The 481,560-nt window shown below is 46.6% G+C and overlaps 154 non-coding genes across 154 annotated transcripts; all 154 read left to right on the top strand.

Moving 5' to 3' along the window:
• The first annotated feature begins 323 nt into the window (after positions 1–323).
• TRNAA-CGC (transfer RNA alanine (anticodon CGC)) lies at positions 324–395 on the top strand. Its single transcript has one exon. It is a non-coding gene; the product is annotated as a tRNA-Ala (tRNA).
• Positions 396–2,794: 2,399 nt separating this feature from the next.
• Positions 2,795–2,866, top strand: TRNAA-CGC (transfer RNA alanine (anticodon CGC)). The gene has a single exon. It is a non-coding gene; the product is annotated as a tRNA-Ala (tRNA).
• A 2,399-nt stretch (positions 2,867–5,265) lies between these two features.
• On the top strand, positions 5,266–5,337 carry TRNAA-CGC (transfer RNA alanine (anticodon CGC)). Its single transcript has one exon. It is a non-coding gene; the product is annotated as a tRNA-Ala (tRNA).
• A 2,401-nt stretch (positions 5,338–7,738) lies between these two features.
• Positions 7,739–7,810, top strand: TRNAA-CGC (transfer RNA alanine (anticodon CGC)). Its single transcript has one exon. It is a non-coding gene; the product is annotated as a tRNA-Ala (tRNA).
• A 2,401-nt stretch (positions 7,811–10,211) lies between these two features.
• TRNAA-CGC (transfer RNA alanine (anticodon CGC)) lies at positions 10,212–10,283 on the top strand. The gene has a single exon. It is a non-coding gene; the product is annotated as a tRNA-Ala (tRNA).
• Positions 10,284–12,678: 2,395 nt separating this feature from the next.
• Positions 12,679–12,750, top strand: TRNAA-CGC (transfer RNA alanine (anticodon CGC)). The gene has a single exon. It is a non-coding gene; the product is annotated as a tRNA-Ala (tRNA).
• A 2,399-nt stretch (positions 12,751–15,149) lies between these two features.
• On the top strand, positions 15,150–15,221 carry TRNAA-CGC (transfer RNA alanine (anticodon CGC)). The gene has a single exon. It is a non-coding gene; the product is annotated as a tRNA-Ala (tRNA).
• A 2,397-nt stretch (positions 15,222–17,618) lies between these two features.
• On the top strand, positions 17,619–17,690 carry TRNAA-CGC (transfer RNA alanine (anticodon CGC)). Its single transcript has one exon. It is a non-coding gene; the product is annotated as a tRNA-Ala (tRNA).
• A 2,393-nt stretch (positions 17,691–20,083) lies between these two features.
• On the top strand, positions 20,084–20,155 carry TRNAA-CGC (transfer RNA alanine (anticodon CGC)). Its single transcript has one exon. It is a non-coding gene; the product is annotated as a tRNA-Ala (tRNA).
• A 2,399-nt stretch (positions 20,156–22,554) lies between these two features.
• Positions 22,555–22,626, top strand: TRNAA-CGC (transfer RNA alanine (anticodon CGC)). The gene has a single exon. It is a non-coding gene; the product is annotated as a tRNA-Ala (tRNA).
• Positions 22,627–25,023: 2,397 nt separating this feature from the next.
• TRNAA-CGC (transfer RNA alanine (anticodon CGC)) lies at positions 25,024–25,095 on the top strand. Its single transcript has one exon. It is a non-coding gene; the product is annotated as a tRNA-Ala (tRNA).
• A 2,399-nt stretch (positions 25,096–27,494) lies between these two features.
• Positions 27,495–27,566, top strand: TRNAA-CGC (transfer RNA alanine (anticodon CGC)). Its single transcript has one exon. It is a non-coding gene; the product is annotated as a tRNA-Ala (tRNA).
• A 2,393-nt stretch (positions 27,567–29,959) lies between these two features.
• TRNAA-CGC (transfer RNA alanine (anticodon CGC)) lies at positions 29,960–30,031 on the top strand. Its single transcript has one exon. It is a non-coding gene; the product is annotated as a tRNA-Ala (tRNA).
• A 2,399-nt stretch (positions 30,032–32,430) lies between these two features.
• TRNAA-CGC (transfer RNA alanine (anticodon CGC)) lies at positions 32,431–32,502 on the top strand. Its single transcript has one exon. It is a non-coding gene; the product is annotated as a tRNA-Ala (tRNA).
• Positions 32,503–34,901: 2,399 nt separating this feature from the next.
• TRNAA-CGC (transfer RNA alanine (anticodon CGC)) lies at positions 34,902–34,973 on the top strand. Its single transcript has one exon. It is a non-coding gene; the product is annotated as a tRNA-Ala (tRNA).
• Positions 34,974–37,372: 2,399 nt separating this feature from the next.
• On the top strand, positions 37,373–37,444 carry TRNAA-CGC (transfer RNA alanine (anticodon CGC)). Its single transcript has one exon. It is a non-coding gene; the product is annotated as a tRNA-Ala (tRNA).
• Positions 37,445–39,837: 2,393 nt separating this feature from the next.
• TRNAA-CGC (transfer RNA alanine (anticodon CGC)) lies at positions 39,838–39,909 on the top strand. Its single transcript has one exon. It is a non-coding gene; the product is annotated as a tRNA-Ala (tRNA).
• Positions 39,910–42,308: 2,399 nt separating this feature from the next.
• TRNAA-CGC (transfer RNA alanine (anticodon CGC)) lies at positions 42,309–42,380 on the top strand. The gene has a single exon. It is a non-coding gene; the product is annotated as a tRNA-Ala (tRNA).
• Positions 42,381–44,777: 2,397 nt separating this feature from the next.
• On the top strand, positions 44,778–44,849 carry TRNAA-CGC (transfer RNA alanine (anticodon CGC)). Its single transcript has one exon. It is a non-coding gene; the product is annotated as a tRNA-Ala (tRNA).
• A 2,393-nt stretch (positions 44,850–47,242) lies between these two features.
• Positions 47,243–47,314, top strand: TRNAA-CGC (transfer RNA alanine (anticodon CGC)). Its single transcript has one exon. It is a non-coding gene; the product is annotated as a tRNA-Ala (tRNA).
• A 2,393-nt stretch (positions 47,315–49,707) lies between these two features.
• On the top strand, positions 49,708–49,779 carry TRNAA-CGC (transfer RNA alanine (anticodon CGC)). Its single transcript has one exon. It is a non-coding gene; the product is annotated as a tRNA-Ala (tRNA).
• Positions 49,780–52,172: 2,393 nt separating this feature from the next.
• Positions 52,173–52,244, top strand: TRNAA-CGC (transfer RNA alanine (anticodon CGC)). The gene has a single exon. It is a non-coding gene; the product is annotated as a tRNA-Ala (tRNA).
• Positions 52,245–54,637: 2,393 nt separating this feature from the next.
• On the top strand, positions 54,638–54,709 carry TRNAA-CGC (transfer RNA alanine (anticodon CGC)). Its single transcript has one exon. It is a non-coding gene; the product is annotated as a tRNA-Ala (tRNA).
• A 2,393-nt stretch (positions 54,710–57,102) lies between these two features.
• Positions 57,103–57,174, top strand: TRNAA-CGC (transfer RNA alanine (anticodon CGC)). Its single transcript has one exon. It is a non-coding gene; the product is annotated as a tRNA-Ala (tRNA).
• Positions 57,175–59,581: 2,407 nt separating this feature from the next.
• On the top strand, positions 59,582–59,653 carry TRNAA-CGC (transfer RNA alanine (anticodon CGC)). Its single transcript has one exon. It is a non-coding gene; the product is annotated as a tRNA-Ala (tRNA).
• A 2,401-nt stretch (positions 59,654–62,054) lies between these two features.
• On the top strand, positions 62,055–62,126 carry TRNAA-CGC (transfer RNA alanine (anticodon CGC)). The gene has a single exon. It is a non-coding gene; the product is annotated as a tRNA-Ala (tRNA).
• Positions 62,127–64,525: 2,399 nt separating this feature from the next.
• Positions 64,526–64,597, top strand: TRNAA-CGC (transfer RNA alanine (anticodon CGC)). Its single transcript has one exon. It is a non-coding gene; the product is annotated as a tRNA-Ala (tRNA).
• Positions 64,598–66,990: 2,393 nt separating this feature from the next.
• Positions 66,991–67,062, top strand: TRNAA-CGC (transfer RNA alanine (anticodon CGC)). Its single transcript has one exon. It is a non-coding gene; the product is annotated as a tRNA-Ala (tRNA).
• A 2,393-nt stretch (positions 67,063–69,455) lies between these two features.
• Positions 69,456–69,527, top strand: TRNAA-CGC (transfer RNA alanine (anticodon CGC)). Its single transcript has one exon. It is a non-coding gene; the product is annotated as a tRNA-Ala (tRNA).
• Positions 69,528–71,920: 2,393 nt separating this feature from the next.
• On the top strand, positions 71,921–71,992 carry TRNAA-CGC (transfer RNA alanine (anticodon CGC)). Its single transcript has one exon. It is a non-coding gene; the product is annotated as a tRNA-Ala (tRNA).
• Positions 71,993–74,389: 2,397 nt separating this feature from the next.
• Positions 74,390–74,461, top strand: TRNAA-CGC (transfer RNA alanine (anticodon CGC)). Its single transcript has one exon. It is a non-coding gene; the product is annotated as a tRNA-Ala (tRNA).
• A 2,393-nt stretch (positions 74,462–76,854) lies between these two features.
• TRNAA-CGC (transfer RNA alanine (anticodon CGC)) lies at positions 76,855–76,926 on the top strand. The gene has a single exon. It is a non-coding gene; the product is annotated as a tRNA-Ala (tRNA).
• Positions 76,927–79,319: 2,393 nt separating this feature from the next.
• Positions 79,320–79,391, top strand: TRNAA-CGC (transfer RNA alanine (anticodon CGC)). The gene has a single exon. It is a non-coding gene; the product is annotated as a tRNA-Ala (tRNA).
• Positions 79,392–81,786: 2,395 nt separating this feature from the next.
• TRNAA-CGC (transfer RNA alanine (anticodon CGC)) lies at positions 81,787–81,858 on the top strand. The gene has a single exon. It is a non-coding gene; the product is annotated as a tRNA-Ala (tRNA).
• Positions 81,859–84,247: 2,389 nt separating this feature from the next.
• On the top strand, positions 84,248–84,319 carry TRNAA-CGC (transfer RNA alanine (anticodon CGC)). Its single transcript has one exon. It is a non-coding gene; the product is annotated as a tRNA-Ala (tRNA).
• A 2,389-nt stretch (positions 84,320–86,708) lies between these two features.
• On the top strand, positions 86,709–86,780 carry TRNAA-CGC (transfer RNA alanine (anticodon CGC)). The gene has a single exon. It is a non-coding gene; the product is annotated as a tRNA-Ala (tRNA).
• A 2,393-nt stretch (positions 86,781–89,173) lies between these two features.
• TRNAA-CGC (transfer RNA alanine (anticodon CGC)) lies at positions 89,174–89,245 on the top strand. Its single transcript has one exon. It is a non-coding gene; the product is annotated as a tRNA-Ala (tRNA).
• Positions 89,246–91,635: 2,390 nt separating this feature from the next.
• Positions 91,636–91,707, top strand: TRNAA-CGC (transfer RNA alanine (anticodon CGC)). The gene has a single exon. It is a non-coding gene; the product is annotated as a tRNA-Ala (tRNA).
• Positions 91,708–94,097: 2,390 nt separating this feature from the next.
• On the top strand, positions 94,098–94,169 carry TRNAA-CGC (transfer RNA alanine (anticodon CGC)). Its single transcript has one exon. It is a non-coding gene; the product is annotated as a tRNA-Ala (tRNA).
• Positions 94,170–96,562: 2,393 nt separating this feature from the next.
• TRNAA-CGC (transfer RNA alanine (anticodon CGC)) lies at positions 96,563–96,634 on the top strand. The gene has a single exon. It is a non-coding gene; the product is annotated as a tRNA-Ala (tRNA).
• Positions 96,635–99,027: 2,393 nt separating this feature from the next.
• TRNAA-CGC (transfer RNA alanine (anticodon CGC)) lies at positions 99,028–99,099 on the top strand. Its single transcript has one exon. It is a non-coding gene; the product is annotated as a tRNA-Ala (tRNA).
• Positions 99,100–101,493: 2,394 nt separating this feature from the next.
• TRNAA-CGC (transfer RNA alanine (anticodon CGC)) lies at positions 101,494–101,565 on the top strand. The gene has a single exon. It is a non-coding gene; the product is annotated as a tRNA-Ala (tRNA).
• A 2,393-nt stretch (positions 101,566–103,958) lies between these two features.
• Positions 103,959–104,030, top strand: TRNAA-CGC (transfer RNA alanine (anticodon CGC)). Its single transcript has one exon. It is a non-coding gene; the product is annotated as a tRNA-Ala (tRNA).
• A 2,393-nt stretch (positions 104,031–106,423) lies between these two features.
• TRNAA-CGC (transfer RNA alanine (anticodon CGC)) lies at positions 106,424–106,495 on the top strand. Its single transcript has one exon. It is a non-coding gene; the product is annotated as a tRNA-Ala (tRNA).
• A 2,390-nt stretch (positions 106,496–108,885) lies between these two features.
• TRNAA-CGC (transfer RNA alanine (anticodon CGC)) lies at positions 108,886–108,957 on the top strand. The gene has a single exon. It is a non-coding gene; the product is annotated as a tRNA-Ala (tRNA).
• Positions 108,958–111,350: 2,393 nt separating this feature from the next.
• Positions 111,351–111,422, top strand: TRNAA-CGC (transfer RNA alanine (anticodon CGC)). The gene has a single exon. It is a non-coding gene; the product is annotated as a tRNA-Ala (tRNA).
• Positions 111,423–113,815: 2,393 nt separating this feature from the next.
• TRNAA-CGC (transfer RNA alanine (anticodon CGC)) lies at positions 113,816–113,887 on the top strand. The gene has a single exon. It is a non-coding gene; the product is annotated as a tRNA-Ala (tRNA).
• A 2,393-nt stretch (positions 113,888–116,280) lies between these two features.
• TRNAA-CGC (transfer RNA alanine (anticodon CGC)) lies at positions 116,281–116,352 on the top strand. The gene has a single exon. It is a non-coding gene; the product is annotated as a tRNA-Ala (tRNA).
• Positions 116,353–118,742: 2,390 nt separating this feature from the next.
• On the top strand, positions 118,743–118,814 carry TRNAA-CGC (transfer RNA alanine (anticodon CGC)). The gene has a single exon. It is a non-coding gene; the product is annotated as a tRNA-Ala (tRNA).
• Positions 118,815–121,204: 2,390 nt separating this feature from the next.
• TRNAA-CGC (transfer RNA alanine (anticodon CGC)) lies at positions 121,205–121,276 on the top strand. Its single transcript has one exon. It is a non-coding gene; the product is annotated as a tRNA-Ala (tRNA).
• A 4,837-nt stretch (positions 121,277–126,113) lies between these two features.
• Positions 126,114–126,185, top strand: TRNAA-CGC (transfer RNA alanine (anticodon CGC)). The gene has a single exon. It is a non-coding gene; the product is annotated as a tRNA-Ala (tRNA).
• A 2,390-nt stretch (positions 126,186–128,575) lies between these two features.
• Positions 128,576–128,647, top strand: TRNAA-CGC (transfer RNA alanine (anticodon CGC)). The gene has a single exon. It is a non-coding gene; the product is annotated as a tRNA-Ala (tRNA).
• A 9,736-nt stretch (positions 128,648–138,383) lies between these two features.
• TRNAA-CGC (transfer RNA alanine (anticodon CGC)) lies at positions 138,384–138,455 on the top strand. Its single transcript has one exon. It is a non-coding gene; the product is annotated as a tRNA-Ala (tRNA).
• Positions 138,456–143,294: 4,839 nt separating this feature from the next.
• TRNAA-CGC (transfer RNA alanine (anticodon CGC)) lies at positions 143,295–143,366 on the top strand. The gene has a single exon. It is a non-coding gene; the product is annotated as a tRNA-Ala (tRNA).
• Positions 143,367–145,756: 2,390 nt separating this feature from the next.
• Positions 145,757–145,828, top strand: TRNAA-CGC (transfer RNA alanine (anticodon CGC)). The gene has a single exon. It is a non-coding gene; the product is annotated as a tRNA-Ala (tRNA).
• A 2,385-nt stretch (positions 145,829–148,213) lies between these two features.
• On the top strand, positions 148,214–148,285 carry TRNAA-CGC (transfer RNA alanine (anticodon CGC)). Its single transcript has one exon. It is a non-coding gene; the product is annotated as a tRNA-Ala (tRNA).
• A 2,391-nt stretch (positions 148,286–150,676) lies between these two features.
• TRNAA-CGC (transfer RNA alanine (anticodon CGC)) lies at positions 150,677–150,748 on the top strand. The gene has a single exon. It is a non-coding gene; the product is annotated as a tRNA-Ala (tRNA).
• A 2,389-nt stretch (positions 150,749–153,137) lies between these two features.
• TRNAA-CGC (transfer RNA alanine (anticodon CGC)) lies at positions 153,138–153,209 on the top strand. The gene has a single exon. It is a non-coding gene; the product is annotated as a tRNA-Ala (tRNA).
• Positions 153,210–155,594: 2,385 nt separating this feature from the next.
• TRNAA-CGC (transfer RNA alanine (anticodon CGC)) lies at positions 155,595–155,666 on the top strand. The gene has a single exon. It is a non-coding gene; the product is annotated as a tRNA-Ala (tRNA).
• Positions 155,667–158,057: 2,391 nt separating this feature from the next.
• Positions 158,058–158,129, top strand: TRNAA-CGC (transfer RNA alanine (anticodon CGC)). Its single transcript has one exon. It is a non-coding gene; the product is annotated as a tRNA-Ala (tRNA).
• Positions 158,130–160,520: 2,391 nt separating this feature from the next.
• On the top strand, positions 160,521–160,592 carry TRNAA-CGC (transfer RNA alanine (anticodon CGC)). The gene has a single exon. It is a non-coding gene; the product is annotated as a tRNA-Ala (tRNA).
• Positions 160,593–162,983: 2,391 nt separating this feature from the next.
• On the top strand, positions 162,984–163,055 carry TRNAA-CGC (transfer RNA alanine (anticodon CGC)). The gene has a single exon. It is a non-coding gene; the product is annotated as a tRNA-Ala (tRNA).
• A 2,391-nt stretch (positions 163,056–165,446) lies between these two features.
• TRNAA-CGC (transfer RNA alanine (anticodon CGC)) lies at positions 165,447–165,518 on the top strand. Its single transcript has one exon. It is a non-coding gene; the product is annotated as a tRNA-Ala (tRNA).
• A 2,385-nt stretch (positions 165,519–167,903) lies between these two features.
• Positions 167,904–167,975, top strand: TRNAA-CGC (transfer RNA alanine (anticodon CGC)). The gene has a single exon. It is a non-coding gene; the product is annotated as a tRNA-Ala (tRNA).
• Positions 167,976–170,366: 2,391 nt separating this feature from the next.
• TRNAA-CGC (transfer RNA alanine (anticodon CGC)) lies at positions 170,367–170,438 on the top strand. The gene has a single exon. It is a non-coding gene; the product is annotated as a tRNA-Ala (tRNA).
• A 2,391-nt stretch (positions 170,439–172,829) lies between these two features.
• On the top strand, positions 172,830–172,901 carry TRNAA-CGC (transfer RNA alanine (anticodon CGC)). Its single transcript has one exon. It is a non-coding gene; the product is annotated as a tRNA-Ala (tRNA).
• A 2,385-nt stretch (positions 172,902–175,286) lies between these two features.
• TRNAA-CGC (transfer RNA alanine (anticodon CGC)) lies at positions 175,287–175,358 on the top strand. The gene has a single exon. It is a non-coding gene; the product is annotated as a tRNA-Ala (tRNA).
• Positions 175,359–177,749: 2,391 nt separating this feature from the next.
• TRNAA-CGC (transfer RNA alanine (anticodon CGC)) lies at positions 177,750–177,821 on the top strand. The gene has a single exon. It is a non-coding gene; the product is annotated as a tRNA-Ala (tRNA).
• A 2,391-nt stretch (positions 177,822–180,212) lies between these two features.
• On the top strand, positions 180,213–180,284 carry TRNAA-CGC (transfer RNA alanine (anticodon CGC)). Its single transcript has one exon. It is a non-coding gene; the product is annotated as a tRNA-Ala (tRNA).
• Positions 180,285–182,675: 2,391 nt separating this feature from the next.
• TRNAA-CGC (transfer RNA alanine (anticodon CGC)) lies at positions 182,676–182,747 on the top strand. The gene has a single exon. It is a non-coding gene; the product is annotated as a tRNA-Ala (tRNA).
• A 2,391-nt stretch (positions 182,748–185,138) lies between these two features.
• Positions 185,139–185,210, top strand: TRNAA-CGC (transfer RNA alanine (anticodon CGC)). Its single transcript has one exon. It is a non-coding gene; the product is annotated as a tRNA-Ala (tRNA).
• Positions 185,211–187,601: 2,391 nt separating this feature from the next.
• Positions 187,602–187,673, top strand: TRNAA-CGC (transfer RNA alanine (anticodon CGC)). Its single transcript has one exon. It is a non-coding gene; the product is annotated as a tRNA-Ala (tRNA).
• Positions 187,674–190,058: 2,385 nt separating this feature from the next.
• Positions 190,059–190,130, top strand: TRNAA-CGC (transfer RNA alanine (anticodon CGC)). Its single transcript has one exon. It is a non-coding gene; the product is annotated as a tRNA-Ala (tRNA).
• A 2,391-nt stretch (positions 190,131–192,521) lies between these two features.
• Positions 192,522–192,593, top strand: TRNAA-CGC (transfer RNA alanine (anticodon CGC)). Its single transcript has one exon. It is a non-coding gene; the product is annotated as a tRNA-Ala (tRNA).
• Positions 192,594–194,984: 2,391 nt separating this feature from the next.
• On the top strand, positions 194,985–195,056 carry TRNAA-CGC (transfer RNA alanine (anticodon CGC)). Its single transcript has one exon. It is a non-coding gene; the product is annotated as a tRNA-Ala (tRNA).
• A 2,391-nt stretch (positions 195,057–197,447) lies between these two features.
• On the top strand, positions 197,448–197,519 carry TRNAA-CGC (transfer RNA alanine (anticodon CGC)). The gene has a single exon. It is a non-coding gene; the product is annotated as a tRNA-Ala (tRNA).
• A 2,397-nt stretch (positions 197,520–199,916) lies between these two features.
• Positions 199,917–199,988, top strand: TRNAA-CGC (transfer RNA alanine (anticodon CGC)). The gene has a single exon. It is a non-coding gene; the product is annotated as a tRNA-Ala (tRNA).
• Positions 199,989–202,379: 2,391 nt separating this feature from the next.
• TRNAA-CGC (transfer RNA alanine (anticodon CGC)) lies at positions 202,380–202,451 on the top strand. The gene has a single exon. It is a non-coding gene; the product is annotated as a tRNA-Ala (tRNA).
• Positions 202,452–204,840: 2,389 nt separating this feature from the next.
• TRNAA-CGC (transfer RNA alanine (anticodon CGC)) lies at positions 204,841–204,912 on the top strand. The gene has a single exon. It is a non-coding gene; the product is annotated as a tRNA-Ala (tRNA).
• A 2,391-nt stretch (positions 204,913–207,303) lies between these two features.
• On the top strand, positions 207,304–207,375 carry TRNAA-CGC (transfer RNA alanine (anticodon CGC)). Its single transcript has one exon. It is a non-coding gene; the product is annotated as a tRNA-Ala (tRNA).
• Positions 207,376–209,764: 2,389 nt separating this feature from the next.
• Positions 209,765–209,836, top strand: TRNAA-CGC (transfer RNA alanine (anticodon CGC)). Its single transcript has one exon. It is a non-coding gene; the product is annotated as a tRNA-Ala (tRNA).
• A 3,296-nt stretch (positions 209,837–213,132) lies between these two features.
• TRNAA-CGC (transfer RNA alanine (anticodon CGC)) lies at positions 213,133–213,204 on the top strand. The gene has a single exon. It is a non-coding gene; the product is annotated as a tRNA-Ala (tRNA).
• Positions 213,205–216,500: 3,296 nt separating this feature from the next.
• Positions 216,501–216,572, top strand: TRNAA-CGC (transfer RNA alanine (anticodon CGC)). The gene has a single exon. It is a non-coding gene; the product is annotated as a tRNA-Ala (tRNA).
• Positions 216,573–218,969: 2,397 nt separating this feature from the next.
• TRNAA-CGC (transfer RNA alanine (anticodon CGC)) lies at positions 218,970–219,041 on the top strand. The gene has a single exon. It is a non-coding gene; the product is annotated as a tRNA-Ala (tRNA).
• Positions 219,042–221,432: 2,391 nt separating this feature from the next.
• Positions 221,433–221,504, top strand: TRNAA-CGC (transfer RNA alanine (anticodon CGC)). The gene has a single exon. It is a non-coding gene; the product is annotated as a tRNA-Ala (tRNA).
• Positions 221,505–223,895: 2,391 nt separating this feature from the next.
• On the top strand, positions 223,896–223,967 carry TRNAA-CGC (transfer RNA alanine (anticodon CGC)). The gene has a single exon. It is a non-coding gene; the product is annotated as a tRNA-Ala (tRNA).
• A 2,393-nt stretch (positions 223,968–226,360) lies between these two features.
• On the top strand, positions 226,361–226,432 carry TRNAA-CGC (transfer RNA alanine (anticodon CGC)). The gene has a single exon. It is a non-coding gene; the product is annotated as a tRNA-Ala (tRNA).
• A 2,393-nt stretch (positions 226,433–228,825) lies between these two features.
• TRNAA-CGC (transfer RNA alanine (anticodon CGC)) lies at positions 228,826–228,897 on the top strand. The gene has a single exon. It is a non-coding gene; the product is annotated as a tRNA-Ala (tRNA).
• Positions 228,898–231,290: 2,393 nt separating this feature from the next.
• TRNAA-CGC (transfer RNA alanine (anticodon CGC)) lies at positions 231,291–231,362 on the top strand. Its single transcript has one exon. It is a non-coding gene; the product is annotated as a tRNA-Ala (tRNA).
• A 3,299-nt stretch (positions 231,363–234,661) lies between these two features.
• Positions 234,662–234,733, top strand: TRNAA-CGC (transfer RNA alanine (anticodon CGC)). The gene has a single exon. It is a non-coding gene; the product is annotated as a tRNA-Ala (tRNA).
• Positions 234,734–237,126: 2,393 nt separating this feature from the next.
• Positions 237,127–237,198, top strand: TRNAA-CGC (transfer RNA alanine (anticodon CGC)). Its single transcript has one exon. It is a non-coding gene; the product is annotated as a tRNA-Ala (tRNA).
• Positions 237,199–239,591: 2,393 nt separating this feature from the next.
• TRNAA-CGC (transfer RNA alanine (anticodon CGC)) lies at positions 239,592–239,663 on the top strand. Its single transcript has one exon. It is a non-coding gene; the product is annotated as a tRNA-Ala (tRNA).
• Positions 239,664–242,056: 2,393 nt separating this feature from the next.
• On the top strand, positions 242,057–242,128 carry TRNAA-CGC (transfer RNA alanine (anticodon CGC)). The gene has a single exon. It is a non-coding gene; the product is annotated as a tRNA-Ala (tRNA).
• Positions 242,129–245,429: 3,301 nt separating this feature from the next.
• TRNAA-CGC (transfer RNA alanine (anticodon CGC)) lies at positions 245,430–245,501 on the top strand. Its single transcript has one exon. It is a non-coding gene; the product is annotated as a tRNA-Ala (tRNA).
• A 2,393-nt stretch (positions 245,502–247,894) lies between these two features.
• Positions 247,895–247,966, top strand: TRNAA-CGC (transfer RNA alanine (anticodon CGC)). Its single transcript has one exon. It is a non-coding gene; the product is annotated as a tRNA-Ala (tRNA).
• A 2,393-nt stretch (positions 247,967–250,359) lies between these two features.
• Positions 250,360–250,431, top strand: TRNAA-CGC (transfer RNA alanine (anticodon CGC)). Its single transcript has one exon. It is a non-coding gene; the product is annotated as a tRNA-Ala (tRNA).
• A 3,299-nt stretch (positions 250,432–253,730) lies between these two features.
• Positions 253,731–253,802, top strand: TRNAA-CGC (transfer RNA alanine (anticodon CGC)). The gene has a single exon. It is a non-coding gene; the product is annotated as a tRNA-Ala (tRNA).
• Positions 253,803–256,195: 2,393 nt separating this feature from the next.
• TRNAA-CGC (transfer RNA alanine (anticodon CGC)) lies at positions 256,196–256,267 on the top strand. Its single transcript has one exon. It is a non-coding gene; the product is annotated as a tRNA-Ala (tRNA).
• Positions 256,268–258,656: 2,389 nt separating this feature from the next.
• TRNAA-CGC (transfer RNA alanine (anticodon CGC)) lies at positions 258,657–258,728 on the top strand. Its single transcript has one exon. It is a non-coding gene; the product is annotated as a tRNA-Ala (tRNA).
• Positions 258,729–261,117: 2,389 nt separating this feature from the next.
• TRNAA-CGC (transfer RNA alanine (anticodon CGC)) lies at positions 261,118–261,189 on the top strand. The gene has a single exon. It is a non-coding gene; the product is annotated as a tRNA-Ala (tRNA).
• A 2,389-nt stretch (positions 261,190–263,578) lies between these two features.
• TRNAA-CGC (transfer RNA alanine (anticodon CGC)) lies at positions 263,579–263,650 on the top strand. The gene has a single exon. It is a non-coding gene; the product is annotated as a tRNA-Ala (tRNA).
• A 2,389-nt stretch (positions 263,651–266,039) lies between these two features.
• TRNAA-CGC (transfer RNA alanine (anticodon CGC)) lies at positions 266,040–266,111 on the top strand. Its single transcript has one exon. It is a non-coding gene; the product is annotated as a tRNA-Ala (tRNA).
• Positions 266,112–269,406: 3,295 nt separating this feature from the next.
• Positions 269,407–269,478, top strand: TRNAA-CGC (transfer RNA alanine (anticodon CGC)). Its single transcript has one exon. It is a non-coding gene; the product is annotated as a tRNA-Ala (tRNA).
• Positions 269,479–271,867: 2,389 nt separating this feature from the next.
• On the top strand, positions 271,868–271,939 carry TRNAA-CGC (transfer RNA alanine (anticodon CGC)). The gene has a single exon. It is a non-coding gene; the product is annotated as a tRNA-Ala (tRNA).
• Positions 271,940–274,328: 2,389 nt separating this feature from the next.
• TRNAA-CGC (transfer RNA alanine (anticodon CGC)) lies at positions 274,329–274,400 on the top strand. Its single transcript has one exon. It is a non-coding gene; the product is annotated as a tRNA-Ala (tRNA).
• Positions 274,401–277,695: 3,295 nt separating this feature from the next.
• On the top strand, positions 277,696–277,767 carry TRNAA-CGC (transfer RNA alanine (anticodon CGC)). The gene has a single exon. It is a non-coding gene; the product is annotated as a tRNA-Ala (tRNA).
• A 2,393-nt stretch (positions 277,768–280,160) lies between these two features.
• On the top strand, positions 280,161–280,232 carry TRNAA-CGC (transfer RNA alanine (anticodon CGC)). The gene has a single exon. It is a non-coding gene; the product is annotated as a tRNA-Ala (tRNA).
• Positions 280,233–282,625: 2,393 nt separating this feature from the next.
• On the top strand, positions 282,626–282,697 carry TRNAA-CGC (transfer RNA alanine (anticodon CGC)). Its single transcript has one exon. It is a non-coding gene; the product is annotated as a tRNA-Ala (tRNA).
• Positions 282,698–285,086: 2,389 nt separating this feature from the next.
• On the top strand, positions 285,087–285,158 carry TRNAA-CGC (transfer RNA alanine (anticodon CGC)). The gene has a single exon. It is a non-coding gene; the product is annotated as a tRNA-Ala (tRNA).
• A 3,294-nt stretch (positions 285,159–288,452) lies between these two features.
• TRNAA-CGC (transfer RNA alanine (anticodon CGC)) lies at positions 288,453–288,524 on the top strand. The gene has a single exon. It is a non-coding gene; the product is annotated as a tRNA-Ala (tRNA).
• A 3,294-nt stretch (positions 288,525–291,818) lies between these two features.
• TRNAA-CGC (transfer RNA alanine (anticodon CGC)) lies at positions 291,819–291,890 on the top strand. The gene has a single exon. It is a non-coding gene; the product is annotated as a tRNA-Ala (tRNA).
• Positions 291,891–294,279: 2,389 nt separating this feature from the next.
• On the top strand, positions 294,280–294,351 carry TRNAA-CGC (transfer RNA alanine (anticodon CGC)). Its single transcript has one exon. It is a non-coding gene; the product is annotated as a tRNA-Ala (tRNA).
• A 3,296-nt stretch (positions 294,352–297,647) lies between these two features.
• Positions 297,648–297,719, top strand: TRNAA-CGC (transfer RNA alanine (anticodon CGC)). The gene has a single exon. It is a non-coding gene; the product is annotated as a tRNA-Ala (tRNA).
• Positions 297,720–300,108: 2,389 nt separating this feature from the next.
• On the top strand, positions 300,109–300,180 carry TRNAA-CGC (transfer RNA alanine (anticodon CGC)). The gene has a single exon. It is a non-coding gene; the product is annotated as a tRNA-Ala (tRNA).
• A 3,296-nt stretch (positions 300,181–303,476) lies between these two features.
• Positions 303,477–303,548, top strand: TRNAA-CGC (transfer RNA alanine (anticodon CGC)). Its single transcript has one exon. It is a non-coding gene; the product is annotated as a tRNA-Ala (tRNA).
• A 2,389-nt stretch (positions 303,549–305,937) lies between these two features.
• TRNAA-CGC (transfer RNA alanine (anticodon CGC)) lies at positions 305,938–306,009 on the top strand. The gene has a single exon. It is a non-coding gene; the product is annotated as a tRNA-Ala (tRNA).
• A 3,296-nt stretch (positions 306,010–309,305) lies between these two features.
• Positions 309,306–309,377, top strand: TRNAA-CGC (transfer RNA alanine (anticodon CGC)). Its single transcript has one exon. It is a non-coding gene; the product is annotated as a tRNA-Ala (tRNA).
• Positions 309,378–311,770: 2,393 nt separating this feature from the next.
• Positions 311,771–311,842, top strand: TRNAA-CGC (transfer RNA alanine (anticodon CGC)). The gene has a single exon. It is a non-coding gene; the product is annotated as a tRNA-Ala (tRNA).
• A 2,393-nt stretch (positions 311,843–314,235) lies between these two features.
• Positions 314,236–314,307, top strand: TRNAA-CGC (transfer RNA alanine (anticodon CGC)). The gene has a single exon. It is a non-coding gene; the product is annotated as a tRNA-Ala (tRNA).
• Positions 314,308–316,700: 2,393 nt separating this feature from the next.
• On the top strand, positions 316,701–316,772 carry TRNAA-CGC (transfer RNA alanine (anticodon CGC)). The gene has a single exon. It is a non-coding gene; the product is annotated as a tRNA-Ala (tRNA).
• A 2,393-nt stretch (positions 316,773–319,165) lies between these two features.
• TRNAA-CGC (transfer RNA alanine (anticodon CGC)) lies at positions 319,166–319,237 on the top strand. Its single transcript has one exon. It is a non-coding gene; the product is annotated as a tRNA-Ala (tRNA).
• A 3,296-nt stretch (positions 319,238–322,533) lies between these two features.
• Positions 322,534–322,605, top strand: TRNAA-CGC (transfer RNA alanine (anticodon CGC)). The gene has a single exon. It is a non-coding gene; the product is annotated as a tRNA-Ala (tRNA).
• A 2,393-nt stretch (positions 322,606–324,998) lies between these two features.
• TRNAA-CGC (transfer RNA alanine (anticodon CGC)) lies at positions 324,999–325,070 on the top strand. The gene has a single exon. It is a non-coding gene; the product is annotated as a tRNA-Ala (tRNA).
• A 2,393-nt stretch (positions 325,071–327,463) lies between these two features.
• Positions 327,464–327,535, top strand: TRNAA-CGC (transfer RNA alanine (anticodon CGC)). The gene has a single exon. It is a non-coding gene; the product is annotated as a tRNA-Ala (tRNA).
• Positions 327,536–329,924: 2,389 nt separating this feature from the next.
• Positions 329,925–329,996, top strand: TRNAA-CGC (transfer RNA alanine (anticodon CGC)). The gene has a single exon. It is a non-coding gene; the product is annotated as a tRNA-Ala (tRNA).
• Positions 329,997–334,839: 4,843 nt separating this feature from the next.
• On the top strand, positions 334,840–334,911 carry TRNAA-CGC (transfer RNA alanine (anticodon CGC)). The gene has a single exon. It is a non-coding gene; the product is annotated as a tRNA-Ala (tRNA).
• A 4,841-nt stretch (positions 334,912–339,752) lies between these two features.
• TRNAA-CGC (transfer RNA alanine (anticodon CGC)) lies at positions 339,753–339,824 on the top strand. Its single transcript has one exon. It is a non-coding gene; the product is annotated as a tRNA-Ala (tRNA).
• Positions 339,825–347,121: 7,297 nt separating this feature from the next.
• On the top strand, positions 347,122–347,193 carry TRNAA-CGC (transfer RNA alanine (anticodon CGC)). The gene has a single exon. It is a non-coding gene; the product is annotated as a tRNA-Ala (tRNA).
• A 7,295-nt stretch (positions 347,194–354,488) lies between these two features.
• TRNAA-CGC (transfer RNA alanine (anticodon CGC)) lies at positions 354,489–354,560 on the top strand. The gene has a single exon. It is a non-coding gene; the product is annotated as a tRNA-Ala (tRNA).
• A 4,845-nt stretch (positions 354,561–359,405) lies between these two features.
• Positions 359,406–359,477, top strand: TRNAA-CGC (transfer RNA alanine (anticodon CGC)). Its single transcript has one exon. It is a non-coding gene; the product is annotated as a tRNA-Ala (tRNA).
• Positions 359,478–361,870: 2,393 nt separating this feature from the next.
• Positions 361,871–361,942, top strand: TRNAA-CGC (transfer RNA alanine (anticodon CGC)). The gene has a single exon. It is a non-coding gene; the product is annotated as a tRNA-Ala (tRNA).
• A 4,841-nt stretch (positions 361,943–366,783) lies between these two features.
• TRNAA-CGC (transfer RNA alanine (anticodon CGC)) lies at positions 366,784–366,855 on the top strand. Its single transcript has one exon. It is a non-coding gene; the product is annotated as a tRNA-Ala (tRNA).
• A 4,839-nt stretch (positions 366,856–371,694) lies between these two features.
• Positions 371,695–371,766, top strand: TRNAA-CGC (transfer RNA alanine (anticodon CGC)). The gene has a single exon. It is a non-coding gene; the product is annotated as a tRNA-Ala (tRNA).
• Positions 371,767–376,611: 4,845 nt separating this feature from the next.
• TRNAA-CGC (transfer RNA alanine (anticodon CGC)) lies at positions 376,612–376,683 on the top strand. Its single transcript has one exon. It is a non-coding gene; the product is annotated as a tRNA-Ala (tRNA).
• Positions 376,684–381,522: 4,839 nt separating this feature from the next.
• On the top strand, positions 381,523–381,594 carry TRNAA-CGC (transfer RNA alanine (anticodon CGC)). The gene has a single exon. It is a non-coding gene; the product is annotated as a tRNA-Ala (tRNA).
• A 4,847-nt stretch (positions 381,595–386,441) lies between these two features.
• On the top strand, positions 386,442–386,513 carry TRNAA-CGC (transfer RNA alanine (anticodon CGC)). Its single transcript has one exon. It is a non-coding gene; the product is annotated as a tRNA-Ala (tRNA).
• Positions 386,514–391,354: 4,841 nt separating this feature from the next.
• On the top strand, positions 391,355–391,426 carry TRNAA-CGC (transfer RNA alanine (anticodon CGC)). The gene has a single exon. It is a non-coding gene; the product is annotated as a tRNA-Ala (tRNA).
• Positions 391,427–393,819: 2,393 nt separating this feature from the next.
• On the top strand, positions 393,820–393,891 carry TRNAA-CGC (transfer RNA alanine (anticodon CGC)). Its single transcript has one exon. It is a non-coding gene; the product is annotated as a tRNA-Ala (tRNA).
• Positions 393,892–398,734: 4,843 nt separating this feature from the next.
• Positions 398,735–398,806, top strand: TRNAA-CGC (transfer RNA alanine (anticodon CGC)). Its single transcript has one exon. It is a non-coding gene; the product is annotated as a tRNA-Ala (tRNA).
• Positions 398,807–406,095: 7,289 nt separating this feature from the next.
• On the top strand, positions 406,096–406,167 carry TRNAA-CGC (transfer RNA alanine (anticodon CGC)). The gene has a single exon. It is a non-coding gene; the product is annotated as a tRNA-Ala (tRNA).
• A 4,843-nt stretch (positions 406,168–411,010) lies between these two features.
• On the top strand, positions 411,011–411,082 carry TRNAA-CGC (transfer RNA alanine (anticodon CGC)). Its single transcript has one exon. It is a non-coding gene; the product is annotated as a tRNA-Ala (tRNA).
• A 7,293-nt stretch (positions 411,083–418,375) lies between these two features.
• On the top strand, positions 418,376–418,447 carry TRNAA-CGC (transfer RNA alanine (anticodon CGC)). Its single transcript has one exon. It is a non-coding gene; the product is annotated as a tRNA-Ala (tRNA).
• Positions 418,448–423,290: 4,843 nt separating this feature from the next.
• Positions 423,291–423,362, top strand: TRNAA-CGC (transfer RNA alanine (anticodon CGC)). Its single transcript has one exon. It is a non-coding gene; the product is annotated as a tRNA-Ala (tRNA).
• Positions 423,363–428,203: 4,841 nt separating this feature from the next.
• TRNAA-CGC (transfer RNA alanine (anticodon CGC)) lies at positions 428,204–428,275 on the top strand. The gene has a single exon. It is a non-coding gene; the product is annotated as a tRNA-Ala (tRNA).
• A 4,841-nt stretch (positions 428,276–433,116) lies between these two features.
• On the top strand, positions 433,117–433,188 carry TRNAA-CGC (transfer RNA alanine (anticodon CGC)). Its single transcript has one exon. It is a non-coding gene; the product is annotated as a tRNA-Ala (tRNA).
• A 4,857-nt stretch (positions 433,189–438,045) lies between these two features.
• Positions 438,046–438,117, top strand: TRNAA-CGC (transfer RNA alanine (anticodon CGC)). The gene has a single exon. It is a non-coding gene; the product is annotated as a tRNA-Ala (tRNA).
• A 4,843-nt stretch (positions 438,118–442,960) lies between these two features.
• TRNAA-CGC (transfer RNA alanine (anticodon CGC)) lies at positions 442,961–443,032 on the top strand. The gene has a single exon. It is a non-coding gene; the product is annotated as a tRNA-Ala (tRNA).
• A 4,843-nt stretch (positions 443,033–447,875) lies between these two features.
• TRNAA-CGC (transfer RNA alanine (anticodon CGC)) lies at positions 447,876–447,947 on the top strand. Its single transcript has one exon. It is a non-coding gene; the product is annotated as a tRNA-Ala (tRNA).
• A 4,841-nt stretch (positions 447,948–452,788) lies between these two features.
• Positions 452,789–452,860, top strand: TRNAA-CGC (transfer RNA alanine (anticodon CGC)). Its single transcript has one exon. It is a non-coding gene; the product is annotated as a tRNA-Ala (tRNA).
• Positions 452,861–457,721: 4,861 nt separating this feature from the next.
• Positions 457,722–457,793, top strand: TRNAA-CGC (transfer RNA alanine (anticodon CGC)). Its single transcript has one exon. It is a non-coding gene; the product is annotated as a tRNA-Ala (tRNA).
• A 4,843-nt stretch (positions 457,794–462,636) lies between these two features.
• Positions 462,637–462,708, top strand: TRNAA-CGC (transfer RNA alanine (anticodon CGC)). Its single transcript has one exon. It is a non-coding gene; the product is annotated as a tRNA-Ala (tRNA).
• Positions 462,709–467,553: 4,845 nt separating this feature from the next.
• On the top strand, positions 467,554–467,625 carry TRNAA-CGC (transfer RNA alanine (anticodon CGC)). The gene has a single exon. It is a non-coding gene; the product is annotated as a tRNA-Ala (tRNA).
• A 4,845-nt stretch (positions 467,626–472,470) lies between these two features.
• Positions 472,471–472,542, top strand: TRNAA-CGC (transfer RNA alanine (anticodon CGC)). The gene has a single exon. It is a non-coding gene; the product is annotated as a tRNA-Ala (tRNA).
• A 4,845-nt stretch (positions 472,543–477,387) lies between these two features.
• TRNAA-CGC (transfer RNA alanine (anticodon CGC)) lies at positions 477,388–477,459 on the top strand. Its single transcript has one exon. It is a non-coding gene; the product is annotated as a tRNA-Ala (tRNA).
• Positions 477,460–481,560: the final 4,101 nt, after the last annotated feature.

Genomic DNA, 481,560 nt, shown 5'->3' with positions numbered 1-481,560 from the left:
CAGTGGTAGAGCACTTGCTTTGCATGGATGAGGCCCTGGGTCCAATCCCTGGCATCTCCAATTGTTTCCCTTTTTTTGACTGTCATATGGTCTCTGTCCACGAGATGGCTCTTTGAGCACGGTAATCCTCTGGTGGAATACTTCCCCTGGAAGTCATCTCTTATGGAGAAGCATAATGCACACTGCTTCAGCTGACCATGTGCTTTTCCAGTCTTGCTCCCGTTTTCCCTGGTCTTTTGCTAGTGCTTCAGTTGGCAGCATATTTTGACCGGAAGAATTCTCCCAGGAAAAGATGTCTGCAGGACAGGCCCACTGCACACCGAGGGGATGTAGCTCAGTGGTAGAGCGCATGCTTCGCATGTATGAGGTCCCGGGTTCAATCCCCGGCATCTCCATTTGCATAAACATCAGTGTGATTTTGTCCCGGTTATTTTGTATTTCACACTGCAACTCGGGCCATGATTATAGGATCATCGACATTCATATCTATTTGTCTGAGAAAACGCTGGTGCCCGTATGGCAAACCTGCCTATAATATATCACTGAGGTTTACGTCCCTGCCAGTGTCAACATCCTGTATGCCTTCACAATCACTACAAATAGAAATGCACAGAGAGAAACATCACACCACAGTTTTAACGGTGCAGAATCGTGAAAGTATTGGCATTGCCTTGCGTTTCTTTTCAGTCGATTGTTTTGGTTCCGAATGTATAGCTCCACCATTGTACCTTTGTAGCATATGATGCCTAGCTTTAAAAATAATTTGTTTTCACTGGATGTGGCCACAGATGTGCCTCTGTTGTCAACCTAAGTCGATCAGGTTCTGTAACTTGTTAGTTTTGAGCTGGAATATCCTACCAGCTCTGCTGCTGGGGCCTATCTCTGGCTTCTAAAAGCAAAAGTCTTGAACATATTGATATTTTTCATTAGTTGGTCAGGGGAATTGCATGGGGGGGCAGCCTTTCTGCATGTTTCTATGGACAACCAGACACAGGTGGCTCTAAAATGAAGTCTGCCATTTGGAAACTCCAATTCGACAGTTACCGTCAGTTCTGGGCGCTGTTAGTCCCAAGCAGCCAGCCAGCATCTGGTAGATTTCACAGTTCCTTGCTGGCAGTGGGGATGTAACTCAGTGGTAGAGCACATACTTGGGAAGTATGAGGCCACAGGTTCGATCCCAGGCATCTCCATGTGATATTTTTCCTCAATTGTGGGCTTTTTATCCTGTACATAGGAATTAGGATGATGTGTTCTTTTGCCATACTAAATCCTGTTCCTGAACGTCTTCTCTTTGGAGCCGATGATTGTGGACATGCACGGTGCACCATGCTTCAGTGTGATGTCTGCTTTTTTCATTGGAAGCCTGTTAGCCTGATCTCTTACCGGGATGACACAAGGCAGACTCGTTCAGACAGAGGGGCATTGGCTGAAAATAGTGTCTCCACCGGTCCCCCTGCTAGGCAGTGGTGTCATTCTGAGGTGCTGTGCACGCTCACCAACTATCACCCCCTCTGACCTTTCCCACCGCAGAACACCCTGAATGCATTCAGCGGGTTATGCTTCATTCTAGGGCTGCAATGGATCGCCTAGTGGCAAAACCAATGGAAGCACCATTGACCTTCCGCAGAATTCCACTGCTTGTCTGCCTAGAGAAGCGACATCTGCCGAGTGTGCTAGGGACACTCATGACGGCAGAGCTATAGAGTGGTGGGTCCACGTTGCTTTCCACTAGCCAGCAAATACAGAAGGACATCCGAAAGAGGTGTCAGTCTATCTAGCAACATATGTGGGCTTTCGGCTGGAGGAATTCCTGCGCGAAATGGTGCTATCTCATTTTTGGTGTTTGAAGACATACATATATATATATATATATATATATATATATATTTATTTTTTCTCCATAACTACACTTCTCAAATCTGGGGCATCTATCCGAGATGGCTGTGTCACATTATGTGATGTCTCAGGCACCAACGTGATGAGATCGACCTGGCGCTTTAACTTTGTCATTGTAAGTAGTAAGATGTAATTTGGCAGTTGTCATGTTTTTTCATATGCACTACTGCAAACCCCTTTCCTTACTTAGCCCACTCCCTCCTGAAGCTTTTAGGTGTGATGAGGAAGCGTCCTCTCAGCGGGGATGTAGCTCAGTGGTAGAGCGCATGCTTTGCATGTATGAGGACCTGGGGCATTTCCACTTGTTTCTCTTTTTGACTGTCATATGATCTCTATCCACTAGATGGCCCTTTGAGCACAGTAATCCTCTGGTGGAAATCTTCCCCTGGAAGTCATCTCTTATGGAGAAGCAAAATGCACACTGCTTCAGTGTGACCATGAGGTTTTCCATTCTTGCTCCAGTTTTCCCTGCTCTTTTGCTAGTGCTTCACTCGGCAGAATGTTTTGACCAGAAGAGTTCTCCCTGAAAATTATGTCTGCGGGACAGACACACTGCATACCGAGGGGATGTAGCTCAGTGGTAGAGCACTTGCTTTGCATGGATGAGGCCCTGGGTCCAATCCCTGGCATCTCCAATTGTTTCCCTTTTTTTGACTGTCATATGGTCTCTGTCCACGAGATGGCTCTTTGAGCACGGTAATCCTCTGGTGGAATACTTCCCCTGGAAGTCATCTCTTATGGAGAAGCATAATGCACACTGCTTCAGCTGACCATGTGCTTTTCCAGTCTTGCTCCCGTTTTCCCTGGTCTTTTGCTAGTGCTTCAGTTGGCAGCATATTTTGACCGGAAGAATTCTCCCAGGAAAAGATGTCTGCAGGACAGGCCCACTGCACACCGAGGGGATGTAGCTCAGTGGTAGAGCGCATGCTTCGCATGTATGAGGTCCCGGGTTCAATCCCCGGCATCTCCATTTGCATAAACATCAGTGTGATTTTGTCCCGGTTATTTTGTATTTCACACTGCAACTCGGGCCATGATTATAGGATCATCGACATTCATATCTATTTGTCTGAGAAAACGCTGGTGCCCGTATGGCAAACCTGCCTATAATATATCACTGAGGTTTACGTCCCTGCCAGTGTCAACATCCTGTATGCCTTCACAATCACTACAAATAGAAATGCACAGAGAGAAACATCACACCACAGTTTTAACGGTGCAGAATCGTGAAAGTATTGGCATTGCCTTGCGTTTCTTTTCAGTCGATTGTTTTGGTTCCGAATGTATAGCTCCACCATTGTACCTTTGTAGCATATGATGCCTAGCTTTAAAAATAATTTGTTTTCACTGGATGTGGCCACAGATGTGCCTCTGTTGTCAACCTAAGTCGATCAGGTTCTGTAACTTGTTAGTTTTGAGCTGGAATATCCTACCAGCTCTGCTGCTGGGGCCTATCTCTGGCTTCTAAAAGCAAAAGTCTTGAACATATTGATATTTTTCATTAGTTGGTCAGGGGAATTGCATGGGGGGGCAGCCTTTCTGCATGTTTCTATGGACAACCAGACACAGGTGGCTCTAAAATGAAGTCTGCCATTTGGAAACTCCAATTCGACAGTTACCGTCAGTTCTGGGCGCTGTTAGTCCCAAGCAGCCAGCCAGCATCTGGTAGATTTCACAGTTCCTTGCTGGCAGTGGGGATGTAACTCAGTGGTAGAGCACATACTTGGGAAGTATGAGGCCACAGGTTCGATCCCAGGCATCTCCATGTGATATTTTTCCTCAATTGTGGGCTTTTTATCCTGTACATAGGAATTAGGATGATGTGTTCTTTTGCCATACTAAATCCTGTTCCTGAACGTCTTCTCTTTGGAGCCGATGATTGTGGACATGCACGGTGCACCATGCTTCAGTGTGATGTCTGCTTTTTTCATTGGAAGCCTGTTAGCCTGATCTCTTACCGGGATGACACAAGGCAGACTCGTTCAGACAGAGGGGCATTGGCTGAAAATAGTGTCTCCACCGGTCCCCCTGCTAGGCAGTGGTGTCATTCTGAGGTGCTGTGCACGCTCACCAACTATCACCCCCTCTGACCTTTCCCACCGCAGAACACCCTGAATGCATTCAGCGGGTTATGCTTCATTCTAGGGCTGCAATGGATCGCCTAGTGGCAAAACCAATGGAAGCACCATTGACCTTCCGCAGAATTCCACTGCTTGTCTGCCTAGAGAAGCGACATCTGCCGAGTGTGCTAGGGACACTCATGACGGCAGAGCTATAGAGTGGTGGGTCCACGTTGCTTTCCACTAGCCAGCAAATACAGAAGGACATCCGAAAGAGGTGTCAGTCTATCTAGCAACATATGTGGGCTTTCGGCTGGAGGAATTCCTGCGCGAAATGGTGCTATCTCATTTTTGGTGTTTGAAGACATACATATATATATATATATATATATATATATATATTTATTTTTTCTCCATAACTACACTTCTCAAATCTGGGGCATCTATCCGAGATGGCTGTGTCACATTATGTGATGTCTCAGGCACCAACGTGATGAGATCGACCTGGCGCTTTAACTTTGTCATTGTAAGTAGTAAGATGTAATTTGGCAGTTGTCATGTTTTTTCATATGCACTACTGCAAACCCCTTTCCTTACTTAGCCCACTCCCTCCTGAAGCTTTTAGGTGTGATGAGGAAGCGTCCTCTCAGCGGGGATGTAGCTCAGTGGTAGAGCGCATGCTTTGCATGTATGAGGACCTGGGGCATTTCCACTTGTTTCTCTTTTTGACTGTCATATGATCTCTATCCACTAGATGGCCCTTTGAGCACAGTAATCCTCTGGTGGAAATCTTCCCCTGGAAGTCATCTCTTATGGAGAAGCAAAATGCACACTGCTTCAGTGTGACCATGAGGTTTTCCATTCTTGCTCCAGTTTTCCCTGCTCTTTTGCTAGTGCTTCACTCGGCAGAATGTTTTGACCAGAAGAGTTCTCCCTGAAAATTATGTCTGCGGGACAGACACACTGCATACCGAGGGGATGTAGCTCAGTGGTAGAGCACTTGCTTTGCATGGATGAGGCCCTGGGTCCAATCCCTGGCATCTCCAATTGTTTCCCTTTTTTTGACTGTCATATGGTCTCTGTCCACGAGATGGCTCTTTGAGCACGGTAATCCTCTGGTGGAATACTTCCCCTGGAAGTCATCTCTTATGGAGAAGCATAATGCACACTGCTTCAGCTGACCATGTGCTTTTCCAGTCTTGCTCCCGTTTTCCCTGGTCTTTTGCTAGTGCTTCAGTTGGCAGCATATTTTGACCGGAAGAATTCTCCCAGGAAAAGATGTCTGCAGGACAGGCCCACTGCACACCGAGGGGATGTAGCTCAGTGGTAGAGCGCATGCTTCGCATGTATGAGGTCCCGGGTTCAATCCCCGGCATCTCCATTTGCATAAACATCAGTGTGATTTTGTCCCGGTTATTTTGTATTTCACACTGCAACTCGGGCCATGATTATAGGATCATCGACATTCATATCTATTTGTCTGAGAAAACGCTGGTGCCCGTATGGCAAACCTGCCTATAATATATCACTGAGGTTTACGTCCCTGCCAGTGTCAACATCCTGTATGCCTTCACAATCACTACAAATAGAAATGCACAGAGAGAAACATCACACCACAGTTTTAACGGTGCAGAATCGTGAAAGTATTGGCATTGCCTTGCGTTTCTTTTCAGTCGATTGTTTTGGTTCCGAATGTATAGCTCCACCATTGTACCTTTGTAGCATATGATGCCTAGCTTTAAAAATAATTTGTTTTCACTGGATGTGGCCACAGATGTGCCTCTGTTGTCAACCTAAGTCGATCAGGTTCTGTAACTTGTTAGTTTTGAGCTGGAATATCCTACCAGCTCTGCTGCTGGGGCCTATCTCTGGCTTCTAAAAGCAAAAGTCTTGAACATATTGATATTTTTCATTAGTTGGTCAGGGGAATTGCATGGGGGGGCAGCCTTTCTGCATGTTTCTATGGACAACCAGACACAGGTGGCTCTAAAATGAAGTCTGCCATTTGGAAACTCCAATTCGACAGTTACCGTCAGTTCTGGGCGCTGTTAGTCCCAAGCAGCCAGCCAGCATCTGGTAGATTTCACAGTTCCTTGCTGGCAGTGGGGATGTAACTCAGTGGTAGAGCACATACTTGGGAAGTATGAGGCCACAGGTTCGATCCCAGGCATCTCCATGTGATATTTTTCCTCAATTGTGGGCTTTTTATCCTGTACATAGGAATTAGGATGATGTGTTCTTTTGCCATACTAAATCCTGTTCCTGAACGTCTTCTCTTTGGAGCCGATGATTGTGGACATGCACGGTGCACCATGCTTCAGTGTGATGTCTGCTTTTTTCATTGGAAGCCTGTTAGCCTGATCTCTTACCGGGATGACACAAGGCAGACTCGTTCAGACAGAGGGGCATTGGCTGAAAATAGTGTCTCCACCGGTCCCCCTGCTAGGCAGTGGTGTCATTCTGAGGTGCTGTGCACGCTCACCAACTATCACCCCCTCTGACCTTTCCCACCGCAGAACACCCTGAATGCATTCAGCGGGTTATGCTTCATTCTAGGGCTGCAATGGATCGCCTAGTGGCAAAACCAATGGAAGCACCATTGACCTTCCGCAGAATTCCACTGCTTGTCTGCCTAGAGAAGCGACATCTGCCGAGTGTGCTAGGGACACTCATGACGGCAGAGCTATAGAGTGGTGGGTCCACGTTGCTTTCCACTAGCCAGCAAATACAGAAGGACATCCGAAAGAGGTGTCAGTCTATCTAGCAACATATGTGGGCTTTCGGCTGGAGGAATTCCTGCGCGAAATGGTGCTATCTCATTTTTGGTGTTTGAAGACATACATATATATATATATATATATATATATATATATATTTATTTTTTCTCCATAACTACACTTCTCAAATCTGGGGCATCTATCCGAGATGGCTGTGTCACATTATGTGATGTCTCAGGCACCAACGTGATGAGATCGACCTGGCGCTTTAACTTTGTCATTGTAAGTAGTAAGATGTAATTTGGCAGTTGTCATGTTTTTTCATATGCACTACTGCAAACCCCTTTCCTTACTTAGCCCACTCCCTCCTGAAGCTTTTAGGTGTGATGAGGAAGCGTCCTCTCAGCGGGGATGTAGCTCAGTGGTAGAGCGCATGCTTTGCATGTATGAGGACCTGGGGCATTTCCACTTGTTTCTCTTTTTGACTGTCATATGATCTCTATCCACTAGATGGCCCTTTGAGCACAGTAATCCTCTGGTGGAAATCTTCCCCTGGAAGTCATCTCTTATGGAGAAGCAAAATGCACACTGCTTCAGTGTGACCATGAGGTTTTCCATTCTTGCTCCAGTTTTCCCTGCTCTTTTGCTAGTGCTTCACTCGGCAGAATGTTTTGACCAGAAGAGTTCTCCCTGAAAATTATGTCTGCGGGACAGACACACTGCATACCGAGGGGATGTAGCTCAGTGGTAGAGCACTTGCTTTGCATGGATGAGGCCCTGGGTCCAATCCCTGGCATCTCCAATTGTTTCCCTTTTTTTGACTGTCATATGGTCTCTGTCCACGAGATGGCTCTTTGAGCACGGTAATCCTCTGGTGGAATACTTCCCCTGGAAGTCATCTCTTATGGAGAAGCATAATGCACACTGCTTCAGCTGACCATGTGCTTTTCCAGTCTTGCTCCCGTTTTCCCTGGTCTTTTGCTAGTGCTTCAGTTGGCAGCATATTTTGACCGGAAGAATTCTCCCAGGAAAAGATGTCTGCAGGACAGGCCCACTGCACACCGAGGGGATGTAGCTCAGTGGTAGAGCGCATGCTTCGCATGTATGAGGTCCCGGGTTCAATCCCCGGCATCTCCATTTGCATAAACATCAGTGTGATTTTGTCCCGGTTATTTTGTATTTCACACTGCAACTCGGGCCATGATTATAGGATCATCGACATTCATATCTATTTGTCTGAGAAAACGCTGGTGCCCGTATGGCAAACCTGCCTATAATATATCACTGAGGTTTACGTCCCTGCCAGTGTCAACATCCTGTATGCCTTCACAATCACTACAAATAGAAATGCACAGAGAGAAACATCACACCACAGTTTTAACGGTGCAGAATCGTGAAAGTATTGGCATTGCCTTGCGTTTCTTTTCAGTCGATTGTTTTGGTTCCGAATGTATAGCTCCACCATTGTACCTTTGTAGCATATGATGCCTAGCTTTAAAAATAATTTGTTTTCACTGGATGTGGCCACAGATGTGCCTCTGTTGTCAACCTAAGTCGATCAGGTTCTGTAACTTGTTAGTTTTGAGCTGGAATATCCTACCAGCTCTGCTGCTGGGGCCTATCTCTGGCTTCTAAAAGCAAAAGTCTTGAACATATTGATATTTTTCATTAGTTGGTCAGGGGAATTGCATGGGGGGGCAGCCTTTCTGCATGTTTCTATGGACAACCAGACACAGGTGGCTCTAAAATGAAGTCTGCCATTTGGAAACTCCAATTCGACAGTTACCGTCAGTTCTGGGCGCTGTTAGTCCCAAGCAGCCAGCCAGCATCTGGTAGATTTCACAGTTCCTTGCTGGCAGTGGGGATGTAACTCAGTGGTAGAGCACATACTTGGGAAGTATGAGGCCACAGGTTCGATCCCAGGCATCTCCATGTGATATTTTTCCTCAATTGTGGGCTTTTTATCCTGTACATAGGAATTAGGATGATGTGTTCTTTTGCCATACTAAATCCTGTTCCTGAACGTCTTCTCTTTGGAGCCGATGATTGTGGACATGCACGGTGCACCATGCTTCAGTGTGATGTCTGCTTTTTTCATTGGAAGCCTGTTAGCCTGATCTCTTACCGGGATGACACAAGGCAGACTCGTTCAGACAGAGGGGCATTGGCTGAAAATAGTGTCTCCACCGGTCCCCCTGCTAGGCAGTGGTGTCATTCTGAGGTGCTGTGCACGCTCACCAACTATCACCCCCTCTGACCTTTCCCACCGCAGAACACCCTGAATGCATTCAGCGGGTTATGCTTCATTCTAGGGCTGCAATGGATCGCCTAGTGGCAAAACCAATGGAAGCACCATTGACCTTCCGCAGAATTCCACTGCTTGTCTGCCTAGAGAAGCGACATCTGCCGAGTGTGCTAGGGACACTCATGACGGCAGAGCTATAGAGTGGTGGGTCCACGTTGCTTTCCACTAGCCAGCAAATACAGAAGGACATCCGAAAGAGGTGTCAGTCTATCTAGCAACATATGTGGGCTTTCGGCTGGAGGAATTCCTGCGCGAAATGGTGCTATCTCATTTTTGGTGTTTGAAGACATACATATATATATATATATATATATATATATATATATTTATTTTTTCTCCATAACTACACTTCTCAAATCTGGGGCATCTATCCGAGATGGCTGTGTCACATTATGTGATGTCTCAGGCACCAACGTGATGAGATCGACCTGGCGCTTTAACTTTGTCATTGTAAGTAGTAAGATGTAATTTGGCAGTTGTCATGTTTTTTCATATGCACTACTGCAAACCCCTTTCCTTACTTAGCCCACTCCCTCCTGAAGCTTTTAGGTGTGATGAGGAAGCGTCCTCTCAGCGGGGATGTAGCTCAGTGGTAGAGCGCATGCTTTGCATGTATGAGGACCTGGGGCATTTCCACTTGTTTCTCTTTTTGACTGTCATATGATCTCTATCCACTAGATGGCCCTTTGAGCACAGTAATCCTCTGGTGGAAATCTTCCCCTGGAAGTCATCTCTTATGGAGAAGCAAAATGCACACTGCTTCAGTGTGACCATGAGGTTTTCCATTCTTGCTCCAGTTTTCCCTGCTCTTTTGCTAGTGCTTCACTCGGCAGAATGTTTTGACCAGAAGAGTTCTCCCTGAAAATTATGTCTGCGGGACAGACACACTGCATACCGAGGGGATGTAGCTCAGTGGTAGAGCACTTGCTTTGCATGGATGAGGCCCTGGGTCCAATCCCTGGCATCTCCAATTGTTTCCCTTTTTTTGACTGTCATATGGTCTCTGTCCACGAGATGGCTCTTTGAGCACGGTAATCCTCTGGTGGAATACTTCCCCTGGAAGTCATCTCTTATGGAGAAGCATAATGCACACTGCTTCAGCTGACCATGTGCTTTTCCAGTCTTGCTCCCGTTTTCCCTGGTCTTTTGCTAGTGCTTCAGTTGGCAGCATATTTTGACCGGAAGAATTCTCCCAGGAAAAGATGTCTGCAGGACAGGCCCACTGCACACCGAGGGGATGTAGCTCAGTGGTAGAGCGCATGCTTCGCATGTATGAGGTCCCGGGTTCAATCCCCGGCATCTCCATTTGCATAAACATCAGTGTGATTTTGTCCCGGTTATTTTGTATTTCACACTGCAACTCGGGCCATGATTATAGGATCATCGACATTCATATCTATTTGTCTGAGAAAACGCTGGTGCCCGTATGGCAAACCTGCCTATAATATATCACTGAGGTTTACGTCCCTGCCAGTGTCAACATCCTGTATGCCTTCACAATCACTACAAATAGAAATGCACAGAGAGAAACATCACACCACAGTTTTAACGGTGCAGAATCGTGAAAGTATTGGCATTGCCTTGCGTTTCTTTTCAGTCGATTGTTTTGGTTCCGAATGTATAGCTCCACCATTGTACCTTTGTAGCATATGATGCCTAGCTTTAAAAATAATTTGTTTTCACTGGATGTGGCCACAGATGTGCCTCTGTTGTCAACCTAAGTCGATCAGGTTCTGTAACTTGTTAGTTTTGAGCTGGAATATCCTACCAGCTCTGCTGCTGGGGCCTATCTCTGGCTTCTAAAAGCAAAAGTCTTGAACATATTGATATTTTTCATTAGTTGGTCAGGGGAATTGCATGGGGGGGCAGCCTTTCTGCATGTTTCTATGGACAACCAGACACAGGTGGCTCTAAAATGAAGTCTGCCATTTGGAAACTCCAATTCGACAGTTACCGTCAGTTCTGGGCGCTGTTAGTCCCAAGCAGCCAGCCAGCATCTGGTAGATTTCACAGTTCCTTGCTGGCAGTGGGGATGTAACTCAGTGGTAGAGCACATACTTGGGAAGTATGAGGCCACAGGTTCGATCCCAGGCATCTCCATGTGATATTTTTCCTCAATTGTGGGCTTTTTATCCTGTACATAGGAATTAGGATGATGTGTTCTTTTGCCATACTAAATCCTGTTCCTGAACGTCTTCTCTTTGGAGCCGATGATTGTGGACATGCACGGTGCACCATGCTTCAGTGTGATGTCTGCTTTTTTCATTGGAAGCCTGTTAGCCTGATCTCTTACCGGGATGACACAAGGCAGACTCGTTCAGACAGAGGGGCATTGGCTGAAAATAGTGTCTCCACCGGTCCCCCTGCTAGGCAGTGGTGTCATTCTGAGGTGCTGTGCACGCTCACCAACTATCACCCCCTCTGACCTTTCCCACCGCAGAACACCCTGAATGCATTCAGCGGGTTATGCTTCATTCTAGGGCTGCAATGGATCGCCTAGTGGCAAAACCAATGGAAGCACCATTGACCTTCCGCAGAATTCCACTGCTTGTCTGCCTAGAGAAGCGACATCTGCCGAGTGTGCTAGGGACACTCATGACGGCAGAGCTATAGAGTGGTGGGTCCACGTTGCTTTCCACTAGCCAGCAAATACAGAAGGACATCCGAAAGAGGTGTCAGTCTATCTAGCAACATATGTGGGCTTTCGGCTGGAGGAATTCCTGCGCGAAATGGTGCTATCTCATTTTTGGTGTTTGAAGACATACATATATATATATATATATATATATATATTTATTTTTTCTCCATAACTACACTTCTCAAATCTGGGGCATCTATCCGAGATGGCTGTGTCACATTATGTGATGTCTCAGGCACCAACGTGATGAGATCGACCTGGCGCTTTAACTTTGTCATTGTAAGTAGTAAGATGTAATTTGGCAGTTGTCATGTTTTTTCATATGCACTACTGCAAACCCCTTTCCTTACTTAGCCCACTCCCTCCTGAAGCTTTTAGGTGTGATGAGGAAGCGTCCTCTCAGCGGGGATGTAGCTCAGTGGTAGAGCGCATGCTTTGCATGTATGAGGACCTGGGGCATTTCCACTTGTTTCTCTTTTTGACTGTCATATGATCTCTATCCACTAGATGGCCCTTTGAGCACAGTAATCCTCTGGTGGAAATCTTCCCCTGGAAGTCATCTCTTATGGAGAAGCAAAATGCACACTGCTTCAGTGTGACCATGAGGTTTTCCATTCTTGCTCCAGTTTTCCCTGCTCTTTTGCTAGTGCTTCACTCGGCAGAATGTTTTGACCAGAAGAGTTCTCCCTGAAAATTATGTCTGCGGGACAGACACACTGCATACCGAGGGGATGTAGCTCAGTGGTAGAGCACTTGCTTTGCATGGATGAGGCCCTGGGTCCAATCCCTGGCATCTCCAATTGTTTCCCTTTTTTTGACTGTCATATGGTCTCTGTCCACGAGATGGCTCTTTGAGCACGGTAATCCTCTGGTGGAATACTTCCCCTGGAAGTCATCTCTTATGGAGAAGCATAATGCACACTGCTTCAGCTGACCATGTGCTTTTCCAGTCTTGCTCCCGTTTTCCCTGGTCTTTTGCTAGTGCTTCAGTTGGCAGCATATTTTGACCGGAAGAATTCTCCCAGGAAAAGATGTCTGCAGGACAGGCCCACTGCACACCGAGGGGATGTAGCTCAGTGGTAGAGTGCATGCTTCGCATGTATGAGGTCCCGGGTTCAATCCCCGGCATCTCCATTTGCATAAACATCAGTGTGATTTTGTCCCGGTTATTTTGTATTTCACACTGCAACTCGGGCCATGATTATAGGATCATCGACATTCATATCTATTTGTCTGAGAAAACGCTGGTGCCCGTATGGCAAACCTGCCTATAATATATCACTGAGGTTTACGTCCCTGCCAGTGTCAACATCCTGTATGCCTTCACAATCACTACAAATAGAAATGCACAGAGAGAAACATCACACCACAGTTTTAACGGTGCAGAATCGTGAAAGTATTGGCATTGCCTTGCGTTTCTTTTCAGTCGATTGTTTTGGTTCCGAATGTATAGCTCCACCATTGTACCTTTGTAGCATATGATGCCTAGCTTTAAAAATAATTTGTTTTCACTGGATGTGGCCACAGATGTGCCTCTGTTGTCAACCTAAGTCGATCAGGTTCTGTAACTTGTTAGTTTTGAGCTGGAATATCCTACCAGCTCTGCTGCTGGGGCCTATCTCTGGCTTCTAAAAGCAAAAGTCTTGAACATATTGATATTTTTCATTAGTTGGTCAGGGGAATTGCATGGGGGGGCAGCCTTTCTGCATGTTTCTATGGACAACCAGACACAGGTGGCTCTAAAATGAAGTCTGCCATTTGGAAACTCCAATTCGACAGTTACCGTCAGTTCTGGGCGCTGTTAGTCCCAAGCAGCCAGCCAGCATCTGGTAGATTTCACAGTTCCTTGCTGGCAGTGGGGATGTAACTCAGTGGTAGAGCACATACTTGGGAAGTATGAGGCCACAGGTTCGATCCCAGGCATCTCCATGTGATATTTTTCCTCAATTGTGGGCTTTTTATCCTGTACATAGGAATTAGGATGATGTGTTCTTTTGCCATACTAAATCCTGTTCCTGAACGTCTTCTCTTTGGAGCCGATGATTGTGGACATGCACGGTGCACCATGCTTCAGTGTGATGTCTGCTTTTTTCATTGGAAGCCTGTTAGCCTGATCTCTTACCGGGATGACACAAGGCAGACTCGTTCAGACAGAGGGGCATTGGCTGAAAATAGTGTCTCCACCGGTCCCCCTGCTAGGCAGTGGTGTCATTCTGAGGTGCTGTGCACGCTCACCAACTATCACCCCCTCTGACCTTTCCCACCGCAGAACACCCTGAATGCATTCAGCGGGTTATGCTTCATTCTAGGGCTGCAATGGATCGCCTAGTGGCAAAACCAATGGAAGCACCATTGACCTTCCGCAGAATTCCACTGCTTGTCTGCCTAGAGAAGCGACATCTGCCGAGTGTGCTAGGGACACTCATGACGGCAGAGCTATAGAGTGGTGGGTCCACGTTGCTTTCCACTAGCCAGCAAATACAGAAGGACATCCGAAAGAGGTGTCAGTCTATCTAGCAACATATGTGGGCTTTCGGCTGGAGGAATTCCTGCGCGAAATGGTGCTATCTCATTTTTGGTGTTTGAAGACATACATATATATATATATATATATATATATATATATTTATTTTTTCTCCATAACTACACTTCTCAAATCTGGGGCATCTATCCGAGATGGCTGTGTCACATTATGTGATGTCTCAGGCACCAACGTGATGAGATCGACCTGGCGCTTTAACTTTGTCATTGTAAGTAGTAAGATGTAATTTGGCAGTTGTCATGTTTTTTCATATGCACTACTGCAAACCCCTTTCCTTACTTAGCCCACTCCCTCCTGAAGCTTTTAGGTGTGATGAGGAAGCGTCCTCTCAGCGGGGATGTAGCTCAGTGGTAGAGCGCATGCTTTGCATGTATGAGGACCTGGGGCATTTCCACTTGTTTCTCTTTTTGACTGTCATATGATCTCTATCCACTAGATGGCCCTTTGAGCACAGTAATCCTCTGGTGGAAATCTTCCCCTGGAAGTCATCTCTTATGGAGAAGCAAAATGCACACTGCTTCAGTGTGACCATGAGGTTTTCCATTCTTGCTCCAGTTTTCCCTGCTCTTTTGCTAGTGCTTCACTCGGCAGAATGTTTTGACCAGAAGAGTTCTCCCTGAAAATTATGTCTGCGGGACAGACACACTGCATACCGAGGGGATGTAGCTCAGTGGTAGAGCACTTGCTTTGCATGGATGAGGCCCTGGGTCCAATCCCTGGCATCTCCAATTGTTTCCCTTTTTTTGACTGTCATATGGTCTCTGTCCACGAGATGGCTCTTTGAGCACGGTAATCCTCTGGTGGAATACTTCCCCTGGAAGTCATCTCTTATGGAGAAGCATAATGCACACTGCTTCAGCTGACCATGTGCTTTTCCAGTCTTGCTCCCGTTTTCCCTGGTCTTTTGCTAGTGCTTCAGTTGGCAGCATATTTTGACCGGAAGAATTCTCCCAGGAAAAGATGTCTGCAGGACAGGCCCACTGCACACCGAGGGGATGTAGCTCAGTGGTAGAGCGCATGCTTCGCATGTATGAGGTCCCGGGTTCAATCCCCGGCATCTCCATTTGCATAAACATCAGTGTGATTTTGTCCCGGTTATTTTGTATTTCACACTGCAACTCGGGCCATGATTATAGGATCATCGACATTCATATCTATTTGTCTGAGAAAACGCTGGTGCCCGTATGGCAAACCTGCCTATAATATATCACTGAGGTTTACGTCCCTGCCAGTGTCAACATCCTGTATGCCTTCACAATCACTACAAATAGAAATGCACAGAGAGAAACATCACACCACAGTTTTAACGGTGCAGAATCGTGAAAGTATTGGCATTGCCTTGCGTTTCTTTTCAGTCGATTGTTTTGGTTCCGAATGTATAGCTCCACCATTGTACCTTTGTAGCATATGATGCCTAGCTTTAAAAATAATTTGTTTTCACTGGATGTGGCCACAGATGTGCCTCTGTTGTCAACCTAAGTCGATCAGGTTCTGTAACTTGTTAGTTTTGAGCTGGAATATCCTACCAGCTCTGCTGCTGGGGCCTATCTCTGGCTTCTAAAAGCAAAAGTCTTGAACATATTGATATTTTTCATTAGTTGGTCAGGGGAATTGCATGGGGGGGCAGCCTTTCTGCATGTTTCTATGGACAACCAGACACAGGTGGCTCTAAAATGAAGTCTGCCATTTGGAAACTCCAATTCGACAGTTACCGTCAGTTCTGGGCGCTGTTAGTCCCAAGCAGCCAGCCAGCATCTGGTAGATTTCACAGTTCCTTGCTGGCAGTGGGGATGTAACTCAGTGGTAGAGCACATACTTGGGAAGTATGAGGCCACAGGTTCGATCCCAGGCATCTCCATGTGATATTTTTCCTCAATTGTGGGCTTTTTATCCTGTACATAGGAATTAGGATGATGTGTTCTTTTGCCATACTAAATCCTGTTCCTGAACGTCTTCTCTTTGGAGCCGATGATTGTGGACATGCACGGTGCACCATGCTTCAGTGTGATGTCTGCTTTTTTCATTGGAAGCCTGTTAGCCTGATCTCTTACCGGGATGACACAAGGCAGACTCGTTCAGACAGAGGGGCATTGGCTGAAAATAGTGTCTCCACCGGTCCCCCTGCTAGGCAGTGGTGTCATTCTGAGGTGCTGTGCACGCTCACCAACTATCACCCCCTCTGACCTTTCCCACCGCAGAACACCCTGAATGCATTCAGCGGGTTATGCTTCATTCTAGGGCTGCAATGGATCGCCTAGTGGCAAAACCAATGGAAGCACCATTGACCTTCCGCAGAATTCCACTGCTTGTCTGCCTAGAGAAGCGACATCTGCCGAGTGTGCTAGGGACACTCATGACGGCAGAGCTATAGAGTGGTGGGTCCACGTTGCTTTCCACTAGCCAGCAAATACAGAAGGACATCCGAAAGAGGTGTCAGTCTATCTAGCAACATATGTGGGCTTTCGGCTGGAGGAATTCCTGCGCGAAATGGTGCTATCTCATTTTTGGTGTTTGAAGACATACATATATATATATATATATATATATATATATTTATTTTTTCTCCATAACTACACTTCTCAAATCTGGGGCATCTATCCGAGATGGCTGTGTCACATTATGTGATGTCTCAGGCACCAACGTGATGAGATCGACCTGGCGCTTTAACTTTGTCATTGTAAGTAGTAAGATGTAATTTGGCAGTTGTCATGTTTTTTCATATGCACTACTGCAAACCCCTTTCCTTACTTAGCCCACTCCCTCCTGAAGCTTTTAGGTGTGATGAGGAAGCGTCCTCTCAGCGGGGATGTAGCTCAGTGGTAGAGCGCATGCTTTGCATGTATGAGGACCTGGGGCATTTCCACTTGTTTCTCTTTTTGACTGTCATATGATCTCTATCCACTAGATGGCCCTTTGAGCACAGTAATCCTCTGGTGGAAATCTTCCCCTGGAAGTCATCTCTTATGGAGAAGCAAAATGCACACTGCTTCAGTGTGACCATGAGGTTTTCCATTCTTGCTCCAGTTTTCCCTGCTCTTTTGCTAGTGCTTCACTCGGCAGAATGTTTTGACCAGAAGAGTTCTCCCTGAAAATTATGTCTGCGGGACAGACACACTGCATACCGAGGGGATGTAGCTCAGTGGTAGAGCACTTGCTTTGCATGGATGAGGCCCTGGGTCCAATCCCTGGCATCTCCAATTGTTTCCCTTTTTTTGACTGTCATATGGTCTCTGTCCACGAGATGGCTCTTTGAGCACGGTAATCCTCTGGTGGAATACTTCCCCTGGAAGTCATCTCTTATGGAGAAGCATAATGCACACTGCTTCAGCTGACCATGTGCTTTTCCAGTCTTGCTCCCGTTTTCCCTGGTCTTTTGCTAGTGCTTCAGTTGGCAGCATATTTTGACCGGAAGAATTCTCCCAGGAAAAGATGTCTGCAGGACAGGCCCACTGCACACCGAGGGGATGTAGCTCAGTGGTAGAGCGCATGCTTCGCATGTATGAGGTCCCGGGTTCAATCCCCGGCATCTCCATTTGCATAAACATCAGTGTGATTTTGTCCCGGTTATTTTGTATTTCACACTGCAACTCGGGCCATGATTATAGGATCATCGACATTCATATCTATTTGTCTGAGAAAACGCTGGTGCCCGTATGGCAAACCTGCCTATAATATATCACTGAGGTTTACGTCCCTGCCAGTGTCAACATCCTGTATGCCTTCACAATCACTACAAATAGAAATGCACAGAGAGAAACATCACACCACAGTTTTAACGGTGCAGAATCGTGAAAGTATTGGCATTGCCTTGCGTTTCTTTTCAGTCGATTGTTTTGGTTCCGAATGTATAGCTCCACCATTGTACCTTTGTAGCATATGATGCCTAGCTTTAAAAATAATTTGTTTTCACTGGATGTGGCCACAGATGTGCCTCTGTTGTCAACCTAAGTCGATCAGGTTCTGTAACTTGTTAGTTTTGAGCTGGAATATCCTACCAGCTCTGCTGCTGGGGCCTATCTCTGGCTTCTAAAAGCAAAAGTCTTGAACATATTGATATTTTTCATTAGTTGGTCAGGGGAATTGCATGGGGGGGCAGCCTTTCTGCATGTTTCTATGGACAACCAGACACAGGTGGCTCTAAAATGAAGTCTGCCATTTGGAAACTCCAATTCGACAGTTACCGTCAGTTCTGGGCGCTGTTAGTCCCAAGCAGCCAGCCAGCATCTGGTAGATTTCACAGTTCCTTGCTGGCAGTGGGGATGTAACTCAGTGGTAGAGCACATACTTGGGAAGTATGAGGCCACAGGTTCGATCCCAGGCATCTCCATGTGATATTTTTCCTCAATTGTGGGCTTTTTATCCTGTACATAGGAATTAGGATGATGTGTTCTTTTGCCATACTAAATCCTGTTCCTGAACGTCTTCTCTTTGGAGCCGATGATTGTGGACATGCACGGTGCACCATGCTTCAGTGTGATGTCTGCTTTTTTCATTGGAAGCCTGTTAGCCTGATCTCTTACCGGGATGACACAAGGCAGACTCGTTCAGACAGAGGGGCATTGGCTGAAAATAGTGTCTCCACCGGTCCCCCTGCTAGGCAGTGGTGTCATTCTGAGGTGCTGTGCACGCTCACCAACTATCACCCCCTCTGACCTTTCCCACCGCAGAACACCCTGAATGCATTCAGCGGGTTATGCTTCATTCTAGGGCTGCAATGGATCGCCTAGTGGCAAAACCAATGGAAGCACCATTGACCTTCCGCAGAATTCCACTGCTTGTCTGCCTAGAGAAGCGACATCTGCCGAGTGTGCTAGGGACACTCATGACGGCAGAGCTATAGAGTGGTGGGTCCACGTTGCTTTCCACTAGCCAGCAAATACAGAAGGACATCCGAAAGAGGTGTCAGTCTATCTAGCAACATATGTGGGCTTTCGGCTGGAGGAATTCCTGCGCGAAATGGTGCTATCTCATTTTTGGTGTTTGAAGACATACATATATATATATATATATATATGTATTTATTTTTTCTCCATAACTACACTTCTCAAATCTGGGGCATCTATCCGAGATGGCTGTGTCACATTATGTGATGTCTCAGGCACCAACGTGATGAGATCGACCTGGCGCTTTAACTTTGTCATTGTAAGTAGTAAGATGTAATTTGGCAGTTGTCATGTTTTTTCATATGCACTACTGCAAACCCCTTTCCTTACTTAGCCCACTCCCTCCTGAAGCTTTTAGGTGTGATGAGGAAGCGTCCTCTCAGTGGGGATGTAGCTCAGTGGTAGAGCGCATGCTTTGCATGTATGAGGACCTGGGGCATTTCCACTTGTTTCTCTTTTTGACTGTCATATGATCTCTATCCACTAGATGGCCCTTTGAGCACAGTAATCCTCTGGTGGAAATCTTCCCCTGGAAGTCATCTCTTATGGAGAAGCAAAATGCACACTGCTTCAGTGTGACCATGAGGTTTTCCATTCTTGCTCCAGTTTTCCCTGCTCTTTTGCTAGTGCTTCACTCGGCAGAATGTTTTGACCAGAAGAGTTCTCCCTGAAAATTATGTCTGCGGGACAGACACACTGCATACCGAGGGGATGTAGCTCAGTGGTAGAGCACTTGCTTTGCATGGATGAGGCCCTGGGTCCAATCCCTGGCATCTCCAATTGTTTCCCTTTTTTTGACTGTCATATGGTCTCTGTCCACGAGATGGCTCTTTGAGCACGGTAATCCTCTGGTGGAATACTTCCCCTGGAAGTCATCTCTTATGGAGAAGCATAATGCACACTGCTTCAGCTGACCATGTGCTTTTCCAGTCTTGCTCCCGTTTTCCCTGGTCTTTTGCTAGTGCTTCAGTTGGCAGCATATTTTGACCGGAAGAATTCTCCCAGGAAAAGATGTCTGCAGGACAGGCCCACTGCACACCGAGGGGATGTAGCTCAGTGGTAGAGCGCATGCTTCGCATGTATGAGGTCCCGGGTTCAATCCCCGGCATCTCCATTTGCATAAACATCAGTGTGATTTTGTCCCGGTTATTTTGTATTTCACACTGCAACTCGGGCCATGATTATAGGATCATCGACATTCATATCTATTTGTCTGAGAAAACGCTGGTGCCCGTATGGCAAACCTGCCTATAATATATCACTGAGGTTTACGTCCCTGCCAGTGTCAACATCCTGTATGCCTTCACAATCACTACAAATAGAAATGCACAGAGAGAAACATCACACCACAGTTTTAACGGTGCAGAATCGTGAAAGTATTGGCATTGCCTTGCGTTTCTTTTCAGTCGATTGTTTTGGTTCCGAATGTATAGCTCCACCATTGTACCTTTGTAGCATATGATGCCTAGCTTTAAAAATAATTTGTTTTCACTGGATGTGGCCACAGATGTGCCTCTGTTGTCAACCTAAGTCGATCAGGTTCTGTAACTTGTTAGTTTTGAGCTGGAATATCCTACCAGCTCTGCTGCTGGGGCCTATCTCTGGCTTCTAAAAGCAAAAGTCTTGAACATATTGATATTTTTCATTAGTTGGTCAGGGGAATTGCATGGGGGGGCAGCCTTTCTGCATGTTTCTATGGACAACCAGACACAGGTGGCTCTAAAATGAAGTCTGCCATTTGGAAACTCCAATTCGACAGTTACCGTCAGTTCTGGGCGCTGTTAGTCCCAAGCAGCCAGCCAGCATCTGGTAGATTTCACAGTTCCTTGCTGGCAGTGGGGATGTAACTCAGTGGTAGAGCACATACTTGGGAAGTATGAGGCCACAGGTTCGATCCCAGGCATCTCCATGTGATATTTTTCCTCAATTGTGGGCTTTTTATCCTGTACATAGGAATTAGGATGATGTGTTCTTTTGCCATACTAAATCCTGTTCCTGAACGTCTTCTCTTTGGAGCCGATGATTGTGGACATGCACGGTGCACCATGCTTCAGTGTGATGTCTGCTTTTTTCATTGGAAGCCTGTTAGCCTGATCTCTTACCGGGATGACACAAGGCAGACTCGTTCAGACAGAGGGGCATTGGCTGAAAATAGTGTCTCCACCGGTCCCCCTGCTAGGCAGTGGTGTCATTCTGAGGTGCTGTGCACGCTCACCAACTATCACCCCCTCTGACCTTTCCCACCGCAGAACACCCTGAATGCATTCAGCGGGTTATGCTTCATTCTAGGGCTGCAATGGATCGCCTAGTGGCAAAACCAATGGAAGCACCATTGACCTTCCGCAGAATTCCACTGCTTGTCTGCCTAGAGAAGCGACATCTGCCGAGTGTGCTAGGGACACTCATGACGGCAGAGCTATAGAGTGGTGGGTCCACGTTGCTTTCCACTAGCCAGCAAATACAGAAGGACATCCGAAAGAGGTGTCAGTCTATCTAGCAACATATGTGGGCTTTCGGCTGGAGGAATTCCTGCGCGAAATGGTGCTATCTCATTTTTGGTGTTTGAAGACATACATATATATATATATATATATATATATATATATTTATTTTTTCTCCATAACTACACTTCTCAAATCTGGGGCATCTATCCGAGATGGCTGTGTCACATTATGTGATGTCTCAGGCACCAACGTGATGAGATCGACCTGGCGCTTTAACTTTGTCATTGTAAGTAGTAAGATGTAATTTGGCAGTTGTCATGTTTTTTCATATGCACTACTGCAAACCCCTTTCCTTACTTAGCCCACTCCCTCCTGAAGCTTTTAGGTGTGATGAGGAAGCGTCCTCTCAGCGGGGATGTAGCTCAGTGGTAGAGCGCATGCTTTGCATGTATGAGGACCTGGGGCATTTCCACTTGTTTCTCTTTTTGACTGTCATATGATCTCTATCCACTAGATGGCCCTTTGAGCACAGTAATCCTCTGGTGGAAATCTTCCCCTGGAAGTCATCTCTTATGGAGAAGCAAAATGCACACTGCTTCAGTGTGACCATGAGGTTTTCCATTCTTGCTCCAGTTTTCCCTGCTCTTTTGCTAGTGCTTCACTCGGCAGAATGTTTTGACCAGAAGAGTTCTCCCTGAAAATTATGTCTGCGGGACAGACACACTGCATACCGAGGGGATGTAGCTCAGTGGTAGAGCACTTGCTTTGCATGGATGAGGCCCTGGGTCCAATCCCTGGCATCTCCAATTGTTTCCCTTTTTTTGACTGTCATATGGTCTCTGTCCACGAGATGGCTCTTTGAGCACGGTAATCCTCTGGTGGAATACTTCCCCTGGAAGTCATCTCTTATGGAGAAGCATAATGCACACTGCTTCAGCTGACCATGTGCTTTTCCAGTCTTGCTCCCGTTTTCCCTGGTCTTTTGCTAGTGCTTCAGTTGGCAGCATATTTTGACCGGAAGAATTCTCCCAGGAAAAGATGTCTGCAGGACAGGCCCACTGCACACCGAGTGGATGTAGCTCAGTGGTAGAGCGCATGCTTCGCATGTATGAGGTCCCGGGTTCAATCCCCGGCATCTCCATTTGCATAAACATCAGTGTGATTTTGTCCCGGTTATTTTGTATTTCACACTGCAACTCGGGCCATGATTATAGGATCATCGACATTCATATCTATTTGTCTGAGAAAACGCTGGTGCCCGTATGGCAAACCTGCCTATAATATATCACTGAGGTTTACGTCCCTGCCAGTGTCAACATCCTGTATGCCTTCACAATCACTACAAATAGAAATGCACAGAGAGAAACATCACACCACAGTTTTAACGGTGCAGAATCGTGAAAGTATTGGCATTGCCTTGCGTTTCTTTTCAGTCGATTGTTTTGGTTCCGAATGTATAGCTCCACCATTGTACCTTTGTAGCATATGATGTCTAGCTTTAAAAATAATTTGTTTTCACTGGATGTGGCCACAGATGTGCCTCTGTTGTCAACCTAAGTCGATCAGGTTCTGTAACTTGTTAGTTTTGAGCTGGAATATCCTACCAGCTCTGCTGCTGGGGCCTATCTCTGGCTTCTAAAAGCAAAAGTCTTGAACATATTGATATTTTTCATTAGTTGGTCAGGGGAATTGCATGGGGGGGCAGCCTTTCTGCATGTTTCTATGGACAACCAGACACAGGTGGCTCTAAAATGAAGTCTGCCATTTGGAAACTCCAATTCGACAGTTACCGTCAGTTCTGGGCGCTGTTAGTCCCAAGCAGCCAGCCAGCATCTGGTAGATTTCACAGTTCCTTGCTGGCAGTGGGGATGTAACTCAGTGGTAGAGCACATACTTGGGAAGTATGAGGCCACAGGTTCGATCCCAGGCATCTCCATGTGATATTTTTCCTCAATTGTGGGCTTTTTATCCTGTACATAGGAATTAGGATGATGTGTTCTTTTGCCATACTAAATCCTGTTCCTGAACGTCTTCTCTTTGGAGCCGATGATTGTGGACATGCACGGTGCACCATGCTTCAGTGTGATGTCTGCTTTTTTCATTGGAAGCCTGTTAGCCTGATCTCTTACCGGGATGACACAAGACAGACTCGTTCAGACAGAGGGGCATTGGCTGAAAATAGTGTCTCCACCGGTCCCCCTGCTAGGCAGTGGTGTCATTCTGAGGTGCTGTGCACGCTCACCAACTATCACCCCCTCTGACCTTTCCCACCGCAGAACACCCTGAATGCATTCAGCGGGTTATGCTTCATTCTAGGGCTGCAATGGATCGCCTAGTGGCAAAACCAATGGAAGCACCATTGACCTTCCGCAGAATTCCACTGCTTGTCTGCCTAGAGAAGCGACATCTGCCGAGTGTGCTAGGGACACTCATGACGGCAGAGCTATAGAGTGGTGGGTCCACGTTGCTTTCCACTAGCCAGCAAATACAGAAGGACATCCGAAAGAGGTGTCAGTCTATCTAGCAACATATGTGGGCTTTCGGCTGGAGGAATTCCTGCGCGAAATGGTGCTATCTCATTTTTGGTGTTTGAAGACATACATATATATATATATATATATATATATATATTTATTTTTTCTCCATAACTACACTTCTCAAATCTGGGGCATCTATCCGAGATGGCTGTGTCACATTATGTGATGTCTCAGGCACCAACGTGATGAGATCGACCTGGCGCTTTAACTTTGTCATTGTAAGTAGTAAGATGTAATTTGGCAGTTGTCATGTTTTTTCATATGCACTACTGCAAACCCCTTTCCTTACTTAGCCCACTCCCTCCTGAAGCTTTTAGGTGTGATGAGGAAGCGTCCTCTCAGCGGGGATGTAGCTCAGTGGTAGAGCGCATGCTTTGCATGTATGAGGACCTGGGGCATTTCCACTTGTTTCTCTTTTTGACTGTCATATGATCTCTATCCACTAGATGGCCCTTTGAGCACAGTAATCCTCTGGTGGAAATCTTCCCCTGGAAGTCATCTCTTATGGAGAAGCAAAATGCACACTGCTTCAGTGTGACCATGAGGTTTTCCATTCTTGCTCCAGTTTTCCCTGCTCTTTTGCTAGTGCTTCACTCGGCAGAATGTTTTGACCAGAAGAGTTCTCCCTGAAAATTATGTCTGCGGGACAGACACACTGCATACCGAGGGGATGTAGCTCAGTGGTAGAGCACTTGCTTTGCATGGATGAGGCCCTGGGTCCAATCCCTGGCATCTCCAATTGTTTCCCTTTTTTTGACTGTCATATGGTCTCTGTCCACGAGATGGCTCTTTGAGCACGGTAATCCTCTGGTGGAATACTTCCCCTGGAAGTCATCTCTTATGGAGAAGCATAATGCACACTGCTTCAGCTGACCATGTGCTTTTCCAGTCTTGCTCCCGTTTTCCCTGGTCTTTTGCTAGTGCTTCAGTTGGCAGCATATTTTGACCGGAAGAATTCTCCCAGGAAAAGATGTCTGCAGGACAGGCCCACTGCACACCGAGGGGATGTAGCTCAGTGGTAGAGCGCATGCTTCGCATGTATGAGGTCCCGGGTTCAATCCCCGGCATCTCCATTTGCATAAACATCAGTGTGATTTTGTCCCGGTTATTTTGTATTTCACACTGCAACTCGGGCCATGATTATAGGATCATCGACATTCATATCTATTTGTCTGAGAAAACGCTGGTGCCCGTATGGCAAACCTGCCTATAATATATCACTGAGGTTTACGTCCCTGCCAGTGTCAACATCCTGTATGCCTTCACAATCACTACAAATAGAAATGCACAGAGAGAAACATCACACCACAGTTTTAACGGTGCAGAATCGTGAAAGTATTGGCATTGCCTTGCGTTTCTTTTCAGTCGATTGTTTTGGTTCCGAATGTATAGCTCCACCATTGTACCTTTGTAGCATATGATGCCTAGCTTTAAAAATAATTTGTTTTCACTGGATGTGGCCACAGATGTGCCTCTGTTGTCAACCTAAGTCGATCAGGTTCTGTAACTTGTTAGTTTTGAGCTGGAATATCCTACCAGCTCTGCTGCTGGGGCCTATCTCTGGCTTCTAAAAGCAAAAGTCTTGAACATATTGATATTTTTCATTAGTTGGTCAGGGGAATTGCATGGGGGGGCAGCCTTTCTGCATGTTTCTATGGACAACCAGACACAGGTGGCTCTAAAATGAAGTCTGCCATTTGGAAACTCCAATTCGACAGTTACCGTCAGTTCTGGGCGCTGTTAGTCCCAAGCAGCCAGCCAGCATCTGGTAGATTTCACAGTTCCTTGCTGGCAGTGGGGATGTAACTCAGTGGTAGAGCACATACTTGGGAAGTATGAGGCCACAGGTTCGATCCCAGGCATCTCCATGTGATATTTTTCCTCAATTGTGGGCTTTTTATCCTGTACATAGGAATTAGGATGATGTGTTCTTTTGCCATACTAAATCCTGTTCCTGAACGTCTTCTCTTTGGAGCCGATGATTGTGGACATGCACGGTGCACCATGCTTCAGTGTGATGTCTGCTTTTTTCATTGGAAGCCTGTTAGCCTGATCTCTTACCGGGATGACACAAGGCAGACTCGTTCAGACAGAGGGGCATTGGCTGAAAATAGTGTCTCCACCGGTCCCCCTGCTAGGCAGTGGTGTCATTCTGAGGTGCTGTGCACGCTCACCAACTATCACCCCCTCTGACCTTTCCCACCGCAGAACACCCTGAATGCATTCAGCGGGTTATGCTTCATTCTAGGGCTGCAATGGATCGCCTAGTGGCAAAACCAATGGAAGCACCATTGACCTTCCGCAGAATTCCACTGCTTGTCTGCCTAGAGAAGCGACATCTGCCGAGTGTGCTAGGGACACTCATGACGGCAGAGCTATAGAGTGGTGGGTCCACGTTGCTTTCCACTAGCCAGCAAATACAGAAGGACATCCGAAAGAGGTGTCAGTCTATCTAGCAACATATGTGGGCTTTCGGCTGGAGGAATTCCTGCGCGAAATGGTGCTATCTCATTTTTGGTGTTTGAAGACATACATATATATATATATATATATATATATATATATTTATTTTTTCTCCATAACTACACTTCTCAAATCTGGGGCATCTATCCGAGATGGCTGTGTCACATTATGTGATGTCTCAGGCACCAACGTGATGAGATCGACCTGGCGCTTTAACTTTGTCATTGTAAGTAGTAAGATGTAATTTGGCAGTTGTCATGTTTTTTCATATGCACTACTGCAAACCCCTTTCCTTACTTAGCCCACTCCCTCCTGAAGCTTTTAGGTGTGATGAGGAAGCGTCCTCTCAGCGGGGATGTAGCTCAGTGGTAGAGCGCATGCTTTGCATGTATGAGGACCTGGGGCATTTCCACTTGTTTCTCTTTTTGACTGTCATATGATCTCTATCCACTAGATGGCCCTTTGAGCACAGTAATCCTCTGGTGGAAATCTTCCCCTGGAAGTCATCTCTTATGGAGAAGCAAAATGCACACTGCTTCAGTGTGACCATGAGGTTTTCCATTCTTGCTCCAGTTTTCCCTGCTCTTTTGCTAGTGCTTCACTCGGCAGAATGTTTTGACCAGAAGAGTTCTCCCTGAAAATTATGTCTGCGGGACAGACACACTGCATACCGAGGGGATGTAGCTCAGTGGTAGAGCACTTGCTTTGCATGGATGAGGCCCTGGGTCCAATCCCTGGCATCTCCAATTGTTTCCCTTTTTTTGACTGTCATATGGTCTCTGTCCACGAGATGGCTCTTTGAGCACGGTAATCCTCTGGTGGAATACTTCCCCTGGAAGTCATCTCTTATGGAGAAGCATAATGCACACTGCTTCAGCTGACCATGTGCTTTTCCAGTCTTGCTCCCGTTTTCCCTGGTCTTTTGCTAGTGCTTCAGTTGGCAGCATATTTTGACCGGAAGAATTCTCCCAGGAAAAGATGTCTGCAGGACAGGCCCACTGCACACCGAGGGGATGTAGCTCAGTGGTAGAGCGCATGCTTCGCATGTATGAGGTCCCGGGTTCAATCCCCGGCATCTCCATTTGCATAAACATCAGTGTGATTTTGTCCCGGTTATTTTGTATTTCACACTGCAACTCGGGCCATGATTATAGGATCATCGACATTCATATCTATTTGTCTGAGAAAACGCTGGTGCCCGTATGGCAAACCTGCCTATAATATATCACTGAGGTTTACGTCCCTGCCAGTGTCAACATCCTGTATGCCTTCACAATCACTACAAATAGAAATGCACAGAGAGAAACATCACACCACAGTTTTAACGGTGCAGAATCGTGAAAGTATTGGCATTGCCTTGCGTTTCTTTTCAGTCGATTGTTTTGGTTCCGAATGTATAGCTCCACCATTGTACCTTTGTAGCATATGATGCCTAGCTTTAAAAATAATTTGTTTTCACTGGATGTGGCCACAGATGTGCCTCTGTTGTCAACCTAAGTCGATCAGGTTCTGTAACTTGTTAGTTTTGAGCTGGAATATCCTACCAGCTCTGCTGCTGGGGCCTATCTCTGGCTTCTAAAAGCAAAAGTCTTGAACATATTGATATTTTTCATTAGTTGGTCAGGGGAATTGCATGGGGGGGCAGCCTTTCTGCATGTTTCTATGGACAACCAGACACAGGTGGCTCTAAAATGAAGTCTGCCATTTGGAAACTCCAATTCGACAGTTACCGTCAGTTCTGGGCGCTGTTAGTCCCAAGCAGCCAGCCAGCATCTGGTAGATTTCACAGTTCCTTGCTGGCAGTGGGGATGTAACTCAGTGGTAGAGCACATACTTGGGAAGTATGAGGCCACAGGTTCGATCCCAGGCATCTCCATGTGATATTTTTCCTCAATTGTGGGCTTTTTATCCTGTACATAGGAATTAGGATGATGTGTTCTTTTGCCATACTAAATCCTGTTCCTGAACGTCTTCTCTTTGGAGCCGATGATTGTGGACATGCACGGTGCACCATGCTTCAGTGTGATGTCTGCTTTTTTCATTGGAAGCCTGTTAGCCTGATCTCTTACCGGGATGACACAAGGCAGACTCGTTCAGACAGAGGGGCATTGGCTGAAAATAGTGTCTCCACCGGTCCCCCTGCTAGGCAGTGGTGTCATTCTGAGGTGCTGTGCACGCTCACCAACTATCACCCCCTCTGACCTTTCCCACCGCAGAACACCCTGAATGCATTCAGCGGGTTATGCTTCATTCTAGGGCTGCAATGGATCGCCTAGTGGCAAAACCAATGGAAGCACCATTGACCTTCCGCAGAATTCCACTGCTTGTCTGCCTAGAGAAGCGACATCTGCCGAGTGTGCTAGGGACACTCATGACGGCAGAGCTATAGAGTGGTGGGTCCACGTTGCTTTCCACTAGCCAGCAAATACAGAAGGACATCCGAAAGAGGTGTCAGTCGATCTAGCAACATATGTGGGCTTTCGGCTGGAGGAATTCCTGCGCGAAATGGTGCTATCTCATTTTTGGTGTTTGAAGACATACATATATATATATATATATATATATATTTATTTTTTCTCCATAACTACACTTCTCAAATCTGGGGCATCTATCCGAGATGGCTGTGTCACATTATGTGATGTCTCAGGCACCAACGTGATGAGATCGACCTGGCGCTTTAACTTTGTCATTGTAAGTAGTAAGATGTAATTTGGCAGTTGTCATGTTTTTTCATATGCACTACTGCAAACCCCTTTCCTTACTTAGCCCACTCCCTCCTGAAGCTTTTAGGTGTGATGAGGAAGCGTCCTCTCAGCGGGGATGTAGCTCAGTGGTAGAGCGCATGCTTTGCATGTATGAGGACCTGGGGCATTTCCACTTGTTTCTCTTTTTGACTGTCATATGATCTCTATCCACTAGATGGCCCTTTGAGCACAGTAATCCTCTGGTGGAAATCTTCCCCTGGAAGTCATCTCTTATGGAGAAGCAAAATGCACACTGCTTCAGTGTGACCATGAGGTTTTCCATTCTTGCTCCAGTTTTCCCTGCTCTTTTGCTAGTGCTTCACTCGGCAGAATGTTTTGACCAGAAGAGTTCTCCCTGAAAATTATGTCTGCGGGACAGACACACTGCATACCGAGGGGATGTAGCTCAGTGGTAGAGCACTTGCTTTGCATGGATGAGGCCCTGGGTCCAATCCCTGGCATCTCCAATTGTTTCCCTTTTTTTGACTGTCATATGGTCTCTGTCCACGAGATGGCTCTTTGAGCACGGTAATCCTCTGGTGGAATACTTCCCCTGGAAGTCATCTCTTATGGAGAAGCATAATGCACACTGCTTCAGCTGACCATGTGCTTTTCCAGTCTTGCTCCCGTTTTCCCTGGTCTTTTGCTAGTGCTTCAGTTGGCAGCATATTTTGACCGGAAGAATTCTCCCAGGAAAAGATGTCTGCAGGACAGGCCCACTGCACACCGAGGGGATGTAGCTCAGTGGTAGAGCGCATGCTTCGCATGTATGAGGTCCCGGGTTCAATCCCCGGCATCTCCATTTGCATAAACATCAGTGTGATTTTGTCCCGGTTATTTTGTATTTCACACTGCAACTCGGGCCATGATTATAGGATCATCGACATTCATATCTATTTGTCTGAGAAAACGCTGGTGCCCGTATGGCAAACCTGCCTATAATATATCACTGAGGTTTACGTCCCTGCCAGTGTCAACATCCTGTATGCCTTCACAATCACTACAAATAGAAATGCACAGAGAGAAACATCACACCACAGTTTTAACGGTGCAGAATCGTGAAAGTATTGGCATTGCCTTGCGTTTCTTTTCAGTCGATTGTTTTGGTTCCGAATGTATAGCTCCACCATTGTACCTTTGTAGCATATGATGCCTAGCTTTAAAAATAATTTGTTTTCACTGGATGTGGCCACAGATGTGCCTCTGTTGTCAACCTAAGTCGATCAGGTTCTGTAACTTGTTAGTTTTGAGCTGGAATATCCTACCAGCTCTGCTGCTGGGGCCTATCTCTGGCTTCTAAAAGCAAAAGTCTTGAACATATTGATATTTTTCATTAGTTGGTCAGGGGAATTGCATGGGGGGGCAGCCTTTCTGCATGTTTCTATGGACAACCAGACACAGGTGGCTCTAAAATGAAGTCTGCCATTTGGAAACTCCAATTCGACAGTTACCGTCAGTTCTGGGCGCTGTTAGTCCCAAGCAGCCAGCCAGCATCTGGTAGATTTCACAGTTCCTTGCTGGCAGTGGGGATGTAACTCAGTGGTAGAGCACATACTTGGGAAGTATGAGGCCACAGGTTCGATCCCAGGCATCTCCATGTGATATTTTTCCTCAATTGTGGGCTTTTTATCCTGTACATAGGAATTAGGATGATGTGTTCTTTTGCCATACTAAATCCTGTTCCTGAACGTCTTCTCTTTGGAGCCGATGATTGTGGACATGCACGGTGCACCATGCTTCAGTGTGATGTCTGCTTTTTTCATTGGAAGCCTGTTAGCCTGATCTCTTACCGGGATGACACAAGGCAGACTCGTTCAGACAGAGGGGCATTGGCTGAAAATAGTGTCTCCACCGGTCCCCCTGCTAGGCAGTGGTGTCATTCTGAGGTGCTGTGCACGCTCACCAACTATCACCCCCTCTGACCTTTCCCACCGCAGAACACCCTGAATGCATTCAGCGGGTTATGCTTCATTCTAGGGCTGCAATGGATCGCCTAGTGGCAAAACCAATGGAAGCACCATTGACCTTCCGCAGAATTCCACTGCTTGTCTGCCTAGAGAAGCGACATCTGCCGAGTGTGCTAGGGACACTCATGACGGCAGAGCTATAGAGTGGTGGGTCCACGTTGCTTTCCACTAGCCAGCAAATACAGAAGGACATCCGAAAGAGGTGTCAGTCTATCTAGCAACATATGTGGGCTTTCGGCTGGAGGAATTCCTGCGCGAAATGGTGCTATCTCATTTTTGGTGTTTGAAGACATACATATATATATATATATATATATATATATATATTTATTTTTTCTCCATAACTACACTTCTCAAATCTGGGGCATCTATCCGAGATGGCTGTGTCACATTATGTGATGTCTCAGGCACCAACGTGATGAGATCGACCTGGCGCTTTAACTTTGTCATTGTAAGTAGTAAGATGTAATTTGGCAGTTGTCATGTTTTTTCATATGCACTACTGCAAACCCCTTTCCTTACTTAGCCCACTCCCTCCTGAAGCTTTTAGGTGTGATGAGGAAGCGTCCTCTCAGCGGGGATGTAGCTCAGTGGTAGAGCGCATGCTTTGCATGTATGAGGACCTGGGGCATTTCCACTTGTTTCTCTTTTTGACTGTCATATGATCTCTATCCACTAGATGGCCCTTTGAGCACAGTAATCCTCTGGTGGAAATCTTCCCCTGGAAGTCATCTCTTATGGAGAAGCAAAATGCACACTGCTTCAGTGTGACCATGAGGTTTTCCATTCTTGCTCCAGTTTTCCCTGCTCTTTTGCTAGTGCTTCACTCGGCAGAATGTTTTGACCAGAAGAGTTCTCCCTGAAAATTATGTCTGCGGGACAGACACACTGCATACCGAGGGGATGTAGCTCAGTGGTAGAGCACTTGCTTTGCATGGATGAGGCCCTGGGTCCAATCCCTGGCATCTCCAATTGTTTCCCTTTTTTTGACTGTCATATGGTCTCTGTCCACGAGATGGCTCTTTGAGCACGGTAATCCTCTGGTGGAATACTTCCCCTGGAAGTCATCTCTTATGGAGAAGCATAATGCACACTGCTTCAGCTGACCATGTGCTTTTCCAGTCTTGCTCCCGTTTTCCCTGGTCTTTTGCTAGTGCTTCAGTTGGCAGCATATTTTGACCGGAAGAATTCTCCCAGGAAAAGATGTCTGCAGGACAGGCCCACTGCACACCGAGGGGATGTAGCTCAGTGGTAGAGCGCATGCTTCGCATGTATGAGGTCCCGGGTTCAATCCCCGGCATCTCCATTTGCATAAACATCAGTGTGATTTTGTCCCGGTTATTTTGTATTTCACACTGCAACTCGGGCCATGATTATAGGATCATCGACATTCATATCTATTTGTCTGAGAAAACGCTGGTGCCCGTATGGCAAACCTGCCTATAATATATCACTGAGGTTTACGTCCCTGCCAGTGTCAACATCCTGTATGCCTTCACAATCACTACAAATAGAAATGCACAGAGAGAAACATCACACCACAGTTTTAACGGTGCAGAATCGTGAAAGTATTGGCATTGCCTTGCGTTTCTTTTCAGTCGATTGTTTTGGTTCCGAATGTATAGCTCCACCATTGTACCTTTGTAGCATATGATGCCTAGCTTTAAAAATAATTTGTTTTCACTGGATGTGGCCACAGATGTGCCTCTGTTGTCAACCTAAGTCGATCAGGTTCTGTAACTTGTTAGTTTTGAGCTGGAATATCCTACCAGCTCTGCTGCTGGGGCCTATCTCTGGCTTCTAAAAGCAAAAGTCTTGAACATATTGATATTTTTCATTAGTTGGTCAGGGGAATTGCATGGGGGGGCAGCCTTTCTGCATGTTTCTATGGACAACCAGACACAGGTGGCTCTAAAATGAAGTCTGCCATTTGGAAACTCCAATTCGACAGTTACCGTCAGTTCTGGGCGCTGTTAGTCCCAAGCAGCCAGCCAGCATCTGGTAGATTTCACAGTTCCTTGCTGGCAGTGGGGATGTAACTCAGTGGTAGAGCACATACTTGGGAAGTATGAGGCCACAGGTTCGATCCCAGGCATCTCCATGTGATATTTTTCCTCAATTGTGGGCTTTTTATCCTGTACATAGGAATTAGGATGATGTGTTCTTTTGCCATACTAAATCCTGTTCCTGAACGTCTTCTCTTTGGAGCCGATGATTGTGGACATGCACGGTGCACCATGCTTCAGTGTGATGTCTGCTTTTTTCATTGGAAGCCTGTTAGCCTGATCTCTTACCGGGATGACACAAGGCAGACTCGTTCAGACAGAGGGGCATTGGCTGAAAATAGTGTCTCCACCGGTCCCCCTGCTAGGCAGTGGTGTCATTCTGAGGTGCTGTGCACGCTCACCAACTATCACCCCCTCTGACCTTTCCCACCGCAGAACACCCTGAATGCATTCAGCGGGTTATGCTTCATTCTAGGGCTGCAATGGATCGCCTAGTGGCAAAACCAATGGAAGCACCATTGACCTTCCGCAGAATTCCACTGCTTGTCTGCCTAGAGAAGCGACATCTGCCGAGTGTGCTAGGGACACTCATGACGGCAGAGCTATAGAGTGGTGGGTCCACGTTGCTTTCCACTAGCCAGCAAATACAGAAGGACATCCGAAAGAGGTGTCAGTCTATCTAGCAACATATGTGGGCTTTCGGCTGGAGGAATTCCTGCGCGAAATGGTGCTATCTCATTTTTGGTGTTTGAAGACATACATATATATATATATATATATATATATATATATTTATTTTTTCTCCATAACTACACTTCTCAAATCTGGGGCATCTATCCGAGATGGCTGTGTCACATTATGTGATGTCTCAGGCACCAACGTGATGAGATCGACCTGGCGCTTTAACTTTGTCATTGTAAGTAGTAAGATGTAATTTGGCAGTTGTCATGTTTTTTCATATGCACTACTGCAAACCCCTTTCCTTACTTAGCCCACTCCCTCCTGAAGCTTTTAGGTGTGATGAGGAAGCGTCCTCTCAGCGGGGATGTAGCTCAGTGGTAGAGCGCATGCTTTGCATGTATGAGGACCTGGGGCATTTCCACTTGTTTCTCTTTTTGACTGTCATATGATCTCTATCCACTAGATGGCCCTTTGAGCACAGTAATCCTCTGGTGGAAATCTTCCCCTGGAAGTCATCTCTTATGGAGAAGCAAAATGCACACTGCTTCAGTGTGACCATGAGGTTTTCCATTCTTGCTCCAGTTTTCCCTGCTCTTTTGCTAGTGCTTCACTCGGCAGAATGTTTTGACCAGAAGAGTTCTCCCTGAAAATTATGTCTGCGGGACAGACACACTGCATACCGAGGGGATGTAGCTCAGTGGTAGAGCACTTGCTTTGCATGGATGAGGCCCTGGGTCCAATCCCTGGCATCTCCAATTGTTTCCCTTTTTTTGACTGTCATATGGTCTCTGTCCACGAGATGGCTCTTTGAGCACGGTAATCCTCTGGTGGAATACTTCCCCTGGAAGTCATCTCTTATGGAGAAGCATAATGCACACTGCTTCAGCTGACCATGTGCTTTTCCAGTCTTGCTCCCGTTTTCCCTGGTCTTTTGCTAGTGCTTCAGTTGGCAGCATATTTTGACCGGAAGAATTCTCCCAGGAAAAGATGTCTGCAGGACAGGCCCACTGCACACCGAGGGGATGTAGCTCAGTGGTAGAGCGCATGCTTCGCATGTATGAGGTCCCGGGTTCAATCCCCGGCATCTCCATTTGCATAAACATCAGTGTGATTTTGTCCCGGTTATTTTGTATTTCACACTGCAACTCGGGCCATGATTATAGGATCATCGACATTCATATCTATTTGTCTGAGAAAACGCTGGTGCCCGTATGGCAAACCTGCCTATAATATATCACTGAGGTTTACGTCCCTGCCAGTGTCAACATCCTGTATGCCTTCACAATCACTACAAATAGAAATGCACAGAGAGAAACATCACACCACAGTTTTAACGGTGCAGAATCGTGAAAGTATTGGCATTGCCTTGCGTTTCTTTTCAGTCGATTGTTTTGGTTCCGAATGTATAGCTCCACCATTGTACCTTTGTAGCATATGATGCCTAGCTTTAAAAATAATTTGTTTTCACTGGATGTGGCCACAGATGTGCCTCTGTTGTCAACCTAAGTCGATCAGGTTCTGTAACTTGTTAGTTTTGAGCTGGAATATCCTACCAGCTCTGCTGCTGGGGCCTATCTCTGGCTTCTAAAAGCAAAAGTCTTGAACATATTGATATTTTTCATTAGTTGGTCAGGGGAATTGCATGGGGGGGCAGCCTTTCTGCATGTTTCTATGGACAACCAGACACAGGTGGCTCTAAAATGAAGTCTGCCATTTGGAAACTCCAATTCGACAGTTACCGTCAGTTCTGGGCGCTGTTAGTCCCAAGCAGCCAGCCAGCATCTGGTAGATTTCACAGTTCCTTGCTGGCAGTGGGGATGTAACTCAGTGGTAGAGCACATACTTGGGAAGTATGAGGCCACAGGTTCGATCCCAGGCATCTCCATGTGATATTTTTCCTCAATTGTGGGCTTTTTATCCTGTACATAGGAATTAGGATGATGTGTTCTTTTGCCATACTAAATCCTGTTCCTGAACGTCTTCTCTTTGGAGCCGATGATTGTGGACATGCACGGTGCACCATGCTTCAGTGTGATGTCTGCTTTTTTCATTGGAAGCCTGTTAGCCTGATCTCTTACCGGGATGACACAAGGCAGACTCGTTCAGACAGAGGGGCATTGGCTGAAAATAGTGTCTCCACCGGTCCCCCTGCTAGGCAGTGGTGTCATTCTGAGGTGCTGTGCACGCTCACCAACTATCACCCCCTCTGACCTTTCCCACCGCAGAACACCCTGAATGCATTCAGCGGGTTATGCTTCATTCTAGGGCTGCAATGGATCGCCTAGTGGCAAAACCAATGGAAGCACCATTGACCTTCCGCAGAATTCCACTGCTTGTCTGCCTAGAGAAGCGACATCTGCCGAGTGTGCTAGGGACACTCATGACGGCAGAGCTATAGAGTGGTGGGTCCACGTTGCTTTCCACTAGCCAGCAAATACAGAAGGACATCCGAAAGAGGTGTCAGTCTATCTAGCAACATATGTGGGCTTTCGGCTGGAGGAATTCCTGCGCGAAATGGTGCTATCTCATTTTTGGTGTTTGAAGACATACATATATATATATATATATATATATATATATATTTATTTTTTCTCCATAACTACACTTCTCAAATCTGGGGCATCTATCCGAGATGGCTGTGTCACATTATGTGATGTCTCAGGCACCAACGTGATGAGATCGACCTGGCGCTTTAACTTTGTCATTGTAAGTAGTAAGATGTAATTTGGCAGTTGTCATGTTTTTTCATATGCACTACTGCAAACCCCTTTCCTTACTTAGCCCACTCCCTCCTGAAGCTTTTAGGTGTGATGAGGAAGCGTCCTCTCAGCGGGGATGTAGCTCAGTGGTAGAGCGCATGCTTTGCATGTATGAGGACCTGGGGCATTTCCACTTGTTTCTCTTTTTGACTGTCATATGATCTCTATCCACTAGATGGCCCTTTGAGCACAGTAATCCTCTGGTGGAAATCTTCCCCTGGAAGTCATCTCTTATGGAGAAGCAAAATGCACACTGCTTCAGTGTGACCATGAGGTTTTCCATTCTTGCTCCAGTTTTCCCTGCTCTTTTGCTAGTGCTTCACTCGGCAGAATGTTTTGACCAGAAGAGTTCTCCCTGAAAATTATGTCTGCGGGACAGACACACTGCATACCGAGGGGATGTAGCTCAGTGGTAGAGCACTTGCTTTGCATGGATGAGGCCCTGGGTCCAATCCCTGGCATCTCCAATTGTTTCCCTTTTTTTGACTGTCATATGGTCTCTGTCCACGAGATGGCTCTTTGAGCACGGTAATCCTCTGGTGGAATACTTCCCCTGGAAGTCATCTCTTATGGAGAAGCATAATGCACACTGCTTCAGCTGACCATGTGCTTTTCCAGTCTTGCTCCCGTTTTCCCTGGTCTTTTGCTAGTGCTTCAGTTGGCAGCATATTTTGACCGGAAGAATTCTCCCAGGAAAAGATGTCTGCAGGACAGGCCCACTGCACACCGAGGGGATGTAGCTCAGTGGTAGAGCGCATGCTTCGCATGTATGAGGTCCCGGGTTCAATCCCCGGCATCTCCATTTGCATAAACATCAGTGTGATTTTGTCCCGGTTATTTTGTATTTCACACTGCAACTCGGGCCATGATTATAGGATCATCGACATTCATATCTATTTGTCTGAGAAAACGCTGGTGCCCGTATGGCAAACCTGCCTATAATATATCACTGAGGTTTACGTCCCTGCCAGTGTCAACATCCTGTATGCCTTCACAATCACTACAAATAGAAATGCACAGAGAGAAACATCACACCACAGTTTTAACGGTGCAGAATCGTGAAAGTATTGGCATTGCCTTGCGTTTCTTTTCAGTCGATTGTTTTGGTTCCGAATGTATAGCTCCACCATTGTACCTTTGTAGCATATGATGCCTAGCTTTAAAAATAATTTGTTTTCACTGGATGTGGCCACAGATGTGCCTCTGTTGTCAACCTAAGTCGATCAGGTTCTGTAACTTGTTAGTTTTGAGCTGGAATATCCTACCAGCTCTGCTGCTGGGGCCTATCTCTGGCTTCTAAAAGCAAAAGTCTTGAACATATTGATATTTTTCATTAGTTGGTCAGGGGAATTGCATGGGGGGGCAGCCTTTCTGCATGTTTCTATGGACAACCAGACACAGGTGGCTCTAAAATGAAGTCTGCCATTTGGAAACTCCAATTCGACAGTTACCGTCAGTTCTGGGCGCTGTTAGTCCCAAGCAGCCAGCCAGCATCTGGTAGATTTCACAGTTCCTTGCTGGCAGTGGGGATGTAACTCAGTGGTAGAGCACATACTTGGGAAGTATGAGGCCACAGGTTCGATCCCAGGCATCTCCATGTGATATTTTTCCTCAATTGTGGGCTTTTTATCCTGTACATAGGAATTAGGATGATGTGTTCTTTTGCCATACTAAATCCTGTTCCTGAACGTCTTCTCTTTGGAGCCGATGATTGTGGACATGCACGGTGCACCATGCTTCAGTGTGATGTCTGCTTTTTTCATTGGAAGCCTGTTAGCCTGATCTCTTACCGGGATGACACAAGGCAGACTCGTTCAGACAGAGGGGCATTGGCTGAAAATAGTGTCTCCACCGGTCCCCCTGCTAGGCAGTGGTGTCATTCTGAGGTGCTGTGCACGCTCACCAACTATCACCCCCTCTGACCTTTCCCACCGCAGAACACCCTGAATGCATTCAGCGGGTTATGCTTCATTCTAGGGCTGCAATGGATCGCCTAGTGGCAAAACCAATGGAAGCACCATTGACCTTCCGCAGAATTCCACTGCTTGTCTGCCTAGAGAAGCGACATCTGCCGAGTGTGCTAGGGACACTCATGACGGCAGAGCTATAGAGTGGTGGGTCCACGTTGCTTTCCACTAGCCAGCAAATACAGAAGGACATCCGAAAGAGGTGTCAGTCGATCTAGCAACATATGTGGGCTTTCGGCTGGAGGAATTCCTGCGCGAAATGGTGCTATCTCATTTTTGGTGTTTGAAGACATACATATATATATATATATATATATATATTTATTTTTTCTCCATAACTACACTTCTCAAATCTGGGGCATCTATCCGAGATGGCTGTGTCACATTATGTGATGTCTCAGGCACCAACGTGATGAGATCGACCTGGCGCTTTAACTTTGTCATTGTAAGTAGTAAGATGTAATTTGGCAGTTGTCATGTTTTTTCATATGCACTACTGCAAACCCCTTTCCTTACTTAGCCCACTCCCTCCTGAAGCTTTTAGGTGTGATGAGGAAGCGTCCTCTCAGCGGGGATGTAGCTCAGTGGTAGAGCGCATGCTTTGCATGTATGAGGACCTGGGGCATTTCCACTTGTTTCTCTTTTTGACTGTCATATGATCTCTATCCACTAGATGGCCCTTTGAGCACAGTAATCCTCTGGTGGAAATCTTCCCCTGGAAGTCATCTCTTATGGAGAAGCAAAATGCACACTGCTTCAGTGTGACCATGAGGTTTTCCATTCTTGCTCCAGTTTTCCCTGCTCTTTTGCTAGTGCTTCACTCGGCAGAATGTTTTGACCAGAAGAGTTCTCCCTGAAAATTATGTCTGCGGGACAGACACACTGCATACCGAGGGGATGTAGCTCAGTGGTAGAGCACTTGCTTTGCATGGATGAGGCCCTGGGTCCAATCCCTGGCATCTCCAATTGTTTCCCTTTTTTTGACTGTCATATGGTCTCTGTCCACGAGATGGCTCTTTGAGCACGGTAATCCTCTGGTGGAATACTTCCCCTGGAAGTCATCTCTTATGGAGAAGCATAATGCACACTGCTTCAGCTGACCATGTGCTTTTCCAGTCTTGCTCCCGTTTTCCCTGGTCTTTTGCTAGTGCTTCAGTTGGCAGCATATTTTGACCGGAAGAATTCTCCCAGGAAAAGATGTCTGCAGGACAGGCCCACTGCACACCGAGGGGATGTAGCTCAGTGGTAGAGCGCATGCTTCGCATGTATGAGGTCCCGGGTTCAATCCCCGGCATCTCCATTTGCATAAACATCAGTGTGATTTTGTCCCGGTTATTTTGTATTTCACACTGCAACTCGGGCCATGATTATAGGATCATCGACATTCATATCTATTTGTCTGAGAAAACGCTGGTGCCCGTATGGCAAACCTGCCTATAATATATCACTGAGGTTTACGTCCCTGCCAGTGTCAACATCCTGTATGCCTTCACAATCACTACAAATAGAAATGCACAGAGAGAAACATCACACCACAGTTTTAACGGTGCAGAATCGTGAAAGTATTGGCATTGCCTTGCGTTTCTTTTCAGTCGATTGTTTTGGTTCCGAATGTATAGCTCCACCATTGTACCTTTGTAGCATATGATGCCTAGCTTTAAAAATAATTTGTTTTCACTGGATGTGGCCACAGATGTGCCTCTGTTGTCAACCTAAGTCGATCAGGTTCTGTAACTTGTTAGTTTTGAGCTGGAATATCCTACCAGCTCTGCTGCTGGGGCCTATCTCTGGCTTCTAAAAGCAAAAGTCTTGAACATATTGATATTTTTCATTAGTTGGTCAGGGGAATTGCATGGGGGGGCAGCCTTTCTGCATGTTTCTATGGACAACCAGACACAGGTGGCTCTAAAATGAAGTCTGCCATTTGGAAACTCCAATTCGACAGTTACCGTCAGTTCTGGGCGCTGTTAGTCCCAAGCAGCCAGCCAGCATCTGGTAGATTTCACAGTTCCTTGCTGGCAGTGGGGATGTAACTCAGTGGTAGAGCACATACTTGGGAAGTATGAGGCCACAGGTTCGATCCCAGGCATCTCCATGTGATATTTTTCCTCAATTGTGGGCTTTTTATCCTGTACATAGGAATTAGGATGATGTGTTCTTTTGCCATACTAAATCCTGTTCCTGAACGTCTTCTCTTTGGAGCCGATGATTGTGGACATGCACGGTGCACCATGCTTCAGTGTGATGTCTGCTTTTTTCATTGGAAGCCTGTTAGCCTGATCTCTTACCGGGATGACACAAGGCAGACTCGTTCAGACAGAGGGGCATTGGCTGAAAATAGTGTCTCCACCGGTCCCCCTGCTAGGCAGTGGTGTCATTCTGAGGTGCTGTGCACGCTCACCAACTATCACCCCCTCTGACCTTTCCCACCGCAGAACACCCTGAATGCATTCAGCGGGTTATGCTTCATTCTAGGGCTGCAATGGATCGCCTAGTGGCAAAACCAATGGAAGCACCATTGACCTTCCGCAGAATTCCACTGCTTGTCTGCCTAGAGAAGCGACATCTGCCGAGTGTGCTAGGGACACTCATGACGGCAGAGCTATAGAGTGGTGGGTCCACGTTGCTTTCCACTAGCCAGCAAATACAGAAGGACATCCGAAAGAGGTGTCAGTCTATCTAGCAACATATGTGGGCTTTCGGCTGGAGGAATTCCTGCGCGAAATGGTGCTATCTCATTTTTGGTGTTTGAAGACATACATATATATATATATATATATATATATATATATTTATTTTTTCTCCATAACTACACTTCTCAAATCTGGGGCATCTATCCGAGATGGCTGTGTCACATTATGTGATGTCTCAGGCACCAACGTGATGAGATCGACCTGGCGCTTTAACTTTGTCATTGTAAGTAGTAAGATGTAATTTGGCAGTTGTCATGTTTTTTCATATGCACTACTGCAAACCCCTTTCCTTACTTAGCCCACTCCCTCCTGAAGCTTTTAGGTGTGATGAGGAAGCGTCCTCTCAGCGGGGATGTAGCTCAGTGGTAGAGCGCATGCTTTGCATGTATGAGGACCTGGGGCATTTCCACTTGTTTCTCTTTTTGACTGTCATATGATCTCTATCCACTAGATGGCCCTTTGAGCACAGTAATCCTCTGGTGGAAATCTTCCCCTGGAAGTCATCTCTTATGGAGAAGCAAAATGCACACTGCTTCAGTGTGACCATGAGGTTTTCCATTCTTGCTCCAGTTTTCCCTGCTCTTTTGCTAGTGCTTCACTCGGCAGAATGTTTTGACCAGAAGAGTTCTCCCTGAAAATTATGTCTGCGGGACAGACACACTGCATACCGAGGGGATGTAGCTCAGTGGTAGAGCACTTGCTTTGCATGGATGAGGCCCTGGGTCCAATCCCTGGCATCTCCAATTGTTTCCCTTTTTTTGACTGTCATATGGTCTCTGTCCACGAGATGGCTCTTTGAGCACGGTAATCCTCTGGTGGAATACTTCCCCTGGAAGTCATCTCTTATGGAGAAGCATAATGCACACTGCTTCAGCTGACCATGTGCTTTTCCAGTCTTGCTCCCGTTTTCCCTGGTCTTTTGCTAGTGCTTCAGTTGGCAGCATATTTTGACCGGAAGAATTCTCCCAGGAAAAGATGTCTGCAGGACAGGCCCACTGCACACCGAGTGGATGTAGCTCAGTGGTAGAGCGCATGCTTCGCATGTATGAGGTCCCGGGTTCAATCCCCGGCATCTCCATTTGCATAAACATCAGTGTGATTTTGTCCCGGTTATTTTGTATTTCACACTGCAACTCGGGCCATGATTATAGGATCATCGACATTCATATCTATTTGTCTGAGAAAACGCTGGTGCCCGTATGGCAAACCTGCCTATAATATATCACTGAGGTTTACGTCCCTGCCAGTGTCAACATCCTGTATGCCTTCACAATCACTACAAATAGAAATGCACAGAGAGAAACATCACACCACAGTTTTAACGGTGCAGAATCGTGAAAGTATTGGCATTGCCTTGCGTTTCTTTTCAGTCGATTGTTTTGGTTCCGAATGTATAGCTCCACCATTGTACCTTTGTAGCATATGATGCCTAGCTTTAAAAATAATTTGTTTTCACTGGATGTGGCCACAGATGTGCCTCTGTTGTCAACCTAAGTCGATCAGGTTCTGTAACTTGTTAGTTTTGAGCTGGAATATCCTACCAGCTCTGCTGCTGGGGCCTATCTCTGGCTTCTAAAAGCAAAAGTCTTGAACATATTGATATTTTTCATTAGTTGGTCAGGGGAATTGCATGGGGGGGCAGCCTTTCTGCATGTTTCTATGGACAACCAGACACAGGTGGCTCTAAAATGAAGTCTGCCATTTGGAAACTCCAATTCGACAGTTACCGTCAGTTCTGGGCGCTGTTAGTCCCAAGCAGCCAGCCAGCATCTGGTAGATTTCACAGTTCCTTGCTGGCAGTGGGGATGTAACTCAGTGGTAGAGCACATACTTGGGAAGTATGAGGCCACAGGTTCGATCCCAGGCATCTCCATGTGATATTTTTCCTCAATTGTGGGCTTTTTATCCTGTACATAGGAATTAGGATGATGTGTTCTTTTGCCATACTAAATCCTGTTCCTGAACGTCTTCTCTTTGGAGCCGATGATTGTGGACATGCACGGTGCACCATGCTTCAGTGTGATGTCTGCTTTTTTCATTGGAAGCCTGTTAGCCTGATCTCTTACCGGGATGACACAAGGCAGACTCGTTCAGACAGAGGGGCATTGGCTGAAAATAGTGTCTCCACCGGTCCCCCTGCTAGGCAGTGGTGTCATTCTGAGGTGCTGTGCACGCTCACCAACTATCACCCCCTCTGACCTTTCCCACCGCAGAACACCCTGAATGCATTCAGCGGGTTATGCTTCATTCTAGGGCTGCAATGGATCGCCTAGTGGCAAAACCAATGGAAGCACCATTGACCTTCCGCAGAATTCCACTGCTTGTCTGCCTAGAGAAGCGACATCTGCCGAGTGTGCTAGGGACACTCATGACGGCAGAGCTATAGAGTGGTGGGTCCACGTTGCTTTCCACTAGCCAGCAAATACAGAAGGACATCCGAAAGAGGTGTCAGTCTATCTAGCAACATATGTGGGCTTTCGGCTGGAGGAATTCCTGCGCGAAATGGTGCTATCTCATTTTTGGTGTTTGAAGACATACATATATATATATATATATATATATATATATTTATTTTTTCTCCATAACTACACTTCTCAAATCTGGGGCATCTATCCGAGATGGCTGTGTCACATTATGTGATGTCTCAGGCACCAACGTGATGAGATCGACCTGGCGCTTTAACTTTGTCATTGTAAGTAGTAAGATGTAATTTGGCAGTTGTCATGTTTTTTCATATGCACTACTGCAAACCCCTTTCCTTACTTAGCCCACTCCCTCCTGAAGCTTTTAGGTGTGATGAGGAAGCGTCCTCTCAGCGGGGATGTAGCTCAGTGGTAGAGCGCATGCTTTGCATGTATGAGGACCTGGGGCATTTCCACTTGTTTCTCTTTTTGACTGTCATATGATCTCTATCCACTAGATGGCCCTTTGAGCACAGTAATCCTCTGGTGGAAATCTTCCCCTGGAAGTCATCTCTTATGGAGAAGCAAAATGCACACTGCTTCAGTGTGACCATGAGGTTTTCCATTCTTGCTCCAGTTTTCCCTGCTCTTTTGCTAGTGCTTCACTCGGCAGAATGTTTTGACCAGAAGAGTTCTCCCTGAAAATTATGTCTGCGGGACAGACACACTGCATACCGAGGGGATGTAGCTCAGTGGTAGAGCACTTGCTTTGCATGGATGAGGCCCTGGGTCCAATCCCTGGCATCTCCAATTGTTTCCCTTTTTTTGACTGTCATATGGTCTCTGTCCACGAGATGGCTCTTTGAGCACGGTAATCCTCTGGTGGAATACTTCCCCTGGAAGTCATCTCTTATGGAGAAGCATAATGCACACTGCTTCAGCTGACCATGTGCTTTTCCAGTCTTGCTCCCGTTTTCCCTGGTCTTTTGCTAGTGCTTCAGTTGGCAGCATATTTTGACCGGAAGAATTCTCCCAGGAAAAGATGTCTGCAGGACAGGCCCACTGCACACCGAGGGGATGTAGCTCAGTGGTAGAGCGCATGCTTCGCATGTATGAGGTCCCGGGTTCAATCCCCGGCATCTCCATTTGCATAAACATCAGTGTGATTTTGTCCCGGTTATTTTGTATTTCACACTGCAACTCGGGCCATGATTATAGGATCATCGACATTCATATCTATTTGTCTGAGAAAACGCTGGTGCCCGTATGGCAAACCTGCCTATAATATATCACTGAGGTTTACGTCCCTGCCAGTGTCAACATCCTGTATGCCTTCACAATCACTACAAATAGAAATGCACAGAGAGAAACATCACACCACAGTTTTAACGGTGCAGAATCGTGAAAGTATTGGCATTGCCTTGCGTTTCTTTTCAGTCGATTGTTTTGGTTCCGAATGTATAGCTCCACCATTGTACCTTTGTAGCATATGATGCCTAGCTTTAAAAATAATTTGTTTTCACTGGATGTGGCCACAGATGTGCCTCTGTTGTCAACCTAAGTCGATCAGGTTCTGTAACTTGTTAGTTTTGAGCTGGAATATCCTACCAGCTCTGCTGCTGGGGCCTATCTCTGGCTTCTAAAAGCAAAAGTCTTGAACATATTGATATTTTTCATTAGTTGGTCAGGGGAATTGCATGGGGGGGCAGCCTTTCTGCATGTTTCTATGGACAACCAGACACAGGTGGCTCTAAAATGAAGTCTGCCATTTGGAAACTCCAATTCGACAGTTACCGTCAGTTCTGGGCGCTGTTAGTCCCAAGCAGCCAGCCAGCATCTGGTAGATTTCACAGTTCCTTGCTGGCAGTGGGGATGTAACTCAGTGGTAGAGCACATACTTGGGAAGTATGAGGCCACAGGTTCGATCCCAGGCATCTCCATGTGATATTTTTCCTCAATTGTGGGCTTTTTATCCTGTACATAGGAATTAGGATGATGTGTTCTTTTGCCATACTAAATCCTGTTCCTGAACGTCTTCTCTTTGGAGCCGATGATTGTGGACATGCACGGTGCACCATGCTTCAGTGTGATGTCTGCTTTTTTCATTGGAAGCCTGTTAGCCTGATCTCTTACCGGGATGACACAAGGCAGACTCGTTCAGACAGAGGGGCATTGGCTGAAAATAGTGTCTCCACCGGTCCCCCTGCTAGGCAGTGGTGTCATTCTGAGGTGCTGTGCACGCTCACCAACTATCACCCCCTCTGACCTTTCCCACCGCAGAACACCCTGAATGCATTCAGCGGGTTATGCTTCATTCTAGGGCTGCAATGGATCGCCTAGTGGCAAAACCAATGGAAGCACCATTGACCTTCCGCAGAATTCCACTGCTTGTCTGCCTAGAGAAGCGACATCTGCCGAGTGTGCTAGGGACACTCATGACGGCAGAGCTATAGAGTGGTGGGTCCACGTTGCTTTCCACTAGCCAGCAAATACAGAAGGACATCCGAAAGAGGTGTCAGTCGATCTAGCAACATATGTGGGCTTTCGGCTGGAGGAATTCCTGCGCGAAATGGTGCTATCTCATTTTTGGTGTTTGAAGACATACATATATATATATATATATATATATATTTATTTTTTCTCCATAACTACACTTCTCAAATCTGGGGCATCTATCCGAGATGGCTGTGTCACATTATGTGATGTCTCAGGCACCAACGTGATGAGATCGACCTGGCGCTTTAACTTTGTCATTGTAAGTAGTAAGATGTAATTTGGCAGTTGTCATGTTTTTTCATATGCACTACTGCAAACCCCTTTCCTTACTTAGCCCACTCCCTCCTGAAGCTTTTAGGTGTGATGAGGAAGCGTCCTCTCAGCGGGGATGTAGCTCAGTGGTAGAGCGCATGCTTTGCATGTATGAGGACCTGGGGCATTTCCACTTGTTTCTCTTTTTGACTGTCATATGATCTCTATCCACTAGATGGCCCTTTGAGCACAGTAATCCTCTGGTGGAAATCTTCCCCTGGAAGTCATCTCTTATGGAGAAGCAAAATGCACACTGCTTCAGTGTGACCATGAGGTTTTCCATTCTTGCTCCAGTTTTCCCTGCTCTTTTGCTAGTGCTTCACTCGGCAGAATGTTTTGACCAGAAGAGTTCTCCCTGAAAATTATGTCTGCGGGACAGACACACTGCATACCGAGGGGATGTAGCTCAGTGGTAGAGCACTTGCTTTGCATGGATGAGGCCCTGGGTCCAATCCCTGGCATCTCCAATTGTTTCCCTTTTTTTGACTGTCATATGGTCTCTGTCCACGAGATGGCTCTTTGAGCACGGTAATCCTCTGGTGGAATACTTCCCCTGGAAGTCATCTCTTATGGAGAAGCATAATGCACACTGCTTCAGCTGACCATGTGCTTTTCCAGTCTTGCTCCCGTTTTCCCTGGTCTTTTGCTAGTGCTTCAGTTGGCAGCATATTTTGACCGGAAGAATTCTCCCAGGAAAAGATGTCTGCAGGACAGGCCCACTGCACACCGAGGGGATGTAGCTCAGTGGTAGAGCGCATGCTTCGCATGTATGAGGTCCCGGGTTCAATCCCCGGCATCTCCATTTGCATAAACATCAGTGTGATTTTGTCCCGGTTATTTTGTATTTCACACTGCAACTCGGGCCATGATTATAGGATCATCGACATTCATATCTATTTGTCTGAGAAAACGCTGGTGCCCGTATGGCAAACCTGCCTATAATATATCACTGAGGTTTACGTCCCTGCCAGTGTCAACATCCTGTATGCCTTCACAATCACTACAAATAGAAATGCACAGAGAGAAACATCACACCACAGTTTTAACGGTGCAGAATCGTGAAAGTATTGGCATTGCCTTGCGTTTCTTTTCAGTCGATTGTTTTGGTTCCGAATGTATAGCTCCACCATTGTACCTTTGTAGCATATGATGCCTAGCTTTAAAAATAATTTGTTTTCACTGGATGTGGCCACAGATGTGCCTCTGTTGTCAACCTAAGTCGATCAGGTTCTGTAACTTGTTAGTTTTGAGCTGGAATATCCTACCAGCTCTGCTGCTGGGGCCTATCTCTGGCTTCTAAAAGCAAAAGTCTTGAACATATTGATATTTTTCATTAGTTGGTCAGGGGAATTGCATGGGGGGGCAGCCTTTCTGCATGTTTCTATGGACAACCAGACACAGGTGGCTCTAAAATGAAGTCTGCCATTTGGAAACTCCAATTCGACAGTTACCGTCAGTTCTGGGCGCTGTTAGTCCCAAGCAGCCAGCCAGCATCTGGTAGATTTCACAGTTCCTTGCTGGCAGTGGGGATGTAACTCAGTGGTAGAGCACATACTTGGGAAGTATGAGGCCACAGGTTCGATCCCAGGCATCTCCATGTGATATTTTTCCTCAATTGTGGGCTTTTTATCCTGTACATAGGAATTAGGATGATGTGTTCTTTTGCCATACTAAATCCTGTTCCTGAACGTCTTCTCTTTGGAGCCGATGATTGTGGACATGCACGGTGCACCATGCTTCAGTGTGATGTCTGCTTTTTTCATTGGAAGCCTGTTAGCCTGATCTCTTACCGGGATGACACAAGGCAGACTCGTTCAGACAGAGGGGCATTGGCTGAAAATAGTGTCTCCACCGGTCCCCCTGCTAGGCAGTGGTGTCATTCTGAGGTGCTGTGCACGCTCACCAACTATCACCCCCTCTGACCTTTCCCACCGCAGAACACCCTGAATGCATTCAGCGGGTTATGCTTCATTCTAGGGCTGCAATGGATCGCCTAGTGGCAAAACCAATGGAAGCACCATTGACCTTCCGCAGAATTCCACTGCTTGTCTGCCTAGAGAAGCGACATCTGCCGAGTGTGCTAGGGACACTCATGACGGCAGAGCTATAGAGTGGTGGGTCCACGTTGCTTTCCACTAGCCAGCAAATACAGAAGGACATCCGAAAGAGGTGTCAGTCTATCTAGCAACATATGTGGGCTTTCGGCTGGAGGAATTCCTGCGCGAAATGGTGCTATCTCATTTTTGGTGTTTGAAGACATACATATATATATATATATATATATGTATTTATTTTTTCTCCATAACTACACTTCTCAAATCTGGGGCATCTATCCGAGATGGCTGTGTCACATTATGTGATGTCTCAGGCACCAACGTGATGAGATCGACCTGGCGCTTTAACTTTGTCATTGTAAGTAGTAAGATGTAATTTGGCAGTTGTCATGTTTTTTCATATGCACTACTGCAAACCCCTTTCCTTACTTAGCCCACTCCCTCCTGAAGCTTTTAGGTGTGATGAGGAAGCGTCCTCTCAGTGGGGATGTAGCTCAGTGGTAGAGCGCATGCTTTGCATGTATGAGGACCTGGGGCATTTCCACTTGTTTCTCTTTTTGACTGTCATATGATCTCTATCCACTAGATGGCCCTTTGAGCACAGTAATCCTCTGGTGGAAATCTTCCCCTGGAAGTCATCTCTTATGGAGAAGCAAAATGCACACTGCTTCAGTGTGACCATGAGGTTTTCCATTCTTGCTCCAGTTTTCCCTGCTCTTTTGCTAGTGCTTCACTCGGCAGAATGTTTTGACCAGAAGAGTTCTCCCTGAAAATTATGTCTGCGGGACAGACACACTGCATACCGAGGGGATGTAGCTCAGTGGTAGAGCACTTGCTTTGCATGGATGAGGCCCTGGGTCCAATCCCTGGCATCTCCAATTGTTTCCCTTTTTTTGACTGTCATATGGTCTCTGTCCACGAGATGGCTCTTTGAGCACGGTAATCCTCTGGTGGAATACTTCCCCTGGAAGTCATCTCTTATGGAGAAGCATAATGCACACTGCTTCAGCTGACCATGTGCTTTTCCAGTCTTGCTCCCGTTTTCCCTGGTCTTTTGCTAGTGCTTCAGTTGGCAGCATATTTTGACCGGAAGAATTCTCCCAGGAAAAGATGTCTGCAGGACAGGCCCACTGCACACCGAGGGGATGTAGCTCAGTGGTAGAGCGCATGCTTCGCATGTATGAGGTCCCGGGTTCAATCCCCGGCATCTCCATTTGCATAAACATCAGTGTGATTTTGTCCCGGTTATTTTGTATTTCACACTGCAACTCGGGCCATGATTATAGGATCATCGACATTCATATCTATTTGTCTGAGAAAACGCTGGTGCCCGTATGGCAAACCTGCCTATAATATATCACTGAGGTTTACGTCCCTGCCAGTGTCAACATCCTGTATGCCTTCACAATCACTACAAATAGAAATGCACAGAGAGAAACATCACACCACAGTTTTAACGGTGCAGAATCGTGAAAGTATTGGCATTGCCTTGCGTTTCTTTTCAGTCGATTGTTTTGGTTCCGAATGTATAGCTCCACCATTGTACCTTTGTAGCATATGATGCCTAGCTTTAAAAATAATTTGTTTTCACTGGATGTGGCCACAGATGTGCCTCTGTTGTCAACCTAAGTCGATCAGGTTCTGTAACTTGTTAGTTTTGAGCTGGAATATCCTACCAGCTCTGCTGCTGGGGCCTATCTCTGGCTTCTAAAAGCAAAAGTCTTGAACATATTGATATTTTTCATTAGTTGGTCAGGGGAATTGCATGGGGGGGCAGCCTTTCTGCATGTTTCTATGGACAACCAGACACAGGTGGCTCTAAAATGAAGTCTGCCATTTGGAAACTCCAATTCGACAGTTACCGTCAGTTCTGGGCGCTGTTAGTCCCAAGCAGCCAGCCAGCATCTGGTAGATTTCACAGTTCCTTGCTGGCAGTGGGGATGTAACTCAGTGGTAGAGCACATACTTGGGAAGTATGAGGCCACAGGTTCGATCCCAGGCATCTCCATGTGATATTTTTCCTCAATTGTGGGCTTTTTATCCTGTACATAGGAATTAGGATGATGTGTTCTTTTGCCATACTAAATCCTGTTCCTGAACGTCTTCTCTTTGGAGCCGATGATTGTGGACATGCACGGTGCACCATGCTTCAGTGTGATGTCTGCTTTTTTCATTGGAAGCCTGTTAGCCTGATCTCTTACCGGGATGACACAAGGCAGACTCGTTCAGACAGAGGGGCATTGGCTGAAAATAGTGTCTCCACCGGTCCCCCTGCTAGGCAGTGGTGTCATTCTGAGGTGCTGTGCACGCTCACCAACTATCACCCCCTCTGACCTTTCCCACCGCAGAACACCCTGAATGCATTCAGCGGGTTATGCTTCATTCTAGGGCTGCAATGGATCGCCTAGTGGCAAAACCAATGGAAGCACCATTGACCTTCCGCAGAATTCCACTGCTTGTCTGCCTAGAGAAGCGACATCTGCCGAGTGTGCTAGGGACACTCATGACGGCAGAGCTATAGAGTGGTGGGTCCACGTTGCTTTCCACTAGCCAGCAAATACAGAAGGACATCCGAAAGAGGTGTCAGTCTATCTAGCAACATATGTGGGCTTTCGGCTGGAGGAATTCCTGCGCGAAATGGTGCTATCTCATTTTTGGTGTTTGAAGACATACATATATATATATATATATATATGTATTTATTTTTTCTCCATAACTACACTTCTCAAATCTGGGGCATCTATCCGAGATGGCTGTGTCACATTATGTGATGTCTCAGGCACCAACGTGATGAGATCGACCTGGCGCTTTAACTTTGTCATTGTAAGTAGTAAGATGTAATTTGGCAGTTGTCATGTTTTTTCATATGCACTACTGCAAACCCCTTTCCTTACTTAGCCCACTCCCTCCTGAAGCTTTTAGGTGTGATGAGGAAGCGTCCTCTCAGCGGGGATGTAGCTCAGTGGTAGAGCGCATGCTTTGCATGTATGAGGACCTGGGGCATTTCCACTTGTTTCTCTTTTTGACTGTCATATGATCTCTATCCACTAGATGGCCCTTTGAGCACAGTAATCCTCTGGTGGAAATCTTCCCCTGGAAGTCATCTCTTATGGAGAAGCAAAATGCACACTGCTTCAGTGTGACCATGAGGTTTTCCATTCTTGCTCCAGTTTTCCCTGCTCTTTTGCTAGTGCTTCACTCGGCAGAATGTTTTGACCAGAAGAGTTCTCCCTGAAAATTATGTCTGCGGGACAGACACACTGCATACCGAGGGGATGTAGCTCAGTGGTAGAGCACTTGCTTTGCATGGATGAGGCCCTGGGTCCAATCCCTGGCATCTCCAATTGTTTCCCTTTTTTTGACTGTCATATGGTCTCTGTCCACGAGATGGCTCTTTGAGCACGGTAATCCTCTGGTGGAATACTTCCCCTGGAAGTCATCTCTTATGGAGAAGCATAATGCACACTGCTTCAGCTGACCATGTGCTTTTCCAGTCTTGCTCCCGTTTTCCCTGGTCTTTTGCTAGTGCTTCAGTTGGCAGCATATTTTGACCGGAAGAATTCTCCCAGGAAAAGATGTCTGCAGGACAGGCCCACTGCACACCGAGGGGATGTAGCTCAGTGGTAGAGCGCATGCTTCGCATGTATGAGGTCCCGGGTTCAATCCCCGGCATCTCCATTTGCATAAACATCAGTGTGATTTTGTCCCGGTTATTTTGTATTTCACACTGCAACTCGGGCCATGATTATAGGATCATCGACATTCATATCTATTTGTCTGAGAAAACGCTGGTGCCCGTATGGCAAACCTGCCTATAATATATCACTGAGGTTTACGTCCCTGCCAGTGTCAACATCCTGTATGCCTTCACAATCACTACAAATAGAAATGCACAGAGAGAAACATCACACCACAGTTTTAACGGTGCAGAATCGTGAAAGTATTGGCATTGCCTTGCGTTTCTTTTCAGTCGATTGTTTTGGTTCCGAATGTATAGCTCCACCATTGTACCTTTGTAGCATATGATGCCTAGCTTTAAAAATAATTTGTTTTCACTGGATGTGGCCACAGATGTGCCTCTGTTGTCAACCTAAGTCGATCAGGTTCTGTAACTTGTTAGTTTTGAGCTGGAATATCCTACCAGCTCTGCTGCTGGGGCCTATCTCTGGCTTCTAAAAGCAAAAGTCTTGAACATATTGATATTTTTCATTAGTTGGTCAGGGGAATTGCATGGGGGGGCAGCCTTTCTGCATGTTTCTATGGACAACCAGACACAGGTGGCTCTAAAATGAAGTCTGCCATTTGGAAACTCCAATTCGACAGTTACCGTCAGTTCTGGGCGCTGTTAGTCCCAAGCAGCCAGCCAGCATCTGGTAGATTTCACAGTTCCTTGCTGGCAGTGGGGATGTAACTCAGTGGTAGAGCACATACTTGGGAAGTATGAGGCCACAGGTTCGATCCCAGGCATCTCCATGTGATATTTTTCCTCAATTGTGGGCTTTTTATCCTGTACATAGGAATTAGGATGATGTGTTCTTTTGCCATACTAAATCCTGTTCCTGAACGTCTTCTCTTTGGAGCCGATGATTGTGGACATGCACGGTGCACCATGCTTCAGTGTGATGTCTGCTTTTTTCATTGGAAGCCTGTTAGCCTGATCTCTTACCGGGATGACACAAGGCAGACTCGTTCAGACAGAGGGGCATTGGCTGAAAATAGTGTCTCCACCGGTCCCCCTGCTAGGCAGTGGTGTCATTCTGAGGTGCTGTGCACGCTCACCAACTATCACCCCCTCTGACCTTTCCCACCGCAGAACACCCTGAATGCATTCAGCGGGTTATGCTTCATTCTAGGGCTGCAATGGATCGCCTAGTGGCAAAACCAATGGAAGCACCATTGACCTTCCGCAGAATTCCACTGCTTGTCTGCCTAGAGAAGCGACATCTGCCGAGTGTGCTAGGGACACTCATGACGGCAGAGCTATAGAGTGGTGGGTCCACGTTGCTTTCCACTAGCCAGCAAATACAGAAGGACATCCGAAAGAGGTGTCAGTCTATCTAGCAACATATGTGGGCTTTCGGCTGGAGGAATTCCTGCGCGAAATGGTGCTATCTCATTTTTGGTGTTTGAAGACATACATATATATATATATATATATATATATTTATTTTTTCTCCATAACTACACTTCTCAAATCTGGGGCATCTATCCGAGATGGCTGTGTCACATTATGTGATGTCTCAGGCACCAACGTGATGAGATCGACCTGGCGCTTTAACTTTGTCATTGTAAGTAGTAAGATGTAATTTGGCAGTTGTCATGTTTTTTCATATGCACTACTGCAAACCCCTTTCCTTACTTAGCCCACTCCCTCCTGAAGCTTTTAGGTGTGATGAGGAAGCGTCCTCTCAGCGGGGATGTAGCTCAGTGGTAGAGCGCATGCTTTGCATGTATGAGGACCTGGGGCATTTCCACTTGTTTCTCTTTTTGACTGTCATATGATCTCTATCCACTAGATGGCCCTTTGAGCACAGTAATCCTCTGGTGGAAATCTTCCCCTGGAAGTCATCTCTTATGGAGAAGCAAAATGCACACTGCTTCAGTGTGACCATGAGGTTTTCCATTCTTGCTCCAGTTTTCCCTGCTCTTTTGCTAGTGCTTCACTCGGCAGAATGTTTTGACCAGAAGAGTTCTCCCTGAAAATTATGTCTGCGGGACAGACACACTGCATACCGAGGGGATGTAGCTCAGTGGTAGAGCACTTGCTTTGCATGGATGAGGCCCTGGGTCCAATCCCTGGCATCTCCAATTGTTTCCCTTTTTTTGACTGTCATATGGTCTCTGTCCACGAGATGGCTCTTTGAGCACGGTAATCCTCTGGTGGAATACTTCCCCTGGAAGTCATCTCTTATGGAGAAGCATAATGCACACTGCTTCAGCTGACCATGTGCTTTTCCAGTCTTGCTCCCGTTTTCCCTGGTCTTTTGCTAGTGCTTCAGTTGGCAGCATATTTTGACCGGAAGAATTCTCCCAGGAAAAGATGTCTGCAGGACAGGCCCACTGCACACCGAGGGGATGTAGCTCAGTGGTAGAGCGCATGCTTCGCATGTATGAGGTCCCGGGTTCAATCCCCGGCATCTCCATTTGCATAAACATCAGTGTGATTTTGTCCCGGTTATTTTGTATTTCACACTGCAACTCGGGCCATGATTATAGGATCATCGACATTCATATCTATTTGTCTGAGAAAACGCTGGTGCCCGTATGGCAAACCTGCCTATAATATATCACTGAGGTTTACGTCCCTGCCAGTGTCAACATCCTGTATGCCTTCACAATCACTACAAATAGAAATGCACAGAGAGAAACATCACACCACAGTTTTAACGGTGCAGAATCGTGAAAGTATTGGCATTGCCTTGCGTTTCTTTTCAGTCGATTGTTTTGGTTCCGAATGTATAGCTCCACCATTGTACCTTTGTAGCATATGATGCCTAGCTTTAAAAATAATTTGTTTTCACTGGATGTGGCCACAGATGTGCCTCTGTTGTCAACCTAAGTCGATCAGGTTCTGTAACTTGTTAGTTTTGAGCTGGAATATCCTACCAGCTCTGCTGCTGGGGCCTATCTCTGGCTTCTAAAAGCAAAAGTCTTGAACATATTGATATTTTTCATTAGTTGGTCAGGGGAATTGCATGGGGGGGCAGCCTTTCTGCATGTTTCTATGGACAACCAGACACAGGTGGCTCTAAAATGAAGTCTGCCATTTGGAAACTCCAATTCGACAGTTACCGTCAGTTCTGGGCGCTGTTAGTCCCAAGCAGCCAGCCAGCATCTGGTAGATTTCACAGTTCCTTGCTGGCAGTGGGGATGTAACTCAGTGGTAGAGCACATACTTGGGAAGTATGAGGCCACAGGTTCGATCCCAGGCATCTCCATGTGATATTTTTCCTCAATTGTGGGCTTTTTATCCTGTACATAGGAATTAGGATGATGTGTTCTTTTGCCATACTAAATCCTGTTCCTGAACGTCTTCTCTTTGGAGCCGATGATTGTGGACATGCACGGTGCACCATGCTTCAGTGTGATGTCTGCTTTTTTCATTGGAAGCCTGTTAGCCTGATCTCTTACCGGGATGACACAAGGCAGACTCGTTCAGACAGAGGGGCATTGGCTGAAAATAGTGTCTCCACCGGTCCCCCTGCTAGGCAGTGGTGTCATTCTGAGGTGCTGTGCACGCTCACCAACTATCACCCCCTCTGACCTTTCCCACCGCAGAACACCCTGAATGCATTCAGCGGGTTATGCTTCATTCTAGGGCTGCAATGGATCGCCTAGTGGCAAAACCAATGGAAGCACCATTGACCTTCCGCAGAATTCCACTGCTTGTCTGCCTAGAGAAGCGACATCTGCCGAGTGTGCTAGGGACACTCATGACGGCAGAGCTATAGAGTGGTGGGTCCACGTTGCTTTCCACTAGCCAGCAAATACAGAAGGACATCCGAAAGAGGTGTCAGTCTATCTAGCAACATATGTGGGCTTTCGGCTGGAGGAATTCCTGCGCGAAATGGTGCTATCTCATTTTTGGTGTTTGAAGACATACATATATATATATATATATATATGTATTTATTTTTTCTCCATAACTACACTTCTCAAATCTGGGGCATCTATCCGAGATGGCTGTGTCACATTATGTGATGTCTCAGGCACCAACGTGATGAGATCGACCTGGCGCTTTAACTTTGTCATTGTAAGTAGTAAGATGTAATTTGGCAGTTGTCATGTTTTTTCATATGCACTACTGCAAACCCCTTTCCTTACTTAGCCCACTCCCTCCTGAAGCTTTTAGGTGTGATGAGGAAGCGTCCTCTCAGCGGGGATGTAGCTCAGTGGTAGAGCGCATGCTTTGCATGTATGAGGACCTGGGGCATTTCCACTTGTTTCTCTTTTTGACTGTCATATGATCTCTATCCACTAGATGGCCCTTTGAGCACAGTAATCCTCTGGTGGAAATCTTCCCCTGGAAGTCATCTCTTATGGAGAAGCAAAATGCACACTGCTTCAGTGTGACCATGAGGTTTTCCATTCTTGCTCCAGTTTTCCCTGCTCTTTTGCTAGTGCTTCACTCGGCAGAATGTTTTGACCAGAAGAGTTCTCCCTGAAAATTATGTCTGCGGGACAGACACACTGCATACCGAGGGGATGTAGCTCAGTGGTAGAGCACTTGCTTTGCATGGATGAGGCCCTGGGTCCAATCCCTGGCATCTCCAATTGTTTCCCTTTTTTTGACTGTCATATGGTCTCTGTCCACGAGATGGCTCTTTGAGCACGGTAATCCTCTGGTGGAATACTTCCCCTGGAAGTCATCTCTTATGGAGAAGCATAATGCACACTGCTTCAGCCGACCATGTGCTTTTCCAGTCTTGCTCCCGTTTTCCCTGGTCTTTTGCTAGTGCTTCAGTTGGCAGCATATTTTGACCGGAAGAATTCTCCCAGGAAAAGATGTCTGCAGGACAGGCCCACTGCACACCGAGGGGATGTAGCTCAGTGGTAGAGCGCATGCTTCGCATGTATGAGGTCCCGGGTTCAATCCCCGGCATCTCCATTTGCATAAACATCAGTGTGATTTTGTCCCGGTTATTTTGTATTTCACACTGCAACTCGGGCCATGATTATAGGATCATCGACATTCATATCTATTTGTCTGAGAAAACGCTGGTGCCCGTATGGCAAACCTGCCTATAATATATCACTGAGGTTTACGTCCCTGCCAGTGTCAACATCCTGTATGCCTTCACAATCACTACAAATAGAAATGCACAGAGAGAAACATCACACCACAGTTTTAACGGTGCAGAATCGTGAAAGTATTGGCATTGCCTTGCGTTTCTTTTCAGTCGATTGTTTTGGTTCCGAATGTATAGCTCCACCATTGTACCTTTGTAGCATATGATGCCTAGCTTTAAAAATAATTTGTTTTCACTGGATGTGGCCACAGATGTGCCTCTGTTGTCAACCTAAGTCGATCAGGTTCTGTAACTTGTTAGTTTTGAGCTGGAATATCCTACCAGCTCTGCTGCTGGGGCCTATCTCTGGCTTCTAAAAGCAAAAGTCTTGAACATATTGATATTTTTCATTAGTTGGTCAGGGGAATTGCATGGGGGGGCAGCCTTTCTGCATGTTTCTATGGACAACCAGACACAGGTGGCTCTAAAATGAAGTCTGCCATTTGGAAACTCCAATTCGACAGTTACCGTCAGTTCTGGGCGCTGTTAGTCCCAAGCAGCCAGCCAGCATCTGGTAGATTTCACAGTTCCTTGCTGGCAGTGGGGATGTAACTCAGTGGTAGAGCACATACTTGGGAAGTATGAGGCCACAGGTTCGATCCCAGGCATCTCCATGTGATATTTTTCCTCAATTGTGGGCTTTTTATCCTGTACATAGGAATTAGGATGATGTGTTCTTTTGCCATACTAAATCCTGTTCCTGAACGTCTTCTCTTTGGAGCCGATGATTGTGGACATGCACGGTGCACCATGCTTCAGTGTGATGTCTGCTTTTTTCATTGGAAGCCTGTTAGCCTGATCTCTTACCGGGATGACACAAGGCAGACTCGTTCAGACAGAGGGGCATTGGCTGAAAATAGTGTCTCCACCGGTCCCCCTGCTAGGCAGTGGTGTCATTCTGAGGTGCTGTGCACGCTCACCAACTATCACCCCCTCTGACCTTTCCCACCGCAGAACACCCTGAATGCATTCAGCGGGTTATGCTTCATTCTAGGGCTGCAATGGATCGCCTAGTGGCAAAACCAATGGAAGCACCATTGACCTTCCGCAGAATTCCACTGCTTGTCTGCCTAGAGAAGCGACATCTGCCGAGTGTGCTAGGGACACTCATGACGGCAGAGCTATAGAGTGGTGGGTCCACGTTGCTTTCCACTAGCCAGCAAATACAGAAGGACATCCGAAAGAGGTGTCAGTCTATCTAGCAACATATGTGGGCTTTCGGCTGGAGGAATTCCTGCGCGAAATGGTGCTATCTCATTTTTGGTGTTTGAAGACATACATATATATATATATATATATATATATATATATATATATATTTATTTTTTCTCCATAACTACACTTCTCAAATCTGGGGCATCTATCCGAGATGGCTGTGTCACATTATGTGATGTCTCAGGCACCAACGTGATGAGATCGACCTGGCGCTTTAACTTTGTCATTGTAAGTAGTAAGATGTAATTTGGCAGTTGTCATGTTTTTTCATATGCACTACTGCAAACCCCTTTCCTTACTTAGCCCACTCCCTCCTGAAGCTTTTAGGTGTGATGAGGAAGCGTCCTCTCAGCGGGGATGTAGCTCAGTGGTAGAGCGCATGCTTTGCATGTATGAGGACCTGGGGCATTTCCACTTGTTTCTCTTTTTGACTGTCATATGATCTCTATCCACTAGATGGCCCTTTGAGCACAGTAATCCTCTGGTGGAAATCTTCCCCTGGAAGTCATCTCTTATGGAGAAGCAAAATGCACACTGCTTCAGTGTGACCATGAGGTTTTCCATTCTTGCTCCAGTTTTCCCTGCTCTTTTGCTAGTGCTTCACTCGGCAGAATGTTTTGACCAGAAGAGTTCTCCCTGAAAATTATGTCTGCGGGACAGACACACTGCATACCGAGGGGATGTAGCTCAGTGGTAGAGCACTTGCTTTGCATGGATGAGGCCCTGGGTCCAATCCCTGGCATCTCCAATTGTTTCCCTTTTTTTGACTGTCATATGGTCTCTGTCCACGAGATGGCTCTTTGAGCACGGTAATCCTCTGGTGGAATACTTCCCCTGGAAGTCATCTCTTATGGAGAAGCATAATGCACACTGCTTCAGCTGACCATGTGCTTTTCCAGTCTTGCTCCCGTTTTCCCTGGTCTTTTGCTAGTGCTTCAGTTGGCAGCATATTTTGACCGGAAGAATTCTCCCAGGAAAAGATGTCTGCAGGACAGGCCCACTGCACACCGAGGGGATGTAGCTCAGTGGTAGAGCGCATGCTTCGCATGTATGAGGTCCCGGGTTCAATCCCCGGCATCTCCATTTGCATAAACATCAGTGTGATTTTGTCCCGGTTATTTTGTATTTCACACTGCAACTCGGGCCATGATTATAGGATCATCGACATTCATATCTATTTGTCTGAGAAAACGCTGGTGCCCGTATGGCAAACCTGCCTATAATATATCACTGAGGTTTACGTCCCTGCCAGTGTCAACATCCTGTATGCCTTCACAATCACTACAAATAGAAATGCACAGAGAGAAACATCACACCACAGTTTTAACTGTGCAGAATCGTGAAAGTATTGGCATTGCCTTGCGTTTCTTTTCAGTCGATTGTTTTGGTTCCGAATGTATAGCTCCACCATTGTACCTTTGTAGCATATGATGCCTAGCTTTAAAAATAATTTGTTTTCACTGGATGTGGCCACAGATGTGCCTCTGTTGTCAACCTAAGTCGATCAGGTTCTGTAACTTGTTAGTTTTGAGCTGGAATATCCTACCAGCTCTGCTGCTGGGGCCTATCTCTGGCTTCTAAAAGCAAAAGTCTTGAACATATTGATATTTTTCATTAGTTGGTCAGGGGAATTGCATGGGGGGGCAGCCTTTCTGCATGTTTCTATGGACAACCAGACACAGGTGGCTCTAAAATGAAGTCTGCCATTTGGAAACTCCAATTCGACAGTTACCGTCAGTTCTGGGCGCTGTTAGTCCCAAGCAGCCAGCCAGCATCTGGTAGATTTCACAGTTCCTTGCTGGCAGTGGGGATGTAACTCAGTGGTAGAGCACATACTTGGGAAGTATGAGGCCACAGGTTCGATCCCAGGCATCTCCATGTGATATTTTTCCTCAATTGTGGGCTTTTTATCCTGTACATAGGAATTAGGATGATGTGTTCTTTTGCCATACTAAATCCTGTTCCTGAACGTCTTCTCTTTGGAGCCGATGATTGTGGACATGCACGGTGCACCATGCTTCAGTGTGATGTCTGCTTTTTTCATTGGAAGCCTGTTAGCCTGATCTCTTACCGGGATGACACAAGGCAGACTCGTTCAGACAGAGGGGCATTGGCTGAAAATAGTGTCTCCACCGGTCCCCCTGCTAGGCAGTGGTGTCATTCTGAGGTGCTGTGCACGCTCACCAACTATCACCCCCTCTGACCTTTCCCACCGCAGAACACCCTGAATGCATTCAGCGGGTTATGCTTCATTCTAGGGCTGCAATGGATCGCCTAGTGGCAAAACCAATGGAAGCACCATTGACCTTCCGCAGAATTCCACTGCTTGTCTGCCTAGAGAAGCGACATCTGCCGAGTGTGCTAGGGACACTCATGACGGCAGAGCTATAGAGTGGTGGGTCCACGTTGCTTTCCACTAGCCAGCAAATACAGAAGGACATCCGAAAGAGGTGTCAGTCTATCTAGCAACATATGTGGGCTTTCGGCTGGAGGAATTCCTGCGCGAAATGGTGCTATCTCATTTTTGGTGTTTGAAGACATACATATATATATATATATATATATATATATATATATTTATTTTTTCTCCATAACTACACTTCTCAAATCTGGGGCATCTATCCGAGATGGCTGTGTCACATTATGTGATGTCTCAGGCACCAACGTGATGAGATCGACCTGGCGCTTTAACTTTGTCATTGTAAGTAGTAAGATGTAATTTGGCAGTTGTCATGTTTTTTCATATGCACTACTGCAAACCCCTTTCCTTACTTAGCCCACTCCCTCCTGAAGCTTTTAGGTGTGATGAGGAAGCGTCCTCTCAGCGGGGATGTAGCTCAGTGGTAGAGCGCATGCTTTGCATGTATGAGGACCTGGGGCATTTCCACTTGTTTCTCTTTTTGACTGTCATATGATCTCTATCCACTAGATGGCCCTTTGAGCACAGTAATCCTCTGGTGGAAATCTTCCCCTGGAAGTCATCTCTTATGGAGAAGCAAAATGCACACTGCTTCAGTGTGACCATGAGGTTTTCCATTCTTGCTCCAGTTTTCCCTGCTCTTTTGCTAGTGCTTCACTCGGCAGAATGTTTTGACCAGAAGAGTTCTCCCTGAAAATTATGTCTGCGGGACAGACACACTGCATACCGAGGGGATGTAGCTCAGTGGTAGAGCACTTGCTTTGCATGGATGAGGCCCTGGGTCCAATCCCTGGCATCTCCAATTGTTTCCCTTTTTTTGACTGTCATATGGTCTCTGTCCACGAGATGGCTCTTTGAGCACGGTAATCCTCTGGTGGAATACTTCCCCTGGAAGTCATCTCTTATGGAGAAGCATAATGCACACTGCTTCAGCTGACCATGTGCTTTTCCAGTCTTGCTCCCGTTTTCCCTGGTCTTTTGCTAGTGCTTCAGTTGGCAGCATATTTTGACCGGAAGAATTCTCCCAGGAAAAGATGTCTGCAGGACAGGCCCACTGCACACCGAGGGGATGTAGCTCAGTGGTAGAGTGCATGCTTCGCATGTATGAGGTCCCGGGTTCAATCCCCGGCATCTCCATTTGCATAAACATCAGTGTGATTTTGTCCCGGTTATTTTGTATTTCACACTGCAACTCGGGCCATGATTATAGGATCATCGACATTCATATCTATTTGTCTGAGAAAACGCTGGTGCCCGTATGGCAAACCTGCCTATAATATATCACTGAGGTTTACGTCCCTGCCAGTGTCAACATCCTGTATGCCTTCACAATCACTACAAATAGAAATGCACAGAGAGAAACATCACACCACAGTTTTAACGGTGCAGAATCGTGAAAGTATTGGCATTGCCTTGCGTTTCTTTTCAGTCGATTGTTTTGGTTCCGAATGTATAGCTCCACCATTGTACCTTTGTAGCATATGATGCCTAGCTTTAAAAATAATTTGTTTTCACTGGATGTGGCCACAGATGTGCCTCTGTTGTCAACCTAAGTCGATCAGGTTCTGTAACTTGTTAGTTTTGAGCTGGAATATCCTACCAGCTCTGCTGCTGGGGCCTATCTCTGGCTTCTAAAAGCAAAAGTCTTGAACATATTGATATTTTTCATTAGTTGGTCAGGGGAATTGCATGGGGGGGCAGCCTTTCTGCATGTTTCTATGGACAACCAGACACAGGTGGCTCTAAAATGAAGTCTGCCATTTGGAAACTCCAATTCGACAGTTACCGTCAGTTCTGGGCGCTGTTAGTCCCAAGCAGCCAGCCAGCATCTGGTAGATTTCACAGTTCCTTGCTGGCAGTGGGGATGTAACTCAGTGGTAGAGCACATACTTGGGAAGTATGAGGCCACAGGTTCGATCCCAGGCATCTCCATGTGATATTTTTCCTCAATTGTGGGCTTTTTATCCTGTACATAGGAATTAGGATGATGTGTTCTTTTGCCATACTAAATCCTGTTCCTGAACGTCTTCTCTTTGGAGCCGATGATTGTGGACATGCACGGTGCACCATGCTTCAGTGTGATGTCTGCTTTTTTCATTGGAAGCCTGTTAGCCTGATCTCTTACCGGGATGACACAAGGCAGACTCGTTCAGACAGAGGGGCATTGGCTGAAAATAGTGTCTCCACCGGTCCCCCTGCTAGGCAGTGGTGTCATTCTGAGGTGCTGTGCACGCTCACCAACTATCACCCCCTCTGACCTTTCCCACCGCAGAACACCCTGAATGCATTCAGCGGGTTATGCTTCATTCTAGGGCTGCAATGGATCGCCTAGTGGCAAAACCAATGGAAGCACCATTGACCTTCCGCAGAATTCCACTGCTTGTCTGCCTAGAGAAGCGACATCTGCCGAGTGTGCTAGGGACACTCATGACGGCAGAGCTATAGAGTGGTGGGTCCACGTTGCTTTCCACTAGCCAGCAAATACAGAAGGACATCCGAAAGAGGTGTCAGTCTATCTAGCAACATATGTGGGCTTTCGGCTGGAGGAATTCCTGCGCGAAATGGTGCTATCTCATTTTTGGTGTTTGAAGACATACATATATATATATATATATATATATATATATATTTATTTTTTCTCCATAACTACACTTCTCAAATCTGGGGCATCTATCCGAGATGGCTGTGTCACATTATGTGATGTCTCAGGCACCAACGTGATGAGATCGACCTGGCGCTTTAACTTTGTCATTGTAAGTAGTAAGATGTAATTTGGCAGTTGTCATGTTTTTTCATATGCACTACTGCAAACCCCTTTCCTTACTTAGCCCACTCCCTCCTGAAGCTTTTAGGTGTGATGAGGAAGCGTCCTCTCAGCGGGGATGTAGCTCAGTGGTAGAGCGCATGCTTTGCATGTATGAGGACCTGGGGCATTTCCACTTGTTTCTCTTTTTGACTGTCATATGATCTCTATCCACTAGATGGCCCTTTGAGCACAGTAATCCTCTGGTGGAAATCTTCCCCTGGAAGTCATCTCTTATGGAGAAGCAAAATGCACACTGCTTCAGTGTGACCATGAGGTTTTCCATTCTTGCTCCAGTTTTCCCTGCTCTTTTGCTAGTGCTTCACTCGGCAGAATGTTTTGACCAGAAGAGTTCTCCCTGAAAATTATGTCTGCGGGACAGACACACTGCATACCGAGGGGATGTAGCTCAGTGGTAGAGCACTTGCTTTGCATGGATGAGGCCCTGGGTCCAATCCCTGGCATCTCCAATTGTTTCCCTTTTTTTGACTGTCATATGGTCTCTGTCCACGAGATGGCTCTTTGAGCACGGTAATCCTCTGGTGGAATACTTCCCCTGGAAGTCATCTCTTATGGAGAAGCATAATGCACACTGCTTCAGCCGACCATGTGCTTTTCCAGTCTTGCTCCCGTTTTCCCTGGTCTTTTGCTAGTGCTTCAGTTGGCAGCATATTTTGACCGGAAGAATTCTCCCAGGAAAAGATGTCTGCAGGACAGGCCCACTGCACACCGAGGGGATGTAGCTCAGTGGTAGAGCGCATGCTTCGCATGTATGAGGTCCCGGGTTCAATCCCCGGCATCTCCATTTGCATAAACATCAGTGTGATTTTGTCCCGGTTATTTTGTATTTCACACTGCAACTCGGGCCATGATTATAGGATCATCGACATTCATATCTATTTGTCTGAGAAAACGCTGGTGCCCGTATGGCAAACCTGCCTATAATATATCACTGAGGTTTACGTCCCTGCCAGTGTCAACATCCTGTATGCCTTCACAATCACTACAAATAGAAATGCACAGAGAGAAACATCACACCACAGTTTTAACGGTGCAGAATCGTGAAAGTATTGGCATTGCCTTGCGTTTCTTTTCAGTCGATTGTTTTGGTTCCGAATGTATAGCTCCACCATTGTACCTTTGTAGCATATGATGCCTAGCTTTAAAAATAATTTGTTTTCACTGGATGTGGCCACAGATGTGCCTCTGTTGTCAACCTAAGTCGATCAGGTTCTGTAACTTGTTAGTTTTGAGCTGGAATATCCTACCAGCTCTGCTGCTGGGGCCTATCTCTGGCTTCTAAAAGCAAAAGTCTTGAACATATTGATATTTTTCATTAGTTGGTCAGGGGAATTGCATGGGGGGGCAGCCTTTCTGCATGTTTCTATGGACAACCAGACACAGGTGGCTCTAAAATGAAGTCTGCCATTTGGAAACTCCAATTCGACAGTTACCGTCAGTTCTGGGCGCTGTTAGTCCCAAGCAGCCAGCCAGCATCTGGTAGATTTCACAGTTCCTTGCTGGCAGTGGGGATGTAACTCAGTGGTAGAGCACATACTTGGGAAGTATGAGGCCACAGGTTCGATCCCAGGCATCTCCATGTGATATTTTTCCTCAATTGTGGGCTTTTTATCCTGTACATAGGAATTAGGATGATGTGTTCTTTTGCCATACTAAATCCTGTTCCTGAACGTCTTCTCTTTGGAGCCGATGATTGTGGACATGCACGGTGCACCATGCTTCAGTGTGATGTCTGCTTTTTTCATTGGAAGCCTGTTAGCCTGATCTCTTACCGGGATGACACAAGGCAGACTCGTTCAGACAGAGGGGCATTGGCTGAAAATAGTGTCTCCACCGGTCCCCCTGCTAGGCAGTGGTGTCATTCTGAGGTGCTGTGCACGCTCACCAACTATCACCCCCTCTGACCTTTCCCACCGCAGAACACCCTGAATGCATTCAGCGGGTTATGCTTCATTCTAGGGCTGCAATGGATCGCCTAGTGGCAAAACCAATGGAAGCACCATTGACCTTCCGCAGAATTCCACTGCTTGTCTGCCTAGAGAAGCGACATCTGCCGAGTGTGCTAGGGACACTCATGACGGCAGAGCTATAGAGTGGTGGGTCCACGTTGCTTTCCACTAGCCAGCAAATACAGAAGGACATCCGAAAGAGGTGTCAGTCTATCTAGCAACATATGTGGGCTTTCGGCTGGAGGAATTCCTGCGCGAAATGGTGCTATCTCATTTTTGGTGTTTGAAGACATACATATATATATATATATATATATATATTTATTTTTTCTCCATAACTACACTTCTCAAATCTGGGGCATCTATCCGAGATGGCTGTGTCACATTATGTGATGTCTCAGGCACCAACGTGATGAGATCGACCTGGCGCTTTAACTTTGTCATTGTAAGTAGTAAGATGTAATTTGGCAGTTGTCATGTTTTTTCATATGCACTACTGCAAACCCCTTTCCTTACTTAGCCCACTCCCTCCTGAAGCTTTTAGGTGTGATGAGGAAGCGTCCTCTCAGCGGGGATGTAGCTCAGTGGTAGAGCGCATGCTTTGCATGTATGAGGACCTGGGGCATTTCCACTTGTTTCTCTTTTTGACTGTCATATGATCTCTATCCACTAGATGGCCCTTTGAGCACAGTAATCCTCTGGTGGAAATCTTCCCCTGGAAGTCATCTCTTATGGAGAAGCAAAATGCACACTGCTTCAGTGTGACCATGAGGTTTTCCATTCTTGCTCCAGTTTTCCCTGCTCTTTTGCTAGTGCTTCACTCGGCAGAATGTTTTGACCAGAAGAGTTCTCCCTGAAAATTATGTCTGCGGGACAGACACACTGCATACCGAGGGGATGTAGCTCAGTGGTAGAGCACTTGCTTTGCATGGATGAGGCCCTGGGTCCAATCCCTGGCATCTCCAATTGTTTCCCTTTTTTTGACTGTCATATGGTCTCTGTCCACGAGATGGCTCTTTGAGCACGGTAATCCTCTGGTGGAATACTTCCCCTGGAAGTCATCTCTTATGGAGAAGCATAATGCACACTGCTTCAGCTGACCATGTGCTTTTCCAGTCTTGCTCCCGTTTTCCCTGGTCTTTTGCTAGTGCTTCAGTTGGCAGCATATTTTGACCGGAAGAATTCTCCCAGGAAAAGATGTCTGCAGGACAGGCCCACTGCACACCGAGGGGATGTAGCTCAGTGGTAGAGCGCATGCTTCGCATGTATGAGGTCCCGGGTTCAATCCCCGGCATCTCCATTTGCATAAACATCAGTGTGATTTTGTCCCGGTTATTTTGTATTTCACACTGCAACTCGGGCCATGATTATAGGATCATCGACATTCATATCTATTTGTCTGAGAAAACGCTGGTGCCCGTATGGCAAACCTGCCTATAATATATCACTGAGGTTTACGTCCCTGCCAGTGTCAACATCCTGTATGCCTTCACAATCACTACAAATAGAAATGCACAGAGAGAAACATCACACCACAGTTTTAACGGTGCAGAATCGTGAAAGTATTGGCATTGCCTTGCGTTTCTTTTCAGTCGATTGTTTTGGTTCCGAATGTATAGCTCCACCATTGTACCTTTGTAGCATATGATGCCTAGCTTTAAAAATAATTTGTTTTCACTGGATGTGGCCACAGATGTGCCTCTGTTGTCAACCTAAGTCGATCAGGTTCTGTAACTTGTTAGTTTTGAGCTGGAATATCCTACCAGCTCTGCTGCTGGGGCCTATCTCTGGCTTCTAAAAGCAAAAGTCTTGAACATATTGATATTTTTCATTAGTTGGTCAGGGGAATTGCATGGGGGGGCAGCCTTTCTGCATGTTTCTATGGACAACCAGACACAGGTGGCTCTAAAATGAAGTCTGCCATTTGGAAACTCCAATTCGACAGTTACCGTCAGTTCTGGGCGCTGTTAGTCCCAAGCAGCCAGCCAGCATCTGGTAGATTTCACAGTTCCTTGCTGGCAGTGGGGATGTAACTCAGTGGTAGAGCACATACTTGGGAAGTATGAGGCCACAGGTTCGATCCCAGGCATCTCCATGTGATATTTTTCCTCAATTGTGGGCTTTTTATCCTGTACATAGGAATTAGGATGATGTGTTCTTTTGCCATACTAAATCCTGTTCCTGAACGTCTTCTCTTTGGAGCCGATGATTGTGGACATGCACGGTGCACCATGCTTCAGTGTGATGTCTGCTTTTTTCATTGGAAGCCTGTTAGCCTGATCTCTTACCGGGATGACACAAGGCAGACTCGTTCAGACAGAGGGGCATTGGCTGAAAATAGTGTCTCCACCGGTCCCCCTGCTAGGCAGTGGTGTCATTCTGAGGTGCTGTGCACGCTCACCAACTATCACCCCCTCTGACCTTTCCCACCGCAGAACACCCTGAATGCATTCAGCGGGTTATGCTTCATTCTAGGGCTGCAATGGATCGCCTAGTGGCAAAACCAATGGAAGCACCATTGACCTTCCGCAGAATTCCACTGCTTGTCTGCCTAGAGAAGCGACATCTGCCGAGTGTGCTAGGGACACTCATGACGGCAGAGCTATAGAGTGGTGGGTCCACGTTGCTTTCCACTAGCCAGCAAATACAGAAGGACATCCGAAAGAGGTGTCAGTCTATCTAGCAACATATGTGGGCTTTCGGCTGGAGGAATTCCTGCGCGAAATGGTGCTATCTCATTTTTGGTGTTTGAAGACATACATATATATATATATATATATATATATTTATTTTTTCTCCATAACTACACTTCTCAAATCTGGGGCATCTATCCGAGATGGCTGTGTCACATTATGTGATGTCTCAGGCACCAACGTGATGAGATCGACCTGGCGCTTTAACTTTGTCATTGTAAGTAGTAAGATGTAATTTGGCAGTTGTCATGTTTTTTCATATGCACTACTGCAAACCCCTTTCCTTACTTAGCCCACTCCCTCCTGAAGCTTTTAGGTGTGATGAGGAAGCGTCCTCTCAGCGGGGATGTAGCTCAGTGGTAGAGCGCATGCTTTGCATGTATGAGGACCTGGGGCATTTCCACTTGTTTCTCTTTTTGACTGTCATATGATCTCTATCCACTAGATGGCCCTTTGAGCACAGTAATCCTCTGGTGGAAATCTTCCCCTGGAAGTCATCTCTTATGGAGAAGCAAAATGCACACTGCTTCAGTGTGACCATGAGGTTTTCCATTCTTGCTCCAGTTTTCCCTGCTCTTTTGCTAGTGCTTCACTCGGCAGAATGTTTTGACCAGAAGAGTTCTCCCTGAAAATTATGTCTGCGGGACAGACACACTGCATACCGAGGGGATGTAGCTCAGTGGTAGAGCACTTGCTTTGCATGGATGAGGCCCTGGGTCCAATCCCTGGCATCTCCAATTGTTTCCCTTTTTTTGACTGTCATATGGTCTCTGTCCACGAGATGGCTCTTTGAGCACGGTAATCCTCTGGTGGAATACTTCCCCTGGAAGTCATCTCTTATGGAGAAGCATAATGCACACTGCTTCAGCTGACCATGTGCTTTTCCAGTCTTGCTCCCGTTTTCCCTGGTCTTTTGCTAGTGCTTCAGTTGGCAGCATATTTTGACCGGAAGAATTCTCCCAGGAAAAGATGTCTGCAGGACAGGCCCACTGCACACCGAGGGGATGTAGCTCAGTGGTAGAGCGCATGCTTCGCATGTATGAGGTCCCGGGTTCAATCCCCGGCATCTCCATTTGCATAAACATCAGTGTGATTTTGTCCCGGTTATTTTGTATTTCACACTGCAACTCGGGCCATGATTATAGGATCATCGACATTCATATCTATTTGTCTGAGAAAACGCTGGTGCCCGTATGGCAAACCTGCCTATAATATATCACTGAGGTTTACGTCCCTGCCAGTGTCAACATCCTGTATGCCTTCACAATCACTACAAATAGAAATGCACAGAGAGAAACATCACACCACAGTTTTAACGGTGCAGAATCGTGAAAGTATTGGCATTGCCTTGCGTTTCTTTTCAGTCGATTGTTTTGGTTCCGAATGTATAGCTCCACCATTGTACCTTTGTAGCATATGATGCCTAGCTTTAAAAATAATTTGTTTTCACTGGATGTGGCCACAGATGTGCCTCTGTTGTCAACCTAAGTCGATCAGGTTCTGTAACTTGTTAGTTTTGAGCTGGAATATCCTACCAGCTCTGCTGCTGGGGCCTATCTCTGGCTTCTAAAAGCAAAAGTCTTGAACATATTGATATTTTTCATTAGTTGGTCAGGGGAATTGCATGGGGGGGCAGCCTTTCTGCATGTTTCTATGGACAACCAGACACAGGTGGCTCTAAAATGAAGTCTGCCATTTGGAAACTCCAATTCGACAGTTACCGTCAGTTCTGGGCGCTGTTAGTCCCAAGCAGCCAGCCAGCATCTGGTAGATTTCACAGTTCCTTGCTGGCAGTGGGGATGTAACTCAGTGGTAGAGCACATACTTGGGAAGTATGAGGCCACAGGTTCGATCCCAGGCATCTCCATGTGATATTTTTCCTCAATTGTGGGCTTTTTATCCTGTACATAGGAATTAGGATGATGTGTTCTTTTGCCATACTAAATCCTGTTCCTGAACGTCTTCTCTTTGGAGCCGATGATTGTGGACATGCACGGTGCACCATGCTTCAGTGTGATGTCTGCTTTTTTCATTGGAAGCCTGTTAGCCTGATCTCTTACCGGGATGACACAAGGCAGACTCGTTCAGACAGAGGGGCATTGGCTGAAAATAGTGTCTCCACCGGTCCCCCTGCTAGGCAGTGGTGTCATTCTGAGGTGCTGTGCACGCTCACCAACTATCACCCCCTCTGACCTTTCCCACCGCAGAACACCCTGAATGCATTCAGCGGGTTATGCTTCATTCTAGGGCTGCAATGGATCGCCTAGTGGCAAAACCAATGGAAGCACCATTGACCTTCCGCAGAATTCCACTGCTTGTCTGCCTAGAGAAGCGACATCTGCCGAGTGTGCTAGGGACACTCATGACGGCAGAGCTATAGAGTGGTGGGTCCACGTTGCTTTCCACTAGCCAGCAAATACAGAAGGACATCCGAAAGAGGTGTCAGTCTATCTAGCAACATATGTGGGCTTTCGGCTGGAGGAATTCCTGCGCGAAATGGTGCTATCTCATTTTTGGTGTTTGAAGACATACATATATATATATATATATATATGTATTTATTTTTTCTCCATAACTACACTTCTCAAATCTGGGGCATCTATCCGAGATGGCTGTGTCACATTATGTGATGTCTCAGGCACCAACGTGATGAGATCGACCTGGCGCTTTAACTTTGTCATTGTAAGTAGTAAGATGTAATTTGGCAGTTGTCATGTTTTTTCATATGCACTACTGCAAACCCCTTTCCTTACTTAGCCCACTCCCTCCTGAAGCTTTTAGGTGTGATGAGGAAGCGTCCTCTCAGCGGGGATGTAGCTCAGTGGTAGAGCGCATGCTTTGCATGTATGAGGACCTGGGGCATTTCCACTTGTTTCTCTTTTTGACTGTCATATGATCTCTATCCACTAGATGGCCCTTTGAGCACAGTAATCCTCTGGTGGAAATCTTCCCCTGGAAGTCATCTCTTATGGAGAAGCAAAATGCACACTGCTTCAGTGTGACCATGAGGTTTTCCATTCTTGCTCCAGTTTTCCCTGCTCTTTTGCTAGTGCTTCACTCGGCAGAATGTTTTGACCAGAAGAGTTCTCCCTGAAAATTATGTCTGCGGGACAGACACACTGCATACCGAGGGGATGTAGCTCAGTGGTAGAGCACTTGCTTTGCATGGATGAGGCCCTGGGTCCAATCCCTGGCATCTCCAATTGTTTCCCTTTTTTTGACTGTCATATGGTCTCTGTCCACGAGATGGCTCTTTGAGCACGGTAATCCTCTGGTGGAATACTTCCCCTGGAAGTCATCTCTTATGGAGAAGCATAATGCACACTGCTTCAGCTGACCATGTGCTTTTCCAGTCTTGCTCCCGTTTTCCCTGGTCTTTTGCTAGTGCTTCAGTTGGCAGCATATTTTGACCGGAAGAATTCTCCCAGGAAAAGATGTCTGCAGGACAGGCCCACTGCACACCGAGGGGATGTAGCTCAGTGGTAGAGCGCATGCTTCGCATGTATGAGGTCCCGGGTTCAATCCCCGGCATCTCCATTTGCATAAACATCAGTGTGATTTTGTCCCGGTTATTTTGTATTTCACACTGCAACTCGGGCCATGATTATAGGATCATCGACATTCATATCTATTTGTCTGAGAAAACGCTGGTGCCCGTATGGCAAACCTGCCTATAATATATCACTGAGGTTTACGTCCCTGCCAGTGTCAACATCCTGTATGCCTTCACAATCACTACAAATAGAAATGCACAGAGAGAAACATCACACCACAGTTTTAACGGTGCAGAATCGTGAAAGTATTGGCATTGCCTTGCGTTTCTTTTCAGTCGATTGTTTTGGTTCCGAATGTATAGCTCCACCATTGTACCTTTGTAGCATATGATGCCTAGCTTTAAAAATAATTTGTTTTCACTGGATGTGGCCACAGATGTGCCTCTGTTGTCAACCTAAGTCGATCAGGTTCTGTAACTTGTTAGTTTTGAGCTGGAATATCCTACCAGCTCTGCTGCTGGGGCCTATCTCTGGCTTCTAAAAGCAAAAGTCTTGAACATATTGATATTTTTCATTAGTTGGTCAGGGGAATTGCATGGGGGGGCAGCCTTTCTGCATGTTTCTATGGACAACCAGACACAGGTGGCTCTAAAATGAAGTCTGCCATTTGGAAACTCCAATTCGACAGTTACCGTCAGTTCTGGGCGCTGTTAGTCCCAAGCAGCCAGCCAGCATCTGGTAGATTTCACAGTTCCTTGCTGGCAGTGGGGATGTAACTCAGTGGTAGAGCACATACTTGGGAAGTATGAGGCCACAGGTTCGATCCCAGGCATCTCCATGTGATATTTTTCCTCAATTGTGGGCTTTTTATCCTGTACATAGGAATTAGGATGATGTGTTCTTTTGCCATACTAAATCCTGTTCCTGAACGTCTTCTCTTTGGAGCCGATGATTGTGGACATGCACGGTGCACCATGCTTCAGTGTGATGTCTGCTTTTTTCATTGGAAGCCTGTTAGCCTGATCTCTTACCGGGATGACACAAGGCAGACTCGTTCAGACAGAGGGGCATTGGCTGAAAATAGTGTCTCCACCGGTCCCCCTGCTAGGCAGTGGTGTCATTCTGAGGTGCTGTGCACGCTCACCAACTATCACCCCCTCTGACCTTTCCCACCGCAGAACACCCTGAATGCATTCAGCGGGTTATGCTTCATTCTAGGGCTGCAATGGATCGCCTAGTGGCAAAACCAATGGAAGCACCATTGACCTTCCGCAGAATTCCACTGCTTGTCTGCCTAGAGAAGCGACATCTGCCGAGTGTGCTAGGGACACTCATGACGGCAGAGCTATAGAGTGGTGGGTCCACGTTGCTTTCCACTAGCCAGCAAATACAGAAGGACATCCGAAAGAGGTGTCAGTCTATCTAGCAACATATGTGGGCTTTCGGCTGGAGGAATTCCTGCGCGAAATGGTGCTATCTCATTTTTGGTGTTTGAAGACATACATATATATATATATATATATATATATGTATTTATTTTTTCTCCATAACTACACTTCTCAAATCTGGGGCATCTATCCGAGATGGCTGTGTCACATTATGTGATGTCTCAGGCACCAACGTGATGAGATCGACCTGGCGCTTTAACTTTGTCATTGTAAGTAGTAAGATGTAATTTGGCAGTTGTCATGTTTTTTCATATGCACTACTGCAAACCCCTTTCCTTACTTAGCCCACTCCCTCCTGAAGCTTTTAGGTGTGATGAGGAAGCGTCCTCTCAGCGGGGATGTAGCTCAGTGGTAGAGCGCATGCTTTGCATGTATGAGGACCTGGGGCATTTCCACTTGTTTCTCTTTTTGACTGTCATATGATCTCTATCCACTAGATGGCCCTTTGAGCACAGTAATCCTCTGGTGGAAATCTTCCCCTGGAAGTCATCTCTTATGGAGAAGCAAAATGCACACTGCTTCAGTGTGACCATGAGGTTTTCCATTCTTGCTCCAGTTTTCCCTGCTCTTTTGCTAGTGCTTCACTCGGCAGAATGTTTTGACCAGAAGAGTTCTCCCTGAAAATTATGTCTGCGGGACAGACACACTGCATACCGAGGGGATGTAGCTCAGTGGTAGAGCACTTGCTTTGCATGGATGAGGCCCTGGGTCCAATCCCTGGCATCTCCAATTGTTTCCCTTTTTTTGACTGTCATATGGTCTCTGTCCACGAGATGGCTCTTTGAGCACGGTAATCCTCTGGTGGAATACTTCCCCTGGAAGTCATCTCTTATGGAGAAGCATAATGCACACTGCTTCAGCTGACCATGTGCTTTTCCAGTCTTGCTCCCGTTTTCCCTGGTCTTTTGCTAGTGCTTCAGTTGGCAGCATATTTTGACCGGAAGAATTCTCCCAGGAAAAGATGTCTGCAGGACAGGCCCACTGCACACCGAGGGGATGTAGCTCAGTGGTAGAGCGCATGCTTCGCATGTATGAGGTCCCGGGTTCAATCCCCGGCATCTCCATTTGCATAAACATCAGTGTGATTTTGTCCCGGTTATTTTGTATTTCACACTGCAACTCGGGCCATGATTATAGGATCATCGACATTCATATCTATTTGTCTGAGAAAACGCTGGTGCCCGTATGGCAAACCTGCCTATAATATATCACTGAGGTTTACGTCCCTGCCAGTGTCAACATCCTGTATGCCTTCACAATCACTACAAATAGAAATGCACAGAGAGAAACATCACACCACAGTTTTAACGGTGCAGAATCGTGAAAGTATTGGCATTGCCTTGCGTTTCTTTTCAGTCGATTGTTTTGGTTCCGAATGTATAGCTCCACCATTGTACCTTTGTAGCATATGATGCCTAGCTTTAAAAATAATTTGTTTTCACTGGATGTGGCCACAGATGTGCCTCTGTTGTCAACCTAAGTCGATCAGGTTCTGTAACTTGTTAGTTTTGAGCTGGAATATCCTACCAGCTCTGCTGCTGGGGCCTATCTCTGGCTTCTAAAAGCAAAAGTCTTGAACATATTGATATTTTTCATTAGTTGGTCAGGGGAATTGCATGGGGGGGCAGCCTTTCTGCATGTTTCTATGGACAACCAGACACAGGTGGCTCTAAAATGAAGTCTGCCATTTGGAAACTCCAATTCGACAGTTACCGTCAGTTCTGGGCGCTGTTAGTCCCAAGCAGCCAGCCAGCATCTGGTAGATTTCACAGTTCCTTGCTGGCAGTGGGGATGTAACTCAGTGGTAGAGCACATACTTGGGAAGTATGAGGCCACAGGTTCGATCCCAGGCATCTCCATGTGATATTTTTCCTCAATTGTGGGCTTTTTATCCTGTACATAGGAATTAGGATGATGTGTTCTTTTGCCATACTAAATCCTGTTCCTGAACGTCTTCTCTTTGGAGCCGATGATTGTGGACATGCACGGTGCACCATGCTTCAGTGTGATGTCTGCTTTTTTCATTGGAAGCCTGTTAGCCTGATCTCTTACCGGGATGACACAAGGCAGACTCGTTCAGACAGAGGGGCATTGGCTGAAAATAGTGTCTCCACCGGTCCCCCTGCTAGGCAGTGGTGTCATTCTGAGGTGCTGTGCACGCTCACCAACTATCACCCCCTCTGACCTTTCCCACCGCAGAACACCCTGAATGCATTCAGCGGGTTATGCTTCATTCTAGGGCTGCAATGGATCGCCTAGTGGCAAAACCAATGGAAGCACCATTGACCTTCCGCAGAATTCCACTGCTTGTCTGCCTAGAGAAGCGACATCTGCCGAGTGTGCTAGGGACACTCATGACGGCAGAGCTATAGAGTGGTGGGTCCACGTTGCTTTCCACTAGCCAGCAAATACAGAAGGACATCCGAAAGAGGTGTCAGTCTATCTAGCAACATATGTGGGCTTTCGGCTGGAGGAATTCCTGCGCGAAATGGTGCTATCTCATTTTTGGTGTTTGAAGACATACATATATATATATATATATATATATATTTATTTTTTCTCCATAACTACACTTCTCAAATCTGGGGCATCTATCCGAGATGGCTGTGTCACATTATGTGATGTCTCAGGCACCAACGTGATGAGATCGACCTGGCGCTTTAACTTTGTCATTGTAAGTAGTAAGATGTAATTTGGCAGTTGTCATGTTTTTTCATATGCACTACTGCAAACCCCTTTCCTTACTTAGCCCACTCCCTCCTGAAGCTTTTAGGTGTGATGAGGAAGCGTCCTCTCAGCGGGGATGTAGCTCAGTGGTAGAGCGCATGCTTTGCATGTATGAGGACCTGGGGCATTTCCACTTGTTTCTCTTTTTGACTGTCATATGATCTCTATCCACTAGATGGCCCTTTGAGCACAGTAATCCTCTGGTGGAAATCTTCCCCTGGAAGTCATCTCTTATGGAGAAGCAAAATGCACACTGCTTCAGTGTGACCATGAGGTTTTCCATTCTTGCTCCAGTTTTCCCTGCTCTTTTGCTAGTGCTTCACTCGGCAGAATGTTTTGACCAGAAGAGTTCTCCCTGAAAATTATGTCTGCGGGACAGACACACTGCATACCGAGGGGATGTAGCTCAGTGGTAGAGCACTTGCTTTGCATGGATGAGGCCCTGGGTCCAATCCCTGGCATCTCCAATTGTTTCCCTTTTTTTGACTGTCATATGGTCTCTGTCCACGAGATGGCTCTTTGAGCACGGTAATCCTCTGGTGGAATACTTCCCCTGGAAGTCATCTCTTATGGAGAAGCATAATGCACACTGCTTCAGCTGACCATGTGCTTTTCCAGTCTTGCTCCCGTTTTCCCTGGTCTTTTGCTAGTGCTTCAGTTGGCAGCATATTTTGACCGGAAGAATTCTCCCAGGAAAAGATGTCTGCAGGACAGGCCCACTGCACACCGAGGGGATGTAGCTCAGTGGTAGAGCGCATGCTTCGCATGTATGAGGTCCCGGGTTCAATCCCCGGCATCTCCATTTGCATAAACATCAGTGTGATTTTGTCCCGGTTATTTTGTATTTCACACTGCAACTCGGGCCATGATTATAGGATCATCGACATTCATATCTATTTGTCTGAGAAAACGCTGGTGCCCGTATGGCAAACCTGCCTATAATATATCACTGAGGTTTACGTCCCTGCCAGTGTCAACATCCTGTATGCCTTCACAATCACTACAAATAGAAATGCACAGAGAGAAACATCACACCACAGTTTTAACGGTGCAGAATCGTGAAAGTATTGGCATTGCCTTGCGTTTCTTTTCAGTCGATTGTTTTGGTTCCGAATGTATAGCTCCACCATTGTACCTTTGTAGCATATGATGCCTAGCTTTAAAAATAATTTGTTTTCACTGGATGTGGCCACAGATGTGCCTCTGTTGTCAACCTAAGTCGATCAGGTTCTGTAACTTGTTAGTTTTGAGCTGGAATATCCTACCAGCTCTGCTGCTGGGGCCTATCTCTGGCTTCTAAAAGCAAAAGTCTTGAACATATTGATATTTTTCATTAGTTGGTCAGGGGAATTGCATGGGGGGGCAGCCTTTCTGCATGTTTCTATGGACAACCAGACACAGGTGGCTCTAAAATGAAGTCTGCCATTTGGAAACTCCAATTCGACAGTTACCGTCAGTTCTGGGCGCTGTTAGTCCCAAGCAGCCAGCCAGCATCTGGTAGATTTCACAGTTCCTTGCTGGCAGTGGGGATGTAACTCAGTGGTAGAGCACATACTTGGGAAGTATGAGGCCACAGGTTCGATCCCAGGCATCTCCATGTGATATTTTTCCTCAATTGTGGGCTTTTTATCCTGTACATAGGAATTAGGATGATGTGTTCTTTTGCCATACTAAATCCTGTTCCTGAACGTCTTCTCTTTGGAGCCGATGATTGTGGACATGCACGGTGCACCATGCTTCAGTGTGATGTCTGCTTTTTTCATTGGAAGCCTGTTAGCCTGATCTCTTACCGGGATGACACAAGGCAGACTCGTTCAGACAGAGGGGCATTGGCTGAAAATAGTGTCTCCACCGGTCCCCCTGCTAGGCAGTGGTGTCATTCTGAGGTGCTGTGCACGCTCACCAACTATCACCCCCTCTGACCTTTCCCACCGCAGAACACCCTGAATGCATTCAGCGGGTTATGCTTCATTCTAGGGCTGCAATGGATCGCCTAGTGGCAAAACCAATGGAAGCACCATTGACCTTCCGCAGAATTCCACTGCTTGTCTGCCTAGAGAAGCGACATCTGCCGAGTGTGCTAGGGACACTCATGACGGCAGAGCTATAGAGTGGTGGGTCCACGTTGCTTTCCACTAGCCAGCAAATACAGAAGGACATCCGAAAGAGGTGTCAGTCTATCTAGCAACATATGTGGGCTTTCGGCTGGAGGAATTCCTGCGCGAAATGGTGCTATCTCATTTTTGGTGTTTGAAGACATACATATATATATATATATATATATGTATTTATTTTTTCTCCATAACTACACTTCTCAAATCTGGGGCATCTATCCGAGATGGCTGTGTCACATTATGTGATGTCTCAGGCACCAACGTGATGAGATCGACCTGGCGCTTTAACTTTGTCATTGTAAGTAGTAAGATGTAATTTGGCAGTTGTCATGTTTTTTCATATGCACTACTGCAAACCCCTTTCCTTACTTAGCCCACTCCCTCCTGAAGCTTTTAGGTGTGATGAGGAAGCGTCCTCTCAGCGGGGATGTAGCTCAGTGGTAGAGCGCATGCTTTGCATGTATGAGGACCTGGGGCATTTCCACTTGTTTCTCTTTTTGACTGTCATATGATCTCTATCCACTAGATGGCCCTTTGAGCACAGTAATCCTCTGGTGGAAATCTTCCCCTGGAAGTCATCTCTTATGGAGAAGCAAAATGCACACTGCTTCAGTGTGACCATGAGGTTTTCCATTCTTGCTCCAGTTTTCCCTGCTCTTTTGCTAGTGCTTCACTCGGCAGAATGTTTTGACCAGAAGAGTTCTCCCTGAAAATTATGTCTGCGGGACAGACACACTGCATACCGAGGGGATGTAGCTCAGTGGTAGAGCACTTGCTTTGCATGGATGAGGCCCTGGGTCCAATCCCTGGCATCTCCAATTGTTTCCCTTTTTTTGACTGTCATATGGTCTCTGTCCACGAGATGGCTCTTTGAGCACGGTAATCCTCTGGTGGAATACTTCCCCTGGAAGTCATCTCTTATGGAGAAGCATAATGCACACTGCTTCAGCTGACCATGTGCTTTTCCAGTCTTGCTCCCGTTTTCCCTGGTCTTTTGCTAGTGCTTCAGTTGGCAGCATATTTTGACCGGAAGAATTCTCCCAGGAAAAGATGTCTGCAGGACAGGCCCACTGCACACCGAGGGGATGTAGCTCAGTGGTAGAGCGCATGCTTCGCATGTATGAGGTCCCGGGTTCAATCCCCGGCATCTCCATTTGCATAAACATCAGTGTGATTTTGTCCCGGTTATTTTGTATTTCACACTGCAACTCGGGCCATGATTATAGGATCATCGACATTCATATCTATTTGTCTGAGAAAACGCTGGTGCCCGTATGGCAAACCTGCCTATAATATATCACTGAGGTTTACGTCCCTGCCAGTGTCAACATCCTGTATGCCTTCACAATCACTACAAATAGAAATGCACAGAGAGAAACATCACACCACAGTTTTAACGGTGCAGAATCGTGAAAGTATTGGCATTGCCTTGCGTTTCTTTTCAGTCGATTGTTTTGGTTCCGAATGTATAGCTCCACCATTGTACCTTTGTAGCATATGATGCCTAGCTTTAAAAATAATTTGTTTTCACTGGATGTGGCCACAGATGTGCCTCTGTTGTCAACCTAAGTCGATCAGGTTCTGTAACTTGTTAGTTTTGAGCTGGAATATCCTACCAGCTCTGCTGCTGGGGCCTATCTCTGGCTTCTAAAAGCAAAAGTCTTGAACATATTGATATTTTTCATTAGTTGGTCAGGGGAATTGCATGGGGGGGCAGCCTTTCTGCATGTTTCTATGGACAACCAGACACAGGTGGCTCTAAAATGAAGTCTGCCATTTGGAAACTCCAATTCGACAGTTACCGTCAGTTCTGGGCGCTGTTAGTCCCAAGCAGCCAGCCAGCATCTGGTAGATTTCACAGTTCCTTGCTGGCAGTGGGGATGTAACTCAGTGGTAGAGCACATACTTGGGAAGTATGAGGCCACAGGTTCGATCCCAGGCATCTCCATGTGATATTTTTCCTCAATTGTGGGCTTTTTATCCTGTACATAGGAATTAGGATGATGTGTTCTTTTGCCATACTAAATCCTGTTCCTGAACGTCTTCTCTTTGGAGCCGATGATTGTGGACATGCACGGTGCACCATGCTTCAGTGTGATGTCTGCTTTTTTCATTGGAAGCCTGTTAGCCTGATCTCTTACCGGGATGACACAAGGCAGACTCGTTCAGACAGAGGGGCATTGGCTGAAAATAGTGTCTCCACCGGTCCCCCTGCTAGGCAGTGGTGTCATTCTGAGGTGCTGTGCACGCTCACCAACTATCACCCCCTCTGACCTTTCCCACCGCAGAACACCCTGAATGCATTCAGCGGGTTATGCTTCATTCTAGGGCTGCAATGGATCGCCTAGTGGCAAAACCAATGGAAGCACCATTGACCTTCCGCAGAATTCCACTGCTTGTCTGCCTAGAGAAGCGACATCTGCCGAGTGTGCTAGGGACACTCATGACGGCAGAGCTATAGAGTGGTGGGTCCACGTTGCTTTCCACTAGCCAGCAAATACAGAAGGACATCCGAAAGAGGTGTCAGTCTATCTAGCAACATATGTGGGCTTTCGGCTGGAGGAATTCCTGCGCGAAATGGTGCTATCTCATTTTTGGTGTTTGAAGACATACATATATATATATATATATATATATATATTTATTTTTTCTCCATAACTACACTTCTCAAATCTGGGGCATCTATCCGAGATGGCTGTGTCACATTATGTGATGTCTCAGGCACCAACGTGATGAGATCGACCTGGCGCTTTAACTTTGTCATTGTAAGTAGTAAGATGTAATTTGGCAGTTGTCATGTTTTTTCATATGCACTACTGCAAACCCCTTTCCTTACTTAGCCCACTCCCTCCTGAAGCTTTTAGGTGTGATGAGGAAGCGTCCTCTCAGCGGGGATGTAGCTCAGTGGTAGAGCGCATGCTTTGCATGTATGAGGACCTGGGGCATTTCCACTTGTTTCTCTTTTTGACTGTCATATGATCTCTATCCACTAGATGGCCCTTTGAGCACAGTAATCCTCTGGTGGAAATCTTCCCCTGGAAGTCATCTCTTATGGAGAAGCAAAATGCACACTGCTTCAGTGTGACCATGAGGTTTTCCATTCTTGCTCCAGTTTTCCCTGCTCTTTTGCTAGTGCTTCACTCGGCAGAATGTTTTGACCAGAAGAGTTCTCCCTGAAAATTATGTCTGCGGGACAGACACACTGCATACCGAGGGGATGTAGCTCAGTGGTAGAGCACTTGCTTTGCATGGATGAGGCCCTGGGTCCAATCCCTGGCATCTCCAATTGTTTCCCTTTTTTTGACTGTCATATGGTCTCTGTCCACGAGATGGCTCTTTGAGCACGGTAATCCTCTGGTGGAATACTTCCCCTGGAAGTCATCTCTTATGGAGAAGCATAATGCACACTGCTTCAGCTGACCATGTGCTTTTCCAGTCTTGCTCCCGTTTTCCCTGGTCTTTTGCTAGTGCTTCAGTTGGCAGCATATTTTGACCGGAAGAATTCTCCCAGGAAAAGATGTCTGCAGGACAGGCCCACTGCACACCGAGGGGATGTAGCTCAGTGGTAGAGCGCATGCTTCGCATGTATGAGGTCCCGGGTTCAATCCCCGGCATCTCCATTTGCATAAACATCAGTGTGATTTTGTCCCGGTTATTTTGTATTTCACACTGCAACTCGGGCCATGATTATAGGATCATCGACATTCATATCTATTTGTCTGAGAAAACGCTGGTGCCCGTATGGCAAACCTGCCTATAATATATCACTGAGGTTTACGTCCCTGCCAGTGTCAACATCCTGTATGCCTTCACAATCACTACAAATAGAAATGCACAGAGAGAAACATCACACCACAGTTTTAACGGTGCAGAATCGTGAAAGTATTGGCATTGCCTTGCGTTTCTTTTCAGTCAATTGTTTTGGTTCCGAATGTATAGCTCCACCATTGTACCTTTGTAGCATATGATGCCTACCTTTAAAAATAATTTGTTTTCACTGGATGTGGCCACAGATGTGCCTCTGTTGTCAACCTAAGTCGATCAGGTTCTGTAACTTGTTAGTTTTGAGCTGGAATATCCTACCAGCTCTGCTGCTGGGGCCTATCTCTGGCTTCTAAAAGCAAAAGTCTTGAACATATTGATATTTTTCATTAGTTGGTCTGGGGAATTGCATGGGGGGGCAGCCTTTCTGCATGTTTCTATGGACAACCAGACACAGGTGGCTCTAAAATGAAGTCTGCCATTTGGAAACTCCAATTCGACAGTTACCGTCAGTTCTGGGCGCTGTTAGTCCCAAGCAGCCAGCCAGCATCTGGTAGATTTCACAGTTCCTTGCTGGCAGTGGGGATGTAACTCAGTGGTAGAGCACACACTTGGGAAGTATGAGGCCACAGGTTCGATCCCAGGCATCTCCATGTGATATTTTTCCTCAATTGTGGGCTTTTTATCCTGTACATAGGAATTAGGATGATGTGTTCTTTTGCCATACTAAATCCTGTTCCTGAACGTCTTCTCTTTGGATCCGATGATTGTGGACATGCACGGTGCACCATGCTTCAGTGTGATGTCTGCTTTTTTCATTGGAAGCCTGTTAGCCTGATCTCTTACCGGGATGACACAAGGCAGACTCGTTCAGACAGAGGGGCATTGGCTGAAAATAGTGTCTCCACCGGTCCTCCTGCTAGGCAGTGGTGTCATTCTGAGGTGCTGTGCACGCTCACCAACTATCACCCCCTCTGACCTTTCCCACCGCAGAACACCCTGAATGCATTCAGCGGGTTATGCTTCATTCTAGGGCTGCAATGGATCGCCTAGTGGCAAAACCAATGGAAGCACCATTGACCTTCCGCAGAATTCCACTGCTTGTCTGCCTAGAGAAGCGACATCTGCCGAGTGTGCTAGGGACACTCATGACGGCAGAGCTATAGAGTGGTGGGTCCACGTTGCTTTCCACTAGCCAGCAAATACAGAAGGACATCCGAAAGAGGTGTCAGTCTATCTAGCAACATATGTGGGCTTTCGGCTGGAGGAATTCCTGCGCGAAATGGTGCTATCTCATTTTTGGTGTTTGAAGACATACATATATATATATATATATGTATTTATTTTTTCTCCATAACTACACTTCTCAAATCTGGGGCATCTATCCGAGATGGCTGTGTCACATTATGTGATGTCTCAGGCACCAACGTGATGAGATCGACCTGGCGCTTTAACTTTGTCATTGTAAGTAGTAAGATGTAATTTGGCAGTTGTCATGTTTTTTCATATGCACTACTGCAAACCCCTTTCCTTACTTAGCCCACTCCCTCCTGAAGCTTTTAGGTCTGATGAGGAAGCGTCCTCTCAGCGGGGATGTAGCTCAGTGGTAGAGCGCATGCTTTGCATGTATGAGGACCTGGGGCATTTCCACTTGTTTCTCTTTTTGACTGTCATATGATCTCTATCCACTAGATGGCCCTTTGAGCACAGTAATCCTCTGGTGGAAATCTTCCCCTGGAAGTCATCTCTTATGGAGAAGCAAAATGCACACTGCTTCAGTGTGACCATGAGGTTTTCCATTCTTGCTCCAGTTTTCCCTGCTCTTTTGCTAGTGCTTCACTCGGCAGAATGTTTTGACCAGAAGAGTTCTCCCTGAAAATTATGTCTGCGGGACAGACACACTGCATACCGAGGGGATGTAGCTCAGTGGTAGAGCACTTGCTTTGCATGGATGAGGCCCTGGGTCCAATCCCTGGCATCTCCAATTGTTTCCCTTTTTTTGACTGTCATATGGTCTCTGTCCACGAGATGGCTCTTTGAGCACGGTAATCCTCTGGTGGAATACTTCCCCTGGAAGTCATCTCTTATGGAGAAGCATAATGCACACTGCTTCAGCCGACCATGTGCTTTTCCAGTCTTGCTCCCGTTTTCCCTGGTCTTTTGCTAGTGCTTCAGTTGGCAGCATATTTTGACCGGAAGAATTCTCCCAGGAAAAGATGTCTGCAGGACAGGCCCACTGCACACCGAGGGGATGTAGCTCAGTGGTAGAGCGCATGCTTCGCATGTATGAGGTCCCGGGTTCAATCCCCGGCATCTCCATTTGCATAAACATCAGTGTGATTTTGTCCCGGTTATTTTGTATTTCACACTGCAACTCGGGCCATGATTATAGGATCATCGACATTCATATCTATTTGTCTGAGAAAACGCTGGTGCCCGTATGGCAAACCTGCCTATAATATATCACTGAGGTTTACGTCCCTGCCAGTGTCAACATCCTGTATGCCTTCACAATCACTACAAATAGAAATGCACAGAGAGAAACATCACACCACAGTTTTAACGGTGCAGAATCGTGAAAGTATTGGCATTGCCTTGCGTTTCTTTTCAGTCGATTGTTTTGGTTCCGAATGTATAGCTCCACCATTGTACCTTTGTAGCATATGATGCCTAGCTTTAAAAATAATTTGTTTTCACTGGATGTGGCCACAGATGTGCCTCTGTTGTCAACCTAAGTCGATCAGGTTCTGTAACTTGTTAGTTTTGAGCTGGAATATCCTACCAGCTCTGCTGCTGGGGCCTATCTCTGGCTTCTAAAAGCAAAAGTCTTGAACATATTGATATTTTTCATTAGTTGGTCAGGGGAATTGCATGGGGGGGCAGCCTTTCTGCATGTTTCTATGGACAACCAGACACAGGTGGCTCTAAAATGAAGTCTGCCATTTGGAAACTCCAATTCGACAGTTACCGTCAGTTCTGGGCGCTGTTAGTCCCAAGCAGCCAGCCAGCATCTGGTAGATTTCACAGTTCCTTGCTGGCAGTGGGGATGTAACTCAGTGGTAGAGCACATACTTGGGAAGTATGAGGCCACAGGTTCGATCCCAGGCATCTCCATGTGATATTTTTCCTCAATTGTGGGCTTTTTATCCTGTACATAGGAATTAGGATGATGTGTTCTTTTGCCATACTAAATCCTGTTCCTGAACGTCTTCTCTTTGGAGCCGATGATTGTGGACATGCACGGTGCACCATGCTTCAGTGTGATGTCTGCTTTTTTCATTGGAAGCCTGTTAGCCTGATCTCTTACCGGGATGACACAAGGCAGACTCGTTCAGACAGAGGGGCATTGGCTGAAAATAGTGTCTCCACCGGTCCCCCTGCTAGGCAGTGGTGTCATTCTGAGGTGCTGTGCACGCTCACCAACTATCACCCCCTCTGACCTTTCCCACCGCAGAACACCCTGAATGCATTCAGCGGGTTATGCTTCATTCTAGGGCTGCAATGGATCGCCTAGTGGCAAAACCAATGGAAGCACCATTGACCTTCCGCAGAATTCCACTGCTTGTCTGTCTAGAGAAGCGACATCTGCCGAGTGTGCTAGGGACACTCATGACGGCAGAGCTATAGAGTGGTGGGTCCACGTTGCTTTCCACTAGCCAGCAAATACAGAAGGACATCCGAAAGAGGTGTCAGTCTATCTAGCAACATATGTGGGCTTTCGGCTGGAGGAATTCCTGCGCGAAATGGTGCTATCTCATTTTTGGTGTTTGAAGACATACATATATATATATATATATGTATTTATTTTTTCTCCATAACTACACTTCTCAAATCTGGGGCATCTATCCGAGATGGCTGTGTCACATTATGTGATGTCTCAGGCACCAACGTGATGAGATCGACCTGGCGCTTTAACTTTGTCATTGTAAGTAGTAAGATGTAATTTGGCAGTTGTCATGTTTTTTCATATGCACTATTGCAAACCCCTTTCCTTACTTAGCCCACTCCCTCCTGAAGCTTTTAGGTGTGATGAGGAAGCGTCCTCTCAGCGGGGATGTAGCTCAGTGGTAGAGCGCATGCTTTGCATGTATGAGGACCTGGGGCATTTCCACTTGTTTCTCTTTTTGACTGTCATATGATCTCTATCCACTAGATGGCCCTTTGAGCACAGTAATCCTCTGGTGGAAATCTTCCCCTGGAAGTCATCTCTTATGGAGAAGCAAAATGCACACTGCTTCAGTGTGACCATGAGGTTTTCCATTCTTGCTCCAGTTTTCCCTGCTCTTTTGCTAGTGCTTCACTCGGCAGAATGTTTTGACCAGAAGAGTTCTCCCTGAAAATTATGTCTGCGGGACAGACACACTGCATACCGAGGGGATGTAGCTCAGTGGTAGAGCACTTGCTTTGCATGGATGAGGCCCTGGGTCCAATCCCTGGCATCTCCAATTGTTTGCCTTTTTTTGACTGTCATATGGTCTCTGTCCACGAGATGGCTCTTTGAGCACGGTAATCCTCTGGTGGAATACTTCCCCTGGAAGTCATCTCTTATGGAGAAGCATAATGCACACTGCTTCAGCTGACCATGTGCTTTTCCAGTCTTGCTCCCGTTTTCCCTGGTCTTTTGCTAGTGCTTCAGTTGGCAGCATATTTTGACCGGAAGAATTCTCCCAGGAAAAGATGTCTGCAGGACAGGCCCACTGCACACCGAGGGGATGTAGCTCAGTGGTAGAGCGCATGCTTCGCATGTATGAGGTCCCGGGTTCAATCCCCGGCATCTCCATTTGCATAAACATCAGTGTGATTTTGTCCCGGTTATTTTGTATTTCACACTGCAACTCGGGCCATGATTATAGGATCATCGACATTCATATCTATTTGTCTGAGAAAACGCTGGTGCCCGTATGGCAAACCTGCCTATAATATATCACTGAGGTTTACGTCCCTGCCAGTGTCAACATCCTGTATGCCTTCACAATCACTACAAATAGAAATGCACAGAGAGAAACATCACACCACAGTTTTAACGGTGCAGAATCGTGAAAGTATTGGCATTGCCTTGCGTTTCTTTTCAGTCGATTGTTTTGGTTCCGAATGTATAGCTCCACCATTGTACCTTTGTAGCATATGATGCCTAGCTTTAAAAATAATTTGTTTTCACTGGATGTGGCCACAGATGTGCCTCTGTTGTCAACCTAAGTCGATCAGGTTCTGTAACTTGTTAGTTTTGAGCTGGAATATCCTACCAGCTCTGCTGCTGGGGCCTATCTCTGGCTTCTAAAAGCAAAAGTCTTGAACATATTGATATTTTTCATTAGTTGGTCAGGGGAATTGCATGGGGGGGCAGCCTTTCTGCATGTTTCTATGGACAACCAGACACAGGTGGCTCTAAAATGAAGTCTGCCATTTGGAAACTCCAATTCGACAGTTACCGTCAGTTCTGGGCGCTGTTAGTCCCAAGCAGCCAGCCAGCATCTGGTAGATTTCACAGTTCCTTGCTGGCAGTGGGGATGTAACTCAGTGGTAGAGCACATACTTGGGAAGTATGAGGCCACAGGTTCGATCCCAGGCATCTCCATGTGATATTTTTCCTCAATTGTGGGCTTTTTATCCTGTACATAGGAATTAGGATGATGTGTTCTTTTGCCATACTAAATCCTGTTCCTGAACGTCTTCTCTTTGGAGCCGATGATTGTGGACATGCACGGTGCACCATGCTTCAGTGTGATGTCTGCTTTTTTCATTGGAAGCCTGTTAGCCTGATCTCTTACCGGGATGACACAAGGCAGACTCGTTCAGACAGAGGGGCATTGGCTGAAAATAGTGTCTCCACCGGTCCCCCTGCTAGGCAGTGGTGTCATTCTGAGGTGCTGTGCACGCTCACCAACTATCACCCCCTCTGACCTTTCCCACCGCAGAACACCCTGAATGCATTCAGCGGGTTATGCTTCATTCTAGGGCTGCAATGGATCGCCTAGTGGCAAAACCAATGGAAGCACCATTGACCTTCCGCAGAATTCCACTGCTTGTCTGCCTAGAGAAGCGACATCTGCCGAGTGTGCTAGGGACACTCATGACGGCAGAGCTATAGAGTGGTGGGTCCACGTTGCTTTCCACTAGCCAGCAAATACAGAAGGACATCCGAAAGAGGTGTCAGTCTATCTAGCAACATATGTGGGCTTTCGGCTGGAGGAATTCCTGCGCGAAATGGTGCTATCTCATTTTTGGTGTTTGAAGACATACATATATATATATATATATATATATATTTATTTTTTCTCCATAACTACACTTCTCAAATCTGGGGCATCTATCCGAGATGGCTGTGTCACATTATGTGATGTCTCAGGCACCAACGTGATGAGATCGACCTGGCGCTTTAACTTTGTCATTGTAAGTAGTAAGATGTAATTTGGCAGTTGTCATGTTTTTTCATATGCACTACTGCAAACCCCTTTCCTTACTTAGCCCACTCCCTCCTGAAGCTTTTAGGTGTGATGAGGAAGCGTCCTCTCAGCGGGGATGTAGCTCAGTGGTAGAGCGCATGCTTTGCATGTATGAGGACCTGGGGCATTTCCACTTGTTTCTCTTTTTGACTGTCATATGATCTCTATCCACTAGATGGCCCTTTGAGCACAGTAATCCTCTGGTGGAAATCTTCCCCTGGAAGTCATCTCTTATGGAGAAGCAAAATGCACACTGCTTCAGTGTGACCATGAGGTTTTCCATTCTTGCTCCAGTTTTCCCTGCTCTTTTGCTAGTGCTTCACTCGGCAGAATGTTTTGACCAGAAGAGTTCTCCCTGAAAATTATGTCTGCGGGACAGACACACTGCATACCGAGGGGATGTAGCTCAGTGGTAGAGCACTTGCTTTGCATGGATGAGGCCCTGGGTCCAATCCCTGGCATCTCCAATTGTTTCCCTTTTTTTGAGTGTCATATGGTCTCTGTCCACGAGATGGCTCTTTGAGCACGGTAATCCTCTGGTGGAATACTTCCCCTGGAAGTCATCTCTTATGGAGAAGCATAATGCACACTGCTTCAGCCGACCATGTGCTTTTCCAGTCTTGCTCCCGTTTTCCCTGGTCTTTTGCTAGTGCTTCAGTTGGCAGCATATTTTGACCGGAAGAATTCTCCCAGGAAAAGATGTCTGCAGGACAGGCCCACTGCACACCGAGGGGATGTAGCTCAGTGGTAGAGCGCATGCTTCGCATGTATGAGGTCCCGGGTTCAATCCCCGGCATCTCCATTTGCATAAACATCAGTGTGATTTTGTCCCGGTTATTTTGTATTTCACACTGCAACTCGGGCCATGATTATAGGATCATCGACATTCATATCTATTTGTCTGAGAAAACGCTGGTGCCCGTATGGCAAACCTGCCTATAATATATCACTGAGGTTTACGTCCCTGCCAGTGTCAACATCCTGTATGCCTTCACAATCACTACAAATAGAAATGCACAGAGAGAAACATCACACCACAGTTTTAACGGTGCAGAATCGTGAAAGTATTGGCATTGCCTTGCGTTTCTTTTCAGTCGATTGTTTTGGTTCCGAATGTATAGCTCCACCATTGTACCTTTGTAGCATATGATGCCTAGCTTTAAAAATAATTTGTTTTCACTGGATGTGGCCACAGATGTGCCTCTGTTGTCAACCTAAGTCGATCAGGTTCTGTAACTTGTTAGTTTTGAGCTGGAATATCCTACCAGCTCTGCTGCTGGGGCCTATCTCTGGCTTCTAAAAGCAAAAGTCTTGAACATATTGATATTTTTCATTAGTTGGTCAGGGGAATTGCATGGGGGGGCAGCCTTTCTGCATGTTTCTATGGACAACCAGACACAGGTGGCTCTAAAATGAAGTCTGCCATTTGGAAACTCCAATTCGACAGTTACCGTCAGTTCTGGGCGCTGTTAGTCCCAAGCAGCCAGCCAGCATCTGGTAGATTTCACAGTTCCTTGCTGGCAGTGGGGATGTAACTCAGTGGTAGAGCACATACTTGGGAAGTATGAGGCCACAGGTTCGATCCCAGGCATCTCCATGTGATATTTTTCCTCAATTGTGGGCTTTTTATCCTGTACATAGGAATTAGGATGATGTGTTCTTTTGCCATACTAAATCCTGTTCCTGAACGTCTTCTCTTTGGAGCCGATGATTGTGGACATGCACGGTGCACCATGCTTCAGTGTGATGTCTGCTTTTTTCATTGGAAGCCTGTTAGCCTGATCTCTTACCGGGATGACACAAGGCAGACTCGTTCAGACAGAGGGGCATTGGCTGAAAATAGTGTCTCCACCGGTCCCCCTGCTAGGCAGTGGTGTCATTCTGAGGTGCTGTGCACGCTCACCAACTATCACCCCCTCTGACCTTTCCCACCGCAGAACACCCTGAATGCATTCAGCGGGTTATGCTTCATTCTAGGGCTGCAATGGATCGCCTAGTGGCAAAACCAATGGAAGCACCATTGACCTTCCGCAGAATTCCACTGCTTGTCTGCCTAGAGAAGCGACATCTGCCGAGTGTGCTAGGGACACTCATGACGGCAGAGCTATAGAGTGGTGGGTCCACGTTGCTTTCCACTAGCCAGCAAATACAGAAGGACATCCGAAAGAGGTGTCAGTCTATCTAGCAACATATGTGGGCTTTCGGCTGGAGGAATTCCTGCGCGAAATGGTGCTATCTCATTTTTGGTGTTTGAAGACATACATATATATATATATATATGTATTTATTTTTTTCTCCATAACTACACTTCTCAAATCTGGGGCATCTATCCGAGATGGCTGTGTCACATTATGTGATGTCTCAGGCACCAACGTGATGAGATCGACCTGGCGCTTTAACTTTGTCATTGTAAGTAGTAAGATGTAATTTGGCAGTTGTCATGTTTTTTCATATGCACTACTGCAAACCCCTTTCCTTACTTAGCCCACTCCCTCCTGAAGCTTTTAGGTGTGATGAGGAAGCGTCCTCTCAGCGGGGATGTAGCTCAGTGGTAGAGCGCATGCTTTGCATGTATGAGGACCTGGGGCATTTCCACTTGTTTCTCTTTTTGACTGTCATATGATCTCTATCCACTAGATGGCCCTTTGAGCACAGTAATCCTCTGGTGGAAATCTTCCCCTGGAAGTCATCTCTTATGGAGAAGCAAAATGCACACTGCTTCAGTGTGACCATGAGGTTTTCCATTCTTGCTCCAGTTTTCCCTGCTCTTTTGCTAGTGCTTCACTCGGCAGAATGTTTTGACCAGAAGAGTTCTCCCTGAAAATTATGTCTGCGGGACAGACACACTGCATACCGAGGGGATGTAGCTCAGTGGTAGAGCACTTGCTTTGCATGGATGAGGCCCTGGGTCCAATCCCTGGCATCTCCAATTGTTTCCCTTTTTTTGACTGTCATATGGTCTCTGTCCACGAGATGGCTCTTTGAGCACGGTAATCCTCTGGTGGAATACTTCCCCTGGAAGTCATCTCTTATGGAGAAGCATAATGCACACTGCTTCAGCTGACCATGTGCTTTTCCAGTCTTGCTCCCGTTTTCCCTGGTCTTTTGCTAGTGCTTCAGTTGGCAGCATATTTTGACCGGAAGAATTCTCCCAGGAAAAGATGTCTGCAGGACAGGCCCACTGCACACCGAGGGGATGTAGCTCAGTGGTAGAGCGCATGCTTCGCATGTATGAGGTCCCGGGTTCAATCCCCGGCATCTCCATTTGCATAAACATCAGTGTGATTTTGTCCCGGTTATTTTGTATTTCACACTGCAACTCGGGCCATGATTATAGGATCATCGACATTCATATCTATTTGTCTGAGAAAACGCTGGTGCCCGTATGGCAAACCTGCCTATAATATATCACTGAGGTTTACGTCCCTGCCAGTGTCAACATCCTGTATGCCTTCACAATCACTACAAATAGAAATGCACAGAGAGAAACATCACACCACAGTTTTAACGGTGCAGAATCGTGAAAGTATTGGCATTGCCTTGCGTTTCTTTTCAGTCGATTGTTTTGGTTCCGAATGTATAGCTCCACCATTGTACCTTTGTAGCATATGATGCCTAGCTTTAAAAATAATTTGTTTTCACTGGATGTGGCCACAGATGTGCCTCTGTTGTCAACCTAAGTCGATCAGGTTCTGTAACTTGTTAGTTTTGAGCTGGAATATCCTACCAGCTCTGCTGCTGGGGCCTATCTCTGGCTTCTAAAAGCAAAAGTCTTGAACATATTGATATTTTTCATTAGTTGGTCAGGGGAATTGCATGGGGGGGCAGCCTTTCTGCATGTTTCTATGGACAACCAGACACAGGTGGCTCTAAAATGAAGTCTGCCATTTGGAAACTCCAATTCGACAGTTACCGTCAGTTCTGGGCGCTGTTAGTCCCAAGCAGCCAGCCAGCATCTGGTAGATTTCACAGTTCCTTGCTGGCAGTGGGGATGTAACTCAGTGGTAGAGCACATACTTGGGAAGTATGAGGCCACAGGTTCGATCCCAGGCATCTCCATGTGATATTTTTCCTCAATTGTGGGCTTTTTATCCTGTACATAGGAATTAGGATGATGTGTTCTTTTGCCATACTAAATCCTGTTCCTGAACGTCTTCTCTTTGGAGCCGATGATTGTGGACATGCACGGTGCACCATGCTTCAGTGTGATGTCTGCTTTTTTCATTGGAAGCCTGTTAGCCTGATCTCTTACCGGGATGACACAAGGCAGACTCGTTCAGACAGAGGGGCATTGGCTGAAAATAGTGTCTCCACCGGTCCCCCTGCTAGGCAGTGGTGTCATTCTGAGGTGCTGTGCACGCTCACCAACTATCACCCCCTCTGACCTTTCCCACCGCAGAACACCCTGAATGCATTCAGCGGGTTATGCTTCATTCTAGGGCTGCAATGGATCGCCTAGTGGCAAAACCAATGGAAGCACCATTGACCTTCCGCAGAATTCCACTGCTTGTCTGCCTAGAGAAGCGACATCTGCCGAGTGTGCTAGGGACACTCATGACGGCAGAGCTATAGAGTGGTGGGTCCACGTTGCTTTCCACTAGCCAGCAAATACAGAAGGACATCCGAAAGAGGTGTCAGTCTATCTAGCAACATATGTGGGCTTTCGGCTGGAGGAATTCCTGCGCGAAATGGTGCTATCTCATTTTTGGTGTTTGAAGACATACATATATATATATATATATGTATTTATTTTTTTCTCCATAACTACACTTCTCAAATCTGGGGCATCTATCCGAGATGGCTGTGTCACATTATGTGATGTCTCAGGCACCAACGTGATGAGATCGACCTGGCGCTTTAACTTTGTCATTGTAAGTAGTAAGATGTAATTTGGCAGTTGTCATGTTTTTTCATATGCACTACTGCAAACCCCTTTCCTTACTTAGCCCACTCCCTCCTGAAGCTTTTAGGTGTGATGAGGAAGCGTCCTCTCAGCGGGGATGTAGCTCAGTGGTAGAGCGCATGCTTTGCATGTATGAGGACCTGGGGCATTTCCACTTGTTTCTCTTTTTGACTGTCATATGATCTCTATCCACTAGATGGCCCTTTGAGCACAGTAATCCTCTGGTGGAAATCTTCCCCTGGAAGTCATCTCTTATGGAGAAGCAAAATGCACACTGCTTCAGTGTGACCATGAGGTTTTCCATTCTTGCTCCAGTTTTCCCTGCTCTTTTGCTAGTGCTTCACTCGGCAGAATGTTTTGACCAGAAGAGTTCTCCCTGAAAATTATGTCTGCGGGACAGACACACTGCATACCGAGGGGATGTAGCTCAGTGGTAGAGCACTTGCTTTGCATGGATGAGGCCCTGGGTCCAATCCCTGGCATCTCCAATTGTTTCCCTTTTTTTGACTGTCATATGGTCTCTGTCCACGAGATGGCTCTTTGAGCACGGTAATCCTCTGGTGGAATACTTCCCCTGGAAGTCATCTCTTATGGAGAAGCATAATGCACACTGCTTCAGCTGACCATGTGCTTTTCCAGTCTTGCTCCCGTTTTCCCTGGTCTTTTGCTAGTGCTTCAGTTGGCAGCATATTTTGACCGGAAGAATTCTCCCAGGAAAAGATGTCTGCAGGACAGGCCCACTGCACACCGAGGGGATGTAGCTCAGTGGTAGAGCGCATGCTTCGCATGTATGAGGTCCCGGGTTCAATCCCCGGCATCTCCATTTGCATAAACATCAGTGTGATTTTGTCCCGGTTATTTTGTATTTCACACTGCAACTCGGGCCATGATTATAGGATCATCGACATTCATATCTATTTGTCTGAGAAAACGCTGGTGCCCGTATGGCAAACCTGCCTATAATATATCACTGAGGTTTACGTCCCTGCCAGTGTCAACATCCTGTATGCCTTCACAATCACTACAAATAGAAATGCACAGAGAGAAACATCACACCACAGTTTTAACGGTGCAGAATCGTGAAAGTATTGGCATTGCCTTGCGTTTCTTTTCAGTCGATTGTTTTGGTTCCGAATGTATAGCTCCACCATTGTACCTTTGTAGCATATGATGCCTAGCTTTAAAAATAATTTGTTTTCACTGGATGTGGCCACAGATGTGCCTCTGTTGTCAACCTAAGTCGATCAGGTTCTGTAACTTGTTAGTTTTGAGCTGGAATATCCTACCAGCTCTGCTGCTGGGGCCTATCTCTGGCTTCTAAAAGCAAAAGTCTTGAACATATTGATATTTTTCATTAGTTGGTCAGGGGAATTGCATGGGGGGGCAGCCTTTCTGCATGTTTCTATGGACAACCAGACACAGGTGGCTCTAAAATGAAGTCTGCCATTTGGAAACTCCAATTCGACAGTTACCGTCAGTTCTGGGCGCTGTTAGTCCCAAGCAGCCAGCCAGCATCTGGTAGATTTCACAGTTCCTTGCTGGCAGTGGGGATGTAACTCAGTGGTAGAGCACATACTTGGGAAGTATGAGGCCACAGGTTCGATCCCAGGCATCTCCATGTGATATTTTTCCTCAATTGTGGGCTTTTTATCCTGTACATAGGAATTAGGATGATGTGTTCTTTTGCCATACTAAATCCTGTTCCTGAACGTCTTCTCTTTGGAGCCGATGATTGTGGACATGCACGGTGCACCATGCTTCAGTGTGATGTCTGCTTTTTTCATTGGAAGCCTGTTAGCCTGATCTCTTACCGGGATGACACAAGGCAGACTCGTTCAGACAGAGGGGCATTGGCTGAAAATAGTGTCTCCACCGGTCCCCCTGCTAGGCAGTGGTGTCATTCTGAGGTGCTGTGCACGCTCACCAACTATCACCCCCTCTGACCTTTCCCACCGCAGAACACCCTGAATGCATTCAGCGGGTTATGCTTCATTCTAGGGCTGCAATGGATCGCCTAGTGGCAAAACCAATGGAAGCACCATTGACCTTCCGCAGAATTCCACTGCTTGTCTGCCTAGAGAAGCGACATCTGCCGAGTGTGCTAGGGACACTCATGACGGCAGAGCTATAGAGTGGTGGGTCCACGTTGCTTTCCACTAGCCAGCAAATACAGAAGGACATCCGAAAGAGGTGTCAGTCTATCTAGCAACATATGTGGGCTTTCGGCTGGAGGAATTCCTGCGCGAAATGGTGCTATCTCATTTTTGGTGTTTGAAGACATACATATATATATATATATATATATATATTTATTTTTTCTCCATAACTACACTTCTCAAATCTGGGGCATCTATCCGAGATGGCTGTGTCACATTATGTGATGTCTCAGGCACCAACGTGATGAGATCGACCTGGCGCTTTAACTTTGTCATTGTAAGTAGTAAGATGTAATTTGGCAGTTGTCATGTTTTTTCATATGCACTACTGCAAACCCCTTTCCTTACTTAGCCCACTCCCTCCTGAAGCTTTTAGGTGTGATGAGGAAGCGTCCTCTCAGCGGGGATGTAGCTCAGTGGTAGAGCGCATGCTTTGCATGTATGAGGACCTGGGGCATTTCCACTTGTTTCTCTTTTTGACTGTCATATGATCTCTATCCACTAGATGGCCCTTTGAGCACAGTAATCCTCTGGTGGAAATCTTCCCCTGGAAGTCATCTCTTATGGAGAAGCAAAATGCACACTGCTTCAGTGTGACCATGAGGTTTTCCATTCTTGCTCCAGTTTTCCCTGCTCTTTTGCTAGTGCTTCACTCGGCAGAATGTTTTGACCAGAAGAGTTCTCCCTGAAAATTATGTCTGCGGGACAGACACACTGCATACCGAGGGGATGTAGCTCAGTGGTAGAGCACTTGCTTTGCATGGATGAGGCCCTGGGTCCAATCCCTGGCATCTCCAATTGTTTCCCTTTTTTTGAGTGTCATATGGTCTCTGTCCACGAGATGGCTCTTTGAGCACGGTAATCCTCTGGTGGAATACTTCCCCTGGAAGTCATCTCTTATGGAGAAGCATAATGCACACTGCTTCAGCCGACCATGTGCTTTTCCAGTCTTGCTCCCGTTTTCCCTGGTCTTTTGCTAGTGCTTCAGTTGGCAGCATATTTTGACCGGAAGAATTCTCCCAGGAAAAGATGTCTGCAGGACAGGCCCACTGCACACCGAGGGGATGTAGCTCAGTGGTAGAGCGCATGCTTCGCATGTATGAGGTCCCGGGTTCAATCCCCGGCATCTCCATTTGCATAAACATCAGTGTGATTTTGTCCCGGTTATTTTGTATTTCACACTGCAACTCGGGCCATGATTATAGGATCATCGACATTCATATCTATTTGTCTGAGAAAACGCTGGTGCCCGTATGGCAAACCTGCCTATAATATATCACTGAGGTTTACGTCCCTGCCAGTGTCAACATCCTGTATGCCTTCACAATCACTACAAATAGAAATGCACAGAGAGAAACATCACACCACAGTTTTAACGGTGCAGAATCGTGAAAGTATTGGCATTGCCTTGCGTTTCTTTTCAGTCGATTGTTTTGGTTCCGAATGTATAGCTCCACCATTGTACCTTTGTAGCATATGATGCCTAGCTTTAAAAATAATTTGTTTTCACTGGATGTGGCCACAGATGTGCCTCTGTTGTCAACCTAAGTCGATCAGGTTCTGTAACTTGTTAGTTTTGAGCTGGAATATCCTACCAGCTCTGCTGCTGGGGCCTATCTCTGGCTTCTAAAAGCAAAAGTCTTGAACATATTGATATTTTTCATTAGTTGGTCAGGGGAATTGCATGGGGGGGCAGCCTTTCTGCATGTTTCTATGGACAACCAGACACAGGTGGCTCTAAAATGAAGTCTGCCATTTGGAAACTCCAATTCGACAGTTACCGTCAGTTCTGGGCGCTGTTAGTCCCAAGCAGCCAGCCAGCATCTGGTAGATTTCACAGTTCCTTGCTGGCAGTGGGGATGTAACTCAGTGGTAGAGCACATACTTGGGAAGTATGAGGCCACAGGTTCGATCCCAGGCATCTCCATGTGATATTTTTCCTCAATTGTGGGCTTTTTATCCTGTACATAGGAATTAGGATGATGTGTTCTTTTGCCATACTAAATCCTGTTCCTGAACGTCTTCTCTTTGGAGCCGATGATTGTGGACATGCACGGTGCACCATGCTTCAGTGTGATGTCTGCTTTTTTCATTGGAAGCCTGTTAGCCTGATCTCTTACCGGGATGACACAAGGCAGACTCGTTCAGACAGAGGGGCATTGGCTGAAAATAGTGTCTCCACCGGTCCCCCTGCTAGGCAGTGGTGTCATTCTGAGGTGCTGTGCACGCTCACCAACTATCACCCCCTCTGACCTTTCCCACCGCAGAACACCCTGAATGCATTCAGCGGGTTATGCTTCATTCTAGGGCTGCAATGGATCGCCTAGTGGCAAAACCAATGGAAGCACCATTGACCTTCCGCAGAATTCCACTGCTTGTCTGCCTAGAGAAGCGACATCTGCCGAGTGTGCTAGGGACACTCATGACGGCAGAGCTATAGAGTGGTGGGTCCACGTTGCTTTCCACTAGCCAGCAAATACAGAAGGACATCCGAAAGAGGTGTCAGTCTATCTAGCAACATATGTGGGCTTTCGGCTGGAGGAATTCCTGCGCGAAATGGTGCTATCTCATTTTTGGTGTTTGAAGACATACATATATATATATATATATATATGTATTTATTTTTTCTCCATAACTACACTTCTCAAATCTGGGGCATCTATCCGAGATGGCTGTGTCACATTATGTGATGTCTCAGGCACCAACGTGATGAGATCGACCTGGCGCTTTAACTTTGTCATTGTAAGTAGTAAGATGTAATTTGGCAGTTGTCATGTTTTTTCATATGCACTACTGCAAACCCCTTTCCTTACTTAGCCCACTCCCTCCTGAAGCTTTTAGGTGTGATGAGGAAGCGTCCTCTCAGCGGGGATGTAGCTCAGTGGTAGAGCGCATGCTTTGCATGTATGAGGACCTGGGGCATTTCCACTTGTTTCTCTTTTTGACTGTCATATGATCTCTATCCACTAGATGGCCCTTTGAGCACAGTAATCCTCTGGTGGAAATCTTCCCCTGGAAGTCATCTCTTATGGAGAAGCAAAATGCACACTGCTTCAGTGTGACCATGAGGTTTTCCATTCTTGCTCCAGTTTTCCCTGCTCTTTTGCTAGTGCTTCACTCGGCAGAATGTTTTGACCAGAAGAGTTCTCCCTGAAAATTATGTCTGCGGGACAGACACACTGCATACCGAGGGGATGTAGCTCAGTGGTAGAGCACTTGCTTTGCATGGATGAGGCCCTGGGTCCAATCCCTGGCATCTCCAATTGTTTCCCTTTTTTTGACTGTCATATGGTCTCTGTCCACGAGATGGCTCTTTGAGCACGGTAATCCTCTGGTGGAATACTTCCCCTGGAAGTCATCTCTTATGGAGAAGCATAATGCACACTGCTTCAGCTGACCATGTGCTTTTCCAGTCTTGCTCCCGTTTTCCCTGGTCTTTTGCTAGTGCTTCAGTTGGCAGCATATTTTGACCGGAAGAATTCTCCCAGGAAAAGATGTCTGCAGGACAGGCCCACTGCACACCGAGGGGATGTAGCTCAGTGGTAGAGCGCATGCTTCGCATGTATGAGGTCCCGGGTTCAATCCCCGGCATCTCCATTTGCATAAACATCAGTGTGATTTTGTCCCGGTTATTTTGTATTTCACACTGCAACTCGGGCCATGATTATAGGATCATCGACATTCATATCTATTTGTCTGAGAAAACGCTGGTGCCCGTATGGCAAACCTGCCTATAATATATCACTGAGGTTTACGTCCCTGCCAGTGTCAACATCCTGTATGCCTTCACAATCACTACAAATAGAAATGCACAGAGAGAAACATCACACCACAGTTTTAACGGTGCAGAATCGTGAAAGTATTGGCATTGCCTTGCGTTTCTTTTCAGTCGATTGTTTTGGTTCCGAATGTATAGCTCCACCATTGTACCTTTGTAGCATATGATGCCTAGCTTTAAAAATAATTTGTTTTCACTGGATGTGGCCACAGATGTGCCTCTGTTGTCAACCTAAGTCGATCAGGTTCTGTAACTTGTTAGTTTTGAGCTGGAATATCCTACCAGCTCTGCTGCTGGGGCCTATCTCTGGCTTCTAAAAGCAAAAGTCTTGAACATATTGATATTTTTCATTAGTTGGTCAGGGGAATTGCATGGGGGGGGCAGCCTTTCTGCATGTTTCTATGGACAACCAGACACAGGTGGCTCTAAAATGAAGTCTGCCATTTGGAAACTCCAATTCGACAGTTACCGTCAGTTCTGGGCGCTGTTAGTCCCAAGCAGCCAGCCAGCATCTGGTAGATTTCACAGTTCCTTGCTGGCAGTGGGGATGTAACTCAGTGGTAGAGCACATACTTGGGAAGTATGAGGCCACAGGTTCGATCCCAGGCATCTCCATGTGATATTTTTCCTCAATTGTGGGCTTTTTATCCTGTACATAGGAATTAGGATGATGTGTTCTTTTGCCATACTAAATCCTGTTCCTGAACGTCTTCTCTTTGGAGCCGATGATTGTGGACATGCACGGTGCACCATGCTTCAGTGTGATGTCTGCTTTTTTCATTGGAAGCCTGTTAGCCTGATCTCTTACCGGGATGACACAAGGCAGACTCGTTCAGACAGAGGGGCATTGGCTGAAAATAGTGTCTCCACCGGTCCCCCTGCTAGGCAGTGGTGTCATTCTGAGGTGCTGTGCACGCTCACCAACTATCACCCCCTCTGACCTTTCCCACCGCAGAACACCCTGAATGCATTCAGCGGGTTATGCTTCATTCTAGGGCTGCAATGGATCGCCTAGTGGCAAAACCAATGGAAGCACCATTGACCTTCCGCAGAATTCCACTGCTTGTCTGCCTAGAGAAGCGACATCTGCCGAGTGTGCTAGGGACACTCATGACGGCAGAGCTATAGAGTGGTGGGTCCACGTTGCTTTCCACTAGCCAGCAAATACAGAAGGACATCCGAAAGAGGTGTCAGTCTATCTAGCAACATATGTGGGCTTTCGGCTGGAGGAATTCCTGCGCGAAATGGTGCTATCTCATTTTTGGTGTTTGAAGACATACATATATATATATATATATATATATATTTATTTTTTCTCCATAACTACACTTCTCAAATCTGGGGCATCTATCCGAGATGGCTGTGTCACATTATGTGATGTCTCAGGCACCAACGTGATGAGATCGACCTGGCGCTTTAACTTTGTCATTGTAAGTAGTAAGATGTAATTTGGCAGTTGTCATGTTTTTTCATATGCACTACTGCAAACCCCTTTCCTTACTTAGCCCACTCCCTCCTGAAGCTTTTAGGTGTGATGAGGAAGCGTCCTCTCAGCGGGGATGTAGCTCAGTGGTAGAGCGCATGCTTTGCATGTATGAGGACCTGGGGCATTTCCACTTGTTTCTCTTTTTGACTGTCATATGATCTCTATCCACTAGATGGCCCTTTGAGCACAGTAATCCTCTGGTGGAAATCTTCCCCTGGAAGTCATCTCTTATGGAGAAGCAAAATGCACACTGCTTCAGTGTGACCATGAGGTTTTCCATTCTTGCTCCAGTTTTCCCTGCTCTTTTGCTAGTGCTTCACTCGGCAGAATGTTTTGACCAGAAGAGTTCTCCCTGAAAATTATGTCTGCGGGACAGACACACTGCATACCGAGGGGATGTAGCTCAGTGGTAGAGCACTTGCTTTGCATGGATGAGGCCCTGGGTCCAATCCCTGGCATCTCCAATTGTTTCCCTTTTTTTGAGTGTCATATGGTCTCTGTCCACGAGATGGCTCTTTGAGCACGGTAATCCTCTGGTGGAATACTTCCCCTGGAAGTCATCTCTTATGGAGAAGCATAATGCACACTGCTTCAGCCGACCATGTGCTTTTCCAGTCTTGCTCCCGTTTTCCCTGGTCTTTTGCTAGTGCTTCAGTTGGCAGCATATTTTGACCGGAAGAATTCTCCCAGGAAAAGATGTCTGCAGGACAGGCCCACTGCACACCGAGGGGATGTAGCTCAGTGGTAGAGCGCATGCTTCGCATGTATGAGGTCCCGGGTTCAATCCCCGGCATCTCCATTTGCATAAACATCAGTGTGATTTTGTCCCGGTTATTTTGTATTTCACACTGCAACTCGGGCCATGATTATAGGATCATCGACATTCATATCTATTTGTCTGAGAAAACGCTGGTGCCCGTATGGCAAACCTGCCTATAATATATCACTGAGGTTTACGTCCCTGCCAGTGTCAACATCCTGTATGCCTTCACAATCACTACAAATAGAAATGCACAGAGAGAAACATCACACCACAGTTTTAACGGTGCAGAATCGTGAAAGTATTGGCATTGCCTTGCGTTTCTTTTCAGTCGATTGTTTTGGTTCCGAATGTATAGCTCCACCATTGTACCTTTGTAGCATATGATGCCTAGCTTTAAAAATAATTTGTTTTCACTGGATGTGGCCACAGATGTGCCTCTGTTGTCAACCTAAGTCGATCAGGTTCTGTAACTTGTTAGTTTTGAGCTGGAATATCCTACCAGCTCTGCTGCTGGGGCCTATCTCTGGCTTCTAAAAGCAAAAGTCTTGAACATATTGATATTTTTCATTAGTTGGTCAGGGGAATTGCATGGGGGGGCAGCCTTTCTGCATGTTTCTATGGACAACCAGACACAGGTGGCTCTAAAATGAAGTCTGCCATTTGGAAACTCCAATTCGACAGTTACCGTCAGTTCTGGGCGCTGTTAGTCCCAAGCAGCCAGCCAGCATCTGGTAGATTTCACAGTTCCTTGCTGGCAGTGGGGATGTAACTCAGTGGTAGAGCACATACTTGGGAAGTATGAGGCCACAGGTTCGATCCCAGGCATCTCCATGTGATATTTTTCCTCAATTGTGGGCTTTTTATCCTGTACATAGGAATTAGGATGATGTGTTCTTTTGCCATACTAAATCCTGTTCCTGAACGTCTTCTCTTTGGAGCCGATGATTGTGGACATGCACGGTGCACCATGCTTCAGTGTGATGTCTGCTTTTTTCATTGGAAGCCTGTTAGCCTGATCTCTTACCGGGATGACACAAGGCAGACTCGTTCAGACAGAGGGGCATTGGCTGAAAATAGTGTCTCCACCGGTCCCCCTGCTAGGCAGTGGTGTCATTCTGAGGTGCTGTGCACGCTCACCAACTATCACCCCCTCTGACCTTTCCCACCGCAGAACACCCTGAATGCATTCAGCGGGTTATGCTTCATTCTAGGGCTGCAATGGATCGCCTAGTGGCAAAACCAATGGAAGCACCATTGACCTTCCGCAGAATTCCACTGCTTGTCTGCCTAGAGAAGCGACATCTGCCGAGTGTGCTAGGGACACTCATGACGGCAGAGCTATAGAGTGGTGGGTCCACGTTGCTTTCCACTAGCCAGCAAATACAGAAGGACATCCGAAAGAGGTGTCAGTCTATCTAGCAACATATGTGGGCTTTCGGCTGGAGGAATTCCTGCGCGAAATGGTGCTATCTCATTTTTGGTGTTTGAAGACATACATATATATATATATATATATATGTATTTATTTTTTCTCCATAACTACACTTCTCAAATCTGGGGCATCTATCCGAGATGGCTGTGTCACATTATGTGATGTCTCAGGCACCAACGTGATGAGATCGACCTGGCGCTTTAACTTTGTCATTGTAAGTAGTAAGATGTAATTTGGCAGTTGTCATGTTTTTTCATATGCACTACTGCAAACCCCTTTCCTTACTTAGCCCACTCCCTCCTGAAGCTTTTAGGTGTGATGAGGAAGCGTCCTCTCAGCGGGGATGTAGCTCAGTGGTAGAGCGCATGCTTTGCATGTATGAGGACCTGGGGCATTTCCACTTGTTTCTCTTTTTGACTGTCATATGATCTCTATCCACTAGATGGCCCTTTGAGCACAGTAATCCTCTGGTGGAAATCTTCCCCTGGAAGTCATCTCTTATGGAGAAGCAAAATGCACACTGCTTCAGTGTGACCATGAGGTTTTCCATTCTTGCTCCAGTTTTCCCTGCTCTTTTGCTAGTGCTTCACTCGGCAGAATGTTTTGACCAGAAGAGTTCTCCCTGAAAATTATGTCTGCGGGACAGACACACTGCATACCGAGGGGATGTAGCTCAGTGGTAGAGCACTTGCTTTGCATGGATGAGGCCCTGGGTCCAATCCCTGGCATCTCCAATTGTTTCCCTTTTTTTGAGTGTCATATGGTCTCTGTCCACGAGATGGCTCTTTGAGCACGGTAATCCTCTGGTGGAATACTTCCCCTGGAAGTCATCTCTTATGGAGAAGCATAATGCACACTGCTTCAGCCGACCATGTGCTTTTCCAGTCTTGCTCCCGTTTTCCCTGGTCTTTTGCTAGTGCTTCAGTTGGCAGCATATTTTGACCGGAAGAATTCTCCCAGGAAAAGATGTCTGCAGGACAGGCCCACTGCACACCGAGGGGATGTAGCTCAGTGGTAGAGCGCATGCTTCGCATGTATGAGGTCCCGGGTTCAATCCCCGGCATCTCCATTTGCATAAACATCAGTGTGATTTTGTCCCGGTTATTTTGTATTTCACACTGCAACTCGGGCCATGATTATAGGATCATCGACATTCATATCTATTTGTCTGAGAAAACGCTGGTGCCCGTATGGCAAACCTGCCTATAATATATCACTGAGGTTTACGTCCCTGCCAGTGTCAACATCCTGTATGCCTTCACAATCACTACAAATAGAAATGCACAGAGAGAAACATCACACCACAGTTTTAACGGTGCAGAATCGTGAAAGTATTGGCATTGCCTTGCGTTTCTTTTCAGTCGATTGTTTTGGTTCCGAATGTATAGCTCCACCATTGTACCTTTGTAGCATATGATGCCTAGCTTTAAAAATAATTTGTTTTCACTGGATGTGGCCACAGATGTGCCTCTGTTGTCAACCTAAGTCGATCAGGTTCTGTAACTTGTTAGTTTTGAGCTGGAATATCCTACCAGCTCTGCTGCTGGGGCCTATCTCTGGCTTCTAAAAGCAAAAGTCTTGAACATATTGATATTTTTCATTAGTTGGTCAGGGGAATTGCATGGGGGGGCAGCCTTTCTGCATGTTTCTATGGACAACCAGACACAGGTGGCTCTAAAATGAAGTCTGCCATTTGGAAACTCCAATTCGACAGTTACCGTCAGTTCTGGGCGCTGTTAGTCCCAAGCAGCCAGCCAGCATCTGGTAGATTTCACAGTTCCTTGCTGGCAGTGGGGATGTAACTCAGTGGTAGAGCACATACTTGGGAAGTATGAGGCCACAGGTTCGATCCCAGGCATCTCCATGTGATATTTTTCCTCAATTGTGGGCTTTTTATCCTGTACATAGGAATTAGGATGATGTGTTCTTTTGCCATACTAAATCCTGTTCCTGAACGTCTTCTCTTTGGAGCCGATGATTGTGGACATGCACGGTGCACCATGCTTCAGTGTGATGTCTGCTTTTTTCATTGGAAGCCTGTTAGCCTGATCTCTTACCGGGATGACACAAGGCAGACTCGTTCAGACAGAGGGGCATTGGCTGAAAATAGTGTCTCCACCGGTCCCCCTGCTAGGCAGTGGTGTCATTCTGAGGTGCTGTGCACGCTCACCAACTATCACCCCCTCTGACCTTTCCCACCGCAGAACACCCTGAATGCATTCAGCGGGTTATGCTTCATTCTAGGGCTGCAATGGATCGCCTAGTGGCAAAACCAATGGAAGCACCATTGACCTTCCGCAGAATTCCACTGCTTGTCTGCCTAGAGAAGCGACATCTGCCGAGTGTGCTAGGGACACTCATGACGGCAGAGCTATAGAGTGGTGGGTCCACGTTGCTTTCCACTAGCCAGCAAATACAGAAGGACATCCGAAAGAGGTGTCAGTCTATCTAGCAACATATGTGGGCTTTCGGCTGGAGGAATTCCTGCGCGAAATGGTGCTATCTCATTTTTGGTGTTTGAAGACATACATATATATATATATATATATATATATTTATTTTTTCTCCATAACTACACTTCTCAAATCTGGGGCATCTATCCGAGATGGCTGTGTCACATTATGTGATGTCTCAGGCACCAACGTGATGAGATCGACCTGGCGCTTTAACTTTGTCATTGTAAGTAGTAAGATGTAATTTGGCAGTTGTCATGTTTTTTCATATGCACTACTGCAAACCCCTTTCCTTACTTAGCCCACTCCCTCCTGAAGCTTTTAGGTGTGATGAGGAAGCGTCCTCTCAGCGGGGATGTAGCTCAGTGGTAGAGCGCATGCTTTGCATGTATGAGGACCTGGGGCATTTCCACTTGTTTCTCTTTTTGACTGTCATATGATCTCTATCCACTAGATGGCCCTTTGAGCACAGTAATCCTCTGGTGGAAATCTTCCCCTGGAAGTCATCTCTTATGGAGAAGCAAAATGCACACTGCTTCAGTGTGACCATGAGGTTTTCCATTCTTGCTCCAGTTTTCCCTGCTCTTTTGCTAGTGCTTCACTCGGCAGAATGTTTTGACCAGAAGAGTTCTCCCTGAAAATTATGTCTGCGGGACAGACACACTGCATACCGAGGGGATGTAGCTCAGTGGTAGAGCACTTGCTTTGCATGGATGAGGCCCTGGGTCCAATCCCTGGCATCTCCAATTGTTTCCCTTTTTTTGACTGTCATATGGTCTCTGTCCACGAGATGGCTCTTTGAGCACGGTAATCCTCTGGTGGAATACTTCCCCTGGAAGTCATCTCTTATGGAGAAGCATAATGCACACTGCTTCAGCTGACCATGTGCTTTTCCAGTCTTGCTCCCGTTTTCCCTGGTCTTTTGCTAGTGCTTCAGTTGGCAGCATATTTTGACCGGAAGAATTCTCCCAGGAAAAGATGTCTGCAGGACAGGCCCACTGCACACCGAGGGGATGTAGCTCAGTGGTAGAGCGCATGCTTCGCATGTATGAGGTCCCGGGTTCAATCCCCGGCATCTCCATTTGCATAAACATCAGTGTGATTTTGTCCCGGTTATTTTGTATTTCACACTGCAACTCGGGCCATGATTATAGGATCATCGACATTCATATCTATTTGTCTGAGAAAACGCTGGTGCCCGTATGGCAAACCTGGCTATAATATATCACTGAGGTTTACGTCCCTGCCAGTGTCAACATCCTGTATGCCTTCACAATCACTACAAATAGAAATGCACAGAGAGAAACATCACACCACAGTTTTAACGGTGCAGAATCGTGAAAGTATTGGCATTGCCTTGCGTTTCTTTTCAGTCGATTGTTTTGGTTCCGAATGTATAGCTCCACCATTGTACCTTTGTAGCATATGATGCCTAGCTTTAAAAATAATTTGTTTTCACTGGATGTGGCCACAGATGTGCCTCTGTTGTCAACCTAAGTCGATCAGGTTCTGTAACTTGTTAGTTTTGAGCTGGAATATCCTACCAGCTCTGCTGCTGGGGCCTATCTCTGGCTTCTAAAAGCAAAAGTCTTGAACATATTGATATTTTTCATTAGTTGGTCAGGGGAATTGCATGGGGGGGCAGCCTTTCTGCATGTTTCTATGGACAACCAGACACAGGTGGCTCTAAAATGAAGTCTGCCATTTGGAAACTCCAATTCGACAGTTACCGTCAGTTCTGGGCGCTGTTAGTCCCAAGCAGCCAGCCAGCATCTGGTAGATTTCACAGTTCCTTGCTGGCAGTGGGGATGTAACTCAGTGGTAGAGCACATACTTGGGAAGTATGAGGCCACAGGTTCGATCCCAGGCATCTCCATGTGATATTTTTCCTCAATTGTGGGCTTTTTATCCTGTACATAGGAATTAGGATGATGTGTTCTTTTGCCATACTAAATCCTGTTCCTGAACGTCTTCTCTTTGGAGCCGATGATTGTGGACATGCACGGTGCACCATGCTTCAGTGTGATGTCTGCTTTTTTCATTGGAAGCCTGTTAGCCTGATCTCTTACCGGGATGACACAAGGCAGACTCGTTCAGACAGAGGGGCATTGGCTGAAAATAGTGTCTCCACCGGTCCCCCTGCTAGGCAGTGGTGTCATTCTGAGGTGCTGTGCACGCTCACCAACTATCACCCCCTCTGACCTTTCCCACCGCAGAACACCCTGAATGCATTCAGCGGGTTATGCTTCATTCTAGGGCTGCAATGGATCGCCTAGTGGCAAAACCAATGGAAGCACCATTGACCTTCCGCAGAATTCCACTGCTTGTCTGCCTAGAGAAGCGACATCTGCCGAGTGTGCTAGGGACACTCATGACGGCAGAGCTATAGAGTGGTGGGTCCACGTTGCTTTCCACTAGCCAGCAAATACAGAAGGACATCCGAAAGAGGTGTCAGTCTATCTAGCAACATATGTGGGCTTTCGGCTGGAGGAATTCCTGCGCGAAATGGTGCTATCTCATTTTTGGTGTTTGAAGACATACATATATATATATATATATGTATTTATTTTTTTCTCCATAACTACACTTCTCAAATCTGGGGCATCTATCCGAGATGGCTGTGTCACATTATGTGATGTCTCAGGCACCAACGTGATGAGATCGACCTGGCGCTTTAACTTTGTCATTGTAAGTAGTAAGATGTAATTTGGCAGTTGTCATGTTTTTTCATATGCACTACTGCAAACCCCTTTCCTTACTTAGCCCACTCCCTCCTGAAGCTTTTAGGTGTGATGAGGAAGCGTCCTCTCAGCGGGGATGTAGCTCAGTGGTAGAGCGCATGCTTTGCATGTATGAGGACCTGGGGCATTTCCACTTGTTTCTCTTTTTGACTGTCATATGATCTCTATCCACTAGATGGCCCTTTGAGCACAGTAATCCTCTGGTGGAAATCTTCCCCTGGAAGTCATCTCTTATGGAGAAGCAAAATGCACACTGCTTCAGTGTGACCATGAGGTTTTCCATTCTTGCTCCAGTTTTCCCTGCTCTTTTGCTAGTGCTTCACTCGGCAGAATGTTTTGACCAGAAGAGTTCTCCCTGAAAATTATGTCTGCGGGACAGACACACTGCATACCGAGGGGATGTAGCTCAGTGGTAGAGCACTTGCTTTGCATGGATGAGGCCCTGGGTCCAATCCCTGGCATCTCCAATTGTTTCCCTTTTTTTGACTGTCATATGGTCTCTGTCCACGAGATGGCTCTTTGAGCACGGTAATCCTCTGGTGGAATACTTCCCCTGGAAGTCATCTCTTATGGAGAAGCATAATGCACACTGCTTCAGCTGACCATGTGCTTTTCCAGTCTTGCTCCCGTTTTCCCTGGTCTTTTGCTAGTGCTTCAGTTGGCAGCATATTTTGACCGGAAGAATTCTCCCAGGAAAAGATGTCTGCAGGACAGGCCCACTGCACACCGAGGGGATGTAGCTCAGTGGTAGAGCGCATGCTTCGCATGTATGAGGTCCCGGGTTCAATCCCCGGCATCTCCATTTGCATAAACATCAGTGTGATTTTGTCCCGGTTATTTTGTATTTCACACTGCAACTCGGGCCATGATTATAGGATCATCGACATTCATATCTATTTGTCTGAGAAAACGCTGGTGCCCGTATGGCAAACCTGCCTATAATATATCACTGAGGTTTACGTCCCTGCCAGTGTCAACATCCTGTATGCCTTCACAATCACTACAAATAGAAATGCACAGAGAGAAACATCACACCACAGTTTTAACGGTGCAGAATCGTGAAAGTATTGGCATTGCCTTGCGTTTCTTTTCAGTCGATTGTTTTGGTTCCGAATGTATAGCTCCACCATTGTACCTTTGTAGCATATGATGCCTAGCTTTAAAAATAATTTGTTTTCACTGGATGTGGCCACAGATGTGCCTCTGTTGTCAACCTAAGTCGATCAGGTTCTGTAACTTGTTAGTTTTGAGCTGGAATATCCTACCAGCTCTGCTGCTGGGGCCTATCTCTGGCTTCTAAAAGCAAAAGTCTTGAACATATTGATATTTTTCATTAGTTGGTCAGGGGAATTGCATGGGGGGGCAGCCTTTCTGCATGTTTCTATGGACAACCAGACACAGGTGGCTCTAAAATGAAGTCTGCCATTTGGAAACTCCAATTCGACAGTTACCGTCAGTTCTGGGCGCTGTTAGTCCCAAGCAGCCAGCCAGCATCTGGTAGATTTCACAGTTCCTTGCTGGCAGTGGGGATGTAACTCAGTGGTAGAGCACATACTTGGGAAGTATGAGGCCACAGGTTCGATCCCAGGCATCTCCATGTGATATTTTTCCTCAATTGTGGGCTTTTTATCCTGTACATAGGAATTAGGATGATGTGTTCTTTTGCCATACTAAATCCTGTTCCTGAACGTCTTCTCTTTGGAGCCGATGATTGTGGACATGCACGGTGCACCATGCTTCAGTGTGATGTCTGCTTTTTTCATTGGAAGCCTGTTAGCCTGATCTCTTACCGGGATGACACAAGGCAGACTCGTTCAGACAGAGGGGCATTGGCTGAAAATAGTGTCTCCACCGGTCCCCCTGCTAGGCAGTGGTGTCATTCTGAGGTGCTGTGCACGCTCACCAACTATCACCCCCTCTGACCTTTCCCACCGCAGAACACCCTGAATGCATTCAGCGGGTTATGCTTCATTCTAGGGCTGCAATGGATCGCCTAGTGGCAAAACCAATGGAAGCACCATTGACCTTCCGCAGAATTCCACTGCTTGTCTGCCTAGAGAAGCGACATCTGCCGAGTGTGCTAGGGACACTCATGACGGCAGAGCTATAGAGTGGTGGGTCCACGTTGCTTTCCACTAGCCAGCAAATACAGAAGGACATCCGAAAGAGGTGTCAGTCTATCTAGCAACATATGTGGGCTTTCGGCTGGAGGAATTCCTGCGCGAAATGGTGCTATCTCATTTTTGGTGTTTGAAGACATACATATATATATATATATATATATGTATTTATTTTTTCTCCATAACTACACTTCTCAAATCTGGGGCATCTATCCGAGATGGCTGTGTCACATTATGTGATGTCTCAGGCACCAACGTGATGAGATCGACCTGGCGCTTTAACTTTGTCATTGTAAGTAGTAAGATGTAATTTGGCAGTTGTCATGTTTTTTCATATGCACTACTGCAAACCCCTTTCCTTACTTAGCCCACTCCCTCCTGAAGCTTTTAGGTGTGATGAGGAAGCGTCCTCTCAGCGGGGATGTAGCTCAGTGGTAGAGCGCATGCTTTGCATGTATGAGGACCTGGGGCATTTCCACTTGTTTCTCTTTTTGACTGTCATATGATCTCTATCCACTAGATGGCCCTTTGAGCACAGTAATCCTCTGGTGGAAATCTTCCCCTGGAAGTCATCTCTTATGGAGAAGCAAAATGCACACTGCTTCAGTGTGACCATGAGGTTTTCCATTCTTGCTCCAGTTTTCCCTGCTCTTTTGCTAGTGCTTCACTCGGCAGAATGTTTTGACCAGAAGAGTTCTCCCTGAAAATTATGTCTGCGGGACAGACACACTGCATACCGAGGGGATGTAGCTCAGTGGTAGAGCACTTGCTTTGCATGGATGAGGCCCTGGGTCCAATCCCTGGCATCTCCAATTGTTTCCCTTTTTTTGACTGTCATATGGTCTCTGTCCACGAGATGGCTCTTTGAGCACGGTAATCCTCTGGTGGAATACTTCCCCTGGAAGTCATCTCTTATGGAGAAGCATAATGCACACTGCTTCAGCCGACCATGTGCTTTTCCAGTCTTGCTCCCGTTTTCCCTGGTCTTTTGCTAGTGCTTCAGTTGGCAGCATATTTTGACCGGAAGAATTCTCCCAGGAAAAGATGTCTGCAGGACAGGCCCACTGCACACCGAGGGGATGTAGCTCAGTGGTAGAGCGCATGCTTCGCATGTATGAGGTCCCGGGTTCAATCCCCGGCATCTCCATTTGCATAAACATCAGTGTGATTTTGTCCCGGTTATTTTGTATTTCACACTGCAACTCGGGCCATGATTATAGGATCATCGACATTCATATCTATTTGTCTGAGAAAACGCTGGTGCCCGTATGGCAAACCTGCCTATAATATATCACTGAGGTTTACGTCCCTGCCAGTGTCAACATCCTGTATGCCTTCACAATCACTACAAATAGAAATGCACAGAGAGAAACATCACACCACAGTTTTAACGGTGCAGAATCGTGAAAGTATTGGCATTGCCTTGCGTTTCTTTTCAGTCGATTGTTTTGGTTCCGAATGTATAGCTCCACCATTGTACCTTTGTAGCATATGATGCCTAGCTTTAAAAATAATTTGTTTTCACTGGATGTGGCCACAGATGTGCCTCTGTTGTCAACCTAAGTCGATCAGGTTCTGTAACTTGTTAGTTTTGAGCTGGAATATCCTACCAGCTCTGCTGCTGGGGCCTATCTCTGGCTTCTAAAAGCAAAAGTCTTGAACATATTGATATTTTTCATTAGTTGGTCAGGGGAATTGCATGGGGGGGCAGCCTTTCTGCATGTTTCTATGGACAACCAGACACAGGTGGCTCTAAAATGAAGTCTGCCATTTGGAAACTCCAATTCGACAGTTACCGTCAGTTCTGGGCGCTGTTAGTCCCAAGCAGCCAGCCAGCATCTGGTAGATTTCACAGTTCCTTGCTGGCAGTGGGGATGTAACTCAGTGGTAGAGCACATACTTGGGAAGTATGAGGCCACAGGTTCGATCCCAGGCATCTCCATGTGATATTTTTCCTCAATTGTGGGCTTTTTATCCTGTACATAGGAATTAGGATGATGTGTTCTTTTGCCATACTAAATCCTGTTCCTGAACGTCTTCTCTTTGGAGCCGATGATTGTGGACATGCACGGTGCACCATGCTTCAGTGTGATGTCTGCTTTTTTCATTGGAAGCCTGTTAGCCTGATCTCTTACCGGGATGACACAAGGCAGACTCGTTCAGACAGAGGGGCATTGGCTGAAAATAGTGTCTCCACCGGTCCCCCTGCTAGGCAGTGGTGTCATTCTGAGGTGCTGTGCACGCTCACCAACTATCACCCCCTCTGACCTTTCCCACCGCAGAACACCCTGAATGCATTCAGCGGGTTATGCTTCATTCTAGGGCTGCAATGGATCGCCTAGTGGCAAAACCAATGGAAGCACCATTGACCTTCCGCAGAATTCCACTGCTTGTCTGCCTAGAGAAGCGACATCTGCCGAGTGTGCTAGGGACACTCATGACGGCAGAGCTATAGAGTGGTGGGTCCACGTTGCTTTCCACTAGCCAGCAAATACAGAAGGACATCCGAAAGAGGTGTCAGTCTATCTAGCAACATATGTGGGCTTTCGGCTGGAGGAATTCCTGCGCGAAATGGTGCTATCTCATTTTTGGTGTTTGAAGACATACATATATATATATATATATATATATATTTATTTTTTCTCCATAACTACACTTCTCAAATCTGGGGCATCTATCCGAGATGGCTGTGTCACATTATGTGATGTCTCAGGCACCAACGTGATGAGATCGACCTGGCGCTTTAACTTTGTCATTGTAAGTAGTAAGATGTAATTTGGCAGTTGTCATGTTTTTTCATATGCACTACTGCAAACCCCTTTCCTTACTTAGCCCACTCCCTCCTGAAGCTTTTAGGTGTGATGAGGAAGCGTCCTCTCAGCGGGGATGTAGCTCAGTGGTAGAGCGCATGCTTTGCATGTATGAGGACCTGGGGCATTTCCACTTGTTTCTCTTTTTGACTGTCATATGATCTCTATCCACTAGATGGCCCTTTGAGCACAGTAATCCTCTGGTGGAAATCTTCCCCTGGAAGTCATCTCTTATGGAGAAGCAAAATGCACACTGCTTCAGTGTGACCATGAGGTTTTCCATTCTTGCTCCAGTTTTCCCTGCTCTTTTGCTAGTGCTTCACTCGGCAGAATGTTTTGACCAGAAGAGTTCTCCCTGAAAATTATGTCTGCGGGACAGACACACTGCATACCGAGGGGATGTAGCTCAGTGGTAGAGCACTTGCTTTGCATGGATGAGGCCCTGGGTCCAATCCCTGGCATCTCCAATTGTTTCCCTTTTTTTGAGTGTCATATGGTCTCTGTCCACGAGATGGCTCTTTGAGCACGGTAATCCTCTGGTGGAATACTTCCCCTGGAAGTCATCTCTTATGGAGAAGCATAATGCACACTGCTTCAGCCGACCATGTGCTTTTCCAGTCTTGCTCCCGTTTTCCCTGGTCTTTTGCTAGTGCTTCAGTTGGCAGCATATTTTGACCGGAAGAATTCTCCCAGGAAAAGATGTCTGCAGGACAGGCCCACTGCACACCGAGGGGATGTAGCTCAGTGGTAGAGCGCATGCTTCGCATGTATGAGGTCCCGGGTTCAATCCCCGGCATCTCCATTTGCATAAACATCAGGGTGATTTTGTCCCGGTTATTTTGTATTTCACACTGCAACTCGGGCCATGATTATAGGATCATCGACATTCATATCTATTTGTCTGAGAAAACGCTGGTGCCCGTATGGCAAACCTGCCTATAATATATCACTGAGGTTTACGTCCCTGCCAGTGTCAACATCCTGTATGCCTTCACAATCACTACAAATAGAAATGCACAGAGAGAAACATCACACCACAGTTTTAACGGTGCAGAATCGTGAAAGTATTGGCATTGCCTTGCGTTTCTTTTCAGTCGATTGTTTTGGTTCCGAATGTATAGCTCCACCATTGTACCTTTGTAGCATATGATGCCTAGCTTTAAAAATAATTTGTTTTCACTGGATGTGGCCACAGATGTGCCTCTGTTGTCAACCTAAGTCGATCAGGTTCTGTAACTTGTTAGTTTTGAGCTGGAATATCCTACCAGCTCTGCTGCTGGGGCCTATCTCTGGCTTCTAAAAGCAAAAGTCTTGAACATATTGATATTTTTCATTAGTTGGTCAGGGGAATTGCATGGGGGGGCAGCCTTTCTGCATGTTTCTATGGACAACCAGACACAGGTGGCTCTAAAATGAAGTCTGCCATTTGGAAACTCCAATTCGACAGTTACCGTCAGTTCTGGGCGCTGTTAGTCCCAAGCAGCCAGCCAGCATCTGGTAGATTTCACAGTTCCTTGCTGGCAGTGGGGATGTAACTCAGTGGTAGAGCACATACTTGGGAAGTATGAGGCCACAGGTTCGATCCCAGGCATCTCCATGTGATATTTTTCCTCAATTGTGGGCTTTTTATCCTGTACATAGGAATTAGGATGATGTGTTCTTTTGCCATACTAAATCCTGTTCCTGAACGTCTTCTCTTTGGAGCCGATGATTGTGGACATGCACGGTGCACCATGCTTCAGTGTGATGTCTGCTTTTTTCATTGGAAGCCTGTTAGCCTGATCTCTTACCGGGATGACACAAGGCAGACTCGTTCAGACAGAGGGGCATTGGCTGAAAATAGTGTCTCCACCGGTCCCCCTGCTAGGCAGTGGTGTCATTCTGAGGTGCTGTGCACGCTCACCAACTATCACCCCCTCTGACCTTTCCCACCGCAGAACACCCTGAATGCATTCAGCGGGTTATGCTTCATTCTAGGGCTGCAATGGATCGCCTAGTGGCAAAACCAATGGAAGCACCATTGACCTTCCGCAGAATTCCACTGCTTGTCTGCCTAGAGAAGCGACATCTGCCGAGTGTGCTAGGGACACTCATGACGGCAGAGCTATAGAGTGGTGGGTCCACGTTGCTTTCCACTAGCCAGCAAATACAGAAGGACATCCGAAAGAGGTGTCAGTCTATCTAGCAACATATGTGGGCTTTCGGCTGGAGGAATTCCTGCGCGAAATGGTGCTATCTCATTTTTGGTGTTTGAAGACATACATATATATATATATATATATATATATTTATTTTTTCTCCATAACTACACTTCTCAAATCTGGGGCATCTATCCGAGATGGCTGTGTCACATTATGTGATGTCTCAGGCACCAACGTGATGAGATCGACCTGGCGCTTTAACTTTGTCATTGTAAGTAGTAAGATGTAATTTGGCAGTTGTCATGTTTTTTCATATGCACTACTGCAAACCCCTTTCCTTACTTAGCCCACTCCCTCCTGAAGCTTTTAGGTGTGATGAGGAAGCGTCCTCTCAGCGGGGATGTAGCTCAGTGGTAGAGCGCATGCTTTGCATGTATGAGGACCTGGGGCATTTCCACTTGTTTCTCTTTTTGACTGTCATATGATCTCTATCCACTAGATGGCCCTTTGAGCACAGTAATCCTCTGGTGGAAATCTTCCCCTGGAAGTCATCTCTTATGGAGAAGCAAAATGCACACTGCTTCAGTGTGACCATGAGGTTTTCCATTCTTGCTCCAGTTTTCCCTGCTCTTTTGCTAGTGCTTCACTCGGCAGAATGTTTTGACCAGAAGAGTTCTCCCTGAAAATTATGTCTGCGGGACAGACACACTGCATACCGAGGGGATGTAGCTCAGTGGTAGAGCACTTGCTTTGCATGGATGAGGCCCTGGGTCCAATCCCTGGCATCTCCAATTGTTTCCCTTTTTTTGAGTGTCATATGGTCTCTGTCCACGAGATGGCTCTTTGAGCACGGTAATCCTCTGGTGGAATACTTCCCCTGGAAGTCATCTCTTATGGAGAAGCATAATGCACACTGCTTCAGCCGACCATGTGCTTTTCCAGTCTTGCTCCCGTTTTCCCTGGTCTTTTGCTAGTGCTTCAGTTGGCAGCATATTTTGACCGGAAGAATTCTCCCAGGAAAAGATGTCTGCAGGACAGGCCCACTGCACACCGAGGGGATGTAGCTCAGTGGTAGAGCGCATGCTTCGCATGTATGAGGTCCCGGGTTCAATCCCCGGCATCTCCATTTGCATAAACATCAGTGTGATTTTGTCCCGGTTATTTTGTATTTCACACTGCAACTCGGGCCATGATTATAGGATCATCGACATTCATATCTATTTGTCTGAGAAAACGCTGGTGCCCGTATGGCAAACCTGCCTATAATATATCACTGAGGTTTACGTCCCTGCCAGTGTCAACATCCTGTATGCCTTCACAATCACTACAAATAGAAATGCACAGAGAGAAACATCACACCACAGTTTTAACGGTGCAGAATCGTGAAAGTATTGGCATTGCCTTGCGTTTCTTTTCAGTCGATTGTTTTGGTTCCGAATGTATAGCTCCACCATTGTACCTTTGTAGCATATGATGCCTAGCTTTAAAAATAATTTGTTTTCACTGGATGTGGCCACAGATGTGCCTCTGTTGTCAACCTAAGTCGATCAGGTTCTGTAACTTGTTAGTTTTGAGCTGGAATATCCTACCAGCTCTGCTGCTGGGGCCTATCTCTGGCTTCTAAAAGCAAAAGTCTTGAACATATTGATATTTTTCATTAGTTGGTCAGGGGAATTGCATGGGGGGGCAGCCTTTCTGCATGTTTCTATGGACAACCAGACACAGGTGGCTCTAAAATGAAGTCTGCCATTTGGAAACTCCAATTCGACAGTTACCGTCAGTTCTGGGCGCTGTTAGTCCCAAGCAGCCAGCCAGCATCTGGTAGATTTCACAGTTCCTTGCTGGCAGTGGGGATGTAACTCAGTGGTAGAGCACATACTTGGGAAGTATGAGGCCACAGGTTCGATCCCAGGCATCTCCATGTGATATTTTTCCTCAATTGTGGGCTTTTTATCCTGTACATAGGAATTAGGATGATGTGTTCTTTTGCCATACTAAATCCTGTTCCTGAACGTCTTCTCTTTGGAGCCGATGATTGTGGACATGCACGGTGCACCATGCTTCAGTGTGATGTCTGCTTTTTTCATTGGAAGCCTGTTAGCCTGATCTCTTACCGGGATGACACAAGGCAGACTCGTTCAGACAGAGGGGCATTGGCTGAAAATAGTGTCTCCACCGGTCCCCCTGCTAGGCAGTGGTGTCATTCTGAGGTGCTGTGCACGCTCACCAACTATCACCCCCTCTGACCTTTCCCACCGCAGAACACCCTGAATGCATTCAGCGGGTTATGCTTCATTCTAGGGCTGCAATGGATCGCCTAGTGGCAAAACCAATGGAAGCACCATTGACCTTCCGCAGAATTCCACTGCTTGTCTGCCTAGAGAAGCGACATCTGCCGAGTGTGCTAGGGACACTCATGACGGCAGAGCTATAGAGTGGTGGGTCCACGTTGCTTTCCACTAGCCAGCAAATACAGAAGGACATCCGAAAGAGGTGTCAGTCTATCTAGCAACATATGTGGGCTTTCGGCTGGAGGAATTCCTGCGCGAAATGGTGCTATCTCATTTTTGGTGTTTGAAGACATACATATATATATATATATATGTATTTATTTTTTTCTCCATAACTACACTTCTCAAATCTGGGGCATCTATCCGAGATGGCTGTGTCACATTATGTGATGTCTCATGCACCAACGTGATGAGATCGACCTGGCGCTTTAACTTTGTCATTGTAAGTAGTAAGATGTAATTTGGCAGTTGTCATGTTTTTTCATATGCACTACTGCAAACCCCTTTCCTTACTTAGCCCACTCCCTCCTGAAGCTTTTAGGTGTGATGAGGAAGCGTCCTCTCAGCGGGGATGTAGCTCAGTGGTAGAGCGCATGCTTTGCATGTATGAGGACCTGGGGCATTTCCACTTGTTTCTCTTTTTGACTGTCATATGATCTCTATCCACTAGATGGCCCTTTGAGCACAGTAATCCTCTGGTGGAAATCTTCCCCTGGAAGTCATCTCTTATGGAGAAGCAAAATGCACACTGCTTCAGTGTGACCATGAGGTTTTCCATTCTTGCTCCAGTTTTCCCTGCTCTTTTGCTAGTGCTTCACTCGGCAGAATGTTTTGACCAGAAGAGTTCTCCCTGAAAATTATGTCTGCGGGACAGACACACTGCATACCGAGGGGATGTAGCTCAGTGGTAGAGCACTTGCTTTGCATGGATGAGGCCCTGGGTCCAATCCCTGGCATCTCCAATTGTTTCCCTTTTTTTGACTGTCATATGGTCTCTGTCCACGAGATGGCTCTTTGAGCACGGTAATCCTCTGGTGGAATACTTCCCCTGGAAGTCATCTCTTATGGAGAAGCATAATGCACACTGCTTCAGCTGACCATGTGCTTTTCCAGTCTTGCTCCCGTTTTCCCTGGTCTTTTGCTAGTGCTTCAGTTGGCAGCATATTTTGACCGGAAGAATTCTCCCAGGAAAAGATGTCTGCAGGACAGGCCCACTGCACACCGAGGGGATGTAGCTCAGTGGTAGAGCGCATGCTTCGCATGTATGAGGTCCCGGGTTCAATCCCCGGCATCTCCATTTGCATAAACATCAGTGTGATTTTGTCCCGGTTATTTTGTATTTCACACTGCAACTCGGGCCATGATTATAGGATCATCGACATTCATATCTATTTGTCTGAGAAAACGCTGGTGCCCGTATGGCAAACCTGCCTATAATATATCACTGAGGTTTACGTCCCTGCCAGTGTCAACATCCTGTATGCCTTCACAATCACTACAAATAGAAATGCACAGAGAGAAACATCACACCACAGTTTTAACGGTGCAGAATCGTGAAAGTATTGGCATTGCCTTGCGTTTCTTTTCAGTCGATTGTTTTGGTTCCGAATGTATAGCTCCACCATTGTACCTTTGTAGCATATGATGCCTAGCTTTAAAAATAATTTGTTTTCACTGGATGTGGCCACAGATGTGCCTCTGTTGTCAACCTAAGTCGATCAGGTTCTGTAACTTGTTAGTTTTGAGCTGGAATATCCTACCAGCTCTGCTGCTGGGGCCTATCTCTGGCTTCTAAAAGCAAAAGTCTTGAACATATTGATATTTTTCATTAGTTGGTCAGGGGAATTGCATGGGGGGGCAGCCTTTCTGCATGTTTCTATGGACAACCAGACACAGGTGGCTCTAAAATGAAGTCTGCCATTTGGAAACTCCAATTCGACAGTTACCGTCAGTTCTGGGCGCTGTTAGTCCCAAGCAGCCAGCCAGCATCTGGTAGATTTCACAGTTCCTTGCTGGCAGTGGGGATGTAACTCAGTGGTAGAGCACATACTTGGGAAGTATGAGGCCACAGGTTCGATCCCAGGCATCTCCATGTGATATTTTTCCTCAATTGTGGGCTTTTTATCCTGTACATAGGAATTAGGATGATGTGTTCTTTTGCCATACTAAATCCTGTTCCTGAACGTCTTCTCTTTGGAGCCGATGATTGTGGACATGCACGGTGCACCATGCTTCAGTGTGATGTCTGCTTTTTTCATTGGAAGCCTGTTAGCCTGATCTCTTACCGGGATGACACAAGGCAGACTCGTTCAGACAGAGGGGCATTGGCTGAAAATAGTGTCTCCACCGGTCCCCCTGCTAGGCAGTGGTGTCATTCTGAGGTGCTGTGCACGCTCACCAACTATCACCCCCTCTGACCTTTCCCACCGCAGAACACCCTGAATGCATTCAGCGGGTTATGCTTCATTCTAGGGCTGCAATGGATCGCCTAGTGGCAAAACCAATGGAAGCACCATTGACCTTCCGCAGAATTCCACTGCTTGTCTGCCTAGAGAAGCGACATCTGCCGAGTGTGCTAGGGACACTCATGACGGCAGAGCTATAGAGTGGTGGGTCCACGTTGCTTTCCACTAGCCAGCAAATACAGAAGGACATCCGAAAGAGGTGTCAGTCTATCTAGCAACATATGTGGGCTTTCGGCTGGAGGAATTCCTGCGCGAAATGGTGCTATCTCATTTTTGGTGTTTGAAGACATACATATATATATATATATATGTATTTATTTTTTTCTCCATAACTACACTTCTCAAATCTGGGGCATCTATCCGAGATGGCTGTGTCACATTATGTGATGTCTCAGGCACCAACGTGATGAGATCGACCTGGCGCTTTAACTTTGTCATTGTAAGTAGTAAGATGTAATTTGGCAGTTGTCATGTTTTTTCATATGCACTACTGCAAACCCCTTTCCTTACTTAGCCCACTCCCTCCTGAAGCTTTTAGGTGTGATGAGGAAGCGTCCTCTCAGCGGGGATGTAGCTCAGTGGTAGAGCGCATGCTTTGCATGTATGAGGACCTGGGGCATTTCCACTTGTTTCTCTTTTTGACTGTCATATGATCTCTATCCACTAGATGGCCCTTTGAGCACAGTAATCCTCTGGTGGAAATCTTCCCCTGGAAGTCATCTCTTATGGAGAAGCAAAATGCACACTGCTTCAGTGTGACCATGAGGTTTTCCATTCTTGCTCCAGTTTTCCCTGCTCTTTTGCTAGTGCTTCACTCGGCAGAATGTTTTGACCAGAAGAGTTCTCCCTGAAAATTATGTCTGCGGGACAGACACACTGCATACCGAGGGGATGTAGCTCAGTGGTAGAGCACTTGCTTTGCATGGATGAGGCCCTGGGTCCAATCCCTGGCATCTCCAATTGTTTCCCTTTTTTTGACTGTCATATGGTCTCTGTCCACGAGATGGCTCTTTGAGCACGGTAATCCTCTGGTGGAATACTTCCCCTGGAAGTCATCTCTTATGGAGAAGCATAATGCACACTGCTTCAGCTGACCATGTGCTTTTCCAGTCTTGCTCCCGTTTTCCCTGGTCTTTTGCTAGTGCTTCAGTTGGCAGCATATTTTGACCGGAAGAATTCTCCCAGGAAAAGATGTCTGCAGGACAGGCCCACTGCACACCGAGGGGATGTAGCTCAGTGGTAGAGCGCATGCTTCGCATGTATGAGGTCCCGGGTTCAATCCCCGGCATCTCCATTTGCATAAACATCAGTGTGATTTTGTCCCGGTTATTTTGTATTTCACACTGCAACTCGGGCCATGATTATAGGATCATCGACATTCATATCTATTTGTCTGAGAAAACGCTGGTGCCCGTATGGCAAACCTGCCTATAATATATCACTGAGGTTTACGTCCCTGCCAGTGTCAACATCCTGTATGCCTTCACAATCACTACAAATAGAAATGCACAGAGAGAAACATCACACCACAGTTTTAACGGTGCAGAATCGTGAAAGTATTGGCATTGCCTTGCGTTTCTTTTCAGTCGATTGTTTTGGTTCCGAATGTATAGCTCCACCATTGTACCTTTGTAGCATATGATGCCTAGCTTTAAAAATAATTTGTTTTCACTGGATGTGGCCACAGATGTGCCTCTGTTGTCAACCTAAGTCGATCAGGTTCTGTAACTTGTTAGTTTTGAGCTGGAATATCCTACCAGCTCTGCTGCTGGGGCCTATCTCTGGCTTCTAAAAGCAAAAGTCTTGAACATATTGATATTTTTCATTAGTTGGTCAGGGGAATTGCATGGGGGGGCAGCCTTTCTGCATGTTTCTATGGACAACCAGACACAGGTGGCTCTAAAATGAAGTCTGCCATTTGGAAACTCCAATTCGACAGTTACCGTCAGTTCTGGGCGCTGTTAGTCCCAAGCAGCCAGCCAGCATCTGGTAGATTTCACAGTTCCTTGCTGGCAGTGGGGATGTAACTCAGTGGTAGAGCACATACTTGGGAAGTATGAGGCCACAGGTTCGATCCCAGGCATCTCCATGTGATATTTTTCCTCAATTGTGGGCTTTTTATCCTGTACATAGGAATTAGGATGATGTGTTCTTTTGCCATACTAAATCCTGTTCCTGAACGTCTTCTCTTTGGAGCCGATGATTGTGGACATGCACGGTGCACCATGCTTCAGTGTGATGTCTGCTTTTTTCATTGGAAGCCTGTTAGCCTGATCTCTTACCGGGATGACACAAGGCAGACTCGTTCAGACAGAGGGGCATTGGCTGAAAATAGTGTCTCCACCGGTCCCCCTGCTAGGCAGTGGTGTCATTCTGAGGTGCTGTGCACGCTCACCAACTATCACCCCCTCTGACCTTTCCCACCGCAGAACACCCTGAATGCATTCAGCGGGTTATGCTTCATTCTAGGGCTGCAATGGATCGCCTAGTGGCAAAACCAATGGAAGCACCATTGACCTTCCGCAGAATTCCACTGCTTGTCTGCCTAGAGAAGCGACATCTGCCGAGTGTGCTAGGGACACTCATGACGGCAGAGCTATAGAGTGGTGGGTCCACGTTGCTTTCCACTAGCCAGCAAATACAGAAGGACATCCGAAAGAGGTGTCAGTCTATCTAGCAACATATGTGGGCTTTCGGCTGGAGGAATTCCTGCGCGAAATGGTGCTATCTCATTTTTGGTGTTTGAAGACATACATATATATATATATATATGTATTTATTTTTTTCTCCATAACTACACTTCTCAAATCTGGGGCATCTATCCGAGATGGCTGTGTCACATTATGTGATGTCTCAGGCACCAACGTGATGAGATCGACCTGGCGCTTTAACTTTGTCATTGTAAGTAGTAAGATGTAATTTGGCAGTTGTCATGTTTTTTCATATGCACTACTGCAAACCCCTTTCCTTACTTAGCCCACTCCCTCCTGAAGCTTTTAGGTGTGATGAGGAAGCGTCCTCTCAGCGGGGATGTAGCTCAGTGGTAGAGCGCATGCTTTGCATGTATGAGGACCTGGGGCATTTCCACTTGTTTCTCTTTTTGACTGTCATATGATCTCTATCCACTAGATGGCCCTTTGAGCACAGTAATCCTCTGGTGGAAATCTTCCCCTGGAAGTCATCTCTTATGGAGAAGCAAAATGCACACTGCTTCAGTGTGACCATGAGGTTTTCCATTCTTGCTCCAGTTTTCCCTGCTCTTTTGCTAGTGCTTCACTCGGCAGAATGTTTTGACCAGAAGAGTTCTCCCTGAAAATTATGTCTGCGGGACAGACACACTGCATACCGAGGGGATGTAGCTCAGTGGTAGAGCACTTGCTTTGCATGGATGAGGCCCTGGGTCCAATCCCTGGCATCTCCAATTGTTTCCCTTTTTTTGACTGTCATATGGTCTCTGTCCACGAGATGGCTCTTTGAGCACGGTAATCCTCTGGTGGAATACTTCCCCTGGAAGTCATCTCTTATGGAGAAGCATAATGCACACTGCTTCAGCTGACCATGTGCTTTTCCAGTCTTGCTCCCGTTTTCCCTGGTCTTTTGCTAGTGCTTCAGTTGGCAGCATATTTTGACCGGAAGAATTCTCCCAGGAAAAGATGTCTGCAGGACAGGCCCACTGCACACCGAGGGGATGTAGCTCAGTGGTAGAGCGCATGCTTCGCATGTATGAGGTCCCGATCTCCATTTGCATAAACATCAGTGTGATTTTGTCCCGGTTATTTTGTATTTCACACTGCAACTCGGGCCATGATTATAGGATCATCGACATTCATATCTATTTGTCTGAGAAAACGCTGGTGCCCGTATGGCAAACCTGCCTATAATATATCACTGAGGTTTACGTCCCTGCCAGTGTCAACATCCTGTATGCCTTCACAATCACTACAAATAGAAATGCACAGAGAGAAACATCACACCACAGTTTTAACGGTGCAGAATCGTGAAAGTATTGGCATTGCCTTGCGTTTCTTTTCAGTCGATTGTTTTGGTTCCGAATGTATAGCTCCACCATTGTACCTTTGTAGCATATGATGCCTAGCTTTAAAAATAATTTGTTTTCACTGGATGTGGCCACAGATGTGCCTCTGTTGTCAACCTAAGTCGATCAGGTTCTGTAACTTGTTAGTTTTGAGCTGGAATATCCTACCAGCTCTGCTGCTGGGGCCTATCTCTGGCTTCTAAAAGCAAAAGTCTTGAACATATTGATATTTTTCATTAGTTGGTCAGGGGAATTGCATGGGGGGGCAGCCTTTCTGCATGTTTCTATGGACAACCAGACACAGGTGGCTCTAAAATGAAGTCTGCCATTTGGAAACTCCAATTCGACAGTTACCGTCAGTTCTGGGCGCTGTTAGTCCCAAGCAGCCAGCCAGCATCTGGTAGATTTCACAGTTCCTTGCTGGCAGTGGGGATGTAACTCAGTGGTAGAGCACATACTTGGGAAGTATGAGGCCACAGGTTCGATCCCAGGCATCTCCATGTGATATTTTTCCTCAATTGTGGGCTTTTTATCCTGTACATAGGAATTAGGATGATGTGTTCTTTTGCCATACTAAATCCTGTTCCTGAACGTCTTCTCTTTGGAGCCGATGATTGTGGACATGCACGGTGCACCATGCTTCAGTGTGATGTCTGCTTTTTTCATTGGAAGCCTGTTAGCCTGATCTCTTACCGGGATGACACAAGGCAGACTCGTTCAGACAGAGGGGCATTGGCTGAAAATAGTGTCTCCACCGGTCCCCCTGCTAGGCAGTGGTGTCATTCTGAGGTGCTGTGCACGCTCACCAACTATCACCCCCTCTGACCTTTCCCACCGCAGAACACCCTGAATGCATTCAGCGGGTTATGCTTCATTCTAGGGCTGCAATGGATCGCCTAGTGGCAAAACCAATGGAAGCACCATTGACCTTCCGCAGAATTCCACTGCTTGTCTGCCTAGAGAAGCGACATCTGCCGAGTGTGCTAGGGACACTCATGACGGCAGAGCTATAGAGTGGTGGGTCCACGTTGCTTTCCACTAGCCAGCAAATACAGAAGGACATCCGAAAGAGGTGTCAGTCTATCTAGCAACATATGTGGGCTTTCGGCTGGAGGAATTCCTGCGCGAAATGGTGCTATCTCATTTTTGGTGTTTGAAGACATACATATATATATATATATATGTATTTATTTTTTTCTCCATAACTACACTTCTCAAATCTGGGGCATCTATCCGAGATGGCTGTGTCACATTATGTGATGTCTCATGCACCAACGTGATGAGATCGACCTGGCGCTTTAACTTTGTCATTGTAAGTAGTAAGATGTAATTTGGCAGTTGTCATGTTTTTTCATATGCACTACTGCAAACCCCTTTCCTTACTTAGCCCACTCCCTCCTGAAGCTTTTAGGTGTGATGAGGAAGCGTCCTCTCAGCGGGGATGTAGCTCAGTGGTAGAGCGCATGCTTTGCATGTATGAGGACCTGGGGCATTTCCACTTGTTTCTCTTTTTGACTGTCATATGATCTCTATCCACTAGATGGCCCTTTGAGCACAGTAATCCTCTGGTGGAAATCTTCCCCTGGAAGTCATCTCTTATGGAGAAGCAAAATGCACACTGCTTCAGTGTGACCATGAGGTTTTCCATTCTTGCTCCAGTTTTCCCTGCTCTTTTGCTAGTGCTTCACTCGGCAGAATGTTTTGACCAGAAGAGTTCTCCCTGAAAATTATGTCTGCGGGACAGACACACTGCATACCGAGGGGATGTAGCTCAGTGGTAGAGCACTTGCTTTGCATGGATGAGGCCCTGGGTCCAATCCCTGGCATCTCCAATTGTTTCCCTTTTTTTGACTGTCATATGGTCTCTGTCCACGAGATGGCTCTTTGAGCACGGTAATCCTCTGGTGGAATACTTCCCCTGGAAGTCATCTCTTATGGAGAAGCATAATGCACACTGCTTCAGCTGACCATGTGCTTTTCCAGTCTTGCTCCCGTTTTCCCTGGTCTTTTGCTAGTGCTTCAGTTGGCAGCATATTTTGACCGGAAGAATTCTCCCAGGAAAAGATGTCTGCAGGACAGGCCCACTGCACACCGAGGGGATGTAGCTCAGTGGTAGAGCGCATGCTTCGCATGTATGAGGTCCCGGGTTCAATCCCCGGCATCTCCATTTGCATAAACATCAGTGTGATTTTGTCCCGGTTATTTTGTATTTCACACTGCAACTCGGGCCATGATTATAGGATCATCGACATTCATATCTATTTGTCTGAGAAAACGCTGGTGCCCGTATGGCAAACCTGCCTATAATATATCACTGAGGTTTACGTCCCTGCCAGTGTCAACATCCTGTATGCCTTCACAATCACTACAAATAGAAATGCACAGAGAGAAACATCACACCACAGTTTTAACGGTGCAGAATCGTGAAAGTATTGGCATTGCCTTGCGTTTCTTTTCAGTCGATTGTTTTGGTTCCGAATGTATAGCTCCACCATTGTACCTTTGTAGCATATGATGCCTAGCTTTAAAAATAATTTGTTTTCACTGGATGTGGCCACAGATGTGCCTCTGTTGTCAACCTAAGTCGATCAGGTTCTGTAACTTGTTAGTTTTGAGCTGGAATATCCTACCAGCTCTGCTGCTGGGGCCTATCTCTGGCTTCTAAAAGCAAAAGTCTTGAACATATTGATATTTTTCATTAGTTGGTCAGGGGAATTGCATGGGGGGGCAGCCTTTCTGCATGTTTCTATGGACAACCAGACACAGGTGGCTCTAAAATGAAGTCTGCCATTTGGAAACTCCAATTCGACAGTTACCGTCAGTTCTGGGCGCTGTTAGTCCCAAGCAGCCAGCCAGCATCTGGTAGATTTCACAGTTCCTTGCTGGCAGTGGGGATGTAACTCAGTGGTAGAGCACATACTTGGGAAGTATGAGGCCACAGGTTCGATCCCAGGCATCTCCATGTGATATTTTTCCTCAATTGTGGGCTTTTTATCCTGTACATAGGAATTAGGATGATGTGTTCTTTTGCCATACTAAATCCTGTTCCTGAACGTCTTCTCTTTGGAGCCGATGATTGTGGACATGCACGGTGCACCATGCTTCAGTGTGATGTCTGCTTTTTTCATTGGAAGCCTGTTAGCCTGATCTCTTACCGGGATGACACAAGGCAGACTCGTTCAGACAGAGGGGCATTGGCTGAAAATAGTGTCTCCACCGGTCCCCCTGCTAGGCAGTGGTGTCATTCTGAGGTGCTGTGCACGCTCACCAACTATCACCCCCTCTGACCTTTCCCACCGCAGAACACCCTGAATGCATTCAGCGGGTTATGCTTCATTCTAGGGCTGCAATGGATCGCCTAGTGGCAAAACCAATGGAAGCACCATTGACCTTCCGCAGAATTCCACTGCTTGTCTGCCTAGAGAAGCGACATCTGCCGAGTGTGCTAGGGACACTCATGACGGCAGAGCTATAGAGTGGTGGGTCCACGTTGCTTTCCACTAGCCAGCAAATACAGAAGGACATCCGAAAGAGGTGTCAGTCTATCTAGCAACATATGTGGGCTTTCGGCTGGAGGAATTCCTGCGCGAAATGGTGCTATCTCATTTTTGGTGTTTGAAGACATACATATATATATATATATATGTATTTATTTTTTTCTCCATAACTACACTTCTCAAATCTGGGGCATCTATCCGAGATGGCTGTGTCACATTATGTGATGTCTCAGGCACCAACGTGATGAGATCGACCTGGCGCTTTAACTTTGTCATTGTAAGTAGTAAGATGTAATTTGGCAGTTGTCATGTTTTTTCATATGCACTACTGCAAACCCCTTTCCTTACTTAGCCCACTCCCTCCTGAAGCTTTTAGGTGTGATGAGGAAGCGTCCTCTCAGCGGGGATGTAGCTCAGTGGTAGAGCGCATGCTTTGCATGTATGAGGACCTGGGGCATTTCCACTTGTTTCTCTTTTTGACTGTCATATGATCTCTATCCACTAGATGGCCCTTTGAGCACAGTAATCCTCTGGTGGAAATCTTCCCCTGGAAGTCATCTCTTATGGAGAAGCAAAATGCACACTGCTTCAGTGTGACCATGAGGTTTTCCATTCTTGCTCCAGTTTTCCCTGCTCTTTTGCTAGTGCTTCACTCGGCAGAATGTTTTGACCAGAAGAGTTCTCCCTGAAAATTATGTCTGCGGGACAGACACACTGCATACCGAGGGGATGTAGCTCAGTGGTAGAGCACTTGCTTTGCATGGATGAGGCCCTGGGTCCAATCCCTGGCATCTCCAATTGTTTCCCTTTTTTTGACTGTCATATGGTCTCTGTCCACGAGATGGCTCTTTGAGCACGGTAATCCTCTGGTGGAATACTTCCCCTGGAAGTCATCTCTTATGGAGAAGCATAATGCACACTGCTTCAGCTGACCATGTGCTTTTCCAGTCTTGCTCCCGTTTTCCCTGGTCTTTTGCTAGTGCTTCAGTTGGCAGCATATTTTGACCGGAAGAATTCTCCCAGGAAAAGATGTCTGCAGGACAGGCCCACTGCACACCGAGGGGATGTAGCTCAGTGGTAGAGCGCATGCTTCGCATGTATGAGGTCCCGGGTTCAATCCCCGGCATCTCCATTTGCATAAACATCAGTGTGATTTTGTCCCGGTTATTTTGTATTTCACACTGCAACTCGGGCCATGATTATAGGATCATCGACATTCATATCTATTTGTCTGAGAAAACGCTGGTGCCCGTATGGCAAACCTGCCTATAATATATCACTGAGGTTTACGTCCCTGCCAGTGTCAACATCCTGTATGCCTTCACAATCACTACAAATAGAAATGCACAGAGAGAAACATCACACCACAGTTTTAACGGTGCAGAATCGTGAAAGTATTGGCATTGCCTTGCGTTTCTTTTCAGTCGATTGTTTTGGTTCCGAATGTATAGCTCCACCATTGTACCTTTGTAGCATATGATGCCTAGCTTTAAAAATAATTTGTTTTCACTGGATGTGGCCACAGATGTGCCTCTGTTGTCAACCTAAGTCGATCAGGTTCTGTAACTTGTTAGTTTTGAGCTGGAATATCCTACCAGCTCTGCTGCTGGGGCCTATCTCTGGCTTCTAAAAGCAAAAGTCTTGAACATATTGATATTTTTCATTAGTTGGTCAGGGGAATTGCATGGGGGGGCAGCCTTTCTGCATGTTTCTATGGACAACCAGACACAGGTGGCTCTAAAATGAAGTCTGCCATTTGGAAACTCCAATTCGACAGTTACCGTCAGTTCTGGGCGCTGTTAGTCCCAAGCAGCCAGCCAGCATCTGGTAGATTTCACAGTTCCTTGCTGGCAGTGGGGATGTAACTCAGTGGTAGAGCACATACTTGGGAAGTATGAGGCCACAGGTTCGATCCCAGGCATCTCCATGTGATATTTTTCCTCAATTGTGGGCTTTTTATCCTGTACATAGGAATTAGGATGATGTGTTCTTTTGCCATACTAAATCCTGTTCCTGAACGTCTTCTCTTTGGAGCCGATGATTGTGGACATGCACGGTGCACCATGCTTCAGTGTGATGTCTGCTTTTTTCATTGGAAGCCTGTTAGCCTGATCTCTTACCGGGATGACACAAGGCAGACTCGTTCAGACAGAGGGGCATTGGCTGAAAATAGTGTCTCCACCGGTCCCCCTGCTAGGCAGTGGTGTCATTCTGAGGTGCTGTGCACGCTCACCAACTATCACCCCCTCTGACCTTTCCCACCGCAGAACACCCTGAATGCATTCAGCGGGTTATGCTTCATTCTAGGGCTGCAATGGATCGCCTAGTGGCAAAACCAATGGAAGCACCATTGACCTTCCGCAGAATTCCACTGCTTGTCTGCCTAGAGAAGCGACATCTGCCGAGTGTGCTAGGGACACTCATGACGGCAGAGCTATAGAGTGGTGGGTCCACGTTGCTTTCCACTAGCCAGCAAATACAGAAGGACATCCGAAAGAGGTGTCAGTCTATCTAGCAACATATGTGGGCTTTCGGCTGGAGGAATTCCTGCGCGAAATGGTGCTATCTCATTTTTGGTGTTTGAAGACATACATATATATATATATATATGTATTTATTTTTTTCTCCATAACTACACTTCTCAAATCTGGGGCATCTATCCGAGATGGCTGTGTCACATTATGTGATGTCTCAGGCACCAACGTGATGAGATCGACCTGGCGCTTTAACTTTGTCATTGTAAGTAGTAAGATGTAATTTGGCAGTTGTCATGTTTTTTCATATGCACTACTGCAAACCCCTTTCCTTACTTAGCCCACTCCCTCCTGAAGCTTTTAGGTGTGATGAGGAAGCGTCCTCTCAGCGGGGATGTAGCTCAGTGGTAGAGCGCATGCTTTGCATGTATGAGGACCTGGGGCATTTCCACTTGTTTCTCTTTTTGACTGTCATATGATCTCTATCCACTAGATGGCCCTTTGAGCACAGTAATCCTCTGGTGGAAATCTTCCCCTGGAAGTCATCTCTTATGGAGAAGCAAAATGCACACTGCTTCAGTGTGACCATGAGGTTTTCCATTCTTGCTCCAGTTTTCCCTGCTCTTTTGCTAGTGCTTCACTCGGCAGAATGTTTTGACCAGAAGAGTTCTCCCTGAAAATTATGTCTGCGGGACAGACACACTGCATACCGAGGGGATGTAGCTCAGTGGTAGAGCACTTGCTTTGCATGGATGAGGCCCTGGGTCCAATCCCTGGCATCTCCAATTGTTTCCCTTTTTTTGACTGTCATATGGTCTCTGTCCACGAGATGGCTCTTTGAGCACGGTAATCCTCTGGTGGAATACTTCCCCTGGAAGTCATCTCTTATGGAGAAGCATAATGCACACTGCTTCAGCTGACCATGTGCTTTTCCAGTCTTGCTCCCGTTTTCCCTGGTCTTTTGCTAGTGCTTCAGTTGGCAGCATATTTTGACCGGAAGAATTCTCCCAGGAAAAGATGTCTGCAGGACAGGCCCACTGCACACCGAGGGGATGTAGCTCAGTGGTAGAGCGCATGCTTCGCATGTATGAGGTCCCGATCTCCATTTGCATAAACATCAGTGTGATTTTGTCCCGGTTATTTTGTATTTCACACTGCAACTCGGGCCATGATTATAGGATCATCGACATTCATATCTATTTGTCTGAGAAAACGCTGGTGCCCGTATGGCAAACCTGCCTATAATATATCACTGAGGTTTACGTCCCTGCCAGTGTCAACATCCTGTATGCCTTCACAATCACTACAAATAGAAATGCACAGAGAGAAACATCACACCACAGTTTTAACGGTGCAGAATCGTGAAAGTATTGGCATTGCCTTGCGTTTCTTTTCAGTCGATTGTTTTGGTTCCGAATGTATAGCTCCACCATTGTACCTTTGTAGCATATGATGCCTAGCTTTAAAAATAATTTGTTTTCACTGGATGTGGCCACAGATGTGCCTCTGTTGTCAACCTAAGTCGATCAGGTTCTGTAACTTGTTAGTTTTGAGCTGGAATATCCTACCAGCTCTGCTGCTGGGGCCTATCTCTGGCTTCTAAAAGCAAAAGTCTTGAACATATTGATATTTTTCATTAGTTGGTCAGGGGAATTGCATGGGGGGGCAGCCTTTCTGCATGTTTCTATGGACAACCAGACACAGGTGGCTCTAAAATGAAGTCTGCCATTTGGAAACTCCAATTCGACAGTTACCGTCAGTTCTGGGCGCTGTTAGTCCCAAGCAGCCAGCCAGCATCTGGTAGATTTCACAGTTCCTTGCTGGCAGTGGGGATGTAACTCAGTGGTAGAGCACATACTTGGGAAGTATGAGGCCACAGGTTCGATCCCAGGCATCTCCATGTGATATTTTTCCTCAATTGTGGGCTTTTTATCCTGTACATAGGAATTAGGATGATGTGTTCTTTTGCCATACTAAATCCTGTTCCTGAACGTCTTCTCTTTGGAGCCGATGATTGTGGACATGCACGGTGCACCATGCTTCAGTGTGATGTCTGCTTTTTTCATTGGAAGCCTGTTAGCCTGATCTCTTACCGGGATGACACAAGGCAGACTCGTTCAGACAGAGGGGCATTGGCTGAAAATAGTGTCTCCACCGGTCCCCCTGCTAGGCAGTGGTGTCATTCTGAGGTGCTGTGCACGCTCACCAACTATCACCCCCTCTGACCTTTCCCACCGCAGAACACCCTGAATGCATTCAGCGGGTTATGCTTCATTCTAGGGCTGCAATGGATCGCCTAGTGGCAAAACCAATGGAAGCACCATTGACCTTCCGCAGAATTCCACTGCTTGTCTGCCTAGAGAAGCGACATCTGCCGAGTGTGCTAGGGACACTCATGACGGCAGAGCTATAGAGTGGTGGGTCCACGTTGCTTTCCACTAGCCAGCAAATACAGAAGGACATCCGAAAGAGGTGTCAGTCTATCTAGCAACATATGTGGGCTTTCGGCTGGAGGAATTCCTGCGCGAAATGGTGCTATCTCATTTTTGGTGTTTGAAGACATACATATATATATATATATATGTATTTATTTTTTTCTCCATAACTACACTTCTCAAATCTGGGGCATCTATCCGAGATGGCTGTGTCACATTATGTGATGTCTCAGGCACCAACGTGATGAGATCGACCTGGCGCTTTAACTTTGTCATTGTAAGTAGTAAGATGTAATTTGGCAGTTGTCATGTTTTTTCATATGCACTACTGCAAACCCCTTTCCTTACTTAGCCCACTCCCTCCTGAAGCTTTTAGGTGTGATGAGGAAGCGTCCTCTCAGCGGGGATGTAGCTCAGTGGTAGAGCGCATGCTTTGCATGTATGAGGACCTGGGGCATTTCCACTTGTTTCTCTTTTTGACTGTCATATGATCTCTATCCACTAGATGGCCCTTTGAGCACAGTAATCCTCTGGTGGAAATCTTCCCCTGGAAGTCATCTCTTATGGAGAAGCAAAATGCACACTGCTTCAGTGTGACCATGAGGTTTTCCATTCTTGCTCCAGTTTTCCCTGCTCTTTTGCTAGTGCTTCACTCGGCAGAATGTTTTGACCAGAAGAGTTCTCCCTGAAAATTATGTCTGCGGGACAGACACACTGCATACCGAGGGGATGTAGCTCAGTGGTAGAGCACTTGCTTTGCATGGATGAGGCCCTGGGTCCAATCCCTGGCATCTCCAATTGTTTCCCTTTTTTTGACTGTCATATGGTCTCTGTCCACGAGATGGCTCTTTGAGCACGGTAATCCTCTGGTGGAATACTTCCCCTGGAAGTCATCTCTTATGGAGAAGCATAATGCACACTGCTTCAGCTGACCATGTGCTTTTCCAGTCTTGCTCCCGTTTTCCCTGGTCTTTTGCTAGTGCTTCAGTTGGCAGCATATTTTGACCGGAAGAATTCTCCCAGGAAAAGATGTCTGCAGGACAGGCCCACTGCACACCGAGGGGATGTAGCTCAGTGGTAGAGCGCATGCTTCGCATGTATGAGGTCCCGATCTCCATTTGCATAAACATCAGTGTGATTTTGTCCCGGTTATTTTGTATTTCACACTGCAACTCGGGCCATGATTATAGGATCATCGACATTCATATCTATTTGTCTGAGAAAACGCTGGTGCCCGTATGGCAAACCTGCCTATAATATATCACTGAGGTTTACGTCCCTGCCAGTGTCAACATCCTGTATGCCTTCACAATCACTACAAATAGAAATGCACAGAGAGAAACATCACACCACAGTTTTAACGGTGCAGAATCGTGAAAGTATTGGCATTGCCTTGCGTTTCTTTTCAGTCGATTGTTTTGGTTCCGAATGTATAGCTCCACCATTGTACCTTTGTAGCATATGATGCCTAGCTTTAAAAATAATTTGTTTTCACTGGATGTGGCCACAGATGTGCCTCTGTTGTCAACCTAAGTCGATCAGGTTCTGTAACTTGTTAGTTTTGAGCTGGAATATCCTACCAGCTCTGCTGCTGGGGCCTATCTCTGGCTTCTAAAAGCAAAAGTCTTGAACATATTGATATTTTTCATTAGTTGGTCAGGGGAATTGCATGGGGGGGCAGCCTTTCTGCATGTTTCTATGGACAACCAGACACAGGTGGCTCTAAAATGAAGTCTGCCATTTGGAAACTCCAATTCGACAGTTACCGTCAGTTCTGGGCGCTGTTAGTCCCAAGCAGCCAGCCAGCATCTGGTAGATTTCACAGTTCCTTGCTGGCAGTGGGGATGTAACTCAGTGGTAGAGCACATACTTGGGAAGTATGAGGCCACAGGTTCGATCCCAGGCATCTCCATGTGATATTTTTCCTCAATTGTGGGCTTTTTATCCTGTACATAGGAATTAGGATGATGTGTTCTTTTGCCATACTAAATCCTGTTCCTGAACGTCTTCTCTTTGGAGCCGATGATTGTGGACATGCACGGTGCACCATGCTTCAGTGTGATGTCTGCTTTTTTCATTGGAAGCCTGTTAGCCTGATCTCTTACCGGGATGACACAAGGCAGACTCGTTCAGACAGAGGGGCATTGGCTGAAAATAGTGTCTCCACCGGTCCCCCTGCTAGGCAGTGGTGTCATTCTGAGGTGCTGTGCACGCTCACCAACTATCACCCCCTCTGACCTTTCCCACCGCAGAACACCCTGAATGCATTCAGCGGGTTATGCTTCATTCTAGGGCTGCAATGGATCGCCTAGTGGCAAAACCAATGGAAGCACCATTGACCTTCCGCAGAATTCCACTGCTTGTCTGCCTAGAGAAGCGACATCTGCCGAGTGTGCTAGGGACACTCATGACGGCAGAGCTATAGAGTGGTGGGTCCACGTTGCTTTCCACTAGCCAGCAAATACAGAAGGACATCCGAAAGAGGTGTCAGTCTATCTAGCAACATATGTGGGCTTTCGGCTGGAGGAATTCCTGCGCGAAATGGTGCTATCTCATTTTTGGTGTTTGAAGACATACATATATATATATATATATATATATATATTTATTTTTTCTCCATAACTACACTTCTCAAATCTGGGGCATCTATCCGAGATGGCTGTGTCACATTATGTGATGTCTCAGGCACCAACGTGATGAGATCGACCTGGCGCTTTAACTTTGTCATTGTAAGTAGTAAGATGTAATTTGGCAGTTGTCATGTTTTTTCATATGCACTACTGCAAACCCCTTTCCTTACTTAGCCCACTCCCTCCTGAAGCTTTTAGGTGTGATGAGGAAGCGTCCTCTCAGCGGGGATGTAGCTCAGTGGTAGAGCGCATGCTTTGCATGTATGAGGACCTGGGGCATTTCCACTTGTTTCTCTTTTTGACTGTCATATGATCTCTATCCACTAGATGGCCCTTTGAGCACAGTAATCCTCTGCTGGAAATCTTCCCCTGGAAGTCATCTCTTATGGAGAAGCAAAATGCACACTGCTTCAGTGTGACCATGAGGTTTTCCATTCTTGCTCCAGTTTTCCCTGCTCTTTTGCTAGTGCTTCACTCGGCAGAATGTTTTGACCAGAAGAGTTCTCCCTGAAAATTATGTCTGCGGGACAGACACACTGCATACCGAGGGGATGTAGCTCAGTGGTAGAGCACTTGCTTTGCATGGATGAGGCCCTGGGTCCAATCCCTGGCATCTCCAATTGTTTCCCTTTTTTTGACTGTCATATGGTCTCTGTCCACGAGATGGCTCTTTGAGCACGGTAATCCTCTGGTGGAATACTTCCCCTGGAAGTCATCTCTTATGGAGAAGCATAATGCACACTGCTTCAGCTGACCATGTGCTTTTCCAGTCTTGCTCCCGTTTTCCCTGGTCTTTTGCTAGTGCTTCAGTTGGCAGCATATTTTGACCGGAAGAATTCTCCCAGGAAAAGATGTCTGCAGGACAGGCCCACTGCACACCGAGGGGATGTAGCTCAGTGGTAGAGCGCATGCTTCGCATGTATGAGGTCCCGATCTCCATTTGCATAAACATCAGTGTGATTTTGTCCCGGTTATTTTGTATTTCACACTGCAACTCGGGCCATGATTATAGGATCATCGACATTCATATCTATTTGTCTGAGAAAACGCTGGTGCCCGTATGGCAAACCTGCCTATAATATATCACTGAGGTTTACGTCCCTGCCAGTGTCAACATCCTGTATGCCTTCACAATCACTACAAATAGAAATGCACAGAGAGAAACATCACACCACAGTTTTAACGGTGCAGAATCGTGAAAGTATTGGCATTGCCTTGCGTTTCTTTTCAGTCGATTGTTTTGGTTCCGAATGTATAGCTCCACCATTGTACCTTTGTAGCATATGATGCCTAGCTTTAAAAATAATTTGTTTTCACTGGATGTGGCCACAGATGTGCCTCTGTTGTCAACCTAAGTCGATCAGGTTCTGTAACTTGTTAGTTTTGAGCTGGAATATCCTACCAGCTCTGCTGCTGGGGCCTATCTCTGGCTTCTAAAAGCAAAAGTCTTGAACATATTGATATTTTTCATTAGTTGGTCAGGGGAATTGCATGGGGGGGCAGCCTTTCTGCATGTTTCTATGGACAACCAGACACAGGTGGCTCTAAAATGAAGTCTGCCATTTGGAAACTCCAATTCGACAGTTACCGTCAGTTCTGGGCGCTGTTAGTCCCAAGCAGCCAGCCAGCATCTGGTAGATTTCACAGTTCCTTGCTGGCAGTGGGGATGTAACTCAGTGGTAGAGCACATACTTGGGAAGTATGAGGCCACAGGTTCGATCCCAGGCATCTCCATGTGATATTTTTCCTCAATTGTGGGCTTTTTATCCTGTACATAGGAATTAGGATGATGTGTTCTTTTGCCATACTAAATCCTGTTCCTGAACGTCTTCTCTTTGGAGCCGATGATTGTGGACATGCACGGTGCACCATGCTTCAGTGTGATGTCTGCTTTTTTCATTGGAAGCCTGTTAGCCTGATCTCTTACCGGGATGACACAAGGCAGACTCGTTCAGACAGAGGGGCATTGGCTGAAAATAGTGTCTCCACCGGTCCCCCTGCTAGGCAGTGGTGTCATTCTGAGGTGCTGTGCACGCTCACCAACTATCACCCCCTCTGACCTTTCCCACCGCAGAACACCCTGAATGCATTCAGCGGGTTATGCTTCATTCTAGGGCTGCAATGGATCGCCTAGTGGCAAAACCAATGGAAGCACCATTGACCTTCCGCAGAATTCCACTGCTTGTCTGCCTAGAGAAGCGACATCTGCCGAGTGTGCTAGGGACACTCATGACGGCAGAGCTATAGAGTGGTGGGTCCACGTTGCTTTCCACTAGCCAGCAAATACAGAAGGACATCCGAAAGAGGTGTCAGTCTATCTAGCAACATATGTGGGCTTTCGGCTGGAGGAATTCCTGCGAGAAATGGTGCTATCTCATTTTTGGTGTTTGAAGACATACATATATATATATATATATGTATTTATTTTTTTCTCCATAACTACACTTCTCAAATCTGGGGCATCTATCCGAGATGGCTGTGTCACATTATGTGATGTCTCAGGCACCAACGTGATGAGATCGACCTGGCGCTTTAACTTTGTCATTGTAAGTAGTAAGATGTAATTTGGCAGTTGTCATGTTTTTTCATATGCACTACTGCAAACCCCTTTCCTTACTTAGCCCACTCCCTCCTGAAGCTTTTAGGTGTGATGAGGAAGCGTCCTCTCAGCGGGGATGTAGCTCAGTGGTAGAGCGCATGCTTTGCATGTATGAGGACCTGGGGCATTTCCACTTGTTTCTCTTTTTGACTGTCATATGATCTCTATCCACTAGATGGCCCTTTGAGCACAGTAATCCTCTGGTGGAAATCTTCCCCTGGAAGTCATCTCTTATGGAGAAGCAAAATGCACACTGCTTCAGTGTGACCATGAGGTTTTCCATTCTTGCTCCAGTTTTCCCTGCTCTTTTGCTAGTGCTTCACTCGGCAGAATGTTTTGACCAGAAGAGTTCTCCCTGAAAATTATGTCTGCGGGACAGACACACTGCATACCGAGGGGATGTAGCTCAGTGGTAGAGCACTTGCTTTGCATGGATGAGGCCCTGGGTCCAATCCCTGGCATCTCCAATTGTTTCCCTTTTTTTGACTGTCATATGGTCTCTGTCCACGAGATGGCTCTTTGAGCACGGTAATCCTCTGGTGGAATACTTCCCCTGGAAGTCATCTCTTATGGAGAAGCATAATGCACACTGCTTCAGCTGACCATGTGCTTTTCCAGTCTTGCTCCCGTTTTCCCTGGTCTTTTGCTAGTGCTTCAGTTGGCAGCATATTTTGACCGGAAGAATTCTCCCAGGAAAAGATGTCTGCAGGACAGGCCCACTGCACACCGAGGGGATGTAGCTCAGTGGTAGAGCGCATGCTTCGCATGTATGAGGTCCCGGGTTCAATCCCCGGCATCTCCATTTGCATAAACATCAGTGTGATTTTGTCCCGGTTATTTTGTATTTCACACTGCAACTCGGGCCATGATTATAGGATCATCGACATTCATATCTATTTGTCTGAGAAAACGCTGGTGCCCGTATGGCAAACCTGCCTATAATATATCACTGAGGTTTACGTCCCTGCCAGTGTCAACATCCTGTATGCCTTCACAATCACTACAAATAGAAATGCACAGAGAGAAACATCACACCACAGTTTTAACGGTGCAGAATCGTGAAAGTATTGGCATTGCCTTGCGTTTCTTTTCAGTCGATTGTTTTGGTTCCGAATGTATAGCTCCACCATTGTACCTTTGTAGCATATGATGCCTAGCTTTAAAAATAATTTGTTTTCACTGGATGTGGCCACAGATGTGCCTCTGTTGTCAACCTAAGTCGATCAGGTTCTGTAACTTGTTAGTTTTGAGCTGGAATATCCTACCAGCTCTGCTGCTGGGGCCTATCTCTGGCTTCTAAAAGCAAAAGTCTTGAACATATTGATATTTTTCATTAGTTGGTCAGGGGAATTGCATGGGGGGGCAGCCTTTCTGCATGTTTCTATGGACAACCAGACACAGGTGGCTCTAAAATGAAGTCTGCCATTTGGAAACTCCAATTCGACAGTTACCGTCAGTTCTGGGCGCTGTTAGTCCCAAGCAGCCAGCCAGCATCTGGTAGATTTCACAGTTCCTTGCTGGCAGTGGGGATGTAACTCAGTGGTAGAGCACATACTTGGGAAGTATGAGGCCACAGGTTCGATCCCAGGCATCTCCATGTGATATTTTTCCTCAATTGTGGGCTTTTTATCCTGTACATAGGAATTAGGATGATGTGTTCTTTTGCCATACTAAATCCTGTTCCTGAACGTCTTCTCTTTGGAGCCGATGATTGTGGACATGCACGGTGCACCATGCTTCAGTGTGATGTCTGCTTTTTTCATTGGAAGCCTGTTAGCCTGATCTCTTACCGGGATGACACAAGGCAGACTCGTTCAGACAGAGGGGCATTGGCTGAAAATAGTGTCTCCACCGGTCCCCCTGCTAGGCAGTGGTGTCATTCTGAGGTGCTGTGCACGCTCACCAACTATCACCCCCTCTGACCTTTCCCACCGCAGAACACCCTGAATGCATTCAGCGGGTTATGCTTCATTCTAGGGCTGCAATGGATCGCCTAGTGGCAAAACCAATGGAAGCACCATTGACCTTCCGCAGAATTCCACTGCTTGTCTGCCTAGAGAAGCGACATCTGCCGAGTGTGCTAGGGACACTCATGACGGCAGAGCTATAGAGTGGTGGGTCCACGTTGCTTTCCACTAGCCAGCAAATACAGAAGGACATCCGAAAGAGGTGTCAGTCTATCTAGCAACATATGTGGGCTTTCGGCTGGAGGAATTCCTGCGCGAAATGGTGCTATCTCATTTTTGGTGTTTGAAGACATACATATATATATATATATATATATATATTTATTTTTTCTCCATAACTACACTTCTCAAATCTGGGGCATCTATCCGAGATGGCTGTGTCACATTATGTGATGTCTCAGGCACCAACGTGATGAGATCGACCTGGCGCTTTAACTTTGTCATTGTAAGTAGTAAGATGTAATTTGGCAGTTGTCATGTTTTTTCATATGCACTACTGCAAACCCCTTTCCTTACTTAGCCCACTCCCTCCTGAAGCTTTTAGGTGTGATGAGGAAGCGTCCTCTCAGCGGGGATGTAGCTCAGTGGTAGAGCGCATGCTTTGCATGTATGAGGACCTGGGGCATTTCCACTTGTTTCTCTTTTTGACTGTCATATGATCTCTATCCACTAGATGGCCCTTTGAGCACAGTAATCCTCTGGTGGAAATCTTCCCCTGGAAGTCATCTCTTATGGAGAAGCAAAATGCACACTGCTTCAGTGTGACCATGAGGTTTTCCATTCTTGCTCCAGTTTTCCCTGCTCTTTTGCTAGTGCTTCACTCGGCAGAATGTTTTGACCAGAAGAGTTCTCCCTGAAAATTATGTCTGCGGGACAGACACACTGCATACCGAGGGGATGTAGCTCAGTGGTAGAGCACTTGCTTTGCATGGATGAGGCCCTGGGTCCAATCCCTGGCATCTCCAATTGTTTCCCTTTTTTTGACTGTCATATGGTCTCTGTCCACGAGATGGCTCTTTGAGCACGGTAATCCTCTGGTGGAATACTTCCCCTGGAAGTCATCTCTTATGGAGAAGCATAATGCACACTGCTTCAGCTGACCATGTGCTTTTCCAGTCTTGCTCCCGTTTTCCCTGGTCTTTTGCTAGTGCTTCAGTTGGCAGCATATTTTGACCGGAAGAATTCTCCCAGGAAAAGATGTCTGCAGGACAGGCCCACTGCACACCGAGGGGATGTAGCTCAGTGGTAGAGCGCATGCTTCGCATGTATGAGGTCCCGATCTCCATTTGCATAAACATCAGTGTGATTTTGTCCCGGTTATTTTGTATTTCACACTGCAACTCGGGCCATGATTATAGGATCATCGACATTCATATCTATTTGTCTGAGAAAACGCTGGTGCCCGTATGGCAAACCTGCCTATAATATATCACTGAGGTTTACGTCCCTGCCAGTGTCAACATCCTGTATGCCTTCACAATCACTACAAATAGAAATGCACAGAGAGAAACATCACACCACAGTTTTAACGGTGCAGAATCGTGAAAGTATTGGCATTGCCTTGCGTTTCTTTTCAGTCGATTGTTTTGGTTCCGAATGTATAGCTCCACCATTGTACCTTTGTAGCATATGATGCCTAGCTTTAAAAATAATTTGTTTTCACTGGATGTGGCCACAGATGTGCCTCTGTTGTCAACCTAAGTCGATCAGGTTCTGTAACTTGTTAGTTTTGAGCTGGAATATCCTACCAGCTCTGCTGCTGGGGCCTATCTCTGGCTTCTAAAAGCAAAAGTCTTGAACATATTGATATTTTTCATTAGTTGGTCAGGGGAATTGCATGGGGGGGCAGCCTTTCTGCATGTTTCTATGGACAACCAGACACAGGTGGCTCTAAAATGAAGTCTGCCATTTGGAAACTCCAATTCGACAGTTACCGTCAGTTCTGGGCGCTGTTAGTCCCAAGCAGCCAGCCAGCATCTGGTAGATTTCACAGTTCCTTGCTGGCAGTGGGGATGTAACTCAGTGGTAGAGCACATACTTGGGAAGTATGAGGCCACAGGTTCGATCCCAGGCATCTCCATGTGATATTTTTCCTCAATTGTGGGCTTTTTATCCTGTACATAGGAATTAGGATGATGTGTTCTTTTGCCATACTAAATCCTGTTCCTGAACGTCTTCTCTTTGGAGCCGATGATTGTGGACATGCACGGTGCACCATGCTTCAGTGTGATGTCTGCTTTTTTCATTGGAAGCCTGTTAGCCTGATCTCTTACCGGGATGACACAAGGCAGACTCGTTCAGACAGAGGGGCATTGGCTGAAAATAGTGTCTCCACCGGTCCCCCTGCTAGGCAGTGGTGTCATTCTGAGGTGCTGTGCACGCTCACCAACTATCACCCCCTCTGACCTTTCCCACCGCAGAACACCCTGAATGCATTCAGCGGGTTATGCTTCATTCTAGGGCTGCAATGGATCGCCTAGTGGCAAAACCAATGGAAGCACCATTGACCTTCCGCAGAATTCCACTGCTTGTCTGCCTAGAGAAGCGACATCTGCCGAGTGTGCTAGGGACACTCATGACGGCAGAGCTATAGAGTGGTGGGTCCACGTTGCTTTCCACTAGCCAGCAAATACAGAAGGACATCCGAAAGAGGTGTCAGTCTATCTAGCAACATATGTGGGCTTTCGGCTGGAGGAATTCCTGCGCGAAATGGTGCTATCTCATTTTTGGTGTTTGAAGACATACATATATATATATATATATGTATTTATTTTTTCTCCATAACTACACTTCTCAAATCTGGGGCATCTATCCGAGATGGCTGTGTCACATTATGTGATGTCTCAGGCACCAACGTGATGAGATCGACCTGGCGCTTTAACTTTGTCATTGTAAGTAGTAAGATGTAATTTGGCAGTTGTCATGTTTTTTCATATGCACTACTGCAAACCCCTTTCCTTACTTAGCCCACTCCCTCCTGAAGCTTTTAGGTGTGATGAGGAAGCGTCCTCTCAGCGGGGATGTAGCTCAGTGGTAGAGCGCATGCTTTGCATGTATGAGGACCTGGGGCATTTCCACTTGTTTCTCTTTTTGACTGTCATATGATCTCTATCCACTAGATGGCCCTTTGAGCACAGTAATCCTCTGGTGGAAATCTTCCCCTGGAAGTCATCTCTTATGGAGAAGCAAAATGCACACTGCTTCAGTGTGACCATGAGGTTTTCCATTCTTGCTCCAGTTTTCCCTGCTCTTTTGCTAGTGCTTCACTCGGCAGAATGTTTTGACCAGAAGAGTTCTCCCTGAAAATTATGTCTGCGGGACAGACACACTGCATACCGAGGGGATGTAGCTCAGTGGTAGAGCACTTGCTTTGCATGGATGAGGCCCTGGGTCCAATCCCTGGCATCTCCAATTGTTTCCCTTTTTTTGACTGTCATATGGTCTCTGTCCACGAGATGGCTCTTTGAGCACGGTAATCCTCTGGTGGAATACTTCCCCTGGAAGTCATCTCTTATGGAGAAGCATAATGCACACTGCTTCAGCCGACCATGTGCTTTTCCAGTCTTGCTCCCGTTTTCCCTGGTCTTTTGCTAGTGCTTCAGTTGGCAGCATATTTTGACCGGAAGAATTCTCCCAGGAAAAGATGTCTGCAGGACAGGCCCACTGCACACCGAGGGGATGTAGCTCAGTGGTAGAGCGCATGCTTCGCATGTATGAGGTCCCGGGTTCAATCCCCGGCATCTCCATTTGCATAAACATCAGTGTGATTTTGTCCCGGTTATTTTGTATTTCACACTGCAACTCGGGCCATGATTATAGGATCATCGACATTCATATCTATTTGTCTGAGAAAACGCTGGTGCCCGTATGGCAAACCTGCCTATAATATATCACTGAGGTTTACGTCCCTGCCAGTGTCAACATCCTGTATGCCTTCACAATCACTACAAATAGAAATGCACAGAGAGAAACATCACACCACAGTTTTAACGGTGCAGAATCGTGAAAGTATTGGCATTGCCTTGCGTTTCTTTTCAGTCGATTGTTTTGGTTCCGAATGTATAGCTCCACCATTGTACCTTTGTAGCATATGATGCCTAGCTTTAAAAATAATTTGTTTTCACTGGATGTGGCCACAGATGTGCCTCTGTTGTCAACCTAAGTCGATCAGGTTCTGTAACTTGTTAGTTTTGAGCTGGAATATCCTACCAGCTCTGCTGCTGGGGCCTATCTCTGGCTTCTAAAAGCAAAAGTCTTGAACATATTGATATTTTTCATTAGTTGGTCAGGGGAATTGCATGGGGGGGCAGCCTTTCTGCATGTTTCTATGGACAACCAGACACAGGTGGCTCTAAAATGAAGTCTGCCATTTGGAAACTCCAATTCGACAGTTACCGTCAGTTCTGGGCGCTGTTAGTCCCAAGCAGCCAGCCAGCATCTGGTAGATTTCACAGTTCCTTGCTGGCAGTGGGGATGTAACTCAGTGGTAGAGCACATACTTGGGAAGTATGAGGCCACAGGTTCGATCCCAGGCATCTCCATGTGATATTTTTCCTCAATTGTGGGCTTTTTATCCTGTACATAGGAATTAGGATGATGTGTTCTTTTGCCATACTAAATCCTGTTCCTGAACGTCTTCTCTTTGGAGCCGATGATTGTGGACATGCACGGTGCACCATGCTTCAGTGTGATGTCTGCTTTTTTCATTGGAAGCCTGTTAGCCTGATCTCTTACCGGGATGACACAAGGCAGACTCGTTCAGACAGAGGGGCATTGGCTGAAAATAGTGTCTCCACCGGTCCCCCTGCTAGGCAGTGGTGTCATTCTGAGGTGCTGTGCACGCTCACCAACTATCACCCCCTCTGACCTTTCCCACCGCAGAACACCCTGAATGCATTCAGCGGGTTATGCTTCATTCTAGGGCTGCAATGGATCGCCTAGTGGCAAAACCAATGGAAGCACCATTGACCTTCCGCAGAATTCCACTGCTTGTCTGCCTAGAGAAGCGACATCTGCCGAGTGTGCTAGGGACACTCATGACGGCAGAGCTATAGAGTGGTGGGTCCACGTTGCTTTCCACTAGCCAGCAAATACAGAAGGACATCCGAAAGAGGTGTCAGTCTATCTAGCAACATATGTGGGCTTTCGGCTGGAGGAATTCCTGCGAGAAATGGTGCTATCTCATTTTTGGTGTTTGAAGACATACATATATATATATATATATGTATTTATTTTTTTCTCCATAACTACACTTCTCAAATCTGGGGCATCTATCCGAGATGGCTGTGTCACATTATGTGATGTCTCAGGCACCAACGTGATGAGATCGACCTGGCGCTTTAACTTTGTCATTGTAAGTAGTAAGATGTAATTTGGCAGTTGTCATGTTTTTTCATATGCACTACTGCAAACCCCTTTCCTTACTTAGCCCACTCCCTCCTGAAGCTTTTAGGTGTGATGAGGAAGCGTCCTCTCAGCGGGGATGTAGCTCAGTGGTAGAGCGCATGCTTTGCATGTATGAGGACCTGGGGCATTTCCACTTGTTTCTCTTTTTGACTGTCATATGATCTCTATCCACTAGATGGCCCTTTGAGCACAGTAATCCTCTGGTGGAAATCTTCCCCTGGAAGTCATCTCTTATGGAGAAGCAAAATGCACACTGCTTCAGTGTGACCATGAGGTTTTCCATTCTTGCTCCAGTTTTCCCTGCTCTTTTGCTAGTGCTTCACTCGGCAGAATGTTTTGACCAGAAGAGTTCTCCCTGAAAATTATGTCTGCGGGACAGACACACTGCATACCGAGGGGATGTAGCTCAGTGGTAGAGCACTTGCTTTGCATGGATGAGGCCCTGGGTCCAATCCCTGGCATCTCCAATTGTTTCCCTTTTTTTGACTGTCATATGGTCTCTGTCCACGAGATGGCTCTTTGAGCACGGTAATCCTCTGGTGGAATACTTCCCCTGGAAGTCATCTCTTATGGAGAAGCATAATGCACACTGCTTCAGCTGACCATGTGCTTTTCCAGTCTTGCTCCCGTTTTCCCTGGTCTTTTGCTAGTGCTTCAGTTGGCAGCATATTTTGACCGGAAGAATTCTCCCAGGAAAAGATGTCTGCAGGACAGGCCCACTGCACACCGAGGGGATGTAGCTCAGTGGTAGAGCGCATGCTTCGCATGTATGAGGTCCCGGGTTCAATCCCCGGCATCTCCATTTGCATAAACATCAGTGTGATTTTGTCCCGGTTATTTTGTATTTCACACTGCAACTCGGGCCATGATTATAGGATCATCGACATTCATATCTATTTGTCTGAGAAAACGCTGGTGCCCGTATGGCAAACCTGCCTATAATATATCACTGAGGTTTACGTCCCTGCCAGTGTCAACATCCTGTATGCCTTCACAATCACTACAAATAGAAATGCACAGAGAGAAACATCACACCACAGTTTTAACGGTGCAGAATCGTGAAAGTATTGGCATTGCCTTGCGTTTCTTTTCAGTCGATTGTTTTGGTTCCGAATGTATAGCTCCACCATTGTACCTTTGTAGCATATGATGCCTAGCTTTAAAAATAATTTGTTTTCACTGGATGTGGCCACAGATGTGGCTCTGTTGTCAACCTAAGTCGATCAGGTTCTGTAACTTGTTAGTTTTGAGCTGGAATATCCTACCAGCTCTGCTGCTGGGGCCTATCTCTGGCTTCTAAAAGCAAAAGTCTTGAACATATTGATATTTTTCATTAGTTGGTCAGGGGAATTGCATGGGGGGGCAGCCTTTCTGCATGTTTCTATGGACAACCAGACACAGGTGGCTCTAAAATGAAGTCTGCCATTTGGAAACTCCAATTCGACAGTTACCGTCAGTTCTGGGCGCTGTTAGTCCCAAGCAGCCAGCATCTGGTAGATTTCACAGTTCCTTGCTGGCAGTGGGCATGTAACTCAGTGGTAGAGCACATACTTGGGAAGTATGAGGCCACAGGTTCGATCCCAGGCATCTCCATGTGATATTTTTCCTCAATTGTGGGCTTTTTATCCTGTACATAGGAATTAGGATGATGTGTTCTTTTGCCATACTAAATCCTGTTCCTGAACGTCTTCTCTTTGGAGCCGATGATTGTGGACATGCACGGTGCACCATGCTTCAGTGTGATGTCTGCTTTTTTCATTGGAAGCCTGTTAGCCTGATCTCTTACCGGGATGACACAAGGCAGACTCGTTCAGACAGAGGGGCATTGGCTGAAAATAGTGTCTCCACCGGTCCCCCTGCTAGGCAGTGGTGTCATTCTGAGGTGCTGTGCACGCTCACCAACTATCACCCCCTCTGACCTTTCCCACCGCAGAACACCCTGAATGCATTCAGCGGGTTATGCTTCATTCTAGGGCTGCAATGGATCGCCTAGTGGCAAAACCAATGGAAGCACCATTGACCTTCCGCAGAATTCCACTGCTTGTCTGCCTAGAGAAGCGACATCTGCCGAGTGTGCTAGGGACACTCATGACGGCAGAGCTATAGAGTGGTGGGTCCACGTTGCTTTCCACTAGCCAGCAAATACAGAAGGACATCCGAAAGAGGTGTCAGTCTATCTAGCAACATATGTGGGCTTTCGGCTGGAGGAATTCCTGCGCGAAATGGTGCTATCTCATTTTTGGTGTTTGAAGACATACATATATATATATATATATGTATTTATTTTTTCTCCATAACTACACTTCTCAAATCTGGGGCATCTATCCGAGATGGCTGTGTCACATTATGTGATGTCTCAGGCACCAACGTGATGAGATCGACCTGGCGCTTTAACTTTGTCATTGTAAGTAGTAAGATGTAATTTGGCAGTTGTCATGTTTTTTCATATGCACTACTGCAAACCCCTTTCCTTACTTAGCCCACTCCCTCCTGAAGCTTTTAGGTGTGATGAGGAAGCGTCCTCTCAGCGGGGATGTAGCTCAGTGGTAGAGCGCATGCTTTGCATGTATGAGGACCTGGGGCATTTCCACTTGTTTCTCTTTTTGACTGTCATATGATCTCTATCCACTAGATGGCCCTTTGAGCACAGTAATCCTCTGGTGGAAATCTTCCCCTGGAAGTCATCTCTTATGGAGAAGCAAAATGCACACTGCTTCAGTGTGACCATGAGGTTTTCCATTCTTGCTCCAGTTTTCCCTGCTCTTTTGCTAGTGCTTCACTCGGCAGAATGTTTTGACCAGAAGAGTTCTCCCTGAAAATTATGTCTGCGGGACAGACACACTGCATACCGAGGGGATGTAGCTCAGTGGTAGAGCACTTGCTTTGCATGGATGAGGCCCTGGGTCCAATCCCTGGCATCTCCAATTGTTTCCCTTTTTTTGACTGTCATATGGTCTCTGTCCACGAGATGGCTCTTTGAGCACGGTAATCCTCTGGTGGAATACTTCCCCTGGAAGTCATCTCTTATGGAGAAGCATAATGCACACTGCTTCAGCTGACCATGTGCTTTTCCAGTCTTGCTCCCGTTTTCCCTGGTCTTTTGCTAGTGCTTCAGTTGGCAGCATATTTTGACCGGAAGAATTCTCCCAGGAAAAGATGTCTGCAGGACAGGCCCACTGCACACCGAGGGGATGTAGCTCAGTGGTAGAGCGCATGCTTCGCATGTATGAGGTCCCGGGTTCAATCCCCGGCATCTCCATTTGCATAAACATCAGTGTGATTTTGTCCCGGTTATTTTGTATTTCACACTGCAACTCGGGCCATGATTATAGGATCATCGACATTCATATCTATTTGTCTGAGAAAACGCTGGTGCCCGTATGGCAAACCTGCCTATAATATATCACTGAGGTTTACGTCCCTGCCAGTGTCAACATCCTGTATGCCTTCACAATCACTACAAATAGAAATGCACAGAGAGAAACATCACACCACAGTTTTAACGGTGCAGAATCGTGAAAGTATTGGCATTGCCTTGCGTTTCTTTTCAGTCGATTGTTTTGGTTCCGAATGTATAGCTCCACCATTGTACCTTTGTAGCATATGATGCCTAGCTTTAAAAATAATTTGTTTTCACTGGATGTGGCCACAGATGTGCCTCTGTTGTCAACCTAAGTCGATCAGGTTCTGTAACTTGTTAGTTTTGAGCTGGAATATCCTACCAGCTCTGCTGCTGGGGCCTATCTCTGGCTTCTAAAAGCAAAAGTCTTGAACATATTGATATTTTTCATTAGTTGGTCAGGGGAATTGCATGGGGGGGCAGCCTTTCTGCATGTTTCTATGGACAACCAGACACAGGTGGCTCTAAAATGAAGTCTGCCATTTGGAAACTCCAATTCGACAGTTACCGTCAGTTCTGGGCGCTGTTAGTCCCAAGCAGCCAGCCAGCATCTGGTAGATTTCACAGTTCCTTGCTGGCAGTGGGGATGTAACTCAGTGGTAGAGCACATACTTGGGAAGTATGAGGCCACAGGTTCGATCCCAGGCATCTCCATGTGATATTTTTCCTCAATTGTGGGCTTTTTATCCTGTACATAGGAATTAGGATGATGTGTTCTTTTGCCATACTAAATCCTGTTCCTGAACGTCTTCTCTTTGGAGCCGATGATTGTGGACATGCACGGTGCACCATGCTTCAGTGTGATGTCTGCTTTTTTCATTGGAAGCCTGTTAGCCTGATCTCTTACCGGGATGACACAAGGCAGACTCGTTCAGACAGAGGGGCATTGGCTGAAAATAGTGTCTCCACCGGTCCCCCTGCTAGGCAGTGGTGTCATTCTGAGGTGCTGTGCACGCTCACCAACTATCACCCCCTCTGACCTTTCCCACCGCAGAACACCCTGAATGCATTCAGCGGGTTATGCTTCATTCTAGGGCTGCAATGGATCGCCTAGTGGCAAAACCAATGGAAGCACCATTGACCTTCCGCAGAATTCCACTGCTTGTCTGCCTAGAGAAGCGACATCTGCCGAGTGTGCTAGGGACACTCATGACGGCAGAGCTATAGAGTGGTGGGTCCACGTTGCTTTCCACTAGCCAGCAAATACAGAAGGACATCCGAAAGAGGTGTCAGTCTATCTAGCAACATATGTGGGCTTTCGGCTGGAGGAATTCCTGCGCGAAATGGTGCTATCTCATTTTTGGTGTTTGAAGACATACATATATATATATATATATATATATTTATTTTTTCTCCATAACTACACTTCTCAAATCTGGGGCATCTATCCGAGATGGCTGTGTCACATTATGTGATGTCTCAGGCACCAACGTGATGAGATCGACCTGGCGCTTTAACTTTGTCATTGTAAGTAGTAAGATGTAATTTGGCAGTTGTCATGTTTTTTCATATGCACTACTGCAAACCCCTTTCCTTACTTAGCCCACTCCCTCCTGAAGCTTTTAGGTGTGATGAGGAAGCGTCCTCTCAGCGGGGATGTAGCTCAGTGGTAGAGCGCATGCTTTGCATGTATGAGGACCTGGGGCATTTCCACTTGTTTCTCTTTTTGACTGTCATATGATCTCTATCCACTAGATGGCCCTTTGAGCACAGTAATCCTCTGGTGGAAATCTTCCCCTGGAAGTCATCTCTTATGGAGAAGCAAAATGCACACTGCTTCAGTGTGACCATGAGGTTTTCCATTCTTGCTCCAGTTTTCCCTGCTCTTTTGCTAGTGCTTCACTCGGCAGAATGTTTTGACCAGAAGAGTTCTCCCTGAAAATTATGTCTGCGGGACAGACACACTGCATACCGAGGGGATGTAGCTCAGTGGTAGAGCACTTGCTTTGCATGGATGAGGCCCTGGGTCCAATCCCTGGCATCTCCAATTGTTTCCCTTTTTTTGACTGTCATATGGTCTCTGTCCACGAGATGGCTCTTTGAGCACGGTAATCCTCTGGTGGAATACTTCCCCTGGAAGTCATCTCTTATGGAGAAGCATAATGCACACTGCTTCAGCTGACCATGTGCTTTTCCAGTCTTGCTCCCGTTTTCCCTGGTCTTTTGCTAGTGCTTCAGTTGGCAGCATATTTTGACCGGAAGAATTCTCCCAGGAAAAGATGTCTGCAGGACAGGCCCACTGCACACCGAGGGGATGTAGCTCAGTGGTAGAGCGCATGCTTCGCATGTATGAGGTCCCGGGTTCAATCCCCGGCATCTCCATTTGCATAAACATCAGTGTGATTTTGTCCCGGTTATTTTGTATTTCACACTGCAACTCGGGCCATGATTATAGGATCATCGACATTCATATCTATTTGTCTGAGAAAACGCTGGTGCCCGTATGGCAAACCTGCCTATAATATATCACTGAGGTTTACGTCCCTGCCAGTGTCAACATCCTGTATGCCTTCACAATCACTACAAATAGAAATGCACAGAGAGAAACATCACACCACAGTTTTAACGGTGCAGAATCGTGAAAGTATTGGCATTGCCTTGCGTTTCTTTTCAGTCGATTGTTTTGGTTCCGAATGTATAGCTCCACCATTGTACCTTTGTAGCATATGATGCCTAGCTTTAAAAATAATTTGTTTTCACTGGATGTGGCCACAGATGTGGCTCTGTTGTCAACCTAAGTCGATCAGGTTCTGTAACTTGTTAGTTTTGAGCTGGAATATCCTACCAGCTCTGCTGCTGGGGCCTATCTCTGGCTTCTAAAAGCAAAAGTCTTGAACATATTGATATTTTTCATTAGTTGGTCAGGGGAATTGCATGGGGGGGCAGCCTTTCTGCATGTTTCTATGGACAACCAGACACAGGTGGCTCTAAAATGAAGTCTGCCATTTGGAAACTCCAATTCGACAGTTACCGTCAGTTCTGGGCGCTGTTAGTCCCAAGCAGCCAGCCAGCATCTGGTAGATTTCACAGTTCCTTGCTGGCAGTGGGGATGTAACTCAGTGGTAGAGCACATACTTGGGAAGTATGAGGCCACAGGTTCGATCCCAGGCATCTCCATGTGATATTTTTCCTCAATTGTGGGCTTTTTATCCTGTACATAGGAATTAGGATGATGTGTTCTTTTGCCATACTAAATCCTGTTCCTGAACGTCTTCTCTTTGGATCCGATGATTGTGGACATGCACGGTGCACCATGCTTCAGTGTGATGTCTGCTTTTTTCATTGGAAGCCTGTTAGCCTGATCTCTTACCGGGATGACACAAGGCAGACTCGTTCAGACAGAGGGGCATTGGCTGAAAATAGTGTCTCCACCGGTCCTCCTGCTAGGCAGTGGTGTCATTCTGAGGTGCTGTGCACGCTCACCAACTATCACCCCCTCTGACCTTTCCCACCGCAGAACACCCTGAATGCATTCAGCGGGTTATGCTTCATTCTAGGGCTGCAATGGATCGCCTAGTGGCAAAACCAATGGAAGCACCATTGACCTTCCGCAGAATTCCACTGCTTGTCTGCCTAGAGAAGCGACATCTGCCGAGTGTGCTAGGGACACTCATGACGGCAGAGCTATAGAGTGGTGGGTCCACGTTGCTTTCCACTAGCCAGCAAATACAGAAGGACATCCGAAAGAGGTGTCAGTCTATCTAGCAACATATGTGGGCTTTCGGCTGGAGGAATTCCTGCGCGAAATGGTGCTATCTCATTTTTGGTGTTTGAAGACATACATATATATATATATATATGTATTTATTTTTTCTCCATAACTACACTTCTCAAATCTGGGGCATCTATCCGAGATGGCTGTGTCACATTATGTGATGTCTCAGGCACCAACGTGATGAGATCGACCTGGCGCTTTAACTTTGTCATTGTAAGTAGTAAGATGTAATTTGGCAGTTGTCATGTTTTTTCATATGCACTACTGCAAGCCCCTTTCCTTACTTAGCCCACTCCCTCCTGAAGCTTTTAGGTGTGATGAGGAAGCGTCCTCTCAGCGGGGATGTAGCTCAGTGGTAGAGCGCATGCTTTGCATGTATGAGGACCTGGGGCATTTCCACTTGTTTCTCTTTTTGACTGTCATATGATCTCTATCCACTAGATGGCCCTTTGAGCACAGTAATCCTCTGGTGGAAATCTTCCCCTGGAAGTCATCTCTTATGGAGAAGCAAAATGCACACTGCTTCAGTGTGACCATGAGGTTTTCCATTCTTGCTCCAGTTTTCCCTGCTCTTTTGCTAGTGCTTCACTCGGCAGAATGTTTTGACCAGAAGAGTTCTCCCTGAAAATTATGTCTGCGGGACAGACACACTGCATACCGAGGGGATGTAGCTCAGTGGTAGAGCACTTGCTTTGCATGGATGAGGCCCTGGGTCCAATCCCTGGCATCTCCAATTGTTTCCCTTTTTTTGACTGTCATATGGTCTCTGTCCACGAGATGGCTCTTTGAGCACGGTAATCCTTTGGTGGAATACTTCCCCTGGAAGTCATCTCTTATGGAGAAGCATAATGCACACTGCTTCAGCTGACCATGTGCTTTTCCAGTCTTGCTCCCGTTTTCCCTGGTCTTTTGCTAGTGCTTCAGTTGGCAGCATATTTTGACCGGAAGAATTCTCCCAGGAAAAGATGTCTGCAGGACAGGCCCACTGCACACCGAGGGGATGTAGCTCAGTGGTAGAGCGCATGCTTCGCATGTATGAGGTCCCGGGTTCAATCCCCGGCATCTCCATTTGCATAAACATCAGTGTGATTTTGTCCCGGTTATTTTGTATTTCACACTGCAACTCGGGCCATGATTATAGGATCATCGACATTCATATCTATTTGTCTGAGAAAACGCTGGTGCCCGTATGGCAAACCTGCCTATAATATATCACTGAGGTTTACGTCCCTGCCAGTGTCAACATCCTGTATGCCTTCACAATCACTACAAATAGAAATGCACAGAGAGAAACATCACACCACAGTTTTAACGGTGCAGAATCGTGAAAGTATTGGCATTGCCTTGCGTTTCTTTTCAGTCGATTGTTTTGGTTCCGAATGTATAGCTCTACCATTGTACCTTTGTAGCATATGATGCCTAGCTTTAAAAATAATTTGTTTTCACTGGATGTGGCCACAGATGTGCCTCTGTTGTCAACCTAAGTCGATCAGGTTCTGTAACTTGTTAGTTTTGAGCTGGAATATCCTACCAGCTCTGCTGCTGGGGCCTATCTCTGGCTTCTAAAAGCAAAAGTCTTGAACATATTGATATTTTTCATTAGTTGGTCAGGGGAATTGCATGGGGGGGCAGCCTTTCTGCATGTTTCTATGGACAACCAGACACAGGTGGCTCTAAAATGAAGTCTGCCATTTGGAAACTCCAATTCGACAGTTACCGTCAGTTCTGGGCGCTGTTAGTCCCAAGCAGCCAGCATCTGGTAGATTTCACAGTTCCTTGCTGGCAGTGGGCATGTAACTCAGTGGTAGAGCACATACTTGGGAAGTATGAGGCCACAGGTTCGATCCCAGGCATCTCCATGTGATATTTTTCCTCAATTGTGGGCTTTTTATCCTGTACATAGGAATTAGGATGATGTGTTCTTTTGCCATACTAAATCCTGTTCCTGAACGTCTTCTCTTTGGAGCCGATGATTGTGGACATGCACGGTGCACCATGCTTCAGTGTGATGTCTGCTTTTTTCATTGGAAGCCTGTTAGCCTGATCTCTTACCGGGATGACACAAGGCAGACTCGTTCAGACAGAGGGGCATTGGCTGAAAATAGTGTCTCCACCGGTCCCCCTGCTAGGCAGTGGTGTCATTCTGAGGTGCTGTGCACGCTCACCAACTATCACCCCCTCTGACCTTTCCCACCGCAGAACACCCTGAATGCATTCAGCGGGTTATGCTTCATTCTAGGGCTGCAATGGATCGCCTAGTGGCAAAACCAATGGAAGCACCATTGACCTTCCGCAGAATTCCACTGCTTGTCTGCCTAGAGAAGCGACATCTGCCGAGTGTGCTAGGGACACTCATGACGGCAGAGCTATAGAGTGGTGGGTCCACGTTGCTTTCCACTAGCCAGCAAATACAGAAGGACATCCGAAAGAGGTGTCAGTCTATCTAGCAACATATGTGGGCTTTCGGCTGGAGGAATTCCTGCGCGAAATGGTGCTATCTCATTTTTGGTGTTTGAAGACATACATATATATATATATATATGTATTTATTTTTTCTCCATAACTACACTTCTCAAATCTGGGGCATCTATCCGAGATGGCTGTGTCACATTATGTGATGTCTCAGGCACCAACGTGATGAGATCGACCTGGCGCTTTAACTTTGTCATTGTAAGTAGTAAGATGTAATTTGGCAGTTGTCATGTTTTTTCATATGCACTACTGCAAACCCCTTTCCTTACTTAGCCCACTCCCTCCTGAAGCTTTTAGGTGTGATGAGGAAGCGTCCTCTCAGCGGGGATGTAGCTCAGTGGTAGAGCGCATGCTTTGCATGTATGAGGACCTGGGGCATTTCCACTTGTTTCTCTTTTTGACTGTCATATGATCTCTATCCACTAGATGGCCCTTTGAGCACAGTAATCCTCTGGTGGAAATCTTCCCCTGGAAGTCATCTCTTATGGAGAAGCAAAATGCACACTGCTTCAGTGTGACCATGAGGTTTTCCATTCTTGCTCCAGTTTTCCCTGCTCTTTTGCTAGTGCTTCACTCGGCAGAATGTTTTGACCAGAAGAGTTCTCCCTGAAAATTATGTCTGCGGGACAGACACACTGCATACCGAGGGGATGTAGCTCAGTGGTAGAGCACTTGCTTTGCATGGATGAGGCCCTGGGTCCAATCCCTGGCATCTCCAATTGTTTCCCTTTTTTTGACTGTCATATGGTCTCTGTCCACGAGATGGCTCTTTGAGCACGGTAATCCTCTGGTGGAATACTTCCCCTGGAAGTCATCTCTTATGGAGAAGCATAATGCACACTGCTTCAGCTGACCATGTGCTTTTCCAGTCTTGCTCCCGTTTTCCCTGGTCTTTTGCTAGTGCTTCAGTTGGCAGCATATTTTGACCGGAAGAATTCTCCCAGGAAAAGATGTCTGCAGGACAGGCCCACTGCACACCGAGGGGATGTAGCTCAGTGGTAGAGCGCATGCTTCGCATGTATGAGGTCCCGGGTTCAATCCCCGGCATCTCCATTTGCATAAACATCAGTGTGATTTTGTCCCGGTTATTTTGTATTTCACACTGCAACTCGGGCCATGATTATAGGATCATCGACATTCATATCTATTTGTCTGAGAAAACGCTGGTGCCCGTATGGCAAACCTGCCTATAATATATCACTGAGGTTTACGTCCCTGCCAGTGTCAACATCCTGTATGCCTTCACAATCACTACAAATAGAAATGCACAGAGAGAAACATCACACCACAGTTTTAACGGTGCAGAATCGTGAAAGTATTGGCATTGCCTTGCGTTTCTTTTCAGTCGATTGTTTTGGTTCCGAATGTATAGCTCCACCATTGTACCTTTGTAGCATATGATGCCTAGCTTTAAAAATAATTTGTTTTCACTGGATGTGGCCACAGATGTGCCTCTGTTGTCAACCTAAGTCGATCAGGTTCTGTAACTTGTTAGTTTTGAGCTGGAATATCCTACCAGCTCTGCTGCTGGGGCCTATCTCTGGCTTCTAAAAGCAAAAGTCTTGAACATATTGATATTTTTCATTAGTTGGTCAGGGGAATTGCATGGGGGGGCAGCCTTTCTGCATGTTTCTATGGACAACCAGACACAGGTGGCTCTAAAATGAAGTCTGCCATTTGGAAACTCCAATTCGACAGTTACCGTCAGTTCTGGGCGCTGTTAGTCCCAAGCAGCCAGCCAGCATCTGGTAGATTTCACAGTTCCTTGCTGGCAGTGGGGATGTAACTCAGTGGTAGAGCACATACTTGGGAAGTATGAGGCCACAGGTTCGATCCCAGGCATCTCCATGTGATATTTTTCCTCAATTGTGGGCTTTTTATCCTGTACATAGGAATTAGGATGATGTGTTCTTTTGCCATACTAAATCCTGTTCCTGAACGTCTTCTCTTTGGAGCCGATGATTGTGGACATGCACGGTGCACCATGCTTCAGTGTGATGTCTGCTTTTTTCATTGGAAGCCTGTTAGCCTGATCTCTTACCGGGATGACACAAGGCAGACTCGTTCAGACAGAGGGGCATTGGCTGAAAATAGTGTCTCCACCGGTCCCCCTGCTAGGCAGTGGTGTCATTCTGAGGTGCTGTGCACGCTCACCAACTATCACCCCCTCTGACCTTTCCCACCGCAGAACACCCTGAATGCATTCAGCGGGTTATGCTTCATTCTAGGGCTGCAATGGATCGCCTAGTGGCAAAACCAATGGAAGCACCATTGACCTTCCGCAGAATTCCACTGCTTGTCTGCCTAGAGAAGCGACATCTGCCGAGTGTGCTAGGGACACTCATGACGGCAGAGCTATAGAGTGGTGGGTCCACGTTGCTTTCCACTAGCCAGCAAATACAGAAGGACATCCGAAAGAGGTGTCAGTCTATCTAGCAACATATGTGGGCTTTCGGCTGGAGGAATTCCTGCGCGAAATGGTGCTATCTCATTTTTGGTGTTTGAAGACATACATATATATATATATATATATGTATTTATTTTTTCTCCATAACTACACTTCTCAAATCTGGGGCATCTATCCGAGATGGCTGTGTCACATTATGTGATGTCTCAGGCACCAACGTGATGAGATCGACCTGGCGCTTTAACTTTGTCATTGTAAGTAGTAAGATGTAATTTGGCAGTTGTCATGTTTTTTCATATGCACTACTGCAAACCCCTTTCCTTACTTAGCCCACTCCCTCCTGAAGCTTTTAGGTGTGATGAGGAAGCGTCCTCTCAGCGGGGATGTAGCTCAGTGGTAGAGCGCATGCTTTGCATGTATGAGGACCTGGGGCATTTCCACTTGTTTCTCTTTTTGACTGTCATATGATCTCTATCCACTAGATGGCCCTTTGAGCACAGTAATCCTCTGGTGGAAATCTTCCCCTGGAAGTCATCTCTTATGGAGAAGCAAAATGCACACTGCTTCAGTGTGACCATGAGGTTTTCCATTCTTGCTCCAGTTTTCCCTGCTCTTTTGCTAGTGCTTCACTCGGCAGAATGTTTTGACCAGAAGAGTTCTCCCTGAAAATTATGTCTGCGGGACAGACACACTGCATACCGAGGGGATGTAGCTCAGTGGTAGAGCACTTGCTTTGCATGGATGAGGCCCTGGGTCCAATCCCTGGCATCTCCAATTGTTTCCCTTTTTTTGACTGTCATATGGTCTCTGTCCACGAGATGGCTCTTTGAGCACGGTAATCCTCTGGTGGAATACTTCCCCTGGAAGTCATCTCTTATGGAGAAGCATAATGCACACTGCTTCAGCTGACCATGTGCTTTTCCAGTCTTGCTCCCGTTTTCCCTGGTCTTTTGCTAGTGCTTCAGTTGGCAGCATATTTTGACCGGAAGAATTCTCCCAGGAAAAGATGTCTGCAGGACAGGCCCACTGCACACCGAGGGGATGTAGCTCAGTGGTAGAGCGCATGCTTCGCATGTATGAGGTCCCGGGTTCAATCCCCGGCATCTCCATTTGCATAAACATCAGTGTGATTTTGTCCCGGTTATTTTGTATTTCACACTGCAACTCGGGCCATGATTATAGGATCATCGACATTCATATCTATTTGTCTGAGAAAACGCTGGTGCCCGTATGGCAAACCTGCCTATAATATATCACTGAGGTTTACGTCCCTGCCAGTGTCAACATCCTGTATGCCTTCACAATCACTACAAATAGAAATGCACAGAGAGAAACATCACACCACAGTTTTAACGGTGCAGAATCGTGAAAGTATTGGCATTGCCTTGCGTTTCTTTTCAGTCGATTGTTTTGGTTCCGAATGTATAGCTCCACCATTGTACCTTTGTAGCATATGATGCCTAGCTTTAAAAATAATTTGTTTTCACTGGATGTGGCCACAGATGTGCCTCTGTTGTCAACCTAAGTCGATCAGGTTCTGTAACTTGTTAGTTTTGAGCTGGAATATCCTACCAGCTCTGCTGCTGGGGCCTATCTCTGGCTTCTAAAAGCAAAAGTCTTGAACATATTGATATTTTTCATTAGTTGGTCAGGGGAATTGCATGGGGGGGCAGCCTTTCTGCATGTTTCTATGGACAACCAGACACAGGTGGCTCTAAAATGAAGTCTGCCATTTGGAAACTCCAATTCGACAGTTACCGTCAGTTCTGGGCGCTGTTAGTCCCAAGCAGCCAGCCAGCATCTGGTAGATTTCACAGTTCCTTGCTGGCAGTGGGGATGTAACTCAGTGGTAGAGCACATACTTGGGAAGTATGAGGCCACAGGTTCGATCCCAGGCATCTCCATGTGATATTTTTCCTCAATTGTGGGCTTTTTATCCTGTACATAGGAATTAGGATGATGTGTTCTTTTGCCATACTAAATCCTGTTCCTGAACGTCTTCTCTTTGGAGCCGATGATTGTGGACATGCACGGTGCACCATGCTTCAGTGTGATGTCTGCTTTTTTCATTGGAAGCCTGTTAGCCTGATCTCTTACCGGGATGACACAAGGCAGACTCGTTCAGACAGAGGGGCATTGGCTGAAAATAGTGTCTCCACCGGTCCCCCTGCTAGGCAGTGGTGTCATTCTGAGGTGCTGTGCACGCTCACCAACTATCACCCCCTCTGACCTTTCCCACCGCAGAACACCCTGAATGCATTCAGCGGGTTATGCTTCATTCTAGGGCTGCAATGGATCGCCTAGTGGCAAAACCAATGGAAGCACCATTGACCTTCCGCAGAATTCCACTGCTTGTCTGCCTAGAGAAGCGACATCTGCCGAGTGTGCTAGGGACACTCATGACGGCAGAGCTATAGAGTGGTGGGTCCACGTTGCTTTCCACTAGCCAGCAAATACAGAAGGACATCCGAAAGAGGTGTCAGTCTATCTAGCAACATATGTGGGCTTTCGGCTGGAGGAATTCCTGCGCGAAATGGTGCTATCTCATTTTTGGTGTTTGAAGACATACATATATATATATATATATATGTATTTATTTTTTCTCCATAACTACACTTCTCAAATCTGGGGCATCTATCCGAGATGGCTGTGTCACATTATGTGATGTCTCAGGCACCAACGTGATGAGATCGACCTGGCGCTTTAACTTTGTCATTGTAAGTAGTAAGATGTAATTTGGCAGTTGTCATGTTTTTTCATATGCACTACTGCAAACCCCTTTCCTTACTTAGCCCACTCCCTCCTGAAGCTTTTAGGTGTGATGAGGAAGCGTCCTCTCAGCGGGGATGTAGCTCAGTGGTAGAGCGCATGCTTTGCATGTATGAGGACCTGGGGCATTTCCACTTGTTTCTCTTTTTGACTGTCATATGATCTCTATCCACTAGATGGCCCTTTGAGCACAGTAATCCTCTGGTGGAAATCTTCCCCTGGAAGTCATCTCTTATGGAGAAGCAAAATGCACACTGCTTCAGTGTGACCATGAGGTTTTCCATTCTTGCTCCAGTTTTCCCTGCTCTTTTGCTAGTGCTTCACTCGGCAGAATGTTTTGACCAGAAGAGTTCTCCCTGAAAATTATGTCTGCGGGACAGACACACTGCATACCGAGGGGATGTAGCTCAGTGGTAGAGCACTTGCTTTGCATGGATGAGGCCCTGGGTCCAATCCCTGGCATCTCCAATTGTTTCCCTTTTTTTGACTGTCATATGTTCTCTGTCCACGAGATGGCTCTTTGAGCACGGTAATCCTCTGGTGGAATACTTCCCCTGGAAGTCATCTCTTATGGAGAAGCATAATGCACACTGCTTCAGCTGACCATGTGCTTTTCCAGTCTTGCTCCCGTTTTCCCTGGTCTTTTGCTAGTGCTTCAGTTGGCAGCATATTTTGACCGGAAGAATTCTCCCAGGAAAAGATGTCTGCAGGACAGGCCCACTGCACACCGAGGGGATGTAGCTCAGTGGTAGAGCGCATGCTTCGCATGTATGAGGTCCCGGGTTCAATCCCCGGCATCTCCATTTGCATAAACATCAGTGTGATTTTGTCCCGGTTATTTTGTATTTCACACTGCAACTCGGGCCATGATTATAGGATCATCGACATTCATATCTATTTGTCTGAGAAAACGCTGGTGCCCGTATGGCAAACCTGCCTATAATATATCACTGAGGTTTACGTCCCTGCCAGTGTCAACATCCTGTATGCCTTCACAATCACTACAAATAGAAATGCACAGAGAGAAACATCACACCACAGTTTTAACGGTGCAGAATCGTGAAAGTATTGGCATTGCCTTGCGTTTCTTTTCAGTCGATTGTTTTGGTTCCGAATGTATAGCTCCACCATTGTACCTTTGTAGCATATGATGCCTAGCTTTAAAAATAATTTGTTTTCACTGGATGTGGCCACAGATGTGCCTCTGTTGTCAACCTAAGTCGATCAGGTTCTGTAACTTGTTAGTTTTGAGCTGGAATATCCTACCAGCTCTGCTGCTGGGGCCTATCTCTGGCTTCTAAAAGCAAAAGTCTTGAACATATTGATATTTTTCATTAGTTGGTCAGGGGAATTGCATGGGGGGGCAGCCTTTCTGCATGTTTCTATGGACAACCAGACACAGGTGGCTCTAAAATGAAGTCTGCCATTTGGAAACTCCAATTCGACAGTTACCGTCAGTTCTGGGCGCTGTTAGTCCCAAGCAGCCAGCCAGCATCTGGTAGATTTCACAGTTCCTTGCTGGCAGTGGGGATGTAACTCAGTGGTAGAGCACATACTTGGGAAGTATGAGGCCACAGGTTCGATCCCAGGCATCTCCATGTGATATTTTTCCTCAATTGTGGGCTTTTTATCCTGTACATAGGAATTAGGATGATGTGTTCTTTTGCCATACTAAATCCTGTTCCTGAACGTCTTCTCTTTGGAGCCGATGATTGTGGACATGCACGGTGCACCATGCTTCAGTGTGATGTCTGCTTTTTTCATTGGAAGCCTGTTAGCCTGATCTCTTACCGGGATGACACAAGGCAGACTCGTTCAGACAGAGGGGCATTGGCTGAAAATAGTGTCTCCACCGGTCCCCCTGCTAGGCAGTGGTGTCATTCTGAGGTGCTGTGCACGCTCACCAACTATCACCCCCTCTGACCTTTCCCACCGCAGAACACCCTGAATGCATTCAGCGGGTTATGCTTCATTCTAGGGCTGCAATGGATCGCCTAGTGGCAAAACCAATGGAAGCACCATTGACCTTCCGCAGAATTCCACTGCTTGTCTGCCTAGAGAAGCGACATCTGCCGAGTGTGCTAGGGACACTCATGACGGCAGAGCTATAGAGTGGTGGGTCCACGTTGCTTTCCACTAGCCAGCAAATACAGAAGGACATCCGAAAGAGGTGTCAGTCTATCTAGCAACATATGTGGGCTTTCGGCTGGAGGAATTCCTGCGCGAAATGGTGCTATCTCATTTTTGGTGTTTGAAGACATACATATATATATATATATATATGTATTTATTTTTTCTCCATAACTACACTTCTCAAATCTGGGGCATCTATCCGAGATGGCTGTGTCACATTATGTGATGTCTCAGGCACCAACGTGATGAGATCGACCTGGCGCTTTAACTTTGTCATTGTAAGTAGTAAGATGTAATTTGGCAGTTGTCATGTTTTTTCATATGCACTACTGCAAGCCCCTTTCCTTACTTAGCCCACTCCCTCCTGAAGCTTTTAGGTGTGATGAGGAAGCGTCCTCTCAGCGGGGATGTAGCTCAGTGGTAGAGCGCATGCTTTGCATGTATGAGGACCTGGGGCATTTCCACTTGTTTCTCTTTTTGACTGTCATATGATCTCTATCCACTAGATGGCCCTTTGAGCACAGTAATCCTCTGGTGGAAATCTTCCCCTGGAAGTCATCTCTTATGGAGAAGCAAAATGCACACTGCTTCAGTGTGACCATGAGGTTTTCCATTCTTGCTCCAGTTTTCCCTGCTCTTTTGCTAGTGCTTCACTCGGCAGAATGTTTTGACCAGAAGAGTTCTCCCTGAAAATTATGTCTGCGGGACAGACACACTGCATACCGAGGGGATGTAGCTCAGTGGTAGAGCACTTGCTTTGCATGGATGAGGCCCTGGGTCCAATCCCTGGCATCTCCAATTGTTTCCCTTTTTTTGACTGTCATATGTTCTCTGTCCACGAGATGGCTCTTTGAGCACGGTAATCCTCTGGTGGAATACTTCCCCTGGAAGTCATCTCTTATGGAGAAGCATAATGCACACTGCTTCAGCTGACCATGTGCTTTTCCAGTCTTGCTCCCGTTTTCCCTGGTCTTTTGCTAGTGCTTCAGTTGGCAGCATATTTTGACCGGAAGAATTCTCCCAGGAAAAGATGTCTGCAGGACAGGCCCACTGCACACCGAGGGGATGTAGCTCAGTGGTAGAGCGCATGCTTCGCATGTATGAGGTCCCGGGTTCAATCCCCGGCATCTCCATTTGCATAAACATCAGTGTGATTTTGTCCCGGTTATTTTGTATTTCACACTGCAACTCGGGCCATGATTATAGGATCATCGACATTCATATCTATTTGTCTGAGAAAACGCTGGTGCCCGTATGGCAAACCTGCCTATAATATATCACTGAGGTTTACGTCCCTGCCAGTGTCAACATCCTGTATGCCTTCACAATCACTACAAATAGAAATGCACAGAGAGAAACATCACACCACAGTTTTAACGGTGCAGAATCGTGAAAGTATTGGCATTGCCTTGCGTTTCTTTTCAGTCGATTGTTTTGGTTCCGAATGTATAGCTCCACCATTGTACCTTTGTAGCATATGATGCCTAGCTTTAAAAATAATTTGTTTTCACTGGATGTGGCCACAGATGTGCCTCTGTTGTCAACCTAAGTCGATCAGGTTCTGTAACTTGTTAGTTTTGAGCTGGAATATCCTACCAGCTCTGCTGCTGGGGCCTATCTCTGGCTTCTAAAAGCAAAAGTCTTGAACATATTGATATTTTTCATTAGTTGGTCAGGGGAATTGCATGGGGGGGCAGCCTTTCTGCATGTTTCTATGGACAACCAGACACAGGTGGCTCTAAAATGAAGTCTGCCATTTGGAAACTCCAATTCGACAGTTACCGTCAGTTCTGGGCGCTGTTAGTCCCAAGCAGCCAGCCAGCATCTGGTAGATTTCACAGTTCCTTGCTGGCAGTGGGGATGTAACTCAGTGGTAGAGCACATACTTGGGAAGTATGAGGCCACAGGTTCGATCCCAGGCATCTCCATGTGATATTTTTCCTCAATTGTGGGCTTTTTATCCTGTACATAGGAATTAGGATGATGTGTTCTTTTGCCATACTAAATCCTGTTCCTGAACGTCTTCTCTTTGGAGCCGATGATTGTGGACATGCACGGTGCACCATGCTTCAGTGTGATGTCTGCTTTTTTCATTGGAAGCCTGTTAGCCTGATCTCTTACCGGGATGACACAAGGCAGACTCGTTCAGACAGAGGGGCATTGGCTGAAAATAGTGTCTCCACCGGTCCCCCTGCTAGGCAGTGGTGTCATTCTGAGGTGCTGTGCACGCTCACCAACTATCACCCCCTCTGACCTTTCCCACCGCAGAACACCCTGAATGCATTCAGCGGGTTATGCTTCATTCTAGGGCTGCAATGGATCGCCTAGTGGCAAAACCAATGGAAGCACCATTGACCTTCCGCAGAATTCCACTGCTTGTCTGCCTAGAGAAGCGACATCTGCCGAGTGTGCTAGGGACACTCATGACGGCAGAGCTATAGAGTGGTGGGTCCACGTTGCTTTCCACTAGCCAGCAAATACAGAAGGACATCCGAAAGAGGTGTCAGTCTATCTAGCAACATATGTGGGCTTTCGGCTGGAGGAATTCCTGCGCGAAATGGTGCTATCTCATTTTTGGTGTTTGAAGACATACATATATATATATATATATATGTATTTATTTTTTCTCCATAACTACACTTCTCAAATCTGGGGCATCTATCCGAGATGGCTGTGTCACATTATGTGATGTCTCAGGCACCAACGTGATGAGATCGACCTGGCGCTTTAACTTTGTCATTGTAAGTAGTAAGATGTAATTTGGCAGTTGTCATGTTTTTTCATATGCACTACTGCAAGCCCCTTTCCTTACTTAGCCCACTCCCTCCTGAAGCTTTTAGGTGTGATGAGGAAGCGTCCTCTCAGCGGGGATGTAGCTCAGTGGTAGAGCGCATGCTTTGCATGTATGAGGACCTGGGGCATTTCCACTTGTTTCTCTTTTTGACTGTCATATGATCTCTATCCACTAGATGGCCCTTTGAGCACAGTAATCCTCTGGTGGAAATCTTCCCCTGGAAGTCATCTCTTATGGAGAAGCAAAATGCACACTGCTTCAGTGTGACCATGAGGTTTTCCATTCTTGCTCCAGTTTTCCCTGCTCTTTTGCTAGTGCTTCACTCGGCAGAATGTTTTGACCAGAAGAGTTCTCCCTGAAAATTATGTCTGCGGGACAGACACACTGCATACCGAGGGGATGTAGCTCAGTGGTAGAGCACTTGCTTTGCATGGATGAGGCCCTGGGTCCAATCCCTGGCATCTCCAATTGTTTCCCTTTTTTTGACTGTCATATGGTCTCTGTCCACGAGATGGCTCTTTGAGCACGGTAATCCTTTGGTGGAATACTTCCCCTGGAAGTCATCTCTTATGGAGAAGCATAATGCACACTGCTTCAGCTGACCATGTGCTTTTCCAGTCTTGCTCCCGTTTTCCCTGGTCTTTTGCTAGTGCTTCAGTTGGCAGCATATTTTGACCGGAAGAATTCTCCCAGGAAAAGATGTCTGCAGGACAGGCCCACTGCACACCGAGGGGATGTAGCTCAGTGGTAGAGCGCATGCTTCGCATGTATGAGGTCCCGGGTTCAATCCCCGGCATCTCCATTTGCATAAACATCAGTGTGATTTTGTCCCGGTTATTTTGTATTTCACACTGCAACTCGGGCCATGATTATAGGATCATCGACATTCATATCTATTTGTCTGAGAAAACGCTGGTGCCCGTATGGCAAACCTGCCTATAATATATCACTGAGGTTTACGTCCCTGCCAGTGTCAACATCCTGTATGCCTTCACAATCACTACAAATAGAAATGCACAGAGAGAAACATCACACCACAGTTTTAACGGTGCAGAATCGTGAAAGTATTGGCATTGCCTTGCGTTTCTTTTCAGTCGATTGTTTTGGTTCCGAATGTATAGCTCTACCATTGTACCTTTGTAGCATATGATGCCTAGCTTTAAAAATAATTTGTTTTCACTGGATGTGGCCACAGATGTGCCTCTGTTGTCAACCTAAGTCGATCAGGTTCTGTAACTTGTTAGTTTTGAGCTGGAATATCCTACCAGCTCTGCTGCTGGGGCCTATCTCTGGCTTCTAAAAGCAAAAGTCTTGAACATATTGATATTTTTCATTAGTTGGTCAGGGGAATTGCATGGGGGGGCAGCCTTTCTGCATGTTTCTATGGACAACCAGACACAGGTGGCTCTAAAATGAAGTCTGCCATTTGGAAACTCCAATTCGACAGTTACCGTCAGTTCTGGGCGCTGTTAGTCCCAAGCAGCCAGCATCTGGTAGATTTCACAGTTCCTTGCTGGCAGTGGGCATGTAACTCAGTGGTAGAGCACATACTTGGGAAGTATGAGGCCACAGGTTCGATCCCAGGCATCTCCATGTGATATTTTTCCTCAATTGTGGGCTTTTTATCCTGTACATAGGAATTAGGATGATGTGTTCTTTTGCCATACTAAATCCTGTTCCTGAACGTCTTCTCTTTGGAGCCGATGATTGTGGACATGCACGGTGCACCATGCTTCAGTGTGATGTCTGCTTTTTTCATTGGAAGCCTGTTAGCCTGATCTCTTACCGGGATGACACAAGGCAGACTCGTTCAGACAGAGGGGCATTGGCTGAAAATAGTGTCTCCACCGGTCCCCCTGCTAGGCAGTGGTGTCATTCTGAGGTGCTGTGCACGCTCACCAACTATCACCCCCTCTGACCTTTCCCACCGCAGAACACCCTGAATGCATTCAGCGGGTTATGCTTCATTCTAGGGCTGCAATGGATCGCCTAGTGGCAAAACCAATGGAAGCACCATTGACCTTCCGCAGAATTCCACTGCTTGTCTGCCTAGAGAAGCGACATCTGCCGAGTGTGCTAGGGACACTCATGACGGCAGAGCTATAGAGTGGTGGGTCCACGTTGCTTTCCACTAGCCAGCAAATACAGAAGGACATCCGAAAGAGGTGTCAGTCTATCTAGCAACATATGTGGGCTTTCGGCTGGAGGAATTCCTGCGCGAAATGGTGCTATCTCATTTTTGGTGTTTGAAGACATACATATATATATATATATATGTATTTATTTTTTCTCCATAACTACACTTCTCAAATCTGGGGCATCTATCCGAGATGGCTGTGTCACATTATGTGATGTCTCAGGCACCAACGTGATGAGATCGACCTGGCGCTTTAACTTTGTCATTGTAAGTAGTAAGATGTAATTTGGCAGTTGTCATGTTTTTTCATATGCACTACTGCAAACCCCTTTCCTTACTTAGCCCACTCCCTCCTGAAGCTTTTAGGTGTGATGAGGAAGCGTCCTCTCAGCGGGGATGTAGCTCAGTGGTAGAGCGCATGCTTTGCATGTATGAGGACCTGGGGCATTTCCACTTGTTTCTCTTTTTGACTGTCATATGATCTCTATCCACTAGATGGCCCTTTGAGCACAGTAATCCTCTGGTGGAAATCTTCCCCTGGAAGTCATCTCTTATGGAGAAGCAAAATGCACACTGCTTCAGTGTGACCATGAGGTTTTCCATTCTTGCTCCAGTTTTCCCTGCTCTTTTGCTAGTGCTTCACTCGGCAGAATGTTTTGACCAGAAGAGTTCTCCCTGAAAATTATGTCTGCGGGACAGACACACTGCATACCGAGGGGATGTAGCTCAGTGGTAGAGCACTTGCTTTGCATGGATGAGGCCCTGGGTCCAATCCCTGGCATCTCCAATTGTTTCCCTTTTTTTGACTGTCATATGGTCTCTGTCCACGAGATGGCTCTTTGAGCACGGTAATCCTCTGGTGGAATACTTCCCCTGGAAGTCATCTCTTATGGAGAAGCATAATGCACACTGCTTCAGCTGACCATGTGCTTTTCCAGTCTTGCTCCCGTTTTCCCTGGTCTTTTGCTAGTGCTTCAGTTGGCAGCATATTTTGACCGGAAGAATTCTCCCAGGAAAAGATGTCTGCAGGACAGGCCCACTGCACACCGAGGGGATGTAGCTCAGTGGTAGAGCGCATGCTTCGCATGTATGAGGTCCCGGGTTCAATCCCCGGCATCTCCATTTGCATAAACATCAGTGTGATTTTGTCCCGGTTATTTTGTATTTCACACTGCAACTCGGGCCATGATTATAGGATCATCGACATTCATATCTATTTGTCTGAGAAAACGCTGGTGCCCGTATGGCAAACCTGCCTATAATATATCACTGAGGTTTACGTCCCTGCCAGTGTCAACATCCTGTATGCCTTCACAATCACTACAAATAGAAATGCACAGAGAGAAACATCACACCACAGTTTTAACGGTGCAGAATCGTGAAAGTATTGGCATTGCCTTGCGTTTCTTTTCAGTCGATTGTTTTGGTTCCGAATGTATAGCTCCACCATTGTACCTTTGTAGCATATGATGCCTAGCTTTAAAAATAATTTGTTTTCACTGGATGTGGCCACAGATGTGCCTCTGTTGTCAACCTAAGTCGATCAGGTTCTGTAACTTGTTAGTTTTGAGCTGGAATATCCTACCAGCTCTGCTGCTGGGGCCTATCTCTGGCTTCTAAAAGCAAAAGTCTTGAACATATTGATATTTTTCATTAGTTGGTCAGGGGAATTGCATGGGGGGGCAGCCTTTCTGCATGTTTCTATGGACAACCAGACACAGGTGGCTCTAAAATGAAGTCTGCCATTTGGAAACTCCAATTCGACAGTTACCGTCAGTTCTGGGCGCTGTTAGTCCCAAGCAGCCAGCCAGCATCTGGTAGATTTCACAGTTCCTTGCTGGCAGTGGGGATGTAACTCAGTGGTAGAGCACATACTTGGGAAGTATGAGGCCACAGGTTCGATCCCAGGCATCTCCATGTGATATTTTTCCTCAATTGTGGGCTTTTTATCCTGTACATAGGAATTAGGATGATGTGTTCTTTTGCCATACTAAATCCTGTTCCTGAACGTCTTCTCTTTGGAGCCGATGATTGTGGACATGCACGGTGCACCATGCTTCAGTGTGATGTCTGCTTTTTTCATTGGAAGCCTGTTAGCCTGATCTCTTACCGGGATGACACAAGGCAGACTCGTTCAGACAGAGGGGCATTGGCTGAAAATAGTGTCTCCACCGGTCCCCCTGCTAGGCAGTGGTGTCATTCTGAGGTGCTGTGCACGCTCACCAACTATCACCCCCTCTGACCTTTCCCACCGCAGAACACCCTGAATGCATTCAGCGGGTTATGCTTCATTCTAGGGCTGCAATGGATCGCCTAGTGGCAAAACCAATGGAAGCACCATTGACCTTCCGCAGAATTCCACTGCTTGTCTGCCTAGAGAAGCGACATCTGCCGAGTGTGCTAGGGACACTCATGACGGCAGAGCTATAGAGTGGTGGGTCCACGTTGCTTTCCACTAGCCAGCAAATACAGAAGGACATCCGAAAGAGGTGTCAGTCTATCTAGCAACATATGTGGGCTTTCGGCTGGAGGAATTCCTGCGCGAAATGGTGCTATCTCATTTTTGGTGTTTGAAGACATACATATATATATATATATATATGTATTTATTTTTTCTCCATAACTACACTTCTCAAATCTGGGGCATCTATCCGAGATGGCTGTGTCACATTATGTGATGTCTCAGGCACCAACGTGATGAGATCGACCTGGCGCTTTAACTTTGTCATTGTAAGTAGTAAGATGTAATTTGGCAGTTGTCATGTTTTTTCATATGCACTACTGCAAACCCCTTTCCTTACTTAGCCCACTCCCTCCTGAAGCTTTTAGGTGTGATGAGGAAGCGTCCTCTCAGCGGGGATGTAGCTCAGTGGTAGAGCGCATGCTTTGCATGTATGAGGACCTGGGGCATTTCCACTTGTTTCTCTTTTTGACTGTCATATGATCTCTATCCACTAGATGGCCCTTTGAGCACAGTAATCCTCTGGTGGAAATCTTCCCCTGGAAGTCATCTCTTATGGAGAAGCAAAATGCACACTGCTTCAGTGTGACCATGAGGTTTTCCATTCTTGCTCCAGTTTTCCCTGCTCTTTTGCTAGTGCTTCACTCGGCAGAATGTTTTGACCAGAAGAGTTCTCCCTGAAAATTATGTCTGCGGGACAGACACACTGCATACCGAGGGGATGTAGCTCAGTGGTAGAGCACTTGCTTTGCATGGATGAGGCCCTGGGTCCAATCCCTGGCATCTCCAATTGTTTCCCTTTTTTTGACTGTCATATGGTCTCTGTCCACGAGATGGCTCTTTGAGCACGGTAATCCTCTGGTGGAATACTTCCCCTGGAAGTCATCTCTTATGGAGAAGCATAATGCACACTGCTTCAGCTGACCATGTGCTTTTCCAGTCTTGCTCCCGTTTTCCCTGGTCTTTTGCTAGTGCTTCAGTTGGCAGCATATTTTGACCGGAAGAATTCTCCCAGGAAAAGATGTCTGCAGGACAGGCCCACTGCACACCGAGGGGATGTAGCTCAGTGGTAGAGCGCATGCTTCGCATGTATGAGGTCCCGGGTTCAATCCCCGGCATCTCCATTTGCATAAACATCAGTGTGATTTTGTCCCGGTTATTTTGTATTTCACACTGCAACTCGGGCCATGATTATAGGATCATCGACATTCATATCTATTTGTCTGAGAAAACGCTGGTGCCCGTATGGCAAACCTGCCTATAATATATCACTGAGGTTTACGTCCCTGCCAGTGTCAACATCCTGTATGCCTTCACAATCACTACAAATAGAAATGCACAGAGAGAAACATCACACCACAGTTTTAACGGTGCAGAATCGTGAAAGTATTGGCATTGCCTTGCGTTTCTTTTCAGTCGATTGTTTTGGTTCCGAATGTATAGCTCCACCATTGTACCTTTGTAGCATATGATGCCTAGCTTTAAAAATAATTTGTTTTCACTGGATGTGGCCACAGATGTGCCTCTGTTGTCAACCTAAGTCGATCAGGTTCTGTAACTTGTTAGTTTTGAGCTGGAATATCCTACCAGCTCTGCTGCTGGGGCCTATCTCTGGCTTCTAAAAGCAAAAGTCTTGAACATATTGATATTTTTCATTAGTTGGTCAGGGGAATTGCATGGGGGGGCAGCCTTTCTGCATGTTTCTATGGACAACCAGACACAGGTGGCTCTAAAATGAAGTCTGCCATTTGGAAACTCCAATTCGACAGTTACCGTCAGTTCTGGGCGCTGTTAGTCCCAAGCAGCCAGCCAGCATCTGGTAGATTTCACAGTTCCTTGCTGGCAGTGGGGATGTAACTCAGTGGTAGAGCACATACTTGGGAAGTATGAGGCCACAGGTTCGATCCCAGGCATCTCCATGTGATATTTTTCCTCAATTGTGGGCTTTTTATCCTGTACATAGGAATTAGGATGATGTGTTCTTTTGCCATACTAAATCCTGTTCCTGAACGTCTTCTCTTTGGAGCCGATGATTGTGGACATGCACGGTGCACCATGCTTCAGTGTGATGTCTGCTTTTTTCATTGGAAGCCTGTTAGCCTGATCTCTTACCGGGATGACACAAGGCAGACTCGTTCAGACAGAGGGGCATTGGCTGAAAATAGTGTCTCCACCGGTCCCCCTGCTAGGCAGTGGTGTCATTCTGAGGTGCTGTGCACGCTCACCAACTATCACCCCCTCTGACCTTTCCCACCGCAGAACACCCTGAATGCATTCAGCGGGTTATGCTTCATTCTAGGGCTGCAATGGATCGCCTAGTGGCAAAACCAATGGAAGCACCATTGACCTTCCGCAGAATTCCACTGCTTGTCTGCCTAGAGAAGCGACATCTGCCGAGTGTGCTAGGGACACTCATGACGGCAGAGCTATAGAGTGGTGGGTCCACGTTGCTTTCCACTAGCCAGCAAATACAGAAGGACATCCGAAAGAGGTGTCAGTCTATCTAGCAACATATGTGGGCTTTCGGCTGGAGGAATTCCTGCGCGAAATGGTGCTATCTCATTTTTGGTGTTTGAAGACATACATATATATATATATATATATGTATTTATTTTTTCTCCATAACTACACTTCTCAAATCTGGGGCATCTATCCGAGATGGCTGTGTCACATTATGTGATGTCTCAGGCACCAACGTGATGAGATCGACCTGGCGCTTTAACTTTGTCATTGTAAGTAGTAAGATGTAATTTGGCAGTTGTCATGTTTTTTCATATGCACTACTGCAAACCCCTTTCCTTACTTAGCCCACTCCCTCCTGAAGCTTTTAGGTGTGATGAGGAAGCGTCCTCTCAGCGGGGATGTAGCTCAGTGGTAGAGCGCATGCTTTGCATGTATGAGGACCTGGGGCATTTCCACTTGTTTCTCTTTTTGACTGTCATATGATCTCTATCCACTAGATGGCCCTTTGAGCACAGTAATCCTCTGGTGGAAATCTTCCCCTGGAAGTCATCTCTTATGGAGAAGCAAAATGCACACTGCTTCAGTGTGACCATGAGGTTTTCCATTCTTGCTCCAGTTTTCCCTGCTCTTTTGCTAGTGCTTCACTCGGCAGAATGTTTTGACCAGAAGAGTTCTCCCTGAAAATTATGTCTGCGGGACAGACACACTGCATACCGAGGGGATGTAGCTCAGTGGTAGAGCACTTGCTTTGCATGGATGAGGCCCTGGGTCCAATCCCTGGCATCTCCAATTGTTTCCCTTTTTTTGACTGTCATATGGTCTCTGTCCACGAGATGGCTCTTTGAGCACGGTAATCCTCTGGTGGAATACTTCCCCTGGAAGTCATCTCTTATGGAGAAGCATAATGCACACTGCTTCAGCTGACCATGTGCTTTTCCAGTCTTGCTCCCGTTTTCCCTGGTCTTTTGCTAGTGCTTCAGTTGGCAGCATATTTTGACCGGAAGAATTCTCCCAGGAAAAGATGTCTGCAGGACAGGCCCACTGCACACCGAGGGGATGTAGCTCAGTGGTAGAGCGCATGCTTCGCATGTATGAGGTCCCGGGTTCAATCCCCGGCATCTCCATTTGCATAAACATCAGTGTGATTTTGTCCCGGTTATTTTGTATTTCACACTGCAACTCGGGCCATGATTATAGGATCATCGACATTCATATCTATTTGTCTGAGAAAACGCTGGTGCCCGTATGGCAAACCTGCCTATAATATATCACTGAGGTTTACGTCCCTGCCAGTGTCAACATCCTGTATGCCTTCACAATCACTACAAATAGAAATGCACAGAGAGAAACATCACACCACAGTTTTAACGGTGCAGAATCGTGAAAGTATTGGCATTGCCTTGCGTTTCTTTTCAGTCGATTGTTTTGGTTCCGAATGTATAGCTCTACCATTGTACCTTTGTAGCATATGATGCCTAGCTTTAAAAATAATTTGTTTTCACTGGATGTGGCCACAGATGTGCCTCTGTTGTCAACCTAAGTCGATCAGGTTCTGTAACTTGTTAGTTTTGAGCTGGAATATCCTACCAGCTCTGCTGCTGGGGCCTATCTCTGGCTTCTAAAAGCAAAAGTCTTGAACATATTGATATTTTTCATTAGTTGGTCAGGGGAATTGCATGGGGGGGCAGCCTTTCTGCATGTTTCTATGGACAACCAGACACAGGTGGCTCTAAAATGAAGTCTGCCATTTGGAAACTCCAATTCGACAGTTACCGTCAGTTCTGGGCGCTGTTAGTCCCAAGCAGCCAGCATCTGGTAGATTTCACAGTTCCTTGCTGGCAGTGGGCATGTAACTCAGTGGTAGAGCACATACTTGGGAAGTATGAGGCCACAGGTTCGATCCCAGGCATCTCCATGTGATATTTTTCCTCAATTGTGGGCTTTTTATCCTGTACATAGGAATTAGGATGATGTGTTCTTTTGCCATACTAAATCCTGTTCCTGAACGTCTTCTCTTTGGAGCCGATGATTGTGGACATGCACGGTGCACCATGCTTCAGTGTGATGTCTGCTTTTTTCATTGGAAGCCTGTTAGCCTGATCTCTTACCGGGATGACACAAGGCAGACTCGTTCAGACAGAGGGGCATTGGCTGAAAATAGTGTCTCCACCGGTCCCCCTGCTAGGCAGTGGTGTCATTCTGAGGTGCTGTGCACGCTCACCAACTATCACCCCCTCTGACCTTTCCCACCGCAGAACACCCTGAATGCATTCAGCGGGTTATGCTTCATTCTAGGGCTGCAATGGATCGCCTAGTGGCAAAACCAATGGAAGCACCATTGACCTTCCGCAGAATTCCACTGCTTGTCTGCCTAGAGAAGCGACATCTGCCGAGTGTGCTAGGGACACTCATGACGGCAGAGCTATAGAGTGGTGGGTCCACGTTGCTTTCCACTAGCCAGCAAATACAGAAGGACATCCGAAAGAGGTGTCAGTCTATCTAGCAACATATGTGGGCTTTCGGCTGGAGGAATTCCTGCGCGAAATGGTGCTATCTCATTTTTGGTGTTTGAAGACATACATATATATATATATATATGTATTTATTTTTTCTCCATAACTACACTTCTCAAATCTGGGGCATCTATCCGAGATGGCTGTGTCACATTATGTGATGTCTCAGGCACCAACGTGATGAGATCGACCTGGCGCTTTAACTTTGTCATTGTAAGTAGTAAGATGTAATTTGGCAGTTGTCATGTTTTTTCATATGCACTACTGCAAACCCCTTTCCTTACTTAGCCCACTCCCTCCTGAAGCTTTTAGGTGTGATGAGGAAGCGTCCTCTCAGCGGGGATGTAGCTCAGTGGTAGAGCGCATGCTTTGCATGTATGAGGACCTGGGGCATTTCCACTTGTTTCTCTTTTTGACTGTCATATGATCTCTATCCACTAGATGGCCCTTTGAGCACAGTAATCCTCTGGTGGAAATCTTCCCCTGGAAGTCATCTCTTATGGAGAAGCAAAATGCACACTGCTTCAGTGTGACCATGAGGTTTTCCATTCTTGCTCCAGTTTTCCCTGCTCTTTTGCTAGTGCTTCACTCGGCAGAATGTTTTGACCAGAAGAGTTCTCCCTGAAAATTATGTCTGCGGGACAGACACACTGCATACCGAGGGGATGTAGCTCAGTGGTAGAGCACTTGCTTTGCATGGATGAGGCCCTGGGTCCAATCCCTGGCATCTCCAATTGTTTCCCTTTTTTTGACTGTCATATGGTCTCTGTCCACGAGATGGCTCTTTGAGCACGGTAATCCTCTGGTGGAATACTTCCCCTGGAAGTCATCTCTTATGGAGAAGCATAATGCACACTGCTTCAGCTGACCATGTGCTTTTCCAGTCTTGCTCCCGTTTTCCCTGGTCTTTTGCTAGTGCTTCAGTTGGCAGCATATTTTGACCGGAAGAATTCTCCCAGGAAAAGATGTCTGCAGGACAGGCCCACTGCACACCGAGGGGATGTAGCTCAGTGGTAGAGCGCATGCTTCGCATGTATGAGGTCCCGGGTTCAATCCCCGGCATCTCCATTTGCATAAACATCAGTGTGATTTTGTCCCGGTTATTTTGTATTTCACACTGCAACTCGGGCCATGATTATAGGATCATCGACATTCATATCTATTTGTCTGAGAAAACGCTGGTGCCCGTATGGCAAACCTGCCTATAATATATCACTGAGGTTTACGTCCCTGCCAGTGTCAACATCCTGTATGCCTTCACAATCACTACAAATAGAAATGCACAGAGAGAAACATCACACCACAGTTTTAACGGTGCAGAATCGTGAAAGTATTGGCATTGCCTTGCGTTTCTTTTCAGTCGATTGTTTTGGTTCCGAATGTATAGCTCCACCATTGTACCTTTGTAGCATATGATGCCTAGCTTTAAAAATAATTTGTTTTCACTGGATGTGGCCACAGATGTGCCTCTGTTGTCAACCTAAGTCGATCAGGTTCTGTAACTTGTTAGTTTTGAGCTGGAATATCCTACCAGCTCTGCTGCTGGGGCCTATCTCTGGCTTCTAAAAGCAAAAGTCTTGAACATATTGATATTTTTCATTAGTTGGTCAGGGGAATTGCATGGGGGGGCAGCCTTTCTGCATGTTTCTATGGACAACCAGACACAGGTGGCTCTAAAATGAAGTCTGCCATTTGGAAACTCCAATTCGACAGTTACCGTCAGTTCTGGGCGCTGTTAGTCCCAAGCAGCCAGCCAGCATCTGGTAGATTTCACAGTTCCTTGCTGGCAGTGGGGATGTAACTCAGTGGTAGAGCACATACTTGGGAAGTATGAGGCCACAGGTTCGATCCCAGGCATCTCCATGTGATATTTTTCCTCAATTGTGGGCTTTTTATCCTGTACATAGGAATTAGGATGATGTGTTCTTTTGCCATACTAAATCCTGTTCCTGAACGTCTTCTCTTTGGAGCCGATGATTGTGGACATGCACGGTGCACCATGCTTCAGTGTGATGTCTGCTTTTTTCATTGGAAGCCTGTTAGCCTGATCTCTTACCGGGATGACACAAGGCAGACTCGTTCAGACAGAGGGGCATTGGCTGAAAATAGTGTCTCCACCGGTCCCCCTGCTAGGCAGTGGTGTCATTCTGAGGTGCTGTGCACGCTCACCAACTATCACCCCCTCTGACCTTTCCCACCGCAGAACACCCTGAATGCATTCAGCGGGTTATGCTTCATTCTAGGGCTGCAATGGATCGCCTAGTGGCAAAACCAATGGAAGCACCATTGACCTTCCGCAGAATTCCACTGCTTGTCTGCCTAGAGAAGCGACATCTGCCGAGTGTGCTAGGGACACTCATGACGGCAGAGCTATAGAGTGGTGGGTCCACGTTGCTTTCCACTAGCCAGCAAATACAGAAGGACATCCGAAAGAGGTGTCAGTCTATCTAGCAACATATGTGGGCTTTCGGCTGGAGGAATTCCTGCGCGAAATGGTGCTATCTCATTTTTGGTGTTTGAAGACATACATATATATATATATATATATGTATTTATTTTTTCTCCATAACTACACTTCTCAAATCTGGGGCATCTATCCGAGATGGCTGTGTCACATTATGTGATGTCTCAGGCACCAACGTGATGAGATCGACCTGGCGCTTTAACTTTGTCATTGTAAGTAGTAAGATGTAATTTGGCAGTTGTCATGTTTTTTCATATGCACTACTGCAAACCCCTTTCCTTACTTAGCCCACTCCCTCCTGAAGCTTTTAGGTGTGATGAGGAAGCGTCCTCTCAGCGGGGATGTAGCTCAGTGGTAGAGCGCATGCTTTGCATGTATGAGGACCTGGGGCATTTCCACTTGTTTCTCTTTTTGACTGTCATATGATCTCTATCCACTAGATGGCCCTTTGAGCACAGTAATCCTCTGGTGGAAATCTTCCCCTGGAAGTCATCTCTTATGGAGAAGCAAAATGCACACTGCTTCAGTGTGACCATGAGGTTTTCCATTCTTGCTCCAGTTTTCCCTGCTCTTTTGCTAGTGCTTCACTCGGCAGAATGTTTTGACCAGAAGAGTTCTCCCTGAAAATTATGTCTGCGGGACAGACACACTGCATACCGAGGGGATGTAGCTCAGTGGTAGAGCACTTGCTTTGCATGGATGAGGCCCTGGGTCCAATCCCTGGCATCTCCAATTGTTTCCCTTTTTTTGACTGTCATATGGTCTCTGTCCACGAGATGGCTCTTTGAGCACGGTAATCCTCTGGTGGAATACTTCCCCTGGAAGTCATCTCTTATGGAGAAGCATAATGCACACTGCTTCAGCTGACCATGTGCTTTTCCAGTCTTGCTCCCGTTTTCCCTGGTCTTTTGCTAGTGCTTCAGTTGGCAGCATATTTTGACCGGAAGAATTCTCCCAGGAAAAGATGTCTGCAGGACAGGCCCACTGCACACCGAGGGGATGTAGCTCAGTGGTAGAGCGCATGCTTCGCATGTATGAGGTCCCGGGTTCAATCCCCGGCATCTCCATTTGCATAAACATCAGTGTGATTTTGTCCCGGTTATTTTGTATTTCACACTGCAACTCGGGCCATGATTATAGGATCATCGACATTCATATCTATTTGTCTGAGAAAACGCTGGTGCCCGTATGGCAAACCTGCCTATAATATATCACTGAGGTTTACGTCCCTGCCAGTGTCAACATCCTGTATGCCTTCACAATCACTACAAATAGAAATGCACAGAGAGAAACATCACACCACAGTTTTAACGGTGCAGAATCGTGAAAGTATTGGCATTGCCTTGCGTTTCTTTTCAGTCGATTGTTTTGGTTCCGAATGTATAGCTCCACCATTGTACCTTTGTAGCATATGATGCCTAGCTTTAAAAATAATTTGTTTTCACTGGATGTGGCCACAGATGTGCCTCTGTTGTCAACCTAAGTCGATCAGGTTCTGTAACTTGTTAGTTTTGAGCTGGAATATCCTACCAGCTCTGCTGCTGGGGCCTATCTCTGGCTTCTAAAAGCAAAAGTCTTGAACATATTGATATTTTTCATTAGTTGGTCAGGGGAATTGCATGGGGGGGCAGCCTTTCTGCATGTTTCTATGGACAACCAGACACAGGTGGCTCTAAAATGAAGTCTGCCATTTGGAAACTCCAATTCGACAGTTACCGTCAGTTCTGGGCGCTGTTAGTCCCAAGCAGCCAGCCAGCATCTGGTAGATTTCACAGTTCCTTGCTGGCAGTGGGGATGTAACTCAGTGGTAGAGCACATACTTGGGAAGTATGAGGCCACAGGTTCGATCCCAGGCATCTCCATGTGATATTTTTCCTCAATTGTGGGCTTTTTATCCTGTACATAGGAATTAGGATGATGTGTTCTTTTGCCATACTAAATCCTGTTCCTGAACGTCTTCTCTTTGGAGCCGATGATTGTGGACATGCACGGTGCACCATGCTTCAGTGTGATGTCTGCTTTTTTCATTGGAAGCCTGTTAGCCTGATCTCTTACCGGGATGACACAAGGCAGACTCGTTCAGACAGAGGGGCATTGGCTGAAAATAGTGTCTCCACCGGTCCCCCTGCTAGGCAGTGGTGTCATTCTGAGGTGCTGTGCACGCTCACCAACTATCACCCCCTCTGACCTTTCCCACCGCAGAACACCCTGAATGCATTCAGCGGGTTATGCTTCATTCTAGGGCTGCAATGGATCGCCTAGTGGCAAAACCAATGGAAGCACCATTGACCTTCCGCAGAATTCCACTGCTTGTCTGCCTAGAGAAGCGACATCTGCCGAGTGTGCTAGGGACACTCATGACGGCAGAGCTATAGAGTGGTGGGTCCACGTTGCTTTCCACTAGCCAGCAAATACAGAAGGACATCCGAAAGAGGTGTCAGTCTATCTAGCAACATATGTGGGCTTTCGGCTGGAGGAATTCCTGCGCGAAATGGTGCTATCTCATTTTTGGTGTTTGAAGACATACATATATATATATATATATATGTATTTATTTTTTCTCCATAACTACACTTCTCAAATCTGGGGCATCTATCCGAGATGGCTGTGTCACATTATGTGATGTCTCAGGCACCAACGTGATGAGATCGACCTGGCGCTTTAACTTTGTCATTGTAAGTAGTAAGATGTAATTTGGCAGTTGTCATGTTTTTTCATATGCACTACTGCAAACCCCTTTCCTTACTTAGCCCACTCCCTCCTGAAGCTTTTAGGTGTGATGAGGAAGCGTCCTCTCAGCGGGGATGTAGCTCAGTGGTAGAGCGCATGCTTTGCATGTATGAGGACCTGGGGCATTTCCACTTGTTTCTCTTTTTGACTGTCATATGATCTCTATCCACTAGATGGCCCTTTGAGCACAGTAATCCTCTGGTGGAAATCTTCCCCTGGAAGTCATCTCTTATGGAGAAGCAAAATGCACACTGCTTCAGTGTGACCATGAGGTTTTCCATTCTTGCTCCAGTTTTCCCTGCTCTTTTGCTAGTGCTTCACTCGGCAGAATGTTTTGACCAGAAGAGTTCTCCCTGAAAATTATGTCTGCGGGACAGACACACTGCATACCGAGGGGATGTAGCTCAGTGGTAGAGCACTTGCTTTGCATGGATGAGGCCCTGGGTCCAATCCCTGGCATCTCCAATTGTTTCCCTTTTTTTGACTGTCATATGGTCTCTGTCCACGAGATGGCTCTTTGAGCACGGTAATCCTCTGGTGGAATACTTCCCCTGGAAGTCATCTCTTATGGAGAAGCATAATGCACACTGCTTCAGCTGACCATGTGCTTTTCCAGTCTTGCTCCCGTTTTCCCTGGTCTTTTGCTAGTGCTTCAGTTGGCAGCATATTTTGACCGGAAGAATTCTCCCAGGAAAAGATGTCTGCAGGACAGGCCCACTGCACACCGAGGGGATGTAGCTCAGTGGTAGAGCGCATGCTTCGCATGTATGAGGTCCCGGGTTCAATCCCCGGCATCTCCATTTGCATAAACATCAGTGTGATTTTGTCCCGGTTATTTTGTATTTCACACTGCAACTCGGGCCATGATTATAGGATCATCGACATTCATATCTATTTGTCTGAGAAAACGCTGGTGCCCGTATGGCAAACCTGCCTATAATATATCACTGAGGTTTACGTCCCTGCCAGTGTCAACATCCTGTATGCCTTCACAATCACTACAAATAGAAATGCACAGAGAGAAACATCACACCACAGTTTTAACGGTGCAGAATCGTGAAAGTATTGGCATTGCCTTGCGTTTCTTTTCAGTCGATTGTTTTGGTTCCGAATGTATAGCTCCACCATTGTACCTTTGTAGCATATGATGCCTAGCTTTAAAAATAATTTGTTTTCACTGGATGTGGCCACAGATGTGCCTCTGTTGTCAACCTAAGTCGATCAGGTTCTGTAACTTGTTAGTTTTGAGCTGGAATATCCTACCAGCTCTGCTGCTGGGGCCTATCTCTGGCTTCTAAAAGCAAAAGTCTTGAACATATTGATATTTTTCATTAGTTGGTCAGGGGAATTGCATGGGGGGGCAGCCTTTCTGCATGTTTCTATGGACAACCAGACACAGGTGGCTCTAAAATGAAGTCTGCCATTTGGAAACTCCAATTCGACAGTTACCGTCAGTTCTGGGCGCTGTTAGTCCCAAGCAGCCAGCCAGCATCTGGTAGATTTCACAGTTCCTTGCTGGCAGTGGGGATGTAACTCAGTGGTAGAGCACATACTTGGGAAGTATGAGGCCACAGGTTCGATCCCAGGCATCTCCATGTGATATTTTTCCTCAATTGTGGGCTTTTTATCCTGTACATAGGAATTAGGATGATGTGTTCTTTTGCCATACTAAATCCTGTTCCTGAACGTCTTCTCTTTGGAGCCGATGATTGTGGACATGCACGGTGCACCATGCTTCAGTGTGATGTCTGCTTTTTTCATTGGAAGCCTGTTAGCCTGATCTCTTACCGGGATGACACAAGGCAGACTCGTTCAGACAGAGGGGCATTGGCTGAAAATAGTGTCTCCACCGGTCCCCCTGCTAGGCAGTGGTGTCATTCTGAGGTGCTGTGCACGCTCACCAACTATCACCCCCTCTGACCTTTCCCACCGCAGAACACCCTGAATGCATTCAGCGGGTTATGCTTCATTCTAGGGCTGCAATGGATCGCCTAGTGGCAAAACCAATGGAAGCACCATTGACCTTCCGCAGAATTCCACTGCTTGTCTGCCTAGAGAAGCGACATCTGCCGAGTGTGCTAGGGACACTCATGACGGCAGAGCTATAGAGTGGTGGGTCCACGTTGCTTTCCACTAGCCAGCAAATACAGAAGGACATCCGAAAGAGGTGTCAGTCTATCTAGCAACATATGTGGGCTTTCGGCTGGAGGAATTCCTGCGCGAAATGGTGCTATCTCATTTTTGGTGTTTGAAGACATACATATATATATATATATATATGTATTTATTTTTTCTCCATAACTACACTTCTCAAATCTGGGGCATCTATCCGAGATGGCTGTGTCACATTATGTGATGTCTCAGGCACCAACGTGATGAGATCGACCTGGCGCTTTAACTTTGTCATTGTAAGTAGTAAGATGTAATTTGGCAGTTGTCATGTTTTTTCATATGCACTACTGCAAACCCCTTTCCTTACTTAGCCCACTCCCTCCTGAAGCTTTTAGGTGTGATGAGGAAGCGTCCTCTCAGCGGGGATGTAGCTCAGTGGTAGAGCGCATGCTTTGCATGTATGAGGACCTGGGGCATTTCCACTTGTTTCTCTTTTTGACTGTCATATGATCTCTATCCACTAGATGGCCCTTTGAGCACAGTAATCCTCTGGTGGAAATCTTCCCCTGGAAGTCATCTCTTATGGAGAAGCAAAATGCACACTGCTTCAGTGTGACCATGAGGTTTTCCATTCTTGCTCCAGTTTTCCCTGCTCTTTTGCTAGTGCTTCACTCGGCAGAATGTTTTGACCAGAAGAGTTCTCCCTGAAAATTATGTCTGCGGGACAGACACACTGCATACCGAGGGGATGTAGCTCAGTGGTAGAGCACTTGCTTTGCATGGATGAGGCCCTGGGTCCAATCCCTGGCATCTCCAATTGTTTCCCTTTTTTTGACTGTCATATGGTCTCTGTCCACGAGATGGCTCTTTGAGCACGGTAATCCTCTGGTGGAATACTTCCCCTGGAAGTCATCTCTTATGGAGAAGCATAATGCACACTGCTTCAGCTGACCATGTGCTTTTCCAGTCTTGCTCCCGTTTTCCCTGGTCTTTTGCTAGTGCTTCAGTTGGCAGCATATTTTGACCGGAAGAATTCTCCCAGGAAAAGATGTCTGCAGGACAGGCCCACTGCACACCGAGGGGATGTAGCTCAGTGGTAGAGCGCATGCTTCGCATGTATGAGGTCCCGGGTTCAATCCCCGGCATCTCCATTTGCATAAACATCAGTGTGATTTTGTCCCGGTTATTTTGTATTTCACACTGCAACTCGGGCCATGATTATAGGATCATCGACATTCATATCTATTTGTCTGAGAAAACGCTGGTGCCCGTATGGCAAACCTGCCTATAATATATCACTGAGGTTTACGTCCCTGCCAGTGTCAACATCCTGTATGCCTTCACAATCACTACAAATAGAAATGCACAGAGAGAAACATCACACCACAGTTTTAACGGTGCAGAATCGTGAAAGTATTGGCATTGCCTTGCGTTTCTTTTCAGTCGATTGTTTTGGTTCCGAATGTATAGCTCCACCATTGTACCTTTGTAGCATATGATGCCTAGCTTTAAAAATAATTTGTTTTCACTGGATGTGGCCACAGATGTGCCTCTGTTGTCAACCTAAGTCGATCAGGTTCTGTAACTTGTTAGTTTTGAGCTGGAATATCCTACCAGCTCTGCTGCTGGGGCCTATCTCTGGCTTCTAAAAGCAAAAGTCTTGAACATATTGATATTTTTCATTAGTTGGTCAGGGGAATTGCATGGGGGGGCAGCCTTTCTGCATGTTTCTATGGACAACCAGACACAGGTGGCTCTAAAATGAAGTCTGCCATTTGGAAACTCCAATTCGACAGTTACCGTCAGTTCTGGGCGCTGTTAGTCCCAAGCAGCCAGCCAGCATCTGGTAGATTTCACAGTTCCTTGCTGGCAGTGGGGATGTAACTCAGTGGTAGAGCACATACTTGGGAAGTATGAGGCCACAGGTTCGATCCCAGGCATCTCCATGTGATATTTTTCCTCAATTGTGGGCTTTTTATCCTGTACATAGGAATTAGGATGATGTGTTCTTTTGCCATACTAAATCCTGTTCCTGAACGTCTTCTCTTTGGAGCCGATGATTGTGGACATGCACGGTGCACCATGCTTCAGTGTGATGTCTGCTTTTTTCATTGGAAGCCTGTTAGCCTGATCTCTTACCGGGATGACACAAGGCAGACTCGTTCAGACAGAGGGGCATTGGCTGAAAATAGTGTCTCCACCGGTCCCCCTGCTAGGCAGTGGTGTCATTCTGAGGTGCTGTGCACGCTCACCAACTATCACCCCCTCTGACCTTTCCCACCGCAGAACACCCTGAATGCATTCAGCGGGTTATGCTTCATTCTAGGGCTGCAATGGATCGCCTAGTGGCAAAACCAATGGAAGCACCATTGACCTTCCGCAGAATTCCACTGCTTGTCTGCCTAGAGAAGCGACATCTGCCGAGTGTGCTAGGGACACTCATGACGGCAGAGCTATAGAGTGGTGGGTCCACGTTGCTTTCCACTAGCCAGCAAATACAGAAGGACATCCGAAAGAGGTGTCAGTCTATCTAGCAACATATGTGGGCTTTCGGCTGGAGGAATTCCTGCGCGAAATGGTGCTATCTCATTTTTGGTGTTTGAAGACATACATATATATATATATATATATGTATTTATTTTTTCTCCATAACTACACTTCTCAAATCTGGGGCATCTATCCGAGATGGCTGTGTCACATTATGTGATGTCTCAGGCACCAACGTGATGAGATCGACCTGGCGCTTTAACTTTGTCATTGTAAGTAGTAAGATGTAATTTGGCAGTTGTCATGTTTTTTCATATGCACTACTGCAAACCCCTTTCCTTACTTAGCCCACTCCCTCCTGAAGCTTTTAGGTGTGATGAGGAAGCGTCCTCTCAGCGGGGATGTAGCTCAGTGGTAGAGCGCATGCTTTGCATGTATGAGGACCTGGGGCATTTCCACTTGTTTCTCTTTTTGACTGTCATATGATCTCTATCCACTAGATGGCCCTTTGAGCACAGTAATCCTCTGGTGGAAATCTTCCCCTGGAAGTCATCTCTTATGGAGAAGCAAAATGCACACTGCTTCAGTGTGACCATGAGGTTTTCCATTCTTGCTCCAGTTTTCCCTGCTCTTTTGCTAGTGCTTCACTCGGCAGAATGTTTTGACCAGAAGAGTTCTCCCTGAAAATTATGTCTGCGGGACAGACACACTGCATACCGAGGGGATGTAGCTCAGTGGTAGAGCACTTGCTTTGCATGGATGAGGCCCTGGGTCCAATCCCTGGCATCTCCAATTGTTTCCCTTTTTTTGACTGTCATATGGTCTCTGTCCACGAGATGGCTCTTTGAGCACGGTAATCCTCTGGTGGAATACTTCCCCTGGAAGTCATCTCTTATGGAGAAGCATAATGCACACTGCTTCAGCTGACCATGTGCTTTTCCAGTCTTGCTCCCGTTTTCCCTGGTCTTTTGCTAGTGCTTCAGTTGGCAGCATATTTTGACCGGAAGAATTCTCCCAGGAAAAGATGTCTGCAGGACAGGCCCACTGCACACCGAGGGGATGTAGCTCAGTGGTAGAGCGCATGCTTCGCATGTATGAGGTCCCGGGTTCAATCCCCGGCATCTCCATTTGCATAAACATCAGTGTGATTTTGTCCCGGTTATTTTGTATTTCACACTGCAACTCGGGCCATGATTATAGGATCATCGACATTCATATCTATTTGTCTGAGAAAACGCTGGTGCCCGTATGGCAAACCTGCCTATAATATATCACTGAGGTTTACGTCCCTGCCAGTGTCAACATCCTGTATGCCTTCACAATCACTACAAATAGAAATGCACAGAGAGAAACATCACACCACAGTTTTAACGGTGCAGAATCGTGAAAGTATTGGCATTGCCTTGCGTTTCTTTTCAGTCGATTGTTTTGGTTCCGAATGTATAGCTCCACCATTGTACCTTTGTAGCATATGATGCCTAGCTTTAAAAATAATTTGTTTTCACTGGATGTGGCCACAGATGTGCCTCTGTTGTCAACCTAAGTCGATCAGGTTCTGTAACTTGTTAGTTTTGAGCTGGAATATCCTACCAGCTCTGCTGCTGGGGCCTATCTCTGGCTTCTAAAAGCAAAAGTCTTGAACATATTGATATTTTTCATTAGTTGGTCAGGGGAATTGCATGGGGGGGCAGCCTTTCTGCATGTTTCTATGGACAACCAGACACAGGTGGCTCTAAAATGAAGTCTGCCATTTGGAAACTCCAATTCGACAGTTACCGTCAGTTCTGGGCGCTGTTAGTCCCAAGCAGCCAGCCAGCATCTGGTAGATTTCACAGTTCCTTGCTGGCAGTGGGGATGTAACTCAGTGGTAGAGCACATACTTGGGAAGTATGAGGCCACAGGTTCGATCCCAGGCATCTCCATGTGATATTTTTCCTCAATTGTGGGCTTTTTATCCTGTACATAGGAATTAGGATGATGTGTTCTTTTGCCATACTAAATCCTGTTCCTGAACGTCTTCTCTTTGGAGCCGATGATTGTGGACATGCACGGTGCACCATGCTTCAGTGTGATGTCTGCTTTTTTCATTGGAAGCCTGTTAGCCTGATCTCTTACCGGGATGACACAAGGCAGACTCGTTCAGACAGAGGGGCATTGGCTGAAAATAGTGTCTCCACCGGTCCCCCTGCTAGGCAGTGGTGTCATTCTGAGGTGCTGTGCACGCTCACCAACTATCACCCCCTCTGACCTTTCCCACCGCAGAACACCCTGAATGCATTCAGCGGGTTATGCTTCATTCTAGGGCTGCAATGGATCGCCTAGTGGCAAAACCAATGGAAGCACCATTGACCTTCCGCAGAATTCCACTGCTTGTCTGCCTAGAGAAGCGACATCTGCCGAGTGTGCTAGGGACACTCATGACGGCAGAGCTATAGAGTGGTGGGTCCACGTTGCTTTCCACTAGCCAGCAAATACAGAAGGACATCCGAAAGAGGTGTCAGTCTATCTAGCAACATATGTGGGCTTTCGGCTGGAGGAATTCCTGCGCGAAATGGTGCTATCTCATTTTTGGTGTTTGAAGACATACATATATATATATATATATATGTATTTATTTTTTCTCCATAACTACACTTCTCAAATCTGGGGCATCTATCCGAGATGGCTGTGTCACATTATGTGATGTCTCAGGCACCAACGTGATGAGATCGACCTGGCGCTTTAACTTTGTCATTGTAAGTAGTAAGATGTAATTTGGCAGTTGTCATGTTTTTTCATATGCACTACTGCAAACCCCTTTCCTTACTTAGCCCACTCCCTCCTGAAGCTTTTAGGTGTGATGAGGAAGCGTCCTCTCAGCGGGGATGTAGCTCAGTGGTAGAGCGCATGCTTTGCATGTATGAGGACCTGGGGCATTTCCACTTGTTTCTCTTTTTGACTGTCATATGATCTCTATCCACTAGATGGCCCTTTGAGCACAGTAATCCTCTGGTGGAAATCTTCCCCTGGAAGTCATCTCTTATGGAGAAGCAAAATGCACACTGCTTCAGTGTGACCATGAGGTTTTCCATTCTTGCTCCAGTTTTCCCTGCTCTTTTGCTAGTGCTTCACTCGGCAGAATGTTTTGACCAGAAGAGTTCTCCCTGAAAATTATGTCTGCGGGACAGACACACTGCATACCGAGGGGATGTAGCTCAGTGGTAGAGCACTTGCTTTGCATGGATGAGGCCCTGGGTCCAATCCCTGGCATCTCCAATTGTTTCCCTTTTTTTGACTGTCATATGGTCTCTGTCCACGAGATGGCTCTTTGAGCACGGTAATCCTCTGGTGGAATACTTCCCCTGGAAGTCATCTCTTATGGAGAAGCATAATGCACACTGCTTCAGCTGACCATGTGCTTTTCCAGTCTTGCTCCCGTTTTCCCTGGTCTTTTGCTAGTGCTTCAGTTGGCAGCATATTTTGACCGGAAGAATTCTCCCAGGAAAAGATGTCTGCAGGACAGGCCCACTGCACACCGAGGGGATGTAGCTCAGTGGTAGAGCGCATGCTTCGCATGTATGAGGTCCCGGGTTCAATCCCCGGCATCTCCATTTGCATAAACATCAGTGTGATTTTGTCCCGGTTATTTTGTATTTCACACTGCAACTCGGGCCATGATTATAGGATCATCGACATTCATATCTATTTGTCTGAGAAAACGCTGGTGCCCGTATGGCAAACCTGCCTATAATATATCACTGAGGTTTACGTCCCTGCCAGTGTCAACATCCTGTATGCCTTCACAATCACTACAAATAGAAATGCACAGAGAGAAACATCACACCACAGTTTTAACGGTGCAGAATCGTGAAAGTATTGGCATTGCCTTGCGTTTCTTTTCAGTCGATTGTTTTGGTTCCGAATGTATAGCTCTACCATTGTACCTTTGTAGCATATGATGCCTAGCTTTAAAAATAATTTGTTTTCACTGGATGTGGCCACAGATGTGCCTCTGTTGTCAACCTAAGTCGATCAGGTTCTGTAACTTGTTAGTTTTGAGCTGGAATATCCTACCAGCTCTGCTGCTGGGGCCTATCTCTGGCTTCTAAAAGCAAAAGTCTTGAACATATTGATATTTTTCATTAGTTGGTCAGGGGAATTGCATGGGGGGGCAGCCTTTCTGCATGTTTCTATGGACAACCAGACACAGGTGGCTCTAAAATGAAGTCTGCCATTTGGAAACTCCAATTCGACAGTTACCGTCAGTTCTGGGCGCTGTTAGTCCCAAGCAGCCAGCATCTGGTAGATTTCACAGTTCCTTGCTGGCAGTGGGCATGTAACTCAGTGGTAGAGCACATACTTGGGAAGTATGAGGCCACAGGTTCGATCCCAGGCATCTCCATGTGATATTTTTCCTCAATTGTGGGCTTTTTATCCTGTACATAGGAATTAGGATGATGTGTTCTTTTGCCATACTAAATCCTGTTCCTGAACGTCTTCTCTTTGGAGCCGATGATTGTGGACATGCACGGTGCACCATGCTTCAGTGTGATGTCTGCTTTTTTCATTGGAAGCCTGTTAGCCTGATCTCTTACCGGGATGACACAAGGCAGACTCGTTCAGACAGAGGGGCATTGGCTGAAAATAGTGTCTCCACCGGTCCCCCTGCTAGGCAGTGGTGTCATTCTGAGGTGCTGTGCACGCTCACCAACTATCACCCCCTCTGACCTTTCCCACCGCAGAACACCCTGAATGCATTCAGCGGGTTATGCTTCATTCTAGGGCTGCAATGGATCGCCTAGTGGCAAAACCAATGGAAGCACCATTGACCTTCCGCAGAATTCCACTGCTTGTCTGCCTAGAGAAGCGACATCTGCCGAGTGTGCTAGGGACACTCATGACGGCAGAGCTATAGAGTGGTGGGTCCACGTTGCTTTCCACTAGCCAGCAAATACAGAAGGACATCCGAAAGAGGTGTCAGTCTATCTAGCAACATATGTGGGCTTTCGGCTGGAGGAATTCCTGCGCGAAATGGTGCTATCTCATTTTTGGTGTTTGAAGACATACATATATATATATATATATGTATTTATTTTTTCTCCATAACTACACTTCTCAAATCTGGGGCATCTATCCGAGATGGCTGTGTCACATTATGTGATGTCTCAGGCACCAACGTGATGAGATCGACCTGGCGCTTTAACTTTGTCATTGTAAGTAGTAAGATGTAATTTGGCAGTTGTCATGTTTTTTCATATGCACTACTGCAAACCCCTTTCCTTACTTAGCCCACTCCCTCCTGAAGCTTTTAGGTGTGATGAGGAAGCGTCCTCTCAGCGGGGATGTAGCTCAGTGGTAGAGCGCATGCTTTGCATGTATGAGGACCTGGGGCATTTCCACTTGTTTCTCTTTTTGACTGTCATATGATCTCTATCCACTAGATGGCCCTTTGAGCACAGTAATCCTCTGGTGGAAATCTTCCCCTGGAAGTCATCTCTTATGGAGAAGCAAAATGCACACTGCTTCAGTGTGACCATGAGGTTTTCCATTCTTGCTCCAGTTTTCCCTGCTCTTTTGCTAGTGCTTCACTCGGCAGAATGTTTTGACCAGAAGAGTTCTCCCTGAAAATTATGTCTGCGGGACAGACACACTGCATACCGAGGGGATGTAGCTCAGTGGTAGAGCACTTGCTTTGCATGGATGAGGCCCTGGGTCCAATCCCTGGCATCTCCAATTGTTTCCCTTTTTTTGACTGTCATATGGTCTCTGTCCACGAGATGGCTCTTTGAGCACGGTAATCCTCTGGTGGAATACTTCCCCTGGAAGTCATCTCTTATGGAGAAGCATAATGCACACTGCTTCAGCTGACCATGTGCTTTTCCAGTCTTGCTCCCGTTTTCCCTGGTCTTTTGCTAGTGCTTCAGTTGGCAGCATATTTTGACCGGAAGAATTCTCCCAGGAAAAGATGTCTGCAGGACAGGCCCACTGCACACCGAGGGGATGTAGCTCAGTGGTAGAGCGCATGCTTCGCATGTATGAGGTCCCGGGTTCAATCCCCGGCATCTCCATTTGCATAAACATCAGTGTGATTTTGTCCCGGTTATTTTGTATTTCACACTGCAACTCGGGCCATGATTATAGGATCATCGACATTCATATCTATTTGTCTGAGAAAACGCTGGTGCCCGTATGGCAAACCTGCCTATAATATATCACTGAGGTTTACGTCCCTGCCAGTGTCAACATCCTGTATGCCTTCACAATCACTACAAATAGAAATGCACAGAGAGAAACATCACACCACAGTTTTAACGGTGCAGAATCGTGAAAGTATTGGCATTGCCTTGCGTTTCTTTTCAGTCGATTGTTTTGGTTCCGAATGTATAGCTCCACCATTGTACCTTTGTAGCATATGATGCCTAGCTTTAAAAATAATTTGTTTTCACTGGATGTGGCCACAGATGTGCCTCTGTTGTCAACCTAAGTCGATCAGGTTCTGTAACTTGTTAGTTTTGAGCTGGAATATCCTACCAGCTCTGCTGCTGGGGCCTATCTCTGGCTTCTAAAAGCAAAAGTCTTGAACATATTGATATTTTTCATTAGTTGGTCAGGGGAATTGCATGGGGGGGCAGCCTTTCTGCATGTTTCTATGGACAACCAGACACAGGTGGCTCTAAAATGAAGTCTGCCATTTGGAAACTCCAATTCGACAGTTACCGTCAGTTCTGGGCGCTGTTAGTCCCAAGCAGCCAGCCAGCATCTGGTAGATTTCACAGTTCCTTGCTGGCAGTGGGGATGTAACTCAGTGGTAGAGCACATACTTGGGAAGTATGAGGCCACAGGTTCGATCCCAGGCATCTCCATGTGATATTTTTCCTCAATTGTGGGCTTTTTATCCTGTACATAGGAATTAGGATGATGTGTTCTTTTGCCATACTAAATCCTGTTCCTGAACGTCTTCTCTTTGGAGCCGATGATTGTGGACATGCACGGTGCACCATGCTTCAGTGTGATGTCTGCTTTTTTCATTGGAAGCCTGTTAGCCTGATCTCTTACCGGGATGACACAAGGCAGACTCGTTCAGACAGAGGGGCATTGGCTGAAAATAGTGTCTCCACCGGTCCCCCTGCTAGGCAGTGGTGTCATTCTGAGGTGCTGTGCACGCTCACCAACTATCACCCCCTCTGACCTTTCCCACCGCAGAACACCCTGAATGCATTCAGCGGGTTATGCTTCATTCTAGGGCTGCAATGGATCGCCTAGTGGCAAAACCAATGGAAGCACCATTGACCTTCCGCAGAATTCCACTGCTTGTCTGCCTAGAGAAGCGACATCTGCCGAGTGTGCTAGGGACACTCATGACGGCAGAGCTATAGAGTGGTGGGTCCACGTTGCTTTCCACTAGCCAGCAAATACAGAAGGACATCCGAAAGAGGTGTCAGTCTATCTAGCAACATATGTGGGCTTTCGGCTGGAGGAATTCCTGCGCGAAATGGTGCTATCTCATTTTTGGTGTTTGAAGACATACATATATATATATATATATATGTATTTATTTTTTCTCCATAACTACACTTCTCAAATCTGGGGCATCTATCCGAGATGGCTGTGTCACATTATGTGATGTCTCAGGCACCAACGTGATGAGATCGACCTGGCGCTTTAACTTTGTCATTGTAAGTAGTAAGATGTAATTTGGCAGTTGTCATGTTTTTTCATATGCACTACTGCAAACCCCTTTCCTTACTTAGCCCACTCCCTCCTGAAGCTTTTAGGTGTGATGAGGAAGCGTCCTCTCAGCGGGGATGTAGCTCAGTGGTAGAGCGCATGCTTTGCATGTATGAGGACCTGGGGCATTTCCACTTGTTTCTCTTTTTGACTGTCATATGATCTCTATCCACTAGATGGCCCTTTGAGCACAGTAATCCTCTGGTGGAAATCTTCCCCTGGAAGTCATCTCTTATGGAGAAGCAAAATGCACACTGCTTCAGTGTGACCATGAGGTTTTCCATTCTTGCTCCAGTTTTCCCTGCTCTTTTGCTAGTGCTTCACTCGGCAGAATGTTTTGACCAGAAGAGTTCTCCCTGAAAATTATGTCTGCGGGACAGACACACTGCATACCGAGGGGATGTAGCTCAGTGGTAGAGCACTTGCTTTGCATGGATGAGGCCCTGGGTCCAATCCCTGGCATCTCCAATTGTTTCCCTTTTTTTGACTGTCATATGGTCTCTGTCCACGAGATGGCTCTTTGAGCACGGTAATCCTCTGGTGGAATACTTCCCCTGGAAGTCATCTCTTATGGAGAAGCATAATGCACACTGCTTCAGCTGACCATGTGCTTTTCCAGTCTTGCTCCCGTTTTCCCTGGTCTTTTGCTAGTGCTTCAGTTGGCAGCATATTTTGACCGGAAGAATTCTCCCAGGAAAAGATGTCTGCAGGACAGGCCCACTGCACACCGAGGGGATGTAGCTCAGTGGTAGAGCGCATGCTTCGCATGTATGAGGTCCCGGGTTCAATCCCCGGCATCTCCATTTGCATAAACATCAGTGTGATTTTGTCCCGGTTATTTTGTATTTCACACTGCAACTCGGGCCATGATTATAGGATCATCGACATTCATATCTATTTGTCTGAGAAAACGCTGGTGCCCGTATGGCAAACCTGCCTATAATATATCACTGAGGTTTACGTCCCTGCCAGTGTCAACATCCTGTATGCCTTCACAATCACTACAAATAGAAATGCACAGAGAGAAACATCACACCACAGTTTTAACGGTGCAGAATCGTGAAAGTATTGGCATTGCCTTGCGTTTCTTTTCAGTCGATTGTTTTGGTTCCGAATGTATAGCTCCACCATTGTACCTTTGTAGCATATGATGCCTAGCTTTAAAAATAATTTGTTTTCACTGGATGTGGCCACAGATGTGCCTCTGTTGTCAACCTAAGTCGATCAGGTTCTGTAACTTGTTAGTTTTGAGCTGGAATATCCTACCAGCTCTGCTGCTGGGGCCTATCTCTGGCTTCTAAAAGCAAAAGTCTTGAACATATTGATATTTTTCATTAGTTGGTCAGGGGAATTGCATGGGGGGGCAGCCTTTCTGCATGTTTCTATGGACAACCAGACACAGGTGGCTCTAAAATGAAGTCTGCCATTTGGAAACTCCAATTCGACAGTTACCGTCAGTTCTGGGCGCTGTTAGTCCCAAGCAGCCAGCCAGCATCTGGTAGATTTCACAGTTCCTTGCTGGCAGTGGGGATGTAACTCAGTGGTAGAGCACATACTTGGGAAGTATGAGGCCACAGGTTCGATCCCAGGCATCTCCATGTGATATTTTTCCTCAATTGTGGGCTTTTTATCCTGTACATAGGAATTAGGATGATGTGTTCTTTTGCCATACTAAATCCTGTTCCTGAACGTCTTCTCTTTGGAGCCGATGATTGTGGACATGCACGGTGCACCATGCTTCAGTGTGATGTCTGCTTTTTTCATTGGAAGCCTGTTAGCCTGATCTCTTACCGGGATGACACAAGGCAGACTCGTTCAGACAGAGGGGCATTGGCTGAAAATAGTGTCTCCACCGGTCCCCCTGCTAGGCAGTGGTGTCATTCTGAGGTGCTGTGCACGCTCACCAACTATCACCCCCTCTGACCTTTCCCACCGCAGAACACCCTGAATGCATTCAGCGGGTTATGCTTCATTCTAGGGCTGCAATGGATCGCCTAGTGGCAAAACCAATGGAAGCACCATTGACCTTCCGCAGAATTCCACTGCTTGTCTGCCTAGAGAAGCGACATCTGCCGAGTGTGCTAGGGACACTCATGACGGCAGAGCTATAGAGTGGTGGGTCCACGTTGCTTTCCACTAGCCAGCAAATACAGAAGGACATCCGAAAGAGGTGTCAGTCTATCTAGCAACATATGTGGGCTTTCGGCTGGAGGAATTCCTGCGCGAAATGGTGCTATCTCATTTTTGGTGTTTGAAGACATACATATATATATATATATATATGTATTTATTTTTTCTCCATAACTACACTTCTCAAATCTGGGGCATCTATCCGAGATGGCTGTGTCACATTATGTGATGTCTCAGGCACCAACGTGATGAGATCGACCTGGCGCTTTAACTTTGTCATTGTAAGTAGTAAGATGTAATTTGGCAGTTGTCATGTTTTTTCATATGCACTACTGCAAACCCCTTTCCTTACTTAGCCCACTCCCTCCTGAAGCTTTTAGGTGTGATGAGGAAGCGTCCTCTCAGCGGGGATGTAGCTCAGTGGTAGAGCGCATGCTTTGCATGTATGAGGACCTGGGGCATTTCCACTTGTTTCTCTTTTTGACTGTCATATGATCTCTATCCACTAGATGGCCCTTTGAGCACAGTAATCCTCTGGTGGAAATCTTCCCCTGGAAGTCATCTCTTATGGAGAAGCAAAATGCACACTGCTTCAGTGTGACCATGAGGTTTTCCATTCTTGCTCCAGTTTTCCCTGCTCTTTTGCTAGTGCTTCACTCGGCAGAATGTTTTGACCAGAAGAGTTCTCCCTGAAAATTATGTCTGCGGGACAGACACACTGCATACCGAGGGGATGTAGCTCAGTGGTAGAGCACTTGCTTTGCATGGATGAGGCCCTGGGTCCAATCCCTGGCATCTCCAATTGTTTCCCTTTTTTTGACTGTCATATGGTCTCTGTCCACGAGATGGCTCTTTGAGCACGGTAATCCTCTGGTGGAATACTTCCCCTGGAAGTCATCTCTTATGGAGAAGCATAATGCACACTGCTTCAGCTGACCATGTGCTTTTCCAGTCTTGCTCCCGTTTTCCCTGGTCTTTTGCTAGTGCTTCAGTTGGCAGCATATTTTGACCGGAAGAATTCTCCCAGGAAAAGATGTCTGCAGGACAGGCCCACTGCACACCGAGGGGATGTAGCTCAGTGGTAGAGCGCATGCTTCGCATGTATGAGGTCCCGGGTTCAATCCCCGGCATCTCCATTTGCATAAACATCAGTGTGATTTTGTCCCGGTTATTTTGTATTTCACACTGCAACTCGGGCCATGATTATAGGATCATCGACATTCATATCTATTTGTCTGAGAAAACGCTGGTGCCCGTATGGCAAACCTGCCTATAATATATCACTGAGGTTTACGTCCCTGCCAGTGTCAACATCCTGTATGCCTTCACAATCACTACAAATAGAAATGCACAGAGAGAAACATCACACCACAGTTTTAACGGTGCAGAATCGTGAAAGTATTGGCATTGCCTTGCGTTTCTTTTCAGTCGATTGTTTTGGTTCCGAATGTATAGCTCCACCATTGTACCTTTGTAGCATATGATGCCTAGCTTTAAAAATAATTTGTTTTCACTGGATGTGGCCACAGATGTGCCTCTGTTGTCAACCTAAGTCGATCAGGTTCTGTAACTTGTTAGTTTTGAGCTGGAATATCCTACCAGCTCTGCTGCTGGGGCCTATCTCTGGCTTCTAAAAGCAAAAGTCTTGAACATATTGATATTTTTCATTAGTTGGTCAGGGGAATTGCATGGGGGGGCAGCCTTTCTGCATGTTTCTATGGACAACCAGACACAGGTGGCTCTAAAATGAAGTCTGCCATTTGGAAACTCCAATTCGACAGTTACCGTCAGTTCTGGGCGCTGTTAGTCCCAAGCAGCCAGCCAGCATCTGGTAGATTTCACAGTTCCTTGCTGGCAGTGGGGATGTAACTCAGTGGTAGAGCACATACTTGGGAAGTATGAGGCCACAGGTTCGATCCCAGGCATCTCCATGTGATATTTTTCCTCAATTGTGGGCTTTTTATCCTGTACATAGGAATTAGGATGATGTGTTCTTTTGCCATACTAAATCCTGTTCCTGAACGTCTTCTCTTTGGAGCCGATGATTGTGGACATGCACGGTGCACCATGCTTCAGTGTGATGTCTGCTTTTTTCATTGGAAGCCTGTTAGCCTGATCTCTTACCGGGATGACACAAGGCAGACTCGTTCAGACAGAGGGGCATTGGCTGAAAATAGTGTCTCCACCGGTCCCCCTGCTAGGCAGTGGTGTCATTCTGAGGTGCTGTGCACGCTCACCAACTATCACCCCCTCTGACCTTTCCCACCGCAGAACACCCTGAATGCATTCAGCGGGTTATGCTTCATTCTAGGGCTGCAATGGATCGCCTAGTGGCAAAACCAATGGAAGCACCATTGACCTTCCGCAGAATTCCACTGCTTGTCTGCCTAGAGAAGCGACATCTGCCGAGTGTGCTAGGGACACTCATGACGGCAGAGCTATAGAGTGGTGGGTCCACGTTGCTTTCCACTAGCCAGCAAATACAGAAGGACATCCGAAAGAGGTGTCAGTCTATCTAGCAACATATGTGGGCTTTCGGCTGGAGGAATTCCTGCGCGAAATGGTGCTATCTCATTTTTGGTGTTTGAAGACATACATATATATATATATATATATGTATTTATTTTTTCTCCATAACTACACTTCTCAAATCTGGGGCATCTATCCGAGATGGCTGTGTCACATTATGTGATGTCTCAGGCACCAACGTGATGAGATCGACCTGGCGCTTTAACTTTGTCATTGTAAGTAGTAAGATGTAATTTGGCAGTTGTCATGTTTTTTCATATGCACTACTGCAAACCCCTTTCCTTACTTAGCCCACTCCCTCCTGAAGCTTTTAGGTGTGATGAGGAAGCGTCCTCTCAGCGGGGATGTAGCTCAGTGGTAGAGCGCATGCTTTGCATGTATGAGGACCTGGGGCATTTCCACTTGTTTCTCTTTTTGACTGTCATATGATCTCTATCCACTAGATGGCCCTTTGAGCACAGTAATCCTCTGGTGGAAATCTTCCCCTGGAAGTCATCTCTTATGGAGAAGCAAAATGCACACTGCTTCAGTGTGACCATGAGGTTTTCCATTCTTGCTCCAGTTTTCCCTGCTCTTTTGCTAGTGCTTCACTCGGCAGAATGTTTTGACCAGAAGAGTTCTCCCTGAAAATTATGTCTGCGGGACAGACACACTGCATACCGAGGGGATGTAGCTCAGTGGTAGAGCACTTGCTTTGCATGGATGAGGCCCTGGGTCCAATCCCTGGCATCTCCAATTGTTTCCCTTTTTTTGACTGTCATATGGTCTCTGTCCACGAGATGGCTCTTTGAGCACGGTAATCCTCTGGTGGAATACTTCCCCTGGAAGTCATCTCTTATGGAGAAGCATAATGCACACTGCTTCAGCTGACCATGTGCTTTTCCAGTCTTGCTCCCGTTTTCCCTGGTCTTTTGCTAGTGCTTCAGTTGGCAGCATATTTTGACCGGAAGAATTCTCCCAGGAAAAGATGTCTGCAGGACAGGCCCACTGCACACCGAGGGGATGTAGCTCAGTGGTAGAGCGCATGCTTCGCATGTATGAGGTCCCGGGTTCAATCCCCGGCATCTCCATTTGCATAAACATCAGTGTGATTTTGTCCCGGTTATTTTGTATTTCACACTGCAACTCGGGCCATGATTATAGGATCATCGACATTCATATCTATTTGTCTGAGAAAACGCTGGTGCCCGTATGGCAAACCTGCCTATAATATATCACTGAGGTTTACGTCCCTGCCAGTGTCAACATCCTGTATGCCTTCACAATCACTACAAATAGAAATGCACAGAGAGAAACATCACACCACAGTTTTAACGGTGCAGAATCGTGAAAGTATTGGCATTGCCTTGCGTTTCTTTTCAGTCGATTGTTTTGGTTCCGAATGTATAGCTCCACCATTGTACCTTTGTAGCATATGATGCCTAGCTTTAAAAATAATTTGTTTTCACTGGATGTGGCCACAGATGTGCCTCTGTTGTCAACCTAAGTCGATCAGGTTCTGTAACTTGTTAGTTTTGAGCTGGAATATCCTACCAGCTCTGCTGCTGGGGCCTATCTCTGGCTTCTAAAAGCAAAAGTCTTGAACATATTGATATTTTTCATTAGTTGGTCAGGGGAATTGCATGGGGGGGCAGCCTTTCTGCATGTTTCTATGGACAACCAGACACAGGTGGCTCTAAAATGAAGTCTGCCATTTGGAAACTCCAATTCGACAGTTACCGTCAGTTCTGGGCGCTGTTAGTCCCAAGCAGCCAGCCAGCATCTGGTAGATTTCACAGTTCCTTGCTGGCAGTGGGGATGTAACTCAGTGGTAGAGCACATACTTGGGAAGTATGAGGCCACAGGTTCGATCCCAGGCATCTCCATGTGATATTTTTCCTCAATTGTGGGCTTTTTATCCTGTACATAGGAATTAGGATGATGTGTTCTTTTGCCATACTAAATCCTGTTCCTGAACGTCTTCTCTTTGGAGCCGATGATTGTGGACATGCACGGTGCACCATGCTTCAGTGTGATGTCTGCTTTTTTCATTGGAAGCCTGTTAGCCTGATCTCTTACCGGGATGACACAAGGCAGACTCGTTCAGACAGAGGGGCATTGGCTGAAAATAGTGTCTCCACCGGTCCCCCTGCTAGGCAGTGGTGTCATTCTGAGGTGCTGTGCACGCTCACCAACTATCACCCCCTCTGACCTTTCCCACCGCAGAACACCCTGAATGCATTCAGCGGGTTATGCTTCATTCTAGGGCTGCAATGGATCGCCTAGTGGCAAAACCAATGGAAGCACCATTGACCTTCCGCAGAATTCCACTGCTTGTCTGCCTAGAGAAGCGACATCTGCCGAGTGTGCTAGGGACACTCATGACGGCAGAGCTATAGAGTGGTGGGTCCACGTTGCTTTCCACTAGCCAGCAAATACAGAAGGACATCCGAAAGAGGTGTCAGTCTATCTAGCAACATATGTGGGCTTTCGGCTGGAGGAATTCCTGCGCGAAATGGTGCTATCTCATTTTTGGTGTTTGAAGACATACATATATATATATATATATATATATATGTATTTATTTTTTCTCCATAACTACACTTCTCAAATCTGGGGCATCTATCCGAGATGGCTGTGTCACATTATGTGATGTCTCAGGCACCAACGTGATGAGATCGACCTGGCGCTTTAACTTTGTCATTGTAAGTAGTAAGATGTAATTTGGCAGTTGTCATGTTTTTTCATATGCACTACTGCAAACCCCTTTCCTTACTTAGCCCACTCCCTCCTGAAGCTTTTAGGTGTGATGAGGAAGCGTCCTCTCAGCGGGGATGTAGCTCAGTGGTAGAGCGCATGCTTTGCATGTATGAGGACCTGGGGCATTTCCACTTGTTTCTCTTTTTGACTGTCATATGATCTCTATCCACTAGATGGCCCTTTGAGCACAGTAATCCTCTGGTGGAAATCTTCCCCTGGAAGTCATCTCTTATGGAGAAGCAAAATGCACACTGCTTCAGTGTGACCATGAGGTTTTCCATTCTTGCTCCAGTTTTCCCTGCTCTTTTGCTAGTGCTTCACTCGGCAGAATGTTTTGACCAGAAGAGTTCTCCCTGAAAATTATGTCTGCGGGACAGACACACTGCATACCGAGGGGATGTAGCTCAGTGGTAGAGCACTTGCTTTGCATGGATGAGGCCCTGGGTCCAATCCCTGGCATCTCCAATTGTTTCCCTTTTTTTGACTGTCATATGTTCTCTGTCCACGAGATGGCTCTTTGAGCACGGTAATCCTCTGGTGGAATACTTCCCCTGGAAGTCATCTCTTATGGAGAAGCATAATGCACACTGCTTCAGCTGACCATGTGCTTTTCCAGTCTTGCTCCCGTTTTCCCTGGTCTTTTGCTAGTGCTTCAGTTGGCAGCATATTTTGACCGGAAGAATTCTCCCAGGAAAAGATGTCTGCAGGACAGGCCCACTGCACACCGAGGGGATGTAGCTCAGTGGTAGAGCGCATGCTTCGCATGTATGAGGTCCCGGGTTCAATCCCCGGCATCTCCATTTGCATAAACATCAGTGTGATTTTGTCCCGGTTATTTTGTATTTCACACTGCAACTCGGGCCATGATTATAGGATCATCGACATTCATATCTATTTGTCTGAGAAAACACTGGTGCCCGTATGGCAAACCTGCCTATAATATATCACTGAGGTTTACGTCCCTGCCAGTGTCAACATCCTGTATGCCTTCACAATCACTACAAATAGAAATGCACAGAGAGAAACATCACACCACAGTTTTAACGGTGCAGAATCGTGAAAGTATTGGCATTGCCTTGCGTTTCTTTTCAGTCGATTGTTTTGGTTCCGAATGTATAGCTCCACCATTGTACCTTTGTAGCATATGATGCCTAGCTTTAAAAATAATTTGTTTTCACTGGATGTGGCCACAGATGTGCCTCTGTTGTCAACCTAAGTCGATCAGGTTCTGTAACTTGTTAGTTTTGAGCTGGAATATCCTACCAGCTCTGCTGCTGGGGCCTATCTCTGGCTTCTAAAAGCAAAAGTCTTGAACATATTGATATTTTTCATTAGTTGGTCAGGGGAATTGCATGGGGGGGCAGCCTTTCTGCATGTTTCTATGGACAACCAGACACAGGTGGCTCTAAAATGAAGTCTGCCATTTGGAAACTCCAATTCGACAGTTACCGTCAGTTCTGGGCGCTGTTAGTCCCAAGCAGCCAGCCAGCATCTGGTAGATTTCACAGTTCCTTGCTGGCAGTGGGGATGTAACTCAGTGGTAGAGCACATACTTGGGAAGTATGAGGCCACAGGTTCGATCCCAGGCATCTCCATGTGATATTTTTCCTCAATTGTGGGCTTTTTATCCTGTACATAGGAATTAGGATGATGTGTTCTTTTGCCATACTAAATCCTGTTCCTGAACGTCTTCTCTTTGGAGCCGATGATTGTGGACATGCACGGTGCACCATGCTTCAGTGTGATGTCTGCTTTTTTCATTGGAAGCCTGTTAGCCTGATCTCTTACCGGGATGACACAAGGCAGACTCGTTCAGACAGAGGGGCATTGGCTGAAAATAGTGTCTCCACCGGTCCCCCTGCTAGGCAGTGGTGTCATTCTGAGGTGCTGTGCACGCTCACCAACTATCACCCCCTCTGACCTTTCCCACCGCAGAACACCCTGAATGCATTCAGCGGGTTATGCTTCATTCTAGGGCTGCAATGGATCGCCTAGTGGCAAAACCAATGGAAGCACCATTGACCTTCCGCAGAATTCCACTGCTTGTCTGCCTAGAGAAGCGACATCTGCCGAGTGTGCTAGGGACACTCATGACGGCAGAGCTATAGAGTGGTGGGTCCACGTTGCTTTCCACTAGCCAGCAAATACAGAAGGACATCCGAAAGAGGTGTCAGTCTATCTAGCAACATATGTGGGCTTTCGGCTGGAGGAATTCCTGCGCGAAATGGTGCTATCTCATTTTTGGTGTTTGAAGACATACATATATATATATATATATATGTATTTATTTTTTCTCCATAACTACACTTCTCAAATCTGGGGCATCTATCCGAGATGGCTGTGTCACATTATGTGATGTCTCAGGCACCAACGTGATGAGATCGACCTGGCGCTTTAACTTTGTCATTGTAAGTAGTAAGATGTAATTTGGCAGTTGTCATGTTTTTTCATATGCACTACTGCAAACCCCTTTCCTTACTTAGCCCACTCCCTCCTGAAGCTTTTAGGTGTGATGAGGAAGCGTCCTCTCAGCGGGGATGTAGCTCAGTGGTAGAGCGCATGCTTTGCATGTATGAGGACCTGGGGCATTTCCACTTGTTTCTCTTTTTGACTGTCATATGATCTCTATCCACTAGATGGCCCTTTGAGCACAGTAATCCTCTGGTGGAAATCTTCCCCTGGAAGTCATCTCTTATGGAGAAGCAAAATGCACACTGCTTCAGTGTGACCATGAGGTTTTCCATTCTTGCTCCAGTTTTCCCTGCTCTTTTGCTAGTGCTTCACTCGGCAGAATGTTTTGACCAGAAGAGTTCTCCCTGAAAATTATGTCTGCGGGACAGACACACTGCATACCGAGGGGATGTAGCTCAGTGGTAGAGCACTTGCTTTGCATGGATGAGGCCCTGGGTCCAATCCCTGGCATCTCCAATTGTTTCCCTTTTTTTGACTGTCATATGGTCTCTGTCCACGAGATGGCTCTTTGAGCACGGTAATCCTCTGGTGGAATACTTCCCCTGGAAGTCATCTCTTATGGAGAAGCATAATGCACACTGCTTCAGCTGACCATGTGCTTTTCCAGTCTTGCTCCCGTTTTCCCTGGTCTTTTGCTAGTGCTTCAGTTGGCAGCATATTTTGACCGGAAGAATTCTCCCAGGAAAAGATGTCTGCAGGACAGGCCCACTGCACACCGAGGGGATGTAGCTCAGTGGTAGAGCGCATGCTTCGCATGTATGAGGTCCCGGGTTCAATCCCCGGCATCTCCATTTGCATAAACATCAGTGTGATTTTGTCCCGGTTATTTTGTATTTCACACTGCAACTCGGGCCATGATTATAGGATCATCGACATTCATATCTATTTGTCTGAGAAAACGCTGGTGCCCGTATGGCAAACCTGCCTATAATATATCACTGAGGTTTACGTCCCTGCCAGTGTCAACATCCTGTATGCCTTCACAATCACTACAAATAGAAATGCACAGAGAGAAACATCACACCACAGTTTTAACGGTGCAGAATCGTGAAAGTATTGGCATTGCCTTGCGTTTCTTTTCAGTCGATTGTTTTGGTTCCGAATGTATAGCTCCACCATTGTACCTTTGTAGCATATGATGCCTAGCTTTAAAAATAATTTGTTTTCACTGGATGTGGCCACAGATGTGCCTCTGTTGTCAACCTAAGTCGATCAGGTTCTGTAACTTGTTAGTTTTGAGCTGGAATATCCTACCAGCTCTGCTGCTGGGGCCTATCTCTGGCTTCTAAAAGCAAAAGTCTTGAACATATTGATATTTTTCATTAGTTGGTCAGGGGAATTGCATGGGGGGGCAGCCTTTCTGCATGTTTCTATGGACAACCAGACACAGGTGGCTCTAAAATGAAGTCTGCCATTTGGAAACTCCAATTCGACAGTTACCGTCAGTTCTGGGCGCTGTTAGTCCCAAGCAGCCAGCCAGCATCTGGTAGATTTCACAGTTCCTTGCTGGCAGTGGGGATGTAACTCAGTGGTAGAGCACATACTTGGGAAGTATGAGGCCACAGGTTCGATCCCAGGCATCTCCATGTGATATTTTTCCTCAATTGTGGGCTTTTTATCCTGTACATAGGAATTAGGATGATGTGTTCTTTTGCCATACTAAATCCTGTTCCTGAACGTCTTCTCTTTGGAGCCGATGATTGTGGACATGCACGGTGCACCATGCTTCAGTGTGATGTCTGCTTTTTTCATTGGAAGCCTGTTAGCCTGATCTCTTACCGGGATGACACAAGGCAGACTCGTTCAGACAGAGGGGCATTGGCTGAAAATAGTGTCTCCACCGGTCCCCCTGCTAGGCAGTGGTGTCATTCTGAGGTGCTGTGCACGCTCACCAACTATCACCCCCTCTGACCTTTCCCACCGCAGAACACCCTGAATGCATTCAGCGGGTTATGCTTCATTCTAGGGCTGCAATGGATCGCCTAGTGGCAAAACCAATGGAAGCACCATTGACCTTCCGCAGAATTCCACTGCTTGTCTGCCTAGAGAAGCGACATCTGCCGAGTGTGCTAGGGACACTCATGACGGCAGAGCTATAGAGTGGTGGGTCCACGTTGCTTTCCACTAGCCAGCAAATACAGAAGGACATCCGAAAGAGGTGTCAGTCTATCTAGCAACATATGTGGGCTTTCGGCTGGAGGAATTCCTGCGCGAAATGGTGCTATCTCATTTTTGGTGTTTGAAGACATACATATATATATATATATATGTATTTATTTTTTCTCCATAACTACACTTCTCAAATCTGGGGCATCTATCCGAGATGGCTGTGTCACATTATGTGATGTCTCAGGCACCAACGTGATGAGATCGACCTGGCGCTTTAACTTTGTCATTGTAAGTAGTAAGATGTAATTTGGCAGTTGTCATGTTTTTTCATATGCACTACTGCAAACCCCTTTCCTTACTTAGCCCACTCCCTCCTGAAGCTTTTAGGTGTGATGAGGAAGCGTCCTCTCAGCGGGGATGTAGCTCAGTGGTAGAGCGCATGCTTTGCATGTATGAGGACCTGGGGCATTTCCACTTGTTTCTCTTTTTGACTGTCATATGATCTCTATCCACTAGATGGCCCTTTGAGCACAGTAATCCTCTGGTGGAAATCTTCCCCTGGAAGTCATCTCTTATGGAGAAGCAAAATGCACACTGCTTCAGTGTGACCATGAGGTTTTCCATTCTTGCTCCAGTTTTCCCTGCTCTTTTGCTAGTGCTTCACTCGGCAGAATGTTTTGACCAGAAGAGTTCTCCCTGAAAATTATGTCTGCGGGACAGACACACTGCATACCGAGGGGATGTAGCTCAGTGGTAGAGCACTTGCTTTGCATGGATGAGGCCCTGGGTCCAATCCCTGGCATCTCCAATTGTTTCCCTTTTTTTGACTGTCATATGTTCTCTGTCCACGAGATGGCTCTTTGAGCACGGTAATCCTCTGGTGGAATACTTCCCCTGGAAGTCATCTCTTATGGAGAAGCATAATGCACACTGCTTCAGCTGACCATGTGCTTTTCCAGTCTTGCTCCCGTTTTCCCTGGTCTTTTGCTAGTGCTTCAGTTGGCAGCATATTTTGACCGGAAGAATTCTCCCAGGAAAAGATGTCTGCAGGACAGGCCCACTGCACACCGAGGGGATGTAGCTCAGTGGTAGAGCGCATGCTTCGCATGTATGAGGTCCCGGGTTCAATCCCCGGCATCTCCATTTGCATAAACATCAGTGTGATTTTGTCCCGGTTATTTTGTATTTCACACTGCAACTCGGGCCATGATTATAGGATCATCGACATTCATATCTATTTGTCTGAGAAAACGCTGGTGCCCGTATGGCAAACCTGCCTATAATATATCACTGAGGTTTACGTCCCTGCCAGTGTCAACATCCTGTATGCCTTCACAATCACTACAAATAGAAATGCACAGAGAGAAACATCACACCACAGTTTTAACGGTGCAGAATCGTGAAAGTATTGGCATTGCCTTGCGTTTCTTTTCAGTCGATTGTTTTGGTTCCGAATGTATAGCTCCACCATTGTACCTTTGTAGCATATGATGCCTAGCTTTAAAAATAATTTGTTTTCACTGGATGTGGCCACAGATGTGCCTCTGTTGTCAACCTAAGTCGATCAGGTTCTGTAACTTGTTAGTTTTGAGCTGGAATATCCTACCAGCTCTGCTGCTGGGGCCTATCTCTGGCTTCTAAAAGCAAAAGTCTTGAACATATTGATATTTTTCATTAGTTGGTCAGGGGAATTGCATGGGGGGGCAGCCTTTCTGCATGTTTCTATGGACAACCAGACACAGGTGGCTCTAAAATGAAGTCTGCCATTTGGAAACTCCAATTCGACAGTTACCGTCAGTTCTGGGCGCTGTTAGTCCCAAGCAGCCAGCCAGCATCTGGTAGATTTCACAGTTCCTTGCTGGCAGTGGGGATGTAACTCAGTGGTAGAGCACATACTTGGGAAGTATGAGGCCACAGGTTCGATCCCAGGCATCTCCATGTGATATTTTTCCTCAATTGTGGGCTTTTTATCCTGTACATAGGAATTAGGATGATGTGTTCTTTTGCCATACTAAATCCTGTTCCTGAACGTCTTCTCTTTGGAGCCGATGATTGTGGACATGCACGGTGCACCATGCTTCAGTGTGATGTCTGCTTTTTTCATTGGAAGCCTGTTAGCCTGATCTCTTACCGGGATGACACAAGGCAGACTCGTTCAGACAGAGGGGCATTGGCTGAAAATAGTGTCTCCACCGGTCCCCCTGCTAGGCAGTGGTGTCATTCTGAGGTGCTGTGCACGCTCACCAACTATCACCCCCTCTGACCTTTCCCACCGCAGAACACCCTGAATGCATTCAGCGGGTTATGCTTCATTCTAGGGCTGCAATGGATCGCCTAGTGGCAAAACCAATGGAAGCACCATTGACCTTCCGCAGAATTCCACTGCTTGTCTGCCTAGAGAAGCGACATCTGCCGAGTGTGCTAGGGACACTCATGACGGCAGAGCTATAGAGTGGTGGGTCCACGTTGCTTTCCACTAGCCAGCAAATACAGAAGGACATCCGAAAGAGGTGTCAGTCTATCTAGCAACATATGTGGGCTTTCGGCTGGAGGAATTCCTGCGCGAAATGGTGCTATCTCATTTTTGGTGTTTGAAGACATACATATATATATATATATATATGTATTTATTTTTTCTCCATAACTACACTTCTCAAATCTGGGGCATCTATCCGAGATGGCTGTGTCACATTATGTGATGTCTCAGGCACCAACGTGATGAGATCGACCTGGCGCTTTAACTTTGTCATTGTAAGTAGTAAGATGTAATTTGGCAGTTGTCATGTTTTTTCATATGCACTACTGCAAACCCCTTTCCTTACTTAGCCCACTCCCTCCTGAAGCTTTTAGGTGTGATGAGGAAGCGTCCTCTCAGCGGGGATGTAGCTCAGTGGTAGAGCGCATGCTTTGCATGTATGAGGACCTGGGGCATTTCCACTTGTTTCTCTTTTTGACTGTCATATGATCTCTATCCACTAGATGGCCCTTTGAGCACAGTAATCCTCTGGTGGAAATCTTCCCCTGGAAGTCATCTCTTATGGAGAAGCAAAATGCACACTGCTTCAGTGTGACCATGAGGTTTTCCATTCTTGCTCCAGTTTTCCCTGCTCTTTTGCTAGTGCTTCACTCGGCAGAATGTTTTGACCAGAAGAGTTCTCCCTGAAAATTATGTCTGCGGGACAGACACACTGCATACCGAGGGGATGTAGCTCAGTGGTAGAGCACTTGCTTTGCATGGATGAGGCCCTGGGTCCAATCCCTGGCATCTCCAATTGTTTCCCTTTTTTTGACTGTCATATGGTCTCTGTCCACGAGATGGCTCTTTGAGCACGGTAATCCTCTGGTGGAATACTTCCCCTGGAAGTCATCTCTTATGGAGAAGCATAATGCACACTGCTTCAGCTGACCATGTGCTTTTCCAGTCTTGCTCCCGTTTTCCCTGGTCTTTTGCTAGTGCTTCAGTTGGCAGCATATTTTGACCGGAAGAATTCTCCCAGGAAAAGATGTCTGCAGGACAGGCCCACTGCACACCGAGGGGATGTAGCTCAGTGGTAGAGCGCATGCTTCGCATGTATGAGGTCCCGGGTTCAATCCCCGGCATCTCCATTTGCATAAACATCAGTGTGATTTTGTCCCGGTTATTTTGTATTTCACACTGCAACTCGGGCCATGATTATAGGATCATCGACATTCATATCTATTTGTCTGAGAAAACGCTGGTGCCCGTATGGCAAACCTGCCTATAATATATCACTGAGGTTTACGTCCCTGCCAGTGTCAACATCCTGTATGCCTTCACAATCACTACAAATAGAAATGCACAGAGAGAAACATCACACCACAGTTTTAACGGTGCAGAATCGTGAAAGTATTGGCATTGCCTTGCGTTTCTTTTCAGTCGATTGTTTTGGTTCCGAATGTATAGCTCCACCATTGTACCTTTGTAGCATATGATGCCTAGCTTTAAAAATAATTTGTTTTCACTGGATGTGGCCACAGATGTGCCTCTGTTGTCAACCTAAGTCGATCAGGTTCTGTAACTTGTTAGTTTTGAGCTGGAATATCCTACCAGCTCTGCTGCTGGGGCCTATCTCTGGCTTCTAAAAGCAAAAGTCTTGAACATATTGATATTTTTCATTAGTTGGTCAGGGGAATTGCATGGGGGGGCAGCCTTTCTGCATGTTTCTATGGACAACCAGACACAGGTGGCTCTAAAATGAAGTCTGCCATTTGGAAACTCCAATTCGACAGTTACCGTCAGTTCTGGGCGCTGTTAGTCCCAAGCAGCCAGCCAGCATCTGGTAGATTTCACAGTTCCTTGCTGGCAGTGGGGATGTAACTCAGTGGTAGAGCACATACTTGGGAAGTATGAGGCCACAGGTTCGATCCCAGGCATCTCCATGTGATATTTTTCCTCAATTGTGGGCTTTTTATCCTGTACATAGGAATTAGGATGATGTGTTCTTTTGCCATACTAAATCCTGTTCCTGAACGTCTTCTCTTTGGAGCCGATGATTGTGGACATGCACGGTGCACCATGCTTCAGTGTGATGTCTGCTTTTTTCATTGGAAGCCTGTTAGCCTGATCTCTTACCGGGATGACACAAGGCAGACTCGTTCAGACAGAGGGGCATTGGCTGAAAATAGTGTCTCCACCGGTCCCCCTGCTAGGCAGTGGTGTCATTCTGAGGTGCTGTGCACGCTCACCAACTATCACCCCCTCTGACCTTTCCCACCGCAGAACACCCTGAATGCATTCAGCGGGTTATGCTTCATTCTAGGGCTGCAATGGATCGCCTAGTGGCAAAACCAATGGAAGCACCATTGACCTTCCGCAGAATTCCACTGCTTGTCTGCCTAGAGAAGCGACATCTGCCGAGTGTGCTAGGGACACTCATGACGGCAGAGCTATAGAGTGGTGGGTCCACGTTGCTTTCCACTAGCCAGCAAATACAGAAGGACATCCGAAAGAGGTGTCAGTCTATCTAGCAACATATGTGGGCTTTCGGCTGGAGGAATTCCTGCGCGAAATGGTGCTATCTCATTTTTGGTGTTTGAAGACATACATATATATATATATATATGTATTTATTTTTTCTCCATAACTACACTTCTCAAATCTGGGGCATCTATCCGAGATGGCTGTGTCACATTATGTGATGTCTCAGGCACCAACGTGATGAGATCGACCTGGCGCTTTAACTTTGTCATTGTAAGTAGTAAGATGTAATTTGGCAGTTGTCATGTTTTTTCATATGCACTACTGCAAACCCCTTTCCTTACTTAGCCCACTCCCTCCTGAAGCTTTTAGGTGTGATGAGGAAGCGTCCTCTCAGCGGGGATGTAGCTCAGTGGTAGAGCGCATGCTTTGCATGTATGAGGACCTGGGGCATTTCCACTTGTTTCTCTTTTTGACTGTCATATGATCTCTATCCACTAGATGGCCCTTTGAGCACAGTAATCCTCTGGTGGAAATCTTCCCCTGGAAGTCATCTCTTATGGAGAAGCAAAATGCACACTGCTTCAGTGTGACCATGAGGTTTTCCATTCTTGCTCCAGTTTTCCCTGCTCTTTTGCTAGTGCTTCACTCGGCAGAATGTTTTGACCAGAAGAGTTCTCCCTGAAAATTATGTCTGCGGGACAGACACACTGCATACCGAGGGGATGTAGCTCAGTGGTAGAGCACTTGCTTTGCATGGATGAGGCCCTGGGTCCAATCCCTGGCATCTCCAATTGTTTCCCTTTTTTTGACTGTCATATGGTCTCTGTCCACGAGATGGCTCTTTGAGCACGGTAATCCTCTGGTGGAATACTTCCCCTGGAAGTCATCTCTTATGGAGAAGCATAATGCACACTGCTTCAGCTGACCATGTGCTTTTCCAGTCTTGCTCCCGTTTTCCCTGGTCTTTTGCTAGTGCTTCAGTTGGCAGCATATTTTGACCGGAAGAATTCTCCCAGGAAAAGATGTCTGCAGGACAGGCCCACTGCACACCGAGGGGATGTAGCTCAGTGGTAGAGCGCATGCTTCGCATGTATGAGGTCCCGGGTTCAATCCCCGGCATCTCCATTTGCATAAACATCAGTGTGATTTTGTCCCGGTTATTTTGTATTTCACACTGCAACTCGGGCCATGATTATAGGATCATCGACATTCATATCTATTTGTCTGAGAAAACGCTGGTGCCCGTATGGCAAACCTGCCTATAATATATCACTGAGGTTTACGTCCCTGCCAGTGTCAACATCCTGTATGCCTTCACAATCACTACAAATAGAAATGCACAGAGAGAAACATCACACCACAGTTTTAACGGTGCAGAATCGTGAAAGTATTGGCATTGCCTTGCGTTTCTTTTCAGTCGATTGTTTTGGTTCCGAATGTATAGCTCCACCATTGTACCTTTGTAGCATATGATGCCTAGCTTTAAAAATAATTTGTTTTCACTGGATGTGGCCACAGATGTGGCTCTGTTGTCAACCTAAGTCGATCAGGTTCTGTAACTTGTTAGTTTTGAGCTGGAATATCCTACCAGCTCTGCTGCTGGGGCCTATCTCTGGCTTCTAAAAGCAAAAGTCTTGAACATATTGATATTTTTCATTAGTTGGTCAGGGGAATTGCATGGGGGGGCAGCCTTTCTGCATGTTTCTATGGACAACCAGACACAGGTGGCTCTAAAATGAAGTCTGCCATTTGGAAACTCCAATTCGACAGTTACCGTCAGTTCTGGGCGCTGTTAGTCCCAAGCAGCCAGCCAGCATCTGGTAGATTTCACAGTTCCTTGCTGGCAGTGGGGATGTAACTCAGTGGTAGAGCACATACTTGGGAAGTATGAGGCCACAGGTTCGATCCCAGGCATCTCCATGTGATATTTTTCCTCAATTGTGGGCTTTTTATCCTGTACATAGGAATTAGGATGATGTGTTCTTTTGCCATACTAAATCCTGTTCCTGAACGTCTTCTCTTTGGATCCGATGATTGTGGACATGCACGGTGCACCATGCTTCAGTGTGATGTCTGCTTTTTTCATTGGAAGCCTGTTAGCCTGATCTCTTACCGGGATGACACAAGGCAGACTCGTTCAGACAGAGGGGCATTGGCTGAAAATAGTGTCTCCACCGGTCCTCCTGCTAGGCAGTGGTGTCATTCTGAGGTGCTGTGCACGCTCACCAACTATCACCCCCTCTGACCTTTCCCACCGCAGAACACCCTGAATGCATTCAGCGGGTTATGCTTCATTCTAGGGCTGCAATGGATCGCCTAGTGGCAAAACCAATGGAAGCACCATTGACCTTCCGCAGAATTCCACTGCTTGTCTGCCTAGAGAAGCGACATCTGCCGAGTGTGCTAGGGACACTCAGTGGTTTAAGTGGGGTAAGAAATTGAGGGGGGGCCCTCGTTTGGGGGCGTGGCATCCGCTGTGGGCGTGGCCTAAAAGTGCACAAATCATAGTAGGGTGCGCAAACAAATATATAAATGTAGTAGAGCATTTATATATTTGTATGCGTACTAATATGGTTTGTGTACTTTTCAAGCCACCTTTTATAAACATAGACATTTGTAACATATTTCTATGTTCATAAAAGATGGCTTGAAACGTACAAGCTCATCTTTTATAAAGCGTTGAGGACAGACAAAACCCAAGGTGGTTTTGTCCGTCCACAAAGCTTTATAAAAAATGCCTTGAATTGTGTACGTTTCAAGCCGTCTGTTATAAACGTAGAAATATTTCTACGTTTATAAAAGACGGCTTGAAATGTACACATTTCAAGGCATCTTTTATAAAGATTTGCCAAAGGAGACAGGCACCTCGGGCTCAGTGATCACTGCTCTGAGCAGAGATCACAGAGCCCGAGGCGTCTTTCACCCTCTGGGAACCCGCGGGCTCCGTGATATAATCTACATATTAGATCATGGAGCCTACAGGTTCACAGAGGGTCAGTGACCTGGCGAAGGCAAACAAAGGAACTGTAACTTCCCTGATGACCCCTCAGATGGGGGGTCATCAGGGAAGTTACAGTGACTGACAGAAGTGCCAGCCAGCCTCAGCGACGCTGTGGCTGGCTGGCACTTCTGTCCACTTGCCTAAGGTTACACTGGCGGGCACATCTCCCGTCGCGGCTGCGGCCGTGACGGGATAATGCGTCCTGCCATGGCGTGGTGGGACGGGGGGCCCCGGCAGGGCCCCGGCTCAGCCCCACTTTTTGGAGACTGGCGGGGCCCAGCCCCGGCAGGCCCCGGCCCACTTAAAGCACTGGGGACACTCATGACGGCAGAGCTATAGAGTGGTGGGTCCACGTTGCTTTCCACTAGCCAGCAAATACAGAAGGACATCCGAAAGAGGTGTCAGTCTATCTAGCAACATATGTGGGCTTTCGGCTGGAGGAATTCCTGCGCGAAATGGTGCTATCTCATTTTTGGTGTTTGAAGACATACATATATATATATATATATATATTTATTTTTTCTCCATAACTACACTTCTCAAATCTGGGGCATCTATCCGAGATGGCTGTGTCACATTATGTGATGTCTCAGGCACCAACGTGATGAGATCGACCTGGCGCTTTAACTTTGTCATTGTAAGTAGTAAGATGTAATTTGGCAGTTGTCATGTTTTTTCATATGCACTACTGCAAACCCCTTTCCTTACTTAGCCCACTCCCTCCTGAAGCTTTTAGGTGTGATGAGGAAGCGTCCTCTCAGCGGGGATGTAGCTCAGTGGTAGAGCGCATGCTTTGCATGTATGAGGACCTGGGGCATTTCCACTTGTTTCTCTTTTTGACTGTCATATGATCTCTATCCACTAGATGGCCCTTTGAGCACAGTAATCCTCTGGTGGAAATCTTCCCCTGGAAGTCATCTCTTATGGAGAAGCAAAATGCACACTGCTTCAGTGTGACCATGAGGTTTTCCATTCTTGCTCCAGTTTTCCCTGCTCTTTTGCTAGTGCTTCACTCGGCAGAATGTTTTGACCAGAAGAGTTCTCCCTGAAAATTATGTCTGCGGGACAGACACACTGCATACCGAGGGGATGTAGCTCAGTGGTAGAGCACTTGCTTTGCATGGATGAGGCCCTGGGTCCAATCCCTGGCATCTCCAATTGTTTCCCTTTTTTTGACTGTCATATGGTCTCTGTCCACGAGATGGCTCTTTGAGCACGGTAATCCTCTGGTGGAATACTTCCCCTGGAAGTCATCTCTTATGGAGAAGCATAATGCACACTGCTTCAGCTGACCATGTGCTTTTCCAGTCTTGCTCCCGTTTTCCCTGGTCTTTTGCTAGTGCTTCAGTTGGCAGCATATTTTGACCGGAAGAATTCTCCCAGGAAAAGATGTCTGCAGGACAGGCCCACTGCACACCGAGGGGATGTAGCTCAGTGGTAGAGCGCATGCTTCGCATGTATGAGGTCCCGGGTTCAATCCCCGGCATCTCCATTTGCATAAACATCAGTGTGATTTTGTCCCGGTTATTTTGTATTTCACACTGCAACTCGGGCCATGATTATAGGATCATCGACATTCATATCTATTTGTCTGAGAAAACGCTGGTGCCCGTATGGCAAACCTGCCTATAATATATCACTGAGGTTTACGTCCCTGCCAGTGTCAACATCCTGTATGCCTTCACAATCACTACAAATAGAAATGCACAGAGAGAAACATCACACCACAGTTTTAACGGTGCAGAATCGTGAAAGTATTGGCATTGCCTTGCGTTTCTTTTCAGTCGATTGTTTTGGTTCCGAATGTATAGCTCCACCATTGTACCTTTGTAGCATATGATGCCTAGCTTTAAAAATAATTTGTTTTCACTGGATGTGGCCACAGATGTGGCTCTGTTGTCAACCTAAGTCGATCAGGTTCTGTAACTTGTTAGTTTTGAGCTGGAATATCCTACCAGCTCTGCTGCTGGGGCCTATCTCTGGCTTCTAAAAGCAAAAGTCTTGAACATATTGATATTTTTCATTAGTTGGTCAGGGGAATTGCATGGGGGGGCAGCCTTTCTGCATGTTTCTATGGACAACCAGACACAGGTGGCTCTAAAATGAAGTCTGCCATTTGGAAACTCCAATTCGACAGTTACCGTCAGTTCTGGGCGCTGTTAGTCCCAAGCAGCCAGCCAGCATCTGGTAGATTTCACAGTTCCTTGCTGGCAGTGGGGATGTAACTCAGTGGTAGAGCACATACTTGGGAAGTATGAGGCCACAGGTTCGATCCCAGGCATCTCCATGTGATATTTTTCCTCAATTGTGGGCTTTTTATCCTGTACATAGGAATTAGGATGATGTGTTCTTTTGCCATACTAAATCCTGTTCCTGAACGTCTTCTCTTTGGATCCGATGATTGTGGACATGCACGGTGCACCATGCTTCAGTGTGATGTCTGCTTTTTTCATTGGAAGCCTGTTAGCCTGATCTCTTACCGGGATGACACAAGGCAGACTCGTTCAGACAGAGGGGCATTGGCTGAAAATAGTGTCTCCACCGGTCCTCCTGCTAGGCAGTGGTGTCATTCTGAGGTGCTGTGCACGCTCACCAACTATCACCCCCTCTGACCTTTCCCACCGCAGAACACCCTGAATGCATTCAGCGGGTTATGCTTCATTCTAGGGCTGCAATGGATCGCCTAGTGGCAAAACCAATGGAAGCACCATTGACCTTCCGCAGAATTCCACTGCTTGTCTGCCTAGAGAAGCGACATCTGCCGAGTGTGCTAGGGACACTCAGTGGTTTAAGTGGGGTAAGAAATTGAGGGGGGGCCCTCGTTTGGGGGCGTGGCATCCGCTGTGGGCGTGGCCTAAAAGTGCACAAATCATAGTAGGGTGCGCAAACAAATATATAAATGTAGTAGAGCATTTATATATTTGTATGCGTACTAATATGGTTTGTGTACTTTTCAAGCCACCTTTTATAAACATAGACATTTGTAACATATTTCTATGTTCATAAAAGATGGCTTGAAACGTACAAGCTCATCTTTTATAAAGCGTTGAGGACAGACAAAACCCAAGGTGGTTTTGTCCGTCCACAAAGCTTTATAAAAAATGCCTTGAATTGTGTACGTTTCAAGCCGTCTGTTATAAACGTAGAAATATTTCTACGTTTATAAAAGACGGCTTGAAATGTACACATTTCAAGGCATCTTTTATAAAGATTTGCCAAAGGAGACAGGCACCTCGGGCTCAGTGATCACTGCTCTGAGCAGAGATCACAGAGCCCGAGGCGTCTTTCACCCTCTGGGAACCCGCGGGCTCCGTGATATAATCTACATATTAGATCATGGAGCCTACAGGTTCACAGAGGGTCAGTGACCTGGCGAAGGCAAACAAAGGAACTGTAACTTCCCTGATGACCCCTCAGATGGGGGGTCATCAGGGAAGTTACAGTGACTGACAGAAGTGCCAGCCAGCCTCAGCGACGCTGTGGCTGGCTGGCACTTCTGTCCACTTGCCTAAGGTTACACTGGCGGGCACATCTCCCGTCGCGGCTGCGGCCGTGACGGGATAATGCGTCCTGCCATGGCGTGGTGGGACGGGGGGCCCCGGCAGGGCCCCGGCTCAGCCCCACTTTTTGGAGACTGGCGGGGCCCAGCCCCGGCAGGCCCCGGCCCACTTAAAGCACTGGGGACACTCATGACGGCAGAGCTATAGAGTGGTGGGTCCACGTTGCTTTCCACTAGCCAGCAAATACAGAAGGACATCCGAAAGAGGTGTCAGTCTATCTAGCAACATATGTGGGCTTTCGGCTGGAGGAATTCCTGCGCGAAATGGTGCTATCTCATTTTTGGTGTTTGAAGACATACATATATATATATATATATATATTTATTTTTTCTCCATAACTACACTTCTCAAATCTGGGGCATCTATCCGAGATGGCTGTGTCACATTATGTGATGTCTCAGGCACCAACGTGATGAGATCGACCTGGCGCTTTAACTTTGTCATTGTAAGTAGTAAGATGTAATTTGGCAGTTGTCATGTTTTTTCATATGCACTACTGCAAACCCCTTTCCTTACTTAGCCCACTCCCTCCTGAAGCTTTTAGGTGTGATGAGGAAGCGTCCTCTCAGCGGGGATGTAGCTCAGTGGTAGAGCGCATGCTTTGCATGTATGAGGACCTGGGGCATTTCCACTTGTTTCTCTTTTTGACTGTCATATGATCTCTATCCACTAGATGGCCCTTTGAGCACAGTAATCCTCTGGTGGAAATCTTCCCCTGGAAGTCATCTCTTATGGAGAAGCAAAATGCACACTGCTTCAGTGTGACCATGAGGTTTTCCATTCTTGCTCCAGTTTTCCCTGCTCTTTTGCTAGTGCTTCACTCGGCAGAATGTTTTGACCAGAAGAGTTCTCCCTGAAAATTATGTCTGCGGGACAGACACACTGCATACCGAGGGGATGTAGCTCAGTGGTAGAGCACTTGCTTTGCATGGATGAGGCCCTGGGTCCAATCCCTGGCATCTCCAATTGTTTCCCTTTTTTTGACTGTCATATGGTCTCTGTCCACGAGATGGCTCTTTGAGCACGGTAATCCTTTGGTGGAATACTTCCCCTGGAAGTCATCTCTTATGGAGAAGCATAATGCACACTGCTTCAGCTGACCATGTGCTTTTCCAGTCTTGCTCCCGTTTTCCCTGGTCTTTTGCTAGTGCTTCAGTTGGCAGCATATTTTGACCGGAAGAATTCTCCCAGGAAAAGATGTCTGCAGGACAGGCCCACTGCACACCGAGGGGATGTAGCTCAGTGGTAGAGCGCATGCTTCGCATGTATGAGGTCCCGGGTTCAATCCCCGGCATCTCCATTTGCATAAACATCAGTGTGATTTTGTCCCGGTTATTTTGTATTTCACACTGCAACTCGGGCCATGATTATAGGATCATCGACATTCATATCTATTTGTCTGAGAAAACGCTGGTGCCCGTATGGCAAACCTGCCTATAATATATCACTGAGGTTTACGTCCCTGCCAGTGTCAACATCCTGTATGCCTTCACAATCACTACAAATAGAAATGCACAGAGAGAAACATCACACCACAGTTTTAACGGTGCAGAATCGTGAAAGTATTGGCATTGCCTTGCGTTTCTTTTCAGTCGATTGTTTTGGTTCCGAATGTATAGCTCTACCATTGTACCTTTGTAGCATATGATGCCTAGCTTTAAAAATAATTTGTTTTCACTGGATGTGGCCACAGATGTGCCTCTGTTGTCAACCTAAGTCGATCAGGTTCTGTAACTTGTTAGTTTTGAGCTGGAATATCCTACCAGCTCTGCTGCTGGGGCCTATCTCTGGCTTCTAAAAGCAAAAGTCTTGAACATATTGATATTTTTCATTAGTTGGTCAGGGGAATTGCATGGGGGGGCAGCCTTTCTGCATGTTTCTATGGACAACCAGACACAGGTGGCTCTAAAATGAAGTCTGCCATTTGGAAACTCCAATTCGACAGTTACCGTCAGTTCTGGGCGCTGTTAGTCCCAAGCAGCCAGCCAGCATCTGGTAGATTTCACAGTTCCTTGCTGGCAGTGGGCATGTAACTCAGTGGTAGAGCACATACTTGGGAAGTATGAGGCCACAGGTTCGATCCCAGGCATCTCCATGTGATATTTTTCCTCAATTGTGGGCTTTTTATCCTGTACATAGGAATTAGGATGATGTGTTCTTTTGCCATACTAAATCCTGTTCCTGAACGTCTTCTCTTTGGAGCCGATGATTGTGGACATGCACGGTGCACCATGCTTCAGTGTGATGTCTGCTTTTTTCATTGGAAGCCTGTTAGCCTGATCTCTTACCGGGATGACACAAGGCAGACTCGTTCAGACAGAGGGGCATTGGCTGAAAATAGTGTCTCCACCGGTCCCCCTGCTAGGCAGTGGTGTCATTCTGAGGTGCTGTGCACGCTCACCAACTATCACCCCCTCTGACCTTTCCCACCGCAGAACACCCTGAATGCATTCAGCGGGTTATGCTTCATTCTAGGGCTGCAATGGATCGCCTAGTGGCAAAACCAATGGAAGCACCATTGACCTTCCGCAGAATTCCACTGCTTGTCTGCCTAGAGAAGCGACATCTGCCGAGTGTGCTAGGGACACTCATGACGGCAGAGCTATAGAGTGGTGGGTCCACGTTGCTTTCCACTAGCCAGCAAATACAGAAGGACATCCGAAAGAGGTGTCAGTCTATCTAGCAACATATGTGGGCTTTCGGCTGGAGGAATTCCTGCGCGAAATGGTGCTATCTCATTTTTGGTGTTTGAAGACATACATATATATATATATATATATATATATGTATTTATTTTTTCTCCATAACTACACTTCTCAAATCTGGGGCATCTATCCGAGATGGCTGTGTCACATTATGTGATGTCTCAGGCACCAACGTGATGAGATCGACCTGGCGCTTTAACTTTGTCATTGTAAGTAGTAAGATGTAATTTGGCAGTTGTCATGTTTTTTCATATGCACTACTGCAAACCCCTTTCCTTACTTAGCCCACTCCCTCCTGAAGCTTTTAGGTGTGATGAGGAAGCGTCCTCTCAGCGGGGATGTAGCTCAGTGGTAGAGCGCATGCTTTGCATGTATGAGGACCTGGGGCATTTCCACTTGTTTCTCTTTTTGACTGTCATATGATCTCTATCCACTAGATGGCCCTTTGAGCACAGTAATCCTCTGGTGGAAATCTTCCCCTGGAAGTCATCTCTTATGGAGAAGCAAAATGCACACTGCTTCAGTGTGACCATGAGGTTTTCCATTCTTGCTCCAGTTTTCCCTGCTCTTTTGCTAGTGCTTCACTCGGCAGAATGTTTTGACCAGAAGAGTTCTCCCTGAAAATTATGTCTGCGGGACAGACACACTGCATACCGAGGGGATGTAGCTCAGTGGTAGAGCACTTGCTTTGCATGGATGAGGCCCTGGGTCCAATCCCTGGCATCTCCAATTGTTTCCCTTTTTTTGACTGTCATATGGTCTCTGTCCACGAGATGGCTCTTTGAGCACGGTAATCCTCTGGTGGAATACTTCCCCTGGAAGTCATCTCTTATGGAGAAGCATAATGCACACTGCTTCAGCTGACCATGTGCTTTTCCAGTCTTGCTCCCGTTTTCCCTGGTCTTTTGCTAGTGCTTCAGTTGGCAGCATATTTTGACCGGAAGAATTCTCCCAGGAAAAGATGTCTGCAGGACAGGCCCACTGCACACCGAGGGGATGTAGCTCAGTGGTAGAGCGCATGCTTCGCATGTATGAGGTCCCGGGTTCAATCCCCGGCATCTCCATTTGCATAAACATCAGTGTGATTTTGTCCCGGTTATTTTGTATTTCACACTGCAACTCGGGCCATGATTATAGGATCATCGACATTCATATCTATTTGTCTGAGAAAACGCTGGTGCCCGTATGGCAAACCTGCCTATAATATATCACTGAGGTTTACGTCCCTGCCAGTGTCAACATCCTGTATGCCTTCACAATCACTACAAATAGAAATGCACAGAGAGAAACATCACACCACAGTTTTAACGGTGCAGAATCGTGAAAGTATTGGCATTGCCTTGCGTTTCTTTTCAGTCGATTGTTTTGGTTCCGAATGTATAGCTCCACCATTGTACCTTTGTAGCATATGATGCCTAGCTTTAAAAATAATTTGTTTTCACTGGATGTGGCCACAGATGTGCCTCTGTTGTCAACCTAAGTCGATCAGGTTCTGTAACTTGTTAGTTTTGAGCTGGAATATCCTACCAGCTCTGCTGCTGGGGCCTATCTCTGGCTTCTAAAAGCAAAAGTCTTGAACATATTGATATTTTTCATTAGTTGGTCAGGGGAATTGCATGGGGGGGCAGCCTTTCTGCATGTTTCTATGGACAACCAGACACAGGTGGCTCTAAAATGAAGTCTGCCATTTGGAAACTCCAATTCGACAGTTACCGTCAGTTCTGGGCGCTGTTAGTCCCAAGCAGCCAGCCAGCATCTGGTAGATTTCACAGTTCCTTGCTGGCAGTGGGGATGTAACTCAGTGGTAGAGCACATACTTGGGAAGTATGAGGCCACAGGTTCGATCCCAGGCATCTCCATGTGATATTTTTCCTCAATTGTGGGCTTTTTATCCTGTACATAGGAATTAGGATGATGTGTTCTTTTGCCATACTAAATCCTGTTCCTGAACGTCTTCTCTTTGGAGCCGATGATTGTGGACATGCACGGTGCACCATGCTTCAGTGTGATGTCTGCTTTTTTCATTGGAAGCCTGTTAGCCTGATCTCTTACCGGGATGACACAAGGCAGACTCGTTCAGACAGAGGGGCATTGGCTGAAAATAGTGTCTCCACCGGTCCCCCTGCTAGGCAGTGGTGTCATTCTGAGGTGCTGTGCACGCTCACCAACTATCACCCCCTCTGACCTTTCCCACCGCAGAACACCCTGAATGCATTCAGCGGGTTATGCTTCATTCTAGGGCTGCAATGGATCGCCTAGTGGCAAAACCAATGGAAGCACCATTGACCTTCCGCAGAATTCCACTGCTTGTCTGCCTAGAGAAGCGACATCTGCCGAGTGTGCTAGGGACACTCATGACGGCAGAGCTATAGAGTGGTGGGTCCACGTTGCTTTCCACTAGCCAGCAAATACAGAAGGACATCCGAAAGAGGTGTCAGTCTATCTAGCAACATATGTGGGCTTTCGGCTGGAGGAATTCCTGCGCGAAATGGTGCTATCTCATTTTTGGTGTTTGAAGACATACATATATATATATATATATATGTATTTATTTTTTCTCCATAACTACACTTCTCAAATCTGGGGCATCTATCCGAGATGGCTGTGTCACATTATGTGATGTCTCAGGCACCAACGTGATGAGATCGACCTGGCGCTTTAACTTTGTCATTGTAAGTAGTAAGATGTAATTTGGCAGTTGTCATGTTTTTTCATATGCACTACTGCAAACCCCTTTCCTTACTTAGCCCACTCCCTCCTGAAGCTTTTAGGTGTGATGAGGAAGCGTCCTCTCAGCGGGGATGTAGCTCAGTGGTAGAGCGCATGCTTTGCATGTATGAGGACCTGGGGCATTTCCACTTGTTTCTCTTTTTGACTGTCATATGATCTCTATCCACTAGATGGCCCTTTGAGCACAGTAATCCTCTGGTGGAAATCTTCCCCTGGAAGTCATCTCTTATGGAGAAGCAAAATGCACACTGCTTCAGTGTGACCATGAGGTTTTCCATTCTTGCTCCAGTTTTCCCTGCTCTTTTGCTAGTGCTTCACTCGGCAGAATGTTTTGACCAGAAGAGTTCTCCCTGAAAATTATGTCTGCGGGACAGACACACTGCATACCGAGGGGATGTAGCTCAGTGGTAGAGCACTTGCTTTGCATGGATGAGGCCCTGGGTCCAATCCCTGGCATCTCCAATTGTTTCCCTTTTTTTGACTGTCATATGGTCTCTGTCCACGAGATGGCTCTTTGAGCACGGTAATCCTCTGGTGGAATACTTCCCCTGGAAGTCATCTCTTATGGAGAAGCATAATGCACACTGCTTCAGCTGACCATGTGCTTTTCCAGTCTTGCTCCCGTTTTCCCTGGTCTTTTGCTAGTGCTTCAGTTGGCAGCATATTTTGACCGGAAGAATTCTCCCAGGAAAAGATGTCTGCAGGACAGGCCCACTGCACACCGAGGGGATGTAGCTCAGTGGTAGAGCGCATGCTTCGCATGTATGAGGTCCCGGGTTCAATCCCCGGCATCTCCATTTGCATAAACATCAGTGTGATTTTGTCCCGGTTATTTTGTATTTCACACTGCAACTCGGGCCATGATTATAGGATCATCGACATTCATATCTATTTGTCTGAGAAAACGCTGGTGCCCGTATGGCAAACCTGCCTATAATATATCACTGAGGTTTACGTCCCTGCCAGTGTCAACATCCTGTATGCCTTCACAATCACTACAAATAGAAATGCACAGAGAGAAACATCACACCACAGTTTTAACGGTGCAGAATCGTGAAAGTATTGGCATTGCCTTGCGTTTCTTTTCAGTCGATTGTTTTGGTTCCGAATGTATAGCTCCACCATTGTACCTTTGTAGCATATGATGCCTAGCTTTAAAAATAATTTGTTTTCACTGGATGTGGCCACAGATGTGCCTCTGTTGTCAACCTAAGTCGATCAGGTTCTGTAACTTGTTAGTTTTGAGCTGGAATATCCTACCAGCTCTGCTGCTGGGGCCTATCTCTGGCTTCTAAAAGCAAAAGTCTTGAACATATTGATATTTTTCATTAGTTGGTCAGGGGAATTGCATGGGGGGGCAGCCTTTCTGCATGTTTCTATGGACAACCAGACACAGGTGGCTCTAAAATGAAGTCTGCCATTTGGAAACTCCAATTCGACAGTTACCGTCAGTTCTGGGCGCTGTTAGTCCCAAGCAGCCAGCCAGCATCTGGTAGATTTCACAGTTCCTTGCTGGCAGTGGGGATGTAACTCAGTGGTAGAGCACATACTTGGGAAGTATGAGGCCACAGGTTCGATCCCAGGCATCTCCATGTGATATTTTTCCTCAATTGTGGGCTTTTTATCCTGTACATAGGAATTAGGATGATGTGTTCTTTTGCCATACTAAATCCTGTTCCTGAACGTCTTCTCTTTGGAGCCGATGATTGTGGACATGCACGGTGCACCATGCTTCAGTGTGATGTCTGCTTTTTTCATTGGAAGCCTGTTAGCCTGATCTCTTACCGGGATGACACAAGGCAGACTCGTTCAGACAGAGGGGCATTGGCTGAAAATAGTGTCTCCACCGGTCCCCCTGCTAGGCAGTGGTGTCATTCTGAGGTGCTGTGCACGCTCACCAACTATCACCCCCTCTGACCTTTCCCACCGCAGAACACCCTGAATGCATTCAGCGGGTTATGCTTCATTCTAGGGCTGCAATGGATCGCCTAGTGGCAAAACCAATGGAAGCACCATTGACCTTCCGCAGAATTCCACTGCTTGTCTGCCTAGAGAAGCGACATCTGCCGAGTGTGCTAGGGACACTCATGACGGCAGAGCTATAGAGTGGTGGGTCCACGTTGCTTTCCACTAGCCAGCAAATACAGAAGGACATCCGAAAGAGGTGTCAGTCTATCTAGCAACATATGTGGGCTTTCGGCTGGAGGAATTCCTGCGCGAAATGGTGCTATCTCATTTTTGGTGTTTGAAGACATACATATATATATATATATATATGTATTTATTTTTTCTCCATAACTACACTTCTCAAATCTGGGGCATCTATCCGAGATGGCTGTGTCACATTATGTGATGTCTCAGGCACCAACGTGATGAGATCGACCTGGCGCTTTAACTTTGTCATTGTAAGTAGTAAGATGTAATTTGGCAGTTGTCATGTTTTTTCATATGCACTACTGCAAACCCCTTTCCTTACTTAGCCCACTCCCTCCTGAAGCTTTTAGGTGTGATGAGGAAGCGTCCTCTCAGCGGGGATGTAGCTCAGTGGTAGAGTGCATGCTTTGCATGTATGAGGACCTGGGGCATTTCCACTTGTTTCTCTTTTTGACTGTCATATGATCTCTATCCACTAGATGGCCCTTTGAGCACAGTAATCCTCTGGTGGAAATCTTCCCCTGGAAGTCATCTCTTATGGAGAAGCAAAATGCACACTGCTTCAGTGTGACCATGAGGTTTTCCATTCTTGCTCCAGTTTTCCCTGCTCTTTTGCTAGTGCTTCACTCGGCAGAATGTTTTGACCAGAAGAGTTCTCCCTGAAAATTATGTCTGCGGGACAGACACACTGCATACCGAGGGGATGTAGCTCAGTGGTAGAGCACTTGCTTTGCATGGATGAGGCCCTGGGTCCAATCCCTGGCATCTCCAATTGTTTCCCTTTTTTTGACTGTCATATGGTCTCTGTCCACGAGATGGCTCTTTGAGCACGGTAATCCTCTGGTGGAATACTTCCCCTGGAAGTCATCTCTTATGGAGAAGCATAATGCACACTGCTTCAGCTGACCATGTGCTTTTCCAGTCTTGCTCCCGTTTTCCCTGGTCTTTTGCTAGTGCTTCAGTTGGCAGCATATTTTGACCGGAAGAATTCTCCCAGGAAAAGATGTCTGCAGGACAGGCCCACTGCACACCGAGGGGATGTAGCTCAGTGGTAGAGCGCATGCTTCGCATGTATGAGGTCCCGGGTTCAATCCCCGGCATCTCCATTTGCATAAACATCAGTGTGATTTTGTCCCGGTTATTTTGTATTTCACACTGCAACTCGGGCCATGATTATAGGATCATCGACATTCATATCTATTTGTCTGAGAAAACGCTGGTGCCCGTATGGCAAACCTGCCTATAATATATCACTGAGGTTTACGTCCCTGCCAGTGTCAACATCCTGTATGCCTTCACAATCACTACAAATAGAAATGCACAGAGAGAAACATCACACCACAGTTTTAACGGTGCAGAATCGTGAAAGTATTGGCATTGCCTTGCGTTTCTTTTCAGTCGATTGTTTTGGTTCCGAATGTATAGCTCCACCATTGTACCTTTGTAGCATATGATGCCTAGCTTTAAAAATAATTTGTTTTCACTGGATGTGGCCACAGATGTGCCTCTGTTGTCAACCTAAGTCGATCAGGTTCTGTAACTTGTTAGTTTTGAGCTGGAATATCCTACCAGCTCTGCTGCTGGGGCCTATCTCTGGCTTCTAAAAGCAAAAGTCTTGAACATATTGATATTTTTCATTAGTTGGTCAGGGGAATTGCATGGGGGGGCAGCCTTTCTGCATGTTTCTATGGACAACCAGACACAGGTGGCTCTAAAATGAAGTCTGCCATTTGGAAACTCCAATTCGACAGTTACCGTCAGTTCTGGGCGCTGTTAGTCCCAAGCAGCCAGCCAGCATCTGGTAGATTTCACAGTTCCTTGCTGGCAGTGGGCATGTAACTCAGTGGTAGAGCACATACTTGGGAAGTATGAGGCCACAGGTTCGATCCCAGGCATCTCCATGTGATATTTTTCCTCAATTGTGGGCTTTTTATCCTGTACATAGGAATTAGGATGATGTGTTCTTTTGCCATACTAAATCCTGTTCCTGAACGTCTTCTCTTTGGAGCCGATGATTGTGGACATGCACGGTGCACCATGCTTCAGTGTGATGTCTGCTTTTTTCATTGGAAGCCTGTTAGCCTGATCTCTTACCGGGATGACACAAGGCAGACTCGTTCAGACAGAGGGGCATTGGCTGAAAATAGTGTCTCCACCGGTCCCCCTGCTAGGCAGTGGTGTCATTCTGAGGTGCTGTGCACGCTCACCAACTATCACCCCCTCTGACCTTTCCCACCGCAGAACACCCTGAATGCATTCAGCGGGTTATGCTTCATTCTAGGGCTGCAATGGATCGCCTAGTGGCAAAACCAATGGAAGCACCATTGACCTTCCGCAGAATTCCACTGCTTGTCTGCCTAGAGAAGCGACATCTGCCGAGTGTGCTAGGGACACTCATGACGGCAGAGCTATAGAGTGGTGGGTCCACGTTGCTTTCCACTAGCCAGCAAATACAGAAGGACATCCGAAAGAGGTGTCAGTCTATCTAGCAACATATGTGGGCTTTCGGCTGGAGGAATTCCTGCGCGAAATGGTGCTATCTCATTTTTGGTGTTTGAAGACATACATATATATATATATATATATATATATTTATTTTTTCTCCATAACTACACTTCTCAAATCTGGGGCATCTATCCGAGATGGCTGTGTCACATTATGTGATGTCTCAGGCACCAACGTGATGAGATCGACCTGGCGCTTTAACTTTGTCATTGTAAGTAGTAAGATGTAATTTGGCAGTTGTCATGTTTTTTCATATGCACTACTGCAAACCCCTTTCCTTACTTAGCCCACTCCCTCCTGAAGCTTTTAGGTGTGATGAGGAAGCGTCCTCTCAGCGGGGATGTAGCTCAGTGGTAGAGCGCATGCTTTGCATGTATGAGGACCTGGGGCATTTCCACTTGTTTCTCTTTTTGACTGTCATATGATCTCTATCCACTAGATGGCCCTTTGAGCACAGTAATCCTCTGGTGGAAATCTTCCCCTGGAAGTCATCTCTTATGGAGAAGCAAAATGCACACTGCTTCAGTGTGACCATGAGGTTTTCCATTCTTGCTCCAGTTTTCCCTGCTCTTTTGCTAGTGCTTCACTCGGCAGAATGTTTTGACCAGAAGAGTTCTCCCTGAAAATTATGTCTGCGGGACAGACACACTGCATACCGAGGGGATGTAGCTCAGTGGTAGAGCACTTGCTTTGCATGGATGAGGCCCTGGGTCCAATCCCTGGCATCTCCAATTGTTTCCCTTTTTTTGACTGTCATATGGTCTCTGTCCACGAGATGGCTCTTTGAGCACGGTAATCCTCTGGTGGAATACTTCCCCTGGAAGTCATCTCTTATGGAGAAGCATAATGCACACTGCTTCAGCTGACCATGTGCTTTTCCAGTCTTGCTCCCGTTTTCCCTGGTCTTTTGCTAGTGCTTCAGTTGGCAGCATATTTTGACCGGAAGAATTCTCCCAGGAAAAGATGTCTGCAGGACAGGCCCACTGCACACCGAGGGGATGTAGCTCAGTGGTAGAGCGCATGCTTCGCATGTATGAGGTCCCGGGTTCAATCCCCGGCATCTCCATTTGCATAAACATCAGTGTGATTTTGTCCCGGTTATTTTGTATTTCACACTGCAACTCGGGCCATGATTATAGGATCATCGACATTCATATCTATTTGTCTGAGAAAACGCTGGTGCCCGTATGGCAAACCTGCCTATAATATATCACTGAGGTTTACGTCCCTGCCAGTGTCAACATCCTGTATGCCTTCACAATCACTACAAATAGAAATGCACAGAGAGAAACATCACACCACAGTTTTAACGGTGCAGAATCGTGAAAGTATTGGCATTGCCTTGCGTTTCTTTTCAGTCGATTGTTTTGGTTCCGAATGTATAGCTCCACCATTGTACCTTTGTAGCATATGATGCCTAGCTTTAAAAATAATTTGTTTTCACTGGATGTGGCCACAGATGTGCCTCTGTTGTCAACCTAAGTCGATCAGGTTCTGTAACTTGTTAGTTTTGAGCTGGAATATCCTACCAGCTCTGCTGCTGGGGCCTATCTCTGGCTTCTAAAAGCAAAAGTCTTGAACATATTGATATTTTTCATTAGTTGGTCAGGGGAATTGCATGGGGGGGCAGCCTTTCTGCATGTTTCTATGGACAACCAGACACAGGTGGCTCTAAAATGAAGTCTGCCATTTGGAAACTCCAATTCGACAGTTACCGTCAGTTCTGGGCGCTGTTAGTCCCAAGCAGCCAGCCAGCATCTGGTAGATTTCACAGTTCCTTGCTGGCAGTGGGGATGTAACTCAGTGGTAGAGCACATACTTGGGAAGTATGAGGCCACAGGTTCGATCCCAGGCATCTCCATGTGATATTTTTCCTCAATTGTGGGCTTTTTATCCTGTACATAGGAATTAGGATGATGTGTTCTTTTGCCATACTAAATCCTGTTCCTGAACGTCTTCTCTTTGGAGCCGATGATTGTGGACATGCACGGTGCACCATGCTTCAGTGTGATGTCTGCTTTTTTCATTGGAAGCCTGTTAGCCTGATCTCTTACCGGGATGACACAAGGCAGACTCGTTCAGACAGAGGGGCATTGGCTGAAAATAGTGTCTCCACCGGTCCCCCTGCTAGGCAGTGGTGTCATTCTGAGGTGCTGTGCACGCTCACCAACTATCACCCCCTCTGACCTTTCCCACCGCAGAACACCCTGAATGCATTCAGCGGGTTATGCTTCATTCTAGGGCTGCAATGGATCGCCTAGTGGCAAAACCAATGGAAGCACCATTGACCTTCCGCAGAATTCCACTGCTTGTCTGCCTAGAGAAGCGACATCTGCCGAGTGTGCTAGGGACACTCATGACGGCAGAGCTATAGAGTGGTGGGTCCACGTTGCTTTCCACTAGCCAGCAAATACAGAAGGACATCCGAAAGAGGTGTCAGTCTATCTAGCAACATATGTGGGCTTTCGGCTGGAGGAATTCCTGCGCGAAATGGTGCTATCTCATTTTTGGTGTTTGAAGACATACATATATATATATATATATATATATATTTATTTTTTCTCCATAACTACACTTCTCAAATCTGGGGCATCTATCCGAGATGGCTGTGTCACATTATGTGATGTCTCAGGCACCAACGTGATGAGATCGACCTGGCGCTTTAACTTTGTCATTGTAAGTAGTAAGATGTAATTTGGCAGTTGTCATGTTTTTTCATATGCACTACTGCAAACCCCTTTCCTTACTTAGCCCACTCCCTCCTGAAGCTTTTAGGTGTGATGAGGAAGCGTCCTCTCAGCGGGGATGTAGCTCAGTGGTAGAGCGCATGCTTTGCATGTATGAGGACCTGGGGCATTTCCACTTGTTTCTCTTTTTGACTGTCATATGATCTCTATCCACTAGATGGCCCTTTGAGCACAGTAATCCTCTGGTGGAAATCTTCCCCTGGAAGTCATCTCTTATGGAGAAGCAAAATGCACACTGCTTCAGTGTGACCATGAGGTTTTCCATTCTTGCTCCAGTTTTCCCTGCTCTTTTGCTAGTGCTTCACTCGGCAGAATGTTTTGACCAGAAGAGTTCTCCCTGAAAATTATGTCTGCGGGACAGACACACTGCATACCGAGGGGATGTAGCTCAGTGGTAGAGCACTTGCTTTGCATGGATGAGGCCCTGGGTCCAATCCCTGGCATCTCCAATTGTTTCCCTTTTTTTGACTGTCATATGGTCTCTGTCCACGAGATGGCTCTTTGAGCACGGTAATCCTCTGGTGGAATACTTCCCCTGGAAGTCATCTCTTATGGAGAAGCATAATGCACACTGCTTCAGCTGACCATGTGCTTTTCCAGTCTTGCTCCCGTTTTCCCTGGTCTTTTGCTAGTGCTTCAGTTGGCAGCATATTTTGACCGGAAGAATTCTCCCAGGAAAAGATGTCTGCAGGACAGGCCCACTGCACACCGAGGGGATGTAGCTCAGTGGTAGAGCGCATGCTTCGCATGTATGAGGTCCCGGGTTCAATCCCCGGCATCTCCATTTGCATAAACATCAGTGTGATTTTGTCCCGGTTATTTTGTATTTCACACTGCAACTCGGGCCATGATTATAGGATCATCGACATTCATATCTATTTGTCTGAGAAAACGCTGGTGCCCGTATGGCAAACCTGCCTATAATATATCACTGAGGTTTACGTCCCTGCCAGTGTCAACATCCTGTATGCCTTCACAATCACTACAAATAGAAATGCACAGAGAGAAACATCACACCACAGTTTTAACGGTGCAGAATCGTGAAAGTATTGGCATTGCCTTGCGTTTCTTTTCAGTCGATTGTTTTGGTTCCGAATGTATAGCTCCACCATTGTACCTTTGTAGCATATGATGCCTAGCTTTAAAAATAATTTGTTTTCACTGGATGTGGCCACAGATGTGCCTCTGTTGTCAACCTAAGTCGATCAGGTTCTGTAACTTGTTAGTTTTGAGCTGGAATATCCTACCAGCTCTGCTGCTGGGGCCTATCTCTGGCTTCTAAAAGCAAAAGTCTTGAACATATTGATATTTTTCATTAGTTGGTCAGGGGAATTGCATGGGGGGGCAGCCTTTCTGCATGTTTCTATGGACAACCAGACACAGGTGGCTCTAAAATGAAGTCTGCCATTTGGAAACTCCAATTCGACAGTTACCGTCAGTTCTGGGCGCTGTTAGTCCCAAGCAGCCAGCCAGCATCTGGTAGATTTCACAGTTCCTTGCTGGCAGTGGGGATGTAACTCAGTGGTAGAGCACATACTTGGGAAGTATGAGGCCACAGGTTCGATCCCAGGCATCTCCATGTGATATTTTTCCTCAATTGTGGGCTTTTTATCCTGTACATAGGAATTAGGATGATGTGTTCTTTTGCCATACTAAATCCTGTTCCTGAACGTCTTCTCTTTGGAGCCGATGATTGTGGACATGCACGGTGCACCATGCTTCAGTGTGATGTCTGCTTTTTTCATTGGAAGCCTGTTAGCCTGATCTCTTACCGGGATGACACAAGGCAGACTCGTTCAGACAGAGGGGCATTGGCTGAAAATAGTGTCTCCACCGGTCCCCCTGCTAGGCAGTGGTGTCATTCTGAGGTGCTGTGCACGCTCACCAACTATCACCCCCTCTGACCTTTCCCACCGCAGAACACCCTGAATGCATTCAGCGGGTTATGCTTCATTCTAGGGCTGCAATGGATCGCCTAGTGGCAAAACCAATGGAAGCACCATTGACCTTCCGCAGAATTCCACTGCTTGTCTGCCTAGAGAAGCGACATCTGCCGAGTGTGCTAGGGACACTCATGACGGCAGAGCTATAGAGTGGTGGGTCCACGTTGCTTTCCACTAGCCAGCAAATACAGAAGGACATCCGAAAGAGGTGTCAGTCTATCTAGCAACATATGTGGGCTTTCGGCTGGAGGAATTCCTGCGCGAAATGGTGCTATCTCATTTTTGGTGTTTGAAGACATACATATATATATATATATATATATATATTTATTTTTTCTCCATAACTACACTTCTCAAATCTGGGGCATCTATCCGAGATGGCTGTGTCACATTATGTGATGTCTCAGGCACCAACGTGATGAGATCGACCTGGCGCTTTAACTTTGTCATTGTAAGTAGTAAGATGTAATTTGGCAGTTGTCATGTTTTTTCATATGCACTACTGCAAACCCCTTTCCTTACTTAGCCCACTCCCTCCTGAAGCTTTTAGGTGTGATGAGGAAGCGTCCTCTCAGCGGGGATGTAGCTCAGTGGTAGAGCGCATGCTTTGCATGTATGAGGACCTGGGGCATTTCCACTTGTTTCTCTTTTTGACTGTCATATGATCTCTATCCACTAGATGGCCCTTTGAGCACAGTAATCCTCTGGTGGAAATCTTCCCCTGGAAGTCATCTCTTATGGAGAAGCAAAATGCACACTGCTTCAGTGTGACCATGAGGTTTTCCATTCTTGCTCCAGTTTTCCCTGCTCTTTTGCTAGTGCTTCACTCGGCAGAATGTTTTGACCAGAAGAGTTCTCCCTGAAAATTATGTCTGCGGGACAGACACACTGCATACCGAGGGGATGTAGCTCAGTGGTAGAGCACTTGCTTTGCATGGATGAGGCCCTGGGTCCAATCCCTGGCATCTCCAATTGTTTCCCTTTTTTTGACTGTCATATGGTCTCTGTCCACGAGATGGCTCTTTGAGCACGGTAATCCTCTGGTGGAATACTTCCCCTGGAAGTCATCTCTTATGGAGAAGCATAATGCACACTGCTTCAGCTGACCATGTGCTTTTCCAGTCTTGCTCCCGTTTTCCCTGGTCTTTTGCTAGTGCTTCAGTTGGCAGCATATTTTGACCGGAAGAATTCTCCCAGGAAAAGATGTCTGCAGGACAGGCCCACTGCACACCGAGGGGATGTAGCTCAGTGGTAGAGCGCATGCTTCGCATGTATGAGGTCCCGGGTTCAATCCCCGGCATCTCCATTTGCATAAACATCAGTGTGATTTTGTCCCGGTTATTTTGTATTTCACACTGCAACTCGGGCCATGATTATAGGATCATCGACATTCATATCTATTTGTCTGAGAAAACGCTGGTGCCCGTATGGCAAACCTGCCTATAATATATCACTGAGGTTTACGTCCCTGCCAGTGTCAACATCCTGTATGCCTTCACAATCACTACAAATAGAAATGCACAGAGAGAAACATCACACCACAGTTTTAACGGTGCAGAATCGTGAAAGTATTGGCATTGCCTTGCGTTTCTTTTCAGTCGATTGTTTTGGTTCCGAATGTATAGCTCCACCATTGTACCTTTGTAGCATATGATGCCTAGCTTTAAAAATAATTTGTTTTCACTGGATGTGGCCACAGATGTGGCTCTGTTGTCAACCTAAGTCGATCAGGTTCTGTAACTTGTTAGTTTTGAGCTGGAATATCCTACCAGCTCTGCTGCTGGGGCCTATCTCTGGCTTCTAAAAGCAAAAGTCTTGAACATATTGATATTTTTCATTAGTTGGTCAGGGGAATTGCATGGGGGGGCAGCCTTTCTGCATGTTTCTATGGACAACCAGACACAGGTGGCTCTAAAATGAAGTCTGCCATTTGGAAACTCCAATTCGACAGTTACCGTCAGTTCTGGGCGCTGTTAGTCCCAAGCAGCCAGCCAGCATCTGGTAGATTTCACAGTTCCTTGCTGGCAGTGGGGATGTAACTCAGTGGTAGAGCACATACTTGGGAAGTATGAGGCCACAGGTTCGATCCCAGGCATCTCCATGTGATATTTTTCCTCAATTGTGGGCTTTTTATCCTGTACATAGGAATTAGGATGATGTGTTCTTTTGCCATACTAAATCCTGTTCCTGAACGTCTTCTCTTTGGATCCGATGATTGTGGACATGCACGGTGCACCATGCTTCAGTGTGATGTCTGCTTTTTTCATTGGAAGCCTGTTAGCCTGATCTCTTACCGGGATGACACAAGGCAGACTCGTTCAGACAGAGGGGCATTGGCTGAAAATAGTGTCTCCACCGGTCCTCCTGCTAGGCAGTGGTGTCATTCTGAGGTGCTGTGCACGCTCACCAACTATCACCCCCTCTGACCTTTCCCACCGCAGAACACCCTGAATGCATTCAGCGGGTTATGCTTCATTCTAGGGCTGCAATGGATCGCCTAGTGGCAAAACCAATGGAAGCACCATTGACCTTCCGCAGAATTCCACTGCTTGTCTGCCTAGAGAAGCGACATCTGCCGAGTGTGCTAGGGACACTCAGTGGTTTAAGTGGGGTAAGAAATTGAGGGGGGGCCCTCGTTTGGGGGCGTGGCATCCGCTGTGGCGTGGCCTAAAAGTGCACAAATCATAGTAGGGTGCGCAAACAAATATATAAATGTAGTAGAGCATTTATATATTTGTATGCGTACTAATATGGTTTGTGTACTTTTCAAGCCACCTTTTATAAACATAGACATTTGTAACATATTTCTATGTTCATAAAAGATGGCTTGAAACGTACAAGCTCATCTTTTATAAAGCGTTGAGGACAGACAAAACCCAAGGTGGTTTTGTCCGTCCACAAAGCTTTATAAAAAATGCCTTGAATTGTGTACGTTTCAAGCCGTCTGTTATAAACGTAGAAATATTTCTACGTTTATAAAAGACGGCTTGAAATGTACACATTTCAAGGCATCTTTTATAAAGATTTGCCAAAGGAGACAGGCACCTCGGGCTCAGTGATCACTGCTCTGAGCAGAGATCACAGAGCCCGAGGCGTCTTTCACCCTCTGGGAACCCGCGGGCTCCGTGATATAATCTACATATTAGATCATGGAGCCTACAGGTTCACAGAGGGTCAGTGACCTGGCGAAGGCAAACAAAGGAACTGTAACTTCCCTGATGACCCCTCAGATGGGGGGTCATCAGGGAAGTTACAGTGACTGACAGAAGTGCCAGCCAGCCTCAGCGACGCTGTGGCTGGCTGGCACTTCTGTCCACTTGCCTAAGGTTACACTGGCGGGCACATCTCCCGTCGCGGCTGCGGCCGTGACGGGATAATGCGTCCTGCCATGGCGTGGTGGGACGGGGGGCCCCGGCAGGGCCCCGGCTCAGCCCCACTTTTTGGAGACTGGCGGGGCCCAGCCCCGGCAGGCCCCGGCCCACTTAAAGCACTGGGGACACTCATGACGGCAGAGCTATAGAGTGGTGGGTCCACGTTGCTTTCCACTAGCCAGCAAATACAGAAGGACATCCGAAAGAGGTGTCAGTCTATCTAGCAACATATGTGGGCTTTCGGCTGGAGGAATTCCTGCGCGAAATGGTGCTATCTCATTTTTGGTGTTTGAAGACATACATATATATATATATATATATATATATTTATTTTTTCTCCATAACTACACTTCTCAAATCTGGGGCATCTATCCGAGATGGCTGTGTCACATTATGTGATGTCTCAGGCACCAACGTGATGAGATCGACCTGGCGCTTTAACTTTGTCATTGTAAGTAGTAAGATGTAATTTGGCAGTTGTCATGTTTTTTCATATGCACTACTGCAAGCCCCTTTCCTTACTTAGCCCACTCCCTCCTGAAGCTTTTAGGTGTGATGAGGAAGCGTCCTCTCAGCGGGGATGTAGCTCAGTGGTAGAGCGCATGCTTTGCATGTATGAGGACCTGGGGCATTTCCACTTGTTTCTCTTTTTGACTGTCATATGATCTCTATCCACTAGATGGCCCTTTGAGCACAGTAATCCTCTGGTGGAAATCTTCCCCTGGAAGTCATCTCTTATGGAGAAGCAAAATGCACACTGCTTCAGTGTGACCATGAGGTTTTCCATTCTTGCTCCAGTTTTCCCTGCTCTTTTGCTAGTGCTTCACTCGGCAGAATGTTTTGACCAGAAGAGTTCTCCCTGAAAATTATGTCTGCGGGACAGACACACTGCATACCGAGGGGATGTAGCTCAGTGGTAGAGCACTTGCTTTGCATGGATGAGGCCCTGGGTCCAATCCCTGGCATCTCCAATTGTTTCCCTTTTTTTGACTGTCATATGGTCTCTGTCCACGAGATGGCTCTTTGAGCACGGTAATCCTTTGGTGGAATACTTCCCCTGGAAGTCATCTCTTATGGAGAAGCATAATGCACACTGCTTCAGCTGACCATGTGCTTTTCCAGTCTTGCTCCCGTTTTCCCTGGTCTTTTGCTAGTGCTTCAGTTGGCAGCATATTTTGACCGGAAGAATTCTCCCAGGAAAAGATGTCTGCAGGACAGGCCCACTGCACACCGAGGGGATGTAGCTCAGTGGTAGAGCGCATGCTTCGCATGTATGAGGTCCCGGGTTCAATCCCCGGCATCTCCATTTGCATAAACATCAGTGTGATTTTGTCCCGGTTATTTTGTATTTCACACTGCAACTCGGGCCATGATTATAGGATCATCGACATTCATATCTATTTGTCTGAGAAAACGCTGGTGCCCGTATGGCAAACCTGCCTATAATATATCACTGAGGTTTACGTCCCTGCCAGTGTCAACATCCTGTATGCCTTCACAATCACTACAAATAGAAATGCACAGAGAGAAACATCACACCACAGTTTTAACGGTGCAGAATCGTGAAAGTATTGGCATTGCCTTGCGTTTCTTTTCAGTCGATTGTTTTGGTTCCGAATGTATAGCTCCACCATTGTACCTTTGTAGCATATGATGCCTAGCTTTAAAAATAATTTGTTTTCACTGGATGTGGCCACAGATGTGCCTCTGTTGTCAACCTAAGTCGATCAGGTTCTGTAACTTGTTAGTTTTGAGCTGGAATATCCTACCAGCTCTGCTGCTGGGGCCTATCTCTGGCTTCTAAAAGCAAAAGTCTTGAACATATTGATATTTTTCATTAGTTGGTCAGGGGAATTGCATGGGGGGGCAGCCTTTCTGCATGTTTCTATGGACAACCAGACACAGGTGGCTCTAAAATGAAGTCTGCCATTTGGAAACTCCAATTCGACAGTTACCGTCAGTTCTGGGCGCTGTTAGTCCCAAGCAGCCAGCCAGCATCTGGTAGATTTCACAGTTCCTTGCTGGCAGTGGGCATGTAACTCAGTGGTAGAGCACATACTTGGGAAGTATGAGGCCACAGGTTCGATCCCAGGCATCTCCATGTGATATTTTTCCTCAATTGTGGGCTTTTTATCCTGTACATAGGAATTAGGATGATGTGTTCTTTTGCCATACTAAATCCTGTTCCTGAACGTCTTCTCTTTGGAGCCGATGATTGTGGACATGCACGGTGCACCATGCTTCAGTGTGATGTCTGCTTTTTTCATTGGAAGCCTGTTAGCCTGATCTCTTACCGGGATGACACAAGGCAGACTCGTTCAGACAGAGGGGCATTGGCTGAAAATAGTGTCTCCACCGGTCCCCCTGCTAGGCAGTGGTGTCATTCTGAGGTGCTGTGCACGCTCACCAACTATCACCCCCTCTGACCTTTCCCACCGCAGAACACCCTGAATGCATTCAGCGGGTTATGCTTCATTCTAGGGCTGCAATGGATCGCCTAGTGGCAAAACCAATGGAAGCACCATTGACCTTCCGCAGAATTCCACTGCTTGTCTGCCTAGAGAAGCGACATCTGCCGAGTGTGCTAGGGACACTCATGACGGCAGAGCTATAGAGTGGTGGGTCCACGTTGCTTTCCACTAGCCAGCAAATACAGAAGGACATCCGAAAGAGGTGTCAGTCTATCTAGCAACATATGTGGGCTTTCGGCTGGAGGAATTCCTGCGCGAAATGGTGCTATCTCATTTTTGGTGTTTGAAGACATACATATATATATATATATATATATATATTTATTTTTTCTCCATAACTACACTTCTCAAATCTGGGGCATCTATCCGAGATGGCTGTGTCACATTATGTGATGTCTCAGGCACCAACGTGATGAGATCGACCTGGCGCTTTAACTTTGTCATTGTAAGTAGTAAGATGTAATTTGGCAGTTGTCATGTTTTTTCATATGCACTACTGCAAACCCCTTTCCTTACTTAGCCCACTCCCTCCTGAAGCTTTTAGGTGTGATGAGGAAGCGTCCTCTCAGCGGGGATGTAGCTCAGTGGTAGAGCGCATGCTTTGCATGTATGAGGACCTGGGGCATTTCCACTTGTTTCTCTTTTTGACTGTCATATGATCTCTATCCACTAGATGGCCCTTTGAGCACAGTAATCCTCTGGTGGAAATCTTCCCCTGGAAGTCATCTCTTATGGAGAAGCAAAATGCACACTGCTTCAGTGTGACCATGAGGTTTTCCATTCTTGCTCCAGTTTTCCCTGCTCTTTTGCTAGTGCTTCACTCGGCAGAATGTTTTGACCAGAAGAGTTCTCCCTGAAAATTATGTCTGCGGGACAGACACACTGCATACCGAGGGGATGTAGCTCAGTGGTAGAGCACTTGCTTTGCATGGATGAGGCCCTGGGTCCAATCCCTGGCATCTCCAATTGTTTCCCTTTTTTTGACTGTCATATGGTCTCTGTCCACGAGATGGCTCTTTGAGCACGGTAATCCTCTGGTGGAATACTTCCCCTGGAAGTCATCTCTTATGGAGAAGCATAATGCACACTGCTTCAGCTGACCATGTGCTTTTCCAGTCTTGCTCCCGTTTTCCCTGGTCTTTTGCTAGTGCTTCAGTTGGCAGCATATTTTGACCGGAAGAATTCTCCCAGGAAAAGATGTCTGCAGGACAGGCCCACTGCACACCGAGGGGATGTAGCTCAGTGGTAGAGCGCATGCTTCGCATGTATGAGGTCCCGGGTTCAATCCCCGGCATCTCCATTTGCATAAACATCAGTGTGATTTTGTCCCGGTTATTTTGTATTTCACACTGCAACTCGGGCCATGATTATAGGATCATCGACATTCATATCTATTTGTCTGAGAAAACGCTGGTGCCCGTATGGCAAACCTGCCTATAATATATCACTGAGGTTTACGTCCCTGCCAGTGTCAACATCCTGTATGCCTTCACAATCACTACAAATAGAAATGCACAGAGAGAAACATCACACCACAGTTTTAACGGTGCAGAATCGTGAAAGTATTGGCATTGCCTTGCGTTTCTTTTCAGTCGATTGTTTTGGTTCCGAATGTATAGCTCCACCATTGTACCTTTGTAGCATATGATGCCTAGCTTTAAAAATAATTTGTTTTCACTGGATGTGGCCACAGATGTGCCTCTGTTGTCAACCTAAGTCGATCAGGTTCTGTAACTTGTTAGTTTTGAGCTGGAATATCCTACCAGCTCTGCTGCTGGGGCCTATCTCTGGCTTCTAAAAGCAAAAGTCTTGAACATATTGATATTTTTCATTAGTTGGTCAGGGGAATTGCATGGGGGGGCAGCCTTTCTGCATGTTTCTATGGACAACCAGACACAGGTGGCTCTAAAATGAAGTCTGCCATTTGGAAACTCCAATTCGACAGTTACCGTCAGTTCTGGGCGCTGTTAGTCCCAAGCAGCCAGCCAGCATCTGGTAGATTTCACAGTTCCTTGCTGGCAGTGGGGATGTAACTCAGTGGTAGAGCACATACTTGGGAAGTATGAGGCCACAGGTTCGATCCCAGGCATCTCCATGTGATATTTTTCCTCAATTGTGGGCTTTTTATCCTGTACATAGGAATTAGGATGATGTGTTCTTTTGCCATACTAAATCCTGTTCCTGAACGTCTTCTCTTTGGAGCCGATGATTGTGGACATGCACGGTGCACCATGCTTCAGTGTGATGTCTGCTTTTTTCATTGGAAGCCTGTTAGCCTGATCTCTTACCGGGATGACACAAGGCAGACTCGTTCAGACAGAGGGGCATTGGCTGAAAATAGTGTCTCCACCGGTCCCCCTGCTAGGCAGTGGTGTCATTCTGAGGTGCTGTGCACGCTCACCAACTATCACCCCCTCTGACCTTTCCCACCGCAGAACACCCTGAATGCATTCAGCGGGTTATGCTTCATTCTAGGGCTGCAATGGATCGCCTAGTGGCAAAACCAATGGAAGCACCATTGACCTTCCGCAGAATTCCACTGCTTGTCTGCCTAGAGAAGCGACATCTGCCGAGTGTGCTAGGGACACTCATGACGGCAGAGCTATAGAGTGGTGGGTCCACGTTGCTTTCCACTAGCCAGCAAATACAGAAGGACATCCGAAAGAGGTGTCAGTCTATCTAGCAACATATGTGGGCTTTCGGCTGGAGGAATTCCTGCGCGAAATGGTGCTATCTCATTTTTGGTGTTTGAAGACATACATATATATATATATATATATATATATTTATTTTTTCTCCATAACTACACTTCTCAAATCTGGGGCATCTATCCGAGATGGCTGTGTCACATTATGTGATGTCTCAGGCACCAACGTGATGAGATCGACCTGGCGCTTTAACTTTGTCATTGTAAGTAGTAAGATGTAATTTGGCAGTTGTCATGTTTTTTCATATGCACTACTGCAAACCCCTTTCCTTACTTAGCCCACTCCCTCCTGAAGCTTTTAGGTGTGATGAGGAAGCGTCCTCTCAGCGGGGATGTAGCTCAGTGGTAGAGCGCATGCTTTGCATGTATGAGGACCTGGGGCATTTCCACTTGTTTCTCTTTTTGACTGTCATATGATCTCTATCCACTAGATGGCCCTTTGAGCACAGTAATCCTCTGGTGGAAATCTTCCCCTGGAAGTCATCTCTTATGGAGAAGCAAAATGCACACTGCTTCAGTGTGACCATGAGGTTTTCCATTCTTGCTCCAGTTTTCCCTGCTCTTTTGCTAGTGCTTCACTCGGCAGAATGTTTTGACCAGAAGAGTTCTCCCTGAAAATTATGTCTGCGGGACAGACACACTGCATACCGAGGGGATGTAGCTCAGTGGTAGAGCACTTGCTTTGCATGGATGAGGCCCTGGGTCCAATCCCTGGCATCTCCAATTGTTTCCCTTTTTTTGACTGTCATATGGTCTCTGTCCACGAGATGGCTCTTTGAGCACGGTAATCCTCTGGTGGAATACTTCCCCTGGAAGTCATCTCTTATGGAGAAGCATAATGCACACTGCTTCAGCTGACCATGTGCTTTTCCAGTCTTGCTCCCGTTTTCCCTGGTCTTTTGCTAGTGCTTCAGTTGGCAGCATATTTTGACCGGAAGAATTCTCCCAGGAAAAGATGTCTGCAGGACAGGCCCACTGCACACCGAGGGGATGTAGCTCAGTGGTAGAGCGCATGCTTCGCATGTATGAGGTCCCGGGTTCAATCCCCGGCATCTCCATTTGCATAAACATCAGTGTGATTTTGTCCCGGTTATTTTGTATTTCACACTGCAACTCGGGCCATGATTATAGGATCATCGACATTCATATCTATTTGTCTGAGAAAACGCTGGTGCCCGTATGGCAAACCTGCCTATAATATATCACTGAGGTTTACGTCCCTGCCAGTGTCAACATCCTGTATGCCTTCACAATCACTACAAATAGAAATGCACAGAGAGAAACATCACACCACAGTTTTAACGGTGCAGAATCGTGAAAGTATTGGCATTGCCTTGCGTTTCTTTTCAGTCGATTGTTTTGGTTCCGAATGTATAGCTCCACCATTGTACCTTTGTAGCATATGATGCCTAGCTTTAAAAATAATTTGTTTTCACTGGATGTGGCCACAGATGTGCCTCTGTTGTCAACCTAAGTCGATCAGGTTCTGTAACTTGTTAGTTTTGAGCTGGAATATCCTACCAGCTCTGCTGCTGGGGCCTATCTCTGGCTTCTAAAAGCAAAAGTCTTGAACATATTGATATTTTTCATTAGTTGGTCAGGGGAATTGCATGGGGGGGCAGCCTTTCTGCATGTTTCTATGGACAACCAGACACAGGTGGCTCTAAAATGAAGTCTGCCATTTGGAAACTCCAATTCGACAGTTACCGTCAGTTCTGGGCGCTGTTAGTCCCAAGCAGCCAGCCAGCATCTGGTAGATTTCACAGTTCCTTGCTGGCAGTGGGGATGTAACTCAGTGGTAGAGCACATACTTGGGAAGTATGAGGCCACAGGTTCGATCCCAGGCATCTCCATGTGATATTTTTCCTCAATTGTGGGCTTTTTATCCTGTACATAGGAATTAGGATGATGTGTTCTTTTGCCATACTAAATCCTGTTCCTGAACGTCTTCTCTTTGGAGCCGATGATTGTGGACATGCACGGTGCACCATGCTTCAGTGTGATGTCTGCTTTTTTCATTGGAAGCCTGTTAGCCTGATCTCTTACCGGGATGACACAAGGCAGACTCGTTCAGACAGAGGGGCATTGGCTGAAAATAGTGTCTCCACCGGTCCCCCTGCTAGGCAGTGGTGTCATTCTGAGGTGCTGTGCACGCTCACCAACTATCACCCCCTCTGACCTTTCCCACCGCAGAACACCCTGAATGCATTCAGCGGGTTATGCTTCATTCTAGGGCTGCAATGGATCGCCTAGTGGCAAAACCAATGGAAGCACCATTGACCTTCCGCAGAATTCCACTGCTTGTCTGCCTAGAGAAGCGACATCTGCCGAGTGTGCTAGGGACACTCATGACGGCAGAGCTATAGAGTGGTGGGTCCACGTTGCTTTCCACTAGCCAGCAAATACAGAAGGACATCCGAAAGAGGTGTCAGTCTATCTAGCAACATATGTGGGCTTTCGGCTGGAGGAATTCCTGCGCGAAATGGTGCTATCTCATTTTTGGTGTTTGAAGACATACATATATATATATATATATATATATATTTATTTTTTCTCCATAACTACACTTCTCAAATCTGGGGCATCTATCCGAGATGGCTGTGTCACATTATGTGATGTCTCAGGCACCAACGTGATGAGATCGACCTGGCGCTTTAACTTTGTCATTGTAAGTAGTAAGATGTAATTTGGCAGTTGTCATGTTTTTTCATATGCACTACTGCAAACCCCTTTCCTTACTTAGCCCACTCCCTCCTGAAGCTTTTAGGTGTGATGAGGAAGCGTCCTCTCAGCGGGGATGTAGCTCAGTGGTAGAGCGCATGCTTTGCATGTATGAGGACCTGGGGCATTTCCACTTGTTTCTCTTTTTGACTGTCATATGATCTCTATCCACTAGATGGCCCTTTGAGCACAGTAATCCTCTGGTGGAAATCTTCCCCTGGAAGTCATCTCTTATGGAGAAGCAAAATGCACACTGCTTCAGTGTGACCATGAGGTTTTCCATTCTTGCTCCAGTTTTCCCTGCTCTTTTGCTAGTGCTTCACTCGGCAGAATGTTTTGACCAGAAGAGTTCTCCCTGAAAATTATGTCTGCGGGACAGACACACTGCATACCGAGGGGATGTAGCTCAGTGGTAGAGCACTTGCTTTGCATGGATGAGGCCCTGGGTCCAATCCCTGGCATCTCCAATTGTTTCCCTTTTTTTGACTGTCATATGGTCTCTGTCCACGAGATGGCTCTTTGAGCACGGTAATCCTCTGGTGGAATACTTCCCCTGGAAGTCATCTCTTATGGAGAAGCATAATGCACACTGCTTCAGCTGACCATGTGCTTTTCCAGTCTTGCTCCCGTTTTCCCTGGTCTTTTGCTAGTGCTTCAGTTGGCAGCATATTTTGACCGGAAGAATTCTCCCAGGAAAAGATGTCTGCAGGACAGGCCCACTGCACACCGAGGGGATGTAGCTCAGTGGTAGAGCGCATGCTTCGCATGTATGAGGTCCCGGGTTCAATCCCCGGCATCTCCATTTGCATAAACATCAGTGTGATTTTGTCCCGGTTATTTTGTATTTCACACTGCAACTCGGGCCATGATTATAGGATCATCGACATTCATATCTATTTGTCTGAGAAAACGCTGGTGCCCGTATGGCAAACCTGCCTATAATATATCACTGAGGTTTACGTCCCTGCCAGTGTCAACATCCTGTATGCCTTCACAATCACTACAAATAGAAATGCACAGAGAGAAACATCACACCACAGTTTTAACGGTGCAGAATCGTGAAAGTATTGGCATTGCCTTGCGTTTCTTTTCAGTCGATTGTTTTGGTTCCGAATGTATAGCTCCACCATTGTACCTTTGTAGCATATGATGCCTAGCTTTAAAAATAATTTGTTTTCACTGGATGTGGCCACAGATGTGGCTCTGTTGTCAACCTAAGTCGATCAGGTTCTGTAACTTGTTAGTTTTGAGCTGGAATATCCTACCAGCTCTGCTGCTGGGGCCTATCTCTGGCTTCTAAAAGCAAAAGTCTTGAACATATTGATATTTTTCATTAGTTGGTCAGGGGAATTGCATGGGGGGGCAGCCTTTCTGCATGTTTCTATGGACAACCAGACACAGGTGGCTCTAAAATGAAGTCTGCCATTTGGAAACTCCAATTCGACAGTTACCGTCAGTTCTGGGCGCTGTTAGTCCCAAGCAGCCAGCCAGCATCTGGTAGATTTCACAGTTCCTTGCTGGCAGTGGGGATGTAACTCAGTGGTAGAGCACATACTTGGGAAGTATGAGGCCACAGGTTCGATCCCAGGCATCTCCATGTGATATTTTTCCTCAATTGTGGGCTTTTTATCCTGTACATAGGAATTAGGATGATGTGTTCTTTTGCCATACTAAATCCTGTTCCTGAACGTCTTCTCTTTGGATCCGATGATTGTGGACATGCACGGTGCACCATGCTTCAGTGTGATGTCTGCTTTTTTCATTGGAAGCCTGTTAGCCTGATCTCTTACCGGGATGACACAAGGCAGACTCGTTCAGACAGAGGGGCATTGGCTGAAAATAGTGTCTCCACCGGTCCTCCTGCTAGGCAGTGGTGTCATTCTGAGGTGCTGTGCACGCTCACCAACTATCACCCCCTCTGACCTTTCCCACCGCAGAACACCCTGAATGCATTCAGCGGGTTATGCTTCATTCTAGGGCTGCAATGGATCGCCTAGTGGCAAAACCAATGGAAGCACCATTGACCTTCCGCAGAATTCCACTGCTTGTCTGCCTAGAGAAGCGACATCTGCCGAGTGTGCTAGGGACACTCAGTGGTTTAAGTGGGGTAAGAAATTGAGGGGGGGCCCTCGTTTGGGGGCGTGGCATCCGCTGTGGCGTGGCCTAAAAGTGCACAAATCATAGTAGGGTGCGCAAACAAATATATAAATGTAGTAGAGCATTTATATATTTGTATGCGTACTAATATGGTTTGTGTACTTTTCAAGCCACCTTTTATAAACATAGACATTTGTAACATATTTCTATGTTCATAAAAGATGGCTTGAAACGTACAAGCTCATCTTTTATAAAGCGTTGAGGACAGACAAAACCCAAGGTGGTTTTGTCCGTCCACAAAGCTTTATAAAAAATGCCTTGAATTGTGTACGTTTCAAGCCGTCTGTTATAAACGTAGAAATATTTCTACGTTTATAAAAGACGGCTTGAAATGTACACATTTCAAGGCATCTTTTATAAAGATTTGCCAAAGGAGACAGGCACCTCGGGCTCAGTGATCACTGCTCTGAGCAGAGATCACAGAGCCCGAGGCGTCTTTCACCCTCTGGGAACCCGCGGGCTCCGTGATATAATCTACATATTAGATCATGGAGCCTACAGGTTCACAGAGGGTCAGTGACCTGGCGAAGGCAAACAAAGGAACTGTAACTTCCCTGATGACCCCTCAGATGGGGGGTCATCAGGGAAGTTACAGTGACTGACAGAAGTGCCAGCCAGCCTCAGCGACGCTGTGGCTGGCTGGCACTTCTGTCCACTTGCCTAAGGTTACACTGGCGGGCACATCTCCCGTCGCGGCTGCGGCCGTGACGGGATAATGCGTCCTGCCATGGCGTGGTGGGACGGGGGGCCCCGGCAGGGCCCCGGCTCAGCCCCACTTTTTGGAGACTGGCGGGGCCCAGCCCCGGCAGGCCCCGGCCCACTTAAAGCACTGGGGACACTCATGACGGCAGAGCTATAGAGTGGTGGGTCCACGTTGCTTTCCACTAGCCAGCAAATACAGAAGGACATCCGAAAGAGGTGTCAGTCTATCTAGCAACATATGTGGGCTTTCGGCTGGAGGAATTCCTGCGCGAAATGGTGCTATCTCATTTTTGGTGTTTGAAGACATACATATATATATATATATATATATATATATTTATTTTTTCTCCATAACTACACTTCTCAAATCTGGGGCATCTATCCGAGATGGCTGTGTCACATTATGTGATGTCTCAGGCACCAACGTGATGAGATCGACCTGGCGCTTTAACTTTGTCATTGTAAGTAGTAAGATGTAATTTGGCAGTTGTCATGTTTTTTCATATGCACTACTGCAAGCCCCTTTCCTTACTTAGCCCACTCCCTCCTGAAGCTTTTAGGTGTGATGAGGAAGCGTCCTCTCAGCGGGGATGTAGCTCAGTGGTAGAGCGCATGCTTTGCATGTATGAGGACCTGGGGCATTTCCACTTGTTTCTCTTTTTGACTGTCATATGATCTCTATCCACTAGATGGCCCTTTGAGCACAGTAATCCTCTGGTGGAAATCTTCCCCTGGAAGTCATCTCTTATGGAGAAGCAAAATGCACACTGCTTCAGTGTGACCATGAGGTTTTCCATTCTTGCTCCAGTTTTCCCTGCTCTTTTGCTAGTGCTTCACTCGGCAGAATGTTTTGACCAGAAGAGTTCTCCCTGAAAATTATGTCTGCGGGACAGACACACTGCATACCGAGGGGATGTAGCTCAGTGGTAGAGCACTTGCTTTGCATGGATGAGGCCCTGGGTCCAATCCCTGGCATCTCCAATTGTTTCCCTTTTTTTGACTGTCATATGGTCTCTGTCCACGAGATGGCTCTTTGAGCACGGTAATCCTTTGGTGGAATACTTCCCCTGGAAGTCATCTCTTATGGAGAAGCATAATGCACACTGCTTCAGCTGACCATGTGCTTTTCCAGTCTTGCTCCCGTTTTCCCTGGTCTTTTGCTAGTGCTTCAGTTGGCAGCATATTTTGACCGGAAGAATTCTCCCAGGAAAAGATGTCTGCAGGACAGGCCCACTGCACACCGAGGGGATGTAGCTCAGTGGTAGAGCGCATGCTTCGCATGTATGAGGTCCCGGGTTCAATCCCCGGCATCTCCATTTGCATAAACATCAGTGTGATTTTGTCCCGGTTATTTTGTATTTCACACTGCAACTCGGGCCATGATTATAGGATCATCGACATTCATATCTATTTGTCTGAGAAAACGCTGGTGCCCGTATGGCAAACCTGCCTATAATATATCACTGAGGTTTACGTCCCTGCCAGTGTCAACATCCTGTATGCCTTCACAATCACTACAAATAGAAATGCACAGAGAGAAACATCACACCACAGTTTTAACGGTGCAGAATCGTGAAAGTATTGGCATTGCCTTGCGTTTCTTTTCAGTCGATTGTTTTGGTTCCGAATGTATAGCTCTACCATTGTACCTTTGTAGCATATGATGCCTAGCTTTAAAAATAATTTGTTTTCACTGGATGTGGCCACAGATGTGCCTCTGTTGTCAACCTAAGTCGATCAGGTTCTGTAACTTGTTAGTTTTGAGCTGGAATATCCTACCAGCTCTGCTGCTGGGGCCTATCTCTGGCTTCTAAAAGCAAAAGTCTTGAACATATTGATATTTTTCATTAGTTGGTCAGGGGAATTGCATGGGGGGGCAGCCTTTCTGCATGTTTCTATGGACAACCAGACACAGGTGGCTCTAAAATGAAGTCTGCCATTTGGAAACTCCAATTCGACAGTTACCGTCAGTTCTGGGCGCTGTTAGTCCCAAGCAGCCAGCCAGCATCTGGTAGATTTCACAGTTCCTTGCTGGCAGTGGGCATGTAACTCAGTGGTAGAGCACATACTTGGGAAGTATGAGGCCACAGGTTCGATCCCAGGCATCTCCATGTGATATTTTTCCTCAATTGTGGGCTTTTTATCCTGTACATAGGAATTAGGATGATGTGTTCTTTTGCCATACTAAATCCTGTTCCTGAACGTCTTCTCTTTGGAGCCGATGATTGTGGACATGCACGGTGCACCATGCTTCAGTGTGATGTCTGCTTTTTTCATTGGAAGCCTGTTAGCCTGATCTCTTACCGGGATGACACAAGGCAGACTCGTTCAGACAGAGGGGCATTGGCTGAAAATAGTGTCTCCACCGGTCCCCCTGCTAGGCAGTGGTGTCATTCTGAGGTGCTGTGCACGCTCACCAACTATCACCCCCTCTGACCTTTCCCACCGCAGAACACCCTGAATGCATTCAGCGGGTTATGCTTCATTCTAGGGCTGCAATGGATCGCCTAGTGGCAAAACCAATGGAAGCACCATTGACCTTCCGCAGAATTCCACTGCTTGTCTGCCTAGAGAAGCGACATCTGCCGAGTGTGCTAGGGACACTCATGACGGCAGAGCTATAGAGTGGTGGGTCCACGTTGCTTTCCACTAGCCAGCAAATACAGAAGGACATCCGAAAGAGGTGTCAGTCTATCTAGCAACATATGTGGGCTTTCGGCTGGAGGAATTCCTGCGCGAAATGGTGCTATCTCATTTTTGGTGTTTGAAGACATACATATATATATATATATATATATATATTTATTTTTTCTCCATAACTACACTTCTCAAATCTGGGGCATCTATCCGAGATGGCTGTGTCACATTATGTGATGTCTCAGGCACCAACGTGATGAGATCGACCTGGCGCTTTAACTTTGTCATTGTAAGTAGTAAGATGTAATTTGGCAGTTGTCATGTTTTTTCATATGCACTACTGCAAACCCCTTTCCTTACTTAGCCCACTCCCTCCTGAAGCTTTTAGGTGTGATGAGGAAGCGTCCTCTCAGCGGGGATGTAGCTCAGTGGTAGAGCGCATGCTTTGCATGTATGAGGACCTGGGGCATTTCCACTTGTTTCTCTTTTTGACTGTCATATGATCTCTATCCACTAGATGGCCCTTTGAGCACAGTAATCCTCTGGTGGAAATCTTCCCCTGGAAGTCATCTCTTATGGAGAAGCAAAATGCACACTGCTTCAGTGTGACCATGAGGTTTTCCATTCTTGCTCCAGTTTTCCCTGCTCTTTTGCTAGTGCTTCACTCGGCAGAATGTTTTGACCAGAAGAGTTCTCCCTGAAAATTATGTCTGCGGGACAGACACACTGCATACCGAGGGGATGTAGCTCAGTGGTAGAGCACTTGCTTTGCATGGATGAGGCCCTGGGTCCAATCCCTGGCATCTCCAATTGTTTCCCTTTTTTTGACTGTCATATGGTCTCTGTCCACGAGATGGCTCTTTGAGCACGGTAATCCTCTGGTGGAATACTTCCCCTGGAAGTCATCTCTTATGGAGAAGCATAATGCACACTGCTTCAGCTGACCATGTGCTTTTCCAGTCTTGCTCCCGTTTTCCCTGGTCTTTTGCTAGTGCTTCAGTTGGCAGCATATTTTGACCGGAAGAATTCTCCCAGGAAAAGATGTCTGCAGGACAGGCCCACTGCACACCGAGGGGATGTAGCTCAGTGGTAGAGCGCATGCTTCGCATGTATGAGGTCCCGGGTTCAATCCCCGGCATCTCCATTTGCATAAACATCAGTGTGATTTTGTCCCGGTTATTTTGTATTTCACACTGCAACTCGGGCCATGATTATAGGATCATCGACATTCATATCTATTTGTCTGAGAAAACGCTGGTGCCCGTATGGCAAACCTGCCTATAATATATCACTGAGGTTTACGTCCCTGCCAGTGTCAACATCCTGTATGCCTTCACAATCACTACAAATAGAAATGCACAGAGAGAAACATCACACCACAGTTTTAACGGTGCAGAATCGTGAAAGTATTGGCATTGCCTTGCGTTTCTTTTCAGTCGATTGTTTTGGTTCCGAATGTATAGCTCCACCATTGTACCTTTGTAGCATATGATGCCTAGCTTTAAAAATAATTTGTTTTCACTGGATGTGGCCACAGATGTGCCTCTGTTGTCAACCTAAGTCGATCAGGTTCTGTAACTTGTTAGTTTTGAGCTGGAATATCCTACCAGCTCTGCTGCTGGGGCCTATCTCTGGCTTCTAAAAGCAAAAGTCTTGAACATATTGATATTTTTCATTAGTTGGTCAGGGGAATTGCATGGGGGGGCAGCCTTTCTGCATGTTTCTATGGACAACCAGACACAGGTGGCTCTAAAATGAAGTCTGCCATTTGGAAACTCCAATTCGACAGTTACCGTCAGTTCTGGGCGCTGTTAGTCCCAAGCAGCCAGCCAGCATCTGGTAGATTTCACAGTTCCTTGCTGGCAGTGGGGATGTAACTCAGTGGTAGAGCACATACTTGGGAAGTATGAGGCCACAGGTTCGATCCCAGGCATCTCCATGTGATATTTTTCCTCAATTGTGGGCTTTTTATCCTGTACATAGGAATTAGGATGATGTGTTCTTTTGCCATACTAAATCCTGTTCCTGAACGTCTTCTCTTTGGAGCCGATGATTGTGGACATGCACGGTGCACCATGCTTCAGTGTGATGTCTGCTTTTTTCATTGGAAGCCTGTTAGCCTGATCTCTTACCGGGATGACACAAGGCAGACTCGTTCAGACAGAGGGGCATTGGCTGAAAATAGTGTCTCCACCGGTCCCCCTGCTAGGCAGTGGTGTCATTCTGAGGTGCTGTGCACGCTCACCAACTATCACCCCCTCTGACCTTTCCCACCGCAGAACACCCTGAATGCATTCAGCGGGTTATGCTTCATTCTAGGGCTGCAATGGATCGCCTAGTGGCAAAACCAATGGAAGCACCATTGACCTTCCGCAGAATTCCACTGCTTGTCTGCCTAGAGAAGCGACATCTGCCGAGTGTGCTAGGGACACTCATGACGGCAGAGCTATAGAGTGGTGGGTCCACGTTGCTTTCCACTAGCCAGCAAATACAGAAGGACATCCGAAAGAGGTGTCAGTCTATCTAGCAACATATGTGGGCTTTCGGCTGGAGGAATTCCTGCGCGAAATGGTGCTATCTCATTTTTGGTGTTTGAAGACATACATATATATATATATATATATATATATTTATTTTTTCTCCATAACTACACTTCTCAAATCTGGGGCATCTATCCGAGATGGCTGTGTCACATTATGTGATGTCTCAGGCACCAACGTGATGAGATCGACCTGGCGCTTTAACTTTGTCATTGTAAGTAGTAAGATGTAATTTGGCAGTTGTCATGTTTTTTCATATGCACTACTGCAAACCCCTTTCCTTACTTAGCCCACTCCCTCCTGAAGCTTTTAGGTGTGATGAGGAAGCGTCCTCTCAGCGGGGATGTAGCTCAGTGGTAGAGCGCATGCTTTGCATGTATGAGGACCTGGGGCATTTCCACTTGTTTCTCTTTTTGACTGTCATATGATCTCTATCCACTAGATGGCCCTTTGAGCACAGTAATCCTCTGGTGGAAATCTTCCCCTGGAAGTCATCTCTTATGGAGAAGCAAAATGCACACTGCTTCAGTGTGACCATGAGGTTTTCCATTCTTGCTCCAGTTTTCCCTGCTCTTTTGCTAGTGCTTCACTCGGCAGAATGTTTTGACCAGAAGAGTTCTCCCTGAAAATTATGTCTGCGGGACAGACACACTGCATACCGAGGGGATGTAGCTCAGTGGTAGAGCACTTGCTTTGCATGGATGAGGCCCTGGGTCCAATCCCTGGCATCTCCAATTGTTTCCCTTTTTTTGACTGTCATATGGTCTCTGTCCACGAGATGGCTCTTTGAGCACGGTAATCCTCTGGTGGAATACTTCCCCTGGAAGTCATCTCTTATGGAGAAGCATAATGCACACTGCTTCAGCTGACCATGTGCTTTTCCAGTCTTGCTCCCGTTTTCCCTGGTCTTTTGCTAGTGCTTCAGTTGGCAGCATATTTTGACCGGAAGAATTCTCCCAGGAAAAGATGTCTGCAGGACAGGCCCACTGCACACCGAGGGGATGTAGCTCAGTGGTAGAGCGCATGCTTCGCATGTATGAGGTCCCGGGTTCAATCCCCGGCATCTCCATTTGCATAAACATCAGTGTGATTTTGTCCCGGTTATTTTGTATTTCACACTGCAACTCGGGCCATGATTATAGGATCATCGACATTCATATCTATTTGTCTGAGAAAACGCTGGTGCCCGTATGGCAAACCTGCCTATAATATATCACTGAGGTTTACGTCCCTGCCAGTGTCAACATCCTGTATGCCTTCACAATCACTACAAATAGAAATGCACAGAGAGAAACATCACACCACAGTTTTAACGGTGCAGAATCGTGAAAGTATTGGCATTGCCTTGCGTTTCTTTTCAGTCGATTGTTTTGGTTCCGAATGTATAGCTCCACCATTGTACCTTTGTAGCATATGATGCCTAGCTTTAAAAATAATTTGTTTTCACTGGATGTGGCCACAGATGTGGCTCTGTTGTCAACCTAAGTCGATCAGGTTCTGTAACTTGTTAGTTTTGAGCTGGAATATCCTACCAGCTCTGCTGCTGGGGCCTATCTCTGGCTTCTAAAAGCAAAAGTCTTGAACATATTGATATTTTTCATTAGTTGGTCAGGGGAATTGCATGGGGGGGCAGCCTTTCTGCATGTTTCTATGGACAACCAGACACAGGTGGCTCTAAAATGAAGTCTGCCATTTGGAAACTCCAATTCGACAGTTACCGTCAGTTCTGGGCGCTGTTAGTCCCAAGCAGCCAGCCAGCATCTGGTAGATTTCACAGTTCCTTGCTGGCAGTGGGGATGTAACTCAGTGGTAGAGCACATACTTGGGAAGTATGAGGCCACAGGTTCGATCCCAGGCATCTCCATGTGATATTTTTCCTCAATTGTGGGCTTTTTATCCTGTACATAGGAATTAGGATGATGTGTTCTTTTGCCATACTAAATCCTGTTCCTGAACGTCTTCTCTTTGGATCCGATGATTGTGGACATGCACGGTGCACCATGCTTCAGTGTGATGTCTGCTTTTTTCATTGGAAGCCTGTTAGCCTGATCTCTTACCGGGATGACACAAGGCAGACTCGTTCAGACAGAGGGGCATTGGCTGAAAATAGTGTCTCCACCGGTCCTCCTGCTAGGCAGTGGTGTCATTCTGAGGTGCTGTGCACGCTCACCAACTATCACCCCCTCTGACCTTTCCCACCGCAGAACACCCTGAATGCATTCAGCGGGTTATGCTTCATTCTAGGGCTGCAATGGATCGCCTAGTGGCAAAACCAATGGAAGCACCATTGACCTTCCGCAGAATTCCACTGCTTGTCTGCCTAGAGAAGCGACATCTGCCGAGTGTGCTAGGGACACTCAGTGGTTTAAGTGGGGTAAGAAATTGAGGGGGGGCCCTCGTTTGGGGGCGTGGCATCCGCTGTGGCGTGGCCTAAAAGTGCACAAATCATAGTAGGGTGCGCAAACAAATATATAAATGTAGTAGAGCATTTATATATTTGTATGCGTACTAATATGGTTTGTGTACTTTTCAAGCCACCTTTTATAAACATAGACATTTGTAACATATTTCTATGTTCATAAAAGATGGCTTGAAACGTACAAGCTCATCTTTTATAAAGCGTTGAGGACAGACAAAACCCAAGGTGGTTTTGTCCGTCCACAAAGCTTTATAAAAAATGCCTTGAATTGTGTACGTTTCAAGCCGTCTGTTATAAACGTAGAAATATTTCTACGTTTATAAAAGACGGCTTGAAATGTACACATTTCAAGGCATCTTTTATAAAGATTTGCCAAAGGAGACAGGCACCTCGGGCTCAGTGATCACTGCTCTGAGCAGAGATCACAGAGCCCGAGGCGTCTTTCACCCTCTGGGAACCCGCGGGCTCCGTGATATAATCTACATATTAGATCATGGAGCCTACAGGTTCACAGAGGGTCAGTGACCTGGCGAAGGCAAACAAAGGAACTGTAACTTCCCTGATGACCCCTCAGATGGGGGGTCATCAGGGAAGTTACAGTGACTGACAGAAGTGCCAGCCAGCCTCAGCGACGCTGTGGCTGGCTGGCACTTCTGTCCACTTGCCTAAGGTTACACTGGCGGGCACATCTCCCGTCGCGGCTGCGGCCGTGACGGGATAATGCGTCCTGCCATGGCGTGGTGGGACGGGGGGCCCCGGCAGGGCCCCGGCTCAGCCCCACTTTTTGGAGACTGGCGGGGCCCAGCCCCGGCAGGCCCCGGCCCACTTAAAGCACTGGGGACACTCATGACGGCAGAGCTATAGAGTGGTGGGTCCACGTTGCTTTCCACTAGCCAGCAAATACAGAAGGACATCCGAAAGAGGTGTCAGTCTATCTAGCAACATATGTGGGCTTTCGGCTGGAGGAATTCCTGCGCGAAATGGTGCTATCTCATTTTTGGTGTTTGAAGACATACATATATATATATATATATATATATATTTATTTTTTCTCCATAACTACACTTCTCAAATCTGGGGCATCTATCCGAGATGGCTGTGTCACATTATGTGATGTCTCAGGCACCAACGTGATGAGATCGACCTGGCGCTTTAACTTTGTCATTGTAAGTAGTAAGATGTAATTTGGCAGTTGTCATGTTTTTTCATATGCACTACTGCAAGCCCCTTTCCTTACTTAGCCCACTCCCTCCTGAAGCTTTTAGGTGTGATGAGGAAGCGTCCTCTCAGCGGGGATGTAGCTCAGTGGTAGAGCGCATGCTTTGCATGTATGAGGACCTGGGGCATTTCCACTTGTTTCTCTTTTTGACTGTCATATGATCTCTATCCACTAGATGGCCCTTTGAGCACAGTAATCCTCTGGTGGAAATCTTCCCCTGGAAGTCATCTCTTATGGAGAAGCAAAATGCACACTGCTTCAGTGTGACCATGAGGTTTTCCATTCTTGCTCCAGTTTTCCCTGCTCTTTTGCTAGTGCTTCACTCGGCAGAATGTTTTGACCAGAAGAGTTCTCCCTGAAAATTATGTCTGCGGGACAGACACACTGCATACCGAGGGGATGTAGCTCAGTGGTAGAGCACTTGCTTTGCATGGATGAGGCCCTGGGTCCAATCCCTGGCATCTCCAATTGTTTCCCTTTTTTTGACTGTCATATGGTCTCTGTCCACGAGATGGCTCTTTGAGCACGGTAATCCTTTGGTGGAATACTTCCCCTGGAAGTCATCTCTTATGGAGAAGCATAATGCACACTGCTTCAGCTGACCATGTGCTTTTCCAGTCTTGCTCCCGTTTTCCCTGGTCTTTTGCTAGTGCTTCAGTTGGCAGCATATTTTGACCGGAAGAATTCTCCCAGGAAAAGATGTCTGCAGGACAGGCCCACTGCACACCGAGGGGATGTAGCTCAGTGGTAGAGCGCATGCTTCGCATGTATGAGGTCCCGGGTTCAATCCCCGGCATCTCCATTTGCATAAACATCAGTGTGATTTTGTCCCGGTTATTTTGTATTTCACACTGCAACTCGGGCCATGATTATAGGATCATCGACATTCATATCTATTTGTCTGAGAAAACGCTGGTGCCCGTATGGCAAACCTGCCTATAATATATCACTGAGGTTTACGTCCCTGCCAGTGTCAACATCCTGTATGCCTTCACAATCACTACAAATAGAAATGCACAGAGAGAAACATCACACCACAGTTTTAACGGTGCAGAATCGTGAAAGTATTGGCATTGCCTTGCGTTTCTTTTCAGTCGATTGTTTTGGTTCCGAATGTATAGCTCTACCATTGTACCTTTGTAGCATATGATGCCTAGCTTTAAAAATAATTTGTTTTCACTGGATGTGGCCACAGATGTGCCTCTGTTGTCAACCTAAGTCGATCAGGTTCTGTAACTTGTTAGTTTTGAGCTGGAATATCCTACCAGCTCTGCTGCTGGGGCCTATCTCTGGCTTCTAAAAGCAAAAGTCTTGAACATATTGATATTTTTCATTAGTTGGTCAGGGGAATTGCATGGGGGGGCAGCCTTTCTGCATGTTTCTATGGACAACCAGACACAGGTGGCTCTAAAATGAAGTCTGCCATTTGGAAACTCCAATTCGACAGTTACCGTCAGTTCTGGGCGCTGTTAGTCCCAAGCAGCCAGCCAGCATCTGGTAGATTTCACAGTTCCTTGCTGGCAGTGGGCATGTAACTCAGTGGTAGAGCACATACTTGGGAAGTATGAGGCCACAGGTTCGATCCCAGGCATCTCCATGTGATATTTTTCCTCAATTGTGGGCTTTTTATCCTGTACATAGGAATTAGGATGATGTGTTCTTTTGCCATACTAAATCCTGTTCCTGAACGTCTTCTCTTTGGAGCCGATGATTGTGGACATGCACGGTGCACCATGCTTCAGTGTGATGTCTGCTTTTTTCATTGGAAGCCTGTTAGCCTGATCTCTTACCGGGATGACACAAGGCAGACTCGTTCAGACAGAGGGGCATTGGCTGAAAATAGTGTCTCCACCGGTCCCCCTGCTAGGCAGTGGTGTCATTCTGAGGTGCTGTGCACGCTCACCAACTATCACCCCCTCTGACCTTTCCCACCGCAGAACACCCTGAATGCATTCAGCGGGTTATGCTTCATTCTAGGGCTGCAATGGATCGCCTAGTGGCAAAACCAATGGAAGCACCATTGACCTTCCGCAGAATTCCACTGCTTGTCTGCCTAGAGAAGCGACATCTGCCGAGTGTGCTAGGGACACTCATGACGGCAGAGCTATAGAGTGGTGGGTCCACGTTGCTTTCCACTAGCCAGCAAATACAGAAGGACATCCGAAAGAGGTGTCAGTCTATCTAGCAACATATGTGGGCTTTCGGCTGGAGGAATTCCTGCGCGAAATGGTGCTATCTCATTTTTGGTGTTTGAAGACATACATATATATATATATATATATATATATTTATTTTTTCTCCATAACTACACTTCTCAAATCTGGGGCATCTATCCGAGATGGCTGTGTCACATTATGTGATGTCTCAGGCACCAACGTGATGAGATCGACCTGGCGCTTTAACTTTGTCATTGTAAGTAGTAAGATGTAATTTGGCAGTTGTCATGTTTTTTCATATGCACTACTGCAAACCCCTTTCCTTACTTAGCCCACTCCCTCCTGAAGCTTTTAGGTGTGATGAGGAAGCGTCCTCTCAGCGGGGATGTAGCTCAGTGGTAGAGCGCATGCTTTGCATGTATGAGGACCTGGGGCATTTCCACTTGTTTCTCTTTTTGACTGTCATATGATCTCTATCCACTAGATGGCCCTTTGAGCACAGTAATCCTCTGGTGGAAATCTTCCCCTGGAAGTCATCTCTTATGGAGAAGCAAAATGCACACTGCTTCAGTGTGACCATGAGGTTTTCCATTCTTGCTCCAGTTTTCCCTGCTCTTTTGCTAGTGCTTCACTCGGCAGAATGTTTTGACCAGAAGAGTTCTCCCTGAAAATTATGTCTGCGGGACAGACACACTGCATACCGAGGGGATGTAGCTCAGTGGTAGAGCACTTGCTTTGCATGGATGAGGCCCTGGGTCCAATCCCTGGCATCTCCAATTGTTTCCCTTTTTTTGACTGTCATATGGTCTCTGTCCACGAGATGGCTCTTTGAGCACGGTAATCCTCTGGTGGAATACTTCCCCTGGAAGTCATCTCTTATGGAGAAGCATAATGCACACTGCTTCAGCTGACCATGTGCTTTTCCAGTCTTGCTCCCGTTTTCCCTGGTCTTTTGCTAGTGCTTCAGTTGGCAGCATATTTTGACCGGAAGAATTCTCCCAGGAAAAGATGTCTGCAGGACAGGCCCACTGCACACCGAGGGGATGTAGCTCAGTGGTAGAGCGCATGCTTCGCATGTATGAGGTCCCGGGTTCAATCCCCGGCATCTCCATTTGCATAAACATCAGTGTGATTTTGTCCCGGTTATTTTGTATTTCACACTGCAACTCGGGCCATGATTATAGGATCATCGACATTCATATCTATTTGTCTGAGAAAACGCTGGTGCCCGTATGGCAAACCTGCCTATAATATATCACTGAGGTTTACGTCCCTGCCAGTGTCAACATCCTGTATGCCTTCACAATCACTACAAATAGAAATGCACAGAGAGAAACATCACACCACAGTTTTAACGGTGCAGAATCGTGAAAGTATTGGCATTGCCTTGCGTTTCTTTTCAGTCGATTGTTTTGGTTCCGAATGTATAGCTCCACCATTGTACCTTTGTAGCATATGATGCCTAGCTTTAAAAATAATTTGTTTTCACTGGATGTGGCCACAGATGTGCCTCTGTTGTCAACCTAAGTCGATCAGGTTCTGTAACTTGTTAGTTTTGAGCTGGAATATCCTACCAGCTCTGCTGCTGGGGCCTATCTCTGGCTTCTAAAAGCAAAAGTCTTGAACATATTGATATTTTTCATTAGTTGGTCAGGGGAATTGCATGGGGGGGCAGCCTTTCTGCATGTTTCTATGGACAACCAGACACAGGTGGCTCTAAAATGAAGTCTGCCATTTGGAAACTCCAATTCGACAGTTACCGTCAGTTCTGGGCGCTGTTAGTCCCAAGCAGCCAGCCAGCATCTGGTAGATTTCACAGTTCCTTGCTGGCAGTGGGCATGTAACTCAGTGGTAGAGCACATACTTGGGAAGTATGAGGCCACAGGTTCGATCCCAGGCATCTCCATGTGATATTTTTCCTCAATTGTGGGCTTTTTATCCTGTACATAGGAATTAGGATGATGTGTTCTTTTGCCATACTAAATCCTGTTCCTGAACGTCTTCTCTTTGGAGCCGATGATTGTGGACATGCACGGTGCACCATGCTTCAGTGTGATGTCTGCTTTTTTCATTGGAAGCCTGTTAGCCTGATCTCTTACCGGGATGACACAAGGCAGACTCGTTCAGACAGAGGGGCATTGGCTGAAAATAGTGTCTCCACCGGTCCCCCTGCTAGGCAGTGGTGTCATTCTGAGGTGCTGTGCACGCTCACCAACTATCACCCCCTCTGACCTTTCCCACCGCAGAACACCCTGAATGCATTCAGCGGGTTATGCTTCATTCTAGGGCTGCAATGGATCGCCTAGTGGCAAAACCAATGGAAGCACCATTGACCTTCCGCAGAATTCCACTGCTTGTCTGCCTAGAGAAGCGACATCTGCCGAGTGTGCTAGGGACACTCATGACGGCAGAGCTATAGAGTGGTGGGTCCACGTTGCTTTCCACTAGCCAGCAAATACAGAAGGACATCCGAAAGAGGTGTCAGTCTATCTAGCAACATATGTGGGCTTTCGGCTGGAGGAATTCCTGCGCGAAATGGTGCTATCTCATTTTTGGTGTTTGAAGACATACATATATATATATATATATGTATTTATTTTTTCTCCATAACTACACTTCTCAAATCTGGGGCATCTATCCGAGATGGCTGTGTCACATTATGTGATGTCTCAGGCACCAACGTGATGAGATCGACCTGGCGCTTTAACTTTGTCATTGTAAGTAGTAAGATGTAATTTGGCAGTTGTCATGTTTTTTCATATGCACTACTGCAAACCCCTTTCCTTACTTAGCCCACTCCCTCCTGAAGCTTTTAGGTGTGATGAGGAAGCGTCCTCTCAGCGGGGATGTAGCTCAGTGGTAGAGCGCATGCTTTGCATGTATGAGGACCTGGGGCATTTCCACTTGTTTCTCTTTTTGACTGTCATATGATCTCTATCCACTAGATGGCCCTTTGAGCACAGTAATCCTCTGGTGGAAATCTTCCCCTGGAAGTCATCTCTTATGGAGAAGCAAAATGCACACTGCTTCAGTGTGACCATGAGGTTTTCCATTCTTGCTCCAGTTTTCCCTGCTCTTTTGCTAGTGCTTCACTCGGCAGAATGTTTTGACCAGAAGAGTTCTCCCTGAAAATTATGTCTGCGGGACAGACACACTGCATACCGAGGGGATGTAGCTCAGTGGTAGAGCACTTGCTTTGCATGGATGAGGCCCTGGGTCCAATCCCTGGCATCTCCAATTGTTTCCCTTTTTTTGACTGTCATATGTTCTCTGTCCACGAGATGGCTCTTTGAGCACGGTAATCCTCTGGTGGAATACTTCCCCTGGAAGTCATCTCTTATGGAGAAGCATAATGCACACTGCTTCAGCTGACCATGTGCTTTTCCAGTCTTGCTCCCGTTTTCCCTGGTCTTTTGCTAGTGCTTCAGTTGGCAGCATATTTTGACCGGAAGAATTCTCCCAGGAAAAGATGTCTGCAGGACAGGCCCACTGCACACCGAGGGGATGTAGCTCAGTGGTAGAGCGCATGCTTCGCATGTATGAGGTCCCGGGTTCAATCCCCGGCATCTCCATTTGCATAAACATCAGTGTGATTTTGTCCCGGTTATTTTGTATTTCACACTGCAACTCGGGCCATGATTATAGGATCATCGACATTCATATCTATTTGTCTGAGAAAACGCTGGTGCCCGTATGGCAAACCTGCCTATAATATATCACTGAGGTTTACGTCCCTGCCAGTGTCAACATCCTGTATGCCTTCACAATCACTACAAATAGAAATGCACAGAGAGAAACATCACACCACAGTTTTAACGGTGCAGAATCGTGAAAGTATTGGCATTGCCTTGCGTTTCTTTTCAGTCGATTGTTTTGGTTCCGAATGTATAGCTCCACCATTGTACCTTTGTAGCATATGATGCCTAGCTTTAAAAATAATTTGTTTTCACTGGATGTGGCCACAGATGTGCCTCTGTTGTCAACCTAAGTCGATCAGGTTCTGTAACTTGTTAGTTTTGAGCTGGAATATCCTACCAGCTCTGCTGCTGGGGCCTATCTCTGGCTTCTAAAAGCAAAAGTCTTGAACATATTGATATTTTTCATTAGTTGGTCAGGGGAATTGCATGGGGGGGCAGCCTTTCTGCATGTTTCTATGGACAACCAGACACAGGTGGCTCTAAAATGAAGTCTGCCATTTGGAAACTCCAATTCGACAGTTACCGTCAGTTCTGGGCGCTGTTAGTCCCAAGCAGCCAGCCAGCATCTGGTAGATTTCACAGTTCCTTGCTGGCAGTGGGGATGTAACTCAGTGGTAGAGCACATACTTGGGAAGTATGAGGCCACAGGTTCGATCCCAGGCATCTCCATGTGATATTTTTCCTCAATTGTGGGCTTTTTATCCTGTACATAGGAATTAGGATGATGTGTTCTTTTGCCATACTAAATCCTGTTCCTGAACGTCTTCTCTTTGGAGCCGATGATTGTGGACATGCACGGTGCACCATGCTTCAGTGTGATGTCTGCTTTTTTCATTGGAAGCCTGTTAGCCTGATCTCTTACCGGGATGACACAAGGCAGACTCGTTCAGACAGAGGGGCATTGGCTGAAAATAGTGTCTCCACCGGTCCCCCTGCTAGGCAGTGGTGTCATTCTGAGGTGCTGTGCACGCTCACCAACTATCACCCCCTCTGACCTTTCCCACCGCAGAACACCCTGAATGCATTCAGCGGGTTATGCTTCATTCTAGGGCTGCAATGGATCGCCTAGTGGCAAAACCAATGGAAGCACCATTGACCTTCCGCAGAATTCCACTGCTTGTCTGCCTAGAGAAGCGACATCTGCCGAGTGTGCTAGGGACACTCATGACGGCAGAGCTATAGAGTGGTGGGTCCACGTTGCTTTCCACTAGCCAGCAAATACAGAAGGACATCCGAAAGAGGTGTCAGTCTATCTAGCAACATATGTGGGCTTTCGGCTGGAGGAATTCCTGCGCGAAATGGTGCTATCTCATTTTTGGTGTTTGAAGACATACATATATATATATATATATGTATTTATTTTTTCTCCATAACTACACTTCTCAAATCTGGGGCATCTATCCGAGATGGCTGTGTCACATTATGTGATGTCTCAGGCACCAACGTGATGAGATCGACCTGGCGCTTTAACTTTGTCATTGTAAGTAGTAAGATGTAATTTGGCAGTTGTCATGTTTTTTCATATGCACTACTGCAAACCCCTTTCCTTACTTAGCCCACTCCCTCCTGAAGCTTTTAGGTGTGATGAGGAAGCGTCCTCTCAGCGGGGATGTAGCTCAGTGGTAGAGCGCATGCTTTGCATGTATGAGGACCTGGGGCATTTCCACTTGTTTCTCTTTTTGACTGTCATATGATCTCTATCCACTAGATGGCCCTTTGAGCACAGTAATCCTCTGGTGGAAATCTTCCCCTGGAAGTCATCTCTTATGGAGAAGCAAAATGCACACTGCTTCAGTGTGACCATGAGGTTTTCCATTCTTGCTCCAGTTTTCCCTGCTCTTTTGCTAGTGCTTCACTCGGCAGAATGTTTTGACCAGAAGAGTTCTCCCTGAAAATTATGTCTGCGGGACAGACACACTGCATACCGAGGGGATGTAGCTCAGTGGTAGAGCACTTGCTTTGCATGGATGAGGCCCTGGGTCCAATCCCTGGCATCTCCAATTGTTTCCCTTTTTTTGACTGTCATATGGTCTCTGTCCACGAGATGGCTCTTTGAGCACGGTAATCCTCTGGTGGAATACTTCCCCTGGAAGTCATCTCTTATGGAGAAGCATAATGCACACTGCTTCAGCTGACCATGTGCTTTTCCAGTCTTGCTCCCGTTTTCCCTGGTCTTTTGCTAGTGCTTCAGTTGGCAGCATATTTTGACCGGAAGAATTCTCCCAGGAAAAGATGTCTGCAGGACAGGCCCACTGCACACCGAGGGGATGTAGCTCAGTGGTAGAGCGCATGCTTCGCATGTATGAGGTCCCGGGTTCAATCCCCGGCATCTCCATTTGCATAAACATCAGTGTGATTTTGTCCCGGTTATTTTGTATTTCACACTGCAACTCGGGCCATGATTATAGGATCATCGACATTCATATCTATTTGTCTGAGAAAACGCTGGTGCCCGTATGGCAAACCTGCCTATAATATATCACTGAGGTTTACGTCCCTGCCAGTGTCAACATCCTGTATGCCTTCACAATCACTACAAATAGAAATGCACAGAGAGAAACATCACACCACAGTTTTAACGGTGCAGAATCGTGAAAGTATTGGCATTGCCTTGCGTTTCTTTTCAGTCGATTGTTTTGGTTCCGAATGTATAGCTCCACCATTGTACCTTTGTAGCATATGATGCCTAGCTTTAAAAATAATTTGTTTTCACTGGATGTGGCCACAGATGTGCCTCTGTTGTCAACCTAAGTCGATCAGGTTCTGTAACTTGTTAGTTTTGAGCTGGAATATCCTACCAGCTCTGCTGCTGGGGCCTATCTCTGGCTTCTAAAAGCAAAAGTCTTGAACATATTGATATTTTTCATTAGTTGGTCAGGGGAATTGCATGGGGGGGCAGCCTTTCTGCATGTTTCTATGGACAACCAGACACAGGTGGCTCTAAAATGAAGTCTGCCATTTGGAAACTCCAATTCGACAGTTACCGTCAGTTCTGGGCGCTGTTAGTCCCAAGCAGCCAGCCAGCATCTGGTAGATTTCACAGTTCCTTGCTGGCAGTGGGCATGTAACTCAGTGGTAGAGCACATACTTGGGAAGTATGAGGCCACAGGTTCGATCCCAGGCATCTCCATGTGATATTTTTCCTCAATTGTGGGCTTTTTATCCTGTACATAGGAATTAGGATGATGTGTTCTTTTGCCATACTAAATCCTGTTCCTGAACGTCTTCTCTTTGGAGCCGATGATTGTGGACATGCACGGTGCACCATGCTTCAGTGTGATGTCTGCTTTTTTCATTGGAAGCCTGTTAGCCTGATCTCTTACCGGGATGACACAAGGCAGACTCGTTCAGACAGAGGGGCATTGGCTGAAAATAGTGTCTCCACCGGTCCCCCTGCTAGGCAGTGGTGTCATTCTGAGGTGCTGTGCACGCTCACCAACTATCACCCCCTCTGACCTTTCCCACCGCAGAACACCCTGAATGCATTCAGCGGGTTATGCTTCATTCTAGGGCTGCAATGGATCGCCTAGTGGCAAAACCAATGGAAGCACCATTGACCTTCCGCAGAATTCCACTGCTTGTCTGCCTAGAGAAGCGACATCTGCCGAGTGTGCTAGGGACACTCATGACGGCAGAGCTATAGAGTGGTGGGTCCACGTTGCTTTCCACTAGCCAGCAAATACAGAAGGACATCCGAAAGAGGTGTCAGTCTATCTAGCAACATATGTGGGCTTTCGGCTGGAGGAATTCCTGCGCGAAATGGTGCTATCTCATTTTTGGTGTTTGAAGACATACATATATATATATATATATGTATTTATTTTTTCTCCATAACTACACTTCTCAAATCTGGGGCATCTATCCGAGATGGCTGTGTCACATTATGTGATGTCTCAGGCACCAACGTGATGAGATCGACCTGGCGCTTTAACTTTGTCATTGTAAGTAGTAAGATGTAATTTGGCAGTTGTCATGTTTTTTCATATGCACTACTGCAAACCCCTTTCCTTACTTAGCCCACTCCCTCCTGAAGCTTTTAGGTGTGATGAGGAAGCGTCCTCTCAGCGGGGATGTAGCTCAGTGGTAGAGCGCATGCTTTGCATGTATGAGGACCTGGGGCATTTCCACTTGTTTCTCTTTTTGACTGTCATATGATCTCTATCCACTAGATGGCCCTTTGAGCACAGTAATCCTCTGGTGGAAATCTTCCCCTGGAAGTCATCTCTTATGGAGAAGCAAAATGCACACTGCTTCAGTGTGACCATGAGGTTTTCCATTCTTGCTCCAGTTTTCCCTGCTCTTTTGCTAGTGCTTCACTCGGCAGAATGTTTTGACCAGAAGAGTTCTCCCTGAAAATTATGTCTGCGGGACAGACACACTGCATACCGAGGGGATGTAGCTCAGTGGTAGAGCACTTGCTTTGCATGGATGAGGCCCTGGGTCCAATCCCTGGCATCTCCAATTGTTTCCCTTTTTTTGACTGTCATATGTTCTCTGTCCACGAGATGGCTCTTTGAGCACGGTAATCCTCTGGTGGAATACTTCCCCTGGAAGTCATCTCTTATGGAGAAGCATAATGCACACTGCTTCAGCTGACCATGTGCTTTTCCAGTCTTGCTCCCGTTTTCCCTGGTCTTTTGCTAGTGCTTCAGTTGGCAGCATATTTTGACCGGAAGAATTCTCCCAGGAAAAGATGTCTGCAGGACAGGCCCACTGCACACCGAGGGGATGTAGCTCAGTGGTAGAGCGCATGCTTCGCATGTATGAGGTCCCGGGTTCAATCCCCGGCATCTCCATTTGCATAAACATCAGTGTGATTTTGTCCCGGTTATTTTGTATTTCACACTGCAACTCGGGCCATGATTATAGGATCATCGACATTCATATCTATTTGTCTGAGAAAACGCTGGTGCCCGTATGGCAAACCTGCCTATAATATATCACTGAGGTTTACGTCCCTGCCAGTGTCAACATCCTGTATGCCTTCACAATCACTACAAATAGAAATGCACAGAGAGAAACATCACACCACAGTTTTAACGGTGCAGAATCGTGAAAGTATTGGCATTGCCTTGCGTTTCTTTTCAGTCGATTGTTTTGGTTCCGAATGTATAGCTCCACCATTGTACCTTTGTAGCATATGATGCCTAGCTTTAAAAATAATTTGTTTTCACTGGATGTGGCCACAGATGTGCCTCTGTTGTCAACCTAAGTCGATCAGGTTCTGTAACTTGTTAGTTTTGAGCTGGAATATCCTACCAGCTCTGCTGCTGGGGCCTATCTCTGGCTTCTAAAAGCAAAAGTCTTGAACATATTGATATTTTTCATTAGTTGGTCAGGGGAATTGCATGGGGGGGCAGCCTTTCTGCATGTTTCTATGGACAACCAGACACAGGTGGCTCTAAAATGAAGTCTGCCATTTGGAAACTCCAATTCGACAGTTACCGTCAGTTCTGGGCGCTGTTAGTCCCAAGCAGCCAGCCAGCATCTGGTAGATTTCACAGTTCCTTGCTGGCAGTGGGGATGTAACTCAGTGGTAGAGCACATACTTGGGAAGTATGAGGCCACAGGTTCGATCCCAGGCATCTCCATGTGATATTTTTCCTCAATTGTGGGCTTTTTATCCTGTACATAGGAATTAGGATGATGTGTTCTTTTGCCATACTAAATCCTGTTCCTGAACGTCTTCTCTTTGGAGCCGATGATTGTGGACATGCACGGTGCACCATGCTTCAGTGTGATGTCTGCTTTTTTCATTGGAAGCCTGTTAGCCTGATCTCTTACCGGGATGACACAAGGCAGACTCGTTCAGACAGAGGGGCATTGGCTGAAAATAGTGTCTCCACCGGTCCCCCTGCTAGGCAGTGGTGTCATTCTGAGGTGCTGTGCACGCTCACCAACTATCACCCCCTCTGACCTTTCCCACCGCAGAACACCCTGAATGCATTCAGCGGGTTATGCTTCATTCTAGGGCTGCAATGGATCGCCTAGTGGCAAAACCAATGGAAGCACCATTGACCTTCCGCAGAATTCCACTGCTTGTCTGCCTAGAGAAGCGACATCTGCCGAGTGTGCTAGGGACACTCATGACGGCAGAGCTATAGAGTGGTGGGTCCACGTTGCTTTCCACTAGCCAGCAAATACAGAAGGACATCCGAAAGAGGTGTCAGTCTATCTAGCAACATATGTGGGCTTTCGGCTGGAGGAATTCCTGCGCGAAATGGTGCTATCTCATTTTTGGTGTTTGAAGACATACATATATATATATATATATGTATTTATTTTTTCTCCATAACTACACTTCTCAAATCTGGGGCATCTATCCGAGATGGCTGTGTCACATTATGTGATGTCTCAGGCACCAACGTGATGAGATCGACCTGGCGCTTTAACTTTGTCATTGTAAGTAGTAAGATGTAATTTGGCAGTTGTCATGTTTTTTCATATGCACTACTGCAAACCCCTTTCCTTACTTAGCCCACTCCCTCCTGAAGCTTTTAGGTGTGATGAGGAAGCGTCCTCTCAGCGGGGATGTAGCTCAGTGGTAGAGCGCATGCTTTGCATGTATGAGGACCTGGGGCATTTCCACTTGTTTCTCTTTTTGACTGTCATATGATCTCTATCCACTAGATGGCCCTTTGAGCACAGTAATCCTCTGGTGGAAATCTTCCCCTGGAAGTCATCTCTTATGGAGAAGCAAAATGCACACTGCTTCAGTGTGACCATGAGGTTTTCCATTCTTGCTCCAGTTTTCCCTGCTCTTTTGCTAGTGCTTCACTCGGCAGAATGTTTTGACCAGAAGAGTTCTCCCTGAAAATTATGTCTGCGGGACAGACACACTGCATACCGAGGGGATGTAGCTCAGTGGTAGAGCACTTGCTTTGCATGGATGAGGCCCTGGGTCCAATCCCTGGCATCTCCAATTGTTTCCCTTTTTTTGACTGTCATATGGTCTCTGTCCACGAGATGGCTCTTTGAGCACGGTAATCCTCTGGTGGAATACTTCCCCTGGAAGTCATCTCTTATGGAGAAGCATAATGCACACTGCTTCAGCTGACCATGTGCTTTTCCAGTCTTGCTCCCGTTTTCCCTGGTCTTTTGCTAGTGCTTCAGTTGGCAGCATATTTTGACCGGAAGAATTCTCCCAGGAAAAGATGTCTGCAGGACAGGCCCACTGCACACCGAGGGGATGTAGCTCAGTGGTAGAGCGCATGCTTCGCATGTATGAGGTCCCGGGTTCAATCCCCGGCATCTCCATTTGCATAAACATCAGTGTGATTTTGTCCCGGTTATTTTGTATTTCACACTGCAACTCGGGCCATGATTATAGGATCATCGACATTCATATCTATTTGTCTGAGAAAACGCTGGTGCCCGTATGGCAAACCTGCCTATAATATATCACTGAGGTTTACGTCCCTGCCAGTGTCAACATCCTGTATGCCTTCACAATCACTACAAATAGAAATGCACAGAGAGAAACATCACACCACAGTTTTAACGGTGCAGAATCGTGAAAGTATTGGCATTGCCTTGCGTTTCTTTTCAGTCGATTGTTTTGGTTCCGAATGTATAGCTCCACCATTGTACCTTTGTAGCATATGATGCCTAGCTTTAAAAATAATTTGTTTTCACTGGATGTGGCCACAGATGTGGCTCTGTTGTCAACCTAAGTCGATCAGGTTCTGTAACTTGTTAGTTTTGAGCTGGAATATCCTACCAGCTCTGCTGCTGGGGCCTATCTCTGGCTTCTAAAAGCAAAAGTCTTGAACATATTGATATTTTTCATTAGTTGGTCAGGGGAATTGCATGGGGGGGCAGCCTTTCTGCATGTTTCTATGGACAACCAGACACAGGTGGCTCTAAAATGAAGTCTGCCATTTGGAAACTCCAATTCGACAGTTACCGTCAGTTCTGGGCGCTGTTAGTCCCAAGCAGCCAGCCAGCATCTGGTAGATTTCACAGTTCCTTGCTGGCAGTGGGGATGTAACTCAGTGGTAGAGCACATACTTGGGAAGTATGAGGCCACAGGTTCGATCCCAGGCATCTCCATGTGATATTTTTCCTCAATTGTGGGCTTTTTATCCTGTACATAGGAATTAGGATGATGTGTTCTTTTGCCATACTAAATCCTGTTCCTGAACGTCTTCTCTTTGGATCCGATGATTGTGGACATGCACGGTGCACCATGCTTCAGTGTGATGTCTGCTTTTTTCATTGGAAGCCTGTTAGCCTGATCTCTTACCGGGATGACACAAGGCAGACTCGTTCAGACAGAGGGGCATTGGCTGAAAATAGTGTCTCCACCGGTCCTCCTGCTAGGCAGTGGTGTCATTCTGAGGTGCTGTGCACGCTCACCAACTATCACCCCCTCTGACCTTTCCCACCGCAGAACACCCTGAATGCATTCAGCGGGTTATGCTTCATTCTAGGGCTGCAATGGATCGCCTAGTGGCAAAACCAATGGAAGCACCATTGACCTTCCGCAGAATTCCACTGCTTGTCTGCCTAGAGAAGCGACATCTGCCGAGTGTGCTAGGGACACTCAGTGGTTTAAGTGGGGTAAGAAATTGAGGGGGGGCCCTCGTTTGGGGGCGTGGCATCCGCTGTGGGCGTGGCCTAAAAGTGCACAAATCATAGTAGGGTGCGCAAACAAATATATAAATGTAGTAGAGCATTTATATATTTGTATGCGTACTAATATGGTTTGTGTACTTTTCAAGCCACCTTTTATAAACATAGACATTTGTAACATATTTCTATGTTCATAAAAGATGGCTTGAAACGTACAAGCTCATCTTTTATAAAGCGTTGAGGACAGACAAAACCCAAGGTGGTTTTGTCCGTCCACAAAGCTTTATAAAAAATGCCTTGAATTGTGTACGTTTCAAGCCGTCTGTTATAAACGTAGAAATATTTCTACGTTTATAAAAGACGGCTTGAAATGTACACATTTCAAGGCATCTTTTATAAAGATTTGCCAAAGGAGACAGGCACCTCGGGCTCAGTGATCACTGCTCTGAGCAGAGATCACAGAGCCCGAGGCGTCTTTCACCCTCTGGGAACCCGCGGGCTCCGTGATATAATCTACATATTAGATCATGGAGCCTACAGGTTCACAGAGGGTCAGTGACCTGGCGAAGGCAAACAAAGGAACTGTAACTTCCCTGATGACCCCTCAGATGGGGGGTCATCAGGGAAGTTACAGTGACTGACAGAAGTGCCAGCCAGCCTCAGCGACGCTGTGGCTGGCTGGCACTTCTGTCCACTTGCCTAAGGTTACACTGGCGGGCACATCTCCCGTCGCGGCTGCGGCCGTGACGGGATAATGCGTCCTGCCATGGCGTGGTGGGACGGGGGGCCCCGGCAGGGCCCCGGCTCAGCCCCATTTTTGGAGACTGGCGGGGCCCAGCCCCGGCAGGCCCCGGCCCACTTAAAGCACTGGGGACACTCATGACGGCAGAGCTATAGAGTGGTGGGTCCACGTTGCTTTCCACTAGCCAGCAAATACAGAAGGACATCCGAAAGAGGTGTCAGTCTATCTAGCAACATATGTGGGCTTTCGGCTGGAGGAATTCCTGCGCGAAATGGTGCTATCTCATTTTTGGTGTTTGAAGACATACATATATATATATATATATATATTTATTTTTTCTCCATAACTACACTTCTCAAATCTGGGGCATCTATCCGAGATGGCTGTGTCACATTATGTGATGTCTCAGGCACCAACGTGATGAGATCGACCTGGCGCTTTAACTTTGTCATTGTAAGTAGTAAGATGTAATTTGGCAGTTGTCATGTTTTTTCATATGCACTACTGCAAACCCCTTTCCTTACTTAGCCCACTCCCTCCTGAAGCTTTTAGGTTTGATGAGGAAGCGTCCTCTCAGCGGGGATGTAGCTCAGTGGTAGAGCGCATGCTTTGCATGTATGAGGACCTGGGGCATTTCCACTTGTTTCTCTTTTTGACTGTCATATGATCTCTATCCACTAGATGGCCCTTTGAGCACAGTAATCCTCTGGTGGAAATCTTCCCCTGGAAGTCATCTCTTATGGAGAAGCAAAATGCACACTGCTTCAGTGTGACCATGAGGTTTTCCATTCTTGCTCCAGTTTTCCCTGCTCTTTTGCTAGTGCTTCACTCGGCAGAATGTTTTGACCAGAAGAGTTCTCCCTGAAAATTATGTCTGCGGGACAGACACACTGCATACCGAGGGGATGTAGCTCAGTGGTAGAGCACTTGCTTTGCATGGATGAGGCCCTGGGTCCAATCCCTGGCATCTCCAATTGTTTCCCTTTTTTTGACTGTCATATGGTCTCTGTCCACGAGATGGCTCTTTGAGCACGGTAATCCTTTGGTGGAATACTTCCCCTGGAAGTCATCTCTTATGGAGAAGCATAATGCACACTGCTTCAGCTGACCATGTGCTTTTCCAGTCTTGCTCCCGTTTTCCCTGGTCTTTTGCTAGTGCTTCAGTTGGCAGCATATTTTGACCGGAAGAATTCTCCCAGGAAAAGATGTCTGCAGGACAGGCCCACTGCACACCGAGGGGATGTAGCTCAGTGGTAGAGCGCATGCTTCGCATGTATGAGGTCCCGGGTTCTATCCCCGGCATCTCCATTTGCATAAACATCAGTGTGATTTTGTCCCGGTTATTTTGTATTTCACACTGCAACTCGGGCCATGATTATAGGATCATCGACATTCATATCTATTTGTCTGAGAAAACGCTGGTGCCCGTATGGCAAACCTGCCTATAATATATCACTGAGGTTTACGTCCCTGCCAGTGTCAACATCCTGTATGCCTTCACAATCACTACAAATAGAAATGCACAGAGAGAAACATCACACCACAGTTTTAACGGTGCAGAATCGTGAAAGTATTGGCATTGCCTTGCGTTTCTTTTCAGTCGATTGTTTTGGTTCCGAATGTATAGCTCTACCATTGTACCTTTGTAGCATATGATGCCTAGCTTTAAAAATAATTTGTTTTCACTGGATGTGGCCACAGATGTGCCTCTGTTGTCAACCTAAGTCGATCAGGTTCTGTAACTTGTTAGTTTTGAGCTGGAATATCCTACCAGCTCTGCTGCTGGGGCCTATCTCTGGCTTCTAAAAGCAAAAGTCTTGAACATATTGATATTTTTCATTAGTTGGTCAGGGGAATTGCATGGGGGGGCAGCCTTTCTGCATGTTTCTATGGACAACCAGACACAGGTGGCTCTAAAATGAAGTCTGCCATTTGGAAACTCCAATTCGACAGTTACCGTCAGTTCTGGGCGCTGTTAGTCCCAAGCAGCCAGCCAGCATCTGGTAGATTTCACAGTTCCTTGCTGGCAGTGGGCATGTAACTCAGTGGTAGAGCACATACTTGGGAAGTATGAGGCCACAGGTTCGATCCCAGGCATCTCCATGTGATATTTTTCCTCAATTGTGGGCTTTTTATCCTGTACATAGGAATTAGGATGATGTGTTCTTTTGCCATACTAAATCCTGTTCCTGAACGTCTTCTCTTTGGAGCCGATGATTGTGGACATGCACGGTGCACCATGCTTCAGTGTGATGTCTGCTTTTTTCATTGGAAGCCTGTTAGCCTGATCTCTTACCGGGATGACACAAGGCAGACTCGTTCAGACAGAGGGGCATTGGCTGAAAATAGTGTCTCCACCGGTCCCCCTGCTAGGCAGTGGTGTCATTCTGAGGTGCTGTGCACGCTCACCAACTATCACCCCCTCTGACCTTTCCCACCGCAGAACACCCTGAATGCATTCAGCGGGTTATGCTTCATTCTAGGGCTGCAATGGATCGCCTAGTGGCAAAACCAATGGAAGCACCATTGACCTTCCGCAGAATTCCACTGCTTGTCTGCCTAGAGAAGCGACATCTGCCGAGTGTGCTAGGGACACTCATGACGGCAGAGCTATAGAGTGGTGGGTCCACGTTGCTTTCCACTAGCCAGCAAATACAGAAGGACATCCGAAAGAGGTGTCAGTCTATCTAGCAACATATGTGGGCTTTCGGCTGGAGGAATTCCTGCGCGAAATGGTGCTATCTCATTTTTGGTGTTTGAAGACATACATATATATATATATATATGTATTTATTTTTTCTCCATAACTACACTTCTCAAATCTGGGGCATCTATCCGAGATGGCTGTGTCACATTATGTGATGTCTCAGGCACCAACGTGATGAGATCGACCTGGCGCTTTAACTTTGTCATTGTAAGTAGTAAGATGTAATTTGGCAGTTGTCATGTTTTTTCATATGCACTACTGCAAACCCCTTTCCTTACTTAGCCCACTCCCTCCTGAAGCTTTTAGGTGTGATGAGGAAGCGTCCTCTCAGCGGGGATGTAGCTCAGTGGTAGAGCGCATGCTTTGCATGTATGAGGACCTGGGGCATTTCCACTTGTTTCTCTTTTTGACTGTCATATGATCTCTATCCACTAGATGGCCCTTTGAGCACAGTAATCCTCTGGTGGAAATCTTCCCCTGGAAGTCATCTCTTATGGAGAAGCAAAATGCACACTGCTTCAGTGTGACCATGAGGTTTTCCATTCTTGCTCCAGTTTTCCCTGCTCTTTTGCTAGTGCTTCACTCGGCAGAATGTTTTGACCAGAAGAGTTCTCCCTGAAAATTATGTCTGCGGGACAGACACACTGCATACCGAGGGGATGTAGCTCAGTGGTAGAGCACTTGCTTTGCATGGATGAGGCCCTGGGTCCAATCCCTGGCATCTCCAATTGTTTCCCTTTTTTTGACTGTCATATGGTCTCTGTCCACGAGATGGCTCTTTGAGCACGGTAATCCTTTGGTGGAATACTTCCCCTGGAAGTCATCTCTTATGGAGAAGCATAATGCACACTGCTTCAGCTGACCATGTGCTTTTCCAGTCTTGCTCCCGTTTTCCCTGGTCTTTTGCTAGTGCTTCAGTTGGCAGCATATTTTGACCGGAAGAATTCTCCCAGGAAAAGATGTCTGCAGGACAGGCCCACTGCACACCGAGGGGATGTAGCTCAGTGGTAGAGCGCATGCTTCGCATGTATGAGGTCCCGGGTTCAATCCCCGGCATCTCCATTTGCATAAACATCAGTGTGATTTTGTCCCGGTTATTTTGTATTTCACACTGCAACTCGGGCCATGATTATAGGATCATCGACATTCATATCTATTTGTCTGAGAAAACGCTGGTGCCCGTATGGCAAACCTGCCTATAATATATCACTGAGGTTTACGTCCCTGCCAGTGTCAACATCCTGTATGCCTTCACAATCACTACAAATAGAAATGCACAGAGAGAAACATCACACCACAGTTTTAACGGTGCAGAATCGTGAAAGTATTGGCATTGCCTTGCGTTTCTTTTCAGTCGATTGTTTTGGTTCCGAATGTATAGCTCTACCATTGTACCTTTGTAGCATATGATGCCTAGCTTTAAAAATAATTTGTTTTCACTGGATGTGGCCACAGATGTGCCTCTGTTGTCAACCTAAGTCGATCAGGTTCTGTAACTTGTTAGTTTTGAGCTGGAATATCCTACCAGCTCTGCTGCTGGGGCCTATCTCTGGCTTCTAAAAGCAAAAGTCTTGAACATATTGATATTTTTCATTAGTTGGTCAGGGGAATTGCATGGGGGGGCAGCCTTTCTGCATGTTTCTATGGACAACCAGACACAGGTGGCTCTAAAATGAAGTCTGCCATTTGGAAACTCCAATTCGACAGTTACCGTCAGTTCTGGGCGCTGTTAGTCCCAAGCAGCCAGCCAGCATCTGGTAGATTTCACAGTTCCTTGCTGGCAGTGGGCATGTAACTCAGTGGTAGAGCACATACTTGGGAAGTATGAGGCCACAGGTTCGATCCCAGGCATCTCCATGTGATATTTTTCCTCAATTGTGGGCTTTTTATCCTGTACATAGGAATTAGGATGATGTGTTCTTTTGCCATACTAAATCCTGTTCCTGAACGTCTTCTCTTTGGAGCCGATGATTGTGGACATGCACGGTGCACCATGCTTCAGTGTGATGTCTGCTTTTTTCATTGGAAGCCTGTTAGCCTGATCTCTTACCGGGATGACACAAGGCAGACTCGTTCAGACAGAGGGGCATTGGCTGAAAATAGTGTCTCCACCGGTCCCCCTGCTAGGCAGTGGTGTCATTCTGAGGTGCTGTGCACGCTCACCAACTATCACCCCCTCTGACCTTTCCCACCGCAGAACACCCTGAATGCATTCAGCGGGTTATGCTTCATTCTAGGGCTGCAATGGATCGCCTAGTGGCAAAACCAATGGAAGCACCATTGACCTTCCGCAGAATTCCACTGCTTGTCTGCCTAGAGAAGCGACATCTGCCGAGTGTGCTAGGGACACTCATGACGGCAGAGCTATAGAGTGGTGGGTCCACGTTGCTTTCCACTAGCCAGCAAATACAGAAGGACATCCGAAAGAGGTGTCAGTCTATCTAGCAACATATGTGGGCTTTCGGCTGGAGGAATTCCTGCGCGAAATGGTGCTATCTCATTTTTGGTGTTTGAAGACATACATATATATATATATATATGTATTTATTTTTTCTCCATAACTACACTTCTCAAATCTGGGGCATCTATCCGAGATGGCTGTGTCACATTATGTGATGTCTCAGGCACCAACGTGATGAGATCGACCTGGCGCTTTAACTTTGTCATTGTAAGTAGTAAGATGTAATTTGGCAGTTGTCATGTTTTTTCATATGCACTACTGCAAACCCCTTTCCTTACTTAGCCCACTCCCTCCTGAAGCTTTTAGGTGTGATGAGGAAGCGTCCTCTCAGCGGGGATGTAGCTCAGTGGTAGAGCGCATGCTTTGCATGTATGAGGACCTGGGGCATTTCCACTTGTTTCTCTTTTTGACTGTCATATGATCTCTATCCACTAGATGGCCCTTTGAGCACAGTAATCCTCTGGTGGAAATCTTCCCCTGGAAGTCATCTCTTATGGAGAAGCAAAATGCACACTGCTTCAGTGTGACCATGAGGTTTTCCATTCTTGCTCCAGTTTTCCCTGCTCTTTTGCTAGTGCTTCACTCGGCAGAATGTTTTGACCAGAAGAGTTCTCCCTGAAAATTATGTCTGCGGGACAGACACACTGCATACCGAGGGGATGTAGCTCAGTGGTAGAGCACTTGCTTTGCATGGATGAGGCCCTGGGTCCAATCCCTGGCATCTCCAATTGTTTCCCTTTTTTTGACTGTCATATGGTCTCTGTCCACGAGATGGCTCTTTGAGCACGGTAATCCTCTGGTGGAATACTTCCCCTGGAAGTCATCTCTTATGGAGAAGCATAATGCACACTGCTTCAGCTGACCATGTGCTTTTCCAGTCTTGCTCCCGTTTTCCCTGGTCTTTTGCTAGTGCTTCAGTTGGCAGCATATTTTGACCGGAAGAATTCTCCCAGGAAAAGATGTCTGCAGGACAGGCCCACTGCACACCGAGGGGATGTAGCTCAGTGGTAGAGCGCATGCTTCGCATGTATGAGGTCCCGGGTTCAATCCCCGGCATCTCCATTTGCATAAACATCAGTGTGATTTTGTCCCGGTTATTTTGTATTTCACACTGCAACTCGGGCCATGATTATAGGATCATCGACATTCATATCTATTTGTCTGAGAAAACGCTGGTGCCCGTATGGCAAACCTGCCTATAATATATCACTGAGGTTTACGTCCCTGCCAGTGTCAACATCCTGTATGCCTTCACAATCACTACAAATAGAAATGCACAGAGAGAAACATCACACCACAGTTTTAACGGTGCAGAATCGTGAAAGTATTGGCATTGCCTTGCGTTTCTTTTCAGTCGATTGTTTTGGTTCCGAATGTATAGCTCCACCATTGTACCTTTGTAGCATATGATGCCTAGCTTTAAAAATAATTTGTTTTCACTGATGTGGCCACAGATGTGCCTCTGTTGTCAACCTAAGTCGATCAGGTTCTGTAACTTGTTAGTTTTGAGCTGGAATATCCTACCAGCTCTGCTGCTGGGGCCTATCTCTGGCTTCTAAAAGCAAAAGTCTTGAACATATTGATATTTTTCATTAGTTGGTCAGGGGAATTGCATGGGGGGGCAGCCTTTCTGCATGTTTCTATGGACAACCAGACACAGGTGGCTCTAAAATGAAGTCTGCCATTTGGAAACTCCAATTCGACAGTTACCGTCAGTTCTGGGCGCTGTTAGTCCCAAGCAGCCAGCCAGCATCTGGTAGATTTCACAGTTCCTTGCTGGCAGTGGGGATGTAACTCAGTGGTAGAGCACATACTTGGGAAGTATGAGGCCACAGGTTCGATCCCAGGCATCTCCATGTGATATTTTTCCTCAATTGTGGGCTTTTTATCCTGTACATAGGAATTAGGATGATGTGTTCTTTTGCCATACTAAATCCTGTTCCTGAACGTCTTCTCTTTGGATCCGATGATTGTGGACATGCACGGTGCACCATGCTTCAGTGTGATGTCTGCTTTTTTCATTGGAAGCCTGTTAGCCTGATCTCTTACCGGGATGACACAAGGCAGACTCGTTCAGACAGAGGGGCATTGGCTGAAAATAGTGTCTCCACCGGTCCTCCTGCTAGGCAGTGGTGTCATTCTGAGGTGCTGTGCACGCTCACCAACTATCACCCCCTCTGACCTTTCCCACCGCAGAACACCCTGAATGCATTCAGCGGGTTATGCTTCATTCTAGGGCTGCAATGGATCGCCTAGTGGCAAAACCAATGGAAGCACCATTGACCTTCCGCAGAATTCCACTGCTTGTCTGCCTAGAGAAGCGACATCTGCCGAGTGTGCTAGGGACACTCAGTGGTTTAAGTGGGGTAAGAAATTGAGGGGGGGCCCTCGTTTGGGGGCGTGGCATCCGCTGTGGGCGTGGCCTAAAAGTGCACAAATCATAGTAGGGTGCGCAAACAAATATATAAATGTAGTAGAGCATTTATATATTTGTATGCGTACTAATATGGTTTGTGTACTTTTCAAGCCACCTTTTATAAACATAGACATTTGTAACATATTTCTATGTTCATAAAAGATGGCTTGAAACGTACAAGCTCATCTTTTATAAAGCGTTGAGGACAGACAAAACCCAAGGTGGTTTTGTCCGTCCACAAAGCTTTATAAAAAATGCCTTGAATTGTGTACGTTTCAAGCCGTCTGTTATAAACGTAGAAATATTTCTACGTTTATAAAAGACGGCTTGAAATGTACACATTTCAAGGCATCTTTTATAAAGATTTGCCAAAGGAGACAGGCACCTCGGGCTCAGTGATCACTGCTCTGAGCAGAGATCACAGAGCCCGAGGCGTCTTTCACCCTCTGGGAACCCGCGGGCTCCGTGATATAATCTACATATTAGATCATGGAGCCTACAGGTTCACAGAGGGTCAGTGACCTGGCGAAGGCAAACAAAGGAACTGTAACTTCCCTGATGACCCCTCAGATGGGGGGTCATCAGGGAAGTTACAGTGACTGACAGAAGTGCCAGCCAGCCTCAGCGACGCTGTGGCTGGCTGGCACTTCTGTCCACTTGCCTAAGGTTACACTGGCGGGCACATCTCCCGTCGCGGCTGCGGCCGTGACGGGATAATGCGTCCTGCCATGGCGTGGTGGGACGGGGGGCCCCGGCAGGGCCCCGGCTCAGCCCCACTTTTTGGAGACTGGCGGGGCCCAGCCCCGGCAGGCCCCGGCCCACTTAAAGCACTGGGGACACTCATGACGGCAGAGCTATAGAGTGGTGGGTCCACGTTGTTTTCCACTAGCCAGCAAATACAGAAGGACATCCGAAAGAGGTGTCAGTCTATCTAGCAACATATGTGGGCTTTCGGCTGGAGGAATTCCTGCGCGAAATGGTGCTATCTCATTTTTGGTGTTTGAAGACATACATATATATATATATATATATATTTATTTTTTCTCCATAACTACACTTCTCAAATCTGGGGCATCTATCCGAGATGGCTGTGTCACATTATGTGATGTCTCAGGCACCAACGTGATGAGATCGACCTGGCGCTTTAACTTTGTCATTGTAAGTAGTAAGATGTAATTTGGCAGTTGTCATGTTTTTTCATATGCACTACTGCAAACCCCTTTCCTTACTTAGCCCACTCCCTCCTGAAGCTTTTAGGTGTGATGAGGAAGCGTCCTCTCAGCGGGGATGTAGCTCAGTGGTAGAGCGCATGCTTTGCATGTATGAGGACCTGGGGCATTTCCACTTGTTTCTCTTTTTGACTGTCATATGATCTCTATCCACTAGATGGCCCTTTGAGCACAGTAATCCTCTGGTGGAAATCTTCCCCTGGAAGTCATCTCTTATGGAGAAGCAAAATGCACACTGCTTCAGTGTGACCATGAGGTTTTCCATTCTTGCTCCAGTTTTCCCTGCTCTTTTGCTAGTGCTTCACTCGGCAGAATGTTTTGACCAGAAGAGTTCTCCCTGAAAATTATGTCTGCGGGACAGACACACTGCATACCGAGGGGATGTAGCTCAGTGGTAGAGCACTTGCTTTGCATGGATGAGGCCCTGGGTCCAATCCCTGGCATCTCCAATTGTTTCCCTTTTTTTGACTGTCATATGGTCTCTGTCCACGAGATGGCTCTTTGAGCACGGTAATCCTCTGGTGGAATACTTCCCCTGGAAATCATCTCTTATGGAGAAGCATAATGCACACTGCTTCAGCTGACCATGTGCTTTTCCAGTCTTGCTCCCGTTTTCCCTGGTCTTTTGCTAGTGCTTCAGTTGGCAGCATATTTTGACCGGAAGAATTCTCCCAGGAAAAGATGTCTGCAGGACAGGCCCACTGCACACCGAGGGGATGTAGCTCAGTGGTAGAGCGCATGCTTCGCATGTATGAGGTCCCGGGTTCAATCCCCGGCATCTCCATTTGCATAAACATCAGTGTGATTTTGTCCCGGTTATTTTGTATTTCACACTGCAACTCGGGCCATGATTATAGGATCATCGACATTCATATCTATTTGTCTGAGAAAACGCTGGTGCCCGTATGGCAAACCTGCCTATAATATATCACTGAGGTTTACGTCCCTGCCAGTGTCAACATCCTGTATGCCTTCACAATCACTACAAATAGAAATGCACAGAGAGAAACATCACACCACAGTTTTAACGGTGCAGAATCGTGAAAGTATTGGCATTGCCTTGCGTTTCTTTTCAGTCGATTGTTTTGGTTCCGAATGTATAGCTCCACCATTGTACCTTTGTAGCATATGATGCCTAGCTTTAAAAATAATTTGTTTTCACTGGATGTGGCCACAGATGTGCCTCTGTTGTCAACCTAAGTCGATCAGGTTCTGTAACTTGTTAGTTTTGAGCTGGAATATCCTACCAGCTCTGCTGCTGGGGCCTATCTCTGGCTTCTAAAAGCAAAAGTCTTGAACATATTGATATTTTTCATTAGTTGGTCAGGGGAATTGCATGGGGGGGCAGCCTTTCTGCATGTTTCTATGGACAACCAGACACAGGTGGCTCTAAAATGAAGTCTGCCATTTGGAAACTCCAATTCGACAGTTACCGTCAGTTCTGGGCGCTGTTAGTCCCAAGCAGCCAGCCAGCATCTGGTAGATTTCACAGTTCCTTGCTGGCAGTGGGGATGTAACTCAGTGGTAGAGCACATACTTGGGAAGTATGAGGCCACAGGTTCGATCCCAGGCATCTCCATGTGATATTTTTCCTCAATTGTGGGCTTTTTATCCTGTACATAGGAATTAGGATGATGTGTTCTTTTGCCATACTAAATCCTGTTCCTGAACGTCTTCTCTTTGGAGCCGATGATTGTGGACATGCACGGTGCACCATGCTTCAGTGTGATGTCTGCTTTTTTCATTGGAAGCCTGTTAGCCTGATCTCTTACCGGGATGACACAAGGCAGACTCGTTCAGACAGAGGGGCATTGGCTGAAAATAGTGTCTCCACCGGTCCCCCTGCTAGGCAGTGGTGTCATTCTGAGGTGCTGTGCACGCTCACCAACTATCACCCCCTCTGACCTTTCCCACCGCAGAACACCCTGAATGCATTCAGCGGGTTATGCTTCATTCTAGGGCTGCAATGGATCGCCTAGTGGCAAAACCAATGGAAGCACCATTGACCTTCCGCAGAATTCCACTGCTTGTCTGCCTAGAGAAGCGACATCTGCCGAGTGTGCTAGGGACACTCATGACGGCAGAGCTATAGAGTGGTGGGTCCACGTTGCTTTCCACTAGCCAGCAAATACAGAAGGACATCCGAAAGAGGTGTCAGTCTATCTAGCAACATATGTGGGCTTTCGGCTGGAGGAATTCCTGCGCGAAATGGTGCTATCTCATTTTTGGTGTTTGAAGACATACATATATATATATATATATATATATATTTATTTTTTCTCCATAACTACACTTCTCAAATCTGGGGCATCTATCCGAGATGGCTGTGTCACATTATGTGATGTCTCAGGCACCAACGTGATGAGATCGACCTGGCGCTTTAACTTTGTCATTGTAAGTAGTAAGATGTAATTTGGCAGTTGTCATGTTTTTTCATATGCACTACTGCAAACCCCTTTCCTTACTTAGCCCACTCCCTCCTGAAGCTTTTAGGTGTGATGAGGAAGCGTCCTCTCAGCGGGGATGTAGCTCAGTGGTAGAGCGCATGCTTTGCATGTATGAGGACCTGGGGCATTTCCACTTGTTTCTCTTTTTGACTGTCATATGATCTCTATCCACTAGATGGCCCTTTGAGCACAGTAATCCTCTGGTGGAAATCTTCCCCTGGAAGTCATCTCTTATGGAGAAGCAAAATGCACACTGCTTCAGTGTGACCATGAGGTTTTCCATTCTTGCTCCAGTTTTCCCTGCTCTTTTGCTAGTGCTTCACTCGGCAGAATGTTTTGACCAGAAGAGTTCTCCCTGAAAATTATGTCTGCGGGACAGACACACTGCATACCGAGGGGATGTAGCTCAGTGGTAGAGCACTTGCTTTGCATGGATGAGGCCCTGGGTCCAATCCCTGGCATCTCCAATTGTTTCCCTTTTTTTGACTGTCATATGGTCTCTGTCCACGAGATGGCTCTTTGAGCACGGTAATCCTCTGGTGGAATACTTCCCCTGGAAGTCATCTCTTATGGAGAAGCATAATGCACACTGCTTCAGCTGACCATGTGCTTTTCCAGTCTTGCTCCCGTTTTCCCTGGTCTTTTGCTAGTGCTTCAGTTGGCAGCATATTTTGACCGGAAGAATTCTCCCAGGAAAAGATGTCTGCAGGACAGGCCCACTGCACACCGAGGGGATGTAGCTCAGTGGTAGAGCGCATGCTTCGCATGTATGAGGTCCCGGGTTCAATCCCCGGCATCTCCATTTGCATAAACATCAGTGTGATTTTGTCCCGGTTATTTTGTATTTCACACTGCAACTCGGGCCATGATTATAGGATCATCGACATTCATATCTATTTGTCTGAGAAAACGCTGGTGCCCGTATGGCAAACCTGCCTATAATATATCACTGAGGTTTACGTCCCTGCCAGTGTCAACATCCTGTATGCCTTCACAATCACTACAAATAGAAATGCACAGAGAGAAACATCACACCACAGTTTTAACGGTGCAGAATCGTGAAAGTATTGGCATTGCCTTGCGTTTCTTTTCAGTCGATTGTTTTGGTTCCGAATGTATAGCTCCACCATTGTACCTTTGTAGCATATGATGCCTAGCTTTAAAAATAATTTGTTTTCACTGGATGTGGCCACAGATGTGCCTCTGTTGTCAACCTAAGTCGATCAGGTTCTGTAACTTGTTAGTTTTGAGCTGGAATATCCTACCAGCTCTGCTGCTGGGGCCTATCTCTGGCTTCTAAAAGCAAAAGTCTTGAACATATTGATATTTTTCATTAGTTGGTCAGGGGAATTGCATGGGGGGGCAGCCTTTCTGCATGTTTCTATGGACAACCAGACACAGGTGGCTCTAAAATGAAGTCTGCCATTTGGAAACTCCAATTCGACAGTTACCGTCAGTTCTGGGCGCTGTTAGTCCCAAGCAGCCAGCCAGCATCTGGTAGATTTCACAGTTCCTTGCTGGCAGTGGGGATGTAACTCAGTGGTAGAGCACATACTTGGGAAGTATGAGGCCACAGGTTCGATCCCAGGCATCTCCATGTGATATTTTTCCTCAATTGTGGGCTTTTTATCCTGTACATAGGAATTAGGATGATGTGTTCTTTTGCCATACTAAATCCTGTTCCTGAACGTCTTCTCTTTGGAGCCGATGATTGTGGACATGCACGGTGCACCATGCTTCAGTGTGATGTCTGCTTTTTTCATTGGAAGCCTGTTAGCCTGATCTCTTACCGGGATGACACAAGGCAGACTCGTTCAGACAGAGGGGCATTGGCTGAAAATAGTGTCTCCACCGGTCCCCCTGCTAGGCAGTGGTGTCATTCTGAGGTGCTGTGCACGCTCACCAACTATCACCCCCTCTGACCTTTCCCACCGCAGAACACCCTGAATGCATTCAGCGGGTTATGCTTCATTCTAGGGCTGCAATGGATCGCCTAGTGGCAAAACCAATGGAAGCACCATTGACCTTCCGCAGAATTCCACTGCTTGTCTGCCTAGAGAAGCGACATCTGCCGAGTGTGCTAGGGACACTCATGACGGCAGAGCTATAGAGTGGTGGGTCCACGTTGCTTTCCACTAGCCAGCAAATACAGAAGGACATCCGAAAGAGGTGTCAGTCTATCTAGCAACATATGTGGGCTTTCGGCTGGAGGAATTCCTGCGCGAAATGGTGCTATCTCATTTTTGGTGTTTGAAGACATACATATATATATATATATATATATATATTTATTTTTTCTCCATAACTACACTTCTCAAATCTGGGGCATCTATCCGAGATGGCTGTGTCACATTATGTGATGTCTCAGGCACCAACGTGATGAGATCGACCTGGCGCTTTAACTTTGTCATTGTAAGTAGTAAGATGTAATTTGGCAGTTGTCATGTTTTTTCATATGCACTACTGCAAACCCCTTTCCTTACTTAGCCCACTCCCTCCTGAAGCTTTTAGGTGTGATGAGGAAGCGTCCTCTCAGCGGGGATGTAGCTCAGTGGTAGAGCGCATGCTTTGCATGTATGAGGACCTGGGGCATTTCCACTTGTTTCTCTTTTTGACTGTCATATGATCTCTATCCACTAGATGGCCCTTTGAGCACAGTAATCCTCTGGTGGAAATCTTCCCCTGGAAGTCATCTCTTATGGAGAAGCAAAATGCACACTGCTTCAGTGTGACCATGAGGTTTTCCATTCTTGCTCCAGTTTTCCCTGCTCTTTTGCTAGTGCTTCACTCGGCAGAATGTTTTGACCAGAAGAGTTCTCCCTGAAAATTATGTCTGCGGGACAGACACACTGCATACCGAGGGGATGTAGCTCAGTGGTAGAGCACTTGCTTTGCATGGATGAGGCCCTGGGTCCAATCCCTGGCATCTCCAATTGTTTCCCTTTTTTTGACTGTCATATGGTCTCTGTCCACGAGATGGCTCTTTGAGCACGGTAATCCTCTGGTGGAATACTTCCCCTGGAAGTCATCTCTTATGGAGAAGCATAATGCACACTGCTTCAGCTGACCATGTGCTTTTCCAGTCTTGCTCCCGTTTTCCCTGGTCTTTTGCTAGTGCTTCAGTTGGCAGCATATTTTGACCGGAAGAATTCTCCCAGGAAAAGATGTCTGCAGGACAGGCCCACTGCACACCGAGGGGATGTAGCTCAGTGGTAGAGCGCATGCTTCGCATGTATGAGGTCCCGGGTTCAATCCCCGGCATCTCCATTTGCATAAACATCAGTGTGATTTTGTCCCGGTTATTTTGTATTTCACACTGCAACTCGGGCCATGATTATAGGATCATCGACATTCATATCTATTTGTCTGAGAAAACGCTGGTGCCCGTATGGCAAACCTGCCTATAATATATCACTGAGGTTTACGTCCCTGCCAGTGTCAACATCCTGTATGCCTTCACAATCACTACAAATAGAAATGCACAGAGAGAAACATCACACCACAGTTTTAACGGTGCAGAATCGTGAAAGTATTGGCATTGCCTTGCGTTTCTTTTCAGTCGATTGTTTTGGTTCCGAATGTATAGCTCCACCATTGTACCTTTGTAGCATATGATGCCTAGCTTTAAAAATAATTTGTTTTCACTGGATGTGGCCACAGATGTGCCTCTGTTGTCAACCTAAGTCGATCAGGTTCTGTAACTTGTTAGTTTTGAGCTGGAATATCCTACCAGCTCTGCTGCTGGGGCCTATCTCTGGCTTCTAAAAGCAAAAGTCTTGAACATATTGATATTTTTCATTAGTTGGTCAGGGGAATTGCATGGGGGGGCAGCCTTTCTGCATGTTTCTATGGACAACCAGACACAGGTGGCTCTAAAATGAAGTCTGCCATTTGGAAACTCCAATTCGACAGTTACCGTCAGTTCTGGGCGCTGTTAGTCCCAAGCAGCCAGCCAGCATCTGGTAGATTTCACAGTTCCTTGCTGGCAGTGGGGATGTAACTCAGTGGTAGAGCACATACTTGGGAAGTATGAGGCCACAGGTTCGATCCCAGGCATCTCCATGTGATATTTTTCCTCAATTGTGGGCTTTTTATCCTGTACATAGGAATTAGGATGATGTGTTCTTTTGCCATACTAAATCCTGTTCCTGAACGTCTTCTCTTTGGAGCCGATGATTGTGGACATGCACGGTGCACCATGCTTCAGTGTGATGTCTGCTTTTTTCATTGGAAGCCTGTTAGCCTGATCTCTTACCGGGATGACACAAGGCAGACTCGTTCAGACAGAGGGGCATTGGCTGAAAATAGTGTCTCCACCGGTCCCCCTGCTAGGCAGTGGTGTCATTCTGAGGTGCTGTGCACGCTCACCAACTATCACCCCCTCTGACCTTTCCCACCGCAGAACACCCTGAATGCATTCAGCGGGTTATGCTTCATTCTAGGGCTGCAATGGATCGCCTAGTGGCAAAACCAATGGAAGCACCATTGACCTTCCGCAGAATTCCACTGCTTGTCTGCCTAGAGAAGCGACATCTGCCGAGTGTGCTAGGGACACTCATGACGGCAGAGCTATAGAGTGGTGGGTCCACGTTGCTTTCCACTAGCCAGCAAATACAGAAGGACATCCGAAAGAGGTGTCAGTCTATCTAGCAACATATGTGGGCTTTCGGCTGGAGGAATTCCTGCGCGAAATGGTGCTATCTCATTTTTGGTGTTTGAAGACATACATATATATATATATATATGTATTTATTTTTTCTCCATAACTACACTTCTCAAATCTGGGGCATCTATCCGAGATGGCTGTGTCACATTATGTGATGTCTCAGGCACCAACGTGATGAGATCGACCTGGCGCTTTAACTTTGTCATTGTAAGTAGTAAGATGTAATTTGGCAGTTGTCATGTTTTTTCATATGCACTACTGCAAACCCCTTTCCTTACTTAGCCCACTCCCTCCTGAAGCTTTTAGGTGTGATGAGGAAGCGTCCTCTCAGCGGGGATGTAGCTCAGTGGTAGAGCGCATGCTTTGCATGTATGAGGACCTGGGGCATTTCCACTTGTTTCTCTTTTTGACTGTCATATGATCTCTATCCACTAGATGGCCCTTTGAGCACAGTAATCCTCTGGTGGAAATCTTCCCCTGGAAGTCATCTCTTATGGAGAAGCAAAATGCACACTGCTTCAGTGTGACCATGAGGTTTTCCATTCTTGCTCCAGTTTTCCCTGCTCTTTTGCTAGTGCTTCACTCGGCAGAATGTTTTGACCAGAAGAGTTCTCCCTGAAAATTATGTCTGCGGGACAGACACACTGCATACCGAGGGGATGTAGCTCAGTGGTAGAGCACTTGCTTTGCATGGATGAGGCCCTGGGTCCAATCCCTGGCATCTCCAATTGTTTCCCTTTTTTTGACTGTCATATGGTCTCTGTCCACGAGATGGCTCTTTGAGCACGGTAATCCTCTGGTGGAATACTTCCCCTGGAAGTCATCTCTTATGGAGAAGCATAATGCACACTGCTTCAGCTGACCATGTGCTTTTCCAGTCTTGCTCCCGTTTTCCCTGGTCTTTTGCTAGTGCTTCAGTTGGCAGCATATTTTGACCGGAAGAATTCTCCCAGGAAAAGATGTCTGCAGGACAGGCCCACTGCACACCGAGGGGATGTAGCTCAGTGGTAGAGCGCATGCTTCGCATGTATGAGGTCCCGGGTTCAATCCCCGGCATCTCCATTTGCATAAACATCAGTGTGATTTTGTCCCGGTTATTTTGTATTTCACACTGCAACTCGGGCCATGATTATAGGATCATCGACATTCATATCTATTTGTCTGAGAAAACGCTGGTGCCCGTATGGCAAACCTGCCTATAATATATCACTGAGGTTTACGTCCCTGCCAGTGTCAACATCCTGTATGCCTTCACAATCACTACAAATAGAAATGCACAGAGAGAAACATCACACCACAGTTTTAACGGTGCAGAATCGTGAAAGTATTGGCATTGCCTTGCGTTTCTTTTCAGTCGATTGTTTTGGTTCCGAATGTATAGCTCCACCATTGTACCTTTGTAGCATATGATGCCTAGCTTTAAAAATAATTTGTTTTCACTGGATGTGGCCACAGATGTGCCTCTGTTGTCAACCTAAGTCGATCAGGTTCTGTAACTTGTTAGTTTTGAGCTGGAATATCCTACCAGCTCTGCTGCTGGGGCCTATCTCTGGCTTCTAAAAGCAAAAGTCTTGAACATATTGATATTTTTCATTAGTTGGTCAGGGGAATTGCATGGGGGGGCAGCCTTTCTGCATGTTTCTATGGACAACCAGACACAGGTGGCTCTAAAATGAAGTCTGCCATTTGGAAACTCCAATTCGACAGTTACCGTCAGTTCTGGGCGCTGTTAGTCCCAAGCAGCCAGCCAGCATCTGGTAGATTTCACAGTTCCTTGCTGGCAGTGGGGATGTAACTCAGTGGTAGAGCACATACTTGGGAAGTATGAGGCCACAGGTTCGATCCCAGGCATCTCCATGTGATATTTTTCCTCAATTGTGGGCTTTTTATCCTGTACATAGGAATTAGGATGATGTGTTCTTTTGCCATACTAAATCCTGTTCCTGAACGTCTTCTCTTTGGAGCCGATGATTGTGGACATGCACGGTGCACCATGCTTCAGTGTGATGTCTGCTTTTTTCATTGGAAGCCTGTTAGCCTGATCTCTTACCGGGATGACACAAGGCAGACTCGTTCAGACAGAGGGGCATTGGCTGAAAATAGTGTCTCCACCGGTCCTCCTGCTAGGCAGTGGTGTCATTCTGAGGTGCTGTGCACGCTCACCAACTATCACCCCCTCTGACCTTTCCCACCGCAGAACACCCTGAATGCATTCAGCGGGTTATGCTTCATTCTAGGGCTGCAATGGATCGCCTAGTGGCAAAACCAATGGAAGCACCATTGACCTTCCGCAGAATTCCACTGCTTGTCTGCCTAGAGAAGCGACATCTGCCGAGTGTGCTAGGGACACTCAGTGGTTTAAGTGGGGTAAGAAATTGAGGGGGGGCCCTCGTTTGGGGGCGTGGCATCCGCTGTGGGCGTGGCCTAAAAGTGCACAAATCATAGTAGGGTGCGCAAACAAATATATAAATGTAGTAGAGCATTTATATATTTGTATGCGTACTAATATGGTTTGTGTACTTTTCAAGCCACCTTTTATAAACATAGACATTTGTAACATATTTCTATGTTCATAAAAGATGGCTTGAAACGTACAAGCTCATCTTTTATAAAGCGTTGAGGACAGACAAAACCCAAGGTGGTTTTGTCCGTCCACAAAGCTTTATAAAAAATGCCTTGAATTGTGTACGTTTCAAGCCGTCTGTTATAAACGTAGAAATATTTCTACGTTTATAAAAGACGGCTTGAAATGTACACATTTCAAGGCATCTTTTATAAAGATTTGCCAAAGGAGACAGGCACCTCGGGCTCAGTGATCACTGCTCTGAGCAGAGATCACAGAGCCCGAGGCGTCTTTCACCCTCTGGGAACCCGCGGGCTCCGTGATATAATCTACATATTAGATCATGGAGCCTACAGGTTCACAGAGGGTCAGTGACCTGGCGAAGGCAAACAAAGGAACTGTAACTTCCCTGATGACCCCTCAGATGGGGGGTCATCAGGGAAGTTACAGTGACTGACAGAAGTGCCAGCCAGCCTCAGCGACGCTGTGGCTGGCTGGCACTTCTGTCCACTTGCCTAAGGTTACACTGGCGGGCACATCTCCCGTCGCGGCTGCGGCCGTGACGGGATAATGCGTCCTGCCATGGCGTGGTGGGACGGGGGGCCCCGGCAGGGCCCCGGCTCAGCCCCACTTTTTGGAGACTGGCGGGGCCCAGCCCCGGCAGGCCCCGGCCCACTTAAAGCACTGGGGACACTCATGACGGCAGAGCTATAGAGTGGTGGGTCCACGTTGCTTTCCACTAGCCAGCAAATACAGAAGGACATCCGAAAGAGGTGTCAGTCTATCTAGCAACATATGTGGGCTTTCGGCTGGAGGAATTCCTGCGCGAAATGGTGCTATCTCATTTTTGGTGTTTGAAGACATACATATATATATATATATATATTTATTTTTTCTCCATAACTACACTTCTCAAATCTGGGGCATCTATCCGAGATGGCTGTGTCACATTATGTGATGTCTCAGGCACCAACGTGATGAGATCGACCTGGCGCTTTAACTTTGTCATTGTAAGTAGTAAGATGTAATTTGGCAGTTGTCATGTTTTTTCATATGCACTACTGCAAACCCCTTTCCTTACTTAGCCCACTCCCTCCTGAAGCTTTTAGGTGTGATGAGGAAGCGTCCTCTCAGCGGGGATGTAGCTCAGTGGTAGAGCGCATGCTTTGCATGTATGAGGACCTGGGGCATTTCCACTTGTTTCTCTTTTTGACTGTCATATGATCTCTATCCACTAGATGGCCCTTTGAGCACAGTAATCCTCTGGTGGAAATCTTCCCCTGGAAGTCATCTCTTATGGAGAAGCAAAATGCACACTGCTTCAGTGTGACCATGAGGTTTTCCATTCTTGCTCCAGTTTTCCCTGCTCTTTTGCTAGTGCTTCACTCGGCAGAATGTTTTGACCAGAAGAGTTCTCCCTGAAAATTATGTCTGCGGGACAGACACACTGCATACCGAGGGGATGTAGCTCAGTGGTAGAGCACTTGCTTTGCATGGATGAGGCCCTGGGTCCAATCCCTGGCATCTCCAATTGTTTCCCTTTTTTTGACTGTCATATGGTCTCTGTCCACGAGATGGCTCTTTGAGCACGGTAATCCTTTGGTGGAATACTTCCCCTGGAAGTCATCTCTTATGGAGAAGCATAATGCACACTGCTTCAGCTGACCATGTGCTTTTCCAGTCTTGCTCCCGTTTTCCCTGGTCTTTTGCTAGTGCTTCAGTTGGCAGCATATTTTGACCGGAAGAATTCTCCCAGGAAAAGATGTCTGCAGGACAGGCCCACTGCACACCGAGGGGATGTAGCTCAGTGGTAGAGCGCATGCTTCGCATGTATGAGGTCCCGGGTTCAATCCCCGGCATCTCCATTTGCATAAACATCAGTGTGATTTTGTCCCGGTTATTTTGTATTTCACACTGCAACTCGGGCCATGATTATAGGATCATCGACATTCATATCTATTTGTCTGAGAAAACGCTGGTGCCCGTATGGCAAACCTGCCTATAATATATCACTGAGGTTTACGTCCCTGCCAGTGTCAACATCCTGTATGCCTTCACAATCACTACAAATAGAAATGCACAGAGAGAAACATCACACCACAGTTTTAACGGTGCAGAATCGTGAAAGTATTGGCATTGCCTTGCGTTTCTTTTCAGTCGATTGTTTTGGTTCCGAATGTATAGCTCCACCATTGTACCTTTGTAGCATATGATGCCTAGCTTTAAAAATAATTTGTTTTCACTGGATGTGGCCACAGATGTGCCTCTGTTGTCAACCTAAGTCGATCAGGTTCTGTAACTTGTTAGTTTTGAGCTGGAATATCCTACCAGCTCTGCTGCTGGGGCCTATCTCTGGCTTCTAAAAGCAAAAGTCTTGAACATATTGATATTTTTCATTAGTTGGTCAGGGGAATTGCATGGGGGGGCAGCCTTTCTGCATGTTTCTATGGACAACCAGACACAGGTGGCTCTAAAATGAAGTCTGCCATTTGGAAACTCCAATTCGACAGTTACCGTCAGTTCTGGGCGCTGTTAGTCCCAAGCAGCCAGCCAGCATCTGGTAGATTTCACAGTTCCTTGCTGGCAGTGGGGATGTAACTCAGTGGTAGAGCACATACTTGGGAAGTATGAGGCCACAGGTTCGATCCCAGGCATCTCCATGTGATATTTTTCCTCAATTGTGGGCTTTTTATCCTGTACATAGGAATTAGGATGATGTGTTCTTTTGCCATACTAAATCCTGTTCCTGAACGTCTTCTCTTTGGAGCCGATGATTGTGGACATGCACGGTGCACCATGCTTCAGTGTGATGTCTGCTTTTTTCATTGGAAGCCTGTTAGCCTGATCTCTTACCGGGATGACACAAGGCAGACTCGTTCAGACAGAGGGGCATTGGCTGAAAATAGTGTCTCCACCGGTCCTCCTGCTAGGCAGTGGTGTCATTCTGAGGTGCTGTGCACGCTCACCAACTATCACCCCCTCTGACCTTTCCCACCGCAGAACACCCTGAATGCATTCAGCGGGTTATGCTTCATTCTAGGGCTGCAATGGATCGCCTAGTGGCAAAACCAATGGAAGCACCATTGACCTTCCGCAGAATTCCACTGCTTGTCTGCCTAGAGAAGCGACATCTGCCGAGTGTGCTAGGGACACTCAGTGGTTTAAGTGGGGTAAGAAATTGAGGGGGGGCCCTCGTTTGGGGGCGTGGCATCCGCTGTGGGCGTGGCCTAAAAGTGCACAAATCATAGTAGGGTGCGCAAACAAATATATAAATGTAGTAGAGCATTTATATATTTGTATGCGTACTAATATGGTTTGTGTACTTTTCAAGCCACCTTTTATAAACATAGACATTTGTAACATATTTCTATGTTCATAAAAGATGGCTTGAAACGTACAAGCTCATCTTTTATAAAGCGTTGAGGACAGACAAAACCCAAGGTGGTTTTGTCCGTCCACAAAGCTTTATAAAAAATGCCTTGAATTGTGTACGTTTCAAGCCGTCTGTTATAAACGTAGAAATATTTCTACGTTTATAAAAGACGGCTTGAAATGTACACATTTCAAGGCATCTTTTATAAAGATTTGCCAAAGGAGACAGGCACCTCGGGCTCAGTGATCACTGCTCTGAGCAGAGATCACAGAGCCCGAGGCGTCTTTCACCCTCTGGGAACCCGCGGGCTCCGTGATATAATCTACATATTAGATCATGGAGCCTACAGGTTCACAGAGGGTCAGTGACCTGGCGAAGGCAAACAAAGGAACTGTAACTTCCCTGATGACCCCTCAGATGGGGGGTCATCAGGGAAGTTACAGTGACTGACAGAAGTGCCAGCCAGCCTCAGCGACGCTGTGGCTGGCTGGCACTTCTGTCCACTTGCCTAAGGTTACACTGGCGGGCACATCTCCCGTCGCGGCTGCGGCCGTGACGGGATAATGCGTCCTGCCATGGCGTGGTGGGACGGGGGGCCCCGGCAGGGCCCCGGCTCAGCCCCACTTTTTGGAGACTGGCGGGGCCCAGCCCCGGCAGGCCCCGGCCCACTTAAAGCACTGGGGACACTCATGACGGCAGAGCTATAGAGTGGTGGGTCCACGTTGCTTTCCACTAGCCAGCAAATACAGAAGGACATCCGAAAGAGGTGTCAGTCTATCTAGCAACATATGTGGGCTTTCGGCTGGAGGAATTCCTGCGCGAAATGGTGCTATCTCATTTTTGGTGTTTGAAGACATACATATATATATATATATATATTTATTTTTTCTCCATAACTACACTTCTCAAATCTGGGGCATCTATCCGAGATGGCTGTGTCACATTATGTGATGTCTCAGGCACCAACGTGATGAGATCGACCTGGCGCTTTAACTTTGTCATTGTAAGTAGTAAGATGTAATTTGGCAGTTGTCATGTTTTTTCATATGCACTACTGCAAATCCCTTTCCTTACTTAGCCCACTCCCTCCTGAAGCTTTTAGGTGTGATGAGGAAGCGTCCTCTCAGCGGGGATGTAGCTCAGTGGTAGAGCGCATGCTTTGCATGTATGAGGACCTGGGGCATTTCCACTTGTTTCTCTTTTTGACTGTCATATGATCTCTATCCACTAGATGGCCCTTTGAGCACAGTAATCCTCTGGTGGAAATCTTCCCCTGGAAGTCATCTCTTATGGAGAAGCAAAATGCACACTGCTTCAGTGTGACCATGAGGTTTTCCATTCTTGCTCCAGTTTTCCCTGCTCTTTTGCTAGTGCTTCACTCGGCAGAATGTTTTGACCAGAAGAGTTCTCCCTGAAAATTATGTCTGCGGGACAGACACACTGCATACCGAGGGGATGTAGCTCAGTGGTAGAGCACTTGCTTTGCATGGATGAGGCCCTGGGTCCAATCCCTGGCATCTCCAATTGTTTCCCTTTTTTTGACTGTCATATGGTCTCTGTCCACGAGATGGCTCTTTGAGCACGGTAATCCTTTGGTGGAATACTTCCCCTGGAAGTCATCTCTTATGGAGAAGCATAATGCACACTGCTTCAGCTGACCATGTGCTTTTCCAGTCTTGCTCCCGTTTTCCCTGGTCTTTTGCTAGTGCTTCAGTTGGCAGCATATTTTGACCGGAAGAATTCTCCCAGGAAAAGATGTCTGCAGGACAGGCCCACTGCACACCGAGGGGATGTAGCTCAGTGGTAGAGCGCATGCTTCGCATGTATGAGGTCCCGGGTTCAATCCCCGGCATCTCCATTTGCATAAACATCAGTGTGATTTTGTCCCGGTTATTTTGTATTTCACACTGCAACTCGGGCCATGATTATAGGATCATCGACATTCATATCTATTTGTCTGAGAAAACGCTGGTGCCCGTATGGCAAACCTGCCTATAATATATCACTGAGGTTTACGTCCCTGCCAGTGTCAACATCCTGTATGCCTTCACAATCACTACAAATAGAAATGCACAGAGAGAAACATCACACCACAGTTTTAACGGTGCAGAATCGTGAAAGTATTGGCATTGCCTTGCGTTTCTTTTCAGTCGATTGTTTTGGTTCCGAATGTATAGCTCTACCATTGTACCTTTGTAGCATATGATGCCTAGCTTTAAAAATAATTTGTTTTCACTGGATGTGGCCACAGATGTGCCTCTGTTGTCAACCTAAGTCGATCAGGTTCTGTAACTTGTTAGTTTTGAGCTGGAATATCCTACCAGCTCTGCTGCTGGGGCCTATCTCTGGCTTCTAAAAGCAAAAGTCTTGAACATATTGATATTTTTCATTAGTTGGTCAGGGGAATTGCATGGGGGGGCAGCCTTTCTGCATGTTTCTATGGACAACCAGACACAGGTGGCTCTAAAATGAAGTCTGCCATTTGGAAACTCCAATTCGACAGTTACCGTCAGTTCTGGGCGCTGTTAGTCCCAAGCAGCCAGCCAGCATCTGGTAGATTTCACAGTTCCTTGCTGGCAGTGGGCATGTAACTCAGTGGTAGAGCACATACTTGGGAAGTATGAGGCCACAGGTTCGATCCCAGGCATCTCCATGTGATATTTTTCCTCAATTGTGGGCTTTTTATCCTGTACATAGGAATTAGGATGATGTGTTCTTTTGCCATACTAAATCCTGTTCCTGAACGTCTTCTCTTTGGAGCCGATGATTGTGGACATGCACGGTGCACCATGCTTCAGTGTGATGTCTGCTTTTTTCATTGGAAGCCTGTTAGCCTGATCTCTTACCGGGATGACACAAGGCAGACTCGTTCAGACAGAGGGGCATTGGCTGAAAATAGTGTCTCCACCGGTCCCCCTGCTAGGCAGTGGTGTCATTCTGAGGTGCTGTGCACGCTCACCAACTATCACCCCCTCTGACCTTTCCCACCGCAGAACACCCTGAATGCATTCAGCGGGTTATGCTTCATTCTAGGGCTGCAATGGATCGCCTAGTGGCAAAACCAATGGAAGCACCATTGACCTTCCGCAGAATTCCACTGCTTGTCTGCCTAGAGAAGCGACATCTGCCGAGTGTGCTAGGGACACTCATGACGGCAGAGCTATAGAGTGGTGGGTCCACGTTGCTTTCCACTAGCCAGCAAATACAGAAGGACATCCGAAAGAGGTGTCAGTCTATCTAGCAACATATGTGGGCTTTCGGCTGGAGGAATTCCTGCGCGAAATGGTGCTATCTCATTTTTGGTGTTTGAAGACATACATATATATATATATATATGTATTTATTTTTTCTCCATAACTACACTTCTCAAATCTGGGGCATCTATCCGAGATGGCTGTGTCACATTATGTGATGTCTCAGGCACCAACGTGATGAGATCGACCTGGCGCTTTAACTTTGTCATTGTAAGTAGTAAGATGTAATTTGGCAGTTGTCATGTTTTTTCATATGCACTACTGCAAACCCCTTTCCTTACTTAGCCCACTCCCTCCTGAAGCTTTTAGGTGTGATGAGGAAGCGTCCTCTCAGCGGGGATGTAGCTCAGTGGTAGAGCGCATGCTTTGCATGTATGAGGACCTGGGGCATTTCCACTTGTTTCTCTTTTTGACTGTCATATGATCTCTATCCACTAGATGGCCCTTTGAGCACAGTAATCCTCTGGTGGAAATCTTCCCCTGGAAGTCATCTCTTATGGAGAAGCAAAATGCACACTGCTTCAGTGTGACCATGAGGTTTTCCATTCTTGCTCCAGTTTTCCCTGCTCTTTTGCTAGTGCTTCACTCGGCAGAATGTTTTGACCAGAAGAGTTCTCCCTGAAAATTATGTCTGCGGGACAGACACACTGCATACCGAGGGGATGTAGCTCAGTGGTAGAGCACTTGCTTTGCATGGATGAGGCCCTGGGTCCAATCCCTGGCATCTCCAATTGTTTCCCTTTTTTTGACTGTCATATGGTCTCTGTCCACGAGATGGCTCTTTGAGCACGGTAATCCTCTGGTGGAATACTTCCCCTGGAAGTCATCTCTTATGGAGAAGCATAATGCACACTGCTTCAGCTGACCATGTGCTTTTCCAGTCTTGCTCCCGTTTTCCCTGGTCTTTTGCTAGTGCTTCAGTTGGCAGCATATTTTGACCGGAAGAATTCTCCCAGGAAAAGATGTCTGCAGGACAGGCCCACTGCACACCGAGGGGATGTAGCTCAGTGGTAGAGCGCATGCTTCGCATGTATGAGGTCCCGGGTTCAATCCCCGGCATCTCCATTTGCATAAACATCAGTGTGATTTTGTCCCGGTTATTTTGTATTTCACACTGCAACTCGGGCCATGATTATAGGATCATCGACATTCATATCTATTTGTCTGAGAAAACGCTGGTGCCCGTATGGCAAACCTGCCTATAATATATCACTGAGGTTTACGTCCCTGCCAGTGTCAACATCCTGTATGCCTTCACAATCACTACAAATAGAAATGCACAGAGAGAAACATCACACCACAGTTTTAACGGTGCAGAATCGTGAAAGTATTGGCATTGCCTTGCGTTTCTTTTCAGTCGATTGTTTTGGTTCCGAATGTATAGCTCCACCATTGTACCTTTGTAGCATATGATGCCTAGCTTTAAAAATAATTCGTTTTCACTGGATGTGGCCACAGATGTGCCTCTGTTGTCAACCTAAGTCGATCAGGTTCTGTAACTTGTTAGTTTTGAGCTGGAATATCCTACCAGCTCTGCTGCTGGGGCCTATCTCTGGCTTCTAAAAGCAAAAGTCTTGAACATATTGATATTTTTCATTAGTTGGTCAGGGGAATTGCATGGGGGGGCAGCCTTTCTGCATGTTTCTATGGACAACCAGACACAGGTGGCTCTAAAATGAAGTCTGCCATTTGGAAACTCCAATTCGACAGTTACCGTCAGTTCTGGGCGCTGTTAGTCCCAAGCAGCCAGCCAGCATCTGGTAGATTTCACAGTTCCTTGCTGGCAGTGGGGATGTAACTCAGTGGTAGAGCACATACTTGGGAAGTATGAGGCCACAGGTTCGATCCCAGGCATCTCCATGTGATATTTTTCCTCAATTGTGGGCTTTTTATCCTGTACATAGGAATTAGGATGATGTGTTCTTTTGCCATACTAAATCCTGTTCCTGAACGTCTTCTCTTTGGAGCCGATGATTGTGGACATGCACGGTGCACCATGCTTCAGTGTGATGTCTGCTTTTTTCATTGGAAGCCTGTTAGCCTGATCTCTTACCGGGATGACACAAGGCAGACTCGTTCAGACAGAGGGGCATTGGCTGAAAATAGTGTCTCCACCGGTCCTCCTGCTAGGCAGTGGTGTCATTCTGAGGTGCTGTGCACGCTCACCAACTATCACCCCCTCTGACCTTTCCCACCGCAGAACACCCTGAATGCATTCAGCGGGTTATGCTTCATTCTAGGGCTGCAATGGATCGCCTAGTGGCAAAACCAATGGAAGCACCATTGACCTTCCGCAGAATTCCACTGCTTGTCTGCCTAGAGAAGCGACATCTGCCGAGTGTGCTAGGGACACTCAGTGGTTTAAGTGGGGTAAGAAATTGAGGGGGGGCCCTCGTTTGGGGGCGTGGCATCCGCTGTGGGCGTGGCCTAAAAGTGCACAAATCATAGTAGGGTGCGCAAACAAATATATAAATGTAGTAGAGCATTTATATATTTGTATGCGTACTAATATGGTTTGTGTACTTTTCAAGCCACCTTTTATAAACATAGACATTTGTAACATATTTCTATGTTCATAAAAGATGGCTTGAAACGTACAAGCTCATCTTTTATAAAGCGTTGAGGACAGACAAAACCCAAGGTGGTTTTGTCCGTCCACAAAGCTTTATAAAAAATGCCTTGAATTGTGTACGTTTCAAGCCGTCTGTTATAAACGTAGAAATATTTCTACGTTTATAAAAGACGGCTTGAAATGTACACATTTCAAGGCATCTTTTATAAAGATTTGCCAAAGGAGACAGGCACCTCGGGCTCAGTGATCACTGCTCTGAGCAGAGATCACAGAGCCCGAGGCGTCTTTCACCCTCTGGGAACCCGCGGGCTCCGTGATATAATCTACATATTAGATCATGGAGCCTACAGGTTCACAGAGGGTCAGTGACCTGGCGAAGGCAAACAAAGGAACTGTAACTTCCCTGATGACCCCTCAGATGGGGGGTCATCAGGGAAGTTACAGTGACTGACAGAAGTGCCAGCCAGCCTCAGCGACGCTGTGGCTGGCTGGCACTTCTGTCCACTTGCCTAAGGTTACACTGGCGGGCACATCTCCCGTCGCGGCTGCGGCCGTGACGGGATAATGCGTCCTGCCATGGCGTGGTGGGACGGGGGGCCCCGGCAGGGCCCCGGCTCAGCCCCACTTTTTGGAGACTGGCGGGGCCCAGCCCCGGCAGGCCCCGGCCCACTTAAAGCACTGGGGACACTCATGACGGCAGAGCTATAGAGTGGTGGGTCCACGTTGCTTTCCACTAGCCAGCAAATACAGAAGGACATCCGAAAGAGGTGTCAGTCTATCTAGCAACATATGTGGGCTTTCGGCTGGAGGAATTCCTGCGCGAAATGGTGCTATCTCATTTTTGGTGTTTGAAGACATACATATATATATATATATATATATTTATTTTTTCTCCATAACTACACTTCTCAAATCTGGGGCATCTATCCGAGATGGCTGTGTCACATTATGTGATGTCTCAGGCACCAACGTGATGAGATCGACCTGGCGCTTTAACTTTGTCATTGTAAGTAGTAAGATGTAATTTGGCAGTTGTCATGTTTTTTCATATGCACTACTGCAAACCCCTTTCCTTACTTAGCCCACTCCCTCCTGAAGCTTTTAGGTGTGATGAGGAAGCGTCCTCTCAGCGGGGATGTAGCTCAGCGGTAGAGCGCATGCTTTGCATGTATGAGGACCTGGGGCATTTCCACTTGTTTCTCTTTTTGACTGTCATATGATCTCTATCCACTAGATGGCCCTTTGAGCACAGTAATCCTCTGGTGGAAATCTTCCCCTGGAAGTCATCTCTTATGGAGAAGCAAAATGCACACTGCTTCAGTGTGACCATGAGGTTTTCCATTCTTGCTCCAGTTTTCCCTGCTCTTTTGCTAGTGCTTCACTCGGCAGAATGTTTTGACCAGAAGAGTTCTCCCTGAAAATTATGTCTGCGGGACAGACACACTGCATACCGAGGGGATGTAGCTCAGTGGTAGAGCACTTGCTTTGCATGGATGAGGCCCTGGGTCCAATCCCTGGCATCTCCAATTGTTTCCCTTTTTTTGACTGTCATATGGTCTCTGTCCACGAGATGGCTCTTTGAGCACGGTAATCCTTTGGTGGAATACTTCCCCTGGAAGTCATCTCTTATGGAGAAGCATAATGCACACTGCTTCAGCTGACCATGTGCTTTTCCAGTCTTGCTCCCGTTTTCCCTGGTCTTTTGCTAGTGCTTCAGTTGGCAGCATATTTTGACCGGAAGAATTCTCCCAGGAAAAGATGTCTGCAGGACAGGCCCACTGCACACCGAGGGGATGTAGCTCAGTGGTAGAGCGCATGCTTCGCATGTATGAGGTCCCGGGTTCAATCCCCGGCATCTCCATTTGCATAAACATCAGTGTGATTTTGTCCCGGTTATTTTGTATTTCACACTGCAACTCGGGCCATGATTATAGGATCATCGACATTCATATCTATTTGTCTGAGAAAACGCTGGTGCCCGTATGGCAAACCTGCCTATAATATATCACTGAGGTTTACGTCCCTGCCAGTGTCAACATCCTGTATGCCTTCACAATCACTACAAATAGAAATGCACAGAGAGAAACATCACACCACAGTTTTAACGGTGCAGAATCGTGAAAGTATTGGCATTGCCTTGCGTTTCTTTTCAGTCGATTGTTTTGGTTCCGAATGTATAGCTCTACCATTGTACCTTTGTAGCATATGATGCCTAGCTTTAAAAATAATTTGTTTTCACTGGATGTGGCCACAGATGTGCCTCTGTTGTCAACCTAAGTCGATCAGGTTCTGTAACTTGTTAGTTTTGAGCTGGAATATCCTACCAGCTCTGCTGCTGGGGCCTATCTCTGGCTTCTAAAAGCAAAAGTCTTGAACATATTGATATTTTTCATTAGTTGGTCAGGGGAATTGCATGGGGGGGCAGCCTTTCTGCATGTTTCTATGGACAACCAGACACAGGTGGCTCTAAAATGAAGTCTGCCATTTGGAAACTCCAATTCGACAGTTACCGTCAGTTCTGGGCGCTGTTAGTCCCAAGCAGCCAGCCAGCATCTGGTAGATTTCACAGTTCCTTGCTGGCAGTGGGCATGTAACTCAGTGGTAGAGCACATACTTGGGAAGTATGAGGCCACAGGTTCGATCCCAGGCATCTCCATGTGATATTTTTCCTCAATTGTGGGCTTTTTATCCTGTACATAGGAATTAGGATGATGTGTTCTTTTGCCATACTAAATCCTGTTCCTGAACGTCTTCTCTTTGGAGCCGATGATTGTGGACATGCACGGTGCACCATGCTTCAGTGTGATGTCTGCTTTTTTCATTGGAAGCCTGTTAGCCTGATCTCTTACCGGGATGACACAAGGCAGACTCGTTCAGACAGAGGGGCATTGGCTGAAAATAGTGTCTCCACCGGTCCCCCTGCTAGGCAGTGGTGTCATTCTGAGGTGCTGTGCACGCTCACCAACTATCACCCCCTCTGACCTTTCCCACCGCAGAACACCCTGAATGCATTCAGCGGGTTATGCTTCATTCTAGGGCTGCAATGGATCGCCTAGTGGCAAAACCAATGGAAGCACCATTGACCTTCCGCAGAATTCCACTGCTTGTCTGCCTAGAGAAGCGACATCTGCCGAGTGTGCTAGGGACACTCATGACGGCAGAGCTATAGAGTGGTGGGTCCACGTTGCTTTCCACTAGCCAGCAAATACAGAAGGACATCCGAAAGAGGTGTCAGTCTATCTAGCAACATATGTGGGCTTTCGGCTGGAGGAATTCCTGCGCGAAATGGTGCTATCTCATTTTTGGTGTTTGAAGACATACATATATATATATATATATGTATTTATTTTTTCTCCATAACTACACTTCTCAAATCTGGGGCATCTATCCGAGATGGCTGTGTCACATTATGTGATGTCTCAGGCACCAACGTGATGAGATCGACCTGGCGCTTTAACTTTGTCATTGTAAGTAGTAAGATGTAATTTGGCAGTTGTCATGTTTTTTCATATGCACTACTGCAAACCCCTTTCCTTACTTAGCCCACTCCCTCCTGAAGCTTTTAGGTGTGATGAGGAAGCGTCCTCTCAGCGGGGATGTAGCTCAGTGGTAGAGCGCATGCTTTGCATGTATGAGGACCTGGGGCATTTCCACTTGTTTCTCTTTTTGACTGTCATATGATCTCTATCCACTAGATGGCCCTTTGAGCACAGTAATCCTCTGGTGGAAATCTTCCCCTGGAAGTCATCTCTTATGGAGAAGCAAAATGCACACTGCTTCAGTGTGACCATGAGGTTTTCCATTCTTGCTCCAGTTTTCCCTGCTCTTTTGCTAGTGCTTCACTCGGCAGAATGTTTTGACCAGAAGAGTTCTCCCTGAAAATTATGTCTGCGGGACAGACACACTGCATACCGAGGGGATGTAGCTCAGTGGTAGAGCACTTGCTTTGCATGGATGAGGCCCTGGGTCCAATCCCTGGCATCTCCAATTGTTTCCCTTTTTTTGACTGTCATATGGTCTCTGTCCACGAGATGGCTCTTTGAGCACGGTAATCCTCTGGTGGAATACTTCCCCTGGAAGTCATCTCTTATGGAGAAGCATAATGCACACTGCTTCAGCTGACCATGTGCTTTTCCAGTCTTGCTCCCGTTTTCCCTGGTCTTTTGCTAGTGCTTCAGTTGGCAGCATATTTTGACCGGAAGAATTCTCCCAGGAAAAGATGTCTGCAGGACAGGCCCACTGCACACCGAGGGGATGTAGCTCAGTGGTAGAGCGCATGCTTCGCATGTATGAGGTCCCGGGTTCAATCCCCGGCATCTCCATTTGCATAAACATCAGTGTGATTTTGTCCCGGTTATTTTGTATTTCACACTGCAACTCGGGCCATGATTATAGGATCATCGACATTCATATCTATTTGTCTGAGAAAACGCTGGTGCCCGTATGGCAAACCTGCCTATAATATATCACTGAGGTTTACGTCCCTGCCAGTGTCAACATCCTGTATGCCTTCACAATCACTACAAATAGAAATGCACAGAGAGAAACATCACACCACAGTTTTAACGGTGCAGAATCGTGAAAGTATTGGCATTGCCTTGCGTTTCTTTTCAGTCGATTGTTTTGGTTCCGAATGTATAGCTCCACCATTGTACCTTTGTAGCATATGATGCCTAGCTTTAAAAATAATTTGTTTTCACTGGATGTGGCCACAGATGTGCCTCTGTTGTCAACCTAAGTCGATCAGGTTCTGTAACTTGTTAGTTTTGAGCTGGAATATCCTACCAGCTCTGCTGCTGGGGCCTATCTCTGGCTTCTAAAAGCAAAAGTCTTGAACATATTGATATTTTTCATTAGTTGGTCAGGGGAATTGCATGGGGGGGCAGCCTTTCTGCATGTTTCTATGGACAACCAGACACAGGTGGCTCTAAAATGAAGTCTGCCATTTGGAAACTCCAATTCGACAGTTACCGTCAGTTCTGGGCGCTGTTAGTCCCAAGCAGCCAGCCAGCATCTGGTAGATTTCACAGTTCCTTGCTGGCAGTGGGGATGTAACTCAGTGGTAGAGCACATACTTGGGAAGTATGAGGCCACAGGTTCGATCCCAGGCATCTCCATGTGATATTTTTCCTCAATTGTGGGCTTTTTATCCTGTACATAGGAATTAGGATGATGTGTTCTTTTGCCATACTAAATCCTGTTCCTGAACGTCTTCTCTTTGGAGCCGATGATTGTGGACATGCACGGTGCACCATGCTTCAGTGTGATGTCTGCTTTTTTCATTGGAAGCCTGTTAGCCTGATCTCTTACCGGGATGACACAAGGCAGACTCGTTCAGACAGAGGGGCATTGGCTGAAAATAGTGTCTCCACCGGTCCTCCTGCTAGGCAGTGGTGTCATTCTGAGGTGCTGTGCACGCTCACCAACTATCACCCCCTCTGACCTTTCCCACCGCAGAACACCCTGAATGCATTCAGCGGGTTATGCTTCATTCTAGGGCTGCAATGGATCGCCTAGTGGCAAAACCAATGGAAGCACCATTGACCTTCCGCAGAATTCCACTGCTTGTCTGCCTAGAGAAGCGACATCTGCCGAGTGTGCTAGGGACACTCAGTGGTTTAAGTGGGGTAAGAAATTGAGGGGGGGCCCTCGTTTGGGGGCGTGGCATCCGCTGTGGGCGTGGCCTAAAAGTGCACAAATCATAGTAGGGTGCGCAAACAAATATATAAATGTAGTAGAGCATTTATATATTTGTATGCGTACTAATATGGTTTGTGTACTTTTCAAGCCACCTTTTATAAACATAGACATTTGTAACATATTTCTATGTTCATAAAAGATGGCTTGAAACGTACAAGCTCATCTTTTATAAAGCGTTGAGGACAGACAAAACCCAAGGTGGTTTTGTCCGTCCACAAAGCTTTATAAAAAATGCCTTGAATTGTGTACGTTTCAAGCCGTCTGTTATAAACGTAGAAATATTTCTACGTTTATAAAAGACGGCTTGAAATGTACACATTTCAAGGCATCTTTTATAAAGATTTGCCAAAGGAGACAGGCACCTCGGGCTCAGTGATCACTGCTCTGAGCAGAGATCACAGAGCCCGAGGCGTCTTTCACCCTCTGGGAACCCGCGGGCTCCGTGATATAATCTACATATTAGATCATGGAGCCTACAGGTTCACAGAGGGTCAGTGACCTGGCGAAGGCAAACAAAGGAACTGTAACTTCCCTGATGACCCCTCAGATGGGGGGTCATCAGGGAAGTTACAGTGACTGACAGAAGTGCCAGCCAGCCTCAGCGACGCTGTGGCTGGCTGGCACTTCTGTCCACTTGCCTAAGGTTACACTGGCGGGCACATCTCCCGTCGCGGCTGCGGCCGTGACGGGATAATGCGTCCTGCCATGGCGTGGTGGGACGGGGGGCCCCGGCAGGGCCCCGGCTCAGCCCCACTTTTTGGAGACTGGCGGGGCCCAGCCCCGGCAGGCCCCGGCCCACTTAAAGCACTGGGGACACTCATGACGGCAGAGCTATAGAGTGGTGGGTCCACGTTGCTTTCCACTAGCCAGCAAATACAGAAGGACATCCGAAAGAGGTGTCAGTCTATCTAGCAACATATGTGGGCTTTCGGCTGGAGGAATTCCTGCGCGAAATGGTGCTATCTCATTTTTGGTGTTTGAAGACATACATATATATATATATATATATATTTATTTTTTCTCCATAACTACACTTCTCAAATCTGGGGCATCTATCCGAGATGGCTGTGTCACATTATGTGATGTCTCAGGCACCAACGTGATGAGATCGACCTGGCGCTTTAACTTTGTCATTGTAAGTAGTAAGATGTAATTTGGCAGTTGTCATGTTTTTTCATATGCACTACTGCAAACCCCTTTCCTTACTTAGCCCACTCCCTCCTGAAGCTTTTAGGTGTGATGAGGAAGCGTCCTCTCAGCGGGGATGTAGCTCAGCGGTAGAGCGCATGCTTTGCATGTATGAGGACCTGGGGCATTTCCACTTGTTTCTCTTTTTGACTGTCATATGATCTCTATCCACTAGATGGCCCTTTGAGCACAGTAATCCTCTGGTGGAAATCTTCCCCTGGAAGTCATCTCTTATGGAGAAGCAAAATGCACACTGCTTCAGTGTGACCATGAGGTTTTCCATTCTTGCTCCAGTTTTCCCTGCTCTTTTGCTAGTGCTTCACTCGGCAGAATGTTTTGACCAGAAGAGTTCTCCCTGAAAATTATGTCTGCGGGACAGACACACTGCATACCGAGGGGATGTAGCTCAGTGGTAGAGCACTTGCTTTGCATGGATGAGGCCCTGGGTCCAATCCCTGGCATCTCCAATTGTTTCCCTTTTTTTGACTGTCATATGGTCTCTGTCCACGAGATGGCTCTTTGAGCACGGTAATCCTTTGGTGGAATACTTCCCCTGGAAGTCATCTCTTATGGAGAAGCATAATGCACACTGCTTCAGCTGACCATGTGCTTTTCCAGTCTTGCTCCCGTTTTCCCTGGTCTTTTGCTAGTGCTTCAGTTGGCAGCATATTTTGACCGGAAGAATTCTCCCAGGAAAAGATGTCTGCAGGACAGGCCCACTGCACACCGAGGGGATGTAGCTCAGTGGTAGAGCGCATGCTTCGCATGTATGAGGTCCCGGGTTCAATCCCCGGCATCTCCATTTGCATAAACATCAGTGTGATTTTGTCCCGGTTATTTTGTATTTCACACTGCAACTCGGGCCATGATTATAGGATCATCGACATTCATATCTATTTGTCTGAGAAAACGCTGGTGCCCGTATGGCAAACCTGCCTATAATATATCACTGAGGTTTACGTCCCTGCCAGTGTCAACATCCTGTATGCCTTCACAATCACTACAAATAGAAATGCACAGAGAGAAACATCACACCACAGTTTTAACGGTGCAGAATCGTGAAAGTATTGGCATTGCCTTGCGTTTCTTTTCAGTCGATTGTTTTGGTTCCGAATGTATAGCTCTACCATTGTACCTTTGTAGCATATGATGCCTAGCTTTAAAAATAATTTGTTTTCACTGGATGTGGCCACAGATGTGCCTCTGTTGTCAACCTAAGTCGATCAGGTTCTGTAACTTGTTAGTTTTGAGCTGGAATATCCTACCAGCTCTGCTGCTGGGGCCTATCTCTGGCTTCTAAAAGCAAAAGTCTTGAACATATTGATATTTTTCATTAGTTGGTCAGGGGAATTGCATGGGGGGGCAGCCTTTCTGCATGTTTCTATGGACAACCAGACACAGGTGGCTCTAAAATGAAGTCTGCCATTTGGAAACTCCAATTCGACAGTTACCGTCAGTTCTGGGCGCTGTTAGTCCCAAGCAGCCAGCCAGCATCTGGTAGATTTCACAGTTCCTTGCTGGCAGTGGGCATGTAACTCAGTGGTAGAGCACATACTTGGGAAGTATGAGGCCACAGGTTCGATCCCAGGCATCTCCATGTGATATTTTTCCTCAATTGTGGGCTTTTTATCCTGTACATAGGAATTAGGATGATGTGTTCTTTTGCCATACTAAATCCTGTTCCTGAACGTCTTCTCTTTGGAGCCGATGATTGTGGACATGCACGGTGCACCATGCTTCAGTGTGATGTCTGCTTTTTTCATTGGAAGCCTGTTAGCCTGATCTCTTACCGGGATGACACAAGGCAGACTCGTTCAGACAGAGGGGCATTGGCTGAAAATAGTGTCTCCACCGGTCCCCCTGCTAGGCAGTGGTGTCATTCTGAGGTGCTGTGCACGCTCACCAACTATCACCCCCTCTGACCTTTCCCACCGCAGAACACCCTGAATGCATTCAGCGGGTTATGCTTCATTCTAGGGCTGCAATGGATCGCCTAGTGGCAAAACCAATGGAAGCACCATTGACCTTCCGCAGAATTCCACTGCTTGTCTGCCTAGAGAAGCGACATCTGCCGAGTGTGCTAGGGACACTCATGACGGCAGAGCTATAGAGTGGTGGGTCCACGTTGCTTTCCACTAGCCAGCAAATACAGAAGGACATCCGAAAGAGGTGTCAGTCTATCTAGCAACATATGTGGGCTTTCGGCTGGAGGAATTCCTGCGCGAAATGGTGCTATCTCATTTTTGGTGTTTGAAGACATACATATATATATATATATATGTATTTATTTTTTCTCCATAACTACACTTCTCAAATCTGGGGCATCTATCCGAGATGGCTGTGTCACATTATGTGATGTCTCAGGCACCAACGTGATGAGATCGACCTGGCGCTTTAACTTTGTCATTGTAAGTAGTAAGATGTAATTTGGCAGTTGTCATGTTTTTTCATATGCACTACTGCAAACCCCTTTCCTTACTTAGCCCACTCCCTCCTGAAGCTTTTAGGTGTGATGAGGAAGCGTCCTCTCAGCGGGGATGTAGCTCAGTGGTAGAGCGCATGCTTTGCATGTATGAGGACCTGGGGCATTTCCACTTGTTTCTCTTTTTGACTGTCATATGATCTCTATCCACTAGATGGCCCTTTGAGCACAGTAATCCTCTGGTGGAAATCTTCCCCTGGAAGTCATCTCTTATGGAGAAGCAAAATGCACACTGCTTCAGTGTGACCATGAGGTTTTCCATTCTTGCTCCAGTTTTCCCTGCTCTTTTGCTAGTGCTTCACTCGGCAGAATGTTTTGACCAGAAGAGTTCTCCCTGAAAATTATGTCTGCGGGACAGACACACTGCATACCGAGGGGATGTAGCTCAGTGGTAGAGCACTTGCTTTGCATGGATGAGGCCCTGGGTCCAATCCCTGGCATCTCCAATTGTTTCCCTTTTTTTGACTGTCATATGGTCTCTGTCCACGAGATGGCTCTTTGAGCACGGTAATCCTCTGGTGGAATACTTCCCCTGGAAGTCATCTCTTATGGAGAAGCATAATGCACACTGCTTCAGCTGACCATGTGCTTTTCCAGTCTTGCTCCCGTTTTCCCTGGTCTTTTGCTAGTGCTTCAGTTGGCAGCATATTTTGACCGGAAGAATTCTCCCAGGAAAAGATGTCTGCAGGACAGGCCCACTGCACACCGAGGGGATGTAGCTCAGTGGTAGAGCGCATGCTTCGCATGTATGAGGTCCCGGGTTCAATCCCCGGCATCTCCATTTGCATAAACATCAGTGTGATTTTGTCCCGGTTATTTTGTATTTCACACTGCAACTCGGGCCATGATTATAGGATCATCGACATTCATATCTATTTGTCTGAGAAAACGCTGGTGCCCGTATGGCAAACCTGCCTATAATATATCACTGAGGTTTACGTCCCTGCCAGTGTCAACATCCTGTATGCCTTCACAATCACTACAAATAGAAATGCACAGAGAGAAACATCACACCACAGTTTTAACGGTGCAGAATCGTGAAAGTATTGGCATTGCCTTGCGTTTCTTTTCAGTCGATTGTTTTGGTTCCGAATGTATAGCTCCACCATTGTACCTTTGTAGCATATGATGCCTAGCTTTAAAAATAATTTGTTTTCACTGGATGTGGCCACAGATGTGCCTCTGTTGTCAACCTAAGTCGATCAGGTTCTGTAACTTGTTAGTTTTGAGCTGGAATATCCTACCAGCTCTGCTGCTGGGGCCTATCTCTGGCTTCTAAAAGCAAAAGTCTTGAACATATTGATATTTTTCATTAGTTGGTCAGGGGAATTGCATGGGGGGGCAGCCTTTCTGCATGTTTCTATGGACAACCAGACACAGGTGGCTCTAAAATGAAGTCTGCCATTTGGAAACTCCAATTCGACAGTTACCGTCAGTTCTGGGCGCTGTTAGTCCCAAGCAGCCAGCCAGCATCTGGTAGATTTCACAGTTCCTTGCTGGCAGTGGGGATGTAACTCAGTGGTAGAGCACATACTTGGGAAGTATGAGGCCACAGGTTCGATCCCAGGCATCTCCATGTGATATTTTTCCTCAATTGTGGGCTTTTTATCCTGTACATAGGAATTAGGATGATGTGTTCTTTTGCCATACTAAATCCTGTTCCTGAACGTCTTCTCTTTGGATCCGATGATTGTGGACATGCACGGTGCACCATGCTTCAGTGTGATGTCTGCTTTTTTCATTGGAAGCCTGTTAGCCTGATCTCTTACCGGGATGACACAAGGCAGACTCGTTCAGACAGAGGGGCATTGGCTGAAAATAGTGTCTCCACCGGTCCTCCTGCTAGGCAGTGGTGTCATTCTGAGGTGCTGTGCACGCTCACCAACTATCACCCCCTCTGACCTTTCCCACCGCAGAACACCCTGAATGCATTCAGCGGGTTATGCTTCATTCTAGGGCTGCAATGGATCGCCTAGTGGCAAAACCAATGGAAGCACCATTGACCTTCCGCAGAATTCCACTGCTTGTCTGCCTAGAGAAGCGACATCTGCCGAGTGTGCTAGGGACACTCAGTGGTTTAAGTGGGGTAAGAAATTGAGGGGGGGCCCTCGTTTGGGGGCGTGGCATCCGCTGTGGGCGTGGCCTAAAAGTGCACAAATCATAGTAGGGTGCGCAAACAAATATATATATGTAGTAGAGCATTTATATATTTGTATGCGTACTAATATGGTTTGTGTACTTTTCAAGCCACCTTTTATAAACATAGACATTTGTAACATATTTCTATGTTCATAAAAGATGGCTTGAAACGTACAAGCTCATCTTTTATAAAGCGTTGAGGACAGACAAAACCCAAGGTGGTTTTGTCCGTCCACAAAGCTTTATAAAAAATGCCTTGAATTGTGTACGTTTCAAGCCGTCTGTTATAAACGTAGAAATATTTCTACGTTTATAAAAGACGGCTTGAAATGTACACATTTCAAGGCATCTTTTATAAAGATTTGCCAAAGGAGACAGGCACCTCGGGCTCAGTGATCACTGCTCTGAGCAGAGATCACAGAGCCCGAGGCGTCTTTCACCCTCTGGGAACCCGCGGGCTCCGTGATATAATCTACATATTAGATCATGGAGCCTACAGGTTCACAGAGGGTCAGTGACCTGGCGAAGGCAAACAAAGGAACTGTAACTTCCCTGATGACCCCTCAGATGGGGGGTCATCAGGGAAGTTACAGTGACTGACAGAAGTGCCAGCCAGCCTCAGCGACGCTGTGGCTGGCTGGCACTTCTGTCCACTTGCCTAAGGTTACACTGGCGGGCACATCTCCCGTCGCGGCTGCGGCCGTGACGGGATAATGCGTCCTGCCATGGCGTGGTGGGACGGGGGGCCCCGGCAGGGCCCCGGCTCAGCCCCACTTTTTGGAGACTGGCGGGGCCCAGCCCCGGCAGGCCCCGGCCCACTTAAAGCACTGGGGACACTCATGACGGCAGAGCTATAGAGTGGTGGGTCCACGTTGCTTTCCACTAGCCAGCAAATACAGAAGGACATCCGAAAGAGGTGTCAGTCTATCTAGCAACATATGTGGGCTTTCGGCTGGAGGAATTCCTGCGCGAAATGGTGCTATCTCATTTTTGGTGTTTGAAGACATACATATATATATATATATATATATTTATTTTTTCTCCATAACTACACTTCTCAAATCTGGGGCATCTATCCGAGATGGCTGTGTCACATTATGTGATGTCTCAGGCACCAACGTGATGAGATCGACCTGGCGCTTTAACTTTGTCATTGTAAGTAGTAAGATGTAATTTGGCAGTTGTCATGTTTTTTCATATGCACTACTGCAAACCCCTTTCCTTACTTAGCCCACTCCCTCCTGAAGCTTTTAGGTGTGATGAGGAAGCGTCCTCTCAGCGGGGATGTAGCTCAGTGGTAGAGCGCATGCTTTGCATGTATGAGGACCTGGGGCATTTCCACTTGTTTCTCTTTTTGACTGTCATATGATCTCTATCCACTAGATGGCCCTTTGAGCACAGTAATCCTCTGGTGGAAATCTTCCCCTGGAAGTCATCTCTTATGGAGAAGCAAAATGCACACTGCTTCAGTGTGACCATGAGGTTTTCCATTCTTGCTCCAGTTTTCCCTGCTCTTTTGCTAGTGCTTCACTCGGCAGAATGTTTTGACCAGAAGAGTTCTCCCTGAAAATTATGTCTGCGGGACAGACACACTGCATACCGAGGGGATGTAGCTCAGTGGTAGAGCACTTGCTTTGCATGGATGAGGCCCTGGGTCCAATCCCTGGCATCTCCAATTGTTTCCCTTTTTTTGACTGTCATATGGTCTCTGTCCACGAGATGGCTCTTTGAGCACGGTAATCCTTTGGTGGAATACTTCCCCTGGAAGTCATCTCTTATGGAGAAGCATAATGCACACTGCTTCAGCTGACCATGTGCTTTTCCAGTCTTGCTCCCGTTTTCCCTGGTCTTTTGCTAGTGCTTCAGTTGGCAGCATATTTTGACCGGAAGAATTCTCCCAGGAAAAGATGTCTGCAGGACAGGCCCACTGCACACCGAGGGGATGTAGCTCAGTGGTAGAGCGCATGCTTCGCATGTATGAGGTCCCGGGTTCAATCCCCGGCATCTCCATTTGCATAAACATCAGTGTGATTTTGTCCCGGTTATTTTGTATTTCACACTGCAACTCGGGCCATGATTATAGGATCATCGACATTCATATCTATTTGTCTGAGAAAACGCTGGTGCCCGTATGGCAAACCTGCCTATAATATATCACTGAGGTTTACGTCCCTGCCAGTGTCAACATCCTGTATGCCTTCACAATCACTACAAATAGAAATGCACAGAGAGAAACATCACACCACAGTTTTAACGGTGCAGAATCGTGAAAGTATTGGCATTGCCTTGCGTTTCTTTTCAGTCGATTGTTTTGGTTCCGAATGTATAGCTCTACCATTGTACCTTTGTAGCATATGATGCCTAGCTTTAAAAATAATTTGTTTTCACTGGATGTGGCCACAGATGTGCCTCTGTTGTCAACCTAAGTCGATCAGGTTCTGTAACTTGTTAGTTTTGAGCTGGAATATCCTACCAGCTCTGCTGCTGGGGCCTATCTCTGGCTTCTAAAAGCAAAAGTCTTGAACATATTGATATTTTTCATTAGTTGGTCAGGGGAATTGCATGGGGGGGCAGCCTTTCTGCATGTTTCTATGGACAACCAGACACAGGTGGCTCTAAAATGAAGTCTGCCATTTGGAAACTCCAATTCGACAGTTACCGTCAGTTCTGGGCGCTGTTAGTCCCAAGCAGCCAGCCAGCATCTGGTAGATTTCACAGTTCCTTGCTGGCAGTGGGCATGTAACTCAGTGGTAGAGCACATACTTGGGAAGTATGAGGCCACAGGTTCGATCCCAGGCATCTCCATGTGATATTTTTCCTCAATTGTGGGCTTTTTATCCTGTACATAGGAATTAGGATGATGTGTTCTTTTGCCATACTAAATCCTGTTCCTGAACGTCTTCTCTTTGGAGCCGATGATTGTGGACATGCACGGTGCACCATGCTTCAGTGTGATGTCTGCTTTTTTCATTGGAAGCCTGTTAGCCTGATCTCTTACCGGGATGACACAAGGCAGACTCGTTCAGACAGAGGGGCATTGGCTGAAAATAGTGTCTCCACCGGTCCCCCTGCTAGGCAGTGGTGTCATTCTGAGGTGCTGTGCACGCTCACCAACTATCACCCCCTCTGACCTTTCCCACCGCAGAACACCCTGAATGCATTCAGCGGGTTATGCTTCATTCTAGGGCTGCAATGGATCGCCTAGTGGCAAAACCAATGGAAGCACCATTGACCTTCCGCAGAATTCCACTGCTTGTCTGCCTAGAGAAGCGACATCTGCCGAGTGTGCTAGGGACACTCATGACGGCAGAGCTATAGAGTGGTGGGTCCACGTTGCTTTCCACTAGCCAGCAAATACAGAAGGACATCCGAAAGAGGTGTCAGTCTATCTAGCAACATATGTGGGCTTTCGGCTGGAGGAATTCCTGCGCGAAATGGTGCTATCTCATTTTTGGTGTTTGAAGACATACATATATATATATATATATATATATATTTATTTTTTCTCCATAACTACACTTCTCAAATCTGGGGCATCTATCCGAGATGGCTGTGTCACATTATGTGATGTCTCAGGCACCAACGTGATGAGATCGACCTGGCGCTTTAACTTTGTCATTGTAAGTAGTAAGATGTAATTTGGCAGTTGTCATGTTTTTTCATATGCACTACTGCAAACCCCTTTCCTTACTTAGCCCACTCCCTCCTGAAGCTTTTAGGTGTGATGAGGAAGCGTCCTCTCAGCGGGGATGTAGCTCAGTGGTAGAGCGCATGCTTTGCATGTATGAGGACCTGGGGCATTTCCACTTGTTTCTCTTTTTGACTGTCATATGATCTCTATCCACTAGATGGCCCTTTGAGCACAGTAATCCTCTGGTGGAAATCTTCCCCTGGAAGTCATCTCTTATGGAGAAGCAAAATGCACACTGCTTCAGTGTGACCATGAGGTTTTCCATTCTTGCTCCAGTTTTCCCTGCTCTTTTGCTAGTGCTTCACTCGGCAGAATGTTTTGACCAGAAGAGTTCTCCCTGAAAATTATGTCTGCGGGACAGACACACTGCATACCGAGGGGATGTAGCTCAGTGGTAGAGCACTTGCTTTGCATGGATGAGGCCCTGGGTCCAATCCCTGGCATCTCCAATTGTTTCCCTTTTTTTGACTGTCATATGGTCTCTGTCCACGAGATGGCTCTTTGAGCACGGTAATCCTCTGGTGGAATACTTCCCCTGGAAGTCATCTCTTATGGAGAAGCATAATGCACACTGCTTCAGCTGACCATGTGCTTTTCCAGTCTTGCTCCCGTTTTCCCTGGTCTTTTGCTAGTGCTTCAGTTGGCAGCATATTTTGACCGGAAGAATTCTCCCAGGAAAAGATGTCTGCAGGACAGGCCCACTGCACACCGAGGGGATGTAGCTCAGTGGTAGAGCGCATGCTTCGCATGTATGAGGTCCCGGGTTCAATCCCCGGCATCTCCATTTGCATAAACATCAGTGTGATTTTGTCCCGGTTATTTTGTATTTCACACTGCAACTCGGGCCATGATTATAGGATCATCGACATTCATATCTATTTGTCTGAGAAAACGCTGGTGCCCGTATGGCAAACCTGCCTATAATATATCACTGAGGTTTACGTCCCTGCCAGTGTCAACATCCTGTATGCCTTCACAATCACTACAAATAGAAATGCACAGAGAGAAACATCACACCACAGTTTTAACGGTGCAGAATCGTGAAAGTATTGGCATTGCCTTGCGTTTCTTTTCAGTCGATTGTTTTGGTTCCGAATGTATAGCTCTACCATTGTACCTTTGTAGCATATGATGCCTAGCTTTAAAAATAATTTGTTTTCACTGGATGTGGCCACAGATGTGCCTCTGTTGTCAACCTAAGTCGATCAGGTTCTGTAACTTGTTAGTTTTGAGCTGGAATATCCTACCAGCTCTGCTGCTGGGGCCTATCTCTGGCTTCTAAAAGCAAAAGTCTTGAACATATTGATATTTTTCATTAGTTGGTCAGGGGAATTGCATGGGGGGGCAGCCTTTCTGCATGTTTCTATGGACAACCAGACACAGGTGGCTCTAAAATGAAGTCTGCCATTTGGAAACTCCAATTCGACAGTTACCGTCAGTTCTGGGCGCTGTTAGTCCCAAGCAGCCAGCCAGCATCTGGTAGATTTCACAGTTCCTTGCTGGCAGTGGGCATGTAACTCAGTGGTAGAGCACATACTTGGGAAGTATGAGGCCACAGGTTCGATCCCAGGCATCTCCATGTGATATTTTTCCTCAATTGTGGGCTTTTTATCCTGTACATAGGAATTAGGATGATGTGTTCTTTTGCCATACTAAATCCTGTTCCTGAACGTCTTCTCTTTGGAGCCGATGATTGTGGACATGCACGGTGCACCATGCTTCAGTGTGATGTCTGCTTTTTTCATTGGAAGCCTGTTAGCCTGATCTCTTACCGGGATGACACAAGGCAGACTCGTTCAGACAGAGGGGCATTGGCTGAAAATAGTGTCTCCACCGGTCCCCCTGCTAGGCAGTGGTGTCATTCTGAGGTGCTGTGCACGCTCACCAACTATCACCCCCTCTGACCTTTCCCACCGCAGAACACCCTGAATGCATTCAGCGGGTTATGCTTCATTCTAGGGCTGCAATGGATCGCCTAGTGGCAAAACCAATGGAAGCACCATTGACCTTCCGCAGAATTCCACTGCTTGTCTGCCTAGAGAAGCGACATCTGCCGAGTGTGCTAGGGACACTCATGACGGCAGAGCTATAGAGTGGTGGGTCCACGTTGCTTTCCACTAGCCAGCAAATACAGAAGGACATCCGAAAGAGGTGTCAGTCTATCTAGCAACATATGTGGGCTTTCGGCTGGAGGAATTCCTGCGCGAAATGGTGCTATCTCATTTTTGGTGTTTGAAGACATACATATATATATATATATATATATATATTTATTTTTTCTCCATAACTACACTTCTCAAATCTGGGGCATCTATCCGAGATGGCTGTGTCACATTATGTGATGTCTCAGGCACCAACGTGATGAGATCGACCTGGCGCTTTAACTTTGTCATTGTAAGTAGTAAGATGTAATTTGGCAGTTGTCATGTTTTTTCATATGCACTACTGCAAACCCCTTTCCTTACTTAGCCCACTCCCTCCTGAAGCTTTTAGGTGTGATGAGGAAGCGTCCTCTCAGCGGGGATGTAGCTCAGTGGTAGAGCGCATGCTTTGCATGTATGAGGACCTGGGGCATTTCCACTTGTTTCTCTTTTTGACTGTCATATGATCTCTATCCACTAGATGGCCCTTTGAGCACAGTAATCCTCTGGTGGAAATCTTCCCCTGGAAGTCATCTCTTATGGAGAAGCAAAATGCACACTGCTTCAGTGTGACCATGAGGTTTTCCATTCTTGCTCCAGTTTTCCCTGCTCTTTTGCTAGTGCTTCACTCGGCAGAATGTTTTGACCAGAAGAGTTCTCCCTGAAAATTATGTCTGCGGGACAGACACACTGCATACCGAGGGGATGTAGCTCAGTGGTAGAGCACTTGCTTTGCATGGATGAGGCCCTGGGTCCAATCCCTGGCATCTCCAATTGTTTCCCTTTTTTTGACTGTCATATGGTCTCTGTCCACGAGATGGCTCTTTGAGCACGGTAATCCTTTGGTGGAATACTTCCCCTGGAAGTCATCTCTTATGGAGAAGCATAATGCACACTGCTTCAGCTGACCATGTGCTTTTCCAGTCTTGCTCCCGTTTTCCCTGGTCTTTTGCTAGTGCTTCAGTTGGCAGCATATTTTGACCGGAAGAATTCTCCCAGGAAAAGATGTCTGCAGGACAGGCCCACTGCACACCGAGGGGATGTAGCTCAGTGGTAGAGCGCATGCTTCGCATGTATGAGGTCCCGGGTTCAATCCCCGGCATCTCCATTTGCATAAACATCAGTGTGATTTTGTCCCGGTTATTTTGTATTTCACACTGCAACTCGGGCCATGATTATAGGATCATCGACATTCATATCTATTTGTCTGAGAAAACGCTGGTGCCCGTATGGCAAACCTGCCTATAATATATCACTGAGGTTTACGTCCCTGCCAGTGTCAACATCCTGTATGCCTTCACAATCACTACAAATAGAAATGCACAGAGAGAAACATCACACCACAGTTTTAACGGTGCAGAATCGTGAAAGTATTGGCATTGCCTTGCGTTTCTTTTCAGTCGATTGTTTTGGTTCCGAATGTATAGCTCTACCATTGTACCTTTGTAGCATATGATGCCTAGCTTTAAAAATAATTTGTTTTCACTGGATGTGGCCACAGATGTGCCTCTGTTGTCAACCTAAGTCGATCAGGTTCTGTAACTTGTTAGTTTTGAGCTGGAATATCCTACCAGCTCTGCTGCTGGGGCCTATCTCTGGCTTCTAAAAGCAAAAGTCTTGAACATATTGATATTTTTCATTAGTTGGTCAGGGGAATTGCATGGGGGGGCAGCCTTTCTGCATGTTTCTATGGACAACCAGACACAGGTGGCTCTAAAATGAAGTCTGCCATTTGGAAACTCCAATTCGACAGTTACCGTCAGTTCTGGGCGCTGTTAGTCCCAAGCAGCCAGCCAGCATCTGGTAGATTTCACAGTTCCTTGCTGGCAGTGGGCATGTAACTCAGTGGTAGAGCACATACTTGGGAAGTATGAGGCCACAGGTTCGATCCCAGGCATCTCCATGTGATATTTTTCCTCAATTGTGGGCTTTTTATCCTGTACATAGGAATTAGGATGATGTGTTCTTTTGCCATACTAAATCCTGTTCCTGAACGTCTTCTCTTTGGAGCCGATGATTGTGGACATGCACGGTGCACCATGCTTCAGTGTGATGTCTGCTTTTTTCATTGGAAGCCTGTTAGCCTGATCTCTTACCGGGATGACACAAGGCAGACTCGTTCAGACAGAGGGGCATTGGCTGAAAATAGTGTCTCCACCGGTCCCCCTGCTAGGCAGTGGTGTCATTCTGAGGTGCTGTGCACGCTCACCAACTATCACCCCCTCTGACCTTTCCCACCGCAGAACACCCTGAATGCATTCAGCGGGTTATGCTTCATTCTAGGGCTGCAATGGATCGCCTAGTGGCAAAACCAATGGAAGCACCATTGACCTTCCGCAGAATTCCACTGCTTGTCTGCCTAGAGAAGCGACATCTGCCGAGTGTGCTAGGGACACTCATGACGGCAGAGCTATAGAGTGGTGGGTCCACGTTGCTTTCCACTAGCCAGCAAATACAGAAGGACATCCGAAAGAGGTGTCAGTCTATCTAGCAACATATGTGGGCTTTCGGCTGGAGGAATTCCTGCGCGAAATGGTGCTATCTCATTTTTGGTGTTTGAAGACATACATATATATATATATATATATATATATTTATTTTTTCTCCATAACTACACTTCTCAAATCTGGGGCATCTATCCGAGATGGCTGTGTCACATTATGTGATGTCTCAGGCACCAACGTGATGAGATCGACCTGGCGCTTTAACTTTGTCATTGTAAGTAGTAAGATGTAATTTGGCAGTTGTCATGTTTTTTCATATGCACTACTGCAAACCCCTTTCCTTACTTAGCCCACTCCCTCCTGAAGCTTTTAGGTGTGATGAGGAAGCGTCCTCTCAGCGGGGATGTAGCTCAGTGGTAGAGCGCATGCTTTGCATGTATGAGGACCTGGGGCATTTCCACTTGTTTCTCTTTTTGACTGTCATATGATCTCTATCCACTAGATGGCCCTTTGAGCACAGTAATCCTCTGGTGGAAATCTTCCCCTGGAAGTCATCTCTTATGGAGAAGCAAAATGCACACTGCTTCAGTGTGACCATGAGGTTTTCCATTCTTGCTCCAGTTTTCCCTGCTCTTTTGCTAGTGCTTCACTCGGCAGAATGTTTTGACCAGAAGAGTTCTCCCTGAAAATTATGTCTGCGGGACAGACACACTGCATACCGAGGGGATGTAGCTCAGTGGTAGAGCACTTGCTTTGCATGGATGAGGCCCTGGGTCCAATCCCTGGCATCTCCAATTGTTTCCCTTTTTTTGACTGTCATATGGTCTCTGTCCACGAGATGGCTCTTTGAGCACGGTAATCCTCTGGTGGAATACTTCCCCTGGAAGTCATCTCTTATGGAGAAGCATAATGCACACTGCTTCAGCTGACCATGTGCTTTTCCAGTCTTGCTCCCGTTTTCCCTGGTCTTTTGCTAGTGCTTCAGTTGGCAGCATATTTTGACCGGAAGAATTCTCCCAGGAAAAGATGTCTGCAGGACAGGCCCACTGCACACCGAGGGGATGTAGCTCAGTGGTAGAGCGCATGCTTCGCATGTATGAGGTCCCGGGTTCAATCCCCGGCATCTCCATTTGCATAAACATCAGTGTGATTTTGTCCCGGTTATTTTGTATTTCACACTGCAACTCGGGCCATGATTATAGGATCATCGACATTCATATCTATTTGTCTGAGAAAACGCTGGTGCCCGTATGGCAAACCTGCCTATAATATATCACTGAGGTTTACGTCCCTGCCAGTGTCAACATCCTGTATGCCTTCACAATCACTACAAATAGAAATGCACAGAGAGAAACATCACACCACAGTTTTAACGGTGCAGAATCGTGAAAGTATTGGCATTGCCTTGCGTTTCTTTTCAGTCGATTGTTTTGGTTCCGAATGTATAGCTCTACCATTGTACCTTTGTAGCATATGATGCCTAGCTTTAAAAATAATTTGTTTTCACTGGATGTGGCCACAGATGTGCCTCTGTTGTCAACCTAAGTCGATCAGGTTCTGTAACTTGTTAGTTTTGAGCTGGAATATCCTACCAGCTCTGCTGCTGGGGCCTATCTCTGGCTTCTAAAAGCAAAAGTCTTGAACATATTGATATTTTTCATTAGTTGGTCAGGGGAATTGCATGGGGGGGCAGCCTTTCTGCATGTTTCTATGGACAACCAGACACAGGTGGCTCTAAAATGAAGTCTGCCATTTGGAAACTCCAATTCGACAGTTACCGTCAGTTCTGGGCGCTGTTAGTCCCAAGCAGCCAGCCAGCATCTGGTAGATTTCACAGTTCCTTGCTGGCAGTGGGCATGTAACTCAGTGGTAGAGCACATACTTGGGAAGTATGAGGCCACAGGTTCGATCCCAGGCATCTCCATGTGATATTTTTCCTCAATTGTGGGCTTTTTATCCTGTACATAGGAATTAGGATGATGTGTTCTTTTGCCATACTAAATCCTGTTCCTGAACGTCTTCTCTTTGGAGCCGATGATTGTGGACATGCACGGTGCACCATGCTTCAGTGTGATGTCTGCTTTTTTCATTGGAAGCCTGTTAGCCTGATCTCTTACCGGGATGACACAAGGCAGACTCGTTCAGACAGAGGGGCATTGGCTGAAAATAGTGTCTCCACCGGTCCCCCTGCTAGGCAGTGGTGTCATTCTGAGGTGCTGTGCACGCTCACCAACTATCACCCCCTCTGACCTTTCCCACCGCAGAACACCCTGAATGCATTCAGCGGGTTATGCTTCATTCTAGGGCTGCAATGGATCGCCTAGTGGCAAAACCAATGGAAGCACCATTGACCTTCCGCAGAATTCCACTGCTTGTCTGCCTAGAGAAGCGACATCTGCCGAGTGTGCTAGGGACACTCATGACGGCAGAGCTATAGAGTGGTGGGTCCACGTTGCTTTCCACTAGCCAGCAAATACAGAAGGACATCCGAAAGAGGTGTCAGTCTATCTAGCAACATATGTGGGCTTTCGGCTGGAGGAATTCCTGCGCGAAATGGTGCTATCTCATTTTTGGTGTTTGAAGACATACATATATATATATATATATATATATATTTATTTTTTCTCCATAACTACACTTCTCAAATCTGGGGCATCTATCCGAGATGGCTGTGTCACATTATGTGATGTCTCAGGCACCAACGTGATGAGATCGACCTGGCGCTTTAACTTTGTCATTGTAAGTAGTAAGATGTAATTTGGCAGTTGTCATGTTTTTTCATATGCACTACTGCAAACCCCTTTCCTTACTTAGCCCACTCCCTCCTGAAGCTTTTAGGTGTGATGAGGAAGCGTCCTCTCAGCGGGGATGTAGCTCAGTGGTAGAGCGCATGCTTTGCATGTATGAGGACCTGGGGCATTTCCACTTGTTTCTCTTTTTGACTGTCATATGATCTCTATCCACTAGATGGCCCTTTGAGCACAGTAATCCTCTGGTGGAAATCTTCCCCTGGAAGTCATCTCTTATGGAGAAGCAAAATGCACACTGCTTCAGTGTGACCATGAGGTTTTCCATTCTTGCTCCAGTTTTCCCTGCTCTTTTGCTAGTGCTTCACTCGGCAGAATGTTTTGACCAGAAGAGTTCTCCCTGAAAATTATGTCTGCGGGACAGACACACTGCATACCGAGGGGATGTAGCTCAGTGGTAGAGCACTTGCTTTGCATGGATGAGGCCCTGGGTCCAATCCCTGGCATCTCCAATTGTTTCCCTTTTTTTGACTGTCATATGGTCTCTGTCCACGAGATGGCTCTTTGAGCACGGTAATCCTCTGGTGGAATACTTCCCCTGGAAGTCATCTCTTATGGAGAAGCATAATGCACACTGCTTCAGCTGACCATGTGCTTTTCCAGTCTTGCTCCCGTTTTCCCTGGTCTTTTGCTAGTGCTTCAGTTGGCAGCATATTTTGACCGGAAGAATTCTCCCAGGAAAAGATGTCTGCAGGACAGGCCCACTGCACACCGAGGGGATGTAGCTCAGTGGTAGAGCGCATGCTTCGCATGTATGAGGTCCCGGGTTCAATCCCCGGCATCTCCATTTGCATAAACATCAGTGTGATTTTGTCCCGGTTATTTTGTATTTCACACTGCAACTCGGGCCATGATTATAGGATCATCGACATTCATATCTATTTGTCTGAGAAAACGCTGGTGCCCGTATGGCAAACCTGCCTATAATATATCACTGAGGTTTACGTCCCTGCCAGTGTCAACATCCTGTATGCCTTCACAATCACTACAAATAGAAATGCACAGAGAGAAACATCACACCACAGTTTTAACGGTGCAGAATCGTGAAAGTATTGGCATTGCCTTGCGTTTCTTTTCAGTCGATTGTTTTGGTTCCGAATGTATAGCTCCACCATTGTACCTTTGTAGCATATGATGCCTAGCTTTAAAAATAATTTGTTTTCACTGGATGTGGCCACAGATGTGCCTCTGTTGTCAACCTAAGTCGATCAGGTTCTGTAACTTGTTAGTTTTGAGCTGGAATATCCTACCAGCTCTGCTGCTGGGGCCTATCTCTGGCTTCTAAAAGCAAAAGTCTTGAACATATTGATATTTTTCATTAGTTGGTCAGGGGAATTGCATGGGGGGGCAGCCTTTCTGCATGTTTCTATGGACAACCAGACACAGGTGGCTCTAAAATGAAGTCTGCCATTTGGAAACTCCAATTCGACAGTTACCGTCAGTTCTGGGCGCTGTTAGTCCCAAGCAGCCAGCCAGCATCTGGTAGATTTCACAGTTCCTTGCTGGCAGTGGGGATGTAACTCAGTGGTAGAGCACATACTTGGGAAGTATGAGGCCACAGGTTCGATCCCAGGCATCTCCATGTGATATTTTTCCTCAATTGTGGGCTTTTTATCCTGTACATAGGAATTAGGATGATGTGTTCTTTTGCCATACTAAATCCTGTTCCTGAACGTCTTCTCTTTGGATCCGATGATTGTGGACATGCACGGTGCACCATGCTTCAGTGTGATGTCTGCTTTTTTCATTGGAAGCCTGTTAGCCTGATCTCTTACCGGGATGACACAAGGCAGACTCGTTCAGACAGAGGGGCATTGGCTGAAAATAGTGTCTCCACCGGTCCTCCTGCTAGGCAGTGGTGTCATTCTGAGGTGCTGTGCACGCTCACCAACTATCACCCCCTCTGACCTTTCCCACCGCAGAACACCCTGAATGCATTCAGCGGGTTATGCTTCATTCTAGGGCTGCAATGGATCGCCTAGTGGCAAAACCAATGGAAGCACCATTGACCTTCCGCAGAATTCCACTGCTTGTCTGCCTAGAGAAGCGACATCTGCCGAGTGTGCTAGGGACACTCAGTGGTTTAAGTGGGGTAAGAAATTGAGGGGGGGCCCTCGTTTGGGGGCGTGGCATCCGCTGTGGGCGTGGCCTAAAAGTGCACAAATCATAGTAGGGTGCGCAAACAAATATATAAATGTAGTAGAGCATTTATATATTTGTATGCGTACTAATATGGTTTGTGTACTTTTCAAGCCACCTTTTATAAACATAGACATTTGTAACATATTTCTATGTTCATAAAAGATGGCTTGAAACGTACAAGCTCATCTTTTATAAAGCGTTGAGGACAGACAAAACCCAAGGTGGTTTTGTCCGTCCACAAAGCTTTATAAAAAATGCCTTGAATTGTGTACGTTTCAAGCCGTCTGTTATAAACGTAGAAATATTTCTACGTTTATAAAAGACGGCTTGAAATGTACACATTTCAAGGCATCTTTTATAAAGATTTGCCAAAGGAGACAGGCACCTCGGGCTCAGTGATCACTGCTCTGAGCAGAGATCACAGAGCCCGAGGCGTCTTTCACCCTCTGGGAACCCGCGGGCTCCGTGATATAATCTACATATTAGATCATGGAGCCTACAGGTTCACAGAGGGTCAGTGACCTGGCGAAGGCAAACAAAGGAACTGTAACTTCCCTGATGACCCCTCAGATGGGGGGTCATCAGGGAAGTTACAGTGACTGACAGAAGTGCCAGCCAGCCTCAGCGACGCTGTGGCTGGCTGGCACTTCTGTCCACTTGCCTAAGGTTACACTGGCGGGCACATCTCCCGTCGCGGCTGCGGCCGTGACGGGATAATGCGTCCTGCCATGGCGTGGTGGGACGGGGGGCCCCGGCAGGGCCCCGGCTCAGCCCCACTTTTTGGAGACTGGCGGGGCCCAGCCCCGGCAGGCCCCGGCCCACTTAAAGCACTGGGGACACTCATGACGGCAGAGCTATAGAGTGGTGGGTCCACGTTGCTTTCCACTAGCCAGCAAATACAGAAGGACATCCGAAAGAGGTGTCAGTCTATCTAGCAACATATGTGGGCTTTCGGCTGGAGGAATTCCTGCGCGAAATGGTGCTATCTCATTTTTGGTGTTTGAAGACATACATATATATATATATATATATATTTATTTTTTCTCCATAACTACACTTCTCAAATCTGGGGCATCTATCCGAGATGGCTGTGTCACATTATGTGATGTCTCAGGCACCAACGTGATGAGATCGACCTGGCGCTTTAACTTTGTCATTGTAAGTAGTAAGATGTAATTTGGCAGTTGTCATGTTTTTTCATATGCACTACTGCAAACCCCTTTCCTTACTTAGCCCACTCCCTCCTGAAGCTTTTAGGTGTGATGAGGAAGCGTCCTCTCAGCGGGGATGTAGCTCAGTGGTAGAGCGCATGCTTTGCATGTATGAGGACCTGGGGCATTTCCACTTGTTTCTCTTTTTGACTGTCATATGATCTCTATCCACTAGATGGCCCTTTGAGCACAGTAATCCTCTGGTGGAAATCTTCCCCTGGAAGTCATCTCTTATGGAGAAGCAAAATGCACACTGCTTCAGTGTGACCATGAGGTTTTCCATTCTTGCTCCAGTTTTCCCTGCTCTTTTGCTAGTGCTTCACTCGGCAGAATGTTTTGACCAGAAGAGTTCTCCCTGAAAATTATGTCTGCGGGACAGACACACTGCATACCGAGGGGATGTAGCTCAGTGGTAGAGCACTTGCTTTGCATGGATGAGGCCCTGGGTCCAATCCCTGGCATCTCCAATTGTTTCCCTTTTTTTGACTGTCATATGGTCTCTGTCCACGAGATGGCTCTTTGAGCACGGTAATCCTTTGGTGGAATACTTCCCCTGGAAGTCATCTCTTATGGAGAAGCATAATGCACACTGCTTCAGCTGACCATGTGCTTTTCCAGTCTTGCTCCCGTTTTCCCTGGTCTTTTGCTAGTGCTTCAGTTGGCAGCATATTTTGACCGGAAGAATTCTCCCAGGAAAAGATGTCTGCAGGACAGGCCCACTGCACACCGAGGGGATGTAGCTCAGTGGTAGAGCGCATGCTTCGCATGTATGAGGTCCCGGGTTCAATCCCCGGCATCTCCATTTGCATAAACATCAGTGTGATTTTGTCCCGGTTATTTTGTATTTCACACTGCAACTCGGGCCATGATTATAGGATCATCGACATTCATATCTATTTGTCTGAGAAAACGCTGGTGCCCGTATGGCAAACCTGCCTATAATATATCACTGAGGTTTACGTCCCTGCCAGTGTCAACATCCTGTATGCCTTCACAATCACTACAAATAGAAATGCACAGAGAGAAACATCACACCACAGTTTTAACGGTGCAGAATCGTGAAAGTATTGGCATTGCCTTGCGTTTCTTTTCAGTCGATTGTTTTGGTTCCGAATGTATAGCTCTACCATTGTACCTTTGTAGCATATGATGCCTAGCTTTAAAAATAATTTGTTTTCACTGGATGTGGCCACAGATGTGCCTCTGTTGTCAACCTAAGTCGATCAGGTTCTGTAACTTGTTAGTTTTGAGCTGGAATATCCTACCAGCTCTGCTGCTGGGGCCTATCTCTGGCTTCTAAAAGCAAAAGTCTTGAACATATTGATATTTTTCATTAGTTGGTCAGGGGAATTGCATGGGGGGGCAGCCTTTCTGCATGTTTCTATGGACAACCAGACACAGGTGGCTCTAAAATGAAGTCTGCCATTTGGAAACTCCAATTCGACAGTTACCGTCAGTTCTGGGCGCTGTTAGTCCCAAGCAGCCAGCCAGCATCTGGTAGATTTCACAGTTCCTTGCTGGCAGTGGGCATGTAACTCAGTGGTAGAGCACATACTTGGGAAGTATGAGGCCACAGGTTCGATCCCAGGCATCTCCATGTGATATTTTTCCTCAATTGTGGGCTTTTTATCCTGTACATAGGAATTAGGATGATGTGTTCTTTTGCCATACTAAATCCTGTTCCTGAACGTCTTCTCTTTGGAGCCGATGATTGTGGACATGCACGGTGCACCATGCTTCAGTGTGATGTCTGCTTTTTTCATTGGAAGCCTGTTAGCCTGATCTCTTACCGGGATGACACAAGGCAGACTCGTTCAGACAGAGGGGCATTGGCTGAAAATAGTGTCTCCACCGGTCCCCCTGCTAGGCAGTGGTGTCATTCTGAGGTGCTGTGCACGCTCACCAACTATCACCCCCTCTGACCTTTCCCACCGCAGAACACCCTGAATGCATTCAGCGGGTTATGCTTCATTCTAGGGCTGCAATGGATCGCCTAGTGGCAAAACCAATGGAAGCACCATTGACCTTCCGCAGAATTCCACTGCTTGTCTGCCTAGAGAAGCGACATCTGCCGAGTGTGCTAGGGACACTCATGACGGCAGAGCTATAGAGTGGTGGGTCCACGTTGCTTTCCACTAGCCAGCAAATACAGAAGGACATCCGAAAGAGGTGTCAGTCTATCTAGCAACATATGTGGGCTTTCGGCTGGAGGAATTCCTGCGCGAAATGGTGCTATCTCATTTTTGGTGTTTGAAGACATACATATATATATATATATATATATATATTTATTTTTTCTCCATAACTACACTTCTCAAATCTGGGGCATCTATCCGAGATGGCTGTGTCACATTATGTGATGTCTCAGGCACCAACGTGATGAGATCGACCTGGCGCTTTAACTTTGTCATTGTAAGTAGTAAGATGTAATTTGGCAGTTGTCATGTTTTTTCATATGCACTACTGCAAACCCCTTTCCTTACTTAGCCCACTCCCTCCTGAAGCTTTTAGGTGTGATGAGGAAGCGTCCTCTCAGCGGGGATGTAGCTCAGTGGTAGAGCGCATGCTTTGCATGTATGAGGACCTGGGGCATTTCCACTTGTTTCTCTTTTTGACTGTCATATGATCTCTATCCACTAGATGGCCCTTTGAGCACAGTAATCCTCTGGTGGAAATCTTCCCCTGGAAGTCATCTCTTATGGAGAAGCAAAATGCACACTGCTTCAGTGTGACCATGAGGTTTTCCATTCTTGCTCCAGTTTTCCCTGCTCTTTTGCTAGTGCTTCACTCGGCAGAATGTTTTGACCAGAAGAGTTCTCCCTGAAAATTATGTCTGCGGGACAGACACACTGCATACCGAGGGGATGTAGCTCAGTGGTAGAGCACTTGCTTTGCATGGATGAGGCCCTGGGTCCAATCCCTGGCATCTCCAATTGTTTCCCTTTTTTTGACTGTCATATGGTCTCTGTCCACGAGATGGCTCTTTGAGCACGGTAATCCTCTGGTGGAATACTTCCCCTGGAAGTCATCTCTTATGGAGAAGCATAATGCACACTGCTTCAGCTGACCATGTGCTTTTCCAGTCTTGCTCCCGTTTTCCCTGGTCTTTTGCTAGTGCTTCAGTTGGCAGCATATTTTGACCGGAAGAATTCTCCCAGGAAAAGATGTCTGCAGGACAGGCCCACTGCACACCGAGGGGATGTAGCTCAGTGGTAGAGCGCATGCTTCGCATGTATGAGGTCCCGGGTTCAATCCCCGGCATCTCCATTTGCATAAACATCAGTGTGATTTTGTCCCGGTTATTTTGTATTTCACACTGCAACTCGGGCCATGATTATAGGATCATCGACATTCATATCTATTTGTCTGAGAAAACGCTGGTGCCCGTATGGCAAACCTGCCTATAATATATCACTGAGGTTTACGTCCCTGCCAGTGTCAACATCCTGTATGCCTTCACAATCACTACAAATAGAAATGCACAGAGAGAAACATCACACCACAGTTTTAACGGTGCAGAATCGTGAAAGTATTGGCATTGCCTTGCGTTTCTTTTCAGTCGATTGTTTTGGTTCCGAATGTATAGCTCCACCATTGTACCTTTGTAGCATATGATGCCTAGCTTTAAAAATAATTTGTTTTCACTGGATGTGGCCACAGATGTGCCTCTGTTGTCAACCTAAGTCGATCAGGTTCTGTAACTTGTTAGTTTTGAGCTGGAATATCCTACCAGCTCTGCTGCTGGGGCCTATCTCTGGCTTCTAAAAGCAAAAGTCTTGAACATATTGATATTTTTCATTAGTTGGTCAGGGGAATTGCATGGGGGGGCAGCCTTTCTGCATGTTTCTATGGACAACCAGACACAGGTGGCTCTAAAATGAAGTCTGCCATTTGGAAACTCCAATTCGACAGTTACCGTCAGTTCTGGGCGCTGTTAGTCCCAAGCAGCCAGCCAGCATCTGGTAGATTTCACAGTTCCTTGCTGGCAGTGGGGATGTAACTCAGTGGTAGAGCACATACTTGGGAAGTATGAGGCCACAGGTTCGATCCCAGGCATCTCCATGTGATATTTTTCCTCAATTGTGGGCTTTTTATCCTGTACATAGGAATTAGGATGATGTGTTCTTTTGCCATACTAAATCCTGTTCCTGAACGTCTTCTCTTTGGAGCCGATGATTGTGGACATGCACGGTGCACCATGCTTCAGTGTGATGTCTGCTTTTTTCATTGGAAGCCTGTTAGCCTGATCTCTTACCGGGATGACACAAGGCAGACTCGTTCAGACAGAGGGGCATTGACTGAAAATAGTGTCTCCACCGGTCCCCCTGCTAGGCAGTGGTGTCATTCTGAGGTGCTGTGCACGCTCACCAACTATCACCCCCTCTGACCTTTCCCACCGCAGAACACCCTGAATGCATTCAGCGGGTTATGCTTCATTCTAGGGCTGCAATGGATCGCCTAGTGGCAAAACCAATGGAAGCACCATTGACCTTCCGCAGAATTCCACTGCTTGTCTGCCTAGAGAAGCGACATCTGCCGAGTGTGCTAGGGACACTCATGACGGCAGAGCTATAGAGTGGTGGGTCCACGTTGCTTTCCACTAGCCAGCAAATACAGAAGGACATCCGAAAGAGGTGTCAGTCTATCTAGCAACATATGTGGGCTTTCGGCTGGAGGAATTCCTGCGCGAAATGGTGCTATCTCATTTTTGGTGTTTGAAGACATACATATATATATATATATATATATATATTTATTTTTTCTCCATAACTACACTTCTCAAATCTGGGGCATCTATCCGAGATGGCTGTGTCACATTATGTGATGTCTCAGGCACCAACGTGATGAGATCGACCTGGCGCTTTAACTTTGTCATTGTAAGTAGTAAGATGTAATTTGGCAGTTGTCATGTTTTTTCATATGCACTACTGCAAACCCCTTTCCTTACTTAGCCCACTCCCTCCTGAAGCTTTTAGGTGTGATGAGGAAGCGTCCTCTCAGCGGGGATGTAGCTCAGTGGTAGAGCGCATGCTTTGCATGTATGAGGACCTGGGGCATTTCCACTTGTTTCTCTTTTTGACTGTCATATGATCTGTATCCACTAGATGGCCCTTTGAGCACAGTAATCCTCTGGTGGAAATCTTCCCCTGGAAGTCATCTCTTATGGAGAAGCAAAATGCACACTGCTTCAGTGTGACCATGAGGTTTTCCATTCTTGCTCCAGTTTTCCCTGCTCTTTTGCTAGTGCTTCACTCGGCAGAATGTTTTGACCAGAAGAGTTCTCCCTGAAAATTATGTCTGCGGGACAGACACACTGCATACCGAGGGGATGTAGCTCAGTGGTAGAGCACTTGCTTTGCATGGATGAGGCCCTGGGTCCAATCCCTGGCATCTCCAATTGTTTCCCTTTTTTTGACTGTCATATGGTCTCTGTCCACGAGATGGCTCTTTGAGCACGGTAATCCTCTGGTGGAATACTTCCCCTGGAAGTCATCTCTTATGGAGAAGCATAATGCACACTGCTTCAGCTGACCATGTGCTTTTCCAGTCTTGCTCCCGTTTTCCCTGGTCTTTTGCTAGTGCTTCAGTTGGCAGCATATTTTGACCGGAAGAATTCTCCCAGGAAAAGATGTCTGCAGGACAGGCCCACTGCACACTGAGGGGATGTAGCTCAGTGGTAGAGCGCATGCTTCGCATGTATGAGGTCCCGGGTTCAATCCCCGGCATCTCCATTTGCATAAACATCAGTGTGATTTTGTCCCGGTTATTTTGTATTTCACACTGCAACTCGGGCCATGATTATAGGATCATCGACATTCATATCTATTTGTCTGAGAAAACGCTGGTGCCCGTATGGCAAACCTGCCTATAATATATCACTGAGGTTTACGTCCCTGCCAGTGTCAACATCCTGTATGCCTTCACAATCACTACAAATAGAAATGCACAGAGAGAAACATCACACCACAGTTTTAACGGTGCAGAATCGTGAAAGTATTGGCATTGCCTTGCGTTTCTTTTCAGTCGATTGTTTTGGTTCCGAATGTATAGCTCCACCATTGTACCTTTGTAGCATATGATGCCTAGCTTTAAAAATAATTTGTTTTCACTGGATGTGGCCACAGATGTGCCTCTGTTGTCAACCTAAGTCAATCAGGTTCTGTAACTTGTTAGTTTTGAGCTGGAATATCCTACCAGCTCTGCTGCTGGGGCCTATCTCTGGCTTCTAAAAGCAAAAGTCTTGAACATATTGATATTTTTCATTAGTTGGTCAGGGGAATTGCATGGGGGGGCAGCCTTTCTGCATGTTTCTATGGACAACCAGACACAGGTGGCTCTAAAATGAAGTCTGCCATTTGGAAACTCCAATTCGACAGTTACCGTCAGTTCTGGGCGCTGTTAGTCCCAAGCAGCCAGCCAGCATCTGGTAGATTTCACAGTTCCTTGCTGGCAGTGGGGATGTAACTCAGTGGTAGAGCACATACTTGGGAAGTATGAGGCCACAGCTTCGATCCCAGGCATCTCCATGTGATATTTTTCCTCAATTGTGGGCTTTTTATCCTGTACATAGGAATTAGGATGATGTGTTCTTTTGCCATACTAAATCCTGTTCCTGAACGTCTTCTCTTTGGAGCCGATGATTGTGGACATGCACGGTGCACCATGCTTCAGTGTGATGTCTGCTTTTTTCATTGGAAGCCTGTTAGCCTGATCTCTTACCGGGATGACACAAGGCAGACTCGTTCAGACAGAGGGGCATTGGCTGAAAATAGTGTCTCCACCGGTCCCCCTGCTAGGCAGTGGTGTCATTCTGAGGTGCTGTGCACGCTCACCAACTATCACCCCCTCTGACCTTTCCCACCGCAGAACACCCTGAATGCATTCAGCGGGTTATGCTTCATTCTAGGGCTGCAATGGATCGCCTAGTGGCAAAACCAATGGAAGCACCATTGACCTTCCGCAGAATTCCACTGCTTGTCTGCCTAGAGAAGCGACATCTGCCGAGTGTGCTAGGGACACTCATGACGGCAGAGCTATAGAGTGGTGGGTCCACGTTGCTTTCCACTAGCCAGCAAATACAGAAGGACATCCGAAAGAGGTGTCAGTCTATCTAGCAACATATGTGGGCTTTCGGCTGGAGGAATTCCTGCGCGAAATGGTGCTATCTCATTTTTGGTGTTTGAAGACATACATATATATATATATATATGTATTTATTTTTTCTCCATAACTACACTTCTCAAATCTGGGGCATCTATCCGAGATGGCTGTGTCACATTATGTGATGTCTCAGGCACCAACGTGATGAGATCGACCTGGCGCTTTAACTTTGTCATTGTAAGTAGTAAGATGTAATTTGGCAGTTGTCATGTTTTTTCATATGCACTACTGCAAACCCCTTTCCTTACTTAGCCCACTCCCTCCTGAAGCTTTTAGGTGTGATGAGGAAGCGTCCTCTCAGCGGGGATGTAGCTCAGTGGTAGAGCGCATGCTTTGCATGTATGAGGACCTGGGGCATTTCCACTTGTTTCTCTTTTTGACTGTCATATGATCTCTATCCACTAGATGGCCCTTTGAGCACAGTAATCCTCTGGTGGAAATCTTCCCCTGGAAGTCATCTCTTATGGAGAAGCAAAATGCACACTGCTTCAGTGTGACCATGAGGTTTTCCATTCTTGCTCCAGTTTTCCCTGCTCTTTTGCTAGTGCTTCACTCGGCAGAATGTTTTGACCAGAAGAGTTCTCCCTGAAAATTATGTCTGCGGGACAGACACACTGCATACCGAGGGGATGTAGCTCAGTGGTAGAGCACTTGCTTTGCATGGATGAGGCCCTGGGTCCAATCCCTGGCATCTCCAATTGTTTCCCTTTTTTTGACTGTCATATGGTCTCTGTCCACGAGATGGCTCTTTGAGCACGGTAATCCTCTGGTGGAATACTTCCCCTGGAAGTCATCTCTTATGGAGAAGCATAATGCACACTGCTTCAGCTGACCATGTGCTTTTCCAGTCTTGCTCCCGTTTTCCCTGGTCTTTTGCTAGTGCTTCAGTTGGCAGCATATTTTGACCGGAAGAATTCTCCCAGGAAAAGATGTCTGCAGGACAGGCCCACTGCACACCGAGGGGATGTAGCTCAGTGGTAGAGCGCATGCTTCGCATGTATGAGGTCCCGGGTTCAATCCCCGGCATCTCCATTTGCATAAACATCAGTGTGATTTTGTCCCGGTTATTTTGTATTTCACACTGCAACTCGGGCCATGATTATAGGATCATCGACATTCATATCTATTTGTCTGAGAAAACGCTGGTGCCCGTATGGCAAACCTGCCTATAATATATCACTGAGGTTTACGTCCCTGCCAGTGTCAACATCCTGTATGCCTTCACAATCACTACAAATAGAAATGCACAGAGAGAAACATCACACCACAGTTTTAACGGTGCAGAATCGTGAAAGTATTGGCATTGCCTTGCGTTTCTTTTCAGTCGATTGTTTTGGTTCCGAATGTATAGCTCCACCATTGTACCTTTGTAGCATATGATGCCTAGCTTTAAAAATAATTTGTTTTCACTGGATGTGGCCACAGATGTGCCTCTGTTGTCAACCTAAGTCGATCAGGTTCTGTAACTTGTTAGTTTTGAGCTGGAATATCCTACCAGCTCTGCTGCTGGGGCCTATCTCTGGCTTCTAAAAGCAAAAGTCTTGAACATATTGATATTTTTCATTAGTTGGTCAGGGGAATTGCATGGGGGGGCAGCCTTTCTGCATGTTTCTATGGACAACCAGACACAGGTGGCTCTAAAATGAAGTCTGCCATTTGGAAACTCCAATTCGACAGTTACCGTCAGTTCTGGGCGCTGTTAGTCCCAAGCAGCCAGCCAGCATCTGGTAGATTTCACAGTTCCTTGCTGGCAGTGGGGATGTAACTCAGTGGTAGAGCACATACTTGGGAAGTATGAGGCCACAGGTTCGATCCCAGGCATCTCCATGTGATATTTTTCCTCAATTGTGGGCTTTTTATCCTGTACATAGGAATTAGGATGATGTGTTCTTTTGCCATACTAAATCCTGTTCCTGAACGTCTTCTCTTTGGAGCCGATGATTGTGGACATGCACGGTGCACCATGCTTCAGTGTGATGTCTGCTTTTTTCATTGGAAGCCTGTTAGCCTGATCTCTTACCGGGATGACACAAGGCAGACTCGTTCAGACAGAGGGGCATTGGCTGAAAATAGTGTCTCCACCGGTCCCCCTGCTAGGCAGTGGTGTCATTCTGAGGTGCTGTGCACGCTCACCAACTATCACCCCCTCTGACCTTTCCCACCGCAGAACACCCTGAATGCATTCAGCGGGTTATGCTTCATTCTAGGGCTGCAATGGATCGCCTAGTGGCAAAACCAATGGAAGCACCATTGACCTTCCGCAGAATTCCACTGCTTGTCTGCCTAGAGAAGCGACATCTGCCGAGTGTGCTAGGGACACTCATGACGGCAGAGCTATAGAGTGGTGGGTCCACGTTGCTTTCCACTAGCCAGCAAATACAGAAGGACATCCGAAAGAGGTGTCAGTCTATCTAGCAACATATGTGGGCTTTCGGCTGGAGGAATTCCTGCGCGAAATGGTGCTATCTCATTTTTGGTGTTTGAAGACATACATATATATATATATATATGTATTTATTTTTTCTCCATAACTACACTTCTCAAATCTGGGGCATCTATCCGAGATGGCTGTGTCACATTATGTGATGTCTCAGGCACCAACGTGATGAGATCGACCTGGCGCTTTAACTTTGTCATTGTAAGTAGTAAGATGTAATTTGGCAGTTGTCATGTTTTTTCATATGCACTACTGCAAACCCCTTTCCTTACTTAGCCCACTCCCTCCTGAAGCTTTTAGGTGTGATGAGGAAGCGTCCTCTCAGCGGGGATGTAGCTCAGTGGTAGAGCGCATGCTTTGCATGTATGAGGACCTGGGGCATTTCCACTTGTTTCTCTTTTTGACTGTCATATGATCTCTATCCACTAGATGGCCCTTTGAGCACAGTAATCCTCTGGTGGAAATCTTCCCCTGGAAGTCATCTCTTATGGAGAAGCAAAATGCACACTGCTTCAGTGTGACCATGAGGTTTTCCATTCTTGCTCCAGTTTTCCCTGCTCTTTTGCTAGTGCTTCACTCGGCAGAATGTTTTGACCAGAAGAGTTCTCCCTGAAAATTATGTCTGCGGGACAGACACACTGCATACCGAGGGGATGTAGCTCAGTGGTAGAGCACTTGCTTTGCATGGATGAGGCCCTGGGTCCAATCCCTGGCATCTCCAATTGTTTCCCTTTTTTTGACTGTCATATGGTCTCTGTCCACGAGATGGCTCTTTGAGCACGGTAATCCTCTGGTGGAATACTTCCCCTGGAAGTCATCTCTTATGGAGAAGCATAATGCACACTGCTTCAGCTGACCATGTGCTTTTCCAGTCTTGCTCCCGTTTTCCCTGGTCTTTTGCTAGTGCTTCAGTTGGCAGCATATTTTGACCGGAAGAATTCTCCCAGGAAAAGATGTCTGCAGGACAGGCCCACTGCACACCGAGGGGATGTAGCTCAGTGGTAGAGCGCATGCTTCGCATGTATGAGGTCCCGATCTCCATTTGCATAAACATCAGTGTGATTTTGTCCCGGTTATTTTGTATTTCACACTGCAACTCGGGCCATGATTATAGGATCATCGACATTCATATCTATTTGTCTGAGAAAACGCTGGTGCCCGTATGGCAAACCTGCCTATAATATATCACTGAGGTTTACGTCCCTGCCAGTGTCAACATCCTGTATGCCTTCACAATCACTACAAATAGAAATGCACAGAGAGAAACATCACACCACAGTTTTAACGGTGCAGAATCGTGAAAGTATTGGCATTGCCTTGCGTTTCTTTTCAGTCGATTGTTTTGGTTCCGAATGTATAGCTCTACCATTGTACCTTTGTAGCATATGATGCCTAGCTTTAAAAATAATTTGTTTTCACTGGATGTGGCCACAGATGTGCCTCTGTTGTCAACCTAAGTCGATCAGGTTCTGTAACTTGTTAGTTTTGAGCTGGAATATCCTACCAGCTCTGCTGCTGGGGCCTATCTCTGGCTTCTAAAAGCAAAAGTCTTGAACATATTGATATTTTTCATTAGTTGGTCAGGGGAATTGCATGGGGGGGCAGCCTTTCTGCATGTTTCTATGGACAACCAGACACAGGTGGCTCTAAAATGAAGTCTGCCATTTGGAAACTCCAATTCGACAGTTACCGTCAGTTCTGGGCGCTGTTAGTCCCAAGCAGCCAGCCAGCATCTGGTAGATTTCACAGTTCCTTGCTGGCAGTGGGCATGTAACTCAGTGGTAGAGCACATACTTGGGAAGTATGAGGCCACAGGTTCGATCCCAGGCATCTCCATGTGATATTTTTCCTCAATTGTGGGCTTTTTATCCTGTACATAGGAATTAGGATGATGTGTTCTTTTGCCATACTAAATCCTGTTCCTGAACGTCTTCTCTTTGGAGCCGATGATTGTGGACATGCACGGTGCACCATGCTTCAGTGTGATGTCTGCTTTTTTCATTGGAAGCCTGTTAGCCTGATCTCTTACCGGGATGACACAAGGCAGACTCGTTCAGACAGAGGGGCATTGGCTGAAAATAGTGTCTCCACCGGTCCCCCTGCTAGGCAGTGGTGTCATTCTGAGGTGCTGTGCACGCTCACCAACTATCACCCCCTCTGACCTTTCCCACCGCAGAACACCCTGAATGCATTCAGCGGGTTATGCTTCATTCTAGGGCTGCAATGGATCGCCTAGTGGCAAAACCAATGGAAGCACCATTGACCTTCCGCAGAATTCCACTGCTTGTCTGCCTAGAGAAGCGACATCTGCCGAGTGTGCTAGGGACACTCATGACGGCAGAGCTATAGAGTGGTGGGTCCACGTTGCTTTCCACTAGCCAGCAAATACAGAAGGACATCCGAAAGAGGTGTCAGTCTATCTAGCAACATATGTGGGCTTTCGGCTGGAGGAATTCCTGCGCGAAATGGTGCTATCTCATTTTTGGTGTTTGAAGACATACATATATATATATATATATATATATATATATTTATTTTTTCTCCATAACTACACTTCTCAAATCTGGGGCATCTATCCGAGATGGCTGTGTCACATTATGTGATGTCTCAGGCACCAACGTGATGAGATCGACCTGGCGCTTTAACTTTGTCATTGTAAGTAGTAAGATGTAATTTGGCAGTTGTCATGTTTTTTCATATGCACTACTGCAAACCCCTTTCCTTACTTAGCCCACTCCCTCCTGAAGCTTTTAGGTGTGATGAGGAAGCGTCCTCTCAGCGGGGATGTAGCTCAGTGGTAGAGCGCATGCTTTGCATGTATGAGGACCTGGGGCATTTCCACTTGTTTCTCTTTTTGACTGTCATATGATCTCTATCCACTAGATGGCCCTTTGAGCACAGTAATCCTCTGGTGGAAATCTTCCCCTGGAAGTCATCTCTTATGGAGAAGCAAAATGCACACTGCTTCAGTGTGACCATGAGGTTTTCCATTCTTGCTCCAGTTTTCCCTGCTCTTTTGCTAGTGCTTCACTCGGCAGAATGTTTTGACCAGAAGAGTTCTCCCTGAAAATTATGTCTGCGGGACAGACACACTGCATACCGAGGGGATGTAGCTCAGTGGTAGAGCACTTGCTTTGCATGGATGAGGCCCTGGGTCCAATCCCTGGCATCTCCAATTGTTTCCCTTTTTTTGACTGTCATATGGTCTCTGTCCACGAGATGGCTCTTTGAGCACGGTAATCCTCTGGTGGAATACTTCCCCTGGAAGTCATCTCTTATGGAGAAGCATAATGCACACTGCTTCAGCTGACCATGTGCTTTTCCAGTCTTGCTCCCGTTTTCCCTGGTCTTTTGCTAGTGCTTCAGTTGGCAGCATATTTTGACCGGAAGAATTCTCCCAGGAAAAGATGTCTGCAGGACAGGCCCACTGCACACCGAGGGGATGTAGCTCAGTGGTAGAGCGCATGCTTCGCATGTATGAGGTCCCGGGTTCAATCCCCGGCATCTCCATTTGCATAAACATCAGTGTGATTTTGTCCCGGTTATTTTGTATTTCACACTGCAACTCGGGCCATGATTATAGGATCATCGACATTCATATCTATTTGTCTGAGAAAACGCTGGTGCCCGTATGGCAAACCTGCCTATAATATATCACTGAGGTTTACGTCCCTGCCAGTGTCAACATCCTGTATGCCTTCACAATCACTACAAATAGAAATGCACAGAGAGAAACATCACACCACAGTTTTAACGGTGCAGAATCGTGAAAGTATTGGCATTGCCTTGCGTTTCTTTTCAGTCGATTGTTTTGGTTCCGAATGTATAGCTCCACCATTGTACCTTTGTAGCATATGATGCCTAGCTTTAAAAATAATTTGTTTTCACTGGATGTGGCCACAGATGTGCCTCTGTTGTCAACCTAAGTCGATCAGGTTCTGTAACTTGTTAGTTTTGAGCTGGAATATCCTACCAGCTCTGCTGCTGGGGCCTATCTCTGGCTTCTAAAAGCAAAAGTCTTGAACATATTGATATTTTTCATTAGTTGGTCAGGGGAATTGCATGGGGGGGCAGCCTTTCTGCATGTTTCTATGGACAACCAGACACAGGTGGCTCTAAAATGAAGTCTGCCATTTGGAAACTCCAATTCGACAGTTACCGTCAGTTCTGGGCGCTGTTAGTCCCAAGCAGCCAGCCAGCATCTGGTAGATTTCACAGTTCCTTGCTGGCAGTGGGGATGTAACTCAGTGGTAGAGCACATACTTGGGAAGTATGAGGCCACAGGTTCGATCCCAGGCATCTCCATGTGATATTTTTCCTCAATTGTGGGCTTTTTATCCTGTACATAGGAATTAGGATGATGTGTTCTTTTGCCATACTAAATCCTGTTCCTGAACGTCTTCTCTTTGGAGCCGATGATTGTGGACATGCACGGTGCACCATGCTTCAGTGTGATGTCTGCTTTTTTCATTGGAAGCCTGTTAGCCTGATCTCTTACCGGGATGACACAAGGCAGACTCGTTCAGACAGAGGGGCATTGGCTGAAAATAGTGTCTCCACCGGTCCCCCTGCTAGGCAGTGGTGTCATTCTGAGGTGCTGTGCACGCTCACCAACTATCACCCCCTCTGACCTTTCCCACCGCAGAACACCCTGAATGCATTCAGCGGGTTATGCTTCATTCTAGGGCTGCAATGGATCGCCTAGTGGCAAAACCAATGGAAGCACCATTGACCTTCCGCAGAATTCCACTGCTTGTCTGCCTAGAGAAGCGACATCTGCCGAGTGTGCTAGGGACACTCATGACGGCAGAGCTATAGAGTGGTGGGTCCACGTTGCTTTCCACTAGCCAGCAAATACAGAAGGACATCCGAAAGAGGTGTCAGTCTATCTAGCAACATATGTGGGCTTTCGGCTGGAGGAATTCCTGCGCGAAATGGTGCTATCTCATTTTTGGTGTTTGAAGACATACATATATATATATATATATGTATTTATTTTTTCTCCATAACTACACTTCTCAAATCTGGGGCATCTATCCGAGATGGCTGTGTCACATTATGTGATGTCTCAGGCACCAACGTGATGAGATCGACCTGGCGCTTTAACTTTGTCATTGTAAGTAGTAAGATGTAATTTGGCAGTTGTCATGTTTTTTCATATGCACTACTGCAAACCCCTTTCCTTACTTAGCCCACTCCCTCCTGAAGCTTTTAGGTGTGATGAGGAAGCGTCCTCTCAGCGGGGATGTAGCTCAGTGGTAGAGCGCATGCTTTGCATGTATGAGGACCTGGGGCATTTCCACTTGTTTCTCTTTTTGACTGTCATATGATCTCTATCCACTAGATGGCCCTTTGAGCACAGTAATCCTCTGGTGGAAATCTTCCCCTGGAAGTCATCTCTTATGGAGAAGCAAAATGCACACTGCTTCAGTGTGACCATGAGGTTTTCCATTCTTGCTCCAGTTTTCCCTGCTCTTTTGCTAGTGCTTCACTCGGCAGAATGTTTTGACCAGAAGAGTTCTCCCTGAAAATTATGTCTGCGGGACAGACACACTGCATACCGAGGGGATGTAGCTCAGTGGTAGAGCACTTGCTTTGCATGGATGAGGCCCTGGGTCCAATCCCTGGCATCTCCAATTGTTTCCCTTTTTTTGACTGTCATATGGTCTCTGTCCACGAGATGGCTCTTTGAGCACGGTAATCCTCTGGTGGAATACTTCCCCTGGAAGTCATCTCTTATGGAGAAGCATAATGCACACTGCTTCAGCTGACCATGTGCTTTTCCAGTCTTGCTCCCGTTTTCCCTGGTCTTTTGCTAGTGCTTCAGTTGGCAGCATATTTTGACCGGAAGAATTCTCCCAGGAAAAGATGTCTGCAGGACAGGCCCACTGCACACCGAGGGGATGTAGCTCAGTGGTAGAGCGCATGCTTCGCATGTATGAGGTCCCGATCTCCATTTGCATAAACATCAGTGTGATTTTGTCCCGGTTATTTTGTATTTCACACTGCAACTCGGGCCATGATTATAGGATCATCGACATTCATATCTATTTGTCTGAGAAAACGCTGGTGCCCGTATGGCAAACCTGCCTATAATATATCACTGAGGTTTACGTCCCTGCCAGTGTCAACATCCTGTATGCCTTCACAATCACTACAAATAGAAATGCACAGAGAGAAACATCACACCACAGTTTTAACGGTGCAGAATCGTGAAAGTATTGGCATTGCCTTGCGTTTCTTTTCAGTCGATTGTTTTGGTTCCGAATGTATAGCTCTACCATTGTACCTTTGTAGCATATGATGCCTAGCTTTAAAAATAATTTGTTTTCACTGGATGTGGCCACAGATGTGCCTCTGTTGTCAACCTAAGTCGATCAGGTTCTGTAACTTGTTAGTTTTGAGCTGGAATATCCTACCAGCTCTGCTGCTGGGGCCTATCTCTGGCTTCTAAAAGCAAAAGTCTTGAACATATTGATATTTTTCATTAGTTGGTCAGGGGAATTGCATGGGGGGGCAGCCTTTCTGCATGTTTCTATGGACAACCAGACACAGGTGGCTCTAAAATGAAGTCTGCCATTTGGAAACTCCAATTCGACAGTTACCGTCAGTTCTGGGCGCTGTTAGTCCCAAGCAGCCAGCCAGCATCTGGTAGATTTCACAGTTCCTTGCTGGCAGTGGGCATGTAACTCAGTGGTAGAGCACATACTTGGGAAGTATGAGGCCACAGGTTCGATCCCAGGCATCTCCATGTGATATTTTTCCTCAATTGTGGGCTTTTTATCCTGTACATAGGAATTAGGATGATGTGTTCTTTTGCCATACTAAATCCTGTTCCTGAACGTCTTCTCTTTGGAGCCGATGATTGTGGACATGCACGGTGCACCATGCTTCAGTGTGATGTCTGCTTTTTTCATTGGAAGCCTGTTAGCCTGATCTCTTACCGGGATGACACAAGGCAGACTCGTTCAGACAGAGGGGCATTGGCTGAAAATAGTGTCTCCACCGGTCCCCCTGCTAGGCAGTGGTGTCATTCTGAGGTGCTGTGCACGCTCACCAACTATCACCCCCTCTGACCTTTCCCACCGCAGAACACCCTGAATGCATTCAGCGGGTTATGCTTCATTCTAGGGCTGCAATGGATCGCCTAGTGGCAAAACCAATGGAAGCACCATTGACCTTCCGCAGAATTCCACTGCTTGTCTGCCTAGAGAAGCGACATCTGCCGAGTGTGCTAGGGACACTCATGACGGCAGAGCTATAGAGTGGTGGGTCCACGTTGCTTTCCACTAGCCAGCAAATACAGAAGGACATCCGAAAGAGGTGTCAGTCTATCTAGCAACATATGTGGGCTTTCGGCTGGAGGAATTCCTGCGCGAAATGGTGCTATCTCATTTTTGGTGTTTGAAGACATACATATATATATATATATATATATATATATTTATTTTTTCTCCATAACTACACTTCTCAAATCTGGGGCATCTATCCGAGATGGCTGTGTCACATTATGTGATGTCTCAGGCACCAACGTGATGAGATCGACCTGGCGCTTTAACTTTGTCATTGTAAGTAGTAAGATGTAATTTGGCAGTTGTCATGTTTTTTCATATGCACTACTGCAAACCCCTTTCCTTACTTAGCCCACTCCCTCCTGAAGCTTTTAGGTGTGATGAGGAAGCGTCCTCTCAGCGGGGATGTAGCTCAGTGGTAGAGCGCATGCTTTGCATGTATGAGGACCTGGGGCATTTCCACTTGTTTCTCTTTTTGACTGTCATATGATCTCTATCCACTAGATGGCCCTTTGAGCACAGTAATCCTCTGGTGGAAATCTTCCCCTGGAAGTCATCTCTTATGGAGAAGCAAAATGCACACTGCTTCAGTGTGACCATGAGGTTTTCCATTCTTGCTCCAGTTTTCCCTGCTCTTTTGCTAGTGCTTCACTCGGCAGAATGTTTTGACCAGAAGAGTTCTCCCTGAAAATTATGTCTGCGGGACAGACACACTGCATACCGAGGGGATGTAGCTCAGTGGTAGAGCACTTGCTTTGCATGGATGAGGCCCTGGGTCCAATCCCTGGCATCTCCAATTGTTTCCCTTTTTTTGACTGTCATATGGTCTCTGTCCACGAGATGGCTCTTTGAGCACGGTAATCCTCTGGTGGAATACTTCCCCTGGAAGTCATCTCTTATGGAGAAGCATAATGCACACTGCTTCAGCTGACCATGTGCTTTTCCAGTCTTGCTCCCGTTTTCCCTGGTCTTTTGCTAGTGCTTCAGTTGGCAGCATATTTTGACCGGAAGAATTCTCCCAGGAAAAGATGTCTGCAGGACAGGCCCACTGCACACCGAGGGGATGTAGCTCAGTGGTAGAGCGCATGCTTCGCATGTATGAGGTCCCGGGTTCAATCCCCGGCATCTCCATTTGCATAAACATCAGTGTGATTTTGTCCCGGTTATTTTGTATTTCACACTGCAACTCGGGCCATGATTATAGGATCATCGACATTCATATCTATTTGTCTGAGAAAACGCTGGTGCCCGTATGGCAAACCTGCCTATAATATATCACTGAGGTTTACGTCCCTGCCAGTGTCAACATCCTGTATGCCTTCACAATCACTACAAATAGAAATGCACAGAGAGAAACATCACACCACAGTTTTAACGGTGCAGAATCGTGAAAGTATTGGCATTGCCTTGCGTTTCTTTTCAGTCGATTGTTTTGGTTCCGAATGTATAGCTCCACCATTGTACCTTTGTAGCATATGATGCCTAGCTTTAAAAATAATTTGTTTTCACTGGATGTGGCCACAGATGTGCCTCTGTTGTCAACCTAAGTCGATCAGGTTCTGTAACTTGTTAGTTTTGAGCTGGAATATCCTACCAGCTCTGCTGCTGGGGCCTATCTCTGGCTTCTAAAAGCAAAAGTCTTGAACATATTGATATTTTTCATTAGTTGGTCAGGGGAATTGCATGGGGGGGCAGCCTTTCTGCATGTTTCTATGGACAACCAGACACAGGTGGCTCTAAAATGAAGTCTGCCATTTGGAAACTCCAATTCGACAGTTACCGTCAGTTCTGGGCGCTGTTAGTCCCAAGCAGCCAGCCAGCATCTGGTAGATTTCACAGTTCCTTGCTGGCAGTGGGGATGTAACTCAGTGGTAGAGCACATACTTGGGAAGTATGAGGCCACAGGTTCGATCCCAGGCATCTCCATGTGATATTTTTCCTCAATTGTGGGCTTTTTATCCTGTACATAGGAATTAGGATGATGTGTTCTTTTGCCATACTAAATCCTGTTCCTGAACGTCTTCTCTTTGGAGCCGATGATTGTGGACATGCACGGTGCACCATGCTTCAGTGTGATGTCTGCTTTTTTCATTGGAAGCCTGTTAGCCTGATCTCTTACCGGGATGACACAAGGCAGACTCGTTCAGACAGAGGGGCATTGGCTGAAAATAGTGTCTCCACCGGTCCCCCTGCTAGGCAGTGGTGTCATTCTGAGGTGCTGTGCACGCTCACCAACTATCACCCCCTCTGACCTTTCCCACCGCAGAACACCCTGAATGCATTCAGCGGGTTATGCTTCATTCTAGGGCTGCAATGGATCGCCTAGTGGCAAAACCAATGGAAGCACCATTGACCTTCCGCAGAATTCCACTGCTTGTCTGCCTAGAGAAGCGACATCTGCCGAGTGTGCTAGGGACACTCATGACGGCAGAGCTATAGAGTGGTGGGTCCACGTTGCTTTCCACTAGCCAGCAAATACAGAAGGACATCCGAAAGAGGTGTCAGTCTATCTAGCAACATATGTGGGCTTTCGGCTGGAGGAATTCCTGCGCGAAATGGTGCTATCTCATTTTTGGTGTTTGAAGACATACATATATATATATATATATGTATTTATTTTTTCTCCATAACTACACTTCTCAAATCTGGGGCATCTATCCGAGATGGCTGTGTCACATTATGTGATGTCTCAGGCACCAACGTGATGAGATCGACCTGGCGCTTTAACTTTGTCATTGTAAGTAGTAAGATGTAATTTGGCAGTTGTCATGTTTTTTCATATGCACTACTGCAAACCCCTTTCCTTACTTAGCCCACTCCCTCCTGAAGCTTTTAGGTGTGATGAGGAAGCGTCCTCTCAGCGGGGATGTAGCTCAGTGGTAGAGCGCATGCTTTGCATGTATGAGGACCTGGGGCATTTCCACTTGTTTCTCTTTTTGACTGTCATATGATCTCTATCCACTAGATGGCCCTTTGAGCACAGTAATCCTCTGGTGGAAATCTTCCCCTGGAAGTCATCTCTTATGGAGAAGCAAAATGCACACTGCTTCAGTGTGACCATGAGGTTTTCCATTCTTGCTCCAGTTTTCCCTGCTCTTTTGCTAGTGCTTCACTCGGCAGAATGTTTTGACCAGAAGAGTTCTCCCTGAAAATTATGTCTGCGGGACAGACACACTGCATACCGAGGGGATGTAGCTCAGTGGTAGAGCACTTGCTTTGCATGGATGAGGCCCTGGGTCCAATCCCTGGCATCTCCAATTGTTTCCCTTTTTTTGACTGTCATATGGTCTCTGTCCACGAGATGGCTCTTTGAGCACGGTAATCCTCTGGTGGAATACTTCCCCTGGAAGTCATCTCTTATGGAGAAGCATAATGCACACTGCTTCAGCTGACCATGTGCTTTTCCAGTCTTGCTCCCGTTTTCCCTGGTCTTTTGCTAGTGCTTCAGTTGGCAGCATATTTTGACCGGAAGAATTCTCCCAGGAAAAGATGTCTGCAGGACAGGCCCACTGCACACCGAGGGGATGTAGCTCAGTGGTAGAGCGCATGCTTCGCATGTATGAGGTCCCGATCTCCATTTGCATAAACATCAGTGTGATTTTGTCCCGGTTATTTTGTATTTCACACTGCAACTCGGGCCATGATTATAGGATCATCGACATTCATATCTATTTGTCTGAGAAAACGCTGGTGCCCGTATGGCAAACCTGCCTATAATATATCACTGAGGTTTACGTCCCTGCCAGTGTCAACATCCTGTATGCCTTCACAATCACTACAAATAGAAATGCACAGAGAGAAACATCACACCACAGTTTTAACGGTGCAGAATCGTGAAAGTATTGGCATTGCCTTGCGTTTCTTTTCAGTCGATTGTTTTGGTTCCGAATGTATAGCTCCACCATTGTACCTTTGTAGCATATGATGCCTAGCTTTAAAAATAATTTGTTTTCACTGGATGTGGCCACAGATGTGCCTCTGTTGTCAACCTAAGTCGATCAGGTTCTGTAACTTGTTAGTTTTGAGCTGGAATATCCTACCAGCTCTGCTGCTGGGGCCTATCTCTGGCTTCTAAAAGCAAAAGTCTTGAACATATTGATATTTTTCATTAGTTGGTCAGGGGAATTGCATGGGGGGGCAGCCTTTCTGCATGTTTCTATGGACAACCAGACACAGGTGGCTCTAAAATGAAGTCTGCCATTTGGAAACTCCAATTCGACAGTTACCGTCAGTTCTGGGCGCTGTTAGTCCCAAGCAGCCAGCCAGCATCTGGTAGATTTCACAGTTCCTTGCTGGCAGTGGGCATGTAACTCAGTGGTAGAGCACATACTTGGGAAGTATGAGGCCACAGGTTCGATCCCAGGCATCTCCATGTGATATTTTTCCTCAATTGTGGGCTTTTTATCCTGTACATAGGAATTAGGATGATGTGTTCTTTTGCCATACTAAATCCTGTTCCTGAACGTCTTCTCTTTGGAGCCGATGATTGTGGACATGCACGGTGCACCATGCTTCAGTGTGATGTCTGCTTTTTTCATTGGAAGCCTGTTAGCCTGATCTCTTACCGGGATGACACAAGGCAGACTCGTTCAGACAGAGGGGCATTGGCTGAAAATAGTGTCTCCACCGGTCCCCCTGCTAGGCAGTGGTGTCATTCTGAGGTGCTGTGCACGCTCACCAACTATCACCCCCTCTGACCTTTCCCACCGCAGAACACCCTGAATGCATTCAGCGGGTTATGCTTCATTCTAGGGCTGCAATGGATCGCCTAGTGGCAAAACCAATGGAAGCACCATTGACCTTCCGCAGAATTCCACTGCTTGTCTGCCTAGAGAAGCGACATCTGCCGAGTGTGCTAGGGACACTCATGACGGCAGAGCTATAGAGTGGTGGGTCCACGTTGCTTTCCACTAGCCAGCAAATACAGAAGGACATCCGAAAGAGGTGTCAGTCTATCTAGCAACATATGTGGGCTTTCGGCTGGAGGAATTCCTGCGCGAAATGGTGCTATCTCATTTTTGGTGTTTGAAGACATACATATATATATATATATATATATATATATATTTATTTTTTCTCCATAACTACACTTCTCAAATCTGGGGCATCTATCCGAGATGGCTGTGTCACATTATGTGATGTCTCAGGCACCAACGTGATGAGATCGACCTGGCGCTTTAACTTTGTCATTGTAAGTAGTAAGATGTAATTTGGCAGTTGTCATGTTTTTTCATATGCACTACTGCAAACCCCTTTCCTTACTTAGCCCACTCCCTCCTGAAGCTTTTAGGTGTGATGAGGAAGCGTCCTCTCAGCGGGGATGTAGCTCAGTGGTAGAGCGCATGCTTTGCATGTATGAGGACCTGGGGCATTTCCACTTGTTTCTCTTTTTGACTGTCATATGATCTCTATCCACTAGATGGCCCTTTGAGCACAGTAATCCTCTGGTGGAAATCTTCCCCTGGAAGTCATCTCTTATGGAGAAGCAAAATGCACACTGCTTCAGTGTGACCATGAGGTTTTCCATTCTTGCTCCAGTTTTCCCTGCTCTTTTGCTAGTGCTTCACTCGGCAGAATGTTTTGACCAGAAGAGTTCTCCCTGAAAATTATGTCTGCGGGACAGACACACTGCATACCGAGGGGATGTAGCTCAGTGGTAGAGCACTTGCTTTGCATGGATGAGGCCCTGGGTCCAATCCCTGGCATCTCCAATTGTTTCCCTTTTTTTGACTGTCATATGGTCTCTGTCCACGAGATGGCTCTTTGAGCACGGTAATCCTCTGGTGGAATACTTCCCCTGGAAGTCATCTCTTATGGAGAAGCATAATGCACACTGCTTCAGCTGACCATGTGCTTTTCCAGTCTTGCTCCCGTTTTCCCTGGTCTTTTGCTAGTGCTTCAGTTGGCAGCATATTTTGACCGGAAGAATTCTCCCAGGAAAAGATGTCTGCAGGACAGGCCCACTGCACACCGAGGGGATGTAGCTCAGTGGTAGAGCGCATGCTTCGCATGTATGAGGTCCCGATCTCCATTTGCATAAACATCAGTGTGATTTTGTCCCGGTTATTTTGTATTTCACACTGCAACTCGGGCCATGATTATAGGATCATCGACATTCATATCTATTTGTCTGAGAAAACGCTGGTGCCCGTATGGCAAACCTGCCTATAATATATCACTGAGGTTTACGTCCCTGCCAGTGTCAACATCCTGTATGCCTTCACAATCACTACAAATAGAAATGCACAGAGAGAAACATCACACCACAGTTTTAACGGTGCAGAATCGTGAAAGTATTGGCATTGCCTTGCGTTTCTTTTCAGTCGATTGTTTTGGTTCCGAATGTATAGCTCTACCATTGTACCTTTGTAGCATATGATGCCTAGCTTTAAAAATAATTTGTTTTCACTGGATGTGGCCACAGATGTGCCTCTGTTGTCAACCTAAGTCGATCAGGTTCTGTAACTTGTTAGTTTTGAGCTGGAATATCCTACCAGCTCTGCTGCTGGGGCCTATCTCTGGCTTCTAAAAGCAAAAGTCTTGAACATATTGATATTTTTCATTAGTTGGTCAGGGGAATTGCATGGGGGGGCAGCCTTTCTGCATGTTTCTATGGACAACCAGACACAGGTGGCTCTAAAATGAAGTCTGCCATTTGGAAACTCCAATTCGACAGTTACCGTCAGTTCTGGGCGCTGTTAGTCCCAAGCAGCCAGCCAGCATCTGGTAGATTTCACAGTTCCTTGCTGGCAGTGGGCATGTAACTCAGTGGTAGAGCACATACTTGGGAAGTATGAGGCCACAGGTTCGATCCCAGGCATCTCCATGTGATATTTTTCCTCAATTGTGGGCTTTTTATCCTGTACATAGGAATTAGGATGATGTGTTCTTTTGCCATACTAAATCCTGTTCCTGAACGTCTTCTCTTTGGAGCCGATGATTGTGGACATGCACGGTGCACCATGCTTCAGTGTGATGTCTGCTTTTTTCATTGGAAGCCTGTTAGCCTGATCTCTTACCGGGATGACACAAGGCAGACTCGTTCAGACAGAGGGGCATTGGCTGAAAATAGTGTCTCCACCGGTCCCCCTGCTAGGCAGTGGTGTCATTCTGAGGTGCTGTGCACGCTCACCAACTATCACCCCCTCTGACCTTTCCCACCGCAGAACACCCTGAATGCATTCAGCGGGTTATGCTTCATTCTAGGGCTGCAATGGATCGCCTAGTGGCAAAACCAATGGAAGCACCATTGACCTTCCGCAGAATTCCACTGCTTGTCTGCCTAGAGAAGCGACATCTGCCGAGTGTGCTAGGGACACTCATGACGGCAGAGCTATAGAGTGGTGGGTCCACGTTGCTTTCCACTAGCCAGCAAATACAGAAGGACATCCGAAAGAGGTGTCAGTCTATCTAGCAACATATGTGGGCTTTCGGCTGGAGGAATTCCTGCGCGAAATGGTGCTATCTCATTTTTGGTGTTTGAAGACATACATATATATATATATATATATATATATATATTTATTTTTTCTCCATAACTACACTTCTCAAATCTGGGGCATCTATCCGAGATGGCTGTGTCACATTATGTGATGTCTCAGGCACCAACGTGATGAGATCGACCTGGCGCTTTAACTTTGTCATTGTAAGTAGTAAGATGTAATTTGGCAGTTGTCATGTTTTTTCATATGCACTACTGCAAACCCCTTTCCTTACTTAGCCCACTCCCTCCTGAAGCTTTTAGGTGTGATGAGGAAGCGTCCTCTCAGCGGGGATGTAGCTCAGTGGTAGAGCGCATGCTTTGCATGTATGAGGACCTGGGGCATTTCCACTTGTTTCTCTTTTTGACTGTCATATGATCTCTATCCACTAGATGGCCCTTTGAGCACAGTAATCCTCTGGTGGAAATCTTCCCCTGGAAGTCATCTCTTATGGAGAAGCAAAATGCACACTGCTTCAGTGTGACCATGAGGTTTTCCATTCTTGCTCCAGTTTTCCCTGCTCTTTTGCTAGTGCTTCACTCGGCAGAATGTTTTGACCAGAAGAGTTCTCCCTGAAAATTATGTCTGCGGGACAGACACACTGCATACCGAGGGGATGTAGCTCAGTGGTAGAGCACTTGCTTTGCATGGATGAGGCCCTGGGTCCAATCCCTGGCATCTCCAATTGTTTCCCTTTTTTTGACTGTCATATGGTCTCTGTCCACGAGATGGCTCTTTGAGCACGGTAATCCTCTGGTGGAATACTTCCCCTGGAAGTCATCTCTTATGGAGAAGCATAATGCACACTGCTTCAGCTGACCATGTGCTTTTCCAGTCTTGCTCCCGTTTTCCCTGGTCTTTTGCTAGTGCTTCAGTTGGCAGCATATTTTGACCGGAAGAATTCTCCCAGGAAAAGATGTCTGCAGGACAGGCCCACTGCACACCGAGGGGATGTAGCTCAGTGGTAGAGCGCATGCTTCGCATGTATGAGGTCCCGGGTTCAATCCCCGGCATCTCCATTTGCATAAACATCAGTGTGATTTTGTCCCGGTTATTTTGTATTTCACACTGCAACTCGGGCCATGATTATAGGATCATCGACATTCATATCTATTTGTCTGAGAAAACGCTGGTGCCCGTATGGCAAACCTGCCTATAATATATCACTGAGGTTTACGTCCCTGCCAGTGTCAACATCCTGTATGCCTTCACAATCACTACAAATAGAAATGCACAGAGAGAAACATCACACCACAGTTTTAACGGTGCAGAATCGTGAAAGTATTGGCATTGCCTTGCGTTTCTTTTCAGTCGATTGTTTTGGTTCCGAATGTATAGCTCCACCATTGTACCTTTGTAGCATATGATGCCTAGCTTTAAAAATAATTTGTTTTCACTGGATGTGGCCACAGATGTGCCTCTGTTGTCAACCTAAGTCGATCAGGTTCTGTAACTTGTTAGTTTTGAGCTGGAATATCCTACCAGCTCTGCTGCTGGGGCCTATCTCTGGCTTCTAAAAGCAAAAGTCTTGAACATATTGATATTTTTCATTAGTTGGTCAGGGGAATTGCATGGGGGGGCAGCCTTTCTGCATGTTTCTATGGACAACCAGACACAGGTGGCTCTAAAATGAAGTCTGCCATTTGGAAACTCCAATTCGACAGTTACCGTCAGTTCTGGGCGCTGTTAGTCCCAAGCAGCCAGCCAGCATCTGGTAGATTTCACAGTTCCTTGCTGGCAGTGGGGATGTAACTCAGTGGTAGAGCACATACTTGGGAAGTATGAGGCCACAGGTTCGATCCCAGGCATCTCCATGTGATATTTTTCCTCAATTGTGGGCTTTTTATCCTGTACATAGGAATTAGGATGATGTGTTCTTTTGCCATACTAAATCCTGTTCCTGAACGTCTTCTCTTTGGAGCCGATGATTGTGGACATGCACGGTGCACCATGCTTCAGTGTGATGTCTGCTTTTTTCATTGGAAGCCTGTTAGCCTGATCTCTTACCGGGATGACACAAGGCAGACTCGTTCAGACAGAGGGGCATTGGCTGAAAATAGTGTCTCCACCGGTCCCCCTGCTAGGCAGTGGTGTCATTCTGAGGTGCTGTGCACGCTCACCAACTATCACCCCCTCTGACCTTTCCCACCGCAGAACACCCTGAATGCATTCAGCGGGTTATGCTTCATTCTAGGGCTGCAATGGATCGCCTAGTGGCAAAACCAATGGAAGCACCATTGACCTTCCGCAGAATTCCACTGCTTGTCTGCCTAGAGAAGCGACATCTGCCGAGTGTGCTAGGGACACTCATGACGGCAGAGCTATAGAGTGGTGGGTCCACGTTGCTTTCCACTAGCCAGCAAATACAGAAGGACATCCGAAAGAGGTGTCAGTCTATCTAGCAACATATGTGGGCTTTCGGCTGGAGGAATTCCTGCGCGAAATGGTGCTATCTCATTTTTGGTGTTTGAAGACATACATATATATATATATATATGTATTTATTTTTTCTCCATAACTACACTTCTCAAATCTGGGGCATCTATCCGAGATGGCTGTGTCACATTATGTGATGTCTCAGGCACCAACGTGATGAGATCGACCTGGCGCTTTAACTTTGTCATTGTAAGTAGTAAGATGTAATTTGGCAGTTGTCATGTTTTTTCATATGCACTACTGCAAACCCCTTTCCTTACTTAGCCCACTCCCTCCTGAAGCTTTTAGGTGTGATGAGGAAGCGTCCTCTCAGCGGGGATGTAGCTCAGTGGTAGAGCGCATGCTTTGCATGTATGAGGACCTGGGGCATTTCCACTTGTTTCTCTTTTTGACTGTCATATGATCTCTATCCACTAGATGGCCCTTTGAGCACAGTAATCCTCTGGTGGAAATCTTCCCCTGGAAGTCATCTCTTATGGAGAAGCAAAATGCACACTGCTTCAGTGTGACCATGAGGTTTTCCATTCTTGCTCCAGTTTTCCCTGCTCTTTTGCTAGTGCTTCACTCGGCAGAATGTTTTGACCAGAAGAGTTCTCCCTGAAAATTATGTCTGCGGGACAGACACACTGCATACCGAGGGGATGTAGCTCAGTGGTAGAGCACTTGCTTTGCATGGATGAGGCCCTGGGTCCAATCCCTGGCATCTCCAATTGTTTCCCTTTTTTTGACTGTCATATGGTCTCTGTCCACGAGATGGCTCTTTGAGCACGGTAATCCTCTGGTGGAATACTTCCCCTGGAAGTCATCTCTTATGGAGAAGCATAATGCACACTGCTTCAGCTGACCATGTGCTTTTCCAGTCTTGCTCCCGTTTTCCCTGGTCTTTTGCTAGTGCTTCAGTTGGCAGCATATTTTGACCGGAAGAATTCTCCCAGGAAAAGATGTCTGCAGGACAGGCCCACTGCACACCGAGGGGATGTAGCTCAGTGGTAGAGCGCATGCTTCGCATGTATGAGGTCCCGATCTCCATTTGCATAAACATCAGTGTGATTTTGTCCCGGTTATTTTGTATTTCACACTGCAACTCGGGCCATGATTATAGGATCATCGACATTCATATCTATTTGTCTGAGAAAACGCTGGTGCCCGTATGGCAAACCTGCCTATAATATATCACTGAGGTTTACGTCCCTGCCAGTGTCAACATCCTGTATGCCTTCACAATCACTACAAATAGAAATGCACAGAGAGAAACATCACACCACAGTTTTAACGGTGCAGAATCGTGAAAGTATTGGCATTGCCTTGCGTTTCTTTTCAGTCGATTGTTTTGGTTCCGAATGTATAGCTCTACCATTGTACCTTTGTAGCATATGATGCCTAGCTTTAAAAATAATTTGTTTTCACTGGATGTGGCCACAGATGTGCCTCTGTTGTCAACCTAAGTCGATCAGGTTCTGTAACTTGTTAGTTTTGAGCTGGAATATCCTACCAGCTCTGCTGCTGGGGCCTATCTCTGGCTTCTAAAAGCAAAAGTCTTGAACATATTGATATTTTTCATTAGTTGGTCAGGGGAATTGCATGGGGGGGCAGCCTTTCTGCATGTTTCTATGGACAACCAGACACAGGTGGCTCTAAAATGAAGTCTGCCATTTGGAAACTCCAATTCGACAGTTACCGTCAGTTCTGGGCGCTGTTAGTCCCAAGCAGCCAGCCAGCATCTGGTAGATTTCACAGTTCCTTGCTGGCAGTGGGCATGTAACTCAGTGGTAGAGCACATACTTGGGAAGTATGAGGCCACAGGTTCGATCCCAGGCATCTCCATGTGATATTTTTCCTCAATTGTGGGCTTTTTATCCTGTACATAGGAATTAGGATGATGTGTTCTTTTGCCATACTAAATCCTGTTCCTGAACGTCTTCTCTTTGGAGCCGATGATTGTGGACATGCACGGTGCACCATGCTTCAGTGTGATGTCTGCTTTTTTCATTGGAAGCCTGTTAGCCTGATCTCTTACCGGGATGACACAAGGCAGACTCGTTCAGACAGAGGGGCATTGGCTGAAAATAGTGTCTCCACCGGTCCCCCTGCTAGGCAGTGGTGTCATTCTGAGGTGCTGTGCACGCTCACCAACTATCACCCCCTCTGACCTTTCCCACCGCAGAACACCCTGAATGCATTCAGCGGGTTATGCTTCATTCTAGGGCTGCAATGGATCGCCTAGTGGCAAAACCAATGGAAGCACCATTGACCTTCCGCAGAATTCCACTGCTTGTCTGCCTAGAGAAGCGACATCTGCCGAGTGTGCTAGGGACACTCATGACGGCAGAGCTATAGAGTGGTGGGTCCACGTTGCTTTCCACTAGCCAGCAAATACAGAAGGACATCCGAAAGAGGTGTCAGTCTATCTAGCAACATATGTGGGCTTTCGGCTGGAGGAATTCCTGCGCGAAATGGTGCTATCTCATTTTTGGTGTTTGAAGACATACATATATATATATATATATATATATATATATTTATTTTTTCTCCATAACTACACTTCTCAAATCTGGGGCATCTATCCGAGATGGCTGTGTCACATTATGTGATGTCTCAGGCACCAACGTGATGAGATCGACCTGGCGCTTTAACTTTGTCATTGTAAGTAGTAAGATGTAATTTGGCAGTTGTCATGTTTTTTCATATGCACTACTGCAAACCCCTTTCCTTACTTAGCCCACTCCCTCCTGAAGCTTTTAGGTGTGATGAGGAAGCGTCCTCTCAGCGGGGATGTAGCTCAGTGGTAGAGCGCATGCTTTGCATGTATGAGGACCTGGGGCATTTCCACTTGTTTCTCTTTTTGACTGTCATATGATCTCTATCCACTAGATGGCCCTTTGAGCACAGTAATCCTCTGGTGGAAATCTTCCCCTGGAAGTCATCTCTTATGGAGAAGCAAAATGCACACTGCTTCAGTGTGACCATGAGGTTTTCCATTCTTGCTCCAGTTTTCCCTGCTCTTTTGCTAGTGCTTCACTCGGCAGAATGTTTTGACCAGAAGAGTTCTCCCTGAAAATTATGTCTGCGGGACAGACACACTGCATACCGAGGGGATGTAGCTCAGTGGTAGAGCACTTGCTTTGCATGGATGAGGCCCTGGGTCCAATCCCTGGCATCTCCAATTGTTTCCCTTTTTTTGACTGTCATATGGTCTCTGTCCACGAGATGGCTCTTTGAGCACGGTAATCCTCTGGTGGAATACTTCCCCTGGAAGTCATCTCTTATGGAGAAGCATAATGCACACTGCTTCAGCTGACCATGTGCTTTTCCAGTCTTGCTCCCGTTTTCCCTGGTCTTTTGCTAGTGCTTCAGTTGGCAGCATATTTTGACCGGAAGAATTCTCCCAGGAAAAGATGTCTGCAGGACAGGCCCACTGCACACCGAGGGGATGTAGCTCAGTGGTAGAGCGCATGCTTCGCATGTATGAGGTCCCGATCTCCATTTGCATAAACATCAGTGTGATTTTGTCCCGGTTATTTTGTATTTCACACTGCAACTCGGGCCATGATTATAGGATCATCGACATTCATATCTATTTGTCTGAGAAAACGCTGGTGCCCGTATGGCAAACCTGCCTATAATATATCACTGAGGTTTACGTCCCTGCCAGTGTCAACATCCTGTATGCCTTCACAATCACTACAAATAGAAATGCACAGAGAGAAACATCACACCACAGTTTTAACGGTGCAGAATCGTGAAAGTATTGGCATTGCCTTGCGTTTCTTTTCAGTCGATTGTTTTGGTTCCGAATGTATAGCTCTACCATTGTACCTTTGTAGCATATGATGCCTAGCTTTAAAAATAATTTGTTTTCACTGGATGTGGCCACAGATGTGCCTCTGTTGTCAACCTAAGTCGATCAGGTTCTGTAACTTGTTAGTTTTGAGCTGGAATATCCTACCAGCTCTGCTGCTGGGGCCTATCTCTGGCTTCTAAAAGCAAAAGTCTTGAACATATTGATATTTTTCATTAGTTGGTCAGGGGAATTGCATGGGGGGGCAGCCTTTCTGCATGTTTCTATGGACAACCAGACACAGGTGGCTCTAAAATGAAGTCTGCCATTTGGAAACTCCAATTCGACAGTTACCGTCAGTTCTGGGCGCTGTTAGTCCCAAGCAGCCAGCCAGCATCTGGTAGATTTCACAGTTCCTTGCTGGCAGTGGGCATGTAACTCAGTGGTAGAGCACATACTTGGGAAGTATGAGGCCACAGGTTCGATCCCAGGCATCTCCATGTGATATTTTTCCTCAATTGTGGGCTTTTTATCCTGTACATAGGAATTAGGATGATGTGTTCTTTTGCCATACTAAATCCTGTTCCTGAACGTCTTCTCTTTGGAGCCGATGATTGTGGACATGCACGGTGCACCATGCTTCAGTGTGATGTCTGCTTTTTTCATTGGAAGCCTGTTAGCCTGATCTCTTACCGGGATGACACAAGGCAGACTCGTTCAGACAGAGGGGCATTGGCTGAAAATAGTGTCTCCACCGGTCCCCCTGCTAGGCAGTGGTGTCATTCTGAGGTGCTGTGCACGCTCACCAACTATCACCCCCTCTGACCTTTCCCACCGCAGAACACCCTGAATGCATTCAGCGGGTTATGCTTCATTCTAGGGCTGCAATGGATCGCCTAGTGGCAAAACCAATGGAAGCACCATTGACCTTCCGCAGAATTCCACTGCTTGTCTGCCTAGAGAAGCGACATCTGCCGAGTGTGCTAGGGACACTCATGACGGCAGAGCTATAGAGTGGTGGGTCCACGTTGCTTTCCACTAGCCAGCAAATACAGAAGGACATCCGAAAGAGGTGTCAGTCTATCTAGCAACATATGTGGGCTTTCGGCTGGAGGAATTCCTGCGCGAAATGGTGCTATCTCATTTTTGGTGTTTGAAGACATACATATATATATATATATATATATATATATTTATTTTTTCTCCATAACTACACTTCTCAAATCTGGGGCATCTATCCGAGATGGCTGTGTCACATTATGTGATGTCTCAGGCACCAACGTGATGAGATCGACCTGGCGCTTTAACTTTGTCATTGTAAGTAGTAAGATGTAATTTGGCAGTTGTCATGTTTTTTCATATGCACTACTGCAAACCCCTTTCCTTACTTAGCCCACTCCCTCCTGAAGCTTTTAGGTGTGATGAGGAAGCGTCCTCTCAGCGGGGATGTAGCTCAGTGGTAGAGCGCATGCTTTGCATGTATGAGGACCTGGGGCATTTCCACTTGTTTCTCTTTTTGACTGTCATATGATCTCTATCCACTAGATGGCCCTTTGAGCACAGTAATCCTCTGGTGGAAATCTTCCCCTGGAAGTCATCTCTTATGGAGAAGCAAAATGCACACTGCTTCAGTGTGACCATGAGGTTTTCCATTCTTGCTCCAGTTTTCCCTGCTCTTTTGCTAGTGCTTCACTCGGCAGAATGTTTTGACCAGAAGAGTTCTCCCTGAAAATTATGTCTGCGGGACAGACACACTGCATACCGAGGGGATGTAGCTCAGTGGTAGAGCACTTGCTTTGCATGGATGAGGCCCTGGGTCCAATCCCTGGCATCTCCAATTGTTTCCCTTTTTTTGACTGTCATATGGTCTCTGTCCACGAGATGGCTCTTTGAGCACGGTAATCCTCTGGTGGAATACTTCCCCTGGAAGTCATCTCTTATGGAGAAGCATAATGCACACTGCTTCAGCTGACCATGTGCTTTTCCAGTCTTGCTCCCGTTTTCCCTGGTCTTTTGCTAGTGCTTCAGTTGGCAGCATATTTTGACCGGAAGAATTCTCCCAGGAAAAGATGTCTGCAGGACAGGCCCACTGCACACCGAGGGGATGTAGCTCAGTGGTAGAGCGCATGCTTCGCATGTATGAGGTCCCGGGTTCAATCCCCGGCATCTCCATTTGCATAAACATCAGTGTGATTTTGTCCCGGTTATTTTGTATTTCACACTGCAACTCGGGCCATGATTATAGGATCATCGACATTCATATCTATTTGTCTGAGAAAACGCTGGTGCCCGTATGGCAAACCTGCCTATAATATATCACTGAGGTTTACGTCCCTGCCAGTGTCAACATCCTGTATGCCTTCACAATCACTACAAATAGAAATGCACAGAGAGAAACATCACACCACAGTTTTAACGGTGCAGAATCGTGAAAGTATTGGCATTGCCTTGCGTTTCTTTTCAGTCGATTGTTTTGGTTCCGAATGTATAGCTCCACCATTGTACCTTTGTAGCATATGATGCCTAGCTTTAAAAATAATTTGTTTTCACTGGATGTGGCCACAGATGTGCCTCTGTTGTCAACCTAAGTCGATCAGGTTCTGTAACTTGTTAGTTTTGAGCTGGAATATCCTACCAGCTCTGCTGCTGGGGCCTATCTCTGGCTTCTAAAAGCAAAAGTCTTGAACATATTGATATTTTTCATTAGTTGGTCAGGGGAATTGCATGGGGGGGCAGCCTTTCTGCATGTTTCTATGGACAACCAGACACAGGTGGCTCTAAAATGAAGTCTGCCATTTGGAAACTCCAATTCGACAGTTACCGTCAGTTCTGGGCGCTGTTAGTCCCAAGCAGCCAGCCAGCATCTGGTAGATTTCACAGTTCCTTGCTGGCAGTGGGGATGTAACTCAGTGGTAGAGCACATACTTGGGAAGTATGAGGCCACAGGTTCGATCCCAGGCATCTCCATGTGATATTTTTCCTCAATTGTGGGCTTTTTATCCTGTACATAGGAATTAGGATGATGTGTTCTTTTGCCATACTAAATCCTGTTCCTGAACGTCTTCTCTTTGGAGCCGATGATTGTGGACATGCACGGTGCACCATGCTTCAGTGTGATGTCTGCTTTTTTCATTGGAAGCCTGTTAGCCTGATCTCTTACCGGGATGACACAAGGCAGACTCGTTCAGACAGAGGGGCATTGGCTGAAAATAGTGTCTCCACCGGTCCCCCTGCTAGGCAGTGGTGTCATTCTGAGGTGCTGTGCACGCTCACCAACTATCACCCCCTCTGACCTTTCCCACCGCAGAACACCCTGAATGCATTCAGCGGGTTATGCTTCATTCTAGGGCTGCAATGGATCGCCTAGTGGCAAAACCAATGGAAGCACCATTGACCTTCCGCAGAATTCCACTGCTTGTCTGCCTAGAGAAGCGACATCTGCCGAGTGTGCTAGGGACACTCATGACGGCAGAGCTATAGAGTGGTGGGTCCACGTTGCTTTCCACTAGCCAGCAAATACAGAAGGACATCCGAAAGAGGTGTCAGTCTATCTAGCAACATATGTGGGCTTTCGGCTGGAGGAATTCCTGCGCGAAATGGTGCTATCTCATTTTTGGTGTTTGAAGACATACATATATATATATATATATATATATATTTATTTTTTCTCCATAACTACACTTCTCAAATCTGGGGCATCTATCCGAGATGGCTGTGTCACATTATGTGATGTCTCAGGCACCAACGTGATGAGATCGACCTGGCGCTTTAACTTTGTCATTGTAAGTAGTAAGATGTAATTTGGCAGTTGTCATGTTTTTTCATATGCACTACTGCAAACCCCTTTCCTTACTTAGCCCACTCCCTCCTGAAGCTTTTAGGTGTGATGAGGAAGCGTCCTCTCAGCGGGGATGTAGCTCAGTGGTAGAGCGCATGCTTTGCATGTATGAGGACCTGGGGCATTTCCACTTGTTTCTCTTTTTGACTGTCATATGATCTCTATCCACTAGATGGCCCTTTGAGCACAGTAATCCTCTGGTGGAAATCTTCCCCTGGAAGTCATCTCTTATGGAGAAGCAAAATGCACACTGCTTCAGTGTGACCATGAGGTTTTCCATTCTTGCTCCAGTTTTCCCTGCTCTTTTGCTAGTGCTTCACTCGGCAGAATGTTTTGACCAGAAGAGTTCTCCCTGAAAATTATGTCTGCGGGACAGACACACTGCATACCGAGGGGATGTAGCTCAGTGGTAGAGCACTTGCTTTGCATGGATGAGGCCCTGGGTCCAATCCCTGGCATCTCCAATTGTTTCCCTTTTTTTGACTGTCATATGGTCTCTGTCCACGAGATGGCTCTTTGAGCACGGTAATCCTCTGGTGGAATACTTCCCCTGGAAGTCATCTCTTATGGAGAAGCATAATGCACACTGCTTCAGCTGACCATGTGCTTTTCCAGTCTTGCTCCCGTTTTCCCTGGTCTTTTGCTAGTGCTTCAGTTGGCAGCATATTTTGACCGGAAGAATTCTCCCAGGAAAAGATGTCTGCAGGACAGGCCCACTGCACACCGAGGGGATGTAGCTCAGTGGTAGAGCGCATGCTTCGCATGTATGAGGTCCCGATCTCCATTTGCATAAACATCAGTGTGATTTTGTCCCGGTTATTTTGTATTTCACACTGCAACTCGGGCCATGATTATAGGATCATCGACATTCATATCTATTTGTCTGAGAAAACGCTGGTGCCCGTATGGCAAACCTGCCTATAATATATCACTGAGGTTTACGTCCCTGCCAGTGTCAACATCCTGTATGCCTTCACAATCACTACAAATAGAAATGCACAGAGAGAAACATCACACCACAGTTTTAACGGTGCAGAATCGTGAAAGTATTGGCATTGCCTTGCGTTTCTTTTCAGTCGATTGTTTTGGTTCCGAATGTATAGCTCTACCATTGTACCTTTGTAGCATATGATGCCTAGCTTTAAAAATAATTTGTTTTCACTGGATGTGGCCACAGATGTGCCTCTGTTGTCAACCTAAGTCGATCAGGTTCTGTAACTTGTTAGTTTTGAGCTGGAATATCCTACCAGCTCTGCTGCTGGGGCCTATCTCTGGCTTCTAAAAGCAAAAGTCTTGAACATATTGATATTTTTCATTAGTTGGTCAGGGGAATTGCATGGGGGGGCAGCCTTTCTGCATGTTTCTATGGACAACCAGACACAGGTGGCTCTAAAATGAAGTCTGCCATTTGGAAACTCCAATTCGACAGTTACCGTCAGTTCTGGGCGCTGTTAGTCCCAAGCAGCCAGCCAGCATCTGGTAGATTTCACAGTTCCTTGCTGGCAGTGGGCATGTAACTCAGTGGTAGAGCACATACTTGGGAAGTATGAGGCCACAGGTTCGATCCCAGGCATCTCCATGTGATATTTTTCCTCAATTGTGGGCTTTTTATCCTGTACATAGGAATTAGGATGATGTGTTCTTTTGCCATACTAAATCCTGTTCCTGAACGTCTTCTCTTTGGAGCCGATGATTGTGGACATGCACGGTGCACCATGCTTCAGTGTGATGTCTGCTTTTTTCATTGGAAGCCTGTTAGCCTGATCTCTTACCGGGATGACACAAGGCAGACTCGTTCAGACAGAGGGGCATTGGCTGAAAATAGTGTCTCCACCGGTCCCCCTGCTAGGCAGTGGTGTCATTCTGAGGTGCTGTGCACGCTCACCAACTATCACCCCCTCTGACCTTTCCCACCGCAGAACACCCTGAATGCATTCAGCGGGTTATGCTTCATTCTAGGGCTGCAATGGATCGCCTAGTGGCAAAACCAATGGAAGCACCATTGACCTTCCGCAGAATTCCACTGCTTGTCTGCCTAGAGAAGCGACATCTGCCGAGTGTGCTAGGGACACTCATGACGGCAGAGCTATAGAGTGGTGGGTCCACGTTGCTTTCCACTAGCCAGCAAATACAGAAGGACATCCGAAAGAGGTGTCAGTCTATCTAGCAACATATGTGGGCTTTCGGCTGGAGGAATTCCTGCGCGAAATGGTGCTATCTCATTTTTGGTGTTTGAAGACATACATATATATATATATATATATATATATATTTATTTTTTCTCCATAACTACACTTCTCAAATCTGGGGCATCTATCCGAGATGGCTGTGTCACATTATGTGATGTCTCAGGCACCAACGTGATGAGATCGACCTGGCGCTTTAACTTTGTCATTGTAAGTAGTAAGATGTAATTTGGCAGTTGTCATGTTTTTTCATATGCACTACTGCAAACCCCTTTCCTTACTTAGCCCACTCCCTCCTGAAGCTTTTAGGTGTGATGAGGAAGCGTCCTCTCAGCGGGGATGTAGCTCAGTGGTAGAGCGCATGCTTTGCATGTATGAGGACCTGGGGCATTTCCACTTGTTTCTCTTTTTGACTGTCATATGATCTCTATCCACTAGATGGCCCTTTGAGCACAGTAATCCTCTGGTGGAAATCTTCCCCTGGAAGTCATCTCTTATGGAGAAGCAAAATGCACACTGCTTCAGTGTGACCATGAGGTTTTCCATTCTTGCTCCAGTTTTCCCTGCTCTTTTGCTAGTGCTTCACTCGGCAGAATGTTTTGACCAGAAGAGTTCTCCCTGAAAATTATGTCTGCGGGACAGACACACTGCATACCGAGGGGATGTAGCTCAGTGGTAGAGCACTTGCTTTGCATGGATGAGGCCCTGGGTCCAATCCCTGGCATCTCCAATTGTTTCCCTTTTTTTGACTGTCATATGGTCTCTGTCCACGAGATGGCTCTTTGAGCACGGTAATCCTCTGGTGGAATACTTCCCCTGGAAGTCATCTCTTATGGAGAAGCATAATGCACACTGCTTCAGCTGACCATGTGCTTTTCCAGTCTTGCTCCCGTTTTCCCTGGTCTTTTGCTAGTGCTTCAGTTGGCAGCATATTTTGACCGGAAGAATTCTCCCAGGAAAAGATGTCTGCAGGACAGGCCCACTGCACACCGAGGGGATGTAGCTCAGTGGTAGAGCGCATGCTTCGCATGTATGAGGTCCCGGGTTCAATCCCCGGCATCTCCATTTGCATAAACATCAGTGTGATTTTGTCCCGGTTATTTTGTATTTCACACTGCAACTCGGGCCATGATTATAGGATCATCGACATTCATATCTATTTGTCTGAGAAAACGCTGGTGCCCGTATGGCAAACCTGCCTATAATATATCACTGAGGTTTACGTCCCTGCCAGTGTCAACATCCTGTATGCCTTCACAATCACTACAAATAGAAATGCACAGAGAGAAACATCACACCACAGTTTTAACGGTGCAGAATCGTGAAAGTATTGGCATTGCCTTGCGTTTCTTTTCAGTCGATTGTTTTGGTTCCGAATGTATAGCTCCACCATTGTACCTTTGTAGCATATGATGCCTAGCTTTAAAAATAATTTGTTTTCACTGGATGTGGCCACAGATGTGCCTCTGTTGTCAACCTAAGTCGATCAGGTTCTGTAACTTGTTAGTTTTGAGCTGGAATATCCTACCAGCTCTGCTGCTGGGGCCTATCTCTGGCTTCTAAAAGCAAAAGTCTTGAACATATTGATATTTTTCATTAGTTGGTCAGGGGAATTGCATGGGGGGGCAGCCTTTCTGCATGTTTCTATGGACAACCAGACACAGGTGGCTCTAAAATGAAGTCTGCCATTTGGAAACTCCAATTCGACAGTTACCGTCAGTTCTGGGCGCTGTTAGTCCCAAGCAGCCAGCCAGCATCTGGTAGATTTCACAGTTCCTTGCTGGCAGTGGGGATGTAACTCAGTGGTAGAGCACATACTTGGGAAGTATGAGGCCACAGGTTCGATCCCAGGCATCTCCATGTGATATTTTTCCTCAATTGTGGGCTTTTTATCCTGTACATAGGAATTAGGATGATGTGTTCTTTTGCCATACTAAATCCTGTTCCTGAACGTCTTCTCTTTGGAGCCGATGATTGTGGACATGCACGGTGCACCATGCTTCAGTGTGATGTCTGCTTTTTTCATTGGAAGCCTGTTAGCCTGATCTCTTACCGGGATGACACAAGGCAGACTCGTTCAGACAGAGGGGCATTGGCTGAAAATAGTGTCTCCACCGGTCCCCCTGCTAGGCAGTGGTGTCATTCTGAGGTGCTGTGCACGCTCACCAACTATCACCCCCTCTGACCTTTCCCACCGCAGAACACCCTGAATGCATTCAGCGGGTTATGCTTCATTCTAGGGCTGCAATGGATCGCCTAGTGGCAAAACCAATGGAAGCACCATTGACCTTCCGCAGAATTCCACTGCTTGTCTGCCTAGAGAAGCGACATCTGCCGAGTGTGCTAGGGACACTCATGACGGCAGAGCTATAGAGTGGTGGGTCCACGTTGCTTTCCACTAGCCAGCAAATACAGAAGGACATCCGAAAGAGGTGTCAGTCTATCTAGCAACATATGTGGGCTTTCGGCTGGAGGAATTCCTGCGCGAAATGGTGCTATCTCATTTTTGGTGTTTGAAGACATACATATATATATATATATATATATATATTTATTTTTTCTCCATAACTACACTTCTCAAATCTGGGGCATCTATCCGAGATGGCTGTGTCACATTATGTGATGTCTCAGGCACCAACGTGATGAGATCGACCTGGCGCTTTAACTTTGTCATTGTAAGTAGTAAGATGTAATTTGGCAGTTGTCATGTTTTTTCATATGCACTACTGCAAACCCCTTTCCTTACTTAGCCCACTCCCTCCTGAAGCTTTTAGGTGTGATGAGGAAGCGTCCTCTCAGCGGGGATGTAGCTCAGTGGTAGAGCGCATGCTTTGCATGTATGAGGACCTGGGGCATTTCCACTTGTTTCTCTTTTTGACTGTCATATGATCTCTATCCACTAGATGGCCCTTTGAGCACAGTAATCCTCTGGTGGAAATCTTCCCCTGGAAGTCATCTCTTATGGAGAAGCAAAATGCACACTGCTTCAGTGTGACCATGAGGTTTTCCATTCTTGCTCCAGTTTTCCCTGCTCTTTTGCTAGTGCTTCACTCGGCAGAATGTTTTGACCAGAAGAGTTCTCCCTGAAAATTATGTCTGCGGGACAGACACACTGCATACCGAGGGGATGTAGCTCAGTGGTAGAGCACTTGCTTTGCATGGATGAGGCCCTGGGTCCAATCCCTGGCATCTCCAATTGTTTCCCTTTTTTTGACTGTCATATGGTCTCTGTCCACGAGATGGCTCTTTGAGCACGGTAATCCTCTGGTGGAATACTTCCCCTGGAAGTCATCTCTTATGGAGAAGCATAATGCACACTGCTTCAGCTGACCATGTGCTTTTCCAGTCTTGCTCCCGTTTTCCCTGGTCTTTTGCTAGTGCTTCAGTTGGCAGCATATTTTGACCGGAAGAATTCTCCCAGGAAAAGATGTCTGCAGGACAGGCCCACTGCACACCGAGGGGATGTAGCTCAGTGGTAGAGCGCATGCTTCGCATGTATGAGGTCCCGGGTTCAATCCCCGGCATCTCCATTTGCATAAACATCAGTGTGATTTTGTCCCGGTTATTTTGTATTTCACACTGCAACTCGGGCCATGATTATAGGATCATCGACATTCATATCTATTTGTCTGAGAAAACGCTGGTGCCCGTATGGCAAACCTGCCTATAATATATCACTGAGGTTTACGTCCCTGCCAGTGTCAACATCCTGTATGCCTTCACAATCACTACAAATAGAAATGCACAGAGAGAAACATCACACCACAGTTTTAACGGTGCAGAATCGTGAAAGTATTGGCATTGCCTTGCGTTTCTTTTCAGTCGATTGTTTTGGTTCCGAATGTATAGCTCCACCATTGTACCTTTGTAGCATATGATGCCTAGCTTTAAAAATAATTTGTTTTCACTGGATGTGGCCACAGATGTGCCTCTGTTGTCAACCTAAGTCGATCAGGTTCTGTAACTTGTTAGTTTTGAGCTGGAATATCCTACCAGCTCTGCTGCTGGGGCCTATCTCTGGCTTCTAAAAGCAAAAGTCTTGAACATATTGATATTTTTCATTAGTTGGTCAGGGGAATTGCATGGGGGGGCAGCCTTTCTGCATGTTTCTATGGACAACCAGACACAGGTGGCTCTAAAATGAAGTCTGCCATTTGGAAACTCCAATTCGACAGTTACCGTCAGTTCTGGGCGCTGTTAGTCCCAAGCAGCCAGCCAGCATCTGGTAGATTTCACAGTTCCTTGCTGGCAGTGGGGATGTAACTCAGTGGTAGAGCACATACTTGGGAAGTATGAGGCCACAGGTTCGATCCCAGGCATCTCCATGTGATATTTTTCCTCAATTGTGGGCTTTTTATCCTGTACATAGGAATTAGGATGATGTGTTCTTTTGCCATACTAAATCCTGTTCCTGAACGTCTTCTCTTTGGAGCCGATGATTGTGGACATGCACGGTGCACCATGCTTCAGTGTGATGTCTGCTTTTTTCATTGGAAGCCTGTTAGCCTGATCTCTTACCGGGATGACACAAGGCAGACTCGTTCAGACAGAGGGGCATTGGCTGAAAATAGTGTCTCCACCGGTCCCCCTGCTAGGCAGTGGTGTCATTCTGAGGTGCTGTGCACGCTCACCAACTATCACCCCCTCTGACCTTTCCCACCGCAGAACACCCTGAATGCATTCAGCGGGTTATGCTTCATTCTAGGGCTGCAATGGATCGCCTAGTGGCAAAACCAATGGAAGCACCATTGACCTTCCGCAGAATTCCACTGCTTGTCTGCCTAGAGAAGCGACATCTGCCGAGTGTGCTAGGGACACTCATGACGGCAGAGCTATAGAGTGGTGGGTCCACGTTGCTTTCCACTAGCCAGCAAATACAGAAGGACATCCGAAAGAGGTGTCAGTCTATCTAGCAACATATGTGGGCTTTCGGCTGGAGGAATTCCTGCGCGAAATGGTGCTATCTCATTTTTGGTGTTTGAAGACATACATATATATATATATATATATATATATTTATTTTTTCTCCATAACTACACTTCTCAAATCTGGGGCATCTATCCGAGATGGCTGTGTCACATTATGTGATGTCTCAGGCACCAACGTGATGAGATCGACCTGGCGCTTTAACTTTGTCATTGTAAGTAGTAAGATGTAATTTGGCAGTTGTCATGTTTTTTCATATGCACTACTGCAAACCCCTTTCCTTACTTAGCCCACTCCCTCCTGAAGCTTTTAGGTGTGATGAGGAAGCGTCCTCTCAGCGGGGATGTAGCTCAGTGGTAGAGCGCATGCTTTGCATGTATGAGGACCTGGGGCATTTCCACTTGTTTCTCTTTTTGACTGTCATATGATCTCTATCCACTAGATGGCCCTTTGAGCACAGTAATCCTCTGGTGGAAATCTTCCCCTGGAAGTCATCTCTTATGGAGAAGCAAAATGCACACTGCTTCAGTGTGACCATGAGGTTTTCCATTCTTGCTCCAGTTTTCCCTGCTCTTTTGCTAGTGCTTCACTCGGCAGAATGTTTTGACCAGAAGAGTTCTCCCTGAAAATTATGTCTGCGGGACAGACACACTGCATACCGAGGGGATGTAGCTCAGTGGTAGAGCACTTGCTTTGCATGGATGAGGCCCTGGGTCCAATCCCTGGCATCTCCAATTGTTTCCCTTTTTTTGACTGTCATATGGTCTCTGTCCACGAGATGGCTCTTTGAGCACGGTAATCCTCTGGTGGAATACTTCCCCTGGAAGTCATCTCTTATGGAGAAGCATAATGCACACTGCTTCAGCTGACCATGTGCTTTTCCAGTCTTGCTCCCGTTTTCCCTGGTCTTTTGCTAGTGCTTCAGTTGGCAGCATATTTTGACCGGAAGAATTCTCCCAGGAAAAGATGTCTGCAGGACAGGCCCACTGCACACCGAGGGGATGTAGCTCAGTGGTAGAGCGCATGCTTCGCATGTATGAGGTCCCGATCTCCATTTGCATAAACATCAGTGTGATTTTGTCCCGGTTATTTTGTATTTCACACTGCAACTCGGGCCATGATTATAGGATCATCGACATTCATATCTATTTGTCTGAGAAAACGCTGGTGCCCGTATGGCAAACCTGCCTATAATATATCACTGAGGTTTACGTCCCTGCCAGTGTCAACATCCTGTATGCCTTCACAATCACTACAAATAGAAATGCACAGAGAGAAACATCACACCACAGTTTTAACGGTGCAGAATCGTGAAAGTATTGGCATTGCCTTGCGTTTCTTTTCAGTCGATTGTTTTGGTTCCGAATGTATAGCTCTACCATTGTACCTTTGTAGCATATGATGCCTAGCTTTAAAAATAATTTGTTTTCACTGGATGTGGCCACAGATGTGCCTCTGTTGTCAACCTAAGTCGATCAGGTTCTGTAACTTGTTAGTTTTGAGCTGGAATATCCTACCAGCTCTGCTGCTGGGGCCTATCTCTGGCTTCTAAAAGCAAAAGTCTTGAACATATTGATATTTTTCATTAGTTGGTCAGGGGAATTGCATGGGGGGGCAGCCTTTCTGCATGTTTCTATGGACAACCAGACACAGGTGGCTCTAAAATGAAGTCTGCCATTTGGAAACTCCAATTCGACAGTTACCGTCAGTTCTGGGCGCTGTTAGTCCCAAGCAGCCAGCCAGCATCTGGTAGATTTCACAGTTCCTTGCTGGCAGTGGGCATGTAACTCAGTGGTAGAGCACATACTTGGGAAGTATGAGGCCACAGGTTCGATCCCAGGCATCTCCATGTGATATTTTTCCTCAATTGTGGGCTTTTTATCCTGTACATAGGAATTAGGATGATGTGTTCTTTTGCCATACTAAATCCTGTTCCTGAACGTCTTCTCTTTGGAGCCGATGATTGTGGACATGCACGGTGCACCATGCTTCAGTGTGATGTCTGCTTTTTTCATTGGAAGCCTGTTAGCCTGATCTCTTACCGGGATGACACAAGGCAGACTCGTTCAGACAGAGGGGCATTGGCTGAAAATAGTGTCTCCACCGGTCCCCCTGCTAGGCAGTGGTGTCATTCTGAGGTGCTGTGCACGCTCACCAACTATCACCCCCTCTGACCTTTCCCACCGCAGAACACCCTGAATGCATTCAGCGGGTTATGCTTCATTCTAGGGCTGCAATGGATCGCCTAGTGGCAAAACCAATGGAAGCACCATTGACCTTCCGCAGAATTCCACTGCTTGTCTGCCTAGAGAAGCGACATCTGCCGAGTGTGCTAGGGACACTCATGACGGCAGAGCTATAGAGTGGTGGGTCCACGTTGCTTTCCACTAGCCAGCAAATACAGAAGGACATCCGAAAGAGGTGTCAGTCTATCTAGCAACATATGTGGGCTTTCGGCTGGAGGAATTCCTGCGCGAAATGGTGCTATCTCATTTTTGGTGTTTGAAGACATACATATATATATATATATATATATATTTATTTTTTCTCCATAACTACACTTCTCAAATCTGGGGCATCTATCCGAGATGGCTGTGTCACATTATGTGATGTCTCAGGCACCAACGTGATGAGATCGACCTGGCGCTTTAACTTTGTCATTGTAAGTAGTAAGATGTAATTTGGCAGTTGTCATGTTTTTTCATATGCACTACTGCAAACCCCTTTCCTTACTTAGCCCACTCCCTCCTGAAGCTTTTAGGTGTGATGAGGAAGCGTCCTCTCAGCGGGGATGTAGCTCAGTGGTAGAGCGCATGCTTTGCATGTATGAGGACCTGGGGCATTTCCACTTGTTTCTCTTTTTGACTGTCATATGATCTCTATCCACTAGATGGCCCTTTGAGCACAGTAATCCTCTGGTGGAAATCTTCCCCTGGAAGTCATCTCTTATGGAGAAGCAAAATGCACACTGCTTCAGTGTGACCATGAGGTTTTCCATTCTTGCTCCAGTTTTCCCTGCTCTTTTGCTAGTGCTTCACTCGGCAGAATGTTTTGACCAGAAGAGTTCTCCCTGAAAATTATGTCTGCGGGACAGACACACTGCATACCGAGGGGATGTAGCTCAGTGGTAGAGCACTTGCTTTGCATGGATGAGGCCCTGGGTCCAATCCCTGGCATCTCCAATTGTTTCCCTTTTTTTGACTGTCATATGGTCTCTGTCCACGAGATGGCTCTTTGAGCACGGTAATCCTCTGGTGGAATACTTCCCCTGGAAGTCATCTCTTATGGAGAAGCATAATGCACACTGCTTCAGCTGACCATGTGCTTTTCCAGTCTTGCTCCCGTTTTCCCTGGTCTTTTGCTAGTGCTTCAGTTGGCAGCATATTTTGACCGGAAGAATTCTCCCAGGAAAAGATGTCTGCAGGACAGGCCCACTGCACACCGAGGGGATGTAGCTCAGTGGTAGAGCGCATGCTTCGCATGTATGAGGTCCCGGGTTCAATCCCCGGCATCTCCATTTGCATAAACATCAGTGTGATTTTGTCCCGGTTATTTTGTATTTCACACTGCAACTCGGGCCATGATTATAGGATCATCGACATTCATATCTATTTGTCTGAGAAAACGCTGGTGCCCGTATGGCAAACCTGCCTATAATATATCACTGAGGTTTACGTCCCTGCCAGTGTCAACATCCTGTATGCCTTCACAATCACTACAAATAGAAATGCACAGAGAGAAACATCACACCACAGTTTTAACGGTGCAGAATCGTGAAAGTATTGGCATTGCCTTGCGTTTCTTTTCAGTCGATTGTTTTGGTTCCGAATGTATAGCTCCACCATTGTACCTTTGTAGCATATGATGCCTAGCTTTAAAAATAATTTGTTTTCACTGGATGTGGCCACAGATGTGCCTCTGTTGTCAACCTAAGTCGATCAGGTTCTGTAACTTGTTAGTTTTGAGCTGGAATATCCTACCAGCTCTGCTGCTGGGGCCTATCTCTGGCTTCTAAAAGCAAAAGTCTTGAACATATTGATATTTTTCATTAGTTGGTCAGGGGAATTGCATGGGGGGGCAGCCTTTCTGCATGTTTCTATGGACAACCAGACACAGGTGGCTCTAAAATGAAGTCTGCCATTTGGAAACTCCAATTCGACAGTTACCGTCAGTTCTGGGCGCTGTTAGTCCCAAGCAGCCAGCCAGCATCTGGTAGATTTCACAGTTCCTTGCTGGCAGTGGGGATGTAACTCAGTGGTAGAGCACATACTTGGGAAGTATGAGGCCACAGGTTCGATCCCAGGCATCTCCATGTGATATTTTTCCTCAATTGTGGGCTTTTTATCCTGTACATAGGAATTAGGATGATGTGTTCTTTTGCCATACTAAATCCTGTTCCTGAACGTCTTCTCTTTGGAGCCGATGATTGTGGACATGCACGGTGCACCATGCTTCAGTGTGATGTCTGCTTTTTTCATTGGAAGCCTGTTAGCCTGATCTCTTACCGGGATGACACAAGGCAGACTCGTTCAGACAGAGGGGCATTGGCTGAAAATAGTGTCTCCACCGGTCCCCCTGCTAGGCAGTGGTGTCATTCTGAGGTGCTGTGCACGCTCACCAACTATCACCCCCTCTGACCTTTCCCACCGCAGAACACCCTGAATGCATTCAGCGGGTTATGCTTCATTCTAGGGCTGCAATGGATCGCCTAGTGGCAAAACCAATGGAAGCACCATTGACCTTCCGCAGAATTCCACTGCTTGTCTGCCTAGAGAAGCGACATCTGCCGAGTGTGCTAGGGACACTCATGACGGCAGAGCTATAGAGTGGTGGGTCCACGTTGCTTTCCACTAGCCAGCAAATACAGAAGGACATCCGAAAGAGGTGTCAGTCTATCTAGCAACATATGTGGGCTTTCGGCTGGAGGAATTCCTGCGCGAAATGGTGCTATCTCATTTTTGGTGTTTGAAGACATACATATATATATATATATATATATATATTTATTTTTTCTCCATAACTACACTTCTCAAATCTGGGGCATCTATCCGAGATGGCTGTGTCACATTATGTGATGTCTCAGGCACCAACGTGATGAGATCGACCTGGCGCTTTAACTTTGTCATTGTAAGTAGTAAGATGTAATTTGGCAGTTGTCATGTTTTTTCATATGCACTACTGCAAACCCCTTTCCTTACTTAGCCCACTCCCTCCTGAAGCTTTTAGGTGTGATGAGGAAGCGTCCTCTCAGCGGGGATGTAGCTCAGTGGTAGAGCGCATGCTTTGCATGTATGAGGACCTGGGGCATTTCCACTTGTTTCTCTTTTTGACTGTCATATGATCTCTATCCACTAGATGGCCCTTTGAGCACAGTAATCCTCTGGTGGAAATCTTCCCCTGGAAGTCATCTCTTATGGAGAAGCAAAATGCACACTGCTTCAGTGTGACCATGAGGTTTTCCATTCTTGCTCCAGTTTTCCCTGCTCTTTTGCTAGTGCTTCACTCGGCAGAATGTTTTGACCAGAAGAGTTCTCCCTGAAAATTATGTCTGCGGGACAGACACACTGCATACCGAGGGGATGTAGCTCAGTGGTAGAGCACTTGCTTTGCATGGATGAGGCCCTGGGTCCAATCCCTGGCATCTCCAATTGTTTCCCTTTTTTTGACTGTCATATGGTCTCTGTCCACGAGATGGCTCTTTGAGCACGGTAATCCTCTGGTGGAATACTTCCCCTGGAAGTCATCTCTTATGGAGAAGCATAATGCACACTGCTTCAGCTGACCATGTGCTTTTCCAGTCTTGCTCCCGTTTTCCCTGGTCTTTTGCTAGTGCTTCAGTTGGCAGCATATTTTGACCGGAAGAATTCTCCCAGGAAAAGATGTCTGCAGGACAGGCCCACTGCACACCGAGGGGATGTAGCTCAGTGGTAGAGCGCATGCTTCGCATGTATGAGGTCCCGATCTCCATTTGCATAAACATCAGTGTGATTTTGTCCCGGTTATTTTGTATTTCACACTGCAACTCGGGCCATGATTATAGGATCATCGACATTCATATCTATTTGTCTGAGAAAACGCTGGTGCCCGTATGGCAAACCTGCCTATAATATATCACTGAGGTTTACGTCCCTGCCAGTGTCAACATCCTGTATGCCTTCACAATCACTACAAATAGAAATGCACAGAGAGAAACATCACACCACAGTTTTAACGGTGCAGAATCGTGAAAGTATTGGCATTGCCTTGCGTTTCTTTTCAGTCGATTGTTTTGGTTCCGAATGTATAGCTCTACCATTGTACCTTTGTAGCATATGATGCCTAGCTTTAAAAATAATTTGTTTTCACTGGATGTGGCCACAGATGTGCCTCTGTTGTCAACCTAAGTCGATCAGGTTCTGTAACTTGTTAGTTTTGAGCTGGAATATCCTACCAGCTCTGCTGCTGGGGCCTATCTCTGGCTTCTAAAAGCAAAAGTCTTGAACATATTGATATTTTTCATTAGTTGGTCAGGGGAATTGCATGGGGGGGCAGCCTTTCTGCATGTTTCTATGGACAACCAGACACAGGTGGCTCTAAAATGAAGTCTGCCATTTGGAAACTCCAATTCGACAGTTACCGTCAGTTCTGGGCGCTGTTAGTCACAAGCAGCCAGCCAGCATCTGGTATATTTCACAGTTCCTTGCTGGCAGTGGGCATGTAACTCAGTGGTAGAGCACATACTTGGGAAGTATGAGGCCACAGGTTCGATCCCAGGCATCTCCATGTGATATTTTTCCTCAATTGTGGGCTTTTTATCCTGTACATAGGAATTAGGATGATGTGTTCTTTTGCCATACTAAATCCTGTTCCTGAACGTCTTCTCTTTGGAGCCGATGATTGTGGACATGCACGGTGCACCATGCTTCAGTGTGATGTCTGCTTTTTTCATTGGAAGCCTGTTAGCCTGATCTCTTACCGGGATGACACAAGGCAGACTCGTTCAGACAGAGGGGCATTGGCTGAAAATAGTGTCTCCACCGGTCCCCCTGCTAGGCAGTGGTGTCATTCTGAGGTGCTGTGCACGCTCACCAACTATCACCCCCTCTGACCTTTCCCACCGCAGAACACCCTGAATGCATTCAGCGGGTTATGCTTCATTCTAGGGCTGCAATGGATCGCCTAGTGGCAAAACCAATGGAAGCACCATTGACCTTCCGCAGAATTCCACTGCTTGTCTGCCTAGAGAAGCGACATCTGCCGAGTGTGCTAGGGACACTCATGACGGCAGAGCTATAGAGTGGTGGGTCCACGTTGCTTTCCACTAGCCAGCAAATACAGAAGGACATCCGAAAGAGGTGTCAGTCTATCTAGCAACATATGTGGGCTTTCGGCTGGAGGAATTCCTGCGCGAAATGGTGCTATCTCATTTTTGGTGTTTGAAGACATACATATATATATATATATATGTATTTATTTTTTCTCCATAACTACACTTCTCAAATCTGGGGCATCTATCCGAGATGGCTGTGTCACATTATGTGATGTCTCAGGCACCAACGTGATGAGATCGACCTGGCGCTTTAACTTTGTCATTGTAAGTAGTAAGATGTAATTTGGCAGTTGTCATGTTTTTTCATATGCACTACTGCAAACCCCTTTCCTTACTTAGCCCACTCCCTCCTGAAGCTTTTAGGTGTGATGAGGAAGCGTCCTCTCAGCGGGGATGTAGCTCAGTGGTAGAGCGCATGCTTTGCATGTATGAGGACCTGGGGCATTTCCACTTGTTTCTCTTTTTGACTGTCATATGATCTCTATCCACTAGATGGCCCTTTGAGCACAGTAATCCTCTGGTGGAAATCTTCCCCTGGAAGTCATCTCTTATGGAGAAGCAAAATGCACACTGCTTCAGTGTGACCATGAGGTTTTCCATTCTTGCTCCAGTTTTCCCTGCTCTTTTGCTAGTGCTTCACTCGGCAGAATGTTTTGACCAGAAGAGTTCTCCCTGAAAATTATGTCTGCGGGACAGACACACTGCATACCGAGGGGATGTAGCTCAGTGGTAGAGCACTTGCTTTGCATGGATGAGGCCCTGGGTCCAATCCCTGGCATCTCCAATTGTTTCCCTTTTTTTGACTGTCATATGGTCTCTGTCCACGAGATGGCTCTTTGAGCACGGTAATCCTCTGGTGGAATACTTCCCCTGGAAGTCATCTCTTATGGAGAAGCATAATGCACACTGCTTCAGCTGACCATGTGCTTTTCCAGTCTTGCTCCCGTTTTCCCTGGTCTTTTGCTAGTGCTTCAGTTGGCAGCATATTTTGACCGGAAGAATTCTCCCAGGAAAAGATGTCTGCAGGACAGGCCCACTGCACACCCAGGGGATGTAGCTCAGTGGTAGAGCGCATGCTTCGCATGTATGAGGTCCCGGGTTCAATCCCCGGCATCTCCATTTGCATAAACATCAGTGTGATTTTGTCCCGGTTATTTTGTATTTCACACTGCAACTCGGGCCATGATTATAGGATCATCGACATTCATATCTATTTGTCTGAGAAAACACTGGTGCCCGTATGGCAAACCTGCCTATAATATATCACTGAGGTTTACGTCCCTGCCAGTTTCAACATCCTGTATGCCTTCACAATCACTACAAATAGAAATGCACAGAGAGAAACATCACACCACAGTTTTAACGGTGCAGAATCGTGAAAGTATTGGCATTGCCTTGCGTTTCTTTTCAGTCGATTGTTTTGGTTCCGAATGTATAGCTCCACCATTGTACCTTTGTAGCATATGATGCCTAGCTTTAAAAATAATTTGTTTTCACTGGATGTGGCCACAGATGTGCCTCTGTTGTCAACCTAAGTCGATCAGGTTCTGTAACTTGTTAGTTTTGAGCTGGAATATCCTACCAGCTCTGCTGCTGGGGCCTATCTCTGGCTTCTAAAAGCAAAAGTCTTGAACATATTGATATTTTTCATTAGTTGGTCAGGGGAATTGCATGGGGGGGCAGCCTTTCTGCATGTTTCTATGGACAACCAGACACAGGTGGCTCTAAAATGAAGTCTGCCATTTGGAAACTCCAATTCGACAGTTACCGTCAGTTCTGGGCGCTGTTAGTCCCAAGCAGCCAGCCAGCATCTGGTAGATTTCACAGTTCCTTGCTGGCAGTGGGCATGTAACTCAGTGGTAGAGCACATACTTGGGAAGTATGAGGCCACAGGTTCGATCCCAGGCATCTCCATGTGATATTTTTCCTCAATTGTGGGCTTTTTATCCTGTACATAGGAATTAGGATGATGTGTTCTTTTGCCATACTAAATCCTGTTCCTGAACGTCTTCTCTTTGGAGCCGATGATTGTGGACATGCACGGTGCACCATGCTTCAGTGTGATGTCTGCTTTTTTCATTGGAAGCCTGTTAGCCTGATCTCTTACCGGGATGACACAAGGCAGACTCGTTCAGACAGAGGGGCATTGGCTGAAAATAGTGTCTCCACCGGTCCCCCTGCTAGGCAGTGGTGTCATTCTGAGGTGCTGTGCACGCTCACCAACTATCACCCCCTCTGACCTTTCCCACCGCAGAACACCCTGAATGCATTCAGCGGGTTATGCTTCATTCTAGGGCTGCAATGGATCGCCTAGTGGCAAAACCAATGGAAGCACCATTGACCTTCCGCAGAATTCCACTGCTTGTCTGCCTAGAGAAGCGACATCTGCCGAGTGTGCTAGGGACACTCATGACGGCAGAGCTATAGAGTGGTGGGTCCACGTTGCTTTCCACTAGCCAGCAAATACAGAAGGACATCCGAAAGAGGTGTCAGTCTATCTAGCAACATATGTGGGCTTTCGGCTGGAGGAATTCCTGCGCGAAATGGTGCTATCTCATTTTTGGTGTTTGAAGACATACATATATATATATATATATATATATATATTTATTTTTTCTCCATAACTACACTTCTCAAATCTGGGGCATCTATCCGAGATGGCTGTGTCACATTATGTGATGTCTCAGGCACCAACGTGATGAGATCGACCTGGCGCTTTAACTTTGTCATTGTAAGTAGTAAGATGTAATTTGGCAGTTGTCATGTTTTTTCATATGCACTACTGCAAACCCCTTTCCTTACTTAGCCCACTCCCTCCTGAAGCTTTTAGGTGTGATGAGGAAGCGTCCTCTCAGCGGGGATGTAGCTCAGTGGTAGAGCGCATGCTTTGCATGTATGAGGACCTGGGGCATTTCCACTTGTTTCTCTTTTTGACTGTCATATGATCTCTATCCACTAGATGGCCCTTTGAGCACAGTAATCCTCTGGTGGAAATCTTCCCCTGGAAGTCATCTCTTATGGAGAAGCAAAATGCACACTGCTTCAGTGTGACCATGAGGTTTTCCATTCTTGCTCCAGTTTTCCCTGCTCTTTTGCTAGTGCTTCACTCGGCAGAATGTTTTGACCAGAAGAGTTCTCCCTGAAAATTATGTCTGCGGGACAGACACACTGCATACCGAGGGGATGTAGCTCAGTGGTAGAGCACTTGCTTTGCATGGATGAGGCCCTGGGTCCAATCCCTGGCATCTCCAATTGTTTCCCTTTTTTTGACTGTCATATGGTCTCTGTCCACGAGATGGCTCTTTGAGCACGGTAATCCTCTGGTGGAATACTTCCCCTGGAAGTCATCTCTTATGGAGAAGCATAATGCACACTGCTTCAGCTGACCATGTGCTTTTCCAGTCTTGCTCCCGTTTTCCCTGGTCTTTTGCTAGTGCTTCAGTTGGCAGCATATTTTGACCGGAAGAATTCTCCCAGGAAAAGATGTCTGCAGGACAGGCCCACTGCACACCGAGGGGATGTAGCTCAGTGGTAGAGCGCATGCTTCGCATGTATGAGGTCCCGATCTCCATTTGCATAAACATCAGTGTGATTTTGTCCCGGTTATTTTGTATTTCACACTGCAACTCGGGCCATGATTATAGGATCATCGACATTCATATCTATTTGTCTGAGAAAACGCTGGTGCCCGTATGGCAAACCTGCCTATAATATATCACTGAGGTTTACGTCCCTGCCAGTGTCAACATCCTGTATGCCTTCACAATCACTACAAATAGAAATGCACAGAGAGAAACATCACACCACAGTTTTAACGGTGCAGAATCGTGAAAGTATTGGCATTGCCTTGCGTTTCTTTTCAGTCGATTGTTTTGGTTCCGAATGTATAGCTCTACCATTGTACCTTTGTAGCATATGATGCCTAGCTTTAAAAATAATTTGTTTTCACTGGATGTGGCCACAGATGTGCCTCTGTTGTCAACCTAAGTCGATCAGGTTCTGTAACTTGTTAGTTTTGAGCTGGAATATCCTACCAGCTCTGCTGCTGGGGCCTATCTCTGGCTTCTAAAAGCAAAAGTCTTGAACATATTGATATTTTTCATTAGTTGGTCAGGGGAATTGCATGGGGGGGCAGCCTTTCTGCATGTTTCTATGGACAACCAGACACAGGTGGCTCTAAAATGAAGTCTGCCATTTGGAAACTCCAATTCGACAGTTACCGTCAGTTCTGGGCGCTGTTAGTCCCAAGCAGCCAGCCAGCATCTGGTAGATTTCACAGTTCCTTGCTGGCAGTGGGCATGTAACTCAGTGGTAGAGCACATACTTGGGAAGTATGAGGCCACAGGTTCGATCCCAGGCATCTCCATGTGATATTTTTCCTCAATTGTGGGCTTTTTATCCTGTACATAGGAATTAGGATGATGTGTTCTTTTGCCATACTAAATCCTGTTCCTGAACGTCTTCTCTTTGGAGCCGATGATTGTGGACATGCACGGTGCACCATGCTTCAGTGTGATGTCTGCTTTTTTCATTGGAAGCCTGTTAGCCTGATCTCTTACCGGGATGACACAAGGCAGACTCGTTCAGACAGAGGGGCATTGGCTGAAAATAGTGTCTCCACCGGTCCCCCTGCTAGGCAGTGGTGTCATTCTGAGGTGCTGTGCACGCTCACCAACTATCACCCCCTCTGACCTTTCCCACCGCAGAACACCCTGAATGCATTCAGCGGGTTATGCTTCATTCTAGGGCTGCAATGGATCGCCTAGTGGCAAAACCAATGGAAGCACCATTGACCTTCCGCAGAATTCCACTGCTTGTCTGCCTAGAGAAGCGACATCTGCCGAGTGTGCTAGGGACACTCATGACGGCAGAGCTATAGAGTGGTGGGTCCACGTTGCTTTCCACTAGCCAGCAAATACAGAAGGACATCCGAAAGAGGTGTCAGTCTATCTAGCAACATATGTGGGCTTTCGGCTGGAGGAATTCCTGCGCGAAATGGTGCTATCTCATTTTTGGTGTTTGAAGACATACATATATATATATATATATATATATATTTATTTTTTCTCCATAACTACACTTCTCAAATCTGGGGCATCTATCCGAGATGGCTGTGTCACATTATGTGATGTCTCAGGCACCAACGTGATGAGATCGACCTGGCGCTTTAACTTTGTCATTGTAAGTAGTAAGATGTAATTTGGCAGTTGTCATGTTTTTTCATATGCACTACTGCAAACCCCTTTCCTTACTTAGCCCACTCCCTCCTGAAGCTTTTAGGTGTGATGAGGAAGCGTCCTCTCAGCGGGGATGTAGCTCAGTGGTAGAGCGCATGCTTTGCATGTATGAGGACCTGGGGCATTTCCACTTGTTTCTCTTTTTGACTGTCATATGATCTCTATCCACTAGATGGCCCTTTGAGCACAGTAATCCTCTGGTGGAAATCTTCCCCTGGAAGTCATCTCTTATGGAGAAGCAAAATGCACACTGCTTCAGTGTGACCATGAGGTTTTCCATTCTTGCTCCAGTTTTCCCTGCTCTTTTGCTAGTGCTTCACTCGGCAGAATGTTTTGACCAGAAGAGTTCTCCCTGAAAATTATGTCTGCGGGACAGACACACTGCATACCGAGGGGATGTAGCTCAGTGGTAGAGCACTTGCTTTGCATGGATGAGGCCCTGGGTCCAATCCCTGGCATCTCCAATTGTTTCCCTTTTTTTGACTGTCATATGGTCTCTGTCCACGAGATGGCTCTTTGAGCACGGTAATCCTCTGGTGGAATACTTCCCCTGGAAGTCATCTCTTATGGAGAAGCATAATGCACACTGCTTCAGCTGACCATGTGCTTTTCCAGTCTTGCTCCCGTTTTCCCTGGTCTTTTGCTAGTGCTTCAGTTGGCAGCATATTTTGACCGGAAGAATTCTCCCAGGAAAAGATGTCTGCAGGACAGGCCCACTGCACACCGAGGGGATGTAGCTCAGTGGTAGAGCGCATGCTTCGCATGTATGAGGTCCCGGGTTCAATCCCCGGCATCTCCATTTGCATAAACATCAGTGTGATTTTGTCCCGGTTATTTTGTATTTCACACTGCAACTCGGGCCATGATTATAGGATCATCGACATTCATATCTATTTGTCTGAGAAAACGCTGGTGCCCGTATGGCAAACCTGCCTATAATATATCACTGAGGTTTACGTCCCTGCCAGTGTCAACATCCTGTATGCCTTCACAATCACTACAAATAGAAATGCACAGAGAGAAACATCACACCACAGTTTTAACGGTGCAGAATCGTGAAAGTATTGGCATTGCCTTGCGTTTCTTTTCAGTCGATTGTTTTGGTTCCGAATGTATAGCTCCACCATTGTACCTTTGTAGCATATGATGCCTAGCTTTAAAAATAATTTGTTTTCACTGGATGTGGCCACAGATGTGCCTCTGTTGTCAACCTAAGTCGATCAGGTTCTGTAACTTGTTAGTTTTGAGCTGGAATATCCTACCAGCTCTGCTGCTGGGGCCTATCTCTGGCTTCTAAAAGCAAAAGTCTTGAACATATTGATATTTTTCATTAGTTGGTCAGGGGAATTGCATGGGGGGGCAGCCTTTCTGCATGTTTCTATGGACAACCAGACACAGGTGGCTCTAAAATGAAGTCTGCCATTTGGAAACTCCAATTCGACAGTTACCGTCAGTTCTGGGCGCTGTTAGTCCCAAGCAGCCAGCCAGCATCTGGTAGATTTCACAGTTCCTTGCTGGCAGTGGGGATGTAACTCAGTGGTAGAGCACATACTTGGGAAGTATGAGGCCACAGGTTCGATCCCAGGCATCTCCATGTGATATTTTTCCTCAATTGTGGGCTTTTTATCCTGTACATAGGAATTAGGATGATGTGTTCTTTTGCCATACTAAATCCTGTTCCTGAACGTCTTCTCTTTGGAGCCGATGATTGTGGACATGCACGGTGCACCATGCTTCAGTGTGATGTCTGCTTTTTTCATTGGAAGCCTGTTAGCCTGATCTCTTACCGGGATGACACAAGGCAGACTCGTTCAGACAGAGGGGCATTGGCTGAAAATAGTGTCTCCACCGGTCCCCCTGCTAGGCAGTGGTGTCATTCTGAGGTGCTGTGCACGCTCACCAACTATCACCCCCTCTGACCTTTCCCACCGCAGAACACCCTGAATGCATTCAGCGGGTTATGCTTCATTCTAGGGCTGCAATGGATCGCCTAGTGGCAAAACCAATGGAAGCACCATTGACCTTCCGCAGAATTCCACTGCTTGTCTGCCTAGAGAAGCGACATCTGCCGAGTGTGCTAGGGACACTCATGACGGCAGAGCTATAGAGTGGTGGGTCCACGTTGCTTTCCACTAGCCAGCAAATACAGAAGGACATCCGAAAGAGGTGTCAGTCTATCTAGCAACATATGTGGGCTTTCGGCTGGAGGAATTCCTGCGCGAAATGGTGCTATCTCATTTTTGGTGTTTGAAGACATACATATATATATATATATATATATATATTTATTTTTTCTCCATAACTACACTTCTCAAATCTGGGGCATCTATCCGAGATGGCTGTGTCACATTATGTGATGTCTCAGGCACCAACGTGATGAGATCGACCTGGCGCTTTAACTTTGTCATTGTAAGTAGTAAGATGTAATTTGGCAGTTGTCATGTTTTTTCATATGCACTACTGCAAACCCCTTTCCTTACTTAGCCCACTCCCTCCTGAAGCTTTTAGGTGTGATGAGGAAGCGTCCTCTCAGCGGGGATGTAGCTCAGTGGTAGAGCGCATGCTTTGCATGTATGAGGACCTGGGGCATTTCCACTTGTTTCTCTTTTTGACTGTCATATGATCTCTATCCACTAGATGGCCCTTTGAGCACAGTAATCCTCTGGTGGAAATCTTCCCCTGGAAGTCATCTCTTATGGAGAAGCAAAATGCACACTGCTTCAGTGTGACCATGAGGTTTTCCATTCTTGCTCCAGTTTTCCCTGCTCTTTTGCTAGTGCTTCACTCGGCAGAATGTTTTGACCAGAAGAGTTCTCCCTGAAAATTATGTCTGCGGGACAGACACACTGCATACCGAGGGGATGTAGCTCAGTGGTAGAGCACTTGCTTTGCATGGATGAGGCCCTGGGTCCAATCCCTGGCATCTCCAATTGTTTCCCTTTTTTTGACTGTCATATGGTCTCTGTCCACGAGATGGCTCTTTGAGCACGGTAATCCTCTGGTGGAATACTTCCCCTGGAAGTCATCTCTTATGGAGAAGCATAATGCACACTGCTTCAGCTGACCATGTGCTTTTCCAGTCTTGCTCCCGTTTTCCCTGGTCTTTTGCTAGTGCTTCAGTTGGCAGCATATTTTGACCGGAAGAATTCTCCCAGGAAAAGATGTCTGCAGGACAGGCCCACTGCACACCGAGGGGATGTAGCTCAGTGGTAGAGCGCATGCTTCGCATGTATGAGGTCCCGATCTCCATTTGCATAAACATCAGTGTGATTTTGTCCCGGTTATTTTGTATTTCACACTGCAACTCGGGCCATGATTATAGGATCATCGACATTCATATCTATTTGTCTGAGAAAACGCTGGTGCCCGTATGGCAAACCTGCCTATAATATATCACTGAGGTTTACGTCCCTGCCAGTGTCAACATCCTGTATGCCTTCACAATCACTACAAATAGAAATGCACAGAGAGAAACATCACACCACAGTTTTAACGGTGCAGAATCGTGAAAGTATTGGCATTGCCTTGCGTTTCTTTTCAGTCGATTGTTTTGGTTCCGAATGTATAGCTCTACCATTGTACCTTTGTAGCATATGATGCCTAGCTTTAAAAATAATTTGTTTTCACTGGATGTGGCCACAGATGTGCCTCTGTTGTCAACCTAAGTCGATCAGGTTCTGTAACTTGTTAGTTTTGAGCTGGAATATCCTACCAGCTCTGCTGCTGGGGCCTATCTCTGGCTTCTAAAAGCAAAAGTCTTGAACATATTGATATTTTTCATTAGTTGGTCAGGGGAATTGCATGGGGGGGCAGCCTTTCTGCATGTTTCTATGGACAACCAGACACAGGTGGCTCTAAAATGAAGTCTGCCATTTGGAAACTCCAATTCGACAGTTACCGTCAGTTCTGGGCGCTGTTAGTCACAAGCAGCCAGCCAGCATCTGGTATATTTCACAGTTCCTTGCTGGCAGTGGGCATGTAACTCAGTGGTAGAGCACATACTTGGGAAGTATGAGGCCACAGGTTCGATCCCAGGCATCTCCATGTGATATTTTTCCTCAATTGTGGGCTTTTTATCCTGTACATAGGAATTAGGATGATGTGTTCTTTTGCCATACTAAATCCTGTTCCTGAACGTCTTCTCTTTGGAGCCGATGATTGTGGACATGCACGGTGCACCATGCTTCAGTGTGATGTCTGCTTTTTTCATTGGAAGCCTGTTAGCCTGATCTCTTACCGGGATGACACAAGGCAGACTCGTTCAGACAGAGGGGCATTGGCTGAAAATAGTGTCTCCACCGGTCCCCCTGCTAGGCAGTGGTGTCATTCTGAGGTGCTGTGCACGCTCACCAACTATCACCCCCTCTGACCTTTCCCACCGCAGAACACCCTGAATGCATTCAGCGGGTTATGCTTCATTCTAGGGCTGCAATGGATCGCCTAGTGGCAAAACCAATGGAAGCACCATTGACCTTCCGCAGAATTCCACTGCTTGTCTGCCTAGAGAAGCGACATCTGCCGAGTGTGCTAGGGACACTCATGACGGCAGAGCTATAGAGTGGTGGGTCCACGTTGCTTTCCACTAGCCAGCAAATACAGAAGGACATCCGAAAGAGGTGTCAGTCTATCTAGCAACATATGTGGGCTTTCGGCTGGAGGAATTCCTGCGCGAAATGGTGCTATCTCATTTTTGGTGTTTGAAGACATACATATATATATATATATATGTATTTATTTTTTCTCCATAACTACACTTCTCAAATCTGGGGCATCTATCCGAGATGGCTGTGTCACATTATGTGATGTCTCAGGCACCAACGTGATGAGATCGACCTGGCGCTTTAACTTTGTCATTGTAAGTAGTAAGATGTAATTTGGCAGTTGTCATGTTTTTTCATATGCACTACTGCAAACCCCTTTCCTTACTTAGCCCACTCCCTCCTGAAGCTTTTAGGTGTGATGAGGAAGCGTCCTCTCAGCGGGGATGTAGCTCAGTGGTAGAGCGCATGCTTTGCATGTATGAGGACCTGGGGCATTTCCACTTGTTTCTCTTTTTGACTGTCATATGATCTCTATCCACTAGATGGCCCTTTGAGCACAGTAATCCTCTGGTGGAAATCTTCCCCTGGAAGTCATCTCTTATGGAGAAGCAAAATGCACACTGCTTCAGTGTGACCATGAGGTTTTCCATTCTTGCTCCAGTTTTCCCTGCTCTTTTGCTAGTGCTTCACTCGGCAGAATGTTTTGACCAGAAGAGTTCTCCCTGAAAATTATGTCTGCGGGACAGACACACTGCATACCGAGGGGATGTAGCTCAGTGGTAGAGCACTTGCTTTGCATGGATGAGGCCCTGGGTCCAATCCCTGGCATCTCCAATTGTTTCCCTTTTTTTGACTGTCATATGGTCTCTGTCCACGAGATGGCTCTTTGAGCACGGTAATCCTCTGGTGGAATACTTCCCCTGGAAGTCATCTCTTATGGAGAAGCATAATGCACACTGCTTCAGCTGACCATGTGCTTTTCCAGTCTTGCTCCCGTTTTCCCTGGTCTTTTGCTAGTGCTTCAGTTGGCAGCATATTTTGACCGGAAGAATTCTCCCAGGAAAAGATGTCTGCAGGACAGGCCCACTGCACACCCAGGGGATGTAGCTCAGTGGTAGAGCGCATGCTTCGCATGTATGAGGTCCCGGGTTCAATCCCCGGCATCTCCATTTGCATAAACATCAGTGTGATTTTGTCCCGGTTATTTTGTATTTCACACTGCAACTCGGGCCATGATTATAGGATCATCGACATTCATATCTATTTGTCTGAGAAAACACTGGTGCCCGTATGGCAAACCTGCCTATAATATATCACTGAGGTTTACGTCCCTGCCAGTTTCAACATCCTGTATGCCTTCACAATCACTACAAATAGAAATGCACAGAGAGAAACATCACACCACAGTTTTAACGGTGCAGAATCGTGAAAGTATTGGCATTGCCTTGCGTTTCTTTTCAGTCGATTGTTTTGGTTCCGAATGTATAGCTCCACCATTGTACCTTTGTAGCATATGATGCCTAGCTTTAAAAATAATTTGTTTTCACTGGATGTGGCCACAGATGTGCCTCTGTTGTCAACCTAAGTCGATCAGGTTCTGTAACTTGTTAGTTTTGAGCTGGAATATCCTACCAGCTCTGCTGCTGGGGCCTATCTCTGGCTTCTAAAAGCAAAAGTCTTGAACATATTGATATTTTTCATTAGTTGGTCAGGGGAATTGCATGGGGGGGCAGCCTTTCTGCATGTTTCTATGGACAACCAGACACAGGTGGCTCTAAAATGAAGTCTGCCATTTGGAAACTCCAATTCGACAGTTACCGTCAGTTCTGGGCGCTGTTAGTCCCAAGCAGCCAGCCAGCATCTGGTAGATTTCACAGTTCCTTGCTGGCAGTGGGCATGTAACTCAGTGGTAGAGCACATACTTGGGAAGTATGAGGCCACAGGTTCGATCCCAGGCATCTCCATGTGATATTTTTCCTCAATTGTGGGCTTTTTATCCTGTACATAGGAATTAGGATGATGTGTTCTTTTGCCATACTAAATCCTGTTCCTGAACGTCTTCTCTTTGGAGCCGATGATTGTGGACATGCACGGTGCACCATGCTTCAGTGTGATGTCTGCTTTTTTCATTGGAAGCCTGTTAGCCTGATCTCTTACCGGGATGACACAAGGCAGACTCGTTCAGACAGAGGGGCATTGGCTGAAAATAGTGTCTCCACCGGTCCCCCTGCTAGGCAGTGGTGTCATTCTGAGGTGCTGTGCACGCTCACCAACTATCACCCCCTCTGACCTTTCCCACCGCAGAACACCCTGAATGCATTCAGCGGGTTATGCTTCATTCTAGGGCTGCAATGGATCGCCTAGTGGCAAAACCAATGGAAGCACCATTGACCTTCCGCAGAATTCCACTGCTTGTCTGCCTAGAGAAGCGACATCTGCCGAGTGTGCTAGGGACACTCATGACGGCAGAGCTATAGAGTGGTGGGTCCACGTTGCTTTCCACTAGCCAGCAAATACAGAAGGACATCCGAAAGAGGTGTCAGTCTATCTAGCAACATATGTGGGCTTTCGGCTGGAGGAATTCCTGCGCGAAATGGTGCTATCTCATTTTTGGTGTTTGAAGACATACATATATATATATATATATATATATATATATTTATTTTTTCTCCATAACTACACTTCTCAAATCTGGGGCATCTATCCGAGATGGCTGTGTCACATTATGTGATGTCTCAGGCACCAACGTGATGAGATCGACCTGGCGCTTTAACTTTGTCATTGTAAGTAGTAAGATGTAATTTGGCAGTTGTCATGTTTTTTCATATGCACTACTGCAAACCCCTTTCCTTACTTAGCCCACTCCCTCCTGAAGCTTTTAGGTGTGATGAGGAAGCGTCCTCTCAGCGGGGATGTAGCTCAGTGGTAGAGCGCATGCTTTGCATGTATGAGGACCTGGGGCATTTCCACTTGTTTCTCTTTTTGACTGTCATATGATCTCTATCCACTAGATGGCCCTTTGAGCACAGTAATCCTCTGGTGGAAATCTTCCCCTGGAAGTCATCTCTTATGGAGAAGCAAAATGCACACTGCTTCAGTGTGACCATGAGGTTTTCCATTCTTGCTCCAGTTTTCCCTGCTCTTTTGCTAGTGCTTCACTCGGCAGAATGTTTTGACCAGAAGAGTTCTCCCTGAAAATTATGTCTGCGGGACAGACACACTGCATACCGAGGGGATGTAGCTCAGTGGTAGAGCACTTGCTTTGCATGGATGAGGCCCTGGGTCCAATCCCTGGCATCTCCAATTGTTTCCCTTTTTTTGACTGTCATATGGTCTCTGTCCACGAGATGGCTCTTTGAGCACGGTAATCCTCTGGTGGAATACTTCCCCTGGAAGTCATCTCTTATGGAGAAGCATAATGCACACTGCTTCAGCTGACCATGTGCTTTTCCAGTCTTGCTCCCGTTTTCCCTGGTCTTTTGCTAGTGCTTCAGTTGGCAGCATATTTTGACCGGAAGAATTCTCCCAGGAAAAGATGTCTGCAGGACAGGCCCACTGCACACCGAGGGGATGTAGCTCAGTGGTAGAGCGCATGCTTCGCATGTATGAGGTCCCGATCTCCATTTGCATAAACATCAGTGTGATTTTGTCCCGGTTATTTTGTATTTCACACTGCAACTCGGGCCATGATTATAGGATCATCGACATTCATATCTATTTGTCTGAGAAAACGCTGGTGCCCGTATGGCAAACCTGCCTATAATATATCACTGAGGTTTACGTCCCTGCCAGTGTCAACATCCTGTATGCCTTCACAATCACTACAAATAGAAATGCACAGAGAGAAACATCACACCACAGTTTTAACGGTGCAGAATCGTGAAAGTATTGGCATTGCCTTGCGTTTCTTTTCAGTCGATTGTTTTGGTTCCGAATGTATAGCTCTACCATTGTACCTTTGTAGCATATGATGCCTAGCTTTAAAAATAATTTGTTTTCACTGGATGTGGCCACAGATGTGCCTCTGTTGTCAACCTAAGTCGATCAGGTTCTGTAACTTGTTAGTTTTGAGCTGGAATATCCTACCAGCTCTGCTGCTGGGGCCTATCTCTGGCTTCTAAAAGCAAAAGTCTTGAACATATTGATATTTTTCATTAGTTGGTCAGGGGAATTGCATGGGGGGGCAGCCTTTCTGCATGTTTCTATGGACAACCAGACACAGGTGGCTCTAAAATGAAGTCTGCCATTTGGAAACTCCAATTCGACAGTTACCGTCAGTTCTGGGCGCTGTTAGTCCCAAGCAGCCAGCCAGCATCTGGTAGATTTCACAGTTCCTTGCTGGCAGTGGGCATGTAACTCAGTGGTAGAGCACATACTTGGGAAGTATGAGGCCACAGGTTCGATCCCAGGCATCTCCATGTGATATTTTTCCTCAATTGTGGGCTTTTTATCCTGTACATAGGAATTAGGATGATGTGTTCTTTTGCCATACTAAATCCTGTTCCTGAACGTCTTCTCTTTGGAGCCGATGATTGTGGACATGCACGGTGCACCATGCTTCAGTGTGATGTCTGCTTTTTTCATTGGAAGCCTGTTAGCCTGATCTCTTACCGGGATGACACAAGGCAGACTCGTTCAGACAGAGGGGCATTGGCTGAAAATAGTGTCTCCACCGGTCCCCCTGCTAGGCAGTGGTGTCATTCTGAGGTGCTGTGCACGCTCACCAACTATCACCCCCTCTGACCTTTCCCACCGCAGAACACCCTGAATGCATTCAGCGGGTTATGCTTCATTCTAGGGCTGCAATGGATCGCCTAGTGGCAAAACCAATGGAAGCACCATTGACCTTCCGCAGAATTCCACTGCTTGTCTGCCTAGAGAAGCGACATCTGCCGAGTGTGCTAGGGACACTCATGACGGCAGAGCTATAGAGTGGTGGGTCCACGTTGCTTTCCACTAGCCAGCAAATACAGAAGGACATCCGAAAGAGGTGTCAGTCTATCTAGCAACATATGTGGGCTTTCGGCTGGAGGAATTCCTGCGCGAAATGGTGCTATCTCATTTTTGGTGTTTGAAGACATACATATATATATATATATATATATATATTTATTTTTTCTCCATAACTACACTTCTCAAATCTGGGGCATCTATCCGAGATGGCTGTGTCACATTATGTGATGTCTCAGGCACCAACGTGATGAGATCGACCTGGCGCTTTAACTTTGTCATTGTAAGTAGTAAGATGTAATTTGGCAGTTGTCATGTTTTTTCATATGCACTACTGCAAACCCCTTTCCTTACTTAGCCCACTCCCTCCTGAAGCTTTTAGGTGTGATGAGGAAGCGTCCTCTCAGCGGGGATGTAGCTCAGTGGTAGAGCGCATGCTTTGCATGTATGAGGACCTGGGGCATTTCCACTTGTTTCTCTTTTTGACTGTCATATGATCTCTATCCACTAGATGGCCCTTTGAGCACAGTAATCCTCTGGTGGAAATCTTCCCCTGGAAGTCATCTCTTATGGAGAAGCAAAATGCACACTGCTTCAGTGTGACCATGAGGTTTTCCATTCTTGCTCCAGTTTTCCCTGCTCTTTTGCTAGTGCTTCACTCGGCAGAATGTTTTGACCAGAAGAGTTCTCCCTGAAAATTATGTCTGCGGGACAGACACACTGCATACCGAGGGGATGTAGCTCAGTGGTAGAGCACTTGCTTTGCATGGATGAGGCCCTGGGTCCAATCCCTGGCATCTCCAATTGTTTCCCTTTTTTTGACTGTCATATGGTCTCTGTCCACGAGATGGCTCTTTGAGCACGGTAATCCTCTGGTGGAATACTTCCCCTGGAAGTCATCTCTTATGGAGAAGCATAATGCACACTGCTTCAGCTGACCATGTGCTTTTCCAGTCTTGCTCCCGTTTTCCCTGGTCTTTTGCTAGTGCTTCAGTTGGCAGCATATTTTGACCGGAAGAATTCTCCCAGGAAAAGATGTCTGCAGGACAGGCCCACTGCACACCGAGGGGATGTAGCTCAGTGGTAGAGCGCATGCTTCGCATGTATGAGGTCCCGGGTTCAATCCCCGGCATCTCCATTTGCATAAACATCAGTGTGATTTTGTCCCGGTTATTTTGTATTTCACACTGCAACTCGGGCCATGATTATAGGATCATCGACATTCATATCTATTTGTCTGAGAAAACGCTGGTGCCCGTATGGCAAACCTGCCTATAATATATCACTGAGGTTTACGTCCCTGCCAGTGTCAACATCCTGTATGCCTTCACAATCACTACAAATAGAAATGCACAGAGAGAAACATCACACCACAGTTTTAACGGTGCAGAATCGTGAAAGTATTGGCATTGCCTTGCGTTTCTTTTCAGTCGATTGTTTTGGTTCCGAATGTATAGCTCCACCATTGTACCTTTGTAGCATATGATGCCTAGCTTTAAAAATAATTTGTTTTCACTGGATGTGGCCACAGATGTGCCTCTGTTGTCAACCTAAGTCGATCAGGTTCTGTAACTTGTTAGTTTTGAGCTGGAATATCCTACCAGCTCTGCTGCTGGGGCCTATCTCTGGCTTCTAAAAGCAAAAGTCTTGAACATATTGATATTTTTCATTAGTTGGTCAGGGGAATTGCATGGGGGGGCAGCCTTTCTGCATGTTTCTATGGACAACCAGACACAGGTGGCTCTAAAATGAAGTCTGCCATTTGGAAACTCCAATTCGACAGTTACCGTCAGTTCTGGGCGCTGTTAGTCCCAAGCAGCCAGCCAGCATCTGGTAGATTTCACAGTTCCTTGCTGGCAGTGGGGATGTAACTCAGTGGTAGAGCACATACTTGGGAAGTATGAGGCCACAGGTTCGATCCCAGGCATCTCCATGTGATATTTTTCCTCAATTGTGGGCTTTTTATCCTGTACATAGGAATTAGGATGATGTGTTCTTTTGCCATACTAAATCCTGTTCCTGAACGTCTTCTCTTTGGAGCCGATGATTGTGGACATGCACGGTGCACCATGCTTCAGTGTGATGTCTGCTTTTTTCATTGGAAGCCTGTTAGCCTGATCTCTTACCGGGATGACACAAGGCAGACTCGTTCAGACAGAGGGGCATTGGCTGAAAATAGTGTCTCCACCGGTCCCCCTGCTAGGCAGTGGTGTCATTCTGAGGTGCTGTGCACGCTCACCAACTATCACCCCCTCTGACCTTTCCCACCGCAGAACACCCTGAATGCATTCAGCGGGTTATGCTTCATTCTAGGGCTGCAATGGATCGCCTAGTGGCAAAACCAATGGAAGCACCATTGACCTTCCGCAGAATTCCACTGCTTGTCTGCCTAGAGAAGCGACATCTGCCGAGTGTGCTAGGGACACTCATGACGGCAGAGCTATAGAGTGGTGGGTCCACGTTGCTTTCCACTAGCCAGCAAATACAGAAGGACATCCGAAAGAGGTGTCAGTCTATCTAGCAACATATGTGGGCTTTCGGCTGGAGGAATTCCTGCGCGAAATGGTGCTATCTCATTTTTGGTGTTTGAAGACATACATATATATATATATATATATATATATTTATTTTTTCTCCATAACTACACTTCTCAAATCTGGGGCATCTATCCGAGATGGCTGTGTCACATTATGTGATGTCTCAGGCACCAACGTGATGAGATCGACCTGGCGCTTTAACTTTGTCATTGTAAGTAGTAAGATGTAATTTGGCAGTTGTCATGTTTTTTCATATGCACTACTGCAAACCCCTTTCCTTACTTAGCCCACTCCCTCCTGAAGCTTTTAGGTGTGATGAGGAAGCGTCCTCTCAGCGGGGATGTAGCTCAGTGGTAGAGCGCATGCTTTGCATGTATGAGGACCTGGGGCATTTCCACTTGTTTCTCTTTTTGACTGTCATATGATCTCTATCCACTAGATGGCCCTTTGAGCACAGTAATCCTCTGGTGGAAATCTTCCCCTGGAAGTCATCTCTTATGGAGAAGCAAAATGCACACTGCTTCAGTGTGACCATGAGGTTTTCCATTCTTGCTCCAGTTTTCCCTGCTCTTTTGCTAGTGCTTCACTCGGCAGAATGTTTTGACCAGAAGAGTTCTCCCTGAAAATTATGTCTGCGGGACAGACACACTGCATACCGAGGGGATGTAGCTCAGTGGTAGAGCACTTGCTTTGCATGGATGAGGCCCTGGGTCCAATCCCTGGCATCTCCAATTGTTTCCCTTTTTTTGACTGTCATATGGTCTCTGTCCACGAGATGGCTCTTTGAGCACGGTAATCCTCTGGTGGAATACTTCCCCTGGAAGTCATCTCTTATGGAGAAGCATAATGCACACTGCTTCAGCTGACCATGTGCTTTTCCAGTCTTGCTCCCGTTTTCCCTGGTCTTTTGCTAGTGCTTCAGTTGGCAGCATATTTTGACCGGAAGAATTCTCCCAGGAAAAGATGTCTGCAGGACAGGCCCACTGCACACCGAGGGGATGTAGCTCAGTGGTAGAGCGCATGCTTCGCATGTATGAGGTCCCGATCTCCATTTGCATAAACATCAGTGTGATTTTGTCCCGGTTATTTTGTATTTCACACTGCAACTCGGGCCATGATTATAGGATCATCGACATTCATATCTATTTGTCTGAGAAAACGCTGGTGCCCGTATGGCAAACCTGCCTATAATATATCACTGAGGTTTACGTCCCTGCCAGTGTCAACATCCTGTATGCCTTCACAATCACTACAAATAGAAATGCACAGAGAGAAACATCACACCACAGTTTTAACGGTGCAGAATCGTGAAAGTATTGGCATTGCCTTGCGTTTCTTTTCAGTCGATTGTTTTGGTTCCGAATGTATAGCTCTACCATTGTACCTTTGTAGCATATGATGCCTAGCTTTAAAAATAATTTGTTTTCACTGGATGTGGCCACAGATGTGCCTCTGTTGTCAACCTAAGTCGATCAGGTTCTGTAACTTGTTAGTTTTGAGCTGGAATATCCTACCAGCTCTGCTGCTGGGGCCTATCTCTGGCTTCTAAAAGCAAAAGTCTTGAACATATTGATATTTTTCATTAGTTGGTCAGGGGAATTGCATGGGGGGGCAGCCTTTCTGCATGTTTCTATGGACAACCAGACACAGGTGGCTCTAAAATGAAGTCTGCCATTTGGAAACTCCAATTCGACAGTTACCATCAGTTCTGGGCGCTGTTAGTCCCAAGCAGCCAGCCAGCATCTGGTAGATTTCACAGTTCCTTGCTGGCAGTGGGCATGTAACTCAGTGGTAGAGCACATACTTGGGAAGTATGAGGCCACAGGTTCGATCCCAGGCATCTCCATGTGATATTTTTCCTCAATTGTGGGCTTTTTATCCTGTACATAGGAATTAGGATGATGTGTTCTTTTGCCATACTAAATCCTGTTCCTGAACGTCTTCTCTTTGGAGCCGATGATTGTGGACATGCACGGTGCACCATGCTTCAGTGTGATGTCTGCTTTTTTCATTGGAAGCCTGTTAGCCTGATCTCTTACCGGGATGACACAAGGCAGACTCGTTCAGACAGAGGGGCATTGGCTGAAAATAGTGTCTCCACCGGTCCCCCTGCTAGGCAGTGGTGTCATTCTGAGGTGCTGTGCACGCTCACCAACTATCACCCCCTCTGACCTTTCCCACCGCAGAACACCCTGAATGCATTCAGCGGGTTATGCTTCATTCTAGGGCTGCAATGGATCGCCTAGTGGCAAAACCAATGGAAGCACCATTGACCTTCCGCAGAATTCCACTGCTTGTCTGCCTAGAGAAGCGACATCTGCCGAGTGTGCTAGGGACACTCATGACGGCAGAGCTATAGAGTGGTGGGTCCACGTTGCTTTCCACTAGCCAGCAAATACAGAAGGACATCCGAAAGAGGTGTCAGTCTATCTAGCAACATATGTGGGCTTTCGGCTGGAGGAATTCCTGCGCGAAATGGTGCTATCTCATTTTTGGTGTTTGAAGACATACATATATATATATATATATATATATTTATTTTTTCTCCATAACTACACTTCTCAAATCTGGGGCATCTATCCGAGATGGCTGTGTCACATTATGTGATGTCTCAGGCACCAACGTGATGAGATCGACCTGGCGCTTTAACTTTGTCATTGTAAGTAGTAAGATGTAATTTGGCAGTTGTCATGTTTTTTCATATGCACTACTGCAAACCCCTTTCCTTACTTAGCCCACTCCCTCCTGAAGCTTTTAGGTGTGATGAGGAAGCGTCCTCTCAGCGGGGATGTAGCTCAGTGGTAGAGCGCATGCTTTGCATGTATGAGGACCTGGGGCATTTCCACTTGTTTCTCTTTTTGACTGTCATATGATCTCTATCCACTAGATGGCCCTTTGAGCACAGTAATCCTCTGGTGGAAATCTTCCCCTGGAAGTCATCTCTTATGGAGAAGCAAAATGCACACTGCTTCAGTGTGACCATGAGGTTTTCCATTCTTGCTCCAGTTTTCCCTGCTCTTTTGCTAGTGCTTCACTCGGCAGAATGTTTTGACCAGAAGAGTTCTCCCTGAAAATTATGTCTGCGGGACAGACACACTGCATACCGAGGGGATGTAGCTCAGTGGTAGAGCACTTGCTTTGCATGGATGAGGCCCTGGGTCCAATCCCTGGCATCTCCAATTGTTTCCCTTTTTTTGACTGTCATATGGTCTCTGTCCACGAGATGGCTCTTTGAGCACGGTAATCCTCTGGTGGAATACTTCCCCTGGAAGTCATCTCTTATGGAGAAGCATAATGCACACTGCTTCAGCTGACCATGTGCTTTTCCAGTCTTGCTCCCGTTTTCCCTGGTCTTTTGCTAGTGCTTCAGTTGGCAGCATATTTTGACCGGAAGAATTCTCCCAGGAAAAGATGTCTGCAGGACAGGCCCACTGCACACCGAGGGGATGTAGCTCAGTGGTAGAGCGCATGCTTCGCATGTATGAGGTCCCGGGTTCAATCCCCGGCATCTCCATTTGCATAAACATCAGTGTGATTTTGTCCCGGTTATTTTGTATTTCACACTGCAACTCGGGCCATGATTATAGGATCATCGACATTCATATCTATTTGTCTGAGAAAACGCTGGTGCCCGTATGGCAAACCTGCCTATAATATATCACTGAGGTTTACGTCCCTGCCAGTGTCAACATCCTGTATGCCTTCACAATCACTACAAATAGAAATGCACAGAGAGAAACATCACACCACAGTTTTAACGGTGCAGAATCGTGAAAGTATTGGCATTGCCTTGCGTTTCTTTTCAGTCGATTGTTTTGGTTCCGAATGTATAGCTCCACCATTGTACCTTTGTAGCATATGATGCCTAGCTTTAAAAATAATTTGTTTTCACTGGATGTGGCCACAGATGTGCCTCTGTTGTCAACCTAAGTCGATCAGGTTCTGTAACTTGTTAGTTTTGAGCTGGAATATCCTACCAGCTCTGCTGCTGGGGCCTATCTCTGGCTTCTAAAAGCAAAAGTCTTGAACATATTGATATTTTTCATTAGTTGGTCAGGGGAATTGCATGGGGGGGCAGCCTTTCTGCATGTTTCTATGGACAACCAGACACAGGTGGCTCTAAAATGAAGTCTGCCATTTGGAAACTCCAATTCGACAGTTACCGTCAGTTCTGGGCGCTGTTAGTCCCAAGCAGCCAGCCAGCATCTGGTAGATTTCACAGTTCCTTGCTGGCAGTGGGGATGTAACTCAGTGGTAGAGCACATACTTGGGAAGTATGAGGCCACAGGTTCGATCCCAGGCATCTCCATGTGATATTTTTCCTCAATTGTGGGCTTTTTATCCTGTACATAGGAATTAGGATGATGTGTTCTTTTGCCATACTAAATCCTGTTCCTGAACGTCTTCTCTTTGGAGCCGATGATTGTGGACATGCACGGTGCACCATGCTTCAGTGTGATGTCTGCTTTTTTCATTGGAAGCCTGTTAGCCTGATCTCTTACCGGGATGACACAAGGCAGACTCGTTCAGACAGAGGGGCATTGGCTGAAAATAGTGTCTCCACCGGTCCCCCTGCTAGGCAGTGGTGTCATTCTGAGGTGCTGTGCACGCTCACCAACTATCACCCCCTCTGACCTTTCCCACCGCAGAACACCCTGAATGCATTCAGCGGGTTATGCTTCATTCTAGGGCTGCAATGGATCGCCTAGTGGCAAAACCAATGGAAGCACCATTGACCTTCCGCAGAATTCCACTGCTTGTCTGCCTAGAGAAGCGACATCTGCCGAGTGTGCTAGGGACACTCATGACGGCAGAGCTATAGAGTGGTGGGTCCACGTTGCTTTCCACTAGCCAGCAAATACAGAAGGACATCCGAAAGAGGTGTCAGTCTATCTAGCAACATATGTGGGCTTTCGGCTGGAGGAATTCCTGCGCGAAATGGTGCTATCTCATTTTTGGTGTTTGAAGACATACATATATATATATATATATATATATATTTATTTTTTCTCCATAACTACACTTCTCAAATCTGGGGCATCTATCCGAGATGGCTGTGTCACATTATGTGATGTCTCAGGCACCAACGTGATGAGATCGACCTGGCGCTTTAACTTTGTCATTGTAAGTAGTAAGATGTAATTTGGCAGTTGTCATGTTTTTTCATATGCACTACTGCAAACCCCTTTCCTTACTTAGCCCACTCCCTCCTGAAGCTTTTAGGTGTGATGAGGAAGCGTCCTCTCAGCGGGGATGTAGCTCAGTGGTAGAGCGCATGCTTTGCATGTATGAGGACCTGGGGCATTTCCACTTGTTTCTCTTTTTGACTGTCATATGATCTCTATCCACTAGATGGCCCTTTGAGCACAGTAATCCTCTGGTGGAAATCTTCCCCTGGAAGTCATCTCTTATGGAGAAGCAAAATGCACACTGCTTCAGTGTGACCATGAGGTTTTCCATTCTTGCTCCAGTTTTCCCTGCTCTTTTGCTAGTGCTTCACTCGGCAGAATGTTTTGACCAGAAGAGTTCTCCCTGAAAATTATGTCTGCGGGACAGACACACTGCATACCGAGGGGATGTAGCTCAGTGGTAGAGCACTTGCTTTGCATGGATGAGGCCCTGGGTCCAATCCCTGGCATCTCCAATTGTTTCCCTTTTTTTGACTGTCATATGGTCTCTGTCCACGAGATGGCTCTTTGAGCACGGTAATCCTCTGGTGGAATACTTCCCCTGGAAGTCATCTCTTATGGAGAAGCATAATGCACACTGCTTCAGCTGACCATGTGCTTTTCCAGTCTTGCTCCCGTTTTCCCTGGTCTTTTGCTAGTGCTTCAGTTGGCAGCATATTTTGACCGGAAGAATTCTCCCAGGAAAAGATGTCTGCAGGACAGGCCCACTGCACACCGAGGGGATGTAGCTCAGTGGTAGAGCGCATGCTTCGCATGTATGAGGTCCCGGGTTCAATCCCCGGCATCTCCATTTGCATAAACATCAGTGTGATTTTGTCCCGGTTATTTTGTATTTCACACTGCAACTCGGGCCATGATTATAGGATCATCGACATTCATATCTATTTGTCTGAGAAAACGCTGGTGCCCGTATGGCAAACCTGCCTATAATATATCACTGAGGTTTACGTCCCTGCCAGTGTCAACATCCTGTATGCCTTCACAATCACTACAAATAGAAATGCACAGAGAGAAACATCACACCACAGTTTTAACGGTGCAGAATCGTGAAAGTATTGGCATTGCCTTGCGTTTCTTTTCAGTCGATTGTTTTGGTTCCGAATGTATAGCTCCACCATTGTACCTTTGTAGCATATGATGCCTAGCTTTAAAAATAATTTGTTTTCACTGGATGTGGCCACAGATGTGCCTCTGTTGTCAACCTAAGTCGATCAGGTTCTGTAACTTGTTAGTTTTGAGCTGGAATATCCTACCAGCTCTGCTGCTGGGGCCTATCTCTGGCTTCTAAAAGCAAAAGTCTTGAACATATTGATATTTTTCATTAGTTGGTCAGGGGAATTGCATGGGGGGGCAGCCTTTCTGCATGTTTCTATGGACAACCAGACACAGGTGGCTCTAAAATGAAGTCTGCCATTTGGAAACTCCAATTCGACAGTTACCGTCAGTTCTGGGCGCTGTTAGTCCCAAGCAGCCAGCCAGCATCTGGTAGATTTCACAGTTCCTTGCTGGCAGTGGGGATGTAACTCAGTGGTAGAGCACATACTTGGGAAGTATGAGGCCACAGGTTCGATCCCAGGCATCTCCATGTGATATTTTTCCTCAATTGTGGGCTTTTTATCCTGTACATAGGAATTAGGATGATGTGTTCTTTTGCCATACTAAATCCTGTTCCTGAACGTCTTCTCTTTGGAGCCGATGATTGTGGACATGCACGGTGCACCATGCTTCAGTGTGATGTCTGCTTTTTTCATTGGAAGCCTGTTAGCCTGATCTCTTACCGGGATGACACAAGGCAGACTCGTTCAGACAGAGGGGCATTGGCTGAAAATAGTGTCTCCACCGGTCCCCCTGCTAGGCAGTGGTGTCATTCTGAGGTGCTGTGCACGCTCACCAACTATCACCCCCTCTGACCTTTCCCACCGCAGAACACCCTGAATGCATTCAGCGGGTTATGCTTCATTCTAGGGCTGCAATGGATCGCCTAGTGGCAAAACCAATGGAAGCACCATTGACCTTCCGCAGAATTCCACTGCTTGTCTGCCTAGAGAAGCGACATCTGCCGAGTGTGCTAGGGACACTCATGACGGCAGAGCTATAGAGTGGTGGGTCCACGTTGCTTTCCACTAGCCAGCAAATACAGAAGGACATCCGAAAGAGGTGTCAGTCTATCTAGCAACATATGTGGGCTTTCGGCTGGAGGAATTCCTGCGCGAAATGGTGCTATCTCATTTTTGGTGTTTGAAGACATACATATATATATATATATATATATATATTTATTTTTTCTCCATAACTACACTTCTCAAATCTGGGGCATCTATCCGAGATGGCTGTGTCACATTATGTGATGTCTCAGGCACCAACGTGATGAGATCGACCTGGCGCTTTAACTTTGTCATTGTAAGTAGTAAGATGTAATTTGGCAGTTGTCATGTTTTTTCATATGCACTACTGCAAACCCCTTTCCTTACTTAGCCCACTCCCTCCTGAAGCTTTTAGGTGTGATGAGGAAGCGTCCTCTCAGCGGGGATGTAGCTCAGTGGTAGAGCGCATGCTTTGCATGTATGAGGACCTGGGGCATTTCCACTTGTTTCTCTTTTTGACTGTCATATGATCTCTATCCACTAGATGGCCCTTTGAGCACAGTAATCCTCTGGTGGAAATCTTCCCCTGGAAGTCATCTCTTATGGAGAAGCAAAATGCACACTGCTTCAGTGTGACCATGAGGTTTTCCATTCTTGCTCCAGTTTTCCCTGCTCTTTTGCTAGTGCTTCACTCGGCAGAATGTTTTGACCAGAAGAGTTCTCCCTGAAAATTATGTCTGCGGGACAGACACACTGCATACCGAGGGGATGTAGCTCAGTGGTAGAGCACTTGCTTTGCATGGATGAGGCCCTGGGTCCAATCCCTGGCATCTCCAATTGTTTCCCTTTTTTTGACTGTCATATGGTCTCTGTCCACGAGATGGCTCTTTGAGCACGGTAATCCTCTGGTGGAATACTTCCCCTGGAAGTCATCTCTTATGGAGAAGCATAATGCACACTGCTTCAGCTGACCATGTGCTTTTCCAGTCTTGCTCCCGTTTTCCCTGGTCTTTTGCTAGTGCTTCAGTTGGCAGCATATTTTGACCGGAAGAATTCTCCCAGGAAAAGATGTCTGCAGGACAGGCCCACTGCACACCGAGGGGATGTAGCTCAGTGGTAGAGCGCATGCTTCGCATGTATGAGGTCCCGATCTCCATTTGCATAAACATCAGTGTGATTTTGTCCCGGTTATTTTGTATTTCACACTGCAACTCGGGCCATGATTATAGGATCATCGACATTCATATCTATTTGTCTGAGAAAACGCTGGTGCCCGTATGGCAAACCTGCCTATAATATATCACTGAGGTTTACGTCCCTGCCAGTGTCAACATCCTGTATGCCTTCACAATCACTACAAATAGAAATGCACAGAGAGAAACATCACACCACAGTTTTAACGGTGCAGAATCGTGAAAGTATTGGCATTGCCTTGCGTTTCTTTTCAGTCGATTGTTTTGGTTCCGAATGTATAGCTCTACCATTGTACCTTTGTAGCATATGATGCCTAGCTTTAAAAATAATTTGTTTTCACTGGATGTGGCCACAGATGTGCCTCTGTTGTCAACCTAAGTCGATCAGGTTCTGTAACTTGTTAGTTTTGAGCTGGAATATCCTACCAGCTCTGCTGCTGGGGCCTATCTCTGGCTTCTAAAAGCAAAAGTCTTGAACATATTGATATTTTTCATTAGTTGGTCAGGGGAATTGCATGGGGGGGCAGCCTTTCTGCATGTTTCTATGGACAACCAGACACAGGTGGCTCTAAAATGAAGTCTGCCATTTGGAAACTCCAATTCGACAGTTACCGTCAGTTCTGGGCGCTGTTAGTCCCAAGCAGCCAGCCAGCATCTGGTAGATTTCACAGTTCCTTGCTGGCAGTGGGCATGTAACTCAGTGGTAGAGCACATACTTGGGAAGTATGAGGCCACAGGTTCGATCCCAGGCATCTCCATGTGATATTTTTCCTCAATTGTGGGCTTTTTATCCTGTACATAGGAATTAGGATGATGTGTTCTTTTGCCATACTAAATCCTGTTCCTGAACGTCTTCTCTTTGGAGCCGATGATTGTGGACATGCACGGTGCACCATGCTTCAGTGTGATGTCTGCTTTTTTCATTGGAAGCCTGTTAGCCTGATCTCTTACCGGGATGACACAAGGCAGACTCGTTCAGACAGAGGGGCATTGGCTGAAAATAGTGTCTCCACCGGTCCCCCTGCTAGGCAGTGGTGTCATTCTGAGGTGCTGTGCACGCTCACCAACTATCACCCCCTCTGACCTTTCCCACCGCAGAACACCCTGAATGCATTCAGCGGGTTATGCTTCATTCTAGGGCTGCAATGGATCGCCTAGTGGCAAAACCAATGGAAGCACCATTGACCTTCCGCAGAATTCCACTGCTTGTCTGCCTAGAGAAGCGACATCTGCCGAGTGTGCTAGGGACACTCATGACGGCAGAGCTATAGAGTGGTGGGTCCACGTTGCTTTCCACTAGCCAGCAAATACAGAAGGACATCCGAAAGAGGTGTCAGTCTATCTAGCAACATATGTGGGCTTTCGGCTGGAGGAATTCCTGCGCGAAATGGTGCTATCTCATTTTTGGTGTTTGAAGACATACATATATATATATATATATATATATATTTATTTTTTCTCCATAACTACACTTCTCAAATCTGGGGCATCTATCCGAGATGGCTGTGTCACATTATGTGATGTCTCAGGCACCAACGTGATGAGATCGACCTGGCGCTTTAACTTTGTCATTGTAAGTAGTAAGATGTAATTTGGCAGTTGTCATGTTTTTTCATATGCACTACTGCAAACCCCTTTCCTTACTTAGCCCACTCCCTCCTGAAGCTTTTAGGTGTGATGAGGAAGCGTCCTCTCAGCGGGGATGTAGCTCAGTGGTAGAGCGCATGCTTTGCATGTATGAGGACCTGGGGCATTTCCACTTGTTTCTCTTTTTGACTGTCATATGATCTCTATCCACTAGATGGCCCTTTGAGCACAGTAATCCTCTGGTGGAAATCTTCCCCTGGAAGTCATCTCTTATGGAGAAGCAAAATGCACACTGCTTCAGTGTGACCATGAGGTTTTCCATTCTTGCTCCAGTTTTCCCTGCTCTTTTGCTAGTGCTTCACTCGGCAGAATGTTTTGACCAGAAGAGTTCTCCCTGAAAATTATGTCTGCGGGACAGACACACTGCATACCGAGGGGATGTAGCTCAGTGGTAGAGCACTTGCTTTGCATGGATGAGGCCCTGGGTCCAATCCCTGGCATCTCCAATTGTTTCCCTTTTTTTGACTGTCATATGGTCTCTGTCCACGAGATGGCTCTTTGAGCACGGTAATCCTCTGGTGGAATACTTCCCCTGGAAGTCATCTCTTATGGAGAAGCATAATGCACACTGCTTCAGCTGACCATGTGCTTTTCCAGTCTTGCTCCCGTTTTCCCTGGTCTTTTGCTAGTGCTTCAGTTGGCAGCATATTTTGACCGGAAGAATTCTCCCAGGAAAAGATGTCTGCAGGACAGGCCCACTGCACACCGAGGGGATGTAGCTCAGTGGTAGAGCGCATGCTTCGCATGTATGAGGTCCCGGGTTCAATCCCCGGCATCTCCATTTGCATAAACATCAGTGTGATTTTGTCCCGGTTATTTTGTATTTCACACTGCAACTCGGGCCATGATTATAGGATCATCGACATTCATATCTATTTGTCTGAGAAAACGCTGGTGCCCGTATGGCAAACCTGCCTATAATATATCACTGAGGTTTACGTCCCTGCCAGTGTCAACATCCTGTATGCCTTCACAATCACTACAAATAGAAATGCACAGAGAGAAACATCACACCACAGTTTTAACGGTGCAGAATCGTGAAAGTATTGGCATTGCCTTGCGTTTCTTTTCAGTCGATTGTTTTGGTTCCGAATGTATAGCTCCACCATTGTACCTTTGTAGCATATGATGCCTAGCTTTAAAAATAATTTGTTTTCACTGGATGTGGCCACAGATGTGCCTCTGTTGTCAACCTAAGTCGATCAGGTTCTGTAACTTGTTAGTTTTGAGCTGGAATATCCTACCAGCTCTGCTGCTGGGGCCTATCTCTGGCTTCTAAAAGCAAAAGTCTTGAACATATTGATATTTTTCATTAGTTGGTCAGGGGAATTGCATGGGGGGGCAGCCTTTCTGCATGTTTCTATGGACAACCAGACACAGGTGGCTCTAAAATGAAGTCTGCCATTTGGAAACTCCAATTCGACAGTTACCGTCAGTTCTGGGCGCTGTTAGTCCCAAGCAGCCAGCCAGCATCTGGTAGATTTCACAGTTCCTTGCTGGCAGTGGGGATGTAACTCAGTGGTAGAGCACATACTTGGGAAGTATGAGGCCACAGGTTCGATCCCAGGCATCTCCATGTGATATTTTTCCTCAATTGTGGGCTTTTTATCCTGTACATAGGAATTAGGATGATGTGTTCTTTTGCCATACTAAATCCTGTTCCTGAACGTCTTCTCTTTGGAGCCGATGATTGTGGACATGCACGGTGCACCATGCTTCAGTGTGATGTCTGCTTTTTTCATTGGAAGCCTGTTAGCCTGATCTCTTACCGGGATGACACAAGGCAGACTCGTTCAGACAGAGGGGCATTGGCTGAAAATAGTGTCTCCACCGGTCCCCCTGCTAGGCAGTGGTGTCATTCTGAGGTGCTGTGCACGCTCACCAACTATCACCCCCTCTGACCTTTCCCACCGCAGAACACCCTGAATGCATTCAGCGGGTTATGCTTCATTCTAGGGCTGCAATGGATCGCCTAGTGGCAAAACCAATGGAAGCACCATTGACCTTCCGCAGAATTCCACTGCTTGTCTGCCTAGAGAAGCGACATCTGCCGAGTGTGCTAGGGACACTCATGACGGCAGAGCTATAGAGTGGTGGGTCCACGTTGCTTTCCACTAGCCAGCAAATACAGAAGGACATCCGAAAGAGGTGTCAGTCTATCTAGCAACATATGTGGGCTTTCGGCTGGAGGAATTCCTGCGCGAAATGGTGCTATCTCATTTTTGGTGTTTGAAGACATACATATATATATATATATATATATATATTTATTTTTTCTCCATAACTACACTTCTCAAATCTGGGGCATCTATCCGAGATGGCTGTGTCACATTATGTGATGTCTCAGGCACCAACGTGATGAGATCGACCTGGCGCTTTAACTTTGTCATTGTAAGTAGTAAGATGTAATTTGGCAGTTGTCATGTTTTTTCATATGCACTACTGCAAACCCCTTTCCTTACTTAGCCCACTCCCTCCTGAAGCTTTTAGGTGTGATGAGGAAGCGTCCTCTCAGCGGGGATGTAGCTCAGTGGTAGAGCGCATGCTTTGCATGTATGAGGACCTGGGGCATTTCCACTTGTTTCTCTTTTTGACTGTCATATGATCTCTATCCACTAGATGGCCCTTTGAGCACAGTAATCCTCTGGTGGAAATCTTCCCCTGGAAGTCATCTCTTATGGAGAAGCAAAATGCACACTGCTTCAGTGTGACCATGAGGTTTTCCATTCTTGCTCCAGTTTTCCCTGCTCTTTTGCTAGTGCTTCACTCGGCAGAATGTTTTGACCAGAAGAGTTCTCCCTGAAAATTATGTCTGCGGGACAGACACACTGCATACCGAGGGGATGTAGCTCAGTGGTAGAGCACTTGCTTTGCATGGATGAGGCCCTGGGTCCAATCCCTGGCATCTCCAATTGTTTCCCTTTTTTTGACTGTCATATGGTCTCTGTCCACGAGATGGCTCTTTGAGCACGGTAATCCTCTGGTGGAATACTTCCCCTGGAAGTCATCTCTTATGGAGAAGCATAATGCACACTGCTTCAGCTGACCATGTGCTTTTCCAGTCTTGCTCCCGTTTTCCCTGGTCTTTTGCTAGTGCTTCAGTTGGCAGCATATTTTGACCGGAAGAATTCTCCCAGGAAAAGATGTCTGCAGGACAGGCCCACTGCACACCGAGGGGATGTAGCTCAGTGGTAGAGCGCATGCTTCGCATGTATGAGGTCCCGATCTCCATTTGCATAAACATCAGTGTGATTTTGTCCCGGTTATTTTGTATTTCACACTGCAACTCGGGCCATGATTATAGGATCATCGACATTCATATCTATTTGTCTGAGAAAACGCTGGTGCCCGTATGGCAAACCTGCCTATAATATATCACTGAGGTTTACGTCCCTGCCAGTGTCAACATCCTGTATGCCTTCACAATCACTACAAATAGAAATGCACAGAGAGAAACATCACACCACAGTTTTAACGGTGCAGAATCGTGAAAGTATTGGCATTGCCTTGCGTTTCTTTTCAGTCGATTGTTTTGGTTCCGAATGTATAGCTCTACCATTGTACCTTTGTAGCATATGATGCCTAGCTTTAAAAATAATTTGTTTTCACTGGATGTGGCCACAGATGTGCCTCTGTTGTCAACCTAAGTCGATCAGGTTCTGTAACTTGTTAGTTTTGAGCTGGAATATCCTACCAGCTCTGCTGCTGGGGCCTATCTCTGGCTTCTAAAAGCAAAAGTCTTGAACATATTGATATTTTTCATTAGTTGGTCAGGGGAATTGCATGGGGGGGCAGCCTTTCTGCATGTTTCTATGGACAACCAGACACAGGTGGCTCTAAAATGAAGTCTGCCATTTGGAAACTCCAATTCGACAGTTACCGTCAGTTCTGGGCGCTGTTAGTCCCAAGCAGCCAGCCAGCATCTGGTAGATTTCACAGTTCCTTGCTGGCAGTGGGCATGTAACTCAGTGGTAGAGCACATACTTGGGAAGTATGAGGCCACAGGTTCGATCCCAGGCATCTCCATGTGATATTTTTCCTCAATTGTGGGCTTTTTATCCTGTACATAGGAATTAGGATGATGTGTTCTTTTGCCATACTAAATCCTGTTCCTGAACGTCTTCTCTTTGGAGCCGATGATTGTGGACATGCACGGTGCACCATGCTTCAGTGTGATGTCTGCTTTTTTCATTGGAAGCCTGTTAGCCTGATCTCTTACCGGGATGACACAAGGCAGACTCGTTCAGACAGAGGGGCATTGGCTGAAAATAGTGTCTCCACCGGTCCCCCTGCTAGGCAGTGGTGTCATTCTGAGGTGCTGTGCACGCTCACCAACTATCACCCCCTCTGACCTTTCCCACCGCAGAACACCCTGAATGCATTCAGCGGGTTATGCTTCATTCTAGGGCTGCAATGGATCGCCTAGTGGCAAAACCAATGGAAGCACCATTGACCTTCCGCAGAATTCCACTGCTTGTCTGCCTAGAGAAGCGACATCTGCCGAGTGTGCTAGGGACACTCATGACGGCAGAGCTATAGAGTGGTGGGTCCACATTGCTTTCCACTAGCCAGCAAATACAGAAGGACATCCGAAAGAGGTGTCAGTCTATCTAGCAACATATGTGGGCTTTCGGCTGGAGGAATTCCTGCGCGAAATGGTGCTATCTCATTTTTGGTGTTTGAAGACATACATATATATATATATATATGTATTTATTTTTTCTCCATAACTACACTTCTCAAATCTGGGGCATCTATCCGAGATGGCTGTGTCACATTATGTGATGTCTCAGGCACCAACGTGATGAGATCGACCTGGCGCTTTAACTTTGTCATTGTAAGTAGTAAGATGTAATTTGGCAGTTGTCATGTTTTTTCATATGCACTACTGCAAACCCCTTTCCTTACTTAGCCCACTCCCTCCTGAAGCTTTTAGGTGTGATGAGGAAGCGTCCTCTCAGCGGGGATGTAGCTCAGTGGTAGAGCGCATGCTTTGCATGTATGAGGACCTGGGGCATTTCCACTTGTTTCTCTTTTTGACTGTCATATGATCTCTATCCACTAGATGGCCCTTTGAGCACAGTAATCCTCTGGTGGAAATCTTCCCCTGGAAGTCATCTCTTATGGAGAAGCAAAATGCACACTGCTTCAGTGTGACCATGAGGTTTTCCATTCTTGCTCCAGTTTTCCCTGCTCTTTTGCTAGTGCTTCACTCGGCAGAATGTTTTGACCAGAAGAGTTCTCCCTGAAAATTATGTCTGCGGGACAGACACACTGCATACCGAGGGGATGTAGCTCAGTGGTAGAGCACTTGCTTTGCATGGATGAGGCCCTGGGTCCAATCCCTGGCATCTCCAATTGTTTCCCTTTTTTTGACTGTCATATGGTCTCTGTCCACGAGATGGCTCTTTGAGCACGGTAATCCTCTGGTGGAATACTTCCCCTGGAAGTCATCTCTTATGGAGAAGCATAATGCACACTGCTTCAGCTGACCATGTGCTTTTCCAGTCTTGCTCCCGTTTTCCCTGGTCTTTTGCTAGTGCTTCAGTTGGCAGCATATTTTGACCGGAAGAATTCTCCCAGGAAAAGATGTCTGCAGGACAGGCCCACTGCACACCGAGGGGATGTAGCTCAGTGGTAGAGCGCATGCTTCGCATGTATGAGGTCCCGATCTCCATTTGCATAAACATCAGTGTGATTTTGTCCCGGTTATTTTGTATTTCACACTGCAACTCGGGCCATGATTATAGGATCATCGACATTCATATCTATTTGTCTGAGAAAACGCTGGTGCCCGTATGGCAAACCTGCCTATAATATATCACTGAGGTTTACGTCCCTGCCAGTGTCAACATCCTGTATGCCTTCACAATCACTACAAATAGAAATGCACAGAGAGAAACATCACACCACAGTTTTAACGGTGCAGAATCGTGAAAGTATTGGCATTGCCTTGCGTTTCTTTTCAGTCGATTGTTTTGGTTCCGAATGTATAGCTCTACCATTGTACCTTTGTAGCATATGATGCCTAGCTTTAAAAATAATTTGTTTTCACTGGATGTGGCCACAGATGTGCCTCTGTTGTCAACCTAAGTCGATCAGGTTCTGTAACTTGTTAGTTTTGAGCTGGAATATCCTACCAGCTCTGCTGCTGGGGCCTATCTCTGGCTTCTAAAAGCAAAAGTCTTGAACATATTGATATTTTTCATTAGTTGGTCAGGGGAATTGCATGGGGGGGCAGCCTTTCTGCATGTTTCTATGGACAACCAGACACAGGTGGCTCTAAAATGAAGTCTGCCATTTGGAAACTCCAATTCGACAGTTACCGTCAGTTCTGGGCGCTGTTAGTCCCAAGCAGCCAGCCAGCATCTGGTAGATTTCACAGTTCCTTGCTGGCAGTGGGCATGTAACTCAGTGGTAGAGCACATACTTGGGAAGTATGAGGCCACAGGTTCGATCCCAGGCATCTCCATGTGATATTTTTCCTCAATTGTGGGCTTTTTATCCTGTACATAGGAATTAGGATGATGTGTTCTTTTGCCATACTAAATCCTGTTCCTGAACGTCTTCTCTTTGGAGCCGATGATTGTGGACATGCACGGTGCACCATGCTTCAGTGTGATGTCTGCTTTTTTCATTGGAAGCCTGTTAGCCTGATCTCTTACCGGGATGACACAAGGCAGACTCGTTCAGACAGAGGGGCATTGGCTGAAAATAGTGTCTCCACCGGTCCCCCTGCTAGGCAGTGGTGTCATTCTGAGGTGCTGTGCACGCTCACCAACTATCACCCCCTCTGACCTTTCCCACCGCAGAACACCCTGAATGCATTCAGCGGGTTATGCTTCATTCTAGGGCTGCAATGGATCGCCTAGTGGCAAAACCAATGGAAGCACCATTGACCTTCCGCAGAATTCCACTGCTTGTCTGCCTAGAGAAGCGACATCTGCCGAGTGTGCTAGGGACACTCATGACGGCAGAGCTATAGAGTGGTGGGTCCACGTTGCTTTCCACTAGCCAGCAAATACAGAAGGACATCCGAAAGAGGTGTCAGTCTATCTAGCAACATATGTGGGCTTTCGGCTGGAGGAATTCCTGCGCGAAATGGTGCTATCTCATTTTTGGTGTTTGAAGACATACATATATATATATATATATATATATATTTATTTTTTCTCCATAACTACACTTCTCAAATCTGGGGCATCTATCCGAGATGGCTGTGTCACATTATGTGATGTCTCAGGCACCAACGTGATGAGATCGACCTGGCGCTTTAACTTTGTCATTGTAAGTAGTAAGATGTAATTTGGCAGTTGTCATGTTTTTTCATATGCACTACTGCAAACCCCTTTCCTTACTTAGCCCACTCCCTCCTGAAGCTTTTAGGTGTGATGAGGAAGCGTCCTCTCAGCGGGGATGTAGCTCAGTGGTAGAGCGCATGCTTTGCATGTATGAGGACCTGGGGCATTTCCACTTGTTTCTCTTTTTGACTGTCATATGATCTCTATCCACTAGATGGCCCTTTGAGCACAGTAATCCTCTGGTGGAAATCTTCCCCTGGAAGTCATCTCTTATGGAGAAGCAAAATGCACACTGCTTCAGTGTGACCATGAGGTTTTCCATTCTTGCTCCAGTTTTCCCTGCTCTTTTGCTAGTGCTTCACTCGGCAGAATGTTTTGACCAGAAGAGTTCTCCCTGAAAATTATGTCTGCGGGACAGACACACTGCATACCGAGGGGATGTAGCTCAGTGGTAGAGCACTTGCTTTGCATGGATGAGGCCCTGGGTCCAATCCCTGGCATCTCCAATTGTTTCCCTTTTTTTGACTGTCATATGGTCTCTGTCCACGAGATGGCTCTTTGAGCACGGTAATCCTCTGGTGGAATACTTCCCCTGGAAGTCATCTCTTATGGAGAAGCATAATGCACACTGCTTCAGCTGACCATGTGCTTTTCCAGTCTTGCTCCCGTTTTCCCTGGTCTTTTGCTAGTGCTTCAGTTGGCAGCATATTTTGACCGGAAGAATTCTCCCAGGAAAAGATGTCTGCAGGACAGGCCCACTGCACACCGAGGGGATGTAGCTCAGTGGTAGAGCGCATGCTTCGCATGTATGAGGTCCCGGGTTCAATCCCCGGCATCTCCATTTGCATAAACATCAGTGTGATTTTGTCCCGGTTATTTTGTATTTCACACTGCAACTCGGGCCATGATTATAGGATCATCGACATTCATATCTATTTGTCTGAGAAAACGCTGGTGCCCGTATGGCAAACCTGCCTATAATATATCACTGAGGTTTACGTCCCTGCCAGTGTCAACATCCTGTATGCCTTCACAATCACTACAAATAGAAATGCACAGAGAGAAACATCACACCACAGTTTTAACGGTGCAGAATCGTGAAAGTATTGGCATTGCCTTGCGTTTCTTTTCAGTCGATTGTTTTGGTTCCGAATGTATAGCTCCACCATTGTACCTTTGTAGCATATGATGCCTAGCTTTAAAAATAATTTGTTTTCACTGGATGTGGCCACAGATGTGCCTCTGTTGTCAACCTAAGTCGATCAGGTTCTGTAACTTGTTAGTTTTGAGCTGGAATATCCTACCAGCTCTGCTGCTGGGGCCTATCTCTGGCTTCTAAAAGCAAAAGTCTTGAACATATTGATATTTTTCATTAGTTGGTCAGGGGAATTGCATGGGGGGGCAGCCTTTCTGCATGTTTCTATGGACAACCAGACACAGGTGGCTCTAAAATGAAGTCTGCCATTTGGAAACTCCAATTCGACAGTTACCGTCAGTTCTGGGCGCTGTTAGTCCCAAGCAGCCAGCCAGCATCTGGTAGATTTCACAGTTCCTTGCTGGCAGTGGGGATGTAACTCAGTGGTAGAGCACATACTTGGGAAGTATGAGGCCACAGGTTCGATCCCAGGCATCTCCATGTGATATTTTTCCTCAATTGTGGGCTTTTTATCCTGTACATAGGAATTAGGATGATGTGTTCTTTTGCCATACTAAATCCTGTTCCTGAACGTCTTCTCTTTGGAGCCGATGATTGTGGACATGCACGGTGCACCATGCTTCAGTGTGATGTCTGCTTTTTTCATTGGAAGCCTGTTAGCCTGATCTCTTACCGGGATGACACAAGGCAGACTCGTTCAGACAGAGGGGCATTGGCTGAAAATAGTGTCTCCACCGGTCCCCCTGCTAGGCAGTGGTGTCATTCTGAGGTGCTGTGCACGCTCACCAACTATCACCCCCTCTGACCTTTCCCACCGCAGAACACCCTGAATGCATTCAGCGGGTTATGCTTCATTCTAGGGCTGCAATGGATCGCCTAGTGGCAAAACCAATGGAAGCACCATTGACCTTCCGCAGAATTCCACTGCTTGTCTGCCTAGAGAAGCGACATCTGCCGAGTGTGCTAGGGACACTCATGACGGCAGAGCTATAGAGTGGTGGGTCCACGTTGCTTTCCACTAGCCAGCAAATACAGAAGGACATCCGAAAGAGGTGTCAGTCTATCTAGCAACATATGTGGGCTTTCGGCTGGAGGAATTCCTGCGCGAAATGGTGCTATCTCATTTTTGGTGTTTGAAGACATACATATATATATATATATATATATATATTTATTTTTTCTCCATAACTACACTTCTCAAATCTGGGGCATCTATCCGAGATGGCTGTGTCACATTATGTGATGTCTCAGGCACCAACGTGATGAGATCGACCTGGCGCTTTAACTTTGTCATTGTAAGTAGTAAGATGTAATTTGGCAGTTGTCATGTTTTTTCATATGCACTACTGCAAACCCCTTTCCTTACTTAGCCCACTCCCTCCTGAAGCTTTTAGGTGTGATGAGGAAGCGTCCTCTCAGCGGGGATGTAGCTCAGTGGTAGAGCGCATGCTTTGCATGTATGAGGACCTGGGGCATTTCCACTTGTTTCTCTTTTTGACTGTCATATGATCTCTATCCACTAGATGGCCCTTTGAGCACAGTAATCCTCTGGTGGAAATCTTCCCCTGGAAGTCATCTCTTATGGAGAAGCAAAATGCACACTGCTTCAGTGTGACCATGAGGTTTTCCATTCTTGCTCCAGTTTTCCCTGCTCTTTTGCTAGTGCTTCACTCGGCAGAATGTTTTGACCAGAAGAGTTCTCCCTGAAAATTATGTCTGCGGGACAGACACACTGCATACCGAGGGGATGTAGCTCAGTGGTAGAGCACTTGCTTTGCATGGATGAGGCCCTGGGTCCAATCCCTGGCATCTCCAATTGTTTCCCTTTTTTTGACTGTCATATGGTCTCTGTCCACGAGATGGCTCTTTGAGCACGGTAATCCTCTGGTGGAATACTTCCCCTGGAAGTCATCTCTTATGGAGAAGCATAATGCACACTGCTTCAGCTGACCATGTGCTTTTCCAGTCTTGCTCCCGTTTTCCCTGGTCTTTTGCTAGTGCTTCAGTTGGCAGCATATTTTGACCGGAAGAATTCTCCCAGGAAAAGATGTCTGCAGGACAGGCCCACTGCACACCGAGGGGATGTAGCTCAGTGGTAGAGCGCATGCTTCGCATGTATGAGGTCCCGATCTCCATTTGCATAAACATCAGTGTGATTTTGTCCCGGTTATTTTGTATTTCACACTGCAACTCGGGCCATGATTATAGGATCATCGACATTCATATCTATTTGTCTGAGAAAACGCTGGTGCCCGTATGGCAAACCTGCCTATAATATATCACTGAGGTTTACGTCCCTGCCAGTGTCAACATCCTGTATGCCTTCACAATCACTACAAATAGAAATGCACAGAGAGAAACATCACACCACAGTTTTAACGGTGCAGAATCGTGAAAGTATTGGCATTGCCTTGCGTTTCTTTTCAGTCGATTGTTTTGGTTCCGAATGTATAGCTCTACCATTGTACCTTTGTAGCATATGATGCCTAGCTTTAAAAATAATTTGTTTTCACTGGATGTGGCCACAGATGTGCCTCTGTTGTCAACCTAAGTCGATCAGGTTCTGTAACTTGTTAGTTTTGAGCTGGAATATCCTACCAGCTCTGCTGCTGGGGCCTATCTCTGGCTTCTAAAAGCAAAAGTCTTGAACATATTGATATTTTTCATTAGTTGGTCAGGGGAATTGCATGGGGGGGCAGCCTTTCTGCATGTTTCTATGGACAACCAGACACAGGTGGCTCTAAAATGAAGTCTGCCATTTGGAAACTCCAATTCGACAGTTACCGTCAGTTCTGGGCGCTGTTAGTCCCAAGCAGCCAGCCAGCATCTGGTAGATTTCACAGTTCCTTGCTGGCAGTGGGCATGTAACTCAGTGGTAGAGCACATACTTGGGAAGTATGAGGCCACAGGTTCGATCCCAGGCATCTCCATGTGATATTTTTCCTCAATTGTGGGCTTTTTATCCTGTACATAGGAATTAGGATGATGTGTTCTTTTGCCATACTAAATCCTGTTCCTGAACGTCTTCTCTTTGGAGCCGATGATTGTGGACATGCACGGTGCACCATGCTTCAGTGTGATGTCTGCTTTTTTCATTGGAAGCCTGTTAGCCTGATCTCTTACCGGGATGACACAAGGCAGACTCGTTCAGACAGAGGGGCATTGGCTGAAAATAGTGTCTCCACCGGTCCCCCTGCTAGGCAGTGGTGTCATTCTGAGGTGCTGTGCACGCTCACCAACTATCACCCCCTCTGACCTTTCCCACCGCAGAACACCCTGAATGCATTCAGCGGGTTATGCTTCATTCTAGGGCTGCAATGGATCGCCTAGTGGCAAAACCAATGGAAGCACCATTGACCTTCCGCAGAATTCCACTGCTTGTCTGCCTAGAGAAGCGACATCTGCCGAGTGTGCTAGGGACACTCATGACGGCAGAGCTATAGAGTGGTGGGTCCACGTTGCTTTCCACTAGCCAGCAAATACAGAAGGACATCCGAAAGAGGTGTCAGTCTATCTAGCAACATATGTGGGCTTTCGGCTGGAGGAATTCCTGCGCGAAATGGTGCTATCTCATTTTTGGTGTTTGAAGACATACATATATATATATATATATATATATATTTATTTTTTCTCCATAACTACACTTCTCAAATCTGGGGCATCTATCCGAGATGGCTGTGTCACATTATGTGATGTCTCAGGCACCAACGTGATGAGATCGACCTGGCGCTTTAACTTTGTCATTGTAAGTAGTAAGATGTAATTTGGCAGTTGTCATGTTTTTTCATATGCACTACTGCAAACCCCTTTCCTTACTTAGCCCACTCCCTCCTGAAGCTTTTAGGTGTGATGAGGAAGCGTCCTCTCAGCGGGGATGTAGCTCAGTGGTAGAGCGCATGCTTTGCATGTATGAGGACCTGGGGCATTTCCACTTGTTTCTCTTTTTGACTGTCATATGATCTCTATCCACTAGATGGCCCTTTGAGCACAGTAATCCTCTGGTGGAAATCTTCCCCTGGAAGTCATCTCTTATGGAGAAGCAAAATGCACACTGCTTCAGTGTGACCATGAGGTTTTCCATTCTTGCTCCAGTTTTCCCTGCTCTTTTGCTAGTGCTTCACTCGGCAGAATGTTTTGACCAGAAGAGTTCTCCCTGAAAATTATGTCTGCGGGACAGACACACTGCATACCGAGGGGATGTAGCTCAGTGGTAGAGCACTTGCTTTGCATGGATGAGGCCCTGGGTCCAATCCCTGGCATCTCCAATTGTTTCCCTTTTTTTGACTGTCATATGGTCTCTGTCCACGAGATGGCTCTTTGAGCACGGTAATCCTCTGGTGGAATACTTCCCCTGGAAGTCATCTCTTATGGAGAAGCATAATGCACACTGCTTCAGCTGACCATGTGCTTTTCCAGTCTTGCTCCCGTTTTCCCTGGTCTTTTGCTAGTGCTTCAGTTGGCAGCATATTTTGACCGGAAGAATTCTCCCAGGAAAAGATGTCTGCAGGACAGGCCCACTGCACACCGAGGGGATGTAGCTCAGTGGTAGAGCGCATGCTTCGCATGTATGAGGTCCCGGGTTCAATCCCCGGCATCTCCATTTGCATAAACATCAGTGTGATTTTGTCCCGGTTATTTTGTATTTCACACTGCAACTCGGGCCATGATTATAGGATCATCGACATTCATATCTATTTGTCTGAGAAAACGCTGGTGCCCGTATGGCAAACCTGCCTATAATATATCACTGAGGTTTACGTCCCTGCCAGTGTCAACATCCTGTATGCCTTCACAATCACTACAAATAGAAATGCACAGAGAGAAACATCACACCACAGTTTTAACGGTGCAGAATCGTGAAAGTATTGGCATTGCCTTGCGTTTCTTTTCAGTCGATTGTTTTGGTTCCGAATGTATAGCTCCACCATTGTACCTTTGTAGCATATGATGCCTAGCTTTAAAAATAATTTGTTTTCACTGGATGTGGCCACAGATGTGCCTCTGTTGTCAACCTAAGTCGATCAGGTTCTGTAACTTGTTAGTTTTGAGCTGGAATATCCTACCAGCTCTGCTGCTGGGGCCTATCTCTGGCTTCTAAAAGCAAAAGTCTTGAACATATTGATATTTTTCATTAGTTGGTCAGGGGAATTGCATGGGGGGGCAGCCTTTCTGCATGTTTCTATGGACAACCAGACACAGGTGGCTCTAAAATGAAGTCTGCCATTTGGAAACTCCAATTCGACAGTTACCGTCAGTTCTGGGCGCTGTTAGTCCCAAGCAGCCAGCCAGCATCTGGTAGATTTCACAGTTCCTTGCTGGCAGTGGGGATGTAACTCAGTGGTAGAGCACATACTTGGGAAGTATGAGGCCACAGGTTCGATCCCAGGCATCTCCATGTGATATTTTTCCTCAATTGTGGGCTTTTTATCCTGTACATAGGAATTAGGATGATGTGTTCTTTTGCCATACTAAATCCTGTTCCTGAACGTCTTCTCTTTGGAGCCGATGATTGTGGACATGCACGGTGCACCATGCTTCAGTGTGATGTCTGCTTTTTTCATTGGAAGCCTGTTAGCCTGATCTCTTACCGGGATGACACAAGGCAGACTCGTTCAGACAGAGGGGCATTGGCTGAAAATAGTGTCTCCACCGGTCCCCCTGCTAGGCAGTGGTGTCATTCTGAGGTGCTGTGCACGCTCACCAACTATCACCCCCTCTGACCTTTCCCACCGCAGAACACCCTGAATGCATTCAGCGGGTTATGCTTCATTCTAGGGCTGCAATGGATCGCCTAGTGGCAAAACCAATGGAAGCACCATTGACCTTCCGCAGAATTCCACTGCTTGTCTGCCTAGAGAAGCGACATCTGCCGAGTGTGCTAGGGACACTCATGACGGCAGAGCTATAGAGTGGTGGGTCCACGTTGCTTTCCACTAGCCAGCAAATACAGAAGGACATCCGAAAGAGGTGTCAGTCTATCTAGCAACATATGTGGGCTTTCGGCTGGAGGAATTCCTGCGCGAAATGGTGCTATCTCATTTTTGGTGTTTGAAGACATACATATATATATATATATATATATATATTTATTTTTTCTCCATAACTACACTTCTCAAATCTGGGGCATCTATCCGAGATGGCTGTGTCACATTATGTGATGTCTCAGGCACCAACGTGATGAGATCGACCTGGCGCTTTAACTTTGTCATTGTAAGTAGTAAGATGTAATTTGGCAGTTGTCATGTTTTTTCATATGCACTACTGCAAACCCCTTTCCTTACTTAGCCCACTCCCTCCTGAAGCTTTTAGGTGTGATGAGGAAGCGTCCTCTCAGCGGGGATGTAGCTCAGTGGTAGAGCGCATGCTTTGCATGTATGAGGACCTGGGGCATTTCCACTTGTTTCTCTTTTTGACTGTCATATGATCTCTATCCACTAGATGGCCCTTTGAGCACAGTAATCCTCTGGTGGAAATCTTCCCCTGGAAGTCATCTCTTATGGAGAAGCAAAATGCACACTGCTTCAGTGTGACCATGAGGTTTTCCATTCTTGCTCCAGTTTTCCCTGCTCTTTTGCTAGTGCTTCACTCGGCAGAATGTTTTGACCAGAAGAGTTCTCCCTGAAAATTATGTCTGCGGGACAGACACACTGCATACCGAGGGGATGTAGCTCAGTGGTAGAGCACTTGCTTTGCATGGATGAGGCCCTGGGTCCAATCCCTGGCATCTCCAATTGTTTCCCTTTTTTTGACTGTCATATGGTCTCTGTCCACGAGATGGCTCTTTGAGCACGGTAATCCTCTGGTGGAATACTTCCCCTGGAAGTCATCTCTTATGGAGAAGCATAATGCACACTGCTTCAGCTGACCATGTGCTTTTCCAGTCTTGCTCCCGTTTTCCCTGGTCTTTTGCTAGTGCTTCAGTTGGCAGCATATTTTGACCGGAAGAATTCTCCCAGGAAAAGATGTCTGCAGGACAGGCCCACTGCACACCGAGGGGATGTAGCTCAGTGGTAGAGCGCATGCTTCGCATGTATGAGGTCCCGATCTCCATTTGCATAAACATCAGTGTGATTTTGTCCCGGTTATTTTGTATTTCACACTGCAACTCGGGCCATGATTATAGGATCATCGACATTCATATCTATTTGTCTGAGAAAACGCTGGTGCCCGTATGGCAAACCTGCCTATAATATATCACTGAGGTTTACGTCCCTGCCAGTGTCAACATCCTGTATGCCTTCACAATCACTACAAATAGAAATGCACAGAGAGAAACATCACACCACAGTTTTAACGGTGCAGAATCGTGAAAGTATTGGCATTGCCTTGCGTTTCTTTTCAGTCGATTGTTTTGGTTCCGAATGTATAGCTCTACCATTGTACCTTTGTAGCATATGATGCCTAGCTTTAAAAATAATTTGTTTTCACTGGATGTGGCCACAGATGTGCCTCTGTTGTCAACCTAAGTCGATCAGGTTCTGTAACTTGTTAGTTTTGAGCTGGAATATCCTACCAGCTCTGCTGCTGGGGCCTATCTCTGGCTTCTAAAAGCAAAAGTCTTGAACATATTGATATTTTTCATTAGTTGGTCAGGGGAATTGCATGGGGGGGCAGCCTTTCTGCATGTTTCTATGGACAACCAGACACAGGTGGCTCTAAAATGAAGTCTGCCATTTGGAAACTCCAATTCGACAGTTACCGTCAGTTCTGGGCGCTGTTAGTCCCAAGCAGCCAGCCAGCATCTGGTAGATTTCACAGTTCCTTGCTGGCAGTGGGCATGTAACTCAGTGGTAGAGCACATACTTGGGAAGTATGAGGCCACAGGTTCGATCCCAGGCATCTCCATGTGATATTTTTCCTCAATTGTGGGCTTTTTATCCTGTACATAGGAATTAGGATGATGTGTTCTTTTGCCATACTAAATCCTGTTCCTGAACGTCTTCTCTTTGGAGCCGATGATTGTGGACATGCACGGTGCACCATGCTTCAGTGTGATGTCTGCTTTTTTCATTGGAAGCCTGTTAGCCTGATCTCTTACCGGGATGACACAAGGCAGACTCGTTCAGACAGAGGGGCATTGGCTGAAAATAGTGTCTCCACCGGTCCCCCTGCTAGGCAGTGGTGTCATTCTGAGGTGCTGTGCACGCTCACCAACTATCACCCCCTCTGACCTTTCCCACCGCAGAACACCCTGAATGCATTCAGCGGGTTATGCTTCATTCTAGGGCTGCAATGGATCGCCTAGTGGCAAAACCAATGGAAGCACCATTGACCTTCCGCAGAATTCCACTGCTTGTCTGCCTAGAGAAGCGACATCTGCCGAGTGTGCTAGGGACACTCATGACGGCAGAGCTATAGAGTGGTGGGTCCACGTTGCTTTCCACTAGCCAGCAAATACAGAAGGACATCCGAAAGAGGTGTCAGTCTATCTAGCAACATATGTGGGCTTTCGGCTGGAGGAATTCCTGCGCGAAATGGTGCTATCTCATTTTTGGTGTTTGAAGACATACATATATATATATATATATATATATATTTATTTTTTCTCCATAACTACACTTCTCAAATCTGGGGCATCTATCCGAGATGGCTGTGTCACATTATGTGATGTCTCAGGCACCAACGTGATGAGATCGACCTGGCGCTTTAACTTTGTCATTGTAAGTAGTAAGATGTAATTTGGCAGTTGTCATGTTTTTTCATATGCACTACTGCAAACCCCTTTCCTTACTTAGCCCACTCCCTCCTGAAGCTTTTAGGTGTGATGAGGAAGCGTCCTCTCAGCGGGGATGTAGCTCAGTGGTAGAGCGCATGCTTTGCATGTATGAGGACCTGGGGCATTTCCACTTGTTTCTCTTTTTGACTGTCATATGATCTCTATCCACTAGATGGCCCTTTGAGCACAGTAATCCTCTGGTGGAAATCTTCCCCTGGAAGTCATCTCTTATGGAGAAGCAAAATGCACACTGCTTCAGTGTGACCATGAGGTTTTCCATTCTTGCTCCAGTTTTCCCTGCTCTTTTGCTAGTGCTTCACTCGGCAGAATGTTTTGACCAGAAGAGTTCTCCCTGAAAATTATGTCTGCGGGACAGACACACTGCATACCGAGGGGATGTAGCTCAGTGGTAGAGCACTTGCTTTGCATGGATGAGGCCCTGGGTCCAATCCCTGGCATCTCCAATTGTTTCCCTTTTTTTGACTGTCATATGGTCTCTGTCCACGAGATGGCTCTTTGAGCACGGTAATCCTCTGGTGGAATACTTCCCCTGGAAGTCATCTCTTATGGAGAAGCATAATGCACACTGCTTCAGCTGACCATGTGCTTTTCCAGTCTTGCTCCCGTTTTCCCTGGTCTTTTGCTAGTGCTTCAGTTGGCAGCATATTTTGACCGGAAGAATTCTCCCAGGAAAAGATGTCTGCAGGACAGGCCCACTGCACACCGAGGGGATGTAGCTCAGTGGTAGAGCGCATGCTTCGCATGTATGAGGTCCCGATCTCCATTTGCATAAACATCAGTGTGATTTTGTCCCGGTTATTTTGTATTTCACACTGCAACTCGGGCCATGATTATAGGATCATCGACATTCATATCTATTTGTCTGAGAAAACGCTGGTGCCCGTATGGCAAACCTGCCTATAATATATCACTGAGGTTTACGTCCCTGCCAGTGTCAACATCCTGTATGCCTTCACAATCACTACAAATAGAAATGCACAGAGAGAAACATCACACCACAGTTTTAACGGTGCAGAATCGTGAAAGTATTGGCATTGCCTTGCGTTTCTTTTCAGTCGATTGTTTTGGTTCCGAATGTATAGCTCTACCATTGTACCTTTGTAGCATATGATGCCTAGCTTTAAAAATAATTTGTTTTCACTGGATGTGGCCACAGATGTGCCTCTGTTGTCAACCTAAGTCGATCAGGTTCTGTAACTTGTTAGTTTTGAGCTGGAATATCCTACCAGCTCTGCTGCTGGGGCCTATCTCTGGCTTCTAAAAGCAAAAGTCTTGAACATATTGATATTTTTCATTAGTTGGTCAGGGGAATTGCATGGGGGGGCAGCCTTTCTGCATGTTTCTATGGACAACCAGACACAGGTGGCTCTAAAATGAAGTCTGCCATTTGGAAACTCCAATTCGACAGTTACCGTCAGTTCTGGGCGCTGTTAGTCCCAAGCAGCCAGCCAGCATCTGGTAGATTTCACAGTTCCTTGCTGGCAGTGGGCATGTAACTCAGTGGTAGAGCACATACTTGGGAAGTATGAGGCCACAGGTTCGATCCCAGGCATCTCCATGTGATATTTTTCCTCAATTGTGGGCTTTTTATCCTGTACATAGGAATTAGGATGATGTGTTCTTTTGCCATACTAAATCCTGTTCCTGAACGTCTTCTCTTTGGAGCCGATGATTGTGGACATGCACGGTGCACCATGCTTCAGTGTGATGTCTGCTTTTTTCATTGGAAGCCTGTTAGCCTGATCTCTTACCGGGATGACACAAGGCAGACTCGTTCAGACAGAGGGGCATTGGCTGAAAATAGTGTCTCCACCGGTCCCCCTGCTAGGCAGTGGTGTCATTCTGAGGTGCTGTGCACGCTCACCAACTATCACCCCCTCTGACCTTTCCCACCGCAGAACACCCTGAATGCATTCAGCGGGTTATGCTTCATTCTAGGGCTGCAATGGATCGCCTAGTGGCAAAACCAATGGAAGCACCATTGACCTTCCGCAGAATTCCACTGCTTGTCTGCCTAGAGAAGCGACATCTGCCGAGTGTGCTAGGGACACTCATGACGGCAGAGCTATAGAGTGGTGGGTCCACGTTGCTTTCCACTAGCCAGCAAATACAGAAGGACATCCGAAAGAGGTGTCAGTCTATCTAGCAACATATGTGGGCTTTCGGCTGGAGGAATTCCTGCGCGAAATGGTGCTATCTCATTTTTGGTGTTTGAAGACATACATATATATATATATATATATATATATTTATTTTTTCTCCATAACTACACTTCTCAAATCTGGGGCATCTATCCGAGATGGCTGTGTCACATTATGTGATGTCTCAGGCACCAACGTGATGAGATCGACCTGGCGCTTTAACTTTGTCATTGTAAGTAGTAAGATGTAATTTGGCAGTTGTCATGTTTTTTCATATGCACTACTGCAAACCCCTTTCCTTACTTAGCCCACTCCCTCCTGAAGCTTTTAGGTGTGATGAGGAAGCGTCCTCTCAGCGGGGATGTAGCTCAGTGGTAGAGCGCATGCTTTGCATGTATGAGGACCTGGGGCATTTCCACTTGTTTCTCTTTTTGACTGTCATATGATCTCTATCCACTAGATGGCCCTTTGAGCACAGTAATCCTCTGGTGGAAATCTTCCCCTGGAAGTCATCTCTTATGGAGAAGCAAAATGCACACTGCTTCAGTGTGACCATGAGGTTTTCCATTCTTGCTCCAGTTTTCCCTGCTCTTTTGCTAGTGCTTCACTCGGCAGAATGTTTTGACCAGAAGAGTTCTCCCTGAAAATTATGTCTGCGGGACAGACACACTGCATACCGAGGGGATGTAGCTCAGTGGTAGAGCACTTGCTTTGCATGGATGAGGCCCTGGGTCCAATCCCTGGCATCTCCAATTGTTTCCCTTTTTTTGACTGTCATATGGTCTCTGTCCACGAGATGGCTCTTTGAGCACGGTAATCCTCTGGTGGAATACTTCCCCTGGAAGTCATCTCTTATGGAGAAGCATAATGCACACTGCTTCAGCTGACCATGTGCTTTTCCAGTCTTGCTCCCGTTTTCCCTGGTCTTTTGCTAGTGCTTCAGTTGGCAGCATATTTTGACCGGAAGAATTCTCCCAGGAAAAGATGTCTGCAGGACAGGCCCACTGCACACCGAGGGGATGTAGCTCAGTGGTAGAGCGCATGCTTCGCATGTATGAGGTCCCGGGTTCAATCCCCGGCATCTCCATTTGCATAAACATCAGTGTGATTTTGTCCCGGTTATTTTGTATTTCACACTGCAACTCGGGCCATGATTATAGGATCATCGACATTCATATCTATTTGTCTGAGAAAACGCTGGTGCCCGTATGGCAAACCTGCCTATAATATATCACTGAGGTTTACGTCCCTGCCAGTGTCAACATCCTGTATGCCTTCACAATCACTACAAATAGAAATGCACAGAGAGAAACATCACACCACAGTTTTAACGGTGCAGAATCGTGAAAGTATTGGCATTGCCTTGCGTTTCTTTTCAGTCGATTGTTTTGGTTCCGAATGTATAGCTCCACCATTGTACCTTTGTAGCATATGATGCCTAGCTTTAAAAATAATTTGTTTTCACTGGATGTGGCCACAGATGTGCCTCTGTTGTCAACCTAAGTCGATCAGGTTCTGTAACTTGTTAGTTTTGAGCTGGAATATCCTACCAGCTCTGCTGCTGGGGCCTATCTCTGGCTTCTAAAAGCAAAAGTCTTGAACATATTGATATTTTTCATTAGTTGGTCAGGGGAATTGCATGGGGGGGCAGCCTTTCTGCATGTTTCTATGGACAACCAGACACAGGTGGCTCTAAAATGAAGTCTGCCATTTGGAAACTCCAATTCGACAGTTACCGTCAGTTCTGGGCGCTGTTAGTCCCAAGCAGCCAGCCAGCATCTGGTAGATTTCACAGTTCCTTGCTGGCAGTGGGGATGTAACTCAGTGGTAGAGCACATACTTGGGAAGTATGAGGCCACAGGTTCGATCCCAGGCATCTCCATGTGATATTTTTCCTCAATTGTGGGCTTTTTATCCTGTACATAGGAATTAGGATGATGTGTTCTTTTGCCATACTAAATCCTGTTCCTGAACGTCTTCTCTTTGGAGCCGATGATTGTGGACATGCACGGTGCACCATGCTTCAGTGTGATGTCTGCTTTTTTCATTGGAAGCCTGTTAGCCTGATCTCTTACCGGGATGACACAAGGCAGACTCGTTCAGACAGAGGGGCATTGGCTGAAAATAGTGTCTCCACCGGTCCCCCTGCTAGGCAGTGGTGTCATTCTGAGGTGCTGTGCACGCTCACCAACTATCACCCCCTCTGACCTTTCCCACCGCAGAACACCCTGAATGCATTCAGCGGGTTATGCTTCATTCTAGGGCTGCAATGGATCGCCTAGTGGCAAAACCAATGGAAGCACCATTGACCTTCCGCAGAATTCCACTGCTTGTCTGCCTAGAGAAGCGACATCTGCCGAGTGTGCTAGGGACACTCATGACGGCAGAGCTATAGAGTGGTGGGTCCACGTTGCTTTCCACTAGCCAGCAAATACAGAAGGACATCCGAAAGAGGTGTCAGTCTATCTAGCAACATATGTGGGCTTTCGGCTGGAGGAATTCCTGCGCGAAATGGTGCTATCTCATTTTTGGTGTTTGAAGACATACATATATATATATATATATATATATATTTATTTTTTCTCCATAACTACACTTCTCAAATCTGGGGCATCTATCCGAGATGGCTGTGTCACATTATGTGATGTCTCAGGCACCAACGTGATGAGATCGACCTGGCGCTTTAACTTTGTCATTGTAAGTAGTAAGATGTAATTTGGCAGTTGTCATGTTTTTTCATATGCACTACTGCAAACCCCTTTCCTTACTTAGCCCACTCCCTCCTGAAGCTTTTAGGTGTGATGAGGAAGCGTCCTCTCAGCGGGGATGTAGCTCAGTGGTAGAGCGCATGCTTTGCATGTATGAGGACCTGGGGCATTTCCACTTGTTTCTCTTTTTGACTGTCATATGATCTCTATCCACTAGATGGCCCTTTGAGCACAGTAATCCTCTGGTGGAAATCTTCCCCTGGAAGTCATCTCTTATGGAGAAGCAAAATGCACACTGCTTCAGTGTGACCATGAGGTTTTCCATTCTTGCTCCAGTTTTCCCTGCTCTTTTGCTAGTGCTTCACTCGGCAGAATGTTTTGACCAGAAGAGTTCTCCCTGAAAATTATGTCTGCGGGACAGACACACTGCATACCGAGGGGATGTAGCTCAGTGGTAGAGCACTTGCTTTGCATGGATGAGGCCCTGGGTCCAATCCCTGGCATCTCCAATTGTTTCCCTTTTTTTGACTGTCATATGGTCTCTGTCCACGAGATGGCTCTTTGAGCACGGTAATCCTCTGGTGGAATACTTCCCCTGGAAGTCATCTCTTATGGAGAAGCATAATGCACACTGCTTCAGCTGACCATGTGCTTTTCCAGTCTTGCTCCCGTTTTCCCTGGTCTTTTGCTAGTGCTTCAGTTGGCAGCATATTTTGACCGGAAGAATTCTCCCAGGAAAAGATGTCTGCAGGACAGGCCCACTGCACACCGAGGGGATGTAGCTCAGTGGTAGAGCGCATGCTTCGCATGTATGAGGTCCCGATCTCCATTTGCATAAACATCAGTGTGATTTTGTCCCGGTTATTTTGTATTTCACACTGCAACTCGGGCCATGATTATAGGATCATCGACATTCATATCTATTTGTCTGAGAAAACGCTGGTGCCCGTATGGCAAACCTGCCTATAATATATCACTGAGGTTTACGTCCCTGCCAGTGTCAACATCCTGTATGCCTTCACAATCACTACAAATAGAAATGCACAGAGAGAAACATCACACCACAGTTTTAACGGTGCAGAATCGTGAAAGTATTGGCATTGCCTTGCGTTTCTTTTCAGTCGATTGTTTTGGTTCCGAATGTATAGCTCTACCATTGTACCTTTGTAGCATATGATGCCTAGCTTTAAAAATAATTTGTTTTCACTGGATGTGGCCACAGATGTGCCTCTGTTGTCAACCTAAGTCGATCAGGTTCTGTAACTTGTTAGTTTTGAGCTGGAATATCCTACCAGCTCTGCTGCTGGGGCCTATCTCTGGCTTCTAAAAGCAAAAGTCTTGAACATATTGATATTTTTCATTAGTTGGTCAGGGGAATTGCATGGGGGGGCAGCCTTTCTGCATGTTTCTATGGACAACCAGACACAGGTGGCTCTAAAATGAAGTCTGCCATTTGGAAACTCCAATTCGACAGTTACCGTCAGTTCTGGGCGCTGTTAGTCCCAAGCAGCCAGCCAGCATCTGGTAGATTTCACAGTTCCTTGCTGGCAGTGGGCATGTAACTCAGTGGTAGAGCACATACTTGGGAAGTATGAGGCCACAGGTTCGATCCCAGGCATCTCCATGTGATATTTTTCCTCAATTGTGGGCTTTTTATCCTGTACATAGGAATTAGGATGATGTGTTCTTTTGCCATACTAAATCCTGTTCCTGAACGTCTTCTCTTTGGAGCCGATGATTGTGGACATGCACGGTGCACCATGCTTCAGTGTGATGTCTGCTTTTTTCATTGGAAGCCTGTTAGCCTGATCTCTTACCGGGATGACACAAGGCAGACTCGTTCAGACAGAGGGGCATTGGCTGAAAATAGTGTCTCCACCGGTCCCCCTGCTAGGCAGTGGTGTCATTCTGAGGTGCTGTGCACGCTCACCAACTATCACCCCCTCTGACCTTTCCCACCGCAGAACACCCTGAATGCATTCAGCGGGTTATGCTTCATTCTAGGGCTGCAATGGATCGCCTAGTGGCAAAACCAATGGAAGCACCATTGACCTTCCGCAGAATTCCACTGCTTGTCTGCCTAGAGAAGCGACATCTGCCGAGTGTGCTAGGGACACTCATGACGGCAGAGCTATAGAGTGGTGGGTCCACGTTGCTTTCCACTAGCCAGCAAATACAGAAGGACATCCGAAAGAGGTGTCAGTCTATCTAGCAACATATGTGGGCTTTCGGCTGGAGGAATTCCTGCGCGAAATGGTGCTATCTCATTTTTGGTGTTTGAAGACATACATATATATATATATATATATATGTATTTATTTTTTCTCCATAACTACACTTCTCAAATCTGGGGCATCTATCCGAGATGGCTGTGTCACATTATGTGATGTCTCAGGCACCAACGTGATGAGATCGACCTGGCGCTTTAACTTTGTCATTGTAAGTAGTAAGATGTAATTTGGCAGTTGTCATGTTTTTTCATATGCACTACTGCAAACCCCTTTCCTTACTTAGCCCACTCCCTCCTGAAGCTTTTAGGTGTGATGAGGAAGCGTCCTCTCAGCGGGGATGTAGCTCAGTGGTAGAGCGCATGCTTTGCATGTATGAGGACCTGGGGCATTTCCACTTGTTTCTCTTTTTGACTGTCATATGATCTCTATCCACTAGATGGCCCTTTGAGCACAGTAATCCTCTGGTGGAAATCTTCCCCTGGAAGTCATCTCTTATGGAGAAGCAAAATGCACACTGCTTCAGTGTGACCATGAGGTTTTCCATTCTTGCTCCAGTTTTCCCTGCTCTTTTGCTAGTGCTTCACTCGGCAGAATGTTTTGACCAGAAGAGTTCTCCCTGAAAATTATGTCTGCGGGACAGACACACTGCATACCGAGGGGATGTAGCTCAGTGGTAGAGCACTTGCTTTGCATGGATGAGGCCCTGGGTCCAATCCCTGGCATCTCCAATTGTTTCCCTTTTTTTGACTGTCATATGGTCTCTGTCCACGAGATGGCTCTTTGAGCACGGTAATCCTCTGGTGGAATACTTCCCCTGGAAGTCATCTCTTATGGAGAAGCATAATGCACACTGCTTCAGCTGACCATGTGCTTTTCCAGTCTTGCTCCCGTTTTCCCTGGTCTTTTGCTAGTGCTTCAGTTGGCAGCATATTTTGACCGGAAGAATTCTCCCAGGAAAAGATGTCTGCAGGACAGGCCCACTGCACACCGAGGGGATGTAGCTCAGTGGTAGAGCGCATGCTTCGCATGTATGAGGTCCCGGGTTCAATCCCCGGCATCTCCATTTGCATAAACATCAGTGTGATTTTGTCCCGGTTATTTTGTATTTCACACTGCAACTCGGGCCATGATTATAGGATCATCGACATTCATATCTATTTGTCTGAGAAAACGCTGGTGCCCGTATGGCAAACCTGCCTATAATATATCACTGAGGTTTACGTCCCTGCCAGTGTCAACATCCTGTATGCCTTCACAATCACTACAAATAGAAATGCACAGAGAGAAACATCACACCACAGTTTTAACGGTGCAGAATCGTGAAAGTATTGGCATTGCCTTGCGTTTCTTTTCAGTCGATTGTTTTGGTTCCGAATGTATAGCTCCACCATTGTACCTTTGTAGCATATGATGCCTAGCTTTAAAAATAATTTGTTTTCACTGGATGTGGCCACAGATGTGCCTCTGTTGTCAACCTAAGTCGATCAGGTTCTGTAACTTGTTAGTTTTGAGCTGGAATATCCTACCAGCTCTGCTGCTGGGGCCTATCTCTGGCTTCTAAAAGCAAAAGTCTTGAACATATTGATATTTTTCATTAGTTGGTCAGGGGAATTGCATGGGGGGGCAGCCTTTCTGCATGTTTCTATGGACAACCAGACACAGGTGGCTCTAAAATGAAGTCTGCCATTTGGAAACTCCAATTCGACAGTTACCGTCAGTTCTGGGCGCTGTTAGTCCCAAGCAGCCAGCCAGCATCTGGTAGATTTCACAGTTCCTTGCTGGCAGTGGGGATGTAACTCAGTGGTAGAGCACATACTTGGGAAGTATGAGGCCACAGGTTCGATCCCAGGCATCTCCATGTGATATTTTTCCTCAATTGTGGGCTTTTTATCCTGTACATAGGAATTAGGATGATGTGTTCTTTTGCCATACTAAATCCTGTTCCTGAACGTCTTCTCTTTGGAGCCGATGATTGTGGACATGCACGGTGCACCATGCTTCAGTGTGATGTCTGCTTTTTTCATTGGAAGCCTGTTAGCCTGATCTCTTACCGGGATGACACAAGGCAGACTCGTTCAGACAGAGGGGCATTGGCTGAAAATAGTGTCTCCACCGGTCCCCCTGCTAGGCAGTGGTGTCATTCTGAGGTGCTGTGCACGCTCACCAACTATCACCCCCTCTGACCTTTCCCACCGCAGAACACCCTGAATGCATTCAGCGGGTTATGCTTCATTCTAGGGCTGCAATGGATCGCCTAGTGGCAAAACCAATGGAAGCACCATTGACCTTCCGCAGAATTCCACTGCTTGTCTGCCTAGAGAAGCGACATCTGCCGAGTGTGCTAGGGACACTCATGACGGCAGAGCTATAGAGTGGTGGGTCCACGTTGCTTTCCACTAGCCAGCAAATACAGAAGGACATCCGAAAGAGGTGTCAGTCTATCTAGCAACATATGTGGGCTTTCGGCTGGAGGAATTCCTGCGCGAAATGGTGCTATCTCATTTTTGGTGTTTGAAGACATACATATATATATATATATATATATATATATTTATTTTTTCTCCATAACTACACTTCTCAAATCTGGGGCATCTATCCGAGATGGCTGTGTCACATTATGTGATGTCTCAGGCACCAACGTGATGAGATCGACCTGGCGCTTTAACTTTGTCATTGTAAGTAGTAAGATGTAATTTGGCAGTTGTCATGTTTTTTCATATGCACTACTGCAAACCCCTTTCCTTACTTAGCCCACTCCCTCCTGAAGCTTTTAGGTGTGATGAGGAAGCGTCCTCTCAGCGGGGATGTAGCTCAGTGGTAGAGCGCATGCTTTGCATGTATGAGGACCTGGGGCATTTCCACTTGTTTCTCTTTTTGACTGTCATATGATCTCTATCCACTAGATGGCCCTTTGAGCACAGTAATCCTCTGGTGGAAATCTTCCCCTGGAAGTCATCTCTTATGGAGAAGCAAAATGCACACTGCTTCAGTGTGACCATGAGGTTTTCCATTCTTGCTCCAGTTTTCCCTGCTCTTTTGCTAGTGCTTCACTCGGCAGAATGTTTTGACCAGAAGAGTTCTCCCTGAAAATTATGTCTGCGGGACAGACACACTGCATACCGAGGGGATGTAGCTCAGTGGTAGAGCACTTGCTTTGCATGGATGAGGCCCTGGGTCCAATCCCTGGCATCTCCAATTGTTTCCCTTTTTTTGACTGTCATATGGTCTCTGTCCACGAGATGGCTCTTTGAGCACGGTAATCCTCTGGTGGAATACTTCCCCTGGAAGTCATCTCTTATGGAGAAGCATAATGCACACTGCTTCAGCTGACCATGTGCTTTTCCAGTCTTGCTCCCGTTTTCCCTGGTCTTTTGCTAGTGCTTCAGTTGGCAGCATATTTTGACCGGAAGAATTCTCCCAGGAAAAGATGTCTGCAGGACAGGCCCACTGCACACCGAGGGGATGTAGCTCAGTGGTAGAGCGCATGCTTCGCATGTATGAGGTCCCGATCTCCATTTGCATAAACATCAGTGTGATTTTGTCCCGGTTATTTTGTATTTCACACTGCAACTCGGGCCATGATTATAGGATCATCGACATTCATATCTATTTGTCTGAGAAAACGCTGGTGCCCGTATGGCAAACCTGCCTATAATATATCACTGAGGTTTACGTCCCTGCCAGTGTCAACATCCTGTATGCCTTCACAATCACTACAAATAGAAATGCACAGAGAGAAACATCACACCACAGTTTTAACGGTGCAGAATCGTGAAAGTATTGGCATTGCCTTGCGTTTCTTTTCAGTCGATTGTTTTGGTTCCGAATGTATAGCTCTACCATTGTACCTTTGTAGCATATGATGCCTAGCTTTAAAAATAATTTGTTTTCACTGGATGTGGCCACAGATGTGCCTCTGTTGTCAACCTAAGTCGATCAGGTTCTGTAACTTGTTAGTTTTGAGCTGGAATATCCTACCAGCTCTGCTGCTGGGGCCTATCTCTGGCTTCTAAAAGCAAAAGTCTTGAACATATTGATATTTTTCATTAGTTGGTCAGGGGAATTGCATGGGGGGGCAGCCTTTCTGCATGTTTCTATGGACAACCAGACACAGGTGGCTCTAAAATGAAGTCTGCCATTTGGAAACTCCAATTCGACAGTTACCGTCAGTTCTGGGCGCTGTTAGTCCCAAGCAGCCAGCCAGCATCTGGTAGATTTCACAGTTCCTTGCTGGCAGTGGGCATGTAACTCAGTGGTAGAGCACATACTTGGGAAGTATGAGGCCACAGGTTCGATCCCAGGCATCTCCATGTGATATTTTTCCTCAATTGTGGGCTTTTTATCCTGTACATAGGAATTAGGATGATGTGTTCTTTTGCCATACTAAATCCTGTTCCTGAACGTCTTCTCTTTGGAGCCGATGATTGTGGACATGCACGGTGCACCATGCTTCAGTGTGATGTCTGCTTTTTTCATTGGAAGCCTGTTAGCCTGATCTCTTACCGGGATGACACAAGGCAGACTCGTTCAGACAGAGGGGCATTGGCTGAAAATAGTGTCTCCACCGGTCCCCCTGCTAGGCAGTGGTGTCATTCTGAGGTGCTGTGCACGCTCACCAACTATCACCCCCTCTGACCTTTCCCACCGCAGAACACCCTGAATGCATTCAGCGGGTTATGCTTCATTCTAGGGCTGCAATGGATCGCCTAGTGGCAAAACCAATGGAAGCACCATTGACCTTCCGCAGAATTCCACTGCTTGTCTGCCTAGAGAAGCGACATCTGCCGAGTGTGCTAGGGACACTCATGACGGCAGAGCTATAGAGTGGTGGGTCCACGTTGCTTTCCACTAGCCAGCAAATACAGAAGGACATCCGAAAGAGGTGTCAGTCTATCTAGCAACATATGTGGGCTTTCGGCTGGAGGAATTCCTGCGCGAAATGGTGCTATCTCATTTTTGGTGTTTGAAGACATACATATATATATATATATATATATTTATTTTTTCTCCATAACTACACTTCTCAAATCTGGGGCATCTATCCGAGATGGCTGTGTCACATTATGTGATGTCTCAGGCACCAACGTGATGAGATCGACCTGGCGCTTTAACTTTGTCATTGTAAGTAGTAAGATGTAATTTGGCAGTTGTCATGTTTTTTCATATGCACTACTGCAAACCCCTTTCCTTACTTAGCCCACTCCCTCCTGAAGCTTTTAGGTGTGATGAGGAAGCGTCCTCTCAGCGGGGATGTAGCTCAGTGGTAGAGCGCATGCTTTGCATGTATGAGGACCTGGGGCATTTCCACTTGTTTCTCTTTTTGACTGTCATATGATCTCTATCCACTAGATGGCCCTTTGAGCACAGTAATCCTCTGGTGGAAATCTTCCCCTGGAAGTCATCTCTTATGGAGAAGCAAAATGCACACTGCTTCAGTGTGACCATGAGGTTTTCCATTCTTGCTCCAGTTTTCCCTGCTCTTTTGCTAGTGCTTCACTCGGCAGAATGTTTTGACCAGAAGAGTTCTCCCTGAAAATTATGTCTGCGGGACAGACACACTGCATACCGAGGGGATGTAGCTCAGTGGTAGAGCACTTGCTTTGCATGGATGAGGCCCTGGGTCCAATCCCTGGCATCTCCAATTGTTTCCCTTTTTTTGACTGTCATATGGTCTCTGTCCACGAGATGGCTCTTTGAGCACGGTAATCCTCTGGTGGAATACTTCCCCTGGAAGTCATCTCTTATGGAGAAGCATAATGCACACTGCTTCAGCTGACCATGTGCTTTTCCAGTCTTGCTCCCGTTTTCCCTGGTCTTTTGCTAGTGCTTCAGTTGGCAGCATATTTTGACCGGAAGAATTCTCCCAGGAAAAGATGTCTGCAGGACAGGCCCACTGCACAACGAGGGGATGTAGCTCAGTGGTAGAGCGCATGCTTCGCATGTATGAGGTCCCGGGTTCAATCCCCGGCATCTCCATTTGCATAAACATCAGTGTGATTTTGTCCCGGTTATTTTGTATTTCACACTGCAACTCGGGCCATGATTATAGGATCATCGACATTCATATCTATTTGTCTGAGAAAACGCTGGTGCCCGTATGGCAAACCTGCCTATAATATATCACTGAGGTTTACGTCCCTGCCAGTGTCAACATCCTGTATGCCTTCACAATCACTACAAATAGAAATGCACAGAGAGAAACATCACACCACAGTTTTAACGGTGCAGAATCGTGAAAGTATTGGCATTGCCTTGCGTTTCTTTTCAGTCGATTGTTTTGGTTCCGAATGTATAGCTCCACCATTGTACCTTTGTAGCATATGATGCCTAGCTTTAAAAATAATTTGTTTTCACTGGATGTGGCCACAGATGTGCCTCTGTTGTCAACCTAAGTCGATCAGGTTCTGTAACTTGTTAGTTTTGAGCTGGAATATCCTACCAGCTCTGCTGCTGGGGCCTATCTCTGGCTTCTAAAAGCAAAAGTCTTGAACATATTGATATTTTTCATTAGTTGGTCAGGGGAATTGCATGGGGGGGCAGCCTTTCTGCATGTTTCTATGGACAACCAGACACAGGTGGCTCTAAAATGAAGTCTGCCATTTGGAAACTCCAATTCGACAGTTACCGTCAGTTCTGGGCGCTGTTAGTCCCAAGCAGCCAGCCAGCATCTGGTAGATTTCACAGTTCCTTGCTGGCAGTGGGGATGTAACTCAGTGGTAGAGCACATACTTGGGAAGTATGAGGCCACAGGTTCGATCCCAGGCATCTCCATGTGATATTTTTCCTCAATTGTGGGCTTTTTATCCTGTACATAGGAATTAGGATGATGTGTTCTTTTGCCATACTAAATCCTGTTCCTGAACGTCTTCTCTTTGGAGCCGATGATTGTGGACATGCACGGTGCACCATGCTTCAGTGTGATGTCTGCTTTTTTCATTGGAAGCCTGTTAGCCTGATCTCTTACCGGGATGACACAAGGCAGACTCGTTCAGACAGAGGGGCATTGGCTGAAAATAGTGTCTCCACCGGTCCCCCTGCTAGGCAGTGGTGTCATTCTGAGGTGCTGTGCACGCTCACCAACTATCACCCCCTCTGACCTTTCCCACCGCAGAACACCCTGAATGCATTCAGCGGGTTATGCTTCATTCTAGGGCTGCAATGGATCGCCTAGTGGCAAAACCAATGGAAGCACCATTGACCTTCCGCAGAATTCCACTGCTTGTCTGCCTAGAGAAGCGACATCTGCCGAGTGTGCTAGGGACACTCATGACGGCAGAGCTATAGAGTGGTGGGTCCACGTTGCTTTCCACTAGCCAGCAAATACAGAAGGACATCCGAAAGAGGTGTCAGTCTATCTAGCAACATATGTGGGCTTTCGGCTGGAGGAATTCCTGCGCGAAATGGTGCTATCTCATTTTTGGTGTTTGAAGACATACATATATATATATATATATATATATATATTTATTTTTTCTCCATAACTACACTTCTCAAATCTGGGGCATCTATCCGAGATGGCTGTGTCACATTATGTGATGTCTCAGGCACCAACGTGATGAGATCGACCTGGCGCTTTAACTTTGTCATTGTAAGTAGTAAGATGTAATTTGGCAGTTGTCATGTTTTTTCATATGCACTACTGCAAACCCCTTTCCTTACTTAGCCCACTCCCTCCTGAAGCTTTTAGGTGTGATGAGGAAGCGTCCTCTCAGCGGGGATGTAGCTCAGTGGTAGAGCGCATGCTTTGCATGTATGAGGACCTGGGGCATTTCCACTTGTTTCTCTTTTTGACTGTCATATGATCTCTATCCACTAGATGGCCCTTTGAGCACAGTAATCCTCTGGTGGAAATCTTCCCCTGGAAGTCATCTCTTATGGAGAAGCAAAATGCACACTGCTTCAGTGTGACCATGAGGTTTTCCATTCTTGCTCCAGTTTTCCCTGCTCTTTTGCTAGTGCTTCACTCGGCAGAATGTTTTGACCAGAAGAGTTCTCCCTGAAAATTATGTCTGCGGGACAGACACACTGCATACCGAGGGGATGTAGCTCAGTGGTAGAGCACTTGCTTTGCATGGATGAGGCCCTGGGTCCAATCCCTGGCATCTCCAATTGTTTCCCTTTTTTTGACTGTCATATGGTCTCTGTCCACGAGATGGCTCTTTGAGCACGGTAATCCTCTGGTGGAATACTTCCCCTGGAAGTCATCTCTTATGGAGAAGCATAATGCACACTGCTTCAGCTGACCATGTGCTTTTCCAGTCTTGCTCCCGTTTTCCCTGGTCTTTTGCTAGTGCTTCAGTTGGCAGCATATTTTGACCGGAAGAATTCTCCCAGGAAAAGATGTCTGCAGGACAGGCCCACTGCACACCGAGGGGATGTAGCTCAGTGGTAGAGCGCATGCTTCGCATGTATGAGGTCCCGATCTCCATTTGCATAAACATCAGTGTGATTTTGTCCCGGTTATTTTGTATTTCACACTGCAACTCGGGCCATGATTATAGGATCATCGACATTCATATCTATTTGTCTGAGAAAACGCTGGTGCCCGTATGGCAAACCTGCCTATAATATATCACTGAGGTTTACGTCCCTGCCAGTGTCAACATCCTGTATGCCTTCACAATCACTACAAATAGAAATGCACAGAGAGAAACATCACACCACAGTTTTAACGGTGCAGAATCGTGAAAGTATTGGCATTGCCTTGCGTTTCTTTTCAGTCGATTGTTTTGGTTCCGAATGTATAGCTCTACCATTGTACCTTTGTAGCATATGATGCCTAGCTTTAAAAATAATTTGTTTTCACTGGATGTGGCCACAGATGTGCCTCTGTTGTCAACCTAAGTCGATCAGGTTCTGTAACTTGTTAGTTTTGAGCTGGAATATCCTACCAGCTCTGCTGCTGGGGCCTATCTCTGGCTTCTAAAAGCAAAAGTCTTGAACATATTGATATTTTTCATTAGTTGGTCAGGGGAATTGCATGGGGGGGCAGCCTTTCTGCATGTTTCTATGGACAACCAGACACAGGTGGCTCTAAAATGAAGTCTGCCATTTGGAAACTCCAATTCGACAGTTACCGTCAGTTCTGGGCGCTGTTAGTCCCAAGCAGCCAGCCAGCATCTGGTAGATTTCACAGTTCCTTGCTGGCAGTGGGCATGTAACTCAGTGGTAGAGCACATACTTGGGAAGTATGAGGCCACAGGTTCGATCCCAGGCATCTCCATGTGATATTTTTCCTCAATTGTGGGCTTTTTATCCTGTACATAGGAATTAGGATGATGTGTTCTTTTGCCATACTAAATCCTGTTCCTGAACGTCTTCTCTTTGGAGCCGATGATTGTGGACATGCACGGTGCACCATGCTTCAGTGTGATGTCTGCTTTTTTCATTGGAAGCCTGTTAGCCTGATCTCTTACCGGGATGACACAAGGCAGACTCGTTCAGACAGAGGGGCATTGGCTGAAAATAGTGTCTCCACCGGTCCCCCTGCTAGGCAGTGGTGTCATTCTGAGGTGCTGTGCACGCTCACCAACTATCACCCCCTCTGACCTTTCCCACCGCAGAACACCCTGAATGCATTCAGCGGGTTATGCTTCATTCTAGGGCTGCAATGGATCGCCTAGTGGCAAAACCAATGGAAGCACCATTGACCTTCCGCAGAATTCCACTGCTTGTCTGCCTAGAGAAGCGACATCTGCCGAGTGTGCTAGGGACACTCATGACGGCAGAGCTATAGAGTGGTGGGTCCACGTTGCTTTCCACTAGCCAGCAAATACAGAAGGACATCCGAAAGAGGTGTCAGTCTATCTAGCAACATATGTGGGCTTTCGGCTGGAGGAATTCCTGCGCGAAATGGTGCTATCTCATTTTTGGTGTTTGAAGACATACATATATATATATATATATATATTTATTTTTTCTCCATAACTACACTTCTCAAATCTGGGGCATCTATCCGAGATGGCTGTGTCACATTATGTGATGTCTCAGGCACCAACGTGATGAGATCGACCTGGCGCTTTAACTTTGTCATTGTAAGTAGTAAGATGTAATTTGGCAGTTGTCATGTTTTTTCATATGCACTACTGCAAACCCCTTTCCTTACTTAGCCCACTCCCTCCTGAAGCTTTTAGGTGTGATGAGGAAGCGTCCTCTCAGCGGGGATGTAGCTCAGTGGTAGAGCGCATGCTTTGCATGTATGAGGACCTGGGGCATTTCCACTTGTTTCTCTTTTTGACTGTCATATGATCTCTATCCACTAGATGGCCCTTTGAGCACAGTAATCCTCTGGTGGAAATCTTCCCCTGGAAGTCATCTCTTATGGAGAAGCAAAATGCACACTGCTTCAGTGTGACCATGAGGTTTTCCATTCTTGCTCCAGTTTTCCCTGCTCTTTTGCTAGTGCTTCACTCGGCAGAATGTTTTGACCAGAAGAGTTCTCCCTGAAAATTATGTCTGCGGGACAGACACACTGCATACCGAGGGGATGTAGCTCAGTGGTAGAGCACTTGCTTTGCATGGATGAGGCCCTGGGTCCAATCCCTGGCATCTCCAATTGTTTCCCTTTTTTTGACTGTCATATGGTCTCTGTCCACGAGATGGCTCTTTGAGCACGGTAATCCTCTGGTGGAATACTTCCCCTGGAAGTCATCTCTTATGGAGAAGCATAATGCACACTGCTTCAGCTGACCATGTGCTTTTCCAGTCTTGCTCCCGTTTTCCCTGGTCTTTTGCTAGTGCTTCAGTTGGCAGCATATTTTGACCGGAAGAATTCTCCCAGGAAAAGATGTCTGCAGGACAGGCCCACTGCACACCGAGGGGATGTAGCTCAGTGGTAGAGCGCATGCTTCGCATGTATGAGGTCCCGGGTTCAATCCCCGGCATCTCCATTTGCATAAACATCAGTGTGATTTTGTCCCGGTTATTTTGTATTTCACACTGCAACTCGGGCCATGATTATAGGATCATCGACATTCATATCTATTTGTCTGAGAAAACGCTGGTGCCCGTATGGCAAACCTGCCTATAATATATCACTGAGGTTTACGTCCCTGCCAGTGTCAACATCCTGTATGCCTTCACAATCACTACAAATAGAAATGCACAGAGAGAAACATCACACCACAGTTTTAACGGTGCAGAATCGTGAAAGTATTGGCATTGCCTTGCGTTTCTTTTCAGTCGATTGTTTTGGTTCCGAATGTATAGCTCCACCATTGTACCTTTGTAGCATATGATGCCTAGCTTTAAAAATAATTTGTTTTCACTGGATGTGGCCACAGATGTGCCTCTGTTGTCAACCTAAGTCGATCAGGTTCTGTAACTTGTTAGTTTTGAGCTGGAATATCCTACCAGCTCTGCTGCTGGGGCCTATCTCTGGCTTCTAAAAGCAAAAGTCTTGAACATATTGATATTTTTCATTAGTTGGTCAGGGGAATTGCATGGGGGGGCAGCCTTTCTGCATGTTTCTATGGACAACCAGACACAGGTGGCTCTAAAATGAAGTCTGCCATTTGGAAACTCCAATTCGACAGTTACCGTCAGTTCTGGGCGCTGTTAGTCCCAAGCAGCCAGCCAGCATCTGGTAGATTTCACAGTTCCTTGCTGGCAGTGGGGATGTAACTCAGTGGTAGAGCACATACTTGGGAAGTATGAGGCCACAGGTTCGATCCCAGGCATCTCCATGTGATATTTTTCCTCAATTGTGGGCTTTTTATCCTGTACATAGGAATTAGGATGATGTGTTCTTTTGCCATACTAAATCCTGTTCCTGAACGTCTTCTCTTTGGAGCCGATGATTGTGGACATGCACGGTGCACCATGCTTCAGTGTGATGTCTGCTTTTTTCATTGGAAGCCTGTTAGCCTGATCTCTTACCGGGATGACACAAGGCAGACTCGTTCAGACAGAGGGGCATTGGCTGAAAATAGTGTCTCCACCGGTCCCCCTGCTAGGCAGTGGTGTCATTCTGAGGTGCTGTGCACGCTCACCAACTATCACCCCCTCTGACCTTTCCCACCGCAGAACACCCTGAATGCATTCAGCGGGTTATGCTTCATTCTAGGGCTGCAATGGATCGCCTAGTGGCAAAACCAATGGAAGCACCATTGACCTTCCGCAGAATTCCACTGCTTGTCTGCCTAGAGAAGCGACATCTGCCGAGTGTGCTAGGGACACTCATGACGGCAGAGCTATAGAGTGGTGGGTCCACGTTGCTTTCCACTAGCCAGCAAATACAGAAGGACATCCGAAAGAGGTGTCAGTCTATCTAGCAACATATGTGGGCTTTCGGCTTAAGGAATTCCTGCGCGAAATGGTGCTATCTCATTTTTGGTGTTTGAAGACATACATATATATATATATATATATATATATTTATTTTTTCTCCATAACTACACTTCTCAAATCTGGGGCATCTATCCGAGATGGCTGTGTCACATTATGTGATGTCTCAGGCACCAACGTGATGAGATCGACCTGGCGCTTTAACTTTGTCATTGTAAGTAGTAAGATGTAATTTGGCAGTTGTCATGTTTTTTCATATGCACTACTGCAAACCCCTTTCCTTACTTAGCCCACTCCCTCCTGAAGCTTTTAGGTGTGATGAGGAAGCGTCCTCTCAGCGGGGATGTAGCTCAGTGGTAGAGCGCATGCTTTGCATGTATGAGGACCTGGGGCATTTCCACTTGTTTCTCTTTTTGACTGTCATATGATCTCTATCCACTAGATGGCCCTTTGAGCACAGTAATCCTCTGGTGGAAATCTTCCCCTGGAAGTCATCTCTTATGGAGAAGCAAAATGCACACTGCTTCAGTGTGACCATGAGGTTTTCCATTCTTGCTCCAGTTTTCCCTGCTCTTTTGCTAGTGCTTCACTCGGCAGAATGTTTTGACCAGAAGAGTTCTCCCTGAAAATTATGTCTGCGGGACAGACACACTGCATACCGAGGGGATGTAGCTCAGTGGTAGAGCACTTGCTTTGCATGGATGAGGCCCTGGGTCCAATCCCTGGCATCTCCAATTGTTTCCCTTTTTTTGACTGTCATATGGTCTCTGTCCACGAGATGGCTCTTTGAGCACGGTAATCCTCTGGTGGAATACTTCCCCTGGAAGTCATCTCTTATGGAGAAGCATAATGCACACTGCTTCAGCTGACCATGTGCTTTTCCAGTCTTGCTCCCGTTTTCCCTGGTCTTTTGCTAGTGCTTCAGTTGGCAGCATATTTTGACCGGAAGAATTCTCCCAGGAAAAGATGTCTGCAGGACAGGCCCACTGCACACCGAGGGGATGTAGCTCAGTGGTAGAGCGCATGCTTCGCATGTATGAGGTCCCGATCTCCATTTGCATAAACATCAGTGTGATTTTGTCCCGGTTATTTTGTATTTCACACTGCAACTCGGGCCATGATTATAGGATCATCGACATTCATATCTATTTGTCTGAGAAAACGCTGGTGCCCGTATGGCAAACCTGCCTATAATATATCACTGAGGTTTACGTCCCTGCCAGTGTCAACATCCTGTATGCCTTCACAATCACTACAAATAGAAATGCACAGAGAGAAACATCACACCACAGTTTTAGCGGTGCAGAATCGTGAAAGTATTGGCATTGCCTTGCGTTTCTTTTCAGTCGATTGTTTTGGTTCCGAATGTATAGCTCCACCATTGTACCTTTGTAGCATATGATGCCTAGCTTTAAAAATAATTTGTTTTCACTGGATGTGGCCACAGATGTGCCTCTGTTGTCAACCTAAGTCGATCAGGTTCTGTAACTTGTTAGTTTTGAGCTGGAATATCCTACCAGCTCTGCTGCTGGGGCCTATCTCTGGCTTCTAAAAGCAAAAGTCTTGAACATATTGATATTTTTCATTAGTTGGTCAGGGGAATTGCATGGGGGGGCAGCCTTTCTGCATGTTTCTATGGACAACCAGACACAGGTGGCTCTAAAATGAAGTCTGCCATTTGGAAACTCCAATTCGACAGTTACCGTCAGTTCTGGGCGCTGTTAGTCCCAAGCAGCCAGCCAGCATCTGGTAGATTTCACAGTTCCTTGCTGGCAGTGGGGATGTAACTCAGTGGTAGAGCACATACTTGGGAAGTATGAGGCCACAGGTTCGATCCCAGGCATCTCCATGTGATATTTTTCCTCAATTGTGGGCTTTTCATCCTGGACATAGGAATTAGGATGATGTGTTCTTTTGCCATACTAAATCCTGTTCCTGAACGTCTTCTCTTTGGAGCCGATGATTGTGGACATGCACGGTGCACCATGCTTCAGTGTGATGTCTGCTTTTTTCATTGGAAGCCTGTTAGCCTGATCTCTTACCGGGATGACACAAGGCAGACTCGTTCAGACAGAGGGGCATTGGCTGAAAATAGTGTCTCCACCGGTCCTCCTGCTAGGCAGTGGTGTCATTCTGAGGTGCTGTGCACGCTCACCAACTATCACCCCCTCTGACCTTTCCCACCGCAGAACACCCTGAATGCATTCAGCGGGTTATGCTTCATTCTAGGGCTGCAATGGATCGCCTAGTGGCAAAACCAATGGAAGCACCATTGACCTTCCGCAGAATTCCACTGCTTGTCTGCCTAGAGAAGCGACATCTGCCGAGTGTGCTAGGGACACTCATGACGGCAGAGCTATAGAGTGGTGGGTCCACGTTGCTTTCCACTAGCCAGCAAATACAGAAGGACATCCGAAAGAGGTGTCAGTCTATCTAGCAACATATGTGGGCTTTCGGCTGGAGGAATTCCTGCGCGAAATGGTGCTATCTCATTTTTGGTGTTTGAAGACATACACATATATATATATATATATATATATATATATATATATATTTATTTTTTCTCCATAACTACACTTCTCAAATCTGGGGCATCTATCCGAGATGGCTGTGTCACATTATGTGATGTCTCAGGCACCAACGTGATGAGATCGACCTGGCGCTTTAACTTTGTCATTGTAAGTAGTAAGATGTAATTTGGCAGTTGTCATGTTTTTTCATATGCACTACTGCAAACCCCTTTCCTTACTTAGCCCACTCCCTCCTGAAGCTTTTAGGTGTGATGAGGAAGCGTCCTCTCAGCGGGGATGTAGCTCAGTGGTAGAGCGCATGCTTTGCATGTATGAGGACCTGGGGCATTTCCACTTGTTTCTCTTTTTGACTGTCATATGATCTCTATCCACTAGATGGCCCTTTGAGCACAGTAATCCTCTGGTGGAAATCTTCCCCTGGAAGTCATCTCTTATGGAGAAGCAAAATGCACACTGCTTCAGTGTGACCATGAGGTTTTCCATTCTTGCTCCAGTTTTCCCTGCTCTTTTGCTAGTGCTTCACTCGGCAGAATGTTTTGACCAGAAGAGTTCTCCCTGAAAATTATGTCTGCGGGACAGACACACTGCATACCGAGGGGATGTAGCTCAGTGGTAGAGCACTTGCTTTGCATGGATGAGGCCCTGGGTCCAATCCCTGGCATCTCCAATTGTTTCCCTTTTTTTGACTGTCATATGGTCTCTGTCCACGAGATGGCTCTTTGAGCACGGTAATCCTCTGGTGGAATACTTCCCCTGGAAGTCATCTCTTATGGAGAAGCATAATGCACACTGCTTCAGCTGACCATGTGCTTTTCCAGTCTTGCTCCCGTTTTCCCTGGTCTTTTGCTAGTGCTTCAGTTGGCAGCATATTTTGACCGGAAGAATTCTCCCAGGAAAAGATGTCTGCAGGACAGGCCCACTGCACACCGAGGGGATGTAGCTCAGTGGTAGAGCGCATGCTTCGCATGTATGAGGTCCCGGGTTCAATCCCCGGCATCTCCATTTGCATAAACATCAGTGTGATTTTGTCCCGGTTATTTTGTATTTCACACTGCAACTCGGGCCATGATTATAGGATCATCGACATTCATATCTATTTGTCTGAGAAAACGCTGGTGCCCGTATGGCAAACCTGCCTATAATATATCACTGAGGTTTACGTCCCTGCCAGTGTCAACATCCTGTATGCCTTCACAATCACTACAAATAGAAATGCACAGAGAGAAACATCACACCACAGTTTTAACGGTGCAGAATCGTGAAAGTATTGGCATTGCCTTGCGTTTCTTTTCAGTCGATTGTTTTGGTTCCGAATGTATAGCTCCACCATTGTACCTTTGTAGCATATGATGCCTAGCTTTAAAAATAATTTGTTTTCACTGGATGTGGCCACAGATGTGCCTCTGTTGTCAACCTAAGTCGATCAGGTTCTGTAACTTGTTAGTTTTGAGCTGGAATATCCTACCAGCTCTGCTGCTGGGGCCTATCTCTGGCTTCTAAAAGCAAAAGTCTTGAACATATTGATATTTTTCATTAGTTGGTCAGGGGAATTGCATGGGGGGGCAGCCTTTCTGCATGTTTCTATGGACAACCAGACACAGGTGGCTCTAAAATGAAGTCTGCCATTTGGAAACTCCAATTCGACAGTTACCGTCAGTTCTGGGCGCTGTTAGTCCCAAGCAGCCAGCCAGCATCTGGTAGATTTCACAGTTCCTTGCTGGCAGTGGGGATGTAACTCAGTGGTAGAGCACATACTTGGGAAGTATGAGGCCACAGGTTCGATCCCAGGCATCTCCATGTGATATTTTTCCTCAATTGTGGGCTTTTTATCCTGTACATAGGAATTAGGATGATGTGTTCTTTTGCCATACTAAATCCTGTTCCTGAACGTCTTCTCTTTGGAGCCGATGATTGTGGACATGCACGGTGCACCATGCTTCAGTGTGATGTCTGCTTTTTTCATTGGAAGCCTGTTAGCCTGATCTCTTACCGGGATGACACAAGGCAGACTCGTTCAGACAGAGGGGCATTGGCTGAAAATAGTGTCTCCACCGGTCCCCCTGCTAGGCAGTGGTGTCATTCTGAGGTGCTGTGCACGCTCACCAACTATCACCCCCTCTGACCTTTCCCACCGCAGAACACCCTGAATGCATTCAGCGGGTTATGCTTCATTCTAGGGCTGCAATGGATCGCCTAGTGGCAAAACCAATGGAAGCACCATTGACCTTCCGCAGAATTCCACTGCTTGTCTGCCTAGAGAAGCGACATCTGCCGAGTGTGCTAGGGACACTCATGACGGCAGAGCTATAGAGTGGTGGGTCCACGTTGCTTTCCACTAGCCAGCAAATACAGAAGGACATCCGAAAGAGGTGTCAGTCTATCTAGCAACATATGTGGGCTTTCGGCTGGAGGAATTCCTGCGCGAAATGGTGCTATCTCATTTTTGGTGTTTGAAGACATACATATATATATATATATATATATATATTTATTTTTTCTCCATAACTACACTTCTCAAATCTGGGGCATCTATCCGAGATGGCTGTGTCACATTATGTGATGTCTCAGGCACCAACGTGATGAGATCGACCTGGCGCTTTAACTTTGTCATTGTAAGTAGTAAGATGTAATTTGGCAGTTGTCATGTTTTTTCATATGCACTACTGCAAACCCCTTTCCTTACTTAGCCCACTCCCTCCTGAAGCTTTTAGGTGTGATGAGGAAGCGTCCTCTCAGCGGGGATGTAGCTCAGTGGTAGAGCGCATGCTTTGCATGTATGAGGACCTGGGGCATTTCCACTTGTTTCTCTTTTTGACTGTCATATGATCTCTATCCACTAGATGTCCCTTTGAGCACAGTAATCCTCTGGTGGAAATCTTCCCCTGGAAGTCATCTCTTATGGAGAAGCAAAATGCACACTGCTTCAGTGTGACCATGAGGTTTTCCATTCTTGCTCCAGTTTTCCCTGCTCTTTTGCTAGTGCTTCACTCGGCAGAATGTTTTGACCAGAAGAGTTCTCCCTGAAAATTATGTCTGCGGGACAGACACACTGCATACCGAGGGGATGTAGCTCAGTGGTAGAGCACTTGCTTTGCATGGATGAGGCCCTGGGTCCAATCCCTGGCATCTCCAATTGTTTCCCTTTTTTTGACTGTCATATGGTCTCTGTCCACGAGATGGCTCTTTGAGCACGGTAATCCTCTGGTGGAATACTTCCCCTGGAAGTCATCTCTTATGGAGAAGCATAATGCACACTGCTTCAGCTGACCATGTGCTTTTCCAGTCTTGCTCCCGTTTTCCCTGGTCTTTTGCTAGTGCTTCAGTTGGCAGCATATTTTGACCGGAAGAATTCTCCCAGGAAAAGATGTCTGCAGGACAGGCCCACTGCACACCGAGGGGATGTAGCTCAGTGGTAGAGCGCATGCTTCGCATGTATGAGGTCCCGATCTCCATTTGCATAAACATCAGTGTGATTTTGTCCCGGTTATTTTGTATTTCACACTGCAACTCGGGCCATGATTATAGGATCATCGACATTCATATCTATTTGTCTGAGAAAACGCTGGTGCCCGTATGGCAAACCTGCCTATAATATATCACTGAGGTTTACGTCCCTGCCAGTGTCAACATCCTGTATGCCTTCACAATCACTACAAATAGAAATGCACAGAGAGAAACATCACACCACAGTTTTAACGGTGCAGAATCGTGAAAGTATTGGCATTGCCTTGCGTTTCTTTTCAGTCGATTGTTTTGGTTCCGAATGTATAGCTCTACCATTGTACCTTTGTAGCATATGATGCCTAGCTTTAAAAATAATTTGTTTTCACTGGATGTGGCCACAGATGTGCCTCTGTTGTCAACCTAAGTCGATCAGGTTCTGTAACTTGTTAGTTTTGAGCTGGAATATCCTACCAGCTCTGCTGCTGGGGCCTATCTCTGGCTTCTAAAAGCAAAAGTCTTGAACATATTGATATTTTTCATTAGTTGGTCAGGGGAATTGCATGGGGGGGCAGCCTTTCTGCATGTTTCTATGGACAACCAGACACAGGTGGCTCTAAAATGAAGTCTGCCATTTGGAAACTCCAATTCGACAGTTACCGTCAGTTCTGGGCGCTGTTAGTCCCAAGCAGCCAGCCAGCATCTGGTAGATTTCACAGTTCCTTGCTGGCAGTGGGCATGTAACTCAGTGGTAGAGCACATACTTGGGAAGTATGAGGCCACAGGTTCGATCCCAGGCATCTCCATGTGATATTTTTCCTCAATTGTGGGCTTTTTATCCTGTACATAGGAATTAGGATGATGTGTTCTTTTGCCATACTAAATCCTGTTCCTGAACGTCTTCTCTTTGGAGCCGATGATTGTGGACATGCACGGTGCACCATGCTTCAGTGTGATGTCTGCTTTTTTCATTGGAAGCCTGTTAGCCTGATCTCTTACCGGGATGACACAAGGCAGACTCGTTCAGACAGAGGGGCATTGGCTGAAAATAGTGTCTCCACCGGTCCCCCTGCTAGGCAGTGGTGTCATTCTGAGGTGCTGTGCACGCTCACCAACTATCACCCCCTCTGACCTTTCCCACCGCAGAACACCCTGAATGCATTCAGCGGGTTATGCTTCATTCTAGGGCTGCAATGGATCGCCTAGTGGCAAAACCAATGGAAGCACCATTGACCTTCCGCAGAATTCCACTGCTTGTCTGCCTAGAGAAGCGACATCTGCCGAGTGTGCTAGGGACACTCATGACGGCAGAGCTATAGAGTGGTGGGTCCACGTTGCTTTCCACTAGCCAGCAAATACAGAAGGACATCCGAAAGAGGTGTCAGTCTATCTAGCAACATATGTGGGCTTTCGGCTGGAGGAATTCCTGCGCGAAATGGTGCTATCTCATTTTTGGTGTTTGAAGACATACATATATATATATATATATATATATATTTATTTTTTCTCCATAACTACACTTCTCAAATCTGGGGCATCTATCCGAGATGGCTGTGTCACATTATGTGATGTCTCAGGCACCAACGTGATGAGATCGACCTGGCGCTTTAACTTTGTCATTGTAAGTAGTAAGATGTAATTTGGCAGTTGTCATGTTTTTTCATATGCACTACTGCAAACCCCTTTCCTTACTTAGCCCACTCCCTCCTGAAGCTTTTAGGTGTGATGAGGAAGCGTCCTCTCAGCGGGGATGTAGCTCAGTGGTAGAGCGCATGCTTTGCATGTATGAGGACCTGGGGCATTTCCACTTGTTTCTCTTTTTGACTGTCATATGATCTCTATCCACTAGATGGCCCTTTGAGCACAGTAATCCTCTGGTGGAAATCTTCCCCTGGAAGTCATCTCTTATGGAGAAGCAAAATGCACACTGCTTCAGTGTGACCATGAGGTTTTCCATTCTTGCTCCAGTTTTCCCTGCTCTTTTGCTAGTGCTTCACTCGGCAGAATGTTTTGACCAGAAGAGTTCTCCCTGAAAATTATGTCTGCGGGACAGACACACTGCATACCGAGGGGATGTAGCTCAGTGGTAGAGCACTTGCTTTGCATGGATGAGGCCCTGGGTCCAATCCCTGGCATCTCCAATTGTTTCCCTTTTTTTGACTGTCATATGGTCTCTGTCCACGAGATGGCTCTTTGAGCACGGTAATCCTCTGGTGGAATACTTCCCCTGGAAGTCATCTCTTATGGAGAAGCATAATGCACACTGCTTCAGCTGACCATGTGCTTTTCCAGTCTTGCTCCCGTTTTCCCTGGTCTTTTGCTAGTGCTTCAGTTGGCAGCATATTTTGACCGGAAGAATTCTCCCAGGAAAAGATGTCTGCAGGACAGGCCCACTGCACACCGAGGGGATGTAGCTCAGTGGTAGAGCGCATGCTTCGCATGTATGAGGTCCCGGGTTCAATCCCCGGCATCTCCATTTGCATAAACATCAGTGTGATTTTGTCCCGGTTATTTTGTATTTCACACTGCAACTCGGGCCATGATTATAGGATCATCGACATTCATATCTATTTGTCTGAGAAAACGCTGGTGCCCGTATGGCAAACCTGCCTATAATATATCACTGAGGTTTACGTCCCTGCCAGTGTCAACATCCTGTATGCCTTCACAATCACTACAAATAGAAATGCACAGAGAGAAACATCACACCACAGTTTTAACGGTGCAGAATCGTGAAAGTATTGGCATTGCCTTGCGTTTCTTTTCAGTCGATTGTTTTGGTTCCGAATGTATAGCTCCACCATTGTACCTTTGTAGCATATGATGCCTAGCTTTAAAAATAATTTGTTTTCACTGGATGTGGCCACAGATGTGCCTCTGTTGTCAACCTAAGTCGATCAGGTTCTGTAACTTGTTAGTTTTGAGCTGGAATATCCTACCAGCTCTGCTGCTGGGGCCTATCTCTGGCTTCTAAAAGCAAAAGTCTTGAACATATTGATATTTTTCATTAGTTGGTCAGGGGAATTGCATGGGGGGGCAGCCTTTCTGCATGTTTCTATGGACAACCAGACACAGGTGGCTCTAAAATGAAGTCTGCCATTTGGAAACTCCAATTCGACAGTTACCGTCAGTTCTGGGCGCTGTTAGTCCCAAGCAGCCAGCCAGCATCTGGTAGATTTCACAGTTCCTTGCTGGCAGTGGGGATGTAACTCAGTGGTAGAGCACATACTTGGGAAGTATGAGGCCACAGGTTCGATCCCAGGCATCTCCATGTGATATTTTTCCTCAATTGTGGGCTTTTTATCCTGTACATAGGAATTAGGATGATGTGTTCTTTTGCCATACTAAATCCTGTTCCTGAACGTCTTCTCTTTGGAGCCGATGATTGTGGACATGCACGGTGCACCATGCTTCAGTGTGATGTCTGCTTTTTTCATTGGAAGCCTGTTAGCCTGATCTCTTACCGGGATGACACAAGGCAGACTCGTTCAGACAGAGGGGCATTGGCTGAAAATAGTGTCTCCACCGGTCCCCCTGCTAGGCAGTGGTGTCATTCTGAGGTGCTGTGCACGCTCACCAACTATCACCCCCTCTGACCTTTCCCACCGCAGAACACCCTGAATGCATTCAGCGGGTTATGCTTCATTCTAGGGCTGCAATGGATCGCCTAGTGGCAAAACCAATGGAAGCACCATTGACCTTCCGCAGAATTCCACTGCTTGTCTGCCTAGAGAAGCGACATCTGCCGAGTGTGCTAGGGACACTCATGACGGCAGAGCTATAGAGTGGTGGGTCCACGTTGCTTTCCACTAGCCAGCAAATACAGAAGGACATCCGAAAGAGGTGTCAGTCTATCTAGCAACATATGTGGGCTTTCGGCTGGAGGAATTCCTGCGCGAAATGGTGCTATCTCATTTTTGGTGTTTGAAGACATACATATATATATATATATATATATATATTTATTTTTTCTCCATAACTACACTTCTCAAATCTGGGGCATCTATCCGAGATGGCTGTGTCACATTATGTGATGTCTCAGGCACCAACGTGATGAGATCGACCTGGCGCTTTAACTTTGTCATTGTAAGTAGTAAGATGTAATTTGGCAGTTGTCATGTTTTTTCATATGCACTACTGCAAACCCCTTTCCTTACTTAGCCCACTCCCTCCTGAAGCTTTTAGGTGTGATGAGGAAGCGTCCTCTCAGCGGGGATGTAGCTCAGTGGTAGAGCGCATGCTTTGCATGTATGAGGACCTGGGGCATTTCCACTTGTTTCTCTTTTTGACTGTCATATGATCTCTATCCACTAGATGGCCCTTTGAGCACAGTAATCCTCTGGTGGAAATCTTCCCCTGGAAGTCATCTCTTATGGAGAAGCAAAATGCACACTGCTTCAGTGTGACCATGAGGTTTTCCATTCTTGCTCCAGTTTTCCCTGCTCTTTTGCTAGTGCTTCACTCGGCAGAATGTTTTGACCAGAAGAGTTCTCCCTGAAAATTATGTCTGCGGGACAGACACACTGCATACCGAGGGGATGTAGCTCAGTGGTAGAGCACTTGCTTTGCATGGATGAGGCCCTGGGTCCAATCCCTGGCATCTCCAATTGTTTCCCTTTTTTTGACTGTCATATGGTCTCTGTCCACGAGATGGCTCTTTGAGCACGGTAATCCTCTGGTGGAATACTTCCCCTGGAAGTCATCTCTTATGGAGAAGCATAATGCACACTGCTTCAGCTGACCATGTGCTTTTCCAGTCTTGCTCCCGTTTTCCCTGGTCTTTTGCTAGTGCTTCAGTTGGCAGCATATTTTGACCGGAAGAATTCTCCCAGGAAAAGATGTCTGCAGGACAGGCCCACTGCACACCGAGGGGATGTAGCTCAGTGGTAGAGCGCATGCTTCGCATGTATGAGGTCCCGATCTCCATTTGCATAAACATCAGTGTGATTTTGTCCCGGTTATTTTGTATTTCACACTGCAACTCGGGCCATGATTATAGGATCATCGACATTCATATCTATTTGTCTGAGAAAACGCTGGTGCCCGTATGGCAAACCTGCCTATAATATATCACTGAGGTTTACGTCCCTGCCAGTGTCAACATCCTGTATGCCTTCACAATCACTACAAATAGAAATGCACAGAGAGAAACATCACACCACAGTTTTAACGGTGCAGAATCGTGAAAGTATTGGCATTGCCTTGCGTTTCTTTTCAGTCGATTGTTTTGGTTCCGAATGTATAGCTCTACCATTGTACCTTTGTAGCATATGATGCCTAGCTTTAAAAATAATTTGTTTTCACTGGATGTGGCCACAGATGTGCCTCTGTTGTCAACCTAAGTCGATCAGGTTCTGTAACTTGTTAGTTTTGAGCTGGAATATCCTACCAGCTCTGCTGCTGGGGCCTATCTCTGGCTTCTAAAAGCAAAAGTCTTGAACATATTGATATTTTTCATTAGTTGGTCAGGGGAATTGCATGGGGGGGCAGCCTTTCTGCATGTTTCTATGGACAACCAGACACAGGTGGCTCTAAAATGAAGTCTGCCATTTGGAAACTCCAATTCGACAGTTACCGTCAGTTCTGGGCGCTGTTAGTCCCAAGCAGCCAGCCAGCATCTGGTAGATTTCACAGTTCCTTGCTGGCAGTGGGCATGTAACTCAGTGGTAGAGCACATACTTGGGAAGTATGAGGCCACAGGTTCGATCCCAGGCATCTCCATGTGATATTTTTCCTCAATTGTGGGCTTTTTATCCTGTACATAGGAATTAGGATGATGTGTTCTTTTGCCATACTAAATCCTGTTCCTGAACGTCTTCTCTTTGGAGCCGATGATTGTGGACATGCACGGTGCACCATGCTTCAGTGTGATGTCTGCTTTTTTCATTGGAAGCCTGTTAGCCTGATCTCTTACCGGGATGACACAAGGCAGACTCGTTCAGACAGAGGGGCATTGGCTGAAAATAGTGTCTCCACCGGTCCCCCTGCTAGGCAGTGGTGTCATTCTGAGGTGCTGTGCACGCTCACCAACTATCACCCCCTCTGACCTTTCCCACCGCAGAACACCCTGAATGCATTCAGCGGGTTATGCTTCATTCTAGGGCTGCAATGGATCGCCTAGTGGCAAAACCAATGGAAGCACCATTGACCTTCCGCAGAATTCCACTGCTTGTCTGCCTAGAGAAGCGACATCTGCCGAGTGTGCTAGGGACACTCATGACGGCAGAGCTATAGAGTGGTGGGTCCACGTTGCTTTCCACTAGCCAGCAAATACAGAAGGACATCCGAAAGAGGTGTCAGTCTATCTAGCAACATATGTGGGCTTTCGGCTGGAGGAATTCCTGCGCGAAATGGTGCTATCTCATTTTTGGTGTTTGAAGACATACATATATATATATATATATATATATATTTATTTTTTCTCCATAACTACACTTCTCAAATCTGGGGCATCTATCCGAGATGGCTGTGTCACATTATGTGATGTCTCAGGCACCAACGTGATGAGATCGACCTGGCGCTTTAACTTTGTCATTGTAAGTAGTAAGATGTAATTTGGCAGTTGTCATGTTTTTTCATATGCACTACTGCAAACCCCTTTCCTTACTTAGCCCACTCCCTCCTGAAGCTTTTAGGTGTGATGAGGAAGCGTCCTCTCAGCGGGGATGTAGCTCAGTGGTAGAGCGCATGCTTTGCATGTATGAGGACCTGGGGCATTTCCACTTGTTTCTCTTTTTGACTGTCATATGATCTCTATCCACTAGATGGCCCTTTGAGCACAGTAATCCTCTGGTGGAAATCTTCCCCTGGAAGTCATCTCTTATGGAGAAGCAAAATGCACACTGCTTCAGTGTGACCATGAGGTTTTCCATTCTTGCTCCAGTTTTCCCTGCTCTTTTGCTAGTGCTTCACTCGGCAGAATGTTTTGACCAGAAGAGTTCTCCCTGAAAATTATGTCTGCGGGACAGACACACTGCATACCGAGGGGATGTAGCTCAGTGGTAGAGCACTTGCTTTGCATGGATGAGGCCCTGGGTCCAATCCCTGGCATCTCCAATTGTTTCCCTTTTTTTGACTGTCATATGGTCTCTGTCCACGAGATGGCTCTTTGAGCACGGTAATCCTCTGGTGGAATACTTCCCCTGGAAGTCATCTCTTATGGAGAAGCATAATGCACACTGCTTCAGCTGACCATGTGCTTTTCCAGTCTTGCTCCCGTTTTCCCTGGTCTTTTGCTAGTGCTTCAGTTGGCAGCATATTTTGACCGGAAGAATTCTCCCAGGAAAAGATGTCTGCAGGACAGGCCCACTGCACAACGAGGGGATGTAGCTCAGTGGTAGAGCGCATGCTTCGCATGTATGAGGTCCCGGGTTCAATCCCCGGCATCTCCATTTGCATAAACATCAGTGTGATTTTGTCCCGGTTATTTTGTATTTCACACTGCAACTCGGGCCATGATTATAGGATCATCGACATTCATATCTATTTGTCTGAGAAAACGCTGGTGCCCGTATGGCAAACCTGCCTATAATATATCACTGAGGTTTACGTCCCTGCCAGTGTCAACATCCTGTATGCCTTCACAATCACTACAAATAGAAATGCACAGAGAGAAACATCACACCACAGTTTTAACGGTGCAGAATCGTGAAAGTATTGGCATTGCCTTGCGTTTCTTTTCAGTCGATTGTTTTGGTTCCGAATGTATAGCTCCACCATTGTACCTTTGTAGCATATGATGCCTAGCTTTAAAAATAATTTGTTTTCACTGGATGTGGCCACAGATGTGCCTCTGTTGTCAACCTAAGTCGATCAGGTTCTGTAACTTGTTAGTTTTGAGCTGGAATATCCTACCAGCTCTGCTGCTGGGGCCTATCTCTGGCTTCTAAAAGCAAAAGTCTTGAACATATTGATATTTTTCATTAGTTGGTCAGGGGAATTGCATGGGGGGGCAGCCTTTCTGCATGTTTCTATGGACAACCAGACACAGGTGGCTCTAAAATGAAGTCTGCCATTTGGAAACTCCAATTCGACAGTTACCGTCAGTTCTGGGCGCTGTTAGTCCCAAGCAGCCAGCCAGCATCTGGTAGATTTCACAGTTCCTTGCTGGCAGTGGGGATGTAACTCAGTGGTAGAGCACATACTTGGGAAGTATGAGGCCACAGGTTCGATCCCAGGCATCTCCATGTGATATTTTTCCTCAATTGTGGGCTTTTTATCCTGTACATAGGAATTAGGATGATGTGTTCTTTTGCCATACTAAATCCTGTTCCTGAACGTCTTCTCTTTGGAGCCGATGATTGTGGACATGCACGGTGCACCATGCTTCAGTGTGATGTCTGCTTTTTTCATTGGAAGCCTGTTAGCCTGATCTCTTACCGGGATGACACAAGGCAGACTCGTTCAGACAGAGGGGCATTGGCTGAAAATAGTGTCTCCACCGGTCCCCCTGCTAGGCAGTGGTGTCATTCTGAGGTGCTGTGCACGCTCACCAACTATCACCCCCTCTGACCTTTCCCACCGCAGAACACCCTGAATGCATTCAGCGGGTTATGCTTCATTCTAGGGCTGCAATGGATCGCCTAGTGGCAAAACCAATGGAAGCACCATTGACCTTCCGCAGAATTCCACTGCTTGTCTGCCTAGAGAAGCGACATCTGCCGAGTGTGCTAGGGACACTCATGACGGCAGAGCTATAGAGTGGTGGGTCCACGTTGCTTTCCACTAGCCAGCAAATACAGAAGGACATCCGAAAGAGGTGTCAGTCTATCTAGCAACATATGTGGGCTTTCGGCTGGAGGAATTCCTGCGCGAAATGGTGCTATCTCATTTTTGGTGTTTGAAGACATACATATATATATATATATATATATATATATTTATTTTTTCTCCATAACTACACTTCTCAAATCTGGGGCATCTATCCGAGATGGCTGTGTCACATTATGTGATGTCTCAGGCACCAACGTGATGAGATCGACCTGGCGCTTTAACTTTGTCATTGTAAGTAGTAAGATGTAATTTGGCAGTTGTCATGTTTTTTCATATGCACTACTGCAAACCCCTTTCCTTACTTAGCCCACTCCCTCCTGAAGCTTTTAGGTGTGATGAGGAAGCGTCCTCTCAGCGGGGATGTAGCTCAGTGGTAGAGCGCATGCTTTGCATGTATGAGGACCTGGGGCATTTCCACTTGTTTCTCTTTTTGACTGTCATATGATCTCTATCCACTAGATGGCCCTTTGAGCACAGTAATCCTCTGGTGGAAATCTTCCCCTGGAAGTCATCTCTTATGGAGAAGCAAAATGCACACTGCTTCAGTGTGACCATGAGGTTTTCCATTCTTGCTCCAGTTTTCCCTGCTCTTTTGCTAGTGCTTCACTCGGCAGAATGTTTTGACCAGAAGAGTTCTCCCTGAAAATTATGTCTGCGGGACAGACACACTGCATACCGAGGGGATGTAGCTCAGTGGTAGAGCACTTGCTTTGCATGGATGAGGCCCTGGGTCCAATCCCTGGCATCTCCAATTGTTTCCCTTTTTTTGACTGTCATATGGTCTCTGTCCACGAGATGGCTCTTTGAGCACGGTAATCCTCTGGTGGAATACTTCCCCTGGAAGTCATCTCTTATGGAGAAGCATAATGCACACTGCTTCAGCTGACCATGTGCTTTTCCAGTCTTGCTCCCGTTTTCCCTGGTCTTTTGCTAGTGCTTCAGTTGGCAGCATATTTTGACCGGAAGAATTCTCCCAGGAAAAGATGTCTGCAGGACAGGCCCACTGCACACCGAGGGGATGTAGCTCAGTGGTAGAGCGCATGCTTCGCATGTATGAGGTCCCGATCTCCATTTGCATAAACATCAGTGTGATTTTGTCCCGGTTATTTTGTATTTCACACTGCAACTCGGGCCATGATTATAGGATCATCGACATTCATATCTATTTGTCTGAGAAAACGCTGGTGCCCGTATGGCAAACCTGCCTATAATATATCACTGAGGTTTACGTCCCTGCCAGTGTCAACATCCTGTATGCCTTCACAATCACTACAAATAGAAATGCACAGAGAGAAACATCACACCACAGTTTTAACGGTGCAGAATCGTGAAAGTATTGGCATTGCCTTGCGTTTCTTTTCAGTCGATTGTTTTGGTTCCGAATGTATAGCTCTACCATTGTACCTTTGTAGCATATGATGCCTAGCTTTAAAAATAATTTGTTTTCACTGGATGTGGCCACAGATGTGCCTCTGTTGTCAACCTAAGTCGATCAGGTTCTGTAACTTGTTAGTTTTGAGCTGGAATATCCTACCAGCTCTGCTGCTGGGGCCTATCTCTGGCTTCTAAAAGCAAAAGTCTTGAACATATTGATATTTTTCATTAGTTGGTCAGGGGAATTGCATGGGGGGGCAGCCTTTCTGCATGTTTCTATGGACAACCAGACACAGGTGGCTCTAAAATGAAGTCTGCCATTTGGAAACTCCAATTCGACAGTTACCGTCAGTTCTGGGCGCTGTTAGTCCCAAGCAGCCAGCCAGCATCTGGTAGATTTCACAGTTCCTTGCTGGCAGTGGGCATGTAACTCAGTGGTAGAGCACATACTTGGGAAGTATGAGGCCACAGGTTCGATCCCAGGCATCTCCATGTGATATTTTTCCTCAATTGTGGGCTTTTTATCCTGTACATAGGAATTAGGATGATGTGTTCTTTTGCCATACTAAATCCTGTTCCTGAACGTCTTCTCTTTGGAGCCGATGATTGTGGACATGCACGGTGCACCATGCTTCAGTGTGATGTCTGCTTTTTTCATTGGAAGCCTGTTAGCCTGATCTCTTACCGGGATGACACAAGGCAGACTCGTTCAGACAGAGGGGCATTGGCTGAAAATAGTGTCTCCACCGGTCCCCCTGCTAGGCAGTGGTGTCATTCTGAGGTGCTGTGCACGCTCACCAACTATCACCCCCTCTGACCTTTCCCACCGCAGAACACCCTGAATGCATTCAGCGGGTTATGCTTCATTCTAGGGCTGCAATGGATCGCCTAGTGGCAAAACCAATGGAAGCACCATTGACCTTCCGCAGAATTCCACTGCTTGTCTGCCTAGAGAAGCGACATCTGCCGAGTGTGCTAGGGACACTCATGACGGCAGAGCTATAGAGTGGTGGGTCCACGTTGCTTTCCACTAGCCAGCAAATACAGAAGGACATCCGAAAGAGGTGTCAGTCTATCTAGCAACATATGTGGGCTTTCGGCTGGAGGAATTCCTGCGCGAAATGGTGCTATCTCATTTTTGGTGTTTGAAGACATACATATATATATATATATATATATTTATTTTTTCTCCATAACTACACTTCTCAAATCTGGGGCATCTATCCGAGATGGCTGTGTCACATTATGTGATGTCTCAGGCACCAACGTGATGAGATCGACCTGGCGCTTTAACTTTGTCATTGTAAGTAGTAAGATGTAATTTGGCAGTTGTCATGTTTTTTCATATGCACTACTGCAAACCCCTTTCCTTACTTAGCCCACTCCCTCCTGAAGCTTTTAGGTGTGATGAGGAAGCGTCCTCTCAGCGGGGATGTAGCTCAGTGGTAGAGCGCATGCTTTGCATGTATGAGGACCTGGGGCATTTCCACTTGTTTCTCTTTTTGACTGTCATATGATCTCTATCCACTAGATGGCCCTTTGAGCACAGTAATCCTCTGGTGGAAATCTTCCCCTGGAAGTCATCTCTTATGGAGAAGCAAAATGCACACTGCTTCAGTGTGACCATGAGGTTTTCCATTCTTGCTCCAGTTTTCCCTGCTCTTTTGCTAGTGCTTCACTCGGCAGAATGTTTTGACCAGAAGAGTTCTCCCTGAAAATTATGTCTGCGGGACAGACACACTGCATACCGAGGGGATGTAGCTCAGTGGTAGAGCACTTGCTTTGCATGGATGAGGCCCTGGGTCCAATCCCTGGCATCTCCAATTGTTTCCCTTTTTTTGACTGTCATATGGTCTCTGTCCACGAGATGGCTCTTTGAGCACGGTAATCCTCTGGTGGAATACTTCCCCTGGAAGTCATCTCTTATGGAGAAGCATAATGCACACTGCTTCAGCTGACCATGTGCTTTTCCAGTCTTGCTCCCGTTTTCCCTGGTCTTTTGCTAGTGCTTCAGTTGGCAGCATATTTTGACCGGAAGAATTCTCCCAGGAAAAGATGTCTGCAGGACAGGCCCACTGCACACCGAGGGGATGTAGCTCAGTGGTAGAGCGCATGCTTCGCATGTATGAGGTCCCGGGTTCAATCCCCGGCATCTCCATTTGCATAAACATCAGTGTGATTTTGTCCCGGTTATTTTGTATTTCACACTGCAACTCGGGCCATGATTATAGGATCATCGACATTCATATCTATTTGTCTGAGAAAACGCTGGTGCCCGTATGGCAAACCTGCCTATAATATATCACTGAGGTTTACGTCCCTGCCAGTGTCAACATCCTGTATGCCTTCACAATCACTACAAATAGAAATGCACAGAGAGAAACATCACACCACAGTTTTAACGGTGCAGAATCGTGAAAGTATTGGCATTGCCTTGCGTTTCTTTTCAGTCGATTGTTTTGGTTCCGAATGTATAGCTCCACCATTGTACCTTTGTAGCATATGATGCCTAGCTTTAAAAATAATTTGTTTTCACTGGATGTGGCCACAGATGTGCCTCTGTTGTCAACCTAAGTCGATCAGGTTCTGTAACTTGTTAGTTTTGAGCTGGAATATCCTACCAGCTCTGCTGCTGGGGCCTATCTCTGGCTTCTAAAAGCAAAAGTCTTGAACATATTGATATTTTTCATTAGTTGGTCAGGGGAATTGCATGGGGGGGCAGCCTTTCTGCATGTTTCTATGGACAACCAGACACAGGTGGCTCTAAAATGAAGTCTGCCATTTGGAAACTCCAATTCGACAGTTACCGTCAGTTCTGGGCGCTGTTAGTCCCAAGCAGCCAGCCAGCATCTGGTAGATTTCACAGTTCCTTGCTGGCAGTGGGGATGTAACTCAGTGGTAGAGCACATACTTGGGAAGTATGAGGCCACAGGTTCGATCCCAGGCATCTCCATGTGATATTTTTCCTCAATTGTGGGCTTTTTATCCTGTACATAGGAATTAGGATGATGTGTTCTTTTGCCATACTAAATCCTGTTCCTGAACGTCTTCTCTTTGGAGCCGATGATTGTGGACATGCACGGTGCACCATGCTTCAGTGTGATGTCTGCTTTTTTCATTGGAAGCCTGTTAGCCTGATCTCTTACCGGGATGACACAAGGCAGACTCGTTCAGACAGAGGGGCATTGGCTGAAAATAGTGTCTCCACCGGTCCCCCTGCTAGGCAGTGGTGTCATTCTGAGGTGCTGTGCACGCTCACCAACTATCACCCCCTCTGACCTTTCCCACCGCAGAACACCCTGAATGCATTCAGCGGGTTATGCTTCATTCTAGGGCTGCAATGGATCGCCTAGTGGCAAAACCAATGGAAGCACCATTGACCTTCCGCAGAATTCCACTGCTTGTCTGCCTAGAGAAGCGACATCTGCCGAGTGTGCTAGGGACACTCATGACGGCAGAGCTATAGAGTGGTGGGTCCACGTTGCTTTCCACTAGCCAGCAAATACAGAAGGACATCCGAAAGAGGTGTCAGTCTATCTAGCAACATATGTGGGCTTTCGGCTTAAGGAATTCCTGCGCGAAATGGTGCTATCTCATTTTTGGTGTTTGAAGACATACATATATATATATATATATATATATATTTATTTTTTCTCCATAACTACACTTCTCAAATCTGGGGCATCTATCCGAGATGGCTGTGTCACATTATGTGATGTCTCAGGCACCAACGTGATGAGATCGACCTGGCGCTTTAACTTTGTCATTGTAAGTAGTAAGATGTAATTTGGCAGTTGTCATGTTTTTTCATATGCACTACTGCAAACCCCTTTCCTTACTTAGCCCACTCCCTCCTGAAGCTTTTAGGTGTGATGAGGAAGCGTCCTCTCAGCGGGGATGTAGCTCAGTGGTAGAGCGCATGCTTTGCATGTATGAGGACCTGGGGCATTTCCACTTGTTTCTCTTTTTGACTGTCATATGATCTCTATCCACTAGATGGCCCTTTGAGCACAGTAATCCTCTGGTGGAAATCTTCCCCTGGAAGTCATCTCTTATGGAGAAGCAAAATGCACACTGCTTCAGTGTGACCATGAGGTTTTCCATTCTTGCTCCAGTTTTCCCTGCTCTTTTGCTAGTGCTTCACTCGGCAGAATGTTTTGACCAGAAGAGTTCTCCCTGAAAATTATGTCTGCGGGACAGACACACTGCATACCGAGGGGATGTAGCTCAGTGGTAGAGCACTTGCTTTGCATGGATGAGGCCCTGGGTCCAATCCCTGGCATCTCCAATTGTTTCCCTTTTTTTGACTGTCATATGGTCTCTGTCCACGAGATGGCTCTTTGAGCACGGTAATCCTCTGGTGGAATACTTCCCCTGGAAGTCATCTCTTATGGAGAAGCATAATGCACACTGCTTCAGCTGACCATGTGCTTTTCCAGTCTTGCTCCCGTTTTCCCTGGTCTTTTGCTAGTGCTTCAGTTGGCAGCATATTTTGACCGGAAGAATTCTCCCAGGAAAAGATGTCTGCAGGACAGGCCCACTGCACACCGAGGGGATGTAGCTCAGTGGTAGAGCGCATGCTTCGCATGTATGAGGTCCCGATCTCCATTTGCATAAACATCAGTGTGATTTTGTCCCGGTTATTTTGTATTTCACACTGCAACTCGGGCCATGATTATAGGATCATCGACATTCATATCTATTTGTCTGAGAAAACGCTGGTGCCCGTATGGCAAACCTGCCTATAATATATCACTGAGGTTTACGTCCCTGCCAGTGTCAACATCCTGTATGCCTTCACAATCACTACAAATAGAAATGCACAGAGAGAAACATCACACCACAGTTTTAGCGGTGCAGAATCGTGAAAGTATTGGCATTGCCTTGCGTTTCTTTTCAGTCGATTGTTTTGGTTCCGAATGTATAGCTCCACCATTGTACCTTTGTAGCATATGATGCCTAGCTTTAAAAATAATTTGTTTTCACTGGATGTGGCCACAGATGTGCCTCTGTTGTCAACCTAAGTCGATCAGGTTCTGTAACTTGTTAGTTTTGAGCTGGAATATCCTACCAGCTCTGCTGCTGGGGCCTATCTCTGGCTTCTAAAAGCAAAAGTCTTGAACATATTGATATTTTTCATTAGTTGGTCAGGGGAATTGCATGGGGGGGCAGCCTTTCTGCATGTTTCTATGGACAACCAGACACAGGTGGCTCTAAAATGAAGTCTGCCATTTGGAAACTCCAATTCGACAGTTACCGTCAGTTCTGGGCGCTGTTAGTCCCAAGCAGCCAGCCAGCATCTGGTAGATTTCACAGTTCCTTGCTGGCAGTGGGGATGTAACTCAGTGGTAGAGCACATACTTGGGAAGTATGAGGCCACAGGTTCGATCCCAGGCATCTCCATGTGATATTTTTCCTCAATTGTGGGCTTTTCATCCTGGACATAGGAATTAGGATGATGTGTTCTTTTGCCATACTAAATCCTGTTCCTGAACGTCTTCTCTTTGGAGCCGATGATTGTGGACATGCACGGTGCACCATGCTTCAGTGTGATGTCTGCTTTTTTCATTGGAAGCCTGTTAGCCTGATCTCTTACCGGGATGACACAAGGCAGACTCGTTCAGACAGAGGGGCATTGGCTGAAAATAGTGTCTCCACCGGTCCTCCTGCTAGGCAGTGGTGTCATTCTGAGGTGCTGTGCACGCTCACCAACTATCACCCCCTCTGACCTTTCCCACCGCAGAACACCCTGAATGCATTCAGCGGGTTATGCTTCATTCTAGGGCTGCAATGGATCGCCTAGTGGCAAAACCAATGGAAGCACCATTGACCTTCCGCAGAATTCCACTGCTTGTCTGCCTAGAGAAGCGACATCTGCCGAGTGTGCTAGGGACACTCATGACGGCAGAGCTATAGAGTGGTGGGTCCACGTTGCTTTCCACTAGCCAGCAAATACAGAAGGACATCCGAAAGAGGTGTCAGTCTATCTAGCAACATATGTGGGCTTTCGGCTGGAGGAATTCCTGCGCGAAATGGTGCTATCTCATTTTTGGTGTTTGAAGACATACACATATATATATATATATATATATATATATATATATATATATATTTATTTTTTCTCCATAACTACACTTCTCAAATCTGGGGCATCTATCCGAGATGGCTGTGTCACATTATGTGATGTCTCAGGCACCAACGTGATGAGATCGACCTGGCGCTTTAACTTTGTCATTGTAAGTAGTAAGATGTAATTTGGCAGTTGTCATGTTTTTTCATATGCACTACTGCAAACCCCTTTCCTTACTTAGCCCACTCCCTCCTGAAGCTTTTAGGTGTGATGAGGAAGCGTCCTCTCAGCGGGGATGTAGCTCAGTGGTAGAGCGCATGCTTTGCATGTATGAGGACCTGGGGCATTTCCACTTGTTTCTCTTTTTGACTGTCATATGATCTCTATCCACTAGATGGCCCTTTGAGCACAGTAATCCTCTGGTGGAAATCTTCCCCTGGAAGTCATCTCTTATGGAGAAGCAAAATGCACACTGCTTCAGTGTGACCATGAGGTTTTCCATTCTTGCTCCAGTTTTCCCTGCTCTTTTGCTAGTGCTTCACTCGGCAGAATGTTTTGACCAGAAGAGTTCTCCCTGAAAATTATGTCTGCGGGACAGACACACTGCATACCGAGGGGATGTAGCTCAGTGGTAGAGCACTTGCTTTGCATGGATGAGGCCCTGGGTCCAATCCCTGGCATCTCCAATTGTTTCCCTTTTTTTGACTGTCATATGGTCTCTGTCCACGAGATGGCTCTTTGAGCACGGTAATCCTCTGGTGGAATACTTCCCCTGGAAGTCATCTCTTATGGAGAAGCATAATGCACACTGCTTCAGCTGACCATGTGCTTTTCCAGTCTTGCTCCCGTTTTCCCTGGTCTTTTGCTAGTGCTTCAGTTGGCAGCATATTTTGACCGGAAGAATTCTCCCAGGAAAAGATGTCTGCAGGACAGGCCCACTGCACACCGAGGGGATGTAGCTCAGTGGTAGAGCGCATGCTTCGCATGTATGAGGTCCCGGGTTCAATCCCCGGCATCTCCATTTGCATAAACATCAGTGTGATTTTGTCCCGGTTATTTTGTATTTCACACTGCAACTCGGGCCATGATTATAGGATCATCGACATTCATATCTATTTGTCTGAGAAAACGCTGGTGCCCGTATGGCAAACCTGCCTATAATATATCACTGAGGTTTACGTCCCTGCCAGTGTCAACATCCTGTATGCCTTCACAATCACTACAAATAGAAATGCACAGAGAGAAACATCACACCACAGTTTTAACGGTGCAGAATCGTGAAAGTATTGGCATTGCCTTGCGTTTCTTTTCAGTCGATTGTTTTGGTTCCGAATGTATAGCTCCACCATTGTACCTTTGTAGCATATGATGCCTAGCTTTAAAAATAATTTGTTTTCACTGGATGTGGCCACAGATGTGCCTCTGTTGTCAACCTAAGTCGATCAGGTTCTGTAACTTGTTAGTTTTGAGCTGGAATATCCTACCAGCTCTGCTGCTGGGGCCTATCTCTGGCTTCTAAAAGCAAAAGTCTTGAACATATTGATATTTTTCATTAGTTGGTCAGGGGAATTGCATGGGGGGGCAGCCTTTCTGCATGTTTCTATGGACAACCAGACACAGGTGGCTCTAAAATGAAGTCTGCCATTTGGAAACTCCAATTCGACAGTTACCGTCAGTTCTGGGCGCTGTTAGTCCCAAGCAGCCAGCCAGCATCTGGTAGATTTCACAGTTCCTTGCTGGCAGTGGGGATGTAACTCAGTGGTAGAGCACATACTTGGGAAGTATGAGGCCACAGGTTCGATCCCAGGCATCTCCATGTGATATTTTTCCTCAATTGTGGGCTTTTTATCCTGTACATAGGAATTAGGATGATGTGTTCTTTTGCCATACTAAATCCTGTTCCTGAACGTCTTCTCTTTGGAGCCGATGATTGTGGACATGCACGGTGCACCATGCTTCAGTGTGATGTCTGCTTTTTTCATTGGAAGCCTGTTAGCCTGATCTCTTACCGGGATGACACAAGGCAGACTCGTTCAGACAGAGGGGCATTGGCTGAAAATAGTGTCTCCACCGGTCCCCCTGCTAGGCAGTGGTGTCATTCTGAGGTGCTGTGCACGCTCACCAACTATCACCCCCTCTGACCTTTCCCACCGCAGAACACCCTGAATGCATTCAGCGGGTTATGCTTCATTCTAGGGCTGCAATGGATCGCCTAGTGGCAAAACCAATGGAAGCACCATTGACCTTCCGCAGAATTCCACTGCTTGTCTGCCTAGAGAAGCGACATCTGCCGAGTGTGCTAGGGACACTCATGACGGCAGAGCTATAGAGTGGTGGGTCCACGTTGCTTTCCACTAGCCAGCAAATACAGAAGGACATCCGAAAGAGGTGTCAGTCTATCTAGCAACATATGTGGGCTTTCGGCTGGAGGAATTCCTGCGCGAAATGGTGCTATCTCATTTTTGGTGTTTGAAGACATACATATATATATATATATATATATATATTTATTTTTTCTCCATAACTACACTTCTCAAATCTGGGGCATCTATCCGAGATGGCTGTGTCACATTATGTGATGTCTCAGGCACCAACGTGATGAGATCGACCTGGCGCTTTAACTTTGTCATTGTAAGTAGTAAGATGTAATTTGGCAGTTGTCATGTTTTTTCATATGCACTACTGCAAACCCCTTTCCTTACTTAGCCCACTCCCTCCTGAAGCTTTTAGGTGTGATGAGGAAGCGTCCTCTCAGCGGGGATGTAGCTCAGTGGTAGAGCGCATGCTTTGCATGTATGAGGACCTGGGGCATTTCCACTTGTTTCTCTTTTTGACTGTCATATGATCTCTATCCACTAGATGGCCCTTTGAGCACAGTAATCCTCTGGTGGAAATCTTCCCCTGGAAGTCATCTCTTATGGAGAAGCAAAATGCACACTGCTTCAGTGTGACCATGAGGTTTTCCATTCTTGCTCCAGTTTTCCCTGCTCTTTTGCTAGTGCTTCACTCGGCAGAATGTTTTGACCAGAAGAGTTCTCCCTGAAAATTATGTCTGCGGGACAGACACACTGCATACCGAGGGGATGTAGCTCAGTGGTAGAGCACTTGCTTTGCATGGATGAGGCCCTGGGTCCAATCCCTGGCATCTCCAATTGTTTCCCTTTTTTTGACTGTCATATGGTCTCTGTCCACGAGATGGCTCTTTGAGCACGGTAATCCTCTGGTGGAATACTTCCCCTGGAAGTCATCTCTTATGGAGAAGCATAATGCACACTGCTTCAGCTGACCATGTGCTTTTCCAGTCTTGCTCCCGTTTTCCCTGGTCTTTTGCTAGTGCTTCAGTTGGCAGCATATTTTGACCGGAAGAATTCTCCCAGGAAAAGATGTCTGCAGGACAGGCCCACTGCACACCGAGGGGATGTAGCTCAGTGGTAGAGCGCATGCTTCGCATGTATGAGGTCCCGATCTCCATTTGCATAAACATCAGTGTGATTTTGTCCCGGTTATTTTGTATTTCACACTGCAACTCGGGCCATGATTATAGGATCATCGACATTCATATCTATTTGTCTGAGAAAACGCTGGTGCCCGTATGGCAAACCTGCCTATAATATATCACTGAGGTTTACGTCCCTGCCAGTGTCAACATCCTGTATGCCTTCACAATCACTACAAATAGAAATGCACAGAGAGAAACATCACACCACAGTTTTAACGGTGCAGAATCGTGAAAGTATTGGCATTGCCTTGCGTTTCTTTTCAGTCGATTGTTTTGGTTCCGAATGTATAGCTCTACCATTGTACCTTTGTAGCATATGATGCCTAGCTTTAAAAATAATTTGTTTTCACTGGATGTGGCCACAGATGTGCCTCTGTTGTCAACCTAAGTCGATCAGGTTCTGTAACTTGTTAGTTTTGAGCTGGAATATCCTACCAGCTCTGCTGCTGGGGCCTATCTCTGGCTTCTAAAAGCAAAAGTCTTGAACATATTGATATTTTTCATTAGTTGGTCAGGGGAATTGCATGGGGGGGCAGCCTTTCTGCATGTTTCTATGGACAACCAGACACAGGTGGCTCTAAAATGAAGTCTGCCATTTGGAAACTCCAATTCGACAGTTACCGTCAGTTCTGGGCGCTGTTAGTCCCAAGCAGCCAGCCAGCATCTGGTAGATTTCACAGTTCCTTGCTGGCAGTGGGCATGTAACTCAGTGGTAGAGCACATACTTGGGAAGTATGAGGCCACAGGTTCGATCCCAGGCATCTCCATGTGATATTTTTCCTCAATTGTGGGCTTTTTATCCTGTACATAGGAATTAGGATGATGTGTTCTTTTGCCATACTAAATCCTGTTCCTGAACGTCTTCTCTTTGGAGCCGATGATTGTGGACATGCACGGTGCACCATGCTTCAGTGTGATGTCTGCTTTTTTCATTGGAAGCCTGTTAGCCTGATCTCTTACCGGGATGACACAAGGCAGACTCGTTCAGACAGAGGGGCATTGGCTGAAAATAGTGTCTCCACCGGTCCCCCTGCTAGGCAGTGGTGTCATTCTGAGGTGCTGTGCACGCTCACCAACTATCACCCCCTCTGACCTTTCCCACCGCAGAACACCCTGAATGCATTCAGCGGGTTATGCTTCATTCTAGGGCTGCAATGGATCGCCTAGTGGCAAAACCAATGGAAGCACCATTGACCTTCCGCAGAATTCCACTGCTTGTCTGCCTAGAGAAGCGACATCTGCCGAGTGTGCTAGGGACACTCATGACGGCAGAGCTATAGAGTGGTGGGTCCACGTTGCTTTCCACTAGCCAGCAAATACAGAAGGACATCCGAAAGAGGTGTCAGTCTATCTAGCAACATATGTGGGCTTTCGGCTGGAGGAATTCCTGCGCGAAATGGTGCTATCTCATTTTTGGTGTTTGAAGACATACATATATATATATATATATATATATATTTATTTTTTCTCCATAACTACACTTCTCAAATCTGGGGCATCTATCCGAGATGGCTGTGTCACATTATGTGATGTCTCAGGCACCAACGTGATGAGATCGACCTGGCGCTTTAACTTTGTCATTGTAAGTAGTAAGATGTAATTTGGCAGTTGTCATGTTTTTTCATATGCACTACTGCAAACCCCTTTCCTTACTTAGCCCACTCCCTCCTGAAGCTTTTAGGTGTGATGAGGAAGCGTCCTCTCAGCGGGGATGTAGCTCAGTGGTAGAGCGCATGCTTTGCATGTATGAGGACCTGGGGCATTTCCACTTGTTTCTCTTTTTGACTGTCATATGATCTCTATCCACTAGATGGCCCTTTGAGCACAGTAATCCTCTGGTGGAAATCTTCCCCTGGAAGTCATCTCTTATGGAGAAGCAAAATGCACACTGCTTCAGTGTGACCATGAGGTTTTCCATTCTTGCTCCAGTTTTCCCTGCTCTTTTGCTAGTGCTTCACTCGGCAGAATGTTTTGACCAGAAGAGTTCTCCCTGAAAATTATGTCTGCGGGACAGACACACTGCATACCGAGGGGATGTAGCTCAGTGGTAGAGCACTTGCTTTGCATGGATGAGGCCCTGGGTCCAATCCCTGGCATCTCCAATTGTTTCCCTTTTTTTGACTGTCATATGGTCTCTGTCCACGAGATGGCTCTTTGAGCACGGTAATCCTCTGGTGGAATACTTCCCCTGGAAGTCATCTCTTATGGAGAAGCATAATGCACACTGCTTCAGCTGACCATGTGCTTTTCCAGTCTTGCTCCCGTTTTCCCTGGTCTTTTGCTAGTGCTTCAGTTGGCAGCATATTTTGACCGGAAGAATTCTCCCAGGAAAAGATGTCTGCAGGACAGGCCCACTGCACACCGAGGGGATGTAGCTCAGTGGTAGAGCGCATGCTTCGCATGTATGAGGTCCCGGGTTCAATCCCCGGCATCTCCATTTGCATAAACATCAGTGTGATTTTGTCCCGGTTATTTTGTATTTCACACTGCAACTCGGGCCATGATTATAGGATCATCGACATTCATATCTATTTGTCTGAGAAAACGCTGGTGCCCGTATGGCAAACCTGCCTATAATATATCACTGAGGTTTACGTCCCTGCCAGTGTCAACATCCTGTATGCCTTCACAATCACTACAAATAGAAATGCACAGAGAGAAACATCACACCACAGTTTTAACGGTGCAGAATCGTGAAAGTATTGGCATTGCCTTGCGTTTCTTTTCAGTCGATTGTTTTGGTTCCGAATGTATAGCTCCACCATTGTACCTTTGTAGCATATGATGCCTAGCTTTAAAAATAATTTGTTTTCACTGGATGTGGCCACAGATGTGCCTCTGTTGTCAACCTAAGTCGATCAGGTTCTGTAACTTGTTAGTTTTGAGCTGGAATATCCTACCAGCTCTGCTGCTGGGGCCTATCTCTGGCTTCTAAAAGCAAAAGTCTTGAACATATTGATATTTTTCATTAGTTGGTCAGGGGAATTGCATGGGGGGGCAGCCTTTCTGCATGTTTCTATGGACAACCAGACACAGGTGGCTCTAAAATGAAGTCTGCCATTTGGAAACTCCAATTCGACAGTTACCGTCAGTTCTGGGCGCTGTTAGTCCCAAGCAGCCAGCCAGCATCTGGTAGATTTCACAGTTCCTTGCTGGCAGTGGGCATGTAACTCAGTGGTAGAGCACATACTTGGGAAGTATGAGGCCACAGGTTCGATCCCAGGCATCTCCATGTGATATTTTTCCTCAATTGTGGGCTTTTCATCCTGTACATAGGAATTAGGATGATGTGTTCTTTTGCCATACTAAATCCTGTTCCTGAACGTCTTCTCTTTGGAGCCGATGATTGTGGACATGCACGGTGCACCATGCTTCAGTGTGATGTCTGCTTTTTTCATTGGAAGCCTGTTAGCCTGATCTCTTACCGGGATGACACAAGGCAGACTCGTTCAGACAGAGGGGCATTGGCTGAAAATAGTGTCTCCACCGGTCCCCCTGCTAGGCAGTGGTGTCATTCTGAGGTGCTGTGCACGCTCACCAACTATCACCCCCTCTGACCTTTCCCACCGCAGAACACCCTGAATGCATTCAGCGGGTTATGCTTCATTCTAGGGCTGCAATGGATCGCCTAGTGGCAAAACCAATGGAAGCACCATTGACCTTCCGCAGAATTCCACTGCTTGTCTGCCTAGAGAAGCGACATCTGCCGAGTGTGCTAGGGACACTCATGACGGCAGAGCTATAGAGTGGTGGGTCCACGTTGCTTTCCACTAGCCAGCAAATACAGAAGGACATCCGAAAGAGGTGTCAGTCTATCTAGCAACATATGTGGGCTTTCGGCTGGAGGAATTCCTGCGCGAAATGGTGCTATCTCATTTTTGGTGTTTGAAGACATACATATATATATATATATATATATATATTTATTTTTTCTCCATAACTACACTTCTCAAATCTGGGGCATCTATCCGAGATGGCTGTGTCACATTATGTGATGTCTCAGGCACCAACGTGATGAGATCGACCTGGCGCTTTAACTTTGTCATTGTAAGTAGTAAGATGTAATTTGGCAGTTGTCATGTTTTTTCATATGCACTACTGCAAACCCCTTTCCTTACTTAGCCCACTCCCTCCTGAAGCTTTTAGGTGTGATGAGGAAGCGTCCTCTCAGCGGGGATGTAGCTCAGTGGTAGAGCGCATGCTTTGCATGTATGAGGACCTGGGGCATTTCCACTTGTTTCTCTTTTTGACTGTCATATGATCTCTATCCACTAGATGGCCCTTTGAGCACAGTAATCCTCTGGTGGAAATCTTCCCCTGGAAGTCATCTCTTATGGAGAAGCAAAATGCACACTGCTTCAGTGTGACCATGAGGTTTTCCATTCTTGCTCCAGTTTTCCCTGCTCTTTTGCTAGTGCTTCACTCGGCAGAATGTTTTGACCAGAAGAGTTCTCCCTGAAAATTATGTCTGCGGGACAGACACACTGCATACCGAGGGGATGTAGCTCAGTGGTAGAGCACTTGCTTTGCATGGATGAGGCCCTGGGTCCAATCCCTGGCATCTCCAATTGTTTCCCTTTTTTTGACTGTCATATGGTCTCTGTCCACGAGATGGCTCTTTGAGCACGGTAATCCTCTGGTGGAATACTTCCCCTGGAAGTCATCTCTTATGGAGAAGCATAATGCACACTGCTTCAGCTGACCATGTGCTTTTCCAGTCTTGCTCCCGTTTTCCCTGGTCTTTTGCTAGTGCTTCAGTTGGCAGCATATTTTGACCGGAAGAATTCTCCCAGGAAAAGATGTCTGCAGGACAGGCCCACTGCACACCGAGGGGATGTAGCTCAGTGGTAGAGCGCATGCTTCGCATGTATGAGGTCCCGATCTCCATTTGCATAAACATCAGTGTGATTTTGTCCCGGTTATTTTGTATTTCACACTGCAACTCGGGCCATGATTATAGGATCATCGACATTCATATCTATTTGTCTGAGAAAACGCTGGTGCCCGTATGGCAAACCTGCCTATAATATATCACTGAGGTTTACGTCCCTGCCAGTGTCAACATCCTGTATGCCTTCACAATCACTACAAATAGAAATGCACAGAGAGAAACATCACACCACAGTTTTAACGGTGCAGAATCGTGAAAGTATTGGCATTGCCTTGCGTTTCTTTTCAGTCGATTGTTTTGGTTCCGAATGTATAGCTCCACCATTGTACCTTTGTAGCATATGATGCCTAGCTTTAAAAATAATTTGTTTTCACTGGATGTGGCCACAGATGTGCCTCTGTTGTCAACCTAAGTCGATCAGGTTCTGTAACTTGTTAGTTTTGAGCTGGAATATCCTACCAGCTCTGCTGCTGGGGCCTATCTCTGGCTTCTAAAAGCAAAAGTCTTGAACATATTGATATTTTTCATTAGTTGGTCAGGGGAATTGCATGGGGGGGCAGCCTTTCTGCATGTTTCTATGGACAACCAGACACAGGTGGCTCTAAAATGAAGTCTGCCATTTGGAAACTCCAATTCGACAGTTACCGTCAGTTCTGGGCGCTGTTAGTCCCAAGCAGCCAGCCAGCATCTGGTAGATTTCACAGTTCCTTGCTGGCAGTGGGGATGTAACTCAGTGGTAGAGCACATACTTGGGAAGTATGAGGCCACAGGTTCGATCCCAGGCATCTCCATGTGATATTTTTCCTCAATTGTGGGCTTTTTATCCTGTACATAGGAATTAGGATGATGTGTTCTTTTGCCATACTAAATCCTGTTCCTGAACGTCTTCTCTTTGGAGCCGATGATTGTGGACATGCACGGTGCACCATGCTTCAGTGTGATGTCTGCTTTTTTCATTGGAAGCCTGTTAGCCTGATCTCTTACCGGGATGACACAAGGCAGACTCGTTCAGACAGAGGGGCATTGGCTGAAAATAGTGTCTCCACCGGTCCCCCTGCTAGGCAGTGGTGTCATTCTGAGGTGCTGTGCACGCTCACCAACTATCACCCCCTCTGACCTTTCCCACCGCAGAACACCCTGAATGCATTCAGCGGGTTATGCTTCATTCTAGGGCTGCAATGGATCGCCTAGTGGCAAAACCAATGGAAGCACCATTGACCTTCCGCAGAATTCCACTGCTTGTCTGCCTAGAGAAGCGACATCTGCCGAGTGTGCTAGGGACACTCATGACGGCAGAGCTATAGAGTGGTGGGTCCACGTTGCTTTCCACTAGCCAGCAAATACAGAAGGACATCCGAAAGAGGTGTCAGTCTATCTAGCAACATATGTGGGCTTTCGGCTGGAGGAATTCCTGCGCGAAATGGTGCTATCTCATTTTTGGTGTTTGAAGACATACATATATATATATATATATATATATATATTTATTTTTTCTCCATAACTACACTTCTCAAATCTGGGGCATCTATCCGAGATGGCTGTGTCACATTATGTGATGTCTCAGGCACCAACGTGATGAGATCGACCTGGCGCTTTAACTTTGTCATTGTAAGTAGTAAGATGTAATTTGGCAGTTGTCATGTTTTTTCATATGCACTACTGCAAACCCCTTTCCTTACTTAGCCCACTCCCTCCTGAAGCTTTTAGGTGTGATGAGGAAGCGTCCTCTCAGCGGGGATGTAGCTCAGTGGTAGAGCGCATGCTTTGCATGTATGAGGACCTGGGGCATTTCCACTTGTTTCTCTTTTTGACTGTCATATGATCTCTATCCACTAGATGGCCCTTTGAGCACAGTAATCCTCTGGTGGAAATCTTCCCCTGGAAGTCATCTCTTATGGAGAAGCAAAATGCACACTGCTTCAGTGTGACCATGAGGTTTTCCATTCTTGCTCCAGTTTTCCCTGCTCTTTTGCTAGTGCTTCACTCGGCAGAATGTTTTGACCAGAAGAGTTCTCCCTGAAAATTATGTCTGCGGGACAGACACACTGCATACCGAGGGGATGTAGCTCAGTGGTAGAGCACTTGCTTTGCATGGATGAGGCCCTGGGTCCAATCCCTGGCATCTCCAATTGTTTCCCTTTTTTTGACTGTCATATGGTCTCTGTCCACGAGATGGCTCTTTGAGCACGGTAATCCTCTGGTGGAATACTTCCCCTGGAAGTCATCTCTTATGGAGAAGCATAATGCACACTGCTTCAGCTGACCATGTGCTTTTCCAGTCTTGCTCCCGTTTTCCCTGGTCTTTTGCTAGTGCTTCAGTTGGCAGCATATTTTGACCGGAAGAATTCTCCCAGGAAAAGATGTCTGCAGGACAGGCCCACTGCACACCGAGGGGATGTAGCTCAGTGGTAGAGCGCATGCTTCGCATGTATGAGGTCCCGGGTTCAATCCCCGGCATCTCCATTTGCATAAACATCAGTGTGATTTTGTCCCGGTTATTTTGTATTTCACACTGCAACTCGGGCCATGATTATAGGATCATCGACATTCATATCTATTTGTCTGAGAAAACGCTGGTGCCCGTATGGCAAACCTGCCTATAATATATCACTGAGGTTTACGTCCCTGCCAGTGTCAACATCCTGTATGCCTTCACAATCACTACAAATAGAAATGCACAGAGAGAAACATCACACCACAGTTTTAACGGTGCAGAATCGTGAAAGTATTGGCATTGCCTTGCGTTTCTTTTCAGTCGATTGTTTTGGTTCCGAATGTATAGCTCCACCATTGTACCTTTGTAGCATATGATGCCTAGCTTTAAAAATAATTTGTTTTCACTGGATGTGGCCACAGATGTGCCTCTGTTGTCAACCTAAGTCGATCAGGTTCTGTAACTTGTTAGTTTTGAGCTGGAATATCCTACCAGCTCTGCTGCTGGGGCCTATCTCTGGCTTCTAAAAGCAAAAGTCTTGAACATATTGATATTTTTCATTAGTTGGTCAGGGGAATTGCATGGGGGGGCAGCCTTTCTGCATGTTTCTATGGACAACCAGACACAGGTGGCTCTAAAATGAAGTCTGCCATTTGGAAACTCCAATTCGACAGTTACCGTCAGTTCTGGGCGCTGTTAGTCCCAAGCAGCCAGCCAGCATCTGGTAGATTTCACAGTTCCTTGCTGGCAGTGGGGATGTAACTCAGTGGTAGAGCACATACTTGGGAAGTATGAGGCCACAGGTTCGATCCCAGGCATCTCCATGTGATATTTTTCCTCAATTGTGGGCTTTTTATCCTGTACATAGGAATTAGGATGATGTGTTCTTTTGCCATACTAAATCCTGTTCCTGAACGTCTTCTCTTTGGAGCCGATGATTGTGGACATGCACGGTGCACCATGCTTCAGTGTGATGTCTGCTTTTTTCATTGGAAGCCTGTTAGCCTGATCTCTTACCGGGATGACACAAGGCAGACTCGTTCAGACAGAGGGGCATTGGCTGAAAATAGTGTCTCCACCGGTCCCCCTGCTAGGCAGTGGTGTCATTCTGAGGTGCTGTGCACGCTCACCAACTATCACCCCCTCTGACCTTTCCCACCGCAGAACACCCTGAATGCATTCAGCGGGTTATGCTTCATTCTAGGGCTGCAATGGATCGCCTAGTGGCAAAACCAATGGAAGCACCATTGACCTTCCGCAGAATTCCACTGCTTGTCTGCCTAGAGAAGCGACATCTGCCGAGTGTGCTAGGGACACTCATGACGGCAGAGCTATAGAGTGGTGGGTCCACGTTGCTTTCCACTAGCCAGCAAATACAGAAGGACATCCGAAAGAGGTGTCAGTCTATCTAGCAACATATGTGGGCTTTCGGCTGGAGGAATTCCTGCGCGAAATGGTGCTATCTCATTTTTGGTGTTTGAAGACATACATATATATATATATATATATATATATATTTATTTTTTCTCCATAACTACACTTCTCAAATCTGGGGCATCTATCCGAGATGGCTGTGTCACATTATGTGATGTCTCAGGCACCAACGTGATGAGATCGACCTGGCGCTTTAACTTTGTCATTGTAAGTAGTAAGATGTAATTTGGCAGTTGTCATGTTTTTTCATATGCACTACTGCAAACCCCTTTCCTTACTTAGCCCACTCCCTCCTGAAGCTTTTAGGTGTGATGAGGAAGCGTCCTCTCAGCGGGGATGTAGCTCAGTGGTAGAGCGCATGCTTTGCATGTATGAGGACCTGGGGCATTTCCACTTGTTTCTCTTTTTGACTGTCATATGATCTCTATCCACTAGATGGCCCTTTGAGCACAGTAATCCTCTGGTGGAAATCTTCCCCTGGAAGTCATCTCTTATGGAGAAGCAAAATGCACACTGCTTCAGTGTGACCATGAGGTTTTCCATTCTTGCTCCAGTTTTCCCTGCTCTTTTGCTAGTGCTTCACTCGGCAGAATGTTTTGACCAGAAGAGTTCTCCCTGAAAATTATGTCTGCGGGACAGACACACTGCATACCGAGGGGATGTAGCTCAGTGGTAGAGCACTTGCTTTGCATGGATGAGGCCCTGGGTCCAATCCCTGGCATCTCCAATTGTTTCCCTTTTTTTGACTGTCATATGGTCTCTGTCCACGAGATGGCTCTTTGAGCACGGTAATCCTCTGGTGGAATACTTCCCCTGGAAGTCATCTCTTATGGAGAAGCATAATGCACACTGCTTCAGCTGACCATGTGCTTTTCCAGTCTTGCTCCCGTTTTCCCTGGTCTTTTGCTAGTGCTTCAGTTGGCAGCATATTTTGACCGGAAGAATTCTCCCAGGAAAAGATGTCTGCAGGACAGGCCCACTGCACACCGAGGGGATGTAGCTCAGTGGTAGAGCGCATGCTTCGCATGTATGAGGTCCCGATCTCCATTTGCATAAACATCAGTGTGATTTTGTCCCGGTTATTTTGTATTTCACACTGCAACTCGGGCCATGATTATAGGATCATCGACATTCATATCTATTTGTCTGAGAAAACGCTGGTGCCCGTATGGCAAACCTGCCTATAATATATCACTGAGGTTTACGTCCCTGCCAGTGTCAACATCCTGTATGCCTTCACAATCACTACAAATAGAAATGCACAGAGAGAAACATCACACCACAGTTTTAACGGTGCAGAATCGTGAAAGTATTGGCATTGCCTTGCGTTTCTTTTCAGTCGATTGTTTTGGTTCCGAATGTATAGCTCCACCATTGTACCTTTGTAGCATATGATGCCTAGCTTTAAAAATAATTTGTTTTCACTGGATGTGGCCACAGATGTGCCTCTGTTGTCAACCTAAGTCGATCAGGTTCTGTAACTTGTTAGTTTTGAGCTGGAATATCCTACCAGCTCTGCTGCTGGGGCCTATCTCTGGCTTCTAAAAGCAAAAGTCTTGAACATATTGATATTTTTCATTAGTTGGTCAGGGGAATTGCATGGGGGGGCAGCCTTTCTGCATGTTTCTATGGACAACCAGACACAGGTGGCTCTAAAATGAAGTCTGCCATTTGGAAACTCCAATTCGACAGTTACCGTCAGTTCTGGGCGCTGTTAGTCCCAAGCAGCCAGCCAGCATCTGGTAGATTTCACAGTTCCTTGCTGGCAGTGGGCATGTAACTCAGTGGTAGAGCACATACTTGGGAAGTATGAGGCCACAGGTTCGATCCCAGGCATCTCCATGTGATATTTTTCCTCAATTGTGGGCTTTTCATCCTGTACATAGGAATTAGGATGATGTGTTCTTTTGCCATACTAAATCCTGTTCCTGAACGTCTTCTCTTTGGAGCCGATGATTGTGGACATGCACGGTGCACCATGCTTCAGTGTGATGTCTGCTTTTTTCATTGGAAGCCTGTTAGCCTGATCTCTTACCGGGATGACACAAGGCAGACTCGTTCAGACAGAGGGGCATTGGCTGAAAATAGTGTCTCCACCGGTCCCCCTGCTAGGCAGTGGTGTCATTCTGAGGTGCTGTGCACGCTCACCAACTATCACCCCCTCTGACCTTTCCCACCGCAGAACACCCTGAATGCATTCAGCGGGTTATGCTTCATTCTAGGGCTGCAATGGATCGCCTAGTGGCAAAACCAATGGAAGCACCATTGACCTTCCGCAGAATTCCACTGCTTGTCTGCCTAGAGAAGCGACATCTGCCGAGTGTGCTAGGGACACTCATGACGGCAGAGCTATAGAGTGGTGGGTCCACGTTGCTTTCCACTAGCCAGCAAATACAGAAGGACATCCGAAAGAGGTGTCAGTCTATCTAGCAACATATGTGGGCTTTCGGCTGGAGGAATTCCTGCGCGAAATGGTGCTATCTCATTTTTGGTGTTTGAAGACATACATATATATATATATATATATATATATTTATTTTTTCTCCATAACTACACTTCTCAAATCTGGGGCATCTATCCGAGATGGCTGTGTCACATTATGTGATGTCTCAGGCACCAACGTGATGAGATCGACCTGGCGCTTTAACTTTGTCATTGTAAGTAGTAAGATGTAATTTGGCAGTTGTCATGTTTTTTCATATGCACTACTGCAAACCCCTTTCCTTACTTAGCCCACTCCCTCCTGAAGCTTTTAGGTGTGATGAGGAAGCGTCCTCTCAGCGGGGATGTAGCTCAGTGGTAGAGCGCATGCTTTGCATGTATGAGGACCTGGGGCATTTCCACTTGTTTCTCTTTTTGACTGTCATATGATCTCTATCCACTAGATGGCCCTTTGAGCACAGTAATCCTCTGGTGGAAATCTTCCCCTGGAAGTCATCTCTTATGGAGAAGCAAAATGCACACTGCTTCAGTGTGACCATGAGGTTTTCCATTCTTGCTCCAGTTTTCCCTGCTCTTTTGCTAGTGCTTCACTCGGCAGAATGTTTTGACCAGAAGAGTTCTCCCTGAAAATTATGTCTGCGGGACAGACACACTGCATACCGAGGGGATGTAGCTCAGTGGTAGAGCACTTGCTTTGCATGGATGAGGCCCTGGGTCCAATCCCTGGCATCTCCAATTGTTTCCCTTTTTTTGACTGTCATATGGTCTCTGTCCACGAGATGGCTCTTTGAGCACGGTAATCCTCTGGTGGAATACTTCCCCTGGAAGTCATCTCTTATGGAGAAGCATAATGCACACTGCTTCAGCTGACCATGTGCTTTTCCAGTCTTGCTCCCGTTTTCCCTGGTCTTTTGCTAGTGCTTCAGTTGGCAGCATATTTTGACCGGAAGAATTCTCCCAGGAAAAGATGTCTGCAGGACAGGCCCACTGCACACCGAGGGGATGTAGCTCAGTGGTAGAGCGCATGCTTCGCATGTATGAGGTCCCGGGTTCAATCCCCGGCATCTCCATTTGCATAAACATCAGTGTGATTTTGTCCCGGTTATTTTGTATTTCACACTGCAACTCGGGCCATGATTATAGGATCATCGACATTCATATCTATTTGTCTGAGAAAACGCTGGTGCCCGTATGGCAAACCTGCCTATAATATATCACTGAGGTTTACGTCCCTGCCAGTGTCAACATCCTGTATGCCTTCACAATCACTACAAATAGAAATGCACAGAGAGAAACATCACACCACAGTTTTAACGGTGCAGAATCGTGAAAGTATTGGCATTGCCTTGCGTTTCTTTTCAGTCGATTGTTTTGGTTCCGAATGTATAGCTCCACCATTGTACCTTTGTAGCATATGATGCCTAGCTTTAAAAATAATTTGTTTTCACTGGATGTGGCCACAGATGTGCCTCTGTTGTCAACCTAAGTCGATCAGGTTCTGTAACTTGTTAGTTTTGAGCTGGAATATCCTACCAGCTCTGCTGCTGGGGCCTATCTCTGGCTTCTAAAAGCAAAAGTCTTGAACATATTGATATTTTTCATTAGTTGGTCAGGGGAATTGCATGGGGGGGCAGCCTTTCTGCATGTTTCTATGGACAACCAGACACAGGTGGCTCTAAAATGAAGTCTGCCATTTGGAAACTCCAATTCGACAGTTACCGTCAGTTCTGGGCGCTGTTAGTCCCAAGCAGCCAGCCAGCATCTGGTAGATTTCACAGTTCCTTGCTGGCAGTGGGGATGTAACTCAGTGGTAGAGCACATACTTGGGAAGTATGAGGCCACAGGTTCGATCCCAGGCATCTCCATGTGATATTTTTCCTCAATTGTGGGCTTTTTATCCTGTACATAGGAATTAGGATGATGTGTTCTTTTGCCATACTAAATCCTGTTCCTGAACGTCTTCTCTTTGGAGCCGATGATTGTGGACATGCACGGTGCACCATGCTTCAGTGTGATGTCTGCTTTTTTCATTGGAAGCCTGTTAGCCTGATCTCTTACCGGGATGACACAAGGCAGACTCGTTCAGACAGAGGGGCATTGGCTGAAAATAGTGTCTCCACCGGTCCCCCTGCTAGGCAGTGGTGTCATTCTGAGGTGCTGTGCACGCTCACCAACTATCACCCCCTCTGACCTTTCCCACCGCAGAACACCCTGAATGCATTCAGCGGGTTATGCTTCATTCTAGGGCTGCAATGGATCGCCTAGTGGCAAAACCAATGGAAGCACCATTGACCTTCCGCAGAATTCCACTGCTTGTCTGCCTAGAGAAGCGACATCTGCCGAGTGTGCTAGGGACACTCATGACGGCAGAGCTATAGAGTGGTGGGTCCACGTTGCTTTCCACTAGCCAGCAAATACAGAAGGACATCCGAAAGAGGTGTCAGTCTATCTAGCAACATATGTGGGCTTTCGGCTGGAGGAATTCCTGCGCGAAATGGTGCTATCTCATTTTTGGTGTTTGAAGACATACATATATATATATATATATATATATATATTTATTTTTTCTCCATAACTACACTTCTCAAATCTGGGGCATCTATCCGAGATGGCTGTGTCACATTATGTGATGTCTCAGGCACCAACGTGATGAGATCGACCTGGCGCTTTAACTTTGTCATTGTAAGTAGTAAGATGTAATTTGGCAGTTGTCATGTTTTTTCATATGCACTACTGCAAACCCCTTTCCTTACTTAGCCCACTCCCTCCTGAAGCTTTTAGGTGTGATGAGGAAGCGTCCTCTCAGCGGGGATGTAGCTCAGTGGTAGAGCGCATGCTTTGCATGTATGAGGACCTGGGGCATTTCCACTTGTTTCTCTTTTTGACTGTCATATGATCTCTATCCACTAGATGGCCCTTTGAGCACAGTAATCCTCTGGTGGAAATCTTCCCCTGGAAGTCATCTCTTATGGAGAAGCAAAATGCACACTGCTTCAGTGTGACCATGAGGTTTTCCATTCTTGCTCCAGTTTTCCCTGCTCTTTTGCTAGTGCTTCACTCGGCAGAATGTTTTGACCAGAAGAGTTCTCCCTGAAAATTATGTCTGCGGGACAGACACACTGCATACCGAGGGGATGTAGCTCAGTGGTAGAGCACTTGCTTTGCATGGATGAGGCCCTGGGTCCAATCCCTGGCATCTCCAATTGTTTCCCTTTTTTTGACTGTCATATGGTCTCTGTCCACGAGATGGCTCTTTGAGCACGGTAATCCTCTGGTGGAATACTTCCCCTGGAAGTCATCTCTTATGGAGAAGCATAATGCACACTGCTTCAGCTGACCATGTGCTTTTCCAGTCTTGCTCCCGTTTTCCCTGGTCTTTTGCTAGTGCTTCAGTTGGCAGCATATTTTGACCGGAAGAATTCTCCCAGGAAAAGATGTCTGCAGGACAGGCCCACTGCACACCGAGGGGATGTAGCTCAGTGGTAGAGCGCATGCTTCGCATGTATGAGGTCCCGATCTCCATTTGCATAAACATCAGTGTGATTTTGTCCCGGTTATTTTGTATTTCACACTGCAACTCGGGCCATGATTATAGGATCATCGACATTCATATCTATTTGTCTGAGAAAACGCTGGTGCCCGTATGGCAAACCTGCCTATAATATATCACTGAGGTTTACGTCCCTGCCAGTGTCAACATCCTGTATGCCTTCACAATCACTACAAATAGAAATGCACAGAGAGAAACATCACACCACAGTTTTAACGGTGCAGAATCGTGAAAGTATTGGCATTGCCTTGCGTTTCTTTTCAGTCGATTGTTTTGGTTCCGAATGTATAGCTCCACCATTGTACCTTTGTAGCATATGATGCCTAGCTTTAAAAATAATTTGTTTTCACTGGATGTGGCCACAGATGTGCCTCTGTTGTCAACCTAAGTCGATCAGGTTCTGTAACTTGTTAGTTTTGAGCTGGAATATCCTACCAGCTCTGCTGCTGGGGCCTATCTCTGGCTTCTAAAAGCAAAAGTCTTGAACATATTGATATTTTTCATTAGTTGGTCAGGGGAATTGCATGGGGGGGCAGCCTTTCTGCATGTTTCTATGGACAACCAGACACAGGTGGCTCTAAAATGAAGTCTGCCATTTGGAAACTCCAATTCGACAGTTACCGTCAGTTCTGGGCGCTGTTAGTCCCAAGCAGCCAGCCAGCATCTGGTAGATTTCACAGTTCCTTGCTGGCAGTGGGCATGTAACTCAGTGGTAGAGCACATACTTGGGAAGTATGAGGCCACAGGTTCGATCCCAGGCATCTCCATGTGATATTTTTCCTCAATTGTGGGCTTTTCATCCTGTACATAGGAATTAGGATGATGTGTTCTTTTGCCATACTAAATCCTGTTCCTGAACGTCTTCTCTTTGGAGCCGATGATTGTGGACATGCACGGTGCACCATGCTTCAGTGTGATGTCTGCTTTTTTCATTGGAAGCCTGTTAGCCTGATCTCTTACCGGGATGACACAAGGCAGACTCGTTCAGACAGAGGGGCATTGGCTGAAAATAGTGTCTCCACCGGTCCCCCTGCTAGGCAGTGGTGTCATTCTGAGGTGCTGTGCACGCTCACCAACTATCACCCCCTCTGACCTTTCCCACCGCAGAACACCCTGAATGCATTCAGCGGGTTATGCTTCATTCTAGGGCTGCAATGGATCGCCTAGTGGCAAAACCAATGGAAGCACCATTGACCTTCCGCAGAATTCCACTGCTTGTCTGCCTAGAGAAGCGACATCTGCCGAGTGTGCTAGGGACACTCATGACGGCAGAGCTATAGAGTGGTGGGTCCACGTTGCTTTCCACTAGCCAGCAAATACAGAAGGACATCCGAAAGAGGTGTCAGTCTATCTAGCAACATATGTGGGCTTTCGGCTGGAGGAATTCCTGCGCGAAATGGTGCTATCTCATTTTTGGTGTTTGAAGACATACATATATATATATATATATATATATATTTATTTTTTCTCCATAACTACACTTCTCAAATCTGGGGCATCTATCCGAGATGGCTGTGTCACATTATGTGATGTCTCAGGCACCAACGTGATGAGATCGACCTGGCGCTTTAACTTTGTCATTGTAAGTAGTAAGATGTAATTTGGCAGTTGTCATGTTTTTTCATATGCACTACTGCAAACCCCTTTCCTTACTTAGCCCACTCCCTCCTGAAGCTTTTAGGTGTGATGAGGAAGCGTCCTCTCAGCGGGGATGTAGCTCAGTGGTAGAGCGCATGCTTTGCATGTATGAGGACCTGGGGCATTTCCACTTGTTTCTCTTTTTGACTGTCATATGATCTCTATCCACTAGATGGCCCTTTGAGCACAGTAATCCTCTGGTGGAAATCTTCCCCTGGAAGTCATCTCTTATGGAGAAGCAAAATGCACACTGCTTCAGTGTGACCATGAGGTTTTCCATTCTTGCTCCAGTTTTCCCTGCTCTTTTGCTAGTGCTTCACTCGGCAGAATGTTTTGACCAGAAGAGTTCTCCCTGAAAATTATGTCTGCGGGACAGACACACTGCATACCGAGGGGATGTAGCTCAGTGGTAGAGCACTTGCTTTGCATGGATGAGGCCCTGGGTCCAATCCCTGGCATCTCCAATTGTTTCCCTTTTTTTGACTGTCATATGGTCTCTGTCCACGAGATGGCTCTTTGAGCACGGTAATCCTCTGGTGGAATACTTCCCCTGGAAGTCATCTCTTATGGAGAAGCATAATGCACACTGCTTCAGCTGACCATGTGCTTTTCCAGTCTTGCTCCCGTTTTCCCTGGTCTTTTGCTAGTGCTTCAGTTGGCAGCATATTTTGACCGGAAGAATTCTCCCAGGAAAAGATGTCTGCAGGACAGGCCCACTGCACACCGAGGGGATGTAGCTCAGTGGTAGAGCGCATGCTTCGCATGTATGAGGTCCCGGGTTCAATCCCCGGCATCTCCATTTGCATAAACATCAGTGTGATTTTGTCCCGGTTATTTTGTATTTCACACTGCAACTCGGGCCATGATTATAGGATCATCGACATTCATATCTATTTGTCTGAGAAAACGCTGGTGCCCGTATGGCAAACCTGCCTATAATATATCACTGAGGTTTACGTCCCTGCCAGTGTCAACATCCTGTATGCCTTCACAATCACTACAAATAGAAATGCACAGAGAGAAACATCACACCACAGTTTTAACGGTGCAGAATCGTGAAAGTATTGGCATTGCCTTGCGTTTCTTTTCAGTCGATTGTTTTGGTTCCGAATGTATAGCTCCACCATTGTACCTTTGTAGCATATGATGCCTAGCTTTAAAAATAATTTGTTTTCACTGGATGTGGCCACAGATGTGCCTCTGTTGTCAACCTAAGTCGATCAGGTTCTGTAACTTGTTAGTTTTGAGCTGGAATATCCTACCAGCTCTGCTGCTGGGGCCTATCTCTGGCTTCTAAAAGCAAAAGTCTTGAACATATTGATATTTTTCATTAGTTGGTCAGGGGAATTGCATGGGGGGGCAGCCTTTCTGCATGTTTCTATGGACAACCAGACACAGGTGGCTCTAAAATGAAGTCTGCCATTTGGAAACTCCAATTCGACAGTTACCGTCAGTTCTGGGCGCTGTTAGTCCCAAGCAGCCAGCCAGCATCTGGTAGATTTCACAGTTCCTTGCTGGCAGTGGGGATGTAACTCAGTGGTAGAGCACATACTTGGGAAGTATGAGGCCACAGGTTCGATCCCAGGCATCTCCATGTGATATTTTTCCTCAATTGTGGGCTTTTTATCCTGTACATAGGAATTAGGATGATGTGTTCTTTTGCCATACTAAATCCTGTTCCTGAACGTCTTCTCTTTGGAGCCGATGATTGTGGACATGCACGGTGCACCATGCTTCAGTGTGATGTCTGCTTTTTTCATTGGAAGCCTGTTAGCCTGATCTCTTACCGGGATGACACAAGGCAGACTCGTTCAGACAGAGGGGCATTGGCTGAAAATAGTGTCTCCACCGGTCCCCCTGCTAGGCAGTGGTGTCATTCTGAGGTGCTGTGCACGCTCACCAACTATCACCCCCTCTGACCTTTCCCACCGCAGAACACCCTGAATGCATTCAGCGGGTTATGCTTCATTCTAGGGCTGCAATGGATCGCCTAGTGGCAAAACCAATGGAAGCACCATTGACCTTCCGCAGAATTCCACTGCTTGTCTGCCTAGAGAAGCGACATCTGCCGAGTGTGCTAGGGACACTCATGACGGCAGAGCTATAGAGTGGTGGGTCCACGTTGCTTTCCACTAGCCAGCAAATACAGAAGGACATCCGAAAGAGGTGTCAGTCTATCTAGCAACATATGTGGGCTTTCGGCTGGAGGAATTCCTGCGCGAAATGGTGCTATCTCATTTTTGGTGTTTGAAGACATACATATATATATATATATATATATATATATTTATTTTTTCTCCATAACTACACTTCTCAAATCTGGGGCATCTATCCGAGATGGCTGTGTCACATTATGTGATGTCTCAGGCACCAACGTGATGAGATCGACCTGGCGCTTTAACTTTGTCATTGTAAGTAGTAAGATGTAATTTGGCAGTTGTCATGTTTTTTCATATGCACTACTGCAAACCCCTTTCCTTACTTAGCCCACTCCCTCCTGAAGCTTTTAGGTGTGATGAGGAAGCGTCCTCTCAGCGGGGATGTAGCTCAGTGGTAGAGCGCATGCTTTGCATGTATGAGGACCTGGGGCATTTCCACTTGTTTCTCTTTTTGACTGTCATATGATCTCTATCCACTAGATGGCCCTTTGAGCACAGTAATCCTCTGGTGGAAATCTTCCCCTGGAAGTCATCTCTTATGGAGAAGCAAAATGCACACTGCTTCAGTGTGACCATGAGGTTTTCCATTCTTGCTCCAGTTTTCCCTGCTCTTTTGCTAGTGCTTCACTCGGCAGAATGTTTTGACCAGAAGAGTTCTCCCTGAAAATTATGTCTGCGGGACAGACACACTGCATACCGAGGGGATGTAGCTCAGTGGTAGAGCACTTGCTTTGCATGGATGAGGCCCTGGGTCCAATCCCTGGCATCTCCAATTGTTTCCCTTTTTTTGACTGTCATATGGTCTCTGTCCACGAGATGGCTCTTTGAGCACGGTAATCCTCTGGTGGAATACTTCCCCTGGAAGTCATCTCTTATGGAGAAGCATAATGCACACTGCTTCAGCTGACCATGTGCTTTTCCAGTCTTGCTCCCGTTTTCCCTGGTCTTTTGCTAGTGCTTCAGTTGGCAGCATATTTTGACCGGAAGAATTCTCCCAGGAAAAGATGTCTGCAGGACAGGCCCACTGCACACCGAGGGGATGTAGCTCAGTGGTAGAGCGCATGCTTCGCATGTATGAGGTCCCGATCTCCATTTGCATAAACATCAGTGTGATTTTGTCCCGGTTATTTTGTATTTCACACTGCAACTCGGGCCATGATTATAGGATCATCGACATTCATATCTATTTGTCTGAGAAAACGCTGGTGCCCGTATGGCAAACCTGCCTATAATATATCACTGAGGTTTACGTCCCTGCCAGTGTCAACATCCTGTATGCCTTCACAATCACTACAAATAGAAATGCACAGAGAGAAACATCACACCACAGTTTTAACGGTGCAGAATCGTGAAAGTATTGGCATTGCCTTGCGTTTCTTTTCAGTCGATTGTTTTGGTTCCGAATGTATAGCTCCACCATTGTACCTTTGTAGCATATGATGCCTAGCTTTAAAAATAATTTGTTTTCACTGGATGTGGCCACAGATGTGCCTCTGTTGTCAACCTAAGTCGATCAGGTTCTGTAACTTGTTAGTTTTGAGCTGGAATATCCTACCAGCTCTGCTGCTGGGGCCTATCTCTGGCTTCTAAAAGCAAAAGTCTTGAACATATTGATATTTTTCATTAGTTGGTCAGGGGAATTGCATGGGGGGGCAGCCTTTCTGCATGTTTCTATGGACAACCAGACACAGGTGGCTCTAAAATGAAGTCTGCCATTTGGAAACTCCAATTCGACAGTTACCGTCAGTTCTGGGCGCTGTTAGTCCCAAGCAGCCAGCCAGCATCTGGTAGATTTCACAGTTCCTTGCTGGCAGTGGGCATGTAACTCAGTGGTAGAGCACATACTTGGGAAGTATGAGGCCACAGGTTCGATCCCAGGCATCTCCATGTGATATTTTTCCTCAATTGTGGGCTTTTCATCCTGTACATAGGAATTAGGATGATGTGTTCTTTTGCCATACTAAATCCTGTTCCTGAACGTCTTCTCTTTGGAGCCGATGATTGTGGACATGCACGGTGCACCATGCTTCAGTGTGATGTCTGCTTTTTTCATTGGAAGCCTGTTAGCCTGATCTCTTACCGGGATGACACAAGGCAGACTCGTTCAGACAGAGGGGCATTGGCTGAAAATAGTGTCTCCACCGGTCCCCCTGCTAGGCAGTGGTGTCATTCTGAGGTGCTGTGCACGCTCACCAACTATCACCCCCTCTGACCTTTCCCACCGCAGAACACCCTGAATGCATTCAGCGGGTTATGCTTCATTCTAGGGCTGCAATGGATCGCCTAGTGGCAAAACCAATGGAAGCACCATTGACCTTCCGCAGAATTCCACTGCTTGTCTGCCTAGAGAAGCGACATCTGCCGAGTGTGCTAGGGACACTCATGACGGCAGAGCTATAGAGTGGTGGGTCCACGTTGCTTTCCACTAGCCAGCAAATACAGAAGGACATCCGAAAGAGGTGTCAGTCTATCTAGCAACATATGTGGGCTTTCGGCTGGAGGAATTCCTGCGCGAAATGGTGCTATCTCATTTTTGGTGTTTGAAGACATACATATATATATATATATATATATATATTTATTTTTTCTCCATAACTACACTTCTCAAATCTGGGGCATCTATCCGAGATGGCTGTGTCACATTATGTGATGTCTCAGGCACCAACGTGATGAGATCGACCTGGCGCTTTAACTTTGTCATTGTAAGTAGTAAGATGTAATTTGGCAGTTGTCATGTTTTT

This window comes from Ambystoma mexicanum (assembly GCF_040938575.1).
Source record: "Ambystoma mexicanum isolate Mex_15411 chromosome 12 unlocalized genomic scaffold, UKY_AmexF1_1 Mex_chr12_unloc.1, whole genome shotgun sequence".
NCBI classification, from domain to species: domain Eukaryota; kingdom Metazoa; phylum Chordata; class Amphibia; order Caudata; family Ambystomatidae; genus Ambystoma; species Ambystoma mexicanum.
Note: the sequence above shows the minus strand (reverse complement) of the source record. Positions and strands in the feature narration are given on the sequence as shown.